We start from the raw sequence: 576,716 nt of genomic DNA on the forward strand, positions 1-576,716 counted from the left end.
GTGGAGACGCTCCTTCAGGTATACAGAGTCAAGGCCACTTAGGACTTTAAAGGCCAGCACCAACACTTTGAATTGTGCTCAGAAATGTACATCTGCCACCATTCTTTGCCCTAAAACAAAGGCAACAGAAGTGACATAAGCAAAAGGGCGTGATTAGTTTTGCACCCTTTGCATCTTGAACCCCACCACAGTTTACATTCCCCAAGCTGAAAGTATTCACAGTTTCTGCCCCTTTCATACACTTTCATTCAGCACAATGAGTAAAGTTGATCAGACCTGGAACTAGAGTCCAGACTTTGCCTCAGGCACAAAATCCAGGAGATGGTAGAATAGTTCTGAGGAATACAAGAGGACGTTTGATAGGACTAGCAGGGAAGACAAAGCTTTTGATAGTAAGGTCATGAATGAGGCCGGCCAGAAAGAAAGACATTTAAGTTGCTAACGTGGAAGATTTCTGTCCCAAGGTTAGGAAAGGAGTGTGTTTACTCAGATGATGTAGAAGGAAAGCTTTCTGACTGAGGGAAATTAGGTTGTGGGTAGAGAAGGGCATGAAGAACATAGCACTTGGAGACAGAAGGATCTCCAAATGAGGCAAAGCAGTGCTGCTCCTCCTCTGGAACAACTCCTCCCTCCTATCTCTGAAATAAATGTTCCTGAGCTTCTACAATACTTTAACTGGGGTATGGTTTAGTTTAAACCCACTGCCTAAAGAAGAAGCATTAATAAATTGCTAGCCTTATTAGAACAAAACATAATGAAATGCTTTGGGGAAAGGTGATGGGGAAAGTTCAAAATACCTATACCAGAAGAATGCAATAAGTACTAGGCTGCAAGGAGCTTCATAAGATGGGAGGAAGCTCCCAGTGTTAAGATCACAGCAGAAATGAATTGTAGGCAGAGGTTAAAGGGCCACTGAAGCAAAGACAATGATCTGTTCCCAGAATCCACTTTTGTGGAGCTGAGATCCTTGAAGTGCTCCACTCCCGCCCCCAGAAGTCTGCAGGTATGAAACGGGCGCAAAACTGTAAGTGCTTAGGTGATAAGTTGTTAGTGGCAACTCTTTTAGGAATTGTAAGAAAGACTCCAATATGAGAGGCTGCAAGACTAAAGGATTTTTGTCAAGCTAAAAAGAACAAGCAACTCTGGCTGGGAGTGCTAACCAACAGAAGTGAAATAGCAGACTAAGAGCATGAGGCTGATCAAGCAAATAAGAAGAGGAACTAGACATCTGTGCATAATGGCTTGGATCCTAAGGTATGGAAATTCATAAAAGAATAATTTGCTTGAATCTCTGTCCTCATGGCCTTCCACATTCTTCAGGAGGCCCCCTGATCCTCCAGCAGGGATAGATCCCCCCCCCCATTTAAAGGCAACCTTACCTAATTCACACTTCCTGAAATGATATGGGAACCAAAACACACCATTGGCACCCATTTTGCAGTGTAGTTCCAGAGCCAAGTAAGGTGTACAAGAATGCATATACTCTAGGGTAAATTGTTAGCTGCAAATAAATAAATCACAACATACAGAAATATGAGTGAGAATTAGTTTGCAGATATGCGTATATTGGATAGAAACATGTTGCACTGAGAAAAAAATCACACTAAAATGCTAGTGAATTTTCATGAGGACTACTTTTTTTTAAAATGCAAAGAGAAGTGCAAATACTTATAACTGACCAGAAAAATGAGAAACTGAGAGATTCACCTAACCCTGCCATCTAAAGAGACTTTTTGGGTGGATGGCACAGGAGACTTCAAGGAGAGGAAATAATGGAAAACTTTGCTTCCCTTATCTTAGATAATGAATGAGTATCTTTTCTGAGTGAGATGTTTCTCTGTGGTTCTGTGGATATTGTTTATATTTTTCTGATCCTGTTTTTAGAGACTGAGAGTTAAACCTTTTCAGCAGATGTGATTCAGTCTCTACTGGCAATTTCTAAAGTGTATTTTCTTTAAAACTAGTTCCTGTATCCAACATTACCAAATGTCTCCCTATTTTATGGTGCTTTACCTACAAAAGGTGCATGAAGATTGTGTTTTGGTGCTTTTTCGCAGTTCCTTCCTTGTTTTCCCTTTTCTGTTTACAACCTTCCCTGTATTAATGCATAGCAGGTACACATAAAGTCGATGCGTTGCAGAGAACAATTCAGTAAAGAATAAAACAAGGAGTGTTGCTAAAGAACAAAAGCTGGGACTGCATTTCAACATTTTTCTCAAAATAGCTCTTGTGTAAGTGAATGCCAAAGTTTGACTAGAGGCTCAGTGAATAACAACAGATTGTTAGTATCAGGACAAAACAATTAGGAACCAAATATAGGATGGAGGGGGTGGGGAGGAGTAGAAAATGGATATAAAACCATCAAAGGCTTTTAAAATCTGATAAAGTTAGACCCATCAGATACTTGCATCTACATCTAAATTCTGGAGACAAGCTCCCTGTATTGTATTAAATGTCCAATAATATCCACAAAATTTGAACTGGAAGACCCTTGAGAATATGCGGTTCACAAGAACTCGAGGGCCCCTTCAAACTGGTGGGTTCTTATTCTTATTCTTACTCTGCGTGGTGGTGTACCTAGGTTCCCTTCCACCTTTGGCAATGAGCTGTATCAGTGCCTCCCCTGAGAGAGAGAAATCACATTACTGCAATAGCTGCATTAGAAATTACAGTGGTACCTCGGGTTACATACACTTCAGGTTACATACGCTTCAGGTTACAGACTCTGCTAACCCAGAAATAGTGCTCCATGTTAAGAACTTTGCTTCAGGATGAGAACAGAAATTGTGCTCCGGCGGCGCGGCAGCAGCAGGAAGCTCCATTAGCTAAAGTGGTGCTTCAGGTTAAGAACAGTTTCAGGTTAAGAACGGACCTCCGGAACGAATTAAGTACTTAACCTGAGGTACCACTGTACTACATTTTATGCAGCCCAGGTACTCAAAGCATCCAGAGTGGAAGCAAGGTGAGGAGGGAAGGGTGAACTAATTCACATGCTTTTGTACCACAGTGCAAGAAAGACAGGAAGTTTCTCCTGTTTATAATCTCACCAAAACAGCAGCGGTGCAGCGCCACACACATATACGCCAGACATTCAGTGCTTTTTTTCTAGAAAAATAGGTGCCAGTACTCACCATGAAGTTGCTACAGTAAGTGCCACACTTTTTAGCAACAAAAAAGAGGTGCCAGTAGTGCATACCCCTGAGTACCCCCTGAAAAGAAAAGAAAACCACTGCATACACTCCATAGTCTTCCATAACCTTCAAACTGCCTTGCCATTTCTCCAACTGCTCAGCTCCCAGCTCTTGTCTAAACTCATGAACTAACACATATACAGTGGTGCCTCGCAAGACGAAAAGAATCCGTTCTGTGATTCTCTGCGTCTAGCGGTTTTTTCGTCTTGCGAAGCAAGCCCATTGACGGATTAGCGGATTAGCGCTATTAGCGCTATTAGCGCTATTAGCGCTATTAGCGCTATTAGTGCTATTAGCGGCTTTTAGCGGCTTATCTGCTGATCGGATCAGCTGATAAGCGGCTTAGCGCAGTGGCGTAGCGTGGGGGGTGCAGGGGGGCCGGCCGCACCGGGCGCAACATCTGGGGGTTAGGGGGTGCAAATCCACGGGCTAGGGGGCGCAAATTACTTGCCTTGCCCCGGGTGCTGACAACCCACGCTACGCCACTGGCTTAGCGGCTTAGAAAAAGGGGGGGGGGAAGGGAAAAAAACCAGCAGGAACTCGCAAGACATTGTCGTCTTGTGAAGCAAGCTCATAGGAAATTCGTTTTGCGAAGCACCTCCAAAACGGAAAACTCTTTCGTCTAGCGAGTTTTCCGTCTTGCGAGGCATTCGTCTTGCGGGGCACCACTGTAACTAGAAACAATTTTCTGAGGTGATTTTTTGTTTCCCCACTAGGCCTGGGCACCTGGCAGAGGCCGGTTTCACCAACCTCTAGATATGCCTCTGTTTATACTGAATCTTCCACACATCATTCTGCTTTATTTTTCTGCAATGCCTCCCTAATAGTGCCACATTTTTACTGTCTGTAGGGGTTGTTGTTGTTCTTTTATTGTTGTTGTTGTTATTATTATTATTTTATTTGTGTGCCGCCCAGCTGACTAGGTTGCCCCAGCCACTCTGGGCAGCTCCAAACAGAATATTAAAAACATGAGAAAACATCAAACATTAAACACTTCCCTAAACAAGGCTGCCTTCAGATGTCTTCTAAAAGTCAGATAGTTGTTTATTTCCTTGACATTTGATGGGAGGGAGTTCTACAGGGCAGGTGCCACTACCGAGAAGGCCCTCTGTCTGCTTCCCTGTAGCCTCACTTCTCGCAGAGATGGAACTGCCAGAAGGCCCTCGGAGCTGGACCTTAGTGTCCAGGCTTTTGTGCTATAGCATGGCAAAAGCAGGACAAAAAATAGCCTGGGTCATTTCAGGTATAAACAGTTGTATGATTTCAGCAGGGAATGATGTGGTATATCCACTCAAAAAACGCTGACAGGAGCAAACAGTATTAAAAGTGGGGTTGTGTATAACCATAGATGTGTATTTTCATATATGCGCAATTAAAAGGATGCTTGGAGAGACCCCGCATTTTGTTTTCTATGTAGCAAAAAAAAAAAAAAAAAGACATTTAGAAGAATAATTGTTAGCAATAATAATTAGGGGTGCATTCTTTTGTTCGCTTATGTGTTTATTACTATTCTCTGGTATTTCACTAATCAGTCCGAAGAGACTCCCAGAGCAGTTAACAATAGATTAAAATATATATAAAGTAATCAATTAAATGATACAATAAAAGTTAACTACCAGAGCAGCCAGAAATATCAGAATTAAAACAGAATTAAAGGACTGGGAAAAAAATAAAAGTTCTTAAAAGGACTGTATCTGGAGAAGGCCCTGTGTGGGAGAAGCTAATATTTGGACAGTCCAGTTCCTATGGATATATTAGTTAGTCAAGTCCATTTATATCAATGGGTCTACTCTGAGCATGGGTTACTCAGGTGAACCCCACTAAAATGCTGAATGAAGGAAAACAATTCCAAGAAATGCATCATTGCTACTACTACTATTACTACTATTCTCTTTTGCTATAAAGCATGTTCTCCAATAAATGAGAGCACGTGTTGCGGTGGGGGCTAACAAGACACCTCACTGTTGCTGGGCAAAAGAGTTTGGCCATCTTTAAGCAGGAGCGGGCTGTTACTGGGGAGATTTATATGTTGCCATTTATTGATTGACAGCCCTGTTTGTTAAATACACTGCATGCAGTGATGAGCTTCCTCTTTCGCTGCGTGCTTCGGATCACCCTCCCTCCCTCCGTAATGTTAGGCTGCTTGCTTGACCTTGCTATGCCTGTCATGGGGTCGTCTGCTTTGGGGCAGGGGCCTGGTAGGAATTTTGTCCATTTGGCTGATTGGCTGGTGCCATTTGGTTTTTGCCTACTGTGTAGCAAATCGTCACAACTTGTAAGGTTGCAGTTAGGCATTGGTTTGGGAATTGGTTGGTGGAGGGGTATGGATTTGGCTGTGCCTGCCTCTCCAAAATGCTGCTGCTGCAAGGGTTTTCCATTAAAGGAACCCAGGGGCTCGCCATGCTTTTGTCCGAACCCCCTGGCAAGGGGCTAGGGCCACACAAGAGCCCCTGGGAGCATTCTGGGGAAAGGTGAGGCATGGTTCCCAGTCCTGTCTCTCTCCTCGGGTGACTTACCCTTTCTGACTTCGCGGGGGGTGCGAATGTCAGAGCTGTCCCCGTGCGGGGTCAGTTAGTTGCTACCAATTCCTAAGCAACCACTCACATTGCTGTATTTTTTAATAAAGTTGTGGCCAAAATTATGCCAAAAACCTTAAACAAAAATCAAGTGTCATTGTGTTCTTATTTGGGGTGTCTTGGGGACCTCGATGTGCAAGTTTTGTGCCCCATGCTGAAACTTATTTTGACATTGCCCCCCCCATCTGAAACAGTTCCAATTTCAGATGTGGCACAGGAGCGAGAGGTGTGTGTTCCTTCAGGCAGCATTCAAGAAACAAAGCAAAGCATCCTCAGGTGTCGAAGTTGCTGCTGCTGTACTCTTCCTCTCTGCCTTTGACCTTTGGTGTATGTAACACAAGGACGACATCGGGGGACCACTCAAGGACGTGTCTGTCTTCTCTCGCTTGACCTGGAATAGGCATGGGTCACCAACTGCAAGGGAGAGCAGGGAGGGGGGCTGTCAGAGATGCTCTGGCATAGGCTGCTGCCAAGTATTTAACGTGTTATGTGACAGAGAGAAATGGAGTGTGTGTGTGTGTGTGCGCGTGTGTGTTTTTTAAAAATCCTGTAAAAATTGGAAATAAAAGGTGTAACATTGGGATCCATTAGCCTGTTATAGGTTGTTTCCTGTTACTGTGTGACAGTGAAATACTCTCCAGGTGCTTTTAATGAGGGCTATTAATTCTGCATCTTCAGATGACATTAATTGTCTCAGTGCAGGGCACAAATGATGCATCCTCTGAGATGAATTTTCTTAGCTTCATTCTTCACTGAATCCCAAATACATGTGCAGACACAGCAGGTGACGTGTAACATTCTGAGGAGATTAAATCTCTGAAGAGAGAACAGAGCAAATCGCCTCCTGCCCTTATTTCCCACACAAAATGTGACACATTGCTCCTCCACAGGTTTCGTTAAATCTCCTGTTATGTGTCAAATAGTGAGGTTCTGGGGATTAATAAACAAAGGTACATTTGTTGTTTGTCTTAAGTGGACTTCAGGTACACAAGAGCTGGGGGCTTTCAGAGCTGGATCCAGAGTCCACGGGGCTTTCGGGAAAATGGGCTTCATTTCAGAAATCTCATTTGCCTGGTGTCTTGAGGTTTTCTGATAAACTGACAAGAAGATACACATTGCTGGATACTCAGGAATGTTGATCAGATGGTGTTATTTCATGTGACAGTTTTCTCCCACCACAGAGCAATCAGAGATCAATTTCTGAAAAAGAGAGATGTTCAGTTTCTCATAACTTTCTTGACACCTCTGACCTGGAAGTACCTTTTTCCTCATCCCTGATAAGAATATTCAGTTTCTGCTTAGCAGTACAGCGGACGCTTGGGTTGCGAACGTGATCTTGCATGTTCATAACCCGCAGCATCCGCAACCCGCAGCAGCACGTCTGCACATGCGTGGGTCGCGATTCGGCAATTCTGCGCATGCGCAAAGAACGATTTAGTGCTTCTGCACATGCGCGGCAGCCAAAACCCAGAAGTTACCTTTTCTGGTACTTCCGGGTTTCAGCGGTCTGTAACCTGAAAAAAATGCAACCTGAAGTGTCTGTAACCCGAGGTATGACTATAATATGAAGGCAAATTACTACACATGATCCAAAGGATTCCTCTACTGCTTCGTAGATTCCTTACTAAGCCCCAGAGGTGGAGTTAGCTGCTCCTACACCCAGTGGCGTAGCGTGGGGGGTGCAGGGGGCCCCGGCCGCACCGGGCGCAACATCTGGGGGTTAGGGTTAGGGGGCGCAAATCCACGGGTTAGGGGGCGCAAATTACTTGCCTTGCCCCGGGTGCTGACAACCCACGCTACGCCACTGCCTACACCCGGAGGTGCTGTGCACCTGGGGGGGGGGTATTGCCGCCTACAGGGGCGCAGCAAGCGTCCCGGGGGCGGGATGGTGATGCCACTCCCCAGGGATGACACCCAGGGTGAGCCACCACCCCTGCACCCCCTTCCTCCGCCAGTGCTAAGGCCACACATGAGTAGGGAACCTTTGGTCCTCCAGAGGTTGCTAAATAACAGCTTCCATCATCCCTGGTCAATGGACATACTGATTGTAGTTGCAGTTCAGCAATATATGGTTCCCCACTCCTGCTGTACTTTAGCACGGTGATATTTATACTACAGCCACATTGCTGGCCTTGGGGAAACCTGCAAATCCCAAAGGCCACCCTAGGGCAAAACAGAAGCGGGGGAGTGAAGATGGCCATTTGGTCTGGGCCTCAAGCTCAAAGTGTGCCCTCCTCACATTTAGACAATTGTTCAGTTTGCTGAGTCCTGCAACTTTCATTTATGCACATCGGACCAAAATGTGCCACGCTCTTTCAGCTGAGAGTTGCAGATTTAAGTAAATAAGAGCTCTGATTTGGTCCCCGCCCCCTCTTGCTATGTCATATTAAAGAATTTTGCTTTGTCATATTAAAGAGTGAAGATATATTTGTTCTGATGGCACAAAATTAGACCTTGATGAGTATGTCCTCTCAGATCAGCTGATTATATCAACAAAATTCTCTCCCTCTCTCTCTCTCTCTCTCTCTCTCTCTCTCTCTCTGGGATCCTTTTATATGTGTTGTGATTTTTGCATTTCTATTATGGCTAGGATGTTCAAAAGCTGGAAGGAGCCCATGCCTCTCTGAACCTATGAGGTGGCCTGGGCCATTCCACCTTGCCTCCTGGCATGTTATTCTACTAACACGTCCCATGCCTCACAAATGTATGAGTGTTTGGGGCCACATTCTACTCTCTCATTTCCCAAAGACAAGATTAGCAATGATGCACCCCCCTGGGTAGGAGATTTTCCTCCTGGAAGAGCTGCAAACACACAGAAAAAGAATTGACCATAAATATAATGGATGGAGCACAACAGGAAAACATTAATCCCATTAGGATTATTCAAATCTGATGATGTGACAACTTTAAAGCCGAACAGCAGTCATTAAATGCTGCTTCTTCATTTCTCCTTCTCCTTGGTACTGAAAGGAGAAAATACCAATTAGAACGCTTACTGCTGATTCTGTTAGAATCAATCAAGCTTCCAAAGGAAACTGCACTTAAAAGGAACCAAGGAGGCAACTATACCAGTTCAAGCATCCAGAATTTCAGGCAGAGAGAGGGGAGGCAGGCAGTAACCTCAGCCAGCCTATAGCAGCATCTATAAAGGGGCTGATAAAAATACCAGGCCCTATCTGACATCTTATAGTCTAAGCAGAGCTGTGACATAAACAGAAAGGGCCATTATCCTCCCTCTTGCAAACCTAGCCCTAGCAGTCCTGTAAATAAAGTATCAACTGCAGTTAGAGTGGCAAAGACCGGGATTTAGCCCAGTTATGCTAGCTTCCCTGACTCATGCATTTTTTTCATGTAAATGACCATTCTTATGTGCTTGCACCCCTCACCCCTTCAATCTGAAGTGGAGCATTCCAGGAAGGACTGTACCACATGCTATTTCTGAAAAATCAAGTTAGGTCTTAGGTTTTGCCATTTACTGCAGATCACTGCGGGTGGTATTCAGTTTTACTCAGAGTAAATCTGTTGAAATTAGTGAACATGACTGAGCTAGGTCCATTAATTTCCATGGGTCTACTCTGACTAAAAACCTTTTTGAATACTACCTTGTCATTTTTTGCCTAATATAAACTGTAATCTGTAGTAAGCACATATGGTCCATATGCAAACAGTTGGAGTCAGCCTTAGTGTTTGAGTTATTAAGGACGTTTTGTGCCTCATTTTCTGTACAGTACCTCTGTCTGCTCTAGTGTACCATAATTTGTTTCACATTTTGGGCTCATTTTGAAGGATTTTAAATTAATTGCTTTGCTACAACATTAACGGTTGTAAATATGAATGTGCACAGCATTACTGCAGACTCAGTCTTTTGAAATCATTACATTTAATTTTATAAGGCAGATACAACACTATTGTAATAAGGATGAATCTTTAGCTTCAGGGCAGATCTTTAAAAATAATTACAGTGATATAACTTCTCCAAATAAGGCTTCCCATGAAAGCTTCCTACTTTTACCTCCCAGATATTATGATCCCATGGACAGCCTAATCTTGAAAGTACTTTGTGTTGGCAAAAGGAGACCGTGAAATGTATGCAGGTTGCACCTGTGGAATGCTTTGAAGATCAGGCCTAAAGTCTCTGACGCTGGAGGATCAGCTCACTCATAATAATTGCCATAATTAGAAAGATTTAACTAGCTGAAGGGCAGCATACATTAGTTCAGAATTCAGAGGTTGTGTCTGAAAAGCACACATAGGAATAGAAATGCTATTATCAAAATGCAGAGAAGTGGAAAAATTCATTTGGAGTAATCTGCACATGAAAATTACACACTTTTGTCTTGTTGATTTCAGTGGGAGAATGATGCTAAAGGAGCATCATTCACCCACTGAAATCAACAAGGTGGGCTCACCCCTTCCTTTTTTCAAGATGTAATAGTGAGACATGCAGGCATCCGATGTCTTAACACTGGATGATTGGCTGGGTGGGAGAGGGCAAGATGCCTATCTGACCCAACTCCACCTTCTCCCCAGTGTCTTTCCTTCTGGCGTAACTTCCTTCCCTCCCTCCCTGTGAAATAGCATGGATTCTGATTCCAGTTGGCCATTATAGGAGTCCCCCTGGTCCATGGAGGCATCAGTTAATTCAACACTGACCAGTGGGCTTGAGCAGGGACAGATCCCTCGGTATGCTTTTGTAGTGAGTAGGCAATATAAACATTGGAGCAGCATCTAGCAGACCTGCCTCTTGGGCCAGGGTTGTTTCACCTAGCTGCCAGTCAAGGTGATGGTAGCACTGACATCTCCAGATGTTACAAGGTCCCTACACACAAATGTTTGAGCTTAGTTTGCTTTGATGCGGCTTCCTGCTGTTGTTCGCCCCCCCCCAAAGTCATGACTTTCTTCCCAAGCTGTTGTCTGGTGTGACCGTTCCAGTGCATCAACAGTGCTTGTGAAACAGCCACTTTCTAATACATGAACTCATGGACCCAAAGGCACTCACATGGTCTTACACTGTGGACATATTTCTACTCAACAAAGATCTCTATGCTGGGAGATAATGAGGATGCCCTTCTTCCAGTGGATGGGAGATATATATACATTTATTTATTCAACATACTTAGCAACATGACTAATACTGCTTTCTGAGTTAACTGAATGTTGGAGCATTGTTTTTCTGATTTGAATTCTTTTACTGATTTTTGAATGTTCTCTGTTTCCCATGAAGCTCAAAAAAATGTACTCTAGCTCCAATATGGATGCTTTGGGAAATATGATTTTGGATCACACTGTGCTTTTTTTGGTGGGAGGGTGGGGGAATGCTGTAATTAGCACCCTCAGGTTTTCTTTCTATTCTCCCTCTACAGGAGATGTTTAACAAAGCTACAGCACATCCCCCAAACTTCTTTATAGGGTGCATCAAAAGAATGAAACTTTTCATGGGTGAGGAATCCTTTCTCTTCCCTCTTCATTCACTAGCTCATCTCTGTAACTCATTCTGCCACCATTGCAGAAATATGATGGAGGAAAGGGAATCCAAAAGGAACCAAATACCTTAGGACAGTGTTTCCCAACCGGTGTTCTGCGGCACACTAGTGTGCCGTGAGACGCTGGCTGGTGTGCCGTGGGAGGGAGGCGGGCGAGTCGGGCGGTGAGAGGTGGCGGCCACGAGGATCCGCGTCGAGCCGGGGGCGGCTCCGCGGTGGTGGTGCCGAGGTTTCTCTCTCCATTCTCCCCTCACACACACACACAGGAAATAACACAGGATCAGCTGACAGTTCCCAGCCAATGGGGCGGCAGCGGGGCAGCGCGTGCAAAAGGGAGGAGCGCGAGACAGCGGACGAGGAGGAGGCCGGCATGTCCGGGCAGCAGCAGCAACAACAGCAGCAGCAACTCCCGGCGACGGCTCCTCAAGCCCCGGGCAACCCTACTCCCTCACCGGCCTCGGCCGCCCTCCTGCTCCACCCGCCGCCGCCTCCCCCGCCGCCGCCGGCCACCTCGGCCCCGCCGCCGCCCCCTCCTCCGCCCGCTATCGCCGCCACCACCACAACAGCCGCCGCCGCCTCAGCTGCTGCCGTCCCTCAGTCCCTCGCTTTGCTGCCTCCTCCCCCCCCACCCCCAAAGCTTGGAGGTTCCCCGGCAAGGGGGAGGAAAAAAAATTGAAAACTTTCACTTTCGTGCGTCCCTCCCGGCGTGACCCTGCGCGCTGACGTCACGGGGCTGTAGTGGTGGTGTGCCACGAGATTTTTTTCATCAAACAAGTGTGCCTTTGCCCAAAAAAGGTTGGGAAACACTGCCTTAGGAAACAAATATTTTTATAGGATTGGGGTGGGGGGAGGTTGGTTTGACTTATATATATTTGGATAATAATCTAGCCTGTAATTTTATATCTATAATATTGTAGTTTTTAATAGAAGGTACTGCTGAAATGTTCAAATCTATCTTTTGTTTGTTAAGTTAATGGTCCTAGCCAGGCCTGTAAAAACCCTATTTACATGTCTAAAGTGTTGGTCAAGAACAGATGTGTTGTCATAGAAACAACAAAGTAGTGATGCTTCCCTTGGATGCCACATAATCCTAGGGATAGAAGGACAATACATCTGGAGCTAGCCTGTCTGTCTAAACCTGGTCTGGAGCTAGGAGCTGAGAAAAGATGCAAATTTGTTAAAATTGCGAACTGCTGTGAAAATGTGGATAGCTGAACTTTACAATGGAAAAAGATAAACCAGGAGAAGCTGAAATCAACAAATTGACTCATCCCTGCCAGTAGCATTACTGATTTAGCCTTAGAAAACTGCTCCTCTGGTCTAGCCCTGACTAGATGAATTGCCCCTGTCATTAGTTGTGCTGTATCCTCCTTACAAAAAAACCCCATAGCTCTTCATTTACTTTTCTTCCAAGTACTTGCTTGTAACTGCTGAAGGAAGTGCCATTATGTTCATAATTGTTCATATGTTTTACTAAGACATTATTAGGTAATTACTTAGGACAAAATGAAAGAAAATAGCTTCTGTGGAAGGAATGATAACGAGTATAAAAGTTTCCGCTGATGATTCACAACTGTTCTTACAGTTCATAAACATCAAGTGTGTTTACAAGCTAACTAGACAGCATTAGAAAGAACATCCAGCCTCCCAGGCTGTATTATTTTTTGTGGGGGTGGGCGGGCTCTGATTAGCCTCATTATTTCACTGTGACCATGTGACAATATTCCCAAATTGTTAATATTCTTCTATACTTTTTAAGGTTGTAACTTCCATCTTTATTCTACTCGTTGTTAAAGGTAGAATAGATCAGGTGCAACCTGCCCATATGACTGGGTTGCCCCAGCCACTCTAGGTGGCTCCTAACATATAGAAATGCATTAAAAAACCTATACAGGGTTGCCTTCAGTACAGCTTGTGGGTTGGATAACTCCATATCCTCCAACATCTATCTGATGAAAATAGAAACTTCCTACCATATCCACCAACAGGGCTTTTTCCCAGCCAAAACTCACTGGAACTCAGTTCCAGCATGTCTCAGGTGAGTGCCATTGCCAATATAAGAGAAAGACTCTCCTCCCCGAAGGGGAGGGGAGGGGTTGTGGTCGGGGCTCGAGCTCCGGCTAGCAGGGGGCGTGGCCCCCTGCTGCCCACTCACCTGGCTGGCGCTCACGCCCCCTCGGTGGCCATCCAACCGGGGGCCACGGTGGGGGCGTGTTCAGCAGCATTTTGCTGCAGCGCCAGCCTTCCCCCGGCCTCATTCTTCCTTCCTTCGAGAACATGGTAAGTTCCAAAATATACCACCCCCATCGTTCTACCCAGACACTGAGGTCCAGTGCTGAGGGCCTTCTGGCGGTTCCCTCACTGTGAGAAGCCAAGTTACAGGGAACCAGGCAGAGGGCCTTCTAGTTAGTGGCGCCCACCCTGCGGAACGCCCTCCCACCAGATGTCAAAGAGAACAACAACTACCAGACTTTTAGAAGACATCTGAAGGCAGCCCTGTTTAGGGAAGCTTTTAATGTTTGAAGCATTACTGTATTTTAATATTTTGTTGGAAGCCGCCAAAAGTGGCTGGGGAAGCCCAGCCAGATGGGCAGGGTATAAATAATTAATTATTATTATTATATTATTATTATAGCACTGCCCTCCAACATTTTTCCAATGAAAATAGGGACGCCCTAAGGAAAAGGGATGCGAGTGGTGCTGTGGGTTAAACTACAGAACCTAGGACTTGCCGATCAGAAGGTTGGCGGTTCGAATCCCCACAACAGGGTAAGCTCCCGTTGCTCGGTTCCTACTCCTGCCAACCTAGCAGTTCGAAAGCACGTCAAAGTGCAAGTAGATAAATAGGTACCGCTCCGGTGGGAAGGTAAACGGCATTTCCGTGCGCTGCTCTGGTTCACCAGAAGCGGCTTAGTCATGCTGGCTACATGACCCGGAAGCTGTACGCCGCTCCCTTGGCCAATAAAGCGAGATGAGCGCCGCAACCCCAGAGTCGGTCACAACTGGACCTAATGGTCAGGGGTCCCTTTACCTTTAAGGAAAAGCAGGACATTCTGGGATCAAAGCAGAAACCAGGGTGGCTTCTGTAAATCTGGGACTGTCCCTGGAAAATAGGGACACTTGGAGGGTCTGGAATGCACATATCGAATGTGAACTGGCTGTGCCTTTACAGCTGATAAAATTTGTGTTACTTGGTACACTAGACCCTCCAGAGAAGTGACCGTTCTGTAGCTCTCATTGAACAACCTACTACAAACTCATCAGAAAGTTGCTGTAGCCTGCCAGTCATAATAATATTAGTCTTGTCTAGCATTCGGCTGCTTGCCCCAGTATATTTAATGAGTATAAAATGAAAAAATAACCAGCTGCAAAACTTATTTTTTTAAAAGATTCTTCCACATATAAAGAACTCTAGTGGGCTTAACAACCCATCATCTAGGCAGAAGTATTTGTTATAGTGCCAGAGTTGTCCAGAATACAAGCTGTCTCTCTGCAAAGGCAGACATGGCATCGCTTGTTTCCAATAGCATTGTGATATATCTGTCACTAGGCAGCATCCATTCCATTAGGCTGTAATGGAGGAGGGAGGATGAGAGAAGCAGGCCCATCATCAGCTCTGCTGAGAAGACAGGCAGCTCCTCCCATCACCTGTCACCTGGCAGCAACCATTGCATCAGATTATTTCAAAAAGTAAAATACCTGGCGCCCACAAAGAAAGTTGTTGAGCTTTTCTTAGGAAGACCCGAAATCAATGAGCTTTTTTGAAATTGTTCCGGTGCTTTTTCCATCACGTTGCCATACGTCCAGGTTTTCCCTGACATTTTGCCATTTCCATTTTGCCGAAAACCAGGACATCTCAGAAATTTTCCTGATGTATGGCAAGCCTACATCAGACTGTAGCAGAGGAGGGGAAAGAAGTGCAGCTGAGAGACCAGCAGCTGAGAAACCAGCAGCTTTGAGGTCCTCCTGTCCTTGATTTTTTCCACCTGAGCTGGTCATTGGAAAAACTTGTAACTAAGGGTTCTTCCAGATTGCACCTCTTATAGTGCCAGCCTTTCTGCTTTTCCTGATGTGTTGGGTGTGAAACTAGACCACCCGCACTACCATAATAATTTCATTTTTTAAAGGAGTGTGTGATCGAGCTCTTCCTTTCTTCATCCTATGATAGGATGTGTTCGTAATGAGGCTGCTTACATGACACCCCTCTCTCCTTTCCATTTTTCTTTCTCACTAGTGAAATTCAGCTGAAGAAGCATGTGTGCAGACTGAGAACTCTTCAAAAATAGATTGTTATGTACTGAGTTGAATAGGATCCAAAAAGCAGCAGTCTGATTGGTTCTAGAACAATAGGGTCCAGAATGCAGCAATCTGATTGGTCCTAGAACAATGCAGCAGTATGATTGGTCCGCAGGAGCCACCCAATCCAGCTCCAGGTGGAAGTGAATCCGCAACCTGATTGGCCTGCAGGAGAATCCCGGAATTAGCCAATCATGTGGGGCCCATTGTGTAAATAATGTATATAAAGCAGATATTTTGGGGGAACTTTCATTCCTCACTACTATGAGCTGAATAAAGAGCATGAAATCCACACTCGACTCCGAGTATATTTCATAGATATTTCAGAATTTTGTTCATGAGGGACATTTTCCTTCCAAGTCCTCTGGGAGATGGTAGAAAGCTCTTGCATTCACCATACAGGTGGCTGTGCGAGCAAACACACACCCCGTCCAAAATCCAGTGATTTGGTGGGATCCCGATCCAACCCAGGTTGACACAAGGCTGACCCAGGTCTGGGCTCCAAACTGATTCAGAGGCCTTGCACAGTGTTGAATAAGGCTTAGCCTTATAGGCTCTGAAGAAATGTGAGGGAGAGGGAGAGAGGAGGAGACACCCAGCCGGCTTGCATCTCCTCTGCCCCTTTGCTGCCAGGCCCCCCCCCCATTTGGGTAGCTTCAGATTGCTCTGGATGCACCTGATCTGGTCCAGGAGTATGGGGTAAGTGGTAGAATAAGGGGGCATAGAGGAAGAAACACCGGAAATGTTATGAATCCCTAGCTAATGTTTAAACTGAAAAGTTGATTTGCTTTATCAAAACCCCAGAAACACAAGAGATCAAAAAGCTTCAATTACTTTGACTGACTGGCCTCCACTTGAGAGCTCGAGGGATCGTGGGAAGCCATCTTTTACAGAATCACACAACTGGTCCATCTAGCCTAGTATTGTTTGCACAGACTGGCAGCAGTTCTCTTGAATTACTGGCAGGCGTCTCTGGCAGCCTTGTTGGAGATTCCAGAGGCTGAACCCAGGACCATCTTCATGAGAAGAGCATGCTCTGCCACTGAGATACAACAATTTCCCTTCCCACCCACCCCCATGAAGTGCTTTTGCCTAAACCACAAGAAAATCCTCAAGATCTGCTATCTGCCTGTCACAAAATATCTTCCTTTTGCACCCTACTCCATGAAACCTGCAGAGCCAGAAATCCTGATCGCTGTAATCAACTGAGCACGTACAACTCCTTGGGAAGAGATGAAGAGCCGGAGCATGCTTTATGGTCAACGTGGGGGTGATACCAAAGAAACCAGGGAACTCCCCGGGGCAAGCAATTCTCATGGCAGACATACCATTAGGACAAAACATCACTGCATGACTTGTCCTCATTGCCGTTGCGATGTCTCCACGGCATCATGCAATCTTGCTGGTGGCCCCAGAGGGGAATCTGGGGACTTATGACAAGACGGAAGCAAGCCGGTGCTTTAGAACATTCCAAGCAGGACAGGGATGGCTTGCCACACGGAGATAGTTTTCAGTGCTGTTCTTGTGGTGACAGATTGTAATGTGTGCTGTGGTATATAACTTGAGAGGATAAAAACAGAGGCAAGCCAGAAGAGGAGGAGCTGGTTGTGATCTACATCACATATCCCTATGCAATGTATACTTTTGTAGGGCTACACCTTTGTTGAAATATATTCTGTGCCTCAGTTAACCTGACACAATAATAGGCCTTGCTTTGTGCACTGGGACTTACTGCCTATTAAATGCACTATGAAATGCAAGCGTAAGCTATCCGACAGCTTACTGGAGGATTTCTACTGACACAGTAAAACACACAATAGAGATTTTGGTTCTTAATGGCAATATTAGGTGAACACAAAAACCTTATTATGCAGGAATTCAGACGTCACCAACAGAGACAGAAGGAGAACAGTGAATTTCTAGATCTAACAAGGCTTTGCTACAACATAATGCTATGTGAGGAACTAGCCAAGTGACATTTTTCAGTGTTCAAAAGTTGAATTCAAGCCTCTGTTTCCAAGCATACACACTTGAAAGCAAATTTAGAAGCCACATGTCACGTTAAGAATAAAGTTTATGCTTCCGCAGAGAGTGCTGGATTGGCAAAGATGGCAGACTGCATTAATGATTGCTTTAGAAGTGATGCAGACATTGCTACGGACGGCCTATTGTTCACTCCAACGTTCTACACACCCACACACCCACACACACCAGTTTTAAACACGCCTGCGGTTTTGTTAACTTGCTGATTTTATTCTGAAGAACTGACAACAAAGGATTTGGTGGGGGAGGGGGAAGGGAGGACTCCGCTAAAAAATCAGTTTGTTCTCTCTTGTTAACAAGCATGATATTATTCATGACAAGAGCAAAATTTAGTGCTGAGTGTCATCTTCGCAGAGTCTAAAATTTGAGACCGACTCCAAAAGAAACTGCAGTTTTGCAGCTGTCAACAAACTCAACAGGGGTGCCATCCACACACTCTTTTAGCTAGCTGGAGATATAAATTTTATTGGGAAGCGCAAGTTCTAAAGTTTGATCTCTGTCCAACAAGTCCATTGTAAATATACATACTGGTGTCAAACTGCAAATTGCATTTTGCAAGAGGAAAGAAAAACTTATTGTAAATTGAGATCATGCCAAAACATCAAAGAAATTCTTCTTCTTCTGCAGAACCAATGGAAAATGAAAATATTTTCATTATCCTAATAGCCCTCTTTTAAGAAATTAGAATTGTTTAGAAAAAAAGAACCACAAACCTGGAGGAGGGGGATATAAGCTGTCCTTCGGAGTTAACAGTGAATGAAATCTCTTTTCTTTTGCAGTACTTGGGTTGGATCCAAACTTGCCAACAACAGAGCACCACTGGTGCTGCAAGGAGGGAGCAGGCATGTTTGACTGATTCCACTGTTGCTACTTTAATAATAATAATAATAATAATAATAATAATAATAATAATAATAATAATTGTACCCCACCCATCTGGCCCTGGGTGGCTTCCAACATATATTAAAACATAATAAAACATTAAACATTAAAAAGCTTCCCTATACAGGGCTGCCTTCAGATGTTTTCTAAAGGTTATATAGTTACTCATCTCCTTGACATCTGATGGCAGGGCGTTCCACAGGGCGGGCGCCACTACCAAGAAGGCCCTCTGCCTGCTTCCCTGTAGCTTCACTCCTTGCAGTGAGGAAACTACCAGTAGGCTCTCGAAGCTGGACCTCAGTGTCTGGGCTGAACAGTGGGAGTGGAAACTGGTATTAACCAGCCTGACTCCTTAGCTGGTGACTCTGCTGTCTCCAATTCTGTGTCTTCATTGACACTTGACTAGAGGGTCATTAATGCTCCTCCTCCTTCTCCACATTCCAGCTGGGGAATGTTAATAAAGCACCGCACCGCCAGGTGCCTAAGGATGGAAAAGGTCACATCACTTCAGCTACAGGAAACTTTTTAAAAAGCCCAGAACTTTCCCAAGACAGAGCTGAAGGAGGAGGAGATGTCAGAAGGAAAAGATGCAAGGCACAATTTGCTGGCTTGCTGCTGTTCCATCAGCTGAGCTGTGAAGGTGGTTCATGGTGCTTATGAACATGCTGTGAGCCTCCTTATAGTGCATCTGTTTCCAACCTAAAAGTCCACATAGATGTGACAGCTATTAGGAAACGACAGGCAAATTATATTATTAGCCCCCACACTTTTTTTTTTTTTTTAGAATACACTGCAGCAGACAAAAGAGTCTGTCTTTTGTTTACCATAAATAAGCCGTGGGTAAAAGATGTAACCTACAGGTTTTCGCACTGAGCTTATTAACTATATGATACCGTTAGAAACATGTCTCTGGGTAACCAGCTTAACACAGTGCATTGTGGTTATGTCCAGTGAGCAAACTGAAAGGAAATATTTTTTTTTGTTGAAAGCCTTTGTACTGACTCTCAAAAGTGTTATGTCTCTGATGTAAAAATACAGCTACAATATAGTTTTGGTATTGATTTTGCTTTCACAAAGAGGAGGGAGGGAAGGGAGACTAAAGTACATGTTTGCACATAGGTACTTCTATTGTGACATCTCCGAAATAGATGTTTGCTATCAATATCAACATCTCTGTAACCACACAGCAGATCTGAAAGACCTGTGTAGGGATTCTCGCACTCCCTTCAATTGCCTCTGTTTCCAAGCATACACACTTGAAAGCAAATTTAGAAGCCACATGTCACGTTAAGAATAAAGTTTATGCTTCCGCAGAGAGTGCTGGATTGGCAAAGATGGCAGACTGCATTAATGATTGCTTTAGAAGTGATGCAGACATTGCTACGGACGGCCTATTGTTCACTCCAACGTTCTACACACCCACACACCCACACACACCAGTTTTAAACACGCCTGCGGTTTTGTTAACTTGCTGATTTTATTCTGAAGAACTGACAACAAAGGATTTGGTGGGGGAGGGGGAAGGGAGGACTCCGCTAAAAAATCAGTTTGTTCTCTCTTGTTAACAAGCATGATATTATTCATGACAAGAGCAAAATTTAGTGCTGAGTGTCATCTTCGCAGAGTCTAAAATTTGAGACCGACTCCAAAAGAAACTGCAGTTTTGCAGCTGTCAACAAACTCAACAGGGGTGCCACCCACACACTCTTTTAGCTAGCTGGAGATATAAATTTTATTGGGAAGCGCAAGTTCTAAAGTTTGATCTCTGTCCAACAAGTCCATTGTAAATATACATACTGGTGTCAAACTGCAAATTGCATTTTGCAAGAGGAAAGAAAAACTTATTGTAAATTGAGATCATGCCAAAACATCAAAGAAATTCTTCTTCTTCTGCAGAACCAATGGAAAATGAAAATATTTTCATTATCCTAATAGCCCTCTTTTAAGAAATTAGAATTGTTTAGAAAAAAAGAACCACAAACCTGGAGGAGGGGGATATAAGCTGTCCTTCGGAGTTAACAGTGAATGAAATCTCTTTTCTTTTGCAGTACTTGGGTTGGATCCAAACTTACCAACAACAGAGCACCACTGGTGCTGCAAGGAGGGAGCAGGCATGTTTGACTGATTCCACTGTTGCTACTTTAATAATAATAATAATAATAATAATAATAATAATAATAATAATAATAATTGTACCCCACCCATCTGGCCCTGGGTGGCTTCCAACATATATTAAAACATAATAAAACATTAAACATTAAAAAGCTTCCCTATACAGGGCTGCCTTCAGATGTTTTCTAAAGGTTATATAGTTACTCATCTCCTTGACATCTGATGGCAGGGCGTTCCACAGGGCGGGCGCCACTACCAAGAAGGCCCTCTGCCTGCTTCCCTGTAGCTTCACTCCTTGCAGTGAGGAAACTACCAGTAGGCTCTCGAAGCTGGACCTCAGTGTCTGGGCTGAACAGTGGGAGTGGAAACTGGTATTAACCAGCCTGACTCCTTAGCTGGTGACTCTGCTGTCTCCAATTCTGTGTCTTCATTGACACTTGACTAGAGGGTCATTAATGCTCCTCCTCCTTCTCCACATTCCAGCTGGGGAATGTTAATAAAGCACCGCACCGCCAGGTGCCTAAGGATGGAAAAGGTCACATCACTTCAGCTACAGGAAACTTTTTAAAAAGCCCAGAACTTTCCCAAGACAGAGCTGAAGGAGGAGGAGATGTCAGAAGGAAAAGATGCAAGGCACAATTTGCTGGCTTGCTGCTGTTCCATCAGCTGAGCTGTGAAGGTGGTTCATGGTGCTTATGAACATGCTGTGAGCCTCCTTATAGTGCATCTGTTTCCAACCTAAAAGTCCACATAGATGTGACAGCTATTAGGAAACGACAGGCAAATTATATTATTAGCCCCCACACTTTTTTTTTTTTTTTAGAATACACTGCAGCAGACAAAAGAGTCTGTCTTTTGTTTACCATAAATAAGCCGTGGGTAAAAGATGTAACCTACAGGTTTTCGCACTGAGCTTATTAACTATATGATACCGTTAGAAACATGTCTCTGGGTAACCAGCTTAACACAGTGCATTGTGGTTATGTCCAGTGAGCAAACTGAAAGGAAATATTTTTTTTTGTTGAAAGCCTTTGTACTGACTCTCAAAAGTGTTATGTCTCTGATGTAAAAATACAGCTACAATATAGTTTTGGTATTGATTTTGCTTTCACAAAGAGGAGGGAGGGAAGGGAGACTAAAGTACATGTTTGCACATAGGTACTTCTATTGTGACATCTCCGAAATAGATGTTTGCTATCAATATCAACATCTCTGTAACCACACAGCAGATCTGAAAGACCTGTGTAGGGATTCTCGCACTCCCTTCAATTGCTCCTTGTGCCCGGCTTTCAGTCTTTCAGAATTCACCTGAAATACAGATAGAAGCGAGAGATGTCAAAAAAAAAAAAAAAAAAAAAACAGAGAAAGGGGTAGGAATGAAAAACAAAGAGAAAATGACAAAGATGGCCTATAGCAGGAGTGGGGGGACTTGTTGGACTCCAACTCCTATCAGACCTAGTAGACAGCATGGAAATTGTAGTCCAACAACATCTGGAGAGTCATAGGCTCCTCAGCCCCAGATCTTTCTTGAAATGCTTGGTTCCCCCACAGTAGAATGCATATGGACACAAATGGTTTCATGAGCCATTGCAACCAAACATTCCTTTTTTAAAAAAAATAATATTTATTAAAAGTTTAAGAATTAAAGAAAAAAGTAAAAAAGAAAAAGAAAAAATAAACAATACAAATCAATACATTACAATATATATAAAAAAGCAAAAGACACAATACATCAAAACAAAAACAAAAGCAAAAACAGTTAAAAACACATCCAATATTTCCATATCTTTATCTTTCATTAACTTGTTTCATCGACCTCCTCACACCTCCCTTTTTGTGTTCTAGTTATTAATTATTTCAGCAAATCCTTTCCATCTTTCACTGTTTTCTGTCATTTAATTATCTTAATTTATTTTAACCTTATCTTACCATTAAAACCCTAAAACTTATTTATACTTAACTCCTTATAACATTTCTACTAAAGCCATATAATTTCATTCCAACATTTTTCTAACACTCATTAATTTTGCAACATTTCTCTAAATAATGTTTTTTTAAAACTTTTTTCAATCTTCTTCCACCGTCTCTTCTCCCTGGTCTTGGATTCTGTCAGTCCTTTCTATCAATACCATATAGTCCATCAACCTGGTGACCTTCTGTCCGAGGCTCTTAACTCTCTTCCATGTCCCTTCTGCAGATCTTCTTCATATTTATACATGCACTTTACTTTATCCTCTGCTGATCTTGTTCTTAATTTCCTTCCTTTGGCACTGAGGAGTAGATCTCGGGGAAACTCCAACCTAACAATGTCTTTATATCTTCTCGACAGGTCAGCCCATTCTCCATAGTCAGAACTAAAGTCCAAAAGATATTTCAGAGCGCCACTCTCCCCCTGACCCAAATCCAGATCCCAAAGGCCAGAGCATCCCTGCATAGGAGGATCTATCCAACTTTCCTTCTCCAATCCAAGCAGGGCTCCATCCCACCAAATCTGGCTTTCTCTAGATTCAATCATAAAGGGCAACAGCTTATGTTCATCAAATTGCCTCTGTGAGGCCGGGGCTCTCTCCACTTGAGTTACTTGAGGTTCAACAACAACTTTCTCCTTCGTCTTCTCCACAGCTTGCCATGTCAAAACAGATTCCTGGGTCAATTCCTGAGTAATTTCTGTACAGGTATTCCCTTTTTGTCCCAACTCAGTCATTTTTTGTCCCAAATTGTCAATTTTAATAATCATCACATCCATCTTCTCATGAAGCTGTTCCAATAAAGCACTTGTCTTGCAAAATGCAATCACTAAGGCTTCTTCTGTCAACATTCTTGTCCAAGGTCAGACTCTGATTCTCACGCTCTTTAATCTCTGCAGCTGGAAAATTCCCCAGCTCCACTCCTGCAACAGTTTCAAAAGCTCCCTCTAGGGCAGTGTTTCCCAACCACTGTTCCGCGGCACACTAGTGTGCCGCGAGATGTTGCCTGGTGTGCCGCGGGAAAAATTAAAAAATTCGAAAGATTTTTTTTTTAAAAGTCAAATTTTCGATTGGGGCGCCGTCACTAGATGACCCCTGGGGTTCCCTCCCTCCCTCCCGCTCTGCGCCTGCCTCCCTCCTCCTCCTCCTCCGGGGAGGCCCTTCCTGGCTCTCGGCCAAGGCTTGGCGGCTGCCACTCACTCACTCGCTCGCCCACCCGTCCCTCCATCCCTGCACCCGGCCTCTCCCCCTCCGTCCCCGGCGCGGGGGCTGCCGGGATCCGTAGTCCCCTCGCCCTTGGGCTCCGCGCCCGCGCGGGGTGCGCGAACTACGTTTCCCAGCGTGGCCTGGCGGGCCGGGCGTTTTGTTTGAAGCGCTCTTCTCCCGGCCATGGAATGAGCGCAGCGGCGGCGGCCGGGCGGGCAGGGGCTCTTCCGCGCAGACCCCGCGCAGCCTGCCTGCGCCCCCGCGGAGATCGGGCGGCAGGATGGAGCCCGGGGATCCCTGCGGAGGCGGAGGCTGCCCCCCAGGTAGGGCTGCGTCGGGGGGGGGGGGTGTTATTTTTGCAATGCTGCATCCGCGCCGGAGGGGACGCATCGGACCGCGGGGAGACCCCTTGGCGGGTGTGCAAGGCAATGCATGCGTGCAGGCGTTGCATGGAGTGCAGTGCAATGCAATGGCAACGCGGCGCCCTGCATGCATGCATGCAACTTCCACCGGCGCTCCGGACTTGGCAGGTGAGGGGGGTCCCCAGTGGGCGGCAGAGAGAGCCGGGAGGGCGAAGGGGAGCCGGGGGGGAGCAGCGCTGCTCCCCAAGCTGAGCCCGGGGGGAAACTTCGGCGTCGTTGCGCCGGGTGTTGGAAGCGGAGGCTGGCGGGGGCCCCTCACCTGCAAAACCTGGTCGCCTCTCATATATTTCGTGCATTGCATTCATCGCCCGCTTTCTCCTCCAAGGAGCTCCCGGGGGCGCGCGTGGTTCTCCCCGTGTTATCCTCGCAACAACAGCCCTGCGAGGTGGGTCAGGCGAGTGGCCCAAGGGAGCACCCAGGGATTGTCCTGGCCAGGTGGGGTGATTTGAACCCTGCTCTCTGCCCGGTCTTCGCCCTCATTTAGCCCCCACATGTGCATGACTGTGCATGACTGAGGTTTTCCCCCCTCGTCTTGGCTATGGTGTGAGTCTGTGCTGTTAATTAATGGGGTTCTGCCTTCGGAGAAGATGAGCCAGCCCTCAAGGAGGTGATTATGTAATTTGCTAGCAATTCATGTCCCTGCCGGCGTGACGCTGCGCGCTGACGTCACGGGGCTGTAATGGTGGTGTGCCTCGAGATTTTTTTCATGAAACAAGTGTGCCTTTGCCCAAAAAAGGTTGGGAAACACTGCTCTAGGGGAAACAATTTCTATTTGTATCCATCCTTTTAAACGCAGATCCAGCGACAGAGTTAGTTTCAATTTTCAGTTACTTTTTTTGCTCCTTTTTAAGTGCAAAAGGAAATAATGGAAACAATATATTTCTCTTATTTAACTATCTGTCGACATACGTTTTATTCACAGTCAATGAACTTTCCCAAAACGTCAATCTTACTGGCAGCCCGTTCCCAGGTTCGAAACGGTGGTGATTTATCTTTCTTCACTCTCTCTCCTGCAGGCTTAAACGATCTAGAATTTCCCCCCTCTTCTCCTGCTTCCAAGGGGGGTTTAGTAATTTTAACCGATGGAGATTTAATCCTTTACAAAAGACTTTCCAGGCTTTAGCTTGCAACGTCTGTGCTTCAATCTATTTACAAAAGAGGAAGGCGGACTTCCTGTTTGAAACCTTCCCGTTTCAATGCCAAATTAAGAAGTTTAGGGATCCAATTTTCCGTTCTACTCACGGGTAGTTGTTTAGAGTCCAATTGTCCACAGGAAAAAGTCAGCGCTCTCCGGCAACAGCAATGCGGCTTCACTCCGTGAAAGAAGCAGTCGATTCGAAGCACCGTGCTGCTCACCCCACGTCGCTCCGGATCCCCGAAACCGGGTTTCCCCTTAAGTAGGAGAGGCGCAAAAGGTGCCAGCCGAATCCCACATCCACAGGCTTCTCCCACCTGTGGTTTTTAGTGGGTCTCCACTTTGCCGTGGTGGTCCAGACCCTGATTTCCACGGAGCGGATTCCTCCCGATCAGAGGAAATCCGCCATTGCCAGAGGCGCTAACCCGGAAGTCCTGCAACCAAACATTTCAACTTGGGCATGCTCAAATTATCTTTTAAAATTAGTATAGCTTCCACTTAAATTTCTTGGTGTTTGTAATTTGGTCAATGTAGTATTGGGGTCCCAAGGAACATATGGCTTTATAAATAAAAAACCAGCACTCTGACTTGGGTTCAGCCACTAATGGGTAGCCAGTGTAGCACAGATGGAAAGAGATGAAGTTCTTCTTCTTTTCTATGCTAATTAATGTTAATCAAGGGATTGACAATTGGATAAGTAACTCACTTGTTGAAACTGGAAATGTTCATTTAATAAATGTGCAGGAATTGGTTGGTGGATAGTTGTCTGAAAAGGAGTTAAGTTTTAAAAAAGCAAGTGCAGTCGTACCTCAGGTTAAATATGCTTCAAGATAAGTTTTCAGATTACGTTCTGTGGCGACCTGGAAGTAACGGAACGCGTTACTTCCGGGTTTCACTGCTCACGCATGTGCAGGCGCTCAGAATGACGTCACGCGCATGCATGGAAGCGGCGAAACGCGACCCGCGCACACGCAGATGCACAGTTGAGGGTTATGTTCTACTCAGGATGCGAACAGGGCTCCAGAACGGATCCCATTCGCTTCCAGAGGTACCACTGTATATTGTAATGTAAGGTTATTTGTAATGTTTGAAGTTAAACTAGAGTTAACTGGGGAATGTGATGCAACATTGAGGAGAACCATTGACACATTCAGGAGGGCGTGCAGGAAGTCAGATTTGGGAAAATGTTGAATTTGTTCAGATTTGGGAAAATGTTATTTTGTTTTAACTTAATTTAATATATTTAATTAGTGATCAGTTTGGAAAAAAATGAAAATCAATAAAAAAGATTTGGTGGTATGTGTTCAAATCACCTTTCCCCAGTGTGCAACCTGGCTGCTGAATCCTGCAGCAGCTGCTGTTTGCAAACTGCCTTCAAAGGCATCCCAGCGTATAACACACACACATCCCAGCATATAACACAGTTGAGTCTTACTTCAACAATGGCAATGTGGTAACATAACGGGCATGGGCCACACATAGAACATATCTCCAACAGATTGAAATGGCCCAAGAGGCTCATGGGAAATGGCATAGGGGGCATCATGGCTGCCTTGAGAAGGGATTGTGTCACTGCTTAATGGTAGAGTCGCCTTGTTATTTGAACAACGGTTTCACATCATAATCCTCCACTCCTGGGTCAACCTTGCCTCTGGCATGCAACTGGCACATTCACCTGAACAACAGACAACAGTTTCTCAGGCTTTTATGCACTGTAGAGCATGGGGCAAAATGATAGGGAGGATGGTGTTGGGATACTGCCAGGGAGACAAAGTCCATCATGGCCCCAAGCCGTCTGCCGGATGATCCATCGATCTCCCATAGGCACGCAGTATCAGCAATTAGCGACATGAGTTTCCTGAAATAGCTTGCCACATTCCAGAGCTCATGCACACTCTATCAGCAGATAATTCACAGCAGAAGTCGCACGCAGGAGAGCATTATTTACAAGTTTTATCCTAATAGATGGAAAGGTGCATTGATAAGATATACATTGAAAAATATGACCACAATATCATAAAACGTACTTAAGGAATTTCCAATAATAAAATGCTTACCTGTTTCCTAACTATGAGCATTGCACCCTTTACTGTAATTTTCCAGGGATGATTGTTGTTGTTTTTCAAATCCTCTTTCTCTTGAATCCAGGCCACTTCTGAAATAAGCATTATTAATGCCACTGATTTAGCATCAACTGACCCGCATTTCTGATTTTGTCGGCTATTTCTTCCTTTGTGTGAAATTTATCACGAATCAAAGTCCTGACAATCCCCTGTATGCATATGCTTTGGGGCCCATGGAGCGTCTAGGGTAAACACTGTTGGTAGGCGGGCGGCATGTGAGCCATATTTATGCGACTGAGAGAAGGAGAAGGATATTCTTTGATCCTGACTTAGCCTGAAAAATGAATGCCATCCTCTTTTAAGCTCCAAAGGTGTGTGAAATCCTAATGCTGCACAGTAGAGGTTTGGATTAATAGCAAAGTGACGGTCATGACAGTCTAAAGAATTTAAGTGCTAGGCTTTTCACAAGGAAGATTTCCCTCTCTCTTCGCCCCCCCCCCCTTTCAGCATCTTCTTAAGAAGGAGGTATTTTAAAGATTTGCTTTGCTGGATGGAGTGTGCCAGAGGAATATCTCTAGCAGAAATGCCTTGCAAATCAGAGGAGCACATTTTTGCTTGTGTTTCTATTGCATGGTGGGAACTAAACAGGTAAAGTTCTGGAGAGTGGCCAGCCTTTGCCTACCTCATGATCTCCAGATGTTTTGATCTGCAACTCCCATCAGCCCCAGCCAACCCCCGCTGGAGGGCACCAAGGGTGTAGAATAGGGAAGAGAGCTTCCCCCACTGTTTCAAGCCAGAAGTGATTCTTTCTAACGGACATCTTCAGTCATGGCCAATTCCTTAGTTCTGCACACTGATCAAACTACACATTGTATAGCAGCACATGTAATATAACAAGCTTTTTAATACTGGCTTCTCCTCAGATCGTGAAAAGCAGCTTTGGGAGACATGACATATAAATATCAGAGATAGCAAAATGTGATCTTCCCAGATGATGGGAAAACTTGTCAGGAGGAAAAACATTAATGAAAATATCAGCGGCACATATCACATTTCATTTGCCAGTCTGTGTTTATCTGATTTCTCTGTCTATTCCTATCTCTTTTAGACAGACTTTATATCTCTTCAAATCAGCATAATCCCCATAGGGCTTCTGGAGTGCAAGTTTTGAATCTGAAGTTCATTAAGGTGCTGAATTTAATTACTTTGATATGCAGTTTACTGAGACCAATGCTGAAATCTATTTTTGATGGCTTTGGTTTTCAGAGATAATTTCTTTCTCAAGGTAGAAATAAGCATTAGCAACATTTTAGTTTAGCACATAAAACACACACACATGGAAACTATTAAGCTAGTGCAGAAATTCAATTAAACAATAAGATGCCACATAAAGATAAATGAAGTTGCAAGCTTTTTAGAGAAAGCAGTTAAGAAAAGACAGCTTATGCTTTCACACATCATAAAAAAAATGCCCTGAACTGACTCAGCATAGGAGCTCCTGGCTGCTACAAAGATGTATAAATTCATCAAAACACCTGGAAGGGAAGCCTAGACATCGGGTATTATTTACCATCTTGAATTATTCCCACACAGCCAATGGTTGTCCCTCGCATAGTAACTACTAGCATCTCTTGCCACATGAGGGCTCATGCAGATTAAACCATCATCTCCAAATGGAATTGGTGTAGAACTGTCACTCTTTCACACAGGAAAAAGAAAGATACCTAAGGAGGGAGATTGTGAAGGCTTTTTTTTTTTGGTAAGCTGGTCTTGAAATTGCTCCGACACTGATCAAATTAATCATTTACTATCCTGTTGTGTCATGGGCCAATGATCCCCTGGTTTATGCATTTATAATAAAATTGCCATATTTTTCCATCTATAAGATGCCCCCATGTATAAGATGCCCCCTATTTTGGGGGACTCAGATTTAAGAAAATTGGAGGAGATGTATCCGTGTATAAGACACCCCCTAATTTTTGACATTATTTTTAGGAAAAAACCTAGTCATACACGGAAAAATACGGTACTTAAAAAAAAAATCAGCTGTGATTGGTGTTGTGTATGGGGGTGGCACTCACCTAACACCCAAGGCAGTGAGAGTGGCATTGGTTCTGTTGGTGTGGTTTGCACCAAGCTTACCACAGCCTTACCCCTCCTTTCCTCGCTCCCAGTAAGCTGCAGTGACTATCTGAAGATCCAGTGAATGTTGAAGCTCCACCATGACACATGCTACTGTTTCTGACACCTCACCTTTTCTTAAAGCAATTCACAGTGGTGAACACAATTTCCTCCATTTTGTCTACACAACAATTCTGTGAGGAAGGCAAGGCTGAGAGCAGATAGCGACTGGCCCAAGGTCACCCAGTGAGCTCCACTGGTGAGTGAAGATTTGCATGTGGGTTTCCCCATTCCTATAAGATGTTTTATCCTTGGCATGTATCAAAAGAACTGTTTAGTGGGTCAAAACCCCATCTCCTAAGAAGACAGAGGGATTTCTCTCCCATGTAAATTGATAGGGGACTTAGCCTGAAGAAGCTGTGGGACGAAATTATTTAGTAGGAATTTGCCTGCATGCTGATAAATCATTACACAGCCCAATCCTATACCATTCCTTTCTCTCATGAAAAAAGAGAAAAGGTAAAGGTTAAGTCCAGTGAAAGGCGACTATGGGGTTGTGGCACTCATCTCACCGAAGGAGCCAGTGTTTGTTCACAGACAGCTTTCTGGGTCATGTGGCCAGAATGACTGAACCGCTTATGGCGCAATAGGACACCATGATGGAAAGCAGAGCACACAGAAACACGGTTTACCTTCCCACCACAGTGGTACCCATTTATCTACTTGCACTGGTGTGCTTTTGAAAGGCTAGGTTGGCAGGAGCTAGGACAGAGCAATGGGAGCTCACTCGGTCACAGAGATCCGAACCGCCAACCTTCTGATCAGCAAGCCCAGAAGGCTCTGTGGTTTAGACCACAGCGCCACATGCATCCTATTCCCAATATTAAAACAAACATCAATGCAAGTGAAGAGGAAGAATAGGCATACCATTGTCAACAACGATAATACTCTGAACCAAACTTGCCTCTTGATCCAGGGTAACAACGGCGGCATCCTCCACCTGTGAACAGTTTTGCAAAGTACATTTTTTCATCTCCTGTTAGAAATCATTTCTGCAAGTGCATCACAATGTACTTTACGAAGCAGATGGGCTAATAAGCTGCAACAGAGCCAGGCCCCCTGCAGTTTCCATCACACGCTCGGTTGCCTGGCACAGGCTATACCTCTTTAAAGCAATTATATGCCCTGACAGGACAAGGGGACACTGCCAACTCCATATAGCTTACCTATACAGTAGAAAGTCACCTAATTAACAAGTCGCTTTGATTAATTAACCCTGAGAAAGGCATCTGGCATCTGTGCTAAAGGTAAAAGCAAACACCTTGTTGTGACAGTTACTGAAGGATGTCACCGGGCAGATTTTTTTTGGAAAGGGTATATATAAAGATTAATTGCAGCTGAAAATTCCCTCCTGGTTTGCTTGTCAGCAATTTCAGCATTGCGCAGAGCCAAAGCCTCTTGCCTTGCCACCATTGGCTGAACTGCTCTGACGTCATCCACAGTCTGATTTGGAAAGGTAGTGAGCCAAAGGAAGGCTGGGTAGAGGAAGCAAATGGCCTTCAAGCTGAAAAAGGTTCCTTACCCTTATTTTAGACATTTACTAAAAAACAGTCCCTCATGCAGGCCCAGTTGAATCATATGATTAATTCAAAAGCAAAGATCAGTTTGTCATTCTACTCAGCCACCTGTCTGAACCCTATTGTGGAGCAAGCCAAGATTCCAGGATCTCATAACCGGGGTGAGGATTTCAGCCAAGCAGAGATCCCAACCTGAGCTTAGGACATGACATGGTCAATCTTCCCCACAGACCCCTTATGCCCCCCCCTTCACTATGTTGATCCTGACCAATGCCATTTCTGCCTTCTACATAACAGACATTATTAATGCCTTCATTTCATTGAAGGAAAGGTGAAACCCTCCTGTGGCGTTTGTACAGAGCCCCCGGTTGTCTCACAGACTATTGACACGTACACCATTAATCCGCTGCCACCAACCAGGTCCTCCCTGGTAAAATCACTTCAGTCTCAGTCAGGTTCTCAATTAATAAAGAAGAGTGTATTTTATTTCAGACACAAACTTTTATCGGCATTCCAAATGTTGTTGCTCTTTACAGTGGTGCCCCGCAAGACGAATGCCTCGCAAGACGGAAAACTCGCTAGACGAAAGAGTTTTCCGTTTTGGAGGTGCTTCGTAAAACGAATCTCCTATGGGCTTGCTTCGCAAGACGAAAATGTCTTGCGAGTTCCTGCGGGGTTTTTTTCCTTCCCCCCTTTTCCTAAGCCGCTAAGCCGCTTATCAGCTGATCCGATAAGCTGATAAGCTGCTAAAAGCCGCTAAAAGCCGCTAAAAGCCGCTAAAAGCGCTAATGGGCTTACTTCGCAAGACGAAAAAACCGCTAGATGAAGAGAATCACGGAACGGATTCTTTTCATCTTGCGAGGCACCACTGTACTTTCTTAGTCTTATTTTCCTCTCTCTATCTCTTCTACCTCCCCTCACTCAAGAACCCACTGCCCTAACTGTCTATTACCAACTGCCTACGAACTGCTTCTCCAACTACCTTTCCCAACCAGCCAACCCACTAAAACCAACCAACTACCCACCAACAACTCCCAACAACAACCAACTCAAACCTCGGGCTAAACCCTTTTATACACAGGTAGGCTCCGCCTCCGGCTTTCCTATCAGTATATATTTTTCACCCCATCTCTCCCCCCTGTACAGACAGGTTCTAAATGAATGGGCAGACGCCACACCTCCCAACCAAGAATCAATTAAATTCCTTTCTGGACCCATTAACCAGCAACCCAAGTAGCTTGGTGAAGGCTTTAACGTGAGGGTGGGCACATGGGAAGTTTGTAGGGTAATATGGCCCCGTACCCAGGCAGGTGAGGCCTTTTGTTGCTTCTGCCCACCTTCCCTCTCTCATGAGATCCTGTAGTAGGATCCTTCCATGGGACCCCATGAGAGCCCTGATCTGGAGGCAGAACTCTGACTCTCCTTCACTGCTCTCTGGGTCATGTATATCTTAGCTCAGCTGAACCACTTATTTTTACCTACTCTACATGACTGAAGTAATTAGCTGTTTAATTTTAGGAACAGCAATCTTTTGACTTCAAGAAGGTGAATGGTGTTCTTTTGTGCATGGGGGTGGCTTGACTGCGACAAGGAACAGGTATTTCCCCAAAATCAAAAGCTACTTTGATATAGGCAATGATTGCACATCTGCATCTTTTAAAAAAGCCAGTAATGCTAAAACAACAACAACAACAGCAACAACAGCCACGAGAGGTGACAGGGTTTAGCCTAGTCTGCAAGCCACTCCTTATACTTGACTATAGTATATGCTTGACGATAGTAAATTGTTTACATTTCTCATGAAACTCTACACATGGTACTGTTTCTTTATTGGTGCTGCACAAGCCCCTGTATCAGGAAAGGGATTTAAAAACTGCAGCCCTACCAACTCTGAAGATCATCATACATCAGTGGTATGTATTCTGATCAGATTCATCTTATGACATGGCCATCACAATCCACTAACTAGCCATATTAGTGATTGAAAGCCTGTATATGGCTTCTCCTCCTCCTCCTCCTCCTCCTCCTCCTCCTCCTCCTCCTCCTCCTCCTCCTCCTTCTTCGCTTTCTGTGGCAGTTGAAAAACTGCCCCCTTGACAGAACACCACATGTAGCTTGGCCTTCAGAGGATTGTTTCTGGTAAAAAATGGAATCTGCAGTGCTAAGACAATAACTTATTCACTCTGCTTCTCATCTGACCAATGGCCTGCCCCTCTTCTCTTGTTTCATTCAAGTGCTATTCACACACCTGTATGCCACTACAGATTATTCATTGACAAATGTAGGCATTCAGTCCCTCATTCAGGAATGGGATAATGTGCTTTGGACACCTGAAGTGATACTCCTTGTCTTTTCAAACTAAGACAAAAGGAGGGACTAAATAACTTGAAAATTAATGCCTGCAGCATTCCTTGCTTCTCTTTCTTAAAGAGGTTCAGGATCCCCTTAACAAGCATTAGACAAGTTTTCATATTAAAGAGTAAAGAACTGGAAAGTACCACTCATGCATACTCGCAATGCATAGGGAAGAGTGAATATCATGTTGGAGTACTGCTGTTCAGTGTTTCATCCTTCTTCCAGGATGCTCTATTCCATCCTCCCCACTTTCTTCCCATTGTTTTCTTTCCAGCAGATAGGAAGTGTACACTGAAGCTGTTTCATCCAGACTGAGTTTATTCCTCCTCCCTACAGAGCTTTTTGTATTTCTGTATTACTAAAACCTTGGGGTTCTTGTCAGCCTGTTACCTCCCTCTTCTGTGCAAGTGCTGCCATTTTGGCTACATAAGGAGTGGCACTCAGAAAATTGAGATTGCTAGTCTAAATATTGAGCTGTAAAATAAGATTCACTGCTGCCTACCCCCTTCTTTCTATGTATATATGATGACACTTTGGCTCTGATCCACCTGTAGTCAATGCATAAGCAAGCTGATAAGCCATGCCTAGTAGAATGTGGGTGACTGCACTTCCTCTTTTAAGCCATGCATTGCCAACAGAATATATCAGGGTTGGGAAAACTGTGGCCCTTCAAATGCTGGACTACAACTCCCATAATCTCTTACCCTTGGTCATGCTGATTGGGGCTGATGGGAGTTAGTGTCCAATAATCTCTGGGGGTTACAGGAGCTTTATCTACACTTGGCAGTGTATTCTATGCCTCATATTTACACCAGTGGTTCTGATCAAGCCTAGTGACATGTGCCCCTAAATCTGGTTATGCGTATGAGTCTTCCTTAGTTGAATTGTGCTGTTTGCCTATATCCTTTAGCAGAGAAAGAGAATTAATCATTTTTGCATGTTCTGGTTTGTGCTACCTCATAAAAGAGTAAACAATTACAGCGATGCCAATTATGTGACTAGCAGAAAACGAGCTCTTGGATTATGAGTATGAATCATTTAGTTTCAAATCTTGCTTCTTCTCTAGAGATTGTATATCTTTTACATTTTACAGAAATCTGAGATGTTTCCCCAATTAAAATGTGTTTATTGCATTAATTGGCCCAACTCTGCTATGGTTCTAGAAAACAGTCCGTTTTTGTGTTGCGAATGATTTTCCAAACTCTCAGGTTTTTTTTTTTGGTTTTTTAAAAAAACCATTTAATATATTGTCATCAAATGAAAGACACCTCAGATTGCTTGTTAGCGAAGATCAATTTAAAACATTTCGTAGCTGGGGTAAAACATGTTTTTGCTTCTGGTGGAAGGTAAGCAGCTCCAGGTGTACCAGCAGAGACTCAATCGCATGATACTTTTCTCTGCTTTAAATCAGGGTTGCTTCACCAAAAGACAAGTCAATTGGCCATTCATTGGGTATGTTACCTACCCCCCAACAAACAAACGTATTGTTCAACACAAAATCCAGAGGGCTGTAGACAGAAGGTCTACACCAAGGATGAGCCACCAGATGTCATTGGACTACAATTCTTATTAACTCTGACTATTGCCCATGCTTCCTGGGGCTGGTGGGAATTGGAGTCCAACAACACGTAGGTTGCCACATATTCCCCACCAGTTGTCTGCATTAACCTAGAACTGGAGTCTTTCATATGTAGGGCCAACTTGAAGGGTGCATGGCCAATGGTGACCAGAATGAGTTGGGTCTTTGTTATATAATAACAAAGACATTTAGGTAAACAGACAAAAAGGTAAACATATGCATTGAATGTAGTATTTCAGGTTGCAAATTGAATTTTCACGAGGCCTTTAAAAATTATGAAATCAAAAACTGATCTGAAAATAATGGAGAACTATACTTAACATTAGAAAAATGATAAACTGAAATTGACAGGTTTGCCAGTGTGGCAGTCCTGTGGCTGCCACATTTCAGGGTTTACCCTGAAGTGTTAGGTCTTCAGGGGAAGGAATTTGCTCTCAAACCAGGAATCTGAAACACAGAGGCAACCTCTTTTCCCTTAGGATCTTTTGCCACAATTCATTTCCTCCACATTCCCTTATCTCAGTACCTTTTTCTGTGGGAAAAGATGGCAATATTGTGGAACTGGAGCAGGTGGGAAAAGATGTGTAAGGTCTCTTTAAAAAGTCACAGTATTCTATCCTCTCACTCCAGTATGCACCAATGTTGAGCTCTCAGGCTTTGTCTCTCACAGGGCAATCCTATGTACAGTGGTACCTCAGGTTACATACGCTTCAGGTTACATACGCTTCAGGTTACAGACTCCGCTAACCCAGAAATAGTACCTCAGGTTAAGATCTTTGCTTCAGGATGAGAACAGAAATTGTGCAGCAGCGGCGCGGCAGCAGCAGGAGGACCCATTAGCTAAAGTGGTGCTTCAGGTTAAGAACAGTTTCAGGTTAAGAACGGACCTCCAGAACGAATTAAGAACGTAACCTGAGGTACCACTGTATGTCTACTTAGAAGTATACTTCAGGTAAATGTGTATATTCTCTCCATCCGGTCAGCTTGGCAGGGGAGTTCATAAATTTTCAGTTCCACATTAGACTAGCTGCATGGTAGCCTTACACCCTAAACTGTGGTTAGTAACTATGGTTAGTTGAAACAAGCTAATTTCAAGCAATAGGTTGTGAAGCTGGTTTGTTTCAATTAACCATTGTTAAGATTAACCACGGTTTAGGGTATAGTTGCAACACTAAAGTGCGATTAATTGAAAAGTGAAGTGAAAGCTTCCAATTTCCTCCCTGTGGCTGCACTGGAGGGGGAGAGCTAAGGAAAGAGTGCAGGAGTCTAAGACTATTGCTTATCATTATGTCTAAACCATGCTAGAATGTGCCAATTCATTTCCAATTTGTGCTCATTTAGCTGCCACAGTCACTATGGCTGCCACATCTAGAGGTTCTGATTCTTTCCATTCATTTTAAATCCCAACCTCTCACGGGAATCTGGGAGTCTATATGAGTAAGACACTGACCATTTCCTTTTCCCTCCTTTCCTTCGGTTTTCTGTCTGTATGAGGTTCTTTTCTCTTTGTCTGGCAGTAGTGTTTATTGTCTTTCAGTTAAACCCTACATGGAGCCAAATTAGAAGCTGCATTTGTAACTTGTAAATCTCTCTTCCCTCCCTTTCCCTGGAATCTTGCCACACACATTTATCCACACACAAACCTTTCTCTCCCTCTATCCCAAAAGGATTTGTGAAAGGCTTCCTAATCAAAATCACTCTGTGTAAATACTTATTAGTTATGGGCTTTGCGATGAAGTCCTCAGAGGCCCATTGTCTTTTTAGCCAGAGACATTTTTGCCTGCTCATCTGTTTTATTGGCCTGCAGAGCTACCCTCATGCCAAAACTGTTATTGCTGCATAAATTAATGAGTACAAGTTATTGCTCAAACTTTGCAAAACTCTATAATTGCAAACACTAGAGACATAATTGCAGCATCATTTTTTTTTAACGTGGGTGTTCCTCCCACCCCACTGAAATCTCTCATTCATGACTAAGTATCTCAGATTCATTTCATAGAATCACAACCCTAATGGTGAGGGTAACAGAAGCAGCTGGGAGTATACATGCGTGTTGATGGCAAAATTTAGCCCAAGTTCACTCTTGACTTTGGGGTCCATTTCAACAAAACAGCCAACAGTGATTGTGTATACGTGCTGCTCCGTTTCATGGTTTTAGAAGAGGGATGAGGAACCAGTGGCATAAAAACATAAGACTGCTGGATCAGCCCAGCATCCTGCTCCCACAGTGGCCAACCAGATACCTGTGGAAAACCAGCGAGCAGAACCTGAACACAATAGTACTCTCTTCTCCTGTGGTTTCCAGCAACTGGTATTCAGAAGCATCCCGAGACTGGCCATGACCTAGACGTTGTTAGACCAAGCCCCTTCATCCAAAGCCAAGATGGCCAATGGTAATTAGTCATGGATGCTGAGAGTTGCAACCCAACCACATCTGGAGGCCACAAACTTTCCAGTACTGCTTTAGAACAAGGATTTTAAGATCTCTTTCTTGTTTTCTTTGACAGAGATACAAGTACCTAGCAAAGACAAGAGGCTTTGATCTGAAACCGATGGAGAGACGCCTGATGTTTCCTAGTGTTGTTGCGAAAGTGTTTTTCAGCAACACCAAAGAACAGAACACTCTGTACTAGAACACAATCCAATCGAAGCTAAGCCCAATAAATCCTTCTGTTTTCAAAGGAAGAGTTAAGTACAGGCACAAGCCAATCTTGCAGTGAAATCGAAGGGAATTAAAAGTGCTTCAGTTTAGCCAAATCATATAAACATGTGGCAATTAAAAATGAACCTGTAGGAATCTTCCCCTCCCTTCCAAAAGGACAAAAGACTGGAACCTTAAAGATCAGCCTTCAACTGTTCCAAATCTTCCCTGCCTACCACTTGAAAAGGAGGAAAAGAAACAGTTGAAGGAACTGAGATGAGTTAATTACAAACAAAGGTAAATTTTGGGGAGGAACTTGGTTTTCCTTCTGCTTGGCTCAGGGTATCCAAACTTGGGAAGTTTGTTATTATACAAAAGGTGAAGGAAACACAAGAGACAGCAGTATATCACACTTCTAGTTATGGTAGAAGAAAAATTCAATATCCTGTCATAGCATTCTTTTCTTTAAGCCACTCCCAACTGTTACTAGATTTGCTTGTGTGTCTACACACATACTGTAATACATCTGAATCCATATCTTACACACATGTTCATGAAAGTATCACTTTGTGGGTCTTGACTGGAGACATTTGTGTACCGTGGACATGGTTGCAATGGACACATTTACCTTTGAAAACACCAATATCATCTTGTTTCTTTTGAGTTAAATTAGGAATGACCAATAAATAACAATATTACTTTGCTAGCTTAGAGGAATAAGCAAGGACAACACTGCATGCATGTAGTAGAATGATAAAACATGCCAGGGAATAATTCATTTTATTTTGTGATGTTCAAATTATGGCCTGGCAAAGAATTGGTTAATGCCTCATCTCTTGGATTTCTCAGCTTCCTTAATATTTCAGGTTCGTTTATGAGCTCTGTTAATATCCTGAAGGAAATTAACCCGCAGCCAGTAGTATGCTGTCAATAAAATTTAAGGGTAGCATTTAACCAAACTCACAGGGCCAGCAGACTAATTAGAGATGTTTACTGAAATTGGTGGGAAGAACTCTGCCATTTTCTTGTGATTTTTTTTTAAAATCTCAATTTTATTGCAGATTAATGAATGTCAGTCGCCTCTATCCCGCAAGAATCGCGCACACATGCAACCAAGTGGAGATAGTGCAAATCCCCTTTATGGATGTCATGTCAATCATGTAAATGGATGTGGTGTGTGTGTTTGGGGGTGGAGTTTCCTAAACTGCATACATAAGCTGAAGAGGTCCGGGAGGCCAACCCTTCCGGGCAAAGTGCGACAACTGCTTCAGGTTGCAGATGCTGCAAGGCAACAACAACAACCTATTAGCTGTTCCTCCTAAGTACTCCCATATGTTGGAAGACAGAGCCATGAATGAATCATGGTCTGTTGGCACAGTGAACAACAGCCAGTCCCATAAGCATAGAATAGGGACGGATGCCACTTTGTCCTTTGCCTCAGGCAACAAAATGTATTGAACCAGCCTTGATAGAGTGGGGTAACTCACTCAAGCCCCATATTGTCCTCCTGAGTGATTCTCCCCCCCAAAACCCCCCCATTTTGAACCTATAATTTTTTCCCTATCATTCTTCGTGCTTCCTGAAATAGAGCTGAACATGTCCCATATGGCCTCACTATGCCAATGTAGTGTTACACATGCTACCAAAATACTCATATGAGATATGCATATATAGACGATATATACACGTCCTATATATACATCTCCTCAGGCATAAGAGCCAACTCCTAGGGAGTGCATGTGCCACAACTTGTGACTGATGATGCAGAGTGAGGCTTACCTGTGCCCCTCAATATTTTATATTCAACTTGGCACCCCTGTCTTCTGGCCTCACAATACCAGTGGGAAGCCAATTCTTCCCCAAGTTCTATGAGAGACATTGCTACCACTGTTCTAAGTAAGTATGGTCTTCATTGCCTTATGTTTATGTGAAGAAGAAGAAGAAGAAGAAGAAGAAGAAGAAGAAGAAGAAGAAGGAGAGTTTGCATTTGATATCCCGCTTTTATCACTACCCTAAGGAGTCTCAAAGCGGCTAACATTCTCCTTTCCCTTCCTCCCCCACAACAAACACTCTGTGAGGTGAGTGAGGCTGAGAGCCTTCAAAGAAGTGTGACTAGCCCAAGGTCACCCAGCAGCTGCATGTGGAGGAGCGGAGACGCGAACCTGGTTCACCAGATTACAAGACTACCGCTCTTAACCACTACACCACACTGGCTGTGACATTGTGGCAGCAGTTCTCTCATAGCACACACTGAGCTTCCCACTTCCATTTTTGCACACCAGTTACCATATCATCAGCATCTTCAGCCTGGCAGTGCCATTCACCTGTTCAGGAGACAGCGGACTTGCTTCTAGGCATCCCTCCTCATCTTTGCCCCAAACCGGTGACCAGTAATAGTGCCAACCATCTGTTCATCAGGAGAAGTCCTTTCCAGGGTGTGTACATGTGTGACCAATGCTTGATGCTAAGCTTGCTTGCAACATCTCTAGCCAACTTCACTTTTAAGATGCATGTAGACGCAGCATGACTAATCTTAAATTGTGCCAGAAAAAAACCCTATAGGCTTTTTCCATACCTTAAAAAACAATGCTTTAAACTTAGCAGAAATTTGAAAATATATAAAGACACAAGGCATAGTAATCAATTATTTTTGACAATGGAAAAGATGATTGGCTGTTTCAGTAATTAAATGCTTTGTCTGGGATTTACTGACTGACACAGCAGAGCAGAATTACAAATATTCATGTGGAGTTGCAGGCAGTTACCTGAGCACAAATCCTTAAGAGTCTTTTGCATTAGGTGGCTGCTGAAATCAATTCCATGGGTGCATATGTGAGAAAATATTTTTGTCAGAATGTGGCATTCATACAACTGGTTCAAGGACTTGTGTGTGTGTGTCTCATGTTGGATTCCTCTTAGTGCCAACTCACTGTGGGATAGGTTTAAGAATTAACATTCTGTCAAGATAGTATATTCCTTTACAATTATTCCCTTCACTCCCCCTGAAGATTTATTTCAAGAAAAAGTCAATTACAGGGAGTCATATTGCCATATCAAAACCCATGTATTCAGCTAGACAAAATTGTGTACTGGAAATGGGAAGACTTATAGTTCCAGATATTGAGGGAGACTGTAAAACAGTTCCTATTAGACCATTAATTGATAAGCTTTCAAATGGCAACCTTGGGGTTAAATACTCAGAAATATGATCCGTAATGATAGTTCAAGTAACTATCATCATGAAGCTGTTGTTATGGTAATTCTAGATTTATTTGGTTTTTACATTATTTGGTTGTTCAGTGATCTTCTTAGCTCAATACTTCGTCTCTTTTGGAATTATTTTCAGTATTCACTCAGACTTTAGGAACATACCTCAATACACTACATATAGTCAACATACTTAAGAGATCACTGGAACATTAAGGAAGATGGCAGATTTGACGTATATTTTATACAGCCCTCATTTCTGTTTCCTACCTGCTAAATCTTCCTTCCCATTACAGTACAATGCTTTTGCAAGTGTTTCTGCTCATTCAAGACAGGCAATAATATATCTCTGTTTTGTACTATCTAAAACTAATCAAAAACTCAATAAAAGCATTAAAACTAAAGAAGATATCAGATACCAAAATGGTTTCCATATTGTTTCAATTCTATCCCTTAAAACAACACACTAAACATTATTATTATTATTATTATTATTATTATTATTATTATTATTATTATTATTCCCTACTACTGCACACAGAAATTAAGAAGAGACTTGGTCCATCTAGACCAACATTTTTCTGGAAAACAGGAAGCTGCCCTGGTTCATCCAGGTCACTACTGACTACACTGTCAGTGACTCTCCAAGGTTTCAGGAAAAAGTTTCTCCCAGCCCTCCCTGGAGATGCCAGGGATTGAACTTGAGACCTTCTTCATACAAGGCCACTTCCCTGCCACTGTGCTACAATCCTTTCCAATTTTCAGGGGCCAAGTAGATGCTTGTAGGAATCCTGCTAGCAGGACCTGAGTGCAACAGTGCTCTCTGCCCACTTGGGATTCCCTGTAATTGGTACTCAGAGACATAATTGTGCCAGCAGTGAGTAGGCCACTGGTATCACAGAGGATTTCCAATGGTAGCACATGATTCATTTGGCAACTGTGCATGTTCTCCAAAGCCAGGCTTCTTCTGATACAGCCAAAGCCCAAATTGCTGGGAAATAATTCAAGATTGCTTGTATTTAAAGGTGGAATTGCTTGCTCGTAACTGAAAAAGGATCAATGGCTAAGCAGTTCTATAATTTGTGTGAGAGAGTGTAATTTATTTTGCTTCCCCAACAGAAACCCACACCAAGGGTTTTCCTTTTGCTGGTTTCCCTTAGTCTGGAAACCAGTAAGCTCTGAGGTATACCTTCAGCTGGATCCGAACCAAAGAGATATCTAGTAACATGTGTGGTTTTCCATAGATTTGAACAAGCAACAGTGAAATAGGTACAGTTGCACAGCAGAGGCAACTTTTAAGAGCTTGTAAACAAATAGTATACAGTACCTTTATTCAAAGTGCTTGCTTTCTGAAGGAATGATATATGGGAGGGGCAACAGAACATGTGTAAGGGCTAGAAAGATTAGTTAATGGCTGTATCCGTTGCAAATGCAGTATTTCTTGGGTTAACCAACCCATTGACTTGTCAAGAGGCAAGGGGTTCTTTTAGATTCAGTAAGAAAAGTAACAACATGTTGTACTTTAACGGGTTTTATTTCTCAGAAGATAACATAAAGCACAAAGCATAGAAAAGCAGGTATATCTTATGGGTCCTTTATCAGTTGTGGGAAATCCCTTCCTTCAAGTAAGGGTACCAAACTCCTCGCACTCTCTTATGGTCTCTGTGTTGGGATCTCCACTAAGCTGGTACCTCAGGTTACAGACGCTTCAGGTTACAGACGCTTCAGGTTACAGACTCTGCTAACCCAGAAATAGTACATCGGGTTAAGAACTTTGCTTCAGGATGAGAACAGAAATCATGCTCCAGCGGCACGGCGGCAGCAGGAGGCCCCATTAGCTAAAGTGGTACCTCAAGTTAAGAACAGTTTCAGGTTAAGAACGGACCTCTAGAACGAATTAAGTTCTTAACTGTACTGGGCTTTACATACTGTTTTTGGTGCCTTAAGATGAAGCCACCAACATTCCAATTTGACTCTTACTCAGTGTGTGATTTCAAAGGATTGACTAATAGCCAAGGGGCTTTCTCGTGCAATGGTCTTTCCACAGCCCTTTCTCATGACATGATATGTAATTTCTCAACACAATGAACTCCTTAAAGCCTAGAAGAATTCTAGTATTAGCTACTAAACAGGTTCAGCGTCTATACAGCCCCTAAATAAAGCATCAAAGAGACAACCTGTTGAAAGCCACTCTCCCCTTGTCCTAACAACATGTATTCCTTTTGTTTCCAGTACACACACAGAGAGAGTCTTTGCTATTTTCCTCTGTCTGTTCTGATGGTTGGAAACATTACATTGTAGACAGAGGCCAAGGTGGTGCTAATAATGGCTTGGATTCAGTTATCCTTCTCTGTGAGCAGAAGGAAAATATGCTTATGTAGGGAGTGGTTCTCCTTGTGCCCCCTGCCTGAAGACACCCATGCTCTTGAAAACTGACTCCAGAGAACTGGAGACCCTCTTGAGTGGCTTTTGGAAGACTCCCAATGTGGAAGGAACCAGCTACCACTTCTTTGTGTAGTGGCTGTCCCTGACTCACACTGCAGGATCTTAATCACTAAATATTTTAATCACCAATACCGCCATTTTGACAGCCACTTATCGGAGGGTTGCCTATGAGTAAACATATCCAGGCTTCACAATTGACATTTGGGGCCAATTAATTTTGTAGCCGGAGTGCAGTCCAAAGAAGTCTATCACTTGAAGCAGTTTGGCTATTGATCAAACTGAATTTGAAATGCATCATTAGCATAAACCTGAATTCTTGATCTCCATTTCTTATACCTCCAGTCTCTGAAGAATCCTGCCCTCATGACACATGCAAGAAGTTCCAAGGCAAGTGCAGAGCAAGGGAGGAAAGGGCATTCAGTCTCAGCTGAATTTGTAAACAAATTGGATCTAAGGAAGGGCCATTAATCATGACCGAAAAACTGGGTACTTAAAGATTAGTTTTACCTTAGCTTTATGTCCTTAATACCACTTTAGTCAACGATACCAGCTCCAGTCACTGTAGACAGCATGGAGCTAACTGGACCAATGGCTGGCTCATTTACGTGTGTGTGTGTGTGTGCACGTGCATGTGCGCGCATGCGCGCGTGCACACACACACACATATCCATAGGTTGCTGAAACTTATTAAAATCTATTTAACTAAATTGATACTATTTCTTAAAAGATCATGGGCTATAAATGCTTTTGCAAACAGAACCCCTGCTGAGATATTCTGTCTGGACTTAGGTTCTAGTTAAACTTAGTGCAAATCCTCTTCCCATGTCTGTGCCGGGGAAGTCAATCAATGTTAAGTGCTGCCTGTTTACTTCTTTCCTTGGACCATAATGCGTCTTTATAACAGTGATGCAACTAGATAATTTTAGATGCTGCACTTTATAGTTTTATATAGAGTGCCATCCCTCTTTGGATGGTAATGCATGTTACATCGTTTGCTTCAAATTGTGTCACATTGGCTGCCTAGCATGGGGGGGGGGCTCTTGCTCATTTTCTGTAGTGGGGTTTCATATCTCTGCCCCAAAGAGTGCTACTGTGATAGCAGCACTGCTTTTAAAAGAACACTAAAGGGATTTTAGAAATTACCACCACCAGAAATCTACAGGGATATAATCGCAATTAGAATAAATAAACCTGTGCAATCATTGAAAAACTGGAATCTGTGTGGCCAACTGAGCTCTAATTCAAAAACAATAAGGCATAGGATTTTTTTTATTCACTCCAGTGCCTTTGACGTGAGATAATCCAGAACAACAATTGTAATCAAGATCTAAGACGTAGCAGCCGGTTATTATTATTTTTTAAAAAGTTGTGATCCGTCATGGAACAAACCCACTGAAGAAGATAACAGTGGTTACCCAGAAATTGTTGCTGGTTGTGAAGGGGCCCCCATATCAGTTCGAGCTTCGGGGCCCCCCAAAGTGTAGTTCTGTGCCCAAATTTGTTTCTGGAGCAGGGGACTGGGAATCCGTATTAGTGCTTAGGGTTAAACCCTGCCATGATTTGGAAACCAAAAGGTGTCATTTCTAAGGATGCAGAAGCACTTTTGTTTGGTAGGCCAGATCAAAAAGTGGCCACCTCACATGGGCCATATTTGACTTGTCAACCATATGGTGTCAGTGGGGCTTGCATTCAGCACCAAATTTAAACAGAGCTGATTGCAAGGCAGAGCTCTGAGTTGAACTAATCCTGCCTGAAACCATTGGAGCTTGCATTCAGTGCCAGATATAAACAGAGGGTGCAAAGGAATGATAGGAAGGGCAATCCGATGCTACCAGTTGTTCCTTTGCAACCATGGCCTTACCTGTCCTGTGTCTGATTTCATATGACATCAGGTGAGCAATGCCTCCAAATGTGGCCACCCTCAAATGGGCTCACAGACCAAATTGGGTAGCCTAACAGGCTTAATTTGTCCCATGTGGTAGACATTTCCCACTGTTGTTCTGTTCACACACCATCCTGCTCAATTTCCGAGGTCATCGATGGAAGCTTTTCTTAGGGCACCCCTGTCATTGGAGACAATGTGAGTTGTTACTAGGCAGAGGTTTTTTGTTTGTTTTTTAACTCCCTGCTTATAAAAATCTTTCCCCAGCAAGACTTGCCTGTGCTTCTTTTGCTATTTTTTGGTGCCAGAAAAAGATTGTTTCATTGGGGAAAATATATGGTACATGTGGTGGGTCATTGAAAAAGTACTGTGAAACCTATATTATTAATGTACTACAAATGTCCCATATTATTTCTGATGATGCCCCATACCTTCTAATCCTTGAGTTTTGTTCAGGATTTATTTAGACTCAGAAGTGCCAACTTTGAGGGAGAATGAGGCCCCCAAAGTTGCATGTGTGAAGTTGCATGCATGATGTCAGGACATCGGGGGACGGAGCTGGATGCACCGAAAGTGTGGCTTCAATGGCTGGTGGCCTTTCTTCCTCCAGCTGCTGCCGCCACTGATTGGGGGCTTCCTCTCTACTCCTTCCCCTCTGTGGCTCCTACACTCAGAATCCTCCACCTTCTTTGAACATTAGGGGGTGGCCCCTCCCCAAAAATATTGGCCCAAAAGGGCTTGGCCCCTAGGAGATGACGCCCCTGTTCTGACCTCAGTCTAAGATCTTATTCTAAGATCTTATTCAAATTATATCGGAGGCTGCCAAAGTTAGTACACCTAAAGTGTAGAAAGATGTGAGTATTCCCAAAATTAAAAACTGGCTACTTAAAAATTATGGGAAGTTGGAATGGGGGAGGGGGATGACTTGCTTTATAAATTCAAGGGAGGCCAGTACTCTGTCCAATTTCTTTTATAATAAATGGTGTAGGTTAATGATATTTTTTGAGGAAAAACATTTTATTCTTTCTTTAAATATATAAATATGAAACAAACAAATTATTGTCATTCTAGAGAGCTGTAAAACCTGCAGCAGCTGTCAAGATAATAGCGCCTTTAACAACCTGCTGTGCCAAACTCTGCCAGGAGACACTTTACAACTGACAGGTCTTGAAAGAAGTCATTTTTCATAAGGAAGCTATAAAATATGGGATGGCGAAGAAATGAAGAGGAATTAGACATTCCTGTGGTGTTGTCTATGGCCAGTGCGATTTATTTTATTTTTTGATCACCACTACATTTTAAGTACTCTTCTAAGGGCCCCTTTTAATATTACTTTCCCACAACCAGTAAACGTATTTGAACACAGTGACTGTATCTGCACATAGTGCAAAGCAATGGTTAGTTTTAACCACCGTTTGTTCAACAAACCAAGTCACAGATAAGCAAACTGGTCATGGCTTGTTTCCTCACAACTTGATATGTTTTCTTGCTGCTCTTCCCTCATAGCTTTGTCAGGATCTGGAGCGCAGTGCCCAAACAAACCATAGTTAAGCAAGGCTTATAATGACAAACTGGAGTTAAAATAAGTTGTGTTTTCTAAGCCAGCAAATAAGTGTGGCTTCACAGTGTGGCTTGTTGCCAGAAAACAAGCTGTGGTTAGTCTGCTGGGCTGGGTTTGAATGCTCAAACAATGCACCCTCTGGCTAAGCAAACCATGGCTTGGCATTTTATGCAAACCATGTCAATGGGCTGTATAAAACTTTACACTAACAGAAAAAGTATAAGCAGTGGTGGTGTTCCACCAATGGTTTTGTGAGTGCTACCAGTACAGTTAGCAGAAGAAAGTCCTAGAGCAACAAACTAAATGGTCTTCAGCACATTAGAATGCCTCTGAATCCCAGTTGCTGGGAATCACAAAAAGGGAGAGTGCTGCTGCATTCAGGTCCTTCTTTGGGGTTTGGGGCAAACTTTTCTTCTCCTCCTCCTTACCGCAGTAGTTTAAAGCTAGTTCATTACAGAGAACCTTTTTAATTTGAAAGAGGCTGGCTACTGCATCCTCTTAGTTTCATTGAATGCTCTTGTGGCTTTTAGTTCACACTACGGTCAGGAGGCTTCATTAGAGCTGCCCATGTAAAACACTCATAACAGTAGTAAATATAATCACACCATTGTAAGGATCATTTAACCAGCTTGTATTTTGCAGCTCCCGCACTCAGCAAAAGCACTCAAGTGTACATTTAAGTCCATCTCTGTTTAGTATGGCTTGCAAGCATTTGCCTAACTGTTTGCTAAACTGAGGCCTATATTATTGTCTGGGCAAGGAATGAGCCTGCATACTTATTACTAAAACTTTGCTAAAAAGTGCAGAAGTTGCTGGGCTTCTTCGCTGCAGTCATTTTAAAAGCTTGTCTGAGACTGCAGTCCTATGTATGGTTACTAAGGAGAAAATCCTATTGAAATCTGTAGGGCTTACTTCTGTGTAAATATGCTCAGGCTCAGTCTGCTGGCCATTTGCATTAACGCATACAGCCAGATCTAGATGTAACCATTTAATTCTTACTGTAAAGTTCCTTTCTGTATGAAGCACCATGATATGACCATTATCTTTTTAGCCTTCTTAGTACGCCCATGTGGAAATTAAGGAAGCTGAACAGCTAGGCTGTTCTTTAAGGCACAGGAGTTCAAGGCAAATGAAAACGTTGGCTATCCTAGATCCTACAGAGAAATTTCATGAGCCCCTGAGATTTAGATATTGCTTTCTCTCTCCAAGAAAAGGGAACTACACACTGCTTTGTGATTACTTTATGCAACAGACAGTACAAAATGCTCACTGAGACTGGTAAGGTGGACCAACAGTAGGGCCACTCTTTCAAAGCTAATGCTATTCTAGGCTGCATCAACAGAAGTATAGAGTCCAGATTAAGGGAAACAATATTACCACTCTATTCTGCCTTGGTCAGACCACACCTGGTATACTGTGTCCTGTTCTGAGTGCCACAATTTGAGAATGACATTGACAAGCTGGAACATGTGCATAGGAGGGCAGCCAAGGTGACTAAGGGTCTGGAAACCAATCTTTATGTAGAACGGTTGAGGGAGTTGGGTATGTTTAGCCTGGGAAAAAGGAGACTGAGAGGAGGTAGGATAGCCATCTTCATGGCTAGATATCTAAAAGGTTGTCACATGGAGCAAGCTTGTGTTTCTCCTGCTCTGGAGAGTAGGGCTTGAACCAGTGGCTTCAAGTTATAAGAAAGCCTCTCCTTCTCCCAGAGGGGAGGAGTTGTGAGCGGGAGCCGTTTCCCGCCTTTAGCAGGGGGCGTACCGTCCCCTGATTTGCTCTCCCTGTTGCCGCGCCGCGGCCCCTGGCAGCCATCCAATCAGGGGGAGGCTTGGGGGCGGGGTCAAAATGTGCCGCTCAAAATGTGGCTGCGGCAACGCTTTCACCTCATTGCTTTATGGGTATTCCGTTAAAGGAATCTGGCGGTCGTGGATCCTGTCCAATGCCCTTGCTGGTAGCTAGGGCCATGGCACGACCCCCGGTGACATCAGGGGGAGCTTTCAGTTGTATTTGCATCAACAGGATCCTCCTACTGGTGGTTAACCCTTGTTAGACTCACCCCTTCCTGAGGGAGTGGAGTCACGCTCCATTGTTTTATCCAGTGCCTAAGCCAATACCTCTCACATGCTGTAATCAATAAAGTTGTGGCCTTTTTTAGCCCATTAACCTAATATTCTGCGTCCATGTGTTTTTTCTTATCCTGAAGCGGGTGGCAGGTCCTTGAATCACAAAGGAGATTCCGACTAAACATGAGGATGAACTTTCTGGTGGTAAGAGCTGTTTGATAGTGGAACGGGCTCCCTCAGAAGGTTTCAAAGCAGAGGTTGAATAACTATCTGTCAGGAATGCTATGGTTCGAGATCCTTGCAGTGCAGTGAGTGTTATGACGTACTGTTGCTGGTGCCTAAGAAGGCAATATCTCTCCTGCCAACAAGGGCACTTTGGAGAGTTTGATCTTTACATAGAGCCAGATTGATGTGGAGGGAGGTATCCTGCCCTGAGTCTTATTTAGGCTCCTTTCTACCTCTGCTACCCTAAAGGAATCAAACCTTGACAAACCTCTCTGGAGAAGGAAGCTGCATGCTATCTTGCTGCCACAACAAAACAGGATGTGGTTTAGCAGATCGGTAGCCTTCCTTGAAATTAATTGATAAAACATTGGAGGTGGTTCATCTGTTCACATACTAAAACTCACAGGAATATAGAAAGCTGCTTTATTAGAAGTCAGTCCATTTTTCTATCTAGTTTAGCACTGCCTACACTGACTGGCAGCAAAGGCCCAAGGCATCATGCAGGTCTTTCCTATTCCTGTCTGGAGATTGAACCTGAGTACAAAGCAGTTGTTCTGTCACTAAGCTATGGCCCTTCCCCTTCTCTCTGCATTTTTGGATGGGGTACAAATTATAATAATCACCCACATTCATACACTATTCTTTCCTTCCTGCTTCCCAGTCCCTCATTGTTTTCACATTAATGATATGTGGACATATTTTCCAGCCAATTTAGCACGCTACTAGGAATTATCTGCCTAGGTTTCTTTTTTGTTTAAATGGCCAAGCTAGTGTTTTTTTATGTTTAAGAAGCAAAATGATGATTACTGTAATTATTACATAATCAGTACAAAAAGCCCCCGAAAAGATTTGCTCTAAATCATTATGTATGTTGTTTCAATATTGAAGAAACATTTCTCATTTTTGATTAATTAATCTTGTTGTCCATTTTCTTATTCCGACATAATTAGTCAGTCTTAACATTTCTGCTATCTGCCAAATTTTCATTTAAACATTTATCTCAAGTAGGTGTCTCCTTAACCTTACATTTTGCTGCAAAAAACAAAATAAAAATCTTGCAGTGTATAAATGATGTGTAACAAACTTAATATCTTATGTTTTGATTTTATCCTTCAAGAATTTCAAAAATAATATCATTGGGACCTTCAGTAATTTACATTTCTCTAATGAGCCCAATTATGCATTCCCATCTCAATATGGTTAGAGCTTTCCATGAGATGACTAAATGTGTATGAAGTCTGCTGGTTCTGTTTTTCATTTTAGGCAATGACGGTATATAGCCAATAATGTCCGACCTGTAGCTTTCAAGATGCTTGCTGAACTGCAACTATAATGATCTCAGGCCATTTGTCAGGCCTGTTAGATTTGATGGGAGTTGAAGTTCAGCAACATCTGAAAGACCACAATTCAGACATTCTTGGTTTAGATCTTACTCTCATTTAGCTTGATTGAGTTAGTGTGCAGTAATAGGACTTACTACTGTGTAAACATAGATAGATTGCACTGTTAGGTTTCAAGACTATACCTATCTACCCTGGAGTAAGCCTTAATTACTTCTGAGTAGATATGTATAGGATTTCACTAACATATGTTATAATTTACATTAAGGTGCATGTAGTCTAGTGATCCATATTTGCTTTTTAAAAGTTCTACTGATTTTATTGATAATTCATGTATCCTTGCTTTTTAAATGCTGGGCTGTTTTTATCAATAAGCTTATTATGCATGTCACTTAGAGAGTTTTTGATTTAGCAGTTTATGCATCTTTCTAAATAAATGGATTTAGTGTATACAGTGGTACCTCGGGTTACAAACACCTCGGGTTACAAACACTTCAGGTTACAGACTCTTCTAACCCGGAAGTAGTACCTCAGATTAAGAACTTTACCTCAGGATGAGAACAGAAATCATTTGCTGGCCGTGCGGCGGCAGCGGGAGGCCCCATTAGCTAAAGTGGTACCTCAGGTTAAGAACAGTTTCAGGTTAAGAATGGACCTCCGGAACGAATTAAGTTCGTAACTAGAGGTACCACTGTATATGCCTCCTATTTCTTTATTTTCATTAAGTGCCATGGAATCCAGTTCCATAAAACTTTTTATGTAACGATAGCACTTTTTACAGATGGTTGTTACATAACTTTCTCAAAATTTGATCTGGTCCCTTCTTGTCTGCATTTCAAAATCAGACAGACTAAAAAGTATTCTTTAAAAATATAGATGAAATAGGATAATAAATGTTATGTTTTGACTATTGGTAATGTGCTTTCCGTATGTGTATATCTCCCAGGCCTGCTATTTCCTAGCTATACAGCATTGATGTTAACAATGAAAGTTGGCATTCAGATTTGATCTGTACAACATCTAGCTTCACATAACATCATCAATAGTTGAGTTTCTTGGATTTCTAAAAATCTGTTTATCACCTGAAGCCGTTATGCAGTATGCAAATTTGTTTTAATAGCTACATGTTGAAAGGTTAACATTTTAAAGTCTATAAACCATGCCCTAGCCACTGCTAATTTCATTGCGTTTGTAACACGTGATTAAATTTAGCAAACCTTTCCTTCTTGATTGAGATATTCTTTTAAATTATATTTGAGCTTTCCCATCCGTCCATAAGAATTAACTGATATATTTTTGCCAGGAGTTTATTAAAGCTCAATAGTAAATTTTCATTTATTATTATTATTGCTGAACTTCATAAGAACTTCAGAATGCTTCACTCTTCCAAGCTCTTTTAAGCTCATCATGTGCTCCTGGGAACCTCTTTCATCATGATTGTTGTGCGAGAGCACAACTTTTGGAGTTTCACTGTCAAATAAGATTGAGATTTGGGGAGCTTGTTATCTCGGACTCACTAAATGCCTACCCCTTGCACTTGCTAAAATATTCTGGCTTCCTTTTCCCTCTGGAGACAAAATTTGGTCACATTTCTGTCTCTGATTGCTGTGATTACCACTTCCTGATAATTTTGCCTCAGCTCTTTTCTGATTGTAGGTTCCCCTCTGCTGCAAATCCCCCATTCTGCAGCCCTGTTAAACTCAAGACGGATTTCTGACCGCATCTTCTGAGGCTATAAGGAATCCATCTAGCTTATTGGGAACAAGCAGAGAAATTATTTCTTCTCCATCTCAGACTAACATCTCATTATTGAGGCTGTCATATGCAGATAATGTAGGCATTAAGCACAATGACATTGTAGTTGATGCTGACAGCTGTGCATGTCTGTACAGAATTCCTAGTGACATCTGCACAATTGCTACCTCGTCTAGTCCTCAATTAGCCTAATGAGGAAGGTGTATCATCCCCCTGCACGAACGTCATTCAGAAGCATACCGTATTCCCCTTATTTCCACTGCTGCTTGTTAAAAGTGTGCTCTGAGCATTTCTGTATAATAGGCATGAATATTTAGGTGGTTCTTGTGACTTTTTTTTTAAGCTGTAAGAACAAAAATCATCCAAACACCTCAAAAGCACTGCCAAGCATCAGGGTCCATAGTTTCCCCCTTGCTGCTTACAAAGTTGCACATGTCTGGAGTGGCCAACAGGTCCTTTGGGTATATTTGCCACCAATTGTTGCCTCAAGCAACTTTTGAGTCACCTGGGGAAAGTTAATGGAGTTTCATTTGGGGGGGGGGGGAATTGCATTACCTCTTCAGGTTGTTGTTTTTTCCAGCCAGAACTCACTGGAACTCATTTGCGGCACCTCTCAGGTGGGCACCATTGCTATTACAGTGGTACCTCGGGTTAAGTACTTAATTCGTTCCGGAGGTCCGTACTTAACCTGAAACTGTTCTTAACCTGAAGCACCACTTTAGCTAATGGGGCCTTCTGCTGCTGCCGCGCCACCGGAGCCCGATTTCAGTTCTCATCCTGAAGCAAAGTTCTTAACCTGAAGCACTATTTCTGGGTTAGTGGAGTGTGTAACCTGAAGCGTATGTAACCTGAGGTACCACTGTATAAGAGAAGGAGGTGTTCATCGTGAGTGCCATTACCTCTTTTTCTAGAAAAATAGCACGTCTGACCCCTGTACTTTGAGATAGGAAGGCATACAGTACCAGTTGGTGCCAGGAGTGCCAACTTGGCCCCACGACTGTGAGTGCCTGGGACTGTGGGTGCTATGCAGCATGCATGGCCCTGGCATTCAAATTTGTGGGTGCCCGGACTCTTCATGGGGAATTTGGTGAGTGCTCAGGCACCCAGGGCCCCAGGGAGTTGGTATTTATGGTTGGTGCCTATTGAAACTGATGGGGCAGAAGGCAGAGAGGTCAAGAGTAGGTGGGGCCAGAGCCAATGGCAGGCAGAGCCAACTAATGCTATTTTGTCCTTATCCTCCTCCCTGCTAAGTTCTTCAAGGGCAACACCGAAACTAAAGAAGAGGAAGACAACAGGCAGTGCTGCTCCCTTGACTAGTTGCAAGTAAGAAAGCTAAGGCTAAAGGCAATAATAATAATAATAATAATAATAATAATAATAATAATAATTTATACCCTGCCCATCTGGCTGGGTTTCCCCAGCCATTCTGGGTGGCTTCCAACAGAACACTAAAATACCTGTTAAACATTAAAAGCTTCCCTAAACAGGGTTGCCTTCAGATGTCTTCTAAAAGTCTGGTAGTTGCTGTTTTCTTTGACATCTGGTGGGAGGGCGTTCCACAGGGTGGGTGCCACTACTGAGAAGGCCCTCTGCCTGGTTCCCTGTAACTTGTCTTCTTGTAGTGAGGGAACCGCCGGAAGGCCCTCGGTGCTGAACATCAGTGTCCGGGCAGAACGATGGAGGTTGTTGTTGTTATTATTATTATACAAATTCGTATACCAGTCTGGTTCACAGAGTGGTTCACAAGATTAAAATAACAATATAAAAACTCAAAATACATAATAAAAACAAGAACAAGAACAACCCAATAATCCCCCCAACATATTTTAAAAGGGCATTGGATGTCAATCAACCAAAGGCTGGGTTAAAGAGGAACATTTTTGCCTGGCGCCTAAAGGCATACAATGAAGGTGCCAGCCAAACCTCCCTGGGGAAAGTGTTCCAAAAATGGGAAGCCACTGCAGAAAAGGCCCATTTTCATGTTGCCACCCTCCAGACCTCAGGAGGGCCTCAGAAGATGATCTCAGGGTCTGGGTAGGTTCATATGGAGAGAGGCGGTCCCTAATGGACCAGTCTCCACTAAAGGCATGCATGTTCAGGGTGTGGTGACTGCACCAGTTCAGTCTTAGCTATCCAGAGAAGGTGTTTTCTATAGCTCAGTGGGTGGAACCTCCTTTATGAAAATCCCAGGTCCAATGCATTTCCAGTGAAAAAGATATTGGGTACCAGAAGTTACGAAAGCCATTCACCCGAGACTCTTCAGATCTGCTGCTATTCAGAGTACTGGACCACTTGGATAAATAGTTCTGGATAAGGCAACTTTCTATATTCTATAATCACAAAACTTCGGTTTTGTAATTACTCTGTCAGAGAAAATTAATGCATCCTTAATGCCTCCCAATGTAGAGAAGCAGTCTTTCATGATGAGCAGCATCGTGATAATGAGGGAGTGATTAATAGTGATGGTGAATAAGTTATTTAGCCTTTTGCCTGAGCACGCAATGGTTAAAAAGAAGAGTAGAAACATGGACACGCTGCCTGCAGTGACCAAGTGCATGTCTCACCCTTCTCAGTCTCTAACCTTTCCTGTGTTGTGGAGGGAAGGTCTTCAGGGCCTTCAATTTGTGTTTGCTTGAATGTCACTCTCCAGGCAATCAGAGATCCTGATCAAGCAGGATCCCTGATTGCATGGAGGAGTCTAACCACTGAGAATAAATAAAATGACTACTGACACACACCCTTTATAAAATAATGACCAGTGTTTGTGTGAATCACTTTTTTCCTGAGCTATTTATTTTATGCATATGCAGATTTATGCAAACACTTGGCTTGTCTCCAAAGTAGTGCTTGTGCTTTCATCAGCACAAGGATTTCTGCCTGCAAAATGGAACATACTTCCGCTATTTCCCCCATGCACCCCATAAATCTGTTCTAGGTATTTCCTCAAACCCCCACAGCACATTTGGGAAGGGCATGGGGTGTGCACAGGGAAGGAGGGCATAATTTGCTTGTACAAATGTAATTCCTTGCACTAACAGAATGAATGAATGGAATACTACTCTTGTTAAATTGCCTAAAACTCATATGCCTGGCCAGCTGAAATTTATTTAATTTAGTGACAGTCCTAATCAATTTTACATGAATTTTCAGAAGAGGAAGAGAGCTTAGTGAGAGGTTTGTGCATCTCCTGCCAATCACCTGTTTCTGCTTAGTAAGGTTTCTGCTTAGTAAGGTTTCTTAGTAAGGTTTCTGTCATTGGAAAACCTGAGTGTAGGAGAGTCCAGATGAGGAAGTTAATGGGACACCAACATGATCAAATTCCTAATTTAAGTTTTGCTTCTGATAACCTTCACAGCTCTGACTGCTTTGGTTTACTTAAAATGCAGCTCCTGGCTTTTGAATGTGCCAGGTGTAGGTCATGTTTTTTGAGTAGCAAGTCAATTACATATCCACTCGGAATACCTTTGCAGGATGGCAAATACTAAATGGCAAAACATATTGTCTTTTAGTAGTGGATGGTTTCTTGACATCTTGTATATTCAAATAAATGCATTGCTGGATATCAAAGGTTCTGCTCTCATTGATGTGGACCCCTCTGGGGGATATATGCTTATTTTGGATAATGAGAAAATCTGGATAATTAAGGTTGAGCTATTGTGATTTTATGAGTTACAAAACAGTTGGAAATGGAATGAGAATTAGGGCTATTTACATATAAAAAAGTGAATGATGTTTGCTGTGATTAGACCTTGTGAATGTATATGTAGGTTGCTTGTTAAAGTCTCCCAAAGTACTCATAAAAGCTTCCATTTTCGAATGTTGCCATGATTTATCTATTTGTCCGTGTATTTAGAACTCATCCATCAATGTATCATCTAAACGCTGTGTTTCTCTGCTTTTGGAAATTCCTGTTTGCCTTTTGATTGCTTTTGTTTCCCCTCTCAGAGCTGAGCAATCATTTCACTATCAAATGTCAAGCATAGATTGGATGAGCATTAGTACCGAAGTAATAATGGCCTACTGAGAGGCGGTAGTAGAATGTGTGATAGTTCTGAATTTGCCTGAAAATTTGCTGAGTTAAAGTTTTATATTTGAAAACTTTCAAGATGAGCTTGCTTTTCACTCACTCTAGCTATTGCTCAGTTGGAGGGAAAACAAAAACCTACCATCTCTAACTTCCTGTTGATTACTTAATGTTCGGGTGGGGTGGGGTGGGACACGACCCACATTGTAGAAACAAACTTGGATTTAGGGAGAAGAGGATTTGACTTCCACAATTCAGCATTTGGTTTCAAAGCTGTGTGGGTAAATGTTGCTCTGCTAGTCCGTGGGTTATTTCATATAATCACACTGATTTCTTAGATTTGGAGAAGGCCTTTTAGCCAGAGAAAGCCATGGAGCTTGAGAAGACCTCCAGAGATGGGGGTTGGTCCATTGCCCCTCAGGGCAATTGGCTGAACTGTCTTTTCCTGATGGCTGGTGATTGAATGTGTGAACTGCCTCAGTTAAGGGGGAAAATAACACTGTGTTTGAAATGACACAGAGGGATACAGGAAGAGCTCTGAAAGTTCTGTCCATGGTGCTGAATCTGGGGTGGCCTCATAATGCAGGCAAGCAATCATTTGATGTCCTCCTCTCTTAGTCCATTGCTGACTTCATCTACTGATAAGAAATAAGACCTCCATTCACTATTAATGGAGTCCAAATATATCTGAAGAGAATTTCTCAAGAAATCTGAGAATTTTCTGTCTGCTGCCCCCCTCCCCCCAAAAAAACCCCTGTTGAATTCTGCCCCTCTGTAGAGCTGGTGAACAGACCACTCCACCTAAATACAGTAGCACATTTTAGGAAGCCATTTTTTTTCTCACCTTCTGTCATGCTTGGAAAAGGGCAAAAGAGTGGGTGTATGTAAGGAGAAAGTGCAATCTCTAAAGAGCAAAACAAAAACCAACAATAAAGCATCACACCCCAAGCAAACCTTGTGCTTTTCTGTCATTTGAAGAAGAATGTACACAGATTGCTGTGCAAAATAGCCCCTATACAGGAGCTTCAGCGAACAAGTTCCCGACTTTCATTGTCTGCCAGCAACAAGTTATGTGTGAACAATGGTTGCCCATTCACTTTATTCTCAGGGAATGCTCCGCAGTATATGGGATTGAATGAAAAAGGGGGAGCATTATTCAGTGTGGAAGTGAAGGGCCATTACTTCATTCAGGGCTTCCACATATGCACTGATGCCCCACAGGACTCTGGAGCGGCATTGTTGTGTATCAAGGGTGCTGCTCTCTCTTTTCCATTCATAATTTTTGGACCAAAAAGTGTGCGCAACTGAAATGGCCCATTCACTGAGACTGATGGGAGCTGTCATCCACGACACAGATTCGCTACATTGTTCCAGTCAGCCCTGATTCCATCACTCTGTGTAGTTCCTGCTGGACCTCTTCTGAAGTCAACTGACAGCTTGGAGGCAGCCCTCCAGGGTTCTCCTCAGGACCTTTAGAATCCCCGCTTGGCTCATTTGCTTTCAACAAGTTGGCAGCTCTCTCTGACCTGTGAACTGCAGGCATCCCAAGCTCATTAGTGGCACAGATGGTCACATTCCTCTAGGAGCATTGGAGGTGGCGGTCCCTTCCCAGTACAGCTTGCTTTTGTGCTTAGGTGAAGATTCCCCACCACCACCGCCTTTCTTTCATTGTAGCATACTTGATTGCAGGATAATGTAGAACACATTTCGAAGCCCACAGAGTAAGCAAAGTGGAGAAAATTTATTTCAGACTATAATAAATGAATTGCTAATTAATTAGTGGGATGGCAGCTTCACATTTCCGTTTTAGTTGTAAAATGAAGTGATAGGCAGCTGGATAAAACTGTGGTTTTGTTTTAATATAAATGTTAGATTTGGTTCCTTAATGCCTAAACCATTCATCTACACTCCCACTTCATTGAGCAAGGGTGTAAAAGTCCAAAGTGTGGTATGCTGTTGTTGCATTTTAATTGAGGTTGCCATACTTAGTGGCTTTAAGTCCCAGTGAGTTGGGCTTACTTCCAAGTAAATTTCTTGAGTAATGATCTGGAAGTGGAGGGACACATACCAAGTTTGGGTGTTTGATTTTCAGGCACATTTACAACCCACATTTGAAATTCAGGCAACCCAGCATTAATGCTGGGACAACTAGCTCCCACTCGCTCGCATGACTATTTAAAGGTAAAGGTAAAGGGACCCCTGACCATTAGGTCCAGTCACGGACGACTCTGGGGTTGCAGCGCTCATCTCACTTTATTGGCCGAGGGAGGCGGCGTACAGCTTCCGGGTCATGTGGCCAGCAGGACTAAGCCACTTCTGGTGAACCAGAGCAGTGCACGGAAATGCCGTTTACCTTCCCGCTGGAGCGGTACCTATTTATCTAGTTGCACTTTGACGTGCTTTCAAACTGCTAGGTTGGCAGGAGCAGGGACCGAGCAACGGGAGCTCACCCTGTCGTGGGGATTCGAACTGCTGACCTTCTGATCGGCAAGTCCTAGGCTCTGTGGTTTAATTCACAGCGCCACCCGTGTCCCCACATGACTATTTACCAGTCAGAAAATGGAAAAGAGAGCCAGTGGGGTCCAGTGGCTGGTGTGTTGGATTAACTCCAGGGAAACTATAGTTCAATTCTCCACTCAGTTACGAAGCTCACGGGGTGATCTTGTTTCATGGGCTGGTTGGATGCAGAGGAATGGTGGGAGGAACCACCTGGGGAACCCACAAGGGAAGAAGGCTCAGTATTGGGGGGTTGGTGGTGGAATGATGATGAGGGGTCAGAGGGAGAAGACGGGGGGGGGTGTCGGATGCTGAAGAACTAACAGGGCTTAGTGTGCCAGTGGGTGGGTCTGTGGCAAAGAGCAGTCCAGACTCCGAGGCAAAAGCTGAAGCAGGAAGGGAAGGAGGCCAAGGGACAGAGATGAGTCCAGCTAGTGAAAAGGCATGGGTGTCTCCCCCTCTTGCTGCAATGAGCTGCTCTCCTAATAATAATAATAATAATAATAATAATAATAATAATAATAATATATTATTTGTACCCCGCCCATCTGGCTGGGTTTCCCCAGCCACTCTGGGCGGCTTCCAACAAAGATGAAAAATACACTAAAATGTCACATATTAAAAACTTCCCTGAACAGGGCTGCCTTCAGATGTCTTCTGAATGTCAGGTAGTTGTTTATCGCTTTGACATCTGATGGGAGGGCGTTCCACAGGGCGGGCGCCACTACCAAGAAGGCCCTCTGCCTGGTTCCCTGTAACTTGGCCTCTCGCAGTGAGGGAACCGCCAGAAGGCCCTCGGAGCTGGACCTCAGTGTCCGGGCAGAACGATGGGGGTGGAGACGCTCCTTCAGATATACGCTCCCAGAACCAGGAGAGGTGTGAAAAGGGTGGAGGAGAAGTTAGCTTCACGCAGGCATGATCTCAGATTGCTTGGGGAAAACCCTGGAGAGGAGGGGACTTAGGCATCTGTGGGGAGGCAGGGACCATCAGTCCCCATAACTGCTTCATGGGGGCCAGACCTGCCAGAGAAGAGTTGCTGTGCTCATTAGGCCTGACACTCCTATGCAGATACTGTTTTTGCTAATGAAGAGTTAGTTCCAGCTTGCTCAGTGTGGTTTCCTGTTATCTTTCACCTGTCACCTTCTCCTGTCACAATCTCACAGACTAATATACTTCACAGGGTTTCTGTGAGGATAAAATGAGGAGGGAGAGAACCTTGAACATTACCTTGAGCTTCTTGAAAGAGAGGTGGGATATACTTATGTAACAACGACAACTATATAGGAGGCAGGCAACATTTTCATAATTGTGTGTGTGTGTGTGTGTGTGTGTGTGTGTGAGAGAGAGAGAGAGAGAGAGATATGATTTACCTTAATTTAGATGAGATGGCCAAGATTCCCCCATATCTTTTTGTTATTATATTTATTTATTTATATCCCAGTTACTTGCCAAAATGTCTTTAAAGTGGTTTTCAAGCAACACATAATTAAAATGCACAATAAAAATCACTGGCAGTTTAAAAACATCCATAATTAAAATGTAAAATAATACAAGCCCATTATAGCATTATAACAGTTAAAGCAACAATTAAAACAATTAGATCAGGAGGTTTGGGTCAGGAGATTAGAAGAATGCCTATCTGTACAAGAGAAGGTGGAATGTCTTGTATTTCAGCAGGGAAAGTGTCCCATATTCCTGGTGCTACTAGTAAAAAATTCCACCTTTGCAGGTTCATAATCATTAGGCAAAACTGACTGGTTTCCATTTGATGATTTTAAGACCCTTACCAGACTCTGGGAGGGGAAGACTGTCTTTCAGACAACCTGCTCCAGAGTTGTTTAGGACTTTATATGTATGTGGTACAGCCAGTGAAGATCCTTTTGTATTGGCTTGACTTGTGCCCAATAAAGAGCAAAACTCACCCAGACCCTGGCATTGTGCACTAGCTATAGTTTCCACACCATCTTCCTTGAGGGTAAGGGGCTAGTTTTTAAATGGTTTTCAGTGTACTTAATGTTTTTAACGAAGACAGGACTGCCTGGCGTACTCTGGTCCATGGGGTCACGAAGAGTCAGACACGACTAAACAACAACAACGTTTTTAACCCCAAAAGTCCAAAAGTCTTAAATCAGCATATCAAAACCATGAAGCTGACAGTGTGTAGAAGTAAAATAAAAACCTGACCGTTTAGAACATGAAAAACATCAGCTTACTGTGCATGTTTTCCCTTAATGTCCAAGCCACCATGAATATAGTTGTGCTCACATATTTCTTTGCAGAGAAGAACACTGTACATACATTCCCCCAGCAGAATCCAGGCCTCTCTCCTGTTCATCCTTCCCATGCCTTTCTGGCAATAACTTGACAAATGAACTGCGCAAGCAAGCTGATGAGGTAACTCCTTGATGCAGCAGAGCTGGTCTGGGGGCCAAAGCCCCAATATCCACTGTGGCCATGTGCTTCTTCCATCAAAGGATTACTCTAGATGGCAGTGTTGCAATAAGCTACAAGAAAGAGCATGTCCTCTCCTATTGTCTGTGTAAATGTACATTCACACAAATAAATGAACTTTTTAGATACAATGAAACAAATCATTGTGCCTAGTTGGGCTGGAAACACCCCTCCACTCACTAGGGGGCATTAAACCCCACAGAACACAGTGTGACATCCTTGTTTGCAAATATACATAGGATTGCACTCGGGGCCAGATTAAGACATGCTGAGGTCCTAGGCTGTGCCAAGTTTAAGAGGGCCCATAGTTGTACTAAAAAAAAGAAGGAAAGTTAACTATTCTTACAGAAAGGACAAAGAAAAGAGAAATAATAAACTTCTAGATTTGCATGTATGCCGGCACACCAGTGAAGATGCAACTAAAACCTAACCATCTAGCTAAAACATATCTTTTGCAATTAGCCTATTTGCATAAGAAATACCTTTAAATGAAAATACCTCACGGTTTCTTATTTAGCATACACGAAAACGATATTGTAGTTTTACTGCACAGATTTATGAATTTAATATGACAGATAATTGTAGCCATTAAGTATATTTTTGTCTTTTCAGAACGATAATGTCTATTATAGAGTCTGTTTTCCCTGTTTTCTTTTTTCTTTTTATCCAATTATGTTAAACTTGAAATTCAGCGAAGATATGTTTGTGTGTTTCAGTGCAAGTGTGCGTTTAGATGAGCCACATATTCTGAGGCCCTAAACTGTAGCTTACTCAGCTAGTGCATACCTGCACATCAAACTGAAAATGATTACAACAATGAGCTATAATCCTCAGCATCAATCAGTCCCTCTTCCCAGGGAACTCTGGGAATTCTAGATTTCTATGGGGAATAGGAGTCCCCTTACAACTTTCAGCATCCACAGTTGAGGACATAATCAAGGCAGTCAGAACAGTCTATGGTGATGTTACCTAGTGCCCAAACAGCTTGCTGTTGGACTTTTAAAAATCAGAGCTCAACAATTAAATGAAGATTGGAACTGCCCCAGCCTCAGCTACTACAGCTCCCATAATACTGCGGTTTAAAGGGATATTGCTTTAAATGTACAGTGCAGATGGGGCCTTAGTTGACAAAGACAACTTAGTGGAAAACGTCATGATGACTCATGACAAACAGTACAAACCTATGCCCCATGCTCAGATCCTGCTCTCTGGCTTCCCATAGGCATCTGGTTGACCAATGTGACTCAGTAGATCTTCGGTCTGATCCGGCAGGACTTTTCTTATGTTCTTATATATGCAGAGAGTTGCCAAACAGCATGGGCAGAGTGCCCACAACACTATGAAATCCAATGTTTACGTGAATGAGAAACTGTCTAGAAAGTCCAGTGCAGTCACATTTAATTTCAGGAGAGGGACTGCTTCGGAAATAAAGATGTAAGTTATGAAGAAGTTGTAGGGAAGAGTCAGGAGGATTGAACTTGGAGGTGATTTAAAACCACTATACTAGAAGCATGAAAACAAACATTTCTTTAAAAATACAAAGAGCAGGGGTTAGGGGACAAGAACAACCAAGGTGGTTGTAGGACTTCTACAGAACACTTCTATGTATATGTGTTTACTCATAAATAAGTCTCAGCAAGCACTTCAGGGGCGTTTCCTACCAGGTTACTAAGCAAAAGATTGCAGCCATGTACAATGGAAGGAATGAGGAAGGATGTCAGGGAGATTGCTGAGAAGCTGAATTCTTCTTTTTCATTGATCTTCACTGTAGAAGAATGAAGAATTGTAGAAGAATTGCTCTCTTATTAGTGAAGAGCAAATTGGGGATGGGATTGTTTTGTTGAATATTCATGGTGTGGCAGAGGAGCCAACCTGGACCCCAGTTTATGGGTGCTCAGTAGGCATGACATCATGATGTCATGTTGCAATGTGTCATCATGATGTCATACGTGCATCCCAGGCTTGGAACCTGGATTCCGAGGTCTTGCAAGGCTTCAGACGTGACTTCATGAAGCACCAAAAGTTGTGTCAGGGGCCCTGCAGTGTGGGTGCTGAGCATCCACCACAATTTTTTTGGGGTGCTCGGGCACCTAGAGCCTCTTATGGTTGGCTCCCCTGTGGTGTGGGGATAAAAGTTCTCCAAAGGTTGTCTCCAAGTAAGTATACCTACTGAACTCAGTGGACTTAGTCATATCCAATGGGGCTTTACAGACCAGTGAGACCACTGCTACATCCTTGGCCCCGATGTGGCCAGAATACAAGATTATCAATGTACCAGTTTGGATCTGGCACAGCTATTGGGCCCAGTGCTATCCCATGATGGCAATAGGGCTTGGGATCCAAGGAATTCTGGGTTGCCTCAGCTCCTCCTTGTCTCCAGAAACCGCCCCATTCCAGGGCCTTCCACTGATAGGGATCTTGCCAGTGACACTTCTGTTTGACTTTCAGCGGGTGGAAGCAGAAGCTGTAGAATGGCAGAGTAATGCTTACATCATTATATGGTTGGCAGCCAGTTGGAGGCTTACTTGGCCAACAGAGTTGTCTCTGCCCAATCTATACATGCAGAGCCTGACATAAGAGGGGTTGCTTTGCCCATTGGATTCAACATTGGTTTTTCCCCTTAAAAATGATATTCTGTGATATGTTAATTCGCTCATAATTGATTGAAACTTTATAGCTAATTCATGTTGGTATATGGAGGAAGACATGAATTGATAGGGATAAACTGGAAGAAAAGGGAAGAAAGCCCATTGCTTCCTTCAGGGGAGAACTGAAATTCTCTAAAAGTTTAAATAAAAAAATTCCTTCCAATAGCACCTTAAAGACCAACTAAGTTAGTTCTTGGTATGAGCTTTCGTGTGCATGCACACTTCTTCAGATACACTGAAACAGAAGTTGCCAGATCCTTCTATATAGTGAGAAGGTGGGGAGGGGTGTTACTCAGAAGGGTGGTGGGAATGGGAGATAGGCAGATAGCTGGGAGAGCCTGTTGACGACTCTTAACGACTGTAATAGGTCTTACAGGAAAAGGCAAGGGGTGAGAAGGTGAGAAATGGTATAGTCATGTATAGTGAGATAAGAATCCAATGTCTTTGTTCAACCCAGGTTTTTCCATTGTTTTGAGTTTGGTAATGCCAACAGTGTCCTTCAGCTCTCTATATTGGACAAACAGGCCAAACCTTACGCCAAAGAATAAACGGACATAAATCTGACATCAAGAATCACAAAACAGAGAAACCAGTAGGAGAACACTTCAATCTCCCAGGACATTCTATACAAGATCTCAAAGTAGCTGTTTTACTACAAAGGAATTTCAGAAACAGACTGGAAAGAGAAGCTGCTGAATTACAACTCATTACCAAACTCAAAACAATGGAAAAACCTGGGTTGAACAAAGACATTGGATTCTTATCTCACTATACATGACTATACCATTTCTCACCTTCTCACCCCTTGCCTTTTCCTGTAAGACCTATTACAGTCGTTAAGAGTCGTCAACAGGCTCTCCCAGCTATCTGCCTATCTCCCATTCCCACCACCCTTCTGAGTAACACCCCTCCCCACCTTCTCACTATATAGAAGGATCTGGCAACTTCTGTTTCAGTGTATCTGAAGAAGTGTGCATGCACACGAAAGCTCATACCAAGAACTAACTTAGTTGGTCTTTAAGGTGCTATTGGAAGGAATTTTTTTATTTTGACTATGGCAGACCAACACGGCTACCTATCTACTTCTAAAAGTTTAGTAAGAGCTCAAAGAAGAGGAAAAATTGAATTTCAGCTAAGCCCTGATTGGATAGTCACACTTGAATCTACTGATTGGGGAGCTGGAAAGGGGTGGCCAAGGATGGAGTTTTAGAGCTCAAAATTCAAAATGAGCAAGTCACTGGGACTGGATGGCATCCACCCAAGAGTGCTTAAGGAGTTCAAATGGGAAATTGCTGACTGTTTTAGCAAAAATATTCAGCGTAATTAAATTCAGCCTCCTTGCCAGAAGACTGGAAGGATGCCAATGTTACACCATTTTTTTCCTCAAAGAAAGGATCTGAGGCGCAGAGGGTGTGCGACAAATTGCTGACTTGTCAGCTTAACTTCTGTCCATGGTAAATTGGTAGAAAGTTTGATTTAAGCTAGAGTGTTTAAACACACAAGAACAAACCATATTGAGGGCGAATCCATGTAGACTGTGCAATGAGCAGTCTTGCTTTACTTGCCTTCTTGTCTTTTAGGGTGTAACTGGCATGTGGATATAATCCACTAGATATTATACCAGGGACAGAGAAATTGTGGCTCTCTAGAATGTTGGTAGAACTACAGTTCCCATCATCCCTGGCCATGGGACATGCTGACTGGGGCTGTTGGGAGGTGGAGTCAAATGACTTCTGGAAGACCACAGGTTCCCCATCCTTGTATGATGAGCGTGGTGCTGATAATGCCAAGGTTGCAGGTTCGATTCCCGTATGGGACAGCTGCATATTCCTACATTGCAGTGGGTTGGACTTGATGACCCTCAGGTCCCCTCCAACTCTATGATTCTATGATATACTTGGACTTCCCAAACACCTTTGACTGAGCCTCTTCTCAAATGTTCATTGCTGAGCCTAATTGTCACGGGGTAAGAAGACTGCTCCTGTAATCAGGTGGAAGAATTGGAAACAGAGGGCCAGAAGAAACTGACACTACTTACAACAGAGGCAACTATGCCCATACAATTGAATTTCCAAATGTAATGCTATTATACCCACTTTCTAGAAAGAACTAAACTGGTCTTACTTCTGAGTAGACAATGTATAGGATTGCACCGCAAACAATTTAAACTGGTTCTCTGTAATTTAAAAAACAGATGATTTATGATTCAATATATGCCTTTATACACATTGCATTTCTCCACATGAAGGGGTAGCCAGACATGGTTAAGAATGATTGCATGGAGAGAAAGAGCAAAAAGGGCTGTCTTGCAAGTGTAAACAGATTTACATCATTTACATATTCTAATTGCTTTTTGTTTTGTGTATATTTTTGCATTTTTATATTTTCTTTTTTTGGGGGGGAGAGCCTATTTGCAACAATCAACAGCCTAGTAGAGTTATTGTGTAGAAACTAAAGTCTTGTGGGCCTAAGTCAAAAGGGGGGGGGAGGAAACAACCCTTAAATTTCATTTAAATAGCAAGCATAGATATAAATCTGCATATATTTTACAGCATATATTTTACAGAGCAAAAGTTACTTTTTTGTATAATGAAACATAATATATTTAGGAAGTATCTTGAGATTTATTCTGTTTACAGAAGTGATTATATTTCAAAGGCTCGAAACAGCTTAAATATTTTAAGAGGTTATATATGAATCATTTGCTGAATGGCTGCTTTGAGGCAGTTTTGAAAGCCAATTAGACTGCTCTGTGAGCATTAGAATATATGTCTTAGAAAGATGAGGTTATTGGAAGGTGCTGACTTTAATTAAGTCATATAATGATCCACTACATTGAAATAAAACCACAGGATCAGTTTTACAGATTGCGATCTTGCTCTTTCACAGATTAGAAATTGGTGCGGGAACACAACCATAAATTCATTATGTTTAAGTGGAAAAAAAGAATATCTTGATATCTAGTATATATGGCAGGACACAACATTTTGGCCTCTACATATACATTTGAAACATTACAGAAATGAATCCAAAATTTTGTAGACTTTCCATATAACATTACATCACACCTGGCTTTGAACCACTTGCTCCTGTTATTCTGAATTTGCCTGTAAGAGTAGTTCTTCCTGAAACACCTTCCAAACACTGGCATTGCTGCGGCTTATCTGGATGGAGCAGGGTGGTGGTGAGGTCAGGGCTGTGCAAGTACACCATTGGGAATGGCTCCATCAGAGTGCCAGTGGAATTCTGAGCTCGCCACCACCCTGCAATGCCCCAGCCCTGTCCAAGTAAGGCATTGGGAAGTTTGTGACAAGAGGATGGCTGCATCCCACCCTACAGGCTGCTACTGATAGAGGAGGCATCATGAATGAGCATGCTGGTTGAGGCCACCCCCCTTGTTGTTCTGTTTCTCCTCCTTCAGCTGGAGGGCATCAGTATGAAATGAGGTCTAAAATTCATGTTCTTGTGCACCACAAGTACACAAACCTCCCATCTCATAGGAGGCAGCAAGAACAACAATGAAGATGAGCAAAGGGAACCCATTCATTCCTGTTGTCCCCACCCTCAGATGTTTACTATACACACTCACAGATTTCTCGGAGAGGGCTAAAGTGTTGCTGCTGGTGTTCTGCAAATGACTAACATGAAGATTCCTGAAGCACCTCATTTGCCCATGCTTTTCCATTCATCCTATCTGGAGTTGCCGCTGAATTTTGTCTAAAGTGAAGATTGAAGTGAAACATCTGTGGGATTTCAAGGAAAACCAGCAAAAGACCTTAGATACACCATGGAGGAATCTACATATATATAACAAACGCTGTGAAAATGCTTTTTAAAAAGTTTTGAAAAATACATTGAATTTGGCATAGCTCACTGTCACCATCTAGTGTCACATTTGTATATTGCACTTCACTACACATTTAAAATGTAGTTCTGAGTCCTTAGTGCATCATTTTCACATTCTTCTCCTATTGAGTCTTACCTGAAGCTCTCTCTCTCTCTCTCTCTCCCTCCCTCCCTCCCCGTCTCTCTTTTCTCCATTTGCAAGTTCTTGAATGAGTGAATCATCAGTCTCAAGGAAAGCAAAAAAGAAAGAAAGAGTGAGTCATACTTGCTAGATCCATCTTATGAAGTACAGAATGACTAGGAGATGTGCCTTATTATCTCATAATTAGGAGTGGATGAATCTGACTATTTCTGGTCTGTGTTACTTCCACATATTATTACCCATAGTTCTATACTACTTCTGCATTGATCTAAGGTTTTTTAAAATCAAAATGTATATTTAAATGTTGTTCTAAAGCATAATAAAATGTGAATTTCCCCCTTGAGGTAGGCATTTCAATGTTTATTTAAGCTATCATTAAATGTGTATATTGGTATGTTTAAACTGCAGATAACTAACTGCAGAACAGTGAGAAATCTGATGGTTAGCTACCTTCTGATCTGCAAGAATGAATGTAAGAACTTCCTATCCAGATACCCTGAGACATTATTGGGTCAAAGGCACCTTCCATAGGCTCAGGGTGAGTGTGTCTTTGGGGGTGCCTTTTAGGCCTTGCCCATGTACCTTGGTGAATGCTAGACAGTGGGGCTTGGGTGTACATGTTGGGCTCAATTACAGCTCACTTCAAGAGAAAGGCTTGGGAGCCACAGAATGTAGCTTTCAATTTGCTCAAGGGATTGGAAGAACACTTCCCTTCTAAATGTTAATTCAGGCCCATGCATATAACCATTTCACCATTCCTGGGTCTTGAGTCTCCTCCTTGGGTGTGCTGACAATTTGCAAAGACCGAATTCCTCATATATAGTTTTGTTTGTGGATGACTTTTTCAGACTGGACCACATGGATAGCTTCATGTGGTGAGCTAATTGTTGGTTTTAGTTGCTCCCCACATCATCTGACCAATTTATTTTTTTTCTGAGCAAGGAGCGAGATGCAAGATTCATTCCTATCATGGCAAGTGAATTTGCCCCAGAGGTTCTCCATGTAAGTATCAAGCACTCCTCTGATTGTAATCAGCAATCTGTTAGCAAGTCATTGTCCTTAACATCTCATGTTTTATCCTGCCCTAGTTAAATTTGGCACCATGTTTGCCACTCAGGAGACTGGATTCTCCCATCACTTCATTCTAAACCATCCCAGATCTTCCTGAAGTCTTCCCGCCTCCCTCTCTTGTTAAATTAATTTCTAAAACTATTTCCTGAGGCTGTGCACAGAATAAAATTGTTTAATTAAAATCCTCTGCCTAATCTCACATGCTTGGATTAGAAATGGGGAGGGAAGCATGTATCATATAAAGAAAGCCCCTTAAATGGGGTTGCATGTACATTCAATGTTTTTTCCTTCTTTTGTTGATATCTACGACACAGTCTCCTTATGCATTGGGAAGCTTTTGACAACAATAGGCATTAAACTTGAGGCTTTCAAAGGGTGAACACAAGCAGGAGAGATTAAAGCCTGAGCAGAAGTAGTCAGGCGGTGGGGTGAAGCAGCTATGCCAGGTTTCTCAAATAGGGATCGCTACTGTTTACAAGGAGCAAAAGAAGGAGAGGAGAGGTGGTCAGTGTGGTACAGCACTGTCTGGAGCGTCACACTCATGCCTTTGCACTGTACCAACCTCCTCACCACTTCATCTCTATCTCTCTTTGCCCTGGCAAGAAACAGTGACCCACATGCTATGAAGCTAGCATAGTGACATTTTGTGCTGCCTGGTGAGCCATTTCTATGTCTCAAGTACCATACATGAACACAGTCAAGCCACTCCCTGATTTCTTAGAGGGAATGCAGACCCTTGACTGATTTTGATAGGAAATTCCTTCCGCACAATCAGGGCTGGCCCAAGACATTGTGCCACCTACTCTCAGTCCATGTGCAAAAGCTGAGCAGTCTGACAACTGAATCTTACTTCAACATTGATGATGGGACAGTGTCTTCAACTGCATTTGAGAACTGTAGACTGGCAGGTGGCTTTCTTCTGCCAGCATCTTAAAAAGGTAAAGGGACCCCGGACCGTTAGGTCCAGTCGTGGCCGACTCTGGGGTTGCGGCGCTCATTTCACTTTATTGGCCAAGGGAGCCGGCGTACAGCTTCTGGATCATGTGGCCAGCATGACTAAGCCACTTCTGGCGAACCAGAGCAGCACACAGAAACGCCGTTTACCTTCCCGCTGGAGCGGTACCTATTTATCTACTTGCACTTTGATGTGCTTTCGAACTGCTAGGTTGGCAGGAGCAGGGACTGAGCAACGGGAGCTCACCCCATCATGGGGTTTCGAACCGCCAACCTTCTGATCGGCAAGCCCTAGGCTCTGTGGTTTAACCCACAGCGCCACCAGCGTCTTGCTGCTGCTCTTTTCTGCACCCCAGGATTTGACACCTGAGGCAGCCCCCTCCCGCTGCCCAATGGTAGAGCTGGCCCTGTTAATGATAGACCAAGTTACTGCTCCATTTCTCCTCAACTGCAAAACAGAAGAAATACACGGTTAGTTCTCAATCTCATAAAGGAGTTGCTAAGGGGGAGAAGCATCTTTAGTTACCAGGGTGATATAATTACACTTTCTAAGTTTAACTTATACCTCAGATATTCTCTCTTTTTCCAACAGTTTACTATTTGCAAAAGAGCTAATGAATAGGTTTGTGAGTGAGTGTTCATAGAATTCATGCCATCATTAGGCCAATTTTAAAAGCAACGTGGGCTGCTCAGGAGGATTGTGTTAAATATTGTTTGGGGTAGGGGGGATAATTCTAATTGGAAAGAAATGCAAATAATTGGATGGAAGCACGGATCACAGAGTCTGTGGCCTCAGTAACAAATGTATTTCATAGGAGATATACATTCATTTACCAATAAAGATAGATAGGAGACCAACAATAAATATCTGTCTTGGAATAGAAGGTAAACAAAGAGAGGCAGGAAATGAGGGAGGTGTGGTGGAAATGCACTAGTAGGAGTGCCAAATTGGTTTCACCAGTGTGCTTGTACCATGCCAATCTCCCCACCATCTCTCCCCTCCCCACCCCTGTAAGCAACAGCAAAGAATTGTGGGCAGAAGCTTAGAGACAACTGTACCAGATCTGCACTCATTACTATCATTGGTGTTCCCCACAAATTGGAATCAAATATCTGTAGTGGGAGAACTGGCACCACTTGCGCAGGGTCAATGCATGGTTTAGAAACCTGTAAGTTCAGCTACACCAGTTAAAAAAGTCCCTCCCTTAAGACGTTATTCTATGTTATGTAGCCAATGGGATGGTCAGTGAATTGCATGTTTATTCCCTGTCAGTGGCTCCCGGCTGGTTGTCCAGGAAATTATAAAGACAAGGGAAAAATTCTTACAGTTCTTCTTTATTTCAATCTTCACACAGAAAGGCTATAGAACCCAGCCTCTTGGATAAGGGCATTGTCCGGAGGAATCTCCACCCCCATCTCTCCCACTTCCTCATTTGTCATCACCTCCTCTATGGATGATGCTACATCCTTTGAGCCTTTGAGCTCTTTGTTCTCCTACTTTTAAGGCTCACCGGGTTCTGGCAGATGGAGGGTCTGGAATGCTTTTGAATGATAACGTCAGCCAGGTGTGGCTCTGGCTCTCCCATGATTTCCCAGCTTTTCCCCTCATCTGCCTCTGAGCTGCAACCTCCCTCAAACCACTGTTGTAATCTATACTGTCTTCCTCCTCCCTGGAAGGGTCAGGATGGGGAAGCAGTCTCCACCATTCCTCCTCTTCCTAGTCCCTGGCAGCACTCCGTTATCACATGAGGAACTGAAGTACCCAAATCTTGCTTGAAACATCTTGTGATTGTTGATTGATTGTATCTTGCATTTTCCAGCGATGCTTGGATGAGTACAATGCCATAAAGACATGCATTTTAGTTTCTTAAAAGGGCAAAAATGAACTGGTCAAGCCACAAACTTAAACCATGAGGACTGTAGTCCTGCAGAGGTGGTAAATAGAAAAACTGAAACTGTTATCAATGAACCTAAAATCTTCAAGGTTCTTTAGTGAAAGTCAAAACAGTGGAAGTGGCTTAGCAAGTGATTTCAGTTAGTGGTGTGGATGTACCCATCATATTTGTCAAGCAGTCAAGAATATTGGCAGCTTATATTTCCAGCTAAAGAAAGGTAGATGAGCTTAAGTGTCACTGGAATTGAAGATACTGAAGACTGCAACCCTTTGCATATTTATTTGGGGGATGAGCTCTAGTGACTTGCTGTAATTTCTGAAGAAACATGGAGTAGGATTGGTCAGTGCCTTTATCTAACCATCTCTGAATTCTTCCTACCTCTTTGAGATATTTCCCAAAAATGAAAGAAGAAAGCTAAACTATTATAATAGAATCCGCTTAGCTCAGATCCGCCTTACAGTGGAATAGGTTGAATAGCAGAAAGGTTTTAGAGGTTGCAAGAATCATATATTTGATCTTCCATAATTGGGGGGTTTTTACCGACAAAACGGCTCAGAAATGCAGTGTTTGAAGAACGGCTCATAAGGTCACAAGGATGATTCTTTAAAAAATAATTATCAAATACAATAGTTGCATTTATTAATCCTGGAAGGGCGAGGCAAGGCTCATGCAAGGAACAATTATCTGAGGTGTGCAAGATACCACTATATAAAATATGTAATTCAGTCTGCCTCAGAGCATGTCCTTGAAATTGCTATTAAAACAAAACAAAATGCAAAAAAGTTTGTAATTTGTTCCTTTACACACAGTGCAGTGATAATTTAAACACACATGCGTGCGCGCGCGCGCGCGCACACACACACACACACACACACACACTTACCCCTCTAAAGGGAACATAGAAAGCAGCTTGTGCTGTCTTTGAATAAGCAGAAAAATAGCTAGCACACTTAACCCCAAAGCTAAAGTGTCACTCACTGTTCTCTAAGCCAGCCTTCCCCAACCTGGTGTCCTCCAGATGTTTTGGACGGCTGTGTATTTCATCTCTTATCATTGACCATGCTGGCTGGGGCTGATGGGAGGTGTAGTCCTAAACATCTAGAAGAAGAGGAAGAGGAAGAGGAAGAGGAAGAGGAAGAGGAAGAGGAGGAAGAAGAAGAAGAAGAAGAAGAAGAAGAAGAAGAAGAAGAGGAGGAGGAGGAGGAGGAGGAGGAGGAGTTTGGATTTGATATCCCGCCTTTCACTCCCCTTCAGGAGTCTCAAAGCGGCTAACAGTCTCCTTTCCCTTCCTCCCCCACAACAAACACTCTGTGAGGTGAGTGGGGCTGAGAGACTTCAAAGAAGTGTGACTGGCCCAAGGTCACCCAGCAGCTGCATGTGGAGGAGCGGGGAAGCGAACCCGGTTCACCAGATTACGAGTCTACCGCTCTTAACCACTACACCACAATGGCACACTAGAGAGCATCATATAGTGGTACCTTGGTTTTCAAATGTAATCCGTTCTGGAAAACTCAGTTCTGAAACATTCAAAAACCAAAAACTCAATAGCTGACAGCTAGGCCTCAGGATCTTGCACTCAGCGGAAGTCACGTGGCATGTTCAACTTCCGGGGTGTGTTTGAAAACCGAAGCATTTACTTCAAGGTTTACGGCATTCAAAAACCAAAATGTTTGTCAATGGAGACGTTCGAAAACCGAGGTACCACTGTATTTGGGAAAGCTGCTCAGAGCAAGTATGTAAGACGTTTCATACTAGAACTAAATATTGTATCAAGACTGCATAACTTGTGACACAGCAACAGTGGCGTAGCGTGGGTTGTCAGCACCCGGGGCAAGGCAAGTAATTTGCGCCCCCTAACCCATGGATTTTGCGCCCCCTAACCCGTGGAGCGCGGCCCCCCAGATGTTGCGCCCGGTGTGGCCGGCCCAGCCTGCACCCCCCACGCTACGCCACTGTAGCACAGAACACCATCCCTAATCCTGCAACTGCAAAAAGTTCTGCAACACAGCACAACAGACCGTGCAAAAGGATCGTTGTTGATGCTTTTATTAAAAAAATGTAAACAACAGCCATCTTTATTTACACTATGAGCTAACTGTCTGAGATGGGTAAAACCAATCCCAAAGGGCCCTTACAAACAGTAGATTATGCTACATTTTCCTTGTTTAAATCCACAATGTTTTGGTTTTTTTAAATGCACTCTACCTCCCCACCCTTATACCCTTTCCACCCAAGACGTACACCTGATGCCTTTGTCACACATTACATGCACCCAACCCCTTCCCTGCAGTCAGCTAGATTTCCCTCGCAATAAACGTGGGTGGGTAGGTACCGGAGAAGGGAAACCTGAAAAGAGGAAGTGGCTGCTTTCCTGCATTCTGCCTCAGGGTCTTACTGCCCACCCTGCTCTGTTTCGTTGCTGTGTTTGCTCAAACGGAACAAAGAGCAGGGAAAGCCCCTCCCCTCCAGGCAGAGAGAGAGAGAGAGAGAGAGAGAGAGAGAGAGAGAGGCGCCCTCCACGGGTTGTCGAGCTTGGGCAACGGCTGCGCGGCCGATGGCGAGGCGCTAAGGCGCCAGCTCCCCAGGCCGCAGCGCTTGGCCAGGCGCTGCGCTTGCATGCCTGGCCGCGCCCAGCTCGCCTCAGCGCAGCGGAAAACAGAAGCAGTGGCGGAGACGACGACCCCCCACCCCAACCAAGCCTCGATTGCTTGTTCCTTCCCTCTGGACTCGCGCCCCCCAGGTGTTGCGCCCGGTGCGGCTGGCACCCCTGGAACCCCCACGCTACGCCACTGCACAGCAAGGCAAATTATTAGAATGGCCTCAATAAAACTCCTGCTTCTACTGCTTGCTTGGGACTGCAAAAAAAAAAAAAAAAAAAAAGATGATTGCTAAAGACATGACAAGTCAATGATTTCTTGGCTTCATAGTTGGGCTGGGCTGGGTTATGCACAGGGCTTTTTTTCAGCCTGAACACCTCAGGTGAGCACCATTGCCAGTATAAAGAGAACAAGGGAGGTGTTCATGGTGAATTCTGGCACCTCTTTTTCTAGAAAAATAGCACTGGTTATGCAGGCCTAATCCAGATAACACATTGATCTTTTTCTTCTTCTAAATATTTTCTTGAGGAAGTATTCTTACAGTCGTTGCTGATATCTCAGCTTTCACTTTTTTAACCATCCAGTTTCCTGGGGTGAAGAAACGTACCCTAGCTGCACTTTTCACTGTGCAATTTACACCTAAGTAGCCCTACAGGGTAGTCCTTTAAGGATATTGTCACAAATTGCCACCTGTACAACATCCCCAAATTTCAGCCAGTTGCCACTTATCATTTTCCTTCTGGATCCAAAACTAAACACCTAGGCATAAGCCACCCCAGAAAAGTACTGAATTTTGCCATTGGTGGGTGTTTCATAAAATAATAAAATTGTAGAGTTGGAAGAGACCACAAGGATCATCTAGTTCAAACCCCTGCAATGCAGAAATATTGAAAAACAGTCAGGGAAAGGTCAGGGAACTGTGTGGGGTGTCAATAGATTGGTGAAAAACACACAATGGTGTTTGAGGACCAAGGGTGATGGTCTTGCAGGTATCTTAAGGATTAGAAACTGTGGCTTTCACTTAATATGCAGGGGACAGTTGTTTACTGCATGGAACAATAAGTGTTTTCTGGCTCTGGGTGTTTTAGTTTTGTCAAACACATCTCACTGGACACCACAGATGCAAAAATATTTCTGGGGTCCAAAATCTTCTCTTAACATACACTGAGAATTGCACTGGGATTTTAGAAACATTCCCCAACAATTCATATGATTTTTTTGTTGTTGAGATTGAATGAAGTAGATATATATCAATTACTAAACATTAAATTTATAATTTATGCTTTTTTTACTTACCACTACTGCAGATCCCCTGCTGTGGGGTTTTGTGATGTCAAAAGCTTTTTATGATCCTCCAAGTTCTCCCAAGATTGGTCCTTTTTTTAAAGAGAAAAAAAATCAATGTGCCACACCCTCTTTGACATTTTGACCAAAGCCAGTTTGACATGTGGGCCCCAAAGGGTTGGCTCCCCCAGCGCCACAAAATGTTAGCCACCCCTGATGTAAAGGAAACAGGAAGGTACACAGAAGATACAGCCGGTGCCATTAGACAGAGTTGCTGTTTTGGGGGCTGATAGGGAGTCAGTTAATAAAATCCACCAGTGATTTCAAGTATATGTTATAGGTAACCTAAATACCACTAATATTCCTTTGGGGGAATAAGAGGGTTCCTTATCAGTCCCCTTTAAAATATGAAAACCTGCTTCAGAAATTAATACAACCATTCATTTCTGAGGCTGATGGGCTCTTGGGCACGCACAGCCTTAACTTGAAAAAGGAAATGCTGAATTCTAAAATTAATAAAATGGATGGTTGCATAGGTGGTGCTCTACTGAATGTGGCTGTGACAGAACTGGGACTCTAGTCAGACATTTAATTAAAAGTAATGCAATAGTAGACAGGCTGCTAAGACTAATGGGGAGGAAAATTGAGAGAAACTGGCATGTGCTTGGACAACCTGATAAATTAGGAAGGGACAGGTCTGGTTGAGTCTTTCTTGCAACCAGTCCTAGTTGTTCCTGGCAAGGGGGAATAGGTGTCCAAATGCCTTCCTATTTAATAAATGTGGTGACTATATTTTCACCATGTATACGGCCAGCTGCAAGTGTGCATTGCAGAAGCTGTAAGTGTGTGTGTGTGTGTGTGTGTGTGTGTGTGTGTGTGTTAATTTCTCATAAAGATTTGGGCAGCTCAGTTTCTTCTCCCCTTGCTTTGTAGTTGATAGCAAGTCAGCTATTAAAAAACATCAACAAAAAAGTTTTCAGACTTCAGTGGCGATGAAGTTGTTGAAGGTGGGCTAATCTCCATAGGTTACTCTTAAGCTAAATCTAATCACCACCCTGGGTTTCTCAGCACTGTCCCAATGAAGTTCAAAAATAGACAGAAAAGGTTCTTTTTTTATGGCAACACCAGCTAGTGCTTCCTGCAGGGGTCCTGATTAATCCAAACAAAAAACACAGCTGAAATCCTCTGGAAACTGTATGCAACCAGTTAAGTGTGGTCAAGGGAAAATTGAGCAGGTATGTAGGTATGTTTGCCATTTGTCACATGCATATACACAAATTTTCATACACCCATGACAATCTTTTAAGTGATTAACGCTTTCTCCCTGCACTCTCCAATGATAAGAAGAAAACATTGAAATTGATGAGCAATACCATTCTTAAAGAACTAGGTATGCCTCCTTAAAGTTACTTATTTTTTAAAATAAGTAAGATATCAGATACAAGGATGACACTTTTTTTTTACATAGTCCATATCATTATTTAGCTGTGTTCTTGCAACAATCTAGGATTAGGGCCAGTTTACATTTGACACTCATGCATGGGGTGAGTGGGATACAACCCCCCCCATGTGATTTTCAGCTACAAATCCTATGTGAACAGGATCTTATTACTGCAATCATCCCTCCTTAAAATAAGGGGCTGGGAAATGCCTGCATTGCAAACATGCAACAGCATTTAGGGGATGTTTTCTAGGTTTGCGGCGATGGGGCGGGGGGGGGGGATGCAGATGTCCAAGGCTTGTTCCTGCACCCTGCTGCATTCACAATTTACCATGGCAGGAATGTGCTCGCCAGACCTTTTCCGAAAAGCTTTCAGGTTAAATTGTTTAAGAATTGGAAAAATAAAATACAAACAAACAAATAAATAAATACTGTGTTTGCCCTTCTAGTGAAACGAATGGTACATTTTCTCAAAATCATTTTGCATTAAACAAACAACGAACATTATAATTTGCATAAACTACAAGCCTACTAGTGGTGTTGTTTATTTCATTTTAAAAACCTACCATAAGATAGGAATTGAAACCCACCTGCGATTGATCTTGGCAGCAGAATGAAGATTTGGCGATGGTGCTGAAATCTTCCAGCCTGGAGGAGGAAAAATACATGTAATACCAATGCATATATTTATCAAGTCAGTTTAGCAGTAAAAGTTACCAGATGGCACATAGGTTATGCAGAGTTTTCCACTGAATTAAGGTTGTGGGAGCCCAGGAGAGAGGCTGTTAAACGAGGCATCCTGTACATAAACTATGAAATTGAAAGGAGTAAGCAAAAAAGAAAAGGAAAAAACACACGCTTGTAGAGGGAATTGTTACAATAGTTACAAGCCAAGTAATGGAACTCAAAGGACCTGATTTTCAAAACATGATCATTAACACAGTCTTGTTAACATGCTGTTTCCAAGAAGATAGTAAATGGTGTTGAAAAATTACCGGTTCTTGCATTAAACTGCATACACACAGAGAATACCAAAACTGCTGTTTCAAGTTCAGCTGGGCCTGCTAATATTGTTTTGTGTTTTCTACACATAAAACTTCTGCCTGGGACTCTTTATTGACAGCGTAATGATCAAATGCCGCCATCATTTATCTCATTCTCTTAGTTACTAGGTAAACCTGCCACATTTCCCTTTGAACATGAAATGAAATAAAGTATCAAATAATAATGTTCATGGTGGCATAGCTCTTGTGAGGCAATGAGCAGACTGGGCAGATGATTAAACAGAGAAGTGGCTGATGTGTAGAAGAACTGAAAGCCTAAATGCATGAAAAGTGCTGTGTAAGCCCTATTGGTTTCTCTGAGGCTGACTCAGAAGTAAGAATACTGTACAGAGGTTTCCTGCTTGCCAAGGAAGTTGTTGACTCTTGGATAAAGCAGGACAGCCACACCTACAGGTCACATTCTCACCATACATTTGAAACACTGCAATAATACTTAGGACAGTCATAGCTTCCCCCCTTATTTTAAGGAGGGATGATTGCAAGAATAAGATCCTGTTCACATACGATTTGTAGCTGAAAATCACATGGGGGGTGGGACTTGTATCCCACACCCCCCATACATGAGTGTCAAATGTAAACTGGCCCTAATCCTAGATTGTCACAAGAACACAGCTGAATAATAATTCTGGAAGCTAAAGTTGGTTAAGGATGCTGAGAGTGGGGGCTTCAGTGAGGAAACAAGGGATCTTAACAACACTCAGCAGCCTTAACAAGCTAAGGCTCCCATAATTCTTTGAGGGAAGCCATGACTGCTTAATTGGGACGTGGGTGGCACTGTGGTCTAATCCACTCAGCCTAGGGCTTGCCGATCGGTAGGTTGGCGGTTCGAATCCCCATGATGGGGTGAGCTCCCATTGCTCGGTCCCTGCTCCTGCCAACCTAGCAGTTCGAAAGCACATCAAAGTGCAAGTAGATAAATAGGTTTACCTCCAGCGGGAAGGTAAACGGCATTTCCGTGCGCTGCTCTGGTTTCACCAGAAGCGGCTTAGTCATGCTGGCCATGACCCGGAAAAACTGTCTGTGGACAAACATCGGCTCCCTCGACCAGTAAAGCGAGATGAGCGCCACAACCCCAATGTTGTTCGCAACTGGACTTAACTGTCAGGGGTCCTTTACATTTACCTTTTAATGACTGCTTAAAGTGGTATGATAGTGCTTTAAATGTGAATGACTTTGACTCTTTTCTGCAGCTCTCAGAAGTTTCAATGAAGCTTCATGGGAGACTGTTCTCTTATTAGAACTGAATTTGATAACGGTTGTAATTTGGATTTCAGTGTAGTATAGTACATCATTCTCCTGCTATCCCTGTTTTAGCCTGACATTAGCTCTGAGAGATGGTGGCAGATTCAAGATGCATGGCAGAGTAGGGATTTCTCCCTCTGTTTGTAGATAATGTCTCTTTAGTCATACTGCAAATATGGTTTTAGGTCTCTTTCTGATGAAACTGCTTTGTGACATTTTAACAGTGTATGCTATCTTTGCAGGCTGGCCAGAGAACAATGTTATTGGATGACAGGCAACCAATCCAATTTAATGCAGAAATCTCTTGTCCTTGACTCCAACCATTGCATCACACTGGTGCTCAATTCGGACATGTCCATAATGGATATTGCTCTGTGTCCTTAGTTCCGCTTCTGATTTACGGATAGGGCCAATTCACACAACCAGTTGACAGGAGAACCATACAGAAAACTTACTTGTGTGAGCTGGAAGAAATCTCAGGTATTCCTAAACCAGCTGTAATGGTGCACTTATGGATGGAATGGCTCATCTCATATGCACCCATTTAATTGTTAATGTTCATTCTGTACTTGCAAGAAATCGGTTTTTTTTAAAAAATTATGTATTTGGTTTTTCAGATTAAAATTTTATAGTCACATATCCAACATACAACATAAAAACAAGATTCCAAGGAGTCTCTTGGACTTCCCTCCTCCCCTTTGTGGGTCCTATTGTTAATCATTTCCTGCTGCATCTTTTATAGTAATCCAAATCATTTATCTCTCCATTGTATCCAAAATTCACCATTAAACTACAAGTGATATTCCAATTCTACTAATCATTTTAACTGTTTATAATGGTTTTCAAGAGAAGTTATGAATTTTCCCCATTCCTTATTAAAATTTTGGTTTTCCTGATTTCTGATTCTTCCGGTCATTTTAGCCATTTCGGCATAATCCATCAACTTGATCTTCCATTCTTCTCTGGTAGGGACATTGTCTTCTTTCCATCTCCGGCCAATAACAAAGAAATCAGTTTTATTTTTTTAGTGTGGCAGCACCCACTCTTTGGAGCTCCCTGACCATTGGCATTAGGTACCTGCCCCTCCCTCCCTGATTTCCCTTTCTCCTCATCCTTGCAACAGTCAACATTTCATGACCAAGGAGTATGCTCAGTCCCCATTGGCCTTCTCTCTCTCTCTCTCTCTCTCTCTCTCTCTCTCTCTCTCTCTCGGGTTTCCCCAAGCCTACCAATGCCTTCCTTTTCTGTATGGACGCGGCTGTTTTGGCTATATAAGGGCTGGTACTTAGAGAACTGAGTTAGCCATTAGTACTGTTATATGTTGGAGGGGGACCCACCACTAAACCCAAGAAATTACTAATTGGTCGGCTTTTGATTATTTGGGCTAGGAATGAAAAATACAAGCTTCAGAACTGTGCCAGACAAGGAATCTGAAAACCAGCCTGGCCTCAGTGGCGTAGCGTGGGGGGTGCCAGGGGTGCCGGCCGCACCGGGCGCAACATCTGAGGGGGCGCGCTCGCCGCCTCCGGAGTCTCCGAAGAGCCTCGGGCGCAGGCTGTAACACCAGAAGCCGAAGCCAAGAAGCCGAAGCTGAAGAGCCCGCTGAGCGCCGCGCCCAGGCAGAGCGCGCCAGGAGGCACCACCGCCAGGGCCCGGCGGCAGCCACAGCACCTCGCCCCCATTCCGCCGCCAGACTTGCTCGCACAGGCACGGCCGCCCGCTGCCGACGCTGCTGCCTCTGGCGGCGGACACGTGGAGAGAAACAGCGGCAGCCGAGAGGGAGACTCTCCCTTTCTCACTGCAACGCCCCAGGGAGGGGGCGAGGGAGAGAGTCAGGTGGAAACGCGCGCACGCCCCAAGCCGCATCTTCGTGGGGGTTGGGGGGCGAAGCCGCCGGGTATTTGCGCCCCAAATTGGGGCGACCGCAAAAAGCCACCCTGCCAGCAGCAAGCTTCAAGGTCAAAGGCTCCCTTCGAGGAAGCTGCGATCCTCTTTCCAATTAAGTCCCCCCCCCCAGCTCAGTTCAGTGGGAGGTGGATTTCCCGGGTCTCTTGTCCCTTAGAGGGCACCTCTCATCATCCCGCCATTCTGAGAGCAGGGAGGGCGCCTCTCAGGAGACTTTCCCCCGCATTTGCTTTCCCGCTCAGGAAAGCGCGCACGGCCCCGGCTGGATCTGCAACTCTTCTGGTGAGCGAGATTTAAACCAGAGGCAGACGCTCCTTCTTGCACGGATGCCTGGAAGAAAAAGACCCCGCGGTCTCTTCCTTTCCTTCCCCTGCAGAGACCAGCCACGTCCCTCAGCCGAGGCCGCCTTGCTTCTCAAAAGAGCCGGTCTACTACAGTTCGTGGCTGCATGGGAGAGCGCTGCTTTCCTTGCAAAAGGCCCCCAGGTTGAGTCGCTGGCACCTCCAGCTATGAGAGGATGGGAGCAGTGGCGTAGCGTGGGGGGTGCAGGGGGGGGGTCGGCCGCACCTGGCGCAACATCTGGGGGTTAGGGGGCGCAAATCCATGGGTTAGGGGGCGCAAATTACTTGCCTTGCCCCGGGTGCTGACAACCCACGCTACGCCACTGCCTGGCCTGGCTAGTTAAGAGCAAAGTCATTAATAGACAAAGGTGCTTCTTGGTGGTCATTAGCACAACTACTGAAGAGTCTCAGATCTGTGAAAGACAGGAGTTGCTAAGGTGAGGAGTAGCAGGCAGGCTGTGCTTTCAGGGGGGGGGGGAAGCCCCTCTACAGTATAATACTAAACTTCATGTATGGGATGGATAGGGAAGAGTTGCTTGGGCATGAGGCGTGCTAGGAGAACAAAGACATGACCGATTTGGACAGGCTGGCTGAAGGTAGCCTGAGAGAGATGCCTTGGACTCCAGTACTGCACTGCTGTGGGGAACAAGCCCCTCTTGAGATTATCACGCTGTAAGACCTGTACTCCCTGTATGTAGACTAAAGGTGAAATAAGTGTAATTAAACCATACTTCTAAAGGCATGACAGTCCCTGCCATTTCTTGATTCTCACAGGAACACAGAACCTGGGTGAGGGCCTGGAACCCTCAGGTAGGCAAAGATAAGGGGTGGAGTTCAACTATTATAAAATATATAGGATTTAGTCAACAAAGTTATTTTCAGATGATAGCAATATTTTCACTGTGGGGCTGTCTCTGGTTGTGAGATACATATACAGCTTGATTATTGTTAACAGAACATCATTTATTATCTATTTGGAAACTCGGATTGATCTGGGATACGGCTGTAGAAATGGCGATGAGGTAAGACACATCTGCCGGAGTTCATTTCGAATCCTCCCTAAAATCGGTGTTGCGGCTCTCAGCCTTTCAAGTTCTTGCTGAAGACTGCACCAGGGTGTTGGAGCCCATGCCAGGAGTTCAAATTGCTGATAATCTGTAAAGTCTGCATCGTAAATCAGCTTTAACGAGCAGATAACTGTATCCTCCGGCAGCCTTCGACTCACTGGTTTTCCGCCAGCTCACATCAGCTTGTATTTCTATTTTTACTACCTTTTATTACCTTTTATTACCTTTTAAGCACTGCTATTTTAAAAGACTCACAACGATGGGCCAAGGCAAACGCCTAAGGGACTGTGACGAGGCTTTGCCCTCCCCAAGAGCCAAACAATCAAAAACCGAACCCCCCGTGTCTGGCAAATGGAATGTCCCCACTGATCACTGCTACAGGGTGAAAACTCAGAACCGCTTTCACCCTCTAATGTCACCAGAAACAACGTCAACACCAGAGGAATTACTTTTACCCCAGATTAAAACTGTGGACGGCAAGCTCGGAGGAAGAGGGAGTGTCCCACTGGGGGTGGCGCAGGACGCCGGAGCCGAGGGCTGCCCAAGACAAGAACACCATGAACATCTCCACCTTGTGGCCAGAACCCTTAATTGCATATTCAAGAAGATTGATGTGCTATCCTCCCAGCTATGTAACCTTGAACAGAAAATTGATAACCTCTGGTCAAAGTCTAAACCAACTGTAGTTATGGGGGAAATGAAGTGCCAGAGAGCCTTACCCTCAACCAAAAAAGGAAGTGTGATCCCTAAATATAAACCAAATCCTGCACTGAAACAAGCATTGTCTTTGCAACCTAAGAAAATCTGCCTAAACATCGGGGCAGGGTCAGCAAGGTGGCTCACTCTGGATGGGGTCAAAAAGTATCTAAGCAATCTCCTAAACATAGAAATCACACAATGTGATCTCATTGCAGTATTACCTTTGAACCAGCAACTCAGACAACAGAAAGTGATGCTTGCGTTTTACTCTCCAAGGATCCCTTCAGCTATCATCAGGCAGAAATCACTCTTGGCTAGGTATGATATCCCAACAAGAGTTTTTATGGATAGCATGATCCATCCCCTTCTACTTGCCGGTAACGACACGGAGCGGACCCTGTCGGAGAGGTCGGGAGCACCTCGGGACATTGAGCCTCCTTGTTCGGAGGATATCCTTCCGTACCAAAACTGGACTTACCCCACGTCCCCACGAGCTCCAAAGGAACCCACCGGCGCAAGTAATTCTCTGACCCCACCGGAGGAAAGAGAGCTTTTAGCCACCTTTGGCGACCTTCCACCGAGGGAACAGCAAGAAATAATTGATAGACTAGAAGTACTTAATCATCAGCTCATACATGTCCAGAAGAACGGAAAAGTCCTGCCCACTTCTCAGGATAACCTTGCCAGCTTTTCGGAGTCGTGTTTTAAGGAAGTAGGAAGTCTTCCATACCTCAGCCCAGCTCCTAAACCCATGTCTCCCCCACTTGTGGGCAAATCCCACCGACGCTTGGCAGACCCAGGTTCTACCTCACAAGTTGGCCTCTCATCCCAACTCTTGATAAATTTTGACTCGCCCCCCAAGAGTCCCCCGCCGAAGAGTGTAACTCAGAGTCCTTTCCACCAAAACAATTCCTTACCATCCAATCCATCAATGCCGGAACTGGAGTCCTCATATTCCCCTGAGCGGCATAGACCCGACATACAATCAGTACCTGTATGTCAAGCATCCCCAGTACCTTCGCTAGCATCAGGTCAGGGGAGTGTTCCACTTACATCAAAATTCCACCTTGCCCAAATCTTGCAGGATAAGGATTCCCACACGACCCTGAAAGTGGCTAGGTTCCTGGTCGCTGTCCTCTCCCAAAAGCGACGCCAAGGAGCGCTACAAGCTAATTAAGGCGTAGCATGCCTTTCCATCTTATAGTATTTTATTGTTATAGTGGTGTTTTAGCGACTGTTTTTTCTTTTCCCCACGGCACAAGCTGTCACTTATGTGTTGTTTTTACCTGTATGGGCCTATGGCCGTAATAAATATTATATAGACCCATGGAAACTTATAGATACAAGTGGGAAGCCTCAGTCCCTAACCTCATTTGTTCCTTATTGTTGATTTTTTTAGTAATATTCTTGTAGACAGCACATGAACCTTTATGTTCAATCTCATTCTTTATTGGAATGAACTAAATCTGTGGCACAGTTCAGCAACTCTGAATGGATGTCAAGTTTCTTATTGGTTACTTGTTGTTTTCTGCCTTCTCAACCACTGTTTTGGTTTTATATGATACATGGGGGCATATTATTTTTGTTTTTGGAATATACTGATATATATTGAATAGGAAACAACTTTTTAAATTTTGGGCAACTATGTTCTCTTTGAAGTACTGAACACTGGGTTAGATGTAGATTTAATCTTGCTTAGAGTAGACCCAATGCAATCAATGGAATTTATGGTAGTTGTGGTAGTATTCACCCACTCCATCATAGATAGCAAGCTAGTAAAGGTAAAGGTAAAGGGACCCCCTTGCCTATATTCATGTTTTTACCCATTCTACCCTCCCCCCCCTTATTTGCTCTGCTGTCTCTTCAGTTTGACCTGTGCCCTGGTTCTGAACCACTCTGTATTAAAAAAGCTCGTTCACTATAATGTGAAATCAAAAAAAGGCTAAACATCTTTCCCCTTTGGCCAAAGTGGATGAAATTTGCAGCTACAGGAGTCCCTCCAAAGTGGATTAATCTTACCAAATTGTAGGCAGACATATTCGGGGCTTTTGCTTCCCGTTTTTAATGCACCTTTAAAGTGTGATTTTAAAAAATGAAATGAAAACCTTGTAAGTTTTTGATTTTCTGCAGATTTGGGTGCAGTTTACAGGTGTAATCAGCCTTTTGCTGGGGATAAATCCTACTTCTTTTAGGGGAGAGATCTCTCTCTGTTGACTTGCATAGATGAAGGGGTTGGTGGAAAATTCAGGAAAAAAGACATATAGCTTCCACCCTTTCATGTGTCTGATGGGGCTTTTAAAATGTGACAGTTCCTTTGCCTTGGGTTTGTCCTCCCTCTGTGCCTTGTTCTGCCCAGGTGTCACTACAAACAACTGAGCTGTCTCCCTTGTTTGTCCATGTGTGGATATTTTTCTCTTTCTGCTCCTTAAAAAACAACAACATTCCACTTCCAAATACATGCTTGACAGATTCACAATTAGAAAGCATCTCTCTTCTTTTAAAAAGAAAGAAAAAAAAATGAAAGAAGAAATGACTGGCGTGTGTATTTCTTTTTCTAGGGAGGAAAAGTTCACTATCAACACTTCTCTCTCTCTTTTTTTAAAGGTTGTAATCTAACTGTTAAGTGACCAAAATTCTTCTGGGCTTCCTTCAACATATGCTATTATACCAGGAGGACCTCCCCCCCTTGGCAAGGTTTGCTTCACAGAACACTACATAATAAAGAGTATTTAAAACTGTTGCAACAAAGCGAAGAGATTAAATGCATTATCTTCAATGTGACAGCTACATTTTGTTCTCCAGAGAGTTTTGAAGCATTTACCCACTGTCAGAAGACAACTTTGGTCTGACACATTGAAAGTTTTTTCACAAGAAATAATAGTGTAAAACGATTAAAACTTGTCAGGAGGAACTCAGGATTTCTGATTTCATTTGTGACCTATAATTAAAAATTACAATAGAGGTAAATTAAATGGTAAATAATGATTTGAAAGCATATATGGCTCTTTCAAATATTTTTTCAATAGCCTCTTCCCCTGCCAGACCAGGCATAATCTTTTTTCCCCCTCCTTATTACTACTGCAATAACTCTATTAGATACTGACCATTTTTCTTTCTTTATACAGATGGTTAATATGCGGGCACTGTTATGTAGCTACTACTTTGAAAACTTGATAACATATCACCTCCTCAACCAAAGGTACCTTAATGTGTCGGAAACTGTCCTTAGACTGGGCAATTGTCCAGTCAAAACTGTGAAGCCAGCATCTACCCCACTCCTTTGGGTCCCCTGCTTAGTGTGTATCATACAACCAGATACCCGTAGAGCAGATCAACAGATCATTTCAGGAGCCTGGTATATGCATTCATCTCTTTAGACCAAAACGATGCATTTGCACATTGCTTAGAGAAGAATTGCTGCCTACCGCAGAGAGCTGTAGGGAAAATTGCACATTTTGGGAAAGAGCATGCAGCTCCTTTAGCAATTCAATTTATGGATTAACCAGGTGTCTGTGCAAAAATCAGAGGCACCCTGTGACCAAACCCTCTCACCGCTCTAAAGATTGCTTCTGGACAGCTATAAAATGGAACCACGTATAGACAAAGGTTTAAGAAAAATCACCATGACAGTCTATCAGCACTAGCAATCGGTTTTCATTATGGGGGCTATCTGTGAAGGCTATTTCATTATGAAGGCTATCGGTACCTCTGCAATGGAAAGGGTGAGAAACTCCCTCTTCCTTCCTTCCCCCTTTTCTTTTCTTTTTGGCCTTTCCTAATGAAAACTGAGCTTCACAGAGACCAAACGGTTCAGAATATAGATGGGGGTGGTGTTAACCAGAGCCTGTGGTATTTATCTAGGAAAGCCCTGTTTTTAACAGCAGGTTCTTGTTCTGGGGCTGCCATTTTAATCAAGAGCCACTTCAGAAAAGAGTGAGATGAGGGGGTGGAGTGCTGAGGGGATAGAATGGACTAAACCAGTTCAGACTGCTGGTGTGTAATCCTGTATTCCAAATTCTACTCTATTTATTTATTTTTTTAAAAACCTATTTGCAAACTGAAAGCCAGCACAGGAAACGTAAAGCAGAGAAATAACTTTTCTGCCTCCTGGGTTAGTTTCTTATTTAAAGAGTGCTTTGTGTTTAGTTTTGCTTTTTAGCAGTCAAAATTGGAACCCACCATCTAGATGTAGCAGGGATACCACAGGGCATCAGCATGGTTGACATTGTGCAGATGCACTGGCAAAGCCAATCAGGTGGTTCTGTGGGTGTGTCTATGCAAGCTTGACCTCATCACTGCCCTGCCACATCAGCATCATTAATGTGTAACCCTACCATTCCAGATGCCCCCCAAACTGATGCCAATGTATTGTGCTAGTTTTGTGCCGCAAACCCCATGTTTCTTGCCACCCCGCAAACTGCGTAACTGACACTGAAACTGGGGTCACAAGTAAAGGGCCAAAAGATACCTGTATATACCTGAAGGAGCATCTCCACCCCCATTGTTTAGCCCGGACACCGAGGGCCTTCTGGCGGTTCCCTCATTGCGAGAAGTGAGGTTACAGGGAACCAGACAGAGGGCCTTCTCGGTAGTGGCATCCACCCTGTGGAACGCCCTCCCTTCAGATGTGAAGGAAATAAGCAGCTATCTTATTTTTAAAAGACATCTGAAAGCAGCCCTGTTTAGGGAAGTTTTTTAATATTTAATGCTGTATTGTTTTTAACACTCAATTGGGAGCTGCCCAGAGTGGCTGGGGAAACTCAGCCAGATGGGCGGGGTATAAATAATAAATTATTATTATTATTATTATTATTATTATTATTATTATTATTATTACCTGAAGCAGCTTGGGCAGGGAATCCTTGGTGCAGCACAGAGGTCGGTATACCAATAGGAATCCCGTACTGCCCCTATTGCCCAAATTCCAGAACATGAACTATGAAAATTGGGTCTCCCTAATAGGATGCCTGTTGACAACTAATGACTTCCTAAAAATCACTGCAACCCCGCCTCCCTGCCCACATGCCCTGGGTTGCTGTGCATAAGAGAAACCTGGTGGATAAGCAGCAGCAATGATAGGCCTATCTGCCATGTCCAACCAAGTCTCTGTTACACATGCCTGGTCAATTCCTCCATCCACGATCAAGTCATGGATGGCAATGGTCTTGTGAATCATTTACCTAGCATTGCACAGCAGCTCCTTAAGGTTATGTGGGACACTCTTGTTGATACCTGTATCCTTCTGTTCAGGACAAGACCCAGAGGCAGGGATAGTCTTCAGACAGTGACTAAACTTGCCTTCTCAGTAATGACATGGTCTGGTCCTAGCAGAACTCCTTCTCCTGCCCATGATCATTGAGATCGCTGAGATTGGGTATCCGAATGCATCTTCTGCTGTGGAATGTGCCCCAGACATTCTCTTGGCTGGGGCCCACTCCCAATTAAACAAGAACCCCAAGATCCATTCAGCTGCCTCAGCTGTACTTCACCAGTCAATCTGGGCCTCAGCTGCTGTTGAACAGTTGGGATGCATTTTGGATTGCCTGCTGATGAAAGTGACCATGTGGTGATTGATAATATTATCATTTATCTGTTTTACATCTGTTTTAAACCACTTTGGGATTATATATCACCCAATCTGTCTATCTAGCTTTCTAGTTATCTTGCTATCTCTCATCCCAGTTCATCCCAGCAGTAATGGTTTGGAGTCAATCAGACAAGGTTGGGTTTGGGGATGTCCCTATGACCCCTGGTTTACTCAGTTTGGGGGGCTGTGCAGAAAGTGGGGTTTGCAGCACAAAATGGCACAAAACCAGCACACCACTTGTGCACCAATTTGGAACCAACTGGACAAGGTTGGCTTTGGGGCCCCTTACTTGTGACTCTGGTTTGAGTGTCAGTTGCTCATTTTGCAGGGCTGTGTAGAAAGCAGGGTTTGTGGCACAAAATGGCACAAAACCAACACACCACATTGGTACCGGTTTGGAGTCAATCGGACAAGGCTGGATTTTTTTGGCATTAACTTGTGTCCCTGATTTGCTTTGTCAGTTACTCAGTTGGGGGGAACCAAATGTGGCGTTCCTAGCACAACACGGCACAAAACTAGCACAAAAATTTAGCATCAGTTTGGAGGGAATCTGGAATTTTGGGGTCACACGTTAATGAAGCTTTGCCACACCTGAGCCCTGTCCAGGGTTACCTGTAGTGATGCTGGTGGCAGGACTCAGTGGCTCTTGCGTACCACAAGGACTACTACGGCTCAACAGTATATGATGAGGTTTAATTCCATGAGATCATAATAAGTTGCACACAACACATTGGTGTGCATGAGAGTATCTATTGTATATGTGGACAACAGAGGTGTGGCAGTGAAAGAAGAGAGGAGCAGGATGGAATATACTACTCTGTACCACTATGCATAGTGAATGCTCAAGTAAACAAAAGTTCTAACTTTGAGAAGGCTTTAGCAACCACTTTATTTCTCTCGTGGGTCCTCTGTATGCCAAGCATGTAGTGGTAGGTTTGTTTTTTATGTTCTTTTAGCCTTGCACATTTTTGTATGGAGAAGTGTAGTAAATTGAGTGTCTGACAGCTCTTGAAATCCGTGTTCTGTTGCTTTTCAGGTTGAATACATTCTGGAATCAATGAAAGAAAATGTACAATTTTTATACATGTTTAATATATTTCTACAAGAAAAGGTCAAATGAAGTGGAACATTTCATTTTCAGTGATCTTGTGCTTGTGGTGGCAGACAGGAATTATGATGATCAGATGAAACTGCTAGGCTGAGATATTCTAGTAGGGATTCATATGCTTAGATGCTGTGTTAAAAATGATCGAACAATACCTGGAAAGAGGGGTCCACATAAGCTCCACAAATGCCTTATTTAATGCTTGGAAAACACTCTGCCCCTGGAGGCTTTCTAATCAAAAAAGTTGGCTTAATGTGAGTTAGATCCAGGAATTGTTTTTAGTCCTTACCCTCCATTCCAAACAGAGGGTCAACATGAGAGCTTTAGTAAACTATTGGTAGGCTGTTGACGGTTGAGGCTGGACACCATGCAGCTGGGGGCAGGACTTCAGGGATCGAATGATGGGCAGTTTAGGGATTGAACAGCATTAAAATTCCACAGGTTGGTTCCCAAGGTATAAAGTTGTGAACCAGAGATTTATGAAATGGAATGGGGAAATATATCTATCTAAGGTCAAACAGAAGTAACTAAATCCACAATCCAATTATTTCACAGTAGCTCTGCTGATTATGACAGGAGTTGCAAGTTTCCTGTAATCGGGCAAGACAAGAGGGGGTTATCGTTTTGTTTGCTGTTATGCTATGCATTTGTATGTTTTTATATTGTAAACTACCCTGCGATGCTCAGATGAAGGGTGGTATATTTAATAAATAAAAATAAAATAAATAATCAGGAGGCTATAGCTCTGCAGTAAAATGTATTTTTAAGTGTGCAGAAGATGACAGGTTTAATTCTTGGCATGCAAACACTGAAGGTTACAGGTCTGGGAGTTTTGCAGTGCCAAAGAGATACACTTTACCTTTGCACCTGCACATCTCCCCACACCCACACATACCTAATTGCAAGGTATTTGAACCACGCTAAAGACATCCTTTGCAACAGTTCTAGTTATCATCCTTGCAATAGGCAACAGTGCTTTGGTCCTTGCTTTCAAAGAAGGTGAACTACACAGATCCCCACAGCCCGAGAACTCTTAGATATAGTGACAAGCTTCATGATGACACCTTTTTCTATAAAGTTCCATGATGCCACTCAGTGGGAGGACTTTGTGGTGCTCCCTTGATGGATCCAAAGGGTTCTCAGCAGGAGTGAAAGATCTTAAAATCCGGCTGTAGGGGCTGAGCAGATCTTGCCACTGTTGGTAGAAAAGAGTGGGAGTAGGGGAAGAAGACAGGGGTGTTGGGGGGGGGCATGTGGGAAAGAGGAGTGGTGGCACAAGGAGAAAGGAGACCTTTCCTTAAAAAAGAAAAAGAATGGATTTTGTATAACATGGAGTTCAGTGCTTCTTTTTCTGCACATTCTTCAAGTTTTGTGCGAGCTCTGAACAAGATCTGAGCAAACCCTATCAGTGTCTCACCATCACAACTTTCAATGTGATATTAGTTTCTAGATGGGGAGTGTTAGCCAAGGTCATGCTTAAGTGAGCAGCACTTGCACACCTAAATTTTTATCTTCTAAAAAATGCTACCGCATTAAACAGACAGTTTTCAAGGAACAAAGTAATAATAATTTTAAAATGTCTACAGAAAAAATGTACAGCGATTAATCAGAGTTAGACAGGTGCAGCGACTGCGGAGATCAATATTGCCTCAATTTTCCACAGTTGATCAGTATTTTCAATCCTTTGTGGGATGAAAAGCTTTTCTTTTCAAATTTCAGGTGGGTACCAGGAAGAAACAGACCTCAAGTTTGCTGCCTTTCTTCTCCATCATGCAAGTCTACCCTATCACTTTGAAGATATCTGATTACCCCCATCTTGAGTCATACCCTAAAATAGAAAGGTGCCCTCAAGAATGGCAGGTGCCCAACAGGCAAATATTACTTCATTTTATTTAACAAAATTTGCATGCTGTCTGATTGTAAGGAAGCACCTAAGCAATTTACAAACATATAAGAACAAAAAATTAAAATTTTAATAAAAACAGTTAAAAACAAACTATCTCAAAACCAAACCCTATCGCTCATCTTAAATCCAGCCCTATATAACTCTCTTTCTCAGAAACTGCTCCTTTTATTCTCCCTCCCAGCATGCTGTTCCTCCCCACTTTGTGACTAGCTGACTTTGTAACCAATCAGAGAGAGGCTCCAGCACTCTGGTGGAATTTCAGGGGGACTGCATTGCCAGACTCTGGTCTAGTACTGCTGTCCGTCACAGCCCCTTTCCCACTTTTTATGTTATTTTCTTTTAGCCAAAAGTTTTGATTACAAATTGCACCCACAATTTCTGTTGGAATGTCTCTTCAAGAAAATGTGGCTGGTTGCAAAATTCTTGTGATTAAAACAGCAAAGTTTAGATGCTTTTCAATTTCAGGTCAAAGTTTTCCTATTGCCTTTTTGCTGTGAATATCATACCATGGCAAATGAGACCTGTAAGTTGTGGAGGGTAAGTGTACTCACATGAATACAAATACAAACTGCTCAGGAGTTTTTCTTTCCCTTTTTATGTAATATGCACTATATTTAGGGCATAACCTTCACAAGTGCTCTTATCTGTAGAGAAGCACATCAACTAGATCTAAATTAAAATCAAAACAAAGACTTCCCTTGGCATTCATTCCAAGATGACAAAGAGATAGAAGAAACATGCACACATTGTTCCCCCACTCCCCTGAAAATAAATGTAACCATGATCACCCCATCAGTTGTAACTTATTTTCTGCAAAAAGCCCACATATTGCAATTGAACAAGATGTGACCATTTTCAGGCTGGCAGAAAGTGAGCTTTTGGCAATAATGTGTTTGCTAAGAGTCCCACAAACCTGATCAGGAGAGCTTTAAACTAAATTCTGAGGGGGAGGGAGACAATATTACAGCTGACAGGAGAACACCTGTCATCTGTAAAAATAGCTTCATAGATGCGCAGGAAACTGAGATGGCACTCAAGAAACCCGCTAAAGGGTAGGAAACTACAAGAAGGAAGCAACTGGAGGGAATGACTCATGGTTTCAGTTGTCTCTGTACTAATTTACGTAGTATGGGAAACAAGCAAGACAAATTTGAGCTCTTAATACAGGAGGGCAATTCTGACCTAAGACCCAGACTGCAAGGTCTGCTAATATATTGCCTTATTTCTGCAGCCCAGATTTATCTCCCTCATTCTCAGTCATTCCATGGTCAGCCATGCAACTTACATTGCCCCTTAACATTGCACACCAATGTAAGGGGCAACTTACATTGCCTCTTACATTGCACACCATGAAGAAAGGTGGCTTTTTTCAGAATTCTCAAAGCATAAGCAAACAAACAAACAAAACAACTGCCTCTCGAAAAGCCTATAGCCAAAGTCTTCAGCCTTTTACTTTTTTGTAGCTGAGATGATAGCAAAATTCCTGAAGCTACAGCTATTTGAGGAATGAGTAGTAAGGTGATTCTGTGAGGAAATATGAAGGACAGGAAAACCGAATATTTAGCTTGACCTCTGTGTATCCTGCTTTTTAAATGAAATATAGCTAGTTTTTATCCCATGCCAGATCTTTCTACTGTTGATGCATCATATCCATACATTGAGAGCTGAGAGGAGGATGGTGAGCAATCTATGTGGGCTGCTCCAAACAAGGAAGCTTAATTCCTATTGGGATTTGCCAATATCTAACTCTGCTCAGTTTCCTAAAGGACACCAAGACCTTTACATCTGAATTGGTGTTCTGTGGCTGGAATGTAAGCACTGCCCAATTCTTTAGAAAACAGCAGCCTGTGCTCATGATTACTTTACATTTCAGTGCTTATTTATAGACAGTACAGACTTATGGAGATAATTCTTCTTTGATTAAATGGAAAGAAATAGGAATTGCATGTTACTGTGGAATTAAAGATGGAATAATTAACTTGTAAAATTAAAGTTCATGGGAATTTAAACCTTTCTCTAATTCTACTGCCTAACCATCTCCAAGGCTTTAATTCTTCAATCTGAAATCATATAAGCTTGAACACAAAATCCAGGCTAAAGGGTCATGGAGATGTTCTCACCCTTACAAGAAAGTGCTCGTGTCTTGTAGGAGACCCACATGGCATTATGAGAACACAACAGAGCCATGCTACCTTGGATACCCCTTAAAATAAAGGCTGTCTGGCAACCTTGCTGTCAAAACACACGTGTTTTGGAATTGGAGAATGGAATGGAGTCAACTAACATTGCACAGGCATTCTTAACTTGTTCCATTCATCAGCTTACTTGTGTGCCAAGTTCACAACCTTAATTTATTAGCTTTCTACAACTGAGTGGTGTCCTACAGCAAATGCATGTTTCTGCAGAACATCAAGCTCTTTGATCCATCCAGCTCTGCTTATGCTTCAGCACACAGACATGCACATTCAGAACGACATCATGGTGAGTTAATCTTATTCCCTTTAGGTTCCACTAGAACAGTTGGGTCCTGTACTCAGAGCACTCAAAGGACAAAATCCTCAGCTGTCTGCTTACACAGAAAGCACTGGAGCTAAGCTGATTGACACCACAGAACGGTCTGGCTCTCCATCTCCAGATGGGTACCACGTTTTTAAAAAACTTTATTCTTCCCTCACTGTGAACAGAAGGGGCAAAATTATACAAAGCTTACTCACATGGCTAGCAAGCGTACAGCTGTAGTTTGGATAAAATATAGAAAGAAGGTGAAGGTTATTGACATTAACCGCTCACCCACCAAATCTGCCACCAGAATGAACTTGACAAAAGTTTACTTGGGGAGCTAAGCTAAGGCGATTGGGACAAAATGAGTAAGGGTGTTGTGTATGTAAATTACTTTCATTAGGAGGAGATCCTACATCCCCTGCACCAGTGCCTTTCACCCTTGGGCCTTAGATGATATTGGGCCACAATTCCCACCACCCCTGACCATTGGCTAGCACTCAGGGGTCAGCAAAGTTTTTGTGGCTTGGGCCGGTTCACGGTCCCGCAGATGCCGCAGTGGGCAAACACTATTTCCAGCGCTCCTTCCAGCGTGTGCAGCTTCCCATTGGCTGAAGGAGCTTCCTGCAGCCAATGGGAAGCCGGCCAGTGTCATGGAAGGCGGTCCCTGCTCTGCTCCACGCCGGTTTAGCGTGGCAAACGGGAGCTAACCGAGCAGGCGGCAAGGGTCCATGGGCCAGTTAAATGACCCCTGGGCTAGGTTATTTGGGGATTTTGGGAATAGCAGTCCAATATCTGGGAATCCAAAGTTGAAGGACGTTGCTCCACACAATATGCTACATCCACAAACAGAAGCTGGCCCAATCATAGAATTGTAGAGTTAGAATGGCCTTCTCGTCCAAACCCCTGCAATGCAGGAATCTCAACTAAGGCATCCATGACAGATGGCCATTCAATGTCTGGTTACAGCAGCTCCAAGGAAGGAGAGTCCACAACCTTCCAAGGGAGACCGTTTTACTGTCAAACAGTGCATACCACGTGACAGCGCTTCTTGATGTTTAGTAAGAATCTCTTTTCTTCTAACTTGAAGCCATTGGTTTGAGACCTACTCTCCAGAACAGGAGAAAACAAGCCTGCTCTCTCTTCCCTGTGACAGTCCTTGAGATATTTGAAGATGGTGATCACCTTCTGGTGAAGGGACATGACCAGCGGCGTAGTGTGGGTTATCAGCACCCGGGGCAAGGCAAGTAATTTGCGCCCCCTAACCCGGGGCAAGGCAAGTAATTTGCGCCCCCTAACCCCTAACCATGGTCATTAATACTGACGGCTCTACTCTGGGGCAAACTTCGTGGTGACTACTGCCCTCCGTGGTGTTGTTTTTGCAATTAAAGGACCCCTGCCTCAAATAAAGCATCTTGGGGATTGGGGACTGGGATTTGCCAAGGGAGCTGGAAATTGCAGTTCAGTGGCGGGTCAGGGGGAGAGGGTCCCTTCCGCGTCTGGGTGCCGCGGGCCCCTTTGCGCCAAGACGCGTGTCTTTGTTCGTCATGGCGCAGCCTTCTCGGTCTCCCTCCCCGGCCCGGCTAGTCCCAACGCGGCTTCTTTCTGGCGCGGGGAGGGAGCTTCTTTCTGGCGCGGGGAGGGGGCGGCTCTGGGGCCAGTGCGTCGGCCGGCCTCCGGCGCGGGTGGGGGGGCCGTCGGGGCGGGTGGGCGGTCTTGGTGCGCAGGCACTAGAGCGCCGCCGATGGCGCGTTTGGCGGGCTGCGCGCGTCCAGACAGCGACCCGAGCCTGGGCGGCGTGGCGCTTGGTGCCGGAGCCTCCGCCCGCAGCGCCCCGTCGGGAGACCCGGCCGGAAGGAGCCTCGAGCTGGCTGTTGGACGCGGTTGAAGCAGCCAGGGCGGCATGGCAGGCGGCGACGGCTCCTCGGCGACTCCACACGGCCAGCCCAGCGCGCTGGCCGAGCCCCGCAGGCGAACGCTGCCCGTCGGTGAGGAGGGGCTGCCTGGCGCGCCCTCCGTGGCCCTGACGCGCGGGGACCGCGGCGAGCGCTGAGAGCCGCTGCCAGCTCGTCGGTTCCACGAGACATGGGGCTCTGCTACAGCCTGCGCCCAAGGCTCTTCGGCGACTCCGGAGGCAGCGAGCGCGCCCCCCCAGAAGTTGCGCCCGGTGCGGCCGGCCCCCCCTGCACTCCCCACGCTATGCCACTGGACATGACTCAGTGGTACAGCACCTGCAGAAAGTTCCAGGTTCAGTCCTCAGCATCTCCAGATAGAACCAGGAAAGAACTCTGGTCTGAAACCCTAGAGAGCTAGTGCCAGTCAGTGTTGACTAGATTGAGCTAGACCAGGGGTCAGCAACCTTTTACAGCTGTGGGTCGGTCCACTGTACCTCAGACCATGTGGGGGGCTGGACTATATTTTTTTTGGGGGGGATGAACAAATTCCTATGCCCCACAAATAACCCAGAGATGCATTTTAAATAAAAGGACACATTCTACTCATGTACAAACATGCTGATTCCTGGACCGACAGCAGGCTGGATTTAGAAGGCAATTGGGCCGGATCCAGCCCCCGGGCCTTAGTTTGCCTACCCATGAGCTAGACAGACTAGATGTCTAGCTTGATAGAAGACAGCTTCCTATGTGCTAGCTGACAAAATGGTAAACCTCAATGCTGTATAAAACGACTATGATGAATGGTTGTTCCAAGAGGCAATAAAGCTTTATAATTAACTCCCAATGGATGAATGAGAGTCAGAATTATAAAGCCAAATAATTGCTATCCGACCACACAAATTACATTCTATTAAAATGCAATATTGTGTTGCGGCATAAAGATAAAGTTGGTTAATTAAACTATTGGTTGAGATAATCTCGCTGGCCTTTTTTGGGTGCCCAGAGCTTACCAGTGTCATCAGTGATCCACAAAAGGTTACCGACGAAGGTTTCATGTTAAATGGAATATTTCAACATGTACACTGCACAAGCTTTCCATTGCAAATTGTGCTTCGCGCAATTACAGTGCTGATCGGTTCAGTTCTGAATGGAAATGTAGCCTCCTTTCTGCACCACTGCTCCCACAGAGCCTTCTTCACTACGGAATACCTTGCAGATATGTAGAGGTGGGGCAAAGCAATGTCCCCAATTCTGAGGCCAGGAGTATATCCCCACCCCCACTGAAGGAGGCTCTCTTGCCTACATAGCCTACTGCTGTCAGGGACTGGGCAGAGGAGGAATGGTGACGACCGCCTCCCCATCCTGATCCTTCCAGGAAGGAGGAAGGAGGAAGGAGGAAGAGGAAGACAGTATAGATTTACAACAGGGGTTTGAAGGAAGTAGCAGCTCAGAGGCAGATGAGGGGGAAAGCTGGGAAATCATGAGAGAGCCAGAGTAACACTTGGCTGACATCTCCCAGAACCTGGCGAGCCTTAAAAGTAGGAGAGCAAAAACTTCAGAAACAGAGGGCACTTAGTGGCATCCATAGAGGAGACAATGAGAACGACGAATGAGGAAGTGGGAGAGATGGAGTGGGGTGGGGTGGAGATTCACTCGGGACAATGCAATTATTCAAGAGCAGGCACAGGCAAACTTGGCCCTCCAGATGTTTTGGGACTACAGCTCCCATCATCCCTGACCACTGGTCCTGTTAGCTAGGGATGATGGGAGTCGTAGTCCCAAAGTAACTGGAGGGCTGAGTTTGCCTATGCCTGTCCAAAAGGCTTGGTTCTATAGCCTCTCTCCATAAAGGTTGAAATAAAAAAGGACGGTTAGAAACTTTTCCTTGTCTTTATACTTTTCTGGGCAACCAGCCGGGAGCCACTGACAGCATCCTGACAACTGCAGACTGTCTTTATAAGAAATGAGGTTGCCCACAGCATGTCTAGTTAGCCTTTTTTACTGAATATGCTCTTCAGAGCAAACAAAGCCCTTTCAAACTACTGTAGTTCAAAATGTCAAGTGAAACCTCTGGCCTTATCCCAATCAAGATTTCGGCATCATGATTTGTTATTGATGCATTTTTCCACCCTCAAAGGCATCTCTCATTAATGTAAATGAAAGTATTTTTCCTCATTTGTTTGAATGGCAGTTAGTGTCAAAACAGAATTTGTCAGAATCTATTTTACCTTGTAATGAGATTTGCAATGCTATATTTGCTGCATAACCAGGAACATTATGAAAATTAACGATTGCACCTGCTCAGTAGTTAATATTTACTTGTGCAAGAAAAGATCTGCTTCATGTCAGATGTCTTCCCAGAAAGACCGAAGGTTTGCACTGTGTTAAGGACAGCCATCTTGCAATGCCTACCTAGTTATTTGTGTTAATTATCTCTACCTTAAGTTGTTATTTTTTCAGAAAGGGCTGAAATTGGGTCCCCAATGTGTTTTGTGGAAACTCTAAGACTTAAGCTTAATGGATTTCAAACATTCTTTTTGTTCAACAGTGTGCATCACTGCTGATACCTTGTAATACCAAATTTCAGTCTATTGAGGTCAGAAACTGCAGAGAAGTTTAAACCCCACAAAAAGGAAATGAAAATTTATTTAAGCAAAGGAGACACCAACTAAACCTTAACTCTCATAATGCTTCTAAAATAAACAGTTGCATTTTAGTGCTAATGAATCCTTTTTTAAAATGAGATGTCACTAAGCAGATGTAAAATCTCTGGCATATCAGAGCTGGGAGAAGGATTGTTTTTTGGTGTGTTTTTTAAAAGACATTTTTAATCCTGAACCATGGTTACTCACTGAACACAGAAGATTATACAGAATTTCTAAATAAATACATCTAATCCCCAAAGTCACTGAAGTTTGCAACACAGTACAGACAACCTTATTAAAGCTTCAGAAACAAACTTCTGCCCACACTTTTAGCAATAAACAGAGAGAAGACCAAATACCTTGTGGAGATGGTCTTTCATTCCTGAAGACTGAAGAACTGTGGCATTGGACCAGATAATTACAGAACTACAGAGCTGGAATCGACCTCAAAGATAATCTAGTACAACCAATACACTGTTATGCCATCTCTGATAGGTGACCACCCAGACCCTGCTTAAAAAACTTTTAATGAAGGTGTCTATTCTTCCATTGAAGAGCTCATACTGCTTCCTAGTGTTTAGACAAAATTCCCTGTCTTGTAATTTGAAGCAATTGACTTACCCTCCAGAGCAATAGAGAACAAATTTGTCCCATTGTCTATGTGACAACCCGTCAAATATCATATTAACTGAATGGTCCAAAGTAGGGAAGGAATTTTCTGAAAAACTCAGTGTGCATAGATTTCCCCCCTAATTCTCATCTCACTTATTGGTCTTAAAAAGAAATGAGGTTTTTAAAAAATTGGTTAAATGCAAACAATTCTCACCTATTATGGGCTAAGATGGTGCATGGGCCCTCACCTTGCACTTGTATCTGTGCCTTTTTAAAAAAAAATAAATGCAGTTTGTTCTGAGACTCTCTGTGCTTCCTCTGCTTTAATTTGGGTTCTGTGTTCCTAGCTGTCTTGTAGCAAATGAAGACCCATGTCATCCATTCCTTATAATGGAGAATCTAAAATATGGTCCTATTTTGGCAAAAGTGGATGAAATTTGCAAACACAAAGTCCCTCCAGAGTGGATTAAGCCTGCAAAAATTCAGGCAGATAGGTTTAGGGGTTTTCACAGTTTTCACACATTTAATGTTTGTTTTTTAAAACTGTTTTTGGTTTTAAAGAAGGAAAAGTCTATAATCTTTTTGTTTTCTTCCAGAATTAGATGCAATTTTCAGGCATGGTGATAATAACTTCTGTGGTTTTCTTGTAAGGGCAGACTTTCCTGTTTTAGGGTGGATACAATATGAATCATAGGGGGTGGGTAGGGTTCAAAAAGAGCCTAGATTCCAAGGAAAGGCTGGGCCAGGGAAAATTTCACACACATCCCAGCTTACTCCAAGGATTGCTGGTGGGGCATGAGGTTCTGTTCCCCTTCCCTTAGATTGAGGATACGGTGGAGATCTCTCTGTTTATTTGCAACCCCATCAATACAAAACAGTCTGAAATTGCCACCCACCAACCTGACCTTCATTTGGTATGGATTGTGTTTCAGTTCGTTGGCCTTCACTTAGGGTTTGTCCCATACTCCTGCTTGTCCCACCACTTTCCCCCAGAAAACCTGCTGTTTACTGTGGTATCAGAACAAACATCAACCAGTTTTTCTGTGGATTGATGTTTGTTCCAATTCAGTGGTAAACAGTGAGTTTTCCCAGTGAAAGTGGCAGGACAAATGAAAAACTGCTTGGACCCATTCCTAGAAAGCAGAAAAAATCTTGGACCCATGCTTTCTAGGCCTGGGACAAGAGAAAGTGTGGATGAACCCTTTGTCACCATCTATACTTCAGGCACAAGTTCAGCACTTTTGTATCCTTGTCTGAATCTGATGAAAAGGAGAAGGACTGAGTATCATCTGCATATTGATGACACATAAAATAATATCTAGATGTCCTCACTTAGCAATTCCATGGAGATTGTAGATAGAATGGAGAACAAAATAAAAGCCTGTGATATGCCACAGCATAAAAGCTATGGAGCAGAGCCAGTCTTCCCAAACCATCTTGTAGGAACAGCCATTCAGGCAGGGACAGAACTATTGGGTTATAAAAAGTTGGACCAGAGGGATACCTTGAGGATATCAAAAGTGACCAAGAGGTTCAGAAGAATTCATAAGGTCTCATTTTTCACTGCTATTTTCATTTTCTATTTTTTTCCAGCAAAATGTGCACAGAAGCTTGATTGTAACGAAACCTCTAAGCAGTTTATAAGAAATTTACCAAGAAAAACAGATAAAAGCAATGTTTTTATTGACTGGTCAGATTGGCCATAGTTGTTGCACCAGTCACAGTTGGTAAAAGGCAGTTCTAGCTACGGAGGCAACCTGGGCCTCCAGTGACAGAGCTGGATGCTGTACATGGAGTTTTAACGCAAGGTTTTGAAGGTGTCTGCTGCAACCCCCTTCTGTCTCAGTCAATCTGCCCCATACCTGATACCATGTCAGGTATAGGGAAGGTGGGTGATACTTGAACAATATGAACTCATGGATCAAACAGGGAGACCTGGCGGATCTAATTAGCCCTGCACACTGAACATTCCCCACCACTCTGATAGTGGAACCATTAGAAGCCCCCCTCCAGATCTAACAGGCTGAACAGGCTTATACTACAAGAGGCTTCCTTCAGTTATTTGGGTCCCCAGTCACTTTGGGCTTAGTGAAAATTCCACTGGGATGTGTGATTAAGTGAATTAGTTGTGATTAGCTTAAATTCAGTTTGATTTCAAAGAGACTTAAGCATTTGAAACTTTCTCTGTGCTGGGCTTCTGGGTATGGGTGATGTTGGCATTCTTTCCCCTTATTTCTTCTCTTTTTTGCAGTTCTAGGCATGAATTTTACACTATCCGTTGCTTAGTGATGAAACTCATTAGATAATTTTAGTTCTCTGGGGTGTGTGTGTGTTTGACTGTGCGCACGCATGTGTCTTTGTGTGTGTGAGTGTGCACACACATAATATAACTTTTTGTGATACTTACTGAATTTTTATCATATGTGAAGTGGAATTTAGATGTATTTGAAACACATTTCTAAGATGTGATGAAACACCAGAAAATATTTTGACCTGTGTTGGATTAGCTATGCTGAGAGGAAGAGCCCCATGTTTTAATCAGCAATATGCTCTGGGTTTATATGTTAATGACAGAACTGGTGAAAAATGCAGTGGGAAAGTTTGCAAAGAAAATACTGAAGCCATTTCCTCTCTCTCTCTCTCTCTCTCTCTCTCTCTCTCTCTCTCTCGTTTTTCTTTATAGAAACCTTTGGCTAAAATAACAATATTCTTTCTTCTCAGATCCTTTCATTTCAAAACCAAGCTTGATGGGAGCAATCACACAATTCAAAAGTGAGTGTGATTAGGGGCAGCTAGGGGAGATGTCATTTGTGCAATTAGCAATTGTGTGAATGCCTTTTAAAAAGTGAGTAGGAAGCCCCCCTTTCATGTACAGCTGTGGTGTAAGGAGGGAACTTCTGAATGTATGGTACAACCCTGGATTGGGACCTGGGGCATTGGGCTTTTAATCCTTTGTCCCCCTACCGCAGTCAAAATTCTGATTGGGGATTGTGTGACTGCTAGTAGCACTGAGGGAGGGATTTCTCCTGTATCCACCACCAGGTGTTATACACCAGCACAAGAACAAGGGATTGGGACCTGACTGAGTTGCTCCATCCTGTGTCCCACCCTCCTCTCCCCAGTTCAACATGAGGCATCTCATCCACAGTGTATGCATGCTTAAATGCATTCCTGGGAACTGGAACCCTGGGGAAGTCTTCACACATACAGCTAAATGCGCAGAGGCTCCCTATGACATGTTGCAGGGTGTGGGGCTGCTAGCGCACAGGAGCTAATAGCACTAGAACAAGGCCAGTGGCTAAATTATATAATGGCACAATCCATGCTATGCAGGAATCAGGAGCGGCTTGTCCCATGGGGCAGAGCCAAAGCAATCTTTCTCCTGGTAAGCAGGATTGATGTTTCTCCTAGGTGATATCTGCTGGGCAAGCCACTTCCAGTAGGAGTAAATGGCTGTTACCAAGGAATTCAGCCTCACTGCCATTTGAAGTGTGTGTACAGCGGCTCAGCTCTTAAAACTGAATCTTTATTGTCAGGGATGTCAGGGACTGGGCAGATGAGGAGCAGTGGTGTGGAGACCTCCACCTCAAGAGGGGTCCGAGCAAGAGGAAGATGGGGTTGCACTGGACCAGGACACACCCCAGAAGCAGCAACAAAGAGCTGGGTAATAATGGAAGGTGAGGAACAGGAGCAAGCTAGCAGAGGCTCTAGTCCTGAACAGAGACAGGACTCAGCAGTGGGAGAAACAGTACAGCAGACAGTGGACTCTACATCCCTTGAAAGCCTGGAGGAACCTCCTCCTTCTCTGAGGACCAGGCGATCCCTTTGTATCTTAGAGCAGAGAGCTAAACAGAAACAGAAAGATTCCGTTGCCGGCCATCATAAGCATCAAGAAGGGGTTTGGAAGCGAGGAAGTGCCGCAAAGTGGATGGAGCAGACACTCTGAGCAATGTCTCAAGACTGAAGGGAGCACAATCCATGGTCTCTGTGTGTATCCAGTTGATTTAAATAAAAGAATAAGCAAAGCTCTCTGCGTCTCTGATTTCACTAGGCAGCTAGCCTGGAAGTCGTGACACTTACATTTGTAGGCGGCCACACTATGGAGAGTCGTTAGTGACAGCTCAGTGATGCTTTCTGCAGCCTTTTGCTTGGATGTTAATAATAGTTGTGGCTCTTAGACATCATTTTCTGGAGAAGGGCCATAGCTCCAGGAGAAAACATTTGCTTAGCATACAGAAAGTTCTAGGTTCAATCCCTGCCATCTCCAGGTAGGAGTGGGAATATCTCCTGTTTGAATCCCTTGAAGCTTTAGCCAGGCAATGTACATTATTGAGCTAGATGGACCAATTGTCTTTCAGCATAAGGCAGCTTCCTATTCCTGTTTTCTTGTATTCTGTGTTCATTCTTAATTCACCTTTTGTCTAGAAGGCTCTAGTGGCCAGACTTCTAAATATGCAGTTTGAAACATTTTTTAAAACAAAACAAAACACAGGAACAGAACATAACTAAGGGTAAAAACATGCAAGATTAACATGTGTTGGAAATAGATTCTCCCATCTTTAAAACGGATAGGTGACTGTTTACTTTGTTCAATAAAACACATTGAGGTTTGAAGTATCCGGAAGTATCTCAACAATTATTCACGAACAGCAGTATAATCTCTCTTTTTAGGCTAAGCACAACTACTTGGAAGTATGCAACCTTCAAGACTAAATAGGAACCGTATTGCACTTTGAATCTTCTCTCTCTCTTTCTTGAATTCAATGTAACCAGTTCCTGAGGTTTCACATGTACATCAGATGTTGCTCATATTTTTTCCTTTTCATTTTGTTCCTTGCCTCCTTTCATGTTGTTTGGAACGAAAGAAAGCTAAGATGAAATAGTTGAAGAGAAAGTAGGCAGCCAACAGCCAAAACAAACCTGGACCATAAGGACTTTGTAGCATCTGTCGGAGTATAACTAGATTAGGAGCAGTGGTGTCTCCACAAATTGGAGGGATGTTGTAAGGCATGTCCTTTGAATAGAATTAGTTTTTGCTGGAATCAAATTATGTGCAGGAAGAATGATTAGAAGCAAGCCTCAAGACTAAGAAAGATTAATTACTGGCATTTCATTAGAAGCTTATTTTGCATAATCCTATTAGTTTAATCATGTGTTCACCCCCCCATGTGTGGGTGCACCATTTACTAAATTTATACACTGTACTGTACTGCTTTTTATTTGCTCAGCATCTTAGTTTGTTCCATACTTGCATCAATATCGCACTCTTTTATGATGCTGTGGCCACACACAGTGCAATGTGGGCTCAGTAATGTTGGTAAAGGATTTATAAGAACACAAAAAGGCCTGCTGTATCAGACCAGTGGCCCATCTGGTCCATCATTCTATCATCACAGTGCCCAACAGATGCCTGGAGGGCACCAGGTTGGGGAAGGTGATTCACTCTGCTCATCTCAGATTCATTTTCTGTATGGCTAGCTCATTCATTAGCAGGTACACCCTTGGCACAGGAAGTTCTTAAGGTGGTGGTGTTATTTGTGGGGTCAATGTTGTACTTTCCAACAAATACTGCACCATAATATGTGATTCTGTTAGAATCATACAATTGTAGTGTTGAAAGGGACCCCAAGGATAATTTAGTCCAATCCCCAGCAGTGCAGGAATCTCAACTAAGGCATCAGTGATAGATGGCCATCCAACCTCTGCTTAAAAATCTCCAAGGTAGGAGAGTCTACTGCCTTCCAATGGAGTCCATTCCACTGTTGAACAGCTCTTACCATCAGAAAGTTCATCTTGCTGTCTCGTTGGAGTCTCCTTTCTTGTAACTTGAAGCAATTGGTTCAGGTCCTACCCTCTGGTGCCGGAGAAAACATATTCCATGTGACAGCTCTTTAGATATTTATGGATGGCTATCATATCTCCTCTCAGTCGTCTCTTGTCCAGGCTCTCTGCATCCCGACACTTGTTGAAATGAGGACATGGGAGAGGGCCTTTGCTGTGGCTGGTTCCCAGTTGTGGACTTCCCTTCTGTGGTAGGTTCACCCTTCTCATTCTGTCTTCCACTGTCTGATGAAGACCAGTTCATCAAAGTAAGCTTGCCATTGGCCTGTATGTATTTTTATGCTGACTCAGATGTTTTAATTGTGTTGTCTTTGACTTCTTCTTGATGTTGCTGCTGCTTGTATTTTTGTTTTATTTTAACCTCACACATAAATAGATATTGTGTCAGCATTGGAAAATAATCAACTTCATGCCATTGATGACTGCCCATGGAGTGTCCTGCTGCATAAGAGAGGCATATCCATTACCTTTTACCATCCAGGAGGACTATATGTGATCCTTAGCCACCCAGGTGCAAAGGACAACTGACTTTCCTTTGTGCCGGCAATAACTATCCCCTGATTCCTGTGTAATGCTTTGGCAAACACTGCATATTGACACTACCCAGTTGGGTGATATCTTCTTGGTGTAAGAGCTGTAATACTCCTTCAGTCTGCAATAATTGCCGCAATGGAGAGGATTGACGGATGAATACATGGAGCTGCCCTCTCTACTGAACTGCTCTCATGTGCACATTCATACACTTATAGAGGGCAATTTCATGCATTATATGCAGAGGGGTGAGACACATTTCCACCTAGGATACGATAATCATAATTACCATAATCATTTATTAGAATTCTTATCTGCCACTTACCATGAGCTCCCAGGCAGTTTACAACAACATATATCTCTCCATTAAACAAAATACATTTGGTATATGACACATGGGTTTGTGACATTCTTACTTTACATTTTATTTTGGATTATTTGGATTATTTACCATGGGCTGTATCCAACAAAGTCATCTCACTAGCTCAAGGACTTCCACTTGAGCAACAGAACTTCCGCTCCATCTCCTCTCTTCCCATGCCCTCGAGATCTGCTCTGGACAGTCTTGTCTGGTATATAGGATGTAGAGAGGGAGGGGAAGTTCTGTTGTACAAGTGGAAGTCCCTGCACTGATGAGATGATTTTGCTAGATACAGCCCTATGAGTATATCCCTTAGGGTGGGAGGTATAGCATATGCAACAGAACAGTAGAATGCATATTTAGAATGCAATAAAAAACATTAATTAATTAGATGCATGCCAGGGCTGTGCATTTGTGTTTTTTTAAAGGACAGAAAAAATGAACAAGCTCTTTCCATCCATTCATTGTTACAAGCATCAACAAATGGGAATTTTTAGAAGAATGACAATGAAATGAATGGAAATGTGTTCATTCTTTCATTACTGGATACTTTGGGACATTCACATTGTTCCTTTGTGTGAGTACAAGTGATAACACACCCTTTAAATTAATAACTTTGCATTTTTGAATGTTTCATTTAACCAACACATTAAAAACCATTCCAACTGTTTTCCAGCAGTGCAATGGTTGCTACTGTAGGAGCTAATACAGTGTGTGCCTTTTTATGGGGGATAACAGGTATTTTTTTGATTCTTTCCTCCTGAAATAATCTCTTTACAGTAAGCTGCAGCCTTCCATGGGTGGAGCTTGCAGAGACTTGTGATGATCTGTATCACGTAAAGCTACTTACTTTCTAAGTGCAGAGAAGCTTCAGATTTGCAACAAGATCCTCTTTGCTTGCGATGTAAAAAAGTCATTTCACATTAGTAGCTAGAATATGAGAACTAGAAATAAACCGAGTCTGGCAAACACTCCTCATTTTAATGGAAAATTCCTTACTCCATTTTTAAATAATACATTTCCATAAAACCTCTTAATGAAAAAAAGGCAGATAATTTCCTTTGTTTTTCAGCCAACTATGGAAACAATGAGTACTGGGCATTGCGTGGACAGGCGGAGTCCCCAGATCCTGCACGGCCCCCCCGTCATGTGAATAACGACTCAAGACAACGTGCTATGGGATTAAATTGGCCACAACTTTATTAAATTTCAAATGTGGGTAGACCTTGGCTCAGGCATTGGGCGTTCTCCCTCCCCGGTCCCCAGCCGGGGACCTGGGGAGCATCAGGGTTATCCAGTGTGTGTGGGGGGGATGGGCCGGCTCTAGAGAACATATGTTCAAGCAGAGATGGCCGCCCCCGTAACGCCGCCGCCGCAGGAGGGAGCAATGACGACCTTTCGGTGTACGGTCAAAGCCTCCCTTCAGAAAACCCCTTTAACGGGGAACCCTGGTATCGCCGCCGCAAGAGGAAGAAGGACAAAAGGATTCCGCCCAAGGCCTGATACCGCCAAAGTTGTGACGTTTTGCTACGGGAAAGGCGAAACCTGCCAATGCAGGGAAATTCCTTTCCGGCCCTTTAACAGCGACCTTAACGTAGCAGCGCCCGCATACCTGTGAAGAAAAGTTAACCTGCAAAACCTGTGAAGAAAAGTTAACCTGCAAAATAAGACCTTAACTGAGGGTGGGTAGGGTGGGAGAAGCTCTGGAGCCAAGTGAGGATTCCTAGGTAAGATCCTCCCTCTATTGTGTGGGCAGGTAATCCCTCCCCTACCTGGCCTGGTCTCCTTGGCAACGCTTCCCCCAGGTGGGATTGGACAACTGACTGAGGTAGGTGGAGACCTCCAGATATCCCACCTGAGGGAAGGCAAAGCCAAGCCTATGCTGTTGGAGCCGCTCCAGATCTAGGGGCTGCACGCGTCCACGCAAAGGGCGCCCCCCATTTTAAGTGGGGAGCGGTCATTTCAGATGCAGCTAAGGAGTCACTGTGTGGTTTTAAAGAAGTTATTAATGCTCATGTCCACCATCTGTAACATGGAAGTAATGTTGTGTACCCATCTTGCAATGGTGAATCCTCACATTCTCTCCCGTGCCCCCCCTCCGCGGCAAATACAGATTGCCTCAACATGTACACATAAGGATATCATTGCTTAATAGTAGCTGTGAAGGGACATACAGGGACCATATATAGACTCAGCCACATCCTGCCAGTGCTTGCGAATTATGGAGGCAGGTCCTACCATTAGGGAGAGCAGGACATATTTCACAGGCAGTTGATTTTGTTTTGTTTTTTAAAATGAATTTTTATTAGATTTACATAAAGTTGTACACAGTAAACATAACCCCAAAACAAAAAGAGGTTTTTTCAAACCTTCAGACCTCCTTCCCTCTCTCCATGGGATCTATTTCTAAAAATGTTTTTTACCTGCATCTTTTACTGTTATCTATCTATTATTGTGGGACGCGGGTGGTGCTGTGGGTAAAACCTCAGTGCCTAGGACTTGCTGATCGCATGGTCGGCGGTTCGAATCCCCGTGGCGGGGTGTGCTCCCGTCGTTCAGTCCCAGCGCCTGCCAACCTAGCAGTTCGAAAGCACCCCCGGGTGCAAGTAGATAAATAGGGACCGCTTACCAGCAGGAAGGTAAACGGCGTTCTATGTGCTGTGCTGGCTCGCCAGATGCAGCTTGTCACGCTGGCCACGTGACCCGGAAGTGTCTGCGGACAGCGCTGGCTCCTGGCCTATAGAGTGAGATGAGCGCACAACCCTAGAGTCTGGCAAGACTGGCCCATATGGGCAGGGGTACCTTTACCTTTACCTATCTATTATATAATCATAATTCTTGAAAGATTCCATCAACAGTGTCTCAAAAAAATCTTTCACATCACTTGGGAAGACAGGTGAACTAATATCAGTGTACTGGATGAAGCAAAAATCACCAGTGTTGAAGCAATGATTCTTCAACATTAACTTTGTTGGACTGGCCATGTTGTGCCGATGCCTGATTATCGTCTTCCAAAGCAACTACCCTATTCTGAACTTAAAAATGGAAAGCCTAATGCTGGTGGCAAACAAAAGAGGTTAAAAGACTGTCTCAAGGCAAATCTTTAAAAATGTAGTATAAACGCCGACAACACTGGCCTGCAAGCGCTCCAGCTGGAGAACAGCCTTTACCAAAGGTGTCATGGGCTTTGAAGACACTTGAACTCAGAACGCAAGGGAGAAATGTGCTAAGAGGAAGGCAGGCTTGGCACCATGCCAAGACCACACCATGATCAACTCCCATCTGGAAACCAATGTCCCCACTGTGGAAGGACGTGTAGATCCAGAATTGGCCTCCACAGTCACTTACAGACTCATTGTTAAAACCGGGTTTATGGAAGACAATCTTACTTGGCTACAAGTGATCGCCAAAGAAGAAGACTAACCAAAGCTCATTTTACTTCACAAGTGTCATTATATTCCTGCCAATGATTTCAGCTGTCTACAGTGGTCTTTCAAATATATTAAAATGTTATTCCAGTCTTTTAAAAATACTTGGTCTTCCTGGTTTCTGATCTTTCCCATCGGTCTTGCCATTTCTGCATATTCCATCAGCTTCGTCTGTCACTCTTCTCTGGTCGGTACTTCTCTTTCTCAGGCAACTGATTTTGAGCATTGTGTAGGGGCATCAAGATGTTGCTTATGATTAAGAACATAAGCCGAACCTGCTGGATCAGGAATATGGCCCAGTGGACCTGGGGATCTCAAATTTCAACAGCACCCTGTGCAATGCCAACCCTCTGACCCTCACCTTCCATTATACATTGTAGTTGTGGCACCCACGAGGCTCTGCACCAGGTGTGACCGAACCAGTCACACTCACCTGAATCCGCCTTTGCTCACAGTGGCCAGCCAGATGCCTGTGCGAAGACTCCACAGAAGTGCAACAGCATTCTGTCCACATGTGATTCACTGCAAATGGCATTCAGAGGTCCTAGTAGACTGCCTTCTTCCAGCCACTATCATTTATTTATTTACTGCATTTATATCCCAGCTTCCTCCCAAGGAGCTCAAGGAGGTACTGTACATGGTTCTCACCAACCCTATTTTATCACAACTCTGTGAAATGGGTTAGGAAGATTGTGACTAGTCACTCTGAGCTTTGTATCTGAGTGGGAATTTGAACCCTGCTCTCCAAGGTCCCAATCTGACACCCTAACCACTACACCACATCACAGAGTTCATAATATGAAATAACCTCGTCTTGGAGAAGTGGTAGATGAATGGGCCTTATTTTTATTTATTTATTTGTCAACTTCATACCATCTGATGGAAGAAACTCATCTCTGACATGAGCATTGTGTACTTATTTCCCAAAATGTCCTCTAGCAATCCTACATGGGACTGAACTTTCGTAGGACTTCCCTAACTCTCACACTCTGAAGTAGGAGGGGATGGTGAGGAGGGATGGCACCATGAACCTGACCTCCTGGCAGCACCATTGTTTGCCAGGAGGAAAAAAGGAGGGGTGGTGATGGGGCAGTTTGGCTGCACCAGCATGGACATGGTGTTGGCTCCATTGGTGTGCTTGCAAAGCCCCAGCCTCACAGCCCTTCCACCTGATACATGGGAATGACACTGCTGCCAGGAGGTCAAGTGTCCAGCAGCATCTCTCCCCACTAGCTACTCCTGATGTAAACCATAGGTCTAACCATTAAGGTTATTTTGACCACTGGTCTGATCCAGACATTGCATTTCCATGTCTAAGTATCCTCTTTACAAGCAACACCCATGTAAGAAAATCTTTAAATTACTGTGTGATCATGCAAAACATTGGGCTGCTTCATAGATGACCTAGATGGTGTGGTCACTGTCACCCTATGGTTGTTCTCAAGACAGTCCCAGTAGTAGCTGCAACTACTGCCCAGAAATGGTGATAACATGTGTGTGTTGGGCAATGGGCAATGGTTGGCCCATTAGGGTGTGAACTTCTAACCTGGTGTGCTAAAATGCACAATCTGAAGGAGAGTTGACTACAATTTGCCCTATCTGTTGGTATTTCCCCCCACTTATGTCTGTTCCACCAACTTTGTTCCAGCCCTTGACTTTTCCTGTCTTGAGCCAATGCAACAGTATTTTAGGGGGTTGGGTTGTGATGGGACATGGCAGTCTGTGGGTTTTATTTATATACAGTGACATCACACCTGCTGTCAGCTCATGAGCACAGACCCAATGTTTTTTGGCAGGTCTATTTACTAAAATGTTTGAGAGCCCCTACTTTTTAGACAATGCAGGAGGATAAATCAAAATATCCTAGTAAATCCATGGGCTTTTGTATTATTTGTATGAACACTGGACAGACTCCTATAGCTCAAGCAGATTAAAGCCACAGGTCTCCAATTCTTGAAATTACAAAGATTTCTTAGGGAGCAAAAGTAATAACTGATTCCTGTTAGCTCAAGGCCAGTTCATTTCCTGAGTCTACCCTAATATTACTCTCTGGGTTTTTTTTAAAGGAGGAAAATAAAATAAAATATAGGCTTACTATATTCTTTAGAAACAAGAGCACAGCTGTCTTTCTGTCAAACCTACGGGCACTTCCGCTGTGTTGCTGGAGAATGGAAAGTGATGGTTCACATGCATAGAGAGGTGGAGGGGGGGAGCAGAAAAGAGCAGGAAAGGAGCATCCAATCCACTCTCAGGGCACTGCAATAAAAACGAAAAGATCCTGGTATAATTCCTCTATTGCCGCCTCATCACACTTCCCAGCATGTACAAATCTCTTTGGAAAGGAGACTCAACTACTGAAAATAGTGCAAGTTATAAGACTTCCATGAATTAATAACTGCTTTTACCCATTTTTCAGTTTGGCAACCGAAAACACATTTGTGAATGCATAGACAGGGGGTGGGGGATATGAAGGAGGTCAAGCCAGCTGAAATAAAATCCACCATGTCCTGTCTTTTGGACCTTGCTCCCCCCCTTTTTCTTTCTTTCCTACCTACCTAGGGCACTATTTGGTGATAACATACAGTAATCCACTTCATGGGGGATTATCAACATAGTGTGTGTGTGTGTGTGTGTGTGTGTGTGTGTGTGTGTGTGTAAGAATCAAGCTGTAATGCTGGAAAGGACATGAACTGTGGCTTCTTCACTGTGGCTGGATCTGTGAAGCCTTTGAGTAAATCTGCATTTTTATTTAAGGCAGCAGCGGTGGTGGTGGGGGGGGGGGGAGAGAACACCTGAAAGGAATATTTCACACTCCATGTATCATCTCCTCTTTTTGGTTTTCCAGTAAGTGGTCTATAGTTGTCCACAAATTGTACTTTTTTGTGGTGCGCAAATATCTATTTGCACTCCCACACTTAAAGCCGGATAGTTTATGTAGAAAGTGGGGCTATCAGATGCAAATTTGGCCTGTTATACTTTCACCTCTCTGCTTCAGTGAAATAATCAAATTAAAGGATACAGATGCACTTAGTCTAGGGGAAAGTAAGGCTGGATGAACCTGTCCATGTTGGCTTCTCTCACTTCTAACTTTTCCACTCTTAAGTTCAGTTCTCCATATCAGTGGCGCATCTTGGGGTCTCAATTTCCAGTAGCACCATGTGCAACACCAAAATTCAGTGTCCCTCCACTCCCATGCTCCATTCTAAATCATAGTTGTGGTGCCTCTGGAGGCTCCCTGCCCAGTGCGACAGAATCGGTCATGCTCCTCTAAATCCGCCTCTGTCCATATGTCTACATAACATTTGCTAGCGTGCACAATTTTGCACATTTCCCCCCACCCATGCAATGCATTTGTGTACGTCACCCTTACTAATAAATGTATTTTTATGCACACACTTCCCTAATATATTCGTTTTTGTACACTTTTTCTGGTTGGAAAACTTCACCACAGAATTCAGAGAAGTGTACATTTTGAAGTACACCTGTTTCAGGAAGTGAGAATGGTTTAGGAAACAAATTTCCTCCCCACCCCTACATGGAAGACTGGAACTCACTGGCAGAGCACATTTTTTGCATCTAGGAGGAATCAAGTGTAATCCTGGATATCCATAAGTCAGGTAGAAGTTGATGGAGACCCTAAGTAGCTGTGGACAATTCCTATAGACAATACGAAGGATTAAACCCAGTGCAAGGCAGAGCTGCATGGCTACTGGACAGCCATATGAATGGAGTATAATGAGAAGCTGCATCACATACAATGGAAAGGAGGCAGACCAGTGGCATTTCTTGAATTAGAGTTTGGTCTCTTCTCTGGCACAAGGTTTCCTCCTGTCCAAGTGCTGAACACCTGAAATCTGGCTTCTATGAGCTGCTGCTTCATTCCAGCAACTTGGTGTGTGTGTGTGTGTGCATATGTGTGTGTGTGTGTGAGAGAGAGAGAGAGAGAGAGAGAGAGAGAGTGTAGGAGACAGAAATATGTTGATTTCATGAGACTTCTAGCAACACCACGGTTAAAACGCTTTGCTTATTTTGCTGGGAGTATCTGGAGGGCTGCTACGGTTTTCCCATTCCAGTTTTAAAACCAATGTAGTTGGCTCATTTTCCAAATGAAAAAGTGATTTTTCTACAGCTTGGAAGCTTCCAGGTTTTCATGTGACAAAAGACCTGATGTGTATGTTTTAATGAACCAATGTGACTGGTTCCATTGATCTGGGTGGAAGCTGCTCATATGCTGAAGTGGTTTCCTGGATAAGATCCATCTATAGATCTTAAAATTGGCAGGATGCTAATGGCTTTGCTTATCTGGAATTCTACTTCACTTTTTCAGTAGCCTCACTGAGATCAAGAGAAATAATTGCTCAGTGGGAGCAAGGCAATTGGGATTAGTCCCTGCGGAGACAACCTTCAAGCAAGCACATTGAAATAGCCCCACTGACCTTGGTCAAATAAATGACAAAGCTGTCAAAGCTTTCAACAACAATCCAAATTCTTCCTATGAGGAAATGTACGGAGCATTAGATTTCAGTGCAGCAAGGCCATCTCCCCTCCTTAATGTTGGGATCAATTGGATCATCATGTCACCATTTTTTGCTGCTATTACAAGATTTATATGCAAATTGATGAAAGGGAGAAATATAAATAGTTGACTGTGCTACACATTGGATGGATGCATAAAAGAAACTCAGCAATGTGGCTTAATGTGATCAGTATGTATGTCTCACTCTCTCCCCATCACCTAATTTGTTTGTTGACTGAGGAGTAGACCATCTGTTAGAATAACACTTTAGCTAGGCATTTACTGGCAACAGGTAAAACCTAATGCTTGCTGCAGCAGTGGCAGTCTGCACAGAGACTCTGTATGCCACTGAGCATGCGAACACAGTGGATTCGTGCCTTTTTTTGCACATAAGAATTACATGATGCTATGAGAGAGTAAGGGGACGCGGGTGGCGCTGTGGGTAAAACCTCAGTGCCTAGGACTTGCTGATCACATGGTCGGCGGTTCGAATCCCCGCGGCGGGGTGTGCTCCCATCGTTCGGTCCCAGCGCCTGCCAACCTAGCAGTTCAAAAGCACCTCCGGGTGCAAGTAGATAAACAGGGACCGCTTACCAGCGGGAAGGTAAACGGCGTTCCGTGTGCTGCGCTGGCTCGCCAGATGCAGCTTGTCACACTGGCCACGTGACCCGGAAGTGTCTGTGGACAGCACTGGCTCCCGGCCTATAGAGTGAGATGAGCGCACAACCGTAGAGTCTGGCAATACTGGCCCGTACGGGCAGGGGTACCTTTACCTTTACCTTATGAGAGAGTAAACGCATTTCCGTGCGCTGTTCTTAGTCATGCTGGCCACATGACCCGGAAGCTGTAAGCTGGCTCCCTCGGCCAATAAAGCGAGATGAGCGCTGCAGCCCCAGAATCGGCCATGACTGGACCTAATGGTCAGGGGTCCCTTTACCTTTACCTATGAGAGATCTCCTCATTTACGGTTGGAGGCCTCAGAGAGTATTGCATGTTATGTGGTTGAATTAAGTCATTTCAGTCCAATAGCATTATTTCAAAAGAGCTGCTGTAGATGGCTTTATCCTTCTTTTCAGGCAGCTCCATCTTCTATGCTCTGGTTCATAGTAATGATGTGCACCAAAATGTAAAATGACACCAAATTGATTTGGATTATAGCCCAGTTTTCCAAATGTCCACCAACAATCTGCCATATCATTACAATCCTTAGCACATGTTGGGGGCTACAGAAGTTTGTCTCTGTTGAAATTTTGGGAAGTGTCTCTACATGAACACAACATTGTCTGAGACTTAAAGGCAGGAACAATCTCACAGTATAGTCAGAAAGAGCCAGAAATACTTAGCATGGTTTGGTAACATCCATGGTGCTTCCATCATGTGAAGCTCACTGGTGCCCATACAGGACAATTGTCAGGGGTCAGGTTCACCTGCCAAAAAGCAGCCTGAAGATTGAGTGACTCTACCTGTAGCTGATCAGCCTTTACATAGGGGAACACACTGATAAGAGCCAGCTAGCGCTGATTAGAACCAACTGGCTCTGGTCTTTTTAACACAGCTCTCAGCAGCAGTCAGATGTTGGAAACAATGCCTGAAGTTCCCAGTTCTACCTTGCTGCTTCCTGCTGGACCTGTGCCTCTGCAATCATCCGAACTCCCTGACCTCTGGACTGTCAGGCTGTTCTCAGGTAAGAGTTCCTCAGATACTGTTAGGTTTTTTGACTACGTGCCATTCTGTGCAGCTTCACACAGAGTCAATTAAGCATTGGCCGAAGGCCAAGAAGACTGAGCAGAGGAGTTATTCTGCCTGGAGATATAGGACCTTGGATACAGCTCTACCATTGGTTGAGGTCTCTCACAGGCACGGTGACTTATGACCTTACTGACTGGATAGTTTGTTGGTCAGTGTGGAGTTCTGAGAGTTGTTTGGAGTTTGTTAAGAGAGCTAGTTAAGATCTGTTTCTGTTCTTGTATGTAGTAACTTGTAAAGTCTGCTGTAAATGATAAACACCTCTAAGTAACCAAGTTACTGGTAGCAGCGTCTTGTTCCTGCTTTGTCCATCCTGCCTGCAACTGATTGCTTTCTGGAACTCTGCGTATGCTCTGCTAAGGTCTGGCTAAGGTCCTGCAGCAGGTCAAAGTTGCAAAACACCAACAGAACTTAGACAAGGCTAGGACAACAATGGCTATGTTCTGGAGAACAATTTGCAAATGCATGGTTGTGGGAGCATCAGTATACATTATAATTTCCAGAATTCAATAAGCCAGGTTTTCACTTAAAATATTACCAACCAGTTTCCAAAATCTGTAGTATTTTTCTTAAACAACCTCGTTGTTTGAGTAAGGATAGCGTTCTGTTACAGGGGTGGGGAACTTGGGGTCTTGGGGTCAAATGTAGTCCTCTGGGTCTATCTGGCCCTCTACTCTTCCCCAGATCACACCCTCTCCCTAACCATGCCGTCTCTCCCCAGGCCACATTCCCTTAGTGGTCCAATATTATGTCTTCTTTGCATGTTTTTGACTAGCTGGAAATATCCTTGAACTCTGATAATGTCTCTTGCTTGCCTGGATGAAGGATGGGCAGATGTGTTTGGGTTATGAGTATGTGTGAAAACATCTGTCTTATATTATGTCACACCTGTCGCTCACTGCACTTTTGTCTCTGTCCCCACCCGCCACCACTGAAATGGAAGATACCTGTCAGAGGCTGGGCAGATGAGGAGTGGTAGAGACCACCAGCCCAAGAGCCTTCCAGAGAGGAGGAAGGGGCAGAGAGTATGGACCTAGGTTTGTGGTGGTTTGAGATGGGACATACCCCAGAAGAAAGGAGCTGGGAAATAATGGGTGACGAAGAACAGGAGCAAGATAGCAGGTGTACCAGCCCTGAACAGAGACAGGAGTCAGATGTGTTAGAAACCGTACAGCAGCCAAGGGACATGCTGTCTCTGGAGAGTATGTTGGAGCCCCCTCCTTTCCCTAGGATCAGGCCTCCTCCTTTCCTTCCCCCTCCTTTCCTTCATGTCTCAGCAGAAAGGGATTCCCTTAGCCATCGTAGGTAGCAGGAGGGGTATGAGGGCTAGGAAGTAACTGCCAGGGGGTTGGAGTGGCACTCTGAGCAATGCCAGCTCAAGCTTGAGGGTGTGCATTTCATGTCTTAATCCTAGTTACAGGTAGGTAGCCTTGTTGGTCTGCCATAGTCAGAACAAAATTTTAAAAAAATCTTTCCAGTAGCACCTTAGAGACCAACTAAGTTTGTTATTGGTATGAGCTTTCGTGCACATGCAGACTTCTTCAGATACACTGAAACAGACGTCACCAGACCCTTATACAGTGGTACCTCGGGTTACATACGCTTCAGGCTACAGACTCCGCCAACCCAAAAATATTACCTCAGGTTAAGAACTTTGCTTCAGGATGAGAACAGAAATTGTGCTCTGGCGGTGTGGCAGCAGCAGGAGGCCCCATTAGTTAAAGTAGTGCTTCAGGTTAAGAACAGTTTCAGGTTAAGAACGGACCTCTGGAACGAATTAAGTACTTAACCCGAGGTACCACTGTATATAGTGAGAGGGTGGGGAGGGGTATTACTCAGAAGGGTGGTGGGAATGGGTGATTGGCTGATAGGTGTGGTAAACCTGTTGACGACTGTTAACAACTGCAATTGGTCTTACAGGAAAAAGCAAGGGGTGAGATAGCTAAAAATAGCTTTATCATGTATAATGCGATAAGAATCCAATGTCTCTATTCAGACCAGGTCTCTCCATGGTTTTAAGTTTGGTAATAAGTTGCAATTCAGCAACTTCTCTTTCCAGTCTATTTCTGAAATTCTTTTGTAATAAGACAGCTACTTTGAGATCTTGTATAGAATGTCCTTGGAGATTGAAGTGTTCTCCTACTGGTTTCTCTGTCTTGTGATTCCTGATATCAGATTTATGTCCCTTTATCATTTGGCGTTGGGTTTGGCCTGTTTGTCCAATATACAGGGCTGTCTTATTACAAAAGAATTTCAGAAATAGACTGGAAAGAGAAGCTGCTTAATTGCAATTTTTTTAAAAAAATTTTTTTTGTCTTCCTCCATTTCTGTGGTCAAAATAAAAGAACTGAAAGAAGCTCTCTGATTTCACTAGGCAGTCAGCCAGTGAGCTGTTGACGACACACCTGACAATAGGGAGTGTGGGCTGCAAAAGGTCCTTCCAATGTTCTGTTATGAGTAATCCAGTCTAAATTACAATCTTGACACCCACTAAGCTTGTAAAGACCTGCTTTCTGGCTTCATATCTCCATAGAAGTGAAATGATGGAACTGGCGGAGGGATTTTAAAGCAAAAACAAACCACGTTTCCTGTTTTGAATGTTATAAAATCCCTTGAGATCCTAAAGATTACAATAAATGTTGTCTTTCACCAACATTTAAATGTCAGAATAAAAGTAAATGGGAAGTAGATGGGCAACATATTTATAAATATATATTCCCAAGAAAAGGGTGCAGTGCCTTTACTTTTTCTTCTGCTTACCCGAAACATTAGAGATGCCAGTGATTTAACTGTTAGAAAATCTCTACTTTTATACAATTGATAAATGGTAAGCAATCTGAAATTGCACTACTTACTATTTTCGGAAGTTTTGCTATGTAAGGGTAACAGAAAAATGACAAGAAACCACTAACAAATGATGTTTCCATCTCAGGCAACTGATGATAGCTTTTGTATATGACATTGCATGTTCACTCACACTACCTTTGATATCTGAGGAAGGTTCCTGAGCTGAGAGATTTTGGTAAAGCTGATCCATCATTTGATGGCAAATGATTGATGTGTGCTGTTGTGTTGAAAATACCATTGTTTTTATTATTGAAATCCTAGTCTTTGATGTACATCTTGCATTTTTCTTGGGAATCAGCTGGGAAGCACAAATTGCTCTGCTGGAATTCACTTTTCTGATGAAGAGTCCTTGACAGTCCAGCTTCCTTCTCCTGGGCTTTAACTATTAAGGAATCAAAAAGCTGCTGGTCAATATTGAACGGTTTAACAAGCTGTTGTTTGGATTGGTAGATGTCATGGCTGTGATTCAACAAGTTACTTTTAATTAGTTGCAGTGTCGCTTTTGAAGGGTGGTTTTGTACAACAGGGGATTTCGCAAAGCTGACAGAAGGTACCTCAGTCAGCTTTTAATGACTTCTTTTAAACCTGACTGACAGTTCAACAGCTCTTTCAAAGTAGGTCAAGGTTACTTTGGCGCTTGCTTCCTGGGCAGGAGAAATGAAGAATGGTTTGAAACAAAAATGTAAGGATGGGGAGAATACCATGAATATAGCTATATGATCATTGCTATTCCCTTCTCTAGCATGCCTGAGTATGATTTAGAGTATGCTTTATTTAATTCAAATAAAATGCCCATCATTATGGTGTATGTTTGTATTTGTGTACTAGTATTGCAAGAACCATGGGCGGTTGCAACACCTCCCTGTGCATATATTTCCAAACCACCAGGCTGCCATGACACCAAATGTCAGGGATGAAAAGCAGCTCCTTGCCCTCTGAGCAACAGCATCTGTGCTTTAATTTTGCCCCCATAGGTTCTAATGGCAATATTAGGAGACAGTAACTGACTGTGGCATGGACATTTTCTAAATGACTAAAGTGGGGTCGCCTGTGCTCCGATGATCCCAACTGTTGAGATTTAAGTTGTTGCTAACACCATGAAATTACTTCACCGTAAGACTTGAGTGGTACTTTTTAACCTTATTAGGCCTGCATGGTTTTGTTTCAGAGCATCTCCTCCTATGAAGAGATGCCAGTTCTGTGTTTTGATTCATGTATTCCTGTCTTCTCTGTATGCCGATAAAGACTGATTGAAGTTGTTGCTGCTGCTTCACCCTACCTCAGATTCTACTTCTTGGTTTCATAAAAACCTAACAGCAGAGGCAAGGAACTTTGAGATCAGCAACAGCTGGAGGACTAGAACTCCCATCAGTCCTAACTAGCCTGGCCAATGATCAGGCATTGTGGGTCTCCTCACATCTGCTTTATGGAATATGGTCAGCTGGCTTTAATATATCAGATGATATACCCTTGAAGATGAAGAGTGCATTCCGTATCCTTTAAAATCAATGAGAGATTTTCCCATTGACTCAGTGGACTGTGGACTAAATATCCATGGTGACCAGAAGAGACATTGCTGCACCAATTTTGGTGTAATTCTCACCCTTGGTTTCTCGGTGCCCCACCACTTTTCATTATTAGTAGTATTTTTTCCATTTGGAACAGGAATTGTTGAGTTTAATACAAACCTACATGATGGGTTAAGATTATGTGTTAGTGGGTTGACAGAGAGAGATTGATTACTCAGACTGATTAGTGTGAACGGTATTTTGAAAGCAGGAGGCACAATCTATCAGATGGCTAGGCATACTTTTCCATCACAACATCCAGCTTAAGCTTAATGGAACAGCCTGCACATTAGCAGCTTGGTCATGTTTACCTTTCCTGCTTATCAAAGGTGAATTTGATTGAAATTTCCCTTTAACATAGAACAGCTGTTGTAATTCACTTGGAAATGTCAGGGCTAATGAGAGCTTTGTGGTATTTAGGTGCTTCATAGGATTATTACACTCATATGAAGAGTAGTATGGAACTAAGGACATACTTCAGTATTTTAGTGGAAGGAAATAAAACCACGCAACAGCACAATCCCCAAGGCCTATGGAAGATTATGCGTATTTTCTAGAGAATGTGTAGAATGCAGTTGAGAGATGCACATTCATGCATATTGGCTTGAGGAAAGTACAAAAGATACTTGAGAGATGCACATTTCCCAAGGCATGTTGGAGAATATGCAGACTGACCTGAAATTGTGCACAATTGCTTTGTGAACATATTAGGATCACATACGCACACACATTTGTACATTGGTTTGGTGGAAATGTTAAGAAACAATAGAAGTCTCTCTTGTTGAGAAGATCATAGTGATGTGTTTGATTTTGGATCTTGGAAGTGAGAAGCGTTAAGCTGGTTAATATTCAATAGCTACCTATTGCGTATAATTATCTTCTTTCTTCTTCTTTGGTGATCACTCGTAGCCGAGTAAGATTGTCTTCCATAAACACACACACACACAAACACAGTTTTAACAATGTAATTATAATTACAGTATAATTATAGCACTGCCATGAAAGTGCCAGTTCTCAGAAATGTCACTGCCCATATGAGCAAAGCCAATCAGGAACTTTGTTTGGTTGTTGATTTATATTCATTTATTTGTTTAATCAAAACTTTTTTGCTCCTGTCATCCTCCAATTTTGAGCCCAGGTCAGCTAACAAGAATGAATAAAACAGCTGTAGAAAATGAAAACAAAGTTAAAAATCACAAAATCATAGTAAAACTACAATAAGAACAGCAGTGATGATATCTATATTGTTCCTATCCCTGCATATCCTAAACTTATTCCATAAATAAAACACATTGTTACAAACAACAAAACCATTTCATAATGAAAAGTTAATTGCAATGAAAAGGGACAGAATGATTGCTGTAAATATCATACAACAAGGGTGAATAAATTTATCTCAGCAAGTCTGTGATATTTTTGGGAGGAGAGGAAATATAATATCATTGTCTTTAGAAACCTGCCTAATTTGCAGCAAGTCTTCCTGCTTTTCCTGTACAATCCCCCAGTTTAGGCTGCAGTCCAATAGGTGCTGTTAACTCCCACTGAACTCAGCAGGCTCACTTCTGAATAGACATGTAGAAGACTACGCTGTTAGTAAAAATAACAACAAGAAAAAATACAGACACTCAAACAGAGCATTCAATAGTCATTTGTTCAGCGGATATAGAGCCCATTGCTCCTGCTATATTAAAGTGTTCAGCGTGTGTTAAATTGCAGGGAGCAGTGATGGTCACAGCTGGAATTAAATTTAACACAAAAAAAGAAAGAATTTAATTCTAACTTTTATGAGTCATAAAAATTGCCTTCATAGAAGTGGATGATTACCTTGCAAAAAAAAGAAAAAGAAAAAGAAAAAGTGTGTGTGTGTTCACACACAAGCACACTTTGAAAGAATAGCCCCAATGGCCAACATGTGAGATACAGGAACAACAGAAATCTAATTCTGAATAGGTTCCATTGGCTTCATTACTGAAATAATATGTATCAGATTTCAGTACTGGGTAACAACATGGCTGGACAAGATGGGCTTCCCTCTTGTGTTTTATAAGTTGTTAAAAAAGACTCATGCTGCCTTTGATTCACAAAGAGCAAAGCAGTAGAGGGGAGGGAGGATGTATACCAGAAGTTGCACACTGTGGGCTGTCTCTCATTGTATACTCAGGGCTTTGAAAATAATGAGACTACCCCCCCCCCCCCCAGTCTACGGAGTTCCATGTATTATTGAGAGACTTCCTGAGGCTCTGTTTGTGAATAAAAGGGATACTGATGGTGCCAAAGACGCAGGGTGGAGACATTGTTAGGGCTGCTTCATACTTGTTTGAAGTCCCCCATCTGGGAACCTTGGATCCACATGGAGGCATCAGTGGGTTTGCATAGGATGCTTGCTCATAAGTAGGCACAGTCCATCTTCAATGGAGCCTCCTTTTCTAGGAAGACAGCCAATCAAAAATGGATTGAGGTGGTGACAGAGACTATAGTGGTGGCACTTTTAGAACCCAACTGGAGCAACCACTTCACATTTCCATGGTGTTCTCCTTTGAGTGCTGAGTAAGTTCCCTTAGACTAATATGGGTGTATCCATTTCCCAATATTCTCTTCCTTGCACTTCCTGGGGCATGCATAGCCACAGAACAGTAACCAAAGGAGAAGACACTCCTGTTAATCCCATTAATTTCCCCACTAGCCATTCCCAAGTACTGCCCATGCATTGAGAGCATGTCTGCAGTGAGGCAGTCTACCAAACGCATATTGATAGTGCATACGGACAGCCCATACACATTCCGCAGGCTGTCTGCCCTCAAACCATGAACACTGAGGTGGGACCAGTGTGGGGTGGGTGCAGAGTGAATGTGTGGGCTTGATTTCTTCCCCCAAGCAATTATAGCTGTGTGGTTATTAACACCCAATAAATCCACTGTCTCAAAAGAGATTTGGTGCTCAAAATGAGTTTGGTTGGAGGAGGGACTACATCAAAGAGCTAACAGCACCATCCTAATCAGAAGTAAATCCTACTGAGTTCAATAGGACTAACTCCCAGGTAAGTGGCATTAGGCATTAGTGAAGTGAGGGTAGTAGGAAGGCATGGAAGAATGTGCTTTAACTAAGACACACTATTCAATACCTGCAACATTGCAAGAGTTTTTTTTTAAAAAAAAATTAGTTTTTGCATAATATTGTACAATACACATTAAAATATTTCACCATTCTGATCCGTTGACTCCCCCCGTCTCCCGTTTTCCATTTTTCTAATTTAGGTTCCTTATATCTCCACAGGGACACGGGTGGCGCTGTGGGTTAAACCACAGAGCCTAGGGCTTGCCGATCAGAAGGTTGGCGGCTTGAATCCCCGCGACAGGGTGAACTCCCGTTGCTCGGTCCCTGCTCCTGCCAACCTAGCAGTTTGAAAGCACATCAAAGTGCAAGTAGATAAATAGGTACCACTCTGGCGGGAAGGTAAACTGCATTTCCATGCACTGCTCTGGTTCACCAGAAGCGGCTTAGTCATGCTGGTCACATGACCCAGAAGCCAGTAAAGCGAGATGAGCACCACAACCCCAGAGTCGTCCACGACTGGACCTAATGGTCAGGGGTCCCTTCACCTTTACTTATATCTCCATTTTCAAATCTTTATATTACTTCATAGATGTTACATCAAGCCTGCTAGTGTTTTAACATATTTAACATTGCAAGAGTTTTTAACAGTGCTATTTCCTAGAAGATGAAGTGCTGGAACTCACCAGCAACACCTCCCTTGGTATCTGATAATGGCAATAGTGCACACCTAAGAGGTGCCAGAACTGAGTTCCGGTGAGCTCTGGCTGAAAAAAAGCTCTGTTTTTTATTATTTCCATAATACAAATCATCTAGAATAGGAAAAAAAATTGTAGTCTCTTAAAAACTGAGAAGAAAGAAAGGACCGGGCTCTTGGAAGGATGTTGCTTAATTTGATAATTCCATGGGTGACGCAAATGTTTAACTATCCCATTAATGTACGCTGCAACATGTCCCAGTGCCTCTTGCTCTTTTAAGTTGGAAAATCCTACAAGCATTGAATAATCCTTCATCCTTCTTGAGAAAATGTATAGCAATATTATGTTTGTTCAAATAGATTTCTCCTAATCCTTCCAGAAATACTTTTATGAAATCTAGAGGGCTGTATTTACTCTTGTGCATTTCCAGTTAAGAGACAGATAAAGTTGAAAAGAAGAAATTTTTATGTTCAATTGATGTCTAATAGAGGGGAAAGACTAAGAAAAATTCAAAACGGAGGCCGTCTCTTTTATGTTCCCTCTTTGCTATCAACATACTCCGTTTGGGTGCTAGCAGAAGCACTGTATGAAGCAAGCCCTTCTATAAAGGCACAGCTTCAAAGCACCATGAAATGATGATCACCAGGGCATGTAGGAAGCCCCTGCATGACATAGACTTCCTTTTTTACTCTAGTGTAATGGACAGCTTCATGCTTAAGATGTGTGTATTTGGCTGCTTTCAACAATGCAGTCAATGAAGAAACCTGTACACATCCAGGAGGAGCTCATGCGCTTGCCACACAACCATTGACAGATTTGAATTGCCGCCATGTGCTGCAGATAGCTTGCAATACAGCTCCATCAGAACTTCGAAGGATGCAAAATCCAAGGTAATTCTCACCAGTTCCTGTTGACTTCCTGTGGTAGAGGATTGACCCCATCATCCGCAGAAATTGTGGCTGTGAAGAGGATGGAAAGTTCCAAAGTAAGAAACGAACTTCGTCTCCCAGCCTTCCTTGCCCTTTCTGAGATCTCCAAACCATATTTCATGAGAAGGCAACCTGAGTTGAGGGAGGGGGGCAGGTAGAATGAGATAGTGTACACTGTCCCTGCCTCAGTCTCTGTGTCTTCAGTGATAGGAACTGATTTGCGAATATGGACTGGTTTTTTGGTTTTTTTTAAAAGGTTCCTGATCCTGTATACAAAGCCCTATTTGCATACAGTTGAATATTCATTAGGCTCCACTTTGACCTTCAGTTGAACATGTGTATGTTGCAGATGGGATGAGAAAATCTTTCCATTTCAGTTTCTCATTTTTCCAATCTTAATTTCGGTTTTCCATATTTCCACACCAATTTGTGATTCTCCCCCCCCCGCCCGAATTCATCAGCATTTTAGAGTGACTGTTTCTTAATGGAAATATATATAAAAATTGAAGTGTGCATGCAAACAAAAGCTTATACGCAGAACAAACTTAGTTGGCCTCTAAGGTGCTACTAGACAATTTTTATTTATTTTTTTAATATATTTCGACTGCATAAGACCAACACAACTACCTACTTGAATCTGTATCTTAATGGAACATTTTTGTACATTTTACCAAATATACATATTTTTTGCAAAGCGCTTTCCCCAAATGTAATGGATTTTTTGTTATTTTCACTACTATATGCATTTTATGCACACTTTATCACAACACATGCATTTTTTTATTATTTTGTAAATTGCATAGGCAGTACAACTGCCCTGCAAAATCAGAAATGTGAATTTTGAAGGATGCCTCTATTTTGGTTTGCATATTATTTTTTTGTGATGTGTCAATTGGGTAGAATCACCTTTAAATGCAAACTGAATCCTGTTTCAACTCCACTCCCATCGCCATGCATTCACTCTGCATGCTTGGAAGTTCTTGTTTTGGCTGCATAAGCAAAGTCTCACAGCTTCTAAAATAGCAAGTGTCACTGAAGTGCCCTTCTTCGTAGCTGAAGGACATTTCGCCTCTCACTACACAGAATTACTGTTTTGGAGGAGATGGACAGAAAGCCACTCATCTATTCCATCCCTGACCATACTCGTTATCAGACCATTATTTTCCATGATTGACAGAAATATATTTCTTTCTTTCATTCTAAGTCTCCCTCATGTATTTAAGTCAAGTTGTGGTGGTGGCTGAAGCATGATGCATTGTGGAGAAATATCAGGTGGTATATATGAATAATACGTTATCACTAAAGAGAAATAAATCCTGTTAGCATTGGGAGTGATCTATGAAAGGGGAAGGACTATGGAGTATAATAATCATTTAATGAAAACAGGAGTGATTGCTTTTCTGAATTTATTATTGTCAGCGGTCATGTGTACTAACTCAGGTAGAAAGTTCAACACCTTCATTCCACATTAGCAATTATTCTGCAGTAGACAAATTTGCTTCTAAAGAATCTCTTCTATGGAAAGGGATTTGTGGATTGTATACTTCCTTGTAGGGACGCGGGTGGCGCTGTGGGTAAAACCTCAGCGCCTAGGACTTGCCGATCACATGGTTGGCGGTTCGAATCCCCGCAGTGGGGTGAGCTCCCATCGTTTGGTCCCAGCTCCTGCCCACCTAGCAGTTCGAAAGCACCCTTAAGTGCAAGTAGATAAATAGGTACCGCTTTATAGTGGGAAGGTAAACGGCATTTCTGTGTGCTGCTCTGGTGCCGGTTCGCCAGAGCAGCTTCGTCACGCTGGCCACGTGACCCGGAAGTGTCTGCAGACAGCGCTGGCTCCCGGCCTCTAGAGTGAGATGAGCGCACAACCCTAGAGTCTGTCAAGACTGGCCCGTACGGGCAGGGGTACCTTTACCTTTACCTTTATACTTCCTTGTCACAGCCATTTTAAATTTTTATTAAATATAACAATCTAACATCTGTCACCTACCTATCTATAATTTTACTATTTATTTATTACATTTATATATTGACTTTCTGCCAAGGCACCCAATGTGATTTACAGCTTTAAACAGAGACTTGATATTAAGACATCTTTTTAGAAAATTTTGTTATGTATTAATATTTGATCAGGTGATGAAAAGTCATTTTTAAAAATCACTTGGAATACAATAATATACATGGGCAAGATCCATTCAAATTTAAGTGTCTATGCTCCATTGTTTACACTGGAACAGATTTAATTTTTCTGTTGACATTAAAATGCTTAACTATGGTTAGATCTGTTGGGGGATTTCCCAGAGCCACCATGAGAACAGAATGCGGGATCTAGCAGGGCTCTTATGTTCCTATACATCCTCATCTTCAGCTGGTTTATCCTCCTAAAAGGCCAGTAATGAATATTTCTCATACATGCTTGTGGAAAATATAAAGTCAGTTCATTGATGTCTGTCATATTCCAGAGCTTGTTCGGCCACTCGGAGATTTGGGGTGGAAATAGCACTTCAAGGCTTTTGCGATGATGAGAGTTGCTGTGGTATTTGCTGGAGTGATGAGATTTGCCAAAGCTAAGCACATTTAAACCCCATTCATTTAAGTGGATGAGCCGAACATGTGGTTGACAGCATAATTCTGTGCATGTCGACTTGGAAATGTCCTTGTTTTGAGAGGAGCTTACTCCCAGGTAAATGTGTGTAGTATTGCAGCTAGACAGAGCAATGCATGACCTCATGGTGAAGCAACATGCTAGGAAATGTCAGGATGGGAGGTAAGGTTTCTCCTGCTTCTTTATTCTTTTGTTCTTTTCATTTCTTCTTCTTAATGTTCCCTTTTTTGTTGTCATGGACCCTTCTAGGGTCTAGCGATCCCCAGGGTGCCATCGTGGCTGCCCCCCACGCGCTGGGCGCCTTGCCCCCAGGACGTGCACCCTGCCCCCAGGACATACGCCAGCCCTGCCCCCGCCTGCTCTCCGCCCCCGGTGCCAGAGCATGAAGCTTCACCACTGGGCGAGCCCCTGGATTCCTTTAACGGAATACCCTAGCTTTGGAGGGACAGGCACAGCCTATCCACATCCCCTCCACCACCATTGAACCAATGCCTAAATGCCAAACCTTACAAAGTTGTGACGATTTTCTACACAGCAGGCAAAACCTAAGTGGCACCAGCCAATCAGCCACATGGGAGAATGCCTACCAGGCCCCCAAGAACAGACGACCCACGACGGCATAGCAAGGTCATAATGAACCCTAAATATAGGGTGGGTGGGTAGGTGATCCAATGCACAAGGCAAAAAGAGGAAACTCAATGCAGCAGTATATAATAATAATAATAATAATAATAATAATAATAATAATAATAATAAATTATTTGTACCCCGCCCATCTGGCTGGGTTTCCCCAGCCACTCTGGGTGGCTTCCATAGAAACCCCAAAAACACACAAAATATCACACATTAAAAACTTCCCTGAACAGGGCTGCCTTAAGATGTCTTCTGAATGTCAGGTAGTTGTTTATCGCTTTGACATCTGATGGGAGGGCGTTTCACAGGGCGGGCACCACTACCAAGAAGGCCCTCTGCCTGGTTCCCTGTAGCTTTGCTTTTCGCAATGAGGGAACCACCAGAAGGCCCTCGGTGCTGGACCTCAGCGTCCAGGCAGAACGACGGGGGTGGAGACGCTCCTTCAGGTATACTGGGCCGAGGCCGTTTAGGGCTTTAAAGGTCAACACCAGCACTTTGAATTGTGCTTGGAAACACAGCAGTGTATGTGCAGCAGTATATATGTGTCCCTCGGTTAATGCATGAAAAGATCCCATTGGCCAGATTTACCCCAGCACCTGAGGGACCACCAATCGGGTTGTTGTGGCTATCCAATCGCTACCACCCACAACAGCAGTGAGGTCAGTCTTGATGATCTGACCGCAACGCGTGCTCTCTGGGAGGAGGACACGATTTACAAGAGAACGAGGGAACAACAGTTTAGTGACTTGGTGGAATCCCGTTGTTGACAATGCAAACATATGAAATGGCACTTTCAGCTCATCTGTAACGTTCTTTCCAGATGAGCTCAAGAGACTTCTTTGAGAATTTTTTTCCAGGCCTCTAAAATCCCACTGTGGAGTGCTGAAGCAGCCATATCCTAAATTCAGACATGTGGCACAATTTGCTTTACACTGCAAGGTGCTGTAGCAATGGATCATATGTCCCGCAGGGGAAAATATTTATTTTCCTCCCTGAAATATGAAGTAATAAGTATGAAACAAGTAGCATAGTGTGTTTGTGTGTAGAATCTACACACACACACCAGTTATTTTGTGTTCCAATAACATATCCTATTGCTTCTGTTCCTGATTCAGCACTTCTGCAGGAAATTGTTTACAGTAAGAATAGCTGTGTAATATTTGAGTGGGGAGAAATCATTGCTGTCCCTCATTAAGGAAAGACTTGGATGTACCATACTGGTTCGGGGAGAGGGGGTTCTCTTTAATGTATGTAAAATTGTAAAACACAAAACAAAACGAAAATAAAGGATAAAGGAAGGGTAGAGTTTAATTGCTCACTGATGCAGAGCTCAGCCTATTGATTGGAGAATAAAGGATGAGATTCACTCAGTTGATCAGGATTAGGTCAAGCTTTGAAGTGCAAAAAGATTGTATGTAACCTACATTTTTGGAATGCCTTTAGTTATGCATCCCACTTGCTTTCGTTTAGCAATGGCAGTGAGACAAAATAGGCAAAGTGCATTTTTAAAAAAACCCAGGAGGCTTATTCACACAAATTGCCTGCTTATTTTCTCCCCATGACTCCTGCCCTTATGGAGAGAGGGTCATGTGGAAAAGGCTCTCAAGAGCCATTTCTGTGAACACAGCAGGAAAACAAGGTGTGGCAATGTGGCTGCTTGGAGGACGTATTCATAAAGAATTCTATGGTGCAATCCTATGATTCCCAGGAAGGCATCCCAGGGGCCAGAGGACTGAGCATGGAGAAGGGGTGCCAACTTGAATAAAATATGGGGGGGGGGCAGGTAAGTCCCACCCTGCATAATCAGTCACATGACTTGGTTTACACACACTATTTGAGTGGCAATGGCCATCAACTTTGTAGTGGCAGACCCCCTCAATTTTTTTGGGGGGGAGTGAAGACCCCTTGGCCCCAAGGGGTTTGCTCCTATGCCGTGGAGAAGGAGGGTACTAAGTGGGGAGGGTGCGATTCCAGTGATTGAGCATCTGCTTTGCATGTAGAAGGTTGCCCTGTCCTTCATGTTGCTCCACTCAGCATGCTGTAACTGAGCATGCCCACTTGCCCTTAAGGAAGATGGTGGCTGGGGATTCATCCCTTGGCCGCAAAAGCATGCCCTGCAACCCAATACAAGATCAGGAGCAGAGCAGAACATTTCTTCAAATTAAATTTACACAGATTTGTTTCATCCTGCCTAGTGATGTGAGGCCTTTCGGATTGTTCAGAAACAGTGTATCAAAGAGACTGCTTTACATGTGTGCCTCTGACATTTAAACCTGTAGAAAGAGAACAGAAGCCTTACAAAAAAAATGTGATTGTGCGTATTAAAAATAATAATCTGTCAGTGCTCATGACATCAAGACTAGTGAAGGAGCCTCAGATCTCTATGTGAGCACAATTGCAGCTACATATGAGGAAATTCCGCACTGTTGTGTTTTACATGCATCTATATTTGTGTCTATGGCGCAAAAGTACATTTTTATACAGTATATAAATGTCTGAATATATCTTGGTGAGATTTCTTTCTTTCTTTCTTTCTTTTAAAAAGCCTTTGCCATTGGTCCAAAATCAGGCCACTTGTAGTCTAGGAACAAAGTCAACAAGTGAGTGCTTCACTGCTCTGCTAGAGCAAATTCCCTAGCTTCTAGGGGGACAAGCATATGAAGGCTCAGTAGCTGAGGATGGAGAGAATAAACAAAATACACATGTAAATCAAATCATATTCACAACTTTTCCATGCCAAGATGCTTAAGTAGAATAAACAAAATAAAAAAATTCCTTCCAGTAGCACCTTAAAGACCAACTAAGTTAGTTCTTGGTATGAGCTTTCGTGTGCATGCACACTTCTTCAGATACACTGATGTATCTGAAGAAGTGTGCATGCACACGAAAGCTCATACCAAGAACTAACTTAGTTGGTCTTTAAGGTGCTACTGGAAGGAATTTTTTTATTTTGACTATGGCAGACCAACACGGCTACCTATCTGTAACTAGAATAAACAATACAGCTAACCAAGGATGCTAGATGAAATCAACTGGGAATCTATGGTGAACAGCCATAATTCTGTTGCATTGTGTCTGCTTTGAAAGAAGACGGTCCCAAGTTCATTCCCAGGCATCTTCTGAAACCCTGGAGAACCACTGCCTGCCAATGTAGGCAATACTGACTTAAATGGACTCTGAATCCTCTTCTCCTGTAAATCATTTGTATCGGTGAAGGCCAGTTTCTGTAACCTTAAGAGCCACTATATTTTCCAGCCAGTGACACAGGGACTGGGAGTAGGCTGACCCAAGGTCCTACTTTACAAGAATACACTCCTTTAGCTGAAGGGCTGTCCAGTCTAAACCCAGGTTAAAGACTGGAACCATAAGAAGGGAGAGCTGGAGAGGCCTCACTGTAGTGGAAGCAGATTGGGAGCCTATTCTGGATCACGACCCCATGACTACTATATTTCCAAAATAAAAGTGGCTGGGTTAAGCATGCTTGTTTAAACATCAGAAGAATGTCACGGATAGATTAGATACTACAAATCACCACATCACCTAGTAAAGCCAGTCAATAGTGGTTGGTTAGTTGGGGAAATATGGCAAGCAGAGGTGCCAGCTTCTCAAGATGATTAAGGGGGCCTGATGTGGTGTTCTGATGTCATGCGTGAGATGTTGTGTGCACAATGTCATAAGGAGCCAGGGGGTAGAGCTGAACACCCTCTGAACATTGAGAGGGCCCAGCCCCCTAAAAAAAAAAACACAAATGGGGGTGTGTGAAAGTTCCTCAGTCCCTAGGAGCTGGTGCCTATCATGGCAAGTCAGTGTCCTATGTCATGAAATACATTGGCTGTATTAATTTGGGCTGTGTTGAATTTTACATGCTTGTCGTTTCATCGTAGCACAGCATATCAGTATTCAGATTTCATCAGACTTGAGGAGATTAACCATGTGGATAGGCTGAAAGATGAGCCTTATAGGAGTACATGAACTCTCCAGCCTTCAAAGGCCAAGACTGTTCCCAGACAAGTGCCCTGTAATTGACTTAGAAGGTCATCTGTATTGAGCTTGGCAGAAAAAGTCTTATAGTGATGCCTTTTATTTCCTAGTGGAACAGATATTCTGCTTTGCAGAACAACCCCGTACAGAGATAGTGAACCAATTATGGAGGGAAAATTACAACTATAAGGGTCAGAGCTCTCTCTCCCTCTTTTAAATCACCATCTGCAATATATGTACAATAAAATTAAAATCCCTTTCGAGCCTAGCTGGATTGGGAGGAAAAGCTATTTCTCTCGCTCCATCATCACTGGTCTGTGAGACAAATGTAACACAGAAGACACAAATCACTCAGGATAATATCATTGGCTGTGTTCTCACAATCAAATCCTGCATTCATAAGCCAGGATATGTACAATTTCTGTGCACTGGGAAACTATGGTTAATGTCTGTTAAATAGGTTTTATGTACAAAACTTGGCTTATTTGGAAGTCATTAACCATAGTTTCCTGGTAGCAAGCAATGGGAAACTCTTGTTAACTGCAACTTCCTAGCCTCTTTCCCGACTTGCAGAAAGGAAAGGAGTTGAGTGGAAGGGGCTGCATGGGTCTCTTGCATATCCTCATTTACCGAACTCAGGCTAATCACATAAGAGAAATTGCTCCACATAAGGAGGTGTTTCTGCCACTAAGCTACATACCATAGTAGCTGAACTGGCTCCAAATCGGCTTGTTACTGCAATAGCTGAAATAAGCTGAAGTGTATTGAAAAGTTTTTCATGTACAACAGCAGCACAAACCAAGGAAAGATGAAAAGGAGAAAATGAAGGGTGTTTTTTTTTTTAATACACTGCTGCAAAAACAGACAAAAGCTATAATGTTGTCAGCACTTTGTTATGGTTGTTAAACAACATACTCTCCCCCACCCTAGAATCAGTCCTCCCAGTCCAACACCATTATATAATAAAGCTGGTGGGCGGGAGAGAAACACACGGGGAAAAAAATATTAAAAGCATTCTGGCATTAGCAGAAGTGAATTTGTTGGTATATAAGAAAACTGAAGAAGAGGGAAGGGAGCCAGTGTGGTGTGGTGGTTAAGAGCGGTAGACTTGTAATCTGGTGAACCAGGTTCGTGTCTCCGCTCCTCCACATGCAGCTGCTGGGTGACCTTGGGCTAGTCACACTTCTTTGGAGTCTCTCAGCCTCACTCACCTCACAGAGTGTTTGTTGTGGAGGAGGAAGGGAAAGGAGAATGTTAGCCGCTTTGAGACTCCTTGGGTAGTGCTAAAGGGGGATATCAAATCCAAACTCCTCCTCCTCCTCCTCCTCCTCCTCCTCTTCTTCTTCTTCTTCTTCTTCTTCTTCTTCTTCTTCTTCTTCTTCTTCTTCTTCTTCTTCCAACTATCAAATCTTGCTCATGATTCTGGGAACTATGTAACTAATACTAATGAATGAGGGCTAAGACCTTAAACAACACCTAGCACTAAGCAATGGCTAGCTTGGTTGTTAAGAACATAAGAAAAGCCCATTCATCCAAGCCAGGAGCTCATCTACTCCAGCATCCTGTTCTCACAGGGGCCAAACAGATGCCTTTGGAAAATGCTGAAGCAGAATATGAACACAATGGAGCTCTCCCCTCCTGTCGTTTCCGGCAACTGCTATTCCAAAGCATGCTGCTCTCCTGTCCATTGTGAGCAGGTATAGGATTAGGCGAGTAGAAGTCAAGAAAGAGACCCCAGCTTTCATCAAAAAGGATAATTTGGTGATCATATCCATTAAGTTGCTTTGATCTTGTCAATTATTAGCTTCCATTTAAACTATATGTTCAAGACTGCCTGCTATGGAAATATGATCCTGCTGCTTTAGAGCATTGTTTGTCAAACAGTGGGCCTTTGAGCACGTTCAGTGCCACAGCCTGCCCAGTGGCTCCTCATTTGCCTGCGATGTGCCCTATCCAGGGCACTGCCATTTGGTTGGACCAATGCCAGTACTTCCAACTTCTTGCTTGCTGAGTAAAGGTTACTGGGAGACAGAAAGGTTCAGGAGGGGCAGATGGTCACCCTCCTCTGAACCAGAGGAGATACTGAAGGAAATTAGAAAATGAGATTGATTGGCCATTAATAATAAATTGATACATTGGGGATAGAAAAGAAACTATAGGAGGAATAAGTGAATGTTACAGGGCTAGGGAGGAGGGATGGTGGAGTCTCCTTCTTTGGAGGTCTTTAAGCAGAGGCTTGACAACCATATGTCAGGAGTGCTCTGATGGTGTTTCCTGCTTGGCAGGGGGTTGAACTCGATGGCCCTTGTGGTCTATTCCAACTCTATGATTCTATGATAGAATAAACTGGAACTTGCAGTGGGAGGATAAGGCACAGGTTGAATGTGAAAGGAGGGTGGGTGAAGAAATTACAGGAGATGGGTAAAAATACTGTGGGACATGTGGAGTGAGAAGGAAAAATATATAGAAGAAAAGGTCCTTCTCTGGATCAGCCAATTCTGCCTAAAACGGGAGGATGTCAGAATACTTGCAAAGCAAATGTCAGCATTTAGTTGAGGAAAGTTGAACCATGGAAGTCCTTACTGCAAGGAAAATGCTGAGGCAAATAATTTAGCAATTTCAAAAGTGGGTTGGTAATTGTCAGTTGATCATGCCAAATTCTGCCTGTCTGCCACCATTTTGTGATTCTCCGTCATCTAAAGTGCACCCTGGGGTTAGAAAGTTTGAGAACCAGACCTTGCCTGAGCATTACCTAGAAGCCTACTTTGGCACCAAGAAGTATAAATACCGTAAATAACACCAACAGCATTACATAAGTTTGCATGCATTCTCCCTAATGGTTGTGATGGTAGAAAATGTAGTGTTTATTTCCCAAATATTAGACCCACCATCTTTGTCTATTGCCACTTTCAAGTCATTTTAGCTACTTCTTTTTATTTTTAGCTTGTTACTAAGGAACTACTGCCAAACATATCAAATGTGATAAACAGTGCAAAACAGGGACTGTCACAACTCATTCATTTTCTCCTCATGCTTGATATCAGTTCTGAGTGCTATAACCCTGAACTATTTTCAGCCATCCAAGGGCAACTGCCCTTTGAGATTTCTCCCTTACATGATCTATCAGTGATGAGGTCCTCAAATGAGGTTTCATAAGCAATGTAGGCAGATGACCATATGTCTTTATATATTTTACAAAGCATAAGCACTTCCTGGGCCTCGTTAACAAACATTACTAGTCTACAATTGTGGCTTGAGCACCTGCTTTCAGATGAATTACTGGTCTCTCCTGATTTCATGGAAAACAGTTTTTCTCTTGGTATTGTAGTAATAATGAGGGCTGGCAGCCATGTTGAATTATAATAAAAAAGGCATGAGCGCTAAGGGGGTTCAGCAAGAACATTCACTGTACAGAGTCTTCTATCTATCAGACTATCTCCAGTGGGGATCCCTTGGCAGAAACACACAGGAGCGTGAAAGTCTCAGAGCTGTGAATTATTAGTTCCTGTCACAAAGTCTGAAAGACGCTCCCGTGGGGGCTAAGGCAACTCTGATAAAAATGCTAATTCATTGTAGCTTTCTATGTGGTGAACGTCAAGGAAGGCTGGTTAAAAAACCCCCACACACAAGCCCCGTCAGGACCAAAGTGTTAAGGTATCCGTAGGCCACTAGGCAACTCGTCCTGTGTTGCTGCTAAGGTAGAAAGAGAGGGGTGGTCTGCCTCACTTGTGATTTGATCCCAGAAATATTTTAAACTAGGGTGTGGAATACATTATTAAATTAGCTTCTGGTGCAGGGAGATTTCTGCATGGTAAGAAAGATTACCATTTATTATTGGCCTTTTTTAAATAAATAAAAAAGCACACTGATTTTTAAAGCACTGTGCAGAGAGGCAGTTGTGTTTACAGATAATTTTTTGATGTAATGTCCCAGTCAGTGGAAGCTATCTAGTTGTTGCCTGCCATTTTGGTTCTGAAAGACAACTGTTTTCTTGCATGCTTCAGCATGCAAGAGGTACCACCACAGCAATTATAAACAGAGATGGAAAACTCTGTTTCCTTCTAGTCTATACCATTTTCTCATGTGAAATACTGATAAGTATTTCAGGCCTGTTTTTCCCAATATAATCTGTGATTTAAAACACACATTGTCATTCCAGGAAACTAACTCTTGCAAAAATATCAAAGTTACTGTTACCTACCAACTAAAATTCACACGCACGCACACACACACTCACACACAATTTCAAAAAGTGGTTGAGTTTTTTAAAAGTTCTTAGCATAGTCCAATAACTTTACTCTCTCTGGTCCCACAATTGACTTCAGCCATGAGTCAGTCTCAGCAGCCAGAGGGGCCAGCAGATGAGGACTGCAACCAGATCACCTTGACACCTCATCAGACTGCAACCACCATTGCCCTCCAGGTAGCAGGTAAGCAGTCATTTCGACATACAACCTTAAATACATTGTACATATAAAGAAATGTCATTTGAATGGAATAAGCATTGGATCAAAATGTTTCAAATATTCCATGCGTAATTTTTATATATAGTTGTCTTTATCATTACTCTAGTCCAATGTCCTTTTATCATCTCTCTTTTCTTTACAGATAAGCTCTGTGGCTATACCTAATAAAGACAATTCATCTTATTCATGCATACTGTTACAGTGTATTTCCTTTTGCTGCCAAAACAAGAGACTTGTGGCACCATAAAGACTAACTAATTTATTATGCTGTAAACATGCATAGACTAGAGGCCCACTTCATCACAAGTGTGAAGTGCTCTCCCAAATTGGCAGGCATACGCTTGTGGTTGCGGTGATAGGGATTGTAAGCAGCGAGGTTGGAGGGAAATAAAATTCAGAAAATGCAGGCTGTGACAATTGCGTTACTTATATTTTATGGAGTGGTTTGAAGGCTGCTTTTTAACCTTTTCCCTCTTTCTTTAACAGGTTGTTGCAGCTTGGAACAGCTAGAAAGGACTGCAGCGGCTGAGGCACATCTTTCAAATAGGGTGGCAAAGCCCCTGGGGGAATGGTATGTGCCAATTTAGTGTCTCCTATTAACTTTGCATGGAGAATTCTTCAAGAAGAAAAAAGAGCGGACTGAGCCCATCTACCTACCCATTGTGGTAGCCATCTTTTTTCTGTAAAATGCATAGTTTGGGAGGAATGCAGATAATGGAATGGGCGTTATTTTGATGCACAACTTGATTTGGATCAGCTGGCTTTGGCCTGGAATGCAGACTCCCCCACCTCAAAAACCCTCAAACTTGCTTGCACATGATTGTACTTTTCTGGTGGTACATATCCTTGGCAAGCCTCTTTCTTTGTGCTTATCCTACTCCTACAACTATCAGAGAGAAATCAAATTCTCCAGCCGAAAGGGTATCAAATGAGAAATGTTAGGCTTCCCATTTCTGGGAGCTGTCTTGGGAAATACCTTCAGAGAAGTTGAAAGGCAGAGGGATCAGCTGGGATCAGAGCTTTAAATGCTCCTTGATGTGATTTGAGGTACGAGATCAAAAAAAGAATTGTTAAAAGTTTAAAGTGCTAAATTTGCTCGGTCTTGGCGTGAGCAGCCAGGGTGCACTGCCAGCAAAAGTCTGGCATAAGAAGCTCTACCAGAGGCTGTCTGCCATGGAGGGCAGAAGAGAGCTGTTTACATCTAGATTCCCTTTCTGGCTGGAGTTTCTTTCTGAGTGTACAGTACATGCTAATGTAGCTGGCACGACAAGAAATAAATCAAACTAAGCAAATGCTAAAGTGGAAAAGAGCTGTTGGAGATTTCTCATCCAAGTGGAAGGCACTGCAAAACAGGAATTCTGTATCATTGAGCATAGAGCATAGAGCATACAAGCATTGTCCCGTTCTAGAGCCACTGTGGTGTAGTAGCTAAAGTGTTGGACTAGGATGAGGGATAGACAGTGTTTAATCCATAATTTTATCTTTAAAATTATACTTGGTAAAATTCCCTATATTCTTTTGTACGCAAGTCCCTCAGACATGCAATGTCACTTTAAAAAAAAAAAATAATGCAAAAATATCTATCACACGCAGGAAGATTTTTGTGCATACCTTGGGTAGCAGTGTAACCTCCAACATTTCTTTGATGAAAACAAGGACGTCCTATTATATTATTATTATTCCCCACCCATCTGACTTCCTGCCAACCTAGCAGTTTGAAAGAACCTCAAAGTACAAGTAGATAAATAGGTACCGCTCCGGCAGGAAGGTAAACAGTGTTTCCGTGTGCTGCTCTGGTTCGCCAGAAGCGGCTTAGTCATGCTGGCCACATGACCCGGAAGCTGTACACCGGCTCCCTTGGCCAGTAAAGCGAGATGAGCGCCGCAACCCCAGAGTCAGCCACAACTGGACCTAATGGTCAGGGGTCCCTTTACCTTTACCCATCTGACTGGGTTGCCCCAGCCACTCTGGGTAGCTTCCAACACATATAAAAGCACAATAAAACATTAAACATTCTTTTTCTAAAAAAAACTTCCCTATACAGGGCTGCCTTCAAATGTTTTGTACAGGCTATATAGTTGCTTATCTCCTTGGCTTAGGGTTTGCTTAGCTTAATACCTTCCAACATTTCTCTGATGAAAATAGGGGTGTCTTAAGGAAAAGCGGGACATTCCATGATCAAATCAGAAACCGGGATGGCTTCTGTAAATCCATGACTAGCCCTGGAAAATAGGGGTACTTAGAGGGTCTGAGAGAGGGGTTTCAGTGTTTGCAGAAACTAGCCTGGTGTGCAAAGGATAAATTTACACTTGTTGGTCTGTTGACTTTTGCCTTTGACCCTCACTACTACTGGAATGTGGTCCTCAGAAGACTGCCAAGAAAAGAATGTGCCCCCCTATCTTTGAAATGTCCCCCACCCTTGCTCTGTGTGTAATGGAGGAAACACATAAGTCTGAAGTTGCATGAGAGGGTACCTTCTTGTGCTGGGGATAAACTGGGCCCGATGTAAGACTATTTGAATTTTTGTTTGTTTTGACGGATAGGAATTCAGGCTAAAATCCTACACTTGTTAAGGGAGTCAGCAAAAGTGGACACAACTGAACACTGAACTCATCTCTGAGTAAGCATGTATAAGGCTGCAAGGTCAGTCTGTTATTTCAAATAAGTGCATCCTTTTATAGAGCTCCCATTTTAGAAGGAAAAACAGAAAGCAACTTCCTCCTTCAAGCCAAGCAGACGTTGCGCTCTGAATCTCAAGGCTCAAAATAGAATCTGTTGTGGAAGAAGGAAGAGCATGTAGCAGTACTCCAGTTTTTCTAATTAATTTGAAATGAGAAATCAAATAGTTTGTGCCTATTGGGTATGAATAATTTTACTGCGTACATTTATGATCAATTAAATTAAACAACTTTCAAATCAAAATGGCATAAATTATCTACAATGGAATATTAAACTAATGATTTATTGGCAAGGCATCACTAATACATATGCTATTATAGATTTGCATGCTGTGTAAGAATATATCTCATCATGAACTGTGCTATCCTTTGACTTTTTAATGAAGATGCTTTTAATATCATTATGATTGCTACTCAACTTTTTTTGTTATTTCCTAGATGTCAAATGCTTTAAAATAAGAGAATCTTGCCTCAATGCTTAAACCACTTTCTAAAAAATAATTATGCTGTTTTTATGTTGTGTTAATGCTGGCCACATGACCTGGAAGCTGTGCACCAGCTCCCTCTGCCAATAAAGCGAGATGAGCGCCACAACCCCAGAGTCGGTCACGACTGGACCTAATGGTCAGGGGTCGTCTCACCTGAGAAATTACTAGATAATATTGCAAAGCACTTTGGATTTTTTAAATGACATAGCAGTACGTAAATATGTTTATGAATGAATGAATGAATGAATGAATGAATGAATGTATCGGCATTGAGAGATTATGTTTTGGCTCAGATTTCACCCTGTCACCATGTAAATGATTTTGGGGAGTGTGTAAGAGCACTGATGGAATCAAAATCTGAATAATCTTGGAAGGCGTCACCAATGTTCTGACATATCCACTCAGGGTGTTTCATCGTCACATTCAACTGCCTTGATCTGTGGGATCCCAGAGGTTTAAACAGGTGGTCACATGTGTTGCAATAACACACAACCCAGCCGAGAAAAGGTGGCCGGTGAGAAGCAATGGTGTTGCAGTTCAACAAGTCTTTCCAAAGCCATTCTAGGAAGTATGGATGGTAAGAAATGGCAGAGAGGAACCTGCACTGAAGGACCTTTGCTCTAAAATACAAATAAAATGAGCAATCAACACTTGGCCCCTTTGAAGGGTTAAGGTGAGCAACAGATACTACCTCCTTACCAGCACCACAATGCCAACTGATTTGGTCCTTTCTAGGATTCTACCGACACGTTTGATGCAATGCAATATCCCCCTGCCAAAGATTATTTGCAACCACAAGGAGCAGTGATTAAGTGCTTCCTTTTTGGCAGTGAGGGGACATTTAGTCCTCCAGATTTCTCAACTTAATCCCTCCCATTGTTAATTATTCATTCCACCTCTTCCTTTTGCTGTTGAGAAGGCAAGGCTGACATTTTGGAGGTAAAGTGGGTGTGCAATTTACTGCTTGCTGCAGCCCTTGCAGCCCTGTTGCTCTGATTTTTCTTCATCTTGACTTTTTTTTTTTAACATGGAGAGCTTTAGGTTTGGTAGCGATGATATATGGCTCTGATCCCCAACTTTGGCTCCTCACTCCATATCTGTGTGGAAGACGCACTTCCCATTTTCTGCCCTTTTTCCCAGCCCCCTTCTAGGAGAAGATGCAGCCATTAAGCTGTCATTTTTTATTGTTCTGCTGCAGCAGTGATTGTGTTTTACAGCACTTCTCCATTGTTTTCAGCTTTGTGTCTTGATAACAGGTGCTCCTCCCTACTTCATGAGCTCCTTGTTATGAACCAGAATTGCAGCACATTAATATTGATAAAATCTCTGGGGAAAACCAAAAGAAATGGCATGTTTATCTTCAGTGGGGTGCATTCACTGTTTTCTAATGAGGAAAAGCAAGCTTCTATGAAACACTATGAAACACTTTTCTATGCAGAAGAGAGTCCCACCTGCTCCTGTTGAATTTATATACCCTGTAAATAACAGAGGATCACCACAGCCATCTTGATTCAGTCAAGGTAAGAATTTTTCAGCCCTGCCCCAGGGGTTTGGGGGGAACATTTCCTCAATTTTTCTGGAAGTAGCTTGCAATAGCCTTCCTTCCTTCCCTGCCTCCCTATATGGCCCTTTCCCCAAGTCACACACTTCATACTTTTCATTTCTGACCTTATTTTTTTTTACGATCGCCCACACCCAGACGTATACAGTGGTACCTCTGGATGCGAACGGGATCCGTTCCGGAGCTCCGTTTGCATCATGAGCAGAATGCAACCCGCATCTGCTCATGCACGGGTCATGATTCGCTTCGTCTGCACATGCGCGTGATGTCATTCTGTGCATCTGCGCATATGCAAGCGGCGAAACCCGGAAGTAATCCATTCCGTTACTTCTGGGTCGCTGCGGGATGCAACCTGAAAACGTTCAACCTGAAGCGACTTTAACCTGAGGTATGACTATTTGTACTGGCAACTCCAGGACAACATGCATAAATGTGCTAGCCTTGAGTCTCTTCGCCATTCTTATTTGCTTTTACATTGGGTGTTTTCCCTTTGCTGGAATGTATAATTGAACTCCAGAAGTGCTTCTTGCTCACCTGGCTGGACTTTGCAGAGGGGCAGGGTTTCTGCATGAAAAAACTAGCCTACTGTACAAAGATAACATTTGCATTCATTGTCCCACCTGCGTTTACCTCTGGCCATGCCCACCACTAGCATGTGGTTTTGTGGACTTGTAGTCTAATGTGCATGGACCCTCAGCCCTCTTCCGACATGATCTGGATTCTTGAGGACTCAGCAGGACTGATCGCTGCACATTCAACATTGTAGTCCTACTTACAGTGACCCCCTTCCTCAGGAGCAAGGGAAATTGACCACAACTTTATTGATTCCCAATGTAGGTAGGATTTGGCTTAGGCCAGGGGTCAGCAAACTTTTTTAGGAGGGGGCCGGTTCACTGTCCCTCAGACCTTGTGGTGGGCCAGACTGCATGTGCGCGGCAGAGAGGGGCTTCTCTCTCTCTCTCCCAGCCTACTTTCCTATCTCCTCTGCTGCTCTGCCTGTGGTTGGGAGTCAGTGGTGTGGCAGCACCTCTCCTTTCCGGGCAGCTTTCCTGTGTGCCAGGTGCAGGGTCAGCAGACGCGCCAAGCGCCAGCCAAAGCCCCACGATGCGCCCGTCACGATGCCCACAGCGCGGCCATAGACTGAGAGGCCGGCGGGTGGGTGGTGAGTCTGGGCCGTGCCTCAGCGCATGGGTGGCGAGGCTTCGGATTGGCTGGCACCAATCAAAGCCCAGCTCCCTTCCTCCGCAGGCCTGGGAGAAGCCAGGAGGAGGGAGGGAAGAGGAGGGAGGATGCACCGCTGTGGTGTGTGTGAGGGAGGGAGGGGGAAAATGGTGCCCCCCAATGGAAAATAAATGGCGCAACCCGAACGATCATGCTGATCCAAGCGGTGATTCCAGGACCATCTGCGGGCCGGATCCAGAGCGCAATTGGGCCTGATCCAGCCCACGGGCCTTAGTTTACTGACCCATGGCTTAGGCATTGGGTGTGTATCCCTCCCAGCCTCCTGGTGGAGGAATGAGGCATGGCAGGGTCAATCATGGAAGTTATGGGTCCATCGCAAGACACAGGCCTACATGGATGGCCCTCCACTGAAGGGAGCTCTATGGCCTTTTAAACCCAAGGGGTAGATCGGAGTAAAGCCTGCTCCACTCTAAGCCCCAACCCATGGACTGGCCTGATAAACTGGAATTCAAAATTGGGACTGGTGGGACTCCTGCCCTTCTCTGTGGCTGGCACAGGGATTTCCCAACTGTTGGCAACCCAGCCCAGCATTGCTCCCTGGGGTCAGGACCAGTCATGACAGGCCTCAACTGCCACCCACCCCAGGTCTGGGTAAGTGGCCATTATATTTGTATCTGAGACTCCATGCACACAGCAGCACACATGATCAGGTTTTATACCTTAGGACATGGGTAACATTTCTATTCCCTTTGCATTTTGCATTATCATTTGCTGCATGATTTGAAAGTCCATGCCGACGGCATCACCTGTGGCTGTTGCTGATCCAGACCCAGCTGGGCTTGATCTGGGTCACAGCTGCTTCAAGGAGGGCATTTGCAGGGGGGGGAAAGAAACAGCTTTAAATAAATGCTGTGTTATACTTAGCAATATTCTTAGGTTTCATTTATCCACCGGCACATGAACAACCATCTGATGCCATGCTGTGCCCCTTCCAATGACATTTGACTCTTGGCTGATCATTATGTCAAACAAACCTTAATAGAATGAATAATTTAGAGGAGTGTAATTTGCCCTTGGTTCTATAACTTACTGTCAATTTGTGATAATGATTCAAAAAAGAAAAGGGGGGGAGAAACACCAGTGTTCAAAATGGAACAAAATGATAGGAAGGGATGTTTGGCTCTAAGATGTCACACTGGTCCCCTTTTCTGAAGACAGAACATAAATTTTAAGAGTCCTTTGATTTGTTAAATGGTGTCAGACAAAAGAAAAGCTTTCACTGCCTGGCATTTCCAGACCTTTTCAATCTGCTGCAGAAGAGCAGCATAAAATTGCACTGAGAGATCATTGCGGCAATTATGTCCTTGTGGACATAGATATGCAGAGGACTTGCCACGTTTTGATACATGCTGCTCTAAGCTACATTTGCATTTCATATTACGAATAGGTATATATATATATATATATATATATATATATATATATATATATATCATGACCTTTGGGAAGCAACCAAACTTCCCCTCATTCTTTCTCAGAAGCAACACAGAAATTAGAGTCCTTGTTGAACAACCAGTTTAAAATGGTGGGTAGCTAGTTCACTGAGGAGGTGTGTGGGGAGGATATACATTTTAGATGCCTTAAAAGGCTTTATCTTTACAAAAAAAATGTTTGGAAAGTTGCTAGGGCCCCAGTGCCCCCAAAGAGTCTGCCATTGTTATGTGTTCAGTGTCCTCTTTAGGAATGGAAAGGTTTGTGAGAAACTAGCATTGACATTCCACACAGTGCATCTAAAAAGTCGTTAACATTCTGTCACGGCTTAAAATTAGCTGCTGTTTCTTTAATACAAAAGGAACTGAGTCAGCATGAGTCAGCGGTCTACAATGAACCGGCAAAGCCTGCATGACTCATGCAACCTTTTACCTACATATGTCTGTATATATAGAGTGGTCATTGATTGTGTGTTGGGTTGGTTGGTTGGTTGGTAGCTGGTTGTGTTTGATATGTATAAAGCTGTCGGTCGTGGTTGGAGAAGACTTTTTAGAATAAAAGCAGCATTCTGCAAAGTACTCTTTCTCATGGACTCTTTGTGCCGACTAGGGTCTGAGGACCAGGCAAAGGAGGTCAGAACCTTTTCCTTTTCAAACACTGACACATTCCTCCTATCTTTTCCCACGCCTGGTTTTCTAGTTTCTTTCCCCAGCAGTTAGCATTATGTGTTCACAGAGCATCATCAGTCCTCATTCAGCCATTCTGGGGGATTTCTCCATCCGTTTGTTGTTTTACCCCCAAATATTTTTTGGACTTCTGAAAAACTCCCGATAACCTCCCCTCTTGTCTGTGAATGTGTGACATTTTAGCTACAGAAGAACAGGCATTCAGCAATTGAAGCACTTGGATAGACAGGATCGTTGCTGTACCCCTGGTTATTTTGCTTTCCTGTTTATTTACTTGGGCATACAATGGTACCTTGGGTTACAGACGCTTCAGGTTACAGACACTTCAGGTTACAGACTCCGCTAACCCTGAAATAGTACTTTGGGTTAAGAATTTTGCTTCAGGATGAGAACAGAAATCGGGCAGTGGCAGCGGGAGGCCCCATTAGCTAAAATGGTACCTCAGGTTAAGAACGGACCTCCAGAGCAAATTAAGTTCTTAACCCGAGGTACCACTGTACTTCCAGTGAGGCAATTCTGCAAATGGAAGCAACTATGAGAAGGAAAGTAACTGCAGCATAGGCCTACCTTGGGTTTTTACACATTTCAAACGTCCTGGGCTGTTCCCGAAGATCCTTTTAGCTCTGATAGCAAGTACTTAAACCTGTGGCTTTCCGCATGAAAGGCACGCACTCTCCCACTGAGCTCTGCATATAACTCCTCAACATTTCACAGACAAAACTAGGAACACCTATGGGTGGGTGAAACTGATGCGCCATCGCTGGAGGAGGAATATACTTAAACCCTGTAGCAGAGTTCCTAAAAAATAGACCAGAGGCAATTGTGCTTCATCCTGCGGAGGTTTCACTGGTACTGAAGGCAAATGAGCATAAATGGTCACAAATCCAATACATTTAGGATTGGCACAGTCCATAAAAAATCCAGTTGCTGCACTTACAATAAAACTTACAATACTTATAAGAAGACTATAATATAGGTTCATCCTGTTAATCGAGCAGTCATTCTGATTTGTTTGGAGAGAGGTTCTACAACAACAAACATCCTGATTTACTTGCAGGGTGTTTATACATCTTCCCATTAACCATTTGTTACATTGCACACTTTTCAGGGTGTTTCCCTCTCACTTTACTAACCACTAAAAGCTTTTTTCTTTTCTTTCCGGAAGTGGATTTGTTGCATCTGGCTGCATATTTTAATTGCGCAAATTTCAGATTCTGGTCCCTGATAACAAATTCACATCCTAGGGATTTGTAAGTATCCTTAACCTGCAGTACAAGTTACGAGTTCATCTAATAAGTTAATTATATGTGCCTTGCATGGTGTTTCTTGCTAGATGCCATAGTTTAAAAAATTCTCCTAAGATCCCAACTGTCAATATGGCAGTTTTTTATTGATAATGTCTTTCTATGGAATATGTCAGTCCTAGCCTAGAGCAATTTTTGGTTTGAGCTTCAATGGCCTTTGTTGGCTAACAGAGTACATTATGGTAATGTAATTCATATATTGGTTTCCCGGAATCCTGTGCATTGTGTGGAAACTTGGCCATCCAATCTGTGGCTCATGCAGCACGACTCTCAAGATTTATGCAGTTTATTGATCTTCATCAAACAGACTGTATTTTCAGACCAACCTTTCTGCAAATTCATGAAGATGAGGTTAGCTTTGTGCACAAAGAATAATCCTATTAAATGTGATGAGGAGAGAAAATATGAGGTGCAATCAGGAGGACCCAACTGGAAAGGGCCACAAGGATCATCTAGTCCAACCCCCTGCAATGCAGGAATCTTTTTGCCCAACATGGAACTCAAACCCACAACCCTGAGATTCAGAGTCTCATGCTCTACCTACTGAGCTATCCAAGGTGCTGATGCTACATATATCCATCTCCTAACAGTAATGCTTCTGTGCATGCATCCAACCAGCCATAAAATGAGACCCTCATAGTGTGATTCTGGGCTCATTGCTTCCAGAGATGGGAGTGCCCACTTCACTCAAACCTTCCTGCACTGTGTGGGAAGATCTGAATATGGCTTCTAAATGCATTTGCCGAACACACTCCACACAGCCAGGAAAATTTACTAATGCACAGTACCCAATCACAGGGAAGCTTCTATTCATGTTCAGCTGAACACGCACAGAAACTCCCTTCAGACCTTCCTAATCACTGTGGGTAGGTGGTTCCTCTGTCTAGAGGACAGGCTAGTTGCTGGTTCTGGATGGGGTTGCACTCCCTCTGAAGGAGCAGGTGTGTAGTTTGGGGGTTATTTCTGGATACATGTTTGTCACGAGAGGCCAAAGTGATCTCTGCAGCTAGGAGTGCTTGCGAGACTCTGGCACACCAGCTATGGTCATATGTGGATCAGGATAGCTTGGCTAGTGTCATCCATTCATTGGTGATCTTGTCTGTATTATTTCAATGTGCTGTATGTGGAACTGCTGTATGTGGATATTGCAACTCTGCTAAAACATCTGCATTGGTTGCCTATGTGTTACTGAGCCAGGTTCAAGGCTGGTGTGTTGATATGCAAAGCCCTGAACTGTTCAGACTGAACAACTGATGTCTATGATTCCTTATGGGCCACCTGAGTCCTTACATCTTTGTGGGAAGTGATCATCCTGTGTGATTGTTATTCACATAATATTAGAGGCTAATTGTTCATTAATTAACATGGCAAAAGAGCTGAAATGGGACAAAAGAGCTGAAAGTGGAAATGGGAAAATGCTAACTTTTTACTCTAACAGGGTGCATCTATAAAATAATATGCACATATACTGGCTAAGAGCAGCATAGTTTAAGCTTTTATGGTTTTATGACTGAAGCTTCTTTGACACCCTTTAAAATGAATGTAAATATATTCAGCCTATTTATATGTTCTGCCATTGTCTGCAAGAATGCAATTGTGGACTGTCAGTGCATTATAAAAAGTGATGGTGTTTCTATTGCAAATTGTGCTCTATCCAATAAAACACACACATTTAAATGAAGGTAGTTGTACGGTGGGGGGGGGGGTGGAATTGCAAATTTTTATGTCCCTGAGGGGCAATAATGCATGAGGTACAGTACCTGCAATTTGTCTTTCAAACCCAAATTGGAATTACACTATATTGTACTTCAACATTACATTAATAGTGATTTAGAATCTCACCAGTAATAGATGTTCTATAAAGGCTGGACCCTGGTGATACATAACTATCTTTGATATATAAAAGTTAGCTGAATTAATTTTAGATACAGAAAGTTTAGGAAGTTGCTTCCGGAATTCAAGTGTATGGAAGGAACTCTGTGAGAGAGAAAGTGGTGAAGACCACTCCAGAGCCGGCTTGAGCTGGACTTCCTTTCCCCCTCATGGGACCATCTACTATTAACTGTCCTTTGGTAGTTGTTCCAGAAGAAAGAGGAAGGCAGGTGAAGACCACCTCAGAGCCTACTCCAGCTGGAGTATCCCCATAAGCAATATCAACATGTAGGCACAATCCACAGCATACATTGGAGGCACTAGTATAAAAGAGCTCACACTTGCTGGATCATCACCTTGTCATGGTGAGTGGGCTTGCACGTTCCTATGACTCTGGTAAGAGAAGTCATCGGGAGTCTCATACTCCCAGCAGGGTCACCCAAGGCTGTGAGGTCAAAGGGCAGGAGCTAGACAAAGAATGATCCAAGAAGTCCTCAATGGCAGAACAGGTGGGTGATAACAAGCAGTATGTTACAATGGCTGTGAAGGCAGATGAAGGCTGCAGCAGATAAGAATTTACCAGTCATTGTGATACTCATGCCATCGGAATAGAGCCTTACTGTGAAGACTGTGCATTGGTCAGCGTGCACTGATCTACACACAAAACAAATTAACACACAGGGGACGTGGGTGGCGCTGTGGGTTAAACCACAGAGCCTAGGACTTGCCAATCAGAAGGTCGGCGGTTTGAATCTCCGCGACAGGGTGAGCTCCCGTTGCTCGGTCCCTGCTCCTGCCAACCTAGCAGTTCGAAAGCATGTCAAAGTGCAAGTAGATAAATAGGTACCGCTCCTGTGGGAAGGTAAACGGTGTTTCCATGCGCTGCTCTGTTTCGCCAGAAGCGGCTTAGTCATGCTGGCCACATGACCTGGAAGCTGTACTCCAGCTCCCTCGGCCAATAAAGTGAGATGAGCGCCGCAACCCCAGAGTCGGTCACGACTAGACCTAATGGTCAGGGGTCCCTTTACCTTTACCTTATCTTCTAAAAACCCAACCCAACCCAAACCCAAACCCCAAAAGTCCCATGGCAATCGGCAAATGGTAACAGGGACAGGACCATGAAATCTGGAAGCCCCTAATCATGAATCGGCAGATGGGTGGTGGATACAGATTCCGTCGTTCTGACTCAAGGAATGAGGCAGTTGAGCAGCTCGGTAGCTGTATCCATGCCTGAGCAGCCCTATTTAGGATCCACTCTGCTCACCCCAAAAAGGGGGGGGGGCTAGAAAAGCTGCCCTAAACATAGTCTGCCTCCCTTTTCCACTGACTGGATTACTATGTCCAGTGGGTTCACCACCCAGTGGTCGTAAAAGACAATTGAACTTTGGAACATGGAATATATGGACAGAGCTCCAGTTCCCTGTGTGGTTGAACTATCAATCTCTCTTCCTGGGGAACTCTGAGTTCTTAAGCTGACTGTTTGTCTCCTTGGGTGCCTTAGGTAGAAAGGTGAGATATAAATTGAAATAAATAAGTTAATGCTTATTAATTTACACAAGTAGCTGGCCTTATTTCTAAAATGAAGGGGTAGCTGTAAGTTACAAACATAGATGGCAGCACCGTTCAGCTCTATAAGGAAGACTTCAATTCACACATGCCCATGATTGATTGAATGGAATATTTACAACAGTTCACCAGAGCCCAAAATTATACCAGAGGAATTATCAGTTAAAGATTCATTTCTAAAAAATAAAAAATAACTTCAGGAAGGAAATAGAGTGAAAAATTAGTTTCTTAAGAATGGCATGATCTATGCACCCATCCTCATCCACTTCTACCCATAAGATTTGCCTTTGATATTGGCTTCGTTATATCCTGTATGCATAATAAACACCAGCAATCTTTTGCACAAAAATAATTTGATAAAATAAAAACAAATAATCTGAAACATTTTAATCTTCATTAGGTAGTCATGTTGGAAACAACCCCCCACCCAATTTGTGCACAGCTACCAACTGAACTTTCTACAGTACCTTCTGAATATCATCTGTTATTTAATTAATTAAAGTCATGATACTTCCTTGACTGCTTCTTGTGAAAGGGCAAGATTGTTCCATTTTATCAGCATAGCGAAATTAAACACCGTCTTTTAAGTGTTTCCTTGTCTTGGGTGGTGGTGGTTTTTATCTTCTATGGCAAGATTTTGCAAATTCATGGAGGTTTGGTCTCTCAGTAGCTATTGGCTGCAACAGTTAATGCAACCTTCATGTGCAAAAAGCAGCACACCTCTTGGTAAGCAACATGGTATGGCTCTCACCATCTTGCTCTGTCAGTGAGCAAGGTCATATATGTCAGGTATAGGGCAAGTGGGTTTGACATGGCCAGAACAACCTTATGGACCAAATGGTCTCATGGGCCTAAATAAGCCTATAGGCCAAAAGTTTCCTACTGCTGGTAGCAGTCCCACTTATATCTGGCAGCTCTAAATCCTACTATGGTTAATAGAAGGGAGCTGACTCAGGTTGGTCTCTTCCGTTTAAGACATTGTATTATGGGTTTCCACATATCCGTATCTGGAAAATCTAATATGACAGCTTTTACTCATGTGACGGTCATCGCTCAGCCAGTGCTATGTTGCAAGGATGGCAGCCGTAAGTGGCCCTTTATAACATGGATGCAGGAAGGAAACAGAGTTGATCACTGCTGTTAACAACATACATTCCAATAGCAGTGTGGTGAGTGGTTAAGAGCGGTAGACTCATAATCTGGGGAACCGGGTTCACGTCTCCGCTCCTCCACATGCAGCTGCTGGGTGACCTTGGGCTAGTCACACTTCTCTGAAGTCTCTCAGTCCCACTCACCTCACAGAGTGTTTGTTGTGGGGGAGGAAGGGAAAGGAGAATGTTAGCCACTTTGAGACTCCTTCGGGTAAGTGATAAAGTGGGATATCAAATCCAAACTCTTCTTCTTCTTCTCTAGCATGATTAAGAGCTTCCTTCTTTAAACACCAAAATATTTTTGTTTCCAAGTTATAGCTCTGGGCTAACATGAGCCTGTAGAAGCTTTCTGAATGGATGTTTTAGGTCAGGGGTTAGGAACTTGAGGCCTGGAGGCTGAACAAAACCCTCTAGGCCTCTTTATTTGGCCCTTGGGGCTCAACCCAGACGACATTCCCTTCCAAGCCACACCCCTCACTGGCTCTTCTTCATACCTCCTTGAGTGCTTTTGGCTGGATGCAATGTGTCCTTGAACTCTGATCATGTCTCTTTCTTACCTGGATGAAGGATAGGGGGTGCATGAGCACCTAAAGGCCAAGCCATCTGCATCATGGTAGTCATATTAATTACCCAGCCCAATATTGCATCTGGCCCCACACACCTCTGTTGTGTACCTCCCCAAATAAGATCCCCAGGAATGTGGCGCACAGCTTGAAAAAGTATCCCAACCCCCATTATAGCTGTTTGACAATATAATGCATAATGGTGCTAAGTTTGGAAAGCCCCCTAACACTGATCAGGTCAGAATAAGGATAAGGAATCTGGAACTACAGTCCACTCCTCTATTTCCACAAATGCTTCTGCCTTATTTGAAAAGCCCAAAGAACTCAGCACGTGGGAAGAAATCTGTGCCGTTGTTTCCAAATCGTCTCTGGATTAAATAGCGGCAGCTACTGCCTGCCTATTCATCGTTTTATTTTAGCAAATCAATCCTGATAGCATACCAGGTCACATCACCAATAAATATTCATCAACTCTGGGGTTTGCTTTGGAGCCTCAGTGGTTTCCACACATCAAAAAACACCCCTTTCCCTCTAAATTAGATCTAAAAATAATTTGTATACACTATAAATATTTTTAAGATTCAAACAGGATATATGAGTTAATCAATGCTAGTTCAGTTGTCAGCTGTGATATATACAGAGCACATTTAATGCTGAATGGCTACACGATGATGTGACATTACAAGACGAAGTACCAGGCCATACCTGGGGTGTATTATCATTAATCTCAGATTGCCACTCCAGAGGAATACTTAACTACAAACTTTTCTTTTCCATGAAATGAATGCATGCTCCTTCCTTTAGCCTACATCTCTTGTTTCCCTCTTGTGACAGTTACTATCCTAGAAGCATACATCAGGAATTGTCAGTTGGGCACCCATAGGCATGCCAAATCCTTGGGCACAGAGTATTAATGCATGAATTTGTGCCTGGAGAGAGTGGGGCAAAAGCTAAGTGTTGATAAGTCCAAACTCATGCAGGTCGTCTATCCATGCAGAAAAGGCTCCTCCTATGAAACTTCCTCTATATCACATGGACTGCTGGGGGTGGGGGAGGCAGCAATCAGAATACAGTGAAGAAACTTGGGTAGTGAAAAAGCCCACTCACGGGATTGTAGTCACATGAGGTGAAAACACCTACAAGGGACTTGTTATAATCAGGAGAATGCTTGGAAAGAGATCTAGGTTGGCAGCAGTGTTAGGAGCCTTGTTCATCGTGCATACTTAGACAATGCTTTGTCATACATCCTAACATAGAATCATAGAATTGTACAGTTGGAACGAAACCCAAGAGCCATCTAGTCCAACCCCCTCCAATGCAGGAATCTCAACTGAAGCATCCATGACAGATGGTCATCCAACCTCTGCTTAAAAACCTCCAAGAAAGGAGAGCCCACAACCTCCTGAGGGAGCTCATTCCACTACTGAACAGCTCTTACTGTCAGAATCCCCTTTCTTGTAACTTGAAGCCATTGGTTGGAGTCTTATCCTAAAGAGCAGGAGAAAACAAGCTTGTCCCCTCTTCCATGTGACAGCTCTTAAGATATTTGAAGATGGCTGTCATATGTCCTCTTGGCCTCCTCTTTTCCAGGCTAAACATTCACAGCTCCTTCAACCGTTCCTCATAAGGCTTGGTTTCCAGACCCTTGATCATCTTGGTTGCCCTCCTCTAGTCACTGCCACCCCCCCAATGGCAAATGCTCATCCCCCAAACAAGAACTAAAATGTGCATGGCACAGGAAAACATCCTAATGACAAAGGTGTACCTGGTACCTTCTAGGTGTTCCTGACTAGAGCTCCCATCAGCCCCAGCCAGCATGGCTGATGCTGGCTGATGGTTATGAGAGTTGTAGTCCAACACATATGCAGGGAGGATATGTTGGCATGGCATAATGCTTTCTCTTGTAGCATTTCTCTGAGTAACCCCCATCCTCACCTGCCACCTTGGGATAAGTAAAATAATACAATGAGTTTGCCCACTGCCTTAAAAGATTAATCTGCAAAGCTGGTCTCAGTACTGAACAAATGTCAAGCATAAGGGCATTATGTGAAGCAGTGGTTTCAGAAGATCAAAATACTTGGGTGGGATGAGCAAACAGTAAATGTAGTAGCAAAGGTTGCAGAAAGCAATCAGGGATGCATGGTTTGCCTGGTGATTTGATTCTCCCAGCAGAGATTCGTAAAAATTCTTGCTGGCTTTACAAATATGCAAATATTAAAGAATTGAGGCAACACCTTGTTTTTAAATGTACTGTAATGACATGTTCTTTAACAAAATCAGCTTCTTTGGAGTGAGCTGTTTGTTGGTCATACAGAAATGGGATAGAATCTCTCTTTCTCTATATATCTTTTGATATAAAAGCAGGTTATATTGAGGCATATCATTGAGATTCATGCACAATCCTTTGTTGTACTTCTGAAATGAACAAATGTGCTTGTGTGTTCATATAATACATCATGCCAGACTTTCCAGTGCCAATGTTCAGTAACTGGGCAGCTGTATTTTATCCCTGCCTGGTTCACCTAAAGCAGGGATGGGGAACCTGTGCCCTCCCCCGGGTTATTAGACCACAACTCTCATCATCCCTGAACACTGGCTGATGGGAGTTGGAGTCCTTCAATGCCTGGTGGGTCACAGGTTTCCCATCTCTGAAATATTTAATTGTATATTAATGGAAGGTTGCTGTTGGGTTTCATTTTTCCTCACATTTGTTCCCAACGAAAAGAGCTGGCGCATGGTTAACTTAACACATTTTGCTGACTGGGGTGTAGCAGCAAATGGTGTCCTCCCTAGTCAAGCTGCATAGTATAAAAGCAGGCAGAAAATATGACAAGCACTTCTCCAACAACTTTCTTGCAGTAAAAATAACAGCAGTCACAAATTCAGCTAGCGCCTTTGAGGGTCTCCCTTAGAAACCAAGTGAGATATAGCAGAAGGAGCGCAGAGAAAATCCTCAGAGACAAAGAATCCTATTGGTGGCGGTGGTGGTGACTGCAAGGCCCGAAGTGACCTTCTGCTTCTTGCTTCATGCCAAAGGGTGTCATTATCCTTTCACATTACTCTAAGGGCGATGCTGGAAGTCAATTTGGAAGAGGTAAAAAAGGTGTTCCCTAAAAACGTTCACCTGAGTGATCTCTTCTTAGATCTATAGTATATTTATTCCTGCTTAAAGTACATGAGGTGCTCTATATTCTAAGCATTTCACCCATGTCTTAATGTAAAAAGGAGCTTTGTCCCCAGAGTCGCTTAATGCTATCCATATGTTAACAGATGTTTCTAAGAACCATCATTAATTTCACTTCTGTTCCCTAATTCTTAAGAAGTCCATTTAACAAGCTGAATTCCTGCTGTATGTTTCAGATAGATGATAGATTATATATCTTCATTGCTTCTCTCTCTCTCTCTCTCTCTCTCTCTCTCTCTCTCTCTCTCTCTCTCTCCACCCTTCCCTCATGTTTCCCAAGCGCCTTCCAGGATGACATGCATTTTAATGTAGTTATGAGGCTCCTACAGCAAACGGAAGCAAATGGAATGTCAGCAAAACGTTTTTCTCTAGACGTGTTAAGCAGCTAGTCCAAAGAGATGAAGATCATTCCCAATGGAAAAGCTAGCCTGGAGGGGCTGGTCTTTTAGCTGCCCAATACAATTCCAGCGGTGGTGAATGCAGCAAACAACATGACTGCTCACTTGTCCATCATTTATGGCGATGGACCCGATGGACTGGCATGACTCATCCCCGGCGAAAGAGAGTCGTGATCTAAACTACCTGATTTTAGCAGCTGATTAATCTATTCCGAAACAGGGAAGTGAAAGAAAAAGCCATCAGCTCCATCAATAAAACATTGTCCACTGGAAATATTTTCGCCAACCTAAGCAGTGTTATGCAAAACTGTGCCTTTTGTGAAATACATAAAAGCAACCACCTGTCATTTGGTATTAGTTAGCGTTTGCCAGACACTTAAACAAAACACATTGTTCCAATACGACTGGAATATTTAGATGGGTTCTGGCAACGTTTGAAGTGATGGCATCTTTGATAGAAATTCTCTTTATTACTCAGAGTCCTACTTCCAACCCACCCACATTTTCTTCCCCTTTGGGCAACCTTCTTGTGCGAAGAGGTTGATTTATCTTTGTTTTCAGTTTCAGCCTGTCATCTACGAGTCTGTTGAGCAGTTCTTGATATTTGCTTGTTTGCTCCCCCCGCCCATTTATATTCTGCCTTTCTTCCACCATACAACCCAGGGCAGTGTCCAATGTAGGCCCCAGGTGATTACCCACCCAAGCGCTGACTGGATTCAGATACGCTTCAGTTGGTTTCTGTATATGGAACAGGAAAAGTAACTATCTTTTTATCCCCCCCTTTTTTCTTTTTCTAAAAATACACATAATAAACAATCTCCATATACCCCACCCCTCAAGAAACATTTCATGCCCATACAGTGTAAATAATACAGGAAAACATACAGTAAATAGTTTAGATCTGATTACTTCAGTTAGGGATATTCTGCTCTCTGTCTTAACAGATTGTCCCAGATGGTGGCAAGGAGGCAACAGTGTACTTTACAGTGTACTAAATAAACATGTACCATATAATTTCAAAATTCTCTTCTTCTTTTTTGTTCCCGGGCACTCTAAGCTGTTTTGTTAGCTTCTCCATAAAGGCTATATTCCATATGATATGTATTGTCCATGTTTGAGGCAAGAATGACTGGTGAATACATGGTTGTTTATAAAGACATTTGGCCTGTTATTTCCCCCTTTTAATTAATTTTAAATTTATTTAATTAAAATTTAAATAATTTTATTTAATTTTAATTCTAATGACTGCTTTGTAATCATTACCATGGTCATGGGTTTTTTATGCTAATGTTTTGTGATTTGGGTTGAATTAAGGATTGTTTTATATTTTATTAAAGTTGTTGATGGTTAGCCACTTTGAATTTACACACACACACACACACACACACACACACACACACACAATGTGTTACAGCTGAATAGTAAGAGCCAACTTCTCATTCTCTAGAAGTACATTCTGAATTTCTCTTTCTCTCAAAATGATCACCATTGGGTGATTCATGTTTTCATTAGCATCTTTTTATGGATAAATATCAGGAACTCAAATGAAACCACATCTGATTTCACCACAGGAATATAAAATGAATTGTCACCTTTCATTCCTGGAACAAATGAAGATGGCAATGGATGAGCAACAGTCTCTGCAATATTAATTCTCCCCGCTATGCCTATAAATAAAACACCATCTTATTTGTGGGAATTCAGCCTAGGTTTCCCCATCTGTAATGGAGGTGAGTGTGCATGTGTGTAAATCTAGTGATTCACAGGTGTTCATAATACTGTTGCATCTCACCCCAACTTCTGAGAGGTGTGAGATTCCAGGGGTTTGTGGTTTCTTTTGGGAAATGAGGCACAGTGATGAGAAATGAGACTGTTGCGTCTTTATTATATATATGTGCTATATGTACAACCTGAGCCTATGATAGAGGGGTTCACAGCATTAACACCCCAAAGGGTCTTGTTTCTCCCACAGCTGTAGCTTTAGGTTCATGCAAAATCAAATATGGTGCTCTAACTTTCTCTCCAGCTTGCTGCTTTACTTCTGGTCACATCACTGCTAACTCTGCTCTAAACTTGCAAGGCTTTCTCCTTCCAAGTATCTCAGAAGGAGGGGCCCCACCCATGTGCCATCTCACACTGAGTCCTCCTTTCCTTTGTTTCCCTGAATGGCTCATCACCCAGGCGATTACCCCATCAGGAAGCTAACCTGGCTTATATTTTAGGACTTGCTTCATCCAGGGCTTCAGGAAGCTAGCCTGACTTGATTAGCTTTCAACACTTGCTGGATCTAAAGATTAGAGGAATCAGGCACCCACACACACCAAATTCACAACAATATGTTGAAGTCAGAAAGTGCAAAGAAACCTCCGGTTTCCTTCTGAAAGTGTGAAGTGACTTGTTTCAGTATTAGTGAAAAGGTTTTTTCTTTAAAGCATAAGGCAGCTTGCTAATTTTTACTCTTCAAACATATTTTAAGTATAGTTGGCCTGTATCCAAGAGCAGACACACATTGCCAGGGACTGCTGCGTGCGCTAAAACAGCAAATTAAAGTGCAAAAGTCAGCGTGAGCATAAGGATATCAGATTTAAAACCATGAAGAAGATATTAGTGTTCCTGACATTTCATTCCTAGATAAATAAGTGCAGTCTGGGTCACTTAATTTCCATGTCAGCTTGAATGATGTAACACAGGGGAAGAATCTGGTTTAAATCAAAGCAATACGACAAACATACTTCTTTTGCCACTAATTTCACAAATTGTAAGAAACCATGGGGAAACCATGAGGATACAAACCTGGCTAAGGTGCAGATAGTATTTTTGGTGACATTGGCTGCATTCAGGTGGTTAGGTTTTGGCTTAATAAACTGAGATACGAATGAATTTCATACACCTGCATGCAATCATTTTACTTCTCCCTTTGTGCAGGTAGGGCAAACAAGGAAAGAGGCCACAATAAGCCATAGCTTCCCTTAACATATGAATTGGAGAACTATGCTTGGTGTCTTCTGAATAAGACAGGCTATCAAGTAGGGTTGCCATATATACAGGAAGATTCTGGTGATGTCCTTGGGAGTGTGGGCTAACATGGCCGCCCTGCGGGAATTTTTAATTTAATGTCCAGGATTTTGTATTTTGCCTGGCAGAAGCGGAAGTGCTGTGGAGAGGTTGCCTCCAGCCCGCTTGCCTGCTGCTCCTGATCACTGGAAAAAAGTTTGGATGATGACTCAAAGAAAGCTCAACAACTCTGGACAATCACCCCCCAAAAGCTGAGCAACTGCGTCCAAATTTTTACTTCTTGAAATATGACAACCCTATATCAAGTCAACGTCAAACCATGGCTTCATATCCTGGATTGGGAAAATGGCTGGGGGAGACATTGTATTTGGTAGCTTGTAGCAGTAAAGGAAATGCAATGATACTCTGCTACAGAAATATGGCTGGGATTGGGGTAGCTAGAATAATAAATCCTTCACAATTTTTGATATAAACAGATGTGATCCACATCTCTTGGCTGAATGAGTGGACTATACACATCTATTCTTTGGCATCCATACTTCTCCAAATCTAGTGATGCATTTCTTAGCTAAAGAAAACAAAAGTACCATAATGCATGAAAAGTGCATATTTTAGGATAAAATCATTTACACACCTCAAAATACACATCTAAATCTGAAGTTGTGTGTAGATTTGTGTATTTATTCTGCAGACTAATGCAGAAATAGGACAGATTTATGAATCAGTACATGTGAAACTGACATGGACAGGGGAAAAGGCTGAGCCATCCATCCCTAACTGTTCTTTATTCTTACCAATAGCTTCATGGTATCCTTTCTTGACTTCAAGAGGTTTTCTGTGACACAGTTTTATGACCTGATAGCATAGCTCCATGACATGGAGAACTGTCCTAAGAGGTTTCATTAGACTTATGCCAACACTTTTTGCTCTCCTTAAAGTCCCTTGGATATTTCAGCCAAGGAAGAACCTGCAGATGCCTTGCTCTGGGCAAAAATTACTTATGTCGCAGTTTGGCAGTTTGCACAATCCCAAGGGCCTTCTACTCTTTTGGATAGTCCAAATCTACAATGTTGCACACATATACAGTGGTACCTTGGGTTACAGATGCTTCAGGTTACAGATTCTGCTAACCCAGAAATAGTACCTCGGGTTAAGAACTTTGCTTCAGGATGAGAGCAGAAATTGTGGCACGGCGGCAGTGGGAGGCCCCATTAGCTAAACTCGTACCTCAGGTTAAGAACAGTTTTACGTTAAGAACAGACCTCCAAAATGAATTAAGTTCTTAACCCAAGGTACCACTCTATACAAACCATGCAAAAAGCCCTCTATTACCAAGGTACTTGGGACACGGGTGGCGCTGTGGTATAAACCACTGAGCCTAGGGCTTGCCAATTGGAAGGTCAGCAGTTCGAATCCCCGTGATAGGGTGAGCTCCCATTGCTCAGTACCAGCTCCTGCCAACCTAGCAGTTCAAAAGCATGCCAAAAAGTGCAAGTAGATAAATAAGTACCACTCCAGCAGGAAGGTAAACTGTGTTTCCGTGCACTGCTCTGGTGTTGGTGTTCCATTGCGCCAGAAGCGGCTTAGTCATGCTGGCCACATGACCTGGAAAAACTGTCTGAGGAGCGGAAAAACTCCGGCTTCCTCAGCCTGTAAAGCGAGATGAGCACCACAACCCCAGAGTCATTTGTGACTGGACTTAACTGTCCTTTACCTTTACCTTTTTACCAAGGTACTTAACCTGCTCCACTCCCTCCCCCGAAGGTAACCAAATGCTATAATTTACCAAATTATGCTTCAGTTTGTAAAGTAGTTTTGCGCAGCATGCACCCCTATTTTCTTGTTGACCAGATGAAGCATATTACAATCCTTCTGTTCCCCTGAACATTTCTACTTAACTAGCAAGGCTGGTTTTTACAAAATTTATCAATATGTAGGGATGGCAAGGTGAAATTGTAATGAGGTTGACAATGGTTCCTTTTGGAGTGCTCTCCGAATAACCATAAATGACATGACTGACACGTTCGATGATTTTTATCCTATGCTTCCTCTTTCGCCTTAAAAAGTGCATTTTTTATTTTTATTTTATTAAAAATTAGAAACTATTGCTTCTGACCACACACTCAACCTATAATGTTATCTGACAGTAAATACATAGCCTCATCAAATCACTTATCTTCTCACGCTTCAGCAATAATATTGAGGGAATCTGAATAAATTACATCTCAAATGGTACAGCTGCTCTTGAACAGCAGAACTAATGAATTGCCATGACTGAGGGAGGACTGGGTGTGTGTGGAGAGATGACTTGCATTCATAATCTAGGACAGCTGACAGGCCAATGTTTGATCCATATCAGTCACCGTAACTAATTGCAACCTGAAAAACTATTGCCACTTTTAGGTTAATGGTTTGTCAGCACCTACTATGCCACTGGTAACTAGGTTGATTTGCCACACCAATAAAGAAAAGTGGTTCATCAAATGAACAAAGCAGGTCACAAAGCTTTATATTGTGTGTGTGTGTGTGTGTGTGTGTGTGTGAATTTTAGTTGGTAGATAACAGTGAATTTGATCTTTTTGCAAGAGTTAGTTTCCTGGAATGCAAGGAAAATAAATTATACTGTACTGCAGTTACAATGGAAAATTAAGCCTGGCGAACACTCCTATATTCAAATGGCTATAAATCAACCTAACAGCCTGGAAACAGCTTTTCGTGGATTTGTTTTCATAAAAATTATATACCACTTGATTGCAAAACCACTACAACAAAAAGCCACTCAAAGCTGTATGATAAGTAGCATATTGATCGTCTAGCTATGTGTCTGTCGTGGTAGAATGGGATGAACAAGAACTTTTGATTATTTGGAGCTATTGTCTATATTTGGATGACCATGTGGAAGATGCTTGTTAAAATTTGTTGCTAATCAGTTTCACTATGTGGTTGGAACCAGGCATATGTGGTGGTTCAGTCTTTCTCCCAATCCCCACTTTTTTTTTTTTTTAAAAAAAAAGTCTGCTCAGTTAAGATCCTCTTTGGTCTTTTTTTAGACCTTATTTTTTTTTACACATGTTTCCTCTTCAAACAGGGGATGCAAGAGCGGAAAGGAGACTTCCACGGGCGTATGGTTCCTTGCAAGCCACGTCAGGGCACATTTCTCTCTGATTTCCAAATCAGATAAACACTGAATCGGCAGAGAGTGAAGCACCAGAAAGCCCTTCATTTGAAGGAAACTATTTACATGTCACTCAGTTCCTCAGATGAGTACTTGAATAATTATGTGATTATTAATTTGCTAACCATAAACTCTAAATATTTCCATATTCTTTATTCTGAATAGCTAACAAACTGCAGCATAAGCCCCAGAGACTTCATAGTGTGCCTTGGCATTGATAAAGAGGGATCTGGAAACCTGGAAGAAGAATGCCCTTTAACTGTCAATGTCAATGCCCCCCCCATCAGTTTTATATGAAAATATTTTTGCATGAGCTGTGTATCTGATTGCTATAATCTGAATATGGCATGCATTAGTTATTCATAAAGCACCATCCATGAAAAATATTTCTTCTTCAGAAAAGCGTAAGATTTTAACAGAAAGGTGTTTTTTTAAAAAACACACACACAAAAATAGTAATTTCCAACCTAAAACAGAGTGAACATTCATGTTTTGTCCTTGTTTGTGCTGATATTAGCCAGTCCTACAGTCCTATGAGCATTTTTTGGGAGTACAGTAAATCCCATTGAACCAATGTATAGGGCCGTCCCACCCATGTGGCAAGGTGAGACAACTGCCCCAGGTCGCAGGATCCAGAGACAGCAGGTCCTGATGTAGATCTTTATTCCTCCATTATTCCTAATGTAGATCTTCACTTTCCCCTTCTTCCCTGGCAGAGAAGGGGCACCATTTATGATTTGTCTCATGTGCCAAAATGTATTGGGCTGGCTGTGGGACATATTAGCTGTAAATCTGCTCCACTGGGTTGAATGGAACCTAGTTACAACTGACATCCCTGCCATTTACAAATACAGTGGTACCTCGGGGTACAGACGCTTCAGGTTTCAGACACTTCAGGTTACAGTCTCCGCTAATCCAGAAATAGTAGCTTGGTTAAGAACTTTGCTTCAGGATGTGAACAGAAATCGTGCCGCGGCGGCACGGCAGCAGTGGGAGGCCCCGTTAGCTAAAGTGGTACCTCAGGTTAAGAACAGTTTCAGGTTAAGAACAAACCTCCAGAACGAATTAAGTTCTTAACCCGAGGTACCACTGTAGAAAGCAAATCTGTCTGAAGTTAAACACTTATAAGGGCCAAAGTATCAAAGCATCAACTTTCCTCAACCTCCACCCCTTAAAGATTGCATTCTTAAGTATATATTTTGGGATCTAAAAACACAAACACCTGAATGCATATTTAAATCAAAAATACAAATCTGAATATGTAGTTTGAGAGAGAAAAATGTTCATTATTAAAATACACATTTAAAGGTTTCGTTAATGCAGATTAATGCAGAAAGGAATGGAATTAAGGGTAAAATTGTAACGTGCAAAATTGAGACAGATTCATTTCTGGATCTAGGGAATGTTCCATTTTGAAATGCCCCAGGACACACACCACACCCCTGTGGGCGGTGCGCCATGCCCCCGGGACGTATGCCAGCCCCGCCCTGCCTGCTCTCCGCCCCCCAGTGCCAGAGCATGAAACTCCGCCACTGCCTGAGGTGTTTGTAACTCGAGGTACCACTGTATCTCCTTACATCTAACTATTTACCATTTCTATTACTACTACTACTTCTGTTATCAGAGACAGGGTATTTCTATTATGTGAAATCAGTGCATTTATTTTATCCATGTGTGTGGGCTTGTAGCTTTCACTCTACAGTGACTTCAAAACCCCTGATCACATTGTGAGATATGATGATGGTACATACCTGAACAGAAAACACAAAATTGCATACAGAACAACAGAATCGGGGGAGTGGGCGGAAGGATGTGATATTTGAAGGAGCCCTTACAGCTTGCAGAGCTGTAGAGAATCGTGTGATTTCCCTAAACTGTTTTCCTGAATATTTTTGCCATAATTGTGTAAGTGAAGTTAAAGGATCTCAGGCAAGCGCCACACTTTCAGACAATAAATTTGTTGCTTGAACAAAATGTCAAATCTATCCCGAACAAAACATTTTGGTAATGCTATAGCTTTAATTGCTTACTGCACTTTCCACGTACTGCACGAGAAAAGCATGAATATTTCCCATTAATCCTATTAGTTTATTCTCGGATAAACGTCTGCTGGATAAACCCTTGGCTAAGCGTCTGCTGTGTTTCAGAGCACATTGATCATCCTCTCTCTACCAACTACATTATAACATCAGCGGTTCTGAGTCCATCTGTAATGATGTGTTTTGCCACAGATGATGAGCTACTGCTGTTCGGAACATTTCTCCAAAGATCAGCCAAGTGATCAAACACCTGTTTCTTTCAGCATTGTATAAAACTGTTAATGGGACTGCAGATGGTGAAGTACCACAATTCTTTTAGAGGTGCATGTTAAGCGTTATAGAGGTGTGCATTTAGTAGCCATGAGTGACAGATGAAACTATGCTGTAAACGTACTCAGAGAGAACAGGGAGTAAATGTTAAGGAGTGATTACGGGCCTCCAACTGGTCACACTTCCATTGGAGATGAAAATGAAATTCAAGACTGCAGATATTCTTCCCATGCTGGTTCACGGACATTTTTCACCTCTGAAAGGAATACACTGTAACGGGAATGTGAAGTAGCTTATCCAGCCGATGACACTTTAGTGCTTTTGGCAGGGATTAGTGGTTCATCATTTGGACACATCAGGTACCGACTTTTCAGCTATCACATAATTTAAAGTGTGCCTTTAAAAAAAGAGGGTGACCAAAATGGCAAATGCTGTTCGCCAATGCAAATCGAGAAGAATTTGAAAGATTCATCAGCATGGCCATGAAAGCTGGGGTCCTAGAACATCAGAACAAGGGTGCCAACTTGAATAATATATTTGGGCCCCCAGGTAAGCCCTGCCCCACATAATTGATCATAAGACGCAGAGAGCACAAACCATTTGAATGGCAGTGCCCATCAACTTTGGGAGGCCCAGTCCCCTCAAATATTTTATTCGGGGGGCAAAGGAACCACACCCCCTAGGAGTTGGCTCCTATGCATCAGAAAGGCCACAGGATGGGGAAAGCTGATTTAGGGCCCACTGGCTTCTTGAATAAAGAGAACAGTTTAAGAGTTTCCAAAGTTTTTCCATTTTTCTTCTTCAATATTTAGAAATCTTTTTCGTTTCTATGAAATTCTGACCTTTCCTTAATGCTTTCACAAGTTTAGTTTAATTTTGTTTCTTTTCACCGGGGTGGTAAGATTTTGCTTGTATTCCTAGCTATAACATCAGTGCTGTTTCTTCATTAAGCCTCTACCTGTGGCTTTTCAGCTGTTGCCAGGGATGATTCCCAGGTAAGAGCCTCCCTCTGTTGTGTGGGCAGGTAGTCCCTCCCCTACCTGGCCTGGTCTCCTTGGCAACGCTTCCCCAGGCGGGATTGGACAACTGATTGAGGTAGGTGGAGATCTCCAGGTATCCCACCTGGGGGAAGGCGAAGCCAAGCCTGTGCTAATGGAGCTGCACAGGGTCCAGGGGCTGCACATGTCCACGCAAAGGGCGCCCCCCATTTAATGTGGGGAGCGGTCATTGGGAGATGTAAACCAGAAACATCAGGGCAGTTGTGTGTTCTCCATTCCTTTCCTACCTCTTCTATATCCAGCTTGGTCCTTTCCCTTAGTTCTACAGATTCTTCTAAAATCCTTCCCCAGATTCTGAAATTTATCCCTCAGTTTTGGTATTCCAAGAGCAAGAGTCTTCTTTCCAAAGCAGAACAATGCATCAGGAATCTTTAGTTCTCTCCCCGCCCCCCACCCCACATTTTATAGGCATGCACATAGTGTGCCACAATGTCCAGTTCCTTCAGTGCAGTTGTACCTCCCTTTCCCACTCACATGCTCTCTGGGATTAATGGGAGTTGGAGTTATTGAACATCTGTAGGGCCACAGGTTCCCCACACCTGCCCTTACTGTTCAGTTTTGGAATTTATTTGAAACCAGAAGCCAGGAGGAATAGAAGCAGACTGGGGAAGGAACAAAACAATGGAAAGGAGTTGTGAAAGCCAGAACTTTTACCCTAGGGATTAGCAATCTTTTGAAGCCCATGGGCCCATTTGCAAACCAGAGAAACTATTGTGGGCACCATAGACTCACACCCAACAACATATTCTATTGACTACAATGAAATGCTTCTCTCCCTCTCTCTCCATCCCTCCCTCTCTCTCACCTGCTAAGCTTGTTTTATTACAAGGGAAATGTCCCTTCAGGAAACGCCTGACAGTCTTTTCATTTCTAAGTATGGTTGATCTGCATTTTCTCAGATTCACAAAGATGGAAAGTCTCTGGTATTTCGTACTCTGATTGTTGTTTCCACCCATAACAGAAAATACCTAAACAAAAGGTTGATTTTGTTATTCCAGCACTGTTGTTGCAATGCCAGGTCAGGTCTCTCCCAGATTCTTCTTCAAACAATAGTTGGTAGTGAGGCTGGTTTAGAAAATAAAAAGTGGTTGTTTAAAGAATTCCTTGGCAGTTTGAAGGCAGTGATTGATCATTTTAAGGCAGGAATATGATTTTAATTTCTCTCAGGCTGGTGTCCATTCTTTCCCCTTTTCTTCTTCTTCTGTTCTTATCCTTAATAAGCCAGTCAATGAGAAGGGAAGGGATTTTTTTCTTCTTCTAACGAGTCTTGCTGAAAGCAATTTGCCTGGTGTATTTTCTTGGGGTGACTTGCCTCAAAGCAGTTTGCATACCTGAGAAAATTATGGAGGGCGTTGCTCCTTTCAAGTCTAATTACATCAAGCGAGAAGTGGACTCCATGGGCACCAGGAAAGGCCTCTGTGGGTGCATGTACACCTTTGGGTGCTACACTTATCCCCTTTCGGACAACTTACCCTGAGCAGCCAGGTAAAACGGATTGTTTTGGTTCCTTGGTGATGGATTTATTATTAATAAATGCATCCCTTTAGAAAAAGAAGAGCCCATTCCCCCCCCCCTTTACTATTCCTGCAAAAATCAATTCCTTTTCTGAATATCCAAGTGAATATCAGGGTCTGATTAATAAGCTCAGGGAACACAATAAAGACAGCCATAAATGTAGCTTGGATGAAGAACACAGAGCATTTGTGGGCAATCAATTGAAATATATTTATTACCTAAGGAGCTCTCAAATGACTAGATCTATACCAAACGAAAAAGACATAGTACCGGCTAGTTGGTATTGATACCTACGTAGGGCAATAGACTGCAGGCTTTTCTGAATTTCCTGCTGACTCCCAGGTTTCCTTTTTTAACACAGTATATTTCAGTATCTGATTCATAAATAGGTAGCTATTGAAAAAGGAATCAACTATATCATTAAAATGCCTGCCAGAGATTCTGGTGATTAATCTCTTATTTCCAGGTGCTTGAGGATAATGTAAAGGTTTTAGGAACAATTCTTCCATAATTTGTATTAGTATTAGTCTACGCAGGACAAGGGGTGGATTAGAAGTGTAAGGGCCCCCATGTGGAGTCACTCTCCCAGGACATTAGTGACAAGGAAGACCTGTTCGGTTATTTTACCACTCATTTACACCCGATTTCTGGTGAAACCCCTTTTATCACTTTGTTCAATGATATACCAACTGCATCACACAGTGACAAGTTGCTGCTTGATAATATTGTTTCAGAAGTGAGCCAAGCTGTTTCCTGATTTGGGGTGAAAATGTCTTGGGATGCTTCCAAGCCAATCCAATGCAGGCAGAGGTAAAGGCAAGCACTGTTCATTCAGCTGATCTCCTTGGATGATGTTCCAGTACTTTCAGTGGCTTCAGTTAAAACTAGCATTGTTTCATTCAACAGCATTTTACCAAAGGAAATCTAACTGACACATCTGACTTTCTACTTCTTCCTGATTCATTTCATGTCAACGAGGTGAACAGCGACTTTTCAGTAACATCAGCATCATTTTTGCACTCAAAGTAAGGTCATTATTATCATTCTAAAACACAGCTGATTCATATATTATCTTCTTAATGAGGACCTGTGTGCCTTCAAGTCCCACGACTCATGTTCTGGAATGTGAAAGGAAGGAAGAGACTCCTTTTCCCAGGTGGTAGCTGGAGAGGCTTCCAGGTAGAAATGGGGTAGGGATTTGATCCGGTTCATATTTCAAAGCAAACCTGCCTAATTTGCAGTTTCTGAAACAATATGCCTACCAAAACACAGCCATCCTTTGAGATTCACACTTCTCAGAATTTTGCAGTGCAAATCTCATGCCAAGGTAATAAGCACTGGTCCATGGGGTCACAAAGAGTTGCACATGACAAAACGACTAAACAACAACAATTTGCTTACACTTAGGTGAAGTGTACATAGAAATGCATATAGGTGGAATAACACACACACAAAATCATTAAATCAAGGAAAATTGCTTCGCAAATGTGTATGTTAAGCTAAAGCTGCATACAAAAATATTTGTTAAAATCCACCTGTGAACTGTATTCCATGAGTCTCTTTGTTTCAAGTTTATGGATGCTTGAGGAATTCAATCTTTGTGCATTCATAGTTCAAACAACCTGATCTGCACCTACCCACTGGGTTTCACATTTCTCCAAATGTTGCAACACCATTCCTGGTGTTTCAACAGATCTGTTTCAACAGATCAGAATACAAACTGAAAAAAATATGCCTATAGGAAGCCCAGAAACAGGGAACCAGGCAGAGGGTCTTTTCAGTAGGGGTGCCCACCCTGTGGAACGCCCTCCCATCAGATGTAAATATGATAAACAGCTATGTGGTTTTTAAAAGACATCTGAAGGCAGCTGTGCTCCAGGAAGTTTTTAGTGTGTGATGTTGTATTGTGTTTTTACTAGTTTGTTTTTGCTGGAAGCCTCCCAGAGTGGCTTCAGTGTATCCCAAGTTCCCTCTCACCCTATGCAGTACAGATTTCACCAGTCATGTTTCTCCCCACTCTATTTTCTTTTGCCTGTCCTTACATTAGCCATGTGAGCATGGTTATCTTATTTTATTTTCTTACTCTGTACCAGATGCCTTGGGTTGTGCCATAGGTGTCTTTAAACAGCTTGATTTGGCCGTGCTTTGGCAGGCCAACTGGTGTATACGAGATCACCAAATTGAACTGGTGTATACGAGATCACCATAAGCACCTTTGAAGGTGCTGTGTGTTTCCAGAGGTCAGCTGCTCAAGTCTTTGGTACCCATGGGCTGGACAAGGAGCATCTCTGAGACTAACCTGCTCCTCCCAACTAAAACTGTGATCATGAGCTTCCAAGAGGCTGTGGGCCAGAAACATCTCCCTGTTCACCTTAATGCTATGATTCAGGCAAAGGGACAATAACCTATTATTTGTGACCCTTGCCCTGAGCTGGTTTACCCAAAATAGCTGAGCTTAGATTAGGAACACAGGAGTTGCTGGTCCATCTACCTCAATATTGTCTGCATGGATTGGGAATACCTCTGCCGGATTTCAGACAAGGGATACTTAGATATGCTAGCATTGAGCCCAGGACATTCACCCTACCACTGAGTTAAAGCCCTTATTTTAAACAATGTTAATTTTTTTTAAAATGATGTTTCTTCTTCCCCCCCCTTAAAAAAAATGTGATAACAAATGTGGCCCTTGTTCAATGCTTGCCACATATCTTGCCTCCTCTTCTGTGGTGAGCAGAGGGTGGAAATCATATAGCTGGGATAGAGTGGAATCTATCTGCTTACCTGACATGGGACTTAGACATGTACCGTAGAAGACTTTGAATTGCCTCTGGGGGAGCATTTTTAAAAGCAATTTGGAATTAGACGAACTACGTTGACCTCTTTGCTGACCTTTTCCATATATTCCTGGAAAATATGGAGAGGGGGGGCGAATTATATTCTTCATCTTTTAAACCACTCTTAGAATAACTATAATCACAAACCCATTGGATCTTCTTTGCAGCAGGTTTACAGGTGCTGTGCTTCAGCTGAAGGTCAGGATAGAAGGAGGAAGGAGTCAGGCAGGATGAAATCAAATTGTGAGATCAAAAACTGCTTCAGATAACTAGCTTTGGCCTTTCACCTCCATCAGTATTGTATTGTTCAGTCTTATCCCTCGCCCCCCACAAAAAAAATCTCTGCTTCAAAAGAAAGGATGGTTCTTTTACTCTGATAAAACTTTGTTCTACTACAGTGGTACCTCGGGTTACAAACACCTCGGGTTACAAACAGTTTGGGTTACAGACTCTGCTAACCTGGAAGTAGTACCTCGGGTTAAGAACTTTACTTCAGAATGAGAACAGAAATTGCGTGCCAGCGGCGCAGCGGCAGTAGGAGGTCCCATTAGCTAAAGTGGTACCTCAGGTTAAGAACGGTTTCAGGTTATGAACGGACCTCCGGAACGAATTAAGTTTGTAACCCAATGTACCACTGTATTTGGTTTCCTTTTTGTTACACTTTAACTGTTCTCTCATCGCTTTTCCTTCCTGTGGCCAGCAAATATTTAAATATTCATTTTGGCTGCCTCCCATCCACTGTGATAGCTAAAAGTGTATTTAACTTTTTTTTTTTTTTACATAATTGACTCTGCCACTTGCATCCAGAAATGAACTGGATTTCTACTGAATCCTGCAATACTCAAAGTATCCTTGACAATGAATTCCTCTCCCCATTAAAAAGATCCTTTTTTCAGAAAGAAAGGGTTCACTTATCCTTTCCCATACACACATGCACACAAACACACATATCATTATTTTATATGGCAGACATATCTGTAATAAAAAACACAATAAAAATATTTAAACCATTTTAGAACTGTCAAAATATCTACAAACAATAAAATAGCTAATTTAAGAAGAGATGTAACCAAATCATAGTTATCGGGCATTCATCCTGACTTGCTTGCAGGAAGATTAGACAATGTCAGCTTTTTAATGAACGTTTATCCTGATTTGTTTGTGGGGAGCCTGGACAACATTGTGTCAAAGCAAGTATCATCCCACACTTTCCAGTGCTTCTCTCCACCACATATCACAAAAAAGAGAAAAACTTCTGATCTTTTGGGGACGTTGAGTTGTTGTGCAACACTATAATTGCACGACATGAATTTGCAGGATATCATTGAATCCCACCCGAAAATAGCAGAAGCCCCCTAAAGTCTGATCATTTGGATACATTTCATGTGAACTAGCCGTAGTTATTTGAAAATATCTTCTAAAATTGTTTCTCAAACACCAATTTTTTAGCATGTTTCTTTGGAAATATATTCTGCTTCTGCTCCTGCTCCTGCTCTGATCAACTTTGTAGCCTCCAACCCCATGAGAAATCAATTGGCTCAGGGCTAGCTCAGGAATGTCTCTTGGCTCAATTGCCTTTGCCAGCCCAGGACATCAGCAGCAATCAGTACCATCTGGGAATCACCTATATCCTCCCTGTCTGCTTGAAGTGATCCATCCATCTTACTAAGGAAGGAATTCACAGACTACTTTAATGGTATACTGTAGCTTCATTGAGTTCACAGGGACTATGCCTAATGCATTCAGTTCATTTCTGCCATTAAAAAAATCCAGAAGAAGTGTTAAGAGTTGCATGCTACTGATTCTAAATACGATTTATAACCATACATCACATTAGAAGTGTAAATGCCAAGATGTAAATGCCTTTGAGGTCTAAGAAGGTTGTCCTGCCTGATCAGATTACAGTATAGCCTATCTCTTGCCATTACTGGAGCTTGAAATGAATTAATATATTGTTATTATTCTCAAAGGGGATTTAATTTATTTCAAATGACAATTTTATAAGAGTAGTGCAAGACATGAAATCTTGTTTCAGTGTTATTAACAAATATAATTACCTGGAACAAAGAATAATTATATGAAATGAAAATTAAAACCCCACAGGTTTTACAAGAACATTATTTTCTGGACTGCTATTGATTGTCGAGAAGAAATAATCCCGGTACAGTGTGTACACTATGCTACGTGCTTGGATTTCATGACTACAGAGAAACTGGCTGCTTGCACTGGGGTTGGTTTGACAGAATGCAGCAGGAGAACCAAATTGTGATTCAGCCATTTTTTTCCAGGACAAACATGATGTAAACAAGAAGGTATCTTGTTAACTTCGGGGTTTTTCTTCTCTTTTGTTGGTTTGCTGTTCTGATGGGTTCATTACAGAGTTAATATATTTTAAGAGGCTTTTCCTTGAAACATGATTCAGCCATTTTGCAATGTATACTGAATTTATGAAACTTGGTGTTTTTGAGTTGTGTGTATGAATTAATATATTCGTATGCTATGTGTGCATTTTTTCTATTTTATGCTCTTTTGGGGTATTTCTGTTCTGTGCTGCTTTGGAGGATGGGAGGGGAATGTTGGGAAGCAGCTTAGATATACGTAAAGAATTTCTCTTTTAACTTTTCCATAAAGAAAATCAATGGCGTTCAAATGGGGCTTCTGATGTGCATGGACATGACACCACAAAGTGTCACCAGCAATGCTTGTTCTCACATTCATGCTCACCCATTGATATCTGGATTTATTTGTTAAAGTTGGCTGCAATCCTAAATCCCTACCCTTCCTGCCCAGGTAGGAGCAAGGTAGACCTTTAAGGAGCAACATTGCATCTTCAGTCATCAGCCAGGTTAGAAGATGGAACAGGAGGACAGAAAGATTGCTGTACCAACCTGTAGCTTGCCTACCAGTTTAACCCAAATCAGGCCTGAAACCATCCTGCTGGGGACATTCCAAAGGCAGCCACCAAGAGGCTGGCATAGGGTGGCACAGTGGACATGCAGGAACACCTCCACCAAATCAAATACCCTCAGTTTGGTGCAGAAGCAGGTTTGGATTGTTTTGTGTCTATGTGGTGCTGTGGGTTAAACCACAGAGCCTAGGACTTGCCAATCAGAAGGTTGGAGGTTCGAATCCCCGCGATGGGGTGAGCTCCCGTTGCTCGGTCCCTGCTCCTGCCAACCTAGCCGTTCGAAAGCATGTCAAAGTGCAAGTAGATAAATAGGTACAGCTCCAGCGGGAAGGTAAACGACGTTTCCGTGCGCTGCTCTGGTTCGCCAGAAGTGGCTTAGTCATGCTGGCCACATGACCCAGAAGCTGTACTCCCTCGGCCAGTAAAGCGAGATGAGCGCCGCAACCCCAGAGTCGGCCATGACTGGACCTAATGGTCAGGGGTCCCTTTACCTTTAGCTTACCCACCTTTTTTTATTTTAAAAAATGGCTTATGATTTTTAAAGATGGAAATCCAAAGCAGGGGTGGGGAGCTTGTGGCTCTTCAGATGTCATTGGAACACAGCTCCCATCATTCTTTATTTTTGGCGTTGCTGGTTGAGGCTGATGGGAACTGGCTGCTGGGGCAGCAAGGGGAACAGAACTGGAAAAAGAAAGAATGAAAGAAAGGTGCAATTGTCTCATACGTGCTATATAGGCTGTTCAGGAACTATATCTCCACTAACTCTGAAACTGCTATTTTCAGCCCAAAAATGGAAATAAGAGAAGATTTACCCTACCGTGTGGGTAGGTTGCACTGTTTTTAGGTAGAAGCTGCTTGTGTGGAGTTATGTATGTCAAGCCTTGCTGAAATGATGAATCTTGCATATATAAAAGCAGTAACCAGGTTCTGACATAAACAATAAAGCACTTGCATTGCAGTCCTTTTGGTCTTGGAAGGCATATGCAATGAATAAATTAAGTCAATAAATTGAACATGTCATGTCTTATCCATGTTGAGGTTCACAAGCTCTCTTGAAATATGGTAATCATTTTTATCCTCCCTGATGCTAAACGCCACCCTTATGAATTGTGTTTGCAGAGGTCTTAAATATTTGGCAAAATACTGCCAACACATTCCTATCATAACGTTGCCTTTGCACAAATCCAATCTTGGATGTCTTAACTGGTTCTAAGAAATGGATATATTTAGCAGTGCATTACAGTTGTCAAATGTAAACCCTGGAAAGGAACGATTGCAGAATGAAAGGTAGATCCCCTAGAAAAACAGACTGTCCTGTCAGTTTCAAGGGTGTAATAATTAGGACAACCTTTGCTGTCAAAATTCTGTGTGTGCCCTGCTGCCAGGAGCAGTCAAAAACATTTCCTTACTCAAGGTAGGGCAATAAAAGGTAAGAATGTGCACCAGGTACAAGATTTGCCTTGCATTTGTATATATAGCATTGTGATTGTGAAACAATATGATGTGTTTTGTATTTGCTGTGTCTTTCCATTTAGACTTAATACATGTGTCCAAATCAGACCTGAAGAATCTGAAGCACTCTTCACCCCTCCCTATCATTAACTATAATGGAGAAATGAAGATGCTATTATCCCCCTTTTCACATAAGTGGATAGAATTTGTAGGAAAAAGAACCCTTCCAGCTGATTAAGCCTGCCAAATCTCAGGCAGAAAAACCCAGGATTTATTATTATTTTTTTGCAACCATTTAAAACCAGCAAACTGTTTCTTTTCTGTCTGAATTGAATGCAAATTGCAAGCAGGGTTGTCCCTTCTGAAGTTATGAAGTCTGCCATGAGCAGCACACCTGGGATCTTACTTAAGGGAAAGGTTTAACTTATGGGAGGGAAGAACCACACCTAGAGGAGGGAGGGGAGAGAACTTCAAAAATACTGGACAATAAGAGCTGGATGTAATTAAACCATCACTAGCTACCTTCAAACTGAAGAGAGAAGTTTCAAACTTTGAACAAGCAGATGAAAACCAGAAGAGAGAGAGAGAGCAACAAACAAACTCATCAGAAGAAACCGAGAAAGAAAATAGAAATACAGTCGTACCTTATTAGTTGAACGCCTTAGTTGTTGAACAAATCGGTTCCCAAACGTCACAAATGTTGTTAGTAAGTGTTCCGGTTTGCGAACGTTTTTGGGAATCCAAACATCTGATGTGGCTTCCGAGGCTTCCGATTGGCTGCAGGAAGCCACGCCTTCATTTTCAAACCATTTTGGGAGTCAAACGGACTCCAGGAATGGATTAAATTAGAGAACCGAGGTATGGCTATAGATAAAAAGCAACAAAGACATTCATGCAGCAGCAGTGGAAGGACTTCAAGAGAAGGTTGTACAAACCCAAGGAAAAGCAAGATTAAAAACATGGAATGAAAAACAAATAATTAAGATCGGTGTTGTTTGTTGGAAAACAGAAAGCGAGTAGGATAAAAAGGAGCCATTAAATCATGTGGAAAGTCATAAAACTGAACTGAGGAAGAGGGAAATGGAATGGCTCTACTGAGCTGTCCAAAATGTTTGTAGACATCCTACCTAACCCTTCGCAAAACACCAGTGCCCTGGGAAAATAATGGATCAAATTTAATTTCATGATTTTATTGAAAGTAAGTAAACCTTGGATCAGGCGGTCAAAACAAAAGTTTCCCCATCTCTAGGAACATAGGAGGTTAAACTGAATGAGACCATTGGATCGTCTAGTTTAGTGTTGTCTACACTGACCGGCAGCTCCTCTTCAGTCCCAGTCCAAGACTGAACTGGGGACCTTCCACATGCAAAGCTATGGCCATTTCGTAAACTGAATTTCTCCTCCATGCCTACCTTAGAAACTAACCCAAACAGCTGCCCCATATAAATATATATAATAAGCAGCAAAATAGCTCAAGAGTGCAAGTTTAATAGTGCAGGGTATTCTGATGGAGAATACAGTGGTACCTCGGGTTACATACGCTTCAGGTTACAGACTCTGCTAATCCAGAAATATTACCTCGGGTTAAGAACTTTGCTTTAGGATGAGAACAGAAATCGTGCTCTGGCGGCGCAGCAGCAGCGGGAGGCCCCATTAGCTAAAGTGGTGCTTCAGGTTAAGAACAGTTTCAGGTTAAGAACAGACCTCCGGAACGAATTAAGTACGTAACCAGAGGTACCACTGTATAGCACAGAGCAGTGGGGAAAGACCCTTCTCCAATGTGTAATTGTGTGTAGGGAAGTTTCAGGACTCTTTGCTGATGTGGAAACAGTGTTACTAGTAATGGTATACCCACTTGTGTGTGTGTGAGTGTATTAGATGCTATGTGACCCCTGCAAAAGTATGGACGAGCATTACGGTTGCCTTACAGTGCTACTGGATTGAATGCTGATAAAGGCAGCCCTTTTCTTTTTCCTTTGCTCCAAGAAACGCTTACTGTCAGGAGTGGTTTTTTAAAGAAGAAGCAGCAGAAGAAGAAGCAAGCCATTTCACAAAGGTCAGGGAGTATTGTAAAGATCATAATTGCCTAAAGGCTTCATTAACCTTTGCAAAATAGTGCTTGCCGGATTGTAGAACATAGGATTAAATGACCATTAACATCCAGAGCAATTAATGAAAGTAGCACCCACAAGGTAATACAAATGACACATAAACCACACAGGCCTGCACCCCAAACAAAAGGCTGATTTCCAGCAGTCAGGCATGAAACAAGATGTCTATGGAAATTGCAAAGAATGGTTTATGCACTGTATAATCTACCACCCCACACACACTCCAAAACAGAAAATCAATTGTGTTGGTTTGGGAAGAGGTTGCTGTATGCAACATCAGACAGCAATTGCCTGCTTCCTTTCTGTAGGCACCCTTGAAATAAATAGAGTCCTGTAAATAGCCCATTTGAACATATTTTGATTCGTTCTTTTGTTTAAAAAGAGCCGTATGCGTTCAAACAGTAGGAAATAATTTTGTATTTCAGGGTGGGTGGGTGGTTTGGAGTAATGCCTGCCTTCAGAAAGAATCTAAATTGCTCCACGTTCCAGCAAACAGGCTCATAGTAAGGATGAAAGCCTATTAATCACAATCTCTACATAATCTAATCAACTTCAAAGAAATAAAGCTTACCTTGTATAGTCAACCTAAACAGGATGGCTTATTCTGCATCATTAGTATCAGTAGATCATCTTATGCCGATCGTTGACTTCCCCATTATAACACACCCCTGGGAACCTCTGCTAATAAAATTAATTCCACATATAAGATAACAGCCAGAAATGCACATGCTTAGCTGGTGTGTGTGTGCATGTGTTCTGTGAACCATACCATGGGTTTTTATGGAAAACAAATTTTGAAAAGACTGCTTTTACCGTAGCGATTGCTTGTTCCGTATCATAAAGGTAAAGGGACCCCTGACCATTAGGTCCAGTCGTGGCCAACTGTGTTTGCGGTGCTCATATCGCTTTATTGGCCGAGGGAGCCGGCGTACAGCTTCCGGATCATGCGGCCAGCAGGACTAAGCCACTTCTGGTGAACCAGAGCAGCGCATGGAAACGCCATTTACCTTCCCACTGGAGCAGTACCTATTTATCTACTTGCACTTTGACATGCTTTCGAACTGCTAGGTTGGCAGGAGCAGGGACCAAGGAACAGGAGCTCACCCCATCGCAGGGATTCGAACTGCTGACCTTCTGATCGGCAAGTCCTAGGCTCTGTGGTTTAACCCACAGCACCACCCACGTCCCTGTTCCGTATCATACTTTTTAGCAAATGGCCATCTGTGACAAGGTTTGTTGTTTAGTCGTGTCTGACTTTTCGTGACCCCATGGACCAGAGCACGCCAGGCACTTCTGTCCTCCACTGCCTCCCGCAGTTTGGTCAAACTCATGCTGGTAGCAGCAATGGGTATTGAGTTCATCAAAATATGGATATGTACAAGCTGCTAATTCTAGCCCTGTCTAAGCACTCACGAACACACAGTGTTCATTGTGTGAAGGGCCATAACTCTGCGCACTCAGCTTGCACACTATGCTGCCCCCCAAGTCACCCCTTCCTTAAACCCTGCAGATTCCATTTCATAGGAGCAACTTATGGACAGCCTTTAGGAGGGGTTGGCATTGGGCTTGGCATACCGATAGAGCCAAAGTGGGCATGGGAGGCTCTGCTCCTTTCCCTCACTCAATCCCCTCCCTCACATCACTTGTGTGTGAAAGTCTGGATTGGGTCCCCCCTCCCCCCCGTTTACACCCTGATGTGACCCATTAGGGATCTGCACTGCAGCTGTCACAGGTGCGCAAATCTCAACTTGCAGGTGGGCTGTTGCTGTCTGCTGTAAATTTCATATGCTAAGCATAACCAGATTGTTCTCCTTTTCTTTGTTTGTCAGGCACCTGCTGCTATCAAGCCACTGCAATGGCGGAGAAACAGACAGAAAAACTAAGCGAGCAATGAGCCAGCCAATGATCTGACTTGATATAAATCAGCCATCCAGTATTTGTAAGTCTTCCCCAGCCTGTTACTCTTGTCTGAGTTTACAAGCGTGCACTGCTTTCATGGTTCAAAAGACCCATGAAACCCCACCCAAGGAGCCCGTGTGAGCTAGTTAATCTGTGGCACGAGTAAGGATGGGAGAATCTGACAATATTGGTTTCTCCTAATTTCTCATCCCCCCCCCCAATCATAAGCTTGTAGTTGTTTAGTGGTTTAGTCGTGTTCGACTCTTTGTGACCCCATGGACTAGAGCACGCCAGGCGCTCCTGTCTTCCACTGCCTCCCACAGTTTGGTCATAGCTATGTTCGTAGCTTCGAGAACACTGTCCAACCCTCTCATCCTCTGTCGTCCCCTTCTCCTTGTGCCCTCCATCTTTCCCAACATCAGGGTCTTTTCCAGGGAGTCTTCTCTTCTCATGAGGTGGCCAAAGTATTGGAGCCTCAGCTTCAGGATCTGTCCTTCCAGTGAGAACTCAGGGCTGATTTCCTTCAGAATAGATAGGTTTGATCTTCTTGCAGTCCATGGGACTCTCAAGAGTCTCCTCCAACACCATAATTCAAAAGCATCAATTCTTCGGTGATCAGCCTTCTTGATGGTCCAGCTCTCACTTCCATACATCACTACTGGGAAAATCATAAGCTTAGTTCTCCACATTTCAATATCAGTTTCATTTTTTAAAGTCCCCATGAAAATTAGCCAGCATTTTATTGGGAATGTCACCTAATTTACATATTTTATATGCATTCACCTCCCCAATATAATGCATTTTTGTTTTCTCTTTTCACTAGTATGTGACCCAAGCATTTGCCTTTTTTGACCCTTTACTTTAGATGCAGAAGTGGGTTGCAAAATTTGGAGAAGTGAGAATTTCAAAGGATGTGTGTTTCAGAAAGTGTGGATTAGGTTGGTTCTCCTTTAAATGCAAACTGAACTGAATATCTCCACTTTCCCCAGCACAACTCAACTCTCAATATCCTTGCATGACTTGGCTCCACTTAGATCTGTGGCCATTATCAGGGTTCCTGAATCTTCTAAGGGAAAGTTTCTAAGCACATTCAGCTGAACACATTTAGAAACCCCTTTTAGACCGTCACTCTGCATGTGCAAAGTTTGCCATTGGAGCTACCACACAGGCAGTGGATATAAATGGCCCACCAAGACCTGCCCAAGACATTTCTCTGTCAAAGGATAAGATTCCACATACAGAATCCAACCGACCTGACAGCTGAATCTTATTTCATCACTGGCATATGGAACAATATCCTCCACTGTACCAGACAGCAGCAAAGTAGGCTAGGCTAGATCAGGTTAGGTAGTTCAGAACAGGGTAGTTTAGGGGATTCAAGAGGAATGGAGCATTGTGTGTTGCCAAAGGCAATTGCCCCACTTTGCCTAATGGAAATGATGGCCCTGGTTGTTTCTGTTTTGCTGGTGTTGCAAGCATTAAACTACAGTGTGAGCACAAACCAGGGCAGTCTATTTGTCCTGCTGCTGGCACCTAACCCTCTGTGGCTGTGGCCTAGTGTCCTCACACTCACAAATATATAGAGATTATATCTGACATACTGACACCCCAGCACCTTTCTTTTTGCATGTCCTTCTAATATCTGTTCTCTAAACGTCCCAGGGTCAACCAAAACAAACAGTATTTTTATCCTTCAGTTTCTATAATTGTGTGTGTGTTTGAATCAACGCACTATAATAATAATTGTATTAAAATAGGAATCAGAATAAAGAGGTGAAATGGTTGCCGGGCAACACCACCTGTAACCAATTAAGCACTTTCAGGCATTACTGGGAAAGGGCTTTTTTTTAAGCACACATTTTGAAAAGACTTGAGTAAAATTACAGTCCAGCTCTATGTTTTCCAGATGAATCATTTTGTAGCCTTAGTGGAAGCATGAGTTCCCATAGGAACCTTGATGTGAAAGGCAAGAATATCAAATTGGACTTTGAGCACACTTTGGCATTCAGCGCTGCTTTGCGCTTAGCTTTGAAAAGGTTGTGGGTGGTGTTTTATCCCACAAATGGTTCTGTGTTTGCCCTGTAGCAGGTCACAGCATACTAGGCGGTGTAGGCATTTTAGGCATGCCGTCATGACTCATTTACGGTTAGCAAAGCTGAACAGCTCTATCTGAGGCCTTTCTATAGGGTTGTCTGAGGCCTTTGGGTGATCCTCTTCGCATAACGGCAGACACATCCCACTCAGCATGCAGATGAAGAAGTCCAAATGCACGTAGGCTGGAGATTCATGATCTTCTCCCTCCTCCCTGTTTTGAGTGGAAAGTATGGTCCAAATGGTGCTGGCTGCAAATGGAGTTTGTAACCCCAAACTTCCAAAGGGCACTAAGTTGGTGAAGGCTGACACAGACCATCTATATCTCATGTTGATATTATGGGCATGATGTCCACTGCTTCACCAGAGGAAGGGGATTGCTAGGTTGTTGTTTTGTTGTTTTTTAAATGTACAAAAATTCTGAATCTCAGAAGCCAGAACAGCAAGAGGGATCGCTGCGCACTGAAAGCAGCAATCCTTCTTGCTGTTCTGGCTTCTGGGATAGCTGTGCAGCCTGCATTCGCTCCATAAGACGCACACACATTTCCCCTTACTTTTCAGGAGGGAAAAAGTGAGTCTTATAGAGCAAAAAATATGGTACTTTTAGCATTTGGCACTAATTAGTTTAAGAGCCTAAGAAGAGCCTGGCTGCTGGATCAGGCCCAATGATGCATCTAGTCCAGTATCTTATTCTCATTGTGGCCAACCACACGACCATGGGAAGCCTGTAAGAGGGACCTGAGCACAACAGCACTTTCCTCTGCAGGATTTTAAGCACTCTTATATGTATTTTATGGAGTTCTGTGCTGCGTTTTATATGGGATCTAACTTGTTTTTATGCTGATGTTTGTGTTTTTACAAATTAATATAGATATGACTGTTAATATCATTTGAATATGCTTGAAATGTTTTCAAAATGTGCTATGTTCTTGCCTTCGGGGGATTTGATTGTTTTATATTGTATTGTAATTTTGCAATATGTGCAAAATTATTACATTGTAGTTTTTCCACTTCTGGTTTTGGTTTTGTTTTGTCTTTTTAATGGTTCACCCCCTCCACTTTTTGCTGTTTTCATTGCACAACTCCTTCAGATGATTGAATATATGTTGACAAATAAGTTGATGTCAGCCATTGTTGTCATCATCACCACCACCACAGCCTTACATGAGAGTTTCATGCAATGCCCTGGCCTAGAAAACATGTTAGAAGGAAAACTATTATTCTAACAACCAGTGAGAGACAAAACAAGGGAGAAAACACATATAGTGTCTTTGGCTTTGCAGACACACAGCTATATGCCCATGTAGTTTGTGTTGGACAGGGGAGAGTGTGTGGTTTGGATGAAAGCATCCCTCTGCCTAGTCTTGCCAAACCTCCAGGTGGCCAGCATCTGCAGAGTCATGATTGCATTATTCTGTGTGGATCTTCCCCTTCTACCTGATGAATGAGAAGGAGAGTGGAAGATTTGCCCAGGGATTCCTGGGCAGTGTCAGCCCTAAGGAAGGTCCAAAATGAGTCTGTCAGGGAATGGAAAGAGATCCCCTGCCAGGTCCACTGCCACCACAAGATGGTGACAGGCTTGTGTGCCAGGTCTGGCCTGGTAGAGCAATATGCCTGCCCCATGCCTCACATCCTGCCCTGGCCATCATTTGCAGGAAAGCTGTGGATGTGTTGGTAGCCCTGTTGCTTTTGCAAAGTCCTGCCAAGCTGGCAGAGGAGTTAGCATTTCTCCCTAACAAGTTGAACGTGGTCTTCTAGTTCAAGTTCCTCTTGGAAATATGAAGATGCTGTTCCCCCGCTGCCTCAAAGCTTTGAGGACCCAAACCAATGGCTTCAAGGTACAAGAAAGGAGATTCTGGCTAAACATCAGGAAGAATTTTTGGACTGTAAGAGCTGTTCAGCAGTGGAATGGAGTCATTCAGGAAGTGGTGGACTCTCTTTCATTGCAGGTTTCCATGGAGAGGTTGGATGGCCATCTGTCATGGATGCTTTATAAGCCCACCCTTTGCATGTTTAGTAAAGACCTGTTTCCTTTATTTCTACAGGCTAGTGAAATCTTTATTCTTCGTACTTAAACACTACCAGCCAGCCTAAAGCAAAAAGGTATTTTTTGCTATAGTGCTATAGGCATGGACAACAAATGACATACTTCCTAGACAGGTAAGGGCTCCCCTTTGCCCTCAAATGTTCCCAAAAGGGAATTCCATTTCCTGTATGTGATCTGCCTTAATATTCTTTATAAACTGTGGGGGCCATAAGACACCCACAAAGCCCTCAACATATAAATGTGACTTAACCCCCGATTCCAAAGTCAAAGGGGATGAAAAAGCAATAGAAAGAGTGCAAAGGAATCTGAATCTGGCAGAAGACGTGATATGAATATGAGATATATGATTTTTAAAAAACTCTTTCCAGGAAGAACCTATTTAAATCAGAGTTGGAGAGAACTGCCTTTGACTGACAGCTACTGCACTAAATAGTCTGCAGCCAATCAGTCCCCGCTAAGTGCAGAAATGGGAGAAAGACAACTATGAGAATCCTTACCTATTTATAACTTCCAACAAATCCTGGAAAAATGAGGGAATATCCTTGTATCTGTTGCTAGGAAGAAACATAAGGCCATCAAGTGCAACCCAAAATGGAATTCTCAGTCAGAATTCACCAAATAATCTGTAATTTATATGAGGGTAGTTCAAGGAATAGAATGGGGAAGGGGCTATTGGGTTGCTGTTTTTGTTTTTGTTTTTATTAGGTATTTTGTGGTTTTATACCTTGATGTTATTCTGTGAACCCCCAGGTATAGGGCAGTATGCAAATAATGATGATGATGATCATAATAAGGAATGCAGGAAGTCAGAAAGTCAATCACCATGCAATAACAACAGAGATCTGGTTGGGGTGGGAGAGGGAATATTGCTTAACAGTACAAATGGTAACGAAATTGAATTTTGTTTGAATTTTAGTGAGCAACTACCTACATCAGCTCTACCTCTTTGTGGGGACTCGTTGCAGGTGAGCCACCAAGCCTCCCCCCTCAGCATGGGGGGCGGGACTGCATCCCGCCTTATGCTGGGGAGGCCCGGCCATACCAGTTACCCAAGCAGCCAATCAAGCGGCTTGGGGGCGTGGCCGGGGCCAATTTAAACCACGATGCGGTTGGGTGAGCTTCTAGAACAGTTTTACAGGGGGCGTGGGGGAAGAGGAGGTGGAGAATATTCCATCACACAAGCAGAAAGCCATGTGCTGACAACATGATTGCCCTTACATTAAGTTGGATTCCACCCTCTAGTAGGTAGTCCTTGGAAAAGTATGTGTGGCCCCTGGTAATTATTTTTCTGTCAAAAATTTTTCTTGAGCAGTATCCATCAATTAAAGAGAAAGGAAATTGCATTCAAAAACTCTAACACAGGCATAGGTAAACTCGGCCCTTCAGATGTTTTGGGACTACAGCTCCCATCATCCCTAGCTAAAAGGACCAGTGGTCAGGGATGATGGGAGTTGTAGTCCCAAAACATCTGGAGGACTGAGTTGGCCTAGACCTGCTCTAGCAGGAGAAGGTAAATGTTGGTGAAACTGGCAGTGTAGAGTGGAGGGTGGTTGTTGTGCTCAGCTGACTTTTGAGGTGGGTTCATATCTTTCATTCCACATGTCCTCTCTGAAATGCTCTGCATTTTGCAGCCTCCCTGGATGCCCATGTCACCTAAAGTCTTCATCACTGGGCCTCCTTATAAATGCAGGGAAGTAAGGGAATTGCCTGGCATACACCTGGCAGCTGCCCACTGTTGCTGTTGCTGTTTAAAGTGAAGTCTTTTTATATCTAAAGAAATCAATACAGGAAGTTTGAAAAGAAGGGCAAAAGGCTCAAAAACAAAATTGGTGTCACAGTGATCTCACATACTCAGTAGATAGTGTCCATAACTTCCCTTGTTTCAGTTCAAGCCCAGCTGGGGAGGCTGCACAGCACTGTGGCCGTGTTTAATGGAAAGAAAAACACACCACCAGCCCACCAAGACAATGACAAGTATCCACCAACAGCATACGAATCAACATGGCTAATCTGATTCAAAAACATCCACTCACACATGAAAGCAAAGTTCGGTACAGTCAATCACAAAGAAACAACCACACCCTAGGCCAACCCCAACCTCTCTCACCACCAAAGGAACACACACAAATAGTAAAGAGAACCTGCACAAGTGATGCTGATGCAAAACCCCACCACATTCATTAAGTAAAATAGAAACATCACCACCCGACCCCACCCCCACTCACCATGACCCCCTCCAACTCTTTCCCCCCTTCTTCCTAATGTAACACTAATGTCTCAACAAATGAAACTGATCTGTAGAAAATGTAACTTGAAACAAGAGACATTGCGCATACTTTTGTGAACCAAGAAATCTTTAATTAAAAAAAATACGTTTAAAAAAGAAAGGAAAAGAAAAACACACCACCATCTTACAAGGATAAGGTAAGACCAAATGAAATTAGTCTTAAAAATTATAAAGAAATTCTGAAGTGCCTTGTGAAGGAAACAGGAAAACAGAAACCTCTTATCCAGGTTTCAGCACAGCACTACTTGTAATTTCACAAACAATAATCAACAGTGAAAAACTCTCTCAGGAAGGTTGACAGACAGGTATGTCCTGGGGGCCTGAAGTGTCATCACAATGGGAACTGTTAGAAAGGAAGGGTGAATCTGTCAATTATTGTATCTCTTGGTTTCTCATATTTCTAATCTTGAGCCAGTTCTTCACATTTCCACAGCAATTTTCAATTTTAAAAAATCCTCATGAAAATTCATCAGCATTTGGGTGTGAATTTCTCTGAATTTTTGTGTTATATACATTTTTTCAAAGCAATTTCCCTGATTTCAATGCATGCTTGTATGTTATTTTCACTATTGCATGCATTTTTGGGCACATACTTTAGTCAAATATATGCAGTTTTGAACCATTACTAGGCTGGAATCACACTGCAAAAATTTAAATAAATGTGTCTTGGAAAGGATGGCTGTGTTTCGGTTCATCTATTTTTTCAAAAAGTGTGACTTTGGTAGTGAAATACACTCAGAGTCGCAAAGTGATTTCCTGCTCTTTATTCAGCTCATAGTGGTGAGGAGGAATGAATGGAAGTCCCCTCACAGTATCTGCTTTATATACATTATTTACAGAATGGGCTGCACATGATTGGCTAATCCCAGAATTCTACTGTAAGCCAATCAGGTTGTGGATTCACTTCTATCTGGAGCAGGATTGGGTGGTTCCTGCCAACCAATCATACTGCTGCATTGTTCTAGGACCAATCAGACTGCTGCATTCTGAATCCTATTGTTCTAGGACCAATCAGACTGCTGCAATTTGGATCCTATTGTTCTAGGACCAATCAGACTGCTGCAGTTTGGATCCTATTCAACTCAGTACATAACAGGTAGGTTCACTTTCAGACGTGAACTGAATCAAATGTCTTACCCATCCCTAGGCATGACACTGTGATCTCAGAATGCTGGGCAAACTATGATCTGATCAAGCATGGCTCTGCTTTTGATCCTCTGTTCTATTTGTTTTGCCAGTGATCTTTCCCCCAGTAGATGGAGGTGTTTGAAACCAACTGCAAAACCGTAATGTTCACCCATTAGGTACGTCTTGGTTTGGGGTATGAGAAACAGAGGATTAATTATGTTTCTGATTTATTGTGCTGCCAAGGAGAAAATTAATACAGTTGAACTTTCACTGACATCTTGCAATTGTGTATACTTATTAATAAAACTTGTCTATTAAAATTAGCAATAACGTAGCTGTTAATGTTAGACTTAAAATTCTGGATAACTGGTGCCTCTACAACAGTCATTACATCCAAACGGTAACAGAAAGGAAATAATTACATTCACTAATCACTTGGTTTAGTTGATGTAGGGAAAAGGGCAATGTCAGAAAACAGGTTCATGAAAAAGTCATCTATAGAAACACAATATTTTAAATAACAATGTGGGCAATTCAGCCCCAGCCTAGAGATGGGAGACTTCTTTAAAAAAATAAATCAAAAAATAAATAAATCAACATAATCATCATTCAGATAGCTAAATAAAAAAATAATCCAACTTCTGATAACAGATCAGCATTGAATGCAAAAGGTGGATCATTTAAAAATAGCATGAATTCTCACACAATTAATTAAAAACTAGCATAGATTGTCTCATTATTTTTGTAAGTGTTGAAGCTGCAAGTTTTTGCAATTGACCCTCCACATTGTGAAATTTGAGACTTCCACCACATCAACACCATACATTTAAAGAACTGTTATACCACAATATTTAAAAGTCATGTCTTCCCCCAAAGAATACTGAGAACCGTAGTTACTCACTAAAGAGTGCTGCAAGTTGAATGGAGATATATTCATCTTCCTAATGAGGGTCAGTAGCACAGATGTTGTAAAGGTGCGGTGATCTGCCATGGAACAACCTGACTGAAGAAGAAGATAACAGTAATTACCTGGACCTCGTTGCTGGTTGAGAAGAGTCCCTCATGACTGTTCAAACTTCAGGATCCAAAAAATGTAGGTCTGTCTCTGCATCTGCCTATACTAAGATGGAACATTGGCTGTTTCCATCTTGGGTGATGTTCTACTTTTAGGTAGGTGATTGCACTATTCAAATATGTATCCTAGATTGCTATCCCATACTGTGACTCCTCAAAACACCAGTATCTTTTTTGTAAGCATCGATTTGAAAATTTGGAACCCCCAAAAATGCTTTATTTTCTTCCTAAGGAGCCATTACATCATGACTGTTTTGTTCCCATTTCATGGCATAGAGACAACAAGATCAAACAGAAGGAACCTTTTGCGCTGACATATTCTGACCAAGTCTATTCAGTTGCTGGTGGGCAAACTCCTTATTAGAGAATCACAAATAAAGCAAAAGGAATGGCTGAGTGAAAGAAGAGGGGCAAGGAAGGAAGTCTAGGGAAAGAGAGGCTTCTGTAAATAAACCAAACACATTTGAAATAGCCAATTCAGAAAAGAATTCAGTGATCACCCTTATGTGAATGCCAGATCCCTTTATTTTCAGCAGTTATTTTTTGTACTGTGGCGCTGTGGCCTCTTGGGCTTGCCGATCGGAAGGTCAGCAGTTCAAATCTGCAAGACGGGGTGAGTTTCCGTTGCTCTGTCCCAGCTCCTGCCAACCTAGCAGTTTGAAAGCATACCAGTGCAAGTAGATAAATAGGTACCACTGTGGCAGGAAGGTAAATGGCATTTCCATGCACTCTGGCTTCAGTCATGGTGTTCCATTGTGTCAGAAGCGGTTTAGTCATGCTGGCCACATGACCAGGAAAGCTAGCTGTTGACAAACACTGGCTCCCTCGGCCTGAAGTGAGATGAGCACCACCCCCCATAGTCATCTTTGACTGGACTTAACCGTCCAGGGGTCCTTTACCTTTACCTTACTGTTCTCCAGTGTATTAAGCATCATACACATGCACTAATGACTAGTTAGTGTGTTGCCAAGCTAAAATATTGAGCTTCCTAAGTTATGCACTCTCTTACGTAAGCTAAGGCAACAGCTTTTTAGCTTGAAGACTTAATGAACAGTTTTCAGGCATGTGTTATGATTATTACACAAATGTAACAGAATACTATCTTCTCTAATTAATCTGTAGCTCCAGTGTATCACTGTGGATATTAGATGGGGAAGAAAATATTAAGAACTCAGAATATGGAGTAAGTGGCTTGAATACTTTACAAGAACATACATTAAAAGGGCAAATATTCTGAAAATAAGGAGAATAAAATTGCTCATAGTTCTATCTCAATGTAGAAGTCTTCCCATAAAACCTTTGATCTTTTATGTTTCCTGATTATCCTAAACTAAGAATATAACTGAATATCAATGGAGTAATTTGGGTTATGCTCAAACCTTTGGCATTTCCAGTTAATGGATCTGCAATAGCACTCATCAGACATTCATTGATGAAAAGGCCTGCAGGACTGTACAGTTATCTCCATCCCTCATTGATATACTTCATGTTGTCAGCCCTCCCAAGCTGGCATGCAGTTGCCCGGGTCTGAAGGGTGCCATGATGATGCAAATAGCTTTCCAACATGGGGATAGGACCTTCCATGTGTTTGTGACTCTGCAGAGTTACTGCTGGTCAGAGTAGATAGCTGCTATGAAACTTGGTAGACATATGGCACTCAATTTTGGAAGGATGAAGTCAGTTTCTTTCTAGAAATACTTCCGTAGAGCCAATATTTTCTTACTTATCCAGTTCTTATATGGACTATTGACTAGATCTCCTAAGATCCAGTTCAAACTCAGAAATGAAACTTGATTCAGTCTTGGAACTTAATCTAGTCTAGTATCCCAAATGGAGTGACCATTGGACTTCATCTCATGTCTGTAGATGCCACTGATGTAGCAGGTCACCAAGCCATAAGGCACAGGAGGTCTTCCTGTACTCTGATCCTGACCCATCACTCTGGTGTTGACAATGTTTTCATGTCTTAAATGCACCCACAACTGCATAAGACTTTGATAGCTGCACACAGCTATCCTTTGCTGTGATAATTTCATTAATATATCCCAACCAAGCCTAAACCAAACATGGGCACTTGAGAGCTGACCGGACCCTTCCTTTTCCCCTTCCCTCCTTAGGACCTACACCTGGGACAGGAGGAAGCCTGTTCCTCAGTGGAATCTTCATGGTACTGCATGAGTAGACCCTGATCAGCTTGCACCTACTCATGAGTATCCAATCCAGGACACTTGCTTTTACAAATGCCCCATTTGATTTACTCACAAGACCTCAGGCTTTTCTACAACTAGTGTAGCATTCAGACTCAGCTGTGTTGGGAGAGAGAGATATAAACTATTTCCACATCTCCTCCACATGCCCTTTTCTTAATGGGATGTCAGGCTCATGAACGAACAGCCATAGCTGCATCCAAGTAATATGCAAATACACCCAAAGAATATTTGTAAAAGTCATCCCAAAGGAAGGCAAGATAGAAACAGCTATGTGTGGCTAACCTATTCGTGAGGAGGTAGAACCACCATTTCATTTGAGGGTACATTATCTCTCTCCCCCGCCCCACATACATAGGTATACATATATATTGTGTGTGTGTGTGTTTGTGTGTGCATGTATACACACACACATGTACTATATCATCAATCAACATAAAGAACTAAGTGCAAAGAGGTGCTCAGCAGCAGGCAGAAACATGGCCTAACACAAATTTGAAATAGAGGCTAGCAAAGAACACTAAACTGTGGCTGCATAAGCTGTGACTAAAGTATTACATATCTTTCCTGAATGTAGTATTATAAAAGTGCTAATAGAGAATTTACAGATGTATTCTAAATGCCAGGGAAATTTAATCAGGTTCTCTTTGAAGCAGCCACTACTTTTTAAAAGGCCATCTTTTTGAAGTTTACCCACATCATACGGAGAATGACTAACAGGGACCTAAAATGCATTTTACACTTTGAATGTCTTGTGATTGAACAGAGTGCTTGTTGCAGATAGAGAAAGATAAGAGACCTCGGGTGCAATTGTGTTTTAGAACTCTGAGCTGTTATTCACTGAGCATCTATTCATTGAATCACAGTTTATAGCCCCATCAGTGAATACTGGCAAGTAGTTAAAGAATGTTTATCAGAAGAGAAATGGATGTTAAACCACAATTGAGCCATGAATCAAACTTTCATGGGAAGAAACAGAAAGCATCTTTTCCACGTGATTGCTAGCTGAAATGAAAGATTTAAAGTATGAGGTTTCTCTGAAGGGAGAGATTTATGGACTGGCTATTTGTGCTCTGTGGAAAAATTCTCCCACTCCCCCCCCCCCGTCATTCTTCATCAATTAATGAGAAAAGAACCTGCATGTGGAAATGATCAAAGGAGAAAGGAAATGTTGGTGAAATTCTTGTGGGTGGAGTGAAAGGCTTTTTTGTGTGCTTGCCTTTTGTGGTTTGCTGAAAGGTGGAAACCTGTCAATTATCCAATTAAGAAGAAAATAAATTGCACTTGAAAGCAATCAAAGGAGACAGAAAATTTCAGTGAAATCCTCACAGGTGGGTTGCAGGGTGTTTTATGTGCTTACATTTGTGGATGCAAAGAAATATTTGTGAGTGTCCTTCCTTCATTCTGCAAATCAGCTATCCATTGGTCTGTACTCTGAAGCCTTACTGGGTTGCCTGTGCTTCGATCAGTGTCCTGGGGAAACATCATGATGTATCACCTTCTAAGGGGGACTTTTTCGATCAGGGAGTACACGGTACTACTGAGAGCTGGAAAGATGCTTAATAGAAAGAAAGAAAACCACACATCACCCCTGGCTACCTTGCAATGATAAGGTGAGGTCAACACCCATACCCATGTAATAATAATAATAATAATAATAATAATAATAATAATAATAATAATAATAAAATTAATAATATGCCCTGGAAAAAAGACAGGAAAATAGAATCTTCTTTGATGGCAGTGGAAAACTCAAGAACTTGTAAAATAGATTTTGTCACAGCTCTGCTGATTGTGACGGTGATTTTTGCTTAGACCTGACTTCGAAATGTCTGCCTTGTTGATGATTTGCCAAAAGCAATCATGAGAATGACCTTGTCTGAAATTAGAGAGGGTTTGTGGCCGTGATTTGTTTTCCAGGGTTGGGGTGGTTACATTGTGATAATTCATGGGAAAAGAAAAATCTGTTTGCCACCAGAGCCTAAAATAAAGAAGCTAGACAGATCATGTTGTTGAGTTAATAAAACACAAACTGATTGCATATTTTATCAACTTAACACTATGATCTGCAGGGATCAATTTCTGTAGGAAAAGCGCACTCTTAGGAGACCCCAGCCGACCAGCCTGTGGGACGGATTCAACATTGTGCTTATGTGATTGTTCCATCAGCTTGCTAGAGGGAATGGCCACACCCCTCTCCTCGCCTACTTGCCTGTTCTGGGGTTCTCCTATCCACTCCTGAGCGAATTTTGGGGGTGTGGGGGGATGAGATGGGGCAAATCCCTCCTTGCAAGGGGAAGCCCTTACTCGGGGCCTCTACTGATGGGAATCACTCATTGAATCCCACTCTGCGTTTACAATGGTACCTCGGGTTACATACGCTTCAGGTTACATACGCTTCAGGTTACAGACTCCGCTAACCCAGAAATAGTGCTTCAGGTTAAGAACTTTGCTTCAGGATGAGAACAGAAATTGTGCTCCGGCGGCATGGCAGCAGCAGGAGGCCCCATTAGCTAAAGTGGTGCTTCAGGTTAAGAACAGATTCAGGTTAAGTACGGACCTCCGGAATGAATTGAGTACTTAACCCAAGGTACCACTGTATTTGGATGAGCCAGCCCCTGGCTATGGAGGGAGGTTCCTTTCCCTAAACATCTTCTTTTGAGTCAGCCTTTCTGAGCAGCCCCACTTCTCTGAGTGGATGTCTGAGTCCCAAGGGTGATCCATATCTTGCCCACAGGTTTCACAACAACCCTGTTCACCTTCAGAGGTGCCTAAGGCACCTTCACCTAGCATCACTCTTACCTGACATAAGTTGTGAAGATGCAGGCATGGACATATCCAAATGTGTTGTTCTGATTTTTGCCAGAGCCTTCTGGAGGGAAAATGTCCACAGAGCGGCTCAGTTTTAAAGCACACTTAACATGCAAAACATATAGGAAGGAAAATTGAAATGTCACTTTACTGAGAAAACACTATAAGCAAGGAGGGAACTGGTGCTGACCAGAGATAATGCATAATGTAAAAGGGGAACAAAATGCAGACACATCAATAAAGGTCATTTGTGGTATGAAGAAAATATCCATAGATTTCAGCCATGTGAGGTTTATCAATAGGAGCCCTCTTTTAGGCTTCACAGAGAACGACCACATATTTATTTGGGATAAAAATAGGATGACACAAACACAGCAAAATGTCAGGCTTAATTTAAAACGAATCAGCATTTCTGAACAGTATGAATTCGTAGAATTCATAGAATGATAGAATCATCAATTTGGAAGGGACCGTGATGATCAACTAGTCCAACTCACTGCAATGCAAGAATATTTTACACAACATGGGGCTTGAACCCACGACCTTGAGATTAAGAGCCTCATGCTCTTCCAACTGAGGTAACCTTCAGGGGTGATATTATTTGCTGTTGGAGGGGGGAAGAGATTAAGTAAATGTAATGTATATACAAAAGAAATAAGGGCAAACCTCTCTCATGGTGAGGTAAGTACAGTCCCATCAGAAGTGGAGAATACTGGGTGGCATAGATAATTCTAGTTTAGTTTTAGAGCTTTGTTAACCTTGTGGCTCCCTTGAGTGAATACTGGTGGCTCCTTTTTCTCCCAGGGTTTAGCTATAGAATATTTCTTTACAGCTATTATTTCTTGATTTAGAATACTTCTGGATCCACTACTGTTGCTTGAGGCCCAGGTGGCCTTGGTGGCATGAAGTGCCTTCCATCACCTTCAACAGGTAGCCCAGCTGCACCCCTATCTGGACAGGGGTACCCCCACTTCTGCTCTGGTAAGCATAAATCATCTGGATCACCAATAGGAAGCTGACACTGAATGACTTAAGATCAAGGGTGTTAAATAACTGATTTTGGTAACTATGTGTCAATCAAAGAGTAACAATTAAAAGAATTAACAAAAAATAATGAGAAGGGGAAAAAAACAGAAACTTACTTTCAAATGCAAAATCAGAGGACATACCAATTTCCTGCTTGCAAAGCAACAAACCATCTCCAATACTGTGAATGGAGAAAGAATTCATCTTAGGCTGCAGACTTCAGAATACCTATCAGGAAGTAAATCCTACTGAATTAAGTTGAACATACTTCTGAGCACAGTTATTTTGGATCAGCTGGAAGAACTTGAGAGCTTGCTGAAATAGAGATAAAGGATTGATCCTATGACTTGAAGATGCTGGTGCCTTTAATGGAAAGAAGGGAGATGGACAGATGACATTGGAACAAAACCTAGTGTATCTTAATCCCTAGGAAGCATCTGTAGCCACAAGTCATTTCCAGTGATCATTTCATCATTTCAGGTGTATAGTGTAGTCCTCCACATTCAGATTTAAGGTGAAGAAATCACAGGCCCAACATCTTCACCCACCATGGTGGGGCAAATGTCAGGGTTGCATCAGGACCTGGTGCATTGTGGGGGAACGAAAAGGGTGATACTGTTGCTGGGGAATAAGGTTACCAATGCTTACTCGTTTTGATGGGTGTATGCTAATTCCAAGGTCAGAGGCATAATATATCTGAATACCACTTTCTTCCAGGGGACAGCAGCGCATGGGAGCTACTGCCCTTACATCCAGCTTGTGGGCTTCACAGAGGCATATGGTTGTCGGCTGTGGAAAACAAGATGCTAGACTAGGCAGCCCTTTGACTTAATCCAGCACAACAACTCTGTTCTCTTCGTAAAGAGACCCCTGACCATTAGGTCCAGTCACGGACAACTCTGGGGTTGTGGCGCTCATCTCACTTTATTAGCCGAGGGAGCCGGCGTACAGCTTCCAGGTCATTTGGCCAGCATGACTAAGCCACTTCTGGCAAACCAGAGCAGCACACGGAAACACCGTTTACCATTCCTGCTGGAGCGGTACCTATTTATCTACTTGCACTTCGTGCTTTCGAACTGCTAGGTTGGCAGCAGCAGGGACTGAGCAATGGGAGCTCACCCCGTTGCAGGGATTTGAACCGCTGACCTTCTGATCGGCAAGCCCTATGCTCTGTGGTTTAACCCACAGCACCACCCACATCCCTTTTTCTCTTCATAGTCATCTCCATTACACTGTCCCCTGGGACTATACCAAACCAAAAGAGATTCAAATTCACAGTTTACATTGACATCAGAATATGTTTTGTACATAGTGAGAAAGCAAGTGGATGAGCCTGCCCTAAAACACTCATTAACTGATATTATAATTTTGGCTGATGGTCAAAGTAGTCCTGTCACCAATTTTCACCAAGTTTTCAGCAACATCAGAGGAGCATGATAAGGTTTTCACCCAGTAAAAGCACCTGAAGACTCTCAAAAGGAAAGAGCTTTCACAAGACTAAGAAAATTGCTTAGTTAAAGTGAAATAATTTGCATAAGATTAGTATAATCTCCTACACAAACTTTAGATAAGTCTCAGTGAAATTGTGGGGGATTCCCCACTCCCATGTCCATAGGGTGTGCAATAGTCATTGCTGAAAATGTGTTGGATAACACAGGAATACTTTAAAAATCAAGATATCAATTTCACTTCCTCTTTCTGACTGTTGAATCTTCTTTTGATTTCAATTCCAGCCAAGATGGACACCTAAACTGTCACCAGTGGTTTTCCCGGCCTCTTTAAAGATGATCTCATTAGGAAAATGAAATTGGCCCTAATTATATTAATGATAATAGCTGTGAACTGTGCACAATTAATTCTGTCACTGTACATATCTGTAATATTAACTGATCACTCCTCTTCTGGGTAAGTGGGTATTAATTAGGGGAAAGAAACAACTCAGTCTGAAACCATCTATGACAAATTCCATGCAACAATGCTACTTCAGTGGGTTTGTTTTTATGTAGTAAAATATTTAGTGGTCAATGTAAATTGTTGAAAAAATATATTTGGCGGTGGCTAGATTAGTACTAAAAGGACTTTCGTTTATTCCCTCTGCATGACTTTAAATGTAAGCTAGGCTGCAGTCATATAAACAGTTATCTGGAATTGTAGTGCAATCTTGACCATACCTCCACAGAAAGAAGTCCTTTGGATTCAATAGCGCTTACTCCAAGGTAAGAGGGTTTAGAATACCACAGTATGCAATTACCTATATCGTATCTAATTTCTATCCTACCCTTTTGCCAAGGGTCTCTGAACACCATAGTTTAGATTATCTCATTTTAATCTCACAAGTACCCTATGTGAGGTTGATCAGCCCAAAATATGACTGTCCCAAGATCATTTGGGGGAGCATCATGGCTGAGTGAGAGTTTAAACTCAGATCTCTCCAAGCTAAATTCAAACCTTCTGCTACATCACAATGGCTCCATTATTATCTGTTTTAATTTGTTTGGTCTATTTATAATTGCAAAGAACAATTATCTTTCAATTTGAGAAAATCTGGCATTGGGCCCTTAAAATTTCTTTTATGTAGCTTTTTTAAGAAATGTGAGTGCACATCAAGGAAAATTCAATGGGCTGGTTGCGAATGCTCTAATAGTTTACATTGCCTTCTCTGTCAGAACCTGAGGGGAAGTGTATCAATTTGTGAATGACTAATGTCATTCTTCCGCATAGACCCTCTCTTGTCAGAGTTCGTTTATGTCGAAAGGGAGGAAAAGACTAACAAAGTTTCACAATGCATAATTTTTCTGCCTGAAAAAGGAGAGAAGTTTCACACAAGGAGTGACATGCTTTATTGAGGTATTAATATTGAAACACACAGACCGCATGATATATGTATATATCGCTTGGATAAATCACCCAAACAATCTGCATTCCATGAGACACTTTTATTGGGTCTTTTGGAAGGTGTCAGCATAAACATTCTGGATCAAATGATAATGTCACTGTGCTCCTTGTGTGCGGCGGTTTCTAAAACTGGTTTGGCACCCTGTATCCCCCCTGAAGCAATCTGAGTCTTAAGGCAACCAGCATTTATTACCTTTCAATGAAGGAATATGCTGCTAAATACTGAAATCTTTGGGATGTAGCCAGGATAAATACACCCCTTGGAATGGGATGGAGAATGCGATGGGAGCCAGTGTGGTGTACTGGTTAAGAGCAGTAGACTCGTAATCTGGTGAACCGGGTTCGCTTCCCTGCTCCTCCACATGCAGCTGCTGGGTGACCTTGGGCTAGTCACACTTCTCTGAAGTCTCTCAGCCCCACTCACCTCACAGAGTGTTTGTTGTGGGGGAGGAAGGGAAAGGAAAATGTTAGCCACTTTGAGACTCCTTAGGGTAGTGATAAAGCGGAATATCAAATCCAAACTCTTCTTCTCTCTTCTTCTTCTTGCTTATCTATAAACCACTGTGTATGTAAATATGTTGCTGCTAGTCAAAAGGGAGGTAGGTAGGTAAAGAGAGAGAGAGAGAGAGAGAGAGAGAGAGAGAATGTACTAATCAGGGGTCAGCAACCTTTTTCAGTCGTGGGCCCGTGCACCGTCCCTCAGACCATGTGGTGGGCCGGACTATATTTTTTTTTTTGGGGGGGGGAAATGAACAAACTTCTATGCCCCACAAATAACCCAGAGATGCATTTTAAATAAAAGGACACATTCTACTCATGTAAAAACATGCTGATTCCTGGACCGTCCGCTGGCCGGATTGAGAAGGCAATTGGGCCAGATCCAGCCCCTGGGCCTTAGGTTGCCTACCGCTGGTACTAATCGTATTTTAAAAGCCAGACCAACTAAGGGGAGGATGCGGGGGTGGGGTGGTTCCTGCATACTGGGAATGGTTGTGATGTTTGCAGGAGAACTGTGGTGTATGTGTTTAAACCTCCCCTACCAAAGGCTGCAGAGGTTTGCCTTGACACATTCATGCTGCCCTTGTATGCTCATTGAAACCTACCATCATGCAGGGGCCCTAGGTCACTGGGTGGCCATTGGGCTGAAGGGAAGCAGGCAGCTTGCCACTTTCTTCTTCTGGGGGCCCAAATAAGGAGGTGGGGTGACATTGTGGCACCCCATGAATCCCTTGATTGGATACTTTAAACTGTAACAGGGGCACATTTCCTTGAAACTTAAGGAATCACAGAGAAGGATGAAATAGAAGTTGTGTTACTAAGACAATTCCCTTTGATTCATTAGAATTACAATACTCCCAAAAACCCATGATAGATATAACACACCTTTCCCATATTTACTCCTGTTTAATGCAGTTGCCTAGTTTTCTGCTCCCTCCCATTTTGCAGATTTTCATGATGAAATACGGGATCCATTTTAAAAAGTTTGCAGGTTAATTGCTGCTGTTATAACGTAAAGATATTCCAACTGTATTCTTGAAACCAATTCCCATTGTAAAGAGGAAAAAACTCTTAAGTTATCCAGAACTTTTAAGAATTATTTATCACCCAGCATAACACAGTAGGTGTTTTAGAACTGTTGTTTATGCATTGATGTTTGAAATATGATCATAGCCTGTCTGAAAGCACTTCCAGAAAATTGTACAAGCACTGAGCAGAAAGCTGAAAATGTCACCAAAGGGGGGGGGGGGAAGGGTGGCAATATGATTTCTTTGAAATATAGTTGAGAGTTGAGTAACCTGTGAAAAGTTGGTTTGATGGTCTTGCTGATTTCACAGTTTAATTCAAATGCTTTAAATCCTTTTACAAACAACACCGACTGTGGTGTTCTTTAAGTGTTACAGGAGAGCAAGGGGAGATATTTCTGGGACTTCATCCCAAAGTGTTAGAATCACTTTTAAAGGCCTGCCAACACATAGGGAGGGCTGATTCCAAGAAACTTTTCAATGGGATCAGTTTCTTTCTCTATATAGAGCAGAGCTTTCCAAACTGTATATCATGGCATGTTTGTGGGTCTGCTGCAGTGTCTAGGTGCAAACGCTCCCAGCACTCTTCCAAGGGCTGGGAATGGGTTCAGTTAACCTCAGGTTTGCTAGTAAAACTGAATTACTTTGTCATGAAATGATGCATGCCTAAACAGTATGTCACCAACATGAAAAGTCTGGAAGGCTCTGCTGTAGAGCACCCATTTGATGGAAAAGACCCACCCATTTACTCTGCCTACAACTGTACTTCTCTAAAGATATAGAAATATAAATATAATAGGGATAGGGACACAGCTGGGCTTACTCCTGAGCAGAGTTTCCTAGGACTGTGCTGCATAAATTACATTAGCACAAACTGATGAACCCACAGAAAACACTTCCCATTGATAATGGTATCAACATTTAAGGAGCACCTACAATCTATTTGAATGCAGTCCAGAATAAAGAGACAGGACACACAATGGAAGAAAGGCAGAATGTAAATATAAGAAAATAAATAAAAATGTAAAAACCGTCTAACGTGGAGCACAGGGCATTATCAACATCTGCAAAGGCTCTTTGAAGCATTGTCTTGCATTGCTTAGCAAATGGATGTATTCAGAGAATGTTCTGTGGGGCAATGAAAACTGCAATCTGAAGCATTAAGCAAAGGGGAAGTTTTAAAGGACCTCACCCCCCTTTTTCATTGTTCATTTTGTGTTTTCATTGGACACTGTCTTCAGTCTGTAAATTAGGGGCACATTCTCCAATCTGTCTAAAATATGTCTGATGCTTTCAGGAAGTGGCAGAAAACCTGGGGAATTCATGCAATCTTAGATGGAAAACAACAAAGTTCTAGGAATCAGAAGACAGGCTGGAGCTCTGCTGCAATCTACATAAAAATGAAAGCCAAATGAAAATTGAATGAAACAGAAGCAAAAGAGAAAAAGAGAGAGAACAATTGACTAGATCTATATGCCAGAAATAAAAACAAATGAAATGAAATGAAACTTTTTTCAGAACACATCACATTGTGAATTTGTGTTACATACGAGAGCATGCTTAGTACTGAGCCTGGGATTGCACTGTGGAGCCAAGTGAGGATTCCTAGGTAAGATCCTCCCTCTATTGTGTGGGCAGGTAATCCCTCCCCTACCTGGCCTGGTCTCCTTGGCAACGCTTCCCCAGGTGGGATTGGACAACTGACTGAGGCAGGCGGAGACCTCCAGGTATCCCACCTGAGGGAAGGCGAAGCCAAGCCTATGCTGTGGAGCCGCTCCAGATCTAGGGGCTGCACGTGTCCACGCAAAGGGCGCCCCCCATTTTAAGCGGGGAGCGGTCATTGTGAATTTGTGTTACATATGAGAGCATGCTTAGTACTGAGCCTGGGACTGCACTGTGCAGTTATTCTGATAACTTGAATTTAGAAACATTTATTTCCAAAGAATGTGATCAGGAAGAATATAAACTTGATTTCTTCAGTTTTTTGAATAGATAATATACTGCTCTCTGAATATCACACATTGTTTTCCCATCACATACTCATATTTCATTCGTTGTGTAGCAAAGAAAATGTAGAGTGTATAAAATGTATAACTCCCTCCCCTTTGAACCAGGCATGCTGGTGCAAACTCATTTTTTTCCCTCTAGCTGTAAGAAACCAATAATAATGGTTCACATGATCAGTAATCCTGGAAAACAATCTCTGAACTCATTTTAGGCTCTGGTTTATGTGCACATTCAGGAAGCAAATCAGAGAATAAATTGAGTTGAAAGTCAACCAATCACCCTCTGGGAAAACCAGAGGTTCCTTCTTTCTAGAAGAAATGACCGTGTAAACCATCACAGTCTTCATAATCTTGGTGGGCATTCACAGGTTTAAAGCAGGGGGTGGAATCCTGGCAAATGATCCAAAATATCTGGCAAGGGGATAGAAAAGGTGGCTAACCTGTGGCCCTCTAGATGTTGCTGGACTCCCATCAGCTTCAGGCAGCATGGTCATGAGGGAAATTGTTCTGCTTCTGGAAAACCACAAGTTAGCCACCCATGGCTTAAAGATTACCGTTTATTATGGCATAAGCTTTCATGGACAAGAGGCCACCTTATCTTATACATAATGTGCAGGCATCTCTGCACAAGATGCTGGGGTGTGTGGTGGGAATGCAAATGAATGAGGTCAGAGGGAAATGATATGCAAAAAGAGCAGTGATAATTATGTGAAAGCAAAATAGTTACAGTGACAATTGATAAGGCAGGGCTGGTGATAGGAGAAGCATACAACACTGTTAGATTAACATATGCAGCATGATAAAATTCTCAATTCAGCTGCGGGTGATTGAATATCCTGATGAATTATAATGCACCAAGTTTCACATTGGAATTTCCCTTTGAAGTGCCTTTGTTAACAAATGGTCACTTGCAGCGTGTCCTGATTCACTGAAACGTTCTCCTGCTGGCTTCTGTAGCCATTTCTGATGTGAGATTTGTGCTCATTTATTCTTTTGTGTAGAGACTGGTCTATTTGTCCAGCTTCCATGCAGAACACACCACAAGACCCATCTGCTACAGCCAAATACCTATGATATAGCCGCTCAATGATGTGAAAAATCAGGTAAAAAGGAGGCCAGACAATTATCAAGGAATCAGTGGCGTAGCGTGGGGGGTGCCAGGGGTGCCGGCCGCACCGGGCGCAACATCTGGGGGGGCGCGAGTCCAGAGGGAAGGGACAAGTTCCTTCCTCCGCCGGGCTCCCCGCCTCCACCGCCAGCCTTGCGCCCTAGCGCGCGCGCCCCCCGCCGTCGCTGTGGCTGCGCTCCGCTCACTGCTCGCAGGAGGAGCAGCCGCTGCAGCAGCGCCGACGCCGCCACCGACGCCTGGCCGGGCACGGGCAGCCTCTGCACCCTGCCGCCGCCGCCATCCCCTCGGCCCAGCCACAGGCGGCGGCTGCTTCTGCCTCCATCCTCCTCCGGGCAAGCAGCGTTGTTTGCGCGGCAGCGCCAGCGGCAACTCGCAGGTTAGGGGTTGGGGGGGCGCAAATTACTTGCCTTGCCCCGGGTTAGGGGGCGCAAATTACTTGCGTTGCCCCGGGTGCTGACAACTCACGCTACACCGCTGCAAGGAATACTCTATTAAAGGGAAGATCTAGAGGAGAAAATGGCAGCACACTAGTCATCTATAGCTCCTACTCAGCTTAGAATTGCGCTTCACACATCTAGTCCTTGAATGTTTATTCCAAGGCTGGAAAACCTGTGATCTTCCAGAGGTCCTTCAAAAGTGGCTGGACTATAGCTCCCACCATCCCTGACCATTGGCCATGCTGGCTTAGTCTGATGAGAGTTGGAAGACAACAGGCTCCCTATCCCTGGCTTCTGCTGTAATAAATTTGTTAGTTTTACAAGACTGCCTTGATTTTGCTGTAAGGGACTAGCAAAGATATCCTTCCAGGATACAACAGAGAGCTGCGCAATACTTTCCCTTTTTATGCATTATTCTTATGAGTAAGAAAATGCACATTCCCACATTGTACAGAAGATACATGTATTGGCTCTGCCCCATGACACCCTATAAAATTGGGGTTAGCCCTATGGACATATTAGGGGAACATGTGTGGACAGGGAGCTGACATAACTTTATGGTGTGAGCATGAGTGTTTTCCTGCTTGCATTTATGGAGAAGGGTGACTTAAGGAAAGTGTGGCTTGCAGAAGAATAAAACATATTGAAACTCCTTGTTCAGGTGGAATGAAGTTGCTTTCTTATAGTAATATTTATGACATAAGAACCTCTGAATGTTTATTGTCTTGTGAACCTTGGGGAACTCTTAGCAGTATAGTATTCTTCACTGCTGGAAGAGTCTGGATATCAGCACCGAGGAGAGCACCACAGAGGTGATCAGTTGCAGCAATGGGGTGCAATCTCTCCCATGGCAATGCTATTCTTTGCTCAAACTGTTTCTACAGAAGTATGTGAAATTCATAGTATCACTGTACCACAAGCAGTTGTAATTAAGTCAGGCAACAGTTTCAAGAATTAAAGTGAAAGTCGGCATGAACAAATAAAGTCAAACTCTGATTCACAGCCTTTACAGTGAGATCTGTTAGAGAGAAAAATCGCTATGATAAAAATGGAAGAATTTATTTATTGTTTATTGGGTGACCACTTCATATATCTTTGAGTAACATGGAGGATTTTCCCTGGAATTCTTCTCTGTCCGTATCTATGGTGGAAGTGCCATTTAATGTGCTCCCCCTTCCTCTGTCTGGATGTCTATGAAAATTGCTAAGACAGCTTGTCACCGTGCATTTTGAGTTGTGAGCTGAGCTAGCTGGGATTAATGGTCGAAGTCATTTGGAGTCTGTGTTTTACTCTCCTCTCTGGCAATAGGCCACCTTGACATTTTTGGTCCCCCAGTTAGAGATTGTTCTAACAGATCTCCCTATGAAGCCAAGAACCTTAGGAATGTGTGTATAAAAAACTGGTCCTGGTGGGTGAGGGGACAACGTGTCTCCACTTGTGGAGACCAGCCCCTGTTTCTTCACTGATTGTTATATAACTTTAACACTTGGATTAAATTGCATGAATACAAAACAGTGTCTGGTTGGCAGACACATAAAAGCTGAGTGTAGCACTTGAGTTTCAGCTGAACAGCAGCTGTTTAAGTTATATAGGAAAATGTCAAATGGACCACTTGGAGATCCCACTAGAAGTAAGGTAAACCTGCTCCTTTCTCAGGAGGTAAGGGCCCAACCCAACCCTGTTTTCCTTGTTCTGCCCCTTCTTTCCCACTGAAGATGCTTTAAAACAGGAATGGGAAACCTGTGGTCCTTCAGTTGGGTTCCAACTCCCATCAGCCCCAGCAAGCATGGCCAATGGCAAGGGTTGATGGGAATTGTAGTTCAGCAGCATCTGGAGGGCTACAGGTTCCCCACCCTTGCTTTAGAAATTTGAATTCTCTAGCAAAAAAACTATTCCTCTCTTCTACTGAGTCTCAGATCAGAATTTGATGGTCCACTGGTTTCTACTGTCATCTGAATGTTGCAGCGGAGGTCCATTTTAGCAAATGTACACAAATAGTGGTTTTCTGTCAATGTCAATGAAAAACAGTATGCGTTTGCCATCTCTGTAAAACTATACCCATTTAGCCATAAGGGCATAAATATCAAAACAAAATTACATATGTCCTTTTAATTTTAGCTGACCAAAGCACTTTGGAAAAGAAAGGTGTGGTCCTGCCATTAAAGTGCTGAGACTTTAAAGCAACACAGGTTTTTAAATACCAAATCATGTTTCTTTGAAGAAACAGAATGAAGGAAGGGATGATGATTTAGGAGGAAAGAGCAAAGAATTTGGACAAATGAAAATAAAAACATCATAAAAAGGAGGGAAATCACACAATATGTGTATATATATGGTGGGAGTGGGGAGGGCAGGGTATTATTATTATTATTATTATTGAATACCATCTGCTCCAGGTAAAAAGGAAGTACAACAAAATGGATGAAAACCTATTGTGATTCTTGTGAATGTGGGGGGTGGGGGGTAGAGGATATATATTTTGTATGTTTAAATAAAGAAATACACCTCAGGTTATTGTTGGAGAAAGGGTAGAATGGAACTATGTAGGAATCCATGCAAGATAAGGTTTCTTCAGGTGGTGCTAATTGCTGAGAACGTGGGTCAACAATTTCAGAAATATCTGACACTGTCTTGGGCAATTTTCAAGGCAAACATTGTGGTTTTCTTCTTTTACCTCACAGTGAGAAATTCACCTAAATTTTGGGGCTGGGAGGAGGGCTCCTGAAAATTCATTTCACATCCATAATCACGTTAATAATTCCAACCTTCACTCGGGAGAGGTCTGTGAGGATTAATGTTACAATTATTGTAATGAGCTTCATTATCTACTAATTAAAAAAAAAAGATTCTGTAAGAAATCTGTCAGTAACTTTATCCAGTCGTAGACACTTACTGCATTTAATCCCGAAACTTTTCTTGGCATTAACTTTAATTGTTCTTCACCACCTTTGAATGGCTATTTAGAAGAGCTTCGTACTTTTAAAAATGTGATCAGGCCTACAAACCATATAAAATAAAATAAGGGTTTTTTTAGCACTTCATTGACTCCCAACCCACATATGCCTGTATAAATATTTCATAATGCCATTAAATATGGGCTATTATTTGTCAACAACTTTGTCTGATTAAAGTGCTGCCACTTTAAGGGTAAACGAAAACATGCAGGCAGCAGGGCTTGCCAGGCAGGCAGCAAGAAAAAACTTCCCTTCACATTGTGCCAAATATATGCCACATGGATTTGGTCGTGTTGAATATATTTAATTAACATAAATGAGATATAATGTGCCCCCCCCCTCTCTCTGGCTTTTAAAGTCTGTAGGTTTGATGAACCCTTTGCGATTAAATTTAAATGTAAACCCTCCCATTCTGCATCTATCTCTGCAATGTGGCATATCAATGAGTTGTCTCATATATGCAGATGCATGCGCACATTGTAGAAAACGGATTACAGGCAGAGACGATATAATTGAGATCAAGTTATGTGACTGAATAATGACATATAATTTCGGCGTTTCCCCTCTACACACACACACACACACACACACACACACACACACTCCCTTCTTGCATGAGTGTAGGTCAGATTGTTCTGCAGCACAAACAGACAGAAACACACCAGAGGAGCGTTCAGTGAGTGACCCCCTCTGAATATTCACTGCTATTACCCCAGAGCAGAGTAAATGCATCACAGATTGGCCTAGAGGAAGCACATTCTCTAGATCCATTTCAGTCTGGTTCCAGGCCCAAATTTTGCACTGAAACAGCTTTAGTTGCCCTTATAGGCACTGACTCCTAGGGGCCAAGGCAGTTTCAGTCCCCCCAAGGTATTTTCAAAGGGCGTTTTGCTCTGCCCCCAGCTCCTTGCGTTGTCATGCATGTGACATCAAGATGCCATGTGATGTTGCATCAGCTCCCCCAATCCTCTGAAGAAGCTGGTGCCTCTGGTTGCCCTAATGGGTGAGGTGGGAATCCAAACCTGTTGGTTTTCTGTAAAGACTCTCCTCCCTGAAAGAGAGGGGAGGGGTTGTGGTCGGGAGCCCGAGCTCCGCCCAGCGGGGGGCGTGGCCCCCCCGCTTTCAGCTCACCTGGCTGGCGCTCACGCCCCCTCGGTGGGCACCCAACCAGGTGCCGCTGAGGGGGCGTGTTCAGCAGCTTTTGCTGCAGCGACAGCCTTTCCCCGGCCTCATTCTTCGTCGTCGCCTCTTCGGGAAGTCAAGCTCTATATCGGAATGATGGCGTCCACTTATCGGACTTGGGGAGCGACATTTGGCTAGCTAGTGTCAGCAAAAGCATCTGGGATTGGTTGCAGCAGTGAGGGTATTGGCGGCGAGCCTTTGGCTCGGGTGGCGGTTAGGCATTGGAATAATGTGTTGTGGTGTGTCGAAGTGCTAGGTGTGGCCATCGCCTATGCCTTCAATTTTTTAGGGGTATTCCGTTAAAGGAATCTGGGGGTCGTGTATCCGTCCGATGCCTGCTTGGCGGGAGGCCTTGGCACGACCCTCGGTGACAACAGGGGTGAGCCTAGAGTCGGATTAGCATCGACAGGCTCCACCTACTGGTGAATAACCCATCGTCCAATGCCTAAGCCAATACCTTTTTCCATTGCTGTAACCAATAAAGTTGTGGCCTTTTCTTGCCCATTAACCATATATCACGTGTCCTTGTGTCTTTATTTCACCACACGGGGGTCGGGTCCTCGAACCACAACCTTATAGTGGCTTTTGACCACAGTGCCACAAAAACATAAGAGCCTTCTGGATCAGGTCAGTGGTCCATCCAGTCTAGCATCTTGTTCTCACCAACCAAATGCCTTAGAGAAGCCCACAGGACATGAATGCAACATCACACTTCCCTCCTGAAGCAACTCGAATTCAGAAGCATGCTGCCTTCAACTAAGGAGGTAGAACAGGCATAGGCCAACTCGGCCCTCCAGGTGTTTTGGGACTACAACTCCCATCATCCCTAGCTAACAGGACCAGTGGTCAGGGATGATGGGAATTGTGGTCTCAAAACATCTGGAGGGCTGAGTTGGCCTATGCCTGAAGTAGAACATAGCCATCATGGTCAGTAGCTATTGATAACCTTATCTTCTATGAATTTGTCTAATGTGAACATAACCTTAGTTTAGCAACTAATGCCACTTCATTTCACCAATTTTATCTATCAGTTTGATGGTAGAATGGTCTAGATATACACATGTCGCCACATGTGATCATTCCTTTGGATTGTACTCATGTGGGAACATGCATATATGTACACTATGGCTGTACACATGTGGAACACTACAGCTATTTATCATGTATATCTTTATAGCTGCTATTGTCAACCTACGCTGTCACATAATTCTGTTATTTCAGTTTGATACATCAATTTGTATGAAATGTAAGAGTTCTTCCTTTCTTTTCCTTCCCCTGCCCCTTGTGTAGTCATTCCCTTTGGCATTTAATTTCTCAACTATGTGAGGTTCGACATAGTGCATTGCACGGGAATTTTTACCCCATTAGTCTGATTTAAGTGGGACCTTCCAGACTGTTGCCTGCAGGAGGAAAGAAACTTTGTCAGTTTAATAATCCATTACATTTTTTGAAACTTAATATCACCCTCAACCACGGCCCCCTTTCAAGAAATGAAAGTATCATTTTCATATTCTTCTCAGCTTCAGCTGATTTATTTTTGTAACTGTCAGACCTGAGGATTTATTGTATCCGTTCCACCACCACCCCCTTGCTAAAATATCTTCCATCCTTCAGGTTGAAAAGACTGCATGGATTTTTCAAAGCCACATGTTGCACTGTGTTATCTAATTGCTGTGAACTCTTCCTCGAGAGTGAGGCACTTGACTCTTACAGAACTACAGAAACTGAGATAGAAGTGGTCGTTGTAATCTATAATGCATTTCACACCAATGCTTCAAAGTCATACCCCTTGCAGGGGCCTTTCCACAGCCTTTATCCTCCACTGACCTCAATTGTCTCAACAGACTTAACCCTTTGTCCAGCTGCTCCAGTAAAGACACATGCCTTATTGTTTAATGTAAATCTTCACTACCACCATTTAAAGCTGTTGCTTCTTGACCTACCCTTTAGGTCCCTTTCATCTTATTTTCTTTCGCTACTTGTTACTGCTCAGCTGAAGAAAGAGGCTGACACCAAATCTGGGAATAAAGTTTCAGAAGATGATAGCCACTGTCTGAGGTCAGTGAAGAAAGGGGTTTCCTAAATTGTTCCCCAGGAAGGGCCTGGCTTGAAGTTTAGATGGAGCTGGACTTTGTTGCTAAAAGAGTTTATTGTACACCACATGTGAATTTACTGGTAGAACTTTTGCAGGACAAACCTATGTGTGCCTCCTCAGCCCTATTGAGTGCAATGGAGGTAACTGTGTGAAGTGGGCCCATGGGTGTGTGGCATCAGGGACAGAGCAGATGGATATGTAGCCAGATCAACTGTGCAACTGAGCTCCCCAAGGGCAACTCAAGGGTGCAGCTGATCATTACAGAAAGCAGGCTTGAATTCACCACCCATCAGCTGTCAGGTGATGATTTCAAGCTGGTTGATCAGTAGCACTTTAAAGCAGTGTGCAGAGCTCTTTGTGAGCCATGTGTGGTGCTCTGAAGTCCCAACAATGATCACCTGATGCCACTGCGACATTGGTCATTGACAGGTAGGCAGTCATGGCCATCTATTAAATCTGACCTATGATGGGTAGTGCGAATAAGGAACTGGCCTATCAGACAGATCAGGTTCTCCACCCCTGGGGTACAGGATTTCATCCTCACTCACTATGTCTTAAGATAAAAAAATTCCTTCCAGTAGCACCTTAAAGACCAAATCTTTAAAGACCATATCTGTAACTATGTCTTAAGAGCTAGTCTCTGACCATGATATCTATGTTAGCCTTTGACTATTTAATTGTGAGTGCTAGGAATGGGCAAATTTGCCAGTTTCAATTTCTCTCAGTTTCTCATTTTTCCAGTTCTCCAAATTTCCACATCGGTTTGCATTTTTTAAAAAAAGTCTGCATGAAAATGCCCCAGCAATTTAGTGCGCTCCTTCCCTAATGAACACCTTTTTGTAAAGCAACTTCCTTGAATATAAGGTATTTCTTGTATATTATGTATGCACATATATACACATTTCCCCATGGCATATGCATTTCTGTATACAATATTTGGCTGGAGAACTGCATTGCAAAATTCAAAGAACCACAATTTCAAAGGGTGACTGTGTTTTAGTTCATGTGTTGTTTTGGAAAATAAAAATGAGGTAAGTTTGCTTTTAAATGTGAACACAGCTGAATTTATTCTCCAACCTTATGGATGATGTTGTTGTTGTTTAGTCGTTTAGTCGTGTCCGACTCTTCATGATCCCATGGACCAGAGCACGCCAGGCACTCCTGTCTTCCACGGGCTCCCGCAGTTTGGTGAAACTCATGCTGGTAGCTTCGTGAACACTATCTAACCATCTCGTCCTCTGTCGTCCCCTTCTGCTTGTGCCCTCCATCTTTCCCAACATCAGGGTCTTTTCCAGGGAGTCTTCTCTTCTCATGAGGTGGCCAAGGTATTGGAGCCTCAGCTTCAGGATCTGTCCTTCCAGTGAGCACTCAGGGCTGATTTCCTTCAGAATGGATAGGTTTGATCTTCTTGTAGTCCATGGGACTCTCAAGAGTCTCCTCCAGCACCATAATTCATGGATGATACAGAAATGCAAATGTGACTAATCTAAGGTTATGTGACCCTTCTTTATTATTTCCATGGCTATTTCCATCATGATGAAAAATGACATTGATGTTTGAGATACTTGCCTATGAAAATGAATATCATCTTTTTCCAGGTTGTGCTTTTGTATATTTGTTTTCATTTAGATTTATTATTGCATTGTTATGCTTTCTTTCCTGTTATAAAGTGCAGGTATGAGTGTAAGGCTATAACTTTAATAGAAGCATATATGTTTATGTCTTTCCTACACTTTCCTCAGTTGCAAATGACCTTTGAGGGAGAAATTCTGAAAACCTTTTGATGGCATTTCAGGTATTCTTTGTTAATGAACAGGACTGCACCTAGAAAAGCAGACAGACAGACAGAATTTCCCAAGGAATAACAACAAACTGTTACAGTTACTCTTTGCAATGGCATCTCCATGGATGAGCAGAATATTTTCCTGTGCCTTTGTCTTGGAAAACACAATTAGCCAACAATAGCAAGTCAATAAAGATCCCCAGCATCATTGTGAAAGGTCAAATTCATATAGCTTGGTGATGTATTAGAAAACTGCAGCCATTAAAATATATATCATCTTTATGTGAAAGTTGATAACGAGGGGAGAGAATGAGACAGCCTTTCATCCATTCTCATGCTGATGAAAACTAATGAAAATGAGCAATATTACAAGCTGTCTAATCTCATTTACAGTTCATGTGCCTGACTCGGAAATAATCACCATTTTGGTAACATGGATGCATCTTAATCTCAGTCTCATGGAAAGTGGGAAGCAAGAGCTCTATGTTTACCCGTAGGGAAGTTGATTTGGGAGATAACATGCTTGTTATTGAGGGAAAGAGAGGATTGGCACAGGTTTCAGATATTCACTCTGGAGAGGAGTGGGGGGGAGAGCCCTATGCCCAGGCAATCCTAAATGCATACTAAGAATTTGCATTTAATCTATTGGCAATAAGCAACCTTCCTCCGTGTAAACATGAGAGAAACAGATTGATGCATTTGTGTTCAGATAGTGTAGGAGGGCTTGGTACAGGTAGCCTGGAATTATGTTTATATTGCTACTAAAAGGAAACTGGCAGTTCCACACTTTACAGAATTAGAGACATTCTTCGATGGCATGGAAAGAGGCAATAAGGATTTGGATGATAAAATGTGTATTAGATGAAGAAACTTTAAATAGAAAATTATACAAACAGCATGTTTATTTCACCTGCTTTTTTCCATTGTAAGGATCCCCCCCCCACATTTTATCTATTTTAAGATCATACCAATTAACGCCCCCTACCTCTTCCAATACAACCTATGTCTGTTTCCATTGATCATCTATCAATGGGAAATATATTAAATGTCTCACAACCAGGAGTTCAACTGATGGTCGGTATCTGAAGAAGAAGCCCCAAATCCCATAAGGCCGAAGTGCAATCATCTGTATTCAGGACCTGTTAGTGTGAAATTGGGAGTATCATCCAGAAAAATTGATTCTATGGTGCTAAGGTTAGTCACAATCATTCATATATTGTTATTTCAGCTGTATTCTTTGCTACTGATTTTAATATTTACTTGACTCATTTGAAAATTCTTTGGTTTTACAGTTAAGGGCGGGGACCCTGTGTCAAAGTATTTTAAATAAATAAATCAAGGCTTAACTTGCAGGCCTAATTAAAATAGTAACTCATTACTATAACAGGCCTAATTGAAATCTAATTGGATTAGGGCTACTGCATATTCATGGATTATTCATGTAATAATAATTGATTAGACAATCAATGTGTCCCCATGGAAACATCGGGAGATTATAACCATCTCCTCCTTCGATCATATTGTGAGGTCAGGAGCAAGTTCACATCTTTCCCATGAGCCACACAACTTGTGAAAGACAAACACCTCGCCAGGCTTGACATTTCGTTTACCCAAGTATGGTAGTTGGAGTTCTTTCGAAAGAGCACTGCATGCAATGAATTGGAAAACATGGTTTTAGGGAGAAGTGAAGTGAATGAGATAAAAATAGGAGGCGAAAGAAGAATTCAAAAGGTTGAAATAAAAAGCAGGACATGATCGGAAGGCACATAAAACCTTCACATAGCTGAAGCTATGCAGAGACTACATCTGGTCAATGTCTGCATAGGAGACTGTCAGGTAACCCATTATGGAAGGCAGGATATAAAGTTACAAGAAAATGAAATAAAATAATAACATGGGATTTCAGGATGCAAAAGGAATTATCCAAGTTTCCTCAGGGAAGTGAGCCTTTTTGTTGTTGTTTAATATTAAAACACAATTCCCCCCCCCAAAAAACCCCAGACTGAACACCTACTTTCTTTCTCACACATATTACTGCTACCACTAATAGAAGGTTGGCTTCATCTACAGTATCAATGGTAGGCTTCTACTGACTGATGAGCTGGCATAATGCCACAGGCAGAGACCAGAGGAGACCTGTGCAAAAAGGTTTTGGAATGCACCCTGAAATGCACAATGCATACATACAACTGACACTAGGGTCCTGCCACATTGTTCATACCCCCAGCAGGCTGGTGGGAGGAGTAGCCATCAGTGATTCCCTACGTAATTTGGACATCATTACATATGATTCATGTGCTCTGTGCAGATGCCCACAAAATCCCCAAGGGGATAAACAGAGTTGCATCTACTCCTTCAGCATGTGAGGGTTTCTCACTGGTGCAATGTGAACATGGACCAGCCCTGCCCTTTTAGCACACTTTACATGCTCCTTGTATACCTTTTGGGATTTTCTCATGGCAGATTACACAGAGACCTCTAGCTAGCTCAAATATACTAAGTTGTACAAAACGTAATGAAGATGGATTTGGGGAAACGTGTGCATTTATATTGCTTCTCGGTGTTTTTAGTCAGGACTATTGGGAGTTATCATGAAATAATTATCCTGATCATCACTTCATCATCCTCTTTGAATGAAACTGTCCCCCCCCCCCAGAACTGTAGTAGAATGACTGCACAGCACTGCAAATAACCAGCTTAATTTTAAGCATATCATTTATCTAAATCTTGCTGAAAGGTTATCTTTTTATAACAGCTTCTCAAGTGAGATCCTACAGTGTCCATAGGATTAGCTGCAGCGGAGAACTGCCTGAGTGCCACTGATAAATGTACCCAGGTGGCAATATGTAAACAAACCAACAAACCAATATATCTATTTGCTTTCTGTGTTTTCAAAATGAGAAAAGAAATTGCAGCCCGAGGACTGTTCGTAGAAACTGACACCCCCACACCACACCACCCACAAAATCACCACAGAAAATTATCAAGAACTAGATGCGGAACTGAAATATCAAATAGAAATTTGGAGGAGCGAGGACAGTGCAGGAAAGTGCCATGAGGCATTTGGGTATTGCCTGTTTCCTCGCTTGTTTAACGTTTGATGAGCTACAGGTGATATTTTATTTAAAAAAACTATGCATACAACTTTATAAACCTGGAGGATTACCATGATGTAATCATTGCACTTGCCTCATTTCAGCAAGACATTAGAAACTGCAACATCTGGGAGGATGGGGAAGAGGACTTCACATCTATCTAGCATTGTAATCTCAGGGTCATGAGTTCGAGTCCCACATCGGGCAAAAGATTCCTGCATTGCAGGGGGCTGGATTAGATGAGCCTTGTGGTGCCCCCCAACTCTACAATTCCATGATTCTAAGACCACACCTCCTCTGAACCTTGAATAAGGCAGTGACTCCTTGGACTAGTCTCCCAATCTTCCACAGCAGGTCTTGGGATATGGGGAAGGAGGGTTTCAGCAGGGAGGAGGGAAAGGTAAAGTCCTATTGCATATGTGAAAGTCAGGTGCATTCATGCACATTCAGCAATTGGTACAACCTCTAGCCCTAAAGGCTTTACTTAAATACACTGTATGAAATCCCCATTTTTATTATTATTCACTTGATGGCGAATCACTGACTCTGTATACACCATTTTGCATTGAACCAATTAAGCAGTGGTGGTGGTGGGAGCTCTGGTCCTTGCCTGATGGGACAACTTTGTTGGTTACCATCCTGTATCACTGACATGTTACATTCTCCTGTCTTGAGAACCTGATATTGCCCTGTTTGAAAGTATTCCAGTAGATGGATAATTTAGATATCTGAGAAACATCTGTTCCAAATGCATTATCCCTTGCTGAAGGGGAAAACTAATTTGTCTCTGTCTTCTGGATCCTTTACAGTCCAGAAACCCCGTGCCTGAAGCAAAATGTGTTCAAATACCATACATTGCATTATATTTTTAAAGGAAGTTAGTCAAAAGTGCAGCTCTTTAAGAGTCAACAAGAAGGCAGAGCATTCCTGTCCAACTATCTCTAATCTAATCAGTGTCCTGGTTTTCATTTTTCACTCATGCTGATACAATCCTTCATTTTAATCATCATCATCTTATGCTATCCATAGATCTGTATGGATCTATGGGAAGAGGAATAGTATTAAGATTGCTACTTGTGTTCTTTCAAGTTATGGAATGAGTCCCAGAATGACTCGTGAAACCGGATCTATGAAAACAACTTTGTGGAATGATATATATAGGTGCTTACATGATCTTTGGAGTTGAATCTTTCAAGGTTGAAGTCTTTGTGTCTGGAAAAGGAGCCCCCTTGTTTATGGTAGAGGTAGGGGTGGGAAAATCAGTTGCACCATTGATGCAAGCATTTCTCTACATGCCCCACACTGACCATCACATATGATATTAAGTGTGGGGCAGATGAATCTGGTGTGGGGGAAATAGTCTCACAAGCCAAATTGGAACCTGTGTATGTAGATGGAAACCAGAATAAAATTCTATGTTCAGAAGCTTATATAACTCTAGCCACTGATGAAAAAGGTGATGGAAAGTCCGAGGGTGACAATCAACTAAGTTTGTAGGCCCACTAAAATGAATGAACATGGCTAATTTCAATAGGTCTTCTCTGAGTAAAACTTAGTTGGTTCTCACCCCAAGAACACATGCTACTGAGCCAATGAAACCAAAAGGCAAACCCCCTGGTGCCCTGTTGAAGTTGATGCAGGAGATCAGAACTTGTCTAAGGGTTCATCTACACTTACCTTCCACAAGATCGAGCCATAGATCAAGGGGCGAAGGAAAACTCTCTAGCACCCGAGACGGGATGTCAAGGGCCCACAGGTCCAGGGCAAACCGCCCGACGGCACATGCGCATGCGCAGCTACATATGGCACCGGCACTCATGCACTGTACAGGCGGCAGCGGGATCCTCCGCTCACAGCGGCGTGGTCCTCCACTTGTGGCTGCAGCAGGTCAGGGAAGGGCAAACCGCCCGGCAGTGCATGTGCAGCGCTGCTATGTACTGCGCATGTGCGGCATTGCTACATATGGCGCATGTGCGGTGCCGCTACACACTGTACAGACAGCGGAAGGATCCTCCACTCGCAGCTGTGGTGATGCGATGGCAGCGGCTCACGCTGCTGTGCCCGGGGGTGGTGGGGTGCCCCCCCGCAGGGTGCCTTCTTGTCACCCCCCTCAGAGATGGCACCCGGGGTGGACCGCCCCCGCCCCCTTCCTCTGCCACTGCATAGATCTGGGCTTCACAGGTCCAGGTCTGAGCACACACTTTATTTATTTATTTATTTATTTATTTATTTATTTATTTATTTAGCCAGCCCTGCTGTTTTCCCCATGAAAACCCACTCTTTGCCACTGAATAAGAGCAAATGGCAATCCAGGGAAAACCCAAATTGCTCCAAGTCAGCGGTAAAGATAGGGCTTCCCACAGATTGCCATTTGCCCTGAGTCAGCAGTAAAGAGCAGGCTTTTGCAGAGAAAGTGGTGGGGTGGGGGTGGGTAAGTAAGTGGTCAAACACGGACAGAGAAAGTGTGGACCTATGTCTAGAAAGTGCAGGGCAAAAGGTAGGTGTGGATAAGCCCTAAAATCAATGATGCGTTTGCCCAATTGTGCTCATGCAAATTGTACTTTAGCACTAGTCACATTCCAAATATTGAACAGAAGAAGCCCAATCAGGTTTTGCTTTGAGATTTTCACCTCATATCTTTGAATAACAATCTAAGCTCTTGCTAGACCATAATGAGAGTCTAGCTACAGGGACTTTATCTTTGTTTTTAAGGAAGATGATAAATACAAACAACATTTGAGTTAAACCTTCCCCAGCTATTTAATAACTTTAAGCAAAGATGGATAGAGATTCCTTTATCACACAAGGGAAGGATGAACTGATTTAAATGAGTATTCTCCGTGGGATACTGTTACTATTTTAAGTTCTTCCAGCTGCGTTCCTCATATGGTGGATTTTAACAAGTGGAATTTATTTACAAATGAATTTGTGCAGAGCTAAATGGAACTGAAATGTTTTTCCTAAGAGAATGGTTTCCTTTTTACATTTCAAATATCCATCTTCTTAATATGAAGTAGAGTTCAGCTGAAACGAGAGTTGCAAGATGAAATTGCAAGCAAATCTTCCTATTTCATATCTGTTAGCAAAAGCTGTGATTTCTGTTCTCTCATTGTGTTTTGTTTCCCAGTATTCCCATTGTGAATGTAGTTGGATTTAGGGCTCTTTTTATGGGGTAGTGTGCAAATTAAAATGAAATTCATAAACAGCTCCAAATCAGTCTTTATCTATGGTTTCAACAGTACAACATACAATATGGTGAAATGTATCTGCTGAAAAAACCGCTAGACCAGAAGTTAATCTTCTCTACTTCTTGGTCATTAACCTCTTCATGGCATCAACACATTAAGCTGAACAGGGATGAGTGAAACTGTCAAGTTCAATTTCTCTCTGTTTCTTGTTTTTATAATCTTAAATTCAGCTCTCCACATTTTCACATCAGTGTGCATTTAAAGAAAATGAAAAAAAGAAGGCTGCATGAAAATTCATCAGCATTTTAGTGAAGATTTCACCCACTATATGAAATTTTGCATGCAATTTTGCCTAACATACGTATTTTTGCAACCAGTAATTTTCTGCACCAGTTTTCTAATCTACCCAGATATATGCAGTCTGGGACAGATTACTTGGCTGGAGAACTGCATTGTGAGATCTGGAGATGTGCAAATTTTGAAGGTCTGGTTTCTTTTGATTTGTGTATTGTTTTGCAAAGTTCAGATTAGGTAGGTTTGCATTTAAATGTGGTCTGAATTGAATTTCTCCCTCCATCTCTAAAGCCATAGCAATCTGCTTATATGACTCGATAATAAAAATTAAGGGGCGAGGTGCTCAAACACTCATAGAACATACTACCAGTACCTTGAACATAACTCATCCAAATCCCTAGGCTGTGCATGCTTGCTGAGTTCATGCTGCACATGATTAGTTGGGCATTATTCAAAGCTAAGTTCTGAAACAGGATTCAGGATAGAGCTCAATAGATGTCAATATATGTTAGGGTACCAAGGGGTTGCTCAAGAGCAAGTAGGCAAATGCCTCCCTGCTCAGCTGTGAAGCCTTGCTTTTGATGCCAAAACAAACTTTCTCTGTGCAGAGCGCCGCTCTCCCATGGCTGGCTCATTCGCTGGCAGAATCCGTGAGTGGGCAGTCCTTAAACCTTCCCCAGCAAAGTAGTTTCTTGACGCCCAGTCTGCGCCTCCCCTCTCGGCGCGAAAGCCTACTGCGCAGGGAGGGCATGGGTAACGGAGGACCTCTCTCCTCCCCGCTTTGCCCAGGCAAGGTGTCCTGGCACCGCCTCGCCTCCTCCGAGCCCTGAAGCTCCTCTCCACTGGAGGCGTGGTTAGTCTCCTAGGCTGAGGAGGAGCTGCTTCCCATGATCTTTGGGGGGTCTCTGTAATCCATCCAGCTTTCCCCCTCTTTCCCCTGAGCCGATGGCAGTTCCCTGACAATATAGATGAGGGGTTGCCAGCCTGGTGTCTCAAGATGTTGATAAGCTACAACTCCCATCATCCTGAACCACTGGCCATGCTAGCTGGGGCTGATGAGAGTTGGAGTCCAACAGTATATGCAGAGCACTATGTTTAATGTAAAGCATTAAAAGAACGACTTCTCGCTTTAAAATAAATAGCAATTCCTGGTGGAAATTGATGTATTACCATTCTACAGACTGCCAATTGAATTATGCTGTTCAGCTCATGTTATATAATGATACTTGACATTCTCAATTTCAAGAGGAAAAGGGGAGCCGAACAACAATTATCTAGAATATGGTGCTTTGGAGGTATGTTTGCAGATGCCGATCTGGTTTATAGCAAGCCTAGATTGATGTGTATGTAGCAAAAGGAGGTACCTTTTTCCGTGTGTAAAAAAAATAAGCAGAATGTAAAATGCTGTGTTTGCTGTTTTGTTTCCTAGTATTGTGGGAAATCATCTGCATGCACACACACACACACACACACACACACACACACACACAAATTCTCTGGTTCCTACCGCACTGCCACCCTTTTATTGATGCCTCACCATATCTCTTTGCAATATCTTTATAACCAAACTCCCAGATTTAAGGATGCTGCATGAGGTTCAAATGCCTTCTAACAAAGCTATTTTGGCACACACACCAAGCTGCGTCTTTTCAGTGCTTGCTTTGTAAAGTTCCAGGGTAGAGGCAGGGTCTTAAGAGGCCTGCGCTTCCTGATGTGAAGTCATTATTCCCCTCTGAAGCTGTTATAGTCACTGTCACGCAATAAATCTGCCCTGCAGTTTTATAATTTGTGCTGGAGCTGGCATCTGTGACACAGCATTGGAGGGATAATAGGAAAGATTTTTATCTTCTGCTTCCTGGTCCTTGCAGAATGTCAACGACACAGCACAAGAAAGCCATGCTACAAAGTGTCACTGTTGGGTGAGAAACAACCAGGAAAGGGAGCGGGGGCGAGGAAGCATCTTCAAGAATCCAGTTGCAGCAGACTCTTGAAAGTAAGTCAAGGACAGACACGTGAAATCTCTGCAAGTACAATACCCACAGTGCATCGTACCTCAGGCTGATCTATTCTTGCTTTCAAGGGCTGCCCTAAATGTTCACCTATATTTTTTTTTCTGGGGTAAACATTCTGCTTTAAAAGAGTATGAAGTGGAGTCGAGTAGGTGGGGAATCCCATTTCTCTTCGCAGCCTTTGTTTCCTTGAGCTGCTGTTCTTCAGCACCACTTCCCCTCTCAGGTCTCTCCCACGTAAGAACATATGCTGCCTTACATTGGTCCTTCTAGCTTAGTCTTGTCTACAATGACTGGCAGTGGCCCTCTGGGGTTTCAGATAAGGGTCTCCCTCAGCCCTACCAGCAGATGCTGGAGATTGGACCTGGACCTTCTGCATGCAAAGTAGATGCTTACCTGTGGACTACAGCCTTTGCCTTCAAGTGATTTCACAGTCACATAGAGAGCAGTAATCCTGGGTCAATGTTACCAAGGTCCTGATCAATGTGGCCAATCTATCCCTGCCCAGGAATGGCCAATACTGGTGTACCAGCCAAGGCCAGAATAAAACACTCCTGGCCACTGAGGATACCTGTGGCTCTTGTGCCAGTGATGGATCTAAGAGTACTCCCAAGGTATATATACCTCCTTCTTCAGGGAGTATGCAATCCAGTCAAGAAAGAAGGGGCAATCTGTGATGCCAATCTGCAATTTATTTTATCTATTTTTTTGCTGGGGCAGGCAATTCCTCCCCATCTCTAATGAATTTGCAAGTGCTTCGCCAAGAGAGGAAGATATGACAGTATCAAATTGCACATCCTGTACAATCATACATATTATTCTTGAAACTGAACCCAGTAACTTATCCAGTTGTTTATGATCCTGCACTTTCCAATTCCAAAACAACATTCTCTCTCTCTCTCTCTCTCTCTCTCTCTCTCTCTCTCTCTCTCTCTGTGTGTGTGTGTGTCTGTCTTTTCAACCTCTAGTAGATTGGCAAAGTGCTTGCAAACTGAATAGAAAGCCAGGGGAGGAGGGGGTCACACTGCAACAGAGTGACAGTTTGCCCACCTGATTAAAATGTTCATCAGCTTTGCTGATCCTTTTGGCTCAGCCTTATTGCTTTTTTTTTTTTTGGAGGGGGGAGTTTAGAAGCATTGACATGAGGAAGTCATTGTGGCTGGTATTTAATAGGGACTGTCTGGTGATGGAAGGGAATCTATCAGTCGAAGAGATAAGGGGCCTGTTTTCAGCAATCCACTTTCCACCAGTCATGGCCTTCACCCCTCCAATCTGCTCCAATGGTTTGGGTGACCCAGTTAGGGAGAGTGCAGGGCACTGCAGGGCAGCTCACTGGAAATCCCTCCCTCCCCATTCTTCTAATGGATTCCCTTCCACCACTAGACAGTCATCACTGGATGTCACTATAGTTTGCCCTTATCTGCACTATACATTGGGAGCACTATGGTAGCACTTTAAACAGTCACAGCTTCCCTCTAGGAATCCTGGGAACTGTAGTTTGTTGAGGATAGAGAGAGTTGTTAGGAGATACCCTGTTCCCTTCACAGAGCTACAATTCCTACAGTTCCCTGTGAAGAGACATTTGTTCCTCTGGATCCTACCCTTTAGGTGCACTTGTGATGGTGTCTACTAGTTGTAGAAAAGATAAGCGAAAGTAACACTTTGTATATTGAAAAGGAACATGACATTATCAAGCCCTTTAAGGTTCTATATTATGCCTTCAATTTGTTTATGCATGCCTTTGGAGTGGTGGTTTTTTGGTGGGTGGGGGTGCTTTAAATATACTTCTGGCCTATATTTGACATCACCAAGCCCTAGAAGAGTACAACAAATTCTCAATTGCTCTGTTTCCATAGCTCCATCCAAGGAAACTTCCTCAGTGTTTCTCATGCACTAAATAATATTAAGGTTTAAGGTAAAAGCTATCCAAGGAGTGAGGCTCTTCTCAGCCTTCCTGTCATTTCCACTCTAAAATGCTGCCACTTATTTACAGAGCACTTGATGAGAAAAAGACCGGAATGGCGGTTACACTAATAATGAAGACATTAAGTGGGGGGAAACCATGGTTGTGTCATTCCCATTTCGGGAAACAGCTCACCGTTTTCATGCTGATGTATGAAAGTGCTTGTTGCTAGGAATTCGTGGTTCTTTCATTTGAATGGGCCAATTAAATGAAGGTTTCGGTAACCTTTTCTTAATAGAAAAAGCCAGTTCCACTGTGAAAACTTTGAGCTGTTTAACAGCAAAGCAAAGCAATAGCTGAAACTACTGATTAACCATAGAGTTTCCTTTTTGAGGGGGTGGGGGTGGGCAACTAACATTTCATCCAGGTGAGATAAAACAATAAATAAAAACAACAAAACGAAGCAGTAAAAAGAGTTAAGAAGTAAAACGGAAGAGAGGATAAAAACAAGTGCTTAGGGTTGGTTATAGAGCAGAAACTTGCCTTAGAGTTGGCCTTAAAGCTCAAAACCCTGCTTCAAGCACTCGGCAGCCATCTTGTCCCCCCTCATCATCCAAGTGTCAGAGTCCTTTGTTTGATGATGATGATGATGATGATGATGATTATAAAACACTTTCACTATATTTATTAACAACATTCATCCAGTAATTCCATACATATTGACATTAACAACATTACACTTTTATTTCTAAGCGATAAGAAAAATAACAAAGAAAACATCAACGAATGCATGCTCAGTAGATCAACCAATTGTTTCTTTTCTTCTTTCTTTTTCACATAAAAACCAGACCACTAATCTAAGTGGCCAAAGGGGACAGACTTCTTTCCCCCCAAATACATTTCCCTGGGCTACGTGCAGCTAGGGATAGGCAAATCCACCAGTCTCCATTCTCTCATTTTTCTACTCTTCCGTTAAGTTATCCACATTTCCGCAGCAAGGTGTGATTCCTTATATATATATATATATATATATATATATATATATATATATATATGGAGTCCTCATCAATATTCATCAGTATTTTAATGTGAATTTATCCTAATTATATACATTTTTGCAAAGCAGTTTTTCCGAATTCTGGCCTCGCGCAGGTCACTGCTGAAATTTGAAAGTCCACCCTTGTAAGAACTGTTGGAAAAGGAAGGCAGAAGAACTTGATGGATATTTTTCCATAATTCAGCAAGGCCCAAAGTGTGAGGAGTTTGAATATAAGGCCTCTTTGCTTTTAATTGCTTGAGGGGAGTGCCGTAGCTCTGTGGCAGAGTATCTCTGACACATCAAAGGCCCCAGATTCAATCCCTTGCATCTCCAGGGAGGAGTGGGAATGTCTCCTTTATGAAACCCTGGAGAGTTACTGCTAGTCAATGTAAAAGGTAAAAAAAGGTAAAAGACCTCTGGACAGTTAAGTCCAGTCAAAGGCAAGTACAGGACCACCTCTCCTGGTATGCCCCGTGGAGGACCTTAAGGTCCACAAATAACAATACCTTGGAGGTCCCAAGTCGCAAGGTGGTTAGATTGGTCTCAACTAGATCTTTTCAGTACCAGCCCTGACTTGGTGGAACGCTCTGTCACAAGAGACTAGGGCCCGGCAGGACTTGACATCTTTCCGCGGGGCCTGCAAGACAGAGCTGTTCCACCTGGCCTTTGGTTTGGACTCAGTCTGACCCTTCTGTTTCCCTCCCCTTACGGTTTTGATCTATGGGCTACTATTAAAATGAGGCTGCATTTTAAATTATAGTTTAACCTGTATTTTAAATTGGTTCTTTTATTTTTAATTGTATTTAATTGTAATTTTACTGGTGTTAGCCGCCCTGAGCCCAGCTCTGGCAGGGGAGGGGGGGGGTTAAATAAAAAAAATTATTTATTTATATTATTATTATCTTGCTTCAGGACGAGGGAGCCGGCGTTTGTCCACAGACAGCTTTCCGGGTCATGTGGCCAGGATGACAAAACTGCTTCTGGCACGCTGTGACAGAAGCCAGAGCACACGGAAACACCATTTACCTTTCTGCCACAGTGGTACCTATTTATCTACTTGCATTGGTGTGCTTTTGAACTGCTAGGTTGGCAGGAGCGGGGAGCTCACCCCATTGCGGGGATTCAAACTGCCACCTTCCAATCAGAAAGCCCAAGAGGCTCAGTGGTTTAGACCACAGCACCACCCGCGTCTCCTTGACTAGTCAGTGTAAACAGTATTGAGCTAGATGCATTCCTAAATTAAATGCTTCAAAGAGGACCGCTTTTATTCTGAAAGCATTACCAGTTCTTTCTTGTTTTTCTGTCATTTCCACGGAGACAGCATTACAATAGCTTTCCACTTCTTTGAAAAGAATTATTCTGCCCCCTACCCCCAATATACTTTTAAAAATATGCTTGCTTCAGAAACACTTTCTCCTTTTTTTGTTAATTAAGTGTAAGGGAAACGGGTTTGTTTCTCCAGAGGCTTTTCAAGCCAGCTGTTTGCCACTCACACTTAACTTTCTTACTTTGTCGAGAGTTGCCACTCTTAATTGTTGAAGACAGAGTTAGAGAACATCTAGCATCTATCTTGAGCCCCTGATCTTCTGTTCTGCTAAGAAATTGCATGCATTGGGCCAGATGGAGAAGAGGGCCCTCGTGGTCCTTCTAAAAACTGGGCGACAACACATGTACACACATACAGCCACCTCAAAGAGAAAATCTTCCTGATAATTAAGTGTTGTTAACAGCAAAGTTGTGAAAGGTTTTCAGCGCCAAATATGTCAGTAGAAATTATTTGGAAATAAAAATGTCACGCCTGTACTTTTGACATGTTCAAGAGGACATACGGTCAAATATAGACCTGTTAAGTCATTTTAAGTTGTTTTTAGCTAATTAACTCTGGCTTTAAATTATTAGTTGTGTACAAATTATATTTCACTTTGTGCTGGGAGGTTGAATAAACTTACACGCAACAGCAGATGATGTCTGACAGCTTGAAAGTCTGATCCCCTCAACTTCTGCTATGTATCAATAGGTCTAGTCACCTAAAAGGCCTTGATGAGGCAGCAACTGTCACACAGACATTCCAGTTGTCATTGCAGATGGCTCTGGGAGGGACCCATGGCATCCTGGGAGGAATGGTGTATCATCACATTGGGTCCATCCCTGGGCCCTTTACAGCCACAATTTGGAAGGTCTCAGTGTGCCAGTACTGCAAGCAGCAAGAGTTTCTAACAAACTTGGATTGGCTGTGGAGAAAATAAATACTAAGCTTTAAAGATCAACCTTGGACCCCTCATGACAATTGTGTGTTTTTGGTGGTGCGTTTTTGCTTCTGCTTAAAATAAGCAAACAAAAACTTTACAAATGGGATGGAACCTGGGAGGAACATGGGGCCTGCACATTCTCCAACTCACCCACCCAATCTCTTTCTCTAAGTCCTGTTTTGGGAAGGGGAAGAGATGTGTTCATATTTGAACGCAAAATTACCTAATCCACATTTCCTGAAGCAATGTGTGCACGGAGATATCCTACAAGGTTTCTAGTTCTCTGAATTTTGTGGTGCAATTCTCCAACAAACAGAGAAAGAAAGGAAAAGAAAGGGTTTAAAAATGTGTACATTGAGGGAAGTGTGCAGAAAGTGGGTTTGCAGAGACATTTGTGCTGATGGAACTAATCAGAAGAGCAGACTGTTGAATTCTTCCTTCTGTGCTCTCTCCACTTGGATCTGGGATTTAGGGCCTGAGGCACACTGTGGTGTAGGTAAAGAGAGAATGGATCCCCAGGAAGGAATTGTTAGAATTCCTGATCTATGACTGCAGTCATAGGATTGTTGTCTTTCACATGACAGTGTGTGTTTTGACTCCACAGAGCGGGAAGTGACGGAGACAGGATGTTTGTGTTACTGTGTTCCGTGAAGTGGGACTATGTCCTTATTCTTTCTTTGCTGTCTGATGCTAGAGAGAGAGGAAGCCATGTTGCAGTGCTCTGTGTGTGTTTATATGTAAATAAAGTAGATTAGCCAAAATGCTGAGTTGCTGAGGTCTGTTACGCAACTGCGCAAACTCTGTGGATCCCTAAGTGTGCCAGTGTCGGTTGGCATCAGTCTCTGTGATTTTCGGGCTGAAGAAAGCTTATGAAGCTCCCGGATGATTGACCAGGAGGGAGGGAACATGTCAGTCGGGCATGTGTCTCTGCCAGGGTCCTACTCGAGTGTAGGCTGAACTCCTGACAAGAATCACACCCCAGCAAGGGTTCAGTTATGCCAAGGGTAGTGGAGGGAGGACACTCCATGTTCTAGGAAATCTAGCAAAGTCCCGTTCAAACTCAGGGGTACTTAATAAGCACATTTTGGGTTGTGCTGTTAGGCTCAAATCCCATGACAACATCTAGATTTATTGGGTGGCCTTGCCACCATTTATCCTCTGTAAAAAGGGAATAATAGTGGCTTACCTCACAGCCTGATTGTGAAGATGAATTGGAGAAGGTACAGGATATGTTGCCCATTTAAAAATGGCATAAAGAATTTTACAAGAGCAACAGGCTTGCAGGCAGTGTTGCAACTTCTCCCTCTCTTCACTTTAAATTCCCCTCAGATGGGTAAAGAGGGCAGATTCCTCTGTTTAAGGTCACTCACGATTACCAGCAAGGCTTAAAAAACCCCGTGCTTTAATCAATTAATCACACAACTAATTGACCAAAGCATCCTGCTCTAATTTATAAATGGGCATACAGAACTCATACCAGGACCTAACCTTGAAATGATCTCTGTGTTTCACCAATAAAGTGGATTTGTGGGGAAAAAATCAATTCAGCAGCATTTCTCAAGGATTATCTAAAATCTATATATGTGGCCAATACAAAATGAGGAGAAACTCTTATTCTGGTCCCCTCTCAGTTGGTACAGCCTAATACAGGGATGGGGGGGGGGCAAACAAACCAAGGACCAAGGGGAATTTTCTGTGGCAGATGTGGGTGGGGCCAGTGACAAAAATGGGAGGAGCAATGCTGCATTCCAGGAACACAGGCTTTTACACATATACAGTGGCGTAGCGTGGGTTGTCAGCACCCGGGGCAAGGCAAGTAATTTGCGCCCCCTAACCCGTGGATTTGTGCCCCCTAACCCGTGGATTTGCGCCCCCTAACCCTAACCCCCAGATCTTGCGCCCGGTGCGGCCGGGCCCCCCTGCACCCCCCACGCTACGCCACTGCACATATACATGCGCTTACCTTTCCATCTTTGATCTAGGGAAAATCAAAGATCACAGTCTAAGCATACTGTCAGGGAACTGCCATCGGAGGGACAGGTGGTGGAGGGGCTCAGGGAGGAAGGAAGAGACTCAACAGCTGAAGCAGGAACCAGCAGGGGGAGGAGTGGATCTCTGAGGGAATGCGAGCAGGAGGGAGGGCTCAGAGACGCTTCCAGTGAGAACAGTGGGGAGGTATCTGAAGCTCCCATAGGGAGACCCACGCCTCGCCGGAAACTGTCACGCCGTGAGTCCAGAAGGCGGGTTTCCGTTAAGGAGCTCTTATGTTGGAGACGATTCCGAAAACAACCACTGTCGGAATCTACAAGTGACTAGGGCAGACATGTTTGTGGAGCTCTGTCACACACAGAGGTTTGTGAAGTGGCACAAACTCTGAGGGAGCACGATTTTACGCACAAGCAGCTAATCATCCCATCACACATACATTCCAGTCAAGCAAAAGCACTCAAGGAAAGCAGATAACAGGGTATGGCCTGAGGCATGTGACCCAAGGAAGGGGCATGAGGGCATCTACTCTGGCCTAACCAATGAACACCACTGTCTCCTTTTCTTTCTTTAAAAACGTTGTGTGTTTTTTAAGTGCTCTATTACCTGCTTTATTGAATTGCCTTTCTAAGTAAGAAAAGCCAGTTCAAAAAAGGAGATGTTCCAATCCATTGCATCTTTCTCTCCCTTTCATGAGAGTCCTGTTCCAAGTGCTGGCAAGTCCTGCCACTGAGCACACCCTCACGATTGCAGGTCTGCCATGCAGTAAGGGGCAGACTGTATCAGGCCCGGACAGCCATGCCAAATTATCTTCAAATAAATACTTCTAAAAGATTTTGCAGACCTTCTACTGAAACTGCGGGCTTGTTTTAAGAAGCATAACAGCCTCTGCCTAATCTGTTCCTTCAGAAGTAAGACCTATCGATTTCAGAGGATTTGATTCCATGCAAATATACTTGGGCCTGAAGCCAAATAACCATTTGTAAATAAAATTAACAAGGCAGTCCATCTAAACATCATGTTTGTTTTGAAGGCAGTATAAAGTTTCACTTCATGTACTTAAAGTACTTCTGGATAACTTTTGCTCTATCTTTATAATTGGGAGAGAGTAAGAGGGATCACAACAGGCCCCATCCCACACCTGAACACAACGGGCTTCCTCCAATGGCAAAACTATGAGTATAGCATCTTCTACAGTTCTCAATATCCATATATGGGGGGATTCACATATAGGGAAAGCTGCTCCTTCTAGTATTTGGGTCCCAAGCCATTTAGGGTTTTATATTTTAGCAGCAGTAGCGAACAGGAGCCTGACTGTAGTGAACAGGAGACCAAAGTGGAAATCGGAAGAATCTGTCATGGGCCAGGAGTCAGCTTTGTCTTCTGAACAGCAGCCTAAAGGGGGAGAAGGTGGAATAGCTCCACTTGCAGCTGAGCAGCCTTCAAGAACATGGAGAAGACACTGATGGGAACCAGTTGTCTCTGGCCTTCTTAAACAGAACTCTCAGCAGCAGTCTGATGCTGGAAACAATGCCTGTGGTTCCCAGCCCTCCCTTGCTGCTTCTCTCCATCTGGATCCTTGGCTGTGTGATCATCTGGATTCGCTGATCTGTAGACTGTCTGACTTCATATGTGAAATATACTTGGAGTTGAGTGTGAATTTCATGCTCTTTATTCAGCTCGTAGTAGCAATGAATGAAACTTTCCCCAAAACATCTAGCTATATATACATTATTTACACAATGGGCCCCACGTGATTGGCTAATTCCGGGCTGCTCTTGTAGGCCAATGAGGTTGCAGCTTCACTTCCTCTAGAAGCCTGATTGGCTGCTCCTGCAGGTCAATCAGGTCACTGATTCACTTCCACCTCGAGCTGGATTGGGTGGCTCCTGCGGACCAATCAGACTGCTACATTCTGGATCCTATTGTTCTAGGATTCAGCTCAGTACATAACAGTATGTGGATTCTGTCCCTAGTCTCTGTTTGCTTGGCATTGGGACTTGGACAGGGCTACAACAGAACCAGTACTATGTGACTCCATCATGCTATACTACTCAGAACTGGTAGTGTTCTGCACAAGCTGGAGCTTCCAAATCATCTGGAAGGGAGGCCCCACGTAGGACAATGTAACAGTAGTCTAAAATTCCTTTATACTACAGCATGAAGGAATGTGGCTAGGCTAGCATGGTTCAGTAATGGCTATAGCTGGTGAACAAGACTGAGCTGGAAACACACTCCCCTACCCTATGAAGCCCACCTGAGCCTCCACTGACAAAGTTGGATCAAGAAGGTATCTTCTGCTTGGCGGTATGAGTACCTCAGTTTCACATTATGACCTGGTGCTAAGCAGTGGATCTGGTACAGTCCTGATGCAGCTGCTGTGGTCATGATGCAATTTTGTTTGTTTGTTTCTGCAACTGCAGGGAGTTTGGTGATGAAAGGAATTGGCAATACCTATGTTCACAGGCCTTCATCTCTGCATGAACAAATATGGTCATGTACAAAGGACCTTTATTATTATTATTACCATAATCATTATTCAGCACCCCTCACCCAAAAATCTGCTCCTGCACATGCATCTTGTAAACATTAACTTGGGGAAATGACCAGAAGTTTTACTTCTATTGTCTAGTTTTTTGCTATGCAAATCGTTGTCAACATTTTCTCGGTGAATCAATATACTCAGCAATTTCTTTCCCTCTCTCCAGGTCACTTGATGATTAAGTGTGTGCCAATGTAAGTCACCAGCTGAAGTTCCAGGTCATTTATTGTATTTAATATTATAGGGGAAATCCATTTAGATGAGGAAATTTGGTAATTAGCTCCAAGATGAGCTATGTTTAATCTACCCAGATGAAACTAACTCAGGTTAAAATCAGTACATTTGTTGCAGTAATTTTGTTATTGGATTCATCTTCTTTGTATGTGATTTAATTCTTTGTGCTTGAGGAGTTAATTTTTTTTAATCCATCTGTGAAATTCACAGCTTCAAGATACATTTTGGAAAGTGTTCCATGTGCCCCTGATCTCTGGTTCCAATCCTGCTGTAATTTGCATAAATTACATGTTTATGTGTATGCCCACATTTTTTTTTCCACCAGTCACCTACTTGATCTGCAATTGGAGGCCAGAGGCTACAGCTGAAACAGATGCTTGCAAATGCTCTCAGTTTGGTGGGTTTTCCAATATTGCCATTCAGAAAACCAAATGAGAAGTTCCAAATTAAAAATAACATTTTGCATATGAATCATTTAAACTTTCAAAAAAAATTTCCTAATTTTATTGCAGTGGTAGCCAACATGCTGCCCTCAAGCTGTTGATGGACTACAAATCCCATCACCCCTGACTATTGGCTAATTTACCAGAGGATGATGGGAGTCATAATCCAATGACATATGGAGGGCACCACTTGGCTACCCCTGTTGTATGTCATTATTGGTACATGCACACCCTTGCACTTTTGTCTGTGAATCGTAGTACAGGGGGTAAGCATGGAGGCCCATATGTTGCCTAGATAACCACACATTGTTTCTTTTCCTGCGGTGAACATCATGAGTCACAATATCTTGTCCCAGGATTGGCGGCCAGAATATTCTTCATATTTACAACAATATCAGGCCACCTGGAGGAGGAGTTGGCAGCAGCATTTATGGCATGGTGTGTGTGTGGAAAGGGCAACAGTGGGGAAATCATACCATAGGAAGAATAGATTTATGAAAAAGCTAACTATGGTAGTCAATCAATTGTGCAGGCAAATCAAAGCCAAGTCAAATGAAGGATCCAATGATAGAACCTCTTGCATGTCATCACTAATCCTGGTTCATTAATCCTGTGGACTGTAATCATACAGAACTCACTGTAAGTGAACAATGGCTACAAAGACTGAGATTTGAAATTATTATTTATTATTTAAATTTGTATACTGCCCTATACCCGCAGGTCTCAGGGTGGTCCACAGGATAAAATCGAAATATAAAAACACAGCATACATTTGCCATTGAAACATCATATAATTATTCCCACGTGGTTGATTGACAAATGCCAAATTTTAAAAATTGATTGATTTGGTTGAATTTTTTTTAATTTGGTTGCTAATATGGCAAGGGAGATCCTTTTTCTCTTCCTCTGCCCTACGAAATGATTGAAGATTCTTGTTTTCCCAACAGTTGGAAGTTACAAGGCTTGCTTCCACCCCCCCCAAAGGTCACATTTACATGATGCATATCCTGCCCTTGGGCAAATGAATGGAGGCACAGTATAGCTTTATAGATTGCATAGCCATTTCCCAAAGTTCAGGTCAATTTCAGCAATGGAAACAGCAGGCACAAACCAACTGCTAACATAGCAGCACCTATTCTCAGGAGCACAGGCCACCCAGGCACAGCATAATCACATAATCTCATAATGTTCTCGATTTAAATTGCAAGTGTAAGATCATTTTCAGGGGCAAAGGAGCTTACCTCAAATGCATTTGTGTTTTGCAAGCTAAGTAAATGTGCATTGTGTACCAGATATTACCAATCCCCATCACTAGTCAACTGTCAAATACAAATTGATGCTGCATGTCATCTATGAAATGCTGCCATATACACTGTATAATATGCAGCATTGTATATCACCTATCATGTATCAGCTGTCAGGCGTGAAATATTGAATTATTTTTCATTTAGGTTGGATTGTTTCCGTTGTGTTGAAGCATGTACTCAGCATATAGTATCAATAAAATAAAATACTGAAATCAAATCAAATGCAGATATCAAATATTCAAAAGAAGGTCAGAACAAAAACAAAACTCTCACGGCACTCCAAAAAAATTGATACATCAAATGTGGCATAGCTCTTTTGAACCACTCTGGGATCTTCAGATGAAGGGCAATATACAAATTTATTTAATAATCACAATCATAGCCCCATTGGTTTAGAACACATTTTTATTTCATTTTGTAATACCCTCAGCAAGTGAGGTCAGAGGACACAACCCTGATTGTTCTCCCTCTGTAGCCCTATTTGGAAACTGTAAATCTCTGTAAATTTTATTCTGGCCCTGTGTCACCCTCCCCATCCCTCTCAATGGGTTGAAGTGATGCCATCTAAAGTAGGGAGATTGGTCTATATGTATAGTCCAGGAGTGGACAGAAGGTAGATTGTCTGCAGATGTCTCAGTAACCGGCAGTAGATCAGCAAGGATTTCTGACTCCCAGATTAATAAGGGGAACAACAAAAAGACTTGCCCATGTTGCTAAATTGCACAGGTGATGTGGGGTAGATGTGCATTGCTATTAGGGCTGTGCAGAAATCCCCTGGATCTGCTACACACACACACAATCCAGGACCTGCCTAGAAAAGGTGAATGGCAGAGAAGCAGTAACCCAAATGGGGATGGGTGGGTGGGGTGCAATTTTTTAAAAGTGCCTATTCACATGAAGTAGGGGTGTGGGTGCTGCTGTGGGTTAAACCACAGAGCCTAGGACTTGCAGTCAGCAGTTCAAATCCCCGTGATGGGGTGAGTTCCTGTTGCTCGGCCCCTGCTCCTGCCAACCTAGCAGTTTGAAAGCACGTCAAAGTGCAAATAGATAAATAGGTACCGCTCCGGCGGGAAGGTAAACGGTGTTTCGGTGCGCTGCTCTGGTTCGCCAGAAGTGGCTTAGTCATGCTGGCCACATGACCCGGAAACTGTACGCCAGCTCCCTTGGCCAATAAAGCGAGATGAGCGCTGCAACCCCAGAGTTAGTTATGACTGAACCTAATAGTCAGGGGTCCCTTTACCTTTATTCACATGAAGTACTTTCCAGAAAATATTTCTACATCAGTGAATTCTGTTTTCAACCTGAGAGTTGATAGTGATAGAGAATTTGATAGTATAGCTACACATACTAATCATAGTTAATAAACTGAGATGGAAAACTAAGTAAAAGGAGAAGAAAATATGTTGTGGGTGGCAGTCAACAAACTGTGATGTAACTCAGAGTGGACCCATTGAAATTAAAAGCCATGACTAACTTAGGTCCATTTACAGATAGGTAGCCGTGTTGGTCTGCCATAGTCAAAATAAAAAAATTCCTTCCAGTAGCACCTTAAAGAGCAACTAAGTTAGTTCTTGGTATGAGCTTTTGTGTGCATGCACACTTCTTCAGATACCATTAATTTCCATTAGGTCCATTAATTTCAATAGCTCTACTCTGAGCAAAAGGTAGTTGAATACAAACTTCTGTTCTATCATGGATTGCAATCATTTCCAGTGAATGTCAAGCTCAGCAGGGGGTTGCAGTTTTAAAGTTTTGCTCACATCACAAAGGCCATTTGCAGGGTCATCATAGTTCCCATGAGCGCTTGAGGGAGAGACATTCTCTTTTCATCCCTGTCTGTAACAGCAATGGATTAAAGACTTTTCAAAGCTTCACTCAATAACAAGTTTTTTCTCCTTCCCTGCCCTCGCACAAAAGAAATCCTAGCCCTTTCCAACAGCTGGGCATTTGTGTTTTAGACTATGAAATCAAAGGCTCACTGTTTAAAATGGTCTTGCCTTCTATTTATAGCAATAAGCTGCAACTTTGCCCAAAGTAACTTGCTCGCGTCCCAATAATTTCAGTGGAGTTTCAACAGCCCAACAGTCCATCAATGAACATGTTTATTCAGATGATATGCCCAATGAATTCAAAGGGATTTAACACCCAGTTCAACTGTTTCTACCAGGGATGGTAAACATGTGGTCCTGCAGGCATTGTTGGGCTGCAAATCCCATCAGCCGCAGTCAGCATGGCCAAATGCCAGAGGTTTGGGGGACTATAGACCAGTAATATCTGGAAGGGCCACCGATTCCCTACTTTGGCTTTATAGAATTAGTGTGGACTCCTGACTTCCATTTTCCAGCCTCCATCATGGAGTTTGGATTATCTTTGATGCAATGTACAGACTGAATCAGCAGGATAGATGAAAATGCTGCATGGAAAGCTTGTAGATCCTTAAAAGAAACCAGGTAAAAGATGACGATTTGAGGCAGTTAGACATTTAAAACACTTGCTTAATAACTGAGAGTTGAAAAAGCAGGGCTGCTGCTGCTGTGCCTTTGCCTTAATTTAAACTGACAGTCCACTTTCAAGTCACACCAGTGTATGAAATTGCTGGTCAGCACATCCCAGAGCTTTTCTTCATGGACCGAGCTTGACAAATTAGATTAGAAACTTTTATCAATATTAAGGCACAGTGGAACTACTTAACCCTTATGTACCCGGGGAAACAGAACACACACCTTTGTTAACAGGAACAAGTCCTTCCTTGCCTCAGGCTCATAACTCATACAGTCTTGGAATGCTACTACTACTACAAAATGGACTAGAATATAGAGTAACAGAATTCTCTCAGGCAGATGGATTGTCCTTTTAGGAGCCAATGGTATATGATCCCTAGCCTGTGCTTCCGGGCATCTGTCTTCCCATAGGACACACAGGTCTTGTTTAAGCAGCTCCAGAGATGGTTGGGAGGAAGGTGTTGTCTGAGGCCATTGTACATTATTCTTCTACATTAGTACCACCTCAGCTGAAGGATCTGGAACACACACCAGGATGAAAGTATTTGATGAGATGCCGCTGGGTGTTAGTCGTGTTTTTTTCTCCACATACTCCAGTAGGAGGTGATGCTAATGTAGAAGGACCATATGCAGTGCAATCTGAGCAAGACCAGGGACCACAGAGCTTCAGCTTCTGAGGCAACCATTAATGGGAAAAGAGACAGAGGCTCCTCCAGGTAGGGTATTTTCACCCTATAGGACACACTTTTCCCCCTCCAAAAATGAAGGGGAAATGTGTGTGCGTCCTATGGGGTGAATACAGGCTTTTGCTGAAGCCCGGAGAGCGAGAGGGGTCGGTGCACACCGACCCCTCTCTCTCCAGGCTTCAGGAAGCTCTGCACAACCCTCAGGAGCCCAGTGCCAAGCCGCGTCGGGCTCCGGAGGGTTGCGCAGAGCTGTCTGCGCTCCCGGGCTCCGTGCAGCTCTGCACAACCCTTGGGAGCCCGGCGGGAAGCCAAAGGTTGCACAGAGCTGCCTGCATTCTGAAGCCTTGGGCGTGCTGAAGAGCGCACCCGGGCTTCGCGCAGCTCTCTGCAAGCCTGGGGAGACCGGCGCGGTTCCCTAGGCTTGCGGATAGCAGGCTGTTCTGGGGGTTGGGGTTGGGGGAAGCTCGGGCTTCCCCTGCGCCAGCCCCGTGCCTGGGGGGAAAATAATTTTTTTTCTTTATTCCCCCCCCCCAAAAAAAACCCTAGGTGCGTCCTATAGGGCAGTGCCTCCTATGGGGCGAAAAATACGGTATTTCAAGAATACTGTTATACCAAAAGCAACCGCATTGACTTGAATCACTTATGCACCCATAGCTGAAAACTTTCTTGCTGACACAGAAATCCAGGTTCTAATTAAAACAGATTGCAAAAGAATGGGTTTATTTAAAAACAAATATACTCTAATTGAAATCTGTATTTCAATTAGGAAATATTTGTTTTTTAAATAAATCAATTATTTTAGAACTGCTGTGATTTTTGTGCTATCTGACCCATGCAACAACAATTCTAAGGTTGGCTTTGTCTCAGTATAACTCCATAATCTGCAGCTGCCGGCATTGACATTTGCTTTGTGATGTAGACTTGTAGGGCAACCCACAAAACTGGTTAATCAACCCTTTATTTTCTTGGTGGTTCTAGGTTACACTAAAAGAGAAAGCATGAATTTCCCTTTGGACTTGGTTTAATATGCTTAATATTTTTTTCTCCATCCTTGTGATTTCTCCTCCAGCCCTAGTTTGGGATCCTGTGTGTGTGCGTGTGTGTGTGTGTAAAATCTGGATCTCAATCTGCAATCACTCCATTAATGAACTCTGGTGCCAATTCTCAGATCATGATGGTTCATGATCATTGTGATAACCCAGATCCTGTTCATCATCATCTCACACAACACATCTCTGCATTGTTCATTTGCATCTAGCTTCTATCAGGGGCCATATTTTGAGTTGAGCAAGTTCTGAAGAGTGACATGGGCTGTACTTACTACTCGTTACACATGAAATAGGGAAGGGGCTCTTCAATGCATTTCTCTGAAGCGTGATGAGCAACAAAGGCAGGCCTAGCCCAAGACATTTTGGCACCTGAGGTGAACCACAAAATGGCACCCTGCCTCCCCACCAGGGAAGAAGGCGTAAGTGAAGATCTACATCAGGAACAAGGGGAGGGGGTGGAGAGAATTACAATGGGATATGCTGCTACTGTGGAACGTGTCACCTGAGGTGGTCACCTCACCTTGCCTGAACAAATGTTTGGGCTGATTTCTCCTCCTCTGCAATTCTGCTAAGAAGAGACATTTTCTGTTTCTTGACCCCCTCCCAAAACACCAACCTTAGTGTGTACTAGCAATAGAAGTTCTCTCATATTTCTTTCCCCTCTTTTCAATCCTGATTGCCATGTGGGTCAAAGCAGCTGAGCTGAATAATAAGGGGGAGTTGTTAGGAACAGGTCAAACTCCTCCCCCCCCAATTTTTAAATTGATTTTCACAGAATTAAGAAACACACCAACAAATAAACAGACAAACATAAATCATAACCTTATTGAAACTAATCTTCTTAAAATTGTTAAGTGACTTCCTTCTATCTCCCTAGTTGAATTTCAATGCAAATCATTTTAACGGTTTTCCAAATCAAGGTTCTTATAATCTTAACTTAATCACTTAACATCACTCTTTCTTCCCAATTCAGCATTAAACATAATAATTCCTCTCATTACTTATTTAAATCCTAAGCCTAACTAGTAATTGCAAGCTTTTTCCAATTAATTTAACTTAACATATTTAACCAAGTAGTCATTAAATTTCATCCATTCTTCCTGATACTCCTCCTCATTCTGGTCGTGGACTCTTCCAGTCAGGTTGGCTAGCTCCGAAAAGTCCATCATCTTCATCTACCATTCTTCCACAGTTGGTAGTTCTTGTGTTTTCCACTTCTTAGCTAGTAAGATTCGAGCAGCAGTTGTGGCATGCAAAAATAATTTAACATCTTTCTTGGGCAATTCCAAACCTGTTATTCCAAGAAGAAAGGCCTCAGGTTTCTTTATAAATGTATATTTCAACATTTTTTTCAATTCATTATAAGTCTTTCACCTTGGGGCAGGTCCACCACATGTGATAAAAAGTTCCATCTTTTTCTTTACATTTCCAACATGGGTTATCACAATTATGATAAATCTATGCTAGTTTCACAGGAGTCAAATACCATCTATACATCATTTCCATCATATTTTCCTTTAACATTGTACATGCAGTGAACTTGACCCCTCTCTTCCACAATCTTTCCCAATCCTCAAAAATTATGTTATGTCCTACATCTCTTGCCCACTCTATCATCACTGATTTAACTTGTTCATCCTTTGTATGCCGCTCCAAAAGCCACTTATACATTTCAGACAGATTTTTAACAGGATCAGGTCAAACTTGGTTCCCTTCCCAGGCCTCTGCTTGTTTATCCCTTGCCCACCAACAGGACAACAATAATCACAGTGTGTGTGTGTGTGTGTGTGTGTGAGAGAGAGAGAGAGAGAGAGAGCGCATCTGACTTGCACATGTGCAAACTGGTGCCATCTCATCCTTAAGTCCGAATTACACAGTCCCTTCAACAGTATCTCATAGGCTTATTGAGCTTAGCATCTCATCACAATGGTAGAGTCTGAACGGTTCCAGTGGAATTCAGTCCTATCTGTCATCTGATAGGACTGCGCAGCAGTGAAGAGCTTTTCAAAGCAGACGAACAAAGAGCAACTTATGGTGAGCATACTGAAAAGACTCCATGTAAAGATCTGAGCCAATGAATTCATCAAAAGTCTTTTAAAGGTACAAAAGCATATATATATATAGTAAGTAATATGTTCACCTGGGAATTTCCTACTGCATGGTACATATTAGTGGGGAAAGCCTATAACCAATACCACAGTTCAGTGAAAGGAAGATGAGAGAGAGAGAGAGAGAGAGAGAGAGAGAGAGAGAGAGAGAGAGAGAATATATATATATGGAAGGACTTTGTAAGATTCTATTTAGAAGGTCTCATCTACAATATTGGAGCTATTAAGCTGTTCTGACTCTTGCCCAAACACACAGAGAGGGTCTCATTTGTAAGTAAGAAAGAGGTCTTTACTCAGGCTAATAACACTGCATATTTGGCAGTGGGCACAGCACTCAGGAGTCGTGACTGGTTCTGAAGTTCTAGCCCTGCTCTAGAACAACTGACTTCAACTTCAAAACCAGACAGTGACATGGATGTCCCAATGAGTTTCCCTTCCACTGGCCCCCCCCCCCCCCATTTTTTAAAGATGAGACAGGGTGCACTCACTCTGGCACAGGGACTTTTTCTGGAAAAAAGTGACAATTATTAAATCCATTTTAAAAATATATCTGCATCCTAATTTTATAAGTATTAATTCATACATATATTTATATTGTTACAGGCATTGCTGTATATATCTGCTTAGGAGCTGGTTCCTTTAAGAAACGTAGGGTGTATGATATGCAAGAACCGCTCATATTTTTCATGGAACCCTTAAAGACTTGATCTTCTCATTAAGATCAAGGAATGAAACAGGAATTAGGAAAGAGGAAAAAAAACCCTGTGTGGATAAACTCAGCAGCAAGATTTTCAAAAAATCCCATCCTTATTTATAAGACACTGTCAATCACCATAAGAAGAAGAGGCAATTCATCTATTGCTGTGATGAAAATTTCTCCTACATTTTTTTTAACCATAAGTTAATGAGAGTAGAAATTGCATTTGAAAGAAATACTATTTTGTTGAAAATCTCATGGGTATAATGCAGGGGTTTTCATGTGCTTGCTTTACTCTTGAAGCAGCCAATGGGTGTTTGTGTGTATTCCTTCCATTCATTCAATTGACCATCTCATAAGTGGTCTGCACTCTGGAGCCATCCTTGGTGCCTGTGCTTCAAGTAAGACCCAGAAACAGACACAACCCACAATGACAAGGTACGCTCATACCCACATAGAAATTCTCAAGAAATTCTCAAGTGCCCTGAGAATGAGGTAGAAAAAAGTAGAAGCCTCTTTTGCAGAAAAAGAAACAAATGTCAAGGAACTGGAGAACAGTATCCAGAACAATACTAAATTCATCACGCCAGGTATTACAGTTTTTCAAAGAATGCTGTTTCATTCTTTGCAACTTGTACAACATGAAAATGCAGAACACGATGCTTTGGATGAATGGTGAGAGGATGCAAAGTGAGGCTTCATTATGAATTGATACACAAGTACTTTCATCCTGGCACACCACCATATGGTCTAATAATATATGACCAAAGCTGATGACTCATCATGTGCAGAAAGCCAATATTGTTTGTGTGATGCTTGTCCTTTTATTTCATTCTTTAAAAGAAAAAGAAAAATCCCCACACTTATTTAATTACATATCCTGGGATACCATCTATGGTCAAAGGCCTGGAAATGATGCCTTATGAGGAACGGCTAAGGGAGCTGGGCATGTTTAGCCTGGAGAAGAGGAGGTTAAGGGGTGATATGATAGCCATGTTCAAATATATAAAAGGATGTCACATAGAGGAGGGAGAAAGGTTGTTTTCTGCTGCTCCAGAGAAGTGGACACGGAGCAATGGATCCAAACTACAAGAAAGAAGATTCCACCTAAACATTAGGAAGAACTTCCTGACAGTAAGAGCTGTTCGACAGTGGAATTTGCTGCCAAGGAGTGTAGTGGAGTCTCCTACTTTGGAGGTCTTTAAGCAGAGGCTTGACAACCATATGTCAGGAGTGCTCTGATGGTGTTTCCTGCTTGGCAGGGGGTTGGACTCGATGGCCCTTGTGGTCTATTCCAACTCTATGATTCTATGATTCTATGATCTAGCAGTCATTCAGGTTTTTTTCCAGAGGCTTGGTAATGGAACATACCACATTTCACTGATAAACGATATGTCTATAGCACAGACAGTTCTTTTATCAACACCTGAAAACATGCCCAGGAGGCCCTAAACCTACCAGCTTGATCTTGAAGTGGAACCCCCTTTGTGAAGAGGGCACATTACAAAGCTCTGATTCTAAAAGGGTCAGTTTAGGCCAGGGGTAGGCAATGCTACCTTCCAGATACTATGGATTACAGTTTCTATCACCCTTCACGATGCTGGCTGAGGATAATGGAAGCTGTAGTCTAAAGCTTATTCCTGCATCCTACCAGCAGTAGCAATATGGTCCTTATAAAGGGTTCGGGGAGAAGGCACAACTTAAGAATGCTCTGTTTACTTAAACTGCTGTAAGAACAACCCAGAGCCAATGGCTGTTATAGGATCGTCTTCATGGAAAATGTTAATAGCAAACATGCTTCTTTTGGGTTTGTTTGGCTATATCAAATACTCTGTATAGCAAAGTGTCCACTTGACAACTACATACCCACCTACCCATAGTAATGTGCTTCTCCCATTCAGCCTTTCTGCTATTTTAATATATAGGTAAATATAACAACAACAACAACTTTATTATTTATATTGGCCCATCTGGCTGGGTTTCCCCAGCCACTCTGGGCAGCTTCCAGCAAAATATGAAAGCATAATAAAATGTCAAACATTAAAAATTTCCCAATACAGGACTGCCTTCAGACGTCTTCTAAAAGTTTTGTAGTTCTTTACAAATGTTTTGGTTCGTGGTGCCAGTAGTACCGTCTTACCAAACTGAGGCACTGTACAGAAGATGAGGTATTTGTTGAGTCAATTCACTTTGATGCTGCAGAACTTATACTACTTGGCACTTCAACAATCCAAGTAGAGACACTTCAACCAACTTATGAGACAGGCAGGAATTCTGTCATTCAAACAGATGGTTGGAACTGCAGGCAGCCAAGAGACCATGTTTGTTCATCAAGTGTGGGTGTTGACAGAATTTCCAAACCTCAAATCCAAATGGCTATCAGGCCTGAGTGTCTCTCCTTAAAGGGGCAGGCACACAGCCAATACACTACTATGATATATTAACCCTTGGAACAGTTTATCTTCCATCCCTTCTGTGGGTAACAATGAAAAAAGAATACTGAACAATTTAAATTCCCTAGAGTAGTTGGTTTGGGGCTAATAATAAGAAATAATAAGAAACCCAAAGGGAGAAATTGGACCTTAAAAATGATCTATTAAAATGCAATCCTGTAGTGTCTACTTAGAAGTAAGTCCTATTGAGTTCAGTGAGACTAACTCCCAGGTAAGCTGGTATAGAATTCATAGAATCATAGACTTGTAGAATTGGAAGGGGCTATGAGGATCATCTAGTTCAACACCCTGCAATTCAGAAATATTTCGCCCAACATAGGGCCCAAACCTACTGACTGAGCTATTATAAACTGGCTAAGCAATAACAAGGCAGGGGTGGAGAATGAAGGTGAAAAATCAGCCTAATCCAAAGATCTACTGGCCTTGCTCAAGCTAGGCAGAAGGTGGTGGTGATGGATACACTCTGCCTTTTTGAAATGGTTCCTCTGTTGGCTTTAAACAACAACAAAAACAATTTCCCCTCCCATTGATCTCATTAATTAGGGAGGGGCCTTGGCTCAGTGGTCGAGTAGTAGTTTTGCATGCAGAAGCTCTCAAAGTTCTGGGTTCAAGGTATATTCAGGAAAGAGTTTTGCCTGAAACCCTTCTGAGCTGCTGTCATTCAAAGTGGAAAATCCTGAGCTAGATGGAACATCGATCTGATTCAGTATAAGATCCTGTGATCCCAATGGGAGAGAAACTATGGGCTTCCTCTTCTCCCATTGCTTTCCCCCATGGAAAACCACTTTTTAGCACTCAATCAGAACAAATGGCCATTTGGATTCCCCCGAGATTGCCATTTGTTCCGATCTATTGCAAACAAATTGGAAAAGAGTGGGGCATGTGGGAAATCACTCAGACCCATGCTTTCTAGGCATGGTACAAGTGAATGAGACCTAAGTACAGTATCAGGACACATCCTCATTTGAAGGGCATTCCAAGATAACGGATCCAATACCTCCCCCAATCCACCCCTGACAGACCCTAAACCACCTTCCCTGCCCTTTCTGCATGGCAGGAGGGAGAAGGACAGCCATGGAGGTGAAATTTCCGTGTATGTGTTGTGCCTATTAAATGGCAGGAAGAAAACACTGACTTCCCTTCTCTCTCTGTGATGTCCAAATGTTCCTTTCTCTTCACAAATGGGTAGCTTTTTCAGCTTACTGGCTCATTATTCTAGGTCTCTATCAAGATGTACTTGGCAATGACTTTAGATATGGAAGGAGGTGATCTTTATGAAAAGGCACTCCTGGCTTCCATTTCCTGCCTACCAAATTTGCTCAAGAAACCAGCAGATGCTTCCGCATTTCATAAAAAGGAAGAACTTCACGGGAAGTTTTCCTTCCCTCCAGGAACTGATCCAAAAGTCTGGCATTTCACTCCACAAGAGCATAACACAAAGTGGGAACTTTCTCTGAAGCACCTCAACTGGAACCGCCATATTGTCTGGGGATCTTCCAAGGCAATTGTCTTTCTCCTCCTCCGGTGAATGTTCCAAGGAGAGGTACACAGGCTGCAATTTTGACATGAAAAAGGAGTATCTTCCACACAGATTATCATCAAGCGTGCATGAGATGCTCATTTGAAATTCTCCTCTAATTGTAAAGGCCCCCTTGAGGGGAACAAATAAGCCCCGCCATGTCTCCTAATCTTGCTGCACTGGTTGTAGAGCGCAGTGTTCGCTCCTAATGATGACACAAAAGCTGCTGTAAGCTTTCCTTTTGTGTCTCTCCTGCATAAATCAGCTGTTATTCAGTGATTCAGTCCTAACGGGGGAGAATCATTTTTGTGCTTTTCATTCTTTCCTCCCAGAGGGCAACAGATGTAATAACTTATTCCCTGTCTAGCACATTAGGGCTTGAAAAATTAATGCGGCGCTGCTGTGTTCTCTGCTTTTCCGCTATACTTAGAATTTAGGGTGAAAATATATTAAGTAATAAAAAGCTTATTTTAAAATTGTTAATGCACTTGTCTGTTTTAATGCCTCCGTGAATTCCCCCCCACCTTTCGTTCTGTGAAACAAGGATTTTAGTAGCTAATCTTCAAGAACTTCCTCTTTTCATTTGCTCCTGGTGCCTGCTGGTTGTTCTGCAAACAGACCAAGAATGAAGAGTCAAGAGACAGGATGGGTTGAACTAGGGCCTCAGTTATTACTGCAAATATCTTCTGGAAGTGGGTGAATAAAGAGCGCAGGTAGTTGGTCTTGGTTAACTACCGTATTTTTTGCTCTATAAGACTCACTTTTCCCCTCCTAAAAAGTAAGGGGAAATGTGTGTGCGTCTTATGGAGCGAATGCAGGCTGCGCAGCTATCCCAGAAACCAGAACAGGAAGAGGGATCAGATCACTGCTTTTGCTGCGCAGCAATCCCTCTTGCTGTTCTGGCTTCTGGGATTCAGAATCCCCCCCCCCTTGTTTTCCTCCTCCAAAAACTAGGTGCTTCTTAGGGTCTGGTGCATCTTATAGAGCAAAAAATATGGTAACTTGGGGAAGCCAAAACCCTGCCCAGGTCAAAGAGCATGAAAAGTCCTAACTCCATTAGCTGGACTACACCATTACCTTGAATACGGAAGCCTTCTACCCCTTCTGGGCAAGGTTATCCTCAAGGATGCTAAAAATCAAGTGTGGTGAACCTTTGCCTCTCCTGATGTTGCTAAACTACAATACCCATCAGACCCAGCAAGCTGAGATGATGAAAGGTGTAGCTCAGCAACACCTGTAGGGCCAATGGTTCACCACATCTGCTCTATATCCTAGCTCACGTTCCCACACACTGAGTAGCCCTAAAATGTTCAAAAGTGCTTAAGGGTGCTTACATGTTCTCATTCTTCCCACCCAATTAAAATTTCTGCACTTCCCTGTCCATATGCGACCAGTTAAACTATTGAAATACACCAACGCCTAGCTTCTTGAAGTCCAGCAGAGGCTGGCTGAAGCCTGGCATTGGCGTAAACATCCCACTGCCACGCCTCAACATGTGCATCTTGTCCCTGCCCTAGCAACCAGAAAACTGCACTCTCTTGTATCAGAAGAACCACCCCCTTGTTTGTGAACCACAAAGATCCACCACTAAAATCCTGCTCAGATCCCTCCTTCATCAGATGCATGGCACAAGAGATAAGACGTTTTCCACTCAGAATATGGGACATCTCTTGAAGGTTGCCCACCTGGCTCTATTATAGGATTCTGCAAATCCTTTTTTTAAAAATCCAGTGAGCTTTCATCACCTTTTCTTCTGAAAACATCTGCTGCTGCTGTGCATTAAGCGTAGGCAGTGATTATTATGCTGATTTTTAAGGTTAATTTTGACAGGTGATTTATTGACTTACTAGTTAAGAAATCTCTTCATTTTTATAATACTATTGTTAGGCAGCCTTCATTATCTGAGGATGGAAAGTGTGAGAAATAAATGAAGAAGCAGCCTTACTGTCAATTGACAATAATCTTCCAAGGGTTTGAGTTAATTTTGCATTGGAAGTGAATTGCTGAGAGTTGATTTTCAAACCTGCATATTCCTGGCTCATAGCCCGTATTCCCATCTACAAGGATGAGACAATATGGTAGAGCTTTTCCAATGATTGTTATGTCCCTAGTGAATGCTGGGCTTTAAGTGTAGAAACAGTGTGTGGGGAAAAATCTTTCCCTAATATGGGATTAAGGGGAAATCGCTATTCCACACGCCCTAATGATGGGAAGAGATGCTATCCTTTCATGATGGTGGATAGAGGGAAATATATTTGCATTCTGCAGGAAGGATGAAGTAATAACTTACTCTGCTGCTTCCCATTGATCCCTGTGGTTTTGTTTAGTGATGTGTGGAAATCATGAATTGCAGATTTGCTATCCTACTTGCAACAAGTGGTACATAGCAGCTGCCTGGTTGAGTGTACAAACTCTTGTGATCTGTTCACTAAAGGTATGGACAAATATGGTTTCTAATGATTGTGGCAAAACTAATGAATAAAATACAATTGAGCCAGAAACAAATTGAGAGGCAATTCTAAAAGCTTTGGCAAAGTTTTATTTTTTATATAAATGATGCTAATAATATTCAGACTGTGCTGGCAAGATATGGCAGCATTTGAAATGTTTGATGCCTGCCAACTAACACTGGTGATTAATGACAAAACTTTGTATTGTGGACCTCCTGAAAAAAATCTTTAAAATAACAAAAATGAAAAAGTTTTAATTTATGGCAGTAGTATATTGTTTCCCTTGCAGGGTAGCCACTGATAGTTCTCTCTCTCTCTCTCCTTTCTTATTACTTTCTTTTGGTTACAAATATGTTTATGCTCTTATACGTTCATGGAATTTTCTTTTTTCTTTTTTTAAAAGATGGAAACATAAAAAGCAGTAGAAAACAATTACTTGGAACAGGCTGAAATAAATTAAGTTTTTGCATAATTTGACTACTACTGTGATGGGGGGAAACAGCATATCGTTAAACATGCAAATTTCAGAACAAACATTAAAAACTGAGAGGTGGTGTTAGCAAAATATGTATGTGATATTTTATATCCCTCCACTAATGATTTCAGCGACATGAACAAAAATCTAATTAGTGCCGTTTATATCAATCTTTTATTCAAGAGCTCTTTATACTATGGGTCAAGGCTTTATTTGGAACAAGAATGTCTGACGGACCAGGATTCTGGTTTAGACAGATGTACCAATAATCCAAATGCCCAACTATCAAACTGTTTTGAACATGGTACATATTGCCCCAGTGTGTCTGCTTGGAACAGGCAGGAAATGCTGTTGTGAAACTTTGGATGAAAACAACCAGCTACTTCAACAACTGCTACTGTCCTTAATAGAGACATTTGGAAATTATTGTCATTGCAGATAGTATGAAGGGCCCATTTCATATGCTTAATGAGTGGCACTCCGGTCCCCATTGTGGAGAAACAGGCAGCCATCCTCTGCCATCATGTACATAATATAATAAGAAACCAACAACAAATTATGAATGGCATGGACTCCCACCACCAACGCTTGCTATTTCTCATGGGGCAAATCTGCTCAGGTCCCCACAAGTGCTCACATCGCAGATTATGGATGATCTGTTACCTAAGCAGATCTTGCAGTGCAGGAGTTTCCATATTTGCAATGTAACTTCTCCTCCTTCCTCTCTCTTTGCGCTCCAGCATCCCAAATCTGCTCTGAAGCACTGGGGGGAAACCCAGAACAGATTTAGGTGTGCAAAGAGAGGATAGGTTCATTTGAACAAGTGGATACCTCCCTACTGATGAGAGGGCATGTGCCTCTACCACAGGAATTTGAAGACTGCCTGATAAGTTCATGAAGTGGACCATATATGATCATCTAGACTGTATGATCATCTAGGCTGAAAAATGACTCCACACTTCTATGGCTCCATTTGTGTCCTACAGAAGAATGGACACAAGGGGGTGGGGTAAAGATTCCCACCATATTCAATATGAGGTGGCAAATGGCCGATCAGTCTTTCCTTTAGCTTCAAAGAGCAGCAGAGCTTCAATCAGAAGAAAAAGCGGCACAACATGGTTCTTCACTGAGAATGGCCCAATAGGGATGGTGTTACTTCATGACATAGCAACTCTATTCAAATTAGGGTGACATGAAGAGCACTGGGATGCATAAGAGGGAGTTTTCAGTGGTGATGTCTAGATTATGGAATGTCTTTCCCAATGAGACTTTGCAATATGATTCTTACTGTCTCTTAGGCATCAGGGAAAAACATTTTCATTCATATCGGCTTTTAAAGTGTGATGCATCTGTGCAGTGCTTTCCCCCCTAAAAAAATGTCTAGGGGTACTCTCATTTTACTACTCATATTGAAATACTGCCCCTCAATGAGGCCAAACTTAGATTCACAAAAGGTTTAGGGGCATGCATACACCTGTGTCCCCCCCCCCCGAAAAAAGCACTTCATCTGTGAACCTTTTTCTGCCTTTTAAAAATTTCTGTCTTCTTATGGTCTTATTGGGATTGATTTTTTAAAAAAATTGTTGGATTCAACTTTTGATGAAAGATGGTATATAAATAAATGAGACAAGAATGTCATTTGATCTGTTTGATGCCAAAAGCTAAAAATACTTCAGCATTACATAAAACATGGCATTCCAGTAGCATATTCTGGCACTGGTGGGAGGAGAAATATATGGGTGTAAATGTTTAGGATCTGTGCGCCGTCTGGCGTTCCTTCTCAGATCAATGTGAGAAGCAAGAAAGACAACTGGAATGAAACCAGTAATGTTGCCATTCCAAGCTGTATTACTTTACAACATAACTACAGGCAATTGCTTTGTAGAGCACTTGAGATGGACTTCTCCACCACACAGCAGAAACACGTAATATTTGCATTGTGTATGCCACTTGAAAGTAAATGTAGTTTTCTCTCCTTTAATTCATACATACAGATATATGGACATAAATATATATCAGGGACCTGGTTACTTAAGCCGACAAAATTAAACGAAACAGGAAAGTAAGCCATAGAGACAAAAACAAAACAAAAAACAACCCAGCACATTTGACTCTTCCTGCTGTTCTTCTGGGGATTGCAATCCAACCAACTTGTTGTTGCAAAAATGTGCTTTTGTATATAGAGCATTCAGAAATCATTTACTTAGCCTTGCACTTTCCATGAGAATGATATGAATCACTATTTTCATTTGGAAAAGGTTATTACAGGAGTGATTTAACCAGAGAAACCCTTCCGTGTGGCCCAGAGGAGTGAAAGGTTAATGGCATAATGAATTCCTATAAAACAAATACTAGACTTTTACCATCCTTCAGTCAGCAGGTGGTAAATTAGCAAGTAATAAAGTGCCCATGTAATCTGCATCCACATGCCAATAAATAATATTCAGAGGCTAGTTTTACCTGCTGCAGTTTGATGGCACGTTATTGCATGTGTTTGGCCTCTCTGATAAAGGAGGAAAGGTACGGTGAATGAACTGGTGGCAATATTGCAGGAGCTTGGCATCTAACACTGATGTTTGCCTGATGCTACTAGATAGTCATATCTGGAATATTAGAGCAACATTCATAAATTTAATCAACATATGATTTCTGCAGGTGGCAAATACATATCCTCCCAGTCCCTTTAAACCCATGACATTTACTTTGCTATCATATTACCACTGTCGGTATTTCACTCTTGTAATGGAATGGCTGCGGGTGGGGAGGGCATTCAGTTAATATGCAACAGAGATCTCTGGATGAAGAAAATGAAAATAACAGGCCACCCATTGCTTTGTAAGTTAAACATGTCGTTGAGCCATTTTGATAAGCAGGAGTGTTAATTATTGATTGAATCGGCAAGAGGTAAATAAAAGGAACGTATGTTGATTTTACCTAGCAATACGAAGAAATGCTCTATTGAAACGTGATGACATTAAGCAAATACCAATCAACATTAAAATAAATCCTCTCCATTGACTTTCTTTTTCAATCTGGAAGAAGAAAAAATCCTGCCAACTTTGAACCGTAGGAGGATTTCTTATAATGAGTCACATCATGAGCTCATCACACTTAGAACGGCATGCAGTAGTTGGCGTCAACTGTCTAGGGAAGGCTTACCCAATTTGGTTCCTTCCAGATGTGCTGTACCACAACTCCTCGCCATGGCCAATGATCAGCAGTGATGGGTGTTGTGGTCCAGAACATCTGGAAGGCACTGTGTTGGGGAAAGGTGTTGTTGTTTAGTCGTTTAGTCGTGTCCGACTCTTCGTGACCCCATGGACCAGAGCACGGCAGGCACTCCTGTCTTCCACTGCCTCCCGCAGTTTGGTCAAACTCATGCTGGTAGCTTCGAGAATGCTATCCAACCATCTCATCCTCTGTCATCCCCTTCTCCTTGTGCCCTCCATCTTTCCCAACATCAGGTTCTTTTCCAGGGAGTCTTCTCTTCTCATGAGGTGGCCAAAGTATTGGAGCCTCAGCTTCAGGATCTGTCCTTCCAGTGAGCACTCGGGGCTGATTTCCTTCAGAATGGATAGGTTTGATCTTCTTGCATTCTGTGGGACTCTCAAGAGTCTCCTCCAGCACCATAATTCAGAAGCATCAATTCTTTGGCAATCAGCCTTCTTTATGGTCCAGCTCTCACTTCCATACATCACTACTGGGAAAACCATAGCTTTAACTATACGGGGAAAGGTACTATAGAGTTTTACACACACACACACACACACACACACACACAGAGAGAGAGAGAGAGAGAGAGAGAGAGAGTCAGGGATTGGTACCTGGGACCTTCTGCATAGAAAAAGGTTTTAGATCAGGGTGGAAGGTCCAAGGGTCAACCCCGTAGCATCTCCATAGGAGACTAGGAACTCTGCCTGAAACTCTGGAAAGCCACTGCTGGTCAGGTTAGTGAACTAGATGAACTTCTGGTTTGACTCAGAATAAGACAGCTTCCTGCCTTCCAGAGGATATGCTCTACCACTGAACTTCACCTTATTAAAGCATTAATTCAAGTGAACAAGAACGTACAGAGCAGTGCCAAGCATTCTAATTTTGCAATTCTCTCCAGCAGCACATCCTCTGCAGCCCAACATATTACCCAAAAAGTACTACGCTTGCCAAGATTTCATGTTGTTTCAGTGCTATGCAGTCCCAACCCCCCCCCCGGACTTCAGCTTTTCTTCTGGCACGCCTTAGTTGACCCACATTGCTGTTGGCTATGATGACCTATGTGCTTTTCTCTACAAGCATCCAGATGCCATGTAAACATTGGGGGAAGGGACAAAGCTCAGCAGAGAGCACATGCTTTGCATGGAAAAACTCCCTGTCTGAAATCCTGAGAAGCCACTGCCAGGCAGCATTGATGGTAGTGAGCTAAATGGACCAATAGGCACAGTCCTATGCCATTGTATCAAAGGTGGCATTTTGATGTCATCATATGGGTCACAACCACATATGACAGCATTAAACACCCATGAGAACATATGATGCCCAGGGCCATGGGGGTAAAAAAAGGAGGAAAACAGCACCAAGAAGGACAGGGGAATAATGCAGACTAATCATGAGTGTTATGAGCTAGGCTTTGTTTAGTCGTTTAGTCGTGTCCGACTCTTCATGACCCCATGAACCAGAGCACGCCAGGCACTCCTGTCTTCCACTGCCTCCCGCAGTTTGGTCAGACTCATGTTTGTAGCTTCGAGGACACCGTCCAGCCATCTCGTCCTCTGTCACCCCCTTCTCCTTGTGCCTTCAATCTTTCCCAACACCAGGGTCTTTTCCAGGGAGTCTTCTCTTCTCATGAGGTGGCCAAAGTATTGGAGCCTCAACTTCACGATCTGTCCTTCCAGTGAGCACTCAGGGCTGATTTCCTGAAGAATGGATAGGTTTTATCTTCTTGCAGTCCATGGGACTCTCAAGAGTCTCCTCCAGCACCATAATTCAAAAGCATCAATTCTTTGGCGGTCAGCCTTCTTTATGGTCCAGCTCTCACTTCCATACATCACTAGAGCTAGGCTTAGGGAGATCAAATCCTCACTCATCTATGAAGCTCACTGAGTGAGCATGGGCAAGTTGTTATTTCTCAGTCAAACTCAATGCATGGGTCTATACAGAGGATAAAAGGAGGGTGGTAGTGAACTTGCATGCCACTCTGAGCTTGTTGGGGGGAAAACGGGAGGAAAAATGAATAAATGAAGATAATAGATAAAAGGAATATAGTTGCAAGTGCCAAAATGGGGTTTGTTTTTAAATATTTTTGGATGGGCTATAGAAATGCCACTGGATTCTTATGACTTACACTGCTGATATTATTATTATTATTATTATTATTATTATTATTATTATTATTATTATTATTATTATTATTATTATTATTCCTGTCCATCTGGGCAGCTTATAGCATATATAAAACCACAACAAAACATCAAACATTAAGAAACAGAATATCCTATACAGGCAACAAACAAATATGCCTTTCCAGACTTAGTAATAGCTAAAAGAAGGAGCTTTGCAGACCTGAATCCCTAATTTGAGGGTGATTATGCAATGTGTGGGCTGATTATTTTTTCTTGCTCTAGACCAGGGTTTCCTAAACTTGGGTCCTCATCTGTTTTTGGACTACAACTCCCACCATTCCTAGACAGTAGACCAGTGGTCAAGGATGATGGGAATTGTAGTCCAAAAACAGATGGAGACTGAAGTTTGGGAAACCCTGCTCTAGACAATTCTTTACCCTCAAAGGTTTCTGTGTGTCTGGCGTAATGATGAATGCCTTCTTCTGAGCATTTGAGTCTTTACCCTTCACCCTTCCTTAATTCAAAAGGGAGTTTGGCCATCAAGATTTATGTCTTGATAACCTCTTATCACTGAATAATTATCTCTGCTGCTGGCAGGAGTGCCAGCAGTCGATGTCTAGTCTGCTATTTCCTCCCTGGAAGTCCCCTCCGAAATTTAGGCTCTTCCAGAGAACTCGGGTGCCTTTAACAATTGCACTGAAGCAAGACTCTGCCTGTTGAATCTTCTGTTGTCAGTGTGTCATTGTGACCTGGTAATTTAAGAAAGTGATGCGGGTCAAGAAAAGGTGGAAGCAGATGGGGTGATTTTCACCTATTGTGAATTGGACTAAACTAGCCAATGCTTTGGCTGCAACCTCAACAGTGCTTCAGGAAAGTGTTCACATACTTACTGAATGTGCACAACCTGTGATTGAAAATACTTCCTCTGTGCAGGGCTAAAATTAGAAACAACTGAGTTGTTTTTCTTTCAGGAACGGGACATGCCCCTTTGAGTTGAATTAACCAAGCAGTGAACGACAAGGAAGAGCTTTATCGCAATGCTGTTTAGAATTAACAGCTGCTATTCTTAAACTCTGACTGTGATTCTGAAGAACAGCAAACACATTCCAAGCTTTTGTCCTCCTCTCTTCATTGTAAACCTCATTCCCCACCACTCCAGCCTTAGCAATTGAGTTATCTACTCCAGGCACTTATCGGGCCTCTTTACTGGAGAATCCAAGCACTTCACAATCTTTAATGCAGTTATCTATAAAGCAGCTCTGTGAGGGGGAAAAAAGACAAAACAGGACAATTGCTTCTGTTTTATAGAGCCAGAGCAAAGAAGCAAAGGCCACCACCCCCCACGGCAAGTAAGGCATGGAGAGCCACAGTCTAAAGAGTTCCCCACCACCCCCAAGACTATTGCAAGCCCATGGCTATCTTTGTAAAACCAGACCTTGAGTGATCTAATCAGACAAAGATAGAGCAAGATTACCGGAAGCATTTAAATAGCAATGGAATTGGTGCTTGCAGCTGACAACACAATTCCATCTAGATACTTTAAGGTCATTCCTATTGATATCAGTAGGCATTGCTCCCATGTAGCTGTGCAGAGGGCTTTGTGTCTACTAGTGCTTTCCCACCAATGAAAGGCTGTGTGTGTGTGTGTGTGTGTGTGTATAAGTTTTTTAACATACCATTTTCAACAATAATTAAACATAGTTTTACATCTTATTCAATTGTTTTTTGACTTCCATCCGTCCTGTCTGAAAATTTTCCAATCTAATCTCTTAGTATGCATTTCTTATTTTCCCTATTGCATTTCAAACTCATAACCAATATCTCTATATTTTTCTATTTTGTAACACTTCGTATATTTCTCCTTACAAAACTTCTTGTAGTCCTACTAGCGTAATTTGTTGATTACAGTTGCTCTTCAAATAATTCATATACTTCTTCCAATCTTCTGTAAATCACTGGTCCTGCAGGTTTCGAATCCTTCCTGTCATTATGTCCAATTCTTCATAGTCCATTAATTTCATCTGCCATTCTTCTTTCATCGGAATTTCTTCTAGCTTCCATTTCTGGGCTAACAGTACTCTTGCCGCTGTTGTTGCATATAAGAACAATTTAACATCTTGCCTATTAATGTCTTGGCCTATAAGACCAAGTAAAAATGCTTCTGGTTTTTTTTAAGAATGTATATTTCAACATCTTTTTCATCTCATTATATATCATTTCCCAGAAGTTCTTTACTTTCTTACATTCCCACTACATATGATAAAGTGTTCCTTCTTTTTCTTTACATTTCCAACATTTATTATTTGTCTTATACATTTTAGCTAATTTCACTGGTGTAATATACCACCTATACAGCATTTTCATCATATTCTCTTTCAAAGCATTACAGGCTGTAAATTTTATCCTTTCATTCCACAACCTTTCCCATTCTTTAAGCTGTATATTATATCCAAAGTCTTTTGCCCAGTGTATCATTACCGATTTCACTTCCGATGAAAGGCTGTTTAATCCACTGGAGGCTTCCATTTGCTGAACTGGGAGGGAGTCTACTCCCTCCTTCACCCCCTTAGCATCTCCTGCTATTTCCCACACTATTTTGAAGGATTTCCCATCCTTCTTAAACAGATTGTGAGTTTCAGGGGGCTGCAGGGAGACTAAGCAAAAGTCCCTTCTCTTCCTGTTCCATTGATAGAAGCCTTTTCGGATCAACGTGTCTTTTTGTTTTTCCACAAGGGATACCGCTGGATACATTGGTTGTTTTGATTCTGCTGTTGATTCTTGTTTCTTGTTCTATAATTTCATTGTATTTTAATGAGATGGCAAATCAAGAGGAGGCATATACATCTTTAAAATGAATGCACAATCAAAAGTAAATTCAATACAATTGCAGTTATTAGTATTAGAATTATTACTATTTATTCGCTCCGCTGGAACCTTGAAGTCAACCCTAGCCTTTGCTTCAAAAGGCGGGTCATAAAATAATAATGGTTTAAAAATACTCCTTTGTGAAGATATTCTCCTTCCTTTTCATGCGAGTCACATAATGTATTTCTGAAAACCAAAGGTGACATTTTAAAAGCACTTGGGTTGTAAGTCGACTTATGTCTTTCAAGATGTAACATCCAAAAGAAGGATGGCAACTTCTGGTCACTTAAGTAAGTAAGTAAGTAAGTAAGTAAGTAAATAAATAAATAAATTCTCCAGGCGACATTGTATTGCAATGCAGGTTGCGTGCCACCCCCAATCTCTGCCAAGCGGTAGCAAGATTCCAAGGGGTTCCAGTCGCTCACCCCAAGTTGGGTTTCCATTGGGAAAAGTGAGGCATAGTGGAGGTTAGTGTCTTTAGGAAACATGGTTTATTTTATACATATTTACACTTAAAGTCTTCAATGGAGATGGTGCAGGACATTATACCTCTCATTGCCCCCTCATAGCTTCAGCAAGCTTGGGTCCAAAGCAGCAGTCAGTCGGGGCACCCAATCTCTTGGTGCAGCCTCCTCCAGCCAGTGCCAGATGGGTTTCCTCCTTCCTGTTCCCTGAACACCTTTAGATCCCCCAAATGACCCATTTTTCTGTGCCATCACACAGACCCCCACCATCACCTTGACAACCTCCCAAATCTCCTGCCTATGTCTGCTTCTTGGAACAGGGGAGAAAGGGAGATTATTTATTTTTTGCATTGCCATTTGCCCTTAATGGCTCAGTAAAAGACTCCCTCAACAGCTCTGCATTTAAGCAGACAAGCCAGGCTGGTTTGCTAAGCTAACCCAATAATTTTTTTTGTCTGGTACAGTTCTGCAGCTTGTATTTCCTCTTCGTATCCCAAATATTATCTAAATATTACTGTTTATTACTTTCTACCATTCACTAACAGACTCTGGTACCCTAGCTCTATGGCAATATGGAAAATGCATAAGCTGTCCTGTTTTTTCTCGGAAAAGGCACTCTCATTACTGTTTCCCACCAGAGGACAGTATCTCAGTATACTTGGTTTAATTTTCTTTTGCAATCGTTCATTTAAATATATATATCAAGGGAATATAAATATATGTGCATGGTTTACAGAAGCAGAAAACAGTCCTTTGGGAATGGAATCACAGTCTGGGAGCGTCCTTCCTCAGTACAACATAGGAATGCAGAAAACTCCCAGAGTGGTGGGGGCAACCCAGTCAGATGGGTGGGGTACTACTACTACTACTACTACTACTACTACTAATGTCAGAACATTGGTCTATCTTGCTCAGTACTGTCTACACTGATTCGACTGAGGGGGACTGGACTGAGGAGGATTGGTGGAGACTGTCAGGAGTTCAGCTTACACTTGAGTAGGACCCTGGCAGAGACACATGCCTGACTGGCATGTTCTCTCCCTCCTGGTCTTTCGTTCGGGAGCTTCAAAAGCTTTCTTCTGCCCAAACATCACAGTGACCGATGCCAACCGACACCGGCACACTTAGGGATCCGCAGAGTTTGTGCAGTTGCATAACAGACCTCAGCAACTCAGCATTTTGGCTAATCTACTTTACTTACATATAAACACACATGGAGCACTGCAACATGGCTCCCTCTCTCTCTAGCATCAGACAGCAAAGAGAAAAAGAACAAGGGACAATAGTCCCACTTCACGGAACACAGTAACACAAACATCCTGTCTCCATCACTCCCCACTTTGTGGAGTTAAAACATATACCGTCATGTGAAAGACAACAATTCCATGACTGCAATCATGGAGCAGGAATTCTAATAGAGACTGCCTCGCCCTCCTCCTCATCCTCCTGAACCTTCCAGAGAAGAAGAAGACAGTATAGATTTACAACAGTGGTTTGCAGAAGGTCACAACTCAGAGCTAGAAGAAGGGCAAAACTGAGAGGTAATGGAAGAAAGGGGGGGGGAGCAGAGCCGGAGCAGCTGGCTGACACGTTATCATTAGAAAGCATTCCAGATCTCCGCCCCCTCCTCCCAGAACCTGGCGAGCCATGAAAATAGGAGAGCAAAGAGCACTCGGAGCAACACCATTACTCCTAGAGGCAGCATTTCTAAGCCTCTCTCTGTGAATATTGAATGAACGACTTGGTAAGAGCAACCTGCAGTGGTGGTGGGGGGGGGCGGTGAGGATTCAGATTCCCTGAAGCCTGACACTGGCAGTGGCTGTACAGGGTTTCAGATAGGGCACTATCTCAGCCGTACCTGGAGATGCCAGATATTGAAACTGGATCCTTCTGCATTCAGAGTAGATCCTGTACTACTGAGCTATGGTCTTGTTCCTCATATTTACTATATATTCCCCTGCTCCAAATGCACTCTTAGGCTGCAATTCAAACCTAGAAACATAGAATTGAAGTGATCCTGAGGGTCATCTTGTCCAACCCATTGCAGTGCAGGATTCCTGCCCACAGCCATCGCTTGGTGGGCTTGAACCACCAACCTTCTGGTTAACAGCCAGACGTACTGACCCAGCCTCATTGAATACATTGCGACTTACTTATGAATAGACATGGCTAGGTTTGCCATCTTAGACGGTAGACTAAGATGTTTTTCCTGCTAATGCCTTCATTTCAGACCTTCTACATGGAGAACAAAAAAGTGTCGGAGAACCATAGGTTCTCCTCCTACAGGAAATGAAGCATTACATATTATTAACAATAATGGGGTTATTACATGGGTAAGATATGAGTATCAAGTGCACATTTTATTTTAATGCATTCATGGTCGCAGCTTGGATTCTATCAGCGGGGACGGAAGAAACCTCCACTTCCCTTCATGCAACCATGAATTTTTAAAAGGAATCACACAGCCTCTTAAATTAGATACAAGGGCTCAGAACAAAGTGCTGTTCCAGCTCTCCTGGCTTGAAATCCTGCCCTCATACAAACATACACGATGCTTAGACATGATCTCCTGGATGCCTGTGCTCGTCCCCATCTGTTGCAATGGCACGGTGCCTGCCAGCTATGCTTGGGTGCCAAGCAAATGAGTTGAGATGGGTTCTTTACATATGGCATGTCTCTGATAGGAAGTTCCTCCTGTATGATTTGGAGTCAAATTGCCAGTGAAATTTCATCCAAAGCAACATTTAGGGAGGAAAGGTAGTGTGCCCAGAAGTATTTCCAAGAAAGCCTACTGAGCAAAATTGCATGTGTGCGCATGCTCGCACCCAGCCACATTTCTAGCTGCCCATAGAGCAAAATTCAGAACAGATTCAGAGGTTACTCCTCAAAAGTGGGGTGGGGGGTGGAAGAGTTTTGGCGAAAGCCCAGAAGTAACTTGGTTAAAGCTAGCAAAGTCTTTTCAGGAGGGTTTCACATATCTCTGGTTTGGCACATGCTTACAGATGTGTATTTAAGCTAGCCCAGTGTTCAGACACACACACACACACCACTGCTGCAATAAATAAATAAACCAACTATCTAGACAATAAGCATTGTTAATTAAACAAGCCCATCTCTTTAAAGCCCATTCCAAAAAGAGAGAGAGCTAAGTGGATCATCCCTAAGGCTGTGCTCTTTCCCCTTCTCTGTGCCATACCAACTGTAGGGTTTGTCACATGTTACTACTGCCAGTTGTTTTCCTGAGCAGGCACAAAGGCAGATGCTAACATCATCTGCTGTCAAGACAAGACTACAATCAGAAAAGAGCTGAGTTTAAGTGTGCCTGAGGAATTTTGTGCATTCCAGTACAAATGGAACTGAGCCCCTGAGCCTCTTAAACTAATGCAATTCATTGGCTTCCACACGTCTCCAAATGTTGTGTCACAGTTCTCAGGTAAACATACAGTGGTACCTCGGGTTACAGACACTTCAGGTTACAGACTCCACTAACCCAGAAATAGTACCTCGGGTTAAGAACTTTGCTTCAGGATGAGAACAGAAATCACGTGGCGGTGGGGCGGGGGCAGCAGGAGGCCCCATTAGCTAAAGTGGTACCTCAGGTTAAGAACAGTTTCAGGTTAAGAACAGACCTCCAGAATGAATTAAGTTCTTAAGCCGAGGTACCACTGTATATGTGTGTGCATGTGTGCCACACACACACACACACACACACACAGAGACGGAGAGAGAGAGAGAGAGAGAGAGAGAGAGAGAGAGAGTTCAGAATGTTAATATGAGATAAAATACATTTGGAAATATGTATTCTTAGATGAAATCCATCATAGAAAAGCGTACTTAGAAAAAAATGTGTTCTTAAGTCCATATTTAAATACACACTTTCATGTATTATTATTATTTTTAAAAACTGAAGTGGAAACAAGATGGAATGGACACATGAGTTTGCACGTGTGAAAGTGATAATGACTGGAAAAAGCTTTTCCGTTATTTGCCATCACTGCCTACTCACTCACCCAAAGTGGGTTAGCTCATGAACAAACAGCAATTGGGACTTGGAACAGCTGCTATTGATGCTTGCTCCTCTGCAGTTGCAACGGAAGATGGTAGATAAGTGCAGAGCACATGCTTTGTATGTTGAGGATCACAGGAAAGGATCTCAGGTAGCTGCACTGGAAAGATCTACCCCGGAATCCCTGGACAGCTGCTGCTGTCAGTGCAGACATGGTTACATGGACTGGTTCAGTTCAGCTGCTTCATTTATTCAAAAATTTGCCCTTCTTCCTATGAAATTTCTGCTGATATTAAATACACACAGGTAGGCAGAGTGCTCGGAATTTTATATATTGAAACTTTATATGCCAAATTCAATCCTAGTAAGGTTTTTGTTGTTCTCTCCCCTCCCCTTTCCTCCAAACTAGGCTGTAATACAATTTAACCTGTCACCTTTTTGTGTGCTAGGAATATTATCGTATTCACAGCTTATGTGGCAGGAACGCATATTCTTGCATTATTCATTGTTCTCTCACCTTAAGAAAAGGTAAGGAAAAAGAAGGTCTGTTGAGTGGGAGGAATCCACTACTGTTAACTTGCAGATAGTCACTCTCTTCCGCTACCCTGATTTGTTGGTTGGTGGAGACTGTTGCCACAATTCTAGTCCCAGAAAATGACAAGTTGGGTGTGAGCTGTGCATGGATGAATGAATGGGGAGAGAAATCAGAATGACTCTATGAAGTCCAGATCATGATCAGGAGAACCAACAAATAGGTCTGCTGCAGGAGCTAAGCAGATCTGCCCCCGAAAGATTCCTTGATAAGAAACTTGTCTGTGAATCATATGCATTCCTAGGAGAAAAGGAAACACTGAATACCACTGATTTCCTATAGCTCATGTATCATCTCCATAATTCATAAGGGGACAGGCATTTGAAGTTCCTAATAAGTCACATGGCACCCCATCATACTCCTCGATATCTATTAACTCAGGAACAAGCTTAGTGGCAGAGCATCTGCTTTGCATACAGAAAGTTCCAGGTTGAATTCCTTGCATCCCTAGGTATTGCTGGGGAAACCCCTACCTGAGACCCTGGAGAGCTGCTGTCAGTCAGTGTAGACAGTACACTGGTGGACAATTGGTTTTCCTTGGCATAAGGCAGGTCCCTGTGTTCTTAAAAAATAAATGAAAAGAAATCTTGAAGGAATGGGTTTCTGTGCAGTCAGTTTGAAACTGACCCTCAGGAAAATAAGTTAATGCTGAATTACAAAATAACAGAGCAGGAAGTAGAAGGGGCCATTCAGAACATGCAATTGGGTAAATCCCCAGGACCGGATGGACTGACTTCAAAATACTACAGATCTCTGAAAGAATGGTTAATACAACCTTTAAAGGAAGTCTGTAATGAAATTCTGGAAGGGAAAAGGGCACCAGAGTCGTGGAAGGAAGCTTATATCACACTTATACCGAAAATAGAGTCTGAAAAGACACAACTCAAGAACTACCGCCCCGTATCACTGCTTAATGTGGATTATAAAATTTTTGGGGATATTTTGGCTAAAAGATTAAAAAAGGTGTTAGCAGAAGAAATCCATAAAGATCAAGCGGGCTTTCTCCCGGGCAGACACTTGTCTCACAATACGAGGAACATAATTAATATCTTAGAAAAATTACAAGTGAAGATTAATACTAAAGCAGTTTTGATATTTGTGGACACGGAGAAAGCCTTTGACAATATTTCTTGGAGTTTTATGAAGAAGAATTTACAGGGGATGGGGGTTGGTCAAAGTTTTGGAAACGGTATAGGTGCAATTTATTCAGAACAGAAGGCTAAATTAATTGTGAATAACGTAGTGACGGAAGAATTTAAGATTGAGAAAGGAACACGACAAGGTTGCCCAATCTCTCCATTGCTCTTTATATCGGTCCTGGAGGTTTTGCTAAATATGATTAGAAGGGACCAATTGGTTAAAGGTATACAAGTGGGAGCTAAACAGTACAAACTGAAAGCATTTGCTGATGACTTGGTATTGACTTTACAGGAGCCAGAATCTAGTACTAAGAAAGTGCTGGAATTGATTCAAGATTTTGGTCAGGTAGCAGGCTTTAAATTGAACAAGATGAAAACTAAGGTTTTAGAGAAAAATCTAACTGATTGAGAGAGATAAGTTTCAGAAGGAGACAGGATTAACACTGGTTAAGAAAGTGAAATATTTAGGGGTTAACATGTCTGCAAAGAACGTGAATCTATTTAAGGATAACTATGAAAAATGTTGGTCTGAAGTGAAAAAGGACTTAGAAATATGGTCAAATTTGAAGTTATCACTGTTAGGCCGAATTGCTGCGATAAAAATGAGCGTATTGCCAAGGATGCTGTTTCTGTTTCAAACACTGCAAATTTTGGATAAAATGGACTGTTTCAAGAAGTGGCAGAGAGATATCTCTAGATTTGTCTGGCAGGGCAAGAAGCCTCGAATAAAATTTAAGATATTAACGGATGCTAAAGAAAGAGGTGGATTTGCCCTGCCAGACCTTAAACTTTATTATGAATCAGCCGCTTTTTGTTGGCTGAGAGAATGGATGCTTCTTGAAAACACTGATGTGCTGGATTTGGAAGGTTTCAAAAATGTATTTGGGTGACATGCATATCTGTGGTACGATAAGGTTAAAGCACACAAAGCGTTTAAAAACCATATTGTCAGAAAAGCACTGTTTAATGTCTGGATAAGATATAAGGACTTGTTAGAAAATAAAACCCCAAGATGGCTGTCACCAATGGAAGCAAAGGCTCAGAAAAAACTCAATATGGAGGCCAAATGGCCGAAGTATTGGGAAATTCTGGAACAAGAGGGAGAAAGATTAAAACTGCAGAGTTTTGAAAAACTAAAAAACAGAGTGCGAGATTGGCTCCATTATTATCAAATAATGGAGGCATATAATTTGGACAAAAAAATTAGGTTTCCAGGTGGAAAAATCAAAATGGGAAACAGAATTGTTAGACCCCAAAGTTAAGAATTTGTCAAGAATGTATAACTTGCTGTTGAAATGGAATACTCAGGATTAACACTGTGTTAAGAACACTGTGTCCCTGTGTTCTTAAAAAATAAATGAAAAGAAATCTTGAAGGAATGGGTTTCTGTGCAGTCAGTTTGAAACTGACCCCAAATCCCCATTTTTCCTCCTCCAAGGGAGCATTTCTAAAATGCTCTAACTTGAGCTCTTGAGCCAAAACCCAGCTGTATAAACAAGTGCTCAAAGCGCTCTCCTTTATCAGTCTGTGACAGCAATGGATGGCCTTGGCTGTTCCAGTGGAGCAGGGATGGCACTCTGTCTATCTTATCTTACATCCTGACCACACTCTGATGCACAGACTTAGTCCGGGAATGGTGCCAGGAGTTGGTGACCTCTTGCTCCAAGGTAAGAGTATAGGAACAGGAATAGGAAACCCTTTTATGGTCAAGAATACAGGAAGAGGAAAACCCTTTTATGGTTAAGAGTAAGGAGCAGGAACATCTGTGATGTCAACTTGTGTGTATAAGCTGACGTGGCTGGATTCCTGGGGAAGGGGGGAGAGGGTGCCTGGAGGATATATATACTGCATGAAATCTCTCATTTCTTTGGACTTGCTTTGGACTGACCACGCAAGTGCCTTCTGCTATCCGGAGATCAGAATAAACTCTTTCTCTGAATCAACCTCGGTGTCATTTGACTTCCTTCCTCCCTCCCGGGAGCAACGCAGACCCCACCAGTCGGTAAAGTCTAATAAGGCTACAATCTTATGGCTTTTCTGCTGACACGTTTTGCCCTCTGGCATCAGCCCTCCAACTCATTTGAGTTTTTCAAGTCTATCTTTCAATCAACCTGTAATACAGGGCAGTGTTTATTTTCCCTAAAAATCCAGATAAATAACTGAGATTCAGTGACAGAAGATTTCCAAGGCTACCCAGGGAATTGGTGCCTGAGATGAGATTTGAACCTAGAACTTCTTGGATCACAGCTCTTGGCTGCTGTGCCACATCACCATCCAAAATTATGGTAGTTTTATATTGCTGATTTTAACAGCTTTCTGTAATATGTCACAGTCCTGTTTAAAAATGTATAACAACAACAACAACAACAACAACAACAATTTGTTGTGAGCTTCCCTAGTCTCCCATTGAAGAGGAGAGGTGGACTGTAAAGGAATGAATATGATTCTCTTCTCATGCTTCTAATACCTCTTTATCTGCAGCAGCACAAATTCCTGCTTATGATTTGGTAGCAAAAGTAGCTTGTCACAATCTGGGTGCCCAGAGCATTAGATAAGCCGATATAGTTTTATTGGACTAGCCTATTATCTGCATGGAAGCATGTAGACTTTTAAGTTGCAGTAGGTGCTTCATCAGGAAGAGCAGCAAGTTTATTTCTTTTCAGAGCTTTGGCTCCCTGGATTTTAAAGCCTCTTGGAAAGAACTATAAGAACAGCTGATGACGAGATGAGACTGAGTCTTTCTAGCTTTGCTTCCCCAGTCAGATGCTTCTAGGAAGCTCACAAAGAAGGTTGGAGCTATTAGTCTTATTTCATTTCTTGCATTCAGAAATGTAGTTTTTGTCCGTAAGCTGCCTTGAGTCCCGTCAGGGGAAAAGGTGGGGAATAATAATAATAATAATAATAATAATATACTTCCGTACGTAGAACTATCAAACTATCAATGACCAAGATCAATGATAGACTTACCATCAACCAATTTGCCAAATCCATGGTCAAAACTCTCTCACACAGTTTCCTGGAAATCTAAAACCCTTTTCTATGCTAAGTGCAGCTGCTTTTTCTGTACAGCCTTCCACCTGGAATGGCTTGGGAGTGATTCCACATCACATCATCTTACATTGTGCTATTCCCAAGGCATTCTGGGAACACATAGCTGGTGGGAAGAAGCAGACAGAGGCTGATGCCATGTCCTGATGGAGGCTCACTAGAATGTCTTTGGAGCCATGTGATGCAACATAATGTCACTCCCATGGTGCTCCATGAAGTGCAGCCAACTGGTAGGCTTGCCATACATCAGGAAAATTCCTGACATGTCCTGTTTCTCAGGTGTAAAAATGGCTAAATGGCTTTGGGGGGGGGGGAATTTGTCGAATCAGCAAAATGCCAGGGAAAACCGCGATGGAAAAAGCAGTGGAATTAGCTCACTATTTTGGTGGTTTCCTAAAAGGTCAACAACTTTGCGGGTGTCAGGAATTTTACTTGAAATATGGCAACCCTACCAACTGGAAGCAGGGCATTGTGAGATTTTTTAAAAGTTTAAAACCAATGGGGGAAATAGAAAATCCCACTGCCACCTTGTAAAGTGAAGGTTTCTTCCCTATTATAAAATTTTGGAAAATTTCTCACCCTCCACTCAGTTGGCCCAGTATACCTGAAGGAGCGTCTCTACCCCCCATCATTCAACCCGGACACTGAGGTCCAACTCTGAGGGCCTTCTGGCAGTTCCCTCCCTGTGAGAAGTGAGGTTACAGGGAACCAGGCAGAGGGCCTTCTCGGTAGTGGTGCCCACCCTGTGGAATGTCCTCCCATCAGATGTCAAATAAATAAACAACTATCTGAAGTTTAGAAGACATCTGAAAGCAGCCCTGTTTAGAGAAGTTTTTAATGACTGATGTTTTAATGTATTTTTAATCTTTTGCTGGAAGCCGCCCAGAGTGGCTGGGGAAACCCAGCCAGATGGGCAGGGTATAAATAATAAATAATACATTATTATTATTATTATTATTATTATTATTATTATTATTATTATACTTTTGTTTCTCCCTCATCCCCAACATTTTTTTAAAAAATCCTCCCCCTCCTCCTCCCCCTCCTCCTCCTCTTCCATTTTAATGCTATCTTAAGCTAGCAGCCATCACCAAATCTTGAAGCAAAAGATTCCATAAGTTAATTATGCCTTCTGGGGGAATTTTTTTTCCTTTGGTCTGTACTGAACCTAATGCCAATCAATTTCATCGAATGACTCTGAGATCTAGTATAACAACAGAGGCAGAAAAGTGTGGAACTTACTAATCAATTACCCAAATCTTACAGCTAATGAATTCTCTAGGAAAAATACGAAGCATTGCACAGATCCTCTTTCCATATAGCTACAGCATGGAGAAGAATTGAGAAGGAAACATTTTAATTATGTTTTGTTACCAATTCTAATGATTCTATTGTTGACTCTCTTGTTTGAGGAAATGAAAGCTCAATGCCAAATATTTAAGTTGAGCAGAAATGAAGTTGAGCAAAAGCTATTAACAGAAAGTAATAATGTAATATAGTGATTTTTTTAAAAAAAATTTTTTTGCTTGGCTGATAAAGAGAAGGTGATGGAAAGGTATTTTCCCCCCTTTTGCCGAATCATATACCCAGATGCTTTATTTACGTAATCAAATGAACACATCAATTTGTTATGTATGTAGCTAGAGGAACATTGGGCATATGGAACAAAGGGCCCATGGGAGAATAATCTCACTCATCTAGGGGGGGGGAAAGAGTGCTAATAGAGTAATTTGTTAATTATGAATTCTAAATTGTCCACCAAGGCTATTTATTTCTAAATTATCACTTCCTAGAATTGAACAAGATCCTGCGCAAAAAAAAAGTAATTAGAGTTGCACTTTTTTTTGCTTATGTCTCAGTTGCTTTTGAGAGCAATCAATTTGACAAGTATCCCAAGAGCTACCTCAGCAGCAGATGGTCTGTACACTCAGGTCTATCAGTACAGAGCACCAACAACACAAAAGATAAAACAATTTCACGCTTGTCATTAAGTCCCGGAGATACAGTGCTATACTGAATTATTTTCAAATTAAGCTGCTTACCTTCGATGGAACAGAGCAGAGGGGGAAACCTAAGAAAGCATTCATTCATCGATAACATCTTGATATAAGGGTCCCTTGTAAAGAAGCAGGGATGGGGGAGACATGGGTTATGTTAAGTTGTGGGTGAACATATCAGACAACACAGCGATTCTTTATTCAGAGGCCAGAACAGAACTGAAATGAGGGGCTCAGTCAGCCTGCTTATATAGAGCTCCAGTACCTTGTTACTGTAACAACTTTCTAAAACTATCCAATCACTGAACGTCACTTTCGATGCTTCATTTGCATAACTATCTACAGTATCCATCCAATCACTGAACGTAACTTTCGATCCTTCATTTGCATAACTATCTACAGTATCCCCCTGCTGGCCCAGGGTGAGAACTTCAGTACATAACAGATTAAGTTCTCATTTCCATGCAAACCCAACTAATTCACATTTTTTTGGAACAACACGTAAGCAGAAAGACAACTATCCTTTGAAATCCATACTTCTCCAATGGTTGTGATGCAGTTCTATAACCTTAAAATGCATTTATTGGGATAAAATGTGCACACACAAGCATATACACGATATTATTGGAAATAATGTGCAAAATTCTATTATGGGAAATTGCTCAAATGTGTATATTGGGGGCAGTGCTGTTTGTTTGTTTTTGTTTTTTTAAAAATCACCAGCTCATGTGGAAATTGGACAAACTGAACATTAAGGAAATGAGAAACAGAGAAAAACCAAAATGGAGAAATTTGTCCTTTCCTAGCACGCACGCACGGGCACACACACACACCCATTAAAATAACCCCAGAGCAGGACACTATATAATAAAGCATAACACACAATCAGGCATAAGTTAGACAAAACATCATTACATTCCCTCTGCCCCACTGCACAACTTGCGTCCCGTTTCACATTAGAATAAACTCTGTCTGTGCAATCATGAATTACAGGGCAATCCTATCCAGATCTGCTCAGAAGTAAATCCCATTAAATTTAATGTGGCTTACTCCCAAATAAATGGGCATAGGATTGCAGTCTGATTGTTTTGATCTCTGAAAACACTTTAAGCTGTTCTTCTCTGGCAGCCAGTTTTACTGAATCATTTATTGTTGCCCAGTTTATTGCAGCTCTTAGCTTATAGCTTACACACTACCTCCCTACCTACCTAGACAGATAAGCAGCTATCTGAATGATTAATTAATATGCCAAAATAATCATAAACCTGGTGCAAATACTATATTATACTAACCACTACAGATGGGTGAGTCTGTGTTTTCCCAGTCAATTATACTTTTGCCTATCTTTATTTTGTCCTGTTTCCACATTATTCTGCCTTTTTTTAAAAAAAAAATCCAAACTACATTTTAAAAAATCACTTTTAAATATATATTTAAATGCACCTCACAATATATTTTCTCTCAAAAGATACCTGTGACAACACACATTAGAAGATACTTTCTCTCAAAATACACATACCTACATGTATCTGCTCCCAAAATACAAAAGACACTTATATGAGCTGCGTTGAAGCATAGCAGAAGGGGAATAATAGAGCCTTCTGACCAGGAGGACAACAGGCTTCCAACCATTGCAAACTCACAGTGGCTTACTCTGTTCCTGCCCTTTGTACACTCTAGTTCACTCTTGACCTTTGTACCTCTTTGTCTATGCTTCCAAGGGTAGGGGAATCAAGGGCAGCAATGGCTGGCAATGAATTCATTTGAAGGATATTCAGAGGAACAGTAGGAAAGCAACCTCTTTCCAAAAATGTACCAGACACATTCATTATGACATGGAGAAATTGGGTCAACGTGCCCTCCAAAGGTACACTTTTATACAGTAGTGACCCAGGTGGTGCGATGGACTTGGACAGGGTTGGTGCAGGGCAGGACAAGGCAAGGTGATGGTGAGGTCAAGCCTGTGCAGGCTCACCAGTGGAACCAATCCAGTGCTCCCATTAGTATGTCTCCATAGCCCCAACCTTACTGGCACCCTTCCTTGCCCTTCCTGCTCCAGTTCTGCCCAGGAGAGCAATGCCAGAGGTTCTGCAGTTCTGCCACCTCATGAATCATTATACTGCATAGCAATGGCATCAGGCGGCAATGTGCCAAGAATCAGTATTGTTGCAAGTTTGTTCTGTGCCAGGGAACAAATGAGTGGGCCCCATCCCTCGCCTGACTGGTAGTGAAAAGGACAACAGAGGGAGAGATGGGCTAGAAGCAGGCAGAAGACAAAGACTGAGAGCCATGCTTGATTTCTGCTTGAATCCAAGGTTGTGACCATGGGAGAAGCAAGACCTTTTGGGGTGTTGTTGTGAGCCCTTCCATGGTAGGCTCAGGTACCACTGAGCCTCTTGGGCTTGCTGATTGGAAGGTCGGAGGTTCGAATCCACTCAACGGTGGAGAGCTCCTGTTGCTCTGTCCCAGCTTCTGCCAACCTAGCAGTTTGAAAGCATACCAGTGCAAGTAGATAAATAGGTACCACTGTGGAGGGAAGGTAAACAGTGCTTCTGTGTGCTCTGGCTTCCATCACAGTATTCCGTTGTGCCAGAAGTGGTTAACTGTCCAGAGGTCCTTTACCTTTACCTTTAACCTTATGTGTAAATAAACCATATATCATAAAGACACCACAGTCTCTGCTGTCCCTCATTCTGAGGAAACCGAACCCTAGGTAAATTCCTGGAACCGCTGGAATCTCATACCACTAGGAGATAGGGGTAGCGTGCAACAATATTTACACATCCTAAATATTGGGAAATAGAAGGAATAATCAACTTCTTTGCGCAGCCTCTGTGGGGGAACTCTCAAAATGGTGCTGCGATATATGAGGAGCGTTAATTAAACATTTTTTATTTTAAAATTATTTATTTATGACATTATCCCAATCATTAGCATTTACTCCTTTATCTATTCCAGTACCATTTTGAGCCTCACCCTGTCTTTTGCTATATTATTGCTATAAATAATAATAATAATTCTACGAACATAAGAAGAGCCTGCTAGATCAGGCCAAAAGGCCCATCAAGTCCAACATCCTTTTCTCACAGTGACCAATCAGATTCCTATGGAGCCAGTGTGGTGTAGTGGTTAAGAGCAGTGGGCTCGTAATCTGGTGAACTGGGTTCGATTCCCCACTCCTTCACATGCAGCTGCTGGGTAACCTTGGGCTAGTCACACTTCTCTGAAGTCTCTCAGCCCCACTCACCTCATAGAGTGTTTGTTGTGGGGGAGAAAAGGAAAGGAGATTGTAAGCCGCTTTGAGACTCCTTAGGGTAGTGATAAAGCGGGATATCAAATCCAAACTCCTCCACCTCCTACTCCTCTTCTTCTTCTTCTATGAGAAGGCAGGACCTCAGCACAATAGCACCTCTCCCCTCATGTGGTTCCCTGCAACTGGTGCTCAGAAGCTTGTCATCTCTGACTACAGTGGTAGAATATAGCCATGGTGGTTTGCAGCCACTGTTAGCCTTATTCTCCATGAATTTATCTAACCTTCTTTTAAAGCCATACAACTTGGATCCATCGCTGCCATCACTACCTCATTGAATGCCAGCCAGCAGGAGTGGGGTGAATCTCAGCCCTCCCTCAGTTCAGTCTTACGAGCAGGTGATCAGAAGACATGTCCCAGCCAATTGGTTGGACCATGCCTGGAGCCACATAGTCTTTCCTTCAGGTGGCTCCCCATCTCACTGCCCACGCTGTCAAGTATGTTTCTTATTTTCTGCTGCCGATTTGTAGTTAATAAAGACAAGACCCTTTATTCCATTTAATTATTTCATGCCTCAATTTCAGTGTGAAGGAGGCAGATTCTGCTGTTCAAGAACGAAGATGGATTCTTTGGAGAACGAAGACGGATTCTAGAAATTCCCCATATGGCATCTCTTTCTCAGTAGGTCAGAGTTGAAAGTATCAATAGATTCTCATGCTCAGTGCTCACTGACTCTGTGTATATAGGTTGCTGTTATGTCCCAGGATCTCTGGCTCAAGGCCAGTGTGTGTGTGTTTTTATACTGTAGGATACATAAACAAGTTACTTGATATGTCCTCTGCCAGAAAGCTGGCTCCCTGCAGTGCCCTGGTCTTAAATGACATAGCATTTTCTGAAGGAAGGTTTCTTTCTTAAAAGAAAAAGAAGGTTCATGTGCAGGCAGAATTGCTGCTGGGAATATTTCTCTCAGAGCTGTCATTCTGAATTTCAAACAAAATAACCACTCTTTTGAATACGGCAGCACACAACAGACTGAATGATGCATCTCTCTCTCTCTCTCTCTCTCTCTCTCTCTCTCTCTCTCTCTCTCTCTCTGCAGATGAAGCCAGGTGTTTGTTCTTACTCTCTCCCTCTCCCTTGTCTGCATTTCTGAACCAATGACATTCTCATTTAATTCCATTCCCCCATGCCTACAGCTACCAAAATTAAATCTCCCATTAACACATAATGTGGTCTATGACCTGTGCCTCGCATATCTACTGTAAAATTGCATTAAGCAGTCTTTTGAAGAAATAACTTTTATTCCCCACCCCTACCCCAACACAAGCAACTAGAAGAATTCCAAATCAGACAGGAACAGATGCTAGGATTAAATAGGAAGACTATGCTGGGAAAAGAAATGCAAATTCTTCTGACAGGACAAGATGCACTTTGAAGCGATGGTGCAAACAAACTTGGGTAGTGAACCAGCCCTTTATTTTTTTGTCTCAGGCTCAGAGATAGGACGCAATTCACTATGAAGCCACAGTACAAACAAAGCTTAGTAAAAAACAGATGGCCAGATCTGACAATTTTGGTTTCTCTCAACTTCTCACCAAGGCTGCACCTCCACAGGCACATACTTCCACATGTGGTGGGAATTTCCTAAAATCCACCTCTTCTGGACAGCAGTCCTGTAAGAGATATGCAAAATAACAGGTATTGGAACTCACCCCAGAACTGGCCCTACTGGACATCTTCCAAGATCATAATGACCACTCACATTATACAGAACTTATAACCCACCTACTCTCAGCAGACAGAAGCCTCATAGCCAGACACTGGAGAGACCTGTCAGGAGTAAAAATGAATCAATGGTATCAAATTGTATGGCAAACGGCCTTACTAGAAAAGCTAACCAATAAACTGAAACCGACATGGGGACAAATAGAAGAGGACACCTTCACCCCAGTATGGCTCTGCTTTATCATATACACAGTCCAACAAGACAACAACAAAAATCCACCGACAGCATATGAATCAATCTGGCTTACCTGATTCAACAAGTTCTCTCCCCATCACAAATGCAAACAAACCCCACTGCAGCCAACCACAGACAACCAACCACACCATGCCCCCAGTACCTCTCACTATCAAGGAAATGTAATAAACGAATAGAAAGAGAATCTACCCAGTTGACACAAAATCCCACACGTACACTATACAAAAGAATATAACCCTCACCACCATCCTCCCCCCTTCTTCCCTGACCTTATACTGTACTCAACACTAAGGTCTCACAACAAATGTAACTGATTTGTAAGAAAGACTATACAACCTGAAAAAAGAAGAAGAAGAGGCATGTACTTTTGGAAACAAAGAAAATCTTTAATTTTTTACAAAAACTTCTCATTTTTTCCAATCTTAAATTCAGTTCTCCACATTTCTAGATCAATTGCCAATTATTATTTTTTCAGCAAGTAGTATGAAAATTCAGCAGCATTTTAGTGTAAATTTCTCCTAATATATACATTTTTGTGTGTGAAAATTTCCCTAACATACACCCTTTTTTTTGCAAAACAATTTCCCCTAATATAATGAAGGTATGAAAGCTATTTTCATGAAAATGTGCATTTTTATGCACACCTTTCACTAGCAAATGCATTTCTGTATGTATTACAGTGGTGCCCCGCAAGACGAATGCCTCGCAAGACGAAAAACTCGCTATACGAAAGGGTTTTGCGGTTTCTGAGCTGCTTCACAAGACAAATTTCCCTATGGGCTTGCTTTGCAAGACGAAAACGTATTGCGTTTTTTGCAAGTTTGTTTCCTTTTTCTTAATACAGTTGTGACTTGACTTCGAGGAGCAACTCATAGAACGCGGTGTGATAGCCTTTTTTGAGGTTTTTGGTGATTTTTGAAGCTTTTCCAAAACTTTTCCGACACCGTGCTTCGCAAGACGAAAAATTCACTAGACGAAAAAACTTGCGGAACGAATTAATTTCGTCTTGCGAGGCACCACTGTACTTGGAGAACTGCATTGCAAAATTTGGAGAAGTGTGGCTTTGGTATGTTTGCCTTTAAATGTGAATGGCATTGAATTTCTTCCTCATCCCTACTTGGTTGCGAATCAGCTGATCTAATTTATGGTCAAAGATGGGACAAGATACACTTGGACCATGTTGCAAACTGAGCTTGGTAATGAATCAGCTGAACTGCTTTGTGCTTTAAAAGCACCATTTTGGAAAAGCAGGAGAGGCAATCGTAATATTAATCTCGACTCCCATGTGAATGTTTCTTAGAAATATTATATCTTTCTTGACTGTGCAATATTTTCAACAGTAACCACTAAAATTAAATCAGGAGTCCTGGTTTGATTATTGCTGTTCTTTTGTAATTTGACCTTGACTATATCCATTATTAGAATCTACTCAAATGATGTCCCTGTTCTTCTGTGAATGTTCTGCTCATTAGTCATGGTAAAGGTCTTTACACCCTTTCTTTTTCCCTTACAGACTCAAGGGAGTTTACAGATAAAAACAGAAATCACTGAAACATAGAAAAAACAATAATTAAAAAACAATTATACATCAATAGAATTAAAACCACACACACACACACACACACACACACACACACACACACTTAAAATATGCAAATAATTGCATTAAAAACAACATGGCACCAGTCCATTCATCAAACCAGTCAATTCCTCAAATCTTTTTGAAACAGGAAGGTACTCACCTGCTGGTAGAAGGACAACAAGGAAGGAGCCAGTCCAGTTTCTCCAGGGAGGAAGTTCCAGGGTCTGGGAGCAGCCACCAAGAAGGCCCTTTCCCACCTCCTCACCAAGTATGCATTTGAGGGGGCGGGACCAAGAGATTGGCATCCCCTGAAGATTTGAAAACTGAGGCAGGTTTATGTGAGGGAATACAGTCTTCCAGATGGCTTGGACTTAAGCCATGCAGGCTTTATAGCTCATAACCAAAACTTTAAATTGTGCCAAGAAACAGACCAATAGCTAGTGGAGCTGTTGTAGCAAGGCACCATATGATTCCCTGAGCGCTTTTCAAAATTGGAGCATGTTACAGTAAATCCTAAGTATATAATTTCAGCTTTAACTTCATTGCTTCTCTGCCACCCCCCTTTATCACTTCTGACATAGGACACATAAGTTTGAGTTTTAATGCAAAACAGCATTGCGCAATTAGCAATTCTTCCCCAACTCCCCCCTAAATCTGTAAAAAAGAAAACCCACTTTAGGTATTCAAAATGCTTCACCATGAGTGTTTACAAATGACTCCTTGAGGCATGATGTTTGAGAGTCTCTGGAGAAGTTGCTGTCGGCATGCAGAGAGCCACAAGCCCAGCTGGTTAGCCCCAGCTGGGTTGTCTCCTTCCAGCCATCCTGCTGCAACGACCCATCGGCCTCTGGTCCGACATAAAACAGCGACCCGGGCTTCAAAGCCAGGCCACACTATTTCAGCTGAGCGAACTGCATGCACAGAATAGGTGTGAGGCTTGGAGAAGCATACTACAACTACGCATTTATTAATCATAAATCAGGACAAAGAAACATGTCGTCTCTCTTTGTCTTCTCAGAGAGACAGAGAAAAACAAAAGCTATAACACAACGGAAGTTCCCAGCATACTGTGCTGGAATGTAAACAGACATGTGACACGCAACAGTTCCATGTCTGCTTCTTAAGGTGGAATAGAAATCTCAACAGTTGCATGGTGTTTTGTTTTTGTTTTAAAAATGAATAGAAAATGTATCCAATGTTTCTTTTTATGGATAATTCCCCTTGAGAGCCAGGCACATTGCTCTCAGGGAGGTTTGTTTGTTTTCAATGTGTCAGCATTAGGATCCCAGATCCCCTCATGTAATGATTTTCTTTTAAAATAGCAAAGAGAAGGCAGAGAAGCAGCTCTCAGACCACCTTGTATGGCTTCTGTAAGTTATCTAGAGTATTTAGCAATGTGGTTATACCTGAGCAAACAAACAAGTCAATTTGCACATTGGCTAGGATGGTGCAGATCCTGTGATTCTGCATAGGTATATTCTTTTGCTGGATTCCCACCCCATCCCTAGTTCAGACCCCAAAATCAGGACCACACTAATAAAACTGACACAAAAGTAGGTGTCAGGGGTTCAGAGACAGAGGCACAGGTGAGGGAGGAGACGGAGAGCGACGAGGAAGAATCCCAGGACAGTGAGGAAGAGGATGACAATGACTTGAGATCTTCCATGAGTCTCTCAAGTGAATCGGAGGATTCTCAGGAGGGGGCGCCCCTAGTCAGGACAAGGGGGGTCACAGGGGGGACCTGCCAGGAGCAGGGAAGCAGCAGGGAAACCCCGAGCGGGAGTGGGAGATCGGGGCCGGCTTCCCAGCAGGAACGAAGGGAAGAGAGGGGAGTTCCCAGTGTGACACACGGAGCGGAGCAGGAAAGAGACAGGGGAAGGAGATCGGGGCAGGACGTCCTGCCGGAAGAGGCGGAGAGTAGTACAGGGAGTAGTGTAAGTGTCAAAAGGAAGGTCAGGGGTAGCGAACGCGCACCAAGTTCAAATGTGGAGGCGCGCGGAAATGGAGAAAGCCCGGAGGAGGAGCCTAGCCCCAAAGCACGAAGGAGGGGGGAACAGGCATCTGAGGAATCCGCTTCAGGAGAGAGCAGGAGGGAAGGAACCCAGGGGGGCAGAAAGACCCTGCGGAAAAGGAAAGACAGGAAGAGGTGGTCTAGCACAAGCCTCTTAAGTTGGTGTAGAGGCGGGACCGACTCAGAGGGGACTTCAAATGTCTGACGTTAGAGACGCGGGGCTGCGCGCCTCGGTTGTGGAACCAATAATGAACTGCAATAAACATCCTTGTATATAAGAAGAGCTTGGCGTTGGTCTTTTGTGAGCTGAGACCTGAGGCAGCCCCTGACAGTAGGTTTCAAGACAAAGAAGAAAAGCACTTATTTTTGTGTCAACATATCAACATGTTGTGATCATTGCCTGAAGGGTTGGTGAAGACCACAAGCACAAAGTAAAATTCACATTTACCTTGCCCCTTTGTGAGGTCCTCAGAAATGTGTGACCCCATTCATTAAGATGTGCTGCTTGTGCAAACTGCTGCCTGTGTGTATGTGTGTGTCTTTGTGGAGATTTACATAATTGTGTTAGTTTAAACCAGTGATGGCCAAACATGGCCCTCCAGCCATTCTGGGACTACAATTCCCATCATCCCTGACCACTGGTCCTGTTAGCTAGGGATGATGGGAGTTGTAGTCCCAAAACAGCTGGGGGGGAATCACTGGCTTAAACAGTGGTATAGTACTGCAACTTTCTGTTCTTTGCTCTCAAATGCCCTGCTTGGGGGAAGGATGGTTCTTTCTGGCTTTGTTGTATGAGGTCCAGGGGGTTGTGGGAAAATAGCATAACTCCTCTGGAAAGACTGAGGTGGGTATGTTATCACCCCCAAGCAAGGGCCTTGGGTTGTTAGCAATTGGTAGACTTCTCCTCAACACCATGTATTTTTTTAGGATACAATGGACATATCTTCATTGATATCTATAAGGGAAGGCAGAGCTCATGGCTAGAAAACTCTACTTCCCATCATCTCCAGCCTACTTGGCAAATGGTCCGTGATGACGGGAGGTGTAATCCAATAACATCTGGGGGTCACCAGGTTTTCTATCCCTTGGCATGGACCCACATGAAAAACAAAACACAGATTTTGATCCCTCCCCTAAAACACTGAATGGAATACGTGGGGAAATAATTCAATGTGATTAACAGCCAGACCTGCCCATCAAAACAAAAGGGTTCCCATCTCACCATCCTCTCTCTTCTCAAGCTCTATTGGTTTCCTCAGTCAGTTTGGCTTCCTTTCTCAGAAAGAAAGGAAAACAACATTGCCACATATGTTTTAGCCAGTCAAGACCACAATCCAACACAGAAGTTTAGGGAATCCTTGGTTTGCTGTGAGATGCTTTGTTAATGGCAGAAATGGCAGAAATATGAGAACCTTCCCCAAATCACACCGATTTCCCCAAATCACACACCCCTGATAAATATTACAGCCACTGCTTCTTCTTCTAAAGTGTTGTTGTTGTTAGCTAATTAAATGTATTAGTTGCCTTTTTGCCATGGCAATTCAAATTGATTTACAATATTTTAAGCAAATGCACGCATACATTAAAACCAGCATTAAAAAACATACTAAAAGCAAATTCTATACAGCTAGATTAAACATCATGAGTACTGCTGTGTGCACTTGTTCAGAAACAGGGAGGGAGGGAGGGAGGGAGGGAGGGAGGGAGGGAGGAAGGAAGGAAGGAAGGAAGGAAGGAAGGAAGGAAGGAAGGAAGACTTATAAATTGCCTTACAGCCTGCTGCACAATGGCAGCACAACATCACTGGTGTAAACTTGTACTAGAATGGGGGGGGGGATCAATGTGGTGCTTTGCAAATGTTGTTGGACACCAAGTCCCATCAGTTCCAGCTAGCATGGTCAGTGGACAGAGATGATGGGAGTTGTAGTCCTGCAACTTCTGGCAGACTCCTTGTTGACAACCCATGCTCTAGAGAGACACGGGGGGGGGAGGGTAAGCCATCTCCTCAGTCTGGCATTGCACTAGCACTAGGATCACTATAAAGAAGCTCCCACACCATGCAGAATTCCCAGGGAATTCTGGGAGGTACAGAGGTGGCAGAATCAACTTTTGGCAGCTAGCCGTGAAGCGGCAACTGAAAGTGAACCGTCTAGTTCTGCCAGTCATGGAATGGATGGGTCATGGCATGCCTCACATTAACTGAAGCACGGGAACAGAAGAAACAGATGTTAATTTCCTGTTAAAGCTGAGTTAGTTAATTCTACACAATGTCTGTCAATGTACCTTTTGTAAATCCATGTGAATGTCGCGTCTCTGTAAAAAAGGGCTGGGGTTTTCTGCTCGGGAAACCCAACTTAAAAGAACACAGCTAGTTAAAGATGCAGAACACTAAGTATGAATAGAGTATGCTGAAATGGAATGTACGGCTGAAAGACAAACTCGGTGTTATCATGGCTCCAGGCAGAGCAGCCTGTAAATCAATGGTAGGCCAATCAATAAGGCAATCTAATGGGACCACAAGAATACAACTTGAAATTCTAGATGTTGAACTCAGATTTTGAATGGAACTGCCAGCGTAACTGAGCTATATCTTAAATTATTTGGAGAAACAAAAGACTTTTGAAAATCTATGACCCCATTCTTTTTGATAGCGCAAGTCAACTGTAAGTTGAAGTCAACTGTAAAATAGTCAATAAAAGTAATAATTCTCTTAATGGCTACATTGTAATCTCTCTCTCTCTCTCTCTCTCTCTCTCTCTCTCTCTCTCTCACTCTCTCTCTCTCACACACACACTCACAGATTTTATTTTTGCTGCGAATCCATCACACTCTCTCCTGTTTTGATTCTGCCTGAGGCCTTGACTACGGGGCTACCTTAGAGACTGTGTATCTCCCACTCAGAGCAAACTTGTGAAAGAGAAAAACAAAAACAGGCTGGATGCTGTTGGATTTGACTAGGGTCTACCGTATTTTGGTTTTTGGCACAGCACAGGTCCTGATTTGATAATGGGGAGTTTTGATGCAAAACTCAATTCTGTCGCTTTTTGAAACGATTGAGCCATGTGCAGAAATTTAAGTCAGTGGTAAATTATAATCTCAAGTAGTACTAATGGAGTCTCATTCCATTTCTATAGATCTCTAACTTACTTTCTGACTGATTAGATGCCTCTCTACGGTCTAGGAGGACTACTCCTAAATGAAAGGATCGGATCCTAATAACTGTGTAAGTTAAGCTATGCCATCCACCTGTATTTCACTTATTATTCATAATGGCAGACTGAAGAGGTATTAACAAAAGGTCTATAATTATTTTATAATGGCAGCGCCTGTACCTATTTAAATAAAATTATAGCCAGATCTATTTTTACAGTTGTCTAACGTCTAGTGATTTTTCAAGCCATTGTGGGGAAACAGCCATTTTAATAGGCCGTGAGTATGATTTGTGGAATAATATGGGTGGTTTAACAACCACGTAGCACAGTTATAAAATCATATTGTTTAACTGGTTTTATTTGAGTGTTTTATTCCTTCAACTAGTGTTGAATAATGTTATATCATGCAAAACCCAGCTTATACAAGGATCCATCGTCCCCTACATTGCATTTAAGCCAAGTTCTTTGTTTGTTCCATTTGTAAACTGCAAGTTGTTGTCATTTGTCTCTTTTCAATCTACTGTCATGGATTAGTGTTAGAGTCCTGATAAGCAACTTGAAAAAATATAAAAATAGGAGCCATATGTTGAGCTGAATACAACCAGCATCACTGACTTTGGCTTTCCCCCCTCTCTTCAATCTCACTTCCATCTCAGTTTATCTGCATGTACAGATGGAAGAGAAATTTGATTCCATTTGCATTTGAGGCAATTGTACCAAATTCACACTTTCTGAAACAGTACACAAATTGAAACAGTGCAGTTCTCCAGCCAAGGGGTATGTACAAAAATGCATGTGCTCCGGTGCAGCTTGTGTACAAATGCATGTATTAGTGATACTTAATGCACAAAAATGCATTATATTACAGAAGGTTGTGCAAAAATGCTGTTGGCAAAAATGTGTGTGTGGGGCAAAACTGCATACAAATGTGTACACTGGAAAAAAATTGAACAAAAATGCCAATGAAGTTTTAAGAGGCCTTTAAAAAGAATTGCAAACTGATGCGGTGAGGTACAATTGATGGGAGGTGGGGAGAAACCTGGGAGAAACTGAAATTGACAGATTCACAATCCCTATCGTATGAATGACAGGACAATGCCCTTGGGGAGTGGACTGGAGAAGAAAGGCCTGTGGGAAAAGCAGCCTCATAAAACCAACATCCTTAAGTATAATTAATGCATGAATGAGTTAAAACTATAGAGTAAGCTATAGTGCCAGGAGTAGCTAGGTCACTCCCCATAACCATGGGAGGTTCCTTGGGAGGAAGGGTTATCAAGTCTTTGTTCTCCCACTTTCCACCATGTGAACTCTACTGGTAAGGAGGTCTAAGCTGCTCCAGGCTTTGACCACATGGCTAAAGCAAGCCATCTTTGTGTTTCTATACAAATAATTTAGAAACTCTAACCACTTTGGAACCAAAATTTTACCGCCTGTGTTTTCTTACTGCTATATGGAAAAGCACATGAATCTGACCCTTGGTTTGTAAGTAAACCCTTTTTAATTTACCAAATGTGTGGTCTCTTTCTATGCTAAGTGTAGTAGGAAACTTTGGACACAACTTAGAAGGGAATATTTCAAAGGACTAACAGACTATATTTCCACACTTTACGTTGCTCCAACTCCCATCAGCTCCAGCCAGCATAGACAATAATGAGGGATGATGGGAGTAGTAACCCAACAACATATGGAGGGCCACAGCCCCCACCATCCCTGCTCTAAATGATGCCCCATTTTACCATACATTTCACTCTTTATTCCTTATTATAATATGTTGTTGTTTAGTCATTTAGTCATGTCCGACTCTTCATGACCCCAGGACCAGAGCACGCCAGGCACTCCTGTCTTCCACTGCCTCCCGCAGCTTGGTCAAACTCATGCTGGTAGCTTCGAGAACACTGTCCAACCATCTCGTCCTCTGTCGTCCCCTTCTCCTTGTGCCCTCCATCTTTCCCAACATCAGGGTCTTTTCCAGGGAGTCTTCTCTTCTCATGAGGTGGCAAAAGTATTGGAGCCTCAGCTTCACGATCTGTCCTTCCAGTGAGCACTCAGGGCTGATTTCCTTCAGAATGGATAGGTTTGATCTTCTTGCAGTCCGTGGGACTCTCAAGAGTCTCCTCCAGCACCATAATTCAAAAGCATCAATTCTTTGGCAATCAGCCTTCTTTATGGTCCAGCTCTCACTTCCATACATCACTACTGGGAAAACCATAGCTTTAACTATACCAATCAGTTTTATACTAGGACTATCCTAGATGTATCAAGTTTTAAAATATTGTAGGCAAATATTTTTTTTGCATGGGCCAACTGATATTTAGCTAAAATATTATTATTATTTCTTTAAAAAATGAATCTCATAGAACTAGACCCATATTGGATTATTTCATGTGTGACATTAATTTTCTGTTTAGCAGCATTGTCATGTGGTGACTTAGATATAGTGAAAAGTAAGGTATACTGGGGGAAATGAATGTTCAACCTTGCTCCTTTGCAATTTTAATGTGAAAATTGTATTTTCCATTTTGCTAAAATGATGCTTGCAAACTAGAAGATGCCTTCATTCAGAAAGGTATCAGTATAGATCTCTTTCCTGGGCAAGCTTATGCTTTCTTCGCTACAAAAAGTTTGTACCGGTTCTGCCAAGCATGCTTCTGGGCTAGAAGACTAGATGGAAATTCAGTTCAGCTTACAAACAAGGCAGCTTTACTCCATCTCCTTTGTGTGAATGTATGTTTCAAGACCACCTCAAGCATCCATTGTCTTGTCTTTATAAGTTTGTTGACAGCCAGGAAAAAAAGATCATCATCATCATCATCATCATCTTCGTTTCTGCTAATACAATAAAAAAATAAAAATAACAAAGACATTAAAATCAGATAAAACCAGCAATAAACAGAATTAATTAAAAACTTCACCCAACAATATATTTAAAAGGTACTACTATCCTCTGCACATTTAACAGATAGACACAACAAAGTCGGGTGATGTTTGTGTGAGGAATCCTAATCTTGTAATTTGACTCTCCCAAGTTTTCATTGTGAAACAAGGGATAAATTCATACAGTACTTTCTTCTGTCTTTCTTCCTGACATTTCCTCACCTGTTATCTTTTTCCAATTCATGTGATCTTGCACATGACATAAAAGCAGCTTCTAGAAATCTAGTGGAATCTGCAAAAATTAGCGCTCTCTTCCATCTTAATCTCCCCCTCAAAAAAGAAATCCATTTGTAACCTGCTAAGTCAGCAAATCACAGGAGTTTTGCATTGTAATTTCCCTGTGGTTTTCATGCTGCTGCTGCTCATACAATGAAATTTGGAGCTCTTTCCCACCATTTAAAATTTAACACGACGTGGTGGTCTGTTGATAAAAAAAGGCACAGTTCCGTGGTGCAACAGGTACTTCAGTATAAAAGGAATTGTAGAAACTGAGACAGAAGTGGTAGCATTTAAACTGCGCAATAAACCCCATGCCTGAATGGAGACAAGGTCATGCCAAACTAAGTTTTCTTCAGAGTAGACCCATTGAAATTAAGAGAATTAATCCATGTCCATTCATTTCAAAGTTCTACTCTGGGTAGAACTAACATTGGTTACAACCCACAAGCCGCAGCACATTATTATTGGTTTGCAAGACCATGGACTTTTTTTTGTACCAGTAGCAGCTGCTGATATAAGGTTTTTTAGACATGATTGCTGGTTTGGGAGCACACCATGATTATTTTTTATTTCAGTTTATTTCAGCTTTCTCTAGTTTAGAGGCAGTACTCTACTGACTACCAGCTTCTGGGGAAAAGATGGAAGAGAGCTATTGCAATTGTGACTTGCTTGTGGGTTCCCTATAGTCAGCTGGTTGGCCAGTATGAGAAATTGGATGCTGATCTGGACAGACCATTGGCCACGTCCATCAAGACTCTCCCTATGCTCTTAAATAAGTAACCCCTTCTTAAGTACTGTACTCTGAAAAAAGTCTGAATTAACTTCAAAAACAGTAGGTATTTCAGCCATAAACTGCATCATGTAACAGAACAATTATCACACACTCAAAAAAGAAAAGAAAAAAGAGTTAGGCTCAAGGGAGGGTGATTCTGTACACCTGCATCCCTGACCTCCATGCATTGTCCCAAAGATTGGAAAATATCCTCAGTTCATAGAGATGGTTCACACAACCAGACACATAGCATTAGGTTTACTTTATTCTAGCACTGTGCCAAACCTGATGTCATGAGAAAACCTCAGCTGAAATGATTGGCTTAGCATTGCCACCTGTTCAGACCTTCAGATAGGGATGTGGGAGAAATTTTATTCAGTTTTCTCTCTCATACACACACACACACAGTTTTACAATTTAAAATACTCATTCTACTCCTTAAGATATCTGTGACTTCCCTTCTTCTTTTTCCATGGTTCATTTTACATATCATAAATCCCTGCATATTTTACAAAAACTATACCATTCAGTATGCCATTATTGCATCCACCAAAACTTATTTACACTGTTGAATTTATCTTAATGCTGCCAGAATTTTCAGTTGTACACAATTATTTCCCATATATTCAATAAACATTTTCCAGTCTTTAGACATTTGATTCAGTTCCCATTGGGTAGGATTCCCCTTCTCTCTCCACACATTGAACCTACACAGTTTTAAAAGATGCACAAAGGGCTAAAGCTATTGGGCTGTGGTGTGTGCATTTTTCACCTGGCTTACTTTTTAATAATAATAATAATAATAATAATAATAATAATAATAATAATAATAATGGGTCCAGAGTCTCAAACCAGCCTGGAAATTGCACTCTGACATCTCTCTCCTCATTGCACATGTGTGCGGCTGATTGTGATTACTCAGTGTTGATGAAAACTCTCTCCCTACCTGTTCAAGGCTCTTTAATATTACTTGACATGTTTGAGGGCTGAATCTTGGCATTGAAAAATAGGTTCTCAGGCTGTGACATTGAAAAATACATTTTAGGAATATGTCCCGGTGAGCCCTAGCTCAGATTAAGTTTCATGCTTTCAACTTACCAGTAGCAGCAATCTAATCGGTTGAGCATCAACAGCTCGGAAGATGTTTTTTAATCTTCATTTTAAGAAGATTTTTTTTTTTTTAAGCGAGCTTCAAAATAAAAATACGAAGCAGGCTTCTAGTTTTTGAGAAGCTGTGTTCAGGTGGTCCTGATGACGCATCTGTCATATCAAATCCATCATGTGCGTTAAGCTTCATAACTCCGCCTGATAATGAAAAATGATGGGGAAATGTACGTTGATACAGCACCTCACAGTGTGGCATCACAGCAAGAGAGTTTTAAAAATGTTTAGATTCCCCAGGTACAAGTTCCGTATGCCTTTTAATGAAGCAAGGACGGACAGCTTTGACTTGCTGCAAAAAAGAAAATATTCCAGTAGGTGTTTGTTTCTCAAATCTTTGTGGGTAATTAATCTTTCTGGTGCCTGAGTTATCTGAAGGCTGATGCTATTAATGTGAGTGTCACACTGCATTGTGTCAGGGAATCCTTTCTTCTCTGTCACCACAGAGTTGTTGCTTACAGAAAGGCAGGTGGGTGAGGGGGAATTCAATACTTTTGTAAATTTCCCCATCCTCATTTATTTATTTATATTTATATCGCACCCTATACCAGGGGTCAGCAACCTTTTACAGTCATGGGCCGGTCCAGCATCCCTCAAACCATGTGGTGGGCTGGACTATTTTTTTTGGGAGGGGGGATGAACAAATTCCTATGCCCCACAAATAACCCAGAGATGAATTTTAAATAAAAGGACACATTCTACTCATTTAAAAATACCAGGCAGGCCCCACAAATGACCCAGAGATGCATTTTAAATAAAAGGACACATTCTACTCATGTAAAAAACATGCTGATTCCCAGACCGTCCGCGGGCCGGATTGAGAAGGCGATTGGTCCGCATCTGGCCCGCGCGCCTTAGGTTGCCTACCCCTGCCCTATGCTGTGGGCTCAGGATGGCTACAACAATTTCATCAGTATCTCTCTATGTCCTGAAAAGTGTCATGACCTCATCATTTTGTCAGGTCAGCTGATATCCTGACACCACGTCCCTAGGAGTAAGCCTCATGGAATTCAGTGGGACTTACTTCTGAGTATATTTGGTGACGTTTTCCACCTAACATATCAATACAATGCAATAAAATTAGATGGAGGAGCACCTATGCTGCTCTTTCAGCTATTCACACATCTTAGTTAGAGGTGGGAGAAAGCATTATTAGAAAATCCACCAAAATTTCAACACACCACAGCCAGACCACCCAAATTTACCTAAAAACTTGCTTTAGGTCAAGTGTGGCCTTCCAGATGTTGCTGAACTACAACTCCCATCATCCTTGGCCATTAGGCATATCTCCTGGGGCTGAGACTATTACATTTCTTTATCCAATACTCATTTCAAAATGGCTCGAATGTTTACAAATAAGCGTTTGCAAATTGCAATAGCACTTAGACCTAAATTTCAAACCTTTACTACACACACTAAAGGCTGATGTAGAGTTGTGTGACTAAATTAAAATGCTCTTTTGGCATGGGGTGGGAGTCAGTGGGGGTGAATCAGTTGCACAAAAGAAGATAGCATGGTCTAATTTCATGCAATGACTGAAAGGCTGAAATTCTTATTTTGTGCACTGATATATAGTTCTACTAAATCACTTCTCCAGATAGAAAAGCAGACTTTGTTTCATGCAAATGATATACAATTTCCTTGTCATTATCCTGTCTGCTGTTGACACAGGTAGATTGGTGGACATGCCAAGAGAAAACGTAGTTAGAGATGGGGAAAATGTGATATAAAAGAGCAATATGCAAACATAAAAATACCTATGGATATTCTTCTGAAACATGCTGAAACACTCAGCGAGACCTTGTGGATTGGATAAAAACTGGCAGCAGATCCCATAATTGTATGGGCATTTTTCTCAGCTACCATGATCATGGCCATATATTTCTTTACTTGGTCTGCATGCTATGTTTACCCTTGGTTCTTTTTAGACATGCATGCACCTCTCATTTGATGTGTGGACTGATGCCGTTGAAAAGCATTTTATTGGTGTGAAGTGGTAAACAAGTTGTATTGATGGTGTTTTATCTGTGATGGCTCATTCCTCACTTGATGAAGTCATCAAGTGAATCGCAGGCACATGTGAGGAGAAAGTGGACCTTGGGTTGGTAATGTGAAGTGAGGGGAAGGATTATGTGAACCAATTCTCCTTACTAGTAGCATCAAAATATGTGTGAATATTGAGTAGAGTGTTAGGCCCTGATTGGGTATTACAGTTTCAACTGAGGAATTTCCCACGTCCTATTGTCTACAGAAGAGTGTTACCCTTGCTCAAAGGAGAGGGCATTTTCTATGGGGGCACCATAACATTTTAATCCCTACGGAGGTTTGGCTGGTGTTGGCATTACAATATTTTGGGGTATTAGTTTCCGATAATTCGCTTTGCCCAGGCATTTTGCAGGGATTATATTGATGCCTGGTCTTTTTTTTCTATTTAGCTGATGCCTTTTAGTGTTGATTGTTTTGTGATGGATCATATTTTGTTTTTATTGTTGCTATGATTATAATCACCTTGGGATACATTTTAGAAAGTTATATAAAAAAAGAGATTTTTGCTTATGGGAAAAGTGCAGAGATGCACATAATAAGTGCAACTATAACTTAGTAATGAAAAAATGTGTCTTGGAGGTCGTAGCATGGTGACAGAGAATGTTCTTTGTGTGCACAAAGTCCTATGAATCCTTGGAACCTATAGTTTAAGGATCTAAGGACTTGGAAAACATTTTTTTCATCTGAGATCTGACAAAATTACTGCCCAACAAACTGAGATAGATAGACCAACGATTAGACTCATTACAAAGCAGCTTGAAATGTTCATAAAGTCTTATGTGCAAGTTTGGCTTCAGTAGTTTTCTAGTAAGATTTGTATTATAGCAAACTGATGCCGAAGACTCTGAAATGCAGAAGGCAAAACTTCCCTGGAGCTAGGCATGGAACCAATGAGCTGTGCAGGCATGTTGGAAGTCTTTAATAGCAGACAAAGATTTAAAAGCTGTGTCTGTGGTCTGGTTTCCCCTCCAATGGATTATAGTGATGATCTATCATTTAGAAACTGAGTAGAAAATAAATTTGAAACCTCAGCAGTGAAGACTGAATATAATATCCTGAACAAGAAGTCGTATCATTCGTACAGCAGATACAATTTATTTTTTTACAATTGAAAGTACAAAAAAAGCCCTAGTTCATATTTGCAAATATAAATCCTAAGAAACTTGAAAGGTGTCGCTAGCCGACAAAGGAGAGAGAATTAAATCTTTATAAAGTATATAGCAAGAGCAAAAAAAGGAGACTGAAAACTATCAGGAAAAATAATATTTAAGCATCTAGTTGCTGTATACATAAATCCAGGATGCTCTACAAAATGTTAATATATACATATTGTATAGCAAGTTGCATTATTTTTTTATACAGTTAATGACATTTTATTCACAACCTTTTTTTTTAGCTTGCTTTATAAAAAATTGTCTCTAAATTCAATAGAAAAGACTTAAAATAACATGACAAAACTATACAATAGGGGAACATACACCATGTGCATTGGATACTGTCCTTATATACAGATACTTGAAACAATATACAGGAATGAAAATAAAATGAATGGGCTGAATCCAAACTAAGTTGGTCACACTACAGTCCCACTGGGTTGGGCGGGGGGATGTGACAAGTTAATCACAACTAACATAAGCCCCATTGGTTTCAATAGGACCTAAATGTGACTAACATAGTTTAAACTAGTGATTCCCAAGTTGTGTGCCAGGACAAACTAGTCAGCCATGAACAGGGCATTACATGTGCCTTGAAAAAACTAAGCCACCATGTTGGGTGCATCCACCACTCTCACATTTGGAAAGTCCATGCAGCACTGACATCTCCACCTCACCCATCTTTACCAATAGAGTAAAAGTGTCCCTGGAATCCCTGGTATAGCTGTCCTACAGCTGACAGGTGTTGTGAGGGGATCCCAGAAGTACCCTGGTACCTAGAAAATCAACCCCCATCCATAGCAGATTGAGCAAAAGGGGTAAGGTGTTTAACTAGGCCATATAACCAAGATTTAATGCAGTTTCAAGGAGAATGCCTTCTTATTTCTCCTGGGTGTTGAACACTCTAGACCAGGCATGGCCAAACTTGGCCCTCCAGATGTTTTGGGACTACAACTCCCATCTTCCCTAGCTAACAGGACCAGTGGTCAGGGATGATGGGAATTGTAGTCCTAAAACATCTGGAGGGCTGAGTCTGGCCATGCCTGCTCTAGACAGATAGATTGTGTTTGTGTGTGTGTGTGTAAAAAGGTGTGCCTCTGAATTCTAATCCAGAAAAGAAGGGCCCATGTGTCAAATGCTTGGGAAACACTAATATCAACAGATTACAGTACGAAATCATCAGGTATGGACAAATGGCTGACTGGAAAAGGCCATTGTCCATTGTCCAGTACTTTACTAGGTTTCAGATTTGTACAAGGCAATGGGCTGGTTGCAGTTTATGCAAACTTTTATCAAAGCAGGGGAAGTCATACTGCCTGAAACAATCAATGCTGGGTAACAAGAATGGTGTGCTGTGTAGGTGAGTAGGCCTCACTGCAATGTTTACCCGATATTTTCAACTTACTGTTCCTTTAAATGTTTTGGACTACAACTCCCATTGCCCTTGACTATTGCCCATGCTGGCTGAGGCTGATGGGAGTTGCAGTCCAGCAGCATTGGAAGGTCACAAGGTTGGGAAGGTTCACAGATACATTGAAAGACCCACCGTGAAAAATAAAAAGAAGGAAAAGTGTAGCTTTGCCGGAACAGCAGGAGACAGTTGTGATGGAAGAAGAGGCAAGGCCAATAGCCTAGTATGCTCTTCTGTTAGTTCATTTGTGAAAGTTGATTCACATCTGAAAGTGCTGCTAGCCTTATCTCTCTATATGCTAACCTCTCTCTATATGTCATGTATGTTCTTCCTTGTCTGGAAGAAAATTGTCTGACCCTCCACACTCAGAGTCATGACCACATGCACATGGCCCAGTCCATCCATGAAACTCCCCAATATTAGAGCACCCCCCCCAAACAGCCGTGCTTGGAGACACCACTGTCAGAATGCTGCCATGATAACTGTGGATAGACCAGATCAAAAACATTGTCTGCAACTGCATCTCTTGAAAACAATTGAGACATATCATTTGCAGGGGGGGGGGGACAAGTAGTGGGCAGGCAGTGAAGCTCATTCTAGTTTCTTTGCAAAGAAAGCTTTGCTGTATGGCAAAAACCCAAGTGTTTACTGAACATATATGTATGAAATCAGCCTCGGAGTTGCCCTTTGTAGTGGTTCTAGCTCCCATAATTGGTGATACACTAAGTGAAATGCAGCTTAACAGCCATGTTGGACAGCCCAGTATGGTTCCTTATTTTTTAATGCCTTAAAAGTAAAGGTAAAGAGACCCCTGACCATTAGGTCCAGTCGTGACTGACTCTGGGGTTGCGGCGCTCATCTTGCTTTATTGGCCGAGGGAGCCGGCATACAGCTTCCGGGTCATGTGGCCAGCATGACTAAGCCACTTCTGGCGAACCAGAGCAGCGCACGGAAACACCGTTTACCTTCCCACTGGAGCAGTACCTATTTTATCTACTTGCACTTTGACATGCTTTCGAACTGCTAGGTTGGCAGGAGCTCATCCCGTGGCAGGGATTTGAACCACCGACCTTCTGATCGGCAAGTCCTATGCTCTGTGGTTTAACCCACAGCACCACCCATGTCCCTTATGGGGACTGTGGTGTTTTCAAGCATGATGGTGAGCAAATTTGGCTGAACAAGTGGCAAGTTGTGCATACCATCTCTAGGGCAATTGCAACAACATTTGGGAAGTCCTCCCCAATCCTCCTGGTTTTTAGTTATAAATCACTGACTCACTGCTTTACAGGATGCAGCAGTTACGGTTTGTGACAAATTCAGTGCCTATTGTTGAGGTATCTCAAGATAATATGATTATGCTAACAAATCTCCTATTTAGATCTTCCGCCTATAGTTCATATTACCTATGAGATTATATGCCTCCCAAACGTTTGGGGCCTGGTCATGTTGTTCTTTTCCAAGGTCAGGGGCTGAGGAGGGGGAATCCTACATTTCTCATTTGGGTGGAACATATTAACTTTTCAATCATTTTCCAGCTTAGGTGTTTGGGGAATGGGAAGCAATTTAACAAAAATCTATAGCCTAATTTAGGCTTATCATTGCAATCTGAAGATTAATTAATTCTGTAGACCCAGGTGATTTAAAGAAATGGCAACTTTAAAAAAAGCATTAAATTCCTTGCTAGATGTTGACAGCATGAATTGTAGTGAAAATACTTAAGAGGTCTACATATGTGGACTGATTGAGTACAGAAATTACATATCAGAACAGTTCCTTTCTCTGAAATGGTGTGGCTGTTCAAAAACTGCTATTTTTTAATTGAAATCCCTTACCTGCTTACCTAAACCCCACTGCATGCATTTGGAGTTGTTTTTGTAAAGGATTGTGCTGTCAGATAGATAAATTTAAACTACTGTAATCGATAGGTAAAAATACTGACATTTCATTTTAAAAGATACTTGGTCCCACTCGGGATATTTATTAAATACAGTGGTACCTCGGGTTACATACGCTTCAGGTTACAGACTCCGCTAACCCAGAAATATTACCTTGGGTTAAGACCTTTGCTTCAGGATGAGAACAGAAATCGTGCTCCGGCAGTGCAGGCCCCATTAGCTAAAGTGGTGCTTCAGGTTAAGAACAGTTTCAGGTTAAGAACGGACCTCCAGAACGAATTAAGTACTTAACCTGAGGTACCACTGTATTGCACTATTTGAAGAAATACTTTAATAGTTTGTGTCCCACAATCTGATTTTAATACTGACCCAGTACCCAAATGTTCATCTGTTAGCAATAATTATGCAGGAGACTCCCATTGAAGGAACACTCCTCTTGGCTGGGTCTACAACCCAGATCAAAGATTGGGTCTTTCCTTGTGACTATCTTAGATTGAAAACATCACCAATGCTGTGATTGGGAGGATACAAAGGACTTGGCTATTGGCTAGATTATGCCCAGTCTGTCAGAGAGATATGCTTTGAACAGTTGCAAGGCAGCCATAAAATATTTTTCTTTCATCCTCAAAGAACCAAAAGTGGCAATTGATTTCACACACACACACACACACACACACACACACACACACCATGGTGGTGCAACTGGGGAAAAATATTGTAACCAATTCTAGAGTGTGCACCTATGGTGCAATCTGTAACATTGGCCCTTTGGGTGGTGCTTGGACCGCCAGCTTCTTGCATTCACTGTGTAATATATTAATATGCCCAAGGGATGCTTCGTTGGTTTACCGTCCAGTTGATACTGACAGCTCAATGTGTGAACTAGCGTTGCTGAAAAGACCTGTGCTTGCAGTAATATGAAAGCTCTCTTTGTTGTGTTGTGGCTGTACAGGTCACCCACCACTGTAACATTCTGGAATAACATGGAATAACCCAGTGACTCACTATAATCGGATGGTTAATTTAACCACTCTGTGTTCCTGGTTGGCAAGGGAAGTCATAATGCTCCTGCAGTAAGGGAAAGGAGTGAAAATACTTAAGATTTTCCTGTTGGCAGCATCTCCTTTGATGCTCATAGCCATCAATATGTCTGTTATAACCTGGCAGTGCATGTGGTAGTCAGTGATACTGTTTCTGATGCTGAGATGAGCAGCAACGCCAGTAGTTCCCTTGGCCCAGGTTCTGCTGAGCTACTTGATCTCTTCTCAGGCTGACTGAGCTTTGTCAGTGTGTTTTAGACAGCCAGGCAATTCAGAGGAGGTCTGCAGACCACAGGAGCTGCTGGCTGTTGGAAGTGTGTTGTGGAAGCAGTCCCTTGTGCTTGCTTTTCCTCTGAATGTTTTCTTAAAAAAACAAAAGAGAGTGCCAGCACACTCTGCAAATGAGCAATATTTGTCTCCGCAGCATCAAGCTGCTAATACAATCAGATCTATTACCCTTTGTCATCCTCTCAGTAAGATTGTTCCCCTCTAGGTTTTAGCCTCTGAGCCATGATAATAAATCACAGAAGGCTAAGGGAAAGTTGGTTACCCAAACACAGAAGAGTTTACCATTTAAATGGCAGAAAGCAACCATCTATGAGGCCCACAATGCGTGATTTTTGTTTTCTTAAAAAAAGATCGTTAAATCTGTAACAAAGAAAATTATTGCAAGAGAGAGTTCTCACTATATTTATGGTTATAAGGGATGTTGTACAAAACATAGTGCATCAGCTTTGTCTAAACATTACTTAGGTGTGAATACACAAATATAATTAAAAAAAACACCAGGAGCATACTTTACAACATAACTTACAGTACTATAAATATATTTTATATACATGTTAGTATATTTTTAAGACATGATCTTCATACATACATATACATATATATATTATATCTATACATATGTGGTTTGTATTAATATTAGACTATTCAGTGCTTTAATTTTATTATGAATCTGCACTTTACATATAAATATTTGCATTTTTTAAACCAATAGCAAATTCTTCTATATCAGAAGGCTCTTGCAACCTCTTAAGCTCAGTCTATTGGTAGAGTGATCTGTCCATGGTTCTGATGAAGAGTGTTGATGTATCTTCAATTGAAGACTTGTCCTTCTAGTTTGACTGCTTCTCATGAGGCCTAGAATAGTGGCTGCAAAGGAATGACTGCAGGATGTGGTGACAGGAGTGAAGGGAACAGTGTGTGGGGCAATGGGGGAAATGCCAAATGGCTTGGGTGGAGAACTGAAGCTGGAATGAGGGGCAGTTGGGGTGGGCCAACGATGGCTGTGTGACTTGCAGGGCAAAGTCTTGGCCCGACTGACAGATGAGGTAAAGGTGTCCGTGAAAGAGCTGGGACTTGGGAAAGAAACTGTTGGTGAGGCTGAAGGACCTTAAATGTACTTGCTGCAGCCGCTGCGGCTGCAGCGGCTGCTGCTGCATGCTGTTGCAAAACCGTGTGGTGGATTGTGGTGACCGAGGTAGAGCACAGAGGCTGCTGCAAAGGCAAGGGCTGCAGAGGGGCATTGGAAGGTTGGACTGCAGCTGGAGGAAAGGTCAGCTTCATCTTACTAGCGAGCATGTTTTGCTGGAAGATCTGGTGGTAGGCCTCGCATTGCAGATCTTTGAACTTGTCGTGGCTTTCCGGAGGCAAAAGCAATGTGTGTTCGGGCAAAGTGAAGGGGGCAAGAATTTGCTCTGTGGTTAAAAAAGTGTGACTGTTCATATGTGCTTCTTTAAAGGGCAAAGGGGGCGGTGCATTAAATATACCTGGGTTATACCGTAGCCACTCGTTGACTGATGGGTTGAGTTTCTCTTGGGGCATAGCCTCAGCCACTTCATAATGACACAGATATGCTTTAGGAGGAGGCTGATCAAAGTTTCTTTCAAGACTGGGCACTTTATTAGGAGCTTGCATTTCGGGAACACTCAGGTTTTCAGGTTTTTCTTCTTCTTCTAGCATGTTTTGGGGTTTCACCATTGGTTGAACACTGTGTTCGGTAACAGAAGAAGAAGAAAATGTAGATTCCTCCAGAGAGGTAGTTTTCTCTGTACTGGAAGAGTTTGAACCTTTGATATTTTCTAATGAAAGTAAATGTTCAGATTGTGGAGCTGTTTGACTTTCTACTGACTGGATTGTTTGTTCCATATTACCATTTGCATCATCTGTGATGGAAGGTGTTTTTGTTTGCTCTGTGTTTTCTTCAGTAAATAGTTTGAGGGAATTATTGATTGTGCACACCCTTTTAGGAGACTCAACAATGACATTCCTTCTTGGTGCCCTCTCTCTAAATGCATGTTGAGTTCTTGCTCTCTTTCTCCTTCGTTTCCGTTTAGGTTTACAAGGTGCTGCTAAGTTACATGTTTGCCTCAGATTCTCTTCTGAGGAACAGGTCAGTGCATTTGAACTTTCATCTGATGAACAAGAATACATATGATGTCTCCGTTTCCTATGGGACCTTTCTGGCTCTTCTGTGAGCGAATGATAGGCTCTCTTCGTGGGCTGTGATTGATTCACACATTTTTCTTCAGGAAAATGGTCTAAATGTTTATGGTCTGGGCTACTGCTACATCTTCTGATTCTCCAACTACAAAATGCTCCAGAATGAACTGAGTTGCATCTTCCAGAACTTGAACCTGGTTTATTTGATTGTCTGTGAGAAATTGATTTACTCCTTCTCCACACTTGGTTAGAGTTAATGTAGAATTCCCTATTGTCTTTTATGCTGCAAGTGGGATGTAGACTTTGGTTTCCATGGACCTGTGTGGATGTTCCACCACAGTCACTGTTCTCAACCTGGAAAGTTTCAGATGTCTGCTGAAAGAGTTCCACAACTGAATCTCCCATTCCATTTTCACCAGTGCCTTGTTCCAGAGCATTATGAAGTTTTGGATGTTTATCAATATCAGCACAGTTATTTTGCTGTTCGAGTAAGGGAGAAATTTTAATATCTGCCTCAGTAATTTCCTCCTCATAATGGTGGTGGCATAGCTTTCTTCTTCTTTTCCTCTTCCTGGTTTTGTGAAACCACTTTTCATGTGTTCTTTTTATCCAGGCTTTGTTTTGCTGTTCTGATGAGCTTTCATGTATACATTTTGGGGAATTATGACATTTTTCATTTTCTCCAATCATCCACAAAGTAGCTAGGCTTAGGCCATCTTGTTTTTTATTGAGGCTACAATCCTCTGCCACTGAAGCATCCATCGTAGTTAATTTTTCATCATTGTATGGATGTGTGGTAATGTGAGATGCACAATCAACATTTGCTAAAAGAGATTTATCTGGACAGTCTAAACTCAAATCATGGTTTGATTGAGGTTTATTTTTCTCGAGGCATTCATTCGATCTTGATGACCTGAAGTCAAAACATAATGGATTACAACTGTATGAAATGACTGGCTCTGTGTTTGTGTAAATTAACATTTCTGATGGCCACTGAAGAATGGTTGATCCATGTTTGTTAAGCACAGGAACAAATGGCTCACAAGGTCTCTTTTGTGAATTTTGTTTACAAGGAAAAGCTACTGTTTCCCCCTCAGAATTTGCTGGCATCAGTCCATCCGATGAGCATTTTTTAATTTCAACTTCAGCGGCTGGTGAATCGCTGTTCAGGTTCTGATCATTTTTTTCCTGGATATCCTGCTGTGATAAACAGTTTTCATTCACAGGGAGACCTGTGCATTTATTTCCATTGGGCTCATCACTATTACTTTCTGCAGGGAGGGCTTTGTTCCCAAGGGCAACTTTGGATGATGTTTCATCTGGTGAGGCAGCTGAATCTACATTAACAGAAAAGCCCTCTGAATCGCCAAGCCCAGGTTCTTTCAAATGAGAAGCAGGAGATCTTAATTCCATGACGTCCTTTATCATGTTTCCTTCACTGGGTGGTTCATCTGGTGGTTCCTGTACTTGGAGAGATTCATCAGCATGTTTTTCCATTAGTGGAACAATAGAATTAGGTTTCTCCTCAGAACACAGAGACATTTCTTCATTCAGTGAAACCTGAAGGTTGCAAGGTCCAGGAACAAACCGGCTTCTTCTGCTAAGCCCATGTTCAGACGAAGTTTCATCATTGTATTCATAGAAGGCAGCGGCCGATGATTCCAGCTTGACTGCTGCTTTCTTAGGAAATGCAAAAGAGAACCCCACTTTATGTCCATGGAGCCCCTGCATTTGATCCCCAGGCTTGTTAATGTCTGGCTTGCTGTTATTTGCATTTTCAGGTGAGGAAGAAGCCACAGATGTAACATTGTCAGCCGTCTTTGAGCTGTGCAATAATGCAAAGTTGAATTCTTGCTCCTTTTTAGTAGAGTCGATGAGGGCACGTGGAGGGATTTCGTTACAATTATCTCGGACTGTAACTGTCGTGGATCTGAACATAGGGCCACTTCCTGGAGCACTGAAAGAAAACAAGAATATACTTTCTGTAAATGCAGTTCAGAAGCATTTGAAATGCAAAGCTAGCAGTGCAGTAACAATGTCACCTTTCCAAAAACAGCACAATCCTGACATTTTACAGGCAAAAGATACGCATGCATCTGAAGGCAATTCTGTGCACAAGTGCTGCCTGCAAAACTCTCCTGTAGGTCCCGTGAGTTCCAATTGCTACAGAGGGTTGTATATCACCACCATCATTATCAGGGGTCAGCAACCTTTTTCAGCTGTGGACCAGTCCACGATCCCTCAGACCATGTGGTAGGCTGGACTATTTTTGGGGGGGGGGGTGAACGAATTCCTATGCCCCCAAAATAACCCAGAGATGCATTTTAAATAAAAGGACACATTCTACTCATGTAAAAACTTGCTGATTGCCAGACTGTCCACGGGACGGATTTAGAAGGCAATTGGGCTGCATTCAGCCCCCAGGCCTTAGGTTGCCTACCCTTGGCTTAATGCCAAAATAGGCTTCCATTTGGTTTATAGCACCATCAATGTCTGCTCAAGTGCAGGGGTGAAGGAAGGGTAACCGGCACCCGGTGCGGGGTGTCGGGGGCGGGGCAAACTGCCCGGCGACGCATGCGCAGTACATAGCATGTGCCACCGGGCTGTTTCCCTCTTACACGGCGGCGGGTGGCACGATGACGGGCGGCGAGCCCATGGCAGGGTGCCTTCTTGTCACCCCCTTAGAGATGGCACCTGGTGCGGACCTCCGCCTGCCCCCTTCCCTCCGCCACTGCTCAAGTGTCTAGGAGGAACCTGATCTCCTAAAGACGGGAGCTACCGTCTTTAGCTTTCTTGCTGCTTCCCCCATTTGCTTGCCTTTCTTAGGGCTCACTATGTGCAGCTGCCCAAAGAGAGATTGAAAGCAACTTCTCCTTCTTTCAGTGCTTGCTGGAGAGGGGAGGCAACAGCAGGAGGGAGGAGGAGGATGAACCCAGGCAGTGGTCTCTAGAGTTGGCAGAGGGCCCTTTGCCAAAGCATGGACTAGATAAGCTCAGTTGGTTAGAGTCTGTTGAGAACACCAAGGCTGCAGGTTCGATCCCCATATGGGACAGCTGCCTATTCATGGGGTTGCACAAGATGAACCTCAGGGTGCCTTCCAACTTTACAGTTCTATGGTTCTAATTAACACTGTGGTTAAAGCAATGCCTCTTTTTAAAAAATGGAAGAAATGTATTAATAGATAGGTCTTAGAACTCTTCCATGCTGTGAAGTATGCAAAACAAACAAAAACAATTTCCAGGTTTCCCACCCATTCTCATTCAATATGGCAAACCACACTTTATATAACAGCTCTGTGTCCTGGGAGGAAATGAGCACATAGTCAGATGCCAAGGGTTTCATTTGGCCTGATGTGGTTCTATTCTCTGGATAAAATAAAAAAATTCTCTGGATAAAATAAAAAAGAAAAAGAAAAGAACAAAGGATGGGGGAGAGAATAAGACACCATGTCTCTTTCTGGTCATTTATTCTCCAGCTCCCTTCTGTTCTTATTCTCTTACAAAGAAGTCAGGAAGACATCTATAACACTGAACGAGACAATTATTTGAAAGTGACAAGGACAGAATTGCAGCTGGAAGTTTTCTATGGGTCTTCCACACCATTACGCTGGAATGACAAAATTTGTCTTGAATTTTTCTTTAGGAGAAACATAATGGCAACTTTTGGTCTGGTTCACACACACACACTGGCCCACCCCCTGCCAACCTTGGACTGGAGTGTCTTCCACCACCGTGGGGAGAGCCTTCAGCATGAACAGAGCCCTACACACAAGTACACTAAATTAAGGCTATCTGTCCATTGTGGTTGGGGAAATGGAAACCGGTACTTTACATGAGTGGGACTTCACATTTGGTGAAGGTTCAGTGAGAAGAATGTGTGTGAACCTGGGACTTTTACCTATTTCTCAGTGAACATGACACCTACATGCTACAGTTGAATGTGTGAATGAACCAGACCTAATTTACATGTAAGCACCCCTCTCTCCACTGATCAATAAAGGTGGAATTCAGTGTTGCTCTCTTGCAAACGTTCTGTCTTTGCAAGTATTTCAATTAGCCAGATGGGACAATCCCGTCTCTCCTTCCTCCCCATTGTTCTGTGGGTTCTCCTGACAACCCATCAAGTCATTCTTTGAGGGATGGTGGAACCCCATGGCTCAAGCAGAAGTCCTTGCACAGGGCTTCTCCTGATGGGGTTTCTTAAGCGAATCCCATTCCACATATTTATGAAAATCCATATTGCAGCTATGAATCATAACACTAGGGATTTATTGTCTCTCAAGTATGTATATTTTGGTAAGCATCAGTGTGGCAATTCTGCAGGGCATGTTTGCTCCCACCCTTCCCTTCAAGAAAGAAATGCAAGGCCTGCCACTCCCATGGGGAGGGGAGAGGGGCTTGGTCACATGGTATCAGTGGGCAAATAGGAGGTGGCCTGGAAGGGGTTTTGAAGGTAGCTCCTCCTTCAGACCCCCTCCTGTTTGCCCATTGGTACCCTTTATGCAATATTGGAATTATAGGCTAATCACCCAGAGCTGAGTAGGATTTTTGTTTTGTTTTGTTAGGGCCTCTCCCCCCCCCCCCACTTCACACTGTTGAGTAAATTTGATTGGCATTCAAGGAGAGGTGTGGCTTTCTTGCCAGTATGGCATTGAGTCTGGGTAGATAAGAAAGCTGGGTGCAAAGCCTAGGTTTATGGAGGCAGTATTGGGCTAGGGACACCCTTCAGGGACCAGCTGCTACATTGTACATGGAGGGCTTGGAGGAGTGTCCCTTGAGGCCTGGAGTACACACACAGGTGAATGCTGCACAGTCTGCATGCACTTGTGGGGACCATACACAAGGTTTTTCTGATGAAGAGAGAGTCTTTTATTCACTGACCTTAGCTGGGGAGCCACAGTGCAAGGCTGCAGCTCATGTCCAGACTGGGTGAGGATTTACCTGTCAGAGTTTGACAAAGTCCTCACCTGTCTGTTAAATCTGAATTTGTTTGATTGGGTTGACTTGTTTGCTTGGAGTGCATATCCTCCATTCTGTTAACATTTTAAGAAATACATCCTTTAACCTATTCTATGCCTCAAGTCTCCTTTCTGGATGTGTAGGTTGTGAGCTTGGCATAAATTATATGTCAAAATCTCTTTAATCTTTAATTTGTACAGCATGCTGTCCAACATTTCTCTGTCGAAAATAGGGACACCCTAAGGAAAATAGGGACATTCTGGGATCAAATCAAAAACTGGGACAGCTTCTGTAAATCAGGGACTGTACCTGGAAAATAGGGGCACTTGGACATCATATGGCACAGGACTTTATTATAATGAGCCAAAGCACCATGCCTAGGATAGGGCACTAATTTCCCTACTCTATAAAATCCCACCTGCCAGAATTATTTTAGCTTCCCTCGAAACATCTTCAGATCTTTTGACTGAACAAGATCTTCCGCATTTGTCTCAAATTTCACTTTGTGTGCAATTTGGTGGAAAGCCCAACTGACAGCAGCTCTCCAGGGCCTCTCCGACAGTCTTGCTATCCTTGATCATTTCGTCGGAAATGCTTACAACGGAACTTGCAGCTTTGCGTATGCAAAGCATGGCCCCTGCCACTGATCGGCAACCCCCCCTCCCCTGTGTTTTTAACGACATTTAGGGAATGCATGTTGTGCTAGCAATTTTGGAATGACTTTTAAACACATCTTATTTGACACACGAGTTGTTGAGTGAAGATAAGTATGGAACCCCCCATGGTCATTTTAAATAGTTGCTCTCCGAGCACAGCTACCCTATACCAGACAGGTTTGCATTTTCTCTGATGTAGCATGTAGAGCTCTTAGCTGTATTTCTAAAACATTTATAGCAGTATCTAAATGTATACAGTACCCCAGGGGTCCAGCTTGCAATTTCAGATATGTATACACATAGGCTGATCTATTGTCCTCCTCTCTCTCCGAAGCACCGCCATTAATAAATATACCATTAGGTATAATGTGATCATTAGCACAGCATGAGGAGTTGGATACGGACCTCTGGCTGTGAGTTATTTAAAGGTTACAAAGGCCTGAGGAGTAAGGGTAAAATAATAACAACACACACCCCAACCGGCAACATGCTAAATCAGAGTTTTTGGATTTAAACTGTTTCAGCTGTACAGTAACCTACAGGGCTTAAATTATTTCTAGTTTGAATTGTTCATGGTCTGCAGCCAATTCATTGCAGAGTCTTGGGTCTGGAAGAAGACTATAAGGTCACTCATTTTGCCTTTCTGTGATTAATTGCTTTATCTACAAATATCCCTGATGGGTTATTCTTCAAATCCAGAATTGAGGGGAGCAGGGGTGCTGAATGCAACCATAGGGCAAGGAAGATGATGAGGAGGACGACGACGACGATTTAAAGGGATATCTTAAGGAAGTGAGTCATGCCACCCATTAATTGGAAATAGGAAACGTTACTATTTTCAGGGGGTTATTAGTCAGTTCTGATGAGAAACAAAAGTTGCCATTAAGAAGTATAGGCCAGCAGGCAGGATTTGGGAAAAGGTCTTGGGAAATATAGATTCAAGACCCTGCTCAGCAAGCTGGGTATCTAAGAGTATACCTCAGTGTCAGTTGCCAACCTGTGAAATGGATGTGATAACTGTCAAAAGAGTATAAAGGGGTATATAATTCATAGTAATTACAACTAACACTTGATAACCCAAATTCTATCACACCAGTAAAGTTAACAAAAATGTATAAAGTGTGTAACAAATGTTGGAAATGTAAAGAAAAAGAGGGAACATTTTATCATATGTGGTGGGAGTGTAAAAAGGTGAAATGCTTCTGGGAAATGATATATAATGAATTGAAAAAAAAAGTTGAAATATACATTTGTAAAGAAACCAGAGGCATTTCTGTTAGGTATGGTAGGAAATGAAATAAATAAAAAAGAATGTAAGCTTTACTTATATGCGGTAACAGCTGCAAGGATACTACTGGCCCAAAAATGGAAACAAGAAGAATGACCAACGATGGAGGAATGGAGAATGAAACTAATGGACTATGCAGAACTTGACAAATTAGCAGGAAAGATCTGAAACTGACGGGGCCATAAGTTCACCGAGGACTGGAGTAAATTTGTAGATTATTTGAAAAGTATATGCGATGAACAAACAACGTTTGTTGGTTTGCAGGAAGCTCTGTGAAAAATCAATATTGGAAATATTGTAAAAAAGGGAGTAGGGGGTGAGGTTATTATTATAAGGCAATATAAAATCAGGAAATGCGTAAGAAATAATCAAAACGGAGGATTGTCAGAAGAGCTGAGGGAAGTCCAAAAAGAATGTATTTGTGAGAAAATGTGTGTTATGTTCCTATAATTTTGTTTTATAACATTAATAAAAATATTTATATAAAAAAAACACTTGATAACCCAAATTCTCAGTTCTCGGATCTATATTTTTGAAAAAGTGGTCAGATGACATTTCTCTTAAATCAGGGTGAGCCAATGTGATGATCTCCAGTCAGATGTTGCAGTACTACAACTCCCATCATCCTTGACCATTGGCTGTGCTGTCTGGGTCTCATGGCACCTGGACAACATTGTTTCCTGCTTGGCAGGGGGTTGGACTCAATGGCCCTTGTGGTCTATTCCAACTCTATGATTCTATGATTCTGTGGAGGATGCATTGCTGGGTACTCCAGCCTTTCAGATTATTTTTTGTCAGTACTCCCCCTGGTCGTGAGGTACAGTATGTTATTGGCTCTGTCTTAGAGAGCTGTTCTTTCTTATCAACGCAGTAAATCTCAGAGCAGTTTTGCATGACAATTCAGATCTCTCCACTTGGAAGTCCACTAAAAAACCCATGTTTATTGTTTTAAAAAATGTCAGAAATGAAGGAAAATATAGGACTTCAGTCATCACGCATAATTGCCTGTCAGCGCAACAAGAAAATACTTCATAATGGCAGCCAATCAGTTTAGAATGTGCTAAGAGCAATGATTTGTGGTGATGAAGTGAATGCTATTAGCAGTTTGAATGTGTGAACACACCTCAATAAAAATTGTAACACGAATTGCACATTTAAAGTGTGACATAAAGCAACAGCCATAAGGGGTCCTCTGTTTGCCGTTTCCACAGTATATATGGTTTGTGACACTGAGAAGCGGTTGCTTAATGCAGTAAAATGTTTGACTTCGTTCTTCCCACCCAGCATATCCTTATATTGCTGCTACACATATTTCGATGTCTACAATGGCTTCATGCAATCCCAGATGGGAGAGCAATATGGATGTTTGCAAACTGAGATGAAAGATGGAATGCTACTAGTGATAAAGGATGCTGGGAGGCTACCAATGATAAAAATGTGTGTTGGACCAGATCATCTGCTTGTTACTCTGCATGTTCCCAGCAGTACTGATTGAGGGTTGGGGAGGGGGAGAAAAAATTAGGAAAATTAGGGATGTTCTGCCATCAGTCTACAGTTATCAGCATCTTCCTGTTGGGATCTACAGAATGCTGTGTGAGGTAGTAAGTCTGCAGGCTTGAGTTTGCTAGCTGATGCAATCAGCCTGCAATACTTTCTATGGGGGTGCTGGGTCAGAATGACTCAGCAGTAATGTGCTGACAGTTGATTGGCTGTCATTGGTTTAAAAGGGAAACCTGTCCAGCAGTAAAGGTGGTAGTGTAGAGGAGTGTGGTCGGAGAGAAAGAGTCTTCCTATTTGACTTAAGGTGCAGCCAGGTACTCTGTCTGACTGTATGAACTGCTTCTGTAGATATTTTTATATACAGTAAGGGTAAAGGTAAAGGGACCCCTGACCATTAGGTCCAGTCGTGGCCGACTCTGGGGTTGCGGCGCTCATCTCGCTTTATTGGTACAGCTTCCGAACCAGAGCAGCACACGGAAATGCCGTTTACCTTCCCACCGAAGTGGTACCTATTTATCTATTTGCACTTTGACGTCCTTTCGAACTGCTAGGTTGGCAGGAGCTGGGACCAAGCAACGGGAGCTCACCCCGTCACGGGGATTCAAACTGCCGACCTTCTGATCAGCAAGTCCTAAGCTCTGTGGTTTAACCCACAGCACCACCCATAGCCCACATTTGTCTATATAGCTCACAATAAATAATACTGCACTGAAGAACCTGGAACTCTGAGCTTTTCTGCTAAATCGGCGTGAACAATTCGCAACACTTCCCACTGTAGCACCCACTTTTCCCCTGGGACCCTGAAGATTTTTTTACATGGGCAAATTCCTTTGCAGAATTTGACTCAACCACTGGAACCTCCTCTCTCTGTAAGAGCTGTTCGACAGTGGGACAGACTCCCTCAGGGGGCTGTGGACTCTCCTTCCTTAGAGGTTTTTAAGCAGAGGTTGGATGGCCATCTGTCATGGATGCTTTAGCTGAGATTCCTGCATTGCAGGAGCTTGGACTAGATGACCCTTAGGGTACCTTCCAACTCTACAGTTCTATGATTCTGTGATAATATCACCAGGTAGCAGGTGATGGGATGGATCTCTGCCAGAGACTCTGTAGACCTGTAGTCCATCAGAGTAGACAACATTGGTCCAGTAGACAACTAAAGTGTCCAGTGATTTGACTTTGAAGAAGCTAAGTTCATATTTGCTTGCACAATGGGACATTTGCTATCAATAAACTGCTTAAAGCAGAACAGGTCCCAAATTTCAGAATGAATACTACAGAATTGAACTGGGTTGTGCAATATTGCGTAGACTAGCAGCAAGCCAGCGTATTCCTTTCTTCATCAGTGGTGTCCTGTCAAAATTCAAATGACTGACCTAGTTTCCTAATGTTTTCTACTGCTAAGCCTGATTTATTAAATATATATAGGACATGTTTTTAACTCAAATACTTGTCATTTTAGCTCTGTTGAAAAAGTAATGTTAAAACATTTATTTCTTTGCATGGTGCCACATCTAATTGCAACATACAGTTCAGAGAGTGCCAAAAATATATAGCTACTTTGTTCTGGTTTGAGATCTTAATAGTCATGGGGCATTCTGCCACATCATGTCATCTGGAATATTCTTTCCCCTTTCCCTGTACTTTTTACCTTTCAATAACTTTTCACTCACCACACAGCTTCTTTTCTCAGTTCAGCTAACTTGTGTAAGCGTTGAAGGGCTTTTTCTTGCTTCCTTTCATCTTTTCTTGATTTGGAAGCTACATTTCGGGCAAACTCCCTCTGTTTCAGCTCCTTGAGTCTCTATTAGGAACAAGTGAAAGCAGGGTCAGGGGGAAATGGGGAGGAGAGAAACATTTAATGCACAAAGAGAGAAAATATTGCAAAATAATTTAAGAAGCCATTATTTTCAGTTCTCACTAAACCCTCTGATTTATGCATTTATACAAACTGAGAGTAGCCCCCGAATTTAGCATATCTATGATGGCATTTCGTTCAATTGCTGGTCCTTCATGATTGCTTGTGTATTGTTTTGGTAGCAAAATGGTTTTGTTTAAGGAAATGACCCAATACTACTATCTCTAAATTTATTTATGGGGTATTGTTTAGTTCCAAAAGCTTTGATGAGGAGGGAAGGTACATTTTTGTGGTTCATCTCAAGCACCAAATGCCTTGGACTGGCCCTTCTTGTTACTCAGCTACAAGTCTTCCACAATGTCAATATTTTTAGGTGGAATTCAATCACATACCAGCAAATTCAGGTTGCACGGTTATAGCTGATTGGGAGAACTTTAACAACAGGCTTGGTTCCCAAAAAAGCACAGGTTCTGGAAAGCACAGGCAACTCCTGTTTTGATGCACCATTATCTAGCCTCACTGCAGACAATTTGGAATGAATGCTCACTTAAACAGTCAGTGTCATCTAATCTACCTCAAAACCAAGGTGAATGTTCAAGGAAGTGCTCAACAACAAGTGCCCTAAGATATTTATCCAAAGGATTCAATATAAAGCAAGTAGGGAACTAGCTGCCTTGAAATAAAAAACAAAGAACTCTTGATATAAATCCTAAAATCACAGGTTTCAAAATTATAGATGAGAAGGCAGCATTCTTCTGCAGGCCCAGGGGGGTGGATTCCATTCTGGCAAGGAACAGGCAGACTTCCCTCAGACCAAGCTGAGACAGAGACCAAAGACACAAATTAAACTACCACTTGAAACCTGAGATCTGCTGTTGGGAGTTAGAGGGGTGGCTGGACAAAGGAGCCACCATCCGCCCTACTGAGAGCCTGAGGGCCTTTCTACTGCCTCTATCCACCTGGTCCAGGGTGGCGCCAGGTTTTATAAGGATTACTTCTGCTGCTCAGCAGAGAGGGCTTCTTCTTTTAAATTGCTTTTATATTTTTTTTATATCCTTAATTTTTTTTTTTTAGTGTTTTAACTGAGTTGTCCCAAATTTTCAGTTGAGTTCTCTACTGTTCCACACCAGTTAGTGGTTGTTTTTTTTAATTTAAAAAAGTTCTTATGAAAATTAATCATAATTTTAGTGTAAATAGATACTTTCTGGGGGGGGGTATAATTTGGCCTAATATACATTATTTGCAAAGCAATTGTCTTCAATGTAATGTAATTTTGTGACGTTTTCACTAATGCATGTACATTTTATCCCAGTATATGCATCTCTGTACACATTACTTGGAGAATTGCGTTGCAATAGATAGAGAAGTGTGCATTGTAAGTTGGTTTGCATATTGTTTCCGAAAGTGCAAATTTGGCACGTTCACCTTTAAATGTGAACTGAATTGAATTAGTTCCCCATTCCTAATCTGAGGAATGGCTATGGAAACAGTTTAAGGTTTCCTCTATGATGGCACAGACATATAGAGAGGATCTTTGTATGTATGTGGGGGTTTTTTTTGGGGGGTGCAGTAAAATTGGGGTCTTCTTTTGTTATACAGACAAGCTTATTAAGCTAATCAAAGTTCAGCCTTTCCAATCTGACCCTAATCCAAACAACAACCCAAAAAATCTAACCAATTACATTTTCAATCTTGAAAGGTAAATACATTCTACCATAGTGGTTAAAATGGACAGATGAGACAATCAAATGCTACACAACGTTATTAAGGACAATCTTCAAAACAAATATTTACACTATGGATAGCAATGGTGCCCCTGTCCTTGCCCCACTGTGTTGCCTCAGAATTACTTCCAACTGCTTTGGCAAATCTGCACTCAAAAAAACTAGGCTTAGTATTTTAAGGTATATGTTGAAATAAACAAGGGTGTTTGCAAAAGGAGTTTGCAACTTTCATCCATCTGATCATTTGTATTATTCATTTATTTTAAATATTTCTAACCTGGTCTTATTCACAAGTGATCCCAGGGTGGGGTAAAAAACCCCTCCAAAACCCCCAAATTGAGAACAATTACAACAGCATTATTCTGCACAATAATATCAGAAAACATGAACAGGCAAGCAAATAAAAATGGCAGCCATTCACATAGTTGACTACATCTTAAAAGCTAGTCTAGGAGTTAATATCCATCAAAGGCCTAAGCAAAGGCCTGTTTTGATAGCTGAATTTAGGGGCTGGAAAACAAACCAATACAACCCTTTTGTTTCATCTGTAGTTTAGAGAAAGATCCTTAGCAACTCGCTCTGAGTTCTACCTTTCACTCCTGACCATCCACTATAGTTCTAATTTGCCTAACATTGTCACTTCCTGTGCTCTGTGCTTCCACAAACTCACATCTACACAATTCTTCATAAGTCTGATTTAAGTCTATTATCTATAATGGCACATAGATTTATAATGGCACATAGGAACCTGTGTTGTGCCAAGTTGTCACACCAGTGATCTGTCAAACGGAGTCTTGTCTGATGGACAGTGACTGCAGAGTGTCTCCCAGACCTAGTTGGAGATACCTGGAGCTTTCTGCATGCTGGTCTACAGCTCTTCCCTAGCAAGCACACCGCTGTTCAGGAGTCCTCCACTCCTCTCCATTTCCTTTTCTTTCCTTTCCTTTCCCTTAAACTGCAACCTTTGTGAAGCACATTTGCATGAACCTAATTTATTCACCCTTTAGTAGTTTGGTGTACTCCCTTTCTCATTCTGAGTGATACTAGCGCCGTGCCATCTGTCTCTTCAGATGCTGTCATAAACCTTAAAAAGATGCCGAGAAAGAGCAGAGTGAAATATTACACTCGTGGGTTAATGGGTATTACTTGTCACTTCAGTAGCTCTGCGTGGCTTTTCAGGGAACTCTTGATGGGTACAAATAAATGATTTGGAAGTTAAAATAATCATGACCTCTGCTGTAAGTATTCCCCAGGTGGAGCTTGCGAAAAACATTCCCGTCTGTTGCAAGCTAGAAACAATGAAACTTAGGCATTTTGGACAAGACTTTGGAATATTTGATAGCCTGCACTATACCACAGAATGCTAGGTTACTGAGGCTCCATTTCATAAGACCCAGCTCTTATTTTGTTTGAGGATTGACGGTAGCAGTTGCAACCCCCTCGGTTGGTATTAAAGATATTCTTCTCCTGTCTGTGCAGATTGGGACATCAGGAACATCCACACCACAGACTTAAACTGGTGAAACAATTTTTAAAAACCTGGCTCTCTGGCTAGGCAGTCATGCCCCCATGGCTGCACCGGGTGGGGGGAGCTTCCCATCAACTGGTGACTGTGGGTCCAGCTGCCGGGAAGGAGGTGGAGAGCGATGGTTCTCAAGCAATGCCCACCAGGGAAACAGTGAGTGTCCGTTCTGTGGACAAGGTCAAAACGCACACTACCGCCAGTGATGGCTAGCCCAACTCCAGGGTGGGTGGGTGGAAGATCTGATGACTGAGGTGACAAGTGGGAGTGGACCTGAATGAAGTCCCCAAGGGACTCAGTCAACTCTGTAGCTCCACTCCCTGAGTGTGCCAATCTCTGGATCTATCTGCTATTGATCAGTTTGCAGGCAAACCAAATTCAAAATTCCCCAGTTGGTGAAAGAGACTGCTGTGTCTTCTACTGGCTGTGGTATTCAGCTGTTGGGTCTCCAGGAGTGGTGGGGTGGTGCCATGAGCAACACAGTGTTACGGTTAAAGGTACGCAGAATTCTTACAAATTTGCATATATATACAAATATATATTCTGCTGCCAAACTACACTTACAAATCGGTGACTAGGTCTGCCTAAGACTACACCCACAGAAAACAGCCTGTTTAAGTTTGGGATTAAGTGCTTCTTTCACATTCTTACCTTCTTTTTTACTAGCTTGCAAATGGAAGAGCTGTTTAAGGACATGTAACAAAGCATAAAATGGCATTAAAATGTGGAAAACCCATACATTAATAAAAAAAGATACTGAGAAACACATTAGCTTCATTCCTGGAGACTAGACAGGGACTCACAATGCATTTTAGATTCCTTTATGACAGAGGAAGAAAAGTTCCTGCCTTAAGGGGCTTATGCATCTAGAATATGAAACAGGGGAAGCTGTGGAGGAAAGGGAGGAAAGCAAGGCAGGTGGTAAATGGGGGAAGATGGACTATTATTTCAGTTACATGTAGAATGAGAACATCAGGGCCCTGTTGGATCAAGTCAAATGCTTGCTGTCCAACATGCTGTTTTCTCAGTGGCCAACCTGATTCCCATGGGAAGCCAGAACAGGCATGCCTCTAGATGCCAGTTTCTGGGAATATCAAATGGGAAGAGTGTTATTGTGATCAAACCCTGCTTTCAGGCTTCCCATAAGCCTCTGGTTGGCCACTGTGAGAACAGAATGCTGGACTCAATGGGCCACTGGCCTACTCCAGCAGCGCTTTCCTTGTGTCCCCCAACTCTGATTGCCAGCAACTTTTAGTCAAATGACAGCCATGCCATTATGAAGAGCGATGCAGTATTGGAGACAGGGCAATGTGTGCTACATGGCCTGCCCTGCACCTCCTAAGATAGCATAAGATAGTCATACTACCAGTAAGATTCAACTATCAGTTTGGTCAGGTTTTTTTACATGGAGTAGGAAGAGACCATAGGTGCCAGTCAGGCCCCCTCAAAATTTAGATGGCATTTGGCTCCACCCTCTGACTCCTCATGATGTTGTGTGATATCAGGATATTGTGTTGGCCCCTCTCAATCATCTTGAGAAGTTGGCACCACTGGAAGGGACAGTGCTAGCTAGGGGTGATGGGAGTTGTAGTTCAACAACATCGGGGACCCACAGGTTGAGAAAGGCTGCTCTAGACAGTAAAATGTCTTGGGCTGGCCTACTGCTTAGGTCTGGTTACAGACTTTAGTCACTTCTGTTCTACTGTAACTTTTTTTTGGGGGGGGCGCAAACTGTGTATTCACCCTTGGGAACACTCCACATACCAGTGGTGGGTATAACCACCACACACTCTTGCATTCACACACACTAACACAGATATAGGACATACAGGTCATCTTCCTCCTTAGCTGATCTGTGCAGACAGGAGGCAATTTGCATCCCTATCAGGGATAGGAAAGTAGGAAAGGGACAACTGTATTCTCAACAGGGCCGGGGCTGGGTGGAGAGATTTAACCATGTCCATCTACCCTGTTGCTAATTTCTTTGCTCCACAGCTGCCAAAATTAGTGGAGTCTTTGGGCCCCATGGCTGGAGGTTAGCCCCCTCTGCATTAGAGCATGGGAACTTGGGGGAGTAGGTAGAAAAGGTGGAATCTGAGAAGGTCTTTGAAGGAAGCATAAGGGGAAGGGCACTTGCTTTGCATGCAAAAAGTCCCAGGTTTGGTGTGTGGCATCTCCTGGGTAGTGTCTAAAACACCAGAAATCTGTTGACAGTCAGTGTAGACCAATGTAGTTCTCTCCAGATGTGGGTGGATTACATCTTTCATTATTCCTGACCATTGCACATGCTAGGTGGGACTGATGGGAATTGAAGGGCATTGTGGTAGCTACTCCTGGTATAAGAGGTACAAGAGCAAGCTGGACAGACAAATGATCTAGCTTAGTAGAAGGCAACTTCTTGTGTTTCCAGGGGGCATCAAGCAGATTTTGTAGGAGATAGTTCCAGGGCATGCTGTGTTGTGACCATGCACAATATTAAAAAAACAATTGATCCTAAATCCTAAAATGATCAGAGTTTTGTAGGCTTCTTGAATACATGAGTGCATTCCTCATGAAGAGGTCATAGACAGCAGATTTGGTTTGGAGGCAGAAAGAAAAGTAAAAATGAGTCTACTGAAACTATTCAAAGACTGCTTGCATGCCTCCCCCATCTGGCTTTTACCTTTCACATTTTACTTTCTTCCTATAAATTTATCTCCCTGAGATTTATTTTAACATAATAGCCCTTTAAGCAGCTATAGACTGCTGCCTTAAATAACATACACATCTGCACACACAATAGGGAAAGAATTTTCACCCCCTTTCAAAAATCCATTATTTTGACACTCTTTTATCACCAGATGGCACCCACCTGATTTTTGTGGCACCATTGGGGCTGGAGGCAGCTTTTTTCAAACCCCAGTGGCACACCAGTGATGAAACAGTCAGGTCTAGACATAGCATAATGAAGTAAACCCATTCCTTCTCAGGAACGGCCAAATTTAGAGATTGAGCTCATGACAGAATCTGGATGTCCTGAAGTTTTATTAACATTAATCTAGGATGACTCATTGCACCCCATCCAAGTCTGGCAGCAAAGAAAACAAATATTGCCACCAGTGGGGTGGGGAGTGAGGGCCTCTGTCTCTATCCCTCTCCTCCATCACTATAAGCTAAAACAACAACAACCAAGCATAGCATTTGGGTAGCTTTAAAAAGGAAGGAAGAAGTTATACACTGACAGGCAAAAAGACCTTATAGAGCTGAGGGAAGTCATTGGCTGACATTGGTCATAAGCAGGGGTAGGCAACCTAAGGCCCGGTGGCCGGATGCGGCCCAATCACCTTCTCAATCTGGCCCGTGGATGGTCCAGGAATCAGCGTGTTTTTACATGAGTAGAATGTGTCCTTTTATTTAAAATGCATCTCTGGGTTATTTGTGAGGCATAGGAATTTGTTCATCCCCCCCCCCAAAAAAAAACATATAGTTCGGCCCACCACATGGTCTTAGGGATGGTGAACCGGCTCATGGCTGAAAAAGGTTGCTGACCCCTGGTCATAAGGCTTCTGGCAAGAATGAGCAGTAGCAGCTTATTCTAATGAGGGCAGCAGTAACAATTAAGCTACTTTGGGCCAACCTGAACTGCCGTATTTTTCCATGTATAAGGCGCCCCCATGTATAAGATGACCCCTATTTTTTTTTAACCCAAAATTAAGAAAATGAAACCCTAAAATAGAAGTGAAAATCTGGATGATTGGTGGCAGAAAGTTGTTGATTTTTGGGGGGGCGATCGCCCTCAAAGCTTCCAGCATGAGGTGCATGCAGTGCAGCATGGTGCAGAAGCAAAGGCAGCGACTGGGGCACCACATGCTCCCCCTCAGTGGCAGCTGCTGCTGCGGGGAAGGAGGCTCCCAAGCATGATGCCAAGGAAGACTCTGTGGATCCCTAAGTGTGCCTGTGTCGGTTGGCATTAGTCGCTGTGATGTTCGGGCTGAAGAAAGCTTATGAAGTTCCTGAACGATCGACCAGGAGGGAGGGAACATGCCAGTTGGGCATATGTCTCTGCCAGGGCCCTACTCAAGTGTAGGCTGAACTCGTGACAGTTCCATGTACAAGACGACCCCCAATTTTTTACTAATTTTTTAAAGCAAAAAACCTCGTCTTATACACGGAAAAATACAGTAGACGTGCAATCTGCCATGGTCAGGTTGGAAACTCGCATGTTGAGCATAGAGAGCCAAACAGATAAAAGAATTCTCTGTTACTGGTTTAGAGTTCAACAGACGGACAACACTAGGCTACCAAAAAAATGCCTGATTGAGCTCTCAAATGCATTACCCCTTAAAAACTGGGTACATCATGCTGCCCAACCGATGAGCAAATATGATCTCTCAGTGACTGAGATTAAAGAACTCCTCTTATATTCACAGAAAAATATTTTTAAACGAACCATAAGGGCAGTGGCAACTAAAAACGATCTAAACTCTATGTGCACATCTACATGCGCCCCATTGTATTTTAAACTTAGAGAGGTCAATGAACACATATCTTATTTTAATGAATTGACTTTTGCACAGCTTCGAAAAGCTTTTACAGAGCTACGACTAAATACAATAAGCTCTGCTTATAGTGATGGGAGACATAGAGGCATACCAAAAAATGAACGTGTTTGCATTAGGGGATGTTCTGAAGTAGAGGACCTTATGCATTATATCTTGCACTGTCCGTTATATAATGATGCAAGAAAAAGATTTTTGGTACCTATAATGGCAGGGTCCCCTGGCCAGAACCCCCTTGATATGATGTTATATCTCCTTGCATACACAGATAAGTATATGACCTGGCGGGTAGCACTTTTTGCAACTGCTGCTAGGAAATTTAGAGCAAATTATATAGCCAAGGTAGCCATTAACTGTAAAGGAGATGAATTTATTTGATCCTATCTTTCTACCTCAGGCTATGCTCTATCTTTGTCACCAAACTCTGAGTATAAATTGCACACTGTATTAATTGATATTGTTTTTAACATTAGTGACCATGTGATGATTTTAGCTTATGAATTTTATTGTTTAATGTTTTTATTTGTACATTGGGGTACTTTTATAGCTTTGTTTAGAGTACGTAATGTTTTAATAATATAAATGTTTTAAGTCTTTTTTTTTACCAATTCAGTATATTTTCTTTTAATTGTCAAATAATTCTGTGTACATTGCGGCAGCCTTTGGCTATGTGCAATAAAACTGACTGAGACTAGGATTGTGCTAGCAGAATCCACCCCTGACTTCCACCTTGACAAAGTGCCTGGACCATCCAAGTGCAAGTCATTGTATCAGTTAAACTCATGATGCTTCCATTTGCAGGCTCCTCAGTTTGCTCAGGCAAAGCCTATGTGAATACACCTACACAGGCTCAAGACTCTAGGCACACCATCATCCAATTGGATGCAGATTGGGGCTATGTGTCAGGAGCTCGTCCTATGCTCGAGTAGGACCCTGGCAGAGACACATGCCTGACTGGTATGTTCACTCCCTCCTGGTCTATCATTCAGGAGCTTCAAAAGCTTTCTTCTGCCCAAACATCACAGCGACTGATGCCAACAGACATCGGCACACTTAGGGATCCGCAGAGTCTTCGCAGCTTGCATAGCAGACCTCAGCAACTCAGCATTTTGGCTAATCTACTTTATTTACATAGAAACACACACGGAGCACTGCAACATGGCTCCCTCTCTCTCTAGCATCAGACAGCAAAGAGAAAGGACAAAGGACAATAGTCCCACTTCACAGAACTCAGTAACACAAACATCCTGTCTCCATCATTTCCCACTTTGTGGAGTCAAAACATACACCGTCATGTGATAGACAAAAAAACCATGACTGCAATCATGGAGCAGGAATTCTACCACTATGGACAGTTGATGCAATCTCATGCCTCAGTCCAATCCACATGTTCACTTAGCATCTGGAGTGACAGCAAGAAGCGTCAGCAAGAAGATCAAAAGAGAAAATTTTATGTGGTATCTGGATGAATCTGGATGTGGAATCTGGTCAGCTGGATGAAATAGAAACTTCACAAGTTTTGGTGACTGGAGCTGTAGGCAGTAAGTGGGACAGAAATAAGACAGGAGAAAAGGCTTGGTGCAATGGTGGCCAAGGGATATCACTCTCCTTCCTCCTTCCAGAGGCAAAGTGGATGGGGAAAAGGATGCAGAGTAAGGATGCTTCCGGATTGTTGCTATTTTGACTGGAATTCAGTCACATTCTGGCAAATTCAAGTTGTGGTATTCTTGTTAATTTGGAGGTCTTTGTGCAAGAAAACCTGCTTCCCCAAAACTCCCTGTGATAAAGAAAATGGCAGGAAAACACCCTGGAAATGGTGGGATAACACTAGTTTTGACACAATGTGCTCTATCCTCCCTGCAAACAAATTGGGATGAATGCTCAATAAACTGATAATTTGGAGGTGCCCTATGAGGTAGGATGAGCATAAAGGAAGAAAAGAGGCATGTGGAAATGGGGGTGCGAGAGGCCAGCTGTTATGAAAATTTTTAGACCATGCATACTTGCCCAAAGCAGTGATATAGACCAACTCTGTGCAGTCCAATTTTGATTTAGATAAGTTTACATCTTCTGCTAATTGATTTCTTTGTCTACTATTGCTGTGCTAAAATTGCAATCAAATCTGGAATGGGATAATCCAACTAATGGGTTATTTTAAACCCACAGCTCACAATGAGTGATTTCTCTGCTATTCTTGCATTGCAGCAATGTATTCCTGTTGCAATTAGCAAGAAGCATGGGTTCGTATACTGCATATTAGTTTGGGCTGATTAACATAACTCAATTTTTTAAAGCTAATCAGTTCAAATTGCATATTGAAATCTTATTTAATGCCATGCTCAAATACTGTAATAATGGCTATGATACAAGAACCTCAATAGAACTGATGAGAGTACAACTGAATGCGGTACAAAATTAATTTAGCATATTCATTTTGCATTGGATACTAATTATACATATACTAACCTAGAAGAGAATCAAAAGCATTACTAAATAGGGATAGCTGGATTGGTCTGCTTCTGTTCCTTGTCAATTTTACATATGTTCATTTATAAGTGAATTATTCTCTCCTGTTTTTTGCACAAAATTGCAAGGCTTTTTTTATTAAAAAATCCACAGAACAACACATATTTAATTGCATATTTAAATTTGTACTTTATCATGTGTATATTTCTGAATGCACTATAAACTAAAACATGTTTCAATAGGTTTGGGCTTCCCTTTTAACCAATAACTATATCACAATTAGGATGGGGAAGAAATTCAAATAACATTTAAAGGCAAACTTTCTAATTTGCCCTTTCCAAAATAATATTCAAATCATACTGTGTTTACTATTAGTAAATGGTTTTGAGAATCATAGTAGTGCTAAAGAATAAAAAATAAGTGCAATGCAATCCTATATAATATGTTTACCCAGGTGTAAATCACACCAAGTTCAGTAGGAACTTACATTCTTGTGAGTCTGCATTGGATTACAGCCTTGACACAACATTTGACTCAATGAATAATTGAAAGTATTCCCAAACTATGGCTATCAAAAGGACTCTACTATATTTTAAGCATTTTGCCATTCTCTTGTACTTATCCAGTTAGTGTGCACACACATGGGGAAGCAGATCTCCACAAATCTGTCTGTTGTTGAATGGGGAACCCTGTGTAAACATGGCTATTGTGTTTTTTGGTTCTTCCCTTGTTCTTGCTGCCAGATGCATGAATGTAATTCTTCAAAAAACTGAAATGATTACCTCTATGTTGTGCTACATTCATCTGCCTTTGAGTAGACATTGACTCTGTTTGCTTGTCTCCACCTGCTTTTAATTAATGGGCTTATGTACAAGGGTTTCAAATGATTTGAGGTTGGCTTTCATATATCTTACCTCAACTATTCCTTACCTGATTATCACCTCTCATCATCAGCTATGCTGTTTGGGGTTGATGTGAGTTAGACTTCAACAACATATGGAGGGCACCAGGTTGCCAACCAAATCACATCACAACACCTGGGACTGAGCTTTGCTTTACACCAAACCCAATTCCTGTTGAAAAGTCCAACCAAAGCTGAGTCCATTTCATGTGAACAAAATAGCTGAGGAGAGCATGCTGAATATTTCACCACGATAGCTGGAAAAGGAGCAACATGTATAACTGCAGTCTGGCCAAATTGCAGAGCTTTAGGATATTTCTGTTAGCTTCAGCAAAAAATCCCAAGAGCACCTCATAAATATTAGTGATGGGAGGGCCAAAGGAAACACCGTAAAACTGAAATTAGCATCCTAGCTTTCAGATTTATTTAAATTCATAATCAAAAGATCATAAAACTTGAGGCCATTTGTTTATCTGTAAAAATTGCTACATGTGGCAATTGCCTTGGAGTTGGAGGGTAATTATTTTTAATGATTTTAAGGGGCTCCAGTCTGCCTTTGCTGAAGTCAGTGGTAAAGCACTCACTGGCTTCTCCAGGAAACGGAACAAGCTTTCTAATTATAAAGATAAATTTGCAGTAACACCTTGAAGAGCTTTCCTCAACCAAGAAAATTAAAGACAAGTTGGGAGTCATTTTTCTCTCTTTACTTCAAATTTCACTTGACATTTCAATTCCATTTCTGTATCGCATTGGCCTCCCATTTCAAATCTTGTCCAATAGCAAATACGTGAGAGCTTTTTCCAAGCACAGTCAAGACACATAGATGATTACCTTCTGGCACAAGCAATATTTAACCCACCAAAATGACTAATATAGCTGCCTTCAGGCTTAAATCAGAACAGTTATCCAGTGGTCAGCCTCCTACAGTATATGCTGAAGATTGCTGACTGTATCAGGCCCTTTTGAGGCTGGTGGTCTTTTCTTACCCCTGATCCAGGATCTGAAGTTCTTAACATCTAGCTAAATATCTGCATTATCTACTTCTCTATTTCCAACAGAAGCCAGTTCCGAGGCCTCATCATATAGACCTTGGTGGCGATAGCCATTCTACACTATCTGGTAATCAGAGATATAATGGCTCTAGACATGGAGGTTCCTTCTCAGCTGTTATGACACCATGCATGAATTTGCTGAACCTTTTTAAAAGCATCCTGTGTAATAAAATTGTTAAGTTGTCTATTACACAAAGAAGTACAGTGGTACCTTGGTTCTCAAACTTAATCCATTCCGGGAGTCCGTTCAATTCCCGAAACCATTCAAAAACCAAGGCGTGGCTTACGATTGGCTGCTGGAGCTTCTTGTACTCAATCGGAAGCCGTGGAAGCTGCGTCAGACATTTGGCTTCTGAAAAACGTTTGCAAACCGGAACACTTACTTCCGGGTTTGTGGCATTCAGGAGCCAATATGTTTGGGAGCCAAGCCATTTGAATACCAAGGTACCACTGTACATTCTTTTCATTGTTTGGTTCTTACCAATTTCCACAACTCCCCTCCCCCCTTTAATTATGAACTAGATTCTGCCAGACATAGACTGCAATCCTAAGTGCACTTACCCTGAGCTCAGTGGATTGGGCTGAGAAGCACTTTTACATCAAAAGGACAGACAATTATGTGTCGGATTATTTCCTACTTGAAAAAAATGTGAGAGTAAAACACACAAACACACCCATTGAACTCTGTTTCACTTGTGTCCAAGCATGGACAAGTATTTTATATTTTATTTTATTACCTGCACAGCATCTCTTTGGAAATCACATGCATTCATTATGCATAATGACATGTGGATGGATGACTATTGTATAATGTCTGGGAATACTAAGAACCAGGTCTACAGAGAGGAAAAGGAATCATCTCCACCAGTGGCGTAGCGTGGGTTGTCAGCACCCGGGGCAAGGCAAGTAATTTGTGCCCCCTAACCCGTGGATTTGCGCCCCCTAACCCGTGGATTTGCGCCCCCTAACCCTAACCCCCAGATGTTGCGCCCAGTGCGGCTGGCCCCCCCTGCACCCCCCACGCTACGCCACTGATCTCCACCATATCTATCCCATTGTTTTAGCAGCCTGATTAAAAGAGTATCGTTAACAGGACAGTATGTTGGCCTGTCTCTACACACACCCCACCATCTCACTGGCAGTGTACTTCAAATCGGCTGTATTTTTGCCAAAATGAGATATGTGACTCCTGTGTTATGTATGGTGATTAAAAATCCATCTTCCTTTCTCACACTGAATTGTGGAGGAAATCCACTTGGCTAATTGCAGTACTGATATATGTGACCTGGGGGTAGCCTTTATTTCTCCTCTGTCTCATTTCTGAAGATATAGGCATGTAAGCAGCTTAGGTTTAAGGATTTAGGGCTGCTGATGTTGCTTCATAGTTGCTCTTTAAGGTGACCCTCACTTTTAAAAAATGAAGACATTTGAATCTTCAAAAGGACGGTTTCTTAGACAAGTGTGACCCCCCCCCTTGGGCAGAGAAGATCGGCTGCCTTCTTATCCCAGGAGCTGGCCTTTGCTTCACATCAAAAATGAAGAATATTTCATAAAGTGCAGATAGATGTAATTTTCATGCAAAAGCAGATGGTTTGCAAGTAAGGACAAATGTGTTAGCGTGTGGATGTCAAGCACAATATGTTGTCCATTCCACTTCACAGAGAGGTCCATGTGCCTCAGAAGTCATCTTGATCTTTTAAAAGTATCCCACCGCGCTTGCTAGCTAAATGCTAGCTGACCCCTAGGACTAACTGGTGGTTATCATTCTTCTAACATACTTTCCCTTCCCTTTTAACCAGAAGAATATTCATTGATTAATTAGCTATGGCAGACAGGTTTCAAGTAAGGATGAGAGAAAGACCCACACATCCCAAACAAATGTTTCATATCTAATAATAATAATCAAGAGTTTGTTTCACAATACCTCAGGTACTTTGCTTGAGAAAGACCCACCAAATTTGCTTCAGTTTTTGTCCTAAGTAAACTCAGCCAGGTGATAATGTGCAGACTTCCCTAAAAAGGTTGCTAGTCTTACCAAAACTATTTTGAAGCAGCCCTGCTGCTACCAAAACAGAGTTGCGCAAAGTCTGGAGTACTGCAAACATACTCTTTGCGGGGCTGCCCTTGGGCCTGATCCAAAAGCTTCAGTTAGTGCAGAACACAGCAGCTGCAGTGCTGACGGGGCAAGTGGCTGACAGCATGTAACAGCTGTGCAAAAACATCTGCATTTCTATTGGGTCAGGTTGAAGGTTCCTGTATTAATATGCAAAGTTTTGATCAACTTGGGTTCGGGATACCTCGAGGATCACCTGAGGCCTTATAATCCTACCTCAATTGCTGAGATGATCCACAGGAGTGCTGTTAAGTTTCCCCACTTGTTCCAGGAGCCTAACTTGTGTCTACTAGAAGTCGGGCATTTAGTGTTGCCAGTCTCATGTTCTGGAGGAGAGATTTGGCAGGCATCCTTGCTGCTAATTTCCCAACATCTCTTGAAGACTTTTTTTAAAAAAATGCTACCAGGCCTGTTCAGTTGTTGAAACTATTTTGAGATGAGCCAGTCATTTCTGTGATTGCTTTGTATTGCTTTCATTGTATTTAATGATTTATTGTACTTGTAAAATTAGTTGTATAATGCCTTGGTATTTTGTAGGAGGGTGGTCTATAAATAGGTTTATTAAATATATATATATATATATATATATATATATATATATATATATATATGCTTTCGTAGATTTTCACGGGTACAGGAATGCAGGTTTTGGTGTCTTCGGGTGTCTTCCCGTGTAAGAGTTGGGGTGTCTAGGCGACGTTTCGACGAGGTCTCACTCGTCATCTTCAGGCTGGTGCTTTCGGCTTCTTGTTACTGGAACAGAGCAGGATCTCAGTGTTTGAGTTCCTATAAATACTGTTGAGGGGGTGTGGTGTATAGCCTCCAACGTTCTGGGCAGAGAGGAAGTTCCCAGGTTAGTGTGCCTTTTCTTCTTTTGTTCCTTAATTACTTGAGGGATATCTTGAGTGATTTATTGAGTGATATTCTGAGTACCACTTAGGTGGGTCATTAAGTGTGGATTAGTTGCTAAAGCTAAGTCAAGACACGAAAGCTTTAGCAACTAATCCACACTTAATGACCCACCTAAGTGGTACTCAGAATATCACTCAAGAAATCACTCAAGATATCCCTCAAGTAATTAAGGAACAAAAGAAGAAAAGGCACACTAACCTGGGAACTTCCTCTCTGCCCAGAACGTTGGAGGCTATACACCACACCCCCTCAACAGTATTTATAGGAACTCAAACACTGAGATCCTGCTCTGTTCCAGTAACAAGAAGCCGAAAGCACCAGCCTGAAGATGACGAGTGAGACCTCGTCGAAACGTCGCCTAGACACCCCCAACTCTTACACGGGAAGACACCCGAAGACACCAAAACCTGCATATATATATATATATATATATATATATATATATATATATATATATATGTATGTGGAAGTGGACCTATATGCCTCCCAGGGAAGTATGAGGGACAATAGCATTTGTTATTGCTGTTAAAACACTGGCACTTAGGTAGGTCTCAACTATGTTTATCAGTTTACATTCCCTTTGTAAAAAACCATTGTTGCCTGCTATTGGTGAAAGCCAGAGAACACACTGGAATCTCTATTACAACAACAGGCACCTTACACCAAGACAAAAAGACTGCAGAAGATTCAGCCAGGAAATGTAAGAAACACAAGATCGGCTGCTTTGAACAAACTCTATTCCCCCTCCCTTTTAAAAATAAAGTGCTTGAGAGCTATTCCGTGTCCTTGAGAAGCTAGAAGGCAGTGGAGCAGCAGCTACAGTCAGCAAAATGAACCTAATACCCCATTCAGGGAACATTGTCTCTGCAAGGTAGCGGGTGACTCATTTCTCCCTTAAGGTTTCCAGAAATGCTTGCGAGGGGCACTCTCCCCCCCCCGCCCCCCGCCATTGCCATTAAATAGTTTACAAGTTTTTAAAAAGTAGACTTTGGTAATGTCTACACAGGAACTGGGAAACTACAGATGTGAAGAGAGACACTTTGGTTAATATAGGAAACCTTTTCTGATTTAATCCCAGGGCCCCATCTCTCTAGATTTCTTAGTGAGGAGATCCCAAAGGACATCAGACTAGGAAAATGATCTAATCCAGTTTACTGAAGAATTCCTAGAGTTCCTCCAAAGGAGATGACACCCACCCCCACAATATGCAATTCGGAGCCCAACCTTTTTGCTGCCTCAGTTATTATTGCCTACAACATGTATGCATAACCCTGCAGTCAAGTTCATGGTGCCGAGGCATAAACTGTTGGGAGAAATATGGCTAGAAATGCTTCAGTGGAGAAACTTACACCAGTGGCTCATAACACCACTTTTTATTGGAGTAATAACATAAAATTATATCTCAATGGAAAGATGATTTAATGAAAAATGTAATGCAACAAAGTTTGTTCAATTATTGGTATTCTATCAAAAAGTATAGCCAAATAATCAGAAAAAGGAAGCACAACTTGCTTAGGTTGATATGCAGTAGCTTTCCTTCATTCGAATGTAGCCAATGAGCATGATTGTTTAGAGAGCCAATCAGGTGTTATGAACCATCAAACCTTGGAAATATACTTTCCCCAAAAGGTTTCCACAGTTTTGGCCACTAGTGTAACTGTACTTCCCACCTCCCTCTCTCTCTCCTCACCCCCCGGGCCTAGGGTCATTCTGTTTGCTATCTTCAGTACCTTTTCCAGTACTGTGTCACTCCTTTTCAGATGGGGTCAACAGAAGTCTCTACATAGTATCCTAACTGTAGGCCACTATAAGCCCTAAGTCATGGGTAGGCAAACTAAGGCCCAGGGGCTGGATCTGGCCCAATCACCTTCTAAATCTGACCCACGGACGGTCCGGGAATCAGCGTGTATTTACATGAGTAGAATGTGTGCTTTTATTTAAAATGCATCTCTGGGTTATTTGTGGGGCATAGGAATTCGTTCTTTCCCCCCCCATAAAAAACACCATTCTAAACACTATTCCACAATTTACTATTATATAAAGTATCTGTTGCAAAATTAATATATGCAAACACATGCTTAAAAGCAACTGTATAGAAAAATGATGTTTGTAAAGAAAGGCATAGTTGGGATTCTTTAAATTCTATCTTCTCACATGGAAAGCAAATTGCCATCTCCCTCTAATCTTTATCTCCCATTTGCACAGAATATCAGGCCCTAACAGTTAATTTTCTTCATTGATACAACACAACTATGTTGCATCAATGAACTCATTTAACTGTTAGGGGCTGAGATTCTGTGTGAACGGGAGATAAAGATGAGGGCTGAACTGAATGTTATCTGGTGAACAATTATGTCATGCAAAAGATCCTATTTGGGGGTGGGGTATGAGCAGAAATATTTACTGAAGCATTACTAAAAATCTTATTATTTGCTTCTATAGGTCGTAGTGTAAATACGCTACTAGAGAGTAAGGTCCATTGAGCTCTCTGGGAGCTCTCTGCAAGTAGGAATATTCTGTTGACATATTTGAAATGAACCAGCTTGATTTGTACTTCTCAGACTAATATGTGGATTGGAACACAAGTGTCCTTCATTTTTCCACTTTTCTGAATTTAGTAATACATTTCTTGACTCAGAAATATACCAAAATACATACAATAATCCATGTTTCAATGTGTATTTAAAATGTGAAAATGCATATAAAATGTGTATCCTGCGGTAAATGTGTAGGAAAAATCATATTTTGTTTGTGTGTGGGGGGGAATACTTAATAAGATGTCTGTATGTCTCTCTCTCTCTGTGTTTGGGTGGAAGTGTCCTATGAGCAAAGACATATGAAATAGATGCAGACTGGAGACAGGTTGAGCCTAGAAAATTGCACTGCAGTAAATGTTGGAGTTAAATCCTAAATTCCAAATTTTGGTGAATATCAGCATTTAGTCAGCTGAATTTGGGGAAGGTCCAAAAGCATAGCTACAACAGCAAATACGGGCAACCTCCTTGACAGAATCCCCTGATGTTTGTTCTCTGAAATGGGTAAATATACGTCTGTTTTCAGATATTCACAATGTTTCTCTGGAAATTTCAGCAACCAAAGATGAATTATCTACATTCTATAGCATTCTGGAAAGGCAAAATACTGCAGAAAAGTTTGGTTACGGATGAAGTTCAGTGGGAGTGGCATTTCACCAAATGGTGAGGGCTTTAATACTGTTAAACCAGGAAAGCAGCGATATCATGAACTTTGAATAAATAAACAAATCTCAGAGTACTTAATACTAGGGCTTAAACAATACATTTTACACCCTCTCAGGTGCTCCATATAAAGGAGATGCCAGGTATGTGTTTCCCAATGAAAGGTAGCCATTACAAGGGGAGAAAAAAGGGTAATTGCTGTTATACTGCATCCCAATTTGACACACTGCACAGTTTAGAAAAGGGAAGCAGAAAAAAAAGAGGACAGTGCAATCAGTTGGCACCACAGGGGGGAAATTAATAGAGAGGGTGTTTAATTACCTGACTTGGAATTTGGCAAGAGTGTGAGGGTTGACACTCCTGCTCTTAAGAAAAGTGTTATGGGAGTTTAATTATCACAAGCCATCAGGGGCTTGGTTTTATGTCTTCAGAAATGGCAGGGGCCGCAGCACAGTGACACATTGCTTCAATACTCGCTCGCAGGGGGAGGGCAGTAACAAAGAGCCGCCCCTTCCCAAGGGTGAGCGCTTTTTGCAGTGTAAAGAGTTAAAAGGACATCTCTTTCCGCTGTGAGTTTCCCCGTAAGCCTGCTCAGCTGGCAAAATCAAAGCACGCTTAGTGGCGTGGTACCCAGAGAGAACTACCAGGCAAGTCTGTTTTCATTAGTGAGGGGCAAAGGCATGAACTGAAGTCCTTGAAACTTTCCCCCCTCTTGTCGTGTGCAAAACAAACAACAGGGACAGAACCCATTGTGGTATGGTGGTGAGAATGCCTGACCATGAAGCTGGCTGGCTGGGTGATGCTGGGCCCGTCAGAACTCTGAAACCAACCTGGCTCACAGGGTGGTGAGAGGGCAAAATGAGGTGGGGAAGGCAGTGCATGCTATCTGGAGCTCCTTGAAGGAAAGGGGGGCTTTAAATAAATAAATCGCCTATTCCCACTTTACAAATGAAATGCACAAATCCGACTGGGGGAAACTCATCTGCACAGCCCACTAAAGCCCATGCTCCACAGATAAATATGTGGAGAGGCTTTATCGAGAACTAATTTGACTCGCCTTTTTCTTTTTATATGTGATCATTGTATGCGGCATTGCGTTCTCAGCTCTCTCCTGGTTTTCCCCTCCCCTCTGTATTCTCATTTTGATTTCTGGTTTTTGTTTTTATTGGTTACATTCTTTAGTCTTACTGCATTTGTATGTGCTTATGCCAGTAACCATACTGTATGAAGAATGACCATCATCATCATCATAAAGTTTATTATTATTATTATTATTATTATTATTATTATTATTATTATTAAAAAATGAGTCAAAACCTGGGAAGGAGGGCCAATTGAAATGAGCCAGAAAAAGTATCATTGTAGACAAACCCTCATATTTCCTCCAGCTACTCAAGGTTTTCATCTTTTGGCCAAGGGCTGGACTAGAAATAACACTAAACCAGAGGTAGCCAATGTAGCATCCTTCAGATGATGTTGGACTACAACTCATCCCATGCTCTTTAGGACTGATGGGGGTTAAATTCCAACAATATCTGGAGCACACTATGTTGGCTACCCTAATGCTAAACACGCCTTTATCAATAATAGCAAGAAATAGAGGGAGTTTTCATGGAACCATGGCATGTTGGGAGTATAATCCTTGTGAAAATCCCACCTCCCCTGCACGCTGCTATTATCTCTGGAAGTAAAGCTCTGCATTGCACTAATGTGCTCCAAATCAGAGGGTGGAGTCTTTCACCAGGACAGAGGTAGGAAAACTTTTCAAACCACATTCCCTTATGGAACCTGTAGTGAAATGGGAATGCGCCATCCCGTGCCTTCCTGTCGTCCAGCCCCTCACTTCCACTGGCACCAGAGCATCCCCCTCTCACCAAACTCAGCAAGAACCAGGGTGTTCTGCAAGGCATTGCTGCTCGTCTTTCCTACCCCAGGGGTGGGAAAGATAAGCAGCAACACTGCACTCCAGAACGCCTCCTTGTTGCCAGCAAGAGAAGGGTGTTCCGGTGGCGGCAGAAGTGGTGGGGTAGGCTGGGCGCCTCCTCTTGCACTTCCATCTTCATGGGTGGGCTGCCTCTGGATCTTTGTACATATGCTAGATTTCAGCCATGCAGTAGTAGCCAGAGGGTTCTACAGACACTCATTCAGCTCTCTGTCCATAGAGGCAAGAGGCTTTGTCATAGTGCAAGGACACATCCCAGCCAGACAAAAATACCTGGGGACAGGGTAGAATAGGACTAGAGAATTGTATGGCCTGGGGAGACCAGGGGCCTGTGAGTTCCAAGAGCCAAATAGAAATGCTCCAGAGGTTCTCCATCCTAGTCTGACGTTCTCCACCTTGCACTACAATGCTGCCCTCAAATACATGGACATTTGATAAGATTTGACTGACTGAAGATGGGTTGGGTTCTGCCTTTAAGCTACGTGTAAAGCAGTCCTGAGTCATATTTGCTCACAGAAGAGGAATGGCAACACCCAGAACAGAGGTATGACACTCTGAAGTGGCCAACTCTTAAAAGCTGACAAGGGCTGTCAAGGTGTCAGAATGAGAGAAAAGCCTGCACAATTAAGCTAACTCATAATGCATTCTCTTGAGAGGAAAAATGTGACGAATTTGTTTGGGGGCAATTGTGTTTAATAAATAGATGTGTCACTTGCTGCATAGTTACTTTCTAAAGCACCCCATTAAAGCATACTAAAGGCCAAAACCTCTCATACCCACTGTCACATTAAGCAACATGCAGCCATTACTTCATATTTCAGGCAATTTTATTGTCTGTGATAGCACTTAGAATGGGGGAATGAAATGGGTTTCTCAGCAGTGCACTGCACAGTTTTCATTGCAGACATCATCAGAGCCGCCTGCTCACAAAGACAACCATTATTTTATATTTCTACTGTTTCTCCTACAAAACACACGCACACAATACAAAATTGATCCAAATTGCTGACTTCAAAATCTGTTCACTTTGTAACAGTAGGAGCAGCAGTTTTCTTCCCACTCGAAATTGTCCAGATCTTTTCTCCCTTACCATGTCATCTTTGCCTTAAACTCCTTCCATCGTTTGTATGTGTTCAGTAAATTATTAACACAAAGAACATGTGAGTTTAGTCATCCTGAGAACATAATGCCATATAACAGATACGAGCCTGTAGCAAATGTACTGTATGATCTCGATATCTGATTTGAAAATACAGGAAACTTTAAGTGAGTTTACTAATAAAGTTTGTTCTTGCATCCTAAACGAAGAAGTTCATCTTACTCTACTGCTCAGGTAAGATTGTAAGCTAACAAAAAACACTAATCTGTGACTTTCAAAGGCATTTCCCCCCCCCTTTTTGTTTTGTTTTTAAGAATGTGCAAAATCTCTTTGATAAATGTTGTTAGACTTATTATTATTATTTAATAAATTTCCATACCACCCTTCATCCAAGGATCACATGACGGTTGAAATTCTTCTGACTTTCCCTTAGATCTTAAGTTGTTTTGCCCAGGCAGGATCTGTCAGGCTTACGACTCCAATTTTGCCTTACACGGAATTCAGTGGCACTCAAGAGAGGTCCAAATAAATCACAGGCAACTTCTGCTAGTCTTATCAGAACTCATTCAGCCTCCCTCAAAACTCCATGGATAGATTTTGGGAACACAAATTAGACTCTAAATTGGCCCACACTTTCACTTCAAGCGAAAGTCTAATCACATTCCTGTGGCACATCAAATTCCAGCTGTGATTTGCAAGGAAGCTTGTTGAATCATGGAGGCAGAATTGGAAGAGAGAAAAAATCATAAGCAAGAGAATCAAGAGAATGGTCTGACCCACAAATGGAAAGCTTCTTCTCCGGGTTTGCAAGTTCTCAGTCAGCCCCAGAGCCTTTCTGCAGGTCTTTCTACCCCTTTGTATGAATGGAAGAAGCAGAAGAAACCGGGACGTCAACAACCAGTGATCATAAACACTTCCACGTCTCTACAATATTGCACCTTATAATGGATATTAACTACATACTGCTTTAGGAATGAGACTTGGCTGAAACACACAGTATAAAAAAGGGTTGTATCTAAGGCATATTCAGAGTAGACCCACTGAAATCAATGGGTGGAATCTAAAGTATGAGTGAGCTTCCAGTTCTACAATGGCACTTGGCCTTCTTCTTCTCTCTCCTGAAGCCCACACCCACAAATCGGTTCGAGAGGGTCACAGAACCCTCTGGAGCAGTTTTTGAGGGTGCACAGGATGTTGAAGGAGGTAAAGTCCCATTGCACTAGTAGAAATCCATTTCATTTACTCACAGGCAGCACTGGCCACAACCACCAAAGTCCATTGACTTAAATTAGTCTACACTTAGTAAGACTTTGCAGGGGGATGGAGCTCATCTTCTGGCCCTTTGTTGTTATGATATTTGTCACATGTTCTAGACCTGACTACCCTCTCCCTGGAAAAGTGAGCTTCAGGATTAACCCTGGCTTAAAACATGCCGATGTATGGAAAACTTATGCCAACCGTGAAAAAAAGTCTGCTGCATGGAGTGGTGAAAAAAGAGAAAACATTGCTATTCTTGCTATTGCTCTGTGATGCTGCTTTATTGTTTTAATGAAATGATTGTTGTTTTAAATTGCTGCTTTTGATTTTAGCTGCTCCATTAGAGTTGAAGAGAGGGGTAGACATGCTTGCAAATCAACCCATCAATCAATAGCTGTTGCTTCTGATTCTTCAGCAAATTTTACTATTGTATTTCCATCTCTAAAACTGCAAGGGGGAGTACTTCTGTTTTTGAAATGAAAATCCTAACAAGGGCCTTCAGTTGATGAGAAAAGCACCACGGGAGATTTACGCATTCTCACAAAGTGTATAGTGCAGGCTTCCTCAACCTTGGCCCTCCAGATGTTTTGAGACTACAATTCTCATCATCCATGACCACTGGTCCTGCTAGCTAGGGATCATGGGAGTTGTAGGCCAAAAACATCTGGAGGGCTGAGGTTGAGGAAGCCTGGTATAGTGTCTGCTCTTATTTATGTTCCCTGAACCACAATTGCAAGTGGTTCACGAATTCACCTAATCTGGTGTGGACAGATTCACCTAATCCGTTGTCCCTTTGTGCATTTGGAGTTCACATATCCATTGAAGTGAATGAGGGAAAGCATGTACGGAGCGGAGTGCTTGCATACGTAGAAAGCTCCTGTGTCTGCGCTGAATCACTTGATCGGGCTGCAAGTATGTTGATTGTAATTCATAGGCAACACCAAGCATTAGTCAAGAAGAAGGACTAATAGCTAATAGATTTTAAAATAGGAGCTGGAAATTCTGTTCAGGCTAATTTCCTTCATTCCACTGCTTCTCATGTCAATACATCCTGTGGGATTGCAGCGGTCGACAGTGCTGGCTTATATTTGCAATACCAACATTTCAGAAGAGCCGTTTGCCAGCATACGCTCAGAGATGACTCAGGCTGGCCGTTGCACAGCCGCTGGGCATTTTAATGTAGCAGCATTAATCATTAATGACCTGGAATTAATATTATTATTTATTATTCATTATTTGTAATGCAGAGGTGCCTAGGAGGCCCGGTCAGATCTAATTGAGGCTGAGAGAACAAAGGGATGGTGTAACACAGAGGCAGAAGAAAGGCAAAGATAATAGAGGCAGGAAGCTATGTCAGCTTCTATTATTCATGTGCAAAGAGGTTGCAGGACTCCGTACAGGATTTCTCGCAGGCCGAAGTGTAAGTAGAAAGTTCAAGCTTCTACATTCCAAAGGAATCAAAATTCAGAGTCCACTGCTGCAACCCCCAAGCTGTATTTTTCTCGATAAGGAGTTTGAAGATTCTTGGTAATGGCTGTGGTCCTCAAGCAGCCTTGTGAATTTCAATCAGAACTCAGCAGGCACAGAACGTATGCTTAGTGCTCTGGCCCAGCCCTTGGGATTGTGTCATCCTAATATAATAGTGTCTAAAACATAATCAGATTATTCAGCATGAGGGACAAAGGCAAAAGACACGAGGCAAATGTATGTGGGATGCATTATTAATAATGCAACTGCAACAGGCATCACCTGGTCTATGCCTTCTAGGGATGTAAGAAGGCAGTTATCTCCATTCCAACGTGTATTCATCGCAATCAGAGCTGTTTCTGTTCTGCTGCACTTTGGCTTCCACATAAATCTAGATGATTTGTCTCCTTGTCAGCTCTCACTGAATTAAATGCAATTCATTACAGTGGTACCTCTGGTTACAGACGCTTCAGGTTACAGACTCCGCTAACCCAGAAATAGTACCTCGGGTTAAGAACTTTGCTTCAGGATGAGAACAGAAATCGTGCTCCGGTGGCACAGCGGCAGCGGGAAGCCCCATTAGCTAAAGTGGTACCTCAGGTTAAGAACAGTTTCAGGTTAAAAACAGACCTCCAGAATGAATTAAGTTCTTAACCCGCGGTACCACTGTATGTCATTAATTACATTATTTCAATGAGAAGAAAACATCAGAAAAATGAGACAAGGGAATGCCATTATTTACATATCTTTTGTGGATGAAAAACAGCAGCTACAAAGAACACTAATTATATCTGTTTACCTGATTTCCATTCCTGACCTCAAAGCAACATGCAAGCTGCAGGAATTTTTGCTCCCATGTCCACTTAGAGCAGAATTCCCTGCCACCCCTAATGCCTGCCTCCCCTAGCAGTGTGGGTACCACTTCTAAGCAGAAACCTTACATCCTACTGTCATCCTTGTTGGGCAACATGGATCAAATTAGGTACAGCCTGTCCTCTGCTTCACCTAAACAAAACCCTGTATAAGAGTTGAGGAAGCTAATGGCAACCACACTCCTCAAGCCTCTGAGGAACACATGGCTTGCCATTGCCCAAGAGAGGACCTTTCTCTATGCCCTCACACTAGCCAGTCTTGGCACATCAGTTGGGTGAATGCTCCCTTCACCACTAAACTGTTTCAGGATGTTCACCTTGAGACGGACCAGGAAGATCGTCGAGACCCAATGTCAAGTTCCACTCATTTAAGAAGGTACCTAAATGTTTGGGCCTGCCACTGTATCTCAACATAAACTATCTCACAATATTTTTATGAGGGTGTGGGGAATGCAGACTGAGGGATCTACCTTATCGTTGTGCTCCTCAGAAGGAGGATGGGTGGCTGGGAAAGAAATAATAAATGAATGTAGGTTTCACAATACTCAAAGAGACCAATGAAGCTACTCTGTAAAATAATACCCAAATAGCAATGTTTAAAAACATAGGTCCAGGATAGAATGGCTGAAAGAAAAAGGAGAGAATCCAATACAGCACTAAGAAGAATGTTCTGTCAGCAGAAGTTTCTGCTTGTACAACAGAATGTCCCCATGTCATCTACCCATGTCATCCCGAATCTGTCATAGAGGTTTTCCCCAACCCTCTGGAGTAGATTTGGAGAGTGTGTGGAGTACACGTGGGGGAAGGAGAGAGGGGAAGTCCCATTCTGCAAGCAGAAATCCATACACTGACAGGACTCACCATTAGAGGATCACCCACAGTCGTGAACCATTGTGCTGTGAGATCCTCAAAATCCCCATGAGAGACTTGAATGATTAATCAGGAACACAAAATAACCTGAATGCCTCTGAGCCAAAGTATCTTTATTGGTGCATTTCAGGACCAAGCATCTAATCTTGGGCTGTGTGTCTGGTGAAGAACTTGCTCCTGGGCTCACATCACATATTCTTGATGGAAAATTTATGTAACTAAATATATCTATGTGTTTCTTCTCATAAGAATAAAACCATTTATTCAACAGAGCACCTGGATTTAGATGTTCTGCAATAAAACACTGATGCTGAAAAAGGCAGTGATGCACAACAGAGCCCCCAAGAGGGCATCCTTTTACTCCAGTCACTTGCAACGTAATGGATGCCCCTTGTTTCCACTTGTTCCCCTTCCAGGGAAGATAATGGATGTCTCTTATTTGAGATACCACACCTCTAAGAGTCCCTTGCTTTTTGAAATATTGATCCACCTGCTCTAATTCAGGGTCACAATTGATAACTGTCTCTTCGCAAAAGGACAGGCTTCCTGCAGTACGTTGGAGCTGAAATTTCAGAGGTGAAACAAAATCAATGCATTACCTCCCTGCACTTCTGCAGCAATTCCAGCTGACAGATCAAAGTTGCATTGGGCCAAAGTATTCAGGTCTGCATATTTTGGTACTGGGTGGTGATGGTGGTGAGTGGAACAAAATTAACACTGGTGATTGGATTAATCTTGTGGAAAAGCACTGAAAAACTTTTGGAACTGAGTGAGTGGGCTGACATTAAAAGATGAGGTAGCTGAGGGTTCTTCTATTTTCTTTCTTTCTTTCTTTCTTTCTTTCTTTCTTTCTTTCTTTCTTTCTTTCTTATTAGGAAAAAACACCCCCCACCAAACTTTGCTGCTTCAGCTACCTAGGGTAGTCGAATGACATTCTGTTTGAAATTTGTGACCCATTAACCAACGAAGTGGCATTACATCATGATGTCGCATTCTTCCTTATGTATTAGGAAAGGATATGGGGAGTTGACTCATCTAATCCAAACTTCCTGGACCAATGTGCAGATAGGACCATTCTTTGATTTTGCCTGCCTGCTGGAAGTTGCTGTCCTCAATTGCTTTCTTTTCTTTTTCAGTGTATGATGTCATACGGTGTCACTGAATAACATCAAAGGCTTTCCCATGAGCTCCAAATCCTGTCTCTCAAGAGCTATAATTCAGTTCAATCTCATTTACTCCTGTGCAGCTGATTTGTTTTAAAAAATGCCTCCTCCAGTCCACTGTCTCAACAATTACTGTGTCTTCACCACCATTATCATGGATTTCCTTTCAGACTTAGTGTTCTAGTCACATTTTCTGGATTTCAGCAGAGTTGTAAGTTAAGTGGAATTTCTGTTTCTTCACCTTCTTCAAGGTCTAGCGCTGTCCTGTTGCTTTGGCAATCTTACCTTACTCAAGGGAATGCAAATGTCAGCAGTTTTAAGACGGTGTGGGAGGGAAAGCTAAAGAAGCCTCTTAACGCAGCTCTATTCCTCCCCCTCGTGATTGGCATGATTTATGTAGGTAATAAACAGGCAGAAAATGACAGCAGGTTGCATGATTATAATTTCAGCAATTAATGCTGACAATGCTGTGTTGGAACAAAACCACGAAACAAACAGTACTGCATTTAAAATGGACAGTACAAGTAGTAGGACTTGAGGATATTTATTGTCTAGGTTTTCAGACCATTGTAAGAAGAGTCCTGCTAGATCAGGCCAAAGACCCCTCTAGTCCAGCATCTTGTTTTAACACAAACAAGGGGAAGCCCACAAGCTGCACATGGGTACAACAGGACCCTCCCACCTTGCGATTCGCAGCCACTGGCTTTCAGACAGTGGAGGTCAAACATAACCACTGTAGCTAGTAGTTGTTGATAGTCTTAATCTCCAAGTATTTGTCAAATTCTCTTTTTAAACCAACCACCACAACTTGCAGGAGGGCATTCCTTGGTTTGTGCCCTATGCCAAGAAGCACTTTCCTTTGCATGTCCTGATACTAACTTTTGGCTCCATTGGATAGCTCTGGATTCTGGTAATATGAGAAAGGGAGAAAAACATTTCTCTACCCACTTTCTCCAAGCATGCACAATCTTATGTACATTTATTTTGTTCCCCTTCGAGCTTTTAAATTTAGAAACATGGTGAACAAACACCATAACCTTTCCATGTAGGAGACTAACTCCATCCCTTTAATCATTTTGGTTGCCCTTTTCTGAACCTTTTCCAGATCTACAATATTCATTTGTTAGATGAGTTAACCAGTACTTCACACAGTATTCCAAAAGTGGAGCACCATCATAGATTTGTATAATAGCATTGCAAAATAGCCATGGAAGGATAGGAATCAACTTTAAAAGGGGAGTTAGATATTTTATAAGTAAGGTATTTTTATTGTTTGTAATCTGATGTTTTACCTGTGAGAGACAGAAAATTATCTCATACAAAAAAAAAGAAGTTACTTAATTATGCTTCTGTCGGGGCTTCAGAAAATGTCATGAGTAGCAACTGCTTTGGGGGAATGGGATGGACTGTGTTATAAGGCTTAAACAAAACTTGAGGAGACTTAGTAGATGGATTTTGCCAAAGTGTCTTAGTTAGATAGCATGTTGGCTGGTTAGAATGTTGCCTACCCATCAGAAATGGTGCCAGTTGCCTACATATTGTATTATTGATTGAGCATTGGAATTGCACAACATCCTTCTAAAATTAATTTATAATGCGGAGGCAAATGATAACAACAAGCTTTTTGCAAAGATCCTGGTCATTTCTATCCAAAGAAAATCAGAAGAACCTGTTTTCCGTGGAGTAACAGTGAGCAGAGAAAGATGAGGAGGGAAACCACTGTCTGATATTGCATGCAAGAAAAGTTATTTCCATAGTATCAACAACACAATTAGTTCCTCATATATGCCCATTCTGATTAGGGAGAAGCTTTTCCACTGATGTGGTCTTGTGAAACAAGAGAAACTGAGCTAAGTTTCAAGAGATGACAGCAAACTTTTTGTCAAGGAGTTCCCAAATGTCATCAAATTAGCTGCCTGACTGCATACGAGGACAAAAGAGACATAAAAGAAGAGATATCTTGATTTGCTAACAGGTTTAACAATAATACTCCGTACTTCCCTAGGTGTTTGGAATGCTCCACATTGATGAGCTCGGGTGTTAGCCAGCAATTTTCTGACAAAGATGGGGCAGCCTTTACCAACTGACTGTTGCAACTAATTGTTTGAAATAATGAGATGCCATTTAGGAAGAGCAATCAATAGCAGAATGATGCCAATTAACTTCTAAGAACTAAGGTCATGATAACAGGGGGAAAGCTGGTACCAGAGATGTCCAGAAGACTCTTAGTTCCAAAACTCCCCCAAAAGGTATAGAGGTGATGAATCCGTTCTTCCATTTAAGTCCAGAATTGATTTTTTAATTTTATTTATTTGAAGGATTTAGATGCCACATCCTAAAGACATGTTCTTGGGGCAGTTTCAAACAGATTAAAAATGCATGTAGTAATTTAAGAAAACATACAAAAAAGCATCACCCATTTTTTTTTAAAAAAACTCCACAAAATATATAGAAAGAAGAGATTAAAAGGCCTAGGGAAATAAGATATTTTTTACCGGCCACAAAATCCAAATAGCATTTCAAATAATATTCCTCAACCCCCACCCAAAGTTTTATTGATTGGTGGTGAAGAGTCATCCCACAACAGTTCACTAAACATATCTGATAAGGACAGTGGTGGATGTACTAGGAAAGGAAGGTAGGAAGGTAGGAAGGAAGGACAATGAGCCAACTATCCCTTTGAGGTTTGGTAATCTAAAAAAAGCTACACTTCCAAAACTGTCACCGTGGCAGATTCCCGTGACACAAAAGTTATGTAAAAACTGATATAAGAAAGAACTACTGTTACAAAGGGACAGAATACCCAACAGTTCAAATGACGTAAGTAGAATAAAAAAAACTGCTTGCCCACATTTTTGAAAAGTATAATATCAGCAGAAGTGAGGAAACCACAACAATAATGTTATTGCTAAGAAAAGCCTCCACAAACAAGCCAGGCCTCCACAATTTGTGCCCCACCAGCCATATTTAGCATCCAGAAATTTCCACACAGAAGCATTTTGCTCGCCAATTTCAACACTGCTTCTACCCTCAGCACCCATTTTGAGCCAAAATACAACATTCTGGTGCTCTTCCTCTAGGTTGCAAGTTCTTCGCCATTGGGGTGGGTGTGTCCAGTCAAATTTAGCTGCTCAAGCCACTCTTCCTCCTCTGATTTTTTAAAAATTGTAATCTTTATTTATGACTGCATCACACGCCCAGCTTGAAACAATGGGTTTCTAGCATGCAAAGATGCTCTGCTGCTTGAAGAAAGATGATTGCCGTCAAAATTACAAAGAAGTTCTTTGCTTTGCATGAGCTGTTGTCTCTCAAGATGGTTTTATAACACACCAGTTTATAGGCTGAGATAGTCCATGTGGTGCTATCCAGATGCTGTTGAACTAGAACTCCCATCATCCCTGGCTACTAGCCATGCTTAGATAGTAGTTGTAGTCTGTGATACCTGGAGGGCAGCACATTGGCTATCTAAGTTAAATGTTATAACCTATGTCTTCCTTATTCACATTTTTTTTTAACTTGTAATGCAACCTCTGGGACATTCCAGTGCCACACTATAAGAAATATCCCACTAAGACCTCTGTAAGATCTGGAAGAAACATTTTCTCCTTCTGCTCACAGTTGGGTTTTATTTAATCCAAGCCCCTTAGTTTCTTGCTATTTATTCCATTTTGTCAAATATTTATACAGGATGCTAACAGGTGAAATAAGGTATAGTCGTTTTTCCTCCCTTAAATATCCTGTTTATCTGTCTCCAGCAAGATGTTCAGTTCTCCACACTTCTATGTGAATCATAAACCACTTAAGGGCTGAGAGATAAATTTGTGTGCTAACAGATTCATGTTTACTTCTGCTTCAAATTAAAAAATGGAGAAGGGGGGAAAGAACACAGAGAAAAAAATAGTGTTAGGTCAAAAGACATTTTCACTGGAATACAAAACCAGTACTGGAGGAAATTAAATAGGATGAAAATCCCCCTCCCGCTTTATTGACCCATTCACATGCAGTAAAAATGGGGGGGGGGCATTATGGTGAACTGGGGGTGTATGAGCAAAAGTTGCCATATTTTACAGGGAGAGCACTTGGTGTTTGAAAGCACAGCTTCTTATTTTTATTGTAAAGTAAAGACGTCCAAATTGTGGACCTGATCCTTCAGACACATGTAGCCCTCTAGCCTGCATGGCTACTGTTTGGGTATGATGGGATTTGTAGTCCAGGAACAATGGAAGCATCACAGGTACTCCACTCCTGCTTTAGGGAAAATGCAGTCCCATCCAAAAGAGGTTTAACCGTACACTATTCACCACCCTCAGTTTTCAGCTGAAGTGTCATGAGTTTGAACTCTCAGCTCAGAACTTGTGATCCCATTAGAGGACAATGTGTCAAACATTATTATGAGCTAGACTTAAAAAACCCCCAACCCAAAACATTTAAGTATGTGCACTCAGAATTCCTAGGTAAGTGTCCTTAGAACTGCATCCTGTAGCAATTGGAAGAAACCAATTTTAGTGTACAGTGGTACCTCAGGTTAAGTACTTAATTCGTTCTAGAGGTCCGTTCTTAACCTGAAAATGTTCTTAACCTGAAACACCACTTTAGCTAATGGGGCCTCCTGCTGCTGCTGCGCCGCCGGAGCATGATTTCTGTTCTTATCCTGAAGCAAAGTTCTTAACCTGAAGCACTATTTCTGAGTTAGCGGAGTCTGTAACCTGAAGCATATGTAACCTGAAGCGTATATAACTCAAGGTACTACTGTATTGTTATGTGCCACCCCAATCTCTGAGGGGTGTGAGATTCCAAGGGTAGCGGGCATGCTTATCAGGGTTCATGTTTTCTCTTGGAACAATGAGGCACAGCGGGGACTGTGGTGTCTTTATGATATATGGTTTTTTAATGCATATATGCATATTTCCAGCCTGAATCTAGAATTGAGAAAGTTCAGAGCATTCAGATTCCAATAGGGTCTCTTGCTTCTCCCATAGGCACAGCAGACTTGGGTCTCAGAACAGAGAAATCAGCCATGCTCTCTGTCTCTTTAGGTTATCACAGTCAGCTATCACATGGTGCCCCTGACCCCCATTTCTTCTTCCTTGTTGCCACTAACAGACTGAAAAGGATCCCCCCCCCCAGCCTACATCACCCAAACTGAAATCATAAACCCCCTAAACCCACTTAGAAGAAGGGGCTCCATCCCTACCATTGCTGTCTGGCACTGAGTGTCCTGATGACTCATCTTTTGATTACTCATCACCAGTCTTTGTCCCCCTAATAACCCACACTCAACTAGCAATCACTAGACTGGCCTGGTTTGTTAACATAAACTTAATTCAGGGGTTCAGTGTTTGGCATAGTTTAACTCTCCAAACCTTGATTAATTTCTAACTTTTATTGGATCCAGGAATTTAGGGTGTCTCGCACCTCACAAACTCTCAAGTCACCTTCTTATTTGCCTGGTTTTGTCATTGCACAACTTAAAAGCTTGCATACAAATAAGACACAAACATCTAAAAAAGAATACCTTAACTATTTTATATGTCTTATATTCTCCGATCTTGGGGTCAACATGACAACAGCTGTCTATACAAGGCAAGCATGTACATTCAGGCCATCTGCAATTACTGTGGATGTAATTGATAAGAAATCAAATCAGGAGAGCACCAAGGATGTAATCACTCATATGGAGCCTTGCAAGCTTTAATCAGCAGATTAATCCATTAACGCTTTAGTTGATTAATTGGTTAGGAGTCCAATATTAATCAGTGAAGGCAAATTTTAATTGATGGGGCTGAGAGTGAAAGAAACCCTTGCTAATCTTCTGAAGCTATTTTGGTTCTGGTGCATCAGAAACAGGGAATAAAATATTAAAGAAGGAACCATTAGTAGTCATGCTTGTTTATTAAATTGTGAGTTTTCACACATCCTTCAGAATCTCAAAGATGCCAGTACTGGAAAGTTTTATAATAGAGAAATAAATTTTAATTACGGTAATTAATTTTACAATTTCCATCCCAACTTTTAGCAACATTTTAAAGTGTCTAATAATATAGAAAAAATAAAACAGTGCAGTTGTGTACATGTTTACTCAAAGGTAAGTCTGGCTGATTTCAAAGGGGCTGACCTCCAGGTAGGCAAATATAAGATAGTAGCCAAACACAATAAAATATAATAAATCAGCAGAACACCAACAAGTGATTAGATGACGTCAAAAAGTTTTGTCCCACACTTTCCAATGAATTCTTCTGTCACTTCCTTATCTCAAAAAGTCAGATCTTTTGCAAGAAGCGGGCTTGTTGATCAAGACTCTATGGTCACATCCGCACAATACATATAAAACACTATTAAACCACTTTAAACAGTCATGACTCCCCCCCCCCCCCGCACAAATCTGGAGACCTGTAGTTTGATAAGGGTACTGAGAGTTGTCAAGAGACCCCTATTCCCCTCACATGGCTACAATTCCCAGAGTTCCTTGCAAAGCGGAATTGAAGGGGTCTCTGTTTACCACTCTCAGCACCTTTAACAAATGACACTTCCCACGATTCCTTGTGGGAAGCCACGACTGTTGAAGGTGGTGCCACAGTGCTTTAAATATATGGTGCAAATGCGTCCTATAATTCTGCAGCCTGAATTTGCTGGTATGTGATAGAATCCAACCCCGAATAGTGACAGTCTGTTAGTACCCTCTTTTTCAAAATGATGTGCACTTGTTCTAACCATAGGTCTTTCATTTTCAACTAGGGTTTCAGGCACAAAACAGCAGTGGAAAAAATAACTTTGCTATTTACATCATTTTGGCAGTCATGAAAATGCAGGCACTTACCTGTTTGTGAGCGTGGTCATAGGAGTTGATGTGATTGTCAAACTCTTGATGCTTATAGTATTGTTTATCACAAAGTTCACAATAGAAGTTGGCTTTAAGGTCTTCCAGAGCCTTGGCGATTGTATTCTCCTTTTCAGCATAATCCTGTAGAGAGGAAGAGTAAGGATTCTTAGTTGTTATTCCAACGTTACAAATATGAGGGACGGGTTGTTGGTTTTTTGTACTGGGTAAGTTAATCAAATTTGTCAACCTGTAACTAAAAACTTGCTCTTACTTGCTTTATCAGCAGAGGAGCATAACATTTTTGCACACTCCAATTTGCACTTCCAACTGACAGCTACCTCTAGGGCTAAGGAAACATGTCTTTTAATCTTATGGAAAAGGAAATAAATAAAATGAATATTTATCTTGCTTACGGCTGTGTAAATGTTAATTTCTATCTGTGGTGGGGGGACGACGACGACGACACACACATTAGTGTGGTCAAAACCTTCAGAGCATAAATACATTTCAGCAGAACACATATGGAAATTAAGACAGTCATTTAATTTGGTTACAGGGCTGTTTTCAGTAAACAGTAATAAACAAATTGCTGCTTGAATATTAGGAATAAAAAAGGGGAAGGGAATAAATATGTAGGAGGATGATTCTACAACTGAATAATTATTTATTTTCAGGCTACAACTGAATAATAATTATTTTTTTTAAAAATGGCTATAGTTTGGGGATGGGCAATCTGTTGTCGGTGAACTACAACTCCCTTCAACCCTGACATGCCAGCTGCGGCTGATGGGAGTTGGAATCCAACGATATCTGGAGGGTCAAAAGTGCCCCCATCCCTGGCACAGGCCATGTTTTTTGCTGGGGTTGAATCAGCCAGTAATGAAAGAAAGACTGCCACTTACTGTGGCCTCAGTAGCATATACAGTATAAAGCAGGGGTCAGCAAACTTTTTCAGCAGGGGGCCAGTCCACTGTCCCTCAGACCTTGTGGGGGGCCAGACTAGATTTTTTTGGGCAAATGAACAGATTCCTATGCCCCACAAATAACCCAGAGATGCATTTTAAATAAAAGGACACATTCTATTCATGTAAAAACATACTGATTTCTGGACCGTCCGTGGGCTGGATTTAAGAAAGTGATTGGGCTGGAGCCGGCCCCTGGGCCTTAGTTTGCCTACCCATGGTATAAAGTGTTCCTTGGCTTTCTCCCTTTACATGCCACATTTAACTTTTCCTAATTTTAGAGATGAAGAATTGATGCTTTTGAATTGTGGTGCTGGAGGAGACTCTTGAGAGTCCCATGGACTGCAAGAAGATCAAGCCTATCCATTCTTAAGGAAATCAGCCCTGAGTGCTTACTGGAAGGACAGATCGTGAAGCTGAGGCTCCAATACTTTGGCCACCTCATGAGAAGAGAAGACTCCCTGGAAAAGACCCTGATGTTGGGAAAGATGGAGGGCACAAGGAGAAGGGGATGACAGAGGATGAGATGGTTGGATAGTGTTCTCGAAGCTACTAACATGAATTTGACCAAACTGCGGGAGGCAGTGGAAGACAGGAGTGCCTGGCGTGCTCTGGTCCATGGGGTCATGAAGAGTCGGACACGACTAAATGAATAAACAACAACAACAAGGCAATGGCGATACACTCATTGATTGGATGCAAATGCTGAGCAGCACCTGACTTATACTGAGACAGACCATTGGTCCATCAAGCTCAAGGCTGTCAATACTGATGGGCAGTGTGGCTCTTCAGGCTTTCAAATACATTCCCCAGCCCTTCCTACTGGCAATTGACAGTTCTTAGACAGGCTACTATGTATCGATCTACTAAGTCCCCATTTTCTTCCCATCTCAAAGGACCCTCACAGCCCTCTCTTTCCATAGCTAGCCTAAATCCTGAATAAATGTGAGGATTCCTACTCAAGCAAAACCTCTGAGGGATGTTGATGATTCCTTAAGACTAGCAGTGCATCTTAGGGGGGGTTTTCTGTATCTTCTGGCCAATTTTGCCTAAATGGAAATTCAGAGTGCATCTCAGGTGTGAGATGTGAGGAGCTACACAGGAAAGCTAAAGCATTTTGATAAGACTGTTGAAATCCCTAGAAACCGTTCTCCATATTTCTCAGTGACGAGTGGCTGTTTTTGTCTTCCTTCTGGCATAAAGTGTAGGAGGGGTTATGGCTCTGCATGCAGGAAGTCCCAGATTCAGCCCCTGGAACCTCTTCCATCCATCAGACAGGATGGAAGGACCTTGACCTGAGTTCCAAGAGAGCTGCTACCAGATAGAGAAGACAAGAATGGGCTCCATGGACAAAAACTGGCCTAGTAGGTGGTAATTTCATCTGTTCCTAAATACTTATTTTCAGTGTTGAACATTGCCATCTCCCACAAACAGTGATTGCTGCCTTCTGCAATGTGTTATGTAATAAATTCCCCATTTTCTTCACAGGCAACTGCATACACACACACACACACACACACACACACACACCCCTAAATGCACACCATAACTGTGTAGCTGGAAAATTGTCCTGAAGCAAAACCTGAAACTGATGTATGTCAATGGAAAAACCAGTCCGGTCATTTTAAGGTGCCACTAAATCCTGCCATGCTTGTGATGGAATGGCTGCTTTACTACAGTCTTCTGTGTGTTCTACATGAATTAAGTATTTGCTACTGCAAAATGACTTTTTTTAAAAAGGGAAAAAGGAGTCCCATAAAATCGCTTGATTAAGTTTTTAAATGTTAGGCAAGCAGTTTTGCATGGAGATATGGTTATTATTTATTATTTATGATGCTCTTCTGGTACTTTAAAACGGAAGAGCTAAATCAAAGGGATAATATTATTGCATATGAGCGTGCAAATACCAGATGATATCAACGAGCTCTTGCAGACCTTTCCTCGCTCTTATCATTTCACAGAATATGACCAGGATTTCGCAAAACACATTATTATTATTTACTAAGCATATTTGGCTTATGGATGAATAAAATTGGGCATTCTGGTGTCTTCTGGTTTGATGAAAGTTACCTTAAACTGTGGGAGAACAATATAGTTAGTAAAAAATTAACCTCAGCAGGTTCATGAGACAGTCTACTGGTTATGACTTGCAGAGGATTTGTACTGCATTGTGATAAAGAAGCAGCATTATTGACTGTGGTATTAATGGAACCTCCTGGGTGTCCTCAATAATATCAGCAACAGCAGATAAAACACTCAAAAAGACAGCTTGCCCACCACAACTGATCTCTCTCTGTATTGTGTAGCCTCGGGTTGCATATTTGGGGACATACAAATACAATCTGCAAAATGTTGCACTGTGGTGTGTTCCTGTTCAGAGTTTCAGTCAGCTCACCAACCATGCCCATTTCCAGAATACTGCATTCCACTCCATTCCACTCCAATCTCGCCCTTCCCACACATACAGACAGGTTTCACTTTCCTCTGCTGTCAGTCAGCTAACATTCCATGCCAGCTGAGCATGCTTAGATATCAATCAGCTGTGGGGAATCACAAACAGTTGTGTACAACTGCAGTGGCGTAGCGTGGGTTGTCAGCACCCGGGGCAAGGCAAGTAATTTGCGCCCCCTAACCTGTGGATTTGCGCCCCCTAACCCGTGGATTTGCGCCCCCTAACCCTAACCCCCAGATGTTGCGCCCGGTGCGGCCGGCCCCCCCTGCACCCCCCACACTACGCCACTGTACAACTGGAAGTCCTTGCACAAGGCTTCTGCTGACAGGGTTTGTTAGGCAAACCCTGTCAGCAGAAGGTGGGTTGTGGCATTTTGGTTACACAAGGATCCACGCTCCGAGAATGAGCTCGCCATTGGTTTCCAAACAGGAATATTTCTCAGTCCTTGGAAATGTCATTGTTAGAACCTGGGGTCTTCCACAAGTGAAGCATATGGTCTATCACTGAGCTACAGCTCTCTCCCAAACAGAGGAACAGAATGTGACTATGCAAAGTCTGTGCATGGGGCCAGTCCTATTAGGAGGAACCTTAGAGTGCATGGGCTTTTAGCTCCTGCGCCCCTGGAAACCACTGCCTTAATGCCATGTCCAAATGGCCATTTGAGGAAATATTTGTAGACCAAATCAACTCTGTTATATATTCTCATCCTGTTGGTCATGTTCCATCCAGCCAAACCTAAGCATTTGGAACTACCATTTATTTAAATGGCAGAATTATGCACAAATATAACTGTCTCATTCAAATCAGGGAGACTTAGAGTTAGCTTTGGAAGAATTATGGGCACTTTAATTTTTATATATTTTTTTTGCAAATCGGTATCTTACTTCCCCAAATTATATCTTTTCGCCACCTACTCCCCCAGTTTGTGCCTATTTAAAGAAGCCACATTTCCCCTTGGCTTCTTCTTTTTCACTTTAATTAGTATTTTCTACAAGTGAAATGAAAAAAAATGGCAATCATGACAGAGCTTGTCAAACATTATTATGTATACTTAAGTCATTTATTTTTCATTCCCCCTGAGATTCATTACAATCCACAAACTGATTTCCTTTCAAATACATATCTTTTAAGCTGAGTTTTTTGTTTTTTAAAAATAATTAAATACAAATCAGTGGCTGCAGAAAGTGCATCTTACTTATTCGTCCTGTTGAGATGTTCCAGAAATGTACCCTGAATGAAAGTAAATACCTATTATGAATAAAACACTTTAGAATTTAAAATTATATGTATTCAAACAGATGCTGGTTGAAATTCAAAGAGAAGGCTTGGTGATTCTCCACCTCCTTCTGTAGAGATGCTTCTCTAAAACCCATTGCTCTACCTCAGTTTCCATTTGACAATAGCTCTCCAATCTATTAAGCCTTTTAATGGAAATTTACCATCTTTCTCCTGTCCTGTTATTTCCCTAGGAAATCTCACCACTAGTCCTGCTTTATGCATGATGACGTTATATGCTATAAGTACTTAAAGATCAAGTCACCGAAAAGATGCCTCCCAATCGGGCACGTCTCAAATAATTGTACAGAGACTTGCTTCTATCTGCTGCTTTGCCTTCTTTTCTTTCTTTTTTCTCCTAAGCACAAGAGGGAAGTTCAAAAACACACTTCAAGAAGCATATTTTAGTTTATTGCCCATGAGTCGTAACATCCTTCCTCCCTTGTTGTGAAGAATACATTTTCTTTCAAATAAATTTGGTTATTCTGTGGAGAACAAGTTCAAGATGAATTTTAAGTTCATCGATTACTCCAAAAAGTCCCTCAGGCGCAAACGAGGCCTTCCGTGGGCACACCAGTATGGATCTAGCACACGTGTACATGTCTTTTTGCATACAGCATCGTCTTCTGTTTCTCCTGGAGAGAACTTTGGACTCCCCTCACAGTCAGGTACAGAGGGAGGCTGTTGTAGGGTTCTCACAAAACTCAGCTGGGCATACAAGAGTTCTCAAGTGTCCTATGTGGTGTAGTGGTTAAGAGCGGTAGACTCATAATCTGGGGAACCGGGTTTGCGTCTCCGCTCCTCCACATGCAGCTGCTGGGTGACCTTGGGCCAGTCACACTTCTTTGAAGTCTCTCAGCCCCACTCACCTCACAGAGTGTTTTTTGTGGGGGAGGAAGGGAAAGGAGAATGTTAGCCGCTTTGAGACTCCTTAAAGGGAGTGAAAGGCGGGATATCAAATCCAAACTCCTCCTCCTATCATAATGACTCTCAGCCAACCCACACATCCAAACACAGGCCCTAAGCTCCAATACCAAAAACCCAACTGATGCATGAAATGTGCTTGAGGAATTATACTAGTCTTTTCTCAACACTTTTGGCTTGCCACAAAATCTCTCAGATGGGAAAGTTACACAAGGTACACACACAAACACAACACCTTTCAATTGCTGAATTCCTGTTTAGGTGAAATCTTCCCCATCTCTGTTCGCTCCATGTCCCATCCTTCCTTGTACATACTTCCTTTCTACTTGCTAAATTTTAGAGGCTTATGGAATTCCCATGAGACTTCATCTTCCTCCTGACTAGACTTCTGAAGTATTTTTGGCCTAGGTAGTGACTTCTCAGATTTTAAATACTCCATTGCCCTTGGCTGCAAGAGCTGAACTCTGCCAGATACTCCTGATAATATATTTGACAGTAAATAACTTTGTTATATCAAATACCCCAATTGTTTTCTAGGGTTGTGAAAAAATGTTATGTTTCTAGAATAAGTTAGGGTTGCCATATTTGAAAAATATTTTGGCTCCACCTACTGTTGTCTTCCATGCTTTCCATCCTACCAGCCACCACTGACAGCTTCACATATCCCTACTGTAATAAAAAATTGATCCTGCAAGTGTTGCTCTCTGGGCATAAAAATACAATAATAACATGTAACATAGCTAGCAATTTGCTGCCTTTCATGACACTCAATATCAGCTGTCTGAGGCAGCTGGCTCCCTTTCCTCAATGATAGCGCTGGCCCTAACTGTTTTTATTTTCCTAGGTTCCCTAAAATGTGGAGAGGCAAACCGATGCTTTGCATCAAGCCAATTTTGTGACTTATAAAATGTGTTTCTCCTTTTTTATTTGTATTTATGGCTATACTGAATAAACAGTTTTTATTTCTCAAAATCTCAGACTGCTTTTACAATCTGTGTACTGAGTTTTACAAGGATTTTTATATCTGACTGGAAAAGCAGCACATTCAGGGAGGGATAGCCAGTGAAACTTTTTAGCCATTGAGACCACTGAAGGCTTCAATCTGATGAATTCCCCCCCCCCCACACACACACAGTCTGACAGCCAGATTACTTCCTAAAGGCAGTTCCTTAGTAGCGAGCTGTGACTTCACAAGATCTGAAGCAAACGTGTTAATGATTTAATCTATGAAACGGCTGAATCTGTGAAAATGTTAAAAGTTCTCTGCAAAGGTCACTTTATCGAAAACACTGAGGGCTGATAAACACACAAGTACGTGATGTCTTGGTGAGATGGGATGAGCTTTCAAATGTGGGTTATGCTTGTAGATGCATAAGTACAAGGACATGTTTAGGATCTACATGGTTTTGTACAAAGAATGCTTCCATCCAAATTCCTCCCCCATACCAGATTTGTATGCCCAATAAAGGAATTCTAGCGTGCCATTTTTTAAGACCAGGATTACCCTTGCCCACATTACTTTTTCAGTCCCTGCTGACAAAGTCCGTATATGAATTATGATTGCCAAAGGAACTAGTGCCCTGATATCACCCAAGGTGGTCAGGAATGTGAGTGAGGGTTATAGAGATTGCCTGAGGTTGCCATTGAGAGGTGCTGCTTCCTTATGATGAACTCCTATTTCCAGGTGATTGCATGTGAATCAAAACAGTCACATGGTGAGATCCCGCCTCCCAACCTGATTGGTTCCTTGCCAGGCTGGCGGGTCCCAAGGTCCTATGGAATTAATCATGCCCATGTGGTCAATTCCCCAGTGGTGTGGGATTATAATACAGAGAAGCATCTTAAAGTGCCCTTCTCTCTGTGTGTATCTGGTGTGTAAAAATGGCCAAGTGTGAAGAAAGGGAAAATGGCCAGAGGGATTTCATTTTTCAGTGGGATCCTAACACCCCACTGAAAAGTTTGTGCTCCTCTTTAAAGTCTCTGACAACCAAATTGACATGCACAGAAGCTGGTCTGAGCTTGACTCACCACTGTTCAGCCCACGTAATTGGCAGATCACAACATGGCTGAAATTTAATTTCAGTGCAAGCCAGTCTTGAATGGCAGCCATCCCACAGTGGAGTTCTGGGATTTTAGTTGCAATATTTATTTTGCAAGATACATCTGAAATCTCAAAGTGCCCTTTGAATAGTTTCACACAAAGCAAGAAGGAATCGATTTAATTTGGTCTAAAATTATCACTGTTTCCATGGGCAGCTCCTTAATTAAAATAGCATTTTCTTGACTGCCTACTGATCATATTCCTGTTGGCTTTTTTTCATCATGGCAGATATGAAAAACATGCTCACCCTGAGCATTTCGTGTTAGCACTCTGACTCAGCAGTTTATCCCATGGCGTCTTTAATTTGTTACAAACTAAATCTTCTTACGAACAACAGCAAGAACTAAAGGTCAGACAGAAAATCAATGCTGACATCTCTGGCTGCCCTGCAGAACCTTGCTTCTTCACTGGCTTAATTCTTTTTCAATGCTTGATTCCTTTAGACTCCAAGCCCTCATCAGTCCCAGCAAGAATGGCCAACGGTCAAGGATGATGACAGTTGTCAGAGGGCCACAGGTTGACCACCCCGCTATAAGAGGTGTCTAATCTGCACGTTCACAACTTTCTAGGAAAAATACACTCTTCCTTTAGTGTACCATGAAGAAGTTTCAAAAAACAAAAACAGGAACCATCATCATCACCATCATCATTATTATTTAGTAGGTGTAAATTCAAGACAATGTAGTGATCTGTTGGAGCAACCTTGAGAAATTGCATGAAAGATATATTTAAAAACAGGAAAACAGCTTCCTCTTTTAGAGCTTCCCTTAGGATTCCTTAGAATCCTCTCCTCCACCCCATAGTGTAGGAACCTAAACATCTGCCTCAATATTGTGCTAGATGCAGTCAAGCCACCTCTCAGGTGGACACTGTTGTCATTATAAGAGAACAAGAGAGGCATTTATGGTGAGTTCCGGCACCACGTTTTCTAGAAAAATAGCCCTCCACGTGTTATATCATAGATCAGCAAATTTTACTGCACTTACCCTAGGGTTAGCGATTTCAAAAACTCTTAGCCTTTCTTACCTCGCAGGGTTGTTGTGAGGATCAAATGAGGAGGGGAGGAGCACCACATGCACTACCTTGAGCTTCTCAGAGGATAAAGGTGGGATATAAATGTAAGAAATTACATGACAGGAAACAGGAGTTTCAGCGGCTGATAGTCAACCAGTTCCTCCTGTGTTGTGTCTAGTGCTTTACCATGGCACCACCTGAGCATCCTTGAGGTTGCTTGGGGTAGACCTGGCTTGTGTGGAGTCATCTGGTCTTCACAGAGAGCCCTACCAATGCTCCTTCTACCACCTCTGATTATCAGGATCACGGGCAAAGCCAGCATTCCTGTTTATAGTACAATATTGCAGAGAAGAACGTGTCAGTATTCAGGTGATTGTTGTCACCACCCTTTATTGGGGGTTAAATCTTTGCTTTTATTTTAAATGGCACCTTGTAGTACAAAATTTACCAAATATGAGTCTTTCATTGCTGACCTTTCATGTTCAATCTTAAAGGTAATGAGAATGGTGCACTAAAATAGAGATTCATTTACCTTTCAGGAAGCTTTCCTGCAACATTTTCTCTCCCAAATTGGTTAAATATTTGCAAGCAGGCACATTCTGCCTTTTCCAATAAACAAAACACTTCCCTCCCCTGGCAATTTCATTTCTGGTTCTAATCAATTTGTTTATGGCACCATAACTGCCGCCATAACCCACCCCCTAAGGACACACACACAGAAAGAGGACAAGGCGGGGTGCAATAATTATTCTTACACAGTACAGTTAAAGCGCAGGCTGTGAAAGAGCGTACACACTAAATTAAAACTAGAGACAGGAAGGTATTAGGGCAAGGAGATGTAAATTGTTTTAATGTGCATCTAAGTAGCTGTTAGAAGCTAAAAATCATTTCCCACAAAACTGTCTGTGGTCGTATTGTAAGACCTGAAAAGCGACTTACCAAAAAAGGTGATATTTTTTTTAAGGGCTGAAATAAAACAGTCTTCTCCTAAGATAAAATATATTCTTCTAAATCTCTCTTTAGGCATCCCCTAGCCTTGTTCAGGAAAGATGTGCGGAGAGCTAGCTCCACCTCATATTTCCTCATTACTCCATACAAGTTGGAGGGCAGCTGTCTGAAGCAAGCAGTCTTCTGTACGCATAGATCACCATGAAGCTGCCTGCTTCAGAAGATGGTCCTCCAACATATGGAAGATGATTGAACCAGCAATGAGGGGTGGAGCTAGCACACTTATTCCTCCACCTTGGGTTCACTGATATTCTTAAAGAGTGCCTAAAGAGATCTTAAATCCATGCAAGTATTATTCATCCACTTGTCCTCTTAAATCAATGTGCAGAATGTGTTACTACCTATTACTCAAAGGTGTACCAGTATAATCCTTCTACAATGTGGGAGGGCAACACATTTATGAGCTAGAAGCGGTTTCTCCAATAGGTGCAAACTTAGGGAGCAAGATACCCTCAGCTGCTTTAAATACAGAGAGATGTCAAACTGAAGGTTATGTCCCACTGCCAGTATGTTGTAAGCTTAATATTATGTACGGCCAGCACTAGCCAACAACACATCTTCAGGCAGATTCATTAAATTATTCATTGCCAAGCCACAATGTAGCTTTAAGGGGTGCAGTTTGTACAACAGAAGATATTCTGTCAAGTCACCAGAGTCCAAAAAGGAAGCAAATTTAAGAGCCAGTCTGACAAAGTCTTTTTGATACCCACCCAATTCTGTCCAAGAATTTATAAATTCAACCAGGCACCAACCATTGAGTTCTGTCTCTGTCAAGCCCCTTCCCTCAAGGCAGTCTAGAACACTTAATTTCAGTGTAAAATAATTTTTTGAGCTCTGGTATGGAATTCTAAAGTAATTTCCCTTTTGCCCAATCAAACAGATAGAAATGGTCTATTTTTCAAAAATTTCATGAGGCTAAGAGAAGAAAGCAGCTCTGCTGTGGTCAAGAATTTCTCTCTCTCTTAGGAGATAAAAACTTAACTCATGGAAACATGACTGATCAGGCCTGAAAACTGACATGTAAAAGTACCATACAGTGGTACCTTGGCTTGCAACCGTTTTGGATTACAACCATTCCGGAGTACAACCACGTCAAACCCTGAAGCGTGTTGTCCCTTTTTTTGGATTACACCCCCCCTTTTTTTGGATTACAGCCAATTTTTGGGGGGAGGCCTCATTGGCGAAAGCGCGCCTTGGGTTACAACCTGTTTTGGTTTACAACCGAACCTCCGGAATGGATTATGGTTGTAAACCAAGGTATCCCTGTACTTGTTATTTTCCATTCTGATTTGAGGTGGAGTTCAGTGCCCTGTATCCTTTCACATCATTATATTCTGCCTCATTAAGCACTCTGTTTTCTTAGCTGAATGGCTTTCACATTCACAAGATGGGCATTGCAAAGCAGAGTTTGAGTCTAAGATACAGAGTCACTTTAGCGAGTTCACCCAGTCTCTTTATGGACTATCAATGAGTACTAAATTGTTTCCATCGGTGTAGCAATTCATCACTTCCCTACAGATTTTTGTCTTAATGTTGTTCCTCTGTGGAACCAGCAGCCTACCAAGAGGAGCTGCTGACAATAACAAACACACATAGCAAGATTTTAATAATGGAGGTGCTCTCTACATCTTTTTTTCTGAATGGTCTCTGCGAACATGGTGAATTTTAAGTGGCCAGTCAGCTGAGTTATCAGCTTTCTTACAGGAATCCTTTGAGCCCCAAAGGAGACATTTGGTTAATGGGTATCATTGACAGACAGACTACATCTTTATAACGTTCATGTTTTCAAGTTGCATAGTCAATATTCTGATATTATTATTAATAAGTATAATAATTATAAACAATAAATTAAAGCAATTGACTTGGTGTGTACTGGTGGAACATTACTGAAGGTGCACTCATGTACGCACAGAGAACTAAAAGAAAGCAATCCACCTGAATGGTTTTCAGAAGAGGTGTCTCAATAACATATTAAAATAAATCTTAAAGATGTACTTAATTGTACTTATCATAGGAAGCTGAAACTAAAACTTTGCAAAGCTTTGATACATAGGATTACTTTAATAATATTTTTTTTTAAAAAAAAGGAAGCTGAAACTAAAAGTATCATCCTTTCACTTTCCATATCACATCACTAAAACCCTTTCCTGGCAAAAATGGAGGGGGCAGTAAATAAAGACCTTTATGGAGACTAAGTATGCTCATTATTGCATTAAATGTTGTCTGACTGTTAGGGAGACAGAGAAATGGGTGGGTGGGTGGGAAACAGGGACAGACCACTGGAATGGTACACAAACTTCAGACACACTCCACGTGGCCTGCCAAACTCCATCCACTTCCCCAACTGTTGCAATGCAGCTAAAGCAGCATAAGAAGAGTATGTAAGAAGAGCCTGTTGGTTCAGGCCTCAGCCCAACCCAGTTCAGCATCCTGTTCTCACAGTGGAATAATAATAATAATAATTTATTATTTATACCCCACCCATCTGCATGGGTTTCCCCATCCTCTCTAGGTGGCTTCCAACAGAATATTAAAATACAATAGCCTAGTAAACATTAAAAGCTTCCCTAAAGAGGGCTGCCTTCAGATGTCTTCTAAAAGTCTGGTAGTTGTTGTTCTCTTTGACATCTGGTGGGAGGGTGTTCCACAGGGCGGGTGCCACTATAGTGAAGGCCCTCTGCTTGGTTCCCTGTAGCTTGGCTTCTCGCAGCTGGGGAACCGCCAGAAGGCCCTCAGCACTGGACCTCAGTGTGGAAACCCACAAGCAGGACTTCCCTCTTGTGGTTCCCAGCAACTGGTCTTCAGGAGCAGTCTGCCTCTAGGTGTTGAAGCAGTGCATTGCCTTCATGGTCCGAGGAGCTAGAGATTTTGCTTGCTTTAGGAATATGTGTACTCCCCTGAGACTCCCCCGCTCCCCCGTTCATTGCTCAATGCTACCATACAAAAATAATTTCCCTTTCATACTAGTGAAGTTGGGTGTACAGGGAGAGGGAGGATAATGAAATGTTCCTCCTATAGGCCACATATCTGCTGGTGGAATGCTCTACCCAGGCAGGCACTCTTGGATCAATCTTTATCCAGTTTTAGGAATCAGGCAAACAGCTGCATGGAGCAAGTGCCTGAAGCCACAAGAGCAGGATTTAACTCACACACTCAGCAGCTGAGAAGCTCTCATGTGAGCTTGCCCCAGTTACATGACTGAGGTCCAGTTACAAGATCTGCCTATCAGTGAACAGATAAATAATGATGTTAGCAGTGGCCTTCAAACAGTTTACTATCCAATCCCCATAGACTAGTTTTTAATCTTACACATACCAGTCGGGTGATTAGGAACACTAGCTTTGCACACTTCACATGTTTTAGACGGCACTCGTTTATATTCATTTACCTTAATTTCCCCAGATAAACACAATATAAATGTCATTATTGGAACTGCAGAGCCATGTCAACATGCATGTTGTTGTTGTTTTTTCTTCTTTGTGTTTCTGGAAACTCTCAGAAATTCCTATCTGGTGTCATAATTTATGTTCCAAAATGGGCAAATGGCTAGGCAGGTATCTCTCCAGTTAGTCATTCAGTATTCAAAGCCTATGATTTGATTGTACAAATTGCATTTATGTTAGTCAACTGCTCTTGCTATTGGGGTTTTATTTATTGATTAATCTGTGGCATGTGCGCATTGCCTTTTGATGTGGGGGGGGGAACCTCTGAGAATAACTTGTGTATTAACAGGTTCCCCCCCCTCTCTCTCTTCCCCCTTCCACCTCCCCACTCTCTGAAAAGTGGTGAGCAATTAAAGCAGGTTGCTATCTTTGGAGTATCTAAACTTTGAGACTTGATGGCATAATGATTTTAATAACTACTTTAAATGTAACATGTTGACAAGTTGACACCTGAGGTTTGTGTCCTGCAATCTTATTTTTCCAGCATCCTATTGTTATGCTGGAGGAGTAGCAATATGGTTAGAGATGTTTTAAAAGTCATTTCTTGTTCCTTCTTGTTGTTTATAATTATTCAGTATTCCTCCCCCTGCCTTTTTCCATTTGAAACTCTAAAGATGTATGAAGCACCCAAAGCTTATATTTTTATACTAATATGGCGGCTGCTTCCCTTCCCCTCAGTGCACACAATTCTGTTAATGATCGAAACGACCCTATGAAGCATTCAATACAAAGCCGCCTGAAGAGCTTTGTTTCTACTTTGTAACAGGCTCCCCAACCCTGCAATAGCAGAACTATTACGTAGCAAGGATAAAGACCCATATTTTATGTTGACAATGTCAAGCAGACAATACTGAACTACTATCCTATGTTCCTATATTCCTGCAGTTTAGGGAAGAAAACAGTCATTTACTCAAATGCCAATCCTGGGGTTGAGAGTAAAGAAGCTGTTGTTTTCTTGGGTAACAAAAGTACATACGGTGTCCCTGTTTTCAATTTGAAGAGTCCTTCATAAAGGCCTGTTACATTCAATGTGGGTCATTACTGTTATAGACAGTATAGGGTTGGGGAGAGAGTGGGAGCAAAAGGGGAAAGGGGGCAGGGCCGTCTTATCCATAGCCGCTAGGGGTGCAGGGCACCCAGGAGCTGGGCTCTCAGGGGTGCCAGGTCGAGAGTCTGGGTCCTAAGAGTTGAGTCCGGGGAAGAGCCTGCCCGTCGGTCAGAGCGCCACAATGGACTCTTCTGCTGCGGGCAGCTCTGCGCCACGAGTTTGGGGGCGACTGAGTCAGTGAGATGCTGAAGCGGCTGGCCAGCTCTGCCCTCCTGCGTACCTGGGATTTGGCAACCTGGGGGCAAGGTGTGGGGCAGATCTTTGCACCCCGGCACCGCATATGTTTAAGACAGCCCTGAAACGGGGAGATAGTAAACATTCATTCTTTTGCATATTGTGTGAGCACAGTTTTGTGCTAGTGTCATGTAAGTAGGTATCATATTTTTGTTGGCGGAGTGAGAGACTAAAGGGTCAAGGTCATGGTTGTTGTCATTGGTTGGTTGCAGTGTGCTTTGTTTGTGTGTGTGCAAGAAGGGCTGTTGTTGGGTCAAACTAGCCATACCGATATGTATGCCTTGCGGGGGGTGGGGGATAGGTTATTGTCTTGTTGGCCTCTGTATGTAATGAAGGGGTGAAGGCCACCTCCTTTGTTTGTAACCATGCTAATTTCAGTTTTTTGGTTAGCTTCTCTAGTAGGGTGGTTTCCCACACAGTTTGGGACCAGTAGTCCATGTTGACTCCTGATATCTTGTTATGATGGTCTTAGTTGCTGAGAGTAAGTGGCTTATGAGTTCTTTGTGAGCTCCTTGTTTCTTTTCCTTGATTGCCAATGTATGGATTGAGGAATGTCACAGAGAGATATGACGGAGGGGGTTGTGAGACGCTCATTAGCATCTGAAAGCAATGCAAAATATTACAAGTATCCAAGGTATGAATGGAAAGCTCAGATCATCGGTAAAGGCTGCATTTCATCTGAATAAGTAATCTAGCTACAGCACTTTGAAGTAATTGCACTCCATTTAGACCAGCATATTTCAGTTCAATAGCAAAGCATAGTAATTAAGACTATAGCATTGATCAGTGTCTCTGAAAGGTTTCAAACATATCAGGCCCAATTTTACAAACAGCTTACTGCCAAAAATCAATGAGATCACTCCGATGAGTGGCATTACTTAAGAGTGAAAGTGTTTGTAAGATCGGATTTGTAGCCAGGATCCAGGCTTCCAGGCCAGTGCACATGTTTCTCATTATAATATAACAGATTGCAGCTCATGATGATTGCAAATTGTTATTGCACCAATATGTACCAAGCATACTGGATTAAAATGCTATAGAATTTCATTTCACTATACTGAAAGAATAAGATGTTTGCAGTTTGAGCAAGCCCCTATCTAGTGTACAAGATAAATAAGGAACAAAGGCAATACTGCTTTGTACTGTGGTTTAAATATATAAAAGGGGGGTGAGGTGGGGACAAAGAAAATCATTATGGGGGAAAACAACTCTGCCAATTAGTGTGTGTCCATCAATAAAAGCTTGTGTATCCAAATCAAATTTAAGACAACAGCCACGTTGAGCAGTTTCTTCCACACCATTTGCCCGGAGAGGTAAATGGCATATTCTTCCTGGTCGATTTTAATTTACTTCTAAAGAATTTGCTCAAGTCACTACTGAGAGGTATGCCTGCCTTATAGGTAAAGGTTCATTACCTCTCGGTACCTCACACAAGGGTCAACCCTAGAGTAGAGTTATCTCTCATCTAAATATCTCCAGTCAGAGCAACCAAGTGGCACCATTATAGCTAAAAAATGTCGCCGGGGTGAATTTTTTAGGTGGGGTTTTTGGTGTCTTATTCCCCTCAGAGAGCTACAATTCCCAGAGTACCTTGGGAAGATGGATTGATTATTTAACCACTCTGAGAACTGTAGCTTTCTGCAGGGAATAGGGGTCTCCTAACAGCTCTCAGCACCATTAATTAACCACCCCCCCCCCAGAATTCTTTGCAGGAAGCCATGGCAGTTTAAAGTGGCACAATGCTACTCAAATATATAGTGCAGGTGGGGATATCATCTGCATATCTATTTATGCCTGTTTGCTCAATATAAGCAAACAACACCCCATTCCCAATCCAAAATGAATAAATAAATCCAAAAATAATCTTGCAAACCAGAAAAAGGCATTCTTTACACATATGTGGTTAGCCTGCAAAATCTATCAGTCACATCTGATTTAAAATTAGGGATTAAATAAAAACTTCAGTGTTCCTTTTTACCTCCCCACAATGTATTTGCTTAGTCTTTTTTTAAAAAGTCTGAAGTTAAAAAAAACAACCCGAGTAAAGATATTCCATTTGCTTCTGCTGATTAATGTATTAAGAATTCATGTTTTAAAAGCAAGCTCTGTACAAGAACAGTATCTGGAAGGGGGCTTCAATTTTTGTGTGCCCGCTTAAATGCCTTAATTGCAAATTGCCGTTCTGGGGAACTAATCACTTTGAATATTTTCAAATGTGAATGTTTAAATAATAGCCTCAAATTGCTTCCTGTTTATGTATCCTTTTCGTGTCTGAGGCCAATCTTGTAAGAGGCATAGGCAGCCTAGCAATGGCTCAAGATTTGTATTTTCCCAAAGCAATTATCTCTGGCTTATATCCCACCATGATTTGTCATCTGCTGAATGTGTCATCAGCTGACCAACCAAATATTACTTACTTTACTTACTTGCCCCTCCCCATAATATCCCAGGGTAGCAACTTCAAAGTGCCGTATTAAAACCAGTGTAAAACAAATCACAGTCATGAGAACAGGTGGGTCAAAGGCCAAGGGAAATGGGTGCCTCTTCAGAACACATATAGTGAAGGTACCATATGCATCGATCTAAGGAGGGAATTCAATCATTTTCTGGACAACTTAGGGGCTGCCACAAGGGAAGGCCCTCTCCTGTCTCCCCACCACTTCTGAGGGTGGTAGAACTACCAAGAGCTGATCTTAACCATCAAGAGGTTATCTAAAGATGGAGGCAGCCTTGCAGGTATTTGGAGCCTAAGTCATTTAGGTCTTTAAACACTGATGTGAGCACCTAGAAATTGCACCTAGATACACACTGGCAACCACTTATCAGTGCCTGCCCCAGAACTTCCTTTCCCTGGCCCAAATCATACCCCTGCCCACATTTCCCCTCAGCTTGCTACTAGTCATGATGGCTCTATTACCTTCAGTGCCAGAGGCAATGTTACTGGGGAACTCACGTGTTCATGTTCTGCTTGTAGACTTCCCATAGGCACTTGGTTTCCACTGCACCGCTCCTGCTCTATTGCTAAAGGAGCAGAGCCAAGCCTGTTATTCATGCAGTTCACTCCCTAAGTGAGAAAACTGAGTCTGCAAGTGAGGGGTGGGGTGGGGCAGAGAGAGATATGGATCTCCTCTTTAGCAAATGCGCCACCGGGGTGCAAAGATCTGCCCAGCACCCCCAAATTTAGTGCTGCCCATGTCTACACCCAATATATACTTCTCTGTGGTTGCAGGCAAGGCCATGGCATTGGAGTCGCCATCCTGCTCTTCCAAGTCTCGCTGCCGTTGCCCCTCAAGAACCAGGAGCCTAAGCTCCGCAAAGGCGCACAGCTTCACATCCAGGCGCTTTCAAAAGCTCCCCAGGAGGAGGAAGGAGAAGAAGAGGGATGCAGCAGCTATGCCGGCAGTGGGCGAGAGAGCAACGCCTTTCCATGCAGGGCGGGACTCCGGAGAGGAGAAAGCAGCCAGGGTGGAGGCGGCAGCAGCAGCCGGATTTGAATGTCAGCTTGATCAAAATTATTTATCATTTCATAACAGGTAGATAGTTAAGAGCTTAGGTGGCTTCAGTGGCGGGCGCCTGGTGCCCCCCAGAATTCGGCGCCCAGGTACCCCGCACCCCTTGCACCCGCGGGTAAAGATGGCCCTGAATCTCTTTGCAATTGATGGTGGCCCGTCCTTGGTGACAGGACTGTAGTCCAACCCTCTGATTCTCCCTCTGCTCCACCGATTGGCCAGCTCCCCTGATACAATGGGAACCTCACTCTGCAGAGGCGGAGCAGAGACAGGCACTTCTGCCTGGCTGGCTGGGATGTCTGGATGCCCTGCCGCAACCCCTGGCCTCCAGGACTAGGGCTATCTCCAACCCTCATCTCAAGGTTCTATTCTTCTATATCCTGGCACTCACGCACCATCCTGCTTGGCACCACAGGGCCTATGACAATGCTGGACTAGATGGGTACTGAATGGTACTGAATGAATGGAAGTTCCAGTCACATGATTATCATATTAGAATATTTGTCCTTTGTCATATGTAATGGAAAATTCCCCAAATGCCACTTGGTGACTGTGTATGGGTACATGGGTATCACATGATGATGACATGGTAGTGGTAACAGTATTTACAGTATGACAGGAGGAAACTTTTTTTTTTTAGATACAGCTGTGTGAGTTGAGATGTGACTGGTTAGCAGAATAGGCTTTCTTTATTTATAAGCTTTGGGGTTTAGGAACCAGTTTAGTTTTCATGCTCTGCTTAATAAACTCAAGATGAAATGGGAGGAGGATGGAAGGGAAAGAGAAAGGAATTCACAGCTGAACTGGAACACAGCAAAGAGGATATGATTAAGGAATGTACATCTCTGTCTGAGATCATGCAGGAGGCTTTAAACAAAGCTGCACATGGTAAGAAGCCTCTAGGGGACTGTAGTGGCTAGCAGTTCTGTCAGTCATCTGGGAAAAGTCCCCTACCAACCCTCTCTCATTATTGACCACTTGCTCTCCTTCCATCTTTTACCACAGGGCTCAAGCTTGGACTTAAAGTGGCAAAGAAGAGCATGTGAGGGATGGAGGATGGGTTGTGAGAAAGCAGGTGGGTTGCTCTGAATAGGCTGAAAGTGGGTTCTTTCTAGGTGGCTGCAGCAGTCACTAGCTGTCACAGGCACCCGGAGGCTTCTCATCATGTGAAATCTTATTCATTGACTCCTGTATGAACTGGAAAGAATAGCATAAATGAATGAGTGTGCCTTTAATTCCCCCCCCCCCCCCATTGTCTCATTTTTCAACAGAGTCTGAAAAATGTAAGCTTTGTTCTTTCCTATCCCAGTGACAAGAAGGCATTTCTCATTGAAATTCCTGAAGCAATCAGCAAAATGAAGAGAATGTGTACTATCACCTGTTTGTATTATTTTCACATAAAGAATAACTTTGCTACTTTGCTCCTGGATAAGAGTTCTCTCTTTCATAGTTGCAGTGTGATGTTTCCATTCTGTCAGCCTTACAAAACTGCAAATGACAACCATATATATATATATATATATATATATATATATATATATATATATGCAGGTTTTGGTGTCTTCGGGTGTCTTCCCGTGTAAGAGTTGGGGTGTCTAGGCGACGTTTCGACGAGGTCTCACTCGTCATCTTCAGGCTGGTGCTTTCGGCTTCTTGTTACTGGAACAGAGCAGGATCTCAGTGTTTGAGTTCCTATAAATACTGTGGAGGGGGTGTGGTGTGTAGCCTCCAACGTTCTGGGCAGAGAGGAAGTTCCCAGGTTAGTGTGCCTTTTCTTCTTTTGTTCCTTAATTACTTGAGGGATATCTTGAGTGATTTCTTGAGTGATATTCTGAGTACCACTTAGGTGGGTCATTAAGTGTGGATTAGTTGCTAAAGCTTTCGTGTCTTGACCTCTTGAGCTTGTGAAGAGTTTTTCTGAGAAGATGGCTGTACTGCACTTAGTTGTGCTCTGGCTTGGCTTCGTGTATAGGGGCGAGCTGTGGTTTTGTGCCCTGTGCCCGCCAGATCTGTGTCGGGATTGCAGGGGGGTGCAGCATCTGGAGGTGCCACTATGGTTTGGCTACTGGATGGTGTCTGTAATTTATCTGTGGAGAGGGTCTGGGTTTGGGTCTGGTGTGGTTGATTGGTGATGGCGTTCTGTGTGCCTCTGGTTCTGGTGTCGGTTTTTGTGGGGAGGGCTAATTTCCAGATGTCTGGCAGGCGGGACGTGTCGTCACGCTTGTTCATGTTGTGAGGGTGTTTCTCTATCTCGATGGCTTCCATGATTATTCTCTTGTGGTGATGTTCCATGTTAAAGAGCAATTTGGAATCTCCAAAATTAATTTCGTGTCCTGTTTCTTTCATGTGTTGGAAAAGAGAGGAAGTTTTTTCTTCTTTTTTGACGGCATTCTTGTGTTCTGCGATACGTGCATTTATTCGTCTGTTTGTTTGTCCAATGTACGTGGCTGGGCAGACTTTGCAGGGTATTTCATAGACCCCTTGGTTTTCCAACTGGATTTTATCTTTGGGGTTTCTGAGGATATTGGCTATTTTTTGGTTGGTGCAAAAGGCTGTTTTGATATTGTGTTTATGGAGGATTTTGCTGATTTTATCTGTAGTGCCCTTGATATAAGGAAGGAGGGCCATGCCATTGTTTTCTTCTGTGTCTTGGTTTTTGGGGGGTGTTTCTTTTTGGATTAGCTTCGTAACCCTATTTTGCTGGTATCCATTGGCGATTAACACATTTGAGAGATTCTGTAACTCAGTTGTCAAGTGGTCTTTGTCAGCCAGGCGTTTGGTTCTGGAGATGAGAGTCTTGGCTACGGAGTTTATTTGTGCAGGGTGGTGGTGTGATTGTGCATGTAAGTAGCGGTTGGTGTGTGTTTTTTTCCGGTAGATAGTGTGTCCTAGGGAGCCATCAGGTTTTTTGTAGATTAGGACGTCAAGGAAGGGAAGTTGGTTGTTGGCTTCTATTTCCATAGTGAATTGTATTTTGGGGTGTAGGCTGTTGAGATGTGTGAGGAAGCTATCTAGTTTTTCTTTCCCGTGTGGCCAAATTACAAAGGTGTCGTCAACATATCTGAGCCAAAGTTTGGGTTTGTGTTCTGACTTGTCTAAAGCATTGGTTTCAAAGTGTTCCATGTACAAATTTGCGATGACCGGTGAGAGGGGTGATCCCATAGGTGCTCCTTCTATCTGTTTGTATCTTTGTCCGTTGTGGATGAAGTACGTGTTGGTTAGGCAGTGGTTGGTCAGGTCCAGGATGTATTCGGGGGGATTGTATTTGTTTTGAATGGCTGTCAAGGCTTCATTAATGGGCACTTGTGTGAAGAGAGATACAACATCGAAGCTCACAAGTAGGTCATCGGGATGTAGGTTTTGCTTCTTTATTGTTTCTATGAACTGGAAGGAGTTAGTAACGTGTGAAGCGATGGATTCCGCATAGGGCTGAAGTTGCTTAGCGAGAAATTTAGCGAGATTTTGTAGAGGTGAGCCTATGGAGCTGACTATTGGTCTGAGTGGTGTTCCTTCTTTGTGTATCTTGGGGAGACCGTAGAGTTTGGGGCATCTGGATGATTTTTCTCTGGGGATGATTCTTAGCTGGATTTCTTCACTGATAGGAGAGGCTTTTATTTTGGATTTGGTGGTTTTTTCCAGATAGGTGGTGGGATCTGTTTTTATAGGTTTATAGGATCTGTTTTTATCTGTTTTCAAGAAATCACTCAAGATATCCCTCAAGTAATTAAGGAACAAAAGAAGAAAAGGCACACTAACCTGGGAACTTCCTCTCTGCCCAGAACGTTGGAGGCTACACACCACACCCCCTCCACAGTATTTATAGGAACTCAAACACTGAGATCCTGCTCTGTTCCAGTAACAAGAAGCCGAAAGCACCAGCCTGAAGATGACGAGTGAGACCTCGTCGAAACGTCGCCTAGACACCCCAACTCTTACACGGGAAGACACCCGAAGACACCAAAACCTGCATATATATATATATATATATATATATATATATATATATATATATAGCAATGAGACACTATATATATACAATGCAATGAGACACAGGGGCATCTTACTTGCCAGCTGACATACAAAAGGAGGAAAAGAAAGGTTTTGTGATCATTTTCTTTCACAAATCACAGCCTACTACCATTTGAATCAAAGGAGCTGAAAGAAATTAGCCACTAGAGGGGGAGATCACCACAAACATTTACTTAGTTCTGTTAGCATCCAGATGGCGGCAGTGGTGCATAGAAGGCACATTTTAAATGCAAGAGTGGAGAATTTTAACGACAAAAAGTCACTTGGGACAGATTTAACAAAGTTTCAAACCTAGTACTAGCTTAATAACATCAATTACAAAAGTGAAAAGAAGGGTTCACACTTCACAATGAGAGTTGGTTTGGGGATTGGGGGGTGGATTTCAAACTTGAGGTCTGTAGGCTGAAAAGATAGATTTAGAGAAGGATGCACATAATTTGTTATCACACAGTGATAAGTTGAACTAACTTCTCAAGCTGAAAGGCATTGTGTCAGATGACATGAAAGTTCTTTCTGTGGTGTTTGATGTGGATTGTCTCATTTCAGACAAGCAAGAAATTACTTGACATTGCAGCTGTGAATATAATACACAAACTCAGCTCAGAATGAAGCAGCATAAGTGGATGCCAATCATTTAAAATTAATATACAGAATTATAGAAAAGCCAACATCTTCTAAGTAAGGATTGTCATATTTAATCGACAGAGGTATTTGCACACTGTGGATTGTGGAGTTCCCCTTTGACCTCTAGGCATTTTCACTTTATCACTGCTTTTCAAATAGACATATAATTTTAACATAGTTGTGGTATGTGTGTCAGTCAGTCAGTCAGTCAGTCAGTCAGTCAGTCAGTTTGTCTATCACCCAACTGCAAATCTGCTGCCTTTTCTCTTGATTGCCACTGTCAGTTGCACACAATTCCCAATGTCATAAAAAGTTGTGATACTGTTAGATTTAAAAATGCTTAAATTCAGGAAATCTTAACTGTAGACTAGGCATGCCCATAAAATCCCAGCTCTTGGTTATATCAGTCAAACGTTCCTCAAACCTTAACCCATTAATTGCCATTGTTTGATTTATTTCCCCCAAAAGCAAAGGATTTTTTTCTTTTTTTATATAAGTAATATTTATTAAGATTTTAAAAGTAAACATAGAGTTATACAGTACAATTCATACAAATCATAAATAGCAATTTAAAAAGGATAGAAAATAGAATAAAAAAGAAAGAACACATGTTCTTTGCTATGTGAGCAAAGGATTTTTTTCTATCCTTGACTTGCTGTCAAGCTTCTGATTGGCTCATTGAGGCAGGGATTTGGACTTGGGCAGTGACACTGGAGGGGAAGAATTTTAACACCCCTCCCACCCACATATTTCGCCCCAGAAATAAATTTCTGCCCCAAGCTGCTGTTTCCCCTGGGAAGAACACACAAGGTGGAGGTAGGGATGCACACATCAGGCAGGGGATCAAAACCATGACCCCAGTCTAAACTGCCTTTTCTGGCAACTGTTATTAGCACTTCTAATTGATTTTATTTTTAAGTGTAGAAGTCCGATTGTGGAACTCCCAATGTCATGTCCAATTTGGTTCCAAGAAACAGAACATATTCACATATTGTATTTGTTCGGCATTTATTTGGTTGGTTAAAAAACAACAACTATTGAGGAGAGTACCCATTGATTATTGGTGATTTGGGGTGCATGTATATACTATTTCTGTTGTTGAGGTTGCAAAATAATAGCCTTTTCTTTCAGGAGATCATTCTGTCATTTTATTTCCATGCAAAAACCAAAAGAGAACAAAAGAAACAAAATTCAATAGCAAATACGACGTCAGCTTTTCATTCTTTTTCGTTTCTGCATGGCTATGGGGAATGATTGTCTCTGCCCCTCAGGTATCTAAATTCCATAGAATCAACAAGCAAGGAATATGCTTACGCTAATTTAAGACCTTGGGAATTAGGACATTTTTAGCACTAAGTGTTTAGTGAATTTAGCAAATCTCTAGCCAATTGCCTTCAACACTTCCAATCCTTCTCCCTCCAAAAACTGTGTTTTTATTTATCTATTTTCAAAGAACAGAATAGGTTGCTGAAAAAAAAACGCCTGACTTTCATACAGCATAAGAACACAAGACAAGGTATCTGGATCAGGCCAATGGCTCATCTAGTCCAGAATCCTATTCTGACAGTGGTTGGCCAGATGCCTGTGATTCTCTGCAACTGGTTTTGAGAGGCTTACGGCTTCTGATTGTGGAGGTAGATAGAATCACAGAACTGTAGAGTTGGAGGGGACCCAAGAATCATCTAGTCCAACCCCCTGCAATGCAGGAATATGCAGTTGTCCCATATGGGGATCAAACCTGCAACCTTGGTGTTATCAAGGCTATGTCAGAGCACACCATTTTACAGGTGCTAGCTCCAGTGTAATGTTTCCTGGACTCTTTAATACATGCATCCAAAACTGAATGACCTACTTAAGCAGGGGGGAAATAAAGAAACTGAAAATAAAGGAAACTTTTGAGATTTTCATCTTTTACACACCCACTTGGAAACATGTTGCATTTTCTGAACATTGTGTAGGCTACTGCAAATGGTTGGCGTTACACATACATAATGTACTTCAACATTGTTTTAGTTATTTTTATCAAAATAATTGTTGGCAATTTTTTTTGAGAAGCAGCATATTTAATCTGGATGGACAAAATTAGCACGAAATCTCTCACTCTTTAATGTCACTAGTAGAACATAGCTATTTTTTAAAAGGGGAAAGAAAATGAAATGTAGTGAAACAACTTTCTCGGATGCCTGCCATTTTTAGAGCAACCTCAGGTTTGTTTGCCTTTAATAGAAATAAGAACAGCAATAATAATAAATAATAATACAGGTGATAGCTATAAGTGCAGTCTGTTGCAGGCTAGATCGGTTTGTGCTATCAAATGATGGACATAGAAAAACTGGACTGTAATTTATAGAGGCTAGAGGATGCTATTTGCAAATTTTCTCAGAGTCAGAAAATGTTGCTCATGGGGGGGGGGGCTGAAGAAAAATAGAGAGAGAGAGAGAGAGAGAGAGAGAGAGAGAGAGAGGAGCGCCTCCTCTTTCTCTCTCTTGTTGGATGGTACCCACAATGGCCAAAACATTCCCTTCATAGAAACATAAGCCTCTTTGTACTCCCACCCACCAGGCAATGTATGTAATGTGTCCCAAAGCAGAGAGTTTGAAGGAATTTGTCAAAACATAGGAGCCACACCATGTTACGTTATTTGTAAGGAATGCAATGTGGAAAGGGCCATAGCTCAGAGGCAGAACACATGCTTTGTCTACAAAAATCCCAAATGGAATCCCCTGCATCTTCAAGAAGGGTTGAGAAAGACACCACCTAAGACCCTAGAAAGCAGCTGCTAGATGGACCAATGAGTGCATTATAGGAATAGATTTGTGAGCACACAATCTACCATAGACCTCAGCCTGACCCAGCCACTGCATATCAAAAACACATGTCCTGTTTGCCTCTCTTTTCTCCAGTAACAAGTGATGCCTGAATCAATTCCCCTTGCATATGAACCCTCTAATGTCATTTGGTCATTAGTAGCCAAACTGTGTGTTCGGCACCAGCCTTTGTGTCTTATGATGGTGCAGATGACTCTGGATTGCTGTACAGCACATAATAATATGTGAAGTATAACAGTAGTTATCTTATATTGCCCTCTGTTGTATTCCCGAGCTCTTTGCATTCATGTCACTCTTTAGAAAAGATAAAATATGAAGTCCAGATCTTCTAAAAGTTAACTTTTGTGCCCTAAAGCAGAGTATTTGTACCATTACTCATCTATTAAGAAATATAGCAACTGTTCAAAGGTGTATTTGCCTCAGTATTAGCTTACAGATGGATTTCGACATCCGGATTTGGGGATCAATATTTGAATAGGGATGTAAAAATTCAGAAATAAAAACTTATGGTTTAGAAGACAAAGCCTGTATCTACTTATGCAAATATTCATTTCAACTGTAGTAATTGGGATATGCAAATTGGCAATCAAATTGATACAGACTTATCTGAGTTTAGGGATGGGTGAAACTGCAAAATATGATATACTATTTCTCCAACAGTTGTTTTCCTGCATCATTTTAAGCAGTGCTTTTTTCTGGGGGGACACAGGGGGATGCATACCCCTAAACATTTTGTGAATTTAAGTTTGGCCTCATTGAGGGGCAGTATTTCAATACGAGTAGAAAAATGAGATAGCCCTAAACATTTTTTTAAGAAAAACACACTGATTTTTTGACAGATTGATAACATTTAAAGGACTTCTTTTTAAAACAAAAGTTACACAAACAATGCTTTCTCTATTTAAAAAACAAAACAAACACCACCAAATTCCTTGGTTTTCCAAATCCAATGAAAAAGCTAAATCGAGCAAAACATGCATTTGATTTTAAAATGGCTGCCTTACAGATTTCTAGAATACTTTTACAACATTCATAAATGAATCATTCCACACTAAGAAGCTGGTTTTTCTTTTTGGATCAGCTAAACCCACTGTGCAAAATTTCCTAAGCCTTCAAGGTCCCCCACGTTGTCACATGCAGGAAATTATTACAGTACATTCAATATTTGCAGTAACCATTGATTGGTAATTAAAAAGCTATCAGAAGCCTGTCTTATAATCTATTAAAGATGTTGCATGTTCCCCAAACTATCTTTGTTGGTACATCAAATGTTCCTTTTAAGGCACGTGCTAACAGCTCCAGAAGAGGAATACAGTGGTACCTTGGGTTACAGATGCTTCAGATTACAGACGCTTCAGGTTACAGACTCCACTAACCCAGAAATACTACCTTGGGTTAAGAACTTTGCTTCAGGATGAGAACAAAAATCGCATGAGGACGGAGCGGGGGCAGTGGGAGGCCCCATTAGCTAAAGTGGTTCCACTAGTATCGGAGCTCACCACTCTGGCTTGGCTTTGATCAATTCAGATGGTCAATTAAAGTTATAATTTTGGTGATGGAGACAGGGGGCCACTGATCCTCGAAAGTAAAAGTGGTATGGTCTTGACTATCAGTTGGAATACAGTCATAGAAGAAAACTGCCTTAAAATGCTGTACCCATGACAAAGATGGAATCAATGTCAGTGAATCATCCTGTGTCTGTGGGGAGTCTGCTACAGCCTTCCAAAATTTCTTATGATCTTTCGTTAGGATGGCTGAGAGTAGTGTATCCCAACATGCCTGATTATATCTTATCTGGCTGAGCGGGATAGTTTCCCTAAGTTGTCGAGATCTGGAGAAGTAAACGTCAGGCAATCGAGAGCTGCCCGTCTCTCTGAACTCTCTATAGATTCTCCTAACCTCGGTTTTAATTGCTACGGTTTCTTTGTTAGTCCAATTGCCAATCCCCCTCTTCTTAGGTGGCCTGTGCGAGTGTAAATGGGACAGTTCAGTTGTTAAAGTGTCAATAAGTTCCTCAAACTGAGAAACTCCAACAACAGGGGAAAGTTCACCTTTCTCTACACTTAGTAATTGAGGTAAGATGATGATGATGATGATTTGCATTATTTTATAATGATAGGCGGCCAAGCAGGATCTCCATGTGACTGTTAGAAGTCACTCTGCTTTTATAAGGCTTTCAAAGTAACAATGGAAGAAATTTCATTTATGGAGTGAGAAAGATTCCTGGACCCTTAACTTTATAGAAGTGAGCTAACTATGCTTAAACCCATCAAAATAATTGGGCTTAGTATTCAGATAACTGCATGTAAAAAAGAAAAGATGCATTTTAAGTTGCCTAATGCAAACTGTCCCCCTTCATGGATCACTGCCTTGCCGTGGCGAAGGGGCTTGAATAACTCAGAGAAGCTATGAGCTATGCCATGCAGGGCCTCCCAAGATGGACAGGTCATAGTGGAGAGTTTTGACCAAACTTGATCCACCTGGAGCAGGAACTGGCAAGCCACTCCAGTATCCCTGCCAAGAAAACTCCATGGACAAAGACAACAGGCATATAAATGTTATGACGCTGGAAGATGAGCCCCTCAGGTCGGAAGGCGTCCAACATGCTGCTGGGGAAGAGCGGAGGACAAGTACATGTAGATCCAGAGCTGATGAAGCGGCTGGGCCAAAGCCGAAAGGACGCTCAGTTGCGGATATGCCTGGAAGCGAAAGGAAAATCCAATGCTGTAAAGAAAAATATTGCATAGGAACCTGGAACGTAAGAACCATGAACCTGGGTAAGTTGGATGTGGTCAAAAATGAGATGGCAAGAATAAATATTGACATCCTGGGCATCAGTGAACTAAAATGGACGGGAATGGGCGAATTCAGTTCGGATGACCATCACATCTACTACTGTGGGCAAGAATCCCATAAAAGAAATGGAGTGGCCCTCATAGTCAACAAAAGAGTAGCAAAAGCTGTACTGGGATGCAATCTCAAAAATGATAGAATGATTTCGATACGAATCCAAGGCAGACCTTTCAACATCACAGTAATCCAAGTTTATGCACCAACCACTGGTGCTGAAGAAACTGAAATTGACCAATTCTATGAAGACTTACAACACCTCATAGAAATGACACCAAAGAAGGATGTTCTTCTCATTATAGGGGATTGGAATGCTAAAGTAGGGAGTCAAAAAATAAAAGGAACAACTGGCAAGTTTGGCCTTGGAGTTCAAAACGAAGCAGGGCAAAGGCTAATAGAGTTCTGCCAAGAGAACAAGCTGGTCATCACAAACACTCTTTTCCAACAACACAAGAGACGACTCTACACATGGACATCACCAGATGGGCAGCATCGAAATCAGATTGATTATATTCTCTGCAGCCAAAGATGGAGAAGCTCTATACAGTCAGCAAAAACAAGACCTGGAGCTGACTGTGGCTCAGATCATCAGCTTCTTATAGCAAAATTCAAGCTTAAACTGAAGAAAGTAGGAAAAACCACTGGGCCGGTAAGATACAATCTAAGTCAAATCCCTTATGAATACACAGTGGAAGTGAGGAACAGGTTTAAGGATTTAGATTTGGTGGACAGAGTGCCTGAAGAACTATGGATGGAGGCTCGTAACATTATACAGGAAGCAGCAACTAAAACCATCCCAATGAAAAGGAAATGCAAGAAAGCAAAGTGGCTGTCCAACGAGGCCTTACAAATAGCAGGGGAGAGAAGGCAAGCAAAATGCGAGGGAGATAGTGAAAGATACAGGAAATTGAATGCAGATTTCCAAAAAATAGCAAGGAGAGACAAGAAGGCCTTCTTAAACGAGCAAAGCAAAGAAATAGAGGAAAACAGTAGAATGGGGAAAACCAGAGATCTGTTCAAGAAAATTGGAGATATGAAAGGAACATTTCGTACAAAGATTTCCATCTATACCAGAAAGAAATGGATTTCTTGTATACCCCAGGTAGTGTGGTTGCTGACCTTGAGCCAGACATCCTGGAGAGTGAAGTCAAATGGGCCTTAGAAAGCATTGCTAATAACAAGGCCAGTGGAAGTGATGATATTCCAGCTGAACTGTTTAAAATTTTAAAAAGATGATGCTGTTAAGGTGCTACACTCAATATGCCAGCAAATTTGGAAAACTCAGCAGTGGCCAGAGGATTGGAGAAGATCAGTCTACATACCAATCCCAAAGAAGGGCAGTGCCAAAGAATGCTCCAACTACCGCACAATTGCACTCATTTCACACGCTAGCAAGGTTATGCTTAAAATTCTACAAGGCAGGCTTAAGCAGTATGTGGACCGAGAACTCGCAGAAGTGCAAGCTGGATTTAGAAGAGGCAGAGGAACCAGAGACCAAATTGCAAACATGCGCTGGATTATGGAGAAAGCTAGAGAGTTCCAGAAAGATATCTACTTCTGCTTCATTGACTATGCAAAAGCCTTCGACTGTGTCGACCACAGCAAACTATGGCAAGTTCTTAAAGAAATGGGAGTGCCTGATCACCTCATCTGTCTCCTGAGAAATCTCTATGTGGGACAAGAAGCTACAGTTAGAACTGGATATGGAACAACTGATTGGTTCAAAATTGGGAAAGAAGTACGGCAAGGCTGTATATTGTACCCCTGCTTATTTAACTTATATGCAGAATTCATCATGCGAAAGGCTGGGCTGGATGAATCCCAAACCGGAATTAAGATTGCCGGAAGAAATATCAACAACCTCAGATATGCAGATGACACAACATTGATGGCAGAAAGTGAGGAGGAATTAAAGAACCTTTTAATGAGGGTGAAAGAGGAGAGCGCAAAATATGGTTTGAAGCTCAACATCAAAAAAACGAAGATCATGGCCACTGGTCCCATCACCTCCTGGCAAATAGAAGGGGAAGAAATGGAGGCAGTGAGAGATTTTACTTTCTTGGGCTCCATGATCACTGCAGATGGTGACAGCAGTCACAAAATTAAAAGACGCCTGCTCCTTGGGAGAAAGGCGATGGCAAACCTACACAGCATCCTAAAAAGTAGAGACATCACCTTACCAACAAAAGTCCGTATAGTTAAAGCCATGGTTTTCCCAGTAGTGATGTATGGAAGTGAGAGCTGGACCATAAAGAAGGCTGATTGCCAAAAAATTGATGCTTTTGAACTATGGTGCTGGAGAAGACTCTTGAGAGTCCCATGGACTGCAAGAAGATCAAACATATCCATTCTTAAGGAAATCAGCCCTGAGTGCTCACTGGAAGGACAGATCTTGAAGCTGAGGCTCCAATACTTTGGCCACCTCATGAGAAGAAAATACTCCCTGGAAAAGACCCTGATGTTGGGAAAGATGGAGGGCACAAGGAGAAGGGGACGACAGAGGACGAGATGGTTGGACAGTGTTCTCGAAGCTACAAACATGAGTTTGACTGAATTGTGGGAGGCAGTGGAAGACAGGAGTGCCTGGCGTGCTCTGGTCCATGGGGTCATGAAGAGTTGGACACGACTAAACGACTAAACAACAATGCAAACTGTCACAAGCAAAACTTTTAAAAGGAGAAAGCACACACAGTGAATTGAGGGTTCCCCTTAATTCTGGTTGCCGAATGAAATGGTTTCAACAATGCCATATGGTGGTTACAAATGCACAGCCTAGTCACATTTTTATTTAAGTTAAATATTTGGATTTGGGTCCATTTAGTCAATGGAACCAACTCAGTCTAAAAAATAATAAACATTTTGGTCTACGTGGTTTGTGGATTGTAAATGTTCATCTATGATTTTAAGAAAGCATTTGGTCATTAAGTCCCATTGATTTAAGAGATGAGGGAATCAATGAGACTTATTTCCAAGTGTATTAGAACAAAAATGGTATTATATTTAGTTGTGAGGTTCGCACAGTCGTTTATTAATGGTTTGTACTTCTTCATTTCTAGGAACTCACCCAAGCCTGCTGTCACACACAGACCCCATCTTGTTTCTCAGCCTTTTTGGCTACAGTCTATCGACACTCAACTACTTGAGTTCAGAGGAAACAATGGTGATGATAGGCAGATTTCATATTAGAGTTAATGATCACTAACATTTTGTTGTACACAAGGCATTTCAAAATAGCAAAATCTCTAGTTCCCTGGGTTAATTAAAAAATACACTGGCATTTTCAAAACTTTGATTTTGACAGTTGGGCCAAATAAAGAAGTAGATGCAATAAACCATCCACAGAGCTTTGATTAATGAGATTGCTGCTATTAATAATATCACTAGTCAAATGTATATACTACTGTTCCTTCAAAGCCCAAGTTAACAGGGCAGACTGAATCTTTTATATTTCATATGTCAATATGTAATAATAATGCCAGTGGATTTGGGAGTAAAATATGTCCATATAGGAAGATGCCTTGCTTTATTCATTTAAAAACTTTAAATAAATATTTGTACAGCTCACCCTTCATCTGTACAAACAGCAGCACAGGATGCAAAACAAACAAAACCATACAATGATGATGATGACGATGATGAATAAATACCATGAGTTCTCATAAGATAAATGACTGGATTTTGAGATAAGATTATTTGGAATCACTGGCAATAAACAGGTGTTTCCCACCCACCCATGTAGGGGTGGGAAAGTGTTGATTGCCAAAATGTCTTCTTCTGCTGCTTGACTATTAAGGAAACATGACCCTGGTTTCCTTTTAACATCGAGCCACCCTAGCCACTCCCCTTGCAATTCACCACATGTTTGTGGTCACTTTCCTCTTCAGCTATTTCATTTCGTAAACGGCTTGGAAAGCTCCTGGCCACAGAGATGAAAATAAGCTCACGCTTTATGGAAACCTAACAGAGTTGGCATTAATTTCCCAACCCAAAGTAGCTTTTCCTCTTCCCAGAATCAGAATCATCAATTACAGTCCTTAGATTTCTCTCTCTCTCCTCTCCTCTCCAGAAGGATTCCTACAGTTATCACCATTTGCTACATGGTATGTTATGGGGAGGGGATGCAGGTGGCACTGTGGGTTAAACCACAGAGCCTAGGGCTTGCTGATTCGAAGGTCAGCGGTTCGAATCCCTGCGAGGGGGTGAGCGCCTGTTGTTTGATCCCAGCTCCTGCCAACCTAGCAGTTCGAAAGCATGTCAAAGCGCAAGTAGATAAATAGGTACCACTCCAGAGGGAAGGTAAACGGCATTTCTGTGCGCTGCTCTGGTTCGCCAGAAGCGGCTTAGTCATGCTGGCCACATAACTCGGAAACTGTACACCAGCTCCTTCGACCAATAAAGCGAGATGAGCCCCACCACCCCAGAGTTGGCCACGACTGGACCTAATGGTCAGGGGTCCTAATGGTCAGGTGAAGGTCCTTTACCTTTAAGGTATGGGGAGAGTTTTTCACATCCCTAAATGTGTACATGAGGCTGGTGACCTCTTTCACATGGATGCAATGGCCCCTTGTGAGAAGATAAATAAGGAAGAGGAAGTAAGGAAACTTCTTATTCTTAGTAATTATCAGAAGTTCTGTAGAGAGTCCTATAAATTGCAACACAGGGGCAAACAACACAGTGACAAACTATTAGCTGCAGAGCTGCCAGCTTGCAAGGATGATGGGGGGGGCAATGCCGTGCGCGTGATGTCACGCGTCCTGATGTCACGGACAAGACATCAGGACATTGGGAGGAGCCAGGGGCAGAGTCAAACATGGCAGCCACATGGTCTCAATGGCTGGCAGCTTCTCCTTCACCTTGTCATGGCATTGCCACTGGTGGGAGGCAGCTTCAACCCTCCTTCCCATCTGTGGCAGGAGGAGGAGGAGGAGCTGGCCACTGGAGCCATGCCATGCTCAGCTCCACACTTCACCTCCATGCTTTCAAATATTGGGGAGGCTGGCTCCCACCCCCAAAATATTGAGAGCCCCCAAAGGGCTCAGTCCTCAGGCTCCTGATTAGTTGTCATTGACAATGTCCTGGCTTAATGAAAACATGTTTCCTGTAAAAGGAACACAGGACACTGGATGAATGAGAAGCAGGTGAGACTCAATTTAAAACCAAACCCAAAACCTGCTGCAGCACTTGTTTCAGAAGCCTTTCAGGATGAAATCATTTTGCCGTGGTGCTCTTATCAGAACAATGCTTTTAGAATGGAATGAATTTTCATTTCATATGTTTCCTTGTAAAATGCTCAGTCCTTTCCCTCTTTAAACATGCTTATCTAGTAGTGATAAGATATGCAAATATCCCAGCAGAAATCAGTCAAATTGTGGGAAGGAAAGCGTCGCCCCAAACACAAGTATTTATTTGCTTTGTAAATGAAGAGAGACATTCAGGGTAAAGGATGGTTTCAAATAAAACTCCACTCCCTTCTTTAACACTGCAATTTTAATAAACCGAACAGGTTCATGATATATGCAAACACAACAAAGAGACTTGTGGCACCTCAAAGACGCAAGATACATGAATCAATGTATGAGCATCTGCAGACTACAATCTACTTCATCAGATACGTGAAGTTTTACTATGAGTTGCAAGTATATGCAGACTTCTTTGGGGTGGGGAGTTGTAAACAGTGAGCTGTCAAAAAACAACAACCCCAAAACGGCCCTGGAATAATTTTATAAGCTCCCTCAAATACTTATTGGAGGGGCCAAATAGACCATAGCCCCTAGGAGTTGGCTCCTACAATGAGCATTACGTTAATTGTATTGAAATAGAAGATGCAGATTCGTTGTCATCTTCAAGCTCATGAAACATTTACATTGCAACCTGTAGCGCTGGGTATGTTGCCTGTCCCTGGATCGCTCTGGCCTCTTTTCCCCGACTGTTTTTGCATCTTCTGTTACTAAGTTATCCTTGGAGAGGTTTGGCTTTCAGAGCAGATGCCTAATGTGTCAAAATCTTTCCTTTCCTGCCATGAGTGATGTTAAAGTGTTCTGAACATGTCTCCACAGCACAGCTTCTTCCTCTCATAATCTGCTGGCTGGTATTCCAAGAATCAGCCCAAGTTCATTAGCCTCTGACATGCAAATTACCAATCAATGTGTGTTGTGGAGCGGGGAGGGGGGAATGCAACACAGCAGAATTCTATTTTAAAAGTACAGTGTTTTGGTTTTTTTTAAATAAAAAAACACACGTTTTGAAGTTATTATAAACTAGCTAGGAAAATCAGGCTGGCCTCAACTTTTAAATTTCTCCCTGCCCTAATCTTTCAGCTGGGAAGAAAATACATAAATAAATAACTGATGGGCCAAATTTATTTTATTCTCCATCTCACAAAGGCAAATGTGCAAAAGAAGGTTCATGACTCCCAATATGTTTGCTTGCTTTGGGGTGAAGGGTTAAGTAAAATAATAATGATAACAATGTTGAAATTTTCTCAAGTGGATTGACATTCTTCAACTGGGATTGCTGCTAGCAGCACAGCAAGCCTAATATTCAAATCCCACATTCCACCTTGTACATAAAGAAAAGCATCCTAGTGGGATAATAATTCTTTAGCAATCAATTGATTGCACATAGTTGCTGTTTTTCCAGGTATGCGCCTCTTTAAGTAGATTGCAAAATAAGCAAATAATAGCCTTCATACATACAGATTATGTGCATTTTCAAGAAAACATGGACACTGAGACAGTTTAGTGCTGGCTTTGGATTCACAGGCTAAGATATGACAAATAAAATGTCCCCAAATGGACAATTACTCAGGAAGGTGTTACAATGAGTCCACACTGCCATTAATTGTATGCACAACTACTGGAACAGACCAGACCTGAAACAGACCAGACCTGCACAATCTTTTAGCCACCAAGGCAAACACAGCCCACCAGTGGAGACTTTGTCTTTGCAGTACCACACAAGACATTTATCGAGCCTATGATGCACCTCAATCAGAGGGCGCCAACTTAAGAGGGTGATTGGGGGCCAACATCACACATGTGATGTTGCACGCTCCAACATCGTGCATGTCAGGACGTTGGGAGGAGCTGGGGTGGAGCAGAACACAGTGGCCATTCAGCTCCAATGGCCAGCAGCTCCTCTTCGGCCACCTCCTGACATCATCACCGGTGGGGAACTGATTCAAGCTTTCTTCCCCTCTGCGGCAGGATGAGAAGGAGCTGGCCAATGGAACCGCACCACACTCGGTTTCATGCTTCACCACCATGCCTTTTTGACATGGAGGAGGTGACCCTCATCATAAAAATATGGGGGGGTGCATAGCCCCCAGATGTTGGTGCCCCTGACATCAGCATATGGCTAGTGGACTCTTTTTGGCTTAGAAAATCACAAGTTGTAGAGAACTGAAACAGACCGAAATATCTCTGTCAAACTAGCTTGGTTAAATACGACCTGCATTTGAGATTCATACAGGATGGGGGGTTTTTTGGTGAGGAAGGATGACACAGTCAGCAACAGATCTGTGTTCCAAGAGAAAGTGATTAGGTAGGTAGGTAGGTAGGTTGCTTTATTTAATATTATAATGCCCCCTGTTATGCAGGCATCTCCAGACAGTGCACAACAAATAATACAATATTATAGAAAAACAAGCAAGCAAGCAAACAAACAAACACAACCCAACTGTAATCATCAACTACAATAAATATCAAACATGCAGTCAAAAAATCCTTGAAGTTCTACAGTGGCAGTGATCAATACTCAGTAAAAGCCAAAGTGAGCGTTTTTTTCAGCATGTGCCGAAATTGCACTAATGTTGATTATTCCTGGGGTAACACTATTCCAGGGTGTGGGTGCTATCACAGCAAAGGTTACTGGGTTTCGCCTCATATCCCTTCACACTTTAATGGGAAAACCCCTGAGTTCTCTTGATAGCGGTTCTGATGCAATTTTGTGATTTCTATCAGAAACTGATACAAATGGAGCAAAGTACCCCTTCTATAAGGAAAACATAATATTTCCAGATATTGTGCATTCAGTTTCTTTGTTTCCTTTATTTTAAGAACTGAAGAAAACAGACTTTTATACCAGTACTTTCTTTCAGCATATTTCTTTCAGTCTATTTATTTAGCTGATGAGAATTTCTGATAGGAATCACATGATGGCATCAGAACCATTGTAAAGAGAAGTCAGGCTCTCTCTCTCCCCCCCCCCATTAAAGAGTGAGGGACATGAAATGAAACCCACTAGGTTTGTTTTTAATTATAAGTACCTGCATGCATGAGTAGCTGTCATAACTTCAAAGAAAATTCATGGCTGTGAAATAGGTTGCAGGAGTTTACCTTGAGGGAATGCTAATGGTGCTGCAGGGCTTGTTTTCAAGGCAAAAGGTGATTTTTTAAATCAAATTTTATTTACACTGTGTTACTTCTTATCCGAGAACAACACAGATGCTGTCACAATACCCAGTAAAAACTCAGATATCTTCAGTTCCCATTTATCCAGAATTCTGAGTTATTCTGATTCTGCAGTGTAGTGATGGAAACCAGTGAACTGAAGCAGTCAATAGTAACTATGCAGGTTGGAAGTTTGAAGGGTGGGGGGAAGACCTATGGTGCGCTTCAGATGACTTAATGACCCATGCTGAACGATACTGGAAGCCAGGCTTGAAAATAAAGGGCCCCAGAGAATTGGGAGCCCAGGCTTCAAAAACCCATGCACCAGTCATGTCTCATACTGCACAAGTATATGGTTCCCCACCCTGGCATAGAAGGATGGTGATGATTTTACATCTAAAGCTGTACAGTGGTACCTCGCAAGACGAATGCCTCGCAAGACAAAAAACTCGCTAGACGAAAGGTTTTTCCTTTTTCGATTTGCCTCGCAAGACGAATTTCCCTATGGGCTTGCTTCGCAAGACGAAAACGTCTCGCGACTTTTTTTTCTTTGTCTAAAAACAAAGACATGTTTTGTTTATAAAGTTAATTTATTTTCCCTTAAATTTTTGAACTGCTCTTTACAGTATGTGTGACTTTAAAGAGCAGTTAATAAACTGTTGTTGTACCAAATTTGGCTTTGTTTGGACTTTTTTTGACCATAGGAACGCATTAATTGATTTTCAATGCATTCCTATGGGATTTCGTGATTCGCAAGACGAAAAATTCGCTAGACGACAAAAATTGCGGAACGAATTAATTTCGTCTTGCGGGGCACCACTGTATTGTGAAAAGAGCTAGATTTCCTATCAGACTCCAGTACTTAACTAGGGAGGGACAGTATAATAGTGACAGACAGGCTCGTGCAAAGCTTGTCTGAGGCCTGGGGTCTTGTTAGAATAAACTCAAAAAGAAAAGAAAAGAAAAAAGCAGCTAGTCCACCTGCTGGATTAGCCTTCTGAGGCCCAGGGCAGGTGTACCTGGGTGCCCCACCTCTGCAAGGGCCATTGGAAGGATCCAGGGCAGCTATTCATAGTTTATTTATTTATTCATTACATTCATATATCACTCTTCCTCCAAAGAGCTTGGGGTGTGTTTGTGTTGATGAGCCATTTGTGTTGATGAGCCTTCATTCATTTTATCAGAACATCAACCCTTTGAGGAAGGTTAGACTGGGAGGCAAAAGAGATTGGAGCACCCAATAAGTTTCATTGTCAAGGGGCTGATAGGACGATCAGGTCATTCACAGGTCAGAGGCGGAGACACGAGTCTAAGGTGCAGTTACCAGTAGTTTCTTTTATTACGGGGAGGAAAAAAATACGAGGAGGCTCGTAAAGGCAACCCCCTGTCATGAAGAAGTTGGTTGAGCTGGCATGCAACATGTAACGTCCTTCACATTCTGGGGGTCAATGGGGCCAGAAAGCCTTCAGCAGAGAGGCTGTCCTGTTGGTGGTGTGGGAAAGATGCAGAGTCTGGCTCCTCTCTGTCTTTTCTGTCAGAGCCTGCATCCAAACTGGAAATCACACCACCCTGCTCCAAGCTGGGCCACATACCTGCTGCTGCCTTTCTGTGATCCCTCATACTTCCTGCTTCTAGGACTTCCCAGCTTGTCCCCTCCTCTGAGGTGTGGCTGGTATCCCACCACCAGGATCTGGGATCTAAGTCGTCATCTTCTGTGCCCTCTTGGGGGACAGTCTTGGGTGAGTAGCTCTTCCCACTCTTCCTCATCCAGCCAGTCCCTGGCATTCATGATTGTATCAGAGATTGAACCTAGACCTCCCCATTCGCAGCCTGACACGCTAAACCAAGAATGTATACCCTTTCTTGACCTGATGGCCACAGGCAACCTTGGCAAATCCTCCAGTTAGTCAGTAAGGATGGGATGTGGAGCGTTCCCAGTTCCCTGTCCCTGGTTCCCTATCCCTGCTGTTGACCCAACAACCAAGAAGTGATCGTTAAAAATACAGCAACGCTGTTCTGCAGAACTGTTCCTTGCACCACACCATTCAATGGTGCAGCATGCTACAATTCAGTTTCACTTGGCATCAGAGTAGAGGGTAATTTCCTCCATATCAATTAATTCTGTCATGGGCTGAATTCTCCCCCACAGGTACATTTTGCATGCCAGGGTTTGTCACCTGCATGCACATGATTAGAACCGATCAGCATCTGGACATTGTTACTTAAAAGGGAATGAAACAGATCTGTTGCAGATGTTTTCATTTAACATTTGAGAACCTTCTGTGGGACTAGAAGATTTAATTTTCTGGTCATCTGTCTTTTTAATAATGAGTATGTTACATTACTGAATATATTCTGCCTCCTGTACTACTGCTCCTGGAAGAGACACACAAATAAAATGGAGATTTAAATGAGTCCGGGATGTCTGCCATTGTTCAAAACAAAGGGACAGTAGGCAAATTCAAAAGGTTCTCAAAATATTTGGAAAATTAAAAAAGAAAGTATATATTATGATTAGAGTACATTTATTAAGGGCAAATCAAGACAATTTTTATGTTCAAGTAGCTTTGCTTCTATTTCAGGGTCAAAACACAGTCTATGACACAGCTAGAATAATAGATATTGATCCTGAGACTGGAGAAGGTGCCAGTTAAAACTGCAAAGCAAATTAAGTGTGTAAGGAACTGTTGCTCTAAGGAAACATTTTATTTACTTCTCTGGTTTAGGGTGATCTGAAAGGAAGTGTGGAAGTGTACGGCAAATCATAGGGACATTTTTTTCTTTTAAGTTTTAGGTTGCTCTTCCAACCATTCTGTCCCTGAAAACATTTGAGCTTGTCCCTTGAATTTTGCTCTCGCTGTGAAACGTCCTCAAAGCGTCAAGCTAGAGCCTAGGTGGTAGACACTAGGTTGGCTTAGAAGATTCAAGGGGGAAAGTGGTGATGGTGGGGCTGTGGCCACCATCTGCTACCTAAGGCAGCTCCACACTTTGAAAAGTGATAGAACTGAACCTGCCAATGACTGACTCCTGCCATGTGGAATACGTGCGCAAGATCCGGCCTAAGCATCAAGAACCAATTCAGGACTGAGATCCAGGTCAGGTTGCCCCTAGATCACTGAATCAGGGTGATCCAAAATGCTGGACCTGGACCTTGGATTGGATCTGGGAAGTGGGGGCATCCATAGCCCTAGTAATCATCGTTGAGATTTTGATGATGTGCAAAATTCACGTCTTAAAAGTCAGTAATGAATTTAATAGGAATTCTAATCCTAGAAAGTTTTATTGGCATGTCTCCTTGCAGTATCTGCAAAAACATAATGAGCTGCTTTCCTATAATCTGCAGGCTGTTTCACTCAGAGCAGAACATGGGTTAACTACTCAGAATTTGAGTGCTGACTGCCACATGAACTTATTCCATGGACAAGCATTTTGCTTGAGGTGATGTGAAGTTCTAGCAGTGGTGTTTGACCTGCAGTGGCTCACATTGCCATCTGGTGCTTCTTCCATCAAACGATGAGCATGCATATGTGCCTATATGAGCATATGAGCATGCATATGAGCCCAGGTTTTCTGCTATTTTGATGGCACATTTTAGACACTCAACATGCCGACACAACAAGCACGGGGAATTTAACGACATATGTGAAATATTCATTTTGTTGTACAATGGCAAGATCCAGATAATGAGTCTTCAGAATCTACTCAGAATTCTCTTAAGTGGGTTTCCAGGGAATATTTTTAATGCTGCAAAATCAGTGTTCTTAATTGCTGTTCTGGAGCAGAGTCAGATTTAGGGCAGCATGACTGGTTCTGCCACACTGGGTGCTGAGTCTAAGGGGTGCCACAGGGCATCACAACTATGATGTAGTGAATTGAGCAAAACAGAAGGCTGGTGGAGGGCTAGGGTGGCATCCAAATTTTGGCCTCACACAGGGTGCTGATGAAATTTGAAAGACCAAAATCTTCCCTTGCCTGGAGAAACCACAGATCTGCATTGTACCAAGTATGCTCTGTGCAGATTCACATTAGAAGTCCTTCCTAACTTAGCTAGAGTCACTGCTGTGAATCTCAATCAGGCACACATCATTTTAAAGCCATCAGATGCCTTCCCATTCTGCCTAACAACCCATGAAGAACCTATTCTGAAACACCTTTGGAAAAGCAATCTTGATTAAAAATCTCTTACACATTTGGAAAAGAATTTCACAAGCCCTCACAAAGGACTCTGCCAGAAAAGTCCCAGCTCCCCTCTACCCTTATGTTTGAATTGCTACTAATAATAGGAACATCTCCCTTTTATAATTTTGAATATAAAAGCCATTTGCTGAGTAGGTATCAGTGGAACAATGCTGAAAGAAACAGAGTAGCATGCATAATCTAGCAGGCCATGTGATGTGCATTACCTCTCCCTGGGTAATTCGTACATCTTGATTTAAATTAAAGTGACGGGCCTGACTATTATAGAGTCTTAGGCCTACTGGTTCCTTAATATAATGTGCCCATGACAACGTTGCAGCAAATTGCATAGCTCGGCATATTCAAGTTATGGACCTCAGATCAAATTCAATTTCCTCTGAAGGAAACAAGGTTTGTATTGGCGGAACAGTTTGAGGTTACAGGGCAAAACTATAGTTGAAGCCAGCCTTTCCCAACCTTGGGTCTTTAGATGTTCATGGAATCTGCAGATGTTTCTGGACTCCAACCTCTGGTAGTCCCAACTAGCACAGCCAACAGTCCACAACTCCCGCCATCCCTGACTGTTGGCTGTGCTGGTTGACACTACCAAAGGTTGGAGTCCAGAAACATCTGCAGAGTCGCAGGTTTGGGAAGGCCGATCTGAGCCAATGGTATGGTCAGGAGTGGTCAAAAATTAATAGTCCACAGCTGTGATGGATACTTTGTTATCAGTGCAACTTGGTGGTTTTGCAGTTCTCCATTTTAAATGCCTCACAACATGTTCATACCAATCCTTACCCGTTTCCCTCTTTGTGGATCTCTTTACCCTACTTGCAAACAAGATTAAGTGGAATGGGAGAAATACAGTAACAAATGCCTCAGGATTTCCATTTTTAAGGCTGCAGTATGGTTACATGGAAGTAGGCTGGATGGATCTATTAATTTCAGTGTCTCTTTTTCTCATTTCCCCATTCTTAAGTTCACTTGTCCACATTTCCATGTTAGTTAGCTTTTAAAAAAAAAGTCCTCGTGAAAATTCATGAGCATTTTAACATTTCCCCCCAATAGACGCATCTGTATGCAATTTTACCTAATACAAACAAAACTATTTTCCCTGACGTAATGCATGTTGGCAGGCTATTTTCACAAATATATGAATACCTATATGCTATTTTCACTCAGATATCCACATGTTGCCCTACTAGATGCATTTTTGTACTAAATACTTGGCTGAAGTACTGCATTGAAAAGGTCAGAGAAGCTCAAATTTCAAAGAATGGCTGCAATTTGATTCCTTGGAAAGTGTGAAATAGGTAAGTTTGCTTTTAAATGTGAACCAAATCAAATTTCTTCCCCATTCCTGGCCCAGAAGTCATGACTTCTCAGCCTCAACAAGAAGAATTTTTTTTGGGTGGAATTCAGACTGGCATTCTGAATATGTTTTCTTAACGGGGCTCAGTCAAATATTTATTTTATATTATTTGGGGGGGGGGTTGCATACAGAAGGAGATGGGCTGTGTTGCATTTTTTAAATAAGTATAAACTAACATTCCCACTGTATGAAGTCATGCATTTCTACCGTATCTGACATAACAGAATGATGATGATGATTACTGGTTTTTTTTTGTGTGTTTTTTTTGCATTTTAAAATTTTATTGATTTCCCATTATTTATACATTATATCCATATTTCAATACATCTCATTTGTTTTGAACTTCCTTCAGCGTCATTGACATTCATTCGTATTTATATCTTTAAGACACATTCCATTCTTTCATATTGCCATTCGTTCCTCCCTTCATACATTATTTCTATTAAACAATACTTATTATTTCTTTACAGTGCCTCTTTAAATCCCACTAGCGTTGTATTTACAAAACATTTATTCTCCAGATAACCCACAAATTTCCCCCAGTCCTCAATAAACTTTTGATCCTTAATATATCTGATTTTCCCTGTTAATTTGTCCAACTCGGCATATTCTGTCAGTTTTACTCTCCACTCTGCTACCGTTGGGATTTCTTCCTGCTTCCACTTCTGGGCTATCACAATTCTGGCTGCCGTTACCGCATACTGGAAAAGTTTGCAATCCTTTCTTCTGATGTCCTTTCCCACAATACCTAATAAGAAGGCTTCTGGCTTTTTAACAAAAGTATAACTTAACATCTTTTTCATTTCATTGTAAATTTCATCCCAGAAGCTTTTAACTTTCTTACACTCCCACCATTGATGATAGAAAGTCCCTTCTTTTTGTTTACATTTCCAGCATTTGTTATCTACCTTATACATCTTAGCCAATTTTACGGGTGTCATATACCACCTGTAGAGCATCTTCATCACATTTTCCCTCAGTAACGTACATGCCGTAAATTTTATATTCACTCTCCATAACTTTTCCCAATCCTCCAGTTGGACGTTATAGCCGAAATCCCTTGCCCATTGTACCATCACTGATTTTACTTCCTCATCCTTCGTATTCCACTCTAACAGTATTTTATACATTTTTGACAGATTTTTATATTCGTTGTTTATAATCTCTTTTTGAAATGTCGATTCCTTTTCCTCGTAACCCCTTTCCTTCACCTCTTTTTTAAACATTTCATTTATCTGAAAATAATTCAGCCAGTCATAAGTGAATACTTTAAACTGATCATATGGTTTTACTTTCCACTTCCCTCCTTCATTAATAACCATTTCTCCATACTTTCCCCACTTTTCTCTCATGTTAACTTTCTTTACACTTATTATCTCCAACGAGGATAGCCAATGTGGGGTTTTCGGTTCTAGTATATTTTTATATCTGTCCTAGACCTCTATTAGAGGACCCTTAAAGATGTGGCTACAAAATCCCTTATGCACTCTCTTTTTATCCCTCCATAGATACGCATGCCACCCAAATTTGTTATTGTGCCCTTCCAGGTCTAATAATTCTTTATTCTCCAACTTTACCCATTCTTTTATCCAACACAGACACGCCGCTTCGTAATACAATCTCATGTCTGGTAAGGCGAAGCCCCCTCTTTCTGTTACATCTGTTAATAACTTAAATTTAATTCTGGGCTTCTTTCCTTCCCAGACGTATCTAGAGATCACCTTTAAAGTTTTTTGTACCCTTTATTATGGGTATCGTTTGGAATAAAAATAACAACTTAGGGAGCACCATCATTTTGACCATAGATATTCTTCCCCAGAATGATAATTTCATCCTGGCCCAAACCTCCAGATCTTTTTTAATTCCATTCCAAACCGGGGTGTAGTTATTTTGGTATAAATCGATGTTTTTGTTGGTAAGCCAGAGTCCCAAATATTTAACCTTTTTAACAACCTCAATTTCTGTTCGTCGATGATTACTGTTTTTGTTGATTGTCAACAAACAAAAAATTCCAGAGGACTGGCAGAGTATCATTATGGCTACTTCCAAACAGAAAAGACTCTTTCTGAAAATGAATCACTGGAAATTTCCACTGAACTAATTTGGCAGGATGCTCCCCTAGAAAAGAACCCCAGAATCTAGATGGCGGGGGGAGGGGGCAGAATATCATACATATGCAGCTGAAAAGCATGAATTATTCAGCCACATCATGAATATGTATTTTGGGGATTTAAAAATATGTATTATTAACCAAGCAAACACAGATCTGATGATTAATGAGCAAAGTGGATCAAAACCCAGTTCCCTGTACAATAAATGCCAGCCTGATGGGGAGACAGATAAACTGTGTTTAAAAGTAAATATTATTAACTGAGGAAGCTGTAGCTACACCCAAGCTATTTTTAAGCATCAGTAACTTGGGAATTGGAATTTGCTTTTTAATCTTTCAACATATCTGATCCATAATTTCTATTACTCTTCTGCAATAGCCCATTTTAAACAAGACAATTGTATACATAAGGGCAATCCATCTGAAACTTCTGTAGCCTGATAATGTGAAAAATGGAAAGGCGATTTCTTTGACATTTTAACAAATCTCTCCTGGGGTTGTGATTGTGGGTATTTATGTACTTTCATTGATGGGCTAGATAGTAAGAAAAAAATTCCCCTTATTTTCCATTTCAGAGCTGAAATATTCACATTACTTATTAATAACTAAATGCTAGGTGTGCATGGAAGACCAGTGGGGCCAATCCTACCATTGGGTAGCGTGAGATGGTCATGTTAAGATGCCATAAAGAAAAATAGCAAATGATATATATATATATATTTAAATTGATATGATTGTAAGCTTGCTTCTAGGGAGAGAGGGTCTTGTGGGATCTTCTACCTCAGGTGTAAAAATAATGCAGCTGGGGTTAGGGAGGATGCACTTGACTCAGGAAGGCACAATATGTTCTTTTAATGTAATTTCAAAAAACAACAACAACAGAAACATGTAATTTGGTGTCAATAAGTGTGGGGCTATTTAATTTGTACGCTTTATGCATTTGGGCATGTTTAATCAACACTCATCGTCTGCACTCTCCCTGTGCTTGGTTTCTGCTTGTGGAGGTTGGCCACTGTGTGAACAAAGTGCTGTTCCAGAAAGGCCATTGGTCTGATCCAGCGGTGCTATTCTTATGCTCTTACACATAGGAGAACATCCCATGGAACTCTGTGGGGGTTATGTATGAGTAACATACATGTAAGTCTGGATTGCAAATGCGTATGCATCTCTTTTGACCTCTCATCTAACAAAGGGGACATGGAGAGTTGGAGGGAAGGACTTAGGCAGAGGGGAAAACCAAATATAAGGCAGGGGGTTGGACCACATGGTAGTCGTGGTCCCTTCCAACTCTACAATTGCATGATTCTAAGTTTAGGGTATTTAGGAAGTGGGAAAAAGGGATGCAAATAGCAGTGAGGTATGGGGTGAAAGGAGACACAGGTGGCACTGTGGGTTAAACCACAGAGCCTAGGACTTGCCGATCAGAAGGTCGGCAGTTCAAATCCCCGTGACGGGGTGAGCTCCCATTGCTTGGTCCCTGCTCCTGCCAACCTAGCAGTTTGAAAGCACGTCAAAGTGCAAGTAGATAAATAGGTACTGCTCCAGCGGGAAGGTAAACGGCGTTTCCGTGCGCTGCTTTGGTTTGCCAGAAGCAGCTTAGTCATGCTGGCCACATGACCCGGAAGCTGTACGCCTGCTCCCTTGGCCAATAAAGTGAGATGAGCGCCACAACCCCAGAGTCGGCCACGACTGGACCTAATGGTCAGGGGTCCCTTTACCTTTACGGGCTGAAAGAGTTGCGGTGCTAGCCAAGTTTATCATTATGCTTGCCTGGCACACTTTTAATATATTTCAGTTCCACTCAGGAACTAAGGAAGAGAAAACATCGTTCATTCTAGTTCAAATGTTCAGAGATGAGTGCTGTTACATATATAGCTAAAATGGGACCACACACACACACATACATGAGGAAAGCATCAGCAGGTTTTGGGGGTCCCCAAGACTTGCAAAAGTACAAAATAAAATCTTCTGGGGATACCTCTGAAACAGATAAGCTCAGAGCATGCTCAGTGACAATGGGATGTTGACTGGTTGTTGGGGCAGGAGACAGAATAACTGGGTGGGAGGGATAACTGAGCAGGAGAACTCCATGCTGCAACATTTTGTTTCAGCTTGCCCTGGTTACGTACATAACTGTGTATATACCCTTCCACTTCTTCTGCCTGCCCCCACTGGCCTTTGGATAAATGAGGCAAACCCTTACACCTTTTCAAAATGAAAATGAGAATAGACACTCCTGGATCAACTCAGACAACTGTTTGGAGGAAGATTCCATTTTGCTGCTAAAGAAAAGGACCAAGTGTGTTTAATGGTAATGTAATTGTGCCTAGTAATATATTAATCCCTCACTGATTGTAATTTCCTTGATTAAGTTTTAGCACTCAGGCAATTCTTTCATAGCAGATCCACTATTTACTTAATGAATAATACATTCTCTTGTAAAATATATCTTCTGTGTCACACCTTCGCCCAATAGAAAGGTTAATGCAGCATTTTATAATGCCGAGACTGTGGCAGAAAGAAGAGGGGGGAGGGGGGAGGGAAGCTCTTCCAGCAAGCAGAAATGTCAACACATCTCTAATAAGACACAAAATGAAGTGTTATCAACTGCTGACTAGTAAGGAAGATTTTCTGCATTAATCACTAAGACAAACAACAGCACTGGGCAGATTAAAAAAAATAAGTTAATGAAACTTTCATTACAGAACTTTTCCATGTGTGAGTTCTTTTTGCAGCATTCTCAGCGGGGCCTGGGTTAAGCTAAAATGGCCTCATAAAATTCTCCATGGTGTTTGTTTCGTGGAAAAAAATGGCAGCAGTGGTTGTGGAAGCAACCCCAACATTCCTTGGTGGGAGGTGGGATTTCCTAATACAGTAGTATGAGTGGGAGCACACACAGAGAGAAAACTCTCAGGAAACTATTCTCAGATATTTCAACTCACCTGATGTTGCATAAAACTCTCCTGCTATTAGTTCATATCGTTGGGTAAAGGGAGCAATGGGCTAAGAAAGGAGGGCTGGAAGGAGCAGGGGTGAAGTCCATTGCTTCCTTCAACAATATTAAAATCATACTGGGTTGAATCCACAGTTGTCCTTAATAGTCCCCTGCAAGAACTACTGGGAGAGAAATTCTATAGAGCATTCTTTTCGGGGTGGGGAGGGGATAGAGTTTTGCAATGGGGGGGGACACAACTGAAAATAGTAAATTCTCTGATAATTTCTCAGAATATTCTTTCCTAAGAATTTCAGCTCACCCTTCCTGCTTAAAACCTTCATAGGATATTTTAACAGACGTGAACAACACAGTTAATAAGGCTTCCTAAGTGAAGCAAAATTATATGGGAGCGCCAGTCTTGCTATTTTCTTGTAAGAAGCCTGTAATGAGAACATTTTTTAAAATGGGACAATACTAATCAGCAGCAGCATTTGTGAAGCAATGCAGCATTTTCAAAATCTAGAGTGTTCAGAAGAGCCTCAAATACATTATCTCGCTGACTTTGTAAAGTAGGTGAGCATTATTAGCCCTGTGTTACAGACAGTGTGACTGAGGCCAAGAAATAGCACCCTGCCGAAAGGATTCATAGCTGTGTTGAGATCTGAACTGCTACTATTTTTAGCTACTATTCTAGATGCTCTCTTGCATCACTAAGAATTCACCGTGTATCTTAATCCATATACCATGGAGGAGTAAGCTATGAATCAAGAATAATTTCAGATTTTGACATTTGAAGATAATGATTTACAAATAGAAATTCTGTAGAGTAATTACAACCCTTACAAAACAGCGAAGGGCACCTGCTTGCACAGAAATTATATCTGCTACAAGAATTCCATGCAGCTGAAAGATGCATAATGGTTATGGCTCTCCAATCCTCCAGCACTGAACAAGTTGTCTAGTATTGCTTCAGGCAAAGCAACATATTCATTCTATGTATTAAATGAATTAAAGGAAACCTGGTGAAAACAGAGTGAGGAGAGCACTTGTTCAGAGCAGCCAAGGTATCTGAAAAGAAAGAATACCCAGATCTCATCTCCCTATGGATATGAATTCTCTATTCTCACCATTGCTCCAGCTGCCAGCTCTTTGCAAGGTTCTCTGCTCTGGTCTCTCTGACCAAGGAAGGAACCAAGGGCAGTACACATGAAGAAGAACTTGGGTTCAGTCCATTGCATCTACAGTTGAAAAGTATCAGGTGGCAAGTGATGTGGAAGGCCAATGTGGGAGAAGCTGTGAATCATGCTGCGAATCAGAATAGACAATGCTGGACTACATGGATCCATGGTTTGACCCGGTATAATGGAGAGCAGGGACGTCCAACTCCCAAGAGACTGCAATCTACTCCTGGATTTAAAAAAAAATGGAAGTGAACTACCCATTTTTTTTGGGGGGGTACCCAAAGTTGTTGAGCTTTTGTAAGGGAGGGAGACACCATACTGTGAAGAGAATCAGAACTTACAGGGTTAAACAGTTCTGAGTGACGTCTCACATTCTGAGGCATGGCTACGTTCACATACGGGAGTGGTTTCTCTGTGTGTGATTCTTCTTTCGGTTTGACCGAGAGGCGAAAGATGTGTGCTATTTCGCCGGGATGATTTAAGATGTTTTGCTACACAATTAAAGACTGTTGGAGATAAGCAACAAGCCTGCGTACAGTCTGATTTATTACACACACATTGCAACAGTTTCTACCGCTGCGGAGATTCTGCTGAAGGACGCTGACAGCGAGCTAAGCACAGAAACAACAGTGTAGCGCAACAAAGTGTGACGGACGCCATCATCAAGCCACTTCTGGGGGGGGGGGAGCGCGCCATTAATTGCTTGCCGAGTACAAAACACGGCAGCAATCCGTCTTCTGTTTTTTGAGTCATGAAATGAAGGGAAGAGTGAGGGGGTGAGGCCGGATGCTCTTTTTTCCCCATGGAGGAAAGTGAGCCCGCAATCGACCGTGATCGACCAATATCACCCGGGGGTGGACCTGTCGATCGCGGTCAACCAGTTGAACATCCCTGATGTAGAACTTTGCACTGGATCCTGCAGAGCCTCAAACTATATCAGACCTATTCAGAGGGATCTGGGCATCAGCCATTGAGTTAAGAAAGCCCCAAATCTCTGCTGGTTGGGTTGGGTGGCCCAGAACAATCTGGGGCTGTTGGGGTAGGTGTCAGGAAGGAGAGGAGGGTGGGCAGGAAGGAGAAGCCATGGAAATGTTTCTTTCAACTTACGGGGCAACTTATTGGAGAAAGTAGGGGTGGGGTGAGTGGATACATTTCCTACCAAAGATCTCCTTCCTGTCTCCTGAAGCAGCACCCCACACAATCCAATCCTCCTACTTATTAGCAGGAGGATACACAGAAGTTTCGTTATCGCTCAGCAGTAGAGTCATTGAATAACACAATTTCTCCATTTCTCTCTGCTAACATTTGCCTGATGGTATCAGCAGACATTGGCAAATGGTTGTCTGAAGGAAGTTTAGTTGGGCAGTCAACACCTCAAAGTCACAGGGTAGTATTCAACTAATATTTACTCAGAGCAGACCTATTGAAATTAACAACTAAGTTAGGGGCATCAATTGCAATGATTTTATGCTGAGCAAAGTTGACTGCTACCTTCTAGTGATCTCTCTCTCTCTCTTATACACACACAAGATTCACATATGCACTTGCATTCTATTCTGTCAATAGTTATTGTACCATTTGGGCCCCCAAACAAAAACAAAACAGAACAGAACAGCACGTCACATGGAGAAGTAATCTGTATGCAAAGTACATCCCAGTGTGCCTCTTTGCAAATCTCTTTGCCCTACTTGCAAGCTAGATTAAATGGGGTGGAAACAGTACAGTCACAAATGCCTCAGCATTTCCATTTTTAAGGCTGTAGTACTGTATAAGTTTACTTGGGAGTAGAGCTGGGCAAATCTGTCGATTTCATGTTCTCGTTTTCCCCAATTTCAGTTCTCCACATTTCCACATCAGTTTGCTTAAAAAGAAAAAAAAAGTATTTGGTGTCTAATACAAATTTATCCGAAAATACACCTCCCCATTCATCCCATGAGGTCATCTCAGTGAAGCCACACCCATCTGTCTTCCATCTAATGTCATAGGTGTGGGGCAAGGAAAGCTGAAACTTGGACAAAGGTGAAGCTTGATGGGATGGTGTCTTCAGATACCTTTGAACACGGCTTCTTAAGCACAGACAATCAGCTGGGAAATGTTGTGGGCAAGGCTTCTCAAGAACTCCTCAACTGCCCTTGAGAAGCATGATGCACAGTGCTTCCCAAATCAGCTGATTGCAGCATTGTGCAGACCATTTTGATTTCAAACAATGTGGTCACATGACACCAGGGAATTCACAGGTGGGCATCCCCATCTACCTGTTTATGTGCACACCTTCCAGAATTGAATCTGTGGCCTTACACCATGCACAGGGGCTTCTCATCCTCAGTAGCCAGCTCACACAGACTGAGATGGTTCAGTGCTCTCTCCTCCAGGTTCTGGTGAATGCCCAGCTCAGCTTTATAGAAATGTCACTCTGCTTGCACAGCTAGCAAGGGATCACAGCAAGCTGCCTTAAACCAAGTCTGACCATTGATGCATCTAGCTCATTATTATCCGTGCAAACTGGCAGCAGGTCTCCAGGGTATCATCAGACAAGGACTCTTTTCTAGCCCTACCTGGCAATGATGGCCATTGAAACTTGGGCTTTCTACATGTAATCATTTGCAAATGAGGTATCTGAAATGAATTATGGGTTCAATAATAATAATCTTGTTACGCATTTAAACATAGAGCAGGCTTCCTCAAACTCGGCCCTCCAGATATTTTGAGACTACAGTTCCCATCATCCCTGACCACTGGTCCTGCTAGCTAGGGATCATGGGAGTTGTAGGCCAAAAACATCTGGAGAGCCGAGTTTGAGGACACCTGACCTAGAGAGTATCGGCATCATATATTGCACAACGGAGGACTCTGATGAAGTTCAGGCTAGTTCCTTGAGGTGGGAACCAATGGTACCCTATTCCTGGCCTTCCTGGATAGAGGACACTTCCCTACTGCCATCTTCTGTTTCCCCAGACTCACAGAAGCCAAAGACTTCAGAGAGACAAAAACTACCACCTTTCAGGCTTAGTCCGCTTACATAAGGCTCCTTTGAGGCAATTTATCTCATACCTGCCTCAGCAGCGTCCTCTCTGCCAACCAAAGTACCCTCGTACCCAGCATTGTTTGGGAATTCTTAAAACAAAACAAAACAGCCAAAGGAATCATTGAAGTTTTGAAACAATTGGTTAAAATCAGTCCAATTCTGAAAGGTTTGGCCCAAGCACCACCGAAAAGCTGCTCCTCAGTCACAGGAACCATAATGCAAAATCTCGTTACAATATCTTCAGAGCGTGTCCAAATGCATAGCGACTTTCCCAAAAAAAGTACATCTCATCTATGCACATTATTAAAATCTTGTGACAATGAGGAATCATGGCAGAATATATCACCATAGCTCCACAGCACTAAAACTCTTCAAAGTGTATAATCTCCTTCAATGGCTTCTCACAATCCCTCCCTCTGGCTTGGCCTGTAGCCTCCCAGCCCTTCTGATAAAAGATAAAGGTTTTCCAGCATGATATCTCACCTGGGCCAGGGTAGCCTGTGGATTGGAAGCTACATCATTACCTTTATTGCACAGTTAATAGAAGGCCAACCCTGTATTCTCGTTCCCGTTGAAGATCTAATGTAGGAAGCCAACTCTGCCCTCTGAAATTGAATTTCATACTTTCCCTACTAGATCTGAATTATGCCAGCTGCTTTCCGTACAGTAATAGGCACTTGAGGTAGATGATTGGTTTAATAACCTAGCCAGGTACCGCAGCTCTGAATGGCTGCGCACAGCAATTGAAGCTAAAATGGCCTTTAAAGAAAATGCTATTTATACCAAATACAATAAATGGGTCTCTGCAATGGCCTCGAGTGTCAGAGGTGAAACATATATATTGTTTAGAATTTTCCCAGAAGATCAAAATGAACAACACAGGTCATTCATAAAAAATATTAAGAATGACTCGATAAATATTATCTCCCCCCTCAACGAAAAATACCCCCCTTGTGTTATGACAAATGGAGCCATTCAAGCTTTGTGATAAAATGTGCATGTAAAAAAATCACTGAACAATCTTCCCATACTATGGTTGCTTAGCTTCCACACACATTTATTTAATTCATGCAAGGTTCTTTTGAGGGCCATCACAGTCACACACACCAGAGGAAGTTTGCTAGTCTCATGGAGCTCCCTTTTATATTGCAATCCTCAACGCATCTATGAGGAAGTAACTCACACTGAATTTTGCCAAACTTACATCTGAAGATTGCACTGGGCATTTCTCCCAAGAGTCCTTCTGACTGCAAGCAGGAACCTTCAGTAACTCTTTAAACCAGGGACAATCTAGATCAGAGTTTCCCAAACGTAGGTCTCTAGCTGGTTTTGGATGACAACTCCCATCATCCCAGGCTAGCAGGACCTGTGGTCAGGGATCATGAGAATTGCAGTCCAAAAATTGCTGGAGACCCAAGTTTGGGAAACCCTGATCTAGGTGGTGCCCCTCAGATGTTCCAGGATGATATCTCTCTTCTGCCCCAGACAGCATATCCATTGGTAGAAGGCACTGCATTGGCCACCCTGATTTGATCTATACATTTGCAGCATTTAGCAGAGCTGGCAGAACCTCAACCTCCCTGAGATATTTTGCAACCCTTTATCAAGAGCCTTTGGGCTTTCCTCGGAATTTCTTGGTTCCAGGATCACAAAATTTGCCTCAGATTTCACTATACATAAAATGTTGCAGCAATGCTAGGACTTCTTCCGTCCTTAAGACTTTGAGTTGCGTGTGGATCTCACTGTGTGTGGAGGGTATCACAGGAAACTAATAGGACAAGCTCTCCGTAAACATAAACATGCTTAAGCACTCTCTCCAAACACATAAACATGCTTTGACTCACCAGGAGGCTGTGATAACAGCCCATACAACTGCTATTCGACTCAGCTGTCTGGAATGTTTCCCCCCACATACATACATGATTGTGCCAAAATGCTTTAATGAGGAGATTACTAGTTTTTATTCTTTTGCTTCCTGCACAGCCAAACAGTTAATTTCGCCTAGCTATGATAATCCTCCCTCCTTTCCTCTGATGCAAATTGCTCCAATTTTATTTCTCAGCTGTGATTATAAAACTGGTTTTCAGGATGGTCAGGCAGGGAGAGACTGCATGTTTTTAAAGAGCTGGATTTTGCTTTCACCTCAAAAAAGTGTATTAACAGCTTCAAGAGAAGTGGGATTATTTGTTTCTTTGTTTTTAAAGAGCCAGCTGGAATGTTGCAAAACGTGGGTGTATTACAGTGGTGCCCCGCAAGACGAATGCCTCGCAAGACGGAAAACCCGCTAGACGAAAGGGTTTTCCGTTTTTCAATGCGCTTCGCAGGACAAATTTCCCTATGGGCTTGCTTCGCAAGACGAAAATGTCTTGCGAGTCTTGAGATTTTTTTTTGCTCCCCCCTTTTTCTAAGCCGCTAAGCCTTTAATAGCCGCTAAACCGCTAATAGCGCTAATCCGCTAATCCGCTAATAGGGTTGCTTCGCAAGGCGAAAAAACCGCTAGACGAAGATACTCGTGGAACAGATTAATTTCGTCTTGCGAGGCACCACTGTACTTCCTAAACAAAGGTTGAGACACTCAGTGCAAGAATTAAGAAACATTATAGAAAAAAGCTGCCTTGTTGATTATAGTTACCAAGAGGAATCATGCTAGCAGGTATACTTTGGTGGTAAGGTACAAATGATGACACCAAGTTCTAGTCATTCTCTTGCTCTGCTGTCAAATGAGCAGAGAATTTGAGTTAGTTTGTATTTAAAGTTGAACCTACTTAATTTGCAGTTTCTGAAACAGTACGTGAACCCAAACACAACCATCTTTCAAAAATTAAACCTCTCCCAATTTTGCAATGCAGTTCTTGAGCCAAGTATATGACAGAGTAAGGTGTGCAAAAAGAGAGAGTATATATTAGTGAGAATTGCACACAAAAATGTATTATTAGAGAGAATTGCTTTACAAAAATGTGTACTGGGGAAATTTGCTGATGAATTTTCTTGAGGACTTAAAAAGAAATGCAAACTGATTTGGAAATGTGGAAAACTGAACTTAAGATGGGGAAAATGAGACAGAGAGAGAAACCAAGTTTGACAAGTTTGCCCATCTGTAGCTGATGGTCCTCATCTTATTTCTGCTAATGAAAGTTTCTTTTTTAAGAAAAGTGAGAAAGATATGCCATTTTAGACAGCATTATTCTTGCAAGCTTCTCTTACTATTCTAGGAGGAATATAGTTAGGTATTTATTTAGCTAAACTCCCCTAAATGCCAGGGCAGAACTCCTGGACATTTTTGCATCTGTCTTGCCTGGTAACTTTTATAATTGCAATCATTTAAAGACTGCAGTAACATCACGTTACGGCTTCCTAGCTGTTTCTCCTGGGGAGGCACCCAAATCTTGTTTTGAGGGAAAAGTTGATCGCAGCTGTAAGACCAGATGCAACAACATCTCCATTTTACTCATTTACAAACACAATATAGTTCCGTTGTGTTTTAACCGGTGCTACCTTTATTTTGAGGCATTCCCCATTACCACAAAAAAACAACCTGCAAAATGACTTTTATTTGCCAGCAATATTTCAATTGCTAAACAGCAATAATCACATCTATTGTTATCTCTTTCTACTAAACAAGAGGGATGCATTTTTCACCGCTTTTGTTATTCAGAGAATGAATAATCCGAATCACCCTTCAACTTGCACAGCTTCCTTAGCAGTGAGTTTTCTTTTTGCCTGTAGATTTTTATTTACTCTATAAACGGCAGAATTCTGGCCCTAAAACATTTTTATATGCATGCATCTTTCAAATTCATATCTAGGAAAATCTCTTATCAACCTAACACAGTCAAAAAACCAGGCAGCATTCTTCCAGGGTACTTTAGCGTTTAACGCTTGACAGCATTCTTATGCAGCGACAACACTATCAATAAAGCCATTTCATTTTTACATTTCGCTGAAACGTGTTACAACGGTCAGCGCGGAAGATCCCTTAGCAACACTAAAATTGATAGACTTGATAAAAAATTAAACTTGCAGGGATCAGTGGTGACCGTCCCACCGAGTGAAGTCACACAACCGGTTCGCACAATAATTGGACATGAAAGCTTTATCACGGCTCTCTCCCCATTGATTGATACTGCATGCACATGTTGAAAAGTCACTACACATAAATCTGGCATGCTGGATTTGTTCAAATCCACTCTCGGAAGCAGCATGCTTACAAATACCAGCTGCTGGAAACCGCAGGAAGGGTGAGTGCAGTCGTGCTCAAATCCTGCTTGCAGGCTTCTGATAGACATCTGGTTGGCCACTGTGAGAATAGGATGCTGGGCTTGATGGACCACCAGCCAGATGCAGCAGGCTCATGTTCTCAGCTCTCAAGTTATTATATAATAAATGATTCTGGAATAGCATATCCTCACCCCCTTGTATTGGGGCAGTATTGCCATTCCCCAGACGCTTCGGAGCTGAGTAGGGAAAAAATTGCATGTTCCAAGTTTATCCATACGGAGGCAATGGATTAACTCCCAGGCAGAGACTGGAGAACTGGTTAGATTCCTCTAAAATGCCACCAGGGGAATTGCTGGCCAGCCATTTGTCTCCACCTCTTTGACCCAGAGACAGAGAGTATACAATGGATACTACAAGTGGTACCTTGGGGTACATATGCTTCAGGTTACATACGCTTCAGGTTACACACTCCGCTAACCCAGAAATAGTACCTTGGGTTAAGAACTTTGCTTCAGGATGAGAACAGAAATCGGGCTCCGGTGGCGCGGCGGCAGCTGGAGGCCCCATTAGCTAAAGTGGTGCTTCAGGTTAAGAACAGTTTCAGGTTAAGAACGGACCTCCGGAACGAATTAAGTACTTAACCCGATGTACCACTGTATTTTAGTTTAGCCTCTCCACAGTTTGGGGAAGGACACCAGTCAATGCATTCTGGCTTCTGGCAAAAAGGAGGCAACAAAGATCCCAACTCGACCACTGAATGCCAATTAACACATCCATAATACAAGACTGACTTATAGAATTGATTGAACATAAAGTGGTGATAGTTATTAGCTATGATTATTGACTTAGATGAGTTTTTTTTGAGTCAAATTCATAGAAAAGTACATATTTTGTGGCTCCTCCAGTAGATATGGGATCATCTCTAGAAACAGACTTGAGAACTCCCTTTCTTCCTGTATTGAGCTCATGGTTTTGGTTTTGTTTCTCATGAACAGTACACACTGGGAGGATGAAACAGGTTCTGAAGCTACTTCATCTCCATTTCTCTCTCTAATCTCTCCTCGGTCCCATCTCCAGTCCTCTCTCTTTGTTTTTATCCTTGCCGCTTAGTGCTCCCTGCCCCCAGCTATTTATGACCAGCACCCCATGGCATAGATTTAATTTTGAAATTTATTTCATGCATTCCCATTGCTAAAATGCCTGTGATTTCTCTCTCCCACCCCCTCTCTCTTTTATTTTGTTGGATGAATGATACATCAAATACCCCAAACAGCCAGCTACACACTGAGAGCTTCACAAATAATTGTTAACAACATGAATATAGATAAAATGAATTATTAGGGAGAAATCAGGTGGATAGAAGATGGTTTCATTTTGAAAAGGGAAGGAGCACAGTACAGTGGTACCTCGCAAGACGAATGCCTCGCAAGACGAAAAACGTGCAAGACGAAAGAGTTTTCCGTTTTTTGAGTCGTTCCGCAAGACGAATTTCCCTATGGGCTTGCTTCGCAAGACGAAACGTCTTGCGAGTTCTTGCTAGTTTGTTTCCTTTTTCTTAAAGCCGCTAAGCCGCTAAGCCGTTAATAGCCGCTAAGCTGTTAATAGCCGCTAAGCCGCTAAGCCGCTAATAGCTGTGCTTCGCAAGACGAAAAAACCGCAAGATGAAGAGACTCGCGGAACGGATTAATTTCGTCTTGCGAGGCACCACTGTACACCAGATTCTTTTTAATGCCACTAGCACTACATAAAACACTTATCCACACATTGCTCCATGCAGCCACATGCCACATTGAAAGTTTGCAGTATTTCTATACCACTGATGTATGGCCCAAAAGGAAATGATGCTCACTCACTGCACACAGATACGCCGGAGCACAAGGTTAAATATGACACTGGGTTTGTAGAATCCTGCATTTTTTCAATGTTCAGAAACATAGGAAGCTGCCTTATACTGAGTCAAACCATTGGTCTATCAACACCAGTGTTTCTCAAACTTCGGTTTCCAGCTGCTGTTGGACTACAACTCCCATCATCCCTGACCACTGGTCCTGCTAGCAAGGGATGATGGGAGTTGTAGTACAACAGCCAGAGACCCAACTTTGAGAAACATTGGCCTATACCGACCGGTAATGGCTCTTTAGGCTTTCAGACAGGGAGTCTCCCTCAGCCCTACTTCAGTTGTATCCTAAAAATTACATGGCTGCGATATTATTTTCTCTCCCTCCTTTTCTTTTCTTTCGCATTCTATACAAACCAGGCTAATCAAATTGAAACGATTGTCTAAACAATCAACCTATCTACTGCAGTCCCCTTTCACACTCTTAATTTCTGAGAATTGTCAGTCTACATTGATGGTGACATTAATTACATCTGAATTCAGTGTTACAAATAAACATATGGGTACACGTTGCTACCATTAAGATGTTGTACTCTCTGCATGTTCTGATTAGATTAAAATTCAACGGGCATACCGGATAGGTGACACATCCACCCTCATTCATATAAATACATTCTGGAGTGTTAAAAGAAGGACCGTTAGGGCTGGCATACGTCTGGAATTTCCTGGATATAGCTGGAATACAGCAGTCAGAAACAGTGGAAATAACTTTGGCTCACATTTGAATGAGTGTGTTCAGATTCAACATGTAGCCAGCAATGGGAAGGACTCTCTGATGGAGACCCCGGAGAACAGTTGCCTGTCAAGGGTAGACAACACTGGTGTAAAGGTGGTGTTTCCCCTTCACAGTAACACTCCAGCGCAATCAGCGTGATATTTACAGTCTTTATTACATATACAGTGGTACCCCGCAAGACGAACGCCTCGCGAGACGAAAAATTCGCAAAACGAAAGGTTTTTTCGTTTTCGAGTTGCCTCGCAAGACGAATTTTCCTATGGGTTTGCTTCGCAAAACGAAGCTTGCCCCGGGGACAGCGGGTCTTCTCTTTTGAAGCAAGGGGCGGCCGGGAGATCGCTTCTCCCCACCGCCCCTTGCTTCAAAAGAGGTCCGGGGGCAGCGGGAAGCGCTCCCGCTGCCCCCGGACCTCTTTTGAAGCAAGCAGCTGTGCTTCTCCCCGCAGCCGCTTGCTTCAAAAGAGGTCCCGGACCTCTTTTGAAGCAAGGGGCGGTGGGGAGAAGCGATCTCCCCATGCTCCGAAGCCGGGCGGGGGGTGGGAACACCTGCCCCAGCCACCCCGCTTCGGAACGCTGCTCCGAAGCGGGGGGGGGGGCGGGAGCACCTGCCCCAGCCGCCGGGCTTCGTAGCGCTGCTGCGAAGCCGGGCGGGGGGTGGGAACACCTGCCCCAGCCACCCTGCTTCGGAACGCTGCTCCGAAGGGGGTGGGGGAGCGGGAGCACCTGCCCCAGCCGCCGGGCTTCGTAGCGCTGCTGCGAAGCCGGGCGGGGGGTGGGAACACCTGCCCCAGCCACCCCGCTTCGGAACGCTGCTCCAAAGCGGGGGGGGCGGGAGCACCTGCCCCAGCCGCCGGGCTTCGTAGCGCTGCTGCGAAGCCGGGCGGGGGATGGGAACACCTGCCCCAGCCACCCCGCTTCGGAACGTCCTCCGCTGTCTGGGGCGATTTTAAAATGCCGCCCGCCAGCATTTTAAGATCGCCCGGACAGCGGAGAAGTCCTCCGCTGTCCCAGGGTTTTTTAAAATGCTGGGGGTGAGAAGAAAAGCCCTTGTCCCCCCCCCCAGCCTTCAGAAGAGGTCTGGGGACAGACTGTCCCCGGACCTGGTCTGAAGGCGGTTTCCCTAGGAACGCATTAATTGATTTTCAATGCATTCCTATGGGAAACCGTGCATCGCAAGACGAAAAAACCGCAAGACGAAGAGACTTGCGGAACGAATTAATTTCGTCTTGCGAGGCACCACTGTATACAAGAACAGCTACAGTTCAGAATTACTCGTCCAAACCCATTGAGTCAGATTCGGGGAGTGGCTTCCTACGATTCCCGCGCCAACAAAGTAGATGTGGGAATCGCACGAGACGTCTTTGATCCTTACGTTTCACTTCCCTCCTTGCCTGGGCTGATTTGAAAGCCCTCTTCCTTCCCGAGTCTGAGCTTCCTTCCTGAGCCTCTGGGTGGTTGCAGGGTTCTCTAGCATCCCTGAGCCCCTGTTCTGCCTGACTGCTCTCCGCCCCCTGTTCTGCCTCCCTTGTCATCTCCCTGTCTTCCTCTTCTGTCCATTGCTCCTCAGAATCCTCCCTGACAACTGGGCTAAAGGGACAAACAAGGCTGACATATTAAAAAGCAGCCTTCTCTGTTCCTATGATGTTCCTGCAGCTTTACCAATTGCAACTAGGAGCAGCTAGGAGCTAGGTCTAGTCAAAGATATTTTTTAAAATAATGTGTAGACACACACACACTGGCCAGCTTTTGTTTTGTCTTGGAATGTTGTTTTGGGGCTTCTCAGAAGTATGTAAAGGCAAGAAGCAGGCAGGGGAGTGCTGACCTGCAATGGCACCAGTCTTGCCAAAGGCAAGCTGGTTCTTTTAAAATGAGATTCAGAAGCAACACAAAATACACAAATGAGTGAGAAGATTAAAGAGTTTATTCTAAAACAGCAAGCAATGGATACATACCAAGCAAGCCACTTGGAAGCCCTCAAGAAGTGGCGAACCAGCTCCCCCAGGTAGCCTCAGATCAGTCTGTGCACAAGCTTCAAAGAAACTCTGCCCAAACCGTCCGGTTTTCTAGACAGCCTGTGTGGCTTCCAAGGCTGACTACGTGCAGGTCATCCATTAGCCACCCCCCCCCAATGTGTCACTTTCTCAAAACAATGTCCAACATCAAAGAAGGTACCCAGCATTATCCTCCACAACTAATTAAGGCAGTTGGGGCGGGGGGGCGGTTTCCACCACCTCCCAATGTTCTCAGGCCATTAAAGGCTGTTCTCACACCATCGAAAAACTTAACAAGATGGAGGGAGGGGGGAAGGAACAGAGGCAGGAAGGGCTCCGTGTTAGATCACTAACTTCTTCATACATTTTTGTCTTCTGGATGCATTTCCCATACAGCACCCACCTGAGAGGTGCTGGAACTGTGCTCTGGCTGAAAAAAAGCACTGGCCAACAAGAACACAAGAAGCTACCTTCTACCAAGTCAGACCACTGGTCTACACTGACTGGCAGCAGCTCCCCAGGACTTCAGGAAGCTCTAACTGGAGATGCCACAGACTGATCCTGGGATCCTCTGCACGCAAAGCAAATGCCTTACTGCTGAGATACAGTTCCTTCAAATAGTAACAAAGACCCAACTCACACCTTAGTCCTGGCATTGTGCAACAGTGCAGTTGGCACTGAAATTTGGTAAGAATGAGTCCCTCAAGCATCCCTAGTCCATAGGTAGAAGCCTTGTGATTTAGGACTCCAGATCTGGAAACATTTATTATTATTATTATTATTATTAAACAAAAACTGAGATTTTACCTTTGCATGCTGGCTTATATACATATATTTATAAAAGCATTTTTGTGGCTCATATTTCCACCAATCATATGCTGCTAATCCTTCTGGCAGAACAACCTAATAGTGCAGCCACCAAATATTTAATAATTCTGAATAAACTTCAGAGCAGTGTTCCTATAATTAGTTCCCTTCTATCCTCTTTTCACTGATAATCTCTGGCTTTTTCTTGTTGCTTTTTCTTAAGGAACCAGAATATAAATGCTAGCAGATTTAAGATAAGGAGAGAGAAAGAGGGAGGGAAGGAGGGAGGGAAGGAGAGAGAGACTCATTTGGTGTCCTAGCTATTTGAAGCTTCAGAACCACTCTTTTCCAGTCGATTTGGACAGCAAGTTAAATGGGAAGAAAACAAGATTATTTGGTAGGAGAAGTGAGGAGGGTGCAGCTGCCAAGAAGAAATGCATACATGCTGAACAGTGTAAGAGAAGGCAGTCATTCTTTGCATGCTGTTATGTTGACAGGAAGTGACACTGAAACTGGTGCCGAATGCCCATTAAAGCAGTTCCACTGGCACTTGGATGAATATTTACCCTGGGGCAAATCTCATCCTAACAAAATGATTCCAAGAGAGATCCTAAGAAGAAAGCCATATTAAGAGCAACCTAGGTCCATTACTTATGGGGGATTACCACAAGAGTACTTAACTGGACATCACATTTTGTATACCATACTAGAGATGTTACTTTTTTGCAGAAGGAATGTTGGAGTTCAATGCAATAAGAAAATGTTCTAATAGGAAATAAACTTTTTTTTTTTAATAGCTTGACACTATTGGTGGATTTTAATACTGAAACTCATGTGCTTCTTGCATTCATTCTAGACTGGCCTACCACTCATTCCTTTTTCTGCTTCGTTAACTTCTTTCATGTCCTTTTTCTTCTCCTTTCTTTTCTACATTCCCTAGTTATTCTCGCTTCACCCCTGGAATAGCATGTTATGCCAACCCTGGCCCCGGCTTTCCAAAAATTCAGTATGGTGCCAGAATAGGGACCAACAAACACTCTGTGAGGTGAGTGGGGCTGAGAGACTTCAGAGAAGTGTGACTAGCCCAAGGTCACCCAGCAGCTGTATGTGGAGGAGCGGGGACGCGAACCCGGTTCACCAGATTACGAGTCTACCGCTCTTAACCACTACACCACACTTGGAAATTTAGGGTTTCCAAACGATCAGAGACCCTGATTGCACAGGCTCTCCATACAATCAGGGATCCAGGTCATAGGCTCCCCATGTGACCAGGGGCTCTGATTGCACAGGGTTTCCAATCATGCTGTAAATCTGTCCATATGGGAAGAGGATGAACAGAATGTTCAAAACTGGTGTAGAGCCAACAGGCATGGAGAAAAACTGTGAATAAGGCTCCTTCCTTTATCATTTCTCATTACCTCTTTGGTTTTTCAAGTACAGAACCTTTTTAGACTATTCATATTATTCTGCTTTAGTTCTCTGCACAGATGATATAGGGCTATGTGGGAAAGATATGCACACTTAATAATCTATAAACCTTTGTGCCACATAGCATAAGGGAAAAAACACCCTGGTCTGTATCATCTCTTGCCAATAACCAAGATGTCTTCTTCAACCCCAAGTATAACCTAGAATGTTCAGAATAATCCGGCAGTGCTTTGAGAATGTCTAAAGGCAATCCAGCCTCTCTCATTACAAAAATAATACCCATTAGCATTTAATGTGTTTTTAATTGGTCAAAATAGATTTAATTGTTTAGCTGATTCTTCAGTGCATAATTAAATATACTTTGGGGAATCGCAATAAAACTGACAGGCTCTCCCTGCCAGCCTTGCAGGCACTTGGGTCTGAGGCTGTAAATTTCCAGGACTTACTGCCCGATCTGGAGAGGAGATAAGGCACTGCAGATAAATCCCAGAGACCGCCACAAAACTGGAATCAGCTGTCAGAAGCAATGCACTCCCAGCCTCGGCAACTCAGAGTAATGCCTTTTGGTTTCTGGTGCACAGTCATGAATTATTTCTGCTGCGTTGCTCTGTCATCTTTTGCACACAGCGAGGACTGAGCAGATTCTTGTGGGTACATAACAGTAGGCCTGCATCTGTGATGAAGGTCCCCGGGGATCCTCCGCAAGTACGCCACGAACTCAAACACATGGTGCTAGTCCTGGGGGCAGTCGGAAGCTTGCTGCATTAACCGGGGAAGGAGGAAGTTGCTCAAATAAAAATTAAGTGCTGACTTGGTATCTGTAAAGTACTGCAGCTACTAATTGCCAAGCACTAGATAAAATCACTAACTCTGCCTCTGCAGCGGCACATTATATAGCTCGGGTAGTAAAACAGTTACTCTCCCTCTTTCTCACTTTTAAATCACATTTATCTACTCAAGCAGAATTTTAAAAAGGGAGGCATGAGTTGTTTATGAAGAATCCTAAAGCTAACAGGATTTTGCATATAATCTACCAATCCCTTTGAACAGGACCGGATGCAAGGGTATATAATTTAATAGGCAGAGTACTCCCCCTCCCTTCACTTTGCACAGCAGTAGCTAGTGTGTATTTAATCTGTGCATATTCACCTGCCACATTCAGAGGCTGGAAGCACCTTTTGCGGTACCAGTCACAGTGTCACCCTCCCCCAGCTAGCAAGTACTAAGAGGTGTGATAGAACTAAGTCAAACTGACAACGATCTGTATGAAAAATGGCTACAACTTGATTGGTTACAGGTGTAGGAGGTATTTTGGCTCAGGCATTGGGTTTACATCAAGTCTAGCCTCCTGCCTGAAACTGCATCAGGATCGTGCCAAGGAATGTGGGCCTTTCCCAAGATGTCAATCTACCAAGATGGCCATTCTAAGGCCACTGCTGGAAGCTCTATGGCCTGTCTGCCCCACGCTTGGCCAGAGGTTTCCACTGAGACCCCTCTAATGGGGTACCCTGAATCAGCCGCTGGTTCAGGCAGGTGACGCACCGCTTCACCCAAAAGCTTGAAGACTAGGATTCCACCCAATGCCTTAATCGCCACATGAAGTGGCTTTTAAGACGCACCACCACCAAACCACTTACAACTGCGATGAATCAGAGCAGGGCCAGATTTAAGTTTGATGAGGCCCTAAGCTACTGAAGGCAATGGGGCCCTTTATATGTTCAGCTGTCCTTTGTCAACAACAAATTGTTGCTGTTTTTTGTGTTGAATATATGCTATATGGTAATTTATGGACCTAATAGGTATCTAAAGCCATTTGCACATAACAGTCCATGCAGAATGTAGGCACCCTATATATAGAAATGAGCAAACCAGTGACGTTCCAGGGAGCAGGCTAGCAGGCAAGGCCATTACTTACATCACAGGAGCCTACACAACACAAAACACTGTTGCTGTATGTAGGTTTATTTTATTTGTTTTTTATCTTATATTTTGGAAATGTTCACCCAGGTTTTTTTCCCCCTTTTATTTTTTTGGGGGCCCCCAAGAGAGTTAGGCCTTAAGCTATAGCTTGTTTAGCTTATATGTAAATCTGGTACTGAATCAGAGATACCTCTATGTGGGACTTCCCTTGCACAGTAAATTTGTCCTCTTTTTAGCTCTTCAGAATATAGAAACCCTAATCTTCACTGTACTCTTTTTTGGCATCTGCTAAAAACATGTTTGTTGGGCAAACCTATCCAGATATAGGGATACAGGTGGCGCTGTGGTCTAAACCACTGAGCCTAGGGCTTGCTGATCAGAAGGTTGGTGATTCGAATCCCTGCAACAGGGTGAGCTCCCGTTGCTCGGTCCCTGCTCCTGCCAACTTATCAATTCGAAAGCACGTCAAAGTGCAAGTAGATAAATAGGTACCGCTCTGGCAGGAAGGTAAACGACGTTTCTGTGTGCTGCTCTAGTTTCTCCAAAGCGGCTTAGTCATGCTGGCCACATGACCCGGAAAAACTGTCTGTGGACAAATGTCAGCTCTCTCGGCCTGTAAAGCAAGATGAGTGCCGCAACCCCCGAGTCGTTCGCAAATGGACTTAACTTTCAGGGGTCCTTCTGAAACATTCCATTGTAATGTGCACATCTGCTTAGTATACCATTTTGTCATTATTATTATTATTAAAATTTATATCCCACCTTATGCCCACAGGTCTCAGGGCAGTTCACAGGATAAAATCAGAATATAAAACCACAAATATAATAATTATTCATTTGTCTGACCAATTTTCATTTATCTATACTAAACTTCAAAAATTTTAAGATGAAATAGAGTGTTTGGAAACTGAAATCTGAATTACCCTTCCCACTCCCTTCAAACTGTGCTCTGTTCCCTTACAATGCCCCAAAGTGTCAAATATCACAGCTTCACAAAATGCAATGGATTCCTCCCATTTCAGAATGTTTCAGTGCCACAGAATTCGACGAAGACATCTTTCTGTTCTCAGCGAGTTCATTTCGGAAATAAACAGAGCATCCAACCCCTGCTCACTCCCTGTATCCACAACGTTCTCTAGCAACTGGTTTCCGTCACCCCCTCCAGCTAACTTACCTTTCGCATTCCAAGGACACAGCTACCTCACAATGTGGTGGCCCACACATTGCCTCCAGTGTTTACGCCAACACGACACATCAAGTAAAAAGGTAGCCCTGAGAAATGTGCAACCTTATCCACAGTTGAACAAATGGATAGCAGCAGAATTTCAAGGACAGAATGGGCAAGATATGTGGCATTTACAAAGCAGTTTCTACATTATCAGTTGCCGGAAACTGATATTTGTGTGTGTGTGTGAATGAGAGAGAGAGGGAGAGAGATCATTGGCTTAAATAAAACCATTGCTTTGACCTAATGACTATGCAGTTCCACAACATTCAATAAGCATCACTGATGCACTAAATGCTATAGATAATTTTTTGGAAGTGTGATGGGATGATGAGCTGCTTGTGCGTAAAATAGTAGTCCCTCAGAGTTTGTTGAAGCCCACAAACTTCTGTCTGTGACAGAGCCCCTCAGACATGGCTGCTCTAGTCACTTGCAGATTCCGACAGTGGTTGCTTTCGGAATCGTTTCCAACATAAAAGCTCCTTAACGGAAACACGTCTCCTGGACTCGGGGCGTGACAGTTTCCGGCGAGGAGTGGGTCTCCCTATGGGAGCTTCAGATACCCCCCCCCCCACTGTTCTCGCTGGACGTGTCCCTGAGCCCTCCCTCCTGCTCACTTTCCCTCAGAGATCCACCTCTCCCCCTGCTGGTTCCTGCTTCAGCTGCTGAGTCTCTACCAGCCTCCGTGAGCCCTTCCACCACCTGTTCCTCCGATGGCAGTTCCCTGACAGGAAGATAGAGCCATATTCATATAACCAAACAGAATACACATTCAACTCTCTGCCACTGAAGCAATTTTCAATTCACCCAAAGGGCAAAATGTATGTTAGCTATGTACTAACTCAAATGCATGCCCATCCTGAAAGAATATAAAGCCGCAGAACCAGGTAAAAAACCCTCTCGTAACAGCAATGTATTTAGGGTTCCTGCAGCACTAGTCACAAGCAACTAGATGGATTTAACAACTAGAGGCCCGGGATGAAAATGCTCAAAAGTTTCCAAACCCATCATTTGGGGAAACTGCTGATACCATAGAACAATACTCTCTGTTTATTGCATCTGATAAAGTAGAAAGCTTATGCCATAATAAACGAGTCAACCTTTAAGGTGTTATTTATTTTGTTTAACAGAATTCATATTCTGCTCGATAGAACCTCTAAGTGTTTTACAAGAAAAAGAATTGCAATTGCTGGTAAAATACATAGAGTAGTTAAGATATAATTAAAATCAACAGTTAAACTGAAAACAGATGGAAACATATGTCTCCTTCAGCATGCCTTCTTGCCTGGATAGGCTTACCTAAACCAAAACGTTTTGGCAGGTGCTAAAAAGTGCACAGTGAAGGTACTTGCCTGAGGTGAATAGGCAGGGAGTTCCAGAGTATAGGTTTTGCCACACTAAAACATTCATTACATGCAAGTGCAGAACAAATATTATGGGCAGACTGAAGCAGTTGAGAGGGTATATATGGGGTGGTAAGGCAATCCCTCAAGTTAACAGGCCATGAGCTGTTAAGGACTTTATACTAACAGCAACGTCTTTAACTTACCATAAGTCAGTATAGATCTCTGAGCATAGGAGCTATATTCTGACTTCTCGTTTTTTGCTGCAACAGACTAATATAGCTACCCCTCTAGAAGTTATTTCCTGTTTGGTTATGTGATGAATATAGGGGTTGCTCGTGCGTAAGTTGCCGCCACTCCTGGCTAAGTTGGCTTGTTAAACCTTTTCTGTCTGGACAGCCATTCACTTCGTGGCTGCCTCAGTCGCTAGCAGAATCTGTCAGTGGGCGTTTCTTAAACCTTTTCCAGCATAAAAGCTGTTTGACGCCAAGTCTCCTCCTACTCTCCCTGCGCGGAAGTCTTCTGCGCAGGGAGGGTGTGGGTAGCGGAGGACCCGTGCTCTCCCCGCTGGTGTCCAGCGAAGAGTCCTGGAGCCCTCTCGCCGATTCCCCCATCTGCCCCCCTTTATCCCTGGTGTTGCGCTGATTTCCTTCCCCCGCTGCTGAGCTACCTCTCTCCCTGCTGGGTCCCTCTCCAGCATCACTTGAGAGCCTTCCCTCCGCCTCTGGCTCCGATGTCAGTTCCCTGACAGGTTAGCACAGAAGATGAACAACCAAAACTTGTAAATGGTCCAATGTTCAGGGGGAAAAAGAACCTCTCCCCAAGCCCACCCCACTTTGAGACATAAAAGATAGCTTTTGCATCTGTAATACAATGAATTGTGGACAATCTCTGTGGAAACTTAGTAGCTGTGTGTGTGTGTGTGCATGCACGTGTGTTAGTACACACACACACAAAGGCATATATGTTATGCATGCATGTTATCTACTGTACACTCACTGGTGCCTTGACCCAGTGCCTTGACTCATGCTCCGGCACCAGGGGCTGGAGAGAGGCGGGGGCCTGGGGGCGTGGCGCCCAGTGCAGGCAGGGGGCAGCCATAATGGCACCCCACCAGGATCGCGCTGCTGGGGGTGGTGCGCTCCCCCCACACTCCTATTCCTCTGCCAGTGCCTTGACCCAAATGAAAGCAACCATTTCAATCATAGCAGCTAGTTATCACATTTTTTTAGAAAAAGAAAGAAGCCTGACATAAGAGACTGCAGTCTAGCTATTATAAATTTTTAGCAGCAGGAATTAATAATGAGTGCCCTCACAGTTTTTTTTTAGTAGGCCCAAGAGTTCAGTGGCATACATATTTTTTACAATAAAGATTAAGTAAAACAGTACAGCCATGAAATGAGGGCAGGGAAGGTACAAGGCAGCCACTGTTTTAATCCCACACAAGAGGAGTAATTCGATTAAATACAAATCTAAAACACCCTCAAAGCACAAATATGTTTTCCTATTAAACAATCAGAGTGATCCAAAGCTTGCTATGAACTCAGTGGGATTTACATCTTAGTGATCACATTTGAGATTCCACTGTAATACATTTAAAAATATATATATATTGCCTGACAACATGGTGGCTGTTCATTCGCAGGCAGTGTGTATAAGGATGATAGGTGTTTCTGAAACACTTTTTTTCTTTCATAAGAAAGTGATTTTAAATCTACTATAATTTCCATATGAAACTGCCCCTTCCTTTATACTTCTTAACCTCCTAGAGCCTCTTTCCAATCCTGGGAATGCCGTACAATACTCTGGGGTCTGTGGGAGGTTTTACACCCAGCCAAACTTCCAACTTTCCTTTCTATCACTGGAATCAGCTTTCTTCCCTGAGCAGTTGGTAATGAGTCTTCTGGCTTCACACCAGTTCAGCCGGGTCAGGGCCAGAGGCTTCACCTGCTCTTAAGTGCAGTGCATTGCCAATGATTGATTGTTTTATGGAGCACACTTCTAGCTCAAAGGCATCCGAAGGAACGGAGAAAAACCTCAACACACATTCTAGAACAAAATGAACTATTCAATACAAAACCATTTTTAAAAAACCATTTGTATATATGGCAATAGCAGTTGAACAGAAACAGGCCCCTCCCAGTAACCTCATAAGCCAAACATCCACAGAACTGCTGCTCAGCCACTACAAAATCATTTTAAAATGAGAAAGTTTTTAACCTGGCAGAATGAAATCAGGGAAGTAGCCAGGCGGGTCTCCCTTGGAAGGGAGCCGTCCATATTCCGAAGCATAAGAATAATGTTGAAATAGGGCAATCTAGGGTCTCTCTTTTCATTGACAGACTCTTGCCTACACTTGAGCAGGAACCCTACAGGAATATTTGCTTACAGCTGTTTATAGCTGATTGATTATTTATTTTCTATACCGCATTAATATATTAAAAAACATGTCTTAAGCATTGTGTACAGAAACCCAAAGCAACAACAGACAATTTGAACAAAGTAAGTTGACTTTGGCTTGGTTCAGGTGTCACACATTTTATTTATTCATTTTGTCCCCGCTAGCCCAGGTGAGAGTTTCAGATCACACAGATATTTTAGTATGGAAATCTCCATTATCTCAGAGGCATGTTTCACAGCTTTTAAAACAGGAAGTAAGGGCTCACCTACACATTTGCTTTTCCCATTCCTAGAAAGCATGTCCAAGCAGTTTTCTGCTTGTCCCATGGGTCTGAGTGGTTTTTCATATGTCCCTGAGTTAGCCTGTTCTTTACCACCAAATCGAAACAAGAGTCAGCCCACAGAAGAACCAACTGACATTTGTTCTGGTTCAGTGGGGTTTCCTGGGGGAAAGTGCCGGAACAAACGGAAGTGTGGATTAGCCCTCAGTGTGGAGCCAATGAGATGTCATTAGACTGCAAATCCCTTTAGCCTCAGCACTACGGCCAAAGGCTGTGGATTGTAGGAGCTATAGTTCAACATTTCGACTTAGCACACATAGGTGCACTCCTCCATGGTCTGCCAAGACAGACGGATGCCAAAGCCATCAATTCAGCATCCAGAGAGCACCACAGCAGTTAACCCTGTTCTGAAATCTTACATGTTGCTGGGTCAATTCAGATTAATGATGGCCTCAGGTGTTATACTTTCTTGCAAGGATGTACACTCTAAGGGACGTGGGTGGCACTGTGGTCTAAACCACTGAGCCTCTTGAGCTTGCCGATCAGAAGGTCGGCGGTTTGAATCCCCACGACGGGGTGAGCTCCCATTGTTCTGTCCCAGCTCCTGCCAACCTAGCAGTTCAAAAGCATACCAGTGCAAGTAGATAAATAGGTACTCCTGCGGCAGGAAGGTAAATGGAGTTTTCATGCACTCTGGTTTCTGTCACAGTGTTCTGTGCATCAGAAGCGGTTTAGTCATGCTGGCCACATGACCCAGAAAGCTCTCTGTGGACAAATGCCAGCTCCTTGAGCCTGAAAGCAAGATGAGCGCCACAACCCCATAGTCGCCTTTGACTGGACTTAACCATCCAGGGGTCCTTTACCTTTACCTTTACACTCTGAGGCACCTGAAGGATTCATGTGATGGAAAAGCACCACGCTATGTGAAACAGTGCTAAGCAGCAAGGTTAATCCAGAGCTTGATGAGTGGGAGGAGAAAAGGACAAAGGCGACCACTCCATGCTGCAATTTGAAGTGAGCCTCCAAAATACTTAGTTTACATTAAAAGGAAGCTATGGCCACTGCAGCAAATCTCCATGCCATAAAAAAACACCTCCTACAGGCCTCCGCATAAAGCCCTTGCAAGTCTGCAGTTGCCTAGAGATGCATCTGGACCAAGCAGCTCCGAGATAATCAAAATACAAAAGCCACGTAAGAGCCCTTTTGAAAGTTTGGAGATTAATGGATTGTTGTGGAGAACAGCACTTACTATGCTTGAACTCAAGTAGTCGGTAATTTCCTCTAGGAGAGGAAATAAGTGGACAAAAGACGTATGATTAATAATTATGCTAATCGAGATTTACTTATACAAATGTACTCTCCCAGCACAGAGGTTTTTCGGCAGAGCAGGGAATTAAGAGCAGAGCAGGATAAGTTGAGTTTCCATGCAGAAACTGACAGCAAAGAAATCTGTGCATGTTGTTAGTCTACAGTCTATCATGTGGAGGTTGAGAGCATCACTCCATGGATAATCTGCATCTTAGGCGATCCCCTGGTTCTATCATCAGTACAGGATAAGGAATCCAGTTTGGAGGCTATTTTTTTTCAAAACATGGTTGATTTTTCTTCCCTGAAGCAGCTATTTCAGCTATACTGGCCTGTGCTGATAGATAGGTCCCTGTTCAGACAGGTCCCTGTGCAGATTTTTAAAATAAAAGTTAGCTTGTTGAGAAGCAATTTCACACACAAAAATAAGCATTATAAACAGGGGTTTGTATATCTATCAAAAGAATAATTTTATATATATTAAAAAAGACGGATGACTAGAGAAATAGTGGAGAGCCATTCCCCCCTGTTATGGACTGCATTTTGTTGGAGTAATCTGTTGGCGGGGGGACATGTCAGTGGTGGGTAAGACCAGAGCCCAGGGTGAGTGACGCACCTGTTTCTCTTTCTGCCACCCCTTCTTCTCACTGATTCCCCATCCTCTCTGCAACCCTTTCACTCCTCCTTGCACCATGCAAGAGATTGGGCCAAGGGTAACCCCTAGCATTACAGAATGCAACCTTTTGTTCAATTCACTGGACAGCCGGCATTCGTGTCAGTGAGGTTCCATTTGTGCAGTGGCGGGTGGAAGGGGGACGGGAGGGCGGTTCGCCCCACGTGCCATCTCTGAGGGGGGGGGTGACAAGAAGGCACCCCGCGGGGGGTTTGCCCTGCCGCCAAAGGGCACGGCGGCGTGAGTCGCTGCCATCATGCCGCTGCAGTCGTGTGTGGAAGATCCTGCCGTCTGTACGGCGCACGTGTGGCACCGCCGTATGTAGTGGCACTGCGCATGTGCCGCTGGGCGGTTGGACCCGCCCTGCTGCAGCCGTGATTGGAAGATCCTGCCACCATCCATACGGCACATGTGCATGCGCCATCCGTAGCAGTGCTGCACATGCGCCACCGGGCAATTTGCCCCACCCTTGTGGGTGGTTCGCCCCACCCCTTGACCCGCCCCACCAGGTGCCAGAGAGCCTTCCTTCACCCCTGCAGGGTAGCTGTTTCCCATAAAGTGCTCTATGACGGAGAACATCAGTTCCTAATGTAGGCCTTGGGTATGTCGTCTAACAGTTGCACTCAATCTTCTGGATCCTGGGTAAGATCAATGAACTGATCCATTGTGAGGAATTGGCTCTTGTGGCTTGCCCTACTGGGAACAGGCTGAATCGGCTCACAGGTGCTTTGCTTTTATCTGCAGTTCTGCATTCTAAGCAGCAGCCTGCAGGGCTGGATTAACCAGCAAAAGGTAAACGATCCCTGGATGGTTAAGTCCAGTCAAAGGTGACTATGGGGTTGCAGTGCTCATCTCACTTTCAGGCTGAGGGAGCTGGTATTTGTACATAGACAGCTTTCCCGGGTCATGTGGCCAGCATGACTAAACCACTACTGGTGTATGGAAATGCCATTAACTTCCCGCCACACCGGTACCTATTTATCTACTTGCACTGGTGTGCTTTTGAACTGCTAGGTTGTCAGAAGCTGTATATATACACACACATTTTTTTAAAAAAATACTAAATAATAGTAATAATAGAGATTCATGATACAGTCATACCTTGGATCTCAAATGCCTTGGCTCCCGAACAAATCAGCTCCCGAACGATCAAAACCCGGAAGTAAGTGTTCCAGTTTTCAAATGATTTTCAAAAGCCAAACATCCGCGCAGCTTCTGCGGCTTCTGATTGGCTGCAGGAGCTTCCTGCAGCCAATCAGAAGCTGTGCTTTGGTTTCCAAATGTTTTGGAAGTCGAACCAACTTCTGGAACAGATTCCATTCGACTTCCAAGGTACGACTGTACACAGTTTATTACTGTTTATATTTTGAATTAGGTATAGAGGGACCCCCCCAAAATCTTTTAAGTATTAAGGGTCTCTAAGGGTCTTAATCTGGTCCTGGCAGCTTGGCACATGCTTCCCCCTCCATAAACTGTTTATATTAAAATTGCTTTTGTTTAAGCATCCTCTGTGAGTCCTCCTCTTCATGATCCTTTTCATCCATCATAAACAGTGCATGTATGGACTAAGGCTGAATCTAGACACATCAAAGGAGCGTTTCAGTTAAAAGCATTGTAAGCTTTGTATGAGAAATCGGATTGGCAAAAAAGGAACTCCACAGCGCCATCTGGTGTCACGGTGTTATAACGCACATACAACACATATAAAGCATTTTTTTTCTTTGATAATGTAGCTAAGTCCTAAGTTTGCAACGTACAGGGTCCTCTGCACTCCTCTGCAGCTATGCATTACAAGGGATAATGGGTAGCTGCATCCCTGCCCCTCAGCAAACGTGCCCTTCATTCCTGATCTTCTAACTAATAAACTTGTGAAGCACGTTGTGAATCCCACCTGTCTACATTAATGGATCAAGTCCATATGGCACTCTTAGCTGCAAGTCCTATAACCACACAATACCCAATTTTTAAAATCTATCTTTGACAGTCAAGAGGTTTTTTTATCGACTGGCAGAAAACAGACCTAGAGGGTTAACATACAACCAGCATGTGCCATCAGTAGCACAAACTAGTAGCAGCAGTAGAAGGAAGCCAAGGATCCCCCTCCCACCTCAGAACAAGTACACAGTGTCTGCTAAGAGGCCTGCCAAAAGCTACACACTGCTGCTAGAAAATTATCCTTCCCAGCTGGTAGCAGCTATGGGAGGGGAAGAGGAATCAGACCTTTTCTCCCCCCTGCCATATGAAGGAAGACAGAAAAGGAAATGAAATATGACAAAGTGAGCAAATGGCAACTTCCCAAGTCATTTGAAGTCAGATTTTAAAAATAGTCTATGCTACAAATATTTAACGTTTCATTCTTTTTTCTCAAAGGAAGGTTCAGTTTGGGGGAACGGAATCCTGATGAGTGAGAGACTTTCTGTGAATGCCTGATGGATTTAAAAATACCCAGCAACCTTCATATTCCCCACTTCTCTTTCCCCAGAGCGTAGCTGCGTGTGTTTATTTTATTTGACACATAATCCAGAGAATGTATATTTTTTGCAGATATGACACAAAAGGAATCCAGATACATATGTGTCCTAGGGGGGAGTACAGCAGCTCTGAGCATTTGGAAACAATGGGCACACATTTCCTGGGGAGCTAACCCTTTGCAGTGCGTGGGAATGTCACCGTGGGCACCATCCCTCCCAATATTTTGCAGATGGAAAAAGGGGGAAACTGTGCAGCACTCCTCCTTTTGAAAACAAAAACCAAGGACTATTACTCAAGCGCCTTTCACCACCAGTGATGGAAGTTCCACTCCATTTGCTATGCATGACAACAATTTCTGCAGTCTTAAAAGACGCAAGAGATGAGTTGCTCTCTAGGCTATTTTGGGAAAACATAAATTACCATGCAATCTGCTATCAACTATTCAAAAACGAGCCTTTTTGTTTACATGACTCTTAGTGGTCATGTGTGTGCAATGGGCTTGTTTACAAGATTGTGCCCTAGAGACCAGGCGTCCCCACCATCCCCGCCAGCCAAGATATTTTATGTCTAGTGATTACAGGGCAAGGACTAGCATGATCTATTATACTGGGGAGAAATGGCAAAGTGTATGGAAGAGGCAGTGGTGTAGCGTGGGGGAGGGCTACAGGGGTGATTGCCCCAGGCGTGATTGCCCCAAGCACATCTCACACCAGGCCATTGAGCTGCAGCAGTACTGAAGGTGTGGTGAGGCCGGGAGGGAGGGGGTTCCTCCCAGTGGCGCAAGCATCTCCCAGGCTGCTAGGTGGACTGCAAGTGGGGAGCAGAGAACCAGTCAGATCAACACCCTCTCCTACCGGGGTGAAGCCCCCTCTCGCTGCCCTCCCCCTTCAATATGCCAAGTCCTCTGCTTGCAGGAACCACATGCCACATGCTTCTTGTGCCATGGCTGGCAGCGGCGCTGTGCATGCCAGGTCGCTGCTGCGCTGGGAGGCCCCCTCTTGTCCCTGCTTTGGGACAGAAGCAGCTGGGGCTCCTGTGGTATTGCAGAGTCCCAGTCCAGGCCCCCATACAGGAGCAGGCAGCTGTGGGGTGCCACTGGAGCACCCAGCACAGACAAAGAGGCAGCAGTGTGAGCCTTGGCTGGCAGTGCACTGGCTCCTGGGCCAGACTGGTGGAGCTTCCTGTGGAAGTGCTATGGCTGGTACAGGATGAGACATGGTGCCAGAAGGACTCCAATTGGGCGGTTGGAGTCTGCATCTGCTCCCCACTATGCACCTTGCCCCGGGCACTGGTAACCCATGTTACGCCACTGCTTTGTCCTAGATGTTACATTTCTGAAAGAAAAATCAAGTTCTGCTTTGCAAAAGACAAAGGTTATCCACTGGGGACTCTTCCAGATGACCAATATTCACTTGCATAAAGCTTCTGCGGTGGTTAGACTATGTCAGGTCTTTATTGAGCATTTGTTCTTATTTGTTTACCGGGTGCTTACATTGCAATGAGCATTTATCCTGCATCCACCCTGATTTGGTTGTGGGGTGTTTACACATCTCCAGGTTAATCACTTGTTCATCCACCTCACTTTCCAAACTGCAAAGAAGACAATTGTTGTCTTTTAAGTGGATTTGTAGCACTGAACCCTTTAATCCACTTTAAATGCACTTATCTAAATTTCTAGGATGCACTTGAATCCTTCTCACAAAATACTGAGAGTCTGGAGGTACCTTAAATCTGCTACCTCTTCCCAAACTCCCATCTCAAGACTAACACCAATGATGACCATATGACTTTAGCACCAAAGCAGCTACACTCAGCCATACAGACATTGGCTTAGATCATTCTGTATGTCATTTTAGGGGCTTCTCTGCATGCTTCCATTGTATTGCTAAAGTACCAAAATGAAACAGCAGCATATGCAGATTCAACTGAATCCTAAGGATGGCCAAGGGATGAGAGTTAAAAGTACAGGTAAGCCAGACATCTCAACAAGGCTGTAAAAAGATCCTCATGGATCAGGCCAATGACTTATCTGGTCCAGAGTCCTGTTCTCACAGTGGCCAACCAGATGTTTGTGGGAAGCCAGAAAGCAGGGCCTGAGTGCAACAGCACCCAGTAACCAGAAGACAACATATTTTTAGCCATGTATGTCAACAGCCTTGTGCTTATTTACACTGCAATATAGAAAGTTGCCTGGCTTATTTTGCTTTTCTCTGACTTTCCCTAAGAATGTGTGTCCCCTAACATTTCCCCTCAAATGTATGGATCGGAATATAAAATGCCTTCCGGTTACTGGTTACATAAAGAAATTTGCAAGCTGATCTTCATGGCAGATGAGTACTCAGAGCCAAAAAGAATTTGCTAAGCTTGTCAGCTTCTGTGAATGTTAAATGTTAAGACATAGCTGCTGGTAGAAATGATGGGAAGAAATCTCATAGGGGAGAAGGAGAGATTTATAAAAGTCTCTCCAGCATGTTTGATTCTTTTGTTAATCCTGTCACTTACTTAAGTACATGGTGACGCTTGATTTATTTTGTTTGAACATTTGGGATCAGACAGCAGAGATGCACAGTTAGAGAGAGTATATTTATTAATGTGCATGTGCGGAATAGCATCTGCTAAAGCATTCAGTATACTTTTTAAAAAAAGAAAATGGCTAACGAATCTGGATTACCATTTCCACATGAAACAATGAACAGCGTATTCGCTTGGTAATTACAATATAGTAACAGCATTGATTTGCTAAAGGATTAGGGTTAGGATTAAAAACAAAAACAAATCAGGACTTAATCAGGAAATCAGACATCAAGCCAACTTTCACCATCCCCTTTTTTATAACGGTTCTTCAACTGAGGCCAGTTAGAAGGATTAATTACAACTTTGTTTTCAAAAACCAAACATGTTTGCTTGTTCATATTCCCCCAACCACTTGTACTGCACACATGCCCCAAAGCGTGAAAGCAAGCCAAACACATTCTGTGGAAGGCATCTAGAAATACATTCTCATCATTTATTTTTCCTTTTGTTTAGTTTAATGCCCAAAGAAAAGCATGGGGAAAAAGAGAAGAACAATACCCGAGAAAACATAACCAAATGGCAAGCTAGTCATAGAATCATAGAATTAAAGAGTTGAAAGAGACCCTCAAGGGTCATCTATTTTAACCCCCTGGAATGGCGGAATAGTCCTGTGAGCTGCTACACTAACAGATAAGAGCTGCAGCACATGTTCAGCAGCATGGCTTCATTTATTATCAGTTTCGTTGGTTGTCCAGCCTCGGAAAGGGCATCCCACAAAACAGCTTGTCTCAGTTTGGGATGAAGTCCAATAGGTGTGTCAACGCAGAATGATCCAATATGTTGCCCTGCCAGTGTGGTGTAGTGGTTCAGAGTGGTGGACTCGTAATCTGGTGAACCGGGTTCGCTTCCCCGCTCCTCCACATGCAGCTGCTGGGTGACCTTGAGCTAGTCACACTTCTCTGAAGTCTCTCAGCCTCACTCACCTCACAGAGTGTTTGTTGTGGGGGAGGAAGGGAAAGGAGATTGTTAGCCGCTTTGAGACTCCTTAAGGGGAGTGAAAGGCGGGATATCAAATCCAAACTCCTCTTCTTCTGCCTTGCCTTAGATGAAACCCGGGGCAGATGCAACACAGCAGAATTGCACAACTTTGCTGATGTGCAACATTGCCACACACATGGACAAGGACAGGGATGTGGCATAATAAGAAATAATTCACCAAGTCATTTCAAGTCATTTCAAATCGTTCAGTCAATACAGAGCCACCTGAAGTCATTATCCAGCACAGGTATGGGAGAGAGACACCATGGGGCTCTTGCACAGCCTAATGTCCCTAATATGAACTACTGTCTTTTTAATAATAAGGTTTTCTCTGCAAGGCAGCTCAGAAGACTTGCTCCTTTCACCTTGCGCAGGATCACTGCTCAGTTTCCAAAAGGAGAAGCAATGACGAATTATGCTCAGCTAGAAGCTATGATGCCTAAATCTTCAACCTGCCAACACTGACTGTAGCAGAACACACTACACCCAGAGATGCTATGATGCATAAACAGAACTCCAAATGATACACAATATAGGAACAGTGAGCCCTGCTCTCTTTTTTAAAGGGATCCCAGCCGAGATCCACTACTGCTGTTTGGAATCGAGCCATCCCATCACAGTAAAAATTAATATACACTGTTTGTACATACAGGATTTGTAGAGTGCTTTATTTCTCAAAGCACTTCAGATTCCATTTCCAAAGTGATGATCTCTTTAGAAACCCAGCTGCCGCATGCCCCAATGGTAACTTCAAAGAATGAAGTCTTGTCAGCATTAGCAGTGGAGAGAATTCATGAGTATGTTCTATTTACCTCCCCAAATACGATGTTAAGATGCCTTATAGCAGGGACCGGCAACCTGCTCTCTTAGAGGACGCCCAGCCAGCATGAACCATGCATGGTAAATGATGAGTGGAGCTGGAGTTCAGTAGCATCTGGGAGGCCACAGGTTCCCCACTGCTGCTCTAAGGCTAGCCACATTATTTTAATATGCTAAGAAGCAATGTTTTCAGAATGCAACACTTTCAGCCATTGTTAATTTTGCAGAAACTGCTATGAATTCTTTCCCACTGAACAAATGTTACCCTGCATTTGCATGTTTGCATATTCATCCCAAGAATATAAAAGCTAATGGTACAGACATAAGGGATACATTTAGATGCCCATGTGTTATGATACCGCTCTGTGGGAACATGCATACAAGTTGTGAGCTTTGACACAATCAGCATCATGTTCAGCACAGAATGCAACTGCAATTGCCCATGTGTTGCCTCTGGCTCCCTCTAGCGCATATGCACCACCATACAGAGTGAAAAAGAAGTATGAGGCACCTATGACAATTGGCATGCACTCTTCATGCATATTCCAACACGGGAATGCGTTTGCATGAAAAATGATCCCTGGAGCAGCTCTACGCTTGAGCACGAATGCTATGGAGATGTGTCAAATCTCCCTGCGATGGCATATGGAGTTTAAACAACCCACAGCTTCTGCTCCTGATAAATGGGATTTTAAAAATATATAAAGAGCTTCATCATAAAAGTTTTTTTTTAAAAAAAATCTCAATTTATTGTATTGTGTAGAGTCTTTTTGAGGAGATTGTCATCAATAAAACAAAATCTGTACAGCGTTCCTGTGACAGAGGCATTTGTCACTCAAACAGATGTCAACCCATAAAGCTGCAGATATCACTGTGTTCCTCCCTCTATATGGAGAGCAGCAATGTTTACACAGATTTAATTGGTGGTGAGTTTTAAGTGGCAGCTGTTCACGTCGCCATGCTCCTCCGTGGCAAGGTGACCCATTTTTATTTTACATTCGTTGTTCCTGATCAAACAGAGTAATGATATGTAATGTGCTGTGTAGGTTTTTGACTGTATTAAAATTTAGCCATGTGAAGGTTGCTGTGCATACATTTTAATTTTGCGCTGGTAGGTTGATGAGAGGCTTTGAAAATGCATTGGGCAAGCAGAGGAATAGAAAGCCTCATTCCAGATTCAGCTTTGCAAATCAAGAGAGGCCCATCGCAGGCATTAAAAAAAGAAAAGCACTGCAAATTGAGAGTCAGGCTTGTTTTGTTCAAAAATGACAACCAATGCAATCTCCTGTAGAGTTCTGCCTTCACAAATGGTCCCAATTGCTTTTGTAGGCCTGAGGTTGTGTTCTCCTATCCATTTGTAGTGCTGAAGAAGCTTGAAGATGGAATAGAACCACTGATTCTAGGACCACATATTGATGCTCAACCAGTTTTCCTGGAAGTCTCATGTGCCTCACAAGAGTCATACATTCGGAGGGAACATCTCCTAACATGGAGATGCCATGATGGGAGTAATCTTCAACTGCTTAATTTCTGCCTGCCTACCATAACTTACGGTTCTAGATCCCAAGCCAATCTGAATGAGTCAAAACAAGATGCAAAATGACCTCCTCACTTTTCTTTTCTGAGGGCATCACTGTTTCTAAGTAATGTGTGCAAAAATGCATATACTAAAGCATGCATAAAAATGCTACCATGCAAACGTGTTAAATTAAGAGACGTTGCTTTGCTATAATGCAAATATTAGGCAAAAACTGCATAGAAACATGTCACATTCAGAGAAATTTGTGCTAAAATGTTGGTGAATTTTCATGATTTTCAAATCAGCCACAAACTGATGTGGAGAAGCAAAATTAAAAGTGGAAAAATGAGAAACCAAGAGGTACCAAAATTGACAAATGTCGCTGTGTTTTCATCATCCCCAGCCAACATGACCGATAGGGTTGATAAGAGCTAGAGTCTAGCAATGTGTGGAAAGCCACAGGTTCTCCACTCTTGCTTAAATAAGCTAAGTCATAGAATCATAGAACTGTAGAGTTGGAAGGGACCCTGAGGATCATCTAGTGCAGTGTTTCCCAACCTTGGGTCCCAGATGTTTTTTCAGACTACAATTCCCATCATCCCTGACCAATGGTATTGCTAGCTAGGGATGATGGGAGTTGTAGTCCAAAACCAGCTGGAGACCCAAGGTTGGGAAACACTGATCTAGTCCAACCCACTGAAATGCAGGGATATGCAGCTGTCCCATATGGGGATCAAACCTGCAACCTTGGCATTATCAGCACCACTCTCTAACCAACTGAGCTATGAGCTGTATCCAGGTTACCATGTTCAGGACAGCTGACTGCCACCCTTTGGGCTGGGAACATCTGGTCAACAAATGAATTATAGAGTGTGTTGCAAAATACCCCTAATGATCAGGCAAGCCATGAACTCACAGAATGATGCAGGTGTTCGAACATCAAGGGTTGGCTGCTCATCTGGTGAAGAGAAATGGGTTTTATGGATTCCTGTCACTTGTCCCAGAAAAGGGATGTGACGAATCAGAAGTGCTTCCAGTGGGAAAACTCCTGGTCCTAGTGGATAGAAAAAAGAATTGCTGCTCGTGAGAGCCAGGTCCGGGTTCTTCCCAAATGGCCCTTAATGTGGCATGAAAATGAAGCAATTCTAGGTCCATTACAGGACCAGCTACTGTTTGCTATCAATCCTATGCCAAGCATTCCACAGCACAGACAATGCAGGTGGACCCTGGCAGCAGATACCGGCCTAAGATCATGCCAAGCAGGGGAAGCCAGGAAATTTGTGCAAACTACTGCGGTGGAGAGCTGCATGAATAGCAACTAGGCTTGCCCAATGACCAGAAATAAACCGCCCAGGCCTGCTGTTAGGCATCTTAACAGCAGCTTGATTTGTAGAAATCGGCAGGTGAAGCTTTTCACAGAGGTTATAGAGATAAACATGACCAGGTGCTCTCCTGCTGGAAAAACTGGCAATCCTAAGAGAAGAGGATACAGATGTATTGACCAGCAACAGCCTACACCATTCAGCTGCAGCACCTGAAATCATGGGCTGATCCTGATAAGGTGGTACCTCAGTTTAAGAACAGCCCTGTTTATGAACTATCCGGTTTACAAACTCTGCAAAACCTGAAGTGGTGCCCCAGTTTGCAAACTTTACCTCAGTCTAAGAACGGAAGCCAAACTGTGGAAGGGCACTGGCAGCAGGAGGCCTCATTAGGAAAAGTGCGCCTCAGTTTAAGAACAGTTTCGGTTTAAGAACAGACTTCCGGAACGGATTAAGTTCATAAACCGATGTACCACTGTACTTTCACCTGGTAGGGCTGATGCGTGGACCATATGTTGCACCAATTTCCACTCCGTACCTCCTCAGAGAAATGTGTGTTAGGGCTGCCATATTTCAAAAGCTGAAAATCCGGACACAAAAGTTGTTGATGCTGTTTACAAGGGCTATGTCTGGCAAACCCTAATGTGTTTGGTGTTGAAATCTTCCCAAAATGGCTTTGATTAGTAAAGGAAGAGTTCTAGCCAAGTTTGCTTCCAGACTAAGTTCACTGCACTTCATGTCCCAGTGATTTAAATGGCAACAAGCAGCACAATCCTAACCAAGTCTACTCAAAAGTAGGGATGGAGGAGAAATTTGATTCAACTTGCATCTAAAGGTGAATCTATCCAATTTGCAGTTCCAAGAAGAACGTGTGAACTGAGGAATGTTGCACACAAGAATGGGGAAACTACTTTGGGTTCCCTTAAGCAGCTAGAGCAGCATGGAGAGTTCTGTGCACCTAGGGTTGGGGGAGGAATTCGATTCACACTGAAAGCAGGACCTGCCTAATTTGCACTTTCTGAAAGGGAGCCATCTTTTCTTCACACTTCTGTGAATTTTGCAATGCAACTCTCCAACAAGTGATGTACATTGCATTGCATTGCAGTAGTGTGTGCATAAAGTGGACGTGTTACTGAAAACAACATACCTAGATGTATTATATTAGGGAGAAATACTTGCAAAAATGTGTGTGGAATCATAGAATTGTAGAGTTGGAAGGGACCGTGAAGGTCATCAAGTCCAACTTCCTGCAATGCAGGAATTATTTGCCCAATGTGGGGCTCAAACCCACAACCCTGAGATCAAGAGTCTCATACTCTACTGACTGAGCTATCTCCATGCTTAAAACTGCACTACAACACTGCCAAATGCTCAAGAAGACTTTACAAAAGGATTTTCAAACTTATACAGACATGTGGAAAACTCGTTTTAATAATTTTAAAAATGAGAAAGTGAGATTTCCCCATTCCTACTCAGAAGTAAGACATCTAATGGTGCTCACTCCCAGACAAGCAGAGCTTGAATTGCAGCCATTGCTAAATATTACTAACCTGAGGGAACGAACTGCAATTAACTTAGTCTGGTTCCCGCCTTTAATATCCAAAGTGAAATATGTTGCCAAGACTCAGTGTTGACTAATTTCCTCCAGTGGAGACTGGTTATGGCTACTGGAAATCAGCGGAGGAGGACTGGCCCTCTCTCCTTCTGTTCTCCCATCAAACCTGGAGGGCTTGGCACCCGAAACAGCAACAGGGCCAGAGCCCTGAGTGAAATTAAACACTGGCCATCTGCGCCAGAAACTCATAATGTTTGGTGCAGCTAATTGTTCGACACATTATGCAGAATGAGGCAATAGACTGACGAGGCAATAGCCTGATGAGGCAATCATATTTCTATGTGTTTACACACACACACACACACACACACACACACACACACACACACCAACACACACACACACACACACACACACACACACCAACACACTTACCTCATTGGGTCAAATGAGGCTGCTCCCAAGTCAGTGAGTATAGTTCTATAGCCTGAATAGCCAGAATTCTGGACTGTGCCAATTCAGAGAGTATAAAATGCTAGAATGTTCCCTCACGAAGAAATATCCGTGCATGTATTAAACTGCCAAACCAGGGAGAGGGCAATGCTGATTTCCACTTACAGATATTTCAGTCTGCTACGCACAAGGATTATTTATACATGGAGGGAGAGGCACTATCTTCTCAGGATCACTGTGGGGCGTGACACCACGTTCTGATGTCACACGCACAATGTCGCAGTTGAATGCCCTCTGAACATTGATGGGGCCCAGTCCCCTCAAAACAAAAACAGGGAGGGGATGAAAGTGCCTCAGCCCCTAGGAGCCGGCGCCTATGCATGGGGGCACACTGAAAATATGACTCCTCTATTATCATGCAAAAACCACACAGAAGGTGAAGTTTATTTAACCATATAATGTAATCACCACAGATAAACGAACGTGGTGCCCTCTCAACATTGTTGGACTACATCCCCCATCATCCCTGACCATTGACCATGCTAACCAAGACTAATGGAAGCTGTAGTCAAATATCTGAAGGGCACCACATTGAGAACTCCTTATTACAGTAACCCCTCCACTGAATGAATGAAAGAAAATGAAAAGAGAGCTGTGGAGACCACAAGACCTGGCCTCACCCACAGCTGTAGACAACCATCGTGTTCTCTAAATTTATCCAGTACTGTATTGAAATGAGTCCCCCTTGTGTACAGATTCCTGCTAGCTTTGTTCATTAATGTAGCAAAGTTGAAGCTGGTTTTTCGTGGACTCATCTTACAAGGGTGGTAAAGCTGAAAGGCCAGACACACAGGTCCTTCCCACTCACATTTCACCCTGCCCTGATCCTGGCTGGACAATAACTTGGATAGCTTTAAAAGAGGATCATACAAGTTCATGGAGAATAAGACTACCAGCAGCTATTAGCCACCATGCTTCCACTATCAGAGGAATATCAGTTGCTGGCAATCACAAGAGGGGAAAGTGCTGCTGTGCTCAGATCCTGCTTTGAAACTTCCCATAAGCCTTTGACCAAAAGCACTAGATTGCCCCCAAGATCGAGGAGGCCTGGCGTGCGTCGCACATTTTTAACGTCACACATGCATTGTCTTGTCATCTGGAAGAGACCGAGCGTTGTGGAGAAGTTGGCCACTGGGCATCACACGCACACTCCCAGCACACCAGGCCCCCTCAATATTAAGGGGGCACGGCTCCCTTCCAACAAATATCAAGGGGGCTGTCTTCACCCCCCCAGAGTTGACGCACCTGCCTCTGACTAGCCACTGTGAAAACAGGGTGGGCCAGTGAGCTACTGCAACAGACTCTTCTTTACAACCATATACAAGGAACTTGTGAAGTCCGTTAACTGTACAAGTAATTAATATGTGTGGAGAGATGAAATCAAAGCAATAGGCTCCACCCCTGGTGCCACTGCGATTCCATTAAGCCTGGTACTGGTTGCACATCCATTATCATAAAGGGCATTGCTGATTCTACCCTCTCCATCCTCCTGGGCTGTCCTGCATTCAGTTCTACTGAGTCCTCTGACCTTCAAAAGATGTTTTGGAGGACAGGCACAAGGGGCTGCAACTGGAAGAGGGCTAGGGAAGCCCCAGAAGATGTGTGGAATGCTGAGGGCAGCCCTTCATATCCAGGCCACTGATCCCAATTTAAAATAACGTTACTAAGCACAGCTTTCAGAGTTTCTCATGCAACTGGAGTTTTTAAGTTCTGTGCAGATTTTTTTCTAAGTGGGGGGAGGATGAAAGAAAATAAACTTTAATGCACTCAGCATTTTAGCCAGTTATCCCAAGGAGTGCTGACCAGTAAAGACTCATTTTATTGTATTCTGCCTTCTGATGGATTTCAGTGAGCATTTATAAAATGTCAGGGTGCATTACTCCAATTCTCCATTCTCTGGCATAATATTTTTTTAGAAAGCCTACAAAGTCATCTTCCTGCGCACAAAATAGCTTTGATAACCTGCACTCTCTCGTCAGCAATCCTTAGGATAAAACAGTGGATTAATTAACACACAGGAGAGCTAATTGATTCCTTTTTATAAAGTTATTTAATAGCATCAAATACAGAAAGCAATTTCCTTTCCAACAGGGAAATGCAAATACAGAGATGCCGGAGACACATAATGTACTGACATTATAACACAGCATGGAAGAGAGAGAGAGAGAGAGAGAGAGAGAGAGAGAGAGAGAGAGAGAGAGAGAGAGATATTCATATTCAAGTACGATTTCTCTGGGCCTGGTTGTTGTTGTTTTTTTAACTTTTAAACTTGGGCTCCCTTCTTTCTCATGAAAGGCCTTGTCTGTTTTGGGAAAAGAAATGGTTGTTTGATGGCTATCCTTCAGCTCCTTCAATGTTCCCTTTGTGGGGAACCTGTGGCCCTGAAAATTTTATGACACAACAATTCCTACCATCTTTGGCCATTGGCCATAGGGCAGACAGGACTTGCAGTCCGACAACAAACCAGAATGCCTCCAGCCCTGGTTTAAAATATTCATGTTTCTGGCTGCCTGGTTTAAATCTATACTAAGATGTGACAGTATGGGATGCATGTGACAAATGTTCTTCAGACGTTGCTTTAATGTCAATTCTTCCATGCACTCTGGAGACCAAGGGCCTAACTCGCCAATGTTTTGGGTACTGTGAAGCCTATCCTGAGCTCTCATTGGTTATTACGGTGCACACCCTGCCCTCCTGCTGCCAATTAATTGCCAAGCCCTTATTGCTCCTGCTGTCTATGCGTAGGAAAACAACAACATGAATTATGGGGCTTCTAGTTCCTGAATGACTATGTCACATGATTTGGCCCTTGCCTTTCTGTCTCAGCACCTACATGTTCTGATTTCTCTCTCCCCCTCATACATACATAATCTTATTGATATTATTATTATTATTATTATTATTATTATTATTATTATTATTACCAACAACCAAAACACAGTCAAAACAAACAGTGAAACCCCCCAGGTGGCTGATACATTGGGTATACAATAATCAATAAGAACATATTCAAATCAACCATATGTACAATACATAATCTTATTGATATGCTGCCTTCCCACAGTTCAAAGCATGTTCAAGGAGGCTTACAGCATGAAAAAATAAATACATAACTACGACAAAAGTAGTCATTAACAATAATTAAAACATTAAAAAACACACACAACCAAACAGATCAATCCCCACGTAAATCACGAGATCAAAAATAAAGATACAACCCCCCCAACAACGCCCCCTGCCAACAACAACAACAACAACAACAAAAAAAAACCCTGAAACATCGCAGCCCAAGGGTCTGTTCCGTAGACTCAGCTTTTGTAGCTGAAGTCATTCAGGGCCCTACCCTCCTGGGTCAAGTGGGAAAAGTCCAGCAAGGCAGGGAGCAGGTCTTCCAGGACTCACAGCCAGGATGGTATCTGGCCTCTTCGGCAGCCCCAGCTTTCATAGCTGAAGTTATCCAAACCCCCCCCCCCCCTTTATCTCCCAAAGCATATTTCCTTGGCTAATTGCCCTCCAGACACAGGTGGTGCTGTGGGTTAAACCACAGAGCCTAGGACTTGCCAATCAGAAGGTCAGCAGTTCGAATCCCTGCAACAGGGTGAGCTCCCATTGCTCGGTCTCAGCTCCTGCCAACCTAGCAGTTCAAAAGCATGTCAAAGTGCAAGTAGATAAACGGCATTTCCGTGCACTGCTCTGGTTCGCCAGAAGCGGCTTAGTCATGCTGGCCACATGACCCGGAAGCTGGACGCTGGCTCCCTTGGCCAATAAAGTGAGATGAGCACCGCAACCCCAGAGTCGGTCATGACTGGACCTAAATGTCAGGGGTCCCTTTACCTTTACCTTTTACACTTAGGACCAAAGCTCCCATCAGCCCCAACCAGTGCAACCAATGGTAACAGATATAACCACAGCAGTAATCACATAATAAGAATCAATGCATTCTTGGGATGCAGAGTTTTGTAACACCTTATGCTCATCTTGGTATCTCTATCCACGGCATGTGGTTGGCTCATCTATTCCATCTCGGAAAAGCATCAACCATGTATGTTACAAATAAGTTTCTCTAGTTCCAAAGGCCCGGTCCACTGCATCTTCCTCCTTGGTACTGGCCGGTGGGGCATATTTGCAGCCTGTTCAGGCTGAGAAAGACAGCCTGTCTGATGCGTCACTCACACACTTGTGGACGGGATGGGAGCTGCCTTTCTCCTTTTTTTTCCTGGAAGCAGCACCCTCTCTCTGTGTGTGTCTCTCAGTGTGACTTCTTGGTTGCTTCAAGGCCACAAAGGAATTTTTGGCTGATCCGCCTCTTACTGGGTTGGTTTTTTCAACCTCCTGCATCCTGAATAGCTGGACGATGGGCATTAGATTGGTCTGCTGTATTGTTAAATAGGTTAATCTGGCATTTTATTTGTTCACTGTGGTTTAGGCGCAGGAAAGGGGGTAGATGTGTTTCAGCCTGGCGACCCCCTTTCAGCACCTTTCCCCCCCCCCAATTTTTTTATTGGTTTTCCAATTTTACAACAAGCACACAAAAAAGAAAAACATAACAATATTAAAAAAACAAACAAACATATAAACATCTAACTGTTTGAAGCCCAATTTAGTTTTCATTGTTAAGTGACTTCCTCAAATCCCCTCTAGCTGAGTTTCCATAAATCTCATTGTAGCAGTTTTCCAATATCCACTTTCCAATAAAATTAACTTAATCAAATTGCTATCTTTCTTTCTCTTCATGATAATTTCAATCCATAATGTTATGCAATTCAACATATTTTACTCCTAGGCCGATTTGATACTTACAAATAGTTCTACTTATGTTATATTTGAATATCTAGCTAAATAATCCTTAAATTTCTTCCAATCTTCTTGATATTCCTCCTCCTTCTGATCGCGGATCCCTCCAGTCAGGTCGCCCAGCTCCAAAATTCCATCATCTTCATCTGCCATTCCTCCACTGTTGGTATTTCTTGTGATTTCCAGTTTTTGGCTAACAAAATTCTTGCTGCAGTTGTGGCATCCAAAAACAGTCAAACATCTTTTGGGGGCAATTCCAATCCTATTATTCCAAGTAGAAAGGCTTCTGGTTTTTTAATAAATGTATATTTCAACATCCCCCCCCCCAATTCATTATAAATCTTTTCCCGGAATTCTTTCACCTTAGGACATGTCCACCACATATGATAAAAGGTACCTTCCTTTTCTTTACATTTCCAGCATAAGTTATCACTCATATGGTAAATCTTTGCTAGTTTTACCTTTCAGCACCTTCCTGGGTGATGGGCTGGCCCTGAGACTTGCCCTCTGGGCTCTGGAGTAGGATAGGGGCTGCTCTTGAGGCTAAGCTGTCTTTCTTATCTGAAGCTATGGGGCCTTGGGGATGTTGATGAAGCAGCAAAAGCCTTCCTACTCAACTTCATGGTGAAGAGAAGAGAAGAGAAGAGAAGAGAAGAGAAGAGAAGAGAAGAGAAGAGAAGAGAAGAGAAGAGAAGAGAGGTTGGACAGCTGTGCTCCACTTCCTGCAGCTAAGGGTTTTGGACTCCCTAGAGGTTGCAGTTTGTTCAGGTTTGCTTCCGCACCAATAGTGTTTTCCCTCTGCTTTCATTGGTTTTCATTTTAAATAGAGTGGCCCTAGTTCACCCCAGCCTCTATGTCTGTCTCTTTATCTGGCCATCAGTTTGCAAAAGCCCCAGCTAGCAAGGACAACATGATGGTGAGTTTCGCATAGTCCAACAACATTTATTTAAAAATGATCAACACCCAGAGGGGGCACCATGTTTGCTTTCCCTGCTCTGGTTACAAAGTCTGAAATTCAAAGATATACCTTGCCTGTGATGATGCAAACTCCTGGTGTGGTCCCAGATAATGAATTTCAGCCGCCCCCCACCCTGAAATAGTCTAGCTGCATTTGAAATGCTGTCTCAATAAACTCATTATAAAAACTGCCATGTCCTTCAACAGAATCGGCTTCGGATATCTAAAGTTCTTGCTAAAGAAAGATTGGTGCTTCTAATCTGCCCATTCAAATACAACTCAAAGCAGAGATTAATATCAGACAGCACAGCTAATTTGCATGAGGCTCAAAACATCAAGAAGATGTCAATAGGGGAGAAAAAAACGACATTGCAGCCCCTTAGGGAACTCTCACTCAACTGTAAAATATTTGCAAAAAGCACATTTAAGAAAAACATGCAGATTTCACATCCTCTCACTCTAATGCCAGATTAAAGGGCTCTGTGTTGTCCTTGTACAGCCCTAACCTCTACATTCAATCAATTTTGTGAGCTGTGCTCAAGAATTTTCTTTAATCATGCATAGGAACAGAGGGAAATAAACCAGATAGCAGCAAGTCCCATCATAATATCTCACTATGTTCACATTCACACCATAACATACCCTCCAACATTTTTCCTATGAAAATAGGGACGTCCTATTCAATAATAATAATAATAATAATAATAATAATAATAATAATAATAATAATAAATACCCTGGCCATCTGACTGGGTTGCCCAGCCACTCTGGGCAGCTTCCAACATATATAAAAACATAAAACATGTTTAGATTTCTTCTAAATGTTGTATAATTACTTATCTCCTTGACTCGGGGGGGGGTGTCGCATAACTCCATACCCTCCAACATTTCTCCATTGAAAATAGCGGGGCATTCCAGAATCAAATCAGAAACCATGATGCCTTCTATAAATCTGGGTCTGTCCCTGGAAAATAGGGACACTTGGAGGGTCTGCATACATATAAAACAGTATGAGACCACTTTAAACAGTCATAACTTCCCCATAGAATCCCGGGAGCTGTAGTTCGTAAAGGATGCTGAGAGTTGTTAGGAGACCCTCATTCCCCACCCAGAGCTACAATTTCTAGAGCAGTTGAACTATCAATCCTGCTTCAAAGCTAGCATTATATCCTTGGCAGAGCCTCCTCATCTCAACCTGACCTATCTTAAGGGAAGTTGAGAAGATAAGATTAAGCATGCACCTCCCCAAATGCCTTAGAGAATTATATGGTACAAATGTGATAAGATAAAGCAAAAGGTGTTGGAAAACAATTGTGTGAACAGATGGGGCATCCAGTACAGAAGGTTAAACTGATGTCCTCCTGACCAAGCTGGTTCTATCATTTCCCACCTGAGCCTTTTTCTCTTTTACAACCCTTTTCGTTCCTACTTAGAGTGACTTCTCTTTGATTAGCTTGAAAGTCTGTGGACAGGGATGATTTCATTCTTTTAAGTTTTGGACACAGCCCAGTAGGTTTCAGGCCCTGATATGAACAAGTTGTCCTCTCCTGGATTAGATATTTGAGTGGCCATTGATATGCAACGTGGAAATGAACCAGTAATCCAGAGACACACCACATGCTCAGACTAATTCAACATGTGATAGAAAAACCGAGGATAAAGTGGGGGAAATCTCACACAATTTAGGAAAGAAATTGCTATGATCTGTTCTCTCACGGACATATTGATTCGGCAAATGGGAACAGAACAGATAAACAGTAACCATATTGTCAGGAACAACCAAAATCAAACACTTAGCTGTTCTGATATTAAATTCTTTTAATCAAATGCCATATGTGACACAGAACAACAATAAGTAGGCAGGGAAGCCTGCCCCCGCCCCCTTTAATACAATACATTTCTAACCTCACAAACATAATATCAATCTGGCAGGTAGCTGCCCAGTAAAAATGCCCCCCTTTTTTTTCAATAAAGCCATTTACCAGGAACCAAATTGTTTTGCCACTATTAAGAGTTTTCCCCTTTTACCTATTTTCGTTTGCCTTGACAATGTATTTTAAAAGGCAGTAAAGCAGAAAGCAGTAAAAGAAGCAATAATGAAGGGAGAGACATACAAAGTGATCCTTAATGGATTGTCAGCTCATGAAGGCAATTCACAAGCTGTGGCAAAATGAGTTCTATGCACAAAAGAAATCAATACTCATTGTAGAATCCTTCCTGCTACACTGCAATTTATCAGCTAAACAGAATACTGTCACATCTCATAGGCCTCTGAAAACTAGTTGCTCTCAGAAGCAATATTTATTCTACACTGCCTCTACCCACAGCAGAATCTGATTTGTGTATAGCACAGGCTTGCTGTCTAGTGATCTGAAGACGAGGATGGAAAACAGGGAGCAAGATAAAGATAACAGAGTGAGAGGCAACGGGTTGTCTTGACAAAGGCGCAATCTCAGAGCATCAGATACAGCACTTCTCGTCTGCATGCTTGAGTTTCTCAACTCATGAAGACAAGCTCTTACAAATTGGTTGGAATCTTCAGCTGGGTTGAGATGGTAGCAAACCATGGTGAATACAAACCACCCAACCATGTTTAAGAACTGGGATTGGATCTTACTGCCCCAAGTTTCGACACTTCCAATTCTACTGCATGCCCCATCACACACAATTTCAGAGTATCTCTTGACCTTCAGGAGAGTCTGAAAGGTTAAGGGGGCTTCAGCACAGACCATCCAGTAAAGGCCCATTGCAGGAATGGAATTCAACTTGTGGGTTTCTGGATGTTTGAGCTTCCAGTTGTATGACAGGCAAACCATGATTTTGAGCTTCTTGTCTGCCTTCGCCTCCTGTTTGCCCCAGACTCAGTTTCATAAACCCACTCCTGTTTCCATGGTGTAGCAGCCACCTGGGGCAGAGAAATGGCATTGAACAGTGATAAATCAATAGCCTGTATATTTAGACAAAGTGGTAAGCTACCGTTCTCTCAAAATGATGTTTCAACTCCTGGTTTGATGGATCTAGAACAAACCACAGTTAGCTACATAAACTGCTTTTGCATCCCACCTCAGCCCAGTTTTCTAGTCTCTTCCAGAACCAAGGTAATTTTTTTTAAAAAAATAGCATATCAATATTAGAATGAAGCTAAGACCAGCTGTGCAGTTTCCATTTTGATTCCATGTAGGGCATACCGGTGTAATTTACCGGTAGTTGGTGCTTGGGCCATGTCTTGAGCAGCCCACTTCCTATGTCTGGATTCTGTTTAGAGGAAGATGCTGCTGCACTGGGTGATTAGAAACAGTTGAAGGCTAAGTGCCTAAAGCACAACTCATCCACCCTCTCTTTCTCAAAGGAATATGTGTCTGTGCAGTGGCCAAGGTTGGATTCAACAGCACAGGCATTCACTGAAAGCAAGGGATTTGCCCAGTGCAAGCTATCAGTGGTGAAGCTGAAGGTTACATGATATATGGTTCAATATAGCATGATGAGCTAGCACAGTAAGTGCTAGTTCATCTCTATGTAAACTTGTACCTTTACAAAGTTTAAGACCAGAGAACTGAATAATACAGTGGTACCTCAGCTTAAGAACTTAATTCGTTCTGGAGGTCCGTTCTTAACCTGAAACTGTTCTTAACCTGAGGTACCACTTTAGCTAATGGGGCCTCCCACTGTCACCGCCACACGATTTCTGTTCTCATCCTGAAGCAAAGTTCTTAACCCAAGGTACTATTTCTGGGTTAGTGGAGTCTGTAACCTGAAGCGTCTGTAACCTGAGGTACCACTGTAGTAGAATAGTTCTTGTGGTACGCACATCTTTTAAAGTTTATGTAGTTAGTGTGTTCCTGCTTGTCTTGTGTCATGGGACAATAAGCTCTGTATACTTTGAACTGAACTGAGTGGGAAAGGAATTGTCTTCACCAGGAACTCTGGGAAAGGTTGACTACTGGAAAGCTGGAGGGCTCTGTTGGAGCTGTGCATACTCTACTGATCATAGTAGCTGAGGTGTAGAGACACAGTTCTCTGAAATCTGGAGCACAGGGACACAATGATTATCCTGGATCAGGATCCTTGGCCTCTCCTTAATTCGTTTGTTGGTAAAGTATCAACAACAGATGGTGGGCCCAACAGGGTATGGGCCAACTGACTTCTACAATCCTAACAGACAAAGTAAGCAGAGGCAAAGTTACCTGCAGCAGCATGACAACTGCTCCAGTGTGTGTGCTCCCATGCTTCTGCCAGTAATATCAGATCATATGCCGATCATGTGGTTGGGTTAGGTAAGGTTCACATCAAAAGTTCTCATTTCTGTGGCTATGGTTGATCACCACAAATGGAAAAATACAAGAACCCAGCTGTATGAAAATCAGAATGCAAATCTTGATGCTGTTTAGATATTTGTAAATAATCCAACATACATTAATATACAACTGAAATTATTCTCACACACACATTATATACAACATAAGTATACAATAGCAAGTAAAAAACAACACAAATAACAACAAATATAAATAATTTGATGAGCCCAGAAACGCCCCACAATTCAAAAGCTGCTTGTCAGAAATGCATATGCTCCAGAATGCTCCTTGCATGAATGCTACTTTGCCAATCATGCGCTAGAAGGAAATTTGAGAATCACTCTCCATCATGCCGCTAGGACCAATTCCCCAATGCATCATAGGATGTTTTCCAGTTTCTGCCATGCCTGTGAACTGACCAAACGACTCACTTCAAAACACAGGCTTATCAAACAGGGCAAATTTATAAAAAGCAAATTACATACAATTTACTAGACCCAAACTATAATAAATTCAATTCTATGAAAGTGCTGCCATATATCTAAATGAAATTGGAAAGAGCTGCAAATTTCCTAATATGTCTACATAAAAAAGCATCTCCGCTATAGCATAGTTAGCAAACATCTGGAAGTATTCTGTTCAGGTGAGCATGTCAGCATGTTATTTATTTATTTATTTGCAAAACAGAATAAGGTATTGTATGTGGAAGGTCCATTGACTGGTTATATAGAATCCAATTATAGTTTTGACTCCTGCAAGACCTGGATCTGTGGTAGAACAACACCTTACAATGCAGAAGATTCCATTGGTTTATTATTTTATTTTCTTCCTGTGATACTATCTACCCCTCCTAGCATAATATTCTTTCTTCCTTTTTACACCTTACACAGTGAACTTTTTTAGGAGTCTAGTCTTTTATTTTATTTGTGCCTAAATTGGTCAATTTGCAGCAGTGTCAAAATGTGAAGCTTGCATTCACAAAACATTATTTAACACTCCCATGCCTAAATGGTTGTGGGGGGGTTTGGGGGGAAATATTTCAAAACAGTCTGGACAAGCTGTACTTTGTGTTAGAGTCACCCTGTTAAAGTCAGATATATTAGAGCCGTAAACCAGCACATCTCAATCTGACACTGGTAATGTCTGGTTGGAAGAATACTATATGGGGAGATTTTTATGAGGGGATAAAATAAATGAAAACATATTTTACCTCACAAAATGAATGTAAACCATTAAATAATATAGATATATAACAAAATACGTGAATATTGAACCTGACATCCTTTTTTAAGAATTTTTTTAAAAAAACTGAAATGTTGAGTATCAGTCAGTGTGGTTTGGGATTTCCCAAATAGCTTCCCAAGTCACCAAAATAGATACTAATTTGTGTCTTCTGCATAGTATAGCCGCTGATACAAAAGGGAGGTAGGGCTAGGCTGAGGAATAGGGAGAAGGCCAATCTTACGTGATCAGATAATTTGTGTCCTCCTCTCAGTAATTATTATTCTACTCTCTCTTTTTAAGGAAAGAGAAGGACTGCACAAGTCATTCACACATTTCATTTTACATAGTCATGAGAGTGGAAAAAAGATTCCTGCCACACTTTGGGTGAATCTACAGTAGTCGGTTATAACATCACACTGTAATAATGCAGTATTAACGTTATAAACTGCAAGTGTGGATTCGCCCCCAGAGCAGCTTCAGTCCCTGGTGTCTCCAGGTAGCTTTGAGAGAGACCACAGCCAGAATCACTAGAAGGACACTGTTGGTCAGTGTAGACTACATTGAGCAAGATAGACCAATAATCTGACTCAGTATCAGGCTTCCTATGTTCTTAATGTGGGAGGAAGAAATGGGGAAAGGAATAGTAGATAATTCTAGGGGACTGTGCTATTTGCATTATAGCAGTACAAATGAGCTGGTACTTTCCACAAGCTATTGATTCCATACAGATGCACATCAGGAGTTCAAAGTTCCATTTTTTCCTGGTTTTCAATACCAGAAGTGATCTGAGCTCACAATCAGCTCACACTCAAGTCCACTCCTGGTTAGTGTTCTTCATTTCAGCAGCCTAATTTAGGTGTTAAAAGTCATTTTGCTGTAGCTATTGTTAAACAAATGGCAATAAGAAACCCTTGCTGATCTACTGCAGATTAGTTAGAAATATATCAATAGATCCTCATCTCCTTTCTTTCCTCTCCTGACGTACATCACTCAGGAAAGAATTCAACATCACACTGAGACATTTATTCTGCCAGGACAAACATTTCAGCTTGTCTGATGGAAGAACACCTTTCTCCTTCCCTGTGTGCTCTTTTGGGGGTTCTCCTGAGCCCCTTAGAGCCAATTTTGAGGGAACACAGGTGGAAAAGAGGGGAAGCCCCATTGGACAAGTGGAAATCCTTGAGGAAGGCTTCTGCTGATGGCATTTATTAGCTGAATCCCATCTTCAGTTTCTATTTACTGAATGCATAAGCTTTCTCCACAGAAATATTGTGGGTTTGACTCAGAGGGCTAAGCAGAAATAGCCTCTCAGGATTCCCTTCACTATTAAGAGATGGCAAAATGGTAGAGAAGCATTTCATCAAACATTCTTGTGTGGGAGGTGCAATTCTCCCACAGCTTGTCCTCTGAAAACTCTCAGAAAGTTTGACTCATTTGTCATTGAATGAAACTCTGCTGTTTGTTCAGATTAGTGGATGGTGAACACAGTGGGTTAATGGAGGAGGACTGGATGGAATATCATTTCTTTCAACAATATTAAAACTATACTAGCAGTTACACGAGGCAAGTTGTCCATGGCTAGATATGTAGTGAGGCCAAGAAGCAAAATAAACAGAATATTTGCAATAGTTCAGTTTCCTGCACTTCATCTACAAAGATTTCAGTGTGTTTTTGTTTAAAAGTTTATCAAAATCCAGCGGATTATCTGTGCTGCAGAACTCACAAGACAACCCTAGATCACTAGTTTTATATATGGGCATCATGAGTACCCAGCAAAGGCAAAAGTTGTTATAAATTCTCAAGATTTCCAAGATATATAGATCACTTTCTTTATAAAGCGAGCATGACTCGTTACGCCCTGCAGGCCTTGTATAAATGTAAAGACTTTCTGGGACGGATGGGACAATCTAGTTGTTTGAAATCATTTTCCTCTAGACAAGAACCAGTGATTCATTTTGAGCGGCACCCTGGCTCTTCGATTAAGTCAAGCGGGGATTACATGGATTTTCCGTCTATATTAGTAAAACTCCAGCATCTGTTGTGTGCTGGATTTATAACTTGAATAATAGCCTTGCAAGCTGCTTTTGTTCAATGAGGTCAGCTTCCAGGCTCCCAGCCATGTGCACAAATACCTCGCATAAAGACTGGGCATGGCATTTGTCATCCATTTGGGTTATCCTGCCTTCAAGCATCCTGAAAATAGGAAATCCCACAATGCACCTAGAGAACACAAAGCTGCTTACAAAATATTTTGTAAGCTATAGTAGGAAGGTAGTCAGGCTGTTGGTCCGATTTAACCCAGTATTGTCTACTTTATTTTGATTAATAGGGTCTTCTCCAGGGTCTCCAGGCATGCGATTTCTGATCACATCATCCTTTTTAACTAGAGATGCCAATAATTAAACTTGAGACTGCCTGCATTCAAAGTAGCTGCCCTAACACTGATCCATCAAGGCATGAACCTATCCCACATGTAGAAGAATTGCCATAGCGTGTAACAAAGCTCCATTTTGAGACATACTTAATAGGCCAGGCTGTTATGAGGAGTGGCAGTTCTGTGCAGGGCCTCCAAATCCCCATTCACTTTTCTCCAGTGGCTGGAATGAACTGGTTCCATTGAACTAGTTAAAAATCCCAGAACGACACCCGAAAGTCGTTAGCAGAATTGCAGGGTGCAAACTAAAGCTGACTTGAGTTCATTTTGTGAAAGTTGATCAATTTCTAGTTCACCTTCATGGTCATTCTCCACCTCTCCCCACAGGAGGCCTAGGCTCTTATCTTTCTTTTAAGAAAGAAGTCAACCAGATACCTAGGAAAGACAGTTAGAAAGGAAAAAAATGGAGGCATTGCTATAAAACATGGAGGTATTGCTATATTGATCTGATTTACATCCTATGCCCTTTTAAAATGTGTTGGGGGGGGCTATTGCATTGTTGTTTTTGTTTTTATTAAGTATTTTGTGGTTTTACATCTTGATTTTATTCTGTGAACTGCCCTGAGACCCCCAGGTATAGGGTGGTAAATAAATTAATAATAATAATAATAATAATAATAATAATAATAATAATAATAGACTTCCCATTTTATCCTCACCACAACCCTGGATGACCTCTGCAGACAGTGGGACAAGTGGAATGTGACTTTGCTCCTGCTTCTTGAGCTCTCGTTGGCATTTGATACCATCAACCACGGTATCCTCTTGGGCCAGCTCTGGGGAATGGAAATTGGAGGCACTGTACTAATCTTACCTTCAGGACCAAGTCCAGAGAGTAGCATTGGGAGAGTGTCTTTCAACCCCCTGGCAGCTATGCTATAGGATGCCACAGGGGACCCTCTTATCTCCAGGTCTATCTAATGTCTACATGAAACCACTGGGAGCGGTCATCAGGAGGTCATTCAGGGTGAGGTGCCCTCAATATTCTAATGACACTCATCTCTGTTTCTCTGTAACATCTGGATCAAGATGGTCTGCACTATCCCTGGGCCATTGCCTTGCCTAGACACAGCAGTAGAATGAATGAACAAGAACAATCTGAGCTTGAATCCTGGCAAGATGGAGGCACTGTGGGGGAACAGTTCCCGGTTTCTGAAAAATTGGTCAGTTCCGTACCTTGGATGGGGTTGCACTCCCCCTGAAGCAGCAGGGCTACTTTTACCAACTCTAACTGGTTCAACAGTTATGGCCATTCCTGGACTGGGAAAGCCTTGCTGCAGTAGTTCATATGTTGGCTACTTCAGGACTGGATTACTGTAATGCTCTCTGTGGAGCTTCCCTCATGTTTGATCTGGAGATTGCAGTTACTGCGGAGTGCGCTTAAAATGCAATTAAGAAGAGAAGAAGAAGAAGAGTTTGGATTTGATATCCCGCTTTATCACTACTCTAAGGAGTCTCAAAGCGGCTACCAATCTCCTTTCCCTTCCTTCCTCACAACAAACACTCTGTGAGGTGAGTGAGGCTGAGAGACTTCAGAGATGTGTGACTAGCCCAAGGTCACCCAGCAGCTGCATGTGGAGGAGCGGAGACGTGAATCCGGTTCACCAGATTACAAATCCACCGCTCTTAGCCACTACACCACACTGGGCAATAGCACCAGTCCATGAGGCAGCTGCACAGGTCAGTTAAGAAGCAGGGTGGCTTTGTTCATTCCCATGTATGTAAAAGAGAAAGAGACTGGGAATACCCTCCAACATTCCTCATATGAAAATAGGGACCCTCTAGTCAACATCTGTATCAGGGAGAGGTGGGTTTTTTTTTGCACGCTAATGGTTTTCTTATTTATTCAAGTTTTTCATGATACAGACAACTTCCCTGAAGCCCAGCTAGCTCCAATGCCCACCCTCAACCCCCATAACTTCATTGTCCCCCACACCTCTGAAACTCCAGTCTTCTCCCCCCCCCCAGGCTGGTCTGAACCTCACCAGCCACCATATTTTTTGCTCTATAAGACGCACCAGACCATAAGACGCACCTAGTTTTTGGAGGAAGAAAACAAGAAAAAAAATATTCTGAATCTCAGAAGCCAGAACAGCAAGAGGGATTGCTGGGCAGCGAAAGCAGCTATCCCTCTTCCTGTTCTGGTTTCTGGGATAGCTGCGCAGCCTGCATTTGCTCCATAAGACGCACACACATTTACCCTTACTTTTTAGGAGGGGAAAAGTGAGTCTTATACAGCAAAAAATACGGTACATCCCTCCCCACTTCTCTACCACTGCCCAGGGACACTTCCAGCCACTGCCTTCTCCTCAATGTCTGTAATCTTTAAAGCAGCTTAGAGTATTTTAACGTTTTGCTTCTTTAGAAGCTGTGCACTCCTTTGCTGTACAATTTCAACACCTGGGTTAAGAACTTTGCTTCAGGATGAGAACAGAAATTGTGCTCCAGCGGCACAGCGGCAGCAGGAGGCCCCATTAGCTAAAGTGGTACCTCAAGATTTGCATTCTGATTTTCGTACAGCTGGGTTCTTGTATTTTTCCATTTGTGGTGATCAACCACAGCCACAGAAATGAGAACTTTTGATGTGAACCTTACCTAACCCAACCCAACCACATGATCGGCATATGATCTGATATTACTGGCAGAAGCATGGGAGCACACACACTGGAGCAGTTGCCATGCTGCTGCAGGTAACTTTGCCTCTGCTTACTTTGTCTGTTAGGATTGTAGAAGTCAGTTGGCCCATACCCTGTTGGGCCCACCATCTGTTGTTGATACTTTACCAACAAACGAATTAAGGAGAGGCCAAGGATCCTGATCCAGAAACACACTAACTACATAAACTTTAAAAGATGTGCGTACCACAAGAACTATTCTACTACAGTGGTACCTCAGGTTACAGACGCTTCAGGTTACAGACTCCACTAACCCAGAAATAGTACCTTGGGTTAAGAACTTTGCTTCAGGATGAGAACAGAAATCGTGTGGCAGCGACAGTGGGAGGCCCCATTAGCTAAAGTGGTACCTCAGGTTAAGAACAGTTTCAGGTTAAGAACAGACCTCCAGAACGAATTAAGTTCTTAACCTGAGGTACCACTGTATCTGCCTTTTCTGGAAACAACTAGAGACAATGTATCTTAGATAAGCTTTAGTAGCTTGATGAAAAGGCCTCCTACTCAAGTGTAACTTTGAATTGTTTTTCAACTTCTCTTTTGCTGTTTTGTTGTTGTTGTTTTTGGACTGTGTTAAAAAAAATTAAGCAGTTTTTATGGTATAGTTTTTAATTTGCCTTCATATGCATCTAAAAGGAGAACCATAAAATAATAATGCAATGCAATAATGAATAATGTGTTAGCAACAGAAGTACATGAGGGAAGAACATGGGCAGTTTTTCTGTTCATTGATTCTAAATGCCCAGAGAGGAAATCTTGACCAATGATCAGCTGCTGAATGGCTGATTCTGGACTGCTCCAAGATGCACCTGCCCACCAATATGTCAGGGAAGCACAAAAGTCACACAGTCCTATCTATCAAAATATTGCAAAGCCATTTACGTTGATGAAGGAAAACAAAGAGACCAGATGGCCTTGGAAGGCAGAGCCACTTAGGGTGTAGATTAACCAGAGGAGATATGCATGGGGCATGTTTTCTCATGTTCAGTGAGATTTGCTATCAAGTATGTGCACAGAACATTGCAAGCTATGATTGGATTTACTTGGAATGCATTTGGGGTGATTCTTGGCTTGATGAGAAACCATGAGAACAATGTTTTCTGCTGAGATTCTCAGGCATGACTGCAGTAAAAAGAAAGATGGAAAGGCAGTGGAAATCGTGGTTTTGGGTTTTTTTCTGTTTTGGATGCTTTGCCAGCTAATCTCAGAAGAATAAATGCTGGCTGTGGGTTAATCATACTCTGCGAGCTCAGGCAACAAAACAATGTTCTCGGGCTTAGCCATGAGGAACTTTGTCTTCTGTTAAGAGCTGCCAAACAAGTTAATTCAGGAAATAGCGGAAAAACTAATTCCTTGCCTCCATAAATCCAGTGTCATTCAGTGCCAAGAGGGTCCGCTGTGAGGTATATACCATTTCCAATTCCCCTCTCTTTCCTAAATCACATATTCTGTGTCCCTGTTGTTATTACAGCTACAGCTACCTAACATTTAATAAACTTTTACATTTGCTCTGTGATGAAATTTGCAGACACACAAAATATAGGGATCTCACCAAACTGCTTCTGTGCAGCCTTCATCAGGGTCACTCTGAGGATACCGTCTGCGTACAACTGCACTCCCTTAAAACATACTGCAAACTGCAGATTTAACAGCAAAGCTCCGTCAGCCCAAGGTCCTTTCAATGTCAAACAACAAATTTACCCATGCCTGGGAATCATGCGTCTCTAGTTTCTGCCTGCCAAGACTTTACTAATGGCCATTTCCAAGATTTGGCTTCCCACAGTTGTACCCAGCTGTGTTGAATGGCTCCCATCCTTATGCTGGCAGTGGGCAGGAGCCAGCTGATCTGTCTCATGCACTCTTGTCAGTGCCATGAACAATCAAAAATCTTTATCGGTCCAAACCCACAACTGCAATGGCCTCCCCCCACTTGTTTTCTTCCATGGCAAAGTAGATTAAAAAGCTTGTCATATTTGTCTCTGTCATACAGATTATGTATCCCAGAGGCTAGCACTGAGGGTCAGCCCTCCCCCCAAGCTGATTCAATTATTATCTAAAATCTGAGATTATCCAAATAGTACAGATCTTTCTGAGGACTGCCACAGACATGGCAACCATACCGTAGGTATGGTCAGTCTATTGTGGGTGAGATTCAAGTCGATACCAAGAAATATAGGTTTGTGCAAGTGTTCTGTCACCCTTGTGCAACAAATCCACAAGCAAATCAGGACCTCTTGCAGTTTGGGAAGTTACAGGACAATGCATTAAAAATGAACGAGCAATTAAATGTCATTGCATATAAACACCACAAGCAAATCAGCACAAATGCAAGATGAAAGTTCAATGAAGAAATCAGAACACATGCTCAGCAATGACTGGTTATAATCTAACCTCAGTGTAAGCATTGCGCAAGCAAATCAGAATGAATGCTCTTAATACATTAGACATCTGGAGGAATTTGTTTTTTAGCTGTTTGCAGGTGGGCATCCTAAATCATACTTATGATGATAGCATAACAGCACAAGGATGGCTCCACTTCTTCCAGAGCTCCATTCTCACAAGCCTTCACCAATAAACCAGGCAGGGCTCTGTACAGGGACAATGGTACCAGGGAGGTGGAGTCCATCCCATTGCTCCTCCCAAATTCCCACCAGAGATTAATGGCTGAGTTTGGCTCTGAGGGTCTGCTCTCATAGTTGCTTGAATAAAAAAGCTTGTGGCTTGTGATCAGAAATAATCCACTGTGTGTCAGTTTCACCTCAGAGCAATCACATCCCCATATGTATTGCCAACACACCCATATCACCAAGGCCAATAGCACTTCCATCAATAGGCCATTCCAAAACTGAACATAGCATTTTATTTGTTTATTATTACTACATTTATACCCTACTCATCTTTCAGAAATCTCATAACTTACATGGAATTCCCAAGCAATGTCCACAGGGAAGCAGTGTTTCTGCAGGGACCTTTTTAACTTATCCAGTGTATCCTTTCTGGACCATGCTTATTAGATCACCATGAAAGAATAATGTCTTGATGTTCTGGAGTTGGCCATGTTGTCTAGCAGTTTTCGAATATCCTTTGGTTAAGAATACAAAAGTCCCACCAAGCAGAGCAAGCCTATAGCAGCTCATGTTGATCATGTTTATTCCCTGGAATCTTGGCCCGGTCAAAATGCATTAGAAGATGTCAGTAAAATAAATCAAAGGCATCTTCCTAGGGAAAAGCAGCAGCGAATGGAAGCTTCAGACAGCACTTTATCCATAGTGAGAGTAATCTGTCTTTTCTCCAAACACCCCTCCCCATTTTTTATGTAGCTATGAAGGAAGAGTCAGGTTCTGTTTTGTTTTGTATGCTTGCCTCCCTCCATGCAAAGTGATTACAGTAGCTTGAACAAAAGTAATAAGTTACTTTGCTGCAGCGCATAATGGCTGCTCTATAAAGTCAAGTAGACAGCTTTACAGGGCTATTGCCAAGCTACTACTCATTTGAGAAGTGGAGCATCTGGCTTGACTTAATTGCTGAACTTGTGCGGCAAGCCCTGCTCCATGTCAGAGAAATTCTACTCAGTTGTTTTCTTGCTTTCTGACAGGCAAGAATGATGCATTATGCACCGCAGTGTATTCAGGGCTGTGCCAAATCAAAGTTAACACATCGAGGTAGCTCAGGCTCTGCAGCACAAAAAGTCATGTGGTCATTTCCAATTATGCAGATGAAGCCCATTTGCATCTACTAGGGGTGGTGTTTGCATAATTTATTCTTTTTCTTGTAGGGGACTGGAAATTCTGCCTCTCTGAAAAAAGAGTTTCAAGGGAGCAAGACCACACATGCACTTAAAGTGTCAACAAGCACTGCCCATGCATTTATAACCATTGATATATATTCAGCCCTTTAAACTGAAATACTCCAGATAGTTTATAAACATATCAATAAAAACCAATCAAATCAACAAAAGTTAAAGGCAACAACGAAAATGATGTCAGCAGAAGTTTTAAGGTTTGATGTATTATGTTGGAAGCTGCTCAGAGAGGCTGCAGCAACCCAGCCAGATGTGTGGGATATAAATAATAAAATTAGGATTATTTTTATTAAGAACCCATCTAAAATTTGGTACAAAAGACTCCAAGAGAGGATGGCTATATACCATATTTTTCTGTGTATAAGATGATTTTTTTTGCTTTTAAAAGATAGTCAAAAATTAGGGGATGTCTTATACATGGATGGTGAATGCACAGGGGTTTGGGGTTTGGGCTTGGGTTTGGGCTTGGCCAACCCTAACTATGGGCAACCTCCGAAAAGCTCACCAGCTTTAGCCAACTTCCCTCAAAAAAGCTCAAAGTTGTTCTGTTTTATGTTTAAAATATTGATGTCTTAATTTTGGATTTAAAAAAATAGAGGTTGCCTTATACATGGGGGCATCTTATACACAGAAAAATACAGTAATCATGTCAAATATTGCCCTGGATTTCCTTGTCCTATGATTCCAGCATGTTTTCTGGAGTGGAACCTGGTACGATCGAATTCATCGTTGCATCAGATTCCAGAGGAAGATATCCAGATTTTTCCCAAGGAAGCTGAACTGCTTAAAATGACAGAACAACTGCTTCTTTTATTTCCCCCACTGCATATTCTAATTTTCAAAATTGCACGGTGGTGCAATGGACATCCCCACTGAATATAATATGAAGATTTAATGATGCCGCACCCCTTAAATGCCTGATGGGGAGCAAAGAACCTCTCCCTCTTAATTTCATGGAGGCAGACCTGAAATGGTGCAATGACAGCATGAAACAATGGGGCAATTGTGCTATCAGGCTGTGTGTATGTGTGTGCGTTAATGAGACCAACATATGCACAGAATCTGTTCTAGTCTGACATTTGGAAGTATAGATTTCTGACTGGAGTTTAACTAGAATGAAACCAATAGAATACTGGGAACCTGGAACAAATTCAAAGCGGAATTCTTTCATGCCACTAATGCCTGCAAGTAACTTGGTTTGTTAATTACAGCTGGGACTCTCAGGACAGAGATATGAACTTTTCAAAGGAGGGGATCATGGGGGGGGGACATCCCCCTTGCAACTGATTTTATCAACTTAGAGTTGTTGTTTTTCAAATTGCCCCCCAGAGGATTTTCACAGACTGAGCTCACAATGCCGGATTTTGCAGTAAATATCAGATTCCATCCCTGTGCTACCGTTCTGCAGAACCATGGAATATATCACTCCCTGTAATACTGTAGTGAAGTGCTGAGTGCCAACTGAATTGTAGCCAAAATAAGATGACTGAGAAAGAAGAGGGAGATATCAGCACACTCAAGGGAACCCCAAAGTTTACAGAAGCATAAGATTTTTTGGGTGGGGGTGGGGGGAGTAAGTAAAAGCACACACAGAGAGAAGTGAGAACCAAGACTTGTTAGTCATGGGGTGCTTACTGTCAGTTGGAAACAAAAAAAATGAATGGGGAGAGGGAACAGAAAGGAGTATCCTGAAGGCAAGATTGGCCAGCTGTTTGGAGCTAAGGTTACATTGTTCTGTTTTGTTGCAGGCCCTGTGAAAGAACATGTATGTAGACCAGAGGTTCCTAAACCTATTTGGTCTACCACTCCCTTTTCGGTGGGGGATTACTCAGCAACCCTCCTGGAAATCTACCATCTTTAAGTGCACAAACAGAAACAAACAAAAGCCTGCCAGCTCAGTCCGATCCGCCCAAGGAACGAGGCTGGCACCACAGTCCGCCTGCCGTTGGCTAAATAGGCAATTCACTTCCCAGGCCTCAGTGAAGCCATCAAGGGTTCACCCAAGCCCAGGAAAACCCCTTGCTTCCAGCACAACTGCTGAATCCAAGGGAGGCATTGCCGCCGTCCTATAATGGTGCCCGATCTGGCGGTAAGCGTCATTACACAGCAGATGAAACATGTACGAATGGTTGTTAAAAAATTTCTGTATGATTCGACTGCCCCCTTATTTTTACTCAATGGCCCCCAATTGCACCTGAGGCTACTACCGCTCCCCTGGATCGTTCCAGCACCTCTCAGGGGGCGGTATCACCCAACCTGGAAAACACTGATGTAGACAGAGGGCATGAATTTTCCGTACAAAGTAATTGGGTGGGAAAATAAAATGTAAGGAATGCTTTACTCCAGGGTAGGGAACCTAGTGTCCTTCAGAAGCTGCTGAACTACAGATTCCTCCTCCCCCCCCCAATTTTTTTTATTGGTTTTCACATTTATCACATAAAAAAGAAGCAAGAACAAAGAAAAACATTACAATACACAAAAACAAAGAAAAACGCATAAAAAAGAACTTTTACTTCCAAATCCTAATTTCATTTCATTGATAGCTGACTTCCTTGAATCCCCTCTAACTGAGTTTCATTATATCTCCTGTTTAGCAGTTCTCCAAATTAATATTTTTAATAATATTAACTTCTTACATTTACTAACTTCTCCTTTTTTTAATATTTTAATCCTTAATATTTATTAAGAACTACAGGTTCCTCCTATCTCTGGAGCTGATGGCCACTGGTGTCAAACAGCATCATCATAGCCACAGGTTCTCCACCCCATTCTCTTCCAACAGTGAGACTACCCACTCCCTGCTCCCTGCTCTGTATCCCTTGTGCTTATCCCAGGAGAGACTCAATCTGCTTAGCACTCATATGTAAGCAAGCCCCATCAAACACACCAACAAGTGTAGGACTATGCTGCAAATCTTGAGGAATGGGGCTACATTGGTAGGTCGAGGTCCTTTTATCCGACTGAGCAAGATTTTCTTGGAACGTTTGCAAAATTGTTCTGAATCTAAATAAAATATGTGCCGAGATGGAAATGAGTCAAACATTGTTACTCAGCTACTCATGGTTATGTCATCCAGCAAGCCTATTTTCCACATTATCTTTTTCTGCATAATCTGTTTTGCAATTGCATATCAGTCTTGGGGATTTACCCAGGAGTTTTGCCCAGCTCTTGGAGGATAAACAAACCATAACCCATCTGCAAGGCCAGATCTTTTTAAAACTTTGATATGAGCCCCGGGGAGTTTAAATAATTAAACCGGGTGCCTTGAAAGGCAGTTCTTTCCCACTTGCATGTATTCCAGGATGCACAGCCTAAACTTTTATTTTTGACACACATATACAAGAGCCCTTAAAAACGCAGCCTTATTTATTGCAGGCTCTAAAGGATCCACGTGGAGAAGTGAAATAGTGAAGGAATAATGTTGAAATAATGGAGAAATAATGGAGTGTGGTGGAGTCTCCTTCTTTGGAGGTCTTTAAGCAGAGGCTTGACAACCATAAGTCAGGAGTGCTCTGATGGTGTTTCCTGCTTGGCAGGGGGTTGGACTCAATGGCCCTTGTGGTCTATTCCAACTCTATGATTCTATGATTCTATGAAATAATGAAGGAAGAGTATATACAGTCATACCTTGGAAGTCAAATGGAATCCGTTCTGGAAGTCCGTTCGATTTCCAAAACATTTGGAAATCAAAGTGTGGCTTCTGATTGGCTGCAGGAAGCTCCTGCAGCCAATCGGAAGTTGCAGAAGCCCCATCAGACGTTCGACTTCCAAAAATAGTTTGCAAATCGGAACACTCACTTCCGGGTTTGTGGCGTTTGAGAACTAAGCTGTTTGAAAACCAAGGTATGGCTGTATGTCAAACGTGCCAGCTTGCTCCCATGATTTAGAGGGCCGGTGCTGTGTGACATGCATGCATTGTGTGACATGCTGACGTCCTTCATGCATGCCACACAGCATATACGAGTGAGATGAGCATGACACACAGTGGTTACTGCAGAATACTGAGGGGGCCAGCCCCCTCCTTGAATTTTTTATTTGTGCAGAAGAATGGCTGTGAATAGGCACAGAAACAGTGGAAAGCAGTGCTTTTTAGGGATGTCTTATGAACCCCTCAAAAGCACACTTCTCATTTTTAAAGAGTTTCAAGGACAAAAAATTGGTGCGATTAATCCTCGGTTATTTAAATAATTCATTTGTGATCAAGAGGCTTGCAGATCTTGGGCTCCCCTTCACAGTCTACCCATTTGTAAGCATTCAGCACATGGTCTGGACAACAGTGGGCCTTTGTCAGTTCCTCTCTGCATCTCTGTAGCATCTGTTCAATATGCTTTCAAAAGGCTGAGGTATTGCCTGTGGGCGATCCAGCAGAGGGCACCTGCAGAGGACATCTGTGTTACTCAGGACTTGTCCTGGCTTAGAGTTATAAGCTGATAATGCCAGGGCCCATCTCTGAGTCTGGTTTTTCCAAACTGTGCCTGCAGGGATTTACAGTCTGGACATATCACAAAATGTCTGTCAAATAGATAAGGATGGATTATTATTTTTAGCCCCAGAAACCATTACTAGTTCTTTTTCCCCCCATTGCAATTTCCATCCCTCCCACCCATCCTTTAATCATTCAGAAGGCTAGCGCTGCTCCCATACAGAGAAAAATGAGAAAGACAACAAAAGAAGTCCCCCCCCCTCAGGTTTACCACAATGTGTTAGAAAGGAGGACAACATCAATAATTTTTAAGGGATGCCAAAGAATACTGGACATCAGATCACTTTGACCTTCAGTGCCAACATTAACATTAAAAATAATTCATAGCTAGTGCTGCCTACTGAAATTTTTGTAGGGATTCAAATGCTGGTTTCAGTGTTTTGTTCAAAAGAAAACAAAAGGTAATATTTGCTTTATAATGTAGATGTTTCCTGAGTTACAAGCTCGCCTTTAAAATACTGTATGCTTGGAATATTTACAGCACAGTTCTACATGTACTCAGAATTAAGCTCAACAGGGTTCAATGGCACTTACTTCTAGATAGGAATGTAGAGGTTTGTAACCTTCGCTATGTGAAGTTGCTTATCCTATGTACACCCCCAAGCTTCTGTTCCTACAAAGAGTTAAGAGCAGCTTACATATGATTTCCCAAGTGGCCTCCCACCCAAGCTGCATGCTACTTTTGTTTTCAATTGTCGCTCCATTCATATTCTACCTTTCCTCCAGGGAGTTTAGGGTGGCTTATGTAGTTCCCACACACGCGCAACCCACTAACCACACTTTAATCTCACAACAAGCTATGCGAGTAGGCTAAACCAAAACAAGAGGAATTGCCCAAAGGTCATCTAGTGAACTTTGTATCTGAACAGAGCTACAGTGACTCATGCAAGATCTGCCGGTCTTGCTTCAATGACAGAATTGCCTGTGCTATGATAATAAAGATTCAGCTCAAGGGGGAGTTTTATTATGAATTGAGTTTCACTCATGGTGAGCCTCCGGGAGGGGGGGGAAGCGACCCCTACTGCTTTACCTGGAATCTCCTTGTATATCTCAAAAATCTGCTCGGGAGGCCCTGTATACCTGAAGGAGCATCTCCACCCCCATCATTCAGCCCAGATACTGAGATGCAGCGCCGAGGGCCTTCTGGTGGTTCCCTCATTGTGAGAGGTGAGGTTACAGAGAACCCGGCAGAGGGCCTTTTCAGTAGTGGTGCCTGCCCTGTGGAGCACCCTCTCAGCAGATGTCAAACAGATAAACAGCTATGGTGTTGTTTTTTTAAGACATCTGTTCAAGGAAGTTTTTAGTGAGTAATGTGTTTTTACTATTTTTTGTTGGGAGCCACCCAGAGTGGCTGGGGCATCCTTGTCAGATGGGTGGCATATAAGTTGTTGTTGTTGTTGTTGTTATTCTGTGCCAAAAATGTCTCCAACTTTCCCCCTTTCTTTTCTTACCATTCCCCATCAGTTAATGAGGGGGAAAACATATTTGAAAACTATCAAAGGGGAGAGAAAATGTCAGCAAATTTGCAATGGTGGGACACAGGTTTTTTGTTCTGCTTATTATCAAGGTCACCCCAAAACTGTTTGTGCTTGGGAGCGTGTTACCACTCTGCAGTCTTCCAAGGTAACTGTGCTTCAATTAAATCCCAGGGGAAAGCATCATGAGGCACCTGCTCCCGTGAGGGGTCTTCAGATCAGGAAGTTTCAGCAAGAGATATGCAGTGGAAAGGAAATAAATCACATGCCATGCCCTCAGCCACCTTTCCGTGATAAGCTAAGCTCAAAACCAGACCACACCCACCAACAAATGCTCTGAGAATGAGGCGGATGAGGAGAAAAACCTTCGAGAAAAGGGAAGGCTGCTTTCATTACAATGATAATGGAGTACATCTCAAAAGGGGAGGCTGCAGGAGAGGGAGGAATTGGTGAGTAAAGTACTTCCATTCACATTAGGAAAGCCAGCATGCAAAGCATACCTACAACAGACAAAGAAAAAAAGCTTTCCCCCATGTACACCAGGGAGAGATAACCTGTCATTTTTGGTTCCTCGTTTTCCAGTCTTCAGTTCATTTCTTAGCATTTCCAGATCCGTATGTGATTTTTTATTTTTATTTTTAAGAGAAAGGCCTCATGAAAATTCATCAGCATTTTAGTGCAAATTTCTCCCAATCGATACATCTTTGTATACGATTCTGCCTAATACAGACATTTTTGCAAGGCATTGACTCCTTATATAAGGCATTTTCATACTCCGTTTTTCTTTTACTGATATGTGCATTTCCATGCACACGTTGCATGAGCATTTCTGGACACGGTATTTCACAAGAAAACTGCATTGCAAAATTGTATAAGGGCACACTTCGGTTCACATGTTGCTTTGGAAAACGTCAGTTACTAATTTGCTGAATTAGGTAAGTTCTTCTCAAGATCCAAAGTGAATCGAATTCATCCGCATCTCTACTACTGCTCCTAAAACTACAACACACACTCTCTCACACACAAAACAGCTGGTTCTTCATCTATGAAACATCTTTAATTAGGCAATTTTTGATGAGTTTTGTTTCCACTGCCTGAATATGGAAGGCAGCCTATTTCATAAGCCATTATCTGTCTAGCCACTAGCTGATTTTAGTCATATGCCTTTTTTAAAAAGCTGGTTTTACACATTAAACACAAATAGCTCTGAATAGCTTTGATGATATTACCACAACCACTGAAGGTCTTCAATGAGTGCATTTTTTTAATAATAAAAAACCCCTACCACCACAATAGCCACTTTCAAGTCATTTAGCTTCAATATACTTCAAAATCATCAACTTGATCAATGAGTATTTGGCTCTCTGCCTCTCACAAACTGACCATTGTGAATACTGATCATCCTTTTAAAATGATCTACCTTCCAACCTACCCCAGCTTTGTTTCTGCAGAGTAATTGTGCATTTTATTGATGATTGTTTGGTGGGGGGAAGGAGAGGGGAATCACATCATGACTCTATGTATCATACATTTGCCTGAAAGCCTTAGGTCCAGTGCTTTTTGTAAAAAAAAATGGGGGGGTTACTCTCATTTTCCTACTCAGATTGAAATACTGCCCCTCAATGAGGCCAAACTTAGATTCACAAAATATTTAGGGGTATGCGTATCCCCGCCTCCTCCCAGAAAAAGCACTGCTGTGGGAGTCATAAAGCCACGGCAAAGGCTTGTAATATTGCAGGGTGCCCCCTGACCTCGGCTGACCAGCACTCTGAGCTTCACAATGTATTGGAATGTACTGACCTTAAATGGAGTTGTGTTTCCTCTGGGCAGTGATGACCCTATTTGGCGATGGGTGGGTTTAAGCCATGACCGGATGTAGGTAATGTGAGACATTGGCAAACGGCCATGCAAGAGGAGAGAACAAAGGATAATAAAAGATACCGGAGAGAAGAAGTTCGAAAGGAGCTGCCCTCCATCCATGAAAATATTGCTGGCTCTCTGTGTCTTTATTTTATGCTAAACAGTGCCATTGTGACGGCTGGCTCCGTCACACTGCTTAGATCTGCATGCAATATCTCTAGAATCAACAAGCAGACGCCAGAACCTTAGCTTCCAAAGGTCCAGCTAGCCTTCAGAGATTAGATTGCAGATGACAGGACAACGTTGAGGCCACCATTGTATTACAGACTGCTTCACTACCTTATCACAATCTTTTGCCATTCATTCTACACCCTCTCCCACCCGCAGCCTTTGCATTTGAACAATGCACCTTGCAAGGCACTTCTTTTGTCAGAATGCCTGAAAGCAGCGAGCGATTAATGTGCTACATTTAAGCCATTAGTATATTAGATCTTAGGTTTTGATCATCCGTACACTGTATTTTTATGATCATGGTGTGTGCTGATGCAAAATGCCATCTCAGCAGCTTGGCTGCCATCCAAAAGCCACTTCCCATATACTCAGTGCTCCATACGGCTGTGGTCATGTTCAAATCTGCTTCCCACACGGCCTGGACCAGATCATGTGAGGTGTAACCAGGGAAATGCCACAGGTTCAGGCCAACCGACTGTCCCCTGTTTATGTCAGGCGCAGCTCCTGTCACATTAGGGAGCAAAGCAAGGAGGTGTGTGAAGAAGGCAAGGCTGCCAAAGGCCAAATTGCTTCCTTGCTTCAACCAGAACAAGCTTGACCGAGATGCTTTTAAGAGAGCTTAGGTCATACCACACAACATGCTTTGGCCTAGTGCTATGCAAACAAACAAAAAAACCGTTGGCTAGTTAACCCTGGATTTCCCTGCATTTGCCAGAACTCAGAACTGGTTCACTTGCTGAACCTTTTCCAGACTTCTCTCTGACTCTAGATTCAAAAAGGGCTTTCATTAAGGATGTACACTACTTCCATAAACAACGAGGGAAATGGACCAGTCCAGAATGGATTTAAGTGGATTCATCTGAGTCACATTTCACCTGTTTTCTCCATCTAGTCACTACAATCAGTGAGCTTCCTTTGCTCATATCTCAATGAAATTTGGCAGGTATGGACCTTTAAAGGCGTAGCAAAGGGGTGGCAATAAAACAACACAACAACTGGCCGCTGGGCAAGCAGTATGTGTCTCTGCACCCAGGATGGGTCTCTGTGTGAAGTGGGTACACCCACTTTTATTCATTTAATAATTTGAACAATTTATTTATATACCACTTAATGCTGTCGTTTCTATGCACCACACAATGAGCTACAAAAGTAATACAATAGGAATAAAATCAGTTAAAATGAAACATAAAAATCAGTACAATACTTGGAGGATTTATGCCAATTGGATCAAAAGCACCAGAATTGTAGGTAGCACAAGATCACCTGTAGAAATCAAGGAGAACAAAGACTGGGAATAATGAAAATGATTGAAAGTCATGAAAAACAGTCTTGGGATGGAAAATTGGAAAAAAACAGGATAGAACTTTCTTTATGTATGCTACAACAGCAGCAAGAATACTTATCGCAAAGTACTGGAAGACACAAGATTTACCCACTCTGGAAGAATGGCAGATGAAAGTGATGGACTATATGACATTGGCCGAGATGACAGGCAGAATCCGTGATCAACGAAAAGAGACGGTGGAAGAAGACTGGAGAAAATTTAAAAGTTACCTTAAGGACCACTATAAACTTAATGAATGTTAAAAATGTTGTGGTTTTCAGAAACAAAGGGGTACAGGGATATAAGGTTAGAATATAAAAAAAGGACTAAGATGACAGAGATTTGAAAGCAACAATTGGGAGTTGCTAGTTGAAGTATGGACATTGGGATGCAGAGAGGGGGGGTATGGGGAAGTCCAAGAAAAGAGGTTTACATGAAAATATGTTTGAAACTATGCGTGTTTGTTTGTCTCTTTTAGTGTTTGTTTGTCTTTTTAAAATTTTGTAAAACCAATAAAAATTTTATAAAAAAAAAAAGGAAAATTGGAAAAAAACACACAAGTTCTAACAACAAAAAGGAAGCATTTCCTCACTCTTTTATTCCCCCATGACTACCCCCACACAATGACCTCCATAAAAGTGAAATAATGTGTGAGTTAGAGACCCGAGTATGTGAATTGACTGTCTTGAAAAGGATTAGTTTAGGACAAGGGTAGCCAACATGGCGCAACCCAGATGTTGTCAACCACAACTCCCAATATCTCTGTCTATTGGCCACTCTGGCTGGCACTGATGGGAGTTGGAGTCTAGCAACATCTGGAGGTCACAACGGTGGCTTGCTTTACAGATCATCTAAGGTTAGGGACATGAAGAGGTTTAATTAAGTTTTCATGTAAAAGCAAACCTACCAAATTTTCAATTCTCGAACCGAAACATAGCTATCCTTCAAAATGTTCACTTCTCTGAATTTTGCAACACAGGTCTCCAGCCAAGCAATTTGTACAAAAAAATGCATACACCAGGGTAAAGTGTGCAAAAAAATGCACATATTAATGAAAATAGCATGCAAAATATTGGGCAAAATTGTTTTGCAAAAATATACACATTAGACAAAATTGCATATAAATTGTGTCTACTAGAAGAAATTTGCATGATATTGCTGACATATTTTCAAGTGTGATTTGTTTTTGGAAAAATAGAAAAATGCTGAAGAACTATGGGGAACTGAACTGACAGATCCATCTCTAACTGAGGTGATAAAAATGTTCTCTCTGCATTGTTTGATCTGCCAGCATCACACTGCGGGTTGTGGCATTGTGCTGCCACAGCAGCTGGCATGCCCCATGAGGCAATGTTTACTTACAGTCCACATCTGACCAATCTTACAGTTTGATAAGATGTGTGACATCAAGGAAAAGATCTAAGGGAAATTGTGAGAAGGCTGGGAATGTGAAAACCAAAGAAAACACCTCTTTTCAGACAGCTCTAATAGAAATGTGTCCATACATGACATGACAAGACAAAAGCGATGTATGACTAAGCAGTTAACGTGGCTGCACAGCCAGAGAAACAAAGAGAAACAAAAACAGAGAAGGATGCACTTATAGAGAGAGGACAGAATTTAGAAGAGCTTTAATCTAAAACAAATCTAAATCCAGAACAAGAAATGAGAAGCGAAGCAGTAGTTTACTGCTGTGAACGCCTCCACACGCATTTGTCTCTATAGTTTTTACCAGGAGAAATAGTACTAGTCTGCAAGCAGTAACAAGGCAAAAACACTTCTGTAGTACCTGAAAGTAGGAACTGTGTTTGAAACTCCCATTGTTCTAGGTGCGTTTTGCAACAAGGAATTTCATTAGCACGAGCAGTTTATGGCCGCAGTACTGCGCCTAAGATTTCAGATTAAAACTGCAGAGTGGAAGAAAAGGAGGACCTTTTGTTGCCTCCCCACTTTCAGCTACTCTATGAAGACTGGATAAGAGACCCTCTTAATAATATTAGGGGGCAGGCAAGGGAAGGACTAGACTGTGTGAAAAATGACCATAATATTTTAGCTGCAGTTCATTCATTTTCGGCTATTATTCTTGTTATATAAAAGTGTACCTAGGCATTCCGTTGTTGCGTCCATAACCTCATTTTAAGGTGCCATTTAGCACCCAGCTTTCATTTCTCAGTTTCTAACACTGACTAGGAAGCAGGACTTAAGTTGAGGGAGGACTTGAAGATGAGAGAGGAGCATATATTGTACATCCAGGGCTGCACCAACTTTATTGCCAAAGCGTTTCCAGGATCAATTCAGTTTTAACATTTAAAGCCCTCCATGGTTCTTTTAGGGTTCAGTGCTGTTGTGGCAGCCCACTGTGTTGCTCTGCCTCCCACTCCCAGTGGAGAAAATGTCCCCCCAGCTGGCCTCACTCTCTGACCCAAAGGAAAAGAAATAGAGCCTCCAGGTCCAGCAACAGTCTACCTCTGTCATTTTTGCCTTGGGCAGCAAAATGTCTTGGACAAGCCCTGTTCTGAACTTTCCAGTCTCTGTGCTGCTGAACTTGGGATTTCCACAGACTCCATGCTTCTTGCTAGTAAGGGAAAGTAGACAGACCAGGAGGGACTTGGGCTGTAAAGTAGCTTCCCACACATCCAGCATAACCCCATGCAACAATCCCTGGACCTTCTCCTTTTTTTTTCTTTTTTCTTTTGCCTTGCTCGGTTGATCGGTCAACTTCCTAATTGAAATCAAGTCTCTATGAAGAACTATTAGTCAGTTCTTGTGTTGGGAACAACTCAAAATGCAACATGAAGTTGTGTGCCATTGTTCACCTTGCTTACTGCAGCTGCCTTTGTTTTTTACATCCTTTCCAATGCTCCTTTATTACAGAGAAAAAATAAATAATAAGGACGTATCTTCTACTGCTTTTAAACAAAACCCTGTACAGATCTAAAAGGATCTGCACTGAACAATAACTTCAGAGAACTAAGCATGGGATATAAACACAAAGGAAGTTGCTGAGCGAATTTTCACATTTAATCATAGCACCTTGTGTGTGCTTTTTTTTTTTTTAAGAAGACAATACAATAGTGACAGAATTTCTATGGAAATCATGTTGAGAGCCTCTGATAATTCACCTGAATGAACAATCCGAAGCAGTCGTAATGAATAAACATGTTATTTCAGAACCTCAGAGGTGGTATTACAAATACGATTTAGACCATATGGCTTTGGTATTTCTTACAAAGCAGTGAGCTCTGGCAGACATGGTTCGTGTGTCTTGTTCAGTTCCTAAGGAGTCTGATGCAACTGTGTATTTGCTTCCAGGAGGTAACCATGGCATTTCTTAAAAACTCATCTGCTCATAAAGAAAAAGAAAAAATCTCTGGGATTTTTTCTTTTAAGGGTTGGAGTTAAGTTGACATAAGCAAGGTGCACCTTTAAGTTCCACCCTCAAATGTAGGTGTCCTCGGAACATCGTGTCTCTTCATAGCCTATGAAGCTGAAAATCATTCTGCAGTTTAGTTATCTAATTCAAGCACCACCTTTCAAATCCACAGCAGGACCCACAAGGTGACTTTTCAATTTAATAAATACAATCTAAAAACGGCTCAATAAGATATGCCAATACTGAATCCAAATCAAGGCTATTGACCCTGGCACTCACAAAAATCAGCACTAATTAGAGATGGCTGTCCAAATCATGCTTCCTTGGGAGGAAGTTCAATTGAATTCAATGGGGCTTAAGTCTGAATGTATGGTTCTTAGTTCAAGTTTTGTTTCTGGTGTATTTATGTAACTTTTGATTTGATTCAAAGGCTTCATTTTGTATTGAAATTGATTTACTGCAAGCCATCCAGACCATGTTGTTATGGGACATCATATAAATGTCATTGATGGTCAATGACATAAATGTATACATGGTCATACTGTAGCCCAGGTAGCAATCATAGCAAAAGCAACAGGGACTTGTGGTGCAGTTAGGATCACAGCGTGGGAAAGGACCCCAAGGGTCATCTAGTCCAACCCCCTGCAATGCAGGAATCTCAGCTAAAGCATTCCTGACAGACAGCCATCCAACCTCTGCTTTAAAATGTCTAAGAAGAGAGAGTCCACAACTTCCAGAGAGAGACCAGTTCACTGTTGAACAATTCTCACCATCAGAAAGTTTTTTCTGTATGTTTAATCAGACTCTCTTTTCTTGCAACTTGAAGCTACTGGTTTGAGTCCTACCCTCTAGAGCAGGAGAAAACAAGTGTGCTCCCTCTTTCATGTGACAGCCCTTGAGATATTTGAAGATGGCTATCGTGTCTCCTCTCAGTCTCTTCTTTTCCAAGCTAAACATACCCAGCTCCTTCAACTGTTCCCCATAAGGCTTGGCTTCTAGACCCTTGATCATCTGAGTTGCCCTCCTCTGCACATGTTCCCACTTGTCAACATCCATCCTAAATTATAGTGTCCAGAACTGGACACATTATTCACAGTTATGCCAGCCTTGCCTAACCACAATGCTCTCCAGATGTTTTGGACAACTCCCATATTCTCTAACCATCCACCATATTGGCTGGGGCTGGAAATGGAGTCCAACATTTGGAGGGTACCAGGTTGTGGGGATATGAGTTAGGAGGTAGGAGGAGGACCTACAGGGCAGACCTGCCGATAGCCCACTGTAAGGGTGGTAGAGGACTCACATCTTTAATATTTATATAGAAGAGGGAATTTCATCAGTTGTAGTTTGCATGGTGGCTGAAATGTCCTCTTCTACCCAGCTGTTAAAAAGTACAGGAGATTTATTCCTCTTTCGCATCTGGCCACCCTATTTACAGCTCTCTGGCCAGGCTCCTAATACAAGCCTGCAGCATGGATTTTCCTAGTTTAAGAGAAAGGAGGAAGGGGGAATCTGGACCACTCTGAAGTGAAGAATACACACTGATGAGATGCTCCTGAACGCAGCACACTAGACATGAAAGGAAAACAAAAATTATCTCCCGTATACCACCTAATAACGTGATGGCTGAGACTTCAGCTTGGTGTTTACACTAACAAATACCATGGCAACCTCACACTTTGTGACTTTGCCCTGACTCCACATTTCACATGCCTTTGTATCTGCTGATGCAGCAACCGTTAGGATCCAACTCTAAAAAGGAAATTAAATTTCATCAGGTGTGAAATTATGATGCTTGAATGGAACGGCTGTCATTGTTAAGTAATTAATAGGGAGCACAGCAGAAAATGTTTCTGCATTATACATCATTAATCCTAACAGATTCGTCTAAGTGTCTGTTAATTGTGGATCAGCTCTCCATAACAAACGCCCTATCTGCGAATGAAAGTAACGACAAAGTTCCTCTTCGTTTCATTTGTAGTGGGTGCCTGCAGTGATTGCTACATGACAGACCTGTGGAAAGGGTTGGAAGCTGTACAAATGGCATAAAATCCACAGCTTTAAGATTCCCAAGCGAATTATCACATGCTTGCTTCACTCAATCGTCTTTGCAGAACAAACCAATGCATATTTACTCAGAGGTAAGTCCCACAGTGTTCATTGGGGCTTCCTCCCTAGTAAATGCATTTAAGACTGTAGCCTAATTCAAACAACTTGTATGCATCAAAGGAAAATGAGTCTGACTCTTTTAAAAAAGGTGTCAAGGGACTCAGTTTCCCTTTGATGTTCAGAAGTTGCGTTCATTCAGTGTTAGCTGGATTTATACATGCCCATTGAGAAAAGAATAAACCCTAAAAAATCTTCACATTAGATTCTCTTTACTGTTTAACCTAATTCTGGGACATGCAAAAAGGATTTTATTTTTTTTTTAAAAAAGAGCAATTATCCTTATTACCGTAATGGCAACAAAGTATCCTAATGTACACCCATGAAGGATTCCTTTGAAGAGTTCAGTTTGTGCCTATTTAAGTAATACTTGGTGGTAAGTTTAAATCAGTTTAAACTGCTATTATGTAAAACAGCTCTTCGCTTGCTTTCATACCTGTAGGTGGGGATGTCGGGGAATTTTGATGGAAATGAGAACATATTCTTCATCCAAGGTATAGAATAGAAATCAATTCATTATATGATCACAGTTGACTTTTGCTGATCTCAGTCTGCAAATGATAAATAGTTCATGAAACACACACACACACACACACACACACACACACCCTTCGCATTGAAATGAGTGGGGTAGCTTAATTAATTAATTACATAAAATTCTGCCCCAACAGACAGAAAGATACAGTTTTCATTGGAAGCTGAATTCAGTGGAATGGAAAAAGCACGGCTCGTGAGAAACACAGATCAGAGTAGAATTTGATGCCTTCTCACTTCCCTGCCTGTGCCATTCTACCTGGAGACTAGGATAGCAGCACACTTACATTAAGTGTACAGATTTACCTGTACAGCCAGGTCATATAATAATTCCAGGAGGAGGGGCAGAGCTGATAATGAGCTGATAGATCATGAGATCTCCTTAAAATATGGGAAGTTCTAGAAGGAGGGGTTACGTAGCTTGGGCATACTTCTGGATCCTTGGCTGTCGATTGAGGCTCAGGTAGCCTCAGTGGTGTAGAGTGTCTTCCATCAGCTTGGGCTGGTGGGCCAGCTGCACCCCTTCCCAGACACAGATAGTTTAACTTCCATCATCTATGCTATGGTAACCTCTAGGTTAGATTACTGCAACATGTTATACGTAGGGCTGCTTCTGAAGACAGTTTGGATACTTCAGCTGGTGCAGAATTTGGTGGCCAGGTTAGACACTGGGGCAAGATGGTTTGAGCATATTACATCAATCCTGCCCCCATAGCACTGGCTGCAAATTAGTTTCCGGGCCCAATTCAAAATGCTGGTTTTGACCTATAAAGCCTTAACCAGCTAACAGCGGCGTAGCGTGAGTTGTCAGCACCCGGGGCAACGCAAGTAATTTGCGCCCCCTAACCCGGGGCAAGGCACGTAATTTGCGCCCCCCCTAACCCCTAACCTGCGAGTTGCCGCTGGCGCTGCTGCCCAAACGACGCCGCTTGCCCGGAGGAGGAGGGGGGCAGAGAGGCGAGGAAAATGCAATGGCCCAGCAGCTGCAGCAGCAGCGGCGGAGGCGGGGCTGTGAGGAGGGGCTGCCTGGCGCGTCCTCCGCGGTGAGCGCTGAGAGCCGCTGCCTGCCGGGTGCCTTCAGCCGGGCGCCGCGAGACATGCGGCTCTGCTACAGCCTGCGCCCGAGGCTCTTCGGCGACTCCGGAGGCAGTGAGCGCGCCCCCCCAGATGTTGCGCCCGGTGCGGCCTGCCCCCCTTGCACCCCCCACGCTACGCCACTGCCAGCTCAGGACTGAGGTTGTCACTGAATTGCCTTAAAGCCATATATAAAGAGAAGATTGAGGTCCTTCAAGTAACATGTTCAAGGAGGTGGCGGTGGGAAGGTTGATGACTGCAATGGATTTCTCAGAGGGGTTTCACTAAGGATGTAGGAAGGTCTGTTGCCCCATATTCATTTCATGCAGTGCTGTTGCTGTTGTGCTGCAGTTCAGCTCCCCAAACCAATGCTGCTGTTCATTTCACTGTCCACTTTGATGAAATTTTACACAATTAATTATGCAATCATTACATATTCCACACCAGTCGTTTCAATGGAAATGGAACAGCTATTTATTGCTATGTATCATTTGCAGACTGGAAACAACAAAACTGTATACTTATCACGTTCACTGGATTTATTTCCATTCTGGAGAAGGGACAATTTCTGCTTCCACTTCAATTTTCATTGGAATTTTCTCACATCACTCAATGGGCACACACCTTGCTGCATTTCAGGGGAAACATTGTGTCAAAGGGACAGCCCCTGAGTTTCACCTGTTGCATCTTCTCTTTCATTGTAAAATCCACAAGAAGAAACAGTGGAGCCTTCAGCATTGATACTTACCGATAACCTTAGCAAATGCACCAGGCAACTATGTAACATTCACCTCACAATTATCTAGTGCTGAAAACATGTTCACACTGTTGCAAAGACTCAAGCTACAATACAAGGATTTCTAATAATTTCTGAGTTACCTTTCGAAAAGGTCATTCAAGATGATATGCCAACACGATGGGGCCCATCCTACCCAAACACATTCATCCAAGATTTCAGGGCCTGGAAATTGCTAAAGCTTTGGGCTGAATGGCCATTTGGTCTACCTCAATAAGATTATTATGTTCAATAGTTCAGCTGCCCTTCTAGTGAAGCTTTGCTTTCAAACATTTCATACCTCAGGGTTCGAGATGCACCCTGGCTTTAATTGTCCTTGAGCAAATATCAGCCCCCCCCCCCCACTTTAGTGTAGCACATACAAGCTTTACTTACTCTGATGAGCGTCAATTGCCTTCCTCCTTCAGGAGAATCAGAGCTTGATCTATTGCCTTGTGTGCACCATTTTAAATAGATTCCTTCCTGAAGGGCAATACAGCCACTGCTACGGAGTAAGGATAATGAAGTTTCTATGAGTGATGTTATCTCAGAAGGGAGGAGGACATATTTTGTATTGATAGATTTGGAAGTACTGATTATGTCTGACACTTGCAACCCAAGAATTGGTACTTGGTAGCTTATTAGTCCTTCGGGACTCTGGGACCTGATAAATCTACTTTGATAATTTGCTGTAGGGTACAGTGAGCATGGCAGTGGGAGAGGCTTACACATCATGAGCAACTATATGGAAGGACAACACACAGTTAGCTAATGACATCAACTGAACTACCAAACAGCCTCATTGCATGGTTCCCTGTGTTTCTCCAATTAGCGTAATCAGTAGCTGATGCCTTCTTATGCTTAATGTCAATCCTAGAACTCTGAGAGTTCTCCTTAAGCTTATCTTTTCAATGCTTGCTTCTGTCACGCCACTTCTGCTTCCCGCAAGGCAGATCTCCACAATTCATTGGCCGTGTTGCATACGTGTCTCTTCTCCTAACAATAGTAGGATCCTGGAGGAAATCATCATTGCTGTAGCAAATTGTCTTTGAAGGAGTGATTCTCAAAGCTCCTTCCTGCATGCACTCACAAACACACAAGAAACCAATCCATCATCAATGGATCAATTGCATGTAACATGGGATTAAATTACAGTTAGCCAGATGCCTCTATTTCACTATTCCAATCTACAGATGGTGAACCAGGGTGGAGCAGTATCCTATCTCTACTATTAAAGTGTATTTGTGTATATATAACAATATATAGACGAAAAAGTATAATGAAAAATAGAAAACGTGTGAGGGGAAAGACCCCTCACTTCACATTAAAATACAATAGCAGGTGATACACCCATCTTAATTTGAACATATAAATTGATTTAGGCCATCCAAATGTCCACAGGAAGTTGACCTTTATAAGAAATGTGCTCAAAAGTCATCAGACAATTGCATAATAAATGGTGTTTTGGTTTTATACTGGTTCTTATTTTTATAGAATTCCATCTGTTAAGTCACCAGATCCTCTATTCCTGCTTAATGCAGTACAATGACACACTTTTTTCCAATGGACAGACGCTGGCTCCCTCAGCCTAAAAGCGAGGCGAGTGCCGCAACCCCATAGTCACCTTTGACTGGACTTAACTGCCATGGGGTCCTTTATCTTTTTTTACTTGAGCATGTAACTATTAGCTCTTATACAATGTTGCTCTAAAGTAAAGTACTAGTATTCCAGGAGTCATTTAACCCTTGTATAGTCTTAAAAACAAACCAGTGCCCCTCTTTCTTCTTTTTTCCTTAAATATCTGAGTGCACAATCTTAATGCGGCTCAGATATAAGATGGGAGCCTTCAAAAATTCACTTTGATCACTTTAATGTTAATCTTGCCAATTACCTGAAAGGAACATTAAGGTCAGAGCGGCCAGAAAAGGTGGTTGGGATGGAGTTAGCAAAACAGTACTTCAAGGTGAGTTTTGTCTTTGTGTCAGGGAGAACTGCAGATAATAAGTAGTTTACTTCTCGACAACAGTCAGAGAAAAGGAGGAATGTGTTCCATGACAGTTTGTCTCTGCAATGTTCTTAGGCCTTCCTGGCTTATTCCCTGTTCACACACATCACAAGGTACTCTTTTAGTTTTCACCTTTCCTCTCCTCTGTGACGCATCTAGCAATTAGCGGAGAATAAATTTAGAAGCAGCAGGAGCTAAAACAGACATGATATTCAGTGCAAAGTTCATCCCACTATTTCACCACTACCACCACCCCTCTTACAATTGGAAGAACGGAAGGTGTGAGTCTGCACACTGTAAACTGCTGGCAGCCAGAAGGATAAGCTTTGTGGTGTAAAAATAAAAGAACAACACAGTCATTTTCATGGTATTTTAGGACAGCTGTTCCAGAGAGGAGAAAACCTAATCTGTCCAATCATACCAAGCAGTATTCAATTAAATATTTGTATTTGCACAAGGAATACTAGTAGTATCCCCCTCTTTCCCCCATGCACACCCCATGCCATCCCCCAGAGGGTGGGGGTGGTGAACCCAGAAGGTAATCTAGGGGGAGCAGGAGATGGAGCTCTCAGCTGGAACTCACCAGAATTCAGTTCCGGCACCTCTCAGGTAGATGCCATTGCCATTATAAAAGAATAGGGGAGGTGTTCATGGGGAGTTCCAGCACCTTTTTCTAGAAAAAATAGCACTGAGACTGTTCAGTTGTATTATGAAAAATCCTTGATCTGATGAATTATTCGCCTTAGTGCTATGTTGAATATATCTCATCATAATATTGAGAAGTGAGTGTATAGTTACACCACTTCGAGGACTTTTTGGACTTCAATGATTTTATTTTTATTTTTTAAAGCAGAGTCATATTAGCTATTGCTTGGGATGGGGCTCACCAATTGTCTGTGGTCATTTAATGGCAGCAGTTTTTGCCATGCCAGCTTGGTCTGTGCCATTATTAAAGCCCAAGCAAAGGGCGCGGGTGGCGCTGTGGGTTAAACCCAGAGCCTAGGACTTTTTGATCAGAAAGTTGGTGGCTTGAATCCCTGTGACGGGGTGAGCTCCCGTTGCTCGGTCCCTGCTCCTGCCAACCTAGCAGTTCGAAAGCATATCAAAGTGCAAGTAGATAAATAGGTACCACTCCAGTGGGAAGGTAAACGGCATTTCCATGTACTGGTCTGGTTCACCAGAAGCGGCTTAGTCATGCTGGCCACATGACCTGGAAGCTGTCTGCGGACAAACACCGGCTCCATCGGCCTATAAAGCGAGATGAGCGCTGCAACCCCAGAGTCGGCCATGACTGGAGCTAATGGTCAGGGGTCCCTTTACCTTTACCTAGCTCAAAAAAGTTGTGACTGATTTTGTCTCCAATGCAAATCATCTACTCCCATGGCACAAAAGAATGACAGAAAGAAAACCAGTGTGTTTTTAAACTTCTTTCTGTACTGTATATTCTACAATAAGATGCATAGTTGTTTTAAGGCTGTTGATGTCCCCTCCACAAGATTAGTATTGCTTTGCCATTCCACACATTTGATATTCTACATTATTATTTATATCTCCACCCTAGTTTCCCATCACCTCAACCACCCACTTTACCAGATCTTTTATTTTCCTGCCTGGCACAGAAATCTAAACAAAAACATTCATTGTTCTTCAAATTAGTCTTTTCTTTGACAAGATTACCTAAAATGCATATCCCATCAGAAAAGGGCACTTACGGTAATCTTTCAGCTGTTGCTGAATTTGCCTAAGTTCTCCAAAACCAGTGACTAAATACTCTATTTTTCCTTTTCTAGGGGGAAATCCTACAATGGAGACATTTCCTTCTGCATAAACATTTCTTGACTTACTTGCTTATTCATTATTTAAATTTATAATCCCCCTTCCCCATGAAGGAAGCACAGGACAACTCACAATAAAATAAAAATACCTAAGAGACATTTAAAACAATACTATAACATATTGCAGACAGCAGTTAGAACAACCAGTGTAGAAATTTCATATAACTTATTGGCCAAAAGACAATTTTTTATTTTTTTTAAAAAAACCTTTACATGTTTCATGAATGCAGGTAGAGATTTATTTATTCCTCCATTTTCTGCTTCCAACAATGCATGCTGCTGATTGTTGATGAGAGTGGAGAGAATCTGCATTTGGGGAAAAAGGTCTTCTGTAAGTTGGTTGTGTAATACCACTGCAGGCACACAGACAGTAAAAATGCACAAAAACAATGACAGCTAACTGAGCATGAGATAGCTCAGAGATAAAAACAACAGTGATATGAATTTCAGAGTGAAAAGGTTAGCGAAAGAGCATATCTTGGTGAAACCACTTTTTGTGTATGTCACTCAGAGCACCCAAGTTTGGTGGGAATAAGTTGAGAAATGAAACCAAGAATTTTCAGAGATATATTGCATCTCATGTTTCATAGTTTGGGGCCATAAGATTTCCAAGAAAATGTGTAACAGTGGATTTTAATGCTTTCCACACTCTCCCTTAATTTAACACATCATCAGATACCTTGCCTTTTATGAGTTCTCTGACTTTTGGACGTACAACTATCCCTTCCTAGATTGTGGCCATGCTGATCTTTGGATTTCCCCCCCTTTCAGGTAAAGAAAGCATTTATCTATTGCTTTCACAAACCTTTCTATCAAACCTAATTCAGTGTGTAGTGGTGGCAGAGATACATAGTTGTTGTAAAATACATGTAACACTGTTAACAGCCTAGCTAAAAGTTGGATCTCTCAGAATGTGGTTTGCTGTCGGGAAAGAGCCAAAACACCATGTCACAGATTTTTATTTCTGCTGGACACTGGACATTCTAGACAGTAGCCCGAAATCTAAACATACTGTACAATATGTGAATTTGCCATCTCCTATAAGACCTGTTGCCAGTGGGCCACTGTCTGATCCTTTAAAAAAAATGTATATGGTGTCTATGTGTACAGCGACATCAAACGTTGGAGAAGCTTCTTGATGTGGAATGTCCCATTTTCATCTGAGAAATGTTGGAGGGTATGTAGTTTGTTAAGGGTGGTATCTTTGTAGTAAATTACTGTTCCCAGGAGGCCATGAAGGAGGCCATGTTTAAATGTATGGTGTGGATGGGACAAAGTCCTTGCTCTCCCTCTGGAGATATCAGGGAGGCTTATAAATGTTTCCCAGGAGGTCTTCCTTTGAGGCAACTTAGTAGGACAGAGCCATATAAACTAAGATGGATTCCAAGACTTAGCAGGGCATAATCAGTGACCTGAAAACACTGGCTGCATCCTTTTACACTTCAGTTGACTTTGAAAGGATTTAAGCAATAGGTGATGTGCACAACTACAAGAATATGAATGAGTGTGGGATGACCTCCAGTCATACAAAATGTTTACTTTTTACTTTTTCTATTGCTGCAATGCTCTGTTTTGTACTAGCAGCTGTGAACACAATTCTCCCAGAAAATCCTTACTTGCAGCAGGACAGATTTAGTTAAGTCTTCTTTGTTTTTAAGAAGTCGCTTCATTTCCTCAGACACAGGAAGTAGAACTTTCATCTCCAGAAGACATGTACCAGTATGCTATCTTAGGAAATGATTCCTCGCACAAGCACCTCAATTTGTGCAAAACACCACATGAAAACCACAGCCTGCTTCATGTGTGACAGCTTCATGGGTAGCTGTGACAGATGGGGCTCCACAAATACACAGAGCGCCTTCCATTTCTATATAGACAATGGTTATATCAGATTATACCCATGGGGCAGCATCAAAGTTGCTGGCCTTAAATCTCAAGTACCGGTAACTGTTCCTAGCACAATATTGACTCCACTTCTGTATCCCTATAAACACACAGCTCAAACCAGTCAATCCAAGGTGCTGTGTCTGAATACAAAAATATCCCAATAAAATGCAGCAGATCTCCAATTTCCCCATGCCCATTGCAGCACACCCCCATGGAGGTTCAGCACACTGGCATGTTACAGGAAACAGAAGGTTGATGTGCACCTTCCATATCTCCATTCACCTCTTCTCCCTGTGCTCAGTCAAGGGGAATGAGATCAAAGTGCTTTTTCCTTTTTCAATGGAAGGGTGAAGCCTGAATAGGTCTTCAGGAAGTATATAACCCAGCTCTCCTGTTTCCTATAATGGTCTGACATTGCCTCTGAAGGTGTTGTGCCCATCAACTGCAGCAGAAAAACCAGGACATCCCATTCCCCCCCACCCCACCCCATGAGAGTATGGTGACCATTTTGGCCACCTTGCTCTCGCATGATTTCTGACTGATATATCTCCCTGAAAAAGTGTTTCTTTGGGTCCACAATCTTGTGCAGTGCCCCCAAACATGCGTTCTTGGGCACCGTGCCTAATAAACACTTTTTCTGGGTCTGTGATCTTGCAAGGGTCATGGCACTCAGACCCGGAAGATGGTGTCCCCAACTTTGACTGCATCATGTTGGAGGGTCTGTGATACTCCCATGCATGCATGATAGGAATGAGAAAACATCTCGCAGCAGGAATTGGCAACCTTTTTTCTCTCCTGTAGCCAGCCACATTCCCTTGTGGGAGGTGTTAATATGTCAGGGACCACATGCTAGTTGTGGCTGAGTCAAAAAACAGTAGTGGGGCCAAAGTGGGCAAGGTCACCTACCTCTCTGTCTTTCTTCCACCACTTCACTCATACACTTCCCACCAAAGGATCCACACTGAGGGAGTGGAACACTCTTGTCAGAGTTCTAAATCAATGGCTCACAGAGAGTGTTCGAAATTAGGCCTATGGCTGCAAAACTTTCATGTGAGGCCTACGTGTGAGTTTGGCTGCCACTGGCCTATGGGGAAAACCCTCTGCATACGACCACTCACCTATGTTGGGCTGGATCCAATCCAGTATTTGTGAAAGAGAAATTTGAGTAGAGAAGCACACAGCAAGGGATGAAAGGCATGGCAAAAGGAAGATAGCCCCCCGCACAGAGACTCTGCGGATTTACCATAAAACTATGCTGCTCAAAACCATTTTAGATGCACAGAGCCTGATGCTGCTGTCTTCCAGTTGGTATGAATTTTCCATTCATCATAGCAGCTGAAGAATGTAGCTTTTCATTATGAAAATGTGCAGCACAATGACCCTTAATGGGTATTACAACTCTGGTCTCCCATGCAAATGTGTGTTTAGATCATTCCCAAATGCAAGAGATCTTGAAAGCAATCATTACTGCTTTCTATTTAATTCCACTCATAAGTGGTACTTTTCAAATCGAGATCCTTGGCCTTCGTGGAATGGGTCTTTCATATGCACACACATATAGACAAACAATTAACATCCTACAAAGTGGAACACCATTATCAAGCTTTTTTTTTTTAAAAAAAAAAAAAGATGTAGTGGGAGGAAGTGGCACATTGAAATGCATTTTTAAAGTAACCACTACCCATCCCTCATGATGGGACTTAGTTCAGTTTAGTACGTTTAATCAGATAATTCTGATTCAATGCCTTGAGAGGTATCCCTTATATAGCTAAAACAGCAACACAAAACACACAAAGGGGTGCCTCAGCAGACTTGAGGTAACCCCAAGATATGCAGATGTACAAAACATTTTAGGCTTGCCATACATCAGGAAAATTCCTGACACGTCCTGGTTTTCAGGTGTAAAAATGGGGTCGGAGGGGAAATGCCAGGGAAAACCCGGATGTATGGCAACACAATGGAAGAAGCAACGTAAACAGCTCCCAAAGCTTAAAACCACTATTTTGTGGTTCGTTCACCAAAAAAAGTTCAACAACTTTGTGGGTGTCAGGAATGTTACTTTTTGAAATATGACAACCCTAAAACATATTAAGAGGCCCAATGAGGACTGAGCATGCTTGATAGCCCCTATGGAGTGCTAACTCTCTCGAAAGGCAATCAACATGGATTACTGGATGAGACAGGGAATGGAAGGACAACAATGTTGAAAGTGCCACAGCAGAGATCACTCCATGTGCAACTTAAGAGTCAACTAGCCAAGAGGACAAAGGGTGGAGATGTTGCTTAACAGCCAGGCAGAATGGCATGATGTTTGCTGAGGTGGCACATGCTCTGATTAGCCATGTAGTTTGGTTGGCCCTTTCCCTCCATATGTTTGGCTGAATGCCTGCTATGTACAAGACCTGAGTAAAAAAAGACAACAAAGACTTTCACATTTCTGAAATGGTAGCAGGAAATAATCATAGCACGGGGAAAGTTTCTGGCTTAACCTTCTCCCCAAAATGCTAGCTTTGATGTGAAGGGATATTTTATTATTATTTAATGGAGGAGTGTTGAGTTGTGTTTGCTGTCACCGACTGCCTGAGGTAACACAACCCAGAGTTTCCTGCCTCGGTGACAGAGGACACAGTAGTGTGGTAACATCTGAGCTTCCCTTGCTAAAAATGCCTTCACCAGATATGGCTGTCTGCCTTCCTCACATTCCCAGCTACTATTTCCTTCCATTGATTTAATGGGATTGTTTTATTGCATCTTTCAGTTATGGTTAGATGTATTTTAATGCTTGTGTGGTTGGTTTTTATACTTGTAAACTGCTTAGGAACCCATTGGTATATTATTAATTAATATAAATAGAAGCAGCCACCTTGCTTTTTGCCTAGCCCACCTCTTCCCTGGTTCTTTCATGCCCCATCTCAAGCCCAAAGTCATTGCGACCACAAGAGACACAGGGGGTGGTAATTCTAATCTCCTTCTTCCATAATCTTAATGGCACGGTGGCCCACACTGCAGGAAAACCTGTGCCTTCACCATTGATTGGCCTAAGTCATACCAAATTGCCCTTGCCGACATTGTAATTCCGCAATGGAAAACTGCATATTGGAAAAGCAAAGCAAAAAGCCAGCCAACATGCACATTATCTAAAGTTATGAAAGACTTATCTGCTCCCCTCCCCACAATTGATTTTTACAGGATTGTTGTGTGACACATTTAGCTTAGAGAAAAAAACAAATCATGGCTGACTAGCAGTCAAGTGCCCTTTTGTAACTGATTCACAATCCCTCTGTACTACTCTTAATTTGTGTTACTACTGGGCCTTGCCTCTCTCACCCCATTACACACACACACACACACACACACACACACACAGCCTCTTGTGTAACAGTTCAATGCATCTGCCCTGACAGTAAGGCAGGTTCAAGATATCAAATCACAAACAATTCTTAAAAAGACACACAGAGGACAAAACTCACTCCAAAGCTTTTTAGGAGAGCTCTAAAAATAGCTTGGTGAACAGATGCTTCAACTTTAACTCTTATTTTCCTTAAAAACAAAGTTCTGTTATTGACTGAATGACTTTAGAACTGTGTGTGCTATTAGCCTTTAGAACCAAACTGAGTAGGATAATTCTATTTTGCATAGATTCAACATTTTACTGAGTTATCCCAGCCACACTTTATTGTCTTGGAGGTGAGAGTTCTGAACGATTCCATTTTTCGACTATCCTCAGCATGTCACACCTGCTCACGTAAAGCAACTTTAAGAGAGAGAGAAAATTCCAGGAGATGTAAGCAGTGAAGGACAGACAGGTTGGAAAAAGCAAAGCAGTCACATTTGTGTTTTGAAAGCAACACAACATCTGGCCCACCTCTCATAAAATATGCTCACGGGCCATAATCACTGAAAGATGCACTCATGTGCTCGAAGATTAGGTGTTGCTAGCAGCCTTGCTGTCTACAGTAAAACTGCTGACAGAGCACAACATGAATAATTTATCGCTGCACTGGTGCATATGAAACAGTGTACACAACACCATAGGTTTAGTCATCGATTTTTACAGGGATAAAGCAATTTAGCTGCCTTGCCGTCTCGACCGAATGCCTTCACATCCAGCCAATGGCATGACAATGACCCAGGGTGAGGGGTGGGGGTGGGGAGACTGAAGGGAGAAGGGGGGAATAGACCCTGGAACCAAGATCTAATCTGTTTATTTCTTTATCCTGTGTTCAAGGTGGCACACACAAATGTCCCAGCCCATGCCCAGCCCTCATTCCCGATGCCAAGTGGTGGACTTTGGTAGGATAGCATCTGGAGCAAAGACAAAATCTTGCACACAGTCCCTAAATGTGTGCTTTTGCTATTTTTTGTATTGTGTTTTCACTATTTTTTTGTTGGGAGCTGCCCAACATTTTTGTTGTTGTTGTCGTCGTCATCTTATTTTCATAATAATTCCTTTTGGTACTTTACCTAGATATTTATCTATATAAATATAGGTGGTGGTAATTGTTGTCAGTGCTTTTCTTCTAGAAAAAGGTGCTGGTACTGTATACCCCAGTACTGGTACTTGAGTACCAGTGCTGTACTTGAGTACCCCCAGAAAAAAACACTACTATACTATACTATACTATACTATACTATACTATACTATACTATACTAACCACCTTCTTCTTCTTCTTCTTCTTCTTCTTCTTCTTCTTCTTCTTCTTCTTCTTCTTCTCCCCCTCATCTTGCACCCCCTCAACTGCCCTCACTGCCCCAAGTCCAGCACTGCTTTTCTCCCCACTCTGTTACCTGCATTAACCACCTTCAGCTGTATTTCTCCCATTACCACACTTCCTGTATGCATGGGAAGCCTGGTGTGTTCAATGCCAGGAAAAGGGTTATTTCACTTGGGGAATTCCTCTCAAATTTCAATGGTGTCCTGTGTGAGCCCAGATTTCTGCCCCCCTCCCCGCCTCTCACCTTCCATTCTGCTCAATTCACTACATCATAGCTGTGACTCCCTGCAACACCCCCTAGGCTCAGCACCCAGAGCAGTGGAACCAGTCACACTGCCCTAAATTTGGCCGGGACCCCCTGCGATTCCCCTTAGATGAGATCATGTATCAAATCTTCACACTGCTTTATTTTTAAATAAAATATCGGTTGGGGATGCTGCAGACATCCACAACTTTTCACTCTCTCCCGCTCCTCAATTTTTAAAAATGACACTCTTGATGTAGCAATGGGACTGGGGATTCTTTCAGCAGATCTGCACGTGGTGTGGCGCAGAGAGGGGCACACCGAAACTTAGTTGCACAAGCCATGTTCAGCCTCATTATTACAGTACCTTGGGGTGCAATTTTGAGCAGGGACTGCTGCATAACTAAGTCAATAGATTTGCTACAAGTTAACAGGCAATGTCAGCAGTGAGGATCATACTGTACATCTGACTGTGTCACGGCGATTTGGACATTGTTTAGCAAAATAAGAAATACAGTAAATAAAGATGTATCTTCTTGCAGATCGGGAAGAACGAAATCTCTGCAAAGAGGCATTTAAAGGTTTAAAGAGAAGGCGGGAGTGTGTATATGCACAAGTGTATATCAGAGAGAGTACTTTAGAAAAGAGGTGGGTTTATTTTGGAGGAGGGGTGCGCATTTTGAATATGGACATGGTCCTTCTCATCTGCATTCTGGGACTTTGCTGCAAAATCTTTCCAAAGTATTCCCCCCCCCCCCGCCCAAGATTCTGCTTACATTAATCATGTACTACACTACCACCATTTGTTATTAGTAAGAGCACTTAAAATAAATTGAGCAGTGTCCAAATGTGAAATCTTACTTATACATTAGGAATCCGTTCTTGAAATCAGAACACATTCCCGGCATGTGTGCTTGGTATTATGGTCTATAAGTCACTTATGAATATTGGCTTTAAAAGCATCCATTACTATTTTGCACTGTTTAATGGCTAATATTTGTAATGCTCATATTTTCATTGTTGTGCAAATATATTTTTACATCCAATGCCATTTGGATGGTGGTCGAGGAAGACAGACAAAATGCAACATGTAGCCTGAGTTGACAACAGACAGCCTGAGCGACAGATGGCATTTTCAGAAGGCATTCATAGACCTCAACCTCATGGAATTTAATATAAAAAACAACAACACAGCTAGACCACTGAACTTGGGAGCATTACAATCTTTGAAAATAACAAACTTGCACAACCATTTTTAGAAATATCAATAACCAACAATATCACAAGAATCTAGTGACAAACTGGACAGGAACTTATTTATTTATTGATTTATTGATTTACCTACCTACTTACTTAAAGGAGGGGGGCTCTCATTAAGTCAGGGTTGTGCAAAGGGGAATGTTATTCTGAGAATGGAAGTATTTGTTAAAACATGTTTCAAGCACTCATGAAAGTGTGGCAAGGCATTCTAAAGTCATTGGAAATAGATGAGAAATGAAGTTGTTGCTATTTGCAGTGAGTAGAAGCCAGCAGAAGCTAGATATAGCCCCTTCGTATTATAGAATCAATGGCTAAATCTCATCAGTTTTAATGCAAGGGCTTGTCCATGTAGCCCTACCGTCTATTCCAGTGTTCTTCAACGTTGGTTCCCTAGGTGTTGTTGGACTACAATTACCATCACCCCAACCAGTTTAGATAGAAGCAATGAATGATGAGGTTTGCAGTTGATCATCATCTCTGAACCCATGGTTGAAGAACACTGGTCTACTCCAATTGGCACCAGCTCTCAGTGAGGTCTTCCCCATCTTTGCCTACCTAATATTTTTAACGGAAGATGCTATGGAGTCTTTTGCTTGCCAAATCCAGGCTTCAGCACTCAGCTGACTTCAGCCCTTTGTTGAAGCAACTTCCTGGAAGCTGTCAGATGTTCTGTCTTGCCTGACCTAGCCTTATATATCCCCAAACAATCTAGCCTCTCCAAGATTTGTGCCAGAGAACAATCTATTCTAGACCTTGCTCTTGTACTTCCACAGAACACAACGGATGCAGCATCCTCCCCACCTGCCATCATTGTGCATGACCACCACTGTACCTGTGCATAGCCTGACTCACACTCACACTTGACACTGTGACCTGAATCCAAGAATAAGGAAATGTGATGCTAAGAGAAGGGCTCACAGTTCAGTAGTAGAACCCATGCAGTCGACCATTAACATGTCCATTTAAAGCATGGGGCGGCCAATCTGTGGCTCTCCCATTGGTTTTGGACTCCAAAATCCTACATCAGCCTCAGCCAACCTGGTCAATGCTCAAGAATGATGGGAGATCCATCATCATATGGTAGAGTTGCCATACGCCCACAATTTCCCAGATAGAGCTGGTATATGGCCCTCTTAAACAGCATTTGGGCGGAAATCGCTGAAATGTCCAGGAAAATCTGAATGTATGGCAGCCCATGTCTGGATATTCTCTTTTTGAAATATGGCAAACCCATCATATGGGAAGGTCACATTTTACCCAAACTGGGTAGAAGGGTCTGGGAAACATCTTTACTCTAGTTCTTGGAAAACATTTGCCAGCGAGGGCTGATATTGCCATTTTCCTTCACTGTGCCACCTTAGATAAGTGTCTCTGCTAAGGACTGTTTCTATCTGTCGCCTCTGTCTTTATAGATAATAGATGTTTTGCTATGGTTGTGATTTTAATTCTACGTAAGTCACCTTGAGTGGGTCATAAGTCTCAGAAAGGCAGGGTGCAAATCTAACCAATACTGGAGAAAATGAAACTGTAGGGTGACACTTTATATTGCAGTTTCTCCTGTTTCACTCAGATGCTGAGAGAGAGAGAGGTTACACTTTCCATTATGAAGCAAGTGATTCCTGGAAAGCAGCCTGGCGCACCCTCCTGATCAGCCAATCATTAGCTGTATCAAATTTGATGTATACATGGCAATTGCCGTTTTTGATTTAAGGATCCAAGAGAATGCCTGCTTTAAAGAAAGAACAAAGGTGCCCAACTGAAATGTGAGACATGTATAAAACATGCATGGCTTAGCAACATGTTTTCAGCGATGCAATATCTTTCCATATTGCAACATTACCTATTTTTCATTTAAACTGGTTTTCCAAGCTGGGGGGTGGGAGGAGAGAATATTGGGAGCACAACCCTTCCACCACCGACAACATTTTTTCATTAAAGCCGCTGTAAGTGGTACATGACAGTGTTAGCAAAGTCACTTAAATAAAACAGATGGAATCCAGAGCAGGGGGAGGGGGATCCCGATAGCACTTTACTGAGCATAAATTGAACAAACAATGTATGCTTTGAGGAGAAAGGAATAGAGATGTTGTCTTTCTTAATCAAGCCTTTTACATAGCAGGGTGGAAAAACTCCTTCAGAACTGCACAGCTAATCAGTGTCTGTGTTACATACGTAAGTGAAGATCATGCCACTCTGCCTATTTGACTTTAACACTAAAAGAATTAACCCTTCAGTTACAAACGGAATGATCCCTGCTGTTCCATCTCCAACAGACAGTGTGGCCCATTAGTAATACCGTGAAAAATAGTTACTTGGTACTCTAATTGTACTGAATATAATCCACTTTGTAAATTGGTAGACTCAGTGTGGCTGAACAAATTGCTGGGGGTAAAGGAAATAAACCTCTCATGGCGGGGGTGGGGGGACACATTGTGTGCAATCCTTTTATTCCTCTATTTGCTAGTTCTTCTTCTTTGCCTTCACTGTCCTTGGCCTCATTTGCCCTTACTGACAGACATTTAAATTTATTATACAGGCCAAGTGATTGTTGTCCGTACACAATAAATAAAATCTCGTGTATCACTATCATACTGTCTGTGTGGACAAATGAGACATGGGAAAGTAAAAGGATTTTTTTTTTTTTTTAGTATGGACATTCTGCTGAGTAGGATGTGTTTATAAAGGGGAAAAAATATCCTTAAAAAAATACCCAGATCCCTAATTGTTTTAAAACCACAGTACTCTTATTGAAGTCTGCAGAGCTGGCCTAAATGTAGTCAGAGCTTCAGTTATCAGACTTTATTCTGTCACTACTTCTTTGAGAAGGATCATATTTAAAGGTCAGTTCACCTGCTGAAGTGTTAAACGCGTCACGTGGGTAGTGACAGTAAATCCCTTCAAACACTGCTAGCAATTTTGAAGGACGCTGCTATGAATACTCTGCAAATCAACTCACCTGTAGCTTCTGACTACTTGATTTATCTACCCAGACAGGTATCCCTTCATATATAGGTTGTCAACCCTTCCCGAGATTAAAAACCTGGCGAGAAATCCTGCATGATTTAAGATTATAAATTTCAAGGCTGGATTAATTAGATCCACCCTCTGCAGCAATGAAATCAGTTGCTAAGGAATGAGTATGTGAAAGTTTAGAAAGGCTGGAAATGACCAAAAAAACACTCCTGGAATTCCTTGAATCTAGTAAGATGTGTTTTGTTCTAGTTCAGCGGCAAGCTAGAGTTTCTATCTACCAAAAATATACCTTATCCCTTAAGCCCAATCATAGGCATCAGCCTCTAGGGGCTGAGGCACTTTTGGAGGCCCCAATGTTTCTTTTAGGGGGCCAGACCACCTCAATGTTCAGAAGGCATTCAGCTCTGCCCTCTGACTTCATGCAATGTCGCATGCGCAACATCAGGATGTTGCATTGGGTCCCCTCAATCATCTTGAGCAGATGGCACCTATCAGCCCAATGCTTCCTTTTAGTCTATCTCTCAGGGAGCTCTGGGCACTGTGTCCTCTGGTGGGCTCTCTCCTTTGCCAGCAGACCTGGCAGGCTTACCTAACTGTGGTTGATAACAAATCAGGCAGCCCTGGGCACCTAGCCATGTTATTATTCCCAAAGCAATGCAAGGTCAGTAGCATTGTGGGACATTGAAAGCCCAGCTAGATCTTGCCACTGCTAAGAGTGCCAGTCCTAGGAAAATAAAGATGTAGGAAGGTCTAGGGCAATGGGCCCTGACAGCTGTCCAAGGATGCCAGAAGCTGGTCCTTCTCATCTGGATTCCATCCATTGTACAATCTCACTTCTCAGTTTGGGTTCTATTTTTACATTTCCCGAAGTAAATGCACCCATGTTATTCCAGCCAATGTGGCTATGGTAGATTTTGTAGTCATGGTGCACTTGAGTACACTTTTCTATGTGTTACTAAACTCTGGAAAGTATTCTGTTGATTTTTATTTTCTGGTTATTATTTTTCCTTAATTAGACACTTTCTACAGAAGTCACTCAACTTTCTGACCTTGACCCTCAGCATTTTCAGAATCACTCCAATGACATTGGGATTTGCTACCAATTAAAACCAAGGGGATGAAAAGAAGAAGAAAATAAGTGCCTTTGGGGTTTCTTCCTTTTTAGTTAAATATCAAATGTAACATGGAATATGGACAGATGGACAAGTGGTAACAGAAGAACCATATCTTTCTTAAGGATTTATTTTTAAGCAAGAAAAAAAATGGAAACAAGTTTGGAAATTAGTATGGCATATGCTAGAGCTGAATTTATTTACTGGTTTGAAAAGTGGGCTAATAAAAGGTTTGGGTGGGTACGTCCTAGCTATACCATGAAACTGTCATGGAAGCAAAGTCAAAGATGCTTATTGGAATGTCTATATGCATGTATCAAATAACTGTCATATAGTAGCTAAGATTTAAATCTCACTCTAGCCACCAATTCAGCCCTTCAGCTCCCTCTCCAAGTCCACAATACTGAAATTCCATGCAAGAACCCCTTTCCAAAAGGCTTAGCATTCCACCGGTCTGTGTCTTGATTGACAGGAAAAGGAAGACTAAGTCCATCCTTCTCTGCTCCCCCACGTGAGCAAACAATTGGAAGCACGTTGAACCAAAGACAAGGACTGCATGAACATGACTCATTTCTGCAAGTGTACCCCCATCTAGCTAGGAATACACAAATGGAAGCCTCTTCCTAGCTCGACTGGAGCATCTCAACCAATGTGTTGTTTCGGGATCCTACCTTAATGCCTGTAAGTGATTGGCAAACTCTCTCAGTGTCCCCCTGTCCCCCTCCCCTTTTGCTTTTAAGGATCTGCCGTTGGTTCCCCCTGTTGCTTGTCTGTTGATTTCTTTTTTCTTTTTTCCTTAAATTGTGCATCTTATGAAAAGACAAGGAAGCACCATTTTTCAATATTAATAATAAAAACAATACTATAGCACTACTGAACAAGTTTATTAGGACAAAGCTAGACGTTTGTGAAAAGGTTTTCCCTCAGTGAATAATTTTGATGGGCAAAGCCTGAAACAATCTTTAAAAATCTGCTCTTGAAATTTAGGAAGATCAACTGCTTACACAGTCCAGTCCTAGGCAGGTTGACTCAGAAGCAGGGCCCACTGAGATTAGTTGTCTTACTTACCTAAGGAAGTTAGATTAGCCTCAACCAGAGCCAGGGCCTTTTCAACACTGGCTCCAGCTTGGTGGAACGCTCTGTCTCATCAGACCAGGGCCCTGAAGGATCTGATTTCTTTCCGCAGGGCCTGTAAGACAGAGTTGTTCTGCCTGGCCTTTGGCTTGGAGTCAATTTGATTCCCTCCGCCTCTTTCTTTTTTCTTTCTCCTCCTGTGATGAGGCTGCATTTTAATGTTTTAATGTTGTATTTTAATCTTGTTTTTCAAGTTGCATTTCAATCAACTTGTTTTTTATTGTTTGTTAGCTGCCCTGAGCCCGGTCTTGGCTGGGGAGGGTGGGGTATAAATAAAATAATTTATTATTATTATTATTATTATTATTATTATTATTATTATTATTATTATTACTAGAAGGCACAGGATTGTGGCCCTCAGGATTATCACAAGCTTTGCTTTACTTGTTCTGGGGAAGGGGATACTTACTGTTTCCCTGGGAGTTTGGCTTTCCAAGGCTTCCTGTCCTTTTAAACCAAGCTTTTCACAGAACCAGGATACTAAAAAGGATATTTATTCTATAACACATACCTCTGAAATAGTATCTCCCTTTTTTTGTAGGACTGAATTTTTTACCAGCTGAACCTATCAAGAGCACAAAAAACGTTAACAGCTAAGAAATAGCCAGTCGCCGCGGAAGCTTTCTACATTTCTTCCCCTTTCTATGCTACCTACTGCGCTGCCAACAACATATGCCGACACACCATAAGGTTTTCATTTCCACCTCCAACAGATACTGAAAAGCAATATGTACAACAGTTTCTTCAATCCAACCTTAGCGGTTGCCTGAGGTGCTCTTCTATCAGCAGCAAATTGGTCTGTGGCAACTGTCATTTATTCCGGACGCCTGGAAATCTATATTTTGCATTTACATGACTTCTTTTAATGTCAGTTGCTAATGCAAAGGTTTGATAGGATTTGGATAGGACCCCGTCTGAATGAACTGCATTTCGGAAGCTTGTGGAGACCAATGGAGACTGTCGCATCAGGACAAATGGGGGTGGGGCACTGCCTCATCAACCTCACTCTGCCCTCAGTGGTGAGAGCACTGGTGAGGATTCCTTTCTGCAAATTTATCTGAAAATATTCAGCAATGACAATATTGAAGCACTGGTGCCATCTCTTTTGTATATACAGCAAATGAAAAATTGTAAACTGTGGGCCCACAAGAAGCTTGTAGGGGGGTCGTCTGTCTGGGCAGTCATGAGAAAAGGCACAGAATCATTGCTGGAGGGTTCAGCCTCTAGGGCATGGATTGTATGTGACCATAACAGAAGAGAGGTGAATTTAATGACTTATGGTGCTGGAGGAGACTCTTGAGAGTCCCATGGACTGCAAGAAGATCAAACCTATCCATTCTTAAAGAAATCAGCCCTGAGTGCTCACTGGAAGGACAGATCCTGAAGCTGAGGCTCCAATACTTTGACCACCTCATGAGAAGAGAAGACTCCCTGGAAAAGATTTTGGGAAAGATGGAGAGCACAAGGAGAAGGGGACGACAGAGGATGAGATGGTTGGACAGTTTCTTGAAGCTACCAGCATGAGTTTGACCAAACTGCAGGAGGCAGTGGAAGACAGGAGTGCCTGGCGTGCTCTGGTCCATGGGGTCACGAAGAGTCGGACACGACTAAACGACTATACAACAACAACAACAACAACAACAACAACAACAACAACAAGATTTCTGGAACCAGCTGCATACTGACAGAAGCACAGCACACTTCATAAATACACTATGAACTTTAAACTTTAAACACAGCAACAAACTTGGTTCAATAATCAAGCCAACATCATTTTGTAGCAAGGACTTTACAAGCGTGGGGGCTCATTTACGCAGGCACTGCAAGATAAAAAATGGCAGGTGATGTCCTTGAGAAACAAATCTGCTTTGAACCTTTAATCTTCAAGAGTGAGCGCAAAACTGAGAGACAGTATTCTTCAACCAAAATAGGCATGGCAGCCCATTGTTTCTTTTTCATATACGTGAAAGCATGAGCAAAACGTTTACTACCCCTAGATCAGCATTTGCAGGGACATCAGATCACAACACTTTGGGGCCTGAATTTGGCCTGTGGGTCACCAGCTGGCAACTCCATCTTAAGCAATAGGCTTCTGCAATGCCTGGGCTTTTTGTAGTGTGTTCTATTTTAGAATGCCTAGTAGACCAAGGGCAGATACAATATCACCACCACCATTTCAATTTGTAAACCCCCCTTCATCTGAAGATCACAGGCAGTTCACAACATAAAAATGAAAAAGAGAACCCAAAATACATAACAAAATAAAAACAAGCCAATAACCACCTTCCTACAGACACATTTAAAAAGCTATAGAATCTTGATCAGCCAAAGGCCTGATTAAGAAACGTTTTTGCCTGATCCCTAAAGATATGTAACCAAAGAGCCAGGCAAGAATTCCTCCTCCTCCAAAATAAATTTCAAATATTACCATCACCTTTTCTAGTCTTGTTGAATATAAAGGAACACACTAAACAGTGAGATTCGCCCTAAATAATGTTTAGCTCAGTGAATTGCATGTTGGAACTGTCAGAGGTCTGCTGAGACCACTTTTATATAAAATTCAAGGATAAAATTGCTCAGGTTAGTATAGTATCAGACGTGAGGCGGTTTCCAACTAACTCATTCTGTCAGTGCAAGTACTCCTACTTGTGCAACTGACCTTTCCCTCTCCCCTCCCTGCCCTGCACCCTCCCCAGATCTATTCCAGAGGGTCGCACAAATCCTCAGAACAGATTTAGGGGATATGCAGCGTGGAGGAGATAGCAGGTAGTTCCAATGTGCAAATCCTTACGCTGATAGAACAAGTTAGTTGGATACTGCCTGTGGTGTCCAATGTATTGCCTTATTCTTTGCGGGATCAGTTTCTGTCCTTTAGACCCTGGATGAGTCATTGTCGTGAGAGGCTCAAGATGCTCCTGTGGGGACAAGTGTCTATTACCGGCTGTGGTTGGTACATCAGCTAAGACCTGCTCCAGAACAGCAAGCAGGAATAGATCAGCCACTGTGATTCATGCACTGATAACCTCATGATTAGATGACCTCATGACTGGATTATGGTAATGTGTAGGGCTCCCCTTGAATCTGATCCAGAAGCTACAGCTGGTTCCACATGCAGCTGCCTGGGTGCTCAGTAGAACAAAGCCCTGAGCAGTTTAGGTTACCTGGAAAACATCCTTCCCCTGTATCAACTGTTCGATCATGAAGATATTCAAGGGAGGCTTCGTGGGCTTTGCCGGAACCTGCAAATTGTTCTTTGATGGCAACTTAGAAGCAGGCTGTCTCTGTGATAGTCCCTACCCTGTGGAATGCTCTCCCCTTCCTGTTATTCAGGAAACGTCAACATAGAAGTGTTCTTCCTATACAGGGTTACAGGGAAGCAGGCAGAGGGCCTTCTCAATAGTGGCACCTGCCCTGTAGAATGCCCTCCAATCAGATGTCAAGGAAATAAACAACTACCTGACTTTTAGAAAACATCTGAAGGCAGCCCTGTTTATGTTTGATGTTTTATCGTGTTTTTAATATTCTATTGGGAGTCACCCAGAGTGGCTGGGGAAACTCAGCCAGACGGGCAGAATAAAATAAATAAACAAATTATTATTGTTGTTGTTGTTGTTGTTATTAAAAACATGCCCCTTTGCCTGTGAATCTTGATCGTTAACCCTGGACTCTATAGTCCTTTAGTTCTTGATCTTTCTGCTTTTTGAAATGGTTTTAAAAGCACCATCTTTATGACATGAATCAATTCAATAATTTCTTTATAGTAAGCAGTATTAAATGTAAATAATAAACAAAGAGTTGAATTGCATTGCAGAAGTTAAAATGGAATAGTGGCACTGCAATGGAGAGTGGGGTGTGTGTGTCTAAGTACAGCCCTACTTTCATTTCTTTGAAAGCTCCCTCTAAAAGAAATTCCAGATATTTTCTTCCATTGATTAACTGCTCCTATAGGCTGGACTTTTCCTGTACTTATAACACACTGTTTTTGGCAAGGGATTATTATGCAGTGGCAGAGCACATGTCTGCATGCAGAAGGTCCCAGGTACAATCTCTAGCATCTTCAATTAAAATGATCAGGTGTCAGATGATTCAAGTGATTATTATTTTTTAAAAAATGAGAGGAAAAGGTGCTGGTATTCACCATAAAGTCGTTACAGTAAGTGTCACACTTTTAAGGTTTTTTTGGGGGGGAGGCAGTTGTTGGTACTGCATACCCTTGAGTACCCCCAGAAGAAGAAAAAACCAGGATGACAGGATTCTGAGATACTGGAGAGACACTGTTAGCCTGAATAAGAGCACTGGGCTGAATAGTCTGACCTGCTATATCGTTGCTTCTTGTCTTCATGTTGCATGTGAGAGTTTTGAAACAGTTGGTATGTTTTGTCCAGCTGTTGTTGGGCTAATTCGAACAATTCTTCTGTGCTCAAAATTTATTTCATTTTCATTATTTTGCTACTTTGTAGTTAAATTAAATAAAGTCCTGTCATGGAAAGGAATCTTTCTGATACAATTCCAACTAAATCCCACCATCATTTCATTAGAAATACATAAAAATTAAAATTAAAAAAAATGTCCAGTAGCACCTTAGAGACCAACTAAGTTTGTTCTTGGTATGAGCTTTCGTGTGTCTGAAGAAGTGTGCATGCACACAAAAGCTCATACCAAGAACAAACTTAGTTGGTCTCTAAGGTGCTACTGGACAATTTATTTTTATTTATATATATATATTTCTACTGCGTCAGACCAACACAGCTACCTACCTGAATCTAGAACCATCATTTCTTTGTAATACACATCCTTTGCAACTTTATTGTGAATTCTCTACATACTTACAGTGCAATCATATGCATATCTACTTGGAAAGTGGAAGCGGGTGGCGCTGTGGTCTAAACCACTGAGCCTTTTGGACTTGCCGATCAGAAGGTCGGCGGTTTGAATCCCCATGACGGGGTGAGCTCCCATTGCTCTGTCCCAGCTTCTGCCAACCTAGCAGTTCAAAAGCACACCAGTGCAAGTAGATAAATAGGTACCACTGCGATGGGAAGGTAAATGGCATTTCCGTGTGCTCTGGCTTCTGTCACAGTGTCCTGTTGCGTAAGAAGCAGCTTAGTCATGCTGGCCACATGACATGGAAAGCTGTCTGTGGACAAACACTGGCTCCCTCTGCCTGAAGCGAGATGAGCACTGCACAGCATAGTTGCCTTTGACTGGACTTAACTGGGGTTCTTTACCTTTATCTACTTGGGAATAGGTCCTATTGAGCTTCATTGTACTTATTCCCAGGGAAACATTTACAGGACCTCAATTTTCACTGCATAATTTTAATTACACCATACAGCGACACAGCATCAAAGTTTGAGTTCATTTCCATGCTCCTTCTGAACATTTGTTTCAATTACATTCATTTACCCCAGAGGCAAGGAACCTGTGGCCCTCCACTTAGTGGTGAACTACAGCTCCCATCATTCCTGAGCAATAACTATACTGGCAAAGGCTGATGGGAGTTGGAGTCCAACAATATATGGAGGACCACAAATTTCCATCCTGGGCTGATAGCATCTTATCCAACCTTTACATTCACTACAATGTTCACTCATGGTTTTCTTGATCCATAGCCATTTTCCAGTCTCACAGCTCTTGAGGTCTCCTTCCCTGTCCCCCAACTACTTTGTTCTTCAGTTTCCCTTTGCATCCTCGTCACGGTGAAACATTTCCCCCCGTCTCATAGTAGAAATGAAAATAATGTGATCAGGGGCATAGCCAGGGTTTATGTTAGCTGGGAGCAGAACCTCAGTTATTTTTATTGATTTACTTGACCATGAATGTGAGGGTGCTGGGGTGTCACACTTTCCTACTACGGAACCGATATGAATGGAGGCTCTTCATTTCCTCTATTTAACACCATGTAGCTGCAGTTTCACAATCATCTCTTTCAAGTCACTCACAAGCAGCGAAGCAAGTGAAGAAAAGACCTAAGGCACTATCACCTCTTCCACCCCCAACTAGAAATCTGAGAAAGAGCAATAAATCCTCAGATTTGTGCTTCTTTGCTCACTAGATCAGGAGTGGGATTAACATCTACTGTCCTCATTCTTAAGACCACAACCACACAGCAAAGTTAGTTCAGAGGAGAAAGAGAAGAGAGCAGAAGAGAGGGGGATAAACTGCTCAGCAGTGGCCCCTCTTGGCCAATGGAGAAATTGCACAAATGCAATAAAATAAACTCCCTTGAAAGCTGAAATAACCAGGGCCCTTTCATTACATCTAAAATCATAAACTGCTCATTTAACCAGTCTTATGGGTTTTTCTATATCTGATGTTCCCTGGGAATGTATGCACTTCCTTGCTGACAAAACAACGTGGGTCTCCTGCACTAAAGTTGATTATACAGTGTTGATGTCACAAAAAGGTTTTGGTAGAAGTTCATTTTAGCTTCAGTCATGTGTGTGCATATATATGTATATTCATTTCACACACAAACACACACAGAGAGAAAGAGAGAGAGAAAGAGATGCACACAATTTTTTGGTGGAATGATATATCTACATCTCTTCAGGACAAAGTCAACCGTCAATCAAAGACTTAATAAACAGCACTGAAGTTATTCCATGAACTCTGAAGAAATGGTTGCTTTTTACCACACTCTACAACTAGCAAAGACTGTTGACAACAGCTGGATTTGGAGTGTGAGCACAGATCACAATGGACTTGCTACTTTGGGGACAACTCCATTGTATAGATTTCACCATAGATTACAACTTTTAGTTCAGCAGTTACATTAACCTGGGGGCACTGCTTAATCTATTAAAAGTTTTAAATACTAATAAATCAGGAAACCCTTTTAAAATAAAAATTCTGACAGAAAAACTGTGGGTGGGAAGCACTAACTTAGATGATGCCTTCGTGTATGGAATGGAACACATCTTCTAAAATGGTGCCTGCTTGGACAGTGATGGGGAAGCTGCAGCCCTCCAGATATTATAAGGCTCCAATTCCCATCAGCTCCAGCCCACATGGTCAATGCTAAAGGAATGCAAGAGTTGTAGTCCAGGAATACCTGGATAGCAACACGTTCTCCCCTTCCCATCCAAAAACAAAAATGAATAGCTTTTTCCATTTGTCCTAATATGTAAAATCATGCAACTTAATTTCATTCTTTAACAAAGTTAACCGCACTGTCTTCAGTTGGGTGCCAGCTCTACTTCTTTCCCCTTCTGTCCATTATGTTGTTAATTTGGTTCCTTTTTCATGCATAATGCCCCTTTCTATTATGTATCAAGAAGAGAAAGTCAAGATTGAAGACTATGTATTTTTTACTTATGAAAAATCCCATATCTCCCTTGGAAGGTTTTTCCACTTTAAATTACATTTAAGAAGTACATTTACATCCTGGTTGACTGGGTCTGTGAAATAATTTTGCATTCACTTCCAAAAAGAAATGAATTTCATTTTTGAGAGAATTAGGTTGTATTATAATAAGATTTTCCTTATATTACCTTTCAGGAAGTCTTCTGTATCACTTTCATTAAATTAACTTTTTTTTAAAAAAAACAAAAACAAAAACTCTCCCCAAATACAGAAACTGAATTAGATTTGCGGCAAAGGCCAATTTTGCCACATGCCAAAATAACTTCAAGGCAAAACAAATTATGTCAGTACTCAGGGATTGGTGACATTTAGGACTTTTCTACATTAGAATGTGGTACGTAAGAAAATATCTTAAGATTTGCTCCCAATCATGCCGAATAATAAGCAGATAATTGAACTTTCAGATGTATTAGTGGTACATGACAAAAGGCATTTGACATATATATATATTGGAATGTGATCAACATGACATTTCAAAGTGCCACTTGTCACCAAACAGAACTTTACAGAAGTGCATTAACTTGAGCTGCAATCCTCCACAAGGTGTAACATTGACTTTGTTGCAGGCATCTTAAATATTGCAGCAAATCTTCCCTAACAAATTTACCTATAGATATTTGAGATAGGAACCCATTTCACCTGCTTGGAAGTACATTCCATTGACAACATGGGCACTTGCTTCCAAGGAATTGTATTTAGGATCACAGTTGTTAAAGACACAGAGAAAATTCTGTATACACAAACCAATCATAGCAATGAAAGGTCAGTAGTGAACAATGAAGGTAATAAGATTTTGACACAGTTTAACCAACATGGATAGAAATGCTTGTGGGCTGCTTGCTAATTTCATCAATGAATCATTCTTGCCTTATTGCTCCTTAAAGAGAACAGCACCCTACTTGGCATAATTCATACCATCTTCCATTATTATTTCATAGGAATCTCTGTGTATGTAAAATCTCTGTATGGCATTTTGTTTGTGTGTCCCTGCTTGATGAAATATGAATGAATTTAACAAGGTGTTTCCCGCAATAAACCATAGAAGAGAGAACCAACATTTCCCAAACCAGTGTCATTTTCTATTTAGTGTAATTTATTTTAGGACTTGCCTCAAACTTTGTTCAGTCACTATATTTACAGAGAAATCACAAGGTAACCATCTTTAGCAAGCATAGGAAGCAACTCTTCCACACAAGGGACATGTGCTGAATTCCTACTGCATTGTTGCTATAGAAAAGTTTCAATAAGCACTAGTGAGAAAACAGTGTTCCTCTCTCCAAAGCTGGATCCAGTACTATAGAACTTTTTCAGGGCTCCCTTGCACATGGTGACAGGTCCACAGTGGGTAGCCTTCCTGCATCTCATTTGTCATATGAAGAAGCTGAACTTCTTCAGAAAATAATTCCTTCCAGCGTCAACAATTTCAAACACAGACACAACAAATGTGATCACTCTCAAGTCAAACCAAGCATGTGTTCGTCAACAGATTTAACAGAAGAGTTGCCAGCCAAACACCCCAACTAATGTAATTTGGCTGGCAACCTGAATATACCAATATATCATTGAGGTAGGTGTGCCTTTAGTGCATTCTCAACTCAAGCCACCCCATGGGCAGTTAGTCAGCATCAACCTTATGTGCATACTACTATCCTCAAAGGAGCTTACTCCTGAGTGAGAGGGTATAGGAGTGCCTTCTTAAGCACTTTGAAGTCAAATGAGAACAGGTGTGCAAGATTGTAATCCTAGATACACTATCTGGGAGTAAGGTACATTGAAAGCAGTGGGGCCAACTTCAGAGTAGACATGCATAGGATTGTACTATAAGTTGATTTACATCCCCTTCTTATCAACAGGGGGATGCTCTGAGCTACTATCGTTCTTCAACAACCTCCTAATGAAAAACTCAATAGTTTGAACCTTTCTCTTTACTTTCTGAAGACCCTCACACCCTCTTTCGTATTAAACAAAGCTGAACCAGAGCTAGACATAAGAGGGATTCCACTTCCTCCTCTGGAGTCGTAACCTCTACCAGATAACTGCACAGCTTGTTTTAAACACTCTGCCCTCCAAGAGAAGAAGGACTCGAACTAACCACTGCTTCGACCAATAAGCAAGAGCATCTGTGCCCCTTCCACTGGGTGTTACGGTAAACCAGGTCCCATCACATAAGGAGCACGTTGGAGAGCCCTGTCCAGGAAGACCCAAAAGTAAACCGACAAGAAAGCAGGGGAGACTGAACACAAGGTAATCGTTTCCCCCATCCTTTAGCAAATATATCTCCACCAAACCGCCAGAGAACCTTCCCTGGAGCGCGCCTCTCGGAGCTGTCCAGAACGCTGCGGTGCTGAACCCAGAGTTAACCCAAGCGAGGCATCAACAGATAATGGAGCGAGCGAGAAAGAGGAGAAGGGGCGGGCGGGTGGAGAGGAAGGCTCCTTACCAGAGTTTTGTTGCCGTTCTTGCTGAGAGGACCTCGGAAAACTCCTTTGATGTTGCGAAAGTGCCCATTGCTGAGGTGCGCGGAGCTGATGACAATGTAATAACACTCCATGGGGCAGCCGCCTCGTGGGCTGCTGCCGCCGCCGCTGCTTCCATGCACCCCGAGGGTGCCCGATCAGCCGGGAAGCAAGGCGCCGGGCGTGTGTGTGCGCGCGCGCGTGTATGTATGTGCGTGCGCGTGTAGGGTGGCGGTGCGAGGAAGCGGCGATGGGGTGGCGGCGGGAGTGGGTGGGGAAACCCGGGGGGAAGCGAGCCCCGAGCACACACAAGGCGCGCGCACCAGAGGCATGCACACCGCGCTCCCTCCGGCTGCTCGCTCCAGCTCAGGCGGTGGAAGTAGCGGCAGCCCGGCTCTGCCTTTCCGCAGGGTGGGGAAGAAAGAGCGAGACGGACAGAGACACAGCAAGCAGGCGAGCTTAGCAATGGCCGGAGCCAGCAGGCATTGACCACGGTCTCCCCCCCCCCTTCCCCTTAGAGCTGCTGCTGGAGGAGGAGGAGAGAGAGGAGGAGCAGCCTTAGCATCTCTCTGGCTTTGTCGAAGGAGTCTGAGCTGCTGCCTCGCACAGGCATGGTGCTATTATAGCGCGCAGCCTTGCCGCTCCGCTGCACTGAGCCAATGGCAGGGAGCCACTAGCCGGGGAGCTGTCAGAGGAGTGCATCTGTCACACGCCGCCTTCTCTCCTCCTCCTCCTCCCCCCCACTCTCCTCCTCAGTTTCCCCCCTCCCCACCCTCGCTTTTGGCTCAAGCCCTCCACAGAAGAGGGCAATAACGGACAGAGGAGGAGGAGAAGCGAAGAGGGCGCCCCCGCTCCCCACATCAGCTTCTTGCTGCCGTCGCCCAGGTAAAATATAAGAGAAGGAAGAGAGGGGAGGGGGAGATTTTTATTTATTTATTTTTTATTTAGGCGAGCGAGTGTCCCTGACAGGCTGGTCGAGGGAAGCCTTTCCATCAGCTGCAGCGAATCCCCTTTCCCTAAGATGTGACATTCGCAGCTGCTTCTCTCCCTTAGTTGTGGGGGGGGGGGGATCGTTCCCGAGCAGGATCGACGCCTGCTCTCGGGGGTCAAGGCTGTGGTGGGATCCTGTGGAGGTGGGGGAAGACGGGGCAGCCGCTTCCTCGCTGCTTACAAGCGACTCTCTGCTATGCGCGCCAGCTCGGTGGAGCCTCCACCACCAGGGAGTGGATATCCGAGACCAAACGCTGCTCCTCCCTCTCTCTCTCTCTCTGCCTTGTTTGCGGGCTTCCTACTTGCGCTTTGTTGGGATACAGGAAGCAGAGCTAGGGGGACTCCTTGCTGTGGGCCTCCTCCCCTGTAGTAGTTGTCCCCCACCCCACCCCCCGTACCTGTCATTGCCTGCCTGCCTGCCTGCCTGCAGATCCCAAGCGAGAAGCAGCTGGACTGCCCCGCAGGACCGGGTTTTTCAATGTCAGGGGTTGCAACCTTTGGAATCTCGCGGTGTGCACGGGAGAGCAAGAAGCAGGAAAATAAATGTTGCCTTCTGGACGCAGGCTTTTCCTTTCCACCACTGGGGAAAGTACACACGGAGGCGGTGGGGAAGAATCAAAGGCTTCCAAGGCTTTCCCAGCCTCAGCGCCTCTTCCCTTTCAGGAACAAACCGCGGGACTTGGAGAGAGCCGGCAGCTTTGCCTCTCTTTTGTAGACTCCCACCTCCCACCTCAAGATTTGATGCCACCGTGGCCACGCCCCCTTCTCTCTCTCTCTCTCTCTCTCTCTCTCTCTCTCTCTCTCTCTCTCCTCGAGCAGGTTAACCCTTGAAGGGCGGCCCCGCAGCAGATCAATACTTCTTCCCGCTGTGCCCGGGTTTTCGGGGGTAGGGGCGTGCTGCCCTTCCTTGCGAGCACTTCATCTGTCTTTTGGCGCTCCGGTAGCGCGTGCTTTATTGGGTATAAACGGGTCTCATTAGCAGGCACTTAAAGGGATCAATAGCCAGCCAGCGGAAAGCCTGGGGACCATTCCTCCTGCAATGGATTTACAGAGACTTTTATTTCTTCCTCTAACCCGAAGATGGCTTAATTGGTGAAAAAGCAGATTGAGGCGCACGCTTTGCCGGGGGTGCCGCTTAAGACGCAGGCCGAGTGGAGAGGCTTGCTGGGGGCCGCATGCAATTTCTTTTCGGATCTGAACAGGTGCAGAGCAGCACGGCAAGAGTTAAACGGATCAGTGGCAATAAGAGAGAAAGCTGCTCTTGGAGCTATTAATATAATGGACTTCCAAAAGCCATACCGGGTTTCAAATACTTATCAATTAAGTTGTTGATTTTAAATTTTATCATACTTATTACTCTATTATGCCTGACTCCCAGAGGCTGATGTGGCTTCAGGCCACCCCAAAAATATTTCAAGGGGCCAAAGGCCTCCCCCCAAAAAGTTGATGGACATTGCCATTCAAATAGTGTGTGTGCACTTTGTCATGTGATCGAATATGCAGGGTGGGGTTTACCTGCCCCTCTAGTTTATTCAAGTTGGTACCCATGTCTGTAGTCATTCTGAGAACATCTGACATTATGATTCGAAGAAGCTGAATACCACCAACCACCCCATCTTGGCTAGTCAGGTTTTTTAATTGGCGTCCACACATCGTTTTCTTCCAGAATGAGTGGCAACTGGGTTCCTGTTGTTTTTCTGTAGTCCACACACAGTCTAGGTGTGCTGCATATTTTGTGCCCCTGGAAAGCGCTTTTTGAGAAACTACGTTTCTCCTCAGTGTGTCCATTTGAAAACAGATACAGGTAATCCCAGAAATGGAGATGTCTCCACAGCTGCCCAAGGATGGTGGCATGTACAAAGGTGGCAACCATCACTTCTTTCTTCATTCACCTGGGGCATGTGCAGGAAAGAAAAGGTGTCGATAACTAACCAAGGGAAGAGTTTTCAAATATGTATCAGTAGCCACCCCCACCCTTGGAATTGAAGGATCTAGAATCAATCTAGCGGCACAGTGTTACTCAAACTTGGGTCTCCAGCTGTTTTTGGACTACAACTCTAATCATCCCTAGCTAGCAGAACCAGTGGTCAGGGATGATGAGAATTGTAGTCCAAAACCAACTGGTGTCCAAGTTTGAACAACACTGTAAGCGGCATGTTGAGGATGAGTGTGAACAATCCTGGGTTGAGAAAAACTACAACTTGTTCCTTAGACTACCAGCCTTCAGATAAACAGATCATGATGGCACACAAGTGGGTTGTGAAGCACAATCATAGAAACATAGGAATTGTTTAAATAAAATTAATCAATAAAATAGACCTGGAAGGGACTACAAACGGTTCTCTCATTTACCCCCCTGCCAATACATCCAAGTCATGTTTACTCTGAAGGAAGCCCCGCTGTCTTCAATGGGGCCTTCTCTCCAGTAAGAGAGTTGAAGGTTGCAGCTCTAAGATGGATCCTTCCAGAAACATTGCTTTCCTGGAAGTAAACTGCACCAAACACAAATACTTCCCAGTAAATATGCATATGGTTGAGCTGTATAAGGAGAAAGGCAAGACAGCAAGGAGGGCACAGTTTGAGCAATGGACAGACAGTTGAAAGAATCACACAAGCCATTTTATAGAACTTCCGTAAGCAGATTTAAAAATATATAATTATGGTATATTAAAAAGTGGAAGCTTTGAGGGTTTGAGGTGGATCCTCCTGGTCTGTAAAAAAACAAGCTGACCCCTTCCTCCTAAGAGGTTTACGTTACAGCAGACATAGGGGAAAGTGTCCCTAAAGATGGTGTTGGACACTCAGACCCATAATCCTTGGCCATTGGCCATGCTGGTTCAGGAGGAGGAGGAGGAGGAAGAGGAGGAGGAGGAGGAGAAGAAGAAGAAGAAGAAGAAGATGTTTATATCCCACCCTTCTCCCAAAGGAGCCCAGGGTGGCAAACACTGAAGTGATAAAACAATAGGATTTTTTTTTTAATGGACATATTTAAAACATTAAATATCTGCTGGGGTGTTGGATCCTACTTGCATTTGGAGGGCCACAGGTCCCCCCCCCCCCACATTAGAGGCTAAGCTACGGAATGAGCAAAAAGCTCATCAGCTTGCAAGAAGAGTCTTAGGCAATGATTCTTGTCAAACAAATGCTCTGAAGCTAATGGGGGAAAGAGAGTGTATATCAGAATGCAGGAATTTAGCTCATTATGGATAATGACTGCCAGGAGGGATCTTCCTGGCAATATCTCTAGAGCTACATTTCTTTGCTATCCACTTGGGGGAGTCTGGGAATCTTCTAAATAAGGTCCATGTTTACAAAACTTAGGCTTAAGGCAGAAGTGGTGCTGGGTATTTTGAATACATTACCCTGGCTGCTTCTCCCCGCTCTGCCCCACATGCACACACATTAGAAAGGAAAGCAAAAAAAAAAGGGGGGGACTTCTGGCACTGTGAAGATAGATATCTTGTGTTCCTGTAATGGCTGTCTCAGAGGTCATTAACAATAGAGGTCACAGGGCAGAAGGTGGTAGAGCCAGATGGAGGAAGCCCTCTGATCAAAGCTGAACATTTTAAAATTGCACTCATTTCAGTGGGGCTTACCCCTAGGTAAGTGTGTAAACTGCAGTCTAAAATGCTGGATGAGTCTGGAAGTGAGTTCTGTTGAAGCTCAGTGGGTCTGACCTCTAAGTAAATATGCTTGATATGATACTGTAAGTTTTCCAATTCACATCCTGTAAGAGTCAGCTGGAAAACGAAGTCATAATAACAGCGGCAGCAGCAGCAACAATATTTGTAGCAGTTACAATATGAACTTCTAGAAACAATGCCTGGAAGATGAAGAATTCTATAGCATTTAAGGGCTTGCTGAAGATAAGACCTTGTAACTGGGAGGCAATAACGTTGTAAGTCAGAGACCGAAACTGGAAGCAAACAATGTATGGATCCCTATCATTCCATTCTACTCGGTGTAGAAAGGAATGATAGGAGCTTTTGTTGTTAGACTGTGACTGTGACTCCCACTAGCCCCAATCACCATGGATGATGGTCAGGATGGTGAAGAGTTGGAAGGAGTCCTGTGGATCCTCTAGTCCAACCCCCTGCAATGCAAGAATATGCAACTGTCCCATACAGGGATTGAACCTGCAGCCTTGGCATTATCAGCACAGCACTCTAACCCACTGAGCAATATCTTGTTCCTCGACAGTGCCTGTCGTATCTCAACAAGAATACTATTCCACAGAACAGGGGCAACCACACTAAAAGCCCATCTCCTGTGTTACTGTGCCTGGAGGTCTACAGGTTCCCCATTCCAGATCCTAGACCAGAGAATACAGATTCGGGAACATTTTGACAGCATGAGCTCCCCCACTCTGCTTTTTCCCTAAGCAGGTGGAATGAAATGAAATCCCAAGGCTTAATTTGGGGGGAAAGAAAGAAGCAGTATATCACTGAAAAAAATGCCTTCCAGCCTGCACTTGCTTCTAGCAGCAAAAGATGATGATTGTATCATTTTACATTCTGAAATAAGAACAGCACTTCTAGAAAATGCTGATGGATGTCACTTTCCTGTCAGAATTTGCTATCTTTACCATTTGTATCCTTGATACAGGAGGCAGCGATTTACGATAGGTGCCTTCCACTTATTGGAATGTGCTATCTTCCACAGCTCCCATCTTGAAGCGGGGAAAGTATTTTGACAGGTGCCACTCACTCACCTATCCGAATCCGCAAACTGTTGCACCTGGGATGTAAGCCGCAAAGGCAGCAAATTGGGAAGGGCAAGACACTTGTCAGAATTTGCTCCTTGTGGTTACAGAAGCCCAAGTTTCGACTTGCAGAGTGTGACACAGATATGGAGGCACCAAAATGAAATCGGCAAGCTTATTAAGCAAACTCTGGGCGTGGAGGCCTTCCAATCTCCACCAATATTTGAGACAATTAATAACAGCTCTCTTAGGGTCCCACCCTATGACATCCCCATCTTCTACTGTATATTAGAACATGGCAGTAAAGTTTCTCCTTGATATGAACATTTAAGTAGCATGTGCTTTTTGGTGAGATAAACTGCCCGTGGCAACCTTTAAAAAATTGATTCACTTACAGACAAGATCTGTAGCGTACCTGTACAGGGCCTAGTTTAGTGGAGGTAACTGTCCACTAAGGCACAGCAGATTTATCACTGATGTTTTAAGCCTGTATACAATTTGTACCCCTTTAGACTGTGGGTGGGAGGTTACTTGATTTAACTCTTCCTCACACAATCATTTCCCTTAATTTTTTTTTTGAAGCATTCCCCCTCCCCCAATGAAGTGGCATTCAGTCATATAATACCACAGTCATGGTACAGAGCACACAGGTTTACCGCCTCAAAAGCTAACTAGGCCTCATGTATTTACTCCACTTACATTCCACCCTTTTTTCCACAGAACTTAGTGACAACTATAGGTCTTCCTGCTGTTTTGTCCTAACACCTCTATGAAGCAGGTTAGGTCGAATGCATAAAAAAAGGTAAAGGACCCCTGGACAGTTAAGTCCAGTCAAAGACGACTATGGGGTTGTGGTGCTCATCTCGCTTTTCAGGCCGAGGGAGCCGGCGCTTGTCTACAGGCTGTTTTCCGGGTCATGTGGCCAGCATGACTAAACTGCTTCTGGTGCAACGGAACACCATGACAGAGACTAGAGCGCACGGAAACACCGTTTACCTTCCCGCCGGAGTGGTACCTATTTATCTACTTACACTGGCATGCTTTTGAACTCCTAGGCTGGCAGGAACTAGGACAGAGCAATGGGAGCTCACCCTGTCACGAGGATTGAAACCGCTGACCTTCCAAATCTGCAAACCCAAGAGGCTCAGTGGTTTAGACCACAGCGCCACCCGTGTCCCTGTGCTGAATGCACAGGCCTCTACTGAAGCCCTTCCACTAAGCATGCATTGGTAGTAATTCTGACTGCATTGTGGAGAGGTACCCCTGGTCCCAGAATAATGCTATGTGCCTCTCTCTGAAATGAGTGGTGCTTAAAAGTGCTGAACATTTGGCTGGATTTGCAAGCTTCACTCCATATTTTTTATGCCCATCTAACATGGGTTATTTCGACAATCCAAATCATGATGATATCTTGGGCTGTTTCACACCGCTGCTGACTGTCTGACCCAAGAGCTATATTTATCAGCAACAGTTTCAGCAATAGCTTGCTTTTGTGTTTCCTCCCCATTTCCCATCACATTCAGAATCTGATTAGGTGGACCAAGGTGCTGGTGTCAGCTGATAGTGCAGCATGTTAGACTCCAAAGACAAACTAGAAGTGCTCTATCAGGCAAATCAACACAGCTGGAACTAGTTTATAGAGACGACAAAGTATTAACAGAGGGAAATGGCTCAGGAAATAAGATACACTGGGATGGCTCTGATTCCAGTAGTCCCAAGAAGTTTTCAGTGGTGTAAGTAGGGGGTTAATCTTCATGCCAGTACAGTCATCTCAATCCTCCTTCTACACACACACACAGAGAGAGAGAGAGAGAGAGAGAGAGAGAGAGAGGGAGAGAGGGAGAGATGCTTTAAAAAGAAGAGTCAGGAGCACCTGTCACAGGTGCTTGGATTCCAGTCAGGAAAGAGAAAAATAAAGACACATGCAACCTCCCCAGAATGTTGTGAATTCAATAATGTGCTAGCATACCAAAAACCTTTAACGAAAAGCAAAGCACAATAACATACGCTCAATTCTCACCTGGTAATAGATCACAGTTCACCCAAGTCTACACCACTGGCTGATCCTTTCATTATAGTTCCTTTGGAAAAATCCCTCTGGCTTTGCCGTGTTTTGATGTATGGATCTGCTTTGTTTTCTCAGATACAATGGACAAACATTGAATTCCAGTTGAGAATGAACAAGGAGCTTGAGTGATTCCCCTGGCTTCTCCTCTCTTTCTCACACCACTATGGAAGAATGCTTTATTGCCTCAAACCATCATTACTGGCTTGCGGTAACCACAGGTGGGCTTTTTCACTGGTGGCAACAGTGTTGTAGAATGCCCTCCCTGTTGAAATGTGATAGGCTCTAGCTGTATGGATATTCCAGCAACTCCTGAAGACACAGCTGTCTAGGCAAGCATTCCATTGAACTTGAACTTCCTGACTGAATTGCTTGCATTGCTCTTTTACCTGCTTTTATTTTTATTCTTTTTAATCGCCTTGTTGTATGGTAAATTCTAATTATATATTTTTTAAAAGTTTTGATGGAATTGTTTCCATCATGTATTTTAATTAAGTATGGATTTTATAATTGATTTTATACTTGTAAACCACTTACAGATTATTTTGCCATATATGTGGCAGAGGAATTTGTTGATATCTGGGAGCTGATTCAACTTAGACCTGCCTTTTAATTCCCACAGTCATTATACCTCTCGCTTTCTGCATTGCTTTATTTTACTTTGTTCGGGAATGACAAAAGTTTTACTTTTGTGGAACAGCACACACAATGCATTCCATCTTGTCCTCTTCAGCAAAAGGAAGCTCATTGTTTCCAGTAGAAGATAAAGCACTGGCATTAAGTTGTTATTTTTGTCCTACATGAATAATTTTATTGTACGAGCAACCCTATAGGGGCTCCCATTATAAGGTAGAATCCACTTTCCCAGAGAAGCTAATAGAGAAGCTCCTGTTGATTTTAATGGCCCCAGGTTGTAATGATGGCAACCATTACAGCCAATCCTAAAATAGATTTATTTTTCCACCTAACCTCTTGCTAAATGTTGCCCCTACTGTGAAATCTGAAATGTCACCACAGTGACACACTTTTATTCTTGCCAGAAAATGGTCTTCACTTGACATTAGAAGAACTGGTCAAGGATCCTGGAGAGGTTGACACTTGCCCTCTGGAAGTTCTGAGAAATGGAATGGGTGGCCGAGTTATTTCTTAAGAATAGATTCACTCGTCTTTTTTTGATGTGCACTTAGCTGCAAAATTTGAAAGTATTTCCTAGAATCCCTTCCCACCTGCAAGTTACAGCATAGCAACAGTGGCCTACAGCCAGATAAAGTTATCTTTTTGCTTAAGTCCTATCAGAAACAAAGGTGCCAAGTTGTCTGGGGCCCACCATACCAAATGCCCATCTCCAGGCATGTATTATGGCCTGCCAGGTAGCTTTGGTCACCACTGACTAATGTCATCACTGACATTATGTCATCAACTATTTGGGAGGTGGATTTCTTCCTCCCTTCCAAATTATTGGTCAGCAGGATTCCCATTTATTTTACAGGGCTATGTAACTAACTAACACAGTTAGTTCTGAGCCAAAATATGTTGTTTCCAGGACGTTCTGAGATCTGCTGTCTTTTTTATAAAGGAACACTTTGGTGATCTAGAATCAGGTACAAAATAATTATAGGCACGGTTCAGGGCCTAAGTATATGTGGGCTTGCTCTAAGTGTTGAGTGATTTCTACAGTGGAATTTCAAGTCACAACCCCATTGTTCCTGCTGAAAGGACACAAGGTCACAATTTTTCTGAAGCCAGTGGATGGATGCATGATTGCGCATGAAGGCCACATTGGGTTCTTTGACAGACAAAAAAGAGATAATGCAAGTCAACCTCAGATGTACAGTCGTCAGCTACAGTAAAATCAAGGGGTGAACATGCATGTGTGAATCAGTCTCATCAAGCACATCCTATACGTACACACCACTTGAGCCCCTTTCACATTTAATATACATAGGGCTTTCAGATGTGACCAGTGGAGAATAGTTGGGTCTCTGGCCTCCTCTGTACTGTCATGTTCCCTGCCAGTGTTTTGGGTTGCTGTTGCTGTGAGCTCCTCCATAAGTAGGCTAAGGTTGTATATATTCATAAACAAACCTTAAATACACATAGCCTCCATTGTGCCTAGTTTTCCAAACATAAATCCTGGGTGAGTGCTTGCAATCCCTGCACCACTCGGTTGAGATTAGACTGGTGTGGAGCATCGCCTTTCCTTGGGTATGGTCAACTTGCCCATTCCCAATTTTCAATCTTTCTCCCAGCTACCTCTGGGAGTTCTTTGTGGCTAGTTCCACAGCCGCAATCAAATTCTGCGGCGGTTCCAAAATATGCAAAGGATGATATGATTTGCAGAATTCCAGAGCCTACCAGACCCCTGGCAATAATTGTCTTTAACATCTCGCAAACACCTCTATCCTTACCGTCTCTGAGAGATGCTTGTGGGAGCATAAAACAATGTGCAAATTGCACTCGTTGATGCTTATTGTGTATGCATAGGCACATCTGTCACTTTATATGTGACAGATATAAAGCTCAATATTCCGCAGCTTTAATATTTAATAAAAATTCTCCTTTTAGATGAATAATCCAAGCATAATTTAGCACACACAAGGCTTCAGTAAGAATGTTAATCATTGTCTTTAACCATTTACATAGCATAATTTGTAAGATGACAAGACTAACAAATATAGTTCTATCTTTCATCCTGCGGGTGCTTTCCAGATGTAACTTAGCGATCCAGGTCAAGCTAATCTAGGATGTTGAATCCAAGAAGAGCCATTCATATGTTGACCCTGAACACAGCTGTTATTCCCAGTGGTGCTGAAGTCTTGCTGTAACTTGTTTGAAGAGAGAGATTCTTGGAGGCTTCAATTACTATTATCACCTTAAACATAAACAAGGAAGAAAGGAAAATGAAAAACTTTAAATCATCCTTGTACAGGTCACAGGAAAAAATTATAAAATCCCTATCTGACACCATTATGCTTTATCATCTCCCCCCGCTCGCCCTCCACGGTTCAGTAATATAATTCTCAAGACAAAAATAACTGATGTAAACTGGGAAATGACAGTGATAATAGGTCTGAAAGTAAGTATATTACTCTTGAAAGTTTCAATAAAACAGTGTTCTTGACAGGAGAAAAGCAGACAGATTACCGCTGATTAAAATCCAACATTTCTAATACTGTATTCAAAAAGTAATTAATATACTTTGGGGCTCCCCCCTGCCCCTGATTTAAAGGCTATATAATAAAGGAGAGGGAAAATGAAACACAACCAGTGTTTCCCCATCACATCAGTCATTCTGACAATGTGGCTGAGCTGGAAATCAAGAAAAATTGTGGCTGTTTATATCAGTGTACTGAGCTTAGCACAATAGGACTTTTTTATTATTACAAAAAGAGAGAGAAATCACATGAAATAGCATTATCGAGCTCAATTTCCTGACTCAAGGAGCCTGCCAATATAAGTGTCTGTGCCCAAATGGTTAAACTGCCAAAAAACAAAGGGAATATTAATAAGTACTTTTATAGTATAATCTTATGCGTGTCCATTCAGAAGTAAACTTCAGTGAGTTCAGGGAAGTGAGAACAGGACTGCAGCCAGAAAGTGCATTCCTCTGCATGCTTACTCAGAAGTAAGCCCTATTCAGTGGGGCTTAGGTGCACACACAGAAGTGTATATAGGATTGTAGCCTAAGACGAATAATTGAGGGCATGACCCAAACCCATATGATTTTTTTTTTTACTTTTTAAATAATAATAATAATAATTTATTATTTATACCCCGCCCATCCAACTGGGTTTCCCCAGCCACTCTGGGTGGCTTCCAACAGATGGCTTCAAACTGGGTGGCTTCAAACAGAATAAAGAATCAAATATTAAAAACTTCCCTAAGCAGGGCTGCCTTCAGATGTCTTCTAAAAGTCAGATAGTTGTTTATTTCCTTGACATCTGATGGGAGGGCGTTCCACAGGGCAGGCGCCACCACCGAGAAGGCCCTCTGCCTTCCACACCCCAAAGCATAATCAATTTTTCTTTTTTTTCTTTTTTTCAACTTACCCTCCCATTTTCCATGGTGTTTTTAGCTTCTCCCCCATACTGCACCCTATCTTCTCTCTCTTATATCATAACTACTATACAATGATCTCTAATTCCTTCTGTTACTCATAGTTCAAATCCTGCTCACGAATTCATCATACCATAATCTTAATTATATATATATATTCCAAAAAAGGCTTCTATTCTTCCACAAAACAATCCTTGATGAAACATTTCTATATACTGTTGATTTCAGTGACAGAGATATGAGGTTGTTAGTAACAGTCCAAATTTTTCCAGTGGTATTGTACCCCCCCCCCCCGCCCCTGAAAAAAAGACCATCAAATATTTAGAAGAATGAACAGTGTTTTCCACTGTGCAGGACTTTTCAGACCTAGGCTTAGAAAGTATGCCTTCTGCCATGTTGGACAGTAGATGCTGACAGATGCCAGTAGCCAAACGGATTTGCATCTAATTTTAAACAGGTGGAGAATGTAATCCACTATATATTGAATTGTGAGTCATATGGTGGCCCATATTCCTAAGAAATGTTTTCTCTCAGTAAGCTACTCTGACCAAGCAATGTCTTCGAAGATGCTTACTCATTTGTAACATACAGAATAGCACTGCATGCTTTCGCTGCAGGGAAACTCCAAACAGAAAGAATTAGTGCAGTGCAGCAGGTCATCTCTGAGAGTTCTACCAGTGCTCCCAATTTAGTTTAGTTTAACGGGTGGCGCTGTGGGTAAAACCTCGGTGCCTAGGACTTGCTGATCGAAAGGTCGGCGGTTCGAATCCCCGTGGCGGGGTGAGCTCCCGTCTTTTGGTCCCAGCTCCTGTCCACCTAGCAGTTCGAAAGCACCCCTAAGTGCAAGAAGATAAATAGGTACCGCTTTATAGCGGGAAGGTAAACGGCGTTTCCGTGTGCGGCACTGGTGCTGGCTCACCAGTTGCAGCTTCGTCACGCTGGCCACGTGACCCGGAAGTGTCTTTGGATGGCGCCGGCTCCCAGCCTCTTGAGCGAGATGAGCGCGCAACCCTAGAGTCGGTCACGACTGGCCCGTACGGGCAGGGGTACCTTTACCTTTAACTTTAAACTAGTTAAACTAGTTATACATTAGTTTAGTTATATGTCTTTCTATTCATCATTTGTTTATTCCACACCTTTCTGTGCATTTCCCTATCACTTTCCTTACAGCAAAACATCTGTTTCTTTTCCTTTTTCAAAGTGTATTTGTTGCACTAGAGTAGCAGAGTGCTTTAACCCACTTGAATTGTGCAAACCTACTGTAAATCTCTGGTCTGCACTTGAATTTATTCTGCAAAATAAGGACAATCTGGAAGTCACTCATGTGAGAAAGTAAGTGTGCTCTCTCTCTCTCTCTCTCTCTCTCTCTCTCTCTGTGTGTGTGTGTGTGTAGAGTGAACGTGTGCATGTTTGTGATCAAAACACCTTCAGGTCCACCCCTCTGCCCCTTCTCCACCATCACAAACTATTGTACAACAACCTCACTGTGTTTTGTTTTGGTTTTTTTACTATGCATTTTGAAGACATTTCATGGTTATTTTGCCTTTCCTGCCCAACCTCACCCTTTGAAAAGGCCGATACCTGAATTAAAGTGTGTGTGTGTGTGACAAATTACATTATATACCAGGACTAAAGTAGTGATTTACATCCATATAAATGATGTACTTCAAACAGTTTTTTCAAGTGTTTCTCATGATCCAAAGCATGTGTCAATCCAAGGGCTTTTAGTCGTATCTTTCCCTTAGTACCTCAAAAACCAACTCCCGTCACCCAGTGAAGAAAACAATAATTAATTATGAATAAGTATATTAAAAATACTATGAAGAAAATGTATCGAGAACAGAAGCCAATTTTGAAAGCATTAATAACCTAAGTGCTTTAATTAAAAATTGCCTTTCCGATACAACCTCACATACATTATGGATTTTTCGGCTGGGAAGTTTTCATTATAAGTAACAAAGTCCTTTTTAAAAAAGAAAAGAAAAAAAGAAGAGAAAAACCAGTCGCTAGGATAGTATCAACTCAACTACTGCAGTCGTTTCTGGCTTCTCCCTCCCGTGCACCACAAGTGTAGTAAGGGAAATGCTGATTGGTTAAGACTGTGTGGGTGCTGATTGGCTAGGAATCTATGCTGCCTTAAGCTGATCTTGGCAAATGGGAGTAGAGGTGGAACACATACTGACTTTATATTTACTTGGCACCTTCATAATGAAGGAGGTTTTCCCAGAGTGAGGCTCATCCATTGGATTCCCACAGGTCAAGGAGCATAGTATACCTAAGATTAGTCAAGTTATCTTGGCACTACCAGCAGCAATAATAATAATAATAATAATAATAATAATAATAATAATAATAATAATAATAATAAAATTTATTTATACCCCACCCTCCCAGCCAGAGCTGGGCTCAGGGTGGTTAACACCAGTAAAATTAAAATACAGGTTAAAATGCAATTTAAAATGCAGCCTCATTTTAGAAGTAGCCCATAGATCAAAGCCATAAAGGGAGGGAAACATAAGGGTCAGACTGTATCCAAACCAAAGGCCAGGCAGAACTGCTCTGTCTTGCAGGCCCTGCGCAAAGATGTCAAGTCCTGCGGGGCCCTAGTCTCTTGTGACAGAGCATTCCACCAAGTTGGGGCCAGTACTGAAAAGGCCCTGGTCCTAGTTGAGACCAATCTAACCACCTTGAGACTTGGGACATCCAAAATGTTGTAATTTGTGGACCTTAAGGTCCTCAGCAGGGCATACCAGGAGAGGCGGTCCCGTAGGTATGTGGGTCCTAGGCTGCATAGGGCTTTAAAGGTCAAAGCCAGCACCTTAAACCTGACCCTGTACACCACCGGGAGCCAGTGCAGTTGGTAAAGCACTGGATGAATGTGATCCTGCGGCAAGGACCCCATAAGGAGCCTCGCCTCAGCATTCTGCACCTGCTGGAGTTTCTGGTTCAGCTTCAAGGGAAGCCCCACGTAGAGCGAGTTACTATAATCAAGCCTGGAGGTGACCGTCTCTCTCTAGTTGTAAAAGCACAAAGTAAATCCATGGATACATACATAAACAACAATTTTCCGCCCTTTCATGACACTTGGCCTGAGGTGGTAGGCGCACATTACCTAACGGTAGGGATGGACACTCCACCAGATCCCAAAGTAAACAAGGCAAAGGGAGGTTGCAGAGGCAAATAACTTCTCTGTAGAAGAAATGAGAAGGGTTTATATATTGCGAGAGAGAGAGAGAGTGAAAGCATGAGGACAGGCTGAAACATGAAGCAGTGCCATCCAGAAGCATCTTCCCACATACAGAAGTTGGGATGATCAGAGTTTCTCAACAGTTAGAAATCCATATTTATAATTATTATATTGCCACCTGCCAGGAGATTTAGACCCATTTAACCCCACTGTTAAATGTGCCTGGGAAGTACTAGTAGATATGCAAATAATAATTAAAGGTCCAAAGTCAATTGGTTTCTATCACAATTAATGGTTGTTTACGTTTCTGTTAAAAGCATTGCTTAGCTAAAAGCATTGTTAAAAGCCCTCTGCAATTTGCCAAGGAGACTCCATTAATACACTTGGTTTCTCGGCACACTCCCCAAGGCTTGCTTACCTTATATCACAACTTCTAACTCAGCAACACACCGCTCATCAGCCATATATGGTGGCCCAGCAAAGGGCAGATAAATATCTTCTTTTGTTTTTTCTGTCTGCCCTTGAGGACTGCAAGAGAGATGTTGTCAAGCAGCTAGAAGGTATATATTGCATTGACTAAGCACACCAATGTTCTGCTATATTGGTTTATAGCATAACCATAGCCAAGCATCTAATTCATGGGTAAGCAAACTAAGGCCTGGGGGCCGGATGCGGCCCAATCGCCTTCTCAATCCGGCCCGCGGACAGTCCAGGAATCAGCATGTTTTTACATGAGTAGAATGTGTCCTTTTATGTAAAACGCATCTCTGGGTTATTTGTGGGGCCTGCCTGGTGTTTTTACATGAGTAGAATGTGTGCTTTTATTTAAAATGCATCTCTGGGCTATTTGTGGGGCATAGGAATTCGTTCATTCCCCCCCCCCCAAAAAAAAATATAGTCCAGCCCCCCACAAGGTCTGAGGGACAGTGGACTGGACCCCTGCTGAAAAGTTTGCTGACCCCTGATCTAATTAGACCTGATACACTTACCATACAACCAGTCATCTGAATTTAGGAGCTGCTAAACCACAGAGCCTAGGACTTGCCAATCAGAAGGTCAGTGGTTTGAATCCCCGCAACAGGGTGAGCTCCTGTTGCTCGGTCCCTGCTCCTGCCCACCTAGCAGTTCAAAAGCATGTCAAAGTGCAAGTAGATAAATAGGTACCACTCCAGCGGGAAGGTAAACAGCGTTTCCGTGCGCTGCCCTGGTTCGCCAGAAGCGGCTTAGTCATGCTGGCCAAATGACTCGGAAGCTGTCTGCAGACAAACGCCGGCTCGCCTATAGAGCGAGATGAGCGCCGCAACCCCAGAGTTGGCCATGACTGACCCTTTACCTTTACTTAAGTCAGACCACTGGTCCATCTGCCTGCACTGATTGGAAGCAGCAATCCAGGATTTCAGGCAGGCGTTTCTCCCATCCCTACATGGAGATGCTGGAGATTGAACCTGAGACCTCAGTGAAAGGCAGATGCTCTACCCTGATCTAAAGCCCTTCTTCAGATACAAAACAGGTGAAAAGGGCATTCTATGGGAAATATCCCCCACACCTTTGAATTCCATGGATTGGAGCTCCTCAGGGAATACATGCTTATCAGAATAGATTGAATGGAAAAGAGTGGCACCTGCCCACATCAAAGAAAATCTCCAGCCCTGTAGTGGCCATAATGGACTCCAACTCTCATCAGCCCCAGCCAGCAGGTCAAAGTTGTAGCCCATTAAAACCCAGAGGGCCACCGATTCCTCATCATTGCTATCTCTCAATGTATCAGTGGCAGACCTTGGGGTCTCAAATTTCAGTGGTGCCCTGTGTGACACCAAAATTTGGCACCCCCACCTCTCACGCTCCACTCTAAATCATAGTTGTGGCATCCCCTACGTTCCCCCTGAGGCTCTTCACCCAGTGCGACCGAACCAGTCACGCTCCCCTAAATCTGTCTCTGAAACACGGGCCTCATCTCCAGGGGGCCCTGAGTATCCACAAAAATTGTGTTGTGGATGCTCACCCTCCATCCCCTGCCGCTTCCCCCTGCCACCACTGCCTGTCACTATCTGGCCTTCGCCTCCCCTCTGACCCCACTGCCTTACCTCTGGCGTTCAGGCCCTGCAGTAGTGACAGGGCCAGGACCTGCACTTCCGCCCTGGGGCCTCTTTTGGGGCCCACTGGGGCTGCAGACGGAGGCCGGGCTGCAGACAGAGGCCTTGCGGTGGAGACACAGTCCCCTGTCCATGTGCTACCAGAGCATCATGATGTCGCAGTGTGATGCATGAGCACTGGGCATGCACAATGTGGGGCCCAATTCAGTGCTATTGCTCTGAACCATGCCTAGGCTTTGTGGGAATGTTGAGGGTGGCAGGAGAGGATATACTGATTATTAATATCCTTCCTAACTTGCGCTAGCAAGTTTCTTCACTTAGCAGAGTTCATTCCCCCTTTACACAGCAGAAAGCTGGTTGTAAACTCGTATGAGCCTTTTAAGACAATAAACAATTCAGTCTGGCCAGATTGAGATATGTGCTATTATTCCTGGTAAGACCCATTTGATCCCTGGAGGAGACTCTTGAGAGTCCCATAGACTGCAAGAAGATCAAACCTCTCCATTTTTAAGGAAATCAGCCCTGAGTACTCACTGGAAGGACAGATCCTGAAGCTGAGGCTCCAGTACTTTGGCCACCTCATGAGAAGAGAAGACTCCCTGGAAAAGACCCTGAAGTTGGGAAAGATGGAGGGCACAAGGAGAAGGGCACGACAGAGGACGAGATGGTTGGATAGTGTTCTCAAAGCTACCAGCATGAGCTTGACCAAACTGCGGGAGGCAGTGGAAGACAGGAGTGCCTGGCATGCTCTGGTCCATGGGGTCACGAAGAGTCGGACACGACTAAACGACTAAACAACAAAAGAATAACGACACCACAGTCTTATTCATAGGTAACAAAAAGTAGTTTTACTTAGTGTGATCCCTGAAGGCAGGCTTTAGGCTTAAAGCTACAAATATGAACAAACAGGTTCACCCCATATGGAAGATAACCTGGGGGACTGCTTGGCTGGCAGGAATCAGGAAATTTGCAGGACGAAAAAGAAGATCGAAGAGAGAGAGGTGGCTGCATGACTTGGCCATTTACCAGGTCTGGAAAGGTCATGCCCACCTACTAGTCACATGCAAGGAAGGATGCTCCAGCCAGGGGTAACAGGAAGTTCGACTGGCTGGACCAACATCCCCTGCATGACCACTCTAGCAAAACAGGTGATGTTGTACTTGACAGCTCTAGTAGTTTACATCCCACAGGCTTCAGTCCTCTATCAAACCTTTCAATACAGCTGCTTAAACTCAGGTAGGCATTGTCTCCTGCCTCTTCTAGAACCTAATAATATGTCTTCTTTATGCACATGCCATTCTCAAATGGATTCAAAAGCAGACAAAGATACTGCCTTCACCTACCAATCTGATAAAGCCTAAAAACCGAGCAGCTTGGATGTAGCCGGGATTCTTGCTTATGAGCTATTACAAAGATCTCTAACAATTTAATTTAGATGGCAAAAAAGTGGGGAAATGGCAGGATTCTTGAAATGAAACCATCTTGCCCTGAAGGGCCACACAGCTTCTTAGCAGAGTTATAAATCATGAACATGGGGAGACAGCTATCTTTAAAGGATAAATACCAGGATTATGTTGTAATTTAAGTGTCTATTTCCCAAACCAATATCGGCAAGAATGAGACTGCTTCATAACTTCAGGAATAAAGAAGCAATTCACAGAAGGGAAGGACGTATTATCTCGTTTAATCATTATGCAGAACAATACTTCGCCCATCTTTCGTGAACCAACAGCTTTGCAGGGCACAAAACTCAATTAATATCTTCATCATCCCATTTTTTAAAAATAGATACATTCTTATACATTGGCTAGGATTACCATCTCTCCAGAGGCTGGAGTGTGGGGTGGGCAGGGGGAGAGACATGGCTATTTGCATATGTTACATGGACAGAAAGTTAAAATTATCTGGCCTTTTTTGTTTTTTAACACTTACATGCTATCTTTCTTTATTAGAGAAAAATCCAAAGCAATCCACATCAGCATTAAAAAAAAAAAAATACAGTTCAAAGATCAGCATCCTCCACATACAGACTGAAAATAACAAAACATCTCCCAACATTTCCTATATTCAGGGCCAAACAAAATGTGACAGCAAGGTAGGCAAATATAGATATCTCCCCTGCAACTTAGGGATGGGGTAGAGAGTGATGCAAATCTACCGGTTTTGCACTTTCTGAAATAATGCACAAATGCTTTTTTGATGCTTTGGAATCGTGCTTCTACAAACTTTATAATGTAGTTGTCCAAACGAATAATGTGTACAAAAATGTGTTGGTTAGGGCAAAGTGTGCATAAAAATGCTCACGAGTGAATGTGACGTACCAAAAAGCATTATATTAGGAGAAATTGCTTGCAAATATGTGTATATTCAGTGAAATTTGGACTAAAATGCTGATGCAATTTCATAAGCATTATTTTATATTATTACAAATGTACACATAATTGTGGAGAGCCAAAGAGTGGAATAAAGGCAAATGGAGCAAAACCAAACAGACAGTTTCATACATCCCTAGCTGTAATCAGGTAGAGCAGGGGTGCCACCTTGAATAAAATATTGTGGGGGCCCAGGTAAGCCTTGCCCTGCATAATCAATCACAAGGCACAGCACACACACACACACCATTTGAATGACAATGCCTACCAACTCGGGGGGGGGCAGCCCCCTCAAATATTTTATTTGGGACAAGAGCGAAGAAACCTCAGCCCCTAGGAGTTGGCTCCTATGAGGTAGTGTCTAATTTTAGGAGCAAATGGGGTATTTGAGAAGAGCAGAACCTTTCCCACACGTGGCTTCAGGGTGTTCTCTGATGTCATTTTTTTCCAGCTGGAAAATAGCAGGTGTGAGCTCAGCTAGATTAAAACCACTTGGGGAAAGGAGCTGCATGGAGGTAGTAGTGGGAGATGAGAGAGGGTTCTATACTCCTCACCCACATACCTGTTTTGCTATTAAAACTGAACCAGCCACCCATCTATGCTTCTACGAGATTGGAAAAGGAACTGGTTTGAACGCATGACACTACTGCTGGCCCCCAGTCAACCTTTAAGCTTCAGAAAACCCATCCTCAAAAGTTCTAACTTCAGCACTGTGTGTATGTATGTGTGTGTCTCTCTCTCAGTGTGTGTACACATAGACTAGCTAATCCAGCCTTCTCCAGCCTTTGGTCCCTAGATATTGTTACTGGGACTACAACTCCCACCATTACCTACTATTGACCATGTTGGTTGGGGATGATGGGAGTTTTATCCGGGGACTCAGTGTTGGGGAAGGCAAATGATGTGGTAAGATCAGTTCAGTGAAGCTTCCCTCTTCCTTCTTCCAGAAGACAGAAAGCCCCTTTATAGCTCCAAGACTTTCTCATGATTGGAGAGTGGTGAGTGCGTCTGTCTGTTTGTAGTAGGAAGTTGACTGGGGGAGCTTCCCTCCTTTCAGTAGAGATTAACCCAGAGGTCAACTCAAATTAAAACCAGATAGGAGACAAAAGAGCCAAGCGGAGCTGGTTTCAGACTGGCCTATCCTTGGCTTGGGCGGGCAAGTTCTATTGAAGGAACTTAAATTATTAATTAACACTTATTGGCTTGTTGTTTGTTCTGGTTAATGAATGCTTTTCGGCACAGGCGTTTTTCATTTTCCTTTCTGCACTGTTTTCCGATGAAAGGCCGCTGATTACATTTCAGTGCTTACACACACAAAGCCTGGGGGAACATGTGGAGAAATACATTGCGACAACCCAGGTGGGTCCGATGCTGCTTGCTGTGTGACTCTTTTCAAGCATGCAGATGGAGTCCTGGTAGCTGCTTGAACCATATATTGGAGACAGCTCCATAAAGCAAACTGCTTGTATCACACAAACTCACAAAGGTTGGGGGTTTTGTCTCTTAAGAAAAGAAGGGCTGAGCTGGCCTGGGAGCAGAGGACAGGGGTGCAGGCAGGACTCCCAAATGACAGACACTGGCACCTTCACACAAATGATCTGCAAGAGGGAGGTTACTTCTGCTTGGTTGCATGATGCACTGCCAGGCCAGGAGCACCCCTGGCTCTGAGATTTCAGGGCCCAAACTTGAGACCTAGGGCTGGGCCCCTGGTGACATCACAGGAAGCAGGCCCTGGTGATGTCATTAAGTATGATATATTAATTATCAACCACAGCCACTGCGGGCATGTCATTCCAAAGACGAACATGAAGTCCAACAAATGAGCAAATATTTCGCTGGTGATATAGGTCCAGTTGAAGTGAGGTGATCATGCCTTCCTACCTGTTTAGAGAGCTAGGTTAGGAAACATTTAATCTAGCCCACTTGCTTCAGTCCAGAAGCATTTGAGCACCCTCAGGCCACGCCAGGAGTTGCCATGGGTGGTTGAGGCAGCAGGGTTCATCTCCTGCAGCTTATCTTCATGTGCTCTGCTTGCATCTGCAGCTCATCATCTCATGCCAGGCATCCCTGTGCACTCATAACCCCTTCGTTCTCTTGAGCTCAGCCCTATTCATTTTCTTCCTTTGCCACCACTGAGAAGAAGAAGAGGTGCTCAGTTACTTCAAATCAGGTTCCACCCTGTTTCTCTAACAGGGGAGGTGAACCTGTGGTCCCATCAGATGTTGTTGGACTCAGACTCCCATAATCTCTAGTGAGCATTGTCAATGATCAGGGCTCATGGGAATTGTAGTCCAGAGGGCCACAACCTCCTCCCCTCTCCCAATTTTTGCTTGTCTGAAGCTTGCAAGTTGTGTCCACAGTCTTATAAATAATAATAAGAAAATTAAAGGGGCCATCCTCTGCCATCGTAAAGCAGAAAAGGTAGACCTGGGGACTTCACACATATGGAAGGGACTCCTAAAATTGTTTGGCTACTCTAAAATCCTCTGTGTGGATGTATCCATGTGCAGGAAATAAAATCTCACCTGACACAACTTTGCACAGCAGCCTTTTCAAGGGTATTTTGCACAGGGAAGAGCAGCCTACAGAGACCAACAGATGGAACTGAACGGCTCCATTGCCTGGTTATATCCATTCAGCTGGAAACTGTGAAGTCATCCCCCTCCCCATCTGCTGATTCATTCCTGTTGTCAATTAAAGTAAGTTGAGAATCAAATATACAGAAGTTTCATATCTTTTCAGTGTTTGCCATAACTTTGTGCTGAATCCAAAGGGCTGTGCCTTGATGAAACCTGTGATGAGCAGATTGCTATAATAAGACCTCCTGAAGAAGAAGAAGAGTTTGGATTTGATATCCCGCTTTATCACTACCCTAGGGAGTCCCAAAGCGGCTAACATTCTCCTTTCCCTTCCTCCCCCACAACAAACACTCTGTGAGGTGAGTGGGGCTGAGAAACTTCAAAGAAGTGTGACTGGCCCAAGGTCACCCAGCAGCTGCATGTGGAGGAGCGGAGACGTGAACCCGGTCCCCCAGATTACGAGTCTATCACTCTTAACCACTACACCACACTGGCTCTCACCACCTCTCCAATGAATCTGTACAGAAACTCTGCTCCAGAGGCCTTCCTAAATTGCTGTATAAGGGAATGATAGCAGTAGCACCCAGGCTGTGGAAACAGCATATATAGGGAGGTATGTTTGTGTTTGGCAGGTGGCGATGAGCTCTAGTGAGCTTTCTTCTCACTTTGGCCCCTTTGATATTCTTGACTGCTGGTTTTTACTGTGCTTTATTGCTCATTTCCATTTAAATTTATTTGGTTTGGTATGGTATGTAGTTGTTTTGTTGTAGGCCTTCCTGAGCACACTTCAGTGTAGAAATGAACAAAACAATCTGCCACCCATCTCAAAGGCATGAGAATGCGCTTTCACACAGAGCAATTGATGGAGGAGTATTCGCACCAATCGCATAATTCGTGCAATTCACGGAAAGCAGGTTTATTTTTTATTTTTTGATTCATTAATTTTTATTCATATTTGCACATATATACAGGAAGAACATAAACAACAAATCCACCACATACCTTATACAAATTATATCCACTTCACATATCATAAATAAAATACATAACTGACTTAGTCTCAACTGCGCCTTGGACTTCCCACCACTCCTTTGGTAAGTATCGAATAGATTATATAGTCGCGTACTTTTTAACTCTTTTACATAGGCCTTTCCCGACGGAAAGCAAGTTTAGAGTCATTCCCTCAAAAGTAAGGCATGCAACAAATTGCCAGTCTTGGACTTTCTCTTCATCCTTCATGGTGCTCAGTTACTTCATATCAGGTTCCACATTGTTTCTCTAACAGGGGAGGGGAACCTGTGGCCCCATCAGATGTTGTTGGACTCAAACTCCCATAATCTCTAGTGAGCATTGTCAATGATCAGGGCTCATGGGAATTGTAGTCCAATAAGGTCCAGAGGGCCACAAGTCACCACTCCTCCTTTCTGTGGGTTTTCAGCTTGGCGGCACATGCAGTAGGATGCTCCCAATTAGTGTTAGACCCTCATGAAGTCTTGCCATCTACTGAGGATGTTCTTATTGAGGTCACATTTATGAAAATGATTTGAGATGGCAGTAGGGGGTTGCCCCACTGAATATTTCTCTGCACTATCCTGAGTCTGTGATCTGCCATTCCATGCCTCCTTGATGTCAGGATGCTGTCAGCAGCTCCCAGCTGGTTGACCAGTAAAGTATAAAGACAAGGGGAAGTTTCTTGCAGTACATTTAGTTACAGAGAGAGGCTATAGAACCCAGCCTCTTGGATAATGGCATTGTCCCAAGTGAATCTCCCACTTCCTAATTCGTCATCATCATCACCTCCTCTACGGATGCCTCTAAGTGCCCTCTGAGTTCTTTGCTCTCCTACTTTCAAGGTTCGCCAGGTTCTGGGATATGGAGGGTCTGGAATGCTTTCGAATGACAACATGTCAGCCAGTTGCTCTGGCTCTCCCATGATTTCCCAGCTTTCCTCCCTCACCTGCCTCTGAGCTGCAACCTCCCTCAAACCCCTGTTGTAAATCTATACTGTCTTCCGCTTCCTCCTCCCTGGAAGGGTCGGGATGGGGAGGCGGTCTTCACCATTCCTCCTCTGCCCAGTCCCTGACACATGACCCATTACACAGCATTCCTGTTGAAACACTGCACAGGTTCCATCCTATGTAAAAGAACACCATCAGCAAAATTTGTCCCTCCTCCTGTTCCTTTCCATGCTCTGTTTTTCTTGGGACCAAATCAGTGATGTCCAGAGGCAGATCTTGTTGTCTGGGCAGCCAGAGACCTCCGTACACACTGCCAATGCTTGCATCCCAGGGAGGTCGCTTTGGTGCTGCCAACACAGTGGTTTGACTCCACCTCCGAAGGCACACTCCATTGTCTCTTGAGACAAATGAATTCCAACAAATGTCACACACACCCATCTTCAGTTGAGAACAGCACTCCTAGAGCTGCTTAGAAATATCAGGAATAAGATTGTCCCTGCCTTTAGGCTTACAGTTTTAAAAACACAAAACTAAAGGGATTGGAAAGGAGGAGGAAAAAAAGAAATCCGGGTACGAGAAAAAAAGAAACTTGGGTACAGAGTTCTTATAATGAAGAAGTTCAAGGGGAGGAGAAAGCCAAAATTTCTGGTCTCTCTGCTGAGCCAACAAAGAGTCCCTGTGTTGTAGTCTGGTGAGATGGCTACAGCTAGATGACAGGTTATTGCTGTCATTATTGTCGTTTTGCTATTTCTGATACACACACACACACACACACACACACACACACACACACACACATCTGAAGGAAGCTTGCATCTGTTTCCCCCCTCCACTTTGGGCAAAGTCTAAAATTAGAGAGTTGTATATGCTTCAAATGAATTTCTAAAAATGTCCTAGGGAGAACATTTTTTAAAAAAAACAATGGTGGGAGCAGAGGATTTCCCACATTCTACCTCCTGTTTTTTGCATTAATTTGTTGCATAAATCTGTAAAGCTGCTATGCATCTCATTCACGTACTGCCAAATCTATTTATGAATCTAGGGCTAAGGAAGCTCCGAGTGAAAATTTGCAGTTTCCCTCCCTCTTCTGTGCTTTTCAAATACGTCATAACATGAAGCATGGGTTGTTGTTTTGCTTAAAATCTAATCTCTCCCCCCAACCCCATAAATTGTGTGGGTCTGTGTAGTATACACACATATATCCATAGGCGCCGACTCCATGGGGCTTGAGGGGGCCCGAGCCCCCTCAAAAATTCGTTTGGGGGGGCTCCGCCCCCCCAATAATCTCCGGCGCCCCTCCAGCAGAGCGCCACCGCCGCCCTCCCCCAGCCCAAAATGCACAGGGTCGGGCTGCATGCCTCCTGCCCTCCCTCCCGAGCAAAAGCTCCACCTTCGGAGCTGATTAATAGGCGCAGCACGCTCTCCCCTATTCGCTCACGAGGAGGCGGCGCCACTTTATTTGCATATTCATGAGCTTATTTATTATTCATGAGCTTTCCCGGGCCCCCCCAATATTTTTTGTAAGTCCCCGTCCCTGCATATATCTCTACACACATATACCAGTACGTCTTCTATACATTTCAAAATAGCAATAAAAAGGGTCTCATTGTAGCCCCCTCCCCCCAGTGTATTATTCTCCAGTGTTTGCATTACGAACATAAAACAGTCGTCCATATAACAAAATGAATAAGCAAGCAGATTCATTTTTATAAGTGTCACCCAAAGCAAAATTCTTAGTCTAATTTAAATTAAATAATATTACATCCCAACAGGCATAATCTAAATGTTTGGAATAGGATATTTAGATAAAAGGAGTATCATTAAATTTTAATTTAATTGTTTTTCACCCCTTAAGAAGAAAATGTGCTGTGGCAGACTATCCCTTAGTACTGAGTACAGCTTCATGGACACAGCCCCCACCCCCCAGTGACTGAATTCCATAAGGTGTGTGGGAGGCTTTTAAAAATCCACATATTTTTTTCCACATATCCCCCTCCTCACCCTCCCATGTTAAATTAATATCATCTGATGGAGTGGAAATTAAACCACTCTGAATGTGTTAAAAATCTCACTCTTCTTGACTCTCATTACCAAGTGCCAGCTATTGCTAAAATCATTCATTTTTGGAACAAGAACAACCTTGGTAGCATCAGACACAGGACAACACAAAAATAGAACATTGGCAAAATCTGTGAATTGATTTTGTGGTATTTTGGAACATGGCATAAGGCTTTCCTTTCGCAGATGCAATTCTCAACGTGCTTAAAGTCTCTTGCTGGCTATTGTTCTACTATGACTAGTGCTGTAGCTTTCCTTTGTTTCTGAACCACCTTGGTATTTATTCTTGAAATGAAAAGTGGTAAATAAGTGCTTTCCAGTCATCATCATCATCATCATCATCATGGCACTGGAATTCAGTACTAGAGGAGAGGGGTTAAGGAATTACTTCCCCCCCACTTGGAAGCCCTGTTTACACGAGAAACTCAAGCACCCTCTGCAGACTGGAGGTGGGCAAATGTTATCCCCATCTTCAAAAAGGGGGCAAATAAACTATTGACTGGTACCTTGATATCAATACCTGGATAGATCCTAGAACAGATAAGTAAACAGTCATTTTGTGAGCAATTAGAAAAGGATGCTGTGATTACTAAGGCTCATAATGGGTTTCTCAAAAACAAGTCATGTCTGACAAATCTTCTTTCTTTCTTTCTTTCTTTCTTTCTTTCTTTCTTTCTTTCTTTCTTTCTTTCTTTCTTTCGAGTTACAAGCTTGATGGATCACAGGAATGCTATGGATGTAGTGTTCATTGATTTCAGTAAGGCTTTTGACAAAGCCCCCCTCCTCCCAATATTCTTGTGGAGAAGCTGGTAAAATATGGGCAGGATGAGGCCACTTTCCTCTATAGGAAAGGCTTCCCGGTCCAATTCCTGTTTAAAGATAAAGAATCCTACAAAGGGAGAGGTGGAGCCTTGAAGTTGCCCATTAAAATTTAGCAGCACCTGGGCAGCCAACCTGCTCATAGTCTCCCCCACTGTGGTGAAATGTCTTCCATCTCTATTTAAAAGATAGTAAATGTTCCTAAATTTACATCTAGAAATGAGATGTGCAAATTTTATGAAAATAGGGATCCTCCTTTTTTAATGATGCTGAGTGATCCCTTTCAATTTGGGTCCAACTCATCATATATCAGCGCGGGTGGCGCTGTGGGTTAAACCACAGAGCCTAGGACTTGCCAATCAGAAGGTCGGCAGTTTGAATCCCCGCGATGGGGTGAGCTCCCGTTGTTCGGTCCCTGCTCCTGCCAACCTAGCAGTTTGAAAGCACGTCAAAGTGCAAGTAGATCAATAGGTCTACTTCCTCCAGCGGGAAGGTAAATGGCGTTTCCGTGTGCTGCTGTAGTTTGCCAGAAGTGGCTTAGTCATGCTGGCCACATGACCCAGAAGCTGTACACCGGCTCCCTCGGCCAATAAAGCGAGATGAGCGCCCCAACCCCAGAGTCGGTCACGACTGGACCTAATGGTCAGGGGTCCCTTTACCTTTTACATCATATACTAAGCCTGGCACCAGCCTGCCCCATTGCAGCTGCTTCACCACATGGAGGCTTTGCTGTAGGGCATGGCAGTGTCACTGTTGGTTTCTCAGGAATAAGGATCCATGGGAGATATAGTTCTCACTCCCTGGATTATCACCTTGTTGTGGTGAGTCAACTTCGTTGGACTGGTCATGTTGGGAGACGCCTAATTATCGTCTTCCAAAGCAACTACCCTATCCTGAACTTAAAAATGGAAAGTGTAATGCTGGTGGTCAACAAAAGAGGTTTAAAGATTGTCTCAAGGCAAATCCAAAAAAATGTAGTATAAACACCAACAATTGGGAAACACTTGCCTCCAATTGGAGCAGGGGCTCCAATTGGAGAACAGCCTTTACCAAAGGTGTCACGGGCTTTGAAGACACTCGAACTCATGGTGCAAAGGAGGAAAGTGCTAAGGGGAAGGCACGCTTGGCAAATCCACACTGTGATCAACTTCTGCCCAGAAACCAATGTCCCCACTGTGGAAGGACGTGTAGATCCAGAATTGGCCTCCTCAGTCACTTACGGGCTCATTGTTTAAACTGTGTTTATGGAAGACAATCTTACTTGGCTATGAGTGATCACCAAAGAAAGAAAGAAAGAAGAGTTCCAGAGGATTGATTACATAGTAGGGTGATCATGATCTATGGAAATTACATCTCCAATAAATTCCTTCTACCAGGAATGCCACTGAACTGCTGAAGGTCTGCTAGAAGCCTTGGTGGTGAAGCCTTCCTTGACACCACTGCTAGGTATGTTTGGAAAAGATAAGAGAGAAATAGGAGGCTGGAGCAAACAGAACAATGTTGAAACCTAGGCAGATGCCTTCTACTGGTCAAACTATTGTCCCACCCAGTTCAATATTATCTAGAGCAGGCACCCCCAAACTCGGCCCTCCAGATGTTTTGGGACTACAATTCCCATCATCCCTGACTACTGGCCCTGTTAGCTAGGGATGATGGGAGTTGTAGTCCCCAAACATCTGGAGGGCCGAGTTTGGGGATGCCTGATCTACAGTGCCTGGCAATGACTCTCCAGGGTTTCAGACAAGAGTCTTTTACCACCCTGCCCTAATAAGCAGTGTTTAAATAATACCTTTAGGGGACGCGGGTGGCGCTGTGGGTAAAAGCCTCAGCGCCTAGGACTTGCTGATCACATGGTCGGCGGTTCGAATCCCTGCGGTGGGGTGCACTCCTGTCGTTCGGTCCCAGCGCCTGCCAACCTAGCAGTTCGAAAGCACCCCCGGGTGCAAGTAGATAAATAGGGACCGCTTACCAGCGGGAAGGTGAACGGTGTTCCGTGTGCTGTGCTGGCTCACCAGATGCAGCTTGTCACGCTGGCCACGTGACCCGGAAGTGTCTGTGGACAGCGCTGGCTCCCGGCCTATAGAGTGAGATGAGCGCACGACCCTAGAGTCTGTCAAGACTGGCCCGAATGGGCAGGGGTACCTTTACCTTTACCTTTAAATAATACCTTTAAATAAATAAAAAAGGGAAAGACAAAGAGAGGAGAGGAGGAGGGACCTGTTTTCTCCAAAACACTCAAGAACGAAGGTCCATGTTTCATTGGCAGTCTCTTCATAGCTTCTTCTTAGGAAAATGTTCTCATTGTTTGTTCCTTTGCTGATAGCAGCTGCTAATGGGCCAAACCTATGCATGCCTATGTGCTTAATTTTAATTCAATAACTGAATGCAATTCAGTTTACTTGGAATTAAGCTTAATGGGGTTTATTCCCAGGTGAGTGGGTAGAGAGCTGCAGTCTAAATTACTGGTTTGGTTGCTGTCTCGTGATTCTACCATTTTCCTCTAATGGTCCACAGCATTACATGTGTATGCACACACCCAAGTGTGTATGTGTGTGTGTGTGTGTGTGAGAGAGAGAGAGAGAGAGAGAGAGAGAGAGAAGCAAACATGCTACAAAAGATAAGAGGATTTGAAATGTTAAAAGTGACTCTGGGTCGATAGAAATTCTCAGATTTTTTCTTTATTAAAAAGAAAACCAATAGCCAGGTCTTGAATGTCAGAAAAATCACAGAACAGGTCATAAATATCTGAGAGCCGTATAATTTTATACACCTTGTTCAGTTTGTAATCCTCTTATGATAACAGCAGTTTCCCGGGAGATCATTAGCTTCCTGTGTGACTAAGTGAAGCAAGCTACAGTTAAGCTATGGTAAATATGTCTCATTTTCCCAAAGGATGGTCAGCCGAAAGTGCTTAAAAGTTCAAGTGGCTGCTAAGTAAATAACTAATAATAAGTTCATTTTCCCTCTTCATTTTGTACAACCTCTCATGAGACCTTTAAGAGCTATGATACTATAGTGCTAGTACTCTTAGATCCATGACTAAGAATGACATAGCTCCGAGTATCCATTCTCAACCGTGGGTCCCCAGATATTGTTGGACTACAACTCCCATAACCCCTGACCAGTGGTCCTGCTATCTAGGGATAATGGGAGCTGTAGTCCAACAACATCTGGGGACCCAAGGCTGGCTTAGAGCAGGCATAGGCAAACTCGGCCCTCCAGATGTTTTGGGACTACAACTCCCACCATCCCTGAACACTGGTCCTGTTAGCTAGGGATGATGGGAGTTGTAGTCCCAAAACATCTGGAGGGCCGAGTTTGCCTGTGCCTGGCTTAGAGCAGGGATAGTTGACTCACAGCCCAAGTGCCATAAGTGGTTCAGATCATAGGGGTCAGTAACCCTCTTTGAACAAACACAAGGCCTATGAAGTCGTCTATCTTAGAGTTGCTGCAATGGATTCCTTGAACAGGACCTTGTTCTGGTCCCAGAGATAGATCCTAAGCATCTTGCTTGTTCATCATCGCAGACCTGAGCCACTACTGCCACTGCTACGGACTTCATCACTGACAAAAATACCTGACTTCTTAGATTTCACTTCCCTGCTGTGCGAGCTCTGCAGCTCAGGTTTCTGGGATGAGCCATCAATTACCCTAAAGACAGAAAGAGAAGCAGCCAGCCTTTTCTGCCACATTTGCCAGAGTGAAGCCTCCTGTGCCTAATGCAAACCTCGCAGCATAGCATTTTAAATACAGGGCATCCAAACCTTGCATTTTATGCATATTACACTTGTATCTTTAACAGGCTATATATCAGGGGTCAGCAAACTTTTTCAGCAGGGGGCCGGTCCACTGTCCCTCAGACCTTGTGGGGGGCCGGACTATATTTTGAAAAGGATAATAATGAACGAATTCCAATGGCCCACAAATAACCCAGAGATGCATTTTAAATAAAAGGGCACATTCTACTCATTTAAAAACACGCTGATTCCTTGACCATCTGCAAGCCAGATTTAGAAGGCGACTGGGCCAGATCCGCCCCCTGGGCCTTAGTTTGCCTACCCATAGGCTATACCATACAGCAGAGATGGGGCACCTGTGGATCTCTGGAAGTGGTTGGAATCCAACTCCCATTGCCCCTGTCTGTTGCCCAAGCTGAGTGGAACCATTGAGCACTGGTGTCTCACAACATATAAAGAGCCAGAGGTTTCCTATTCCTGCCATGCAGTCAAGTCACAAATCTCTTTTGCAGATTGTAGACAGAAGTAGATGCCATATTCCCAAAAGTGATAATCTGGACAAAGTTGAGCTTCTTTTTTTGAGGGGGGAGGGGTCAAAGTTGTTGGGTTGGGTTTTTTAAGGACTTTGGGGCCTTTTAATATATTTAATTTAGTTTTACAGTGGTACCTTGGGTTAAGAACTTAATTTGTTCTGGAGGTCCGTTCTTAACCTGAAACTGTTCTTAACCCGAAGCACCACTTTAGCTAATGCGGCCTCCCACTGCCACCGTGCCGCTGCTGTGCAATTTCTGTTCTTATCCTGAAGCAAAGTTCTTAACCTGAGGTACTATTTCTGGGTTAGCGGAGTCTGTAACCTGAAGCGTCTGTAACCTGAATTATCTGTAACCCAAGGTACCACTGTACATGGGGTTGTTTTTTTGCCTTATGTCCAGGTTTTCTCAGACATTTTTTTACTGATTTACCAAAAACCCACCTGAATGCCATTTTCCTGCCCAATTTCTCAGACTTGCCCAGGAAAATCCATACATATGGCATCCCTAGGCAGATGGCATTATGTCGCCTGAGGCAACAAATAAAATGGCATTTAGAAACTGACTGGACTGGCAGATGAATTTCACTTCAGTACCAGTAGTGTCCACTGTCACATCTGAGGCCAACAGGATAGTTATGGCGCCCCGGACAAGTGGCATGGCACCCACAGCTCTGCCCTCAAAAGAAGGGTTCAACCAGGGGACACAGAAGGGACAGCTGTAGAGTTGTCATCACTGCCTCCCCATCATCTGTCACTCTAGGTCAGGGATGTCCAACAAGTAGATCGCGATCTACTGGTAGATCGTGGGGGGGGGGGGTCCGTGGTAGATTCCTGGTAGAAGAAATTTACAGTCATACCTCGGGTTACAGACGCTTAAGGTTGTGGTTTTTTAGGTTACGGGTGCGCCAAAACCTGGAAGCACTGGAACAGGTTACTTCCAGGTTTCAGTGGTTGCACATGCGCCAAAGTGCTAGATCACGCTTTGCGCATGCGCAGAAGTGCCGAATCGCAACCCATGTGTGCGCAGACGTGGCACTGTGGGTTGTGAACACTGTGGGTTGCAAATGTGCCTCCTGCATGGATCACGTTCGCGACCCGAGCGTCCACTGTATTGGAGATGTAATTTCCATAGATCATGATCACCCTACTAGGTAATCAATCCTCTGGAAGCTCAACAACTTTGGCTCTCCCCAAAAAGCTCAACAACTTTGGTAGATCACTGTCAGTTTTGTTTTTAAATAGTGGGAGTAGATCTCAGTCTCCTGAATGTTGGACATGCCTGCTCTAGATGATTGCTTTACTTTGCTCCAACAATCCTGTAGTCCTCTTCCTCTTGGCTACAAGCCTCATATTGCATTCAATGAAATGTATGGGTGTGCCCATGCACTTTTCTCCCTAATAATAATAATAATAATAATAATAATAATAATAATAATTTATTATTTATACGCCGCCCATCTGGCTGGGCCTCCCCAGCCACTCTGGGCGGCTTCCATAGAACCCAAAAATACAGTAAAATATCACATGTTAAAAACTTCCCTGAACAGGGCTGCCTTAAGATGTCTTCTGAATGTCAGGTAGTTGTTTATCGCTTTGACATCTGCTGGAAGGGCGTTCCACAGGGCGGGCGCCACTACCAAGAAGGCCCTCTGCCTGGTTCCCTGTAGCTTTGCTTCTCGCAATGAGGGAACCACCAGAAGGCCCTCGGTGCTGGACCTCAGCGTCCAGGCAGAACGATGGGGGTGGAGACGCTCCTTCAGGTATACTGGACCGAGGCCGTTTAGGGCTTTAAAGGTCAGCACCAACACTTTGAATTGTGCTCGGAAACGTACTGGGAGCCAATGTAGGTCTTTCAAGACCAGTGTTATATGGTCTCGGCGGCCGCCCCCAGTCACCAGTCTAGCTGCCGCATTCTGGATTAGTTGTAGTTTCCGAGTCACCTTCAAAGGTAGCCCCACGTAGAGTGCATTGCAGTAGTCCAAGCGGGAGATAACCAGAGCATGCACCAGTCTGGTGAGACAGTCCGCAGGCAGATAGGGTCTCAGCCTGCGTACCAGATGGAGCTGGTAAACAGCTGCCCTGGACACAGATTTGACCTGTGCCTCCATGGACAGCTGTGAGTCCAAAATGACTCCCAGGCTGCGCACCTGGTCCCCCCCACACACACACATTTCAGGGACCATCTACATCTTTCTTTGTCCCCCATGATTTTCATCAAGGGTCTGAGAGCTTTTAATTTTGTCCCGCCGCATTGCTTGGGGAAATCTCCTGTTTACAGCTGAATTGGACCAAATGACAACCAGGTTTTTCTGCGGATTGACATTTGCTCCAGTTCAGCAGTAAAGAGGGAGTTTTCCCAGGGCAAGTGTGGGGACCATAAAGAGAGCACACTTCTCAGACCCATGGCTTGAAATCACAGGACAAATTAAAGAGCTGAAAGGCTGCTGTGCCTGTACTAGCTATGCATAGTACAAGAAGGAAGTTCAAGAAGTGTGACTTTTTTCCTTGGGGAAAGTTTTTCTAGTCATGTCACAAGCAGTGTCTCTGTTGAGGCAATCTCAGCCGATGGTAGGCTGCATTGTCACGACAGATACAGAGCACAGCCTCTCACTCTCCTCCACAGCCTGCCTACATTTATTAGAACAATCAGGCTATTGCGCAGCATCTATGCAATGTGCTAGTTACCACACTTGATGCAAGACTCATCCTCTCTTTTAGAGCATGAAAATTTCAGCCTCTTCTACTGTATATGATCCAAATTGCTAATTTTCACCAAAAAAGGCAGCTTGCATTGCTACTGGTAACTGGAAACTCTGATATATTCTGAGTGCATCTTTCTCATAAATAGTATTTTAAATTGCTTTTTTTTCCCCAAAAGCAAATTGAAGACATATACTCATAACATTTTTTTTTTAAAAAAAATGCTCTTATCAAAATGAGAATCCAAGAACAAAAAGGTTTTCCTAAAATGGAAAAAATCTACTTGCCAAATGAAGAAAGACTTAAGTGTTCCAAATATTTGGAAGAAAAGGAATCAAGCTTGGCATAAAATAGCTGGACATTTGGGATACACGAGTTTCCATTGTAGACAGGTGTTTTCTGTGGCCAAAATGTGCCATATTAATGGCATACAATATGGGGTCACATCCTTAATAAGAACACCAGTGGAAAAGATTTATAGCTTGTCATATCAGTATTTTCGCAGGTGGAAATAAGATGTATTGAATCAAGACAAATCCTACTGAATAAACAACATTTCTGTGCCATCCTGATTATAGTAAACTTTTCCTGTAAACTATATGATTTCAGATTTCCCTGTTAATTGTCAAGTTACATCTTGATAATTAACTGGGAGGATGACGACTTTGTTGAGGCATCAAACTGTTTCATGCCCCTTCTCTGGTAGCATCCCATTAATAAAATTCACTGGGCAAACCTAAGTGAGTTGATTTTTTGACAGAAAACAGGCAGGCGGACATACAGAGCAAGGCAGGTAACTTGAAGGAAGGAAGTATTAAGTAGTCTGAGGAATGACAAATTAGGGGAAGCTGACCACAGACACAGAAGAGCATGACAATAAGTGAAGCTACAGTATCTGGGCATGGGAGACAATTAGAGGATTCCCCAAGTCACCTGACCCTAACTTAAAAACCGTTGCTTGATACCCATGAAATGTTAGGTACACTTTCCATGCTTTTGAACATTCACTCCCCTCCATGCCACAACTGTACCTTTTGTAATGCTGCCTCAGTTAAACAAGACTAGGTTGGCCCCTACCTCTCACTAAGGGACGCGGGTAGCGCTGTGGGTTAAACCACTGAGCCTAGGGCTTGCCGATCAGAAGGTTGGTGGTTCGAATCCCCACAACAAATGCAGTTCTTGATCCCAAACGGGATCTGTGCCAGTTTCCTGCCAAATATTTCCTCAGCTTCTCTATGTCCCTGAAAGGTGTTGTTTGCAGAAAATAGCACCTTTGTTTGCAGACAGTAGAGAGAGGGAGGGATTTCCAGCAGGAAACTAACTGGCACAGGGTCCAATCTAGAACCAAAGCAACTTTTGAAAAGTCAGTACCTTTCCTTCAGAATAAAAATAGCCAATTTAAGAACCCTTTTTAAACAGTGTGGGTAGCATAACAAGTAGCTTAGCCCTGTGAGGTAACTATCTTAAAAGAGAAAGCACTAAACGCAAGTGTATGTGGTAATGGAGCCAAGGATACTAAAACTGCAATCCGAAGGCTGATCGCCGAAGAATTGATGCTTTTGAATTATGGTGCTGGAGGAGACTCTTGAGAGTCCCATGGACTGCAAGAAGATCAAACCTATCCATTCTTAAAGAAAACAGCCCTGAGTGCTCACTGGAAGGACAGATCGTGAAGCTGAGGCTCCAATACTTTGGCCACTTCATGAGAAGAGAAGACTCCCTGGAAAAGACCCTGATGTTGGGAAAGATGGAGGGCACAAGGAGAAGGGAATGACAGAGGACGAGGTGGTTGGACAGTGTTCTTGAAGCTACCAGCATGAGTTTGACCAAACTGCGGGAGACAGTGGAAGACAGGAGTGCCTGGCGTGCTCTGGTCCATGGGGTCACGATGAGTCGGACACGACTAAACGACTAAACCACCACCACAACAAAGCACAATTACCCATAGCTGTCAACGTTTCCCTTTTTTAAAGGGAAATTCCCTTATTCCGAATAGGATTCCTCACAAGAAAAGGGAAAAGTTGACAGCTATGCACTTACCAGGGAACATCAGTTGTCTCCAACTCAGTTTTTATCATAGTAGGTACACTGAAATCAGCAGCACGAAGATAGCCATGTCCTTTCATTTCAATGGGTCTACTCTAAGTAGGACTGACATTGGCAACAGCCCTCTGCCTCAATTAACCCAGTGGAACTCACTTCTGAGATATCACACCTTAGCTCTTTCTTCCCAAAAGCCTCAGTCCTTAGAGTATTTTATTTTGTAAGGGTACTGATGCAATCTGTTTTGCTTAATTCTGCAGCGTGGGGTTTTCTGTTTCCAGAAAACGAGAGAGTCAGGTCTTAGAAACAATAGAAAGTGCATGAGAGGAGGATAGAATGTGGATAATTCTGATTTCTAGCATGATCCGGTGTTGATTAAATAGGCCTGTATCGCTGTCACTCAGAGCACAACGTGGCCCCACAGTGTTCTCTCCAGTGGATTAAGCATTGTATGTTTCTTTTGTATTAAATGGTTTGGACATAATGGAGAAAATAGTTGATGAAATGTTATCCCAGTGGGCTGTTACCAACACATGCTTCACTCTGGTTTTCCAGTTGTTGCCGCAATTACAGGATTACCAATTTGTTTACAAATGAGCATTTCCCCCCACAAGGCATGTTTGTGATAAAAGATACTATTGGGGTAATATAGCATAAAAATGAGCTGATAAAAAATGCAAACCAATTTTTTTCACATAACAAAACAGTCATGGTTGATGGAATCAGGTCTAATGCAGCCGCAGCATCACAACATTTCCCCTTTTTATATTACATTCTGTTAACATAATGCCTCTCTCAGAATATTCTAATAGAGAAACAAACGTTCTACTCGGGGTTTAATGAGTCTTATGTTTCTCAAGCCTTGCACAGGCCTGCCTGGTGCAAAAGATGGAACTGGCATGACTGTGAAAAAGGAGCGGAATGATTCTGAGTCTCCAGATCAAGGGAAGTAATAGTACCATTCTGTTCTGCCCTGGTCAGACCACAACTGGAATACTGTGTCCAATTCTGGGCACCACAATTTAGGAAGGATGTTGACAAGCTGGAACGTGTGCAGAGGAGGGCAACCAAGACGATCAAGGGTCTGGAAACTAAGCCTTACGAGGGAGCTGGGTACGTTTAGCCTGGGAAAAAGGAGACTGAGAGGACATATGATAGCGATGTTCAAATATTTCAAGGACTGTCACATGGAAGATGGAGGAAGCTTGTATTCTTCTGCTCCAGAGGGCAGGGCTGGGCTTCAAGTTACAAGAAAGGAGATGCCAACTAAACAGCAAGAAAAGCTTTCTGACAATGAGAGCTGATCACAAGTGGAATGGTCTGCCTTGGGAGGTTGTGGACTCTCATTCTTTGGAGGTTTTTAAGCAGAGCTTGGATGGCCAACAGTCATGGATGCTTTAGCTTAGATTCCTGCATCGCAGGGGGTTGGATTAGATGACCCTTGGGGTCCCTTCAAACTCTACAATTCTATGATTCTAATTTTATGTCATAGATCAGTGATAGGAAACCTATGGCCCTCCAGATGTTGTTGGATTTCTGCACCCATTAACCCCAGCCATCTTGCCCAGTCACCCAGTCACCAGTTTGTTTTAAATTTTATTTTTAAATAGTAGCAGCAACACTGCCACAAGGCACACACTACACACCAGCCCAACAGCATCCCTCTTGTGCAGGGAACACTTCAGGTAGAAGTAAATACTATAAACACACACACACACACACACACACAAATGCATATGTAGTGTGTCTATCTATCTATCTACCATATTTTTCAGTGTATAACATGACCCCATGTATAAGACGACCCCTATTTTTTGGACCGCAACAAAACATGGGGGGGGGGGAAGAGATTGTCCAGAGTTCTTCAGCTTTTTGGGGGAAGGAGACTGCCCAGAGTTGTTGAGCTTTTGGGGGTGGGGTGCAAATCACACACATCGCCGCGGCCACCAATCGTCTGCATGCTAGCTGCCAAAATACCACCAGAACGCTCGAAGCAACCGCAGTTGATTGCACGCACAACTCGCCAATGATGTAAAAAGCCCACACAATTGTCGCAGCCAATTGCCAGGAGGCCTTAACACGGCAACCAATCACACACCCTATCACCGCTGCCAATCTCCTGCTGGCTGCTGCCACCAATTGCCTGACCCCCCTCTGCTAACTGTGCATAAGACGACCCACAATTTTGACATATTATTTCTAGGGGGGAAATATTGTCTTATACACAGAAAAATAAGGTATCCATCATCTATCTGTCTGTCTGTCTATCTATCTATCTATCTATCTATCTATCTATCAGCTATCTAAAAGCAAAAGCTAAATTTCAAAGGGAGACAGCATCCTTTGAATTTTAAATTTGGTACTTATCAGGAAATCCTTTTCAATTGATACTGCTTCTAAATTGTCCCCCTCGCACCAGTTCCTTACTACTGGTGATTCATTTGAGATTAGCTCCTGTTTTTAAGAGGAGCTATGCCTACTGTTCTAACTGCAGTGCCATTTATCCACTACAAAGTCTGATTCCAAGAATATAATTGCTCAGCAAGTGTGATAGCTGGGTGTAGTTACTTCATCTTCTTATGCTCTGGCTAGTCTTGCAGGAGAGGCCATCTCGATCCAAGCACTTAAAACACATCAATTCCATGGTATGGGAAAGATTGTCATGTGCTTTCAGCACGTGTTAAATCTGTGGCATGGATGTAGCCACAGTCACTAGATCCAGCCTACGTTTGAAGAGGCTGTTTGCCACTAGAGGACACTTTCTCTTCTACCTTGATAGGCTCTCACTGCAGACAATGGTGGAATTCTAATAGATGGTGGACAGCTGGGAGCCATTTTTATTTACCACTGTTCCCACACCTTTACATCACTCTGGGATGCACTGGGAAATTTAAATAGTGGCTCCGAGGTTCTGTTAAAGGTGGGAGAGTGCACTCTGCTTGACAGCTTCCTAATGGTGCCATATGCTGATGCCAAACCTGATGGCCAGCATTTCATAGATCAATCCCAAGGCCTAACAAACCTAATCCCAAGGCCTAACAAACACTATCTGACTGAATCACAAAACAGAGAAACCAGTAGGAGAACACTTCAATCTCCCAGGACATTCTATACAAGATCTCAAAGTAGCTGTTTTACTACAAAGGAATTTCAGAAATAGACTGGAAAGAGAAGCTGCTGAATTGCAACTCATTACCAAACTTAAAACCATGGAGAGACAAAGACATTGGATTCTTATCTCATTATACACGACTAAGCCATTTTTCGCCTTCTCACCCCTTGCCTTTTCCTGTAAGACCTATTGCAGTCGTTAAGAGTCGTCAACAGGCTCATCTCAGCTATCTGCCAATCACCCATTCCCACCACCCTTCTGAGTAATACCCCTCCCCACCTTCTCACTATATAGAAGGATCTGGCAACTTCTGTTTCAGTGTATCTGAAGAGTGGTGCATGAACACGAAAGCTCATACCAAGAACTAACTTAGTTGGTCTTTAAGGTGCTACTGGAAGGAACTTTTTTATTTTGACTATGGCAGACCAACACGGCTACCTATCTGTAACTGGAACTATCTGACTGCTCATGGATAATTGGCAGTGACTGCAACCTCCCTTGGGCATGCAGGAGATATTCTAGTCCACAACTGGACAGGAGGCAATAATTTATACACATTAATAAATATCAATCATAGAATTCTAGAGTTGGAAGGAATCCCAGGGGCGATTCCCCCACAATGAAGGAATCACAATTATATGAATCTGATATGTGATTGGTCTCAGGGCCATTTTACCCATAGGTGCTAGGGGCTCTCAGGTGCGCCAGGCTGAGCGTCCGGGGCGCAAGAGTTGAGTCCGGGGAAGAGCCTGCCCATTGGTTAGAGCGCCGTGACGGGATCTCCTGCTGTGGATCTCTGCGTCATGAGTTCAGGGGCGACCGAGCCAGCAAGATGCTGAGGCCATCGGCTGGCTCCACCTTCCTGCGCGCCTGGGACTGGGCAACCTGGGGGCGGGGCTGGGCGGATCTTTGCACCCTGGAGCCACATATGCTTAAGACAGCCCTGATTGGTCTCCTGAGAAACTGCAAAACCACAACATCCAATAAGACCAGAATCAACCTGCATTACAAATATTGGTTTGTTTATTAGCACAATAAATGCCTGTACCTGTATTTTATTGGGGGCAATTAATGCTCACAGTGCTCTCAGTGAACTTCCGCATTGCACACAACTATTTCTTAAGACAGATGTCCAAGGGGGAAAAAAAAGAATGTTTCTGCTGTTATTCATTATTATAACTTTATAAAAGGAATTGTCAATATGGTACCCTCCAGATGTTGGAGAACAGCTCCCATAAAAAAATGGGATGATGGAATCCAATAAGCCAATTGTGCAGATCTGAACAACCCATTTGTGATATAACACCCCAGTATTCCACAGGAAACCTGTCATTCCTAAGGTAATAATAATAATAATAATAATAATAATAATAATAATAATTTATTTATACCCCGCCCATCTGGCTGGGTTTCCCCTGCCACTCTGGGCAGCTTCCAAGAGAACACTAATATACAATAACATATTAAACATGAAAAGCTTCCTTAAACAGGGCTGCCTTCAGATGTCTTCTAAAAGTGTGGTAGTTGTTTTTCTCTTTGACATCTGGTGGGAGGGCGTTCCACAGGGTGGGTGCCACTACTGAGAAGGCCCTCTGAGAATGTGACCAAATGCAAAAGAGGACAGGGCTCCTATATCATTACTAGTTGTAGCAAAGAAGATATTTCTGTTTACAAGATGCAGGTTTTCTTGCCTCAGCTTCCAGTTGTCAAAATTCGCCTTTCTACACATTTATTCAAGGTGCAAGGGGTCTTCTGTTCCATAAGGAAATAAGGACACAGGAAGAGACTACTGGATCAGACCAATGGCCCATCTAGTCCAACATTTTGATTTCACAGTGGCCATCCAGATACCTATATACAAGTGTGCTATATGCAGAGTAGATCCATTGAAATTAATGGGCCTAAGTTAATAGCTATCCTTTTCAATGGGTCTACTCTGAGCACAGCTAACTCAGATACAGCCCCCTGTCCTCTTTTTTGGCATTGACCAGCCTCCCATCAGAGGTGGGTCTTTCAGTTGCATTGTCATCAGCCCTTCCGCTTTACAATGTAAGGCAATATTTTGACTACTTTCCACCATATAGGAGACGAGATTTCAGTAGCTGAGGTGTGAGGAGAGAAAAAATAGATGGACAAAATAGTCAGGAGGTGCAAAAAGAACACCATTACTACTGCTGTTGAAAATAAGCACGGCATCTTTTTAAGAACACTTTGTAGTTTCCCCTAGAAAATAAGCTGCTATTTTTGGTAGTGATTCATAGCAGCTCGACTCACTGTATTTTATTTGTATCGAAACAACATGTGCTGCAAATCAACTGAGGGAATAAAGATTCTCTTCTGCTGCTCAGTGAGTAGGTCACAGCAAATCAGCTGTAAACCTTTACAGCCGGCAGTTCCCTCTAACTGAGCTGTGGCTTTGCGCTGTTAAAATATGGCCCGCCATTGCCTGCTGTTGCCCCCCCTCCCCAGTATGGAAACAATGACTTTTCTAAGGCAATAGAAGTAGGTTGGGCAAATAGCTAGCCACCTGGTCACCTGTGGTGAATAAGAATCACTTCCAGACAACCAGGAATAGAAGCCCTTGTAAAAATGGGAATTTTTACATAGTCATCTATGGCTACAGGGGAAAGCAGGTGAGCCAGTAAAAAAAAAGAAATTGGCAATATAGTAACATTTGAGAAGTTTTGGGCTAAGGATTCAACTAGGACTGCAGAATTAAAGGGAAGTTTACTCTGGTCTCTGCCACCAGCCAGGGCACCAAAGGCCACTGGGAGACTGCTCTCCTGCCTCTCAAGAACATCATAGTGAGAAGAAGACCAACCTGGCCCCATCCAACAGCTAGTGAAGCAGTAGCTCCTCCAATGCTTTCTTTTCTCAGTGAAGTAGGACTGGAGTCTGCTGGACCTAACTTAAGGTGATGGTGGTACAAGACACAGTGGATAGCTTCCAAGGGTAGTCAACATGTCACCCTCTAGATATTGCTGGACTGCAATTCTCAATATCCTGCACCATGTTGGCTGACGTGCGGTTATGATGATTATATCTGGAAGGCACTGTTGGAGTAATTTAGAAAAATGCATCAAATTGTACCAGGTGCTTGGGCCATGTCTTGAGCAACCCATCACCCATGTCTGGATTCTGCTTAGAGAAAGACTCAGCTGCACTGGGTGGCTTAGAAATGGTCCAAGGCTAAAGACGTAAAGTCTTTTCCCTCCTTTTCTCTAAGGAATGTATGTAGGTGCACTGGTGGGTATAAAGCCAAGGTTGGATTCAGCAGCTGTTTGCATGAATATGAGGCATTGACAGGAGTGTGAGGTCTTCACTGTGAGTGAAGTATTTGCTTAATGCAAGGTATCCATGCTGAAGTTCAAAGTGGCATGCTATATGGTAAAGTCAAGCATGGTGAGCTAGAATGGTAAAGTGCTAGTGGGTCTCTCTGTAAATGTGTATGTTTGCAAGGTTTATTTCTTGGACCAAAGAATTGTATTATAGTAGAATAGTTCATGATGTACCAGTATCTCTAAAAGTTTGTGTAGCTAGTGTGTTTGTGTTTGTCTTGTGTCCTTATGGGAAAGGCATTTCCCATGCCCTCCAATATTTCTCCGATGAAATTAGGGAGGTCCTATTCCATAATAGTAATAATTTTACTATTTATACCCCACCCGTCTGACTGGGTTGCTCCAGCCACTCTGAGCGGCTTCCGCCAGGTATAAAAACATAATAAAACATTAAACGTTCAAAAACATCCCTATACAGGGCTGCCTTCAGATAGCTTGGGGGTTGGGTAACTCCATACCCTCCAACATTTCTCTGATGAATATAGAGATGCCTGTACCCTCCAACAGTTCTTCACTGAAGATAGGGACATTCTAAGGAAAAGCGGAACATCAAATCAGAAACCGGGATGACTGTCCCTGGAAAATAAGGATGCTTGGAGGGTCTGCATTTTCTTCACCAGGAACTTTGGAAAAAGCTGCCTCCTGGAAAGCAGGAAAATGCTGGTGTTTTGCTGGAAGATTCTCCTGGAGCTGTGCCTACTCTGCTGGTCAAAGTGTGATGTAGTATCAACAATAGATGGTAGGCCCAAATTTACAGGTTCTGGGCCAACTGACTTCTACAAGTATTGGCAGCCCTTATATGGACAGTATTTCTTTCTTCTTGATTTATTTTGACAAATAGTTTTCACTTGATATACAAAGAGGGGGCAGGGGCAGAAAAACCCAGAGACATTTATTTAATTTTAACATTCATTTCTGTTTGGTTCTAAATCAAATTACTAAGAGTCCTAAGAGACCTCGGAGTTTCCCAAATAGATGTGCATGTTGTACGATTGTGAGGGTTTTTTTTATTATGGGTGGGAGGCTTTTCTTCCTCTCTGCTCTGTGAATTCAATGAAACTATTCAATGTCCCAGTTCCCATGCCCAAAATCAAGCACAATTTAGCACTCCATACCACACTCTACTGCTACAGCAAGGCCATACCAAGAATAGATGTGGAGGAGAGAATAGTCTATTCGTTGCAATAACGCTCTTCCACGGGCGATAAATTGGTGCTCTATGTTGTCAGGTTCTTCTTGGCCACAACTGTTTTCTACAAAGCCCTGTCTTGAAATACATTGCTCCAGTTTTAAATGATGCTTTCAGAGACTTTTCCCCTTGGCAACCAAATTTAATGTCCTCCTCCTCATGGCTAGGATTCAGAAGAACCTATGCAAAGTGGAAGAAACACAAGCCCAGGCAGCAAGATCTTTCATGGCTTGGGTTGCAAGGGAAAAGGTGGTTGGTCTCACAAAATAAAAATGATTTTACTGATTTTTTTTAATACTCGACATAATAAATCTGTTTTATTACTGTATGAATCACTTTGTTATTTCTTCTGTAATTAAAAAAGGCACATAAACATTTTAATAATAATAGTCAAGCAAACAAGCAAACTAACTAGAAGTTGAAGTTTTCCTCTTCTCTCGTCACACTTAGAGGAGAGTGTGAAATCTGACGGCTCGTGGCTTCTTCACCTGAACCAGCCCACAATGTCTCTTATGACTTACACTACAATGCAGCAAAGCGCTGTCCATCTTAAAAGCCTGAATGCAGTGTTGTGGGGAAAGTTTCTTAGGAACAATGAGGCATCATTTGGAAGTTAATTTTAGAAATGAGCGATAGATCTGGAGGTAAAGGGTTGGGAGTACTGTGCCTCTGTATATCTCAGATTATATCAGTGGATGACTCACATGGAGGCAGAACTGTAGTTGCGTTCTGATGACTCAGATGATGGGTTGCGTGGAGTCTGGGCTTGTTATGCAGTTCTTGACCTCTGAACTCTAAATCATATTTTTGTTATGAAATTTAGTTCACATTACAGGGCACAAAGTTATCTGAAACTAAAATTAATTGGGAAAGGGGGTTAGGAAAAAATACCTCCCTTATTAAACATGATAAATGACGCATGAATTACACAGTTCTCTCTTTTAATAAAGTACCCCAGAAGGTCAACAGAGATAAGCTGAAGTGATTCAGTCAGAATCACACAAATAATGAGAAATATTTCTTGTCAAAATATGCAGCATGTTATATCAACTGCTGATTTTCTGAGGTATGGCGTGATCCAAGCACAGTGAAGCACTTTTAAATGCATATTTAACTCTGTTATTGAAATAATTAGCAGCTGCAATTCTGGACACACTTTCCTGGGAGTAAACTCCAGAAAACTCAGTGGGACTTACTTCAGCATAAAAATGCATAGGACCATGGTATTAAAATCCTTTGACTGAGATTTGGTCCTAAACCCATTCATCCACAATTCCCTGCTTTGATACATAGTGTTGAAACTGAACTGTGGGTTGCTTTGCCTGCATATGGCATATCAAAAGTGCATTATTTCATTTTAGTAGACATGCTCTCATTTTGCAGACAAGAACATGTGTTGTGAGGCCTATTTCTGGTAACAAGACTGCCACCATCACTACTGACAAGAACAAAAAGTTGCAGGGATATTTTTGAGTGACATATGTCATTATTGTTATCCCCAGAATTAAAAACACACCATTCATCTCAGGGGGGAAAAACATGCATATGAAATAAGTGGAAGATCAGCCCAAATGATCTACTTCTAACTGACAGCCAGTGAAACAAATGAAATTCCTAGTTTAAATTTGTTTATGGTCCTATGAACCGCTTGATTGACCCCTTGTTAAGATGTCCAAAGCATGTATTCCACATGTTCCTTGTCCTATAAACCCTCGTGAAAGAGGGCACTTTGGTTCCTTTGTCTCTGTACTTGTATCTTGAGATGGAGGTGAAGATTGCTTCAGTTTGCATTCTAATGTATGCCCACCTAATTCCCAAAGGGTCTACAACATGTTTCTATTAATGAAAATACACTTAAAAACACATATGTGAATAACAAATAGCACCAAAAATGCAGTTAATATATGGGAAATTGCTTGCAAGAATGTGTATTTGAAGCAAAATTATATGCAAATATGTTTGTGTGTGTGTGTGTGTGTGTGTGTGTGTGTGTATTAGGAGAAATGCACACTAAAACATCTGGAAAGTTTTACTGAGAATTTTAAAAAAAGATATCTTGGGAAGAATTCAGTGTAGCGCTATGGCAATCGTTCCACTTGGGCAAGAATTTCAGCTGGCTAGTCAAACCCCCTCTACCCTGGGGGTTCTCCTGACCTTCCAGAGATTAATTTTTGCTATTGATTTCAATAGAACCTGAAGGCAACTAACTAAGGATGTTGTTTCTTTAGTTTTCCTACCCACCATTTCACTACAAAATCCTAGGGCAGGTTACAACAACATAATCCTAAACGTATCTGTTGCCTTGTGGTAGACAGTGGAGAAGCAGGACCACTACTGCATCAACCAGGGCTTTTTTTCAGCTGGACCTTGCCAGAACTCAGTTCCGGCACCTCTCAGGTGGGCGCCATTGCCATTCTAAGACAATGAGGGAGGTGTTCATGTTGCGTTCCAGCACCTCTTTTTCCAGAAAAATAGCACTGGCATCAACCAACCTATTGTCCGTGCCAGGTGGGGCAGAATGTGGTGGGATAGGCAAATAGATGGGCCAGCCCAGAACTGGAACAGTGATAAGGCTCAGATCAGACCCAGCTGCTGTCACATGAGAGCAATAGGGGTGACTCAGAATCTATGGAACCCCTATGGTTATGTTGGGGTTGTGTGTGTTTTGTTTTTTTTAAAAAAAAAATAATAATGATACATACTGGCATGGAATTTTAAAAGTCTTTATCAAAGTAACGATGGGAAAGGAACAGAAAACTGTGATCCAGATTGCAATGGTGGCCTAGACAGTCATGAGCAACCTAAACAAACACTTGCCGTAAGGCAGCTCAGAAGCTGCCAGCACAAATGCTCAGAGAGTCAGGAAGAGGACAGATGCTGTCATTTTATTAATATTTTCACTAAACAATTCTTGCAATTCAAATGTAGGAAGGAAAACAAGGATTAATACAATATGAGAAATGTCATGGCTTTAAAACAATCATCTGGCAAAAATGAAAAGAGCCATCATATAAATTAGGGGGGGAAAAGACCAAACTATGTTTATTCATTATATATTGTTGGAGAATGTTGTGGAGAAGATAAGGTATAGAATAACTACAATATGCAGCAATTTTAGAAAATGTGGGGGAAACCATGGAGGGGTAGATGAATGTGAAATGAGGAAGTATGTATCACTAAAAGGTTTACAACCATACTTTAAATCCATGTGATTCTTCTGCTCTTAAAATCATATTCCCCCATCCAGCATCATGTAGTGGTTAGACCTGCAAGACCAGGGTTCAACTCCCTACTCAGCCATTTAACTCACTGCGTGACTTGGACCAGCCAATGTCTTTCAGCATAACCTACCTCACAAGGGTATTGTGAGGATGAAATGGGCAGGGGGACAACTATGCAGTCACCCTTAGCTCCTGCCTTTAGGGAAGGCAGGGTATGGATGAGACGCACACAAACTGCCCCATCATAGCAAGTTTGTCATGAGCAAAATATAAATCTCTATGACTCAAAGATAATTACAGAATGCTCATTCATGTAGAATACTGTAGAGAAAAAATATAAATACATCAAAATTTCTACATATGTATGTAGGATGGAGTAGGCAGTATGGAAAGGTTATAGAATTGTTTAGAACAAATTGATAGGTGTAAGGATTCAAGCATCATAGAAATATAATTAGAAAAGAGGAACTTAATGGTACACAGTAAAAAAAATATCTGTATACTGTTTTATGTTTCTATTTCTGCTTCTGCTTTATTTTGTACTGTTTATGGTTTGCCATCCAGCTCCTTTGGGAGGAAGGACAGGATATTGATTTAAAATAACAAAAACAGCAGCAGCAGCAACTCTGAATGAGATTACCACTACTGATGTCTTCAGTGTCAATGTGTGGAGGTATGGTCTGATAAAGCAGCATCTCCAGTTGCATGGAGGATTCTATCAACGTTCAAGTGAACATAAACAGAAGCCCACTGAAGATCTTCCCTGCACAGGGAAGCTCAGGGCACTGAGTAATGGAGGCATGGATAAGAACATTACAGTGCAAGCAGAGCTCATATGGACACCCCTGCTCCCATCCACACTTTGGGATTCATGTGCTGCCTTAAAAAACAGGGAAGCTGTGGCCCTCCAGATGTTGTAGGACTCCTGTCCCACTAGCCCCATCATACATGGCTAGTGGTCAAGGATGATGAAAGCTTTTGTCCAATACTACTTTCCAAGGACTGCAGAGATGTACATCACAAACATCACAAACTAAATAAAAAAATTCCTTCCAGTAGCACCTTAAAGACCAACTAAGTTAGTTCTTGGTATGAGCTTTCGTGTGCATGCACACTTCTTCAGATACACTGAATCTGAAGTATCTGAAGAAGTGTGCATGCACACGAAAGCTCATACCAAGAACTAACTTAGTTGGTCTTTAAGGTGCTACTGGAAGGAATTTTTTTATTTTGACTATGGCAGACCAACACGGCTACCTATCTGTATCACAAACTAACTCTGTATGTGTCAGGCGGCTGCCAGCAACTCCCATGTCTGGTTGCCCAGAAAAGTACAAAGACAAGGAATGTTTCTTACCATACGCTTTTTATTTAATATTCATAGAGAGAGTCTTTGGAACACAGCCTCTTCATTAATGGTGTTGTCCTGCGTGGATCTCCACCCCCTCCATCTCTTCCACTCCTTCATGTGTCATCCCTATGGGTGCTGACAAGTGCCCTTTGCCTTTGAGCTCTTTACTTTCCTACTTTCAAGGCTCTACAGGTTCTGGGAGAGGGGTGGGGCCTGGAATGCTTTCTCAAGACACTGTATCCATCAGCTGTCACCCTTCTGGTACTGTTTCTTCTTCCTCCTCTCCCATTATTTCCCAACTTTTCCCCTCACCTGCCTCTGAGCTGTGACCTCCCTCAAACCCCTGTTGTAATTCTGAACTGTCTTCCTCTTCTCTGGAAGGGTCAGGCTGGAGAGGCGGTCTCCACCATTCCTCCTCTATCCAGTCCCTGACAGTATGTGGTTTACACAAAATCATTTACAGTAATGTACAAAAGAAATTCAACACCTTCTAATACTTAGAATCTTAAATGATATTTACAATGCCAAAATAATAGTGGTGCACACAACTCAATATCTCAAATACAAACAGTCCAAATATTCTTTCAATAAGTCTGAAAAAATAACTCTCCATGTGATATTGATGTCAACCTCCAAAATGTATTTTGTATAGTTCAGTTTTTACCTCTATCTTCAGTACATTTGATTTTATTTTATTGCTAGTGGCTGATGCAAATAAAGATTCTTCTGATTCTAACTTTCCATGTGTATACTTGTTGCTAGTGCAATTCCAATGGAACTCCAACAACAAGATGACTGGACTTCAGTCTCTGTTTCATGAATCTTCTTCTGGTTGGTCTGAAAAGAAACTTGCAATGGCAATTCAGTGCTCAACAAAATAGGTCCGTTCCAACCTTCAAAAGGCATGTTGCTCTTTTCAAAAAGGCTGACTTGAAAAGGCATTGTAAATATCATTTAAGACTCTAAGTATTAGAGGGAGTTTTTGTCCAGCAATATCTGGGTGTCCATATGGATGCTAGCCCTTATCTTAAAGCAAGACTTGAGCACAGTCTGGACTTTGACAAAATAAATTGATGAGTTGTATCCAACAGAGTGCAAGTAGGAAGCATCTTAATTGGCAGAAGACAAGATTCCTCCATCCAATTTTGGCCGGCTTCCTCCTCTTGTGGTTGTCCGCAGTGGTACAAGCCCACAATGTTTAGCACATTCCCCGAGCCTCTGGAGATGATTTTATTGGGGGGAATACAGAGTTCTGGAAGAGGATGGAGGTAGGGAACAATTCACTGTGCAAGCTTGCCTTTTATGCTCACACATCATTGGAAGCACTCACTATTTTTCAATGGTCCAGCATGGCCAGGGGATTTTTATTCATGGGAACTAATTGCTAGAAGGTGATTTCTCTGATACAGAGACCTCCCTGGATTGTCTAGAATGGGAAAGATATCAGAGTTTGGAGAAGGTGGCACATCTATATGACAGCTGCCAGTTAGGGGGAGGTAAGTGATCTCTTGATCTCTCTCAATTTCTCCAGCAGGAATTTTGGAAGGGAGGTAGAGAGCACAGGAGGAGATCTGCTGGTTGCCTCCATTTATGCTCTAATTGTATAATTGCAATAATAAACCAAATACAGGTCTCCTGTAGCCAATCCCAGGTCGCTAGAATGTCTCACTGCTGTAGAAAGTGAAGAGCAGGTGACAATGTAATTCATTATGGATTATGCAGTTCATACTCTATTCACCAAGACCCAGCAACTTGAAGTCCCTAGCTCCTCCCTTTCATTTGCTAACCTAGAGGTAAGAGAAGTGTGTGGCTTGAGCTTTGATTACAACAATGGCATTTACTGGCGAACCACTTGCAAAGTGAATCCTAGACTCACTAATCCCTCCCCAAGATCCCCCTTTAAATTAGTCATCCAACAAAACTGATCTATGCAAGTTAAGTTTATCATTTATTTCATATATCTTGAGCTTTTGAAGTCAAATGTGAATCAGAATTTTTAGCTAGCTTACTTGCTTATCTATCTACGTTCTGAAATCCTAGTAACACACAGGATCACAATGAGATTTCTCATATTATAATGTTGTAATTTTAATTTTTATTTATTTATTTATTTGGCATGTGGAATTCTTTCCCCCTCTAACTTCATTGTAGTGAACCCTACCCAAATAACCCCGTGGCTTTCCCTTTTCCTTCCTAAAAGACTTAAAGAGAGTCTCTTGATCTGCTGTGATAATCAAGTTAATGTTCACTTTTCTACATTACTATAAATCTATTTTCCCTGAAGACTCAAACGTAATTACCTCATACTATAAACTCAAGACATTTCAACAACAAAATCATTAAATCAGACAATTGTCTGGGGAAGAATTCCTCTATCTACTTCAAAAACTTCTTTATCTCTTAGCAAATACCATTTCTGGTTAGATCGTTAAAATTATGACATCCCTTTTCTGTGTTTTACATTCTTGATGTGACCCTGGACTTTTAAATAGGGATGGGGATCTATAGTCCATTGCCTCTGACCACCAAACTACATATGGCGGACCACAAGTTCCAAATTTCTGGCTTAAAACAACCCTCAGTCTTCAAGCAGAAGGAGAAAAATCACAGCTGGACCCAGAGACTGGGTTTTGTACAACAATGCTTGCCCAGCCTGAGGCCATGGCTAAGGAGGCAGATGCAAATCTGCATTGGCAGAACAAGGTGGTGCTACAGCCAGGGCCGGCTCAAGACATTTTGGCACCTGAGGCAAACCACAAAATTCCACCCCCTACTTCTTGACAGGGTGGAAGGGGTGAATGAAGATCTACATCAATAACAAAGGGGAAAATAAAAATCTACATTGGGATCTGCTGTCCCTGTGCAATCTGCCACCTGAGGCGATCACACCACTTTGCCTCATAGGTGGGCTGGCTCTGGCTGCAGTACATGTCTCACATAAAAGGGGCATCACATGCTGTTTTCTATTAATCCACCTACTTCAGTTTTATCTGGCAGGCAACTTTACAAAATTTAAGGCAGGGGCCTTTTCCAGCCCTGTGCTAGGGACCAACCCTGAACCTTCTGCATTCAAAACATGTATTCTGTCACTGAATGGGAAGGACCCTGCATGCTGAAGGTCCCAGGTTCAATTCATAGCTTCTCCAGTTTGGGTGGGGAGAGAACCCTGCCTGAAATCTTGAAGAGCCACTGCCAGGAAGTGTAGATCGAATTGAGCTAAGTAGACCAATGGTCTGACGCAACACGGAGGGTTCCAATGTTCCTTATGGCACCTCATGATGCATAACTCCACAGGGCCATCACCTCTTGCTCATTCACTTGCTTGGGGTGAAAAGTCACCCTCTGTCTTGGCTAATCAAGAAGTTACTGTGCAGAAAGCCCTCCAGAATACAAAACTGCTTAGTCATGGATAGCAAAAATTATGTTGTTGGACTATCTCCTATCAGATCCAACCAACATAGCCAATGGTTTAGTGATGATGGGATTTGTAGTCCAACAACATCTGGCAGGTGCCCCTACCTTTAGGCTATTTTCAAACCCACACCCACCAAAATGAATGCAGCCTCAATCCTTATATAAGGTGATCCGCAAAAAGCTCAATAGATCTCCCGTTGTCCTTTTTTGGGTTGCAAAAGCAAGGGGGATTATGAAGCACTCAGCAGTTCACAATCCATGTCCAGTGGGTTTGTCTTTATTGGTGACTCGTTACGAAAGCCTTTTTTTAACCTGGGTCTGTTTCATTGAAGATAACAAGGGGCTTTTAATCAGTCTATGGATTGGTCAAAGACGTAATACAGGCAGTGTTCTTTTATGGAAACACAGTCTGAGTTTTATGGTCCAGATCCCCAGCTGCGGCAAATCCCTGTTGCTCTTTTGAAGACAATTATGCCAATTTACATACTGCCTTTGTAAATGGAAGACATAATTCTTTCCAAATTCAGCTGTAATTGCAACGGATGCTGCTTGTTGAGTTGTATCAAATACTCCCAACAGTTTCTGATACAAACTTAAGACAGTGCTTTTCTTTACTGCAGGTACAATGAAAACAGTAGGTGACTGGCTTAATTATGTTATTTCTTTAGGATGCTCTGTTAGAAGACTTTTTTCCCTTTGAACTGAAAAAATATATATAAAGAAGAATCATGATTACCTTTGCAATGTTAGGTGTTGTTTTTTTTAACTGTAAAGTCTTAAGTAGGTCAAATTAGTATCAAAGTATATTATTTGTAGCTCTGCCTTTACTAACAACTTCCAATGATTGCTTTAATCACTCTGACAGCCCAGTTTTTGTCATCACACTTTTTGTATTTATATGTATTAGTCTGGTTTTGCACATAAATAGAGCCCTACAATTTGACGGCTACAGCTGTACCAATGCCTGGAGATATTTCATTATCTCTACTGTAAAATAAACATTTAAAATTACTGCCATTGCTTCTGATCACATTATATCATTTAAACCCATTTAAAAAGTAAGACCTTTCTGCTTAGCTAGTAAAAGCTTGCATCAGGGATATTTACGGAATAAACCAGAGATTCTCAAGCTGTGGTTCCTGATTTTGTTCATTTGGTCAATGGAAAGGAATCTGAACTCAACTCTGCGTTTTACTGATCCCCCCCCCCCGATGATGGAGACTGAGGATGTCTTGACCAGGGTTGCATTATCAAACAAGCTACTAAGAGCTTGTCTTGAGAGTCCCATGGACTGCAAGAAGATCAAACCTCTCCATTCTTAAGGAAATCAGCCCTGAGTGCTCACTGGAAGGACAGATCGTGAAGCTGAGGCTCCAATACTTTGGCCATCTCATGAGAAGAGAAGACTCCCTGGAAAAGACCCTGATGTTGGGAAAGATTGAGGGCACAAGGAGAAGGGGACGACAGAGGATAAGATGGTTGGATAGTGTTCTCGAAGCTACGAACATGAGTTTGACCAAACTGTGGGAGGCAGTGGAAGACAGGAGTGCCTGGCATGCTCTGGTCCACGGGGTCATGAAGAGTCGGACATGACTAAACAACTAAACAACAACACTGAGACCCTGGTCTAGCACCATGATGTTTATAAAATGGTGCTAGTGGAGCCTAATATTTTCCCAATAAAAATTAAAGGCCCCTTCTCAGTAGCCTAGCCTAACACCCATGATTTTCATAATATTGCATCGGTTTGGAAGATATCTGGTGCATGTTCCCTTCCCCCACCCCCAATAACACCATAAAGGCAACACCAAGATTACTAATTTATGAGTATATTAAAGATATGTATTAAGAGTTCCTTTGAGAATCCCACAAGGGACCCAGCATAACAAACCAAAATAAAAATGGATGCAGTAAAAATAGGTGAGGGCAATGGTAAAGACATTTCTTTACTAAACCAGGCAAGTATTCAGTAAGACTGAATTATTCACAAGTGGTCCATCCTGGTGAATATTATAGGATTTGAAATATCAGCAATGATGTTGAACAATAGCAACAATAAAGGTTTCCCCTTCCTAAATTAAATCTGCTTTGTGCCTTGATATTCATTCATCCAAGCAAAAGCTCATCACACTGTGCAGCCTGCCTCCAACAGTGATCAGTACCAAGCTGATTTTTAATGACTTTCTGATGAGTAGGAGAAGGCCATTTGTTTGTGTATGCATTTTTTACAATGGTCTGCTGTTAGAGACAGGAGAGAAATTTGATTCAGTTTGCATATAAAGGCAAACTTACCCTTTCTGAAACAACATGCAAACCCAAACATAGCCATCCTTTGAGATGTGCAATTATTCACATTTTGCAGTGAGGTTTTCCAGCCAAGTCACACATACAAGAATGCATATATTAAAGTGTCCATACCAATGCATAGATTAGTGAAAATAGCATACAATAATGCATGCTATCTGAGAAAGTTGCATATAAAAATTGGCATAAATTTGCACAAAAATGTGGACAAATTTTCACGAGAACCCTTAAAAAATTATATATATCACAGCCTGGTGCAGAAATGTGGAGAAGTGAAGGCTGGGCAAGTGAGAAGCCAAAAATTGGCACATTTGTCCACCATGGGCACTCATGGTCATATAAGCAAGCCACATTATCTCTCAGCTCCATTTCTCTATGAGAGCTGAATATCCAACAGGGTCAGAAACAGAGAGAGAGAATGTTATGCCTTTCTGGCCTTCTTCCACAAACTATTAATGGCAAAGGAGTTAGAACAGCTTGGTATTTGAAGCCACCCTTGCAGTTATTCAATGCTGATTATTAAGCACTCTTTTGTGTGCTTTTTGATAGGTATTATTATATTATATTATTATAATAATATTATGCTAAGTATTAGAGTGGTACCATCAGATACGGTGAGAAGACCTATAGTTTAGTGGTAGATGATCTGAGATCAGAATTATCTGCACCTTGAAATATTTTGATCTCAGTAACTCACATTGTCAATTTAAATGAGGAAAAACTCATGCTTAAAATGATGTGATGGACCCAAACCTGTAAAAAAATGTTAAAGATCTGGATGTGTGTGTGTGTGTATGTATATATGCAACTCTCCTGTAGCTCTTCAGAAAATAATATGACAGGAGAATTAAAGAGTTTCCTTCTTCTGAAATGCATCACTGGATTTTAATTTTGGCAGCTAAAAATGTTTGATAGTGTTAGGGCTATTCTTTCACAGTCAATGAATAGAATGGTAATTCTAACACTTTCTAACTTCAGCAGTGAGTCAGTGAGTTGGAACTCTTCCTTGAGACTTTAAACAGCCTCTTTGCATTTGGTTCTAAAAATAGGCCGTGCTCCTAAGAGGAATGGAGGTGGAGGTGACATTTTTACCAATATGATAAATCTATTGTTACTCAGATTTCCACTGTATGTAGAAGTACAAGCAAAGGGAGGAGAGAATGCCCATGGAACTGACTACGCAAGTCATTTCACACTCACAAAGAAGGACCATGACTCATTGGTGGAGCATCTGTTTTGCATGTGGAAGTTCAATCACTGGCAATTCCAGGTATAGCCAAGAGAAGCCCAGTCCTGGAGAGCTGCACCCAATCAATGTAGACAATACTCAGCTAGGAGGACCAATGGTCAGACTTGAGGCAGATTCCTATGTTCCAAAATGCCTAGCTAGTCTGTCAGCTCTATGAGTGAAAACCTCACCTCATAAGATAAAGCAGCTCTTCAGAGACCTTCCTCATAAATGATACCATTACCAATGCACTGTGTCCATCTGAGACAGGAGTAACCAACTTAATTCCCCTCTAGATACTGCTGAATTGCAGTTGTTATCATCACTGACCACTGATCATGCTGGCTGGGACTGATGAGAAGTGTCGTTCAGTAACATCTGAAGGGCACCATGTTGAACACCTAAGAGATTCTCAGGCACCAGGGATAACGAAGAAGACATCATTTTGTACACAGATCACACACAAATTTTTCCACACAAAAATGTTGACATATAAATTACTATGATCAAGGATTCAGTCCAGCAGAGCTGTGACTCTGAAAGTATGCAAATAATATTTTCATGCCCCTGTAAGAACTTTTTGGCTGAGACAGGTAGCTGGCATGGTTCTATGCACACCTCACAGAAATTTTATTACTGTGGTTTCTGATAAAATCTTAAACAACAGCCTAAAGCCAGCTGGGATGTATCAGTTAACTCATTTAATTTGGAAGAAAATAATAATATCCATTTTTCTCCAACTGATTGTTATAAATCCCCAGTATTACTTCTTTAATGATGGAGCCCTTTATTTATAGGATCGACTCATAACTGGGATTTTGAACTGGCAGAGAGTCTCAATATTGTCAATGGGGCTTTCATGTTAATTCAACAAGTGCTTGGGAAGTCATATTGTAAATAAACGGACCCCAACTTGAGTTTCATGCAAAACCTTCTGCTGAAAGATCAAATCTCCCTATGCATACACTAAAATGATGGACGGAGCCTTCAAGTGATACTCAGTCCTTCCTGCACAGCCGGTGCTGGAGTCAATTTGTTCAAAAGCAGTTAGTGTGTCACCTTTATCTGTGTGCTGCTTTGCTCTTTCAGCTTGACTTGCATCCTGCCTATTATGTACAAGAGACATGAATTGACGTGCACCGGATATGAATATGCTAACATGAAAGATTAACTTTTCCACCACAACATTTTTATCCAGGGCAATAATCTGTCTGAAGACAGATACAACAAGGAGTATTTACTCTGCCAAGACCATATGGTTGGCTTTAGGGGACTAACAGCTTTGCGCCTTTCAGATTTGAAATACTGCCACAAAATTGTTTAGTGAAATTACATGGAACCAGGAGGGAGGTGGCTGGGGGGGGGGAGAGAAAATCTGTACTCTTTTTGGAGTAGAAAAAGAGCTTGCTGTATTAGAACTTCTGCCAGTAAATGAAAACTAAAAGCTAGAATATTGCCCTTTCTTTCGAAGTTCTGTATTCATTCCTTTAATATATACAATGTAAAACAAACAAATGAACAAACAAATGGGATTACATCTGTTTACGTATGAAGCGCATGCTAGTCTAACAAGCCAGTGTTTTGTGTGTGTGCATTGCTAAAATGAGGAGGGAGCAATTTCCATAAACACATTTGTCCATATTAACAAAGCTTTATATAAGGCAACACAAGTAAGCCTCACCCTACATAATCAGCCACAAGTCATGGCGCGTACACACTATTTGAATGGAAATGCCCAGTAACTTGGGGGGGTGGCCCCTCACATATTTTATTGGGGCGGTCGAAAGGATCTTGACCCCTAGGAGTTGGCTCCTATGATACATACAAATATTTTTAAACCAGAGAAAATTATATGAAAGAACAATGACTAAGCAAAATATATAAAATGCTCATCAATGAATAAGTTAATTTTGTGACCCACCCCACAAAAAGATGATTATCACCAAAAGAGCAACATTAATTAACTGCAGGTCTGCCTTAGCCTGGCAACTGAAACTGATTGAGATGACACCAGGCATGTATCCTCAAGGAGAGCACTTGAAAGATGTGAGGACACCAATGAAAAGTTAGCCACCGCTCAATGTTAATTATTAAAGTAAGAGCCAATCCCTACTGAACATTTCAACCAAATTCACCTGCCTGCCTCCACTTTTTGTGGTTGATTTCTTTTCACCCCTCCATAAAGGGTTTGGGTGGGACCAGGCCTAGTTTGGTTATCTTCTAGTTCAAAAACTGAGCCACAACTCAGCCACGTTGGAAAACTAAAAAGGATGAGTAAGGAGGACTGTGCTTGAATGCAGATGTCGGTGCTTGAACAATGAATATCTTAAATCACCTAACTGGTCAGATTCATTTTAGTGCCTCTTTTATACTCTATTAGAGGGCCCTCAAATGCCCTTGTTACCACGTGGCTGCAATCCGAAGCACTTGCAAGTAAGGACCATTGATTTTAGTGATACCTCCACATGATGAAGTGCATTTGTGACGGGAGTCAATGTCATTGCCATTTCACATGTCACCTTTGTTTGCTACTGATCCATTTGACTGAATCGGTCATGGTGATTGGAGACTAGTGGCTGAGGTTTCATAGAGGGTGTGAATGTCAGTTATAGGCTTTTCAGCAGTGGCATTTTTCTAGAAAAAGAGGTGCATAAACACCTTCCTCTTTCTTTTAGAATGGCAATGGTGCCCACCTGAGAGGTGCCGGAACTGAGTTCTGGTGAGTTCCATCTAAAAAAAGTCCTCCTTTTCAGAGCCATTTACAAATTCCAGAGGGGAAAAAAGGGATGGATTCTTTGCCATTGGATGTGATATCTGGAAATAATGAAGTGATACATGTGTGTAATTAGATGGTACACCTAGATTTAAAGGGTAAAGGACCCCTGGATGGTTAAGTCCAGTCAAAAGCGACTATGGGGTTGCAGTGCTCATTTCGCTTTCAGACCAAGGGAGCTGGCATTTGTCTACAGACAGTTTTCTGGGTCATGTGGCCAGCATGACTAAACTGCTTCTGGCACAACGCAACACCGTGACGGAAACCAGAGCACATGGAAATGCCATTTACCTTCCTGCCACAGTGGTACCTATTTATCTACTTGCACTGGCATGCTTTCGAACTGCTAAGTTGGCAGGAGCTGGGACAGAGCCACAGAGGCTCACCCCATCACAGGGATTCAAACCACCAACCTTCTGATCAGCAAGCCCAAGAGGCTCAGTGGTTTAGAGCACAGCACCACCTACATCCTCTATACCTAGATGTACAGAATGAGGCATTACCCAAAACATAGGACACAGGCAAAAACAGGGAACTTGTGCCTAGTAGTTTTCTCCACTTCAGTTTTAATTTTTAGCAATGAAATCTGTAAAGTGAGATTCTCACATAGGAGAATAGGTGGCTGAATTCTATCATGTCAGACTGCTGGCACATCTAGCTCAGTGTTGCTTACACTGGCTGGTGGTGGCTCCCCAGACTTTCAGGCAAGAATCTCTCCCAGTCTTACTTGGAAATGTTTGGGAATGAACCTGGGCCCCTCAGCCTGCAAACAGATGTTCTGCCCCTGAAGCTATGGCCCATACCCTGTTTCCCCTTCACTCACAACAGCCAGCGACATGGAGCAGATGTGGAAAAACACATAAAATACACCACAAGTTTCATTGCTGTTCATTACTTCCCGGCATTCCTAATTATGCTGCTCCTTTTATTTGGCTTCTCATATGATAGGCTGCAAAACCAATGCTGGAAAATATATATTGATGTGGCCTTCTGGTTGTCAGGGAGAGAGAGAGAGAGAGAGAGAGAGAGAGAGAGAGAGAGAGAGAGAGAGAGTTCTTTCTCTCCCTGAGGAAGATGGATCAGCTCATGCAAAAGAGAAGCCATTTCAGATGCTATCACACCTACAGTAAAAAAAATAAATAAAGCTATTTATGGGAACTTTTCGCTGAACCAGTAGTACATTTCTGGTAACAAAAGGCCAGGTGCAAGGCAGAAAATAGGAGATTATTCATGTGAAGATATCAAGGCCAGGACGAGGATGACCATCAGCCAACTGGAAGAAAACAGGCTTTATTTTGTCAGGTAAAGGTTGCAGTGTGGGAAAGGATGCAGCTGCGTAGGTAACCAACCCAAAAAACCTGGCCTGTGAACCACTTAGGAGGAACTCCAGATTCAAACGACTTGACCTGATATTTAAAGTACTGAATCCTTAATTTGCAACTTTGTTCCAGAGGTGAGCACATGGAGTTCAATCAACAGCTGTGCATTGGTAACTATAGCAATCCCACCCAAGTTGATGTAAACTTACAGCTTATTAATAGAATTTATATAAATCCAACTGTTGTTTTTCTTATAGGTTACGTCTATCAACAAGCTTAGACAAATATATCTTGGTTATTTCAGTTATCAGGGGTTTTCTTATTTCTTTAAAGTGTTACTCACCCATACTTTGTCATATTTAATGCCTCTCCTTATTTTATAGAGGTGTTCTCCTCCTACTTCTTTTGAATGTTACTTAAAAGAGTCGCGGCATAAGATTTCGTGGTCAGAAGCAGGGCATCTCCTCATTTTATTTGCAATCGATCATTTCAAACCGAGCACAAATCGAGCTTTGTGATCTGCTCATTTAGAAATAGTAAAGCATTTCAATGCTGGAGGAGACTCTTGAGAGTCCCATGGACTGCAAGAAGATCAAAGCTATCTATTCTTAAGGAAATCAGCCCTGAGTGCTCACTGGAAGGACAGATCCTGAAGGTGAGGCTCCAATACTTTGGCCACCTCATGAGAAGAGAAGGCTCCCTGGAAAAGACTCTGATGTTGGGAAAGATGGAGGGCACAAGGAGAAGGGGATGACAGAGGAGGAGATGGTTGGACAGTGTTCTTGAAGCTACCAGCATGAGTTTGACCAAACTGCGGGAGGCAGTGGAAGACAGGAGTGCCTGGCGTGCTCTGGTCCATGGGGTCACGAAGAGTTGGACATGACTAAACGACAACAACAAAGCATTTCAAAACTTTCAGTGCTTTGTGACTTGGATGCATGTGTCGAGGACTATTGACACACTCTGGCATCCAGGGACACTCGGAAGCAACATCATCCCCTAACTCCCTGCACTGTGGATGTTTGGGGCTACAAAACATCAGCACCAGCCAGTATGGCCAGTGATCGAGGATGAGGTCAAAAACCTCTGAACAGGATCAGGTTGGAGATGGCCAGTGCATGCAGAATATTCATAGATCATCTCCAAGCAAGATGGCAACTTGGCCCAATCTAGGCCTCCAATAAATGAAGGAGTTCTATGACGTGATCACTAGGCATGGCAGAGGGTTAACCCATGCGATCCAATCTACCCATATGAATTCTTTCAGTGTGTGAACTCACCTTGTGTTTTCTGCAGCAAACCATTTGGTACAATGTATTGTTCCATTCTCTGTGAGGTTTAGTAAACACACACAGAGAGACGACAACAACAACTGGATATTTACTAGCACCATTTTATTACTTGCCATTAGACTAAATAAGGCTTCAGGAGAAGCTGCACACAAGCACACAAGCACACGCGCGCGCGCGCACACACACACACACACACACACACACACACACACACAGCAGAAGGATTCAGACATAGGAATTAACTGTGTTACTTTTCCTGATTATAATGCTAGTTCTTCTCTACTGTTTTCCTAATGTTCCTTTCACACAGCAGTATGCATTGTGTTATAAAATTAGCTATGAAACATGCCTTGCTAAATTACATTCAGACCAGTGGGTGTGGTATGACATAGAAGCATAGAATCATGGAATTGTAGTGTCGGAAGGCTATGTTAGTGGCTATTTATTAGTAGGAATTTATTTGACTAAGCATTTTATTTAAATGCCAAGCACATAGTATTTTGATCCCATTTCTAAAGCTCTACTCATAATAGGCAGAAAAGGTATTATGGACAGACAGTTCACCTGTTTGTTTTATCATACATTATTTCTCATAAGCAAAATCCTTATGGATAACCTTAAAGAACTCACAAATGATAAATCTGCAAACTGTCATTGTGTGAGAAGGTGCAATAAATCATCCTTCCCCAACAGCAGGGCTGGCTGAGGATGATGAGGACTGTGGTCCAAAACATCTCAAGGGAACCAAGTTGTGACAAACACACATACCAGGGACACCTTTAGTTTTTAAAGAGGGCTACTTCATATGAGGCATTTAAGTTTTGACTACATGAGCATATATTCAAACGCAGGCCTCCTCGACTGGCAAAAAACAACTCATGGTCACATTCACTGAGTTAAGCTGTCAAAATTCTCTACTAATCTATTCCATTCTAAAAATGGGAAGTCTCTATGTATGAGCAGTCCTTATGTTGCAAAAACATCAATGCCAGTGTAATCCATCAGCTGATATTACTTTAGAATAATCCTCTTCTGACATTTTCAGAAACTATCCAACTTTATAAAAACGTCAAGTGAAAGATAATTTTTTTCTTTACGGCAGATACAGATTGCTAGGAGTGTAAAATATCATTTCCATCTCATCCAGTGTTGGACATACTTTTAGCCTAGTAAGTGTTTTGCTTTCTCTCTCTCAGGAAACCTTAAAAAAAGAAGAAGGAAAAAACCTCACACATAACTATTAATGGAACTTTAAGATTATTTAAATCTTTTTAAGCCGTATCATCAAAAAATGCTGAAGTAACTTTTGCTGAGTGCCCTCAAAAGTCCTTCCTTTTGTCCTCATGTAAAATAGTCTGCTAGGAAAATTATTGCGCCACTTCAGTTTGCCCAACAAAACACTTTTACCTTTTAGTCCTCTTCAGGCATTCAACGGAGCATGTGAAGCTGAAACTGGGTAGGGGGCATGGGCACTAGCCCAACCCTCCTGCAACATCCCTGAGCATGCTGGCACTATTGTGTGCGGATTCTGAAGGTGGATTCTGGCTGCATTCAGTTGAAACCACTTGGAATCCTTCCTGTGGTCAGGAAACCTGTGCAATCTGGAGGAAGAAGCAGCAGGTTTAATGCAAAGATGGATTCACCAATGTACTGTAACTGGTGAGTGGGGGAGCATTTTGCAGGCTGTAGAACTGACCTTGTCTAAACCTCATTATATTTCTCACAGTGAGAAAGATGACCTAGAATTTTGGGAAAGGATGTGGAACTGTGTGATGGAGGGTTGGGAACCTAGACTCATATCTCTTTCCTAAATATCTTTGCAGAAGCTTACGAAAAGCGTGGCCTATCACTCAACATTCAAAAAACCAAAGTGCTGCACCAACAAGCACAAAACAACCCCTTTGCAGTGCCACAAATCCAACTCAGTGGTGTAACATTGGAAAATGTTGGTTATTTTTCCACAAGGGCAGACATTGATGCCAAAATCTATCATTACCTGAGCTTTGCAAGTGCAGCTTTCTCCCGATTGAAGTGCAGAGTGTTTGAGGACCAAGAGATTCGCTGGGAAACCAAAATGTTTGTTTACAAAACTATTGTACTACCAACCTTACTGTATGCTTGTGAAATGTGGACCACTTATAAATGCCATCTCCAACTCCTCAAAAGATTCCATCAATGGTGTCTCCAAAAAAATTTACCTATCACCTGGGAAGACAGGTAAACTAATACCAGTGTACTGGAAGAAGTAGGGAGCACTAGTATCGAAGCAATGATTCTTCAACATCAACTTCGTTGGACTGGTCATGTTGCGCAGATGCCTGATTATCGTCTTCCTGATTACTCTATTCCGAACTTAAAAATGGTAAGCGTAATGCTGGTGGTCAACAAAAGAGGTTCAAAGACTCTTTCAAGGCAAATCTTAAAAAATGTAGTATAAACACCGACAACTGGGAAACAATAGCCTGCGAGTGCTCCAGTTGGAGAACAGTCTTTACCAAATGTGTCATAGGTTTTGAAGACAAACTCAGAACAAAAGGGAGAAATGCGCTAAGAGGAAGACACGCTTGGCAAACCCTCACCATGATCACCTCCTGCCCAGAAACCTATGTCCCCACTGTGGAAGGGTGTGTGGATCCAGAATTGGCCTCCACAGTCACCTACAGACTCACTTTTAAAAATGTGTTTATGGAAGACAATCTTACTTGGCTACGTGTGATCACCAAAGAAGACGAAGTAGTAGTAGTAGTAGAAGAAGAAGAAGAAGAAGAAGAAGAAGAAGAAGAAGAAGAAGAAGAAGGTAGCCCTGACCATTAGGTCCAGTCGTGACCGACTCTGGGCTTGCGGAGCTCATCTCGCTTTATTGGCCGAGGGAGCCAGTGTACAGCTTCCGGGTCATGTAGCCAGCATGACTAAACCACTTCTGGTGAACTAGAGCAGCTCACGGAAATGCCATTCACCTTCTCGCTGGAGCGGTACCTATTTATCTACTTGCACTGCTAGGTTGGCAGGAGCAAGGACCGAGAAACGGGAGCTCACCCCGTCGCAGGGATTTGAACCGCCGACCTTCCGATCAGCAAGTCCTAGGCTCTGTGGTTTAACCCACAGCACCACCCGCGTCCCAGAAGAATAGGATGTCCCTATTTTCATCAGATAAATGTTGGAGAATATGTATAGAATTACCATTCATTTTATATATCCACCTACCACTTTAATTGGAAGGAATCACAAAGCAGTTTTATTTCAACAAGTTTAAAGACCCCCCCCCCCCAGTCTAGTCCCGAACCTGCACTCTGTCCTCAATCAAAACAATGGAAAGCTGTGGGAACTTTGCCAGTCAAGCCTGCTCCTCCAATCTGATGTGCAGCAATCCACAGCAAGCACCTCTGAGCATCCTCTTCCCCTCATTTGTGGAGTGGTAATATTTGCCCTGATGGAACATTTGCATTCTTACCACTTCACCCCCTGTTCAAACTCCACAGCTAGGTATTGTGCACCAAGCACCAACCATTTTTTTTCCCTTTAAAAAACCTCTTGACCTTTATTACTGCTTCAGGGAGCAGTTGGGCCAGATGGGATGGTAAAGGTCAATAAAATAGACTATTATGTATTTCTATTGCTTTCCAAAGCAACAGGGGAAGTAACAACAATCAGGTTTTAAGATTAATTTTGAATGAAATGCTTACAGGCAAACAGATATAATTGCATTACAAGATAGCTGGACATGTACTATATGTCTTTGATGAGAATGGCTGGAGGAGAAAGAGCAATGCCGTTTATATTTAAATCAATTTGTGAAGTATAGACTGAATTCTTCTGGGCAGAATTATTGCTCCACATGCAAAGACAACTGGCAAACAATTAATGGTTGTTTACAGCAGGTCAATCTGTATTTCAATTTAAAGTGAGAATGCATATATATATATGCTGTCCATTGGTTTCAGGTTAAGAACAGACCTCCAGAACGAATTAAGTTCTTAACCCGAGGTACCACTGTACTAAGCTATATACACATGGTCTGATGCAGCAAAGGGCCACTTTCTATGCAAGATAGCTTCCTGCTATTGTCATCCTAACCACCATGGTGCTGTCTTGATGCCTTCTCAGCAAGAGCAACCCGTATTCAAGGGTTTGCCTAGACACAGGTAACTGTATGACTTACTGAGCTATGAGGTAAGGGAAGGCTTACACCACTGTAAATAATCTTTTCGGATGCATCATCTTTCCTATTAACCAATAGTATTAGAGTCAGGTTTGTGTAGCACTCCGTTTTGGCATTTATCTACATCCAATTAAGGGCTCCTGTTTATAAACTCTGCCTATGAATTTATAGTCCATTCAGAAGATTTGCTGTGCCAGCAAATAAGTGCTTAGGCTGTCTAAGTCAATGCCTTTGCCAGTGCAATGTCACACGCAAAAATGTAATTGCAGTCTTGCTGGGTCATTACTCTGCTGCTGCATGCAGATAACACTGGCACAAGTACTGAAGACCAGCCTAGAGGTAGAAGATCAGAGAAGAAAAGAAGAACGTGTCTGTTATGCAACAACATGTATTTCATCTTAATAAACATGGAAATCCTTTTGAGCCACAAGATATCTTTTACAGCCACTCTAAAGTCGTGCTTCTGTGTGAAGATGGTTGGGTTCTTGCTTGCTTGAAAATTGGCTAGAGTTCATGTACAATAATTTTTCCATAGTTTTATCTAATATGCTCATCCATGTTAATTTGACAGTTCATGCTGCTGGTTGATAAACTGTCATTGCTTTTTGGGAACTGCTACAAACCAAGTTAACAATCCATAGTAAAGCTATTTTATTTATGACTTTGTATGATACTTACTATAAGATTCTGAATGTTAATCACACATCTATTATGGGGTCTATTGAGAGAGTTTGGAGCTTATCTCTTATGTAACTGGAGGAGAAACACTTTCACAAAACAAAGTTTATATCATCATTATTCCAACAAAATTATGATTGTTATACTTATTGGGAATAACAAGCTATGTAATTTATTTTGTATACCCACCCACACCCAATTTTTCCTAACAACTTTCCTAACTTGTATTGAAGGCTCTGCATTATTTAAGTGTTTATTTAAAAATCAATAAAGAAATGAACTTTATGGTGAACAATAAACTTTAAATGTGCTGATAACAGCTTTTAATATGGCACATAGACAGGGTCATGTAGCACCCCCCAAACATGTGCTGAGTCAACAGTCTTTATCACAGTGTTAAAGGGGGGGTGATTAAGGACACTAAGATTACAATTTGATTTATGCAGATCTGCACACATTGCTATTCTCCTGGGCACATGCACATTAATAAAGAAACATAATTTATACCAAACAGAACAAACAGACTGCCAACAATTGGGAGCTTCATCAAATCAATTTATCAACTCCCCCAATACTATAATAAAAGAACAAAGACAGTGGTTTTCTGTGCCAAATTTCCCCAAATCATTCTTTAATTACTTTCTGCAGTCAACAATTTTGATGGACTTGGTGTGCTTCACATTCTGAATGAAGGTCACAGAATGAATCATGGTGAGCAATGAAGGTTACCAAATTTGCAGAAGTTTCTATACCAAATATTTGCTTCCTCTGGGAACTTAGGGTTCATCTAAATCCAAGGTACACCCTTACTGTAAACGTGATTTTTCAACCAAACAAAATTAATCATTTAACCCAACTTTAATCAATTCATTTAATATCTCATACAGAAACACTGGTTTCTCCTTTTTTTGGCGGGGGAGAGTGTCCTGCAAATAAAGAAATGGCTACATCCTTCCAACAACTACATCCTCTTAATCTCTGGTAGAATCAGTGGATTGCACTGACGTAATTAAGGACACAATTTCATCCAATGCTCTTAATCTGGATAGAGCATGCTACATCTGTTCGTCTTTCCCAAGACACCATTTCTGTTGTACAGAAAAAACACTGATTGCATCTTTCAGCAAATTTCAGAGGGCAGACATGGTTTTGGTAGCGAGGAGACATTTCCTCTAATTCTTTTGTAAACCTAACCAGTTAAGGTCAATCCAGCTCACAACTTTTTTTTTTAATGAAACACATATTAATTTTATTTTTCATTTAAGATTGCATGGCATTCCAAGAAAGAGTACTGTAGGCACTAGAGGAACTGAAGCAGAGCCAAATGGCTATATGCATCTCTTTTTGTGAGCTCTCTCAGCGGGATGGACAAGTGAGACATCAGTCCAAGATGGTGTGTTTCTGGTACATTGCCAGGCATCGTTCCCTTTGTCTTCTCCCATGTGGCTGGGTTGAAACAGAACAACAGTACCCAGCAGCAATTCTCAAGGTGCAGTGTGGGCACACAGGACAAAGGGACTATTTTAGAAATTATAGTCAGGGCAGATTTGAACCCCCTCATTGCTGGCCTCTCATTTATTCAAAAAATTGCCAGGCATACTATGGTCTCTGAAAGAGACAGGAAAATATTCTGTTGAACCTAAAAACTATTTTGTTAACCATTGAGAGTATTTCCCCTCCCCCATTTATATTTGATTTCCAAAGGAAAAATATACATGGGACTCATATTTTCACTGTGTCCTGTTACTAGCCACAATATGCTAAGGTATGTATTTATCGGACTGTTTTTCAGTTCCTTGACCTAATGCTTATTTGAATCAGCATTCTACCTAAATAAAATCACTTGTTATTACTGTGAATGCCAATATACATATTCATCAAGTGGTCACTAATCTCCGCATACCCTGAACGCAATATTGGCAGACTCTTAAACAATGATTTCCCAGTTTGCACTTCTGAGCCTGGCATTATCCATCACACAAGTTAGTTGGTAACATTAACTAATTAGTTAAATGGATGACTAAATCTCCAAAGCTGAAGCCAAAGTATCTCATCCATTCCTAACTCACTGATTCAGCATCACCAAGCCAGAATAACATTTTTCTTTCTGTCTTAAAAAAAATAAAAATGTTCCAATTCATAAATTGGGATAATTAAAATTAACATTTGTGGTCATTGTTGATCCTGTTTAACAAATTGTACAGAAACAGCAGTTTGGGACTTACTGGTTTGTGGCATCTGTTTCTTGAGAAATGGGGCAATTGGTTATTCTAAATATCACACAGAGGAAACTCCAGGTTTATTATCAAGTGTACATGCAAAAAGAGAACTATGGCCAATTGCACCTTTCCTACTGGTGTCTCTGTATGACACACACAGTGTATGTATGGCATACACTGATTTATAATTTTATGTGTTACATTTTGTAAGTGTACACTGAAGTGACCATGAGACGGCCTGCTCTGATTAACGTGGCATTAAAAACACTCATTAATGAGATGGAAGGAAGATAATGTACCTATCAGAGAAGAATGGCTAACAAAGATGATGAACTATGCTGAAATGACGAAAATGACCGGGAAGATCAGAAACCAGGAAGATAACAAATTTAATAAAAAAATGGGGGGAAATTATGTTACTTAAAAGAACACTGTAAACAATTAAAAACATTGGCAGAATTTTAAAAACATTTGCAATGTGACAGGAACTATGGTAAGAACGGATTTTTAAGGAAATATGGAGAACATTATACGATGCAGTCGGCAAAGAATAACTACAGAACCCATGGAGGGGTGGAGGGACGTCTAGGGATTCAGAGAATCCTATTTATATATGATTATGATTTACGCAAATGTCAAATGGAAAATTGAATAAAAAATATTCAAAAAAGTAAACACTCATGAATGCTGAGGAACAGTAGGTTTTGAATGTGGTGCTCTCCAGGTGTTGTTGGACTACAACACCCATCATCCCTGATCATTGGCTATGTTGGATGGGAGCTGATGGAAGTTATAGTCTAACAACATCAGGAGGATGCTACAACCTCTGCTATAGAAGCAGCTCATTGTCAGTCCTTGCCATCAGCTTTCCCATAGCTTAATCAAGAAATCAATTTTTTTTGCATAAAGTGGCTAAGTTGTATAGGGGAAGGGAATTGGGAATGAGATGGAAACAACTATCACAGCACCAATATTTGACCTTTGGGCTGTTAGTAGAAGAGACCTCAGGTTCAGCTTTGTTGCATTTGAGGGTGGCCTGAGGCAAACACCATCTGAAAGCACAGGTTAAAGTTTTCACCTGACTTTTCTGAGGAACTTTTAGATCATGTTGCATAGTTTCTCACATATGTATGCGCATGTGTGTATGGTTTTGAAGTACACTGATGTAAATGTTTATTGGTTTTTTTATATGCATCTTTTGTGAACTGCTTAGAGGTCAGTTAAACTAAGTGGTGCTTAAGCTATATAGATATCTAAATAAACAATTAACTAATATATTGCCAGCCACCATTACCATAATTCTTAATTGTTTAGAGTAGTGAACAAAACTTGCTCAGAAGAATTCAAAGGCACAAGAAGCATTAAACTGGTATGTTCTGGCCTATTGAGATCAGGAGGCTTCCTTTGTGGCTAGTCTTCCTTGAACCCAAACTAGGTGATGATACCACAGCTGATTTCTTATTGGACTTAACTCAGGGCAATAGCTCAAAACCAGCGTCATGGTCAAGTCCTGACATGGAACTAAGTGTTCCTGTGCTGTAAATTGCTGTCTCTGCACCATGGCTAAGAGCCAAACTCTACACAGTCTTTTCACATAATATGTTGCTGAAACAAACCTAACATGATGGGACAAAGGTCTGAGCCTCAGCTTCCCCCCTGACATTCTAGTGTTTGAAAGTACTGCATTTTTAAAGGGGCATTCAAATATGAAGTAGTATAGTCCAGCAACAAGCAACAGATACATCTCATGAGGGTGTTGACCATGCATTATAACATCAGCCTACCAAGAAGCATATCATGTTCTGGATAAGGTTGCCATGAAAATACAAATGAGGGCTGGCATAAAATGTAACTTCCATCTGAAGAGGAATGCAACAGTTTGTTCAGCAGTCTCTAGCCTTCCTCTGCCCCAACAGCCTTAGGAACATAAGAGAATATAGCTTTAAAGTCTTCCCTGCCTCCTCTACTTTCCATTCTGAGCACTTGTAGGTTGACCTATAAGACATTATTTTTGTACAGTAGCCAACTCTGTGAACTATTCACTTGGCATCAGGCTAGTCTACTTTTGTTAATTCACTATTGATCCAGATCTGTGGATTTTTTAAAGTGCTATGGATACATAGTTTATGACCTAGAAGTGGATTAACATGCCACTGGAATATTTGCTAGATATTTTGTAATTTCAATTTACTGTCTAGAGCATCTTAGATAAAATGCTATTTAATTATTGCTTTTTGGTGGGGGGGGGGGGGTATGGCTATGGCAGTTTAGTTTGGTAAGTATCCAAAGAAATCATTAGAACATGCATAAGAAGCTTTAAAAGCAAACAAAAACAAAACTTACCAATATTAAACCCAATCCCCAAATTCTATCATACTCTCTAGTACTGGGTACCCAATGCGGTACAATCCAAATGTTGTTTGACTCTTATTCCAAAAGCTAGTTTTATGACAGAGCAATTGCTTTCATTAAGATGCTGCGGAAGGAATTCAACCCTGAGTGCTCACTGGAAGGACAGATCGTGAAGCTAAGGCTCCAGTACTTTGGCCACCTCATGAGAAGAGAAGACTCCCTGGGAAAGACCCTGATGTTGGGAAAGATGGAGGGCACAAGGAGAAGGGGACGACAGAGGACGAGATGGTTGGATAGTGTTCTCGAAGCTACCAACATGAGTTTGAGCCAACTGCGGGAGGCAGTGGAAGACAGGAGTGCCTGGCATGCTCTGGTCCATGGGGTCACGAAGAGTCGGACACGACTAAACGACTAAACAACAACAAAGATGCTGCGGGGTGTGAATCCTCTGTGCCAAACACTCTGTCGAAGCAACTTGGAGAAGGCAGTTGTGTCTGCCCTGGTACAATAATCCCAGTCACTATTTTGGGGGTTAAAAATGGTTTGCCAGAGTGACTTTAGGTCAAAACATTACTTCCTCCATATGGCCATATCCATGGACCAAGAAAACACTCTCTAGTTAGCACCCCCTAGGTTGGTGGAAAGATCATTTTTCTTTCACTCCTAAATTATGAGTAAAGTCTCTTTTTTGCTAGTAAAGCCAATTTTGATACCTTAAGAGTTCTGATTCCCCACCAAAAGGTTGGTGCTACACAATATATTTAGCTTCCTTCTCCTTCCTGTATAATTCTTTTCGGGGGGTTCATGTCATTTAAAAGAGCCCCATGCAGGCATTTCTGCATTCTTTTTTCTGTGTTGCTGCGATTCACTGTTGTGGTTCCAAGTGATGTCTTTCAAATCCTGCTAGCGCTCTCAATACTCCAGGAAATTTTGTCTACTAACTATCCAAGGAGGGGATGTTAAAAAAAATAAAAAATAGAGAGAGAACATTTTCACAAACTGAATGCTGCCTTTTCCCTATGATCTCTCTCTCCCTCCCTTCCTTTATATGATTCTACCTTCAATGTTCTGCTGTTTCAGTTGCAATTGTAAAAGTCATCCAACATATTCTGTGCTGCACTTTCAAAACCAGTGGATTTCACCCTCCATTGTCAGTTGAGGGATGCCTCTAAATAACAGTTGCTGAGAATCATAAGTGAGGAGAAGTTTGGTAGACATAGCTGTGGATAATGGCACTTTGGTGGGAAGGAGAGAGAGCTGTCTCTGCAATGCAGCAGGGTGAAGCAATCTCCTTCATATAGTCCCCTTCTGCCTTAGTGGCAGAAATAGATAGTGGCAGGACCTGAATCTGAATGGATTGGCAAGAATTTTAAAAAGGCTGTTCCTAGAAGGTGGGGCACCATATGTATTATACTTCAGGCACCAAATGTCATTGAATGGCACTGGAAGAAGATGGCAAGCTGTCTTTGTTTCAAGGTATGTTAGTTGGCGTTAAGGCCAGCTTAGTATGGATTGCATTCCTGCAAATGCATTCTGTCTCCACTTTCAGAGGTGCTATATACCAGTTGCTGGGAATCACAAGTTAAAAGTAAAGGTAAAGGTACCCCTGACCGTCAGGCCCAATCATGGACGACTCTGGGGTTGTGGCGCTCACCTCACTATATAGGCCGAGGGAGCCGGAGTTTGTCCACAGACAGCTTCTGGGTCATGTGGTGAAACCAGAGCAGCACACAGAAATGCCGTTTACCTTCCCGCCAGAGTGGTACCTATTTATCTACTTGCACTTTGACATGCTTTTGAACTGCTAGGTTGGCAGGAGCAGGGACCGAACAACAGGAGCTCACCCCATCGCGGGGATTGGGGGAGATCTATTGCACTTCTGTCTTGCTTATGGATGTGAGTGCTACTTGGAACTGTCCAAGGTTCTGACAGTTCTGAACTGATGCTGAAACCCCTGTTTAAGCTTGAACCGGCAGTGTCTGGAAAAGGACCTGAGTACAGAAACATATACTGGTTGTCCCCCTTCCCCATTTCACCAAGTCTTTGTATCTGCTGCACCATATCTATTCTGCTCTGGAGTTCCTCCTCCCACTTCAATACTTGGTGGTAGCTTGCAACAGGAAAGGATCCAGAAGTACTGCCAAGCTACATACTGTTAGAATTCCTGCTCTGTGATTGCAGTCATGGGATTGTTGTCTTTCCCATGACAGTATATGTTTTGACTACACAGAGTGGAAAGTGATGGAGACAGGTTGTTTGTGTTATTGTGTTCCGAGAAGTGGGACTGTTGTCCTTTGTTCTCTCTCTTTGCTGTCTGATGCTAGAGAAAAAGGGAGCCATGTTGCAGTGCTCTGTGTGTGTTTATATGTAAATAAAGTAGATTGGCCAAAATGCTGACTGGCTGGAGTTCTGTTACGCAAACTGCAAATACTCTGTGGATTCCTAAGTGTGCCGATGTCTGTTGGCATGTTTGGGCAGAAGAAAGCTTTTGAAGCTCCCGAACGATCAACCAGGAGGGAGAAAACATGCCAGTCGTGCATGTGTCTCTACCAGGGTCCTACCCTAGTGTAGGATGAGCTCCTGACACATACCAACTCCTTCAGAGGGAGTGTAGCTCCTTCAAGAGCAGGCAATCTCCTATCCATACACTAACAGCACCTCAGTCTTATCTGGACTGATCTTCAGTTTGCTGACTGTCATCACATGGGTAGCTCAGTTGTTAGAACATGAGTCGTGGGTTCAAGCCCCACATTGGACGAAAGATTCCTGCATTGCAGAGGGTTGGATTAGATGACCTTTGGGCTCCTTTCCAACTCTACAATTCTACAGTTCTAACATCCACTTATTACTGAGGTAAGACAACAGTTCGGCACATCCACTGCCACACCTGCAGATGTAAAGGAGAAATAGGGGTGTGTCATCAGCATATTGCTGACAATGTACTCCAAAACTCCAGATGACCTCACTCAGCAGTTTCATGTAGATGTTGAACAGTATATGGGATAAAATCAAACCCTGAGGAATCCCACATTTAACGCTCCATGGGGCCAAAGAGGAATCCCCAAGCATCACCCTCTGGAAATGATAATCCAAATAGGATTGGAACCACCACAAAGCAGTGTCACCCACCCCAAACTCGGGCAACTGTTCCAGAAGGATACCATGGTCAGTGGTATAGAAAGCTGCTGAGAGGTTGAAGAAAATTAACAGGGACACCTTTCCCTTGTCTCTCACCCAACAGAGAAGCACATTCATTTGGGAATGAATTTAAGTGGACTTACTCCCAAGTATGCTTTCATGGTATTACAGCAATGCAGTTTGTTTTGCTGTTCCCCACCTGCCCATGAACAGAAACAGATACCCATAGGATTCCCCCCTTCCCCACATCACACCTTCAGCCTGCCACAGGACATGATGTTCCAAAAAAAGATTCAGAATTTCTGTTCAGCAGCAGCCATGGCTGGTGTGCCCCTATATGAAAATGAATAAAGCAGTCATCAGATGTTACGCATCAAGTTAAATTTGAAAAAGTGAGCACATTTATATGCTTTTCTTGTGGAGATCCTGGGTTGAATACCAGCCATTTGTAGTTCAAAAAGATCAAAGGGAAATAACTTCGAAAATGATAGAAATATGTATTCCAATGGAACCTAAGATATTTCTGCTTGGCTGTACAAAGAATGTTATGGTGGATAGTGGTTTAGGAGGTGGTAATCAGTTTGATCACTGCAGCAAATATAATTATTGCAAAAAAAATTGGGAAAAGTTAATCACACCCGCCACCACTAAATGTATTGAGGGGGGAAATAGACTATGGTGATAATGATTAAACTAACCCACTATAGGTGAAGACAAGTAAACCAGCCCAACAAATTTGTGGGGAAATGGGTGGTGGTGGTATATTGGAGTAGTAAATACAATACAGCCAAATGTTGTTTTCAGATAATTGCAGAAATAATTTGTCACTTGCCATTTATTGTATTGCAATTTTGAAATATTGTAAACTTTTAAATGAAATAAAATAGCAAACAAAAAACAATAATAGTAATAATAATGACCAGGTAGCATGTGATGTGAAAAAGACCTTGGAAAGCCATTGCCAGTCAAAGGAAACAATACTGGGCTAGAAAGCCAAAAAAAAGAATACATTTCCCCTCAGTCAAAGCTGATACCTAGACAAGACCTCATACTGATACAATCAAGCTACACCCACTGCAACTAGCTGTTCAGTCTTGGCTCTAGATATGTACGCAGGAAAATAGAATGCATAGAGACTATTGTTTCCAGCTTCCAACACTTGTCTAAAAAGGGTAATAAAAGAGTGTTATTTATAGTCACACAGCAAAGTGATTTACCAAGACAGGATGCCATTTCACAAGCACTTCATCATCCTTTAGTCTCTCAAAAGAGGAACCATATTCAGCTTCCATTATCGTTTGCAAACACTCCGATTGTAATAAAAACTATTTAAACTCTGTTCACTCAAAAAGCCAAATATAACATGTGGCATTTAAAGCCTTAATAAGCATGACATTTTGCCTTCACATTGGCCATGCTATGCACAAGGGAACCAGCTTTGGTTGAACTCTACAGCTTAGGCTTTCATTTTTTTAATTAACATTTTGTTTTTCATTTTCACTTCACTTTCCCCAGTCTTTGGGAGAGCCTTTCTATGGCTAATTTACTTCCACCTATGAATTCCCATGGTCAGTAAATTAAAAAAGAAAACAGAAACCCTCTGTAGCAAGGTTTATTAATTCTTGTCAGTAGATTGGAAAAAAAATATTGGAATTTTTTTATCCCATTAAGATTATGCTTTCATTCAAGTTCCTCTGCTAATGCTATTATGGATTAATTTATATTGATGTGCTTATCTACAGCAAACACACACATATGAGAGCAAAATCTGATCAGGTGTATTAATAAATAGGAAATGCATGTAATGAAGAACAATCAGACATGACTGTTCTGCATATGAAACATGGCTCTCCACTGGAGACACCAAGGATAATGAAAGCATCATCTGCTAATCATCCATCTTTTTTTCCTTGTTGATAACAGGAAGTCAACTTGATCACTACCTGTGCAGTTAACTGAATATTAATATAGGAATGAGCAGGGATTTTCATTGTGGTTTGAGGGCTAATTTCTAATCACCAATGCTTTGTCTGTACCACTACACAGCATCCTGCAATGAACTGAGCATTGATAATATTGGTTTCTTTTCAGGGACAGATTCAGGAGTAAGTGCCTGGGGTGATGGGCTTGGGGTTATGGATTGGAAGACAACATGTCAGGAGTGTGTGCAGGAACCAGGCCCTGTGACTGGTAGGGCCTCGCAGGACTGGGGCCTTCCTGAGTTTGGCCTGGAAGGGCAAGGCGCACAGGTGAGGCTTGACAGAAGACTCATAGCACCTGGTGGCAAGGGCCAGGAGGGGTATATAAGACCAGCATTTCCCTCTGGCTCTTGGCCACGGCAACACGCTACCCACCTAGCTGTGCTTCGGCTTCCTGACTCCTGGTATCCTGACTCTTGGACCCTTGGCCTCCTGACTCCTGGTCTCCTGACCCTCGGACTCTTGGCTTCCTGACCCCTGGACTGCTGACCCTGGACTGCTGATTTCTGCTTCCTGACCACTACCCTGGTCCCGACGTACCGAGCCGGGACTCCGACTGCCTGTAACCCGGACTGTGACACAACGTAGTTTGTGATCCCCTGAGAAACTGGCAACATTGACCAGCATGGTCACCATTGCATGAACAATTTTGTTTGTGTGTTTTAATTTGAAGGGAATTAAACACCATGAGTTCACATTCAACAGAGGCTGTAGGCCTCCCTAGGTGTTCCTTGAAATGGGCAAGAATGGTGAAAGGGGCCAGAACTGTGTGGTTGCTCCCGCCCCAACCATTGTCATATTGGGACATTACTTATCAAGGAGACTCCCCCACACAGTTCAGATTTAAGTGCTTTATCTAATTCATTGCTCTCCATAGAACTGTACTGCGCCTAAATTCTCTGGATTACATTCCTAAACTCCTGCTCTTTATTGTCTCAGTATTAGAACCTCAGGGCAGTGTTATTTCATTATACTCTCAACAATTATGTAAAGGGGGTTATCCCAAGAGTTAGTGACTGATTGGCTGATTGGCTTTGTGGCTGATCAGGAATCTGGATTCATGTCTCTCTGGTTCATGTCAAACTCACTTTCTACATACTATTGCAGGGACAGGTAATGTGGGGGGAGGTGCTGTTGGACTGTAACTCCTATTATTCCTAAACATTGGCTATAATAGCTGGGGCTGGTGGGACAACCAAACATGTCTGGAGGGCACCATGCATTATTGGTTCTTTGGAGAGGGGGAAAAGATTTGCAATTCACTATTTCTTTCAAAGTAAATAACAAAAATTCAACGGAGCTTACCCCCAAGCAGCGCAAATGTGGGAACATTTGATATTTTTGTGCTGTTGTTGTTGTTTAGTCGTTTAGTCATGTCCAACTCTTCGTGACCCCATGGACCAGAGCATGCCAGGCACTCCTGTCTTCCAATGCCTCCCGCAGTTTAGTCAAACTCATGCTGGTAGCTTCGAGAACACTATCCAACCATCTCGTCCTCTGTCGTCCCCTTCTCCTTGTCTGCTCAATCTTTCCCAACATCAGAGTCTTTTCCAGGGAGTCTTCTCTTCTCATGAGGTGGCCAAAGTATTGGAGCCTCAGCTTCAGGATCTGTCCTTCCAGTGAGCACTCAGGGCTGATTTCCCTAAGAATGGAGAGGTTTGATCTTCTTGCAGTCCATGGGACTCTTAAGAGTCTCCTCCAGCACCATAATTCAAAAGCATCAATTCTTCGGCGATCAGGCTTCTTTATGGCCTAGCTCTCACTTCCATACATCACTACTACATGTGTTCAATTTTGGAATCCAGAAATAGCAATCAAAGCCTGCTAGATCAGGCCAGCATCCTGTTCTCACAGTGACCAACCGGATGACTGTGGGAACCCGCCAAGCAGAACCTGGGTGCAACAGTACTCTCCCAACTTGTGGTTCCCAGCAACTGCGATTCAGAGACATAGCATCCCCCCAAATGGAAGGAGAAGCATAGCCATGAAAACTAGCAGTCATTGATAACCATATCCTCCATGAATTTACCTAATCCTCTTTGAATGCTATCCAAATTAGTGGCCATCACTACATCTTATAAGAGCAAATTCTATTAATTGCATGCTGGGTCCTTAATAATAAAAGCATCTGCTAATTTTATGCTAATAAACTAGGGTCAGTCCAACTCTTCCAGTTCAAAGCAGTAAAGATTCTTTAACTGAAAGTGGTCCAACTGAAAACTGTTTCAGCGAACAAAAATTGCATGAAAGTAGGGGTTTTTTATAATAAAATGTGAACTCAACAACTGAGGCAAATATCATTAAATCATAGGCAGCTAATTCTGCAAAATATTGATGCCAAATACGCATACACATGCATATATATATATATATATATATGCAGGTTTTGGTGTCTTCGGGTGTCTTCCCGTGTAAGAGTTGGGGTGTCTAGGCGACGTTTCGACGAGGTCTCACTCGTCATCTTCAGGCTGGTGCTTACGGCTTCTTGTTACTGGAACAGAGCAGGATCTCAGTGTTTGAGTTCCTATAAATACTGTTGAGGGGGTGTGGTGTATTCTGGGCAGAGAGGAAGTTCCCAGGATAGTGTGACTTTTCTTCTTTTGTTCCTTAATTACTTGAGGGATATCTTGAGGGATATCTTGAGTGATTTCTTGAGTGATATTCTGAGTACCACTTAGGAGGGTCATTAAGAGTGGATTAGTTGCTAAAGCTTTCGTGTCTTGACCTCTTGAGCTTGTGAAGAGTTTTTCTGAGAAGATGGCTGTACTGCACTTAGTTGTGCTCTGGCTTGGCTTCGTGTATAGGGGCGAGCTGTGGTTTTGTGCCCTGTGCCAGTCAGATCTGTGTAGGGATTGCAGGGGGGTGTAGCATCCGGAGGTGCCACTATGGTTTGGCTACTGGATGGTGTCTGTAATTTATCTGTGGAGAGGGTCTGGGTTTGGGTCTGGTGTGGTTGATTGGTGATGGCGTTCTGTGTGCCTCTGGTTCTGGTGTCGGTTTTTGTGGGGAGGGCTAATTTCCAGATGTCTGGCAGGCGGGACGTGTCGTCACGCTTGTTCATGTTGTGAGGGTGTTTCTCTATCTCGATGGCTTCCATGATTATTCTCTTGTGGTGATGTTCCATGTTAAAGAGCAATTTGGAATCTGCAAAATTAATTTCGTGTCCTGTTTCTTTCATGTGTTGGAAAAGAGAGGAAGTTTTTTCTTCTTTTTTGACGGCATTCTTGTGTTCTGCGATACGTGCATTTATTCGTCTGTTTGTTTGTTCAATGTACGTGGCTGGGCAGACTTTGCAGGGTATTTCATAGACCCCTTGGTTTTCCAACTGGATTTTATCTTTGGGGTTTCTGAGGATATTGGCTATTTTTTGGTTGGTGCAAAAGGCTGTTTTGATATTGTGTTTATGGTGGATTTTGCTAATTTTATCTGTAGTGCCCTTGATATAAGGAAGGAGGGCCATGCCATTGTTTTCTTCTGTGTCTTGGTTTTTGGGGGGTGTTTCTTTTTGGATTAGCTTCGTAACCCTGTTTTGCTGGTATCCATTGGCGATTAACACATTTGAGAGATTCTGTAACTCAGTTGTCAAGTGGTCTTTGTCAGCCAGGCGTTTGGTTCTGGAGATGAGAGTCTTGGCTACGGAGTTTATTTGTGCAGGGTGGTGGTGTGATTGTGCATGTAAGTAGCGGTTGGTGTGTGTTTTTTTCCGGTAGATGGTGTGTCCTAGGGAGCCATCAGGTTTTTTGTAGATTAGGACGTCAAGGAAGGGAAGTTGGTTGTTGGCTTCTATTTCCATAGTGAATTGTATTTTGGGGTGTAGGCTGTTGAGATGTGTGAGGAAGCTATCTAGTTTTTCTTTCCCGTGTGGCCAAATTACAAAGGTGTCGTCAACATATCTGAGCCAAAGTTTGGGTTTGTGTTCTGACTTGTCTAAAGCATTGGTTTCAAAGTGTTCCATGTACAGATTTGCGATGACCGGTGAGAGGGGTGATCCCATAGGTGCTCCTTCTATCTGTTTGTATCTTTGTCCATTGTGGATGAAGTACGTGTTGGTTAGGCAGTGGTTGGTCAGGTCCACAACTAAGTGCAGTACAGCCATCTTCTCAGAAAAACTCTTCACAAGCTCAAGAGGTCAAGACACGAAAGCTTTAGCAACTAATCCACTCTTAATGACCCTCCTAAGTGGTACTCAGAATATCACTCAAGAAATCACTCAAGATATCCCTCAAGTAATTAAGGAACAAAAGAAGAAAAGTCACACTATCCTGGGAACTTCCTCTCTGCCCAGAATACACCACACCCCCTCAACAGTATTTATAGGAACTCAAACACTGAGATCCTGCTCTGTTCCAGTAACAAGAAGCCGTAAGCACCAGCCTGAAGATGACGAGTGAGACCTCGTCGAAACGTCGCCTAGACACCCCAACTCTTACACGGGAAGACACCCGAAGACACCAAAACCTGCATTCCTGTACCCGTGAAAATCTACGAAAGCATATATATATATATATATATATATATATATATATATATATGCATATGGTTCATTAGTCAAGAAATATTTTCGTTAGTGTACACTAATCAAGCGTATATAAAATAATTGAGTGAATATTTCTAATTACAAGTACTACTTTAAATACATCAATTATAGAATTGTGAAAGTTTCATGATCATTTATCATGAAAAATGCTGTTTTCATTCCCAGGTACCTGATATTAGTTTGACCATGCACACTGCATTCCTATGCACATTTAATTACAAGTAAATCCAGTTTGAGTTCAATGGGGCTCAGTTTAGGGTTGTGCCCTGGATTTGGTTCAGGCCCATTTGGAGGAACTGGGGTGTCAGCCAAGTTGGACTAAGACTGCCACAGATCTCTGTGGGTCTGGTTGGATGGCTCATAGCAATCTGGGACTGTTAGAGGGTGGGGCATTAGATAGGAAGGAGAGGTTGGCATAGGGCATGAAAACCCTGTAATCACCAGCAACATCTTTCCAGGAGAATGTAGGAGCCTGACATCACTTGACTCTCCTTCCTGCCTAGAAGCCGATTCACGCAGCAGCACCTCAAAGGATCTATGCCTCCAGGCAACAGCTGTTCAGTGGACGTATCAATCCTGCATAGCGTAGGATACTCCTTTACAAGGGGCTTCCCTGAATGAAGGCTACTTGTGAAGCAACACCCTACAGGATGGATACTACTACTACTAATTTGCTGCCCATCTAACTAGGTTGCCCCAGCCACTATGGGTGGCTTCCAGCAAATTAAATCATCATTGAAACATCAAACATTAAAAATTTCCCTATGCCTCTGTGAAACAGCTGTGGGGTACAGGGTGCTCATTTTCAAGTGGCTTCCCTGCAGAGAAGTCACTTCTGAATAATAATAATAATTTATTATTTATACCCTGCCCATCTGCTGGCTGAGTTTCCCCAGCTACCCTGGGCGGCTTCCAACCGAATATTAAAAACAATAAAGTGTCAGACATTAAAAAATTCCCTAAACAGGGCTGCAGTTGTCTTTTAAAAGTAAAATAGTTGTTTATTGCCTTGACATCTGCTGGGAGGGCATTCCACAGGGCAGGCGCCACTACCAAGGAGGCCCTCTGCCTGGTTCCCTGTAACCTCACTTCTCGCAGTGAGGGAACTGCCAGAAGGCCCTCAGTGTCCGGGCTGGATGATGGGGGTGGAGACGCTCCGTCAGGTATACAGGACCGAGGCCGTTTAGGGCTTTAAAGGTCAGCACCAACACTTTGAATTGGGCTCAGAAACGTACTGGGAGCCAATGAAGATCTTTCATGACTGGTGTTATATGGTCTTGGCGGCCACTCCCAGTCACCAGTCTAGCTGCTGCATTCTGGATTAATTGCAGTTTCCAAGTCACCTTCAAAGGTAGCCCCACGTAGAGTGCATTGTAGTAGTCCAAACAGGAGATAACTAGAGCATGCACCACTCTAGCAAGAAGTCCTCTTGTTCTTGGTTGGGGCAGGAGAAGATGCAATGTCTCCTTCCCATGCCCTGTTGCTGACTGTGTATTTAAATAGTTGTTGTTGGGTGTGTGTTTTTTACCAATTAAACCTTAGCTCCTCCCTGGAAATAATTCAGGACTAGATCCAGGATGGAGCAGGTGGTCCCTGGATGGGTTGGCCAAATTAGTTTCCCTGGGATCAGGGCCATGAGGTGAAATCAGCTGGGGCCTAGTTCCATTTAAATTGTATAGCTTATACCCTTATTGTTTCATTTGCAGTAGAACCTGTGGCCCTCCAGGTTTCATTGGACTTCAACAAGTTACAGTTCCCAGGATTCTTTTTCGACAATGGCGAGGCATCTTGTATGGTACAGTACAGCACTCTAAAGTGCAGCCACTGAGACAGCAGTGCAGAAGAATATCTGTGGATATGCCATCCTATGCATGCAGAATACTGCATATGGGAGGGTGAGGTGAGTGCCATTGTCTGGATATTAACATCAACTGCCTCTATTAACTCTGATGCAGGGTTTAGTAATTTTTGTTGTTTCATTGTATATCGTTAGTTTACATTATTGCTGTTGTTATTGTTACTATTATGTATCTCCATATTACCTTCCAAACAACCTTGTTAGTTAGGCTAGGTTGGGGCTGGTGACTGGCCCAAGACTGTGAGCTTCATGGGCTGAGTGGGGCTTTGAATTCTGGTCTCCCTGGCTATAGGTGGGTTTCAAAAAAAATTAAATTGAAGTTTCTTTGAAAGGTGCTTCAGGTTTATAACATATTTCAACAGTAATGGACATGACAACATTCAACCGTATCATTTATTGGGAACTTTGCAAAGGCTTATTAGGAATCTTTTCTATTTTTCGTTCTCTCTCTCTCTTTCATTTTTCTGATTTTGTTTTCATAACAATAAAAGCATTAAAAAGTTTCAAAATAAGAAATAAAAACTCCCACCTCCAAATACATACGCGCGCGCACACAATCTCTAAATGTTTATAATCTAAACAATACTGGGGTTTGGTCCAATCCATATGTCCTGGTAGAAGCATCATTTTATTGCAGTTTCTGTCTCTTCCCATCAAGCTACCTCACATTTATTTCCCTACAGGCTACATCTCAGAAGTTAGCTCTTCCCAAGCTCTAACTCAATATTTACCATGATTCTTTCAAACACTATGGTCCATTGACCCCACACCATGCTTGACTTAACAGCTTCCAGCCCCCAGTCTTCATTACTGTAGGGGCTAGAGAAGGGAAGAGGGAAAATGAAGCTCGCTAGAGGGCTTTATCCTCTAGCTGCTGCCTCCAGTCTGCTGGCTGTTCCCAGACTGCATGATTGGGAACACCAGTGTGCTGTGAACTGTTAGCAGAACAGGAGAAATAATTAACCAGTCAAAAGCTTCTATGAATTGTCTACAAAGAAGGCTCTCACTGTGTCTCTGTTTGGTTAGGAATAGTGGCAGTGGCTCCTTCCAAACAGCAGGTGAAATAACTTACACATTTTAAAACAGATCACCACCACCTTTATTATCAACACCATCAGAAAGCTGCACAAAAGGTTATCCATAAAACAGACATATGATTAATATAGAATTCTCACACTGAACAAGTCCAATAAATATTATAATAATTTGTATCTTCCAAGAAATAACTGCAAACATCTGCAACGTATTTCCCCCCTTTTCTATCCAAATCTAATACAAATCATATTTCATCAATATTTTTTATTCAAGAACTGCACCTCAAAATTCAGGAAAGTGTGAAATCCAGAGGATGACTGCATTCCAGTCCACAAATTAGTCCAGGAGGTAGAGATCAGGTCAGCTCATATTGGAATTCACAAAAAAATGAGCTCCTCAGGCATAGCTACTCTGCTGGCTTCCTCCTAATCAAAAGCCAGAGGTAGAGCAGTACCTCATGCCAAAAGATTGAGGGCAGGTAATGTTTCTATCTACCTAGCCTAAGAGTAGCTTTTTTGAGGCAGGGGCAGTATGACTGACGCACACCTTAATTTTTAATACAGAACATTTTAATTCAGGATATAGCATCTATAGCATTTGGCTATGGCATTGCAGAGTGTTATTTAAAGCATCACCTAGGAAAACAGACTGGTGTACAGGCAGGAAGGCACATTAAATATACCTTACCTACCAAACCCACCCTTTTTGCTGGATGTCAACACCTTTGGCTACTTGAAGAAAATGTATTTTTTTCATTTATAACTCAACCATAAGCTGGAAATAAAAAATAAGACTGCAAATCTAAGTGTGCTTACTTGAAATTTAATTCTTGTCAAAATCAGTAGAAATTACTTGAGGGTTTCTTTTTTTAAAAAAAATGGGAAAGATGGGAAAAAGACAATTGCCAGTTGTCTAATAAATTTTGATTGATTGATTGATTGATTAAAATGCCATTGTTTCTCTCTCACTGTTTCACTCAGCAATGTCATTTTCCAATATGCTTCATTTTATTTCCCCTCCCACCCTTTTCTTCTTCACTTAGTATTTGATGGCTGCTGAGAATGTTCAATTGTCATTGGGCTGTGTTGGGGGTGTTTCCCCTGTAAAAGAGTGTGATTTTAAGCTATTTTGTGCTTAGTTTTGAGTTGTAAGGCTATAAAAAAAGTTGAATTTGGTGTATGGTTAGAGGCTGCTCTGCACAGAAGGGGCAAAAGTTCACAGGGAGGTTAAAAGTACACAGGGGGAAGTTCTGCACAGGAGGATCAACAGTCCAATCTTGGATTCTGATTGTTAAGGAGAAATTGAAACTCAGGGAGGAATCTACTCTCCTTCTGAATGACTAAGGATGGGAGCAGGATAGGAAATATTGCATATGAGTAAAGCTGGGTAGTTAGAGATTTGGAGAGGTATGCAAAAGGGCTGAAACACGTCAAAAGAGCTGAAACAGTGGGAAGTGTTGCAGAGCATGTTTGGGGCACCAAAGCAGAAAGGAGTGAGGAGATCGCCACAAAGAGACTAAGAAGCTGAACTAAGAAAATCAGATTGATAAGAACTGGCTTGGTTAGAAAAAGACTCCATAAATAGGCAGTGGGATGTGTTTGCTTATTTTTACTTGCTCTTTTGAGTGACTACTCAAGCTTCGATATTAGGACTCTCCCTCCTAAAATCAATTTCTCAACAACTGTTCAACTCTGGCTTACTGAAGCTCTAAAGAAATATGTAGCTTGGGAGAAACTACTACTTTGATGCCCCATATCTAAGTGACATACCACTCGACCCAATGTAGGAAGGAGGTTGGACCATTTAGTCAAGAAGGTTAAAGGGCTGTTTAACGGAGAGAGCCAGAAGAAGAAAATACATCCACTTGGTGGCAGTCATGAGAAGAAGCCTGTTTCACTTGCCTCCTTCTCATAGTGCAGGCTGCAGACAGTACAGTCACACATCCCTCTCAGCGTTTTTCCCCCTCTTCTGCTTCTGCAAACCTCTGCTAAGCTAGCCTTAATCTTCCTCTTGCATGTGGGTGGTCCCATTTGGGCTATATAAGCATTGATACTCATGCCCAAACATCAGGAATAGAAGAGAAAATAAAACACCCCATGTGGAGGCCAACAAAACAAGCTATTGTTGAAAAATATGGTGTAGAAGGAGCTGGAATGTATGTTTTAAACATGGAGTCCAGATGCAGCTTGTAATGATTACTTTAACCCTTTAATTGTCAGTTGACTACATGTTTTAAATTCCAAACTGCTCCAGCTGACAATCTGTTCATTCTTACAATGCAGGTAAAACATTTCTTGCTATTCCAGGCGCCCACATACCTACTAGATTCTCCCTCGCTTTGCCTCCTCTGCTAGGCTGCACCCATGAGCCACCCGATTCTGTCAAGCTGATTACTCCTGCTGGCCCACCCAGATGTCTTACTTGATTCCATCTTGTGAGAGGTAAGAATTTGAAAAGGGAAGAACTCTGCTTTTAAAAAGATAGAAGGAAAGGCACAAGCAAGTATCAGAAGACCAGAAAAGAGAAGCAAAGGAAACAAAAAATTGAGGTGGGCAGGAAAGAAACAACCAACAGCAGCAAGGCATCCAGTATAATTGTTCAAACTCAGGACAAAAGGGAGAAACATGCCAAGAGGAAGGCATGCTTGGCAAACCCTCACCATGATCAACTCCTGCCTGGAAACCTGTGTCCTCACTGTGGAAGGACGTGTGGATCCAGAATTGGCCTCCACAGTCCCTTATGGACTCACTGTTAAGACCATGTTCATGGAAGACAATCTTACTTGGCTACAAGTGATTGCCAAAGAAGAAGAAGATAATCCTTGTGGTCATCTCTTTCTAGCTGCTTCATGTATGCCCTTACATACCCCATAACATCCAGTAAAGGTGGGCATCTTACTGTGTCAGGCAACTGGAATGCAAAGGAATATATCTCCATGAGATTAGATAGATGATAGATAGATAGATGATATAGATAGATAGATAGATAGATAGATAGATAGATGATAGATAGATAGATGATAGATAGATAGATAGATAGACAGATGATAGATACAGAAACTCCTGAGTTTAGCTATGAGCAGTCATCTTCTGGAGTCCTCCTAAGGTCTGCAGTTCAAGACCAGCAGGGCTTCAGGCTTGTTTTGGTTAGCCTACATCAGGGGTCGGCAAGATTTACCTCACGTGGGCCAGTTCACGCCAGTGGAGATCCCTCTGTGGGCCGGATTGCGTGTGCGCTCATGCCCGCGTGCGCATGATTTCTAGCGTCTCCGTTTGCGCAGATGCGATTTTCGGTGTCTGCGTCTGCACAGACACAATTTCTGGCACCACAGATGCGAGTTCCCATGCCGCGCTGTGCCAGTTTAGCACAGTGCACGGGGACTTGCCAAGTGGGCAGCTCAGTTTAGGGGCAGCTCGGGGGCCGGTTAAATGACCCCTGTGGGCCGTTCATGGCCCACGGGCCCTAGGTTGCCTACCCTGGTCTACATCATCTACAGCAACTTTTCCCAACCTTGGGTTCCCAGATATTTGTTGGACTACCATTTCCATCATTCCTGACTGCTGTCCCCTGCTGACAATGGATGATAGGAGTTGTAGTCCCAAAACATGTAGGGATCCAAGGTTGGGAAAGGCTGATGTACAGGATCATGAATTGCTGGTTTTGATCCTTTTGATATCAGAATCTTTGTTCCTGAAAAATGAAAGAAGTGGGGGGGAAAGAAACACAGCTTGACTCTCAGATCCCATGTAGAGTTTGCAATTCCAACTGCTTGAAAAATCATCTATTGACTTGTCAACTGAGCAAATTTGATCTGGAAGTCAGTGAAAAGGAGAGAGAAAGAGAGGGAGAGGGAGAAAATATGGAACCCCACAATGGCATTTTTACAGAGTCACTTTCCCTACTCTAAGCATGCTTTAATTTGTCAGTCAGAGTTTCAGTCATACATGGATATGGTTTCCCTGGAGACCAATCTTTCAAGCTGCAGTTCAAAACACCAACCAGACTAGAAGTGAAATTCAATTAAACAGCAAAAAAGAAAAAGAAAAAAAGATTGCTTTTTTAGCCTTATTCCGGTAAAGCCTTTGGGTACATAGATTTTTCTGGCTTCCTTCTTCCTTTCCTTAACTGCGAATTTCTTAATTTCCTGCTGCTTTCCTCATTTTTTGGTGTCCATGGCTGTGTGCAGGTTTTTCTCCCAGAAAACTAGAGGTTGTCAGATTCGGTGTTCATCATTTCCCCACAGAATCACCAATTATATTGCTTGCAATTTTCTTCAGTCCAGATGGAACTCTTAAGAATTAAAAATGGAAAGACTTTTTCACTGGTGAATTCAGAAGGAGAGCTTAGATTGTCAAAAGTGGGAAAGAGGTAAAAGATAGCTGGGGGGGGGTGATAGTATAATCTTCTACCACGTGACTTCATCAGTGTTCTGTGCTGGCATTTATTTGTTAAACTTCTACCTCACCTTTCCATATATAATACCTTTCTATATAAAATGCCTAGAAACAACAAATTTTATTTTATTATTAATATTATTTATTAAATTTGTATACTACCCTTCATTCAAAGATCACAGGGCAGTTCTTGGCATAAACATACAATATGAAAACACAAAATACATAATAAAAACAAAAAACAAACCAGTAACTTCCCTCCCACAAATACATTTAAAAGAACATACCCTCCAATATTACTCTGATGAAAAGAGGGATGTCCAATTCCATAATGATAATTTTACCATTTATACACCACACATGTTCTTGGGTTGACCCAGCCATTCTTGACAGCTTCCAACAATTATAAAAACATAATAAAACCTTAAACATTTAAAAACTTCCCTATACAGGATTGTCTTCAGACCGCTTGGGGGTTGTATAACTCCATACCCTCCAACGTTTCTCCAGTGAAAATAAGGACATCCTAAGGAAAAGTGGGACATTCTGGGATCAAATCAGAAACCGGGATGACTTCTCTAAATAGGGATGTCCTTGGAAAATACGGACACTTAGAGGGTCTGAAAGAACATAGAATGTCAGTCAGCCAAAAGCCTGGTTAAAGAGAAATGGTTTCACCTGGAATCTAAAGCTATGTAATGAAGGTGTCAGGTAAGCCTGCCCCGAGGGTACATTCCACAAATGAGCAGCCACCACAGAAAAAGGCCCAGTCTTATATTGTCACCCTCTGGACCTCTCATGGAGAAAGCACCTCAGATGATAGCACAGTCATGCAACAGCACCCACCTAAAAACATGCTGAGATTAAGGCTATACACACACTGTCTATTTAAAGCATTTTTAAAGCACATAGCTCCCCCCCCCCCCCGAAAAAATAATAATCGTGGGAACTGTAGTTTGTTAATGGTGCTTGCTATTGTAGCTTTGTAGACAATAGCTCCAAGAACGCTTTGGGGCAGAGGTCAACAACCTAAGGCCCATGGGCTGGAAGTGGCCCATGAGGGTCGCTTAACTGGCCCATGAGCCACCCCCAAACCGAGCCACCCACTTGGTGAGTCCCCGCACACTGCACTAAACCTGTGCAGTGCGGCGCAGGACTCTCTTCTGCAGCTCCAGAAATTGCTTCTGCACATGCCCAGATGCCGGAAATCGCTTCTGTGCATGTCCAGACGCCAGAAATCGCTTCTGTGCAGGCATGGTTTTTGGCATCTGGACATGCGCAGAAGTGATTTCCGGCACTGCAAACATGTGCAGACGTGATTTCTGGCGTAGTGCTGCTCTGGCCCGGCCCACGAAGGATCTCCGCGGGAGTGATCCAGCCCATGCCCGGTAAGTCTTGCTGCCCCCTGCTTTGGGGAAAGCCATTTGCTGTCAATGTATGGTGTGTGCATAGCCTTAGTTGCAGATTTTTAAAAAAAGGTCAAATGCAACTTTACAATCTTTTTTACCTGCTATTGCTTTTTATTCTCTTTGCCTACAAAATCCATATTCTTAAGGCCATACCACACAAGTGTCACACTGTTTTGGTACCATCTGAGATGTCATCACTGAGACAGTGGTCTCCAAGTTGCCTCAAAAATGCAGTTTTTCCACATCTTCATGGAGCACAGCCAAGAACACCTTGACCAGCCAAATGTATGAAACAGGCTGCTCATTTAGCTATGAATGACTTTCTGGAGGAACACAGAGGTCAAGCATGGGGATAACTTTAAATCCATCAAGCTTTGTGGTTTAATATGGACACAATGCTTAATTTGATACAGTGACCCTGTTCTTCTAAGGTGCCTCTTGGGGTGTGGGTGGGGCTTTCAACACAGTCCTTTAGCACAAAACTTGACGGATAGGAGAAAGACACTAGAAAATGAGACATGTTCTGCAGCACAGAACCATGTGTTGATATCACGTTGTGAGTTGAGAAGACATGACATCGTCTTATGTATTAAGATAGTCTGTGATAGTCTGCTCCGGTTGATGGTGGCTGTCCATGGTCCTGTACGGACAATCATGCCAATATTGACCTTACAATTGTCATCATGTGTGGAGATCAGTGATGAACTGGAATTGGATAAGCTCAAGACGGGCTTGCTTTGAAGGGATCATGTGCTACTTCCTGCCTTTCTCTTACTACACGATAGATGTAGAATATTTCACCACCCATCTTTGTAGCTTGACCTCCTTTTATACTCACATTAGAAACTCCTGGGAGAGGGCTTTCTTTGTGGTTCCCCTAACCTCTGGAACTCCCTCCCCACAGAAGCTTGCCTAGCATCTTCATTGTACAGGTTTTGCCATATATGCTAAAGACACAACTCTTTAATCTGTGATAATTAAGGTACTTTCTTTTGTGAGAACCACAATTTATACTGCTTTGAATTTATACTGCTCTGCTCTGTTTTTGATGGCTTTACTTCTCTTATAATTATATTTGTTTTATCTAAATTTTATAACCTTTCCTGAGACCTTATGGTGAAGTACAAGTAAGAAATTTATAGACTTTTCAGTAAATTTGTCTCTCAGTTAACACCCCCCCCCCCATTTCTTTACTTCTAGAGTTGTGGGCTCCTCATCAGCCCTCATCCTTGCACAAGGTGATTTTTTCTCTCCACATATCGTTCTTTCATATTTCTTTTCTTTTTATATTTTTCATTTTTTAAAAAAATATTTCACAACACCTAAGACACTTTAGGTCCTTTGAGAACCATTTAATGATTATTATAATCAGGCACTTAATGGTTCACATTCATCCAGGGCTGAATCAAAACTACTCACATAATTTTGTGTGGGAGGAAGGTGTTAGAGTGCCGCCTCTTTTCAGGTTTTTTGAACATATTTGGTACTAATGTTTTTCAAGTATTAAGGAATGGTTTTAAAAGGTTAAGGTTGGGGGGGGTATCAGAGTCTACCAAGCTCTGTTCTTTTAATCCCTGAATGGAATGGAATGGAATGGAACAATGGGGAAGAAATTCAGCTACATTAATTTGCATTGCCTGAAACAATCTGCAAACCAAAAGAGACCTATCTTTCAAAATGTACACTTTTCCAAACGTTGCAATTTGGGGGGAAAGATGATTCTCCAAACAGAACATGTATAGAAAGATGCATTTATTGGGAGAAAGTGTATGGATAAATGCATGTGTGTGTGTGTGAAATCAATGTAGAAAATGCGTTATATTAACTGCTTACAAAATGTTCATATGAGAAGAAAATTAACGAAAACAACAACTTTTTGTGAGAACTTTCTTAAATAAATAAATACATAAATAATCCCAAACAAATATGGAAAGTTGGCAAAATAACTTGAGGTTGGTAAAATAGAGAAATGAGAGGCACCACCACTGACAGATCTGTCCATGCCGTGTAATTCTACTCAATATTGATCCAGAGCAGAACTCCAATCTGTAGTTAGCAGAGTAAAAACTTAAACACGTTGCAAGATTCCCCCAAAATAGACCAGAGGTAATTATATTTCATCCAGCAGCACTTTACTGCTACTGAAGGCAAATGAGCAAAATGGACACAAATCAAATACATTCAGGATTGGCACTGTCCATAAGAAATCCAGTTGCAGCAGACTTAACTTAAACTTACAATAAGTTATAATAAAACTAAACCTTAACACTAAGCTATCTGAAGAAGTGTGCATGCACACGAAAGCTCATACCATTAACAAACTTAGTTGGTCTCTAAGGTGCTACTGGAAGGAATTTTTTTATTTCCTTAACACTAAGCATACTATGTACAGAACACCACATCAGAAGGAAGAGAGAGAAACCTAGGCTCCTTCTGGCTTCACTATTATAGTCAGCATGACCTTGACAGAAGAGATAACAGGACCAGTTTAAGCCAGCTGTACTCAGCTTCTCTGAACGAATAACCCAAACATCATGAACCTTCTGCTTGTGTCTTTCACACAAAGAAGCTCCCAGAACCCTCTTGAATTAATTAGAATATGAAAGATCTCTACGCATCAGAGCAATACTTTCTGTACCAAGAAATGCAAACTGACAGTTCATCCCTGCAGAAGTAGTGCCCCGGTGAAATTTTGTTCCTTCCCTGTATTGGGTGAGACACATTTGCCACACCCTCTTCCACTGCAAGAAGAGGAGAGATGGAGTCTCCTGCAGGGGAGAAGTGGAGATCAGGCTATTTAAGCCCACTCCACATTGCACTCTCCCCTCTTTTCACTGAGACACCAACGGTCCCACTTCCCCTCCAATGTGGGCTCTGTGGGTTGCCTTCTTTGAGGGGACTGAGTAGGAATTCTTTGGGGGAAGGCTAATTGGCCCATGTCACATCTTTTCCAACCACTTCTTAGTTGGGTGTTGTCTGTGTGACTAGAGTAGTATAGTGGTACCTCAGGTTACATACGCTTCAGGTTACATATGCTTCAGGTTACAGATTCTGCTAACCCAGAAATAGTGCTTCAGGTTAAGAACTTTGCTTCAGGATCAGAACAGAAATCATGCTCCGGCAGTGCGGCAGCAGCAGGAGGCCCCATTAGCTTAAGTGGTGCTTCAGGTTAAGAACAGTTTCAGGTTAAGAACAGACCTCGGGAACAAATTAAGTACTTAACCCGAGGTACCACTGTATTTGGTTCAAATGTGGCTAATTGGCATTTGGTCTGGGCAGATGAGTGGATTTTGGAAAAAGTCTGACTACTATCAGAGCCAGAGTGGTGTTTGGGCACATCTGGCACATTGGGGTGACTGGGCCATGGTGCACATATCAGGTGCATATACCCAAAGAACACACAGTGAGGGGGTAAGGATTTCCTCAGGCCTTGCTGTGTGATCACACTGTGCTGCTGGCAGCTGGCTCACTCTTCTCTCACAACCTGGACCGCATAGGTTTAGATTAATTTGGTTGAATTATGTCATAAGACAAAGGTTCTTAAGAGCAGAAGCAATAAGGCAGTGAGGCCTACAAGGCCTACTCAATCATTTCAAGCCTGCTAGCTGTAACTGTTAGCAGTAAACTGCCAAGTCACTGTGACTCGTGACTCATCTTGGGTTCCCCATAAAAAGTAGCCATTTTCTCTCAGGGCCTCAGTCATACCACGGGTTGAATGTGCTTCAGATTGAGCATTTTCAAGTTATGCTCTGCAGCAACCCAGAAGTAACAGAGCACGTTACTTCCGGGTTTTGCCACTCACGCATGTGCAGACGTTCAAAATGACATCACGCGCATGTGTGGAAGAGGCAAAACATGACCTGTGCATGCGCAGACGTGCAGTCACATCTTATGTTCTATTCAGGATGCGAACGGGGCTCCGGAACGGATCCCGTTCGCATCCAGAGGTACCACTGTATAGAACTTCTCTCTGTGCAGTCAGTGTCTGTGTGTCTCAGCCACTGTGTGTATCTGTACTGTTGTTGCTATGTAAATCTATTGCAAACAGAGTGACTCCAGGACTCCAGTTAATCAGTAACCAAGATCTGTGCCTCTCTGAACAATCAGATAGCTGCTGTGAGCACTCTGTGTAGGCTCTTTAACTATGCTGCTTCTGAACAAGTTTATTTTCTTTAGTAAACTTTTACTCTATTTATGAAGAAGACTCTGCTTGATTAATTTACCGCCACACGACAAATTATTCCCATTGCAGATTCTGTAGTTGTTATATTTTAATAAATATTAACTGTTACCCAACTTTCTTGTCTCAAGTCTTCTTGGATGTGTCGGCAATGGTTTCTTAACTTTTAAAAGGATGTTACAGTACTTTTAAAAATCCCCACCTCTGCTAACCTGGATTCTAAATAGGCCGGGGAAGATTTTGATTGCACATTTTACTCTGTTATGGTTCTTTTTAAAAAAAAAAAAAAATGTATTCAAAAAACCAAACGAAACAGGGATTTACCTTTTTCATGATTCATAATACATTTGAGCTGAGGGTAAAATGGGTGATATAATGAAGCAATTATCACTGCATCTTTCCTAATTGGGTCCCTTGACTTTGCATTAGTGGAGAATCAGGCTTTGTAGCAGAGAGCTCTGTGTGGATTAGTGTGCAGAAAGAGCATGTTTAGAACGTGATGCCCTATCTTTCAGGAAACGCAGGCCTGCACCGTAAATTGACAAGCCAAATTTGGTAGAAGGATGTTTGAAATCTGTATTCATTTCAAGAACCCAGGTATTAGAGGATGTCGAAACCCTAGCAGGAAGCCCTAAGCAAGACCAGATGATCAATACCAGAGAGGATGGGAGAAGGAGAGAGAACAAGAGCGACTTTTTTTTGACAGCACTGAAATATCTTTTTGGAACATCTTTTGTAGAACTGTTATACTTTTATAGGGAGAAAGAAGCAGAAGATCCAATGTGATCCAAACAAGGGATCCAAAGTCTTCCATACTCATAAAAGTCGGGTTTTCAGGTCTCCCTTCTGGCAGCAACATCCCTTCCTTTGAAGAGTTGTGTGTCATCTGTAACAGTACCCCATATATTGTACTTTGTGATTCTCGAAGGAAGGGAAGTATACAAATTTAATAATAATAAATTAAAAAGTGGTGAGTGATAACCAGGGCTGTTAGCTGTGTCTGGATTCTGCAACATGAGACTCAGAACCCTACAGAAGCCTTTCTAATTGGGCTGTGGATATGAAATCGTGACCTGTGTTCTTGATGATCAATAAAGACCACTCATTCATTCCATGTATGGCACTATGTCTGAAGTGAAATAATAACGAAGAAGGATCCAATCATGTGCTGGGTGACAGTACCCTTGATGGGCTATATGCAAGAAGAAGTCTTCATCTTATTACTGAAGAGTAGAGCTGCACTCATGGCTGAGCCCTTGCTATTACATGGTTTCTCCTGGACCATGTGCACGTATTAGTTGTGGGCATCGGAAGACAAAAAGCCTATGCACATGGATTTCTATGTGTGTAGACTTCCCAGGGAACTGGAATGAGGAGCTGATCAGACAGGGTTCCAGGTCCCAGGGAAGCTTATCTGCTGCAGATGAGAGGGAGACCTTTTTACTTGGTTTGCATTTTATTTCACACTTCTTGAACAAATGCACAAGTTGCTGTACAACTATCCGTCATTCTTTGCACTTCTCCAAATTTGCTACATTCTCCAACCGAAAAAGTATACAAAAATGGGGGGAATGTGCATAAAAATGCATGTATTTGTGAAAATAACATTAAAAATGCATTATATTAGTGGAAACAGCTTGCAGAGCTCTACCTTAGGAAAAATTCCATACAAAAAAAAATTGTATCTGTTAGGAGAAATGTGCACTGAAATACTGACAATTTTTTGTGATTTGTGTGTTCATGTGTGTTTAAATACAAACTGGCATGGAATGTGGTGAATGGAACTTATAATTGGAAAAATGTGAAACAAGAGTCATCCAAAAGTGGCAGATTCACCCATCACTGCTATGTGTATAGGCTCCCGCCCCTACCTGCAAACATCCACATCAAACTTGTGAATATCAGCAGTGGGGCTGGGAGAAGGCACACCACCTTGGGGGGTGGACTCCTTTTGCAGAAATTACAAAATGGATGTGCATAAAGCACAAATATTGCTCCTGCAAATTAGTCCTTGGTGGAAAGAACTAAATTTTGTATTCATGTTATTCAAATATTAAACAACGGAAAGAACGAAATTCCTGCAGTGCACTAAATAATGCTTTGTACTTTTAATGGGCAACTTACTGAACGGGAACCAACTGCCAAAGGTAATGTTTGTTAACATACATACAGTACACACTCGACATATTCAGAAGCACTTTCAGGACTGGTTTGGGACTTTTGTGAGGCCCTCTGGAAAGAGACTTGAGTGGCCCAAAAACGGAAGAAAAGACTTCATTTTCCTTCTTCACTGACAGCGCTCACCTCTTGCATGTCTATGACCACTGTTTCCCCATGCTAGCAAGGCTTTACCCTCAATTTAGTGGTTGCCATATTGGTCTCATAGAGTTGTAGGGTGGAAAGAATGTTTGGTCTCAGGGTGAAAGCAGGGCCCTTGTTTACTGAGATATGCTCAGGTCTTGCTTGAGGACTTCCGCATGACATCTGGTTAGCCAACATGGGAACAGGACGCAGAGGCAGTTTCAGGGTAGTGTGACCAGTTTGGCCACACTGCAGGTGACCATAACAGTGCTGTCAAACACAGTGTGAGCGGCGGGGCATTGCTGAAATTTGAGAGCCCGAAGTGCAGGAAGCTGGACTATACAGATCTTTGCATTGATCCATCAGGCAGATTCCACTTTTTAATAATAATAATAATAATAATAATAATAATAATAATAATAATAATAATATTTTATTTACACCCTACCCATCTGGCTGGGTTTCCCCAGCCACTCTGGGCGGCTCCCAACAGAATATTAAAAACACGATAAAACATCAAACATTAAAAGCTTCCCTAAACAGGGTTGCCTTCAGATGCCTTCTAAAAGCCAGATAGCCGTTTATTTCCTTGACATCTGATGGGAGGGCACTACACAGAGTGGGCAGCACCACCAAGAAGGTCCTCTGCCTTCTTGTCTATGTTCTTATCTCACAGCTCTCTTGTTCCCAAGACCCGGAGATGTGGTCAGGGACTTCATAGTTTCCTAGAGTCTTACAAATAACCTCCTAGAGCATTTGCACACCTATCTCCTAGTGGTGCTTGATGCACATCAAGGACATGGAAGAAAGGAAGAAAGGAAGACTTTCTTTAAGCAATTTTGTGTCATTTGCATACCTAGTTGACAAAAGATTTTTCCCTCTTCTTGAAAATGCAAATTTTGTCATGAAACGCAAACATCAGAAAGAAAAAACCCAGCTCAGCTCTTGAAGAGACACAAAATACATATTTAGGGTCATTAAACCACTCTGTATCACTTTGCTACTCAGTGCATTACTGCAAGGAGAGAGAAGGGGGGGAAAACATGTTATGCTACAATCAATCAGAAGTGACTACAATATTTGCATTCATAAACATTGTTTTGTAGATAGAGGTATGAGCAGCTATCTTTATATCTTGTCTGATTAAGAATCCCAAGCCTTGTGTACTCCGACGCAGAATGTAAGGATGCTCATTACAAGATCTCAATTTAGAATTTTGTATCAGTTTGGAAACAGGTAAAAGATAATTAGCTGAGGTAATAGTTTATTGTTGGATCTATCTTAACAACATTGGCCACAATACAGCACCAGCCTATTTAAAACACATTTATTTCAGTGAGATTTT

At 42.6% G+C, this 576,716-nt stretch overlaps 1 protein-coding gene and 3 long non-coding RNA genes across 4 annotated transcripts; 1 reads left to right on the top strand and 3 right to left on the bottom strand.

Moving 5' to 3' along the window:
- Window positions 1–21,671: 21,671 nt before the first annotated feature.
- Window positions 21,672–27,470, bottom strand: LOC310704402. Its single transcript, XR_014524769.1, has 2 exons — window positions 27,371–27,470; window positions 21,672–21,891 (listed from the first exon to the last, which is right to left on the bottom strand). It is a non-coding gene; the product is annotated as an uncharacterized lncRNA (long non-coding RNA).
- A 181,294-nt stretch (window positions 27,471–208,764) lies between these two features.
- LOC310704373 lies at window positions 208,765–239,532 on the top strand. Its single transcript, XR_014524742.1, has 3 exons — window positions 208,765–209,010; window positions 216,262–216,386; window positions 238,991–239,532. It is a non-coding gene; the product is annotated as an uncharacterized lncRNA (long non-coding RNA).
- A 1,340-nt stretch (window positions 239,533–240,872) lies between these two features.
- On the bottom strand, window positions 240,873–481,258 carry ZNF804A (zinc finger protein 804A). The gene is made up of 5 exons (XM_083495934.1): window positions 480,685–481,258; window positions 332,713–332,856; window positions 298,616–298,746; window positions 285,588–290,500; window positions 240,873–240,884 (listed from the first exon to the last, which is right to left on the bottom strand). Exons 1-4 carry the CDS (start codon window positions 480,793–480,795, stop codon window positions 287,242–287,244), a joined length of 3,645 nt encoding a protein of 1,214 aa, XP_083352060.1. The 5' UTR covers window positions 480,796–481,258; the 3' UTR covers window positions 240,873–240,884; window positions 285,588–287,241.
- Window positions 461,477–464,343, bottom strand: LOC310689411. The gene is made up of 2 exons (XR_014517437.1): window positions 464,230–464,343; window positions 461,477–461,842 (listed from the first exon to the last, which is right to left on the bottom strand). It is a non-coding gene; the product is annotated as an uncharacterized lncRNA (long non-coding RNA).
- Window positions 481,259–576,716: the final 95,458 nt, after the last annotated feature.

Source organism: Podarcis liolepis, assembly GCF_965112155.1.
Source record: "Podarcis liolepis genome assembly, chromosome: 1".
Taxonomy (NCBI): domain Eukaryota; kingdom Metazoa; phylum Chordata; class Lepidosauria; order Squamata; family Lacertidae; genus Podarcis; species Podarcis liolepis.

Excerpts from the sequence above, each read along its gene's own strand:
- ZNF804A (XM_083495934.1), bottom strand. The coding sequence starts at position 480,795 with ATGGAGTGTTATTACATTGTCATCAGCTCCGCGCACCTCAGCAATGGG. Across the intron at positions 298,747-332,712 it reads ATGACCACGCTCACAAACAG|AGACTCAAGGAGCTGAAACA; the intron begins GTAAGTGCCTGC and ends TGTTCCTAATAG. Across the intron at positions 290,501-298,615 it reads CTGAGAAAAGAAGCTGTGTG|TGCTCCAGGAAGTGGCCCTA; the intron begins GTGAGTGAAAAG and ends GTTTTCTTTCAG.